Raw genomic sequence first — 569,562 nt, forward strand, 5'->3', positions numbered from 1 at the left:
TGAGGGGTTATATTTAAATCCAGCTTCTCATCGAAAACCTGTTGAAGGTGCTGGGGTTAATGTGAAAGCAAAAAAAAAAAAGAGGAAGGGAGGTTAATAAAAATTCCTATTAAACCCTTATCCAATATGGAACTAGAATTATATGCAAAGGAATTGTGTATACCTTATTTTAGGGGAGTGTTTATGAAAGATCAACTACCAAAACAAATTGGAAGAAATGAAAGCATGATTATCAATTTAGATGATTCTATTGGACCTGGATCTCATTGGGTTTGTTTTTTCAAGAAAGATGATTATATAATTTATTTTGATTCTTTCGGTGAAAGACCTCCTAGTGAAGTACTAAACTATTTTCAAAAGAATGTATATTATAATGTTGACCAAAAGCAAAATTTCAATCAGGTCATTTGTGGACATCTTTGTTTGAAATTTTTAGCTGAGTTCTAAGTATTTTAAGAGAAATTCTCTTAAAATTACATTTCTCTAATATCCAATGCTACATAAATTTTTTCATCACCAAAATCCAACAGATTACCATCTTGATCTACAATCTGAACTACAATTTCCCTGAAAGAATGTGTATTTATTTCATAGTATAAGTAGTGATATGGGATTATCCAATATTTTTCACCTGTTGGAGCTGACCAGGGGTGGGAGTATATTACTCCACCTCCTCCTTCTCCATTTTCATAATTTGTATTCACTAAATTACATTTTACTTGAATAGCAGTAAGAGGAAAAATGTCAATCATTCTATCTGAATGATGTGTTACATCTTTTTCTAAAACCCTTTCACTATAACCCAAAACTCTACAAATAGAGTTGGGTACACTAAAGTCAACTTTTTTACCTTCAGATATTATCTTTACTTTATGAGTATATGGTGTCAAATTCATTTTTAATTTATCTGCTGCACACCTTCTCTCTTTAATTGCTTGTAAGATATCTTCTACTTTGTACTTATCTCCAGGAATGTGAATGTAATGACGACACTCTTTATCTAATAACTTATCTAGATGTAAATCTTCCCTTTTTTGTATTATTGTACTTAGTTTATCAAATTCCTTTGCTTTGATTGTACTCTCTAGATTATCTACATCATAAATTCCTTCTGGAACTGGAATCATCTTCTTTTCATCTTCTGAAAGATCAAATCGTATATTTTTTCTCTCAACATTATATAAAGAGTTGAATTTTTTATCTCTTATAGCGTTGATAATATCCGTAACTTCGTAGGCACCTTCTGGAATATAAATTTCCTCGTGATTTCCTTGATCATCTACAAGATCAAGCCTGTTGTTATGTTTTCTTACATTCATTAAAGAATTAAAGAGACTAAGAATGAGTAAACAAACTCCATAGAGTTTATTAGAACACAGATTAACTCTATTTTTAAATATTGTGTGAATGTAAGAAGATAAAGTTTCTCCTTTACGTTCGCCTATTAAATCAAATCTCATATTTATAATACAAAAAAAAATTCCTAATATAAATGAAGAAAAAACGTATTATAAAAGTAGTTAAAAGTGATATACCTATTGAAATTGAAAATTATGATTACAAGGAGGTGGGTCCACGATATAATAGAAATTTTCCAAATGTAATTCGAGCTGGTATATTTGGTCCATCAGGTTGTGGTAAAACCAATCTTTTAATTCAAATCCTAATGGAAATAAATACATATACCCATATTTATCTTTGCTCAAAAACATCTCATCAAGAAAAATATATTCGATTGAAAAACATAATAGATATTATCAACAGAACATCACCAGAACAGAACATTGGTTTTAGTACTATATTACCTCAAGATTTGAAAGAACCTGAAGAAATGAAACCAAATTCAGTTATAATTTTTGACGATGTTTTGACAGACCCTCAAGATAAAATAGCAAATTTCTATCTGAGAGGAAGACATTACAATATTTCTTGCTTTTATCTAGCTCAATCCTATTCAAAATGTCCAAAACAATGTATAAGAGATAATTTTAATTTACTGGCAATTTTTATGCAAGATCTTAGAAATTCGAGACACATCTACGATAATCATGTCTCACATTTAGTAACATTTGATGAATATTTGGAAATGTGCAATATTTGTTGGAAAACTAAGTATGGCTTTCTAGTAATTGATAAAGATTGTGATAATGTGAATGAAATTTTTAAACAAAGTTTTAAAGGATTTTTTTATATACAATAAATAAATGGAAGAAGCTAAAGAATTACATGCACCTATTAGGAAAAAATTTTGTAAAAGAAGTATTGTAACCAAAGGTATTGACGATTTATGGGCAGCTGATTTATTAATTATGGACAAATATTCCAAAGAAAATGATGGTTTTAAATATATGCTCAATGTTGAAGATACATTTTCTAAATTTGTATGGATTGAACCTTTGAAGAATAAGTCAGGTAAAGCAGCTACAGATGCTTTTGAAAATATTTTGAAAATCTCAAAAAGAAAACCCAATTTACTTCATGTGGACAAAGGTGGAGAATTTGTAAATCAAACTTTCAAGACAATGCTGAAAAAACACAACATTAAAATGTATCATACCAATAATGAGGAAAAGTCTGCAATAATTGAACGTTTCAACAGAACATTAAATCAAAAGTTGAAAATTTATTTTGAGATGAGGAAGAATTTCAGATGGATCGATATTTTACCTAAAATACTAGAAGAATATAACACAAAAGATGTTCATAGAACTATTGGTATGCCACCTATTAAAGTTGATAAGGATAATGCAGAAGAAATTTTGATGAAATTTAACAAAAATAAACCCAAATGTAAATCGAATCAGAAATTTAAGCAGGGAGATAGAGTTAGAATTTTTGCATATAAAAAAGTTTTTGATAACAAGTACAAGAATAACTGGACTAAAGAAATTTTTGTAGTTGATGAAATATTTCACACAACTCCTGTAACTTATTCTATTAAAGATACTGATGGTGAAGAAATTGAAGGGAAATTCTATAATGAAGAACTTTTAAAATCCAAGTTTTAATAAAAAAAAATTTTCCTATTATAAATATGATACAAAATTACATTGAAAGTGAAGACTTTGTAGTCTACAGACCCTCTCCACAAGATGACATAAATAAAGGAAATAGTAAAATTCGTATAAGAACATACAATGAAGATGTCATTACCCATCCACATAGAAGTGGATTACTTGTGAAAGGAATTGTTACAGTGACTAAAAATTCTGACAAGAGTGCTGTAGCAGAACTTGATTTGAAAAAAATATCATTTGTTACTAATCCACTACCACATTTATTTTCAAAAATTGAATATTTGGAATGTGATAAAATAATAGATTCAGTTGAAGAGCCAGGTGTGGTTACTACTATGAAAGGAATTGTTTCATTTGGTTCTGATTCGATTTACAATGATGGAGGTTGGAATATCTCCTCTCCAAACTCAAATGTTCTGAACAAATCAGGGCATTTTACTTTGTATGATCCTTTAGAAACACTACTTGGTTATCATGAGGATCACAAGGATTATGTATTTCACATCCCACATGAATTAAGGTTAACAAAAACCCATCTCAATAATTATAATAATATGTTTCAAGTTGATAGTACTTTTGCAAATGAACATACTATTACTATAAAATTTACAGATGTTGCACTAATAATGTCACAGGTAAAATTGAGAAGAGAAATGGAAAACAAATGTCTAAAACAAATACTGGCTTCAAAAGATTTACCACAAATTTTTAGACATTGGGGATATGAGTTTAAAACTGGTATAACAACAAAAAAGTATACATGTGAATATACTTGTGATGGGAATCCAATATTTATTCTTATTGGGATGCAAAAAAATAGAAATGATAACATCAAAGTGGATAATAGTCAATTTGATTTATGTGGCCTTGAAAACGTTCAAGCTGTTCTCAACAATAATGAACATTATCCTAAAACTGAACTAAATATAAATAGTTCAGAAAATGATTATAATAAAATTTATCAAATGTTTAAAAATTTCAAACTAGCTTATTATGGTAATGAAGGGAAACCAATTTGTTCTATAAATGATTATGCCAACAAATATCCCATAATAGCTATTGATTGTACCTGCCAACCTGAAAGCATAAAGGAGAGTACCACAAACGTAAAATTAAAATTTAGATTCAAGGAAGCTCTTTCTGCTGATACAGTAATACACATTGTAACTATTTATAATGTTGTTTCTACTTATAACCCTTTCACAAATAGAGCTGTTGTAAATTAATCTTACATCTTTTATGAAAAAATTTTTCATAAAAAAGTTTTTTATTCACATCATTAAAGTCTGACAATATGAATATTACTTGAGTCTAAGTTACATAAAATATGTTCAATTAAGCCTTTTGAAATATTGCGATTTACTATGTCTTTAAGTTCTTTTGGTAGTTTTTCATTTTCTGAAATTGCGCACTAATTTACTTTGTCTTTGAACTCTATTATGAAATTTTCTGATAAATATTGATACCTTGAAATTCTATACCAATCTACTTTGTCTTTAAATTCTCTTATGAAATCTTAGCATCTCATGCCATGAAATTCCTCTCCAATCTACTTTGTCTTTGAATTCCCTTATGAAATCTTCTGATAGTGCTTGATTTCCTGAAATTTCACTCCAATCAACTTGATCTTTGAATTCTCTTATAAAGTTTTCTGATAGTGTTTGATGTTTTGAAATCCATTTAAAATCTACTTGATCTTTGAACTCTCTTATAAAGTTTTCTGATAGTGCTTGATTTCCTGAAATTTCACTCCAATCTACTTCATCTTTGAATTCTCTTATAAAGTTTTCTGATAGTTTTTGACGCCATGAAATCCTTTCCCAATTTACTTGATCTTTGAATTCTCTTATGAAATACTCAGATAGATCTTGATATCTTGAAATCTTTTTCCAATGTACTTGATCTTTGAATTCTCTTATAAAGTTTTCTGATAGTGTTTGATATTTTGAAATTGCACTCCAATTTACTTTGTCTTTGAATTCTCTCATGAAATTTTCTGATAGTTCTCGATATTCTGAAATTCCCTCCCAATCAACATAATCTTTTATTAATTCAAGGTGGCTCTTTTCAATAGTGTTCATTATTTATTTTATAATAGAAAGAAAAAAAAATGTCAATTTGTTTTAATCAAATGCAAAAATTTCTCTTCAATAACAACCTCCACATCTGGTGGGTGCATTAGTTAAAAGAATCAGTTTCTATGATAAAGGTGCTGATGTTTGTGTTGTCACTTTATTAAGTGATAATGTTTTCTTTAACTAGTGGTATAATGGTAATGTTGTGATGAAATTTTTGCATTTGTTTGAAATGTTCAAGTTTTGATGAAATTTTTGCATTTGTTTGAAATGTTTAAGTATTGCAAAAAATTTTGCATTTCATTTCAATATCTAAGTTTTGTAAATATTTTTGCATTTGATTGAATGAAAAACTATGTGAAGGTTTATGTGAAATTTTTCACATAAGTTTCCACATACTTTTGAATTTAAAATGTATTGTAAGAATTCTTACTCCAGTGCCAGGAAATACATTTTATATCTACTGGTACTTACATCGTAAGATTCACTTGATTGGTTTCATTGCGCATTTTATTTCCATTAAGTTTTTGAATGAAATTCTAAAATGCGATTGTAATATGAGAACATGGTTGAAGGGAAGGTCGGTTTTAAGCATAGATCGAGCTTAATTTTTCAAGCTTACTATTTTATTGAGCGCCCTAATTCTCCAAAGCATTAAGCAAGATTTCAAAAATTTTAGAAAAAGTCAAAGCTTTTTTATCAATTTTTACGCGTAGTATTCAAAAGGAGAGTTTTTAACAATTTTTGAAAAAACTAGGGCTTTTTGAAAATTTTTGCAAAAAAACACGACAATTTTCAGTACCTAGATACCTAATTTTTTAAGCAACCTTCAGGGTGAAAAAGCAAAATTTCTTAGCAATTTGGAAAAAACAAGAATTTTGGGAAATGTCTGACAAAAAGTAAGTTTGCAATTTTTGCCAAGAAAGTGAAACTTTTTCGTGAAAGAAAAAGTGACATTCTTGGGAAAATGTTGACGAAAAAAAAGACTGACAATTTCAGAAAAAAAACAATGCATTTTGGTAATTTTTGATAAAATTAGGACATTTGGATTTTTTTGCAAATCAGCGACGATTTTCAGAAATTTATGGTAAGAAACAACACTTTTCGGCAAATTACACAAAAAGTGAAATTTTTTTCATTTTTTGCAGAAAGCGAGACTTCAAAAATTTCTGGACATTTGCGTGTTGAATAAATTTTTTTTTAAATCATAAGAACTCTTCAACAAGTAACATTAGCGATATGAGAAATGACAAAAATTCCATCGTCAAAATAGAAAAACATGAGAAAGAGTGGAAAAACTCGACAATATGATCGATCAATTGATCAAGATTCAAAGGAAGAGATTGGAAACAATTTATAATTTTGTGATTTGTGATTTTCAATTGGGTATGATTTCCACTTTTCTCTTCATGTTCTTACGATGCAAATTTTTATTTTCTGAAGTTTGATTTCTTCCTTCCCATTCTTTCTCTCAATGACTCAAACATCCATTCTCTTAAATTTTCAAATTAGTAAAAAACTATATTTATAGAAAAAAGAAAAAACGATGATTTTTTTTAGCCTTTTTTCTCAATTTATCGGTCTGAATATTTAGTAGAAAACGAAGCATCTTTGTCACAAAAATGAACAGAAACAAAACTCTGCCATCGAGACAGCAATTTAAAAAAATACCTGTGCCAAGAAAAGCACCACACATGCTTTAAAAAAAAAAAAATCATGCCAAAAATAGAACCAAAACCAATGTGTAAACATTGAATTTTTTTTAAACAGTTGATGCAGTTTTTGCCATGAGTAGTCTATGCAGAGTCGATTGTATTCGTATATGAGTAAGTAGAGCATAAAATGTTGTCAATTTTACATCCAAAAAGCTCAACCACCTATCGGTCATTCGAAAATGATTTTTCTCGACCACTAGAACTGTTCGTCTTAGATTTGAACTAAACCACAATTTTTTGAATATGGCTTGAAACCCCCATACGTATTAGGGAGAAATTCGTCTGTTTTCAGCTGTTTCGTAAAATTTATCCTCAAATTTACGAATTTTGATTTTTTTCAAAATTCTCTTTTTTGCTCTATAAAGGTCACCTTAAATTGAAAAAATGATAATGACACCAGTAGTTGTTCAGAATGTCGAGTACTAGTGCAAAACAAGGGGTTTCAACGATCCATTCGCTTAAAATAGATCAAAAAATAATTTTGAAAAATTCAAAATTTGCCAATTTTGGACAAAATTTAGCAAATAAATACACAAGTGATGTGTTTTATTCCTAATTTGAGACCACTGAACTCGAATTTGGGGTTTATTCCAGTCCAAATTTAACCCTAGTAGCCCCATTACGAAGTTCATCCCAAAATCCAACCCCCTCACCCTAAAACAGATTTTTTGGAAAAAATAGTGTGCACACGAGTCACTAGTGTACTGATACATCCGTCCATCAAATTTCAGCTTCTTCCAAATATTACAACCCAAGAAAGTGGATTTTTTCAACAATTTCACTAAAGTTTCAGTTCGCGAAGCAAAGCCTAGTGCAACGCATCTACTATACCTAGATATTTCTTGCTTACGCGAAAAACTGACAAAAAACGGTTTTTTGGGGGAATTTTGGGCTCAAATTATCAGAGCAGGATGAAATTTGGTTCAAAGACGTACCCAGTGATTATTGATGCACCTGTGTACAGTTTTTTCAAAAAAATCAATTTTAGGGGGAGGGGGGTGGATTTTGAGAGGAACCTCGTAATGGGAGTGCTGGGTTTATATTTCTGGAGGAATAGACCTCAAATTCGAATTCAGCGGTCTCAAATTAGGTACAATACTCGTCACTAGTGTATTTATTCGATAAATTTTTCCCAAAACTGACAAATTTTGATTTTTTCAAAATCCTGTTTTGCTCTATTTTAAGGAAAAGGATCGATTAATCGTAAAAATGATAATGACAAAAGTTGATCAGCAAGTCGATTACTAGTGGAATACGTGGGTTTCGAGTGTTAATTTTCTATTTTCATTTACCTACCCAACTTGGTAGGAAGTAGGTAGACAAAGGTAGGAAATTAACACCCGAAACTCACGTATTCCACTAGTAATCGACTTGCTGATCAACTTTTGTCATTATCATTTTTACGATTAATCGATCCTTTTCCTTAAAATAGAGCAAAACAGGATTTTGAAAAAATTGATGGGCAAAATTCCCGAATCATTTCAAAAGTAGGTAGGTAATTAATACTTGAAACCCCATGTATTCCACTAATACTTGACATTCTGAACAACTTTTTTGTCATCTATCATTTTTTCGATCAAAAGAAACCCTTGTAGGTCTAGAGCAGAAAAAATATTTTAAAAAAATCAAAATTTGTAAATTTGGACCAAATTTTACGAAACAGCTGAAAAGAGATGAGTTTTTTCCTAATTTGCGGTCACTGAACTTGAATTTCGATTCCTTCACTATGCTAAATCAATCCAGCGCCCCTAATCCCTATCATAAAATTAACCCTAAATTACCCCTCTTCCACTGAAAACGAATTTTTTGGGAAAACCTGTACACAGGCGCAACAATAGTTTTTGGGTCTGTTTATGTACCAAAATTTCAGCTGGTTTTGAAGATTTGAGCCCCAAATACATCCAAAAAAGAAGTTTACCAATAGTTTTTCGCGTAAACAAGAAGGTATCCAGGTACCTACAGTGTATTAGTTGTACTGGGCTTCGATTTGCGATCTAAAAAATGATCTTGAAACTGTTTTTAAAAAATCAATTTCTGGAAACTTCATGATAAGGGTCCTTGACCTCAAGTTCGAATTCAGCAGCCTTGAATTTGAGGAATTCTTGTTACTTTTCAATTTTTTGTGGTATATATTTCGCCCAAAATACAGTATCTACTTTTAATTAACTTGAACTTAATGAACTTTGAAGTTGATAAGCAAAGTTCATCAATGTTATAAAATACCTGTCTGTCTAATCTATTCAAATTAATTTCCTCCGGTAAAAATTAGGTGGGTAGGTACTCTTGAAATTCTGTTCAGTGTTTCATACCTACTCCTACAAATACGTATTTCAGTAGGCTACATATGTGTATTTGGCGCCAAATAGATTTATTTATTTAGCGCCAAACAGCACAAATGGTTACAATAGGAGAATGTTCTCTGTATTTCACCATTAAAACGAGACACTCAATCAGCTGGGTACTTTACTGCTTAGGTAGAGGGTGTAAGGGACGGTTAAGGGTATTCTTTACCACGCGTTATCAGTAGGTTCGGTTCGCGAAAAATGCCCAACTTATGCACCTGATTACTCCGTGAATTCTCAACCGATTTTATTGCGATTTGTTTTAAAATGATGTTAATGCCTTTGTCTAGCCGATTACGTAGCAATTTTTTGCAATTATCAATTTATTTTTCTCAAAAAAAGCTTCGAAAGTATGGTAAGTTGCGAATCGCCAAGCAGGCAACTGAAGGGTTATATCAAAAATGTGGCGACGTACTCGGCTAGATCTCTTTTTTTTGAACCATACTGTGAAAAAATTTTTTTAAAAAAGTTGAAACTTGCGGAGTAATCAGGTGTATAAGTTCTGTACTCTGATGGGCGGGAGCGGGTGGCGGGACATGAGACATTCCAAGTAACAGTTCAGCCTAAAAAATATAGAGGGTGTGTGTGGGTGTTGGACGTTATGAAGAAGGGTAGTTTCGTTCTTCACAGATTTTGTGTATTTAAAGCTTAAACCGGTTTTACAGTTTACTTCTTCCGACTTCTTTTGAGGTTACTGGTACTGGGTGTCGATTTAGTTTTCTAATTCAATAGGCAAGGCAAGGCGGCCGCCTAGAGTGGTAAATTTTATGAAGGGAGGGAGGGGGATAAAATTTGAAGAAATTACAAAACTAACAAATTATGGAAAATTTTCTTTTTCAAAAATAAAAAATAGAAAAAAACGTTCCTTAATAATCAACTCAATAGTCAACGTCGAGAAAAGTTGGTGTTTTTTTCCTATTAAATTTTGTTTTACCTACTTCTTGAAGTATGAAATTTCAGAAGCTTGTTCTTGTTCAATTTTTTAAAAATAAGTATCAAATTTTGAAAAATAGACTTTTCTGATCGTCAAAACTGATGTTTTTACTTCTTGAATTATCAATTTTTAAAAGCTTAAGCTTTCAGTTCACGTAAGTATAGGCCTGTTTGGTTTTCTTTTCAACAGTACTCGAGTTTCACCTAGGAAATTTTTTTGATACGTTTGTCATGTATGTACCTATGTAGTGTACTACCTACTTAGTAAAATTTCATTTTTTTTCATCAATAAATTGAAATTATTTGAGTACCTACTTACTAGTTTCTAATATTTAGTATTTTAGTTTAATGACAAATTGGTTAAAATTGATACCAATTTTTCGAGTTTATGAAATTGGCAATAATGATCGAAAAATTGACACAACTGAATTCCAAAGTATTCCACCAGTTTCAGAAATTATATCTTTCGATGTTTTGCCTTAATACAAACTATTTGGGAAGAAACAATTTTCAAAATACTAATTTACACAAAACTAAGCAATTTTAGAATACATTTTTAACCACTCAGTAGAACTCTAAAAGAGGTCTTGGATTTTGAGGACAATGAAGACCTTGATCATTGATCGACGCCACGCAGAATCTCAAGTATACTATCTTTTAGAACTGGGGCAGTTCTTTTTGAAAAGAGGTGGAGGTAGTAGTAGAAGTAAAAAATCACAATGCATATTTTGAAAAATTTCCTCTCTTTGAGGAAAATTGGCACGTCTGAAAAGAACATTCAATTGCAATAAAAGACGAAGCTGGTCGTATAAAAAGTACTTACTTATATTAGTTGGGGGACCCGCATAAGGATCAATTGCAGCCCGCAGCCTATCCTCCGGGACAACTTTTTTTAAAGGGGAGTCCTAAGGAACTGACAAAATTTCAAGTGCTTAAATGCCTTTTTCGATTCTTGGTGAATTTTTGAAAATCAAAACACCAAAAATGAGGGGGAAAAATTAAAATCTCGCCAAATTGACCTAGAAAGCTGACATTTGGAATGTACCCTATTTTTGACCTGCCAAATCGATTGGAAACTGTTTCAGACCGTTTAGAGTAGTTCTGGAGCCTCCAGAAGATTTTTAAAACTTGAAATTCCCACAAAATTTCATGAAATGGTGTTGGAAAAACGAAATTCATTCTGCAAACTAAGGTTACAGGTGCCATTGAAAATCACCAAAACTGTCAAAACTGTGCAGTCCTCTGAAAACATTTCGAGAAAAACTTTATTTATTCAAATATGGGGGAAAAAATTAAAATCTTACCAAATAGACCTAGAAAGCTGACATTTGGAATATACCCTATTTTTGACCTGCCAAATCGATTGGAAACTGTTTCAGGCCGTTCAGAGTAGTTCTGGACCCTCCAGAAGATTTTTGAAATGAAATTCCCACAAAATTTCATGAAATGGAGTTGGAAAGACGGAATTCATTCTGCAAACTAAATTCAATACGCTACGAAGTCGACTGCAGGTGGATTTCAAGTCATTTTAGAGTCTCCAGCGACTTTTTGAAAGTTACTGAAGCTTCCAGTAGATTTCTGAAACTTGAAATTTTGTATTTTCACAAAATTTCATTGAATGGAGATGAAAAGCGGAAATTTACTCTGCACTCTAATTTTAGCACTCTCCGAAGACGACTTCAGGTGGGTTCAAGTCATTTTGAAGCCTCTCCTGCGCCTTTTTTGAATTCAATTTTTTTTTAAATGCCACAAAATCTGTCCGAATTAGCTCTAGCTTGTACTGTGCATAATAAATTTCGGTTTTCCAACTCCATTTGATAAAATTTTATTGAAATTTCAAGTTTCAAAAATCTGCTGGAGACTCTAGGAATAGTTTTCAAAAAGTCTCAGGAGGCTCCAAAATGACTTGAACCCACCTGAAGTCGTCTTCGAAGAGTGCTAAAATTAGATTGGAGAGTAAATTTCCGCTTTTCATCTCTATTTGATGAATTTTTGTGAAAATTTCAATACTGGAGGCTCCAGTAACTTTTAAAAAGTCGCTGGAGACTCTAAAATGACTTGAAATCCACCTGCAGTCGACTTCGTAGCGTATTGAATTTAGTTTGCAGAATGAATTTCGTCTTTCCAACTCCACTTCATGAAATTTTGTGGGAATTTCATTTCAAAAATCTTCTGGAGGGTCCAGAACTACTCTAAACGGCCTGAAACAGTTTCCAATCGATTTGGCAGGTCAAAAATAGGGTATATTCCAAATGTCAGCTTCTAGGTCTATTTGGTAAGATTTTAATTTTTTCCCCCATTTTTGAATGAAGTTTTTCTCGAAATGTTTTCAGAGGACTGCACAGTTTTGACAGTTTTGGTGATTTTCAGTGGCACCTGTAACCTGTTGGTTTGAGCTATTTTGGTTTAGCACTGCACTTCCATCAAAAAAGCGACATCTTAGAACACGATCACTGGCAAAAAATTGGCAAACTTTAGTGAAATATTGAAAAATCTCTCTCATCATTCTTAAATTTTATCAACAAAATTCGCAAAAATGCAATAGGTCTTTATTACGCAACTCGAAACAAAATTTGAAAAACATGTGAAGCCCCTTGTCTTCTAAAAAAAAATATTGACCCAAAAATTAAAAAACGTTTTGATCGTGTAGCATTTTTCACCCTCAAAAACGATGAAAAATGGAAAAAAATTTCCATCAGAAAATTGATTTTGCGGAAAATGTTTATGAAGTGGAACTTTCTTATCATTTTTCTCATTCTCGAGATCAGTGTGAAAAGTCCCATCAGAATCACCCTCAAAAATTCCATATTTCGCATGAGTATGTCCTCTCTTCTTTTACTAATTTAGCTTACTGTAGTCTTACTCACTGTAGGTATCTATAACACTTGCGAAGTTGCGAGAAAAAAAAAACAAACTGAGAGAAAAAGTGTAAAAATACACAGCAGGGTGTAGGTATGGGTAGGTAGAGTGTACATATACAGTACAGTAACGTAAAAATCATTCTTGTTAGGTTTTTTTAGGGAAAGAATATCGGAGCCCTGGTAATAGGTATAAAAATACACAGCAGGGTGAAGGTAGGGGTGGTGTACAGAAAAGTCACTCTCGAATGTATCACACTAAAACTAGTATACTGTACAACAAGAAGCTTAGACAGTTTAAAAAACTAGGCACGTGCGGGGAGAAGAGGGTGAGTATTGTTAAGAAAAGGTTGCGTAGTATGCACAAAGATGCACTATTGTCTGAATGTGAATGAATAGAAAGAAGAAATGCACCTCTGCAGTTCGTGATTTTTGGTCGTTCGCGAGGTAAATCACCAAATGTAAACATATATGTTAAGGAAAAACTGGTATGCAACCAGAAACCACACTTAGTGATAACGGTGTAAAGAATACCCTTAAGGGATGAATGAAGTTGCATACCAATACTAATACTCATCGACCTTGTAAATAATATCGTTGTGTAGTGAACATAAAGCGAACTGAATAAGATGCAAGATCGATGCCAATACTGCAATGCATTACGTGCACTATAAAAAAAAAAAAAAAAAAAAAAAAAACATTCTCGTGGGTCCTGTGGATATTTCAATAATGAAGAGAGAGAACAATAACATGAAACAGAATAGGAAGGAATACCTGCTTCACCAGTGCGTGTCAAGCCACCCTCTCAAAACAAAAAACCAGTTTAATGTATAAGGGATTTTTAAAAATATAACCAGAGAGCACAAACTGGCTGAAAACCTTTCGAAGGGAATTTATTCCCTCCTCGTAGCTGGATGGTTGGCTGCCTTTCGTTTGTCTCTACTGCGTAGTGCTACTTTCACAATATCGTAAATAATACTGTGGACCAAAGTAGGTAGTGCCGTATATTGACCAGGTACCGCTTGGTCCGCAGCCAATTCGATTTGTCCGTTTTCCAGATGGTCTGTACATGCGAAACAAGAATAAAATAATAAAAGTACTTTAAATAAACGAGACATTTGAGTAATCGTGTTATATACTTACTGAATGTGAGATCTTTCTCTGTTACTAGAGCTATGGGTTCTTCATGACTTCTTGGAGAGTTGGTAGACATCACACTGGACATTTACTTACTTGGCTTTTGAAAAAACCGCCGTGAACCACTGAAATTATCGAATTCGAAAATGAACCGAACTGAAAATGAAAAATATGCACGTTACCATCTCCACATCATGATGATAAATAATACGACGGATGAGATTGTTATCATGTTATGTTTGTAACAAAATTGTCACACTCAATTCTCAAACTCAAAGGCGGGAAATCAAATTTCAAAATCTGAGCGCATGTGACATTTTCACTTCTGCACTCTACTGGTGTTATTTTCAAAAATCATCTTTTTGCAGTTTTGGACGTTTTTTAATTTTTTTTTTTTTTTTTTTGAATTTTTATTTCATTACGCCCAATTTAGGTAGGTAATAGTCCGGCATATGACAATAGGAGTAATTGCACCCCCCCCCCCGCCGATCCTCCGGGACAACTTTTTTCTTAAAGGGGACATCCTAAGGAACATTTTAAAGTTTAGTAAAGTTGCCAAAAAAAAGTTGGCCTTACTTACAAAATGGCGGTCATTTTGATTGACAGGTCAGCCGAAATCGCAGTTTTTGCGTTTTAGCATAGGATTTGCACGAACTTTTTCAAACTTTACAAAGGTAGATCGAAAGATCATGCAAAAATTTATCACCTGTCAAAATTTCAAGTGCTAAAGTGCGTTTTTCGATTTTTGGTGAATTTTTGAAAATCGAATTAAGGCCAAAAATGAGGGAAAAAATCAAAATTTTACCAAATTGACCGAGAAAGCTGAAATTTGGGATATACCCTATTTTCGACATGCCAAATCGATTGGAAACGGTTTCAACCCGTTTTGAGCAGTTCTGGAGCCTCCAGCAGATTTTTAAAACTCGAAATTCCCACAAAATTCCATCAAATTTGGAGTTGTAAAGCTAAAATTTGTTCTAAAAAGTAAAACTAATTTCAATACGCTACGAAGTACTGCAGGTGAATTTCAAGTCGTTTTGGATCTTCCAGCAACTTTTTGAAAATTCCTGAAGCCTCCAGCAGATTTTTGAAAGTTTAAATTTTCACAAAATTTCATCAAATGGAGATGGAAATCTGAAATTTACTCTTCACTCCAATTTTAACACCCTCTAAAGACGACTTCAGGTGGGTACAATAAATTATAGGGCCTCCAGCGACTTTTTTTGAAAATTACTGGAGCCTCCAGTAGATTTTTGAAACTTGAAATTTCCCCAAAATATTATCAAACTAAGATGGAGAGTCGAAATTCATTCTGCAAACTAATTTCAATACGCTACGAAATTGATTGCTGGTAAATTTCAAGTCGTTTTGGAGCCTCCAGCAACTTTTTGAAAGGTTGTATGACGTTTTGTTGGAAAATTGAAATTTCCTAAAAGTAGCTGGAAGCTTCAAAACCATTTGAAACCACCATGCAGTCTGCGAAGTAAATTTCAGCTTGCCAACTCCATTTGATAAATTAATGTTGGGGAAATTTCAAGTTTCGAAAATCTACTGGAGACTGGAGGCTCCAGTAATTTTCAAAAAAGTTGCTGGAGACCCTTAAATGACTTGAACCCACCTGAAGTCGTCTTCAGTGGATGTTAAAATTGGAGCGTGGAGTAAATTTCATATTTCCATCTCAATTTGATGAAATTTTGTGAAAATTTCAAGTTTCAAAAATCTGCTTGAGGCTCCAGTAATTTTCAAAAAAAGTCGCTGGTCGCTGGAGGCCTTATAATTACTTGTACCCACCTGAAGTCGTCTTCAGAGGGTGTTAAAATTGGAGTGAAGAGTAAATTTCAGATTTCCATCTCCATTTGATGAAATTTTGTGAAAATTCAAACTTTCAAAAATCTGCTGGAGGCTTCAGGAATTTTCAAAAAGTCGCTGGTGGATCCAAAACGACTTGAAATTCACCTGCAGTACTTCGTAGCGTATTGAAATTAGTTTTTAGAACAAATTTTAGCTTTACAACTCCAATTTGATGGAATTTTGTGGGAATTTCGAGTTTCAAAAATCTGCTGGAGGCTCCAGAACTGCTCAAAACGGGTTGAAACCGTTTCCAATCGATTTGGCATGTCGAAAATAGGGCATATCCCAAATTTCAGCTTTCTCGGTCAATTTGGTAAAATTTTGACTTTTTCCCTCATTTTTGGCCTTAATTCGATTTTCAAAAATTCACCAAAAATCGAAAAACGCACTTTAGCACTTGAAATTTTGACAGGTGATAAATTTTTGCATGATCTTTCGATCTACCTTTGTAAAGTTTGAAAAAGTTCGTGCAAGTCCTATGTTAAAACGCAAAATCTGCGATTTCGGCTGACCTGTCAATCAAAATGGCCGCCATTTTGTAAGTAAGGCCAACTTTTTTTTTGGCAACTTTGCTTTAAAATGTTCCTTAGGATGTCCCCTTTAAGAAAAAAGTTGTCCTGGAGGATCGGCGGGGGGGGGGTGCAATTACTCCTATTGTCATATGCCGGACTATAATCAATCTAATCAAGTTTCTAAAATGCTTTGCAATTGTTGTATAGTGAAATAAGAAATAAGTAAAGATAGCAAAAGGTGCAAAACCGTTGCAAATTTCAAAACTTTAATGGAAACCGAATTACAATGTTGTATGTATTTGTTTTGATAGGTATCTCTAAACATGTATGACAAATTCGAACGATATGCTTCCAAAACAATTCTAATATTTCTAATACTTGAAAACATACATGCTAATTACTAACGCAAATAACAAAAACATCAAATCCTATACGAGAAAAAAGTTGAACGGAACATTGTACCACAAAAAATAAAAATAAAAATCGAATAATGTGAAGAATCAACATTAGGTTAGTAATTCTTCCTCTTCGTTCAACGATTCGACGTCTTCTTTGTCAAGTCCAGTTAGTTCGCATATACGTTCTAAATCAACCCCTTTAACCTTCAAACGATATGCTATTTTCCGTGATTCATTATATTTGGCCTCCACCAGTTGATGCCACTCTTTATCATACAGGGGCTCGTCCACTGAAACCGACGCTTCTCTTAAGACGCTCAAAGCTCTCATAATTCCAGTTTCATTGGCGTATTTCTCTTCATATTTGGATCCAAAATACCCCGATCGGATCGAGACGGCAAAAAAGTGAATCCATTTTTCGAAACTTGTTGTTAATGAAGCCGGTTCGTGTTCATGGAACTTATCAAGATCGATAAAGACAGTGCGCATTTCTAATTGATCAACGTTGTTCACTTTGCATATTAATGAACATGACTTTTCTGTTTCACTCGGCCACGGGAAAGGGCGCTTCGAAAGAAGATCGGTTAAAAGAATTAAAACTACATTGGGGACCTTTTCAGATAATTGACGATGACGTCTCTCGTCTATAATGTCGGAGTACGTGAGAGCACAATGGTGCTGGTGGCGTGCATAACAGCGATGCATTTCTATCAAACAATGCTCACCGTCATTGCTTCTAGCCCGAATATCAAATATAATAGGGAACTGGTCAATCCGTCTTCTCGGCTCTGGTTTAGGAAATGTAACATCACGAACGCCGTTTATCTTTATTCCGGGGTGGTGTTCGAAAACAGCATTTAAAAATGATAAGATAATGTCTTCGTGTGCGAAGATACGTTTAAAGACTTTGTTCTGGTTGGACACCGGTAACAATCTGCAAAAAAATGTCAATTTTTACTACGCAAGTCACACACACACTACAAACTACTCAGCGTATAACTTGAATATGATACTTACTCTATATGCGACTTAGACGTACCGAAAAATCTACCAGCTAAACCGGACGCTCCAACAGATTTGTTTAGGAAAGTCATTCCTTCATCTCTAATATGAACCTGCATGAGAAACATTTTAATATTATATGTCAATGAATAAAATTCATCAATAACTTGTTTGATGATGCGACTTACCCTCGATAACAAACAGACGAAAGGGTTCACCACCGATTTGATATTCATTATACATCTTGGGTTTAAAATTTTAGATAAAACCGGTATTCCGCCTCTCAAACTTAGAGATAAATGTAGAGTGGACGCTTTTTGAATATTGTAATCAGATAGTATTCTGCAGTCTTCGAGCTGCTTACCAGCGAAGATAAGTCGTTGCTGGTCAGGAGAAATTCCTTCCTTTACATGAATTTTTGATTTCACGATTTCGATCGTGTAGTTGGGCTCTACCTCAAGGGTGACGGTTCTACCAGTGAACGATTTTATAAAGATTTGAATCATCTTTGAACAGTATAATTTAGACGAGTTTGTGGTGCCGATCACCGATTTTTGTGTATCGTCTTCGGCTTTGTATTTTTCGGCGTCGTTGATGTCCATACGTTCGATTTCGTCTTTGCCGGTGGATTTTTCGATGGCGTTTACGTTCATGATACCGTTAGCGTCGATATCGAAAGTGACTTCAATTTGAGGTACGCCACGAGGTGCTGTAGGGATACCGGTCAATTCGAATTTACCCAAGAGGTTGTTAATAACCTTGGTCATGGCACGTTCTCCTTCGTAGACTTGGATCAATGGATCAACACACCGGGTTGACTATCGGAGTAGGTAGTGAAAGTTTGCTGTTGCTTAGTTGGAACGGTAGTGATACGTTTGATGAGTACGGTCATCACACCTCCGGCAGTTTCGATACCGAAAAGCGAGATGGTGTTACGTCTAATAAGAGTCAATTCTTCGAAACGAGCACGAGCGATGGAGGTATAGAAATCGATACCTTCGTAGAGTGAATCGATTTCAATGCTGGCTTGAGTTGACGACGAAGTTCTCTTTGCTCGTTCGCAGGCAGTTCTCAGACGACGTAGAGATCTCTTGTTTTGAGTGAGATCTTTCCGGCTGATTTTACTTCGTAAATAAACAACGAAGGTACCACCACCACCCTGTGCCCTAAACAAAGATACAGAATTACAGATAGATGAGTTAGTTAATTCAATTCAAAACACAACACGATGAAAATAACGTTATAAAAATGATACGTAAGTATTTCTTTATTTAATAAAATGATACGTACTTTCTTATCTAAACTGTAAACAGTGTAAACGAAGCTACCGCTGCTGCCATCGTACTTGAAGCACCTTGTCTTCCTGTCACCACCATTAGCGAGAGAAAAGAAAACTATATAGATCTTTTCGTCCATACGTTTATTTACAATATCTTCTACAAGGTAGCAGTTATTTGCATTTCGCCAGGGAGAGAAGTCGCGAATACCAGGGCAGAACAATGCACAGGAATCACAGGAAGAGAGAAAACAGGCGACGGCCAAGGGTAAGTGAGTATGCAGGTACCTAGATATAAGATGATGAAATTCGTGGAAAAAAGGCTATTGTTTAAATGTTTAGGAAGGAGCGAGAATGAGACGAGACAGGATCGCGAGCTCCGCATGGTTCCAAACCGGAGATGGTACCGGCTGAAAACAACAGGTAAATAAAACGATAGGTAAAAATGAATTTCGCACCAAAATTGAATCAATAAAAACTACGAAAACATCAACACAAAATGAAGTTCAGATTCCCACCACAAACTTTCAAAGCATTAGAAGAGAAGTCTCTTCTATCTTCAAAATTTCAAATAAAGTCAGTAAAAAATACAAAATCCATTTTCAAAAGCTATTTACTGACTTACGCTAGCGAGATGAGTAATAGTCCGGCATATGACAATAGGAGTAATTGCACCCCCCCGCCGATCCTCCGGGACAACTTTTTTCTTAAAGGGGACATCCTAAGGAACATTATTTAAAGCAAACTTGCCAAAAAAAAAGTTGGCCTTACTTACAAAATGGCGGCCATTTTGATTGACAGGTCAGCCGAAATCGCAGATTTTGCGTTTTAATATAGGACTTGAACGAATTTTTTCAAACTTTACAAAGGTAGATCGAAAGATCATACAAAAATTTATCACCTGTCAAAATTTCAAGTGCTAAAGTGCATTTTTCGATTTTTGGTGAATTTTTGAAAATCGAATTTAGGCCAAAAATGAGGGAAAAAATAAAAATTTTACCAAATTGACCAAGAAAGCTGAAATTTGGGCGATATACCCTATTTTCGACATGCCAAATCGATTGGAAACGGTTTCAACTCGTTTTGAGCAGTTCTGGAGCCTCCAGCAGATTTTTGAAACTCGAAATTCCCACAAAATTCCATCAAATTGGAGTTGTAAAGCTAAAATTTATTCTAAAAACTAATTTCAATACGCTACGAAGTACTGCAGGTGAATTTCAAGTCGTTTTGGATCCTCCAGTGACTTTTTGAAAATTTCTGAAGCCCTAGCAGATTTTTGAAACTTTAAATTTTCACAAAATTTCATCAAATGGAGATGGAAATCTGAAATTTTATTCTACACTCCAATTTTAACACCCTCTGAAAACGACTTCTGGTGGATTTCAAGTCATTTTAGAGCATCCAACGACTTCTTTGAAAATTACTGGAGCCTCCAGTAGATTTTTGAAACTTGAAATTTCTCCAAAATATCATCAAACTAAGATAGAGAGTCGAAATTTATTCTGCAAACTAATTTCAATACGCTACGAAGTTGACTGCTGGTGAATTTCAAGTCGTTTTGGAGCCTCCAGCAACTTTTTGAAATGTTGTGTGACGTTTTTTTGGAAAATTAAAATTTCCTAAAAGTACCTGGAAGCTTCAAAACCATTTGAAATCACCATGTAGTCTGCGAAGTAAATTTCAGCTTGCCAACTCCATTTGATAAATTAATGTTGGGGAAATTTCATGTTTCAAAAATCTACTGGAGGCTCCAGTAATTTTCAAAAAAGTCGCTGGAGGCCCTAAAATGACTTGAACCCACCCGAAGTCGTCTTCAGAGGGTGTTAAAATTGGAGTGTAGAGTAAATTTCAGATTTCCATCTCCATTTGATGAAATTTTGTGAAAATTTAAAGTTTCAAAAATCTGCTGGAGGCTCCAGTAATTTTTTTAAAAAGTCGCTGGAGGCCCTAAAATGACTTGTGCCCACCCTGAAGTCGTCTTCAGAGGGTGTTAAAATTGGAGTGTAGAGTAAATTTCAGCTTTCCATCTCCATTTGATAAAATCTTGTGAAAATTTAAAGTTTCAAAAATTTTCTGGAGGCTTCAGGAATTTTCAAAAAGTCGCTGTAGGATCCAAAACGACTTGAAATTCACCTGCAGTACTTCGTAGCGTATTGAAATTAGTTTTTAGAATAAATTTTAGCTTTATAACTCCAATTTGATGGAATTGTGTGGGAATTTCGAGTTTCAAAAATCTGCTGGAAGCTCCAGAACTGCTCAAAACGAGTTGAAACCGTTTCCAATCGATTTGGCATGTCGAAAATAGGATATATCCCAAATTTCAGCTTTCTTGGTCAATTTGGTAAAATATTGATTTTTTCCCTCATTTTTGGCCTAAATTCGATTTTCAAAAATTCACCAAAAATCGAAAAACGCACTTTAGCACTTGAAATTTTGACAGGTGATAAATTTTTGAATGATCTTTCGATCTACCTTTGTAAAGTTTGAAAAAAATCGTTCAAGTCCTATATTAAAACGCAAAATCTGCGATTTCGGCTGACCTGTCAATCGAAATGGCCGCCATTTTGTAAGTAAGGCCAACTTTTTTTTGGCAAGTTTGCTTTAAAATGTTCCTTAGGATGTCCACTTTAAGAAAAAAGTTATCCCGGAGGATCGGCGGGGGGGGGGGGTGCAATTACTCCTATTGTCATATGCCGGACTATAATGCAATGTTGAGTAGGGATAAGTAGAGAAAAATATTAAGGGCTTTCAAAAAAAGCGACTTCGAAAATTTCATGCCCATGCACAGGGTGTCCACAAATAGAAAAACCAGCTTGGTCAAAAAATTCAAACTGGTTTTTATTAGGCCAATGTATTCTCACACACTAAGGCGACAAAAACGTATACGATATGAATTTTTTGAAACTGGTTCATTAATTTGCAACCAGTTGACAAAAGACACCCAAAACTTGTAAATAGATAGTGAAAAAATCTTGGAACAAAAGTTGTAGAGCGTGAAAAATTGAACCATTTTGGGCTGATCAGATTTTGAAACCGGTTCATCAATTTGCAACCAGTTATCAAAGATTACCTAAAAATTGGAAATCGTCAATCGAGAAAAAATATAAGCCTGAAACAAAAGTTGTAGGGTGTGAAAAAATAAAAATTACACATATCTGTCTAACCACATTTTGAAACCGGTTCATTGGATCGCATTTGGCAACCAGTCTTTGACAATGAACTAAAAATTGAAGATAGAGAAAAAAGCTTGAAACAAAAGTTGTAGCTTGTAGAGCATGAAAAGTTGAACCATTTCCGCTGATCAGATTTTTTGAAACCGGTTCATTAATTTAATTTGCAACCAGTTATCAAAAAATACCTAAAAATTGGAGATCGAGAAGTCGAGGTAAAAGCTTGGAACAAAAGTTGTGGGGCATGAAAAATTACACAATTCTGTTCAATCACATTTTGAAACCGGTTCGCTGGTTCGCATTTTTTTTTAGCAACCAGTTTTTGACAATCATCTAAAAATTGAGGATGAAGAAAAAAACTTGAAACAAAAGTTGTAGAGCGCGAAAAATTGTACTATTTTTGTGATTGGATTTTGAAACCGGTTCACTAATTTGCAGCTGGTTATTGAAAATTTCCCAAAAATTGTGCATATTGAAAAAAGCTTGAAACAAAAGTTGTAGAGTGTGAAAAATTACACAATTCTGTGTAAGTATAATCATCATTTTGAATTTGAAACCGGTTCATTGGTTCGTATTTAGCAACCATATTTTTAACAAACACCTAAAAATTAGAGATAGACCAGGTAGAGAAAAAAAATTGAAACAAAATGTTGTAGAGTGTGAAAAATTGAACCATTTTTGCTGATCAGATTTTGAAAATGCATGGCTAATTAATTTGCAACCAGGTATTAACCTTTGATGGCTTGTTCTGCGAATCAATGAACTGGTTTCTAAATCTGATTAGCAAAAATAGTTCAATTTTTCACACTCTACAACTTATATTTTTCTATAATATGTTTAGTTTTTAGGTGATTGTCAAAAACTGGTTGCTGAATGCGACCTGATGAACCGGTTTTAAAATGTGATTGGACAGAATTGTGTAATTTTTCATGCCCCACAACTTTTATTTCAAGCTTTTTATTCTCAATCTACAATTTTTAGGTAATTTTCGATAACTGGTTCCAAATTAATGAACTGGTTTCTAAATCTGATTAGCAAAAATAGTTCAATTTTTCACACTCTACAACTTATATTTTTCTATAATATGTTTAGTTTTTAGGTGATTGTCAAAAACTGGTTGCTGAATGCGACCTGATGAACCGGTTTTAAAATGTGATTGGACAGAATTGTGTAATTTTTCATGCCCCACAACTTTTATTTCAAGCTTTTTATTCTCAATCTACAATTTTTAGGTAATTTTCGATAACTGGTTCCAAATTAATGAACCGGTTTCAAAATCCGATCCGCGAAAATGGTTCAATTTTTCACGCTCTACAACTTTTTGTTTCAAGCTTTTTTCTCTATCTTCAATTTTTAGGTGATTGCCAAAAACTGGTTGCCAAATGCGAACCGATGAACCGGTTTCAAAATGTGATTGAACAGAATTGTGTAATTTTTCACGTCCTACAACTTTTTTTTCGCGCTTTTTTCCCTATCTACAATTTTTGGGTATTTTTTTGTCAACTGGTTGCAAATTAATGAACCGGTTTCAGAAATTTACTATCACTTTTTTGTCGCCTTCAAGTATAGAATACATAGGGCCAATAAAAACCAGTTTGAATTATTTGACCAAACCGGTTTTTCAATTTGTGGACACCCTGTGCATGGGCCTGAAATTTTCAAAGTCGCTTTTGAAAGCCTTTATTTTTCCCTACTCAACGCCGCTTCATTCATCTCAATAGCTCTTTTCACTTGGAAATAAAAGCCACCGAGCACTACTTTTGTGTCATACTGTAGATTCCCACCACAACCTTTCAAAACATTAGAAGTCCTCCATCTTCAAATAAGATCAGTAAAATTTCAAAAGCTATGCAACTACCCTAGCAGATTCTAGTGGATTTTTAAATCTCCCAAAATCCGCGTAAAATAACATAATGAATTTTTGTTTGAATTGAAATCAGAAATTTTTTTTTATTATTTTATCGCGATGTTACGAGTAAAATTTTTTGCTCCAGCATTCAAATAATTTTTCACGATATCGATCAACGATCAGCATCATCCAAAAATCAGCCCTACCTCGCATCATAATTCTGCGGGAAGAAAACCACATAAAAACGCAGAATTCAACGTTTATTTACATATGTACAAAACACAGTATAATGCTACAACATATGAATACACATTTTGCTGCGGATCACAATAATTATGTGAGGAAGGAAAAAAGCTCGTATTTGTCGCTAAAATAAAACCAAAGGAAAAACTCGTATAAAGTACCACTTATTCCTTAAAAAAAGAAAGAAAAAAAACTCTTAAAAAGTAGTCAACTGAACACGCGTCTGAAAACGGGGAAAGGAAAGTAATACAGGATGGGAGAACGATTAGCGAACAAAAAGAGAAAGAAAAGGGAGCAAAGAACACGATGGGCTTCATATAGTCAACTTCATGGTGGTGTTTTTTCTCACATTTTTCAGGATTATACTTAACACGTAAATGCTACGAGGAATTCTTTAAAAGAAGCTCCTCTTAAACTACAATATATAATAATGAAACAAAAAAACAAGACAAAAAACAAAGAAAATAAAGAAGAAGAAAAAAAACACATATACAATAAAAAATGAAAAAAAAATAATAAAGGCTCACTATAAAATAAATAATCTTCTTACTGAGGAGGAGGAAAAAAAAAGGAAAGGAAAAACAATACTTATAAATACCATCAGGCGTTTCGAAAGAATATTCCGGTAACGTTATCCATATACATATATGTTTTTACTTATTCATTCAGACACACGCTATTTACATTGTCTATTTTATATCCGCTCGAATGAGGTACAATACATATCCGAACCTACCACTATAATTACTCATACTCATCGAAACCTTGGTAATGGCGTACAAAACACTGCGTGGTGTATTCTCCCTTAAATACCTTATTATTTAATGAGATCAACGAACGAACGAACGAAACGATTCGTATAATAAATACTACAAACTACGTAAATTATTGAACAATATTAAATTAAACACGAACGCGTACACCGCTAACGCATCTACATATAGGTACAGCGGAATCAAAAATACAAAACACATTGAAAATCACATTTTTTTTTATAGCAGCAGATTAATAATGGATCATCGAGAATCGACGCGGCGCGGAGCGGCGTTTTGAAAACGATACGACTGTAAATTATTATTCAGTCATTTTGGTAACTTGATAACGTTGCTTATATCCGTCCAGGAGCCAGTTTTCGAGCACTTTTTTGCAATTTTTCCCATACACTTTCAAGCGTAAATTTGCAATCTCGAAAAAAACATCACTTTTTACTCCGAATACTAGGTACATTTCAATGTGTTTTAATAATCATTTTTTTTTGTTTTTCATCCTCACTCGGATTCTCGATCGAATACGTAATTTTGCAAAATCCAAATTCAACAAAAAAAGAAAAAAAATTTAAACTCTCAGTAAGGAAATGAAAGAAGACAAAATAAATAACCGAACAATACGATTTCATGAGGGAAAAAAACGCCATCGATCTATCGAAAATAATTAAATCCCCCTCGTATGAAAATTTTCTACACTTCGTATGGGCTCAAAAAAAAAGAAAAAAAAAAAGAGAAAAACCGAATCTCTCGTTCCAGCGCGTACATTTCGATCGTTTATTACCCTCGTAATCTATTTCCATCCAACTTGGCGAGTGGTAATTGAAAAAATTCGAACATATGCGAGAAAAATTATTACAACAAACAAGGAAAAATTCAATCCGCTCGGATACCTTTTTTTTCAGAATTTTTTTCATCTTTTACTCATTTTTTTTGCGTTTTTATCTATTTTTATCAGTTTTTTAAATAAATTATTTTCTTTTATGTATTGCTTTTCATTGCCGCTTTTGAATAACGATAAAAGGAAAAAAAATGTAAAAAAAAAAAAGAATTAAATCGTTACAGTAGAAAACATCAGTCAATTATTTAGGCGTACTTTTTTTTCATTTTCGTGTTTGGTTTTTTTTACGCGACTATGTTTAGGGGGGCGGGGCGGGGCCGGGCGACGCGACACGTAAATTAACACCGTCACCGACGACGACGCGACCGCCGAAGCAGCAGCAGCAGTGATATCGCCGCTGTTATCTCAAATTGATCTCGGTATTGTTATTACTCTTCTGCCTGGCGTATTGGTTTCGCGTTTTTCTATGATGATGATGCGGTAACGTATGCGGCAATCTATTATGGTGGTATCTGTGGAAAAATATATCGCTATTGCTGATATGCCTTTGGAAGCTGCCGTTCGGTCCAGTCAGCGGGCCGCCGCCGTTTCCGAAATTATGGTTTAATATTGGTAACGACATCGCTCCTATATGATTAGCGTGTTTTTGCAGACCGTGGTGATGCAGCGGAGTATGGCCCAATGTGTTCGACCGAATAAAACCTGTAATAAAAAAAGTAAATCAACCGGGTCGAGTCGATAATTTTGATCGAGTAAAAGTACGCGTCGTCGTTCGAGCAACGAGTCGATAACCTTTCTACTTTAACGCTCTGACGCGTTCCAAACAGAAAACCAAAGATCACGAGCGAATAACTCGTAACGTTTCGAATATGCAATTTCACAAAAATTATAGCCAAGGTCGTTTTAAGAAAAGTCTGTCTACAGCTAAACCCACTAAAACTAACTCGAAACAACCCACAGCACGAAATTCCTGTTACACGAAGACCTCAAGGACACACACGAAAGAATTCAAACTTGGAATCGACACTAAAATGAACTTGAGAGGATCAACAGATGAAAATCATGTGACACACGTTGACGAAAACAGTCGTTTATTCGTTGAGCTTTTTTAACATTACGAGTTAGTAGTATAATAACACTGGTGATGAAAACTGGATCAGCCAAGTCGATAAAATATTAGTATAATAAGAATCTGGCAAAGTGATAATAATTACAGAAAATATACAACACAACATTGGTTCATATCCATATAGATAAATATGAAAGTCGTCGAAACTGTAGATTAAAGACGCCAGCCTTTTCTTTTTTAGAACTCATCGAAAAGAGAGAAAAAAAAACGAAAATCAAAACCGAACCCCAATTCTGATCGTTCCAAAACATTATGCAAAATAAACCCAACGAATAAACTTTGTCAACGCGTTTCCAACGTGGTTTGGAAAAAGACCAAAGGAAAAGGGAGAAACGAGTTAGATAACGAAAAGGGTATGGTATTAAAATGTGTGTACTTTCAGCTATGTATCTAAAATGGCTTGAATTTCGACGCGTACTTCTTTTTAGATGATCTAAATTCGCGTGGTTTGTATTTACGAATCATACCGGGAAAAGGAGGCGAATATCTTAGATTATTTGGACCTCTTCTTTGAAAATGATTTTTTTGATGTATCACCGTAGCGATCGGATCACTAAGTCGGCCATGGCTGCTTTCGGAATCCTGTAAAATAGAACAAAAATACATTATCATTATCTGGAACTATTCAACGTGCTTCAGAACTTTACTAATATTCTCATCGTTTGGGTTAAACTTCCAAAATATATTTTCAGTAGAATTTTTTCAATCACAGAAAGATAAAAACAGGCATGAAATCCATTATTTAATTTTTTTAGTGACTTTAGTGATTGAAAAATAGCGAAGTTCCAACATAGGACTTGCACGAAATTTTCTAAACCGTACAAAGGTAGATCGAAAGATCAGGCAAAAATTTCAAGTGTTAAAGTGCCTATTTCGATTTTTGGTGAATTTTTGAAAAATCAAATTTATGCCAAAAATGAGAAAAAAATCAAAATTTTACCAAATTGACCAAGAAAGCTGAAACTTGGGATATACCCTATTTTCGACATGCTAAATCGATTGGAAACTGTTTTAACCCGTTTTGAGCAGTTCTGGAGCCTCCAGCAGATTTTTGAACCTCGAAATTCCAAACAAAATTTCATCAAATGGAGTTGGAAAGCTCAAATTCATTCCGCAAAATAATTTTGATACAAGAAGTCGACTCCAGCGACTTTTTGAAAATTACTGGAGCCTCCAGGAGATTTTTGAAACTTGAAATTTCTCAAACTTTCATCAATGGAGTTGGAAAGCTTAAATCCATTCCGCAAACTAATTTTGATACGACAAGAATTCGACTCCAGCAGCTTTTTGAAAATTACTGGAGCCTCCAGTAGATGTTTGAAACTTGAAATTTCCCAAAATTTCATCAATGGAGTTGGAAAGCTCAAATTCATTCCGCAAACTAATTTTGATACGACAAGAAATCGACTCCAGCGACTTTTTGATAATTACTGGAGCCTCCAGTAGATTTTTGAAACTTGATGGAGTTGGAAAGCTCAAATTCATTCCGCAAACTAATTTTGATACGACAAGAAGTCGACTCAAGCGACTTTTTAAAAATTACTGGAGCCTCCAGAAGATTTTTGAAACTTGAAATTTCCCACAATTTCATCTTGAATGGAAATGGAAAGCCGAAATTCATTCTGCAAACTAATTTCAATACGTTACGAAGTGGATTGCTGGTGGGTTTGAAGTCGTTTTGGAGCCCCAAGCGATTTTTTGAAAAGTTGTATGGCGTTTTTTTGGAAAATTGAAATTTCCAAAAAGTAGCTGGAAGCTTTAAAACCATTTGAAACCACCATACGGTCGACTTCATATCGTGTTGAAATTAGTTTGCGAAGAAAATTTCAGCTTCCTCACTCCATTTGATGAAATTTTTTGGGAATTTCAAGTTTCAAAAATTTTGTGGAGTCTCCAGTATTTTTCAAAAAATCGCTGGAGGCTTCAAAATGACTTGAACTCACCTAAAGTCGTCTTCAGAGTGTGTTAAAATATAAATGCAGAGTAAATTTCCGATTTCCATCTCCGTTTGATGAAATTTTGGGGAAATTTATAGTTTCAAAAATCTTCTGGAGGCTCCAGAACTGCTCAAAACAGTTTGAAACAATTTCCAAGCGATTTGGCGTGTCGAAAATAGGGCATATCCCAAATTTCAGCTTTCTTGGTCAATTTTGATTTTTTTCTCATTTTTGGCCTAAATTTGATTTTCAAAAATTCACCAAAAATCGAAAAAAGCACTTGAGCACTTGAAATTCTGACAGGTGATAAATTTTTGCCTGATCTTTCAATTTACTTTTGTATGGTTTAGAAAATATCGGCTCTATCCAATCACATCGTCTTACATTTTTGATGTTGAACAGTTGATTTTCAATTTTTTTTTGAAAATGATAATTCTGAAGGATTTTCATGAAAAACATTGATCATTTCCTAAAATTTTGCGCTTTTTGTTTACACGACAAATCTTTTAAAAAAGTGACTAGGTCACTTTTTCTTGGCCATTTCCGCTGAAATAGTGACAAAAGTGACTTGCAAGTGAAATTAGTGATCAAGTCACTTTTCAACTGACCGAATTTCATGCCTACAAAAAGTAAGATTTGAAGACAAGAAACGAACGTAAATCGAAAAAATACACGTCAAAATAAACACCAACCGTAACAAAACGTGAAACCAAACTATTCAAACAAAACCAAATGTGAATTCTAATTCACAATTATTATTCGATATCTGTTCATCGTTCGCAACAACTTACAGAATCTGTAGATGGAAGCGACGCAACCGATCCATCGGTGGAATTAGAAGAAGTGGCAGTGATCGGAAACTTTTTCTGAATCCAATTTCTATAATCGATCACTTTGTCCGTTACACGAATAATTCTACCTAAAATGCTACTCGAAAAAAATACAAAAACCAAAATTATACGACGTTCTACCCCATCAAATCGATCAATTATTACATCTCCTTAATACCTGTTTTTATTACAGTCGACTTCTTGAGAAATGGCTTGATTTAATACGACGTAGGCGTACGCGAAAGCATGTTTCACTTGTAAAGCTCCGTAAGAACCTCGACCAATGTCATTGCCCGGTGTTAGAGGATCTTCGATACTTAATATACTCGGACGATGGCCGTCGATCATATCTCTTTGAAGCTGTAGACGAATCACACAACAACAAAACTTAGCACAGTATTCTTCTCAACAATACGCGCAGATACGAGTGAAAAGCTAGTCAATTTACTTGGTCTTTTGCTATATACGTTCCGCCGTCTTTAACGCTAATGGCAGTATTTAAGTAATTAAATTTACGACCGTATAAGTCTAGAAACTCCATTAATAGTATTCCTAGATTGTAATCCGGTTTGTAGCTATCTTCGAAATGGTGTAACTGAATAAATCGAAAGATACACAAATTAAAATCGGAAATAGTCGAAACCATCGACGATGATGCAAATAAGGTGGAATAATCGAGCGTTAACGCACCTGTAAAAAACTTATGCACATTAATATTAAACTATAGGAAGAAATGCCACCGTGGAAGACTTCGTTAAGATCACGTTGTAACAGGAACTGTTTTAACACCAATACTAATTTTTTAAGTACCGGATACCGGTTGCAAAATTCTTTGATTAGTTCGACTGATTTCACTCCGTTATTCATATTAAAACTGATATCTACTCTGACATCGGATGCGCGATCGCTGAACTTCACAATAGGTACCTGAGGAAAAGACCGAAAGAGTTATTAAAATAATAATGTACTACCAAACGACGAAATTGATCACGACGAATTCGACTTACGGATGCTTTGTCTAACACTTTTACATTATCGTGATCACATATATGATTATTAAGTAGCGCATCTTGAAGAGTTTTCAAGGGTAACTTATCCCATTTACCAATAACAACAATATCGATATCACTGAAACCAAATAAGAAGCAACGATTTAAACGAATTCGTCTCTGAAGAACAAGACGACGACGTACGAAATGCGGATCAAACTAGAGTGATACCTCGTCGGTAAATACAAAGAGGTTTTGAAACTTCCAAAAACTTCGACTTGAGCGTTTGGCCACAGTTTAAGGATGATTGATTTAACGTTTTTAACGACTCTGACACGTAACTCGTGCTCTTCTCTTGTAGCTGACATGTATTCGTAGAATTCGTTGATTTCTTCGTGTAATCTAACCGGACAAAAAATGAAAATAAGAATCAGTTCGGTACAATATACGATAGAAACACGAGTAAACATGAATAATGAAAGTGGTATCGATAAGCGAACGACGATCTTACCCAATGATAGGTCTTTTATCGTACAATCTTCCGGTTCTCCACGGACAACCACCATATTTACCGATCAAGTCATCTTGACATCGATTCATAGCGTAAGTGCTAGCGCGATTATTGGCGTTGTTGGCGTTGTTAATGTTGAGCGGCATTCGTTTATAATTTTCCGGAATATTCTCTATGTTATCGGTATTTTTATAAAAAAAGTTATGTCCATAATCATGTATATTGGCTTTTAGTTGGTCACGATTGAAGATATGAGAATCCCAAATACGCATCCAAAACTCTTTAGCTGGTCCTTCTTGTTCGGGTTGAAACCAACCAATCTGCGGATCCATTTAATAATTCAAGCCACGACCATCATATAAAATTCATATAACAAATCACACCTGAGCGAGTACTATTTTATATATCGAATATCACCGTAGTAAAAACCGCGTTACACAACTTCCATCTGCTCCGACTTGACTTCTAAACGCACAGTTTTCCGAGTACTCCGCAAGCGCAATCTTTATATTACATCCTCCATTTTGAAACTCGATATTGAAATTTTGAAGTGATATCGCTCACAGATAAAAACTATCTCGTGCTGCGTACGAATTTAAAAATTTCAAATATCGCGCGTTGATTGATACGAGAACCCGGCGTCCGTTCGATTGTACGATATAATTATTTCACAATTCCGGTTAATTAAACGAGATCGTATTTTTTATCACTCAGATGATAAAATAAAAATAAACTTTCGGAAAATTTAAATTTTACAATTCGACGAAATTTTTCAAAACTTTCAAATCGGCCAAAAACTGCCAAAAAGTAACTGAATATTTGTCACAAAATTTCGTCACAGATCAAACACCTAACACCGAATTCTTTTTTTTCTCGAAATTTTTTTTTACTCGTTTCTGATTGGCTGAGAATTGTAAACAAAACTATAGGAGCGCTAATGACGGATTTTTTCGAAAATGGTGTCAAGTTCGCGCATGCGCGACAGATTTGTTATCAGATGTTCGTAAACTTTCATTATCTTTCACTTTTGCCCGTCCCCGTACTTGATCTTGACATCGAAATCGGTCAGATTTCAGGTAATAATTACATCATTGAAAATACGATCGAACTTGACTCGAATCACTTCAGTTATCTTTGATTTATCGAACCGATCGTTTCACGTCGTGTTGCAAAAAAATGCCTTATTTGTTAGACGAACCAGCTTGGAAAGCTCTACAGAGCTACTACGATAACAACGGTTCAAAAATTAATATTTTACAGTTGTTCAAACAAGACGCAGCCAGATTCGATAAATTCAGGTTTGTTTTTTTTTTCAAGTTCATTATTGACATTAATTTAACCTTAGCTTCCAAATTTTATATTACCCTAATCTGCGTTCGTTCTGTTTGCTTTTTTAGTTTGAAACTAGACTCACCGGCTGGTCCTGTACTTTTAGATTACTCCAAAAATCGTATAAATGAAGAAATCCTCCAATTACTGTTCAACTTGGTACGTTTCAAAGCCCACCTTTCTCCACGACCACTTCAGTGGGTAAAATAATTCCATTACTTTTTCACAGGCAAGAGCCCGAAAAGTTGAATCATTCCGAGATGAGATGTTCTGCGGTTCGAAGATCAACTTCACCGAAGACAGAGCCGTTTTACATATCGCTCTTCGCCACAAGTGCGCCGAGCCCATTAAAGTCGAAGGCGTCGACGTCATTCCAAAAGTGAACGCTGTCTTAAAACATATTCAAGAATTTACCGACGAGGTGATTGAAATATTCTCCTACTCGAACTCTCTCGCTAACACCGTGAAAACTATAATTATCTGCCTGTTACAGGTATTAAGCCAACGTTGGAAAGGTTACACCGGTAAACCGATCACGGACGTTGTGAATATTGGCATCGGTGGGTCCGATCTCGTTAGTACCGTATTACTTCAACTTCGAACCAGGCGTAATAATCGCTATAGAAAGCTCGAAGCTAAATAATTAATTTTTCAGGGTCCTTTGATGGTAACCGAAGCATTGAAACCGTACTCGAAAGGATTAAATGTACATTTTGTATCCAATGTCGACGGTACTCATTTGGCTGAAACATTGAAAAAGCTCAATCCGGAAACCGTATTATTTATCATCGCTAGCAAAACGTTTACCACCCAGGAGACCATTACGAATGCTACTTCGGCTAAAATATGGTTCTTAGAAAAAGCTAAAGATGTAAGATAACTAATCGATCGCTGCCTGGTTACCTATTCAGTGAATGGTGATTTTATTAATTGAGAACTATTTTACAGCCGAAAGCTGTTGCCAAACATTTCGTAGCGTTGTCAACTAACGAACCGAAAGTCACCGAGTTCGGAATCGATAAAGCGAACATGTTTGAATTCTGGGACTGGGTCGGAGGTCGTTACTCACTATGGTCTGCGATCGGATTATCCATAGCTTTATTCATCGGTTACGAAAACTTCATTAAACTACAAGAAGGCGCTTACTATATGGATCAACATTTCTTAAATACCCCGTTGGAAAAAAACGTAAGCGAAAGAGCTAAAATTGGGAATATCCTAAGACAAAAAGTGAACCATTTTTTTTGTATTTTTAGGCTCCTGTTATCTTAGCTCTGTTGGGTGTCTGGTATCACAATTTCTACGGTGCCGAAACACACGCTTTATTGCCCTACGATCAATACTTGCATCGATTCGCCGCCTATTTCCAACAAGGAGATATGGAATCGAATGGAAAGTGAGTTATTCGATGGACCAACGTTTCAGTTCCATTAGTTTCCGATCTTGATTACGAATAATTTTTTTTTAGGTATATAACGCGAAGCGGAGAACGTGTAAAATACTCGACAGGACCGATTGTCTGGGGTGAACCTGGTACCAACGGACAACACGCGTTTTATCAATTAATTCATCAAGGTACTCGTCTCATACCTGCCGACTTCATCGTACCAGTCCGTACTCATAACCCTGTTCAGAGTGGCCTTCATCATAAAGTACTTCCTCTTGACATTTTTTATCGCCGAAAAATACGTTTCGAATTTACATTAACGTCTTCGTAACGTTTCACAGATTTTACAAGCTAATTTCTTAGCCCAAACTGAAGCCTTAATGAAAGGTAAATCGGCCGAAGAAGCTAAAGTCGAATTACAGAAAAGTGGCATGAATGAAGAAACGATCAAGAAAATCCTTCCTCACAAAGTCTTCGAAGGCAATCGGCCAACTAATTCTATCGTAGTTCCTGAAGTATCACCTTTCATTCTTGGAGCTCTAATAGGTAAGGGCATCCCCCTCTCCCCTTGCACTATCCGATTCTACAAATGTGATGCTCATTTATATTTTATATTTTCTACAGCGATGTACGAACACAAAATCTTTGTCCAAGGAATCATTTGGGATATCAATTCGTTCGATCAATGGGGGTGAGTAATTTCGTTACTTTTCACTTCGTATAGTTAGACCGAAAATTAATTTTCAATTTTTCATCTACACAGAGTGGAACTTGGTAAGCAATTGGCTAAAGCAATCGAACCGGAATTACAAGACAATAACCCCGTCTCCAGTCACGATTCCTCAACCAACGGTTTAATCAACTTTATCAAGCAAATTAGACAAACTCAGCAATAATTTTAATACGTTACCCTGTATTCTACTTTGATTTATTTTAGATCCTGTTGTTTTTTATGTACATATAGTACTGATACATTCGAAAGATTTTAAATTAGCTTAAGTATTTATTGCTTGTCTCGAATTTTTTAAAATTCAAATATCGTTGAAATAAAAATTTATGCTTGTTACGTATTTTTATTATTGAGAATAGTCATTTTTCGTGTACATTCCCCCACGAACCCAATTTTTATCTAATCTTTAAAAATAAATGGAAAATTACCTCGCCCATTAAAGAAACCCGTCTGGAGGTCATTGGCTAGACAATAAACAAATTGAAGAATTTATCAGCAACCGATGCGATAAACCAAAATATGCATCTCATAGAGGAAACATTTTGGCCAGCAACTCTTTTTTGTTCACTTTTCCCATTAAATTGCGAGGTATTTCGGGTACTATTTTCACAGCCACAGGAATCGAATACGAAGGTAACTTACTTTTAGCCCACTCTTTCAAAGATGTCACCGTAATTGGTTCGCTACCGTCTGAAACGATCACAGCAGCAACCTGAAATTATGAACAAAATGAAATAGAAATTTTTCAGAATTGAAACGAAAGTACAGGGTGTTCAGAAAATATTTGGATAAAACTTTACAGTCATTCCTAAATGGGGGAGATTTTTGGAATAGCGCAACATTCAGTTTGGTTGGCTCTAATTATATCTTATTCGAAAAGATCAATTCAAAGAACAAAATCTTTTCGGAACACGTTGTACTGTTGCACCTTACAACTGTGGATACTCACTTGTTGACCCCAAGTTGAATCCGGTAACCCAACTACAGCAATATCTTTAATATTAGGATGTTGCAATAAAATGGTTTCAACGAACAGAGCACTTATTTTATATCCACCACTTTTGATAATATCTACGGAAGACCTGCCGAGGATTTTATATCCACCATCAATATATTGAGCAGTATCACCTGAAAAAATACCAACTTTTATTATAAAAAACCGTACCGTAAGATTCTAAGTTCCAAAGAGACTAAAAATTTGAGATACGAAACCTGTTCTGAACCATCCATCTTTGGTAAATACTTCGGCAGTAACATCAGGTTTTTTCCAATACTGCTTGAACACATTTTCTCCTTTGGTTTGCAGCTCACCAACGTATTTGCTATCTTTAGGAGAAATATTATCACTAGTTACTATTTTGGTACCGAATTCATTTCCTTGGACTAGAACATTATCTTTATCCCATATTCTTACGTTGACACCGGGTAAAGGAGTACCAACGAAACCTGAAAAACCCCTACGTATTAATTCACGAAAACTTGATCGACCACAGGTAGAATTTTTTTCATTTACCTGGTCTACGTTCACCGTGTAATGGATTACTCAACGCCATGTTCATCTCGCTCATTCCATAACGCTCTAATAAACGATGACCGGTGATATGTTCCCATTTTTCGAATATTGGTTCGGGTAATGGAGCCGAACCGCACATCATTAGTCTAATTTTCTGCGAACATGACGCTTTTACATAGCTAACGACTCGGTCCGATGTATTGAGAGATTTCTCGTATTCTTCGATTAATTTCACGTACATCGTTGGTACACCGGTGAACACAGTTATACGTCTAAAGGCGCCGATTTTAACCGCTAGTAAATAATTCCATACTTTTCTAGCTTCGAATTTTGGTAACATGACACATCTGAGAAGATAAATCAGAAACTTAATAATCCCATACACACACATATGTAATAAGACGTGAAGAAATATTATTTTATACCTTGCTCCGCATTGCAAAGGAGTTAGTAAAGCATTGGTGAGACCGTGAACGTGATGTAGAGGAAGAGCATGTAGAATACTATCTTTCGAAGTCCATTCCCAAGCTCGAATCATTGCGTTGACTTGTGCGTGAAGATTTGCATGACTTAAAACAACACCTGAAGAAATTCACTATCAATTAGTAACGATCAAACAACAATTTCAAGAGTAATACGACACGAACCTTTTGGCATAGCTGTTGATCCAGATGTATAAATGATAAGAGCATCTAATTTAGAATAAAGATTAGGATTAAGACCTGCTTTCAAACTAGGCAAGCTTTCAAACTTCCTTTTTTCATTCTACGAGTGAAAAAAATAAGTTAAAATACGTCTTCGTTCATCACTTTACGATCAAACAGGTAACGAAATAAACTGGTACCTCTTCGGCTGTGATTATAGCACTGTTTCTAATATTCTCATCAAAAATTACCATCCGGACTCCGGTTTTTTCGCATATTTTCTGGCATCTTTCAGCGTATTCATTTGTGGTAACTAGAACACTGGTTTCGCTATCCAATAAAAAGTATTCCAACATTTCGTCCGGATGATGAGGATTCAAAGGAACACCTTCAAAATATAAAATATCATTCCACGTATCATTGTAATTTTCAAACTACGATTTTCAACTCACCTATTTGCCCAGTCATCCAGCAAGCCCATAACGTCATAATATAAGAAGCATCGTTTTTGCACAAAAATGATACTCTTTCTTGAACCTTTTCTTCTAAGGCTTCGGTTAAAGTATCGGCCAGCGTTTTACTGCCGTTGAAGACATTTCTATAGGAGTAGTCTCCAAACTGATCAGTTATGGCGATTCTTTCGGGCCATTGAGATGCCAAACGAAAACCAGGTGCTGGAAATTTCAAACTAGATGTTTCCACGATGACATTGTATCGTTGGGCATAATTTCGTCTGGATATTTGACGAAAAGTTGATTGTAAGGTTTTGCAGATGAATGTTCTCGAACAAATACGTATACCTGTGATATTAAAAACATATGCTGGGTTAATTAATTCGGTTTTTCAATTAAATGCAAACTAAACGTAGGTAATAGTGTAATTGGTAGTGTTTTCTTACTCATTTTTGAGCCACAGTAAAGATTCTATCGAAGGAAGTGATGTCTCGAGCAGCTTGTTTACATTTTCAGTCAAACTCTAAAGATTAACTTGACATGAAAAAAATAGAAAAAACAAAATGATTTAGATTTTAAATAATTAAAAAAATATTTTTAAATCAACAAATAAAATCTCAAATCTGAGTGATAAAAACACCGCGTTATCAGTTACCTACCTGTTCAATTCAAAGTGGTGAGGAGGGGGAGGGGATGTGCGCTGTGTTTGTGCGCAGCAGTGTTACACACCTACCAAAACAGAACATCAACTCTTGAAAAATGAAAATTTCCATTTCAATATTTCATTTCCTCAAAAAGTCAAAATAGTCAAAATCATAGAAGAATTAGGATGGTCTTTGAATTACTGTCATCTTCTATCTTCCTTTATGAGCTCAAGTTCATAAATCAACGCTGGAAAGTCTGAAATATTTGTTGCATTAGAGCTTTCCCAATGTTCAATGAACTTTGATATGATTGAAAGAAACTATGAAGTCACCCAGGGAACTCTTGGATTATCATTGAAATTATATCAATTCATTACGATCCTACCCAGTTGACTTGAATCGTTTCAACGTTATCAGACTTTCAGCTCTCAACGTTGATCTTCAAATTAAAAAAAAATCTTCATTTCCAACACAGAAAAAAACAATCAAACCAATAATTTAATTTTAAAAAGTTACCATAAAACTACGATTACGTAAATAATATCATGCACTCGTACAACGAATACAAAAATCATCTCGTACACACTGATAATACAATGCATAATTCATACGAACAACATAAGTACCGTATATAATAAAGCTGTTAAATAGCAATTTTACCTATAAAACTTAATCATCACACATTCGTCAAATTTGACATTTTTCATACAAATATACTCTCTTTAAATCCAAAGGACAGAGCTTCGGATAATCGACGAATTCGTTACCGTAATAAATAATAGCGCTGAACGTTGCGAAGACCATGATGCCCCAGAAAATTATCGATAGCAAGGTGCTCGTGAAATATTCTGCGGAAATGAAATAAAAATGAATTAAAATTGATGATAAAACTATTAATTGAGAAAACAACAATACGAACCTGATGGAAATATGGTATTGGCGAAGAACATAGCTATTGCTATCAATAAAATGATTATAAACTGAAACACGAAACAATATCAATAAATTATCGAGATAATTTCTACGAGAACCACATAAAATTCAAATCCAAAACTTAGATTCTTTGAGTTTCCGGATTTAAAATCAAACCCCTCCAGTACCTGCTTATACAGCGCTGATAAGCACAACCCATAACTCACCATTAGATATTTCCACGATACGGGCGAATCCAAAGGACACTTTTCTGTAACCCCCTCGCCTTCTTTGACTTTATAATTACCGAGTAATAAATCAATGGAATCCTACAATATTTCACAAATATTAGATTTACACCTCCAGTAATAAGTAACAGAGTCAACGACCTTTAACACAAACAGTTTTCGATAATTACCTGCCTGAAGCCATCCTTAAGATTATTCTTATAATACCGTAGCAACGAATTAGCTCCATCTTTCAAAGCACCCAAATGCGTTCTTCGGCCCGTTCTGGTATAATCAGTTTTCAACGCTCCAGTACCCGAATACTGTATCGAAATGTAATCTGCATGATCAGCCCAAACGTTTTGAAACATACGATAAAACTGCGCCTCGTGTTTCACCGGTTTATTCGGGCTGAGTAACTCGAATTGCTGAACAAAACGAGAGCATAATATTGTGTTACTTGAATCGAAAATAATGCGCACGAGATGTAACAATAGAGGCGACAGATCACTCTACTTGTAGCATTGTAGTTAAACTCCTCCAGGCTACAAGGCTTTGAACGACGTTAGTACGGTCGAGGCAGTCGATACAATTTGTCCTAAATACTCCTTCTTGCAAAGAAATGGTTCTTTTGTCTTTATCCATTAGAAAATAATTAAATCGATCTTGTTCGTTTGATAATTTATCGATCAAAGCACCTAGTTTGTGCCACTGCATGTTTTTGCATTCGTGATGGAAGTCGTAGGCTTCGTATCTGTAATTAAATCGCGCTATATTAGTAAAAGGGAAGAGTTTTTTTTTTATCTAGAAATTAGAAAACGAATTTAATTAGTCATAGGTAGCGATTTAATTAACTATAAGTTTAAGCTTACGCAATTTTAATTTAAATTATGGAAATTTGAATTTTCACGTTTTACCTTATTCTTTTATTACCGAGTTCTTCGGTAGCGTTTTTGAATTTCAATTGTAATTCGCCTTCGCGACCTTTATGATCGATCTAAACAAAAATGAAACGATTTTGATATTGAAATGACTTCATTTCATCAGTAGGTAATCGATGAAAAATCTTACCAAATTTATCATCACAATATCACCGTATTCTTCGGTTATTTCTTTAACATGTTTGGAACAAGCTTCCATATGATTTTCGTACGAAATTATGGTAGGTTTTGGTTTCAGTTTCAAATTTGGATACTGATGCCAGAACAAAGGAATGGATCCTCGAATCTGAAAAATTCAATCGTAAAATAACAAATCGCGTGATTTTATTCTCTATTTTCCACTTGGATGTTTTATTTACCTGAACGAAAGAACTTTGAGCACCATCGTACTCGACGATTTGTTCAGTTTCGACAAAATTTGCTACGTCGCCCTTGGAATCGATACCTCTTCTATATAAGCGAGTACCGGCACGACGACAACTTCTTCTAGCGATCAAAGTCCACATAAAAGTTTTCTGTTCATTGGTGCCCTCGTATTCGAATGTGCACGAATTAATCGAAACGACTGAACAAATTAAATTAAGAAAAATACCAATTTTCTACAGCACAACAGTGAAAATTTCAATCTTAAACGTTGAAAAATAAAGGATACATCCATGAATAATTGGCACACAGAACTTATGAAGATCTGGATTAATACAAAACTGATCCAATAGATATCCGTTCCATACAAATCTAGGATCTGCCCTCTTGAACAATGGAATCTATAAATCGAAACAATTTTTTTTTTGTAAATCGCAACCTCAGATATAAACAACATTTAACTGACTTTTTTACTTACGCTGAGGAAATCTGGCGAAGTAGCCCTTAATCTTTGCAAAGTATGAGTAATATCGTACGTGTACGAATAATAGAAATGCGTAGTGCTCAAAATACTACTCAACATACCGCGGTAATTTTTATCCCATTCATCCTACATTAAAAACAATCGCTCAGTAACAAACACTAGTACCCAAACACAAGAGATGTATTATTAGAGAATGGCCCTTTATTATATACCTGTTTTTGACTTAAATGCAACGAAGTTTTCGTAAACTGAATCAAATCTACTTCTTCGATTTGCCAAATATCGTGACCGGATACCTGACCAACGTGTTTACGATTAGTGATTACGACTAGATAGAAACCAGCGACTAGTCGAATTCTGCCCAAAACACCGAATATAGTTCGCATCTTGGCTGATGGCGGAATTTGGCCATTATTTGCTGTAAATTATTACATCGACCAATTAGGTGAAGATCGATTAATTTCATAACTTAAGATTAAAAGTGTTTACTTTGTAAAGACATTTCTTCGGTGACTCGATCGATATAGAGTAAAACGGATTCATTCTCGATGGGTTGCACGTAGTAGCTTTCAGGTGTCGTATATCTGCAGGAATAAAATTAAATATTGTTATAATCACATTATCTTAGAATAGTGAACAATTATTTATTGAAAAACTTACAAATTCAAGCTGTCGTATAATTTGCAACTTTTCGAAGGATCGGATTTTACGTCGCTGATTTCCATTTCGAAACGATTACCTTGATAACGATGGGAAAATTTGATAATAATTCAAAGTTTTTAAAATTTAACCATTAATTTATCATTTCACCACAACGAGAAACGAGTCAAATACTTTTACCTGATATTCCAAACTATTAAATGAAAAAGAACACGATTTAAAGATGAAATTTTCATTAAAATTATTTCATAAGGTTTGAAAAAATTTCATATTCTGCTCAGAAGCAGATAACAGAAAAACAGATGAAAGAAAACAGGTTTGCCAAAACACTAAACGCGAAATACCGTACGACAACAACAAGCTTTTCAAGGACAAGGATTTTGCCTTTTGAACAGAAAAAAAAATATATCACGTGTTGATTGTTTGTTATGAATGAGTGATTAGCGAAATGATTAGTGATACGTGGATCTCTTCCTTGATCCTTCATCTCTTCAAATTATGGCAAATATATGAGTGTATTGTAGAATTTGAAACAGCCACAGGTAACTTGTCTCATTTATTAATTGGTAATATTTTGTAGAAAATTCTTCGTTAATCTAAAAGTAATCTAGTAATCATTTCATTTCAGCCTCAGGTCAAGTTTGATTTTGTTTTCTTATTACAACTAAATTACAACGAAAGAACAACCATCGTTGAACGAACACTTCATTAACGCAAGATTTTCTTCCATTGTGATATGCAAAGTGTAGAAAAGCTCGAGCAGTTTTCAGATGCACTGTTGCAGTTGCAATTATACGATGTAAGTTGAAGTGCTTGCCTAGATGCATTTCTTTTAGGTGTAAAACCAAGTACATATACATACAGGGTGCCTAGAAATATCGAGTATCTATGAAAAAGTTTTCTACTAAATACTTTGGTTGGTCACAGTGAATGATAATAATGATAGCACATGATTGGTTGTTGGTCTGGAGAGATAACATTCCACCAATCATATGCATCTATTTCACGTTGCCAACCTATATTATATTTCTGGTCACCCTGTACGTATACACCCTTGCAAAGTTTTCAAAAGCGATGTAGAAATCAGCCAAATAGTATTTCTAATCTAGTATGTACTTATATGTGCAGTTGTTTTATTAATTTGTCGATTTTCAGTGCTTGGAAGCAGCTAGCGTTGTAAATATCCTGGGATCAACTGCTGTGTCCGGCTATTGTTTTTTAATTTGCCATGTCTCAACAACTCAGTTCCTCTAAAGAAGACGAGTGGTTCTTATCTCAATCATTCAAGTCCAAAAAAAAATTCGTGCAAAGATACAAACAGCTCAACTATCATGGAAAACCGAAATCCAAGAACCTCTACCTTCTTATTCTGTCAAGACTTCATACAGCCATAAACGAAGGTAATATCGATGATTTTAAAACCTACGAATCAATAATCGAGTTCATCAGTGGCGAAGAAAGTTCAGAAACGTTGAAAACTTATTATAACGATTCAGGCAATATTATCAAAACGACCAATTTAATTATCCTGGCCTGTAAATGTGATAACATTGCTATTTTAGATCACATATTTAGTTTCACTAGTATTTTGTTTCGTTTATCTGAAAATGTTGGTAAAGACTTCCCGAAGCCTGATGATGAAGATGAAACGTGTCATACTGCTTTTTATTATGCTGTACGTTCGAGCAATGCTAAACTTCTTGAAACTCTAATCGATAAATGGCCCAGTAATTATTTTGTAGAACATTCGGAAAAATTGGAACAAGTTCTCTCTAGAGCTTATGAAGAACTAAGGTTTAAAAATGTATCGTTGTCAAATCAGATGGAAATTTTCGTTGAAGATAGATTAATTAATCTTCGTTTCTTCTCAAATCCCGTTGAATCGGTTCAGAAAACGAAAAATAAGCTGAATAATATAAAAGAACGTATCAATTTAGTGCTAGAAAATATCAATTTATTAAATGTCGAGTATTCGAGTAGTGATAAAGAAGTTGACGACAAATTCATCTTTATTACAAGATTTATCGCGCAAAATATTCATGTACTGAAGCGACAATTGAAATCTACTTACAATGAATTGCCTTGGGAAGAAGTAGAATTTTGTTTGACTAGTTTTATTTCCTCGCATGTAGAACAACAGGAATTGAATGGACTTTGTCGCGCTGTTTTGAATAAAAAGAAAATACTCTCATTTTTAATGAATTTTGCAAAAAAACTTGAAATTATGGAAATTGTTGACTCGTTTGAACTTGCAAAACTCCCCGGTTTAGTGCGAGAAGAGGGTGTTGCAAGGATCATCAAGAAAAATCCTCAGTTTGCTGAGTTGTATAGTGATTTTTGTCAAGTTAGAGATATCTATTCTCTACACATAATGAGTTGTTATATAACTCGAGCATCGTCAGCAAATCCTAAAAATAGAACAGGCCAGCTGTGTATTATCAGGGCATTGCAAGTTATTGGTGAAAATTTGAAAAATACTTGGGAGTCTCCAAAGTTATCCGATGCTACTAGCAAACTTTTGCTATTTTCTCTATCTAAAAATACTGCTACTATAATTAAAGATTTACGTGACTCGCTTTCACATGCCTATTCTCTCAATATGAGAGCAGGAATAGAAAAAAATGTAAAAAGTAAATTTTTTTTTGATGATATTCAAAATGATATTAATAAAGTTGGTGTCACAATTAAAGAAATTTTACATGACAAAAAACTCAAAATAATTTTAGCGTTGTTGGAAAAAATTATGAAAAGTAAGAAATCTTCTGAAATGAAAGAATTTTCCGTCGCACTTCGTAATATTTCAATACTTCCCATGATTATCAATGAGTTCATGTCAAAAGAACTAAATAACATAGAAACATGTGTTATGGAGTACAAAAGTAAAATCAAAAGTATGACAGATTTTGAAAAAGAACGATTCAACGATATACGAAAAATTATTGATTCGAAAAAACGCCCGATGATTCGATCCAAGACTGACTACATTCATGAAAGTATGGATTTTTTTCTATTTGGAGTGAAAAAACTTCAGAGTTGTGACAAAAAAGAAATCAGCCTTTTTATTGATCAAATAGAAGCTAATATTTTACCAAAAGTCGGTACTGATGATTTTAAACGACTTGCCAATCTGGTGCTACAAATTCATGGGAGCATTATATCTAGATCAGAGGATCCACAACTGAATGTTATTTTGTATAAAATTTTGTATATTGCTCAAGTTGAAGTCAAAGAAGTCGAAGGAATTGAAGAGATGAATACTACACTAGGCTCTGGTGGAAGTGGTAAAAATGATCAAGATTATGGTTTGAAAATAGGGGAAAATTATCAAGGTGAACTTGACAGAAAATTATCTGTACTTAGAAGTATTTTAAAGGATCATGGATTGCGTGATCATGATCAAATAGTTGAAAAATTTCCCTCCTATAAAAAGGACAACGAATTACAATCTACTTTGGAGATGCTGGTTCTTGATATAATGACAATCTTTGGCGAGCTAAGAAATTCACTACCACGAAATATATTTTTTCTTGACGATAATGCTCCTTTATTGATCGGGAGACCATTGCGTGACTATATTGCCCATAGTGATGTTTTAATTGATGCATTATTGCTATCTAATCCTTTAATAGCGCTTATATTAAATGCTAAAGAACTTTCTGAAGAAAATTTTATGAAAAATATGCGTAACATTGGAAAGTTATTACATGATGATCCTGTCAAATTGAGAGAAAAATACACAGCAAGCTTAGCTGCTATTGCCAATCAGGAAAGAATGTTTTCTGCTTTGGTTGACGGAAATCTTGATGACTTGAACGATTCTCAGAAACTAGGAGCTGATTTCAACTCCAAATGTTTCAACTTACAGACTGCTTTGCATTTGGCTGCCAGGGGTCCTAATCTTGACACTTTTAAATTTGTTTATAGTCATAATTTGAGCCTTAATGCGAAAGATATAAATGGACAAACTCCACTACATGTTGCTGCTGCTTATGGAAGAAAAGATATTGTGGAGTTCATAGTGAAAGAGAGAAGTGTAGGTGTTAATGATGTAGACAATGATAGAAATACACCTCTGCATATGGCTGCTCAAAATGGTCATAAAAGTGCTGTTGAATGCCTACTGAAAAATGGTGCTGATCTCAGGATTACCAACATTGAGAGGTTAACATCTTTACATTGTGCTGTAAAAAATAATCACACCAAGATTCGGCGTCAACAAACATGTGTTGCACTCTGGCGGTGAAATGCATGAAATACGTGTTATCATGCTGAAAGGGGGATATTTCCATACTTACGCACGCTTACACACGCGCACACTCGACTTGTCGAGATGCGAATGAATGCGATTCTCTACAAAAAGTCCCCCTTTCAGCAAGGCGATGGTGGCGCGGCCACGAGATGTTAACGCCGAATTATGAAAATTCTGTTAGGAGAGAAGATGAATGTTAATCATGTTGATAAAGCTGCACGTAATCTAACATTACTGCACATAGCATCAAAATATGGTTGTTTGGGGCCAGTTAAATTCTTACTTGCAAAGAATGCCGATGTGACTGCTGTAAGTGATAATATGTGGACAGCTCTACACTACTCGGCAAAAAATGGTGACCAAGAAATTGCTTGTGCTTTAATAGAAAGAGGTGCGAATATTAATTCAAGGTCACTGCAAGGTGATACCCCGCTACATATTGCTGCAGAATATGGAAATCTTGGTATTGTTAGAGTATTGCTAAATAAAGGTGCCAATGTTAATGTTAGATCAAGTAGTGATGATATTACACCACTCCATTCAGCTGCTGAAAAAGGATACTATGAGATTGTCCAGCTTTTATTGGATAAAGGTGCTGATACTAATTCTAAGGACAGAGAAGATTTTACACCATTGCATACATCTGCTTTACGAGATTGCAATGCAAACATCATTGAAGCTTTAATACGAAATAAATCTGATGTGAATGCTAAAAACAATAAAGGCGATACTACATTACATTTAGTTGTAAAGTCGTCAAAAGAAAAAGCGGTCAGAATTTTTCTTGAAAACAAAGCAAACATTCATGTAAAAAATAAAGATAATTACACGCCGGTTGAGTTGGCAGTTTTGAAAGGCAATCTACACATTTTGAAGTTATTACTACAGCACGTCGACCGTATATAATGGACGAATAATTCAACGGTGAAAAAATGACAAAATGTGAAGCCTAGATTTTGGATGCAGAATCCTGGAAATCTTCTGCTCATGCGCCAAACATGACGTTTACGGTGCTGGTGGAGAGAGAGACGGTTTACTGGTTGAACGTGGGTTGAACCAGGGAACCGTCTCTCTCTCCGCCAGCGCCGTAAGCATCATGTTTGGCGCATGTGCAGAACGTTTCCAGGATTCTGCATCCAAAATGTGGGCGTCATTTCCTGCCATTTGAATTATTCGTCCATTATATACGGTCGACGCTACAGCATGAAAATGCTCATCATCTCTTAATTAATGCTAAAGGGTACAACGACCTGACATTATTACATTTAGCAGCTCAAATAAGTACTGTGAACGTTGCTAAATATTTATTGGCAAACGGAGCTAATGCTAATTGTAAATCATCCAAGCTTGACAATGAAACACCTCTACACTTTGTGGCTGCGAACGGAAATTGTGAACTTACTAAATTGTTGATAAAAAATGGTGCCAATATTTGTGCCAAGGGAAAAGAAGGTCTAGAACCTATACATGTTGCTGCAGCACGTGGTCACAAAGAGGTTGTTGAAACATTGATACAAAGAAATGCTGATGTCAATGCTAAAAATCCAGATAATTTTACACCCTTATATTGTGCAGCTCAACATGGACATTTAGACGTTATTGAAGTGTTACTTGATAAAGGTGCAAGTGTTGATGTTAGAACATCACATAGTTACACTCCATTATGCGCAGCTGTGCTAACTGGCAGTAGAAAAAGTGTTGAAAAATTAATAAAAGCAGGAGCTAAAACCAATATTGTTTGTGATGAGGAAATTACACCACTTCACTTGGCAGCTGGTGGAGGTTATGCCAGTATTGTTGAACTTTTATTGGAAAATGAATGTAATGTAAATGGAAGAAGCGCTCAAGATGCCACTGCAATAGAATTGGCAGTTCTGCATAATCACCTTGAAACAGTAAAAATTCTATTGAAAGATGAAAGAGTGAATATTAATGCTACAGATGGTAATAATTACACGATTTTGCATTGTGCTGCACAGAAGGGCCATTCAAACATTGTAAAATACCTGATAAAGAAAGGAGCTGACCTAAACATGAAAAATATTTATGGCGATATACCATTAAATCTAGCTGTCTACAAAGGTCATATTGAAACTGTTGAGGCTTTCAAGGTGAAAAATACGAGTGACAGTGATGAAAGAAATGCTGATAAAATAGCTGAAGCTTTAGAATCTTGCTTTGTTTATCGCCACCTACATGATTCTAATGGGTGTAAACTAGATGCTACATCATCCAATTATAGTTCTAAAGCTAAAGAATGTTTGCCAGAATTTTTAAAGTTGCGAGAGAACCATCGTGGTTCAAGTCACCCCAAAACTGCTGAAGTATTAATAGAAATGGGTAGAGTTGAGCAGGCTGATGGTAACTACCAAAAAGCAGAAGAATTACTGAAACAAGCTTTAAAAATTCTAGAAAGTAATCATGGCTCTGAAAACATTGGCCTAGTTGAAACATTGATGGATTTAGGTGAAACCTATGCAAAAATGAAGAATCCTCATAAGCATAAGGATGTTTTAGAACGTGTTTTAAGAATTCAAGAAAAATACCATGGTACTGATAGCTCTGAATTAATTGAAGCTTTGATAAGCTTGAGTATAGCTTATGGAAATTTAGGTGATCAATTAAAGAAGAAAGACTTACTAGAACAAGCTCTAAAAATTCAAGAGAAACATAATACCGATTATTTGAGAATGGCTAAAACATTGATCAACCTTGGTAATGCTTATGGAGCTTTGAGTAATTCTCAAAAACAGAAAGAATGCCTTGAAAACGCTTTGAAACTTCAACAAAAACACTTAGAATCTGATCATGTTTCGATTGCTACTACACTCAATAATCTCAGTGCAGTCTCTATGGGTTCAGGAGATTTTCTTGCTGCAAAGAAACAATTAGAGCAAGCTCTACAAATCAAACAGAAACATTATGGAAGTGATCACCCAGAACTTGTCAGTACACTTAAGAACTTGGGCACCACTTATAAAGCTTTAGGTGATTATGAGCAATGCAAGAAAGCTTTACATCAAGCTTTGGAAATTCAGAAAAAGATTTATGGCACTGAGCACATTGAACTTGCTAACACATTATTAGATCTAAGTCAAGCATACAGAGCTTTGGGAGATTTTCAAATAGATAAGGAATTATGTGAAAAAGCAGTATCTATTGCAGAGATGCATTATGGCCGTGATCATTACAAAGTCAATATTATGCTTGTGAATTTGGGGATTGCTCTTGCAGAATTGAAGAATCACGAAGAAGCATTTCAGTTATTCGAACGTGTCATGAAAAGTCGAGAGAAATATTATGGTATTGATCACTTTGAAATGTTAGGTATTCTCAATAACTTGAGTAAATGTTGTGATGCATTAGGATTTCATGATAAAAACTTGGAATTTTTAGAACGAGCTTTAAAAATTAAAAAAAAACACTATGGTGCTGAGCATGATTCAGTGGCTACTACTCTAATGGAATTGAGCTTCAACTATAAGGCATTGGGCGATTATCAGAAAGAAATAGTCGTCATTGAACAGGCTATAAAAATTCAGGAGAAGAAGTTTGGGCATGGTAGCGTTGAGGTTGCAAGAATGCTTACAATTCTAGGCTCTGCTTATCTTAATTCAGGAAATCCTTTGCATGCGCAGAAGCTGTTTGAAAAAGTTATGAGTATTTTTGAAAAAACCCTAGGATCTCAAAATCCTGAATTTTTACGCATTTCTACTACATTAGAAATGCTGATTATACGGTGTGCACTAGCGCTGTGCAATTGACATTCAGTCATAAAATGAAGAACTTGGTGCACAGTGAAAGCAATGAATTAATGAAATATCAAAGGCTGCTCCATATCCTCAAGAAACTCCATCTCCGCCCATCACTAGGGCACTACACAATATGGGTATGCTCATCCACCATTTTGTTCCTGACCGATGTTATCAGCCATAAGAATGCATACAATTTTTCGCGAAAAAATTACAAATTTTTCGATTGTTCGCGAGTTTTGGTGAACTTTTAATTAGTCTTAAATTAAAGCCAATGAAATTCCCTATCGATTGATACTAATTTTTCATCATCTAGAGGAAAATTAACGATTTAATGAATACTTTTCTTTACCGCATTTTTCATACCATATATGCCAACTTTGAACTAAAAATTGTCGAAATTTTCAGTAAAACTATGCATACTTGAATATATCAAAATGTTCGGTATTTCTTCCTCTTTAAAATGATTTTTTACCGAAAGCTGTAGAAGCAACCGTTCAAAAGTATTCGAAGTTTGAAGTTGCGAAAACAAGGCAAAACCCAGCTACGGACAGTAAGTATTGAACTTTGAACTAAAATTACTCGAAATTTTCAGTGGACACCTAGGTATTTTAATATATCAAAATGTTCGGTATTTCTTCCTCTTTAAAATGCTTTTTTACCGAAAGCTCTACCTTCAACCGTTCAAAAGTAATTGAAGATCAAAGTTGCGGAAATAGATTATTCATCAACACATTGTTTGAATTGATAACAGTGATAACACAATTTGAACATTTTGGTGACATTATCTTCAATTACTTTCGAACGGTTGAAGGTAGAGCTTTCGGTAAAAAAGCATTTTAAAGAGGAAGAAATACCGAACATTTTGATATATTAAAATACCTAGGTGTCCACTGAACATTTCGAGTAATTTTAGTCCAAAGTTCAATACTTACTGTCCGTAGCTGGTTTTTGCCTTGTTTTCGCAACTTTAAACTTCGAATACTTTTGAACGGTTGCTTCTACAGCTTTCGGTAAAAAATCATTTTAAAGAGGATGAAATTCCGAACATTTTGGTATATCAACATATGCATAAGTTTACTGAAAAGTTCGACAATTTTTAGTTTAAAGTTGACATATATGGTATGAAAAATGCGGTAAATAAAAGTATTCATTAAAACGTTAATTTTCCTCTAAATGATGAAAAATTAGTATCAATCGATAGGGAATTTCATTGGCTTTAATTTAAGACTAATTAAAAGTTCACCAAAACTCGCGAACAATCGAAAAATTTGTAATTTTTTCGCGAAAAATTGTATGCATTCTTATGGCTGATAACATCGGTCAGGAACAAAATGGTGGATGAGCATACCCATATTGTGTAGTGCCCTACCATCACCAGCTAAAATTTCAGAGGTGCTATAAAAAGAAGGGGAAAAAATCATACTTTTACCTGATCAACCTATTTGTAGAAAGCTAAATTTAGGATACCAAAAATGAAGTTGGAAAGCCAAAATTCACGCGCTAAAATTTTTAAAAAGTTACTGGCGGTTCTAAAATGACCGGCCACCACCTTCAGTCGACTAATAGTGTGTTTAGAATGCACAGTGAATTAAACATGCCCAAGGGGTGGCGTGATAGGAGGGATGCAGATACCCTTATTGTTGTGTGCCAGACTAAGGTTCTTTGACTTTGAGGCATAATGAAAATTAACTATCTTGCCATAAGGGATTTAAAATGCGATGCTACAATTATATGGAAAACATTACAAAATTAAAAATATTATATTTTGTGATTGTAACTACCGTAAAATATAGGTACTTCTTTACTTTTTTTTTTCTTCAAAATTTTACAATCAAGTAAGTGGATCTGGGCATTTTCCTTTATTTCTGATTCAGACATTATTATCAAAAAATACAAACTTCAACTGTCAATAAAAATGCTGATTAATGAATTATGAAATTATGTATGTAGATACTCATGTTACCTTTACCTATCTTAAACTTATTCTCAATTATTCTGTAACATTGTTACCCTATTTTTTTATTGCACTCGACTGAGACTGAAATTTATATTTTTAAGAATAATTCTCAATCGGCTGTTTATATTTTAAGAATAATTCTCAATTTTTGGTTAATCAGTAAGTAGTTAGTACTATTATCTAGTTCATAAATAAATTGTGATTAAACTTTTCATTTTGTTATAGAATGGGTCATTTATTTACTTATATATTTATTGTGATTAAAATTTTCATTTTGTTATAGAATGGGGCATTTATTTACTTATATATTTATATTTTTTTACTGCACGAAAATTATTTAGGTACCTATCTAGGCTTAAGATATTTTATATTTTGTTTTGTTTCATTTTGTTTCATCAATAAATATTTTCCTATTTTTATAGAATTTTTATTTACCCGTGTTTTGATCTGCGATAATTAAAACGAAATCCAATCAAAAAATTTAAGATTCTACACGGTTCTAAATTTTTTGAGGCTGGTGGTTGGTTATATTTCAACTGAATTCATGTTTTGATACCAGATTTTGATATTTATGGAAAAAATTGTATTTTTAGAAGCCCAATTTTTTTTCCAATAAATGTGTAAAAAATAAAAATTGTCCACAAAATGTGAACAAACTGCTGCAACTTTGGTAATTTTGAATTCATATTATATTCTGTCTTCACCCTTCGAGACCCACATGTTATTCTTTTCACTTGAAAATGAGTCTCTAAACGCGATGGTAGTTTGAATAATGTGATCAAAATGGAAAATTCGCAGAGTTGAAGCTGCCTAATCACGCTTTCCGGTATACTGGAATGCCCAAAAGTCAGTTTACGCCATCAAAAATCACATATAATAAAATTCAAGAACTAAGCCTCCTAAAGAAAAATTAATGACATTGATTTGATAGAAGATTTTATCCTCTACAATTTTCTTCCTTGTCGTTTTTTTCTAGGATGCACCGTTCGCCGGAAAAATCAACTTTTATGTCAAAAAACGTAAATTAAAAAAAAAAATTAAAAAAAGTGGGGAAAAAATAAATTTAAAATTGATTCAGCTGTCAAGTTCAGCTATTTTTAACATAATTCCCATTATTTGATGAAATATAAATGTGATCGTTTCAAAAAAAAACACGGCAAAAAAAAGTTATTTACAAAAACGTCAGACCCTGTGGGGGGGGGGGTGCTACCAAAATCAACTTTTGTAAAAATGAAAAAAAAATCGAGTGATATGTCAAAATGGAGGTTTTTTGGGTCGAGAAACACGAATCTGAGGTCCTTTTTTCCCTCAAACCCCTTGGGGGGAGGTGCTACCAAAATCAAATTTTGTAAAAATGAAAAAAATCTAGTGATATGTCAAAATATAGGTTTTTTGGGTCGAGAAACACGAATCTGAGGTCCTTTTTTCCCTCAAACCCCTCGGGGCCATTGAGGAGGTGCTACCATTCTTGAGATATCTCGTCTCAAATGCGATTACATTTCAACTACATAAATTAACGCGACGTAATTGTAAGTGAATAAAGCAAAAGTTCTTTTATTCAACTTGCTTTAAAACCGCGACTGCGTAAACCAAAAAAACCTGTATTTTAATATGTACACTTCTTACTCGAATTTTTGTGAATTTTTTCAAAATTTTATTTTGGCAGCACCTCCCCACAGGGGCTGAGTGAAAAAAGGACTTCAGATTTGTGTTTCTCGAACCAAAAAGCCCACATTTTGACGTATCACTCGATTTTTTCAATTTTTACAAAATTTTATTTCGGTATAGCACCTCCCCATCCATGGGCCCAGAGTACTGAGGAAAAAAAGTACCTCAGATTCGTGTTTATAAACCCAAAAAAAAACACATTTTAACATATCACTCGATTTTTTTTCATTTTTACAAAATTTGATTTTGGTAGCACCCCCCCCCCCCCCCTCCAAGGTCTGGCGTTTTTGTAAAAAAAAAATGACGTGTTTTTTTTGAAAAGATCATTTATATTTCATCAATTTATGGGAATCATGTTAAAAATAGCTGAACTTGACTGCTGAATTATTTTTAATTCACGTTTTTTGACATAAAAGTTGATTTTTCCGGCGAACGGTGCATCCTAGAGAAAAATGACAATGAAGAAAATTTCCTATCAGATCAATGTCATTAGTTTTTCTTTAGGAGGCTTAGTTCTTGAATTAGTTGTGATTTTTGATGGCGTAAACTGACTTTTGGGCACTCCAGTATTACTGCAGGAAATGATATTTTTTATGCTGGTATTAAAATTGAGATCTTGAACATCGCAGCTGAAATGTGGCCGAAAACTAGGTTTTTGAGAGTGAAGCTATTTGATTTTTCATGCTCCAAAACGAAATAGGTGACCATGCGCTCATCCCAGAGGCCCCTATTCGAGTAAACAGAACCTATCTGCAAAAAATTCAAATTCGTAGAAAATTAATTCACACACCGAAACATTTAACATGAAGTTCAAAATTACGAATACGTTTTTGACATTTAAATTCCTTCAAACCATCGAAAACATTTCCAGTTCCAAAATATCATAGATAATTCGTATCACGTACTCGTTCATTCGTTCATCATACTGAATTTAAAACTCATTCGCAATTCCAGAGTCTAGCTAAGGAAAATTAAAAATACGCCGGTCTTCGACCTCATAACTCAATCCAGCTCATCTGAAACAGCCTTGCTTCCGCTCAGACATACACCAAAGACTACAAATTAAACAAAAATGTAAATCTGTATATATTTGCCAAATAAAAATAATATAAAAACACAGTAATAGTAGGACAATAGTAGTTATCATCGTATTACAACATTAATACGTCATGCTACCGGAATTGGCAGAGGAATGAGAAAAAAAAGGGTAGGTACTAGGTAGCTCACTGAGAACGAACAAGACACACACATACATACAGAAAAACACCGGGAAACGTAACGAAGAGAGAGAGAAAAGTAAAGAGGATTAAATGCGGCGCGAAAATTAATAAGGAGGGGTGATTCTTAGGTTTTAACGGTTTTAATAAATATGGTACATAAAATATTACGACGTAAGCAGTAAAAAAAGAAAAAACATTCAGGACAAAAGGATACAAAAGAAAAAAGGGGGAGGAATTCGACACAAAAAAAGCTCAGCTGATAAGCTCTCATCGTACAAATAAGATCAGAAGAGAAGAGGAAAGGCGAGGGTAATTTAATTTTCATCGACGTCTTGTTCTTGTTCGTCTTCGAATTCGGCATCTTCGTCGGCGGTGGCTTCTTGGTATTGTTGGTATTCGGATACTAAATCGTTCATGTTGGATTCGGCTTCGGTGAATTCCATTTCGTCCATACCTTCTCCGGTGTACCAATGCAAGAAAGCTTTACGACGGAACATAGCGGTAAATTGTTCGGAGATACGTTTGAACAGTTCTTGGATGGCGGTCGAGTTACCGATGAAAGTGGCGGACATTTTCAAACCTCTGGGTGGGATATCACAAACGGCAGTCTTAACATTGTTCGGGATCCATTCGACGAAGTAGCTGGAGTTCTTGTTTTGGATATTTAACATTTGTTCGTCGACTTCCTTCATCGACATACGTCCACGGAATACGGCGGCGACGGTCAGATATCTTCCGTGTCTCGGGTCGCAAGCGGCCATCATGTTTTTAGCGTCGAACATTTGTTGGGTTAATTCGGGTACGGTTAAAGCGCGGTATTGTTGACTGCCTCGTGAGGTGAGCGGAGCGAAACCAGGCATGAAGAAATGAAGACGGGGGAATGGAACCATGTTGACGGCTAATTTACGTAAATCGGCGTTCAATTGACCAGGGAATCGTAAGCAGGTAGTTACACCGGACATCGTCAACGATACTAAATGGTTCAAGTCACCGTATGTGGGGGTGGTAAGTTTCAACGTTCTGAAGCAGATATCGTATAAGGCTTCGTTATCGATACAGTAAGTTTCGTCGGTGTTTTCGACCAATTGGTGGACTGATAATGTGGCGTTGTATGGTTCTACTACGGTATCTGAAACCTGAACAGAGGTAAAAGAAAGAAACAGTTAGTAAAGGAATGATGAATAATGTTATCGGGATAATAGAACAAGATCGAATTGATCTAACGATGAACTTACTTTAGGTGATGGTACGACTGAGTAAGTGTTCATTATTCTATCGGGATATTCTTCGCGTATTTTTGAAATAAGTAAAGTACCCATACCGGAACCGGTACCACCTCCTAACGAGTGAGTCAATTGGAAACCTTGTAAGCAATCGCAACTTTCAGCTTCTTTCCTAGAATTTGAAAAAACAGTAAAAAATTAATACTTGATTTATTTAAAATGTAGAAAAGGCTCGGAGAATTTTACAAGAGGGGGGGGGGAGGAAATGGGCCAATAAAAATGATAAATCAGCGCTAAAATTTACCTTACAACATCCAAAACTGAGTCTACCAATTCAGCACCTTCGGTGTAGTGTCCTTTGGCCCAATTGTTACCAGCACCAGACTGGCCGAATACGAAGTTATCAGGTCGGAAAATTTGACCGAAAGGTCCGGCACGAACGGAATCCATGGTACCTGGTTCCAAATCGACCAAAATAGCGCGAGGTACATATTTGCCGCCTGTAAATAGAAGAAAAAACAATGTGTGAATATTCTGATACGAAAATAAAGTATTTTAGAATTAATAAGAATTGAACCAATGGTTCCTAAAATGAAAATAGGATCTTCGTACGTGACCAATCAGTTCAGTTACTTTTAGTGGGGGGGGGCACATAAGGATCACTTGCACCCCCTGCCGATCCTCAGGGACAACTTTTTTCTCAAAGGGGGAGTCCTAAGGAACATTTCTAGCCATTTACCTCAAAAAAAAGTGGCCTTTCTTACAAAATGGCTGCCATTTGGACTAGCATAAAAATTTCTAAACCGTACAAAGGTAGATCGAAAGAGCAGGCAAAAATTCATCACCTGTCAAAATTTCAAGTGCTAAAGTGCCTTTTTCGATTTTTGGTGAATTTTCAAAAAATCAAATTTTGGCCAAAATGTGAGAAAAAATCAAAAATTTACCAAATTGACCTAGAAAGCTGAAATTTGGGATATATCCTATTTTCGACCAGCTAAATCGATTGGAAACTGTTTCAAACCGTTTTGAGCAGTTCTGGAGCCTCCAGCAGATTTTTAAAACTCGAAATTCTCAAAAAATTTAATCAAATGGAGTTAGAAAGCCAAAAACAATTCTGCAAACTAATTTCGTTACGTTATGAAGTCGACTGCAGCTAAATTTCAAGTCGTTTTGGAGCCTCTAGCAATATTTTGAAAATTACTGGAGTCTCCAGTAAATTTTTGAAACTTGAAATTTCACCAAAATTTCCTCAAAATGGAGATGGAAAGCTGAAATTAACTATGCACTCTAATTTCAACACCATCTGAAGACAACTTCAGGTGAGTTAAAGTAATTTTGGAGCCTACAGTGACTTTTTGAAAGGTTTCATAGAGTTTTTAGTAGAATTGAAATTTCCAAAAAATTGCTGGAACCTTTACAACCACTTGAAACCACCATGCAGTCGGATTCATATTATTGTATTGAAATTACTTTGCAGGGTGAATTTCGCCTTGCTAACCCAAATTTTATGAATTTTGGGGAAATTTCAAGTTCCAAAAATCTACTGGAGGCTCCAGTAATTTTCAAAAAATCGCTGGAAGCTTCAAAACGACTTGAAATTTAGTTTGAAGAATTAATTTCGGCTTTCCAAATCCATTTGATAAAATTTTTGAAAATTTCGAATTTCAAAAATCTACTGGAGGCTCCAGTAATTTTCAAAAAATCACTGGAGGCTCCAAAATTACTTGAAATTTACCTGCAGTCGACTTCATAGCGTAATGAAATTAGTTTGTAGAATTAATTTCGGTTTTCCAACTCCATTTGATGAAATTTTTGAAAATTCCGAGTTTCAAAAATCTACAGGAGGCTCCAGTAATTTTCAAAAAATCGCTGGAGGCTTCGAAACGACTTGAAATTTAGTTTGCAGAATTAATTTCGGCTTTCCAACTCAATTTGATGAAATTTTGTGGGAATTTCGAGTTTCAAAAATCTGCTGGAATCTCCAGTAATTTTCAAAAAATCGCTGGAGGCTCCAAAATGAGTTGAAATTCACCAGCAGTCGACTTCATAGAGTATTGAAATTAGTTTGTAGAATTAATTTCGGCTTTCCAACTACATTTGGTGACATTTCAAGTTTCAAAAATTTACTGGAGGCTCCAGTAATTTGCAAAAAATCGCTGGAGGCCGCAAAATCACTTGAAATTCACCTGCAGTCGACTTCATAGAGTATTGAAATTAGTTTGCAGAACTAATTTCGGCTTTCCAACTACATTTGATGAAATTTTGTGAGAATTTCAAGTTTCAAAAATTTACTGGAGGCTCCAAAACGACTTGAAATTCACCTGCAGTCGACTTCATAGCGTAATGAAATTAGTTTGCAGAATTAATTTCAATAATTTCGGTTTCCAACTCCCATTTGATTAAATTTTGTGAGAATTTCGAGTTTCAAAAATCAGCTGGAGGCTCCAGAACTGCTCAAAACGGTTTGAAACCGTTTCCAATCGATTTGGCAGGTCGAAATTAGGGTATATCCCAAATTTCAGCTTTCTATGTCAATTTGGTAAAATTTTGATTTTTTTCTCACATTTTGGCCAGAATTCGATTTTTGAAAATTCACCAAAAATCGAAAAAGGCACTTTAGCACTTGAAATTTTGACAGATGGTGAATTTTTGCCTGCTCTTCGATCTATTTCTGAACGGTTTAAAAAATTTAATGCTAGTCCTATGTTGGAACGCAAAATCTGCGATTTCGGCTGACCTGTCAATCAAAATGACCACTTTTTTTTAGGACAAGGGCTAGAAATGTTCCTTAGGACTCCCTCTTTAAGAAAAAAATTGTGTCCCTGAGGATCGGCAGGGGGGTGCAAGTGATCCTTAAGCGGGCTCCCCGACTATTTCGTCTGTTTCAACTTTTTTTTCCAAAATACTCGCCCAAAAATTCAAATTTTCCACCAATAATTCAACAACTATCGACTCTAGTGCATATTTGTTCACCAAAATATTGGCAAACTACTGATAAAATTTTTTCAACGAAGTATTTATTCAAATATTGATTCATTCTATCGAAACCATAAATCGTTATTATAATTATCGATATTTTCTCTCTTTTACTTCGAAGTAACACAGATTAAGAGGAAAGAAAAAAGCTAGACCAGCATCGCAAACGCTAAATTAAATGGAAACATTGGCCACAAGCCAATCCCGCTGCACATACCGGATTCGATGCACCAAATTTCGATTAAAAATTCGTTCGAAAAAAAAAGAAAAGAAAGAAAACCCGCATCGAGCCGAATTCCCTCCAAAATTCATCAAAAATCGGTTAAATTTAAAATATTTATCGAATTAATCACCCCGTCGATGATCTGCTGACCAAATACAGATAAAAAAAATTTCATAAAATTCTCGCTAATTACTCCTCGTTAGTTTCTATTTGTTACTGAGCGACTCGAAGCTTATCAGCATTCCACGAAATCGCTCTCGAGTAATTTCCGGCCGATAATTCGTGTTCGAAGAAGGAACAAAAAATGGTCACGTATTAAATTAAGCTAAAAATATACGACAAAAATTAAGAAAATTATCATAATTACCGGAGGCTTCATTGTAATATACATTAATTCTTTCTAATTGTAAATCGGAATCACCGTGGTAGGTTCCGGTAGCATCGATACCGTGTTCATCGGAGATGATTTCCCAAAACTAGACAAAAATAATATAAACTAAATTAGTATAGTTAAATGTAACTTCGATAATTTCTCTAATTAATACGAAGGACAATTTATTAACCGAAGAAGAACGGATGTAAATGAATAATTAAGTGGGTGTCATTTTTTTCCTTCATTTTTACGAACGTGTTGTTTCGAAATAGTCAGCTCGATACTCTCGACTACCATATTTGGTAAGATGTTGACGGTCTCTCGATCACTATGTACACGACTACGAAGTACACAACAGGCACATACGCCGAATGTACCGTTTCTTCACCTTTCCTTAGGAATGAATTCTAAAAAGTAAGTCGGCACGCCTACTTCCTTTCATTACCGATCACTACACTACGAGTACGTGCATTTCCGTCTCTAAAATCTCTTCGTCTTCGGTCTTCCAGCGACGTCTCGACGGTCTCGATGCAGTCGTAATTCACGACCAAAAATAAAACGATAAAAATAAAAGTTGATTCGGTTAACGAGAGGGACGGAGTGGAGACGGACGTCTTACAAGTACACCAACCTTTTTCCACGTACTTGAAAGAGTTGAAACAATACAATGTGTAATAATCCATATCAATAGAGCTAATTTCACAGCCGACTAGTTTAAGGCCATTAACGAGTAATTTCGATGTTGATTTATGAATCATGTTGTTGTCGTACTTTCTCATATAACGATTTATCGAGTACTTGGAGTAAAAATACCGGCGTAACCCGGCTCGTGCAATTTCCAAGAAACGTGAAGCGAATATCAAATTAATCGCGATGAGAATGTAGTCAAACGAAGTGCAATTAGTTGCATGAAGAATACATCATAAGCCACGTAGAACGTTAAAAATGATGATCGAAGCCGAAGAATCCCATAGAAAAAGTGCAATTGAATTTCGCCGGTAATCGAAAGCTGAGTATTTCGAGCGACACGTACACGTGTAAAATAAGCTGCAGAAATACCTCGAATCGTAATTCTAGCACTAAAACTAACGAAAACAAGATACAAAGGTTATAAATTTCGATTCCAGCTGCCACTTTAGTATCGATATTGGCGCCTTTTTGACACGATATATGATAATACGATAAACAAAAGCGTTAGAAAAAAATAATAATACCATCGAGATGGCTATTCTTCGAGTAAACTTACTTTAGCTCCGATTTGGTTACCGCATTGTCCAGCTTGAATGTGTACGATTTCCCTCATATTGATTAATTGAATAAAATATTAAACACACGACACAATAAATAATAAAAATTAGGTAAATAGTAAAAAAATATAACTCGTTTGTTTCACCGTGTTCGAACTGTTCAAGTTTTCAAACCTAAATGAACGTTAAATTGAAAACAGTTCGCGAGAAAGGTGGAAAACCAATCGAGCAGTTGAATAAACCTCGCAACCCACTTAGCGAAGTTCGCCCAAGTGTACGTGTAATGAACGAATCGTTCTTCTGCTGTTCGATTCAGTTGATTCATAGATAGATGGTGGAGGCGGGATGGAGCAGGGTTTCTACTACTAAAATTCAACCGCCGGAGTTTCCCTCTTCGAATAATTTATCGCCAGCTGCAGATGTTTGCTTTTGTAGTGAATCATTTTTTTCATTCTCTTTCTGCATCTATTCTAACGAAATATACCACATATAAGGTGATGAATAATGTAAAGAGAATGGTGTGAATGGCGTTGAAATTAAAATTTCCGTCTGGTAGTGTTTGCTAGGTGAAACCTAAACCTACCACAACATTTTGTATAGTCTCGAAAGTCGAAATCTCTGCTAGCTATCATTCAGCTTCCATCGATGTCAGGTTCTAGGTCAATCATTACTTCAGGGTACCCACTGAAATTGAAAATAATTATTATAATCAGATTACAACTTAAGCCTTCGTTAATTGAACTTGAAATGGGTTTTAAATTTCAAGTAGGTGCTTCACAATTGTCATTCATATCCCAAAAGACTTGTTTCTGATTCTGAAAGTTCCATCTGGCAATTGGCAAAGGAATTAGGAAAGTGACTATAGATTTTAGAATACGACAAAATGATTCCTTCGATTCATTTTTCTATCGTCTAATTAAAACTGATAAGAGAAAACTTCTGGAATAAAATAAATAAAACTAACAAATGCAATAAATTAGGGCACGACGTGCACTTTTCAAAAACATTGGAAATCATTACTTCAGGATATCCACTGAAAATAATAATTATTGTAATCAGATTACAACTTAAGCCTTCGTTAATTGAACTTGAAATGGGTTTTAAATTCCAATTAGGTGCTTCACAATTGCCATTCATATCCCAAAAGACTCGTTTCTAAAAGTTCTATCTGGCAAAGGAAGTGACTATAGATTTCAGAATATCACAAATGATTTCTTCGATTCATTTTTTCTATCGCCTAATTAACTGATAAGAGAAAACTTCTGGAATAAAAGCAATCAAAACGAGCAAATGCAATAATAAGCACGACGTGCACTTTTTACACAAACATTGGATACTAAAAATTAAAATGACAGGATAAGTATTTGAAAATTTGATGTCCTAACTCCTCCTGATACATTTTTAGTGACATGAAAATGCTATTGAGACTGAGAGTATCATGAAAAATTAGATCTCGCACATTTTCTTTTCGGATACCCACATCTGGAATTAAAATAGACTTTTCTGGGTTTTCTCGTAGAAAATAATGTCATTTTGTAATTTTTATTTTTCAAACATTTTCAAAAGCTTTTGAGATTATTGAAAACGAGTAATAATATGAAACAAATTGAATAAATGTAAAATTACTCAAAACTGATGAAATTTTAGTAAAATGTTCACAAAATAGGTACACGGAACGCATTATAGAATGATTTAAAAATTTCTTTCAAAAAAATTGAAAATTGGCAATATCTATTCAAATTTCAATGGAAGTACATTATGTCTAAGGGTAGGTAAAATGAATGAGTTTTTGAAACGTTTTAAATTGTTATAAAAACATTCACAGCAAAAATTACCAAAAAGCAATAAAATTTCAGTATTGGCATTTGCTAAAAAGCACGAAACATAATTATGTTCAAAAAAGCCATAAAATCGTTAAAAATCAACAACAAAAAAAAAATCCAAAATTTCAGTAAAATTTTTCCAAAATGCACGAATGATACGTATTGAGAACTCGATAAAATGATGTAAGTAAAAACATTCAAAAGAAGCCAACCTTTTGTACCAGAAACTTTGAAGGTTTTTCAAACATGGAAATGTTTTTTGTTAAAAACTGATCAACCTTAAATGGGTTGGGGATGACCTAGGAAGCTGAATTTTGGATATGTTGTTCACAATGGCGGTACTCACCAATGATATGAATTTGGACTATTTTCATCAATTTGGGGGCAAATTATGCTTCTTCAAGAAAATGACCTTTCTGTACATTTCAACTTTGACCCTTTCAACTGCAGGGGTCATTTCTAGCGTCCAAGAGAACCCCATTCGCCAAGTTTGACTTTATTTTATTGATTAGAACAGGCTCCAGGTCATAAAATGTAAAAATCTGAAAAAAAAATCACCATCGTGCTGACAGTGCTGATGCTGAAACTTATAAATAAAAAAGTCTGGCCCACTGCAAATGGCCCCATTTTTTACAAAAATGTGGCTAAAAATCCCCAAAAATTGAGGAGTAACAAAATTTTAGTAAAACCCAAAAAGAATGAAATTTGAAAAGTGTTGAAAACAATGTTAAAATGATGTGGAACACTGAAATCAGTGAAAATTACCAGAGAAATAAAAGTACATATTGAAATAATGTGTCAAGTGTCAATGCATTTAAATAACGAAAAACTGCCCAAAATTAACGAAATTTGACAAAATTGCACGATAAAACGCAATTTTAAATAAGGTGAAAACACTCCAAAAAAAACAAAACTCACTAAAAGTGAAAATTACCAAACTAAACTACTTGAAATTTCCACAAAACTGCATGAAAAAGTGTTCAAAACGTACCAAAATGATAAAAACGGTCAGAAGATTCAAAAGTACAATTTGAAATCACATAAAAATTGCCTAAAAATATTGCAATTTCAGTCAAATTATTCCAAAATGCACGAAAAATGTTGGAAACGTGATAAAATTAGGTACCTACTTAAAAAAATACTCTCACCAAAAACGGTTAAAATTTTCAGTGAACTTTACCCGATTTTTTTCACTTTTTGAAAATTTTTACTTTTGCATTTTTGACAATAATTTTCACCAAAATTTTGTCATGCTTCGTTGATTTTCAGTGATTTTATTATTTTTAATTTTTTTCTGTTTTTTTTAGTGTTTTTATATTTTAACACACTTTTAGAATTTTTTTCATGTATTTTTGGCAAATTTAGCAGAAATTTTTATTGATTTAACTCACTGGATTTTTGACAAATTATTGTTCAACCATTGCAGTACATCCAGCTTTGGAAAGAAAAAAAGAAACGAACATAAATTTTTGTTCAAAAATTGCATCCATTGAAGATGTTGACAATTATGTTTTTTATGGTGTTATAAAATCAGAAATGTTTAATAGGTTGATGGGTATTCATTTCAACTTTCAAGTGGATGCTACAGAAACTAATGATTAAAAAACTCAATAAAATAAAACCAAAATAAAAGTAGGAAAACGTAGGAAAAAATCTCAATTTCCCTATTTTTTCATGTAGAAAAAAATATAAAACTTCAGAACAATTCCTATTTCAAAATTCCCATGAAACGCAAACCAATAATGCACACTTATAAGTATCGACGTACAATAATACCTCATTCAGCTCAGCTACATACGCACCATTTCAAACAACAATCTATTTTCATGTAAGTAAACAACATTACAAGAAAGTTAATAAAATAAAAACAAACGCATTTCTCAATCAAACCGATCGACCATCTGTTGTGAGTTAAGTTGAAAGTTTCCCATTCTATTCTCGATTGTTCCAACGTTCGACTTCATAGGAACACAAATGTAAAATTACCTATTATTCCTACGCATAATATTATTTTCTAGAATAAAACGGAGCTTTAATAACAGAAAAGAAAATATCGATTAAAAAAATACCCTTTGCAGGAAATTTTTTTTTATTACGTTCCGATGTAGAGATTGCAGTGCCATGAAATGGGACTGAATATAAATTCATAAAACCTTAACCTGATTTGGCAACTGTAGCAAAGCACGCGATTCGTGCTACTCATCAATCACGTGAAAATTTTACATTCCACGAATGATGCAGGCATTGTAAAATATTTACTTTAGAAAGAAAGTTCGGCTATGACTAAGGGAAAATGGAATGATTTCGTCGTACGATAAGAAATAAGTAAGTACGTGTATGTACTTGAAGTATATGTACGATGTACGATCAGTTGGGTTAAAATTTCTACGAATACCTAACCTAACTCTGTAACTCATGTCGGTACATTTTGTTTATTTTTAGACGAACAGAACAATGTGTCGAGTACTGAGATTAGAATGATGATTAAATATGTAGGTACTCAGAAATGTATACATACAATGCACATGCAAAGAGTGACATTACATAGTACGTTAAGAATTATTGCAGTTTTATACTTCATTTAAAAAAAAAAAAAAAAAAATCGAAAAAACAGAAAAAAGTACTATCTTTTTCAAAGAAACGAAACGATAAGCACGATAGGTAATAAAATTGTTTAACGTTGATAGCTTCGATTCTCAACTAGGTACCATAAATCACCAACAGTAACTCCTTCTTACATTGTTGCAAATTCAGAGTTATGCTTCTCCTAATGGTCCATACTCTCCTTAAACAAAATCACATCGCGTAAGATCTCTGCTCTATCACTATGATCATCATTCTTATCAAGGTGCAATGCCACATGAGTAGATCTTTCTGCGGTAAATGCGCTATTGCATTATTAGTCATTACTCGATATAAAATTAAACAGTCCATAAATTCATAAACGCACTCGCACGTACAAAATAGGTACGTAGTAAGTTGAATATAATGTAGTATTGCAAGAGTTTAGTCTACGTCTTAAGACTAATGTGCAATTAAAACGTAGAAATCATTCATTAAACACTGCGCTGGACAAAATAAAAGCAGCATGAAACGAACATCGCGAGCAATTATAATAATCTTCGTTAATTATAATCGCAGTAAACAGTAAAGTGCTCAGTGCTGGAAGTGTGGATCTGGAAGTAGAAGTGGGGAAGTCTTTAATTCAAAGAGTGAGTACCCAGTACCTACCAAGTAAGTACTAAAAGAGGTAAATAATGGAAATAATGACGCAATGGCATATTTTTCGTCGGCGGTAGCACCATATAGTCATCCTCACCGACTTACCACCAACTACATTGTATATTGTAGTAATTAGTAAACTAGTTTTATGAACGAGATTAGCCATAATTTGGAATTCGCTACAATTTTACCTTTACGAATAGGTATCTCGTACACATGTACGAACTACGTATCCGCCCAATGATCGTTACACTTCGGTTTTGACTTCGGCATTATCCGTCGTCTGGCTGAAAAGCCGAAGCCGAATGAATCACGAAGTTTAAACCGCTTTGGTGGTTTGCGATTGGTCCTTTCGGATGCTGTAAAGATGATATAATCCTTCCTAATCGTATTTAAAATTCAACGTTTTCCCTCGACTTTTCTTTCTTCGTTTTCGGTTTTCTGAAAACTTGAAAACAAAATAATGATTATTCGATATTTTTAATTCGGGTAATAAATTGTACTGAATTTTTTGAAATAAGTCAACGTACACAGTACACACACACGCAGTTCATTGCAGCTGATTTATACGACTTGGGCACGACAGATAGTATGTTCATTGCTGAATACGAGAACAGCTGAGCTGATGAATTAACGTATATTTCATGTAAATCTGTTAATAACCTTGAACTCGTTGTAATTAAGATGAAAAAAAAATACTCATAGGTATTGAAACATTTTACGTAATGAATAAAACCGTTAAATTGTAATTTTCAATGTGTTGAACCGTTCATCACGTAGGCAATAAATAAATTAGGCTATCTATCTATAGGTATCCGAAGAATGAAAATTTCGCAGATAAGAAAACGTTCAATTTTCAATTTTAGTATTGTTATTGTTACCGAAAAAATGTCATTCATTTTGTACGATGATGTCGAAGAGGAATAAGTATAAATTATACTAGATTAGATGTCGATTTTTCTACGAATATAAAACCGGTTGAATGCGAAGCTTTTCGTGCCTTTAGGATTATTGATAATCATTAAAAACTTTCACCGAAGTATGATTTTGAAAAGTTCGTACGAGACAACTCAATTGATTGAACCGGAAACAAAGAGTCAATTAATCAGCCTGAAAATAATATTCTATTAATACAACTCAAATTTGACGTATTCTAAAAAAAAACTGAGTTTTATTGAAGGGCAAAAGGTGAAAATTACGAACTATAAATTTCAATTATTCCCAAATACAGAATGATATTTTTTCAACTCGAATCCGTATTTTTTTTCAACCGTATAAAAAAAGCTCTACGATCTGATTTTTTCTACGTATCTGAAGACCTTTTGGACAGTGAGTCAAAAGATACCTATCTCGCCGCTCTCGCTCCTCGCTCAGTCTTTGAAAACACGTACGAGTTTATACCATTTTAGTACAGCAATCGCAACGTTGAAATGATGAACGTATCGATTTTAAAATTTATAAAAATCATAAAAAGTAGGTAATCAAACATGTAATAATTTTAAGAAAGTTTGAGATCGTATAAAGTAATAAAAAAAAAATATCATAAGAAATAAAAATTAGTTACCTATTTATAAAATAATCGTGTAAAAAAATTCGTTAAAAACTTCAAACAAATAAACCATTAAGTACGAATTCATAAAAAATATCGTAAAAATTATAAAAATGGCGAAACCATGTAACATTTTACTAATACAAAAAGATGACTAAAAAGTTGAAAATTTCATTAAAATATGAAAGATACAGCCATATTATGTACCTACTAAGATATAACAAAAATAATTGATAAAAATACGAGGGAAGAATTCAAATCATTCTAAATTGAATTAAATGTTGATATCATGCAGTTGATCATGATCTTAGTTTAAATCAGTAATAATAAAAATTGCTTAAAATGTAAAAAAAAAACAACACTACAAAAAATATGATAGAATTTAACAAACAAACAAAAAAACAACAATAGGTAACGTAAACATTATTCAGATTGGGTAAAAATTACTCGTAAGCGTAGAAATTGGTCAAAAATATAAAATTACGAGACCTCGATGAAATGTTATTAAAATGAAAAAATTGTTTCAAATCCAAAATCGTGAAAAAAAGTGTTGAATTGAGCAGAAAAATTATTCAAAAAATCACAACTAGATCAAAATTGAATAAAATATCGAAACGTTGCTCCAAGTGTCATTTGAAATATTTCTAGGATTTTTCGACGGATTTTTCAAATGTTTTAAAAGTTTTTTTTTCAATTATTTTGATAATTTAAGTACGAAATTTTTAAGATACCTACTTACTTCTAATATTAAAAAATAAAAAAATGAAATCCAGACATTTTAAAATAATTCAAACCACCATTTAATGACCTTATTTGACTACTCAAAATGACTGACCTGTCCGTCTATTTCGCTAAAAAGTCCCATTTTTATCATGAAAAATCAATTTTCTACAAAGAAAAATCAATTTCTGTAGTAAGCAAAAAATTCTAAGAAAAAAAAACTCACGAGGGAGACCTCAACTAGCAAAACAATGTTTAGCAGTAGGTACGAGCTAAATTGAAAGAACATACAAACAATCAAACATACATCGCTGACCAAAATTTTAGATGCCAAATTGCATTTGTCGATTTCCTGCTGAATTTCTAAACAAGAATTTCAACCAAAAATTTGAAAAAAATGAAAATTTTACTCGATTGATCTAAAAAGCTGAAATTTAGTCAGTAAGTCCCCCATAATCGACTCGTTGAATCGACTGGAAACGGTTTCAAACGGTTTTGAGAAGTTCTGGAGCCTCCAGCAGATTTTTAAAAGTTGAATTTTTCACAAAATTCACTCAAAATTCGCCCATTGAAGTTGCAACGCTAAAATTTACGTACTTTATATCCCAATTTCAACATGGTGAGTCGACTGGACAAGGCTTTAAGCCATCATGGAGCCTCCAGTCAAATATGGAAGATTCCAGAATTTCAAAAAGTTTCATAAAAATTGTCCCCAAAATTTAGTCAGTAAGTACCCTATTATCGACTCGTTGAATTGACTGGAAACGGTTCCAAACGGTTTTAAGCAGTTCTGGAGCCTCCAGCAGGTTTTTAAAAGTTTAAATTTTCACAAAATTCCCTCACTGAAGTTGCAACGCTAAAATGTACGTGTTTCATATCCCAATTTCAACATGCTGAGTCGGCTGGATGAAGCTTCAAGCTAGTCTGGAGCCTCCAGTCAAATCTGGAAAATTCCAGAATTTCAAAAAGTTCCATAAAAATTGTCCCTAAAATTTAGTCAGTAAGTACCCTACTATCGACTCGTTGAATCGATTGGAAACGGTTTCAACCGGTTTTGAGCAGTTCTGGAGCCTCCAGCAGATTTTTAAAAGGTTGAAATTTCACAAAATTCACCCATTGAAGTTGCAACGCTAAAATTTAAGTACTTTATATCCCAATTTCATTATGGTGAGTCGACTGGATGAAGTTTCAAGCTATTCTGGAGCCTCCAGTCTAGAGATGTGCAGTGTGAAAAGTGAAAAGTACTTTTCTTTCAATGAAAAGTTGAAACGAAATGTTCCTACTTTTCATTTCACTTTTCAGTTTTTACTAAAAAAAAAAGCGAGTGACCAATCAATTTACTCATCAGAGATCACTGACCTCATTAATGAAGTCAAATATCAAGTTCCACTCTCTCCACTCCACCACCTTCGCAATTCAGCACCCATTTTTGATATTTTTCACAGCATTTTTTTCAAAACTGAAAAACCCAAAAACGTTAGAGCCTTAGGAAGGCTCAAAACTACCACTATTCGGTTAAGTAGGTGAAAAAAATGATTTTGTTTTTTGTGTGTTTTAGATAGGCAAAAAATACATCAATTTGAAGCTCATACGGCGAGCTTTAAAATGAGACTTACACAATTTACTTTTCACACTTTTCACAACTTTTCACACTTTTCAATGAACTTTTCACTTTTCATTTCACCAAAATTACTTTTCTGAAAAGTGCACATCTCTACTCCAGTCAAATCTGGAAAATTCCAGAATTTCAAAAAGTTCCATAAAAATTGTCCCTAAAATTTAGTCAGAAAGTACCCTATTATCGACTCGTTGAATCGTCTGGAAACGGTTTTCAAACTGTTTTGAGCAGTTCTGGAGCCTCCAGCAGGTTTTTAAAAGTTGAAATTTTTACAAAATTCACCCATTGAAGTTGCAAAGCTAAAATTTACGTACTTTATATCCCAATTTCAACATGGTCAGTCGACTGGATGTGGCTTCAAGCCATCATGGAGCCTCCAGTCAAATCTGGAAAATTCCAGAATTTCAAAAAGTGCCATAAGAACAGCTGTTCAGAGCAACACTTTATAGAGTACATATAAACGCGATTGGTATTTTGTTAATGACCCATCTTGACCCATTAAACACCAGTTTTCCGAAATCAGTTTCTGTCAGTTCAAAACTATTCTTTTCCAGCGATTTTACAATTGAAAATTGTGATCCAATTGGTCAAGTGGGCCACCTACATGCACTGGATACGTTTATAGGTGCTATAAAAATTCATTCTGACCGATTTTATGACATTTTTTTTGGAAAACTGGAATTTCCAAAAAATTGCTGGAAGTTCCAAAACGACCTAAAATCGTTACCAGTCAACTCGTATGTCACGAACTGAATTTCAGCTTTTTTCTCCGAACGGAATAGGTATAAAAATTCACTGTGCACAGTGAATTTTTCAAATTTTCAATTGAGGAATTTCTGGAATTCTGGAGAAATATCTGGTTCCAGAAAATGATTTTGGAAAAATGGAAAATGGCATGTAATCGATCGAGTGGGTCACAACCAATCATCAATCACATTTATACGAGCTAATAAAAATGAATTGGGCGGATTTAATGGCACTTTTTGAAAATCTGGAATTTCCAAAATACCGCTGGAGGCTCATCCAGAACGGCTTGAAACTACATTAAATCAACTCAGAATGTCAAAAATAGGATACTTATACACCGAATTTCACACTTTTAACTTCATTTGGTAAAATTTTGTGGAAATTTCAACCTTTTAAAATTTACTGGAGGCTCCAGAACTGCTCAAAATCGGTCGACATCGTTTTCAATCGATTTAGATGGTCAAAAATATGATACACACCAAATTCTAGCTTCCTAAGCCAATTTTTATCATTTTCAGCTTAAATTCTATTTTAAAAAATTTATCAAAAATTGATAATGACACTTCAGCACTTGAAATTTGGCCATTGATACGTTTTTTCAAGCTCCTTTCCTTTCTATTGTCAATTTTCGAAATCTTTACAACTATAAAAGCTGAATTTTCCAACGAAGAAAAAGTATCTCGAAAACTGAGCTTCCAATAGGGGAATGCAATTCGACTCCACTTTTCGTTAACGAAATTTAACGCTCCATAATTTCATTTATATTGATTTTTTTTTCGTACGATGCTTTGTTGTGACTCATACTTAGAAAATCAATTTTTACTGCGGTTAAAATAGAAGATAAAATTTCAACTAAAATATTATAGTTTTGAAGGAAAAACATAATTTCATTATTGAGACATTCAAACAGCTATTCCCTCTCACCGACTGCCTTCATCAGGGTATAGAAAACGACTAGAGACTAGACAAGTATCCAAAATTTAACCTTTCGCTATAAGAAATGAAATTTCAGAGACAGGAAGGTCAATCCAAAGTACTAAGAACTTATTAAACGCCATCGCAGCTGCATAAAATCTCACTCAAATCCAAAATACATTGAACCCATATCGAAAAACCCTCACATTCGCATCCTCGACTATCCCATGCAGCCACCTACGTAGAAATAATTATAATTTACACCACATATGGCAAAAAAAAAAAAAAAATCATACGAGCATAACTCATCGCGCTTAGACGTTCTGATTTACACGGAAGACCAGCCATATGTGCTACACTTCTTCAATTACGAGTAGGTACCTCTTCGCTAATATTTCTTTCCTACTCTCGACGAACACTTCTCAGTTCTCGGCCCAACCCCCGGTTAATATTTCGCCGCGCTTAATAAACTTTTAATTGATGCTATTTTTTTCCATCAATTTTTCATGGTGCGGTAGTAAGATAATAATTGTGTAGAAAACAGCGAGCGCGAGAACGTCTCTTTACTTAAAAAGGTTAAACGAGTGTTTCTTAATACCTAACATACGTATACGACGATAACACATTCATATAGGAAACATCTCGAGACTCGAGATAAAATTAAATTGTCCTCTTTTATCGAGTCCATTTATGGTTAAACTACTCGTACTTTCAACTAGCATCCCACTAGATTTTAGTAAGCTCGAACACTAGAACGATGGCCGCCGCCGATGGTGGTACAACCACAACGTGCAACCCACATTCACCAGTCACCACATTCATCGTGTTATGTGTACAGTATAGGTATGTATTTTTTTTTCTATCGATTTTCTTCGCTTCGTAGACGTGCTATATTTGGATATGAATGCGAAAAATCAAAACCTGTTCGAAATTTATTACTAACGGCGCCTTGGTTACCGTGCGTACATACGTCTGTTAATATAAATTAAGGGTGCGGAATAGAGATAAACTGCATGAGGTGGCAGCAAGGTGGAGGTACGTATTGCATGTCACTCGTTCGAATCATGCTAATGTTCTACCTCTAATGGGGATTCTTTTTCGGCGTATGGCACAAAAAAACGAGTAAAATTACATAAACTAAAGGCTCGACGAGTAACGAACACACGACATTATAGAGCAGAAGAGTTTCATGTACGGTTTCAATGCCTGAAAAAAAAAACTCGATACACCCACAGTAAGTATAAGTAGCTGTACTTCTATAGTTACTATATAGACAATAACTAAATTGACAAATTATTGTGGACGAAGCATTAATTCAACCGCAATATAGCGACGATCACGTACGAGTTTATTAATTTATTCGTACGGCATACCGCTTTTTAAAACATCCAAAGGAAACTGAATTTTCAGGAAAAACGTCATTAAATTCATGGCCAACATGACGTAATACATATAAGAAGACAATACGCTAATATTATTAGAATAATAAACAGCACGATACTACCTACGTAAAAGGTAGTACCAACGAAAGAAAGGGGCGTCAGACGATTGGAAGTCGAAGCCGCCAAGCCAACACCTATGTCATCGTTGAATGCATTTATCGAATTGGTTTCCAAGCCGATGCGATGGTGCGATCGAGCTTCCGGAAACCCGAACCGAAAGCGACCAGCGACCATCATATCACAAGCGCAACATGAAAAATAATAAGGTAATATAGGGAGTTTTCTTTTCTTGGAAACGAGCGTTCAATTCACCTACTCCGAATTGCCTAAAATATAATTTCCTCTATTTTAAAAAAAAATAATCGATACGTGTACGTGAGTTTTCCGTGTTCGACTGTGCAGCAGGCTCGAGCATACGGAAGGTCTTCAACCCTTAATCGAGGCCAGTCATGACATGATTTTTACAAATGATAGGGGTTTTTTTTTCGGTTAGGTATACTGCCTACTCCTATGTGTATGATTCATCCAGCTCTCGAATCAAAACGAAGGTATAGTAGGTATAGTAGATAAAATGGAAAACAAAACAAGGTTTCTAAAAATGGTAACGATAGGAATATAAAAAAATAAAAAATAAATTTACATCGATGGTACAACAGTTGGGCGGAAATTTTCTCCATCGTCTCTGGTTATGTGTTCTTTGAACTCACCATTTTATCAATTCCTTCTTCGAATGATTTTCTTAACGTGCTGACTCGCGAAAAGTGGGGTGAATTTTCGACAGAACTTACACTACCTGAAAACAAAATAAAAAAATTAAACTACTAACTCGAAGTAAAATGTTCGAAAATAGAATAAAATACAGCGAAATAATCCGACGATTCGAATAATGGTTCATAATTTCAGAAATATGTACTACGAGCAAAGCTATTTCCAGATGTTGCGTTCCAACATAGCACTTGCAAGAAATTTTTTAAACCGTAGGGTACAAAGGTAGATCGAAAGATCAGTCAAAAATTTATCACCTGTCAAAATTTCAAGTGCTCAAGTGCTTTTTTCGATTTTTGGTGAATTTTTGAAAATCAAATTTAGGTTAAAAATGAGGGAAAAAATCAAAATTTTACCAAATTGACCAAGAAAGCTAAAATTTGGGATATACCCTATTTTCGACATGTCAAATCGATTGGAAACTGTTTCAAACCGTTTTGAGATGTTCTGGAGCCTCCAGTAGATTTTTTAAACTCGAAACTTCCACAAAATTTCATCAAATGGAGTTGGATAACCGAAATTTACTCTGCAAACTAATTTCAATACGCTACGAAGTCAATTGCAGGGAGATTTCAAGTCGTTTTGGAGCCTCCAGCGATTTTTTGAAAATTACTGGAACCTCTAGCAGATTTTTGAAACTTCAAACGGAGATAGAAAGTCGAAATTTATTCTACAAACTAATTTCAATACGCTACGAAGTCGACTGCTGGTGGATTTCGAGTCGTTTTGGAGCTTCCAGCGACTTTTTGAAAGGTCGTATGACGTTTTTTGGAAAATTGAAATTTCCAAAAAGTAGCTGGAAGCTTCAAAACCATTTGAAACCACCATGTAGTCGACTTCATATCGCATTGAAATTAGTTTGGGAAGTAAATTTCAGCTTGCCAACTCCATTTGGTAAAATGTTGCGGGAATTTCAAGTTTCAAAAATCTACTAGAGGCTCCAGTAATTTTCAAAAAGTCGCTGGAGGCTCCAAAAAGATTTGAACCCACGTGAAGTCGTCTTCAGATGGTGTTAAAATTGGAGTGTAGAGTAAATTTCAGCTTTTCATCTCCATTTTTGATGAAATTTTATCAAAATTTAAGTTTAAAAAAATCTGCTGGAGGCTCCAAAACGACTTAAAATTTACCTGCAGTACTTCGTAGCGCATTGAAATTAGTTTTCAGAATAAATTCCAGCTTTCCAACTCCATTTTGATGAAATTTTGTAGAAATTTCGAGTTTCAAAAATCTGCTGGAGGCTCCAGAACTTCTCAAAACGGGTTGAAACAGTTTCCAATCGACTTGGCATGTCGAAAATAGGGTATATCTCAAATTTCAGCTTTCTTGGTCAATTTGGTAAAATTTTGATTTTTATCCCTCATTTTTTGGCCAAAATTTGATTTTCAAAAATTCACCGAAAATCGAAAAAGGCACTTTGACACTTGAAATTTATTTTGACAGGTAAACTGTTGCAGAATAAATTTCGACTTTCTATATTCGTTTGATGAAATTTTGAGGAAATTTCAAGTTTTAAAAATCTGCTGGAGGCTCCAGTAATTTTCAAAAAATCGCTGGAGGCTCCAAAACGACTTGAAATTTCCTTGCAGTTGACTTCGTGGCGTATTGAAATTAGTTTGCAGAGTAAATTTCGGTTATCCAACTCTATTTGACGAAATTTTGTGGAAATTTCGAGTTCTAAAAATCTGCTGGAGGCTCCAGAACTTCTCAAAACGGGTTGAAACAGTTTCCAATCGATTTGGCATGTCGAAAATAGGGTATATCCCAAATTTCAGCTTTCTATGTCAATTTGGTAAAATTTTGATTTTTTCCCTCATTTTTGGCCAAAATTTGATTTTCAAAAATTCACCAAAAATCGAAAAACGCATTTTAGCACTTGAAATTTTGACGGTCGATAAATTTTTGCCCGATCTGTATGGTTTGAAAAATTTTGTGCAAGGTGTTGGAACGCAAAAACTTTGTCGGCTCATACCTCGAGACTGGTCAAACTTGAAGAAGATCCGTTTTCGGGGTTTTAAATATACGAAATAATAAAATAATTATTCAAAATCAGTAAGTACCTAATTCAAAAGAAAAAGCTACAAGTTCAGCATTCGTAGTCAGAATTCATTTTTTAATAATTATTATGGCAAAAGCTTGAGGTTATTATTTGAAAGTAGGAAAAATTCATCGAAGACCATTTTTTAATTTTTTTTAAACCGAAATAATGTTTGCAATGGGATCCCAACATCTGATGAATGAAATATATCGACACAGAAATTAATGAACCGATAAAGGAGAATCAAAAGAAGACTTGAAAATACATCACCAGCAAAAATTTCCGGTGCTAAAATTCATTTTTCGATTTTTAGTGTATTTTTAAAAATTCAAATTTTTTTCATATCTTATGAGAAAAATCAAAATTTGATCAAATCGACATAAAAGGCTGGAATTTGGTTTCAATTTTACCCTACTTACAACTTTTTTTCTTTTTTTCAAAAACTAGAAAATCCAAAATTCGCAGGAGGCTCCGGGACGGTTCGAAATTATCAATGATCGACTCGATACATCGAAAATAGTGTATTAACCGAATTTCAGCCATTTTTAAATTTTTTCTTTCACGAGGAATTTTCATTTTTTTTTTCAAAAATACTCGCTGAAGAAAATTTTGGATTTGAACAGACACAAAAAAAATACTGAAATTATGTTCTTGTGTCGATCGAAAAGGTCACAAAGATGGCAAATCCGAGATTATACGAGCTTTTAATTTCAAATTTACCCCACTTACAATTTTTTTTTCGAAAACCAGAAAATCCAAAAATCCACAGGAGGCTCCAGAACGGTTTGAAATCATCACCAATCGACTCGATAAGTCAAAAATAGGGTATGAAACAAATTTCAGTCATTTATGTAAATTTGATTAAATTTTGATTTTTTTTTCATGAGAAATGGACCTTTAAATTTTTAAAAATTCACCAAAAAACGAAAAAATCAATTTTAACGGTTGAAATTTTTGCTGGTGGTGTATTTTGGGTGACCTCGTTTCCCGAATCGATTTCAATCACTTCTGAAGTAATCTAGCAAGAAAATATCGACTAAAAATGTAATTTTTTCAAAACTCGAAATACCTACTGATCTACATAATTATTTAATTTGTAACAAAATGAAGGAAGGTTTGAATATTTTTTTTGCAAAAATTACCAATTTAGATTTTTATTTTTTTTCAATTTTTTTTTTCAATTTTCAACAAGTGAAAAAAGTTCTTTTTTCAACCCGCTATCGCTAAGTTTCGATTCACCTGCTCTAATTGATTCAGAGTGTTAAACTTATTATGGGATTAAATTTTTGACTGCTGAAGTTCATTGAAAACCGTTTAGAAAAATTTGAAATCACTGGAGAAAAATTAAAATTTATTCGTGGAGTCAACTTTTGAGAGCAAATCGATTTTCGAATTTTTATCTCGAGATTTTCTCCTTTTGAAAAAAAGTATTTTTTTACACCATGATCAAAAATTCACCAAGAATCGAAAAATCAGCTTTCGTAGCTCAAAATTTGGATCTGAGGCGTGAGTGACGTCGGAGTTGACGAAAAAGAGGGAGCAATCTGAGTGATTTAAGCGTGATATAATTTTTTTTTTTCAACAGAAAAAAATTAAAATGGACACATAACAATCTTTCATCCGGTTTTAGAGCCAAAAAAAAAAGGTCAACGTGTAAACAAAACGTTCAAAAATGAAGGAAATACAGATTTTGAAAATTTTTAGGCGTTTCAAGACTCTTTCACTACAAAGCAATCGACCAATCGACCAATCGACATTATTACTTAAATTTTACAGTTTAAAAATTTTCTAATTTCAAAGAATATTTGCTGTTTTCAAAAATTGGAGGCGAGGTCGTCTCCAAATCACTTTGGTTCAGTTTCGAAATCGAATAAAATAAAACTGAAAATACCTTTTACCTTTTATGGCGAAGCTTTTTAGATTTCTGTATAGGTAACATGACTATTAATAACATTCGAAATCATCTACAGTATTCGAAGAGTTGATACGACGTAAGTTGACCTTGAAAAATCATCAATGAAATGATCATAATTCAATATCCCACGACTTCACCCCTTCAATTTCTAAGGTCGACAAAACAATTCACACTTGTATACTTCAGGTTGCTATATCACTACCTAGTAACTGTAGAACGTAAAGCTCGGTGAAATGCATCGAAAACACAGTACCAATCAAGTACTTTTGATTCAACATCCCAGATAATTCGAAATATAAACTCGAAGCTTTATAATAAGCAGCGAGCACAAAATTTACCTCGTCCATTTCCATTAATACCATTAGAATTCGCGACCAATTCAGTCTCTCTTTGAATAATCAACTGCGTAGTCAAGTAATTCTCTCTCTTGATTAATTGTAAAATTTCTTCGGGCTCGTCGGGTACCCAATAATCTATCAAACTTTTAATAGCGTAAGTGATATTCTGAAACAGAACAGTTGGTAGGTTTAGGTATATTTTCAAGGTTCAAAATTAACGCTAATACGACCACCACCATACTCCTACTTATAGCACAAGACACGACACCTACTTGAAACAATACAATGAAGATTAATCTCGCCAAGAAAACTTGCCAATAAAGAGACGTCGGGGTGTATTTATCGGGTGACGAAGCCGGCTGTCTCATATCTTTATACCTACGATGCGATGCAAATTCAATTATTACGAACAAATCATTTGTCTCAATTTAGGCATCATCATCACAACTGCTTTAAACTCACATGCACAATGTGACATTGCTGTAGGTTGAATTGAATGGTTTCGAGGCATTCTCCATATCATTCACGTTCATTTGCGATAACGTATTCATTAGGAAATTATCGTCGCTCCAATTATTATTCAACATGTAAACCAATCGTGGAACGAAACTGGATGAGAATGCGATCACGATAGCCTAAGAATGAACAAAACATATGACGTTTTTTAAGACGAACGTAATTTTTTTAGCAGCGAAAATATTCAAATCCACAACGCACGTTTGTTAATACAGCAAAACTGCCCAAAAACTGCAACACATTGAACCAAATTCCGATTCCAGGCACCCTATAAGGAATAGGTTTTCTGTAAAAGGTTACGATTTTCAAAGCATCGAATCTTATTTCCAGGATATTGCTGATTAAAGCGAATAAAGGAGCTATTGGAAAAGCTGGCACAAATAACGTGATAAATCCGAACTGGACAACTGTAAAGAAAAAATGATGCGCAGTTGAAGTTAAAATAAAGAAGAACTTGAACAATGTACCTACATATATGTAAATAGATCTACATTTTAAGAATAGGGGTTAATTTGACAAAAAAAGAACGTGCCTATTTTTAAATACTCTGGAAACAGTCCAACTGTTTCCCAATCAGCTAATTTATAATCCTCGATCCAACGCTTCTGCGAAGCATCTCCGGTTAAATTAAGAAGTTCTCGTTCTGACGACTGGTTATCTGCGGCTTCCTTCTTCGATACGTAGACTTTGTAAATGTGTTTTAAAAATCTAAAAAAGAAAAGAATCTCAGAATTAGATAATAAGAAGGAATTTCTGCGTCGCAATATTTACAAATGAACCTTACGCTGCGATTGGTTGGTAAATAGCGCCGAAAATTTGTTTACCAATCATGATGAAAGCCAACTGGACACTGAGTTCCAACATACAACCGCCGTAATTGCACTACGATGAAAAAATCGTGTTGTTTAACATTAAATTCATTGATAATTATCAAATATTAATCAAACTGCTACAAAATTAGTCAAATCGTGAAAACAGGTTAAAAATCACATAAAAACTCGAATCAAAATCATTCAAAATTACTAACAAATGATGAAAATTTGACAAAATTTTCCGTTATTTGCAGAAAAAAAAAAACATTATTAAAATCATTCAAAATTACTAACAAAATGATGAAAAAAATTATCGAAATTTGTCCAAAACTAAACATCGCGAAAAAAAAAGGTTGAAAATAGCAAGAGAAAACTAAAATGTCTAAAATCATCAAAAATTATCAAAAACTGATGTAATTTTTAAAAAAATAGTCCAAATTTTCCAAAATTATCATGAAATTATTTTTAAAAATAAAAATATAAAAAACAATTTGGTAATAAATTAAATGTTTTTTAAAACTCGTACTATTGCCACGTCATTCATTTTCAATACGTTTTCACGATATTTTAAGCAGATTTACTATTGTTTTAACGAGGCCTTTTTTGACGTTTTTTTTAGGGGAGTGGGGGGGGGGTCGTGCTAATTCTCGAAAGTTGTAAGTGCATAATTTTTTGCACTCCCTCGCCACCCCAAACATCCAAAAAGAATTGATTTTCGTTCGTCTAACCTGTTTAAAAAATCCTTTTTGTTCCAAAATTGCCAAATTAAAGTCCTTTTTTTGGCCAAAAAGTCAAAAAGTGTCAATTTTTGGAAAAGTTGTCAAAGAAAGACAATTTTTTGGAGGAGGGAACCAAAAAGTGCTCATCTGGAACAATTGTCAAAAAGTGTCCATTTTTAGTAAAATTTTCAAAAAATTCCAAATTTTTCCAAAATTGTCAAACAGTCCTGTTCTTGCCAAAATTGACCACAAAAATCAAGTTTTTGCCAAGATTGTTAAAAAATTTCCGTTTTGTCTATTTTTGGCGAGTTGACGAAAACTCGAAAAGTTGTAATGTTTTTTAGTCAAAATTCTCAGGAATTAGTTTTTTTAAGAAGAAAATAGTCAAATGGTCGCAATTTTTGCCAAAGTTGATGATGCTGAGATGAGTTATTTTTAACATATTTTAACAATCTAAGTATTTTTCATGAAAATTTCATTATTTTGATTGTTCAAATTACACGTATTCGAAAAATACCCTCCTCGACTCAAATTTCAAGTGTAAAATTAAGTTTTCATTTTTAAAGAATTTTTGAAAATCAATTCTGGTTCAGAAATGAGAAAAATTCGAAATTTTACAAATTGACACAGAAAGTTGAAATTTCTGAATCGATTAGAAATGGTTTTAAAAGATTTTGAGCAGTTCTGGAGCCTCCAGGAGGTTTTTGAAAGTTGAAATTAAGACAGAATTTTACGAATTGAAGTTGTAAAGATAACATTTATTGTACATATAATATTTCAACAAACCAAATCGATTGAATGAGTTTTCTAGGTCATTCTGAAGCCTCCAAGAGCATAAAACCATCTCTAACCGACTTGACATTTTCAAATTGGGAAATAAAGAAAATTATAAGTTTTCCAACGTCATTGGATGAAATTTGTGGCAATTTCAACTTTTAAAAATTTATACTGGGAGCTTCTTGAAGTGTCACACTTCGATTTGAACGGGACCGCGATTTTGGGAAAGAGCATAGTCTAAAACCCCCAAAACCAAAGTACATACGTACTTGATGAATAAAAATGGTCAAAATAAGTCCTAAAACTAATATTGATTACCCAAATCCAAATTTCACCATTTCCAGGCCATTCTGGAGCCTCCAGCGCGATTTTTCAATTTCTCCAGAATTTTGAATTTGCTCCAGAAGGCGTGAATATGCAGTTGGGCAGCTAAAAATCGAGTTGTGTATTATACTCAACCTGTTTAACGTGTTTACCTACATTTGAGCCGATTTTGGGAGTGACACCTCAAAAGTGGTTTTTTGACCACCTTTTTTCAAAATTAAAAAATCCAAAAAATCAAAAGATAACCGTTTGTGAGGAATTTTTTGAAATTGCGCAAATCGCTGTATTTCTTCAAGAACTAACCACTGGATCGCAAATTCTACCATTTCCAGCCGTTTTGGAGCGAGAGTGACACCTCAAAAAACCACTCTTGAGAATGGTGTCACTCTCAAAATCGGCTCAAATGTGAATAAACTCGTTAAACAGGTCGAGTGTAATATACAACTCGATTTTTAGCTGCCCAACTTCATATTCACGCCTTCTGGAGAAAATTCACGCCTTCTAGAGCAAATTCAAAATTCTGGAGAAATTGGAAAATCGCGCTGGAGGCTCCAGAATGGCTGGAAATTGTGAAATTTGGATTTGGGGGGTTACTTTTGGACAAAATACAGTGATTCGCGTAAATTTCGAAATTTTCCACTCAAACGGGAAACTTTTGATTTTTTGGATTTTTTAATTTTGAAAAAAGCTGGTCAAAAACCACTTTTGAGGTGTCACTCTCAAAATCGGCTCAAATGTGGACAAACTCGTTAAACAGGTCGAGTATAATATACAACTCGATTTTTAGCTGCCCAACTGCATATTCACGCCTTCTGGAGCAAATTCAAAATTCTGGAGAAATTGAAAAATCGCGCTGGAGGCTCCAGAATAGCTGGAAATGGTGAAATTTGGATTTGGGTAATCAATATTAGTTTTGGGACTTGGTTTGACCATTTTTATTGATCAAGTACGTACTTTTTTTTTAAAAAAAAAGCATAAATCGCCAAAAACAGTCAATTTTGAATTTTCAAAAATTCGCCAAAAATCGAAAAATGAACTTGGGCAGCTGAAAATTTGGTTTTGGGGGTTTTAGACTATGCTCTTTCCAAAAATCACGGTCCCGTTCAAATCGGAGTGTGACACCTCAAGAGGTTCCCTTGTAAGTTCCAGAATTTCGCAGAACATTTCGAGCCCGTTTCAATAGTTCAGAGGGGAAGGGGGAGGGTGGCCGAAAATAGGCTATACATCAAATTTCGGCTCTCAATGTCAATTTTGAAAAACTAAAATTTTAATTTTTTTCTGATTTTGTCAAAAATCCTCCAAAAATCGAAAAATACCTACACTTTTAACTGCACCTGAAACTAGGTATAGCTGATGATTGAAATAAGGGTTAAAAAGTAAATTTTAATTTTTCAACCTCATTGGATAAAACTTTGAGAAAAATTTCAACTTTCAAAAATCTGCTGAAAACTCTAGAATTGCTCAAAACGACATCGTCACGCTCCAGCCCTGCCCAGAAGATCAAACTCTTATAAACAAAGCACTCGTACTTCTTCTTGACGAGATCCAAACAGCTTCCAATAATGCTCCGGGTATCCGGTGAATTTACCTTTGAAAAAGGCTATGTACATAATCGACGAATAATAATTCACGAACTCGAACATGTAGATTTTCATATGCAACGCCGTCTCGTGTTCGGTACGAGTTCTATGAAGTTCCAATTCAGTCAGGTAGGCGGCTACACTCGCGTAGACCTACGCAAACACCAAAATTACGCTGAGTCAGCGCGAGTATTTACACCACAATCGTTATAATTAGGTATTACCAGCACAGCACCCAGCGCCCGTACCTACTTTATCTAAAATCATAATCGTGATTAAATTCAACGCAGGTCCGGTGAAAACGATTATAGCAGATCCGTACGTTTTCAAAATTGACATCTCGTCGGTTGATTTTGATATGGCGGTTGTTATCCACATTCTGTACACGAGCACCGATATTACTGCGATTACTACGAGCATTATCTGTAAAAATATGCACGAGTTTGGATCATCTTCCTGTTTTAGTACAATACGGATTAAAAATGGAAAATTAAACCGATTTCTATATCGAACTAACAAAAAACAGCGTCGTTGTGTAGCTTAAAAGTGCCACCGGAAATCGAACACGCCAAAATGGAACCGCTGGATCTTTTTTACCAGTAACGATGTTCTTTTTGTAGCTATCGTATTGGACAACTTTGGCCAAAAATTCTGGTCGAGAAGGTTCTTCTTCCTCTGAGAATCGATTCAAACTCCATCTGTAGTTCAACACGGCGTCGTATCTTTTCCACATTTCTAAAAACGTAGAAGCTGCGCAGAGGCAGGATTGAAATTAATGATTGGTTCATTTACACTCGAACTACTCCAAGAATTATTCGAGCTTACCCCAAACTGCCATCAACAGAGCAAATATGACGTTCAGATTGTTATCAAATATATGGACTATTTTCGAATACAGACAATTATCCGAAAGTTCATAATAATCGCAATTATAATCGCAGGTTGGACACATCGTAATATTACTAGCATTGCAGGTATCTCGACTACGTAGAAAAACCCATAAAGAAAACATTGATAATAGAATTTTCGATAAATACCTACTTCTAGGTAATTATACTTAAATAGCTCACTCAATATACCTCACTTCATCGTCAGGTAACGTTAATAATCCATAAATCATGACTAATGAGCCGACGAAAGCTGGTGGCAAAAGCAAACGGGTGTAAAATCCGAGCCATGCGAAATAAAACGCTATTTTCGTCCCTAGGTACTCTTGCACCACATCGATAGGTTGTTTCCTGTAGAAGTTTTTCATGTTTGCCCAATTACGGAGTAAATTTGCTCTGGTACTGGCGTCATCCTTGCAGTCACCCTGCAAATTTTCATGATGAAATAATTCCAACAGATAATTAAAAAAAATAATCACATTTTGGGACACGTAACAATGCAGATAGATAATTCTATAAAATATAGATATGAAAATTATCATCACGTGATTCATTTTTTTTGGGTGAGGGGGAGAAAATCACTCACTAAATCGTATATTTCCTCAAAAAAAAAATAATAATAATAAGTTAGACTTACGTCGTGTAAAGGATAAGCTGCTTTATAAACACCATCTTTGAGCAAATTTTCCAAACTAACCGGTTCATCTTCGCTTCCATCGTCGCAATTCAAAGTTTGACTATTCAAAATATGATGAACGATTAAAATACGAATTGTATACGAAAAGAAATCAGGATCATCTTCGTTAAATCTACGCCATAAAAATCCAAATCAATTATTCAAGAAATAATCCATCGTGAAAAAAACAGTAAATCAAATAGGTATATTACAAATATTCCTTATTTCTGCTGTAGGTAGATTTATATTCGAATTTATTAGATGTATCATCGAGATCGCCTCGAGTAAGGAAATTTCCAACTTTCTTCAATAAACCGACAATCTCGTCAAATAAACTGAAGCCTTTTATAGATGGAGTGCTCATCTTGACAGCGAATTTAGAAGTCTATAGAATGATAATAGGTAACAAATATAGAGATATTTTAATTACTATTTGAAAAACAAAAATACTTACGAGCTCAATTTACGTATACCTAGTTACCTACCTCTCTAATGGGCATACGAAATTTCATAATTTCGCAATATTTTTTCAACACTTTCGGCGGAGCTTTTAGTTTAACGAAAGTTAAATTCCCGTAAGATTCTTTATCCATGAGTAATCCTTCTTTTTGAAGTTTATCTTCGAAGATGATTCGTTTAAATTCCAGATCTGCGATTTCATCGTCGTCGTGGCCTTTTTCGCTGCTAGAAACCAGTATCCAATCTATTAATTCTTCGTCGTTCATCGTGAAAATTATACGTAAACGAACACTCGATTTTAACCAAATAAAAACGCGAAACAATACAATGTTGAAGGTATTTCATCCGAATAATTTCGTTCAAAGGTGATCGTCGAATTCGAGTGATGAGATACGAGTCGAAAAATGCAAAACTGATTTTTTTGTTACGGAAACGGTCGAGTGATAATTTTTATCAAATCGGTTCATTTTTTCGAACTCGTTTTCACGTTGATGTTGATAGGTATGTCGGTATGTGTGTTTTTAATAATATAATTAGGTATATCTTCGGAAATCTTTCGGATAATACTTGTACCTACCTGTATATGTTGATAATTACATGTTTACATTTTATACGTAAGGTATTTCGATTAAATTTAGAATGTCTATAGGTACCTACATATAAGAAATAGGTACTGAAGAAATACTCGTAAGCAGACGACGTTACATAATAATTTCTTACCTGTTTTTTCAAGATCATTATTTTTTTCCTAGTTGCAATCCTGAATCTAATCGAATAGGTTCGTTTGTCTATTTTTATGTTGTTTCATAGTTCAACTGAAATGACTTTTGGATTTGGACTACTCTGCAGAGTATCAAATTTGAGCACGTATGAATTTCAATTTTGAAACTATTTCCATCCATCAGAATATTTTGCATTTGATTTCCATGTCCTAAACAACAAAATTGAATTTTTGAAGTCGTTACAATAACTGAATGGAAATTTTTTCCAATTTAATAAGCAGAGTGCCTCTACCTATCTACCTACCTACCTACCTACCTACCTACCTACCTACCTACCTACCTACCTACCTACCAATCAAAAACTCCAGAAAAATGAAGGCTTGCCATAGCTGCTGAACCAAAACAAAAAAAATACTAGAATCATAAAAAAGTTCATGAAAATTATTTTAAACCAATTTCATGTCTTTTTCAAGAGGGCGGGAGAGAGATGAAAAAATTTCAAACTTTTCAAAATGTGATTAGTATGGAATAATATGTTCTCGAAAAATCTGTAGTTGGGGAGCCCGCATCAGAATCTATTGAACCCCCCGCTCCCCCCGGTCGATCCTCCGGGACAACTTTTAGGAACATTTCTAGCCCTGGTCCTAAAAAAAAAAGTGGTCCTAATTACAAAATGGCGGCCATTTTGATTGACAGGTCAGCAGAAATCGCATATTTTGCGTTCCAACATGGGACTTGCACAAAATTTTTTAAACCGTACAAAGGTAGATCAAAAGATCAGGAAAAAATTTATCACCTGTGAAAATTTCAAGAGCAAAAGTGCCTTTTTCGATTTTTGGTGAATTTTTGAAAATCAAATTTAGGCGAAAAATGAGTGAAAAATTAAAATTTTACCAAATTGACCAAGAAAGCTGAAATTTGGGATATGCCCTATTTTCGACATGTCAAATCGATTGGAAACAGTTTCAAACCATTTTGAGCAGTTCTGGAGCCTCCAGCAGATTTTTGAAACTCGAAATTCCCACAAAATTTCATCAAAATAATGGAGATGGAAAGCCGAAATTTATTCTGTACTCCAATTTCAACACCCTCTGAAGACGACTTCAGGTGGGTTCGAGTCATTTTGGAGCCTCCAGCAACTTTTTGAAAATTACTGGAGACTCCACAAAATTTTTGAAACTTGAAATTCCCAAAAAAATTCATCAAATTGAGTTGGCAAGCTGAAATTTCCTTCGTAAACTAATTTTAATACAATATGAAGTGGACTGCATGGTGGTTTCAAATGGTTTTGAAGCTTTCAACTAAGGTAAAGTGGGGTAATTCCGATGGCAAAATTCAAAATCTTAGCAATTTCTCATTTTTTGGATTTCCTGTACATTTTGGGGCAAAAATGATGTAACAACTTTATTCCTACATTCTTCAGCTACACATTGACTATATTGAAGAGTGATTTGTGTAAAGGCTTCATACATGGAAGGTTGAGTTATCAGAATTACCCTAAAAATGGGGTAATTCCGATAACGAGTTTTATAAGGAAAGGAATTCTCCCAGGGTAATTCCGAGCCAGTAATGTTGAAATATACTGTCAAAACCCCTAATTTCGGACAGGGTACGTAATTTCGGACACTTGATGTTTTCGCTATTTTAATGATAAGAACTAAGGGTACAAGTAAAAGTGAACACTTCTTCTATTAGTTTAGATCACGGACAATCTCCCTGATGTAAGAATTTTCATTTTACGCTATTTCTTTGGTCATTAAAATGAACTTCACAAAGTGCTTCATATAAAGAGTGAGGAAAAAGTTATTCACGGCGTCTATCCAAATGCTTTCATAACCATGAAAATCGCTCTAAAATATCAAGAAGTCACTGGTAATTAAAAATAAAATTCATTCCTCAAATTTTACGTTTTGTTTCTATTATTTAAATCCTAAAAACTGAAAAAGTCGCGAAACGGATCATTATTTCGGACACTTTGGATCACGCATTACTGAGTTTGGAAGGGTAACACTGATGCACTTGCAAATGTGTATTTTTCGAGTTCAATGGTATTTTTATCAAGTGTTTTTAGTTTTGATGAAGAATTGCACTATTATTTCACTCATTTTCTAAAAACCATACTGAAAAGTAAAAGATCTGAGCCGTAAAATCATCAACAAGGAGTTTGATAAGAAATTGTTCAATGTTACCAACTTATTTTTCTAACAAGAAAGTGTATAATGAGAGTGCTGAACATTTCCTTGAAAAATCTTTTTTTTCTACATTTCACATCATGATTCGAGCTGTTTTTGATTGGAGTCGTTTTTCAGGGGTAAATAATTTCTTTTTCAACTAAAATTTTCGAGTTCCCACGTTAAAGAAAAAGTGTCCGAAATTAGGGTACCTTGGATCTAATTTCGGACACTTTTCGAATTCAAATTAAACAAACAAAATCACGTAAAATTAATAAATTGATGCTCAAAAACTGTTCACATGGTGACATTCTATGAGAATGTCAGAATGTGAAGACAAACACCAAGTTGAATCGCTCGTTTTAAAGCCTTTTACGAAAAACATGAAAAAGGTGTCCGGAAATTAGGGGGTTTGACAGTACCATTTATTGCATATTTAGGTTTTTATTTCATGTAAATTGAATCTCATTAGAACAAAAATTAAAATTTTTTTACAAATAGGCATTTTTGAGGCATAATTTTTGAAAACTAGACCAACTAGAGAAAAATGCCCCGTTTTGAGGATTTTCTTTGATAATTTCGACCCCCTAAAACTGTAATACATCAAAACAGAGAAAAAAACATTGCAAGACAATTTTGCTGGTGCTATTGGAATTACCCCGCGGCATGAAAAATGATCTACATGTTTAATAATTCAATGCCACCAAACAAATAATTATAAAAGCAAAATCAAAAGAGGTACTGACACTTTAACACGTATTCATCAAATATCAGTTTCTAAACAGAATTTTTCAACAAGTTTTGAACGATAAAAACGAGTTTCAAAAGTGCACTGTTTTTTGCAGCAAAGGATTTGGGCATTCAGATTTTGAACACTGTACAGACTTGACAAAACAGAGCAGATGAACCATCTGATCATTAATGGGTGTAGGTTAGCACTAAAACTACCTACTTTCTTCATCATTTGGGCCAAAATGTGTTTTCCAACAAAGCTAGGGCTTGCTATCGGAATTACCCCACTTTACCTTACTTTTAGGAAATTTCAATTTTCCAAAAAACGCCATAAAACCTTTCAAAAAGTCGCCGGAGGCTCCAAAATGACTTAAAATACTCCTGCAGTTGACTTCGTAGCGTATTGAAATTAGTTTGCAGAATGAATTTCGGCTTTCCATTTCCATTCAAGATGAAATCTTGGGAACTTTCAAGTTTCAAAAATCTACTGGAGGCCTCAGTAATTTTCTAAAAGTCGGTGGAGGCTCCAAAACGACTTGAAATCCACCAACAGTTGACTTCGTAGCGTATTGATGTTAGTTTGCAAAATTAATTTCGACTTTCCAACTCCGTTAGATGAAATTTTGTGGGAATTTCGAGTTTCAAAAATCTGCTGTAGACTCCAGAACTGCTCAAAATGGTTTGAAAGCGTTTCCAATCGATTTGGAAGGTTGAAAATAGGAAATATTTAAAATTGAAACTTTCTAGGTTATTTCAAAAATGTGCTGGAGACTCCAGAAATTTCCAAAAAATCGCTGAAGGCACTAAAATGACTCAAATTTACCAGAATTCGATTCAACAACGTGTTTAAGTTGGAATTTCGGTTTTCCAATTGCGTCTGATCAAATCAAATCAAATCGTTTGTCAGAATTCCAAGTTTCATAAATCTGCTAGAGGCTTCCGGAATTTAAAAAAGTCACTGGAGGCTCCAAAACGACTTGATATATCCATCTACAGTTCACTTCATAGCGTATTGAAATTAGTTTTCAAAATAAATTCCAATTTTTTTACTCCATTTGGTGAGATTTGAAAATTTTTCCATTTGAAAATCTGCTGGAGGCTCCAGGAATCTCCAAAAAGTCGCTAGAGGCTCCAAAACGACTTAAAATCCACCAATAGTTGACTTCGTAGCGTTTTGAAATTAGTTTGCAGACTGAATTTCGGCTTTCCATCTCCATTTGATGAAATTTTGTGGGAATTTCGAGTTTCAAAAATCTGCTGGAGACTCCAGAACTGCTCAAAACGGTTTGAAACTGTTCCCAATCGATTTGACATGTCGAAAATAGGGTATATCCCAAATTTCAGCTTTCTTGGTCAATTTGGTAAAATTTTTATTTTTCCTTCATTTTTGGGCTAAATGTGATTTTCAAAAATTCACCAAAAATCGAAAAAGGCACTTTAGCACTTGAAATTTTGACAGGTGAATTGAAAACTCACTGGAGGCTCCAAAATTACCTAAAAAATAGCAGTAAGTTGGAATGAGGAGAGACAGAAAGTCACACTGGTTCATTTTGCTTGAAAGAAAATGTTTTACTTAAAAAACCGCCATCAAAATAGATTTTTTGAATTTTCAAAAATTCGCTAAAAATCCAAAAATGATTTTTAACATCTAAAATTTTGATTACGAAGGTTTTAGGACCTGCTCTCTCGATCAAGTTTGATTTCATTCAAATGGAGGGCTCTAATTCAAAAGGTTCCTTTCTCAGAAACATGAAACACGTCAATTTGTTGATTTTAAATTTAATTCAGTCGTAAAATTAACATGATTTTTTGGTAGGTGAGATTTGCAATGTTCCTATAAACCTATAAGTATAAATCAATTCTACAAATAATTCATATGAACGTTTTCTTCACGTCCAAAAATATGAGAAGCTGTGAATTTAAATTCCTGGCTCAATATTATACAGATCATCTGATAGATACATTCACGATTTAAAAAGAGAAAAAATTCATTACTATCAAGTTAACGCATCTGAAATAAATTTAGGTAGGTACATAGTTGGCCGCGATGTGTAGATTACACGAAAGGTTATCGAATTGAGGAAACGGAAGGAATCATCATTCGATCAGTTACACGTCTACCGATCACAAAAAATGATTTCTGATTGAAAATGTTATAAAATATTACAAAAAATATGTGATTTTTCTACGAAATTCCCTGCTTTTTCGAATCAACCCAATGGTCGGATTGGGAAACGATGAGTCAAATTTGAAAAACTTTTTTTTAATTAACTCAAAGTTTCGTTATGAAGATATTACTTTTACTGGTGAGTAAATTTATCTACTAACAATACCTAAACCTACATACTCTCACATATTAGATCTCTATAAATGTAATCTAAGCAATCATAGTTCCATTTGTTTTATGGAATTTCTGAATTAAAATCTGTAAATTCCTTCCTAATATTTCCTTCAAAAAATACCTGAGAAAAATTTTAAAGTAATGTCTACCTTATTGAAAATCTACGGTGGGGATCTGGAGGCATTATTCAAGTACCTACCATTCTGAGATGATGGCGTGAAACTAACGTAGTCATTTTGAAGTCCAAAAAGCCAACAGGTACAGGATCATTTTCAAATGGCAAACGTACCAAACGTGGATAAAAATCCAATACTTTCTTCTCGATGAACCCTGCAATGCATTGTTTGATTAAAACTGTAGCATTTCATTTACGCCATAGGATTCGTAGCTAATTTACAAATATACGAAAATTCCAAACGAAGCTTCCGTTACCTTCAAAGTACATCTCATCTCGCTGAAACATCGATTTGAAACCGTACAGAGCGAAATAAGTTGCCTAGCGAACTAGCAAAGGCAAAATCAACAGTGAAATCGGAGTGGCCACGAATGGAAATATTCCATACATTCGGTTCATTGTAATTCTTCATTCTTCAAAGTTCAAATTACCTGAAAATCATACCAACTTTAAAATTAATCAATTATCGATGTTGATTCTCTCGAGTGAGACTTATCAATACACGATTAATCATAGCGAAGATTGGAGATTCTTTAATAAAACCCCAGCGTAGAATTTTATCAACGAACGAACAGCCAGAACGAATTTATTACTTCGCAAATTAATTGAAAAAACAAAGTAGCATCGGTCAAACTTACTTGCACAATAATGATATTTTGACTCCACACACCGGAATACCATTAGAAAAATGCGAATCTTCGACATCGGAATTTTTCCTCCAAACTTGCAACTCCTTGAAAAACAAAAAAGTAACGAAGATGAAAAAAACTGGACATATGCATTGTCAATAAATCAACTTGTCTTAATATTCTTAAATTATGCTATAAAATATTCGGATATCGCAATAATAGGTGTACGAATAAATGCTCAGCTCGGATTGACTTTTCACCTGTTTTCAGGTATTGAAATGTTTCATTTACTCGAAAATCACCATCGTCGATTGCATTCACGAATCAGAAATACGAGATGTTTCTCTAGCACAAGTGGAAGCTGAGGAAAACAGCCTAGACGGAATTTCAAACCAAGGATGTTTTCGAATAAAACGCGAACTCTCAATACACGATGATCTTCCACTGTTTGAGGCAGGAAATCTGGATCGATCACCCAGACGTAAACGAGCTTCGATAGAGAAGAAAAACAAGATATTTTTCCGCCGACGAAAGAAAAAACTACAAAGGAAGAGTAAAATACGAAAAAGTCTACTGAAAAGGGGGAAATTCACCACAGCGACGCCTTACAGGCATATGAAGAAATACGCCAGAGGAAAAGGCAAACTAGTCAGACCACCTGGATTAAAGTATAGAAAAGGATACCGATTCAATACGTTCAAAAAAACACAAGATGTCGCTTTGGGTATCGGAGCAGGTGGCAGTGCATCGGCCAAAAAAAGTCCACCCAAGAAAAGACCTCCAATTCATGTACGTGATTATGAAAGAGCTCGAGCTACTCGGAAAGCTGCCCGAGGTAGGGCAGGTGAACGCAAAGCACGGGGTGAAAAAGATCCTAAACAAGAGAGAGCAGGAGGTAAGCGTAAAAAAGGAGGTCGTTTCTCAACTCCTGGACCTGATGAGCCTCAGGGAGATTATTACGATGAAGATTTTGGCAATGATAATGATGTAGGTGAAGATTCGTATTCATTACCCAAACAACCCAAGGCACCCAAAGGAGGTACTTTTGGCAGAATCACCAAAACGTATCCTTGGGGAAATGTAACCAAGCAAAAGAAATCCGCTAAAACCATCAAGAAAGACTCCATATCTACTGACTACAGCGACGAAGATAATACCCTGCTTCTGTCTGACGAAGAACAATTGACTGATATTTCTTCAGAAATAGAAGCCCTCAGATCTGATATATCGGATGAGCGACCCAAACATCGTAAAAATGCTAGTTCATCCGAATACGAGCAGTATAGCTATGCTGAAGATGATTCGGCAATTGTCCAAGGAGATATTGCATCCGAGGATAGGTCAATACGTGTTTCATGGCCGCCAGATTCGAATTTAGATCAATCCAAAATTAAGAAACAGGACGCTGCAGTGGAACGTATCTTGAAAGGGAAGAAATCCAAAGTAAGGCCACAAAAGACAACTTTATTAGGGAAAATAGACTACGATGAATCCGAAATTGATAAACTCGACGCTGAGGTGGAACGTGCCTTCAAAAAGAAGAAATCCAAAGCACGTGGTAAAGAAAGCTCAGAATACGATGATCCTTTCTTGGAACTTGATGCAGGTTACAGAGATGAAACATCTTATGACTCCATTCCTAGTACAAAGTCAGGCAAACAAAAAGGTCAAAAGTCGAAAACTAAACCAAAAGCTAAAAAAGCTAAAACCAAAAAATCAGATAAATCTAAGCCAATGACTGAATCAGAAGAATTAGAAATTAATGATGAAACCGAATATGATGATGAAGATGCTGAACATGCTGAACCTAAATATGCGCCAAAGTCTGGAACTGAAACCGAAAATGATGATGAAGAATTATATTCTGATGAAGGAACAGATACCGAGTACTATGATTCCGATGACTATGAAACAGATTCTGATGCAGAAACATATGATTCTGAAGAAGGAACAGATGATACTGATGAAGAAACAGCTGATACTGTTGAAGAAACAGCTGATACTGTTGAAGCAACAGACACTGATAAAGAAACAGGCGACACAAGCCACGATGGTGGGAATGAATTTGATCCCTTTTACACCCGTGTGGAAACATCTACTCCACTAAGAAGAATACCAACTTGGAAAAGGACACAAAGTTCAAATTTAAAACAAGAAACATTATACGAAGAATACACAGATACTGATGATGACAAGAAAAAGTCTAAGCAATCCACAACGCCTAAAAAACTTCCAAAAACATCTCAAAAAATACCTTCACCTTCGTCCAAAAAAGGCCATGAAACTTCAACTGATGAATCAGATGAGTACACATCTGAAGAATATTCCGACCAAGAATCATCTGATACTCACAAGTTGAAAAAACACACTTCAAAACCAAAAGGCCATGAAACCTCAACTTATGAATCAGATGAGTACAAATCTGAAGAATATTATGACCAAGAATCATCATCTGATACTGATAAGTTGAAAAAAAAGACTTCAAAACCAAAAGGCCATGAAACCTCAACTTATGAATCAGATGAATACAATTCTGAAGAATATTATGACCCAAAATCATCTGATACTGATAAGTTGAAAAAAAAGACTTCAAAACCAAAAGACCATAAAACCTCAATTCATGAGTCAGACGAGTACAAATCTGAAGAAATGAAAAAAAAGACTTCAAAACCAAATAAAATCTCCAAAAAAGACACCAAAACACAAGCTAAAAAAATACCACCAAAACCTAAACATCCATCCAAAAACAGTCATGAAACATCCACCTATGAATCAGATGAATATGAAAGTAAAGAGTACTCTGAATCAGAATCATCTCATTCTGATAAAAACAAGCAAATAAAAATCTCTTCCAAACCCAGCCTTAATTCTAAAAACAATCCAAAAACATCAGCAGCAAAAGTAACTTCAAAAGTGAAATCTACCTCAAGAAAAAATCAAGTGATTTCGGATCATGAATCAGAATACACCTCAGAGGAACACACTGACTCTGAGTATGAATCTGATAAGAGCTTTCAGGAGACCACAAAATTGAAACAGGATAAGAAATCAAAAAAAGTTACCACTGGAAAAACAGCAACGAAAAAGAATCAAAAATCTAAAAAGGGTCATGAAACATCAATGAACGAATCAGAAAAAGATTCTGATTACAGCAGTGATTATTATTCTGACGATAATAATGATGTGAAAAATCTTGGAACAAAGGATCTGAAAGTAACACCATCAGGAAAGCCCACTCATAAAACTTCCCTTGACACCACAAAATCAAAAAAAGACATAAAAACATCACCTTCATCAGAAAAAACAACTCTCAAAAAAGATACAGTTACAAAAAGTCAAGCATCCAATAAAATCATACAACGTGAGAAATATTTACCCAATCAAATCACATCAGGAAAACCATCACTAAAAACCACCATTAAGGAGAAACAAATGGCTGAAAAAAGCACTAAAAAATCACACGAAGTGGAAGAATCAGAATACAATTCTAAACTAACATCATACGAAGACAGCTCTGATGAAATCAATCATCAGGACAAAGATTCTCCAAAACGAGTCAGTTTTTCTGATGAAGGTATCAAGAAAACTACGAATGAAAGCCATGAAATACCCCATGATGAATCAGAGCAATTAAACTCAATAACCCCTCATGCAGATGATTATCCAGAATCTGAAGGATCCTCCAATGATGAAACAAAACCAATGGCTGCTTCACAAAGTCAAACCACTTTAAAAATAAAAAGAACAAAGAAGGGTTTTACAACTTTACCCACTACCACTACACCGTTCAACTCTGAAGAAGCTTTTAAAAAGATATCATCCAAGGCTGCCGCCATAACAAAAAAGCACGTGTTCGTTTATGATACAAAAAAGAAAGCTTATGGTCTGGTTCGAGCAGACTTACTACACTCCCCAAAAACATCTCAACCAATTTCAAGTCAATCAACCACTCAACCTTGCTCTCCTACAGTAAATTCCCTATCTACTACACCTCATTCAGAAACTGAAAATCCTGATCAACCGACATCTCCTCATAAGACTGAAAAAACACTCAAAAAACGAGTCATTCGTAAAAAGAACCGACCTCGGAATTAAGAAGTGCTCCAACTGAATTGAATTTTCAGACATGGTCACAAATATCCAAAGACATGTCACAAACCACCAAAAAGATACAGAATGCTGATGGAAAACCCTCATAAAACCTTTAGCGAAGTTCACATGATCTACTTAGCTTAAATAGGTACTGTGTGACTGACTTCAAAAGTAAATCCCTGATGACAGTCAGATGACTAACAATATTCCACTGTTGATGAAATCACATTCAATTGTAGTCTCCGTCAGCTTATAGCGATTACCTGTAAATTAAAAAATCTCACCTGCTTCAGAATCACTTTGTTGTGATATCATTTTGTGGAACAAATTTTTTTTTATACTTTTAATGTGTTATTTTGATATACGTCTTGTAGTTTTAATATAGCATTCAAATACGTAAGAACTTGAAACTGTTGTGCTGATCCTCTGCTCTGATTTTAAAATCCAGAAAAATCTGTCATTTGTCTACAATAAAATTGTCTGTAGTTACAGTCCAACTGCCAGAAAGTGTTCAGTTTGCGATCATTTTGGCAGTTGCACTGTTGAGAAGGAAGAGGGATGAGCCAAAAAACCGTGAATTTTCAAAATGGATCACATCAAATGCTTTGGAATTTTGTGAGGAATTCAAATATTTCACAAAAATGATTTTTTAGAGATTTTTTTGGGGATTTTTGAGTTAAATATTCCGGTATGACTTCCAGGATTTTTGAAAAGGATGTCATGCTATCCATTATAAAGGATTAAAATTTCACAAGAAATTCAAATACTTGGACAAAAATTATTTCTGAGATTTTGGGGAATTTCGAGCTTTAATTTGGGTCACAATTTTTATGGGGTTTGAAAAATATCAAAATAGGATGAAATTTTAAGAGAAATTCAAATTTTTCAACAAAAACAATTTTTGAGCAATTCTGGAGAATTTTATGTTTAAAATTAGGTAGGTGATGATTTTTTTAGATTTTTGAAAAAGGGAATAAAATTTTACAAGAAATCCAAATATTTTATCAAAAATGATTTTTGAGCAAATTTCAACAAATTTTGAATTCTAAAATAAGGTGATGATTTCTTAGATTATTAGAAGAGGTGTCATGCCACGTGATCTGTCAAAATGGATTGAAAATTGAAATTTTGCAAAAAAAAAAATCAAAATACTTCATTGAAAATGATTTTTGAGCTATTTTAAAAAATTTCAAGCCCATAATAGGGTAATGATTTCCGGATTTTTGAAAAAAGTGTCATGCAAACTACCTATCAAGATAATTATTTAGGTATACATTTCACAAGCAATCAAACTATTTTGTCGAAAATCATTTTTTGGCAATTTGAAGAAGTATAAAGACAAAATTGTGTGAAGATTTTCAACATTTTTGAAAAAGTACCAAGTGATGTATGGAAATGGGTAAACATTTTGTGAGAAAATCAAAAATTCCCATAACACCTGTTCTGTTGGCTCCTTTGAAGAGTTTTGAGATTGAAATTGACTAATTTTTTTGGATATTTATGCACTTATGAATGATAATTGTCAGCTAAATTTGATTCACTAACAGAACACCTACTTTTTGCCAGTCAGACAGTAAACTCATTTGTACTTCAGATCCCATAACTATTATAGATAACTATAGGGCATTTACTTTGGTGGATACCTGTTCAACGAATGGTATTGGTTTCAGGTGACAATAATTTGCCCTTTCGTCAATGGAAGATACATAAATTCTTCAATATTTTGGCAAAAAAGCTCATCAACGATTCATCATGATGCAATTTCTGAAAGAGCACATTTCAGCACCAAAAATACTTCCAGTTTAAGGACAAAATACGTTCATAAGCTAAACAAAATCTCCACCATTAGAACTCACAGTTCGCTGCATCACATAATTATCAACAAGTCTGGGCACAGCTCTTATAAACTATCATTTTCACCTATTACTACTCATAATAAACATGAACAATCCCATCAGAATGACAGCTCATGCCAGTATTCATCAAAAAGAGCTACAGAACAAAATTCTGATCCCAATGAATCAAGAATCCACTCTGAAATCAACAGTTTTCAAATACATAAAAAATTGTCAACGCCTTCTGCACCTTTAAAACCTACTCTTGACTCAATGATACAAAAAGCTCATGTCCCCCATGATCACCATAATTATAATGCCTCCAATGGTGAAGTTGATTTGGACATTGCTATACCTAGAACCACAAGTGGGTGTTATGAGGATCAGAATTACAAAGATCCTATTGTTACAATGAGAAAATATCTCAATCTCATCAAATCACCTCTGCTCACAGTATTCACCTTCAAGTGGAAAGATTACATTTTCAAATTCAAATTCAAAGATGAATTATTTCAACTACTAAATATGGCTAAAAATGAAATCTTGTATGATCTGAAATATATAAGGTTCAAAGGTAATACAGATGAAAAAGATCTTGAAAAAATTCAAAGATATGCTATAATCACAGATGAAGGATAAAGAAATATTTCAGATGGGTATAGATGACTCTGATTTCATGAAATCATAAGATGATAATGTGTTGATGAGTGTCAATACCTCATTTTGTATCTATAGGTAAAGTGCATGTACCCTATCTTCAAGAAATAAATACTCAAATACCACACTACTCATTTTACTTCATTTCATTTCACCCGCACATAATTGTTAGGAAATCAAAATCAGTAGATGTAGAGCCCTAGCTCCAGTACCCAGCTACCTGGATACCCACTCCCACAACTCACATGCATGAAATAGGTCCTTGACCTTCAAAAAACCTGACAGTTCTCATTTTCCCCATTATCAATGAAAAATATCAAAGTATGTTCACAATTTTTACATGTTTATAGGTATGGAGTGGTTCCATATTCAAGCTGATCACTGGAGAATTGGCCCACTATCAAGGGCATTATGTTGCATCAAACCTGAGAGATATTATTGCAATAGATGAGGCCTCAAAAGACTTTTGTGCAATGCACAATCAATTAACGAACACACCTATGATTTCTATTGACGATGATTTCATTCGATCTCCAAGATGCAAAAGGGATGCTGATAGTTCCAGTAAGATAACAAAATTTTGAATGTACTTGCAAATCAAAAAAAAAACATTATGAACACCTGAACCTAATTTAAATTTCATGTTTTAAGGAGACAGAAAAAGCGGAGGACTGTTTAGAAACAGAGATAACGATCACAACCGCTTTGAAAATCGTGGTAGAAATGATCGTAAACCACAAGAAGATCGAAATAATGATCGCAGGCCAAACAGAGGTCGTGATGATGGTGATCGCAGATCATTTGGTGGCAGAGGTAATGATCGTGGCGCAAATCGGGGACCAAACAGAGATCGTGATGGTGGTGATCGCAGATCATTCGGTGGCAGAGGTGGCAATCAAGGCCAAAATCAGGCACCATTCAGAGGTCGCGATGGAGGTGATCAAGGTGATCGCAGATCTTTTGGTGGTAGAGGTAATGATCGAGGCCCAAATAGGGGGCCATACAGAGGTAATGGTGGTGGTGATCAAGGCAATCAGAGATCTTATGGTGGCAGAGGTGATGATCGCAGATCATTCGGAGGTCAGGGCAATGACCGCAGATCATTTGGAGGTCGTGATGACAATCGTAGATCATTTGGTGGTCGTGATGACAATCGTAGATCATTTGGTGGTCGTGATAACAATCGTAGATCATTTGGAGGCCAAGGAGAGGATCGTAGATCTTATGGTGATCGAGATGGTAACCGTAGGTCCTTTGGAAATCAGGATGGTGGTCAAAGGGCATATGGTGATAGGGGAGGAAATCAAAGATCATATGGAGATAGAGGTGGAAATCAAAGATCATATGGAGATAGAGGTGGTAATCAAAGATCATATGGAGATCGAGGAGATAATCGAAGATCCTTTGGAGACAGAAATGATAACCGTAAACCATACAGAAACCAAAATGATGACCGTCAATCATACAACAATCGTGATAGAGGTGGCTATGGTAGAGAAGATCGCCAGCAAAGATCATATGACAGAAATGATCAACAACCAAACAGAAATCGTGACACTCGTAACCAATTTTCCAAAAAGTTCACTTTTGCAGAGGATTCCATGGAAGTAGCTCTCCAAAAAAGAGGAAGAACTAGTAAATTTGGAGGAATTAATATTACAAAATTCCGCATACTTAAGATTACAAACAGAACCAAGAAAGGTTTTGATCTCAAAGGTACTGTAACCATGAATCTAGATGAATCATACTTCGAATACAGTGACAGTGCTACAAAGAAACCGTCTAAAAAAGTTACATCAGAATCCGACACTGACTATTCAATAAAAGGAGCTAATCTCAGTCCCTCGATAGAAACTTTGGAGGAAAATACACAAGCAAAGCATTCGACTACAGCAGATGCACATGTATCAAAACAAAAAGCCAAATCTTCAACATCAGTTTCAGAAGAATACTCCCAAAATGATCAATCAGCATATTCAGAGGAATATTCAGAAGATGATGAGTCTGGGAGTTATGATTCAAAAACAATGACAGATTCGCAAGAATCTTCCAAAAATGGTGATTCTAAGGATTCTGATCCCGAGGCAACTGCAGTTTCAGAAGAATATTCTGAAAGCGATCAACCTACAAGTTATGAAACTGATTCCTCTAAACATGATAAGTCTCAAAAGACAGACTCCGAACTGAAAAATTATGACACAGAGGATGATTATACTGAAGATGAGACACCATTCAAACAGGAGTCAGAGTACAGCGATGAAGTCAAAACAATGGAACAGAAAACGTTAAAAGGTCAAATTACAACAAAATCTCAAAAATCACAACATTCCAAACTTAAAACACTGGCCAAGGATCCCACAGTCAAGTCATCTGCAACAGAAAATCTCAAAACTTCAGAACAAATTGCAACCAAGCCAACAACTAGGAACCTTCAACATAGAACCCCAAAGCACGTAACAAAGCCACCTGCAAAAACTCCTGATTCAATTGAGAAAGACACTTTTGAAAATTATAAGGACTTTCAATTGCAAGATAATAAAGACAAAAATTGGAGCTTTTATCAAAAAAGAGCTGAAAAATATAAATCCTTCATAAAACACGATTTTAACGAAACTTCTATCATCTTGAAACCCGATAAAATTGAATCAACAGCCGAAAATCAAGATCCATCATTTTATGAAAACTCAGGAGACTACATAGACTCAGACTCAGACGAACATGATCACACAGGAGAACAATCAGAATCACAAGAAGAAGAATCTTCCACACATACTTCTCCATTGCAAAATCATCATTCTAAAACATCCGTGAAATCTATCTCCACAACAAGACTAAAACCTATTGGTAAAGCATCATCATATGAAGAGGCTTACAAAGATAGTCACTCAGAAGAGGAATCAAAAACTTATAAAACTTTATCTCTAAAACAAACTCCGCCATCAATTAAACTAAAACAAACTGCATCAAAAGGTAAACAACACTCCAAAACCATGCCAAAAACAAATTCAAAAAAAGGTCATAAAATATCAGCTTCTGATTCTGCATACTCACAAGATGAAGATTCATACGCACATGAATATACAGAAGAGGTATTGGGAAAAGGCAAGAACAATGCTCAGCAGCAATCTCAGAATGATGAATCCGCATCATTCTATGATGACTCAAATGTTCCAGAATTAACCGAAGATCAGAGGAATAAATTGACATCACAATTGAATTTCTTCAAAGATAAGGTCTATGTTTATAACACCAAACTTCAGGATTATGAATTTATACATGCTTCTGAATTCAAGAAATTGAATATTAGTAAAGATATGGCTTTTGGTAATACCGAACGTCTTGATGGAGAAAAAAAAAGAACAAAAAGTCACGGTCTCACAAAAACTCTGAATCCTATCATTCAGCAACAACTTAATAAGACCTCAATTGAATGGCCTGTCTTTACCACAACAGTAATTCCAACTCGACCCCGGCATAGGTTCTCTTCACGTCCCCATCCACCACGCAAAGCGTATCATGACAAGTCTCCTAGGAGTAGGCGCGTTCGTCCACCAAAGTAACACACAAAGCACTAGATTTTCTAGAATATCTGTTACTGGAATACATATTGTGTCCTTGGAAAATTGATAAGCAATGTTTTAGAATTTCAAATTCATATCAAAATCTTTGTATTCAGATACCTACTTTAAAAATATTCATCTCTGAAATAGGTTATTATTCCTAATAAGTTTCCTAAAATGAGTAATCTGTTTATAAAAGTGCTATCAATGGTGATACAATTCTCAAAAATTAATTCAACAGATAAGGCACAAGGGTTATCAAAATAATTAAGGAAAAGTGAAGGTAGGATACATTTATGTACTATCAAGCTCAATATTCACCAAATCTTTCGTTTCTAGTTAAGTCAACTTCTTTTTAGCCAATATGAAAATATCAACATGTGTCATGGCTGTTGTTTGTGTAACATAATTATTAATTAAGCTTTAAATACATGTAAATAAATTGTAAAATATGTGAGTTTCAATGAATTCTTTCAATTATGAATTTGGTCATCACTTTGGTAAGTCAAGATAAAAGTCAACTCTTTCACTTTCAGTTTCTTATAATAGCTGGTACTTTCTGATTTTTTTAGATCCTACTATACATTTTTTCATCATCATCCAATGCTCAAAAACTCAAAACCACTCGTGCACAGAATCACTCTGGCCATCTCCCAGTAATTAGATGTCATCGTCACCATTTACCAATAACATACAACGGCCACCACCCGTCAATTATTAAAAAAATTCTTCCCAGTACAAAACCCATGAGTCGTGCGCATTTTCTTGCCAAAGCGTTGTACGGTATGAATTTATGCTTACAGCCTAAATATGGCCAAGTGTACTACCCTTTTGATCCAGTGCATTTCCCTTCGTTGAAGTCAAAACCACTTCTATACTATCCTATGATCATTGATCGTGTAATAAACAGAAAACCCATCATCTTACCTCAAACTTTCGTGCAGCTGGGTAAAGGATTATCATACCTGAGAGAGTTGAGAGATTATTGCAAGAAAAAACTGCACGTGGAAAATACCACGTTCGCGTTGCTACCCTCGAAAACTGAAATTGTCACTTGCGAACGACGATTATTATCATACCTGCAACAATTTGAACGCAGTTGGGTGTATCGTAAAGTAAAAGCGTTAGCCAGTATTTTTGTACCGATCTGTATCATAAAAATGTTACATAAAAGACAAACAGCCAGAGAAGAAGCCATGTGTAGAAATGCGACTGAATTTATTCGACGGGCGCAGAATGCGTTCTATCAAACAACTCGTCATCACCAACATCAGCATCATCGATGCCACTGCCACCATCATCACCATCACCATTGATCATGGAAATGATCATTATTGGTGTTTTGAGTTATGGGGGAAAAGAACTCGGAGAAATGAGTTCAAGGAGAGAACGGTGAAAATGTGTTTTGAAACTGAAAAGATGCCAGAGGGAAGTCGATGAAAAGCTGAGTAGTTCATGTTTTCCCAATCAAGTAGGTACGACGTCAGAAATCGTACAAAATTTTTTTTACATATTTTTACGTTGTTAGAAATAAGTGCCAATGTGAACTTTTTGAAAATGTTAAAATCAATAAAATCTTTTAGTTTATAAACTTCATTTATATAAATTTGATTTTGGCAAAAAGAAAAGGTACCAGTAATTGAGCAAATTTTATGAGTTTACAGCACACGTCTTAGATACATGAAAGAAAGTTCTAGAAATCAGTACTGCACTATCTGATACATGAATTTTTCCAAATAGTAACAGGCATTTGTAAGATGTTACCACCAACTTATTTAGATAAGAAAAACCAAAACATGCTTCAGCATTGATACGAGTAAATACATTTATATAGGTAAGTAAAAATGAATGCTGTTCAAAACATTAAATTTATTAAATTCTTTGATGAAATTATCTTGAAAATTAAGCGCATTCAATTCATTATTGAAATTACATCATTTCGCTGAGCTTATTAGGTAGGTATAGGAATTACCTTCGTTCATATTTTTTAAAATGGGTTTTCTCTCAGATCTTCGGATCAACATTACAATTCCGACCATTTACATTTTATATAGGTATAGGTAGGTAATTAGGTACCTAAAAAAATTGGGGAAAATAGTTGTTGAACAACCAAAAAACTAGTTTTTAAGTACAAAAAAAATGCCATTAAAAATACAAGTAGGTATAAAATTGAAGAGAAAAAAAGTTCCTGTTTAAAATTATCTTCTGAGATGTGACAAAAAATAATGAACTGAAAATCACCCCTCCCTCGTGAGATATTAAAAATATTTTTTGGGCCCCAAATTTTTGAAAAATTGCCCGGAAAATACCCTTTTGAATCGCATACTCAAAATCGCACCTAAATTCTAAGATACGAGTACTTGGAGAATTGTATTTTTCTAGTCACAACTGTGACTGAAAAAGACGATTCTTAAAGTTGTATAAGCAGCTCAATCCCATTTTTTGACAATTTACAGGCAATTTTTCAAACATTTTGGGCCCAAAAAAGTCACCATTTTACAGTTTTAAGATTGGCGGAATTTGAAAAAAATTGACATTTCTAGACCTTCAAGGATTGCCCTCAAATCTTTCTCAATGAACTGACTTTAGTAACCAAAAAAGCTGGAAAAAGCAACCAAAAATTTTTAATGTAAAAAAAGGGAAGACTAACAAATTTCAATCCAAACCCACATTACTTTTTTTTTAGATTAACAAAAAACAAAAAAACAAAACGAAAATCTCGATAGTAGTTTTTTCAAAAAACACAGAAAAAAATCATCAAAATTCGAATAAAAACTGTTTTAAAAAGCTACCAAAAGCTCAAAACAGTGAGGGGAGAGTCCACTGAAACAGGAAAGAACAAAATTTAATCTTTTATCCAAAATCATTAAAAAAAATTAAACACAAAAACTCCAATTGCACCTAAAATTGTAGAAATTTTGACATGAGCGAGTATTTGATGAAAAAAATTGTTCGAGTGTTGAGAAAGAGCAAACAATAATTGCAAAAAATTCCATAAATAAGAGGAAACATTTTTTAGAACGGGAAACTTGATTAAAATCGAAGGTAAAGAGGGAGGAGATTAATCCAAATTTAGAAAAATTGTAATACATCAAAACCTGGCAAAGATTGACACACATTTCAAAAAAAAAAAAAAAAAAAAAAAAGGAAAAAATGAAACAAAATTATTGAAACTGAGAGAAGAAAATTAGTAGAAGAAAAATGTTGAAAAATCTCTCGTTGTGATATTTTAAAATAAAAATCATAAGTCTCTAACAAGGGAACCTCTTGAGGTGTCACACTCCGATTTGGACGGGACCGCGATTTTTGGAAAGAGCATAGTCTAAAACTCCCAAAACCAAATTTTCAGCTGCTCAAGTTAATTTTTCGATTTTTGGCGAATTATGAAAATTCAAAATTGACTGTTTTTGGCGATTTGTGCTTTTTTTTAAAAAGTGCGTACTTGATCAGTAAAAATGATCAAAATAAGTCCCAAAAGTAATATTAATAACCCAAATCCAAATTTTACCATTTACAGCCGTTCTGGAGCCTCCAGCGCGATTTTAAATTTCTCCAGATGGCGTGAATATGAAGTTGGGTAGCTAAAAATTGAGTTGTACGAGTATATAACACTCGATCTGTTTAACGAGTGTATCCACATTTCAGCAGATTTTGAGAGTGACACTTCAGAGATGGTTTTTTGAGGTGTCACTCTCGCTCCAAAACGGCTGGAAATGGTAGAATTTGCGCTCCGGGGGTTGGTTCTTAAAGAAATATAGCGATTCATTCGCCTGAATTTCAAAAATTTCCTCACAAACGGTAATCTTTTGATTTTTTGGATTTTTTAATTTTGAAAAAAGCTGGTCAAAAAACCACTCTTGAGGTGTCACTCCAAAAATCGGCTCAAATGTAGATAAACTCGTTAAACAAGTCGAGTATAATACACAACTCAATTTTTAGCTACCCAACTTCATATTCACGCCTTCTGAAGCAAATTCAAAATTTTGGAGAAATTGAAAATCGCGCTGGAGGCTCCAGAACGGCTGTAAATGGTAAAATTTGGATTTGGGTTATTAATATTACTTTTGGGACTTATTTTGACCACTTTTACTGATCAAGTACGTACTTTTAAAAAAAAACATAAATCGCCAAAAACAGTCAATTTTGAATTTTCAAAAATTCGCCAAAAATCGAAAAATTAACTTGGGCAGCTGAAAATTTGGTTTTGGGAGTTTTAGACTATGCTCTTTCCAAAAATCGTGGTCCCGTTCAAATCGGAGTGTGACACCAGGAGAATGGAGCGAGAGATTAACGAATTAAAGATATCAAGATGCAAAAAAATACACCACAATAGGTGAAAAATGCAAAAAAACAAACACGTCAACTCTTGAAGAAAACTGTTGAAATGAAAAAAAAAATCAGTCAAAATTAAGGCAAAAAATGACCATAATTTACTCGTAGAACAAAACTAAAATCGTGAATATTCATAATTAAAAAATCGACCAAAACTGGAAAAACTTCGTCAAAACTTGAAAAAAAATGGAAATTTCCATACAAAAACCTTATTTTAATCAGTTTTACTTATCTCTGGTGAAAATTTCGAAACTCCTTGGCATTGTATTTTCCAAAAGAGGGAAACTCAATTATTTACCAGTTTGCCATCCTGTGGATAAGTACATCGTCTGGTAATTACAATCCTTCCTTTTTTTTATTGAGATCGGTATGTATGGAATTCCAATGACTTCGATCAGATTTAATTTTTGTTTGCAATCAAAAAAGGTTGATATTGAAGTAGGTACTTTAGAGTACGCAGTCTTCTGCTCTTCGCAGTTGACTCTTGACTCAGAGCATGAAATAATCACGTGTTTCAATTTCAGCGACGTACTTTTAAATTGAATAAAAAATGACCACACGTCATTGAACTAAAAGAATTCAATTCATTTCCATTAGATGTAGGCAGAGATATTGAAGACTACTCATTTTCTCATTGTCAGGACATACTACATAATATAAGGTGAGCAATAGTAAGGAATCATTTTCAAGTCATTAATGCCTTTTTGAATTCAATAGAGTTTCACCATCCCTTGGTTAAGATCCACAAAATCTTCGTTTTTATCGCTTTTTATTTATAATTTTTTTAATAAAAATGAGAAGACTTTAATCAAAACCTAATCATTTTTGTAAAGATTACAAATGATTAGCTTATCGAAACTGATGCAGACATGAAAACATGTATCAAGTTCAATAAATTGCTTACAAAAGAACCCAAACTCTTTCGTTATACATCAATCGTCATTCAAAATTCACCAACCGAACTTTTAAGAGTACTTTGCGGTAGTTTGTTCTCATAAGTAAATGCATCGTTTTATTTCAACCAAGTTTGAGTTTTTGGTACTTCAGTTGGTTGGTCATTTGTTGCATCGTTGAAACTGGGGGAGCCAAAATGAGGAGAATTCTGCCAATTGTAAGTACTGATACTTAATTACATATAACCTTATTTTTTCCCAAATCTAATGATATTAGAAAAAGTCAATCATCTCTTAAATCACTGCAATCACACAACATTTTGTTTCTCATCAGTCATCTGCATCAAATTCATCATAATTTCATTACGTCATAAATTCACACACGAGATTTTAAATAATTAAACAAATATTCCAGGTTCTCTTCTCCACCCTCTACTCCTCCACTCACCAAGCCAGTATTGCTTTTCGCGACAACCACCACCCATCCATCGCCGAGGAAAAGAACCTCCAACCATCAGCCGTATTCGACAACGTAGACGTAATTCTGGACAAGATAGACACGGTAGCTAAATTCGCTCGCGATTACAACGCTATTCCAAAAATAGGACAATGTTTACACTTCCTCATGCATAGATTCGAAACAGGACGTAAATTCCTAATGCACTATAACGAAGTAAAAGCCCAAAACGAAGGACGTTTCCCATCGCTTCAAAAACCAGTCAAAGCAGCTGCAGCGACACCCAAACCGACGCAATTCGAGTACATTTACATTTACCCTTCGCAAGCGGCGTTAGGTATGTCGAAAGCTTTATCGATGATGAAAAAGGCACCTGAATACTCTCGTATGCCGCAGGCTCTGAAAAGAGTCTCCTGTTACAACTGTCGTACCCGCAAAGAGCAATGGAAACGGTATAATTATTTTCAAAATCGACGCAAACGGTGGCCCAAGCAGTTCTACAACCCTAAACATATTATACCAGCTTCCAACGAGCAACATCTTTTCGATTACGTTACCGTTACGGTTAAACCTACCACTGAAATGACGATCAAGAGCTTCAGAGATATACTGCCAGGTCCTAATCAATTGCCTTACTACGCTAATATGTTCTTGGACGTATTCGATACGCATTTCGAGACTTGGAACTCTAAAATCAGATCAGCCATTCATTCCATTAAACAGAAATGGGCCCAACGTAAAGAAAAAAATAAAAATGCAGACAGCAGCGACACAGATGGCAGCGATACAGATAGTAGCAGTCGCAGTAGCAGTTATTCGTCCTCAGAAAGCAGAAGTGACCTTAGCAGTTCTAGTTCCGAATATGTAAGCAGAAGCACCAGCAGCGAATCCGGCAGTGGCAGCAATTACACCAGTAGCGAATATTCAGACAAGAGTGACGAAAGCAGTAGAACAGCTAGAAGTAGCGAAGATCGCAGTGACGAAAATGGACGTAATTATGTTCAAAATGTCTCGAATAGGGTTTCAAATAAACAAGAAGAATACGAATATTATTCCGACTCGAACTCAAATGACGTCGACGAACAAGAAAGTTCGAGAAAAGAAAGAGTCACCAATGAGGACGAAAATGATGAAAATGATTACGAGAGCGCTGATTACAGTCAAAATCATCGGGAGAGTACCAAGAAAAGAACTTTTAGGAACAGAGCGATTGTAAATTGAAGATAAAAAGTCTATTTTTTTCGATTAGAAGGTAATCAAACAAGTCACACTCGTATTAGCACAAAAATATTGTGATTTTCAACTTTTTGTTGTTGTTTTTTTTTTGGTAGGTATAGGGGGAGTTTATTGTTACTATATTTTTATAGTATTACTATCTTAATTTTTTGTACTTTTTTGTGATATCTTTTTTAGTTTGTTTTTAATAAAGTATCTTACTTGTTTTGGTATATTTTAACCAGAAATTACCCAAATTCGTACACTTTTTTTTTCAAATTTTTAGCAAAAAATATTCCATAAAAACAAAAACTCTTTTTTAAGTTCTTTTATCAAATTGCACCCCCCTGCCGATAATTTGGGATATACCTTATTTTCGACCTGCCAAATCGATTAAAAACTGTTTCAAACCGTTTTGAGCAGATCTGGAGCCTCCAGCAGATTTTTGAAACTCGAAATTCTCACAAAATTTCATCAAATGGAGTTGGAAAGCTGAAATTAATTCTGCAAACTAATTTCAATACGCCACGAAGTCGACTGCAGGTGAACTTCAAGTCGTTTTGGAGCCTCCAGTAAATTTTTGAAACTTGAAATTTCCCCAAAATTTCATCAAAGGAGATGGAAAGCTGAAATTAACTATGCACTCCAATTTTAACACCCTCTAAAGATGACTTCAAGTGGGTTCAAGTAATTTTGGAGCCTCCAGTGACTTTTTGAAAGATGTCATGGCGTTTTTAGGAGAATTGAAATTTCCAAAAAGTAGCTGGAAGCTTCAAAACCACTTTGAAACCACCATGCAGTCGACTTCATATTATTGCATTGAAATTAGTTTGCAGAGCAAATTTTGGGTTGCTAACCCCATTTGATGAAATTTTGTGGGAATTTCGAGTTTCAAAAATCTACTGGAGGCACCAAAATGACTTGAAATTCACCTGTAATCGACTTCAAAACGTATTAAAATTAGTTGGCAGAATAAATTTAGGCTTTCCATCTCCATTTCATGAAATTTTGTGAGAATTTCGAGTATCAAAAATGTGCTGGAGACTCCAGTAATTTTCAAAAAGTCGCTGGAGGCTCCAAAACGACTTAAAATCCACCAACAGTTGACTTCGTATCGTATTGAAATTAGTTTGCAGAATGAATTTAGGCTTTCCATCTCCATTTCATGAAATTTCGTGGGAATTTTGAGTTCCAAAAATCTGCTGGAGGCTCCAGAACTGCTCAAAACGGTTTGAAACTGTATCCAATCGATTTGGCATGTCGAAAATAAGGTATATCCCAAATTCCAGCTTTCTTGGTCAATTTGGTAAAATTTTAATTTTTCCTTCCTTTTTGGCCGGAATTTGATTTTCAAAAATTCACCAAAAATCGAAAAAGGCACTTTAGCACTTGAAATTCTGACAGGTGAATTGAAAACTCACTGGAGGCTCCAGAATGACCTAAAAAATAGTAGTAAGTTGGAATGGGGAGAGACAGAAAGTCACACTGGTTAATTTTGTGAGAATGAAAATATCTTACTTGAAAAACCGCCATCAAAACAGATTTTTTGAATTTATTAAATTTTAAAAAATTCGCTAAAAATCCAAAAATGATTTTTAACATAACTGGAAGCTTCAAAACCACCTTGAAACCCCCATGCAGTCGACTTCATATTATTGTATTTAAATTAGTTTGCAGAGTAAATTTTGGCTTACTAACCCCATAGTATCATTAGATGAAATTTTGTGAGTTTTTCGAGTTTCAAAAATCTACTGGAGGTACCAAAACGACTTGAAATTCACCTGAAGTCGATTTCATAGTCTATTGAAATTAGTTGGCAGAATTAATTTCGGCTTTCCAACTCCATTTGATGAAATTTTGTGGGAATTTCGAGTTTCAAAAATCTACTGGAGGCTCCAGTCATTTTCAAAAAGTCGCTGGAGGCTCCAAAACGACTTGAAACTCACTTTCAGCCGACTTCAAAGCGTATTGAAATTAGTTGGCAGAATTAATTTCGGCTTTCCAACTCCATTTGATGAAATTTTGTGGAAAATTTCGAGTTTCAAAAATCTGCTGGAGGCTCCAGAACTGTTCAAAACGGTTTGAAACAGTTTCCAATCGATTTGGCAGGTCGAAAATAGAGTATATCCCAAATTTCATCTTTCTAGGTCAATTTGGTAAAATTTTGATTTTTTCTCACTTTTTGGCCAACATTTGCTGACCTGTCAATCAGATTAATGGCCGCCATTTTGTGAGTAAGGCCACTTTTTTTTTGAGGACAAGGGCTAGAAATATTTCTTAGGACTCCCACTTTTAAGAAAAAAACTGTCCCGGAGGCTCGGCGGGGGGGGGGTGCAAGTGATCCTTATGCGGGCCCCACTGACTATGACGAGACAAACACAATATGTACCACGAGATTTACGAGATAAATATACCTACACACAAAGGAATAGGCATGTTTTTTTTAACCATACCAACATTTCGAAACATGTCAATTTAACAAAAGATAACATCACACATACAAAATTAATAATATTTAATTGGTTAAAAAAAAATTCACACAAACAGTGGTACAAGATCAAATTTACCTACATACCTACCAACATAAATTATGAATTTAATATTTACAATACTGAGTATAAATAACGCTTAAATCTATTCCAAACACTACATCAATATTTACAGTCAGTCATTACTAGGTATCATTTATATCCAAAGCAGATGTACCTACTTCATAATTCAATTGAAAATTATATCCTAGTCACTGTCACTAGAATCAGAATCGTTCGAACTTTCAGACATCGTTTTCCTTTTGGAAATTTTGGATGATTTTCTTTTCCTCGTTCGGCTAGAATAAATCCTAGACGGTACTGTTGGCAGCGGTTCATCCTCCTTTTCCATACCATTGCTAACGAGATCTTCAGCATTATAGAATGAAAAATACGCAGGAGTTAATTTATTAACGTTAGAAAGTCGATTTTTTGTAACCGGTCCTTCGGTGAATTCGCTGGTCTGTGTGGTGGTAGATTCGGTTAGTTCATTTGAACTGGAAGATTCCAACTTCCAAGTATTATAACGGTTTACTTTTTCCGGATAAACGAAATCTTCGGATAGAGTGTTTTGCTCTTCGGATTGGGTATTTCGTTCTTTCGAGGTAGGTGCAAAGGACATGTCACTCCATTCGGATTCACCGGATTTTTTCAACGACTGCTGTGGAAAGTTGTCGAGAATTTTACTAGTTGATTCTGTGTTCGTATCAGTCGATCTGGCAATATCTGTCGTTGAATTTACAGTCGATGAAGCAGGATGATCAGCGACGATAGATGAGATATTATTAAATTCAAAACTGTGGGTAAAATTAGTCGAAGTACTGCTGTTCGATTCCACAGAAATGGTTCCTTTTGAAGTTCTCTTTTGCATATTTAAAGGAATTTTTTCCCTAATAACACCCATCCAGTTTTTGACGTGATTGAATAATCCGGCAGATTCCGTCGTTGAAGATTCAATCGCTCTATGAACTCTGGTGTGTCCAACTGATACACGAGTTCGAGTAGATGTCTGGGTTGAATTTAGTATTTCGTTATTGCTCCATGACTTTTTCCATAAATTACCAAAATATCCGAAGAGTCCGGGGCTCTGTGTCGATGTTGTTAGTTCGTTTGGGGTGGATTCGACGTAATGAGGGGAGGGAACTAACGATAGAACGAAATACATCTAAAACAGAAGCATTTCAAGTTTCAAATAATAATCATCTTGAAAATAGGTACAGTAGCTTAGCAGGTTATATTTATAGGTATCTTAAAAAATTAAAAATAAAAGAAAATATTGTAAGTAATGCATTTAATTTTCCAATTTCGAGTGCTTCAAAACAATGACAGGTTTTTGCCATTGATAATGGTCATGCAAAATTAAATTTTGAAAAAAGAAGCGATTAATAAAATATAGGTACGAATATAAATTAATAACCAACACTGTAAATTTATTTCGTTGGGCACATTCTGAAATTGAATCTAATTGACAGAAGTGCAACAATTGCTGAAAAAATGAATGTAAAAAGCTTACCAATAATATCAACAAATACTTCATTTTCATTCGGTGCAATTTTTCTTGATTTTTCTCAAATATTCTATCGCTTAAATATCACAAACTTCAAGTCATCAGGAAAAAAGTTCAATAAGGTACTGGATAACAGAACCAGCTGAACAAAAATAAATAGTAGTTCGCTTACTCAATTAATCTAGAAGCTCGAAGTATTTACAGAAACATTGCAACATTGAATTTTGAAACATACGATGTTCTCTATTAAAAATCAGTTTCAGGAAGATTATCGTATCATTCCTAATCGATCATTTCAATTAATCAAATTTCTAAAGATTGATTTACACATAATACTTTTATACTGACACACTCCGGAAGTATTGAAGAGTACTTGGCGGTAGCTGGGTAAGAACACTTGATCTGTAAACTGTAATTGTGATTCATCGAACGAAGCTTTTCAAATCAGAATCGAACACTCGTTATCTAAATTAGTTTTTTGAGATTACATCAATTATTCTTGGAAATGTTCTGTTCACTTTTACGGTTCGTTGATTCGGAAGTCTGATTTGGAGTATTTGTAAGATCACGATCACGAATCAGAGCAGCTTGTCTCTGAAATTGAATAAACAATAATGTCTTTTGATCCTTCCTATAGTGTATTATGAATTTCAATGCTTATACTTACTTGGTGATGGTATCTATAAATAATAAATAAGATGATTATCTTGTATACAAACTCATCGATTAATTCAACCCATCCGATGAATTTGTTTTGATTACGATATTACGAAACCATTATGAATCAAAATCACAGAAAATATAAAATCAGATTCCGATTCCATATATTACAGTATATAACTAATAGTATTAAATTCACGAGCGACTGATTTTTCAATTCATGCATTCAAAATACAAATGCCAGTCGATGGGTTCCAATCATCGATATTATATCGATGGTTCCAGTCAACATATTTGATATTGGACTATATTTTACCGTTCAAATGAGTATAAATATTGCAGACTTGGGACCTATGCCAAAATACCCAATTCAGAGTTGATTTCCTTCATGAGCTTCAGGGCTTCAGCGACATCGACACCCACCAGCCACGAATAAAGCAATGAACTGCATGTGCTCAAATTTGTTTCCTCAATTATTATACAAGAATTGTTTACATGGTTTTCAATTGCATTTCACCGAGGACATAAAAACATAAAATATAAATGCAACAGTAAAATGCTAACAATAAGGTAAATCATCACTACACTTACCACTGGCAGACCATTGGACATCAACAACATTTCATCCAAATTGAATTCCATTATTGTGTAGACAGAAGAGGTTGATGAAATATTTTGTGTAGTTCACACACCATATTATACAGCGATTCGATTTAAAATAATGAAAAACACCCGCACGACAGAAAAATAACGCTTTTTCTAAAATATTTCGCAACATCTTTTCCAATTACCTTTATCTAGATCCCTTTGTTGCTTTGGTTTGCATTTTATTTGTTATTCTGATAATGCATAGCGATGACGTAATGGCCGATGAATCAACAGGTAAAATGAGTAGTCTACTTTACAAATTGAAGGGAGAAATTTGAAAGTAAAAAACGGAACTTTCGAATGTGTTTTTGATTAATTTCTGAAAAGCATGAAGCATGCATCTCAAGATCTATGAACCACTTTCAAGCAAAAGATATGAAGCTAGTTGACTCCTCTCCAAGTTATCTTCTCACTGAAAAAGGTTCTGAAAATGAATCAGCTCGATTTTTCCACAACATTGCGATCAAATTCCAAAAGCTATGCATTCAAATTGCCTTGAATTTCTCAAGTTCTTACAATTGTAAACTTATAGATAATAAAAGCAGTATCATCAGTTGTGATTCTTCATCTTCGATCAAAATTAAACATTGGAAACCTACTTATAATTTTTATAGCGGTATGAGAATGGTTCAAGGTTAATTGTTAGGTAATTCTGAATCTATTCGATATATGTATTCGTAAACAAGATTCTATTTTTAAAACCTGATTTTCGATAAATAAAATAACGTATCACGTACATATGGGATCAATTTCATTCCATTATCGTGCATAGCTTCTGTCCAACAAGGCTGGAACTTCTTGAAAAGTTAAAGTTGATTATTCAAATTCAAGTGATCTTTTTCATGGAGAATAAAAAACGGGTGAGATGGCGAAAGGAAAATTTTCTCTCCCTTTTTCTTCATTATTATTTTTAATATCGCTTTTCCAAAGGTACACAATATTAAGCAACTCTATATTCGACGTTGATGTCTGAATCAAGAAGGAGAAATCAATCTTCATCAACCAGGTAAAAACTTTCCAGCAGAATACCTGCGTTCTGCAATCGTTCAGTAAACAAAATCTATTTTCACAAATTGTAAAACCAAAGTCCAACGTTCAAAATGAAATTAAAAGTTTAATAAGCAAAAAATCACAATATTCGTCATTCAGATGGTTAGAATATCACAGGAATACATATTAAAAGAAAACAAAAAGTAGGTAAGCAACAACGGTGCATCAAACCATATAAAAACTTGACCATTATAGCTAAAAACATAATTATACCTAGTATAAACAAAGATTCGTAACAGATCTTAGCGATAATATTAAAATTTCCATTATAAAAACAAAATTGGCATAACAAAGCTCATAAAACACGAGGTAAAAAAAATACTCAGATTCGTTAGAATACAGGTAGGTGTATTCAATCGAGAGTAAAAATAATAATTCACAGAAAGCTCGTAATAATTAAATTAATTAAATCTATCGAGAAAAAATAGAATTAATATTACGTAATTAGGTAGGTAATCAAAATATGTACTATCGCCTAGGACTAGGACTTTCTTCATCGACATATTTTTTAGTAGTTGAACTTTCATTGGGATCGTAACCTGTAGTAACAAATAATACAGCTCGTATACAAATTTACACCTCTAATTATATGAATCAAAATGTTTTTAAATCAAACATACCGGCATTCTTGATAGCCGCTTCTGTTTTACGCGTTACCATTAATTCGGTAATTAAACGGTTCTCTTGCTTTATTCGATCTGATAATTTTTGCGGCACGTCCGGTATCAACCACTGAATGGCTGTTTTGATAATAAACACTACGTTCTGAAATTATAATTTATAATCGGTTTTTATTACGGTTACATTATTCGCTTCGTTTTCGTATTCAATGATACGTCATAATCGCAAAGTACGAGTTAGTACATATTACTAACCTGAAATATGAGAATGAATAAAAGTTTCATGACCAAGATTCTCCAATACATTGTTGTTCGTTTGTATTCTTTTTCTTTACCCGGAGCTTCTCTAAAAGCGTAGTAACTGTCAAAAAATGAAGATAAGTATCAGTTTCCGACATATTCGTACGTATTAGTAAGAAGAAATGAAAACAAAATTGTACCGGCAAGTGGACACATTTGTGGTTAGAATTTCGGGTAAAGGAGCGACGGTTTCGTTGAAATCAGAAGTATGAAACGATGACAGAGAGAATTCTAAAAATCCAGGTAGATGTTCGCTTTCTCGAAAGTACATGTACACAAGTTTTGGAATAAAATTCGATGAAAAAGCTATAATAGCAGCCTGAAAAAAAACACAATGATTAATTTATTTCAAAACAGAAAATCTAATTTATCAAAAAAAAAAAAAAATTATAATAACCTAACTTACATTGGATACTACAGCAATTTTACCAACAACATCCAGTATTCTGTACCAAGCTCCGATATTAGGTACTCGATGCGGTACAGGACGTCTGTAATATTTCAGAATTTTCTTAGCGTCTAATCTGAGCTCGAAAATATTATTCAATAAGGCGAATGCAGGAGCCAATGGAAAAGCAGACGCGAACAATGTAACGAAACCGAATTGAATAACTGAAGAATAAATAATTATTTGTAGTTTAATTTCTCCAAGTACCTCGAAAGAGACTAAGATACTTTTGTTTATACCTACCAACTTCTAAATATTCCCAAAATAATCCTTCCGCTCCCCAGTCCAATAATTTGTAATCTTCGGTCCATTGATTTCTACAATTGAACTTCAACTCTTTCTTATCATTTTCGCAACTTTTTTGCAACGAATTTTTATTCACTCGTTTCCAAATTATTCTGCAACGTATAAACAATAATTAACATTTTGGGTAGCATTTTAAACGACGAAGTTTGAAATAAACTTACGGAGTCAATATTTCCAAAATACTGTTGAAGATTTGCTGGCCTACCATAATTATAGCTAATTGAATACTCATTTCAATCAAACATCCTCCGGGGCTGCACTGTAACATACAAGATATCGAATACAAAACTCGAGTCAATCAAAATTATAGCGACGAGAAGTATATTTGAGCTTACTTCTTCTTGTCTATATCCAAAAATACGATTATACTTTTTCGGATATCCGACGAATTTGCCTTTCAAAAAAGCAATGTACATCAGAGCTGAATAATAGTTGACGAATTGAAAAATATACATCTTGATTGATAACGAATTCTCAAAATCCGTTTGGGTTCTGGGTAGTTCCAAATTGGTCAAGTAAATAGCCACCTTGTTGTAAAACTAAAAAAAAAAAAACATCATTGAATATAGCAACTGCAAATCTGAATCTAAAACTTGACAAATAAATGAATATCCAATACCATATTTAAAATCATGATGGAAATTAAATTAAGGGTAGCGGCGGTAGCGGGAATGACTAGACTAGAAAACGATCTATTACTATTGAACCAAGAATCTGCTTGCATCATCCACATTCTATACAATACAATACCGAATACAGCTCCGATGACAACAAAAATCTAAAAAAGAGATAAAAAGCATGTAAGCAGCAGAACTTGTAAATTTCAAAACCAGGCTCATATTTAAAATTTCTGCGTACAAATAACAAAATGACTGTGTAGCTAAGAACCACAGTTGGTAGTTTGTAACGCCAAAAAGATAGCACTACTTCAGGTTCACCAGTGGCTACATTGATTTTCTTCTTAGATCCGGCTAATTTCGCCGAATATTGCGGACGAGGATGCTCTGTTTGGGTGGTGTAATCGGTTAAACCCCAACGGTGAGATAATACGGCGGCGTGTCGTTTCCAAAGTTCCAAAAATAAGGTAGCTAAATACGAAAATGGTTGTTATGAAAGGCGATAGGCACAATATTCAACTACTATACTGTCGTTAATACATATTTACGATACAAGCATTCCATCTAAAGGTCTACGCTTACCCCAAACTGACATCACAAAGGCAAATACTACGGTAAATATGTTATCAAACATATGGGTAACTTGTGCATGCCGGCAGGTATCTGATAATTTCCAATAATCGCAATATTTATCGCAAAGTGGACACATTGTAATATTTTCAGATTTCTCGCAAATATCAGCGCTGAAGAAAAACGATTAAGCGATTACCACCTCGAATCAGATACCCACAACAACGAAACAACTCAGATCATAACCTACTACGTTACATATTTGCCATAAAAACACTACGTATAAAATACCACGTGTATGACATTCGTACCTAAAACCATCTCCTTTTATGGTGAGAAATCCGTAAAGAAATACGATTAAACCGAAAATTGAAGCAGGAATCAGAAGATGGGTGTAAAACCCGAGCCAAGCAAAATAAAAAGCGGATTTCACTCCTAAATAATCTTTAATCTCGTCGATAGGCTGTAATTTAATCCATGATCTCGTATCGGCCCATTCAACACGTAGCTGATTACGTAACGAGCCTTCCGATCTGTAATCTCCCTGAAACACGCGTGAAAAATCAACGTCTCACGAATTCCATAGAAATAGAGTTTTTAAAAATATAGTCTTACGTCATGCAGAGGATACGCTGCTTCGTACACGTCTTCTTCGATTAAAGGTTGGATTCCGATTCGACACGGGTCGTTGGCATCTTTACCCCAAGGTATTTTACTCAGAATATAATCAATAACGATTATTCGAACCGAATAATCGAAAAAATCTGGATCATTTTCGTCGAATCTGAGATAATGAAATGGATTATCATACCATGGAGATGAATCAGTTATTGAATAAATATCCGAATACGACGTACAAATAGTATTTATCTCTGCTGTATTCCGCGTACAGGACATTTTTCTCCTCGTAACTTCTCCTAGGATCGATAGTAATAAAAGCTCGAATGGTTTTCCTGCAGAATGTTTTCACTTCGTTGACCAAATCGAATCCTGCAGCGCCGTCAACTGCATCGGTTTCTATCTATAAATAATTCACTTTCTCCATTATTCGTTCCTGTAAACACTATTTCGTATATTAAAAAAAAACATACTTCTTTCATGGGCATTTTCAGCTTGAGTGTTTCGCAGTTTTTAGCGAGCACATGACGAGGTGCGAATATTTTTACGAATGTCAGACTTCCAGCGGTTTCTTTTTCGATTTCCAATCCTTCTTCCATTAGGCATTTTTCAAACATAGATCTAATTTTTTCCTTGTTCTCTTCTTCGACCAAACAATGCTGTACGTTTTTAGAAGGACCACCGTAAACCAACACAAAGTCGACCGGATTTTGCGAATCGGATAACGTTTCATTGCGTACCTAAATTTACACAGAGATAAGTACATAAATAAAGTCTATGAAAGTTTACGTATTTTTCCACTCACCGGTTCAATGCCCGCCGAATGTGTGTTTGTTTGATCACTGTAATTGTGCAATACTTTGAATTCTGTCATGTTGAGAGCATCCACGAAATGTTCCGAGGTAGTAGAACTCGCATCACTGTGAGCTTCATCCATGTACGATGGTTTGAATGGTTTGGTTTCTACAAAATGAACAATGGGCGAGGTGTTGTTGAAATATGAATCATGAATATTTTTACAATCACGTGCACTTCGGTGCACGTATTAACAATATGTGAACTGATAAGAATGAGTGGACTTTTTAGTCTCGCTAACAAAATAATAATAGCTATAAAAGTGTTGGAATTTAACTGTACTAACCTGAGGCTACATGACGTTAATTAAATGACCTCATCATCGCAATGCGTGTTGGTAAATAAATTTATTTGAAAGAAATGTTTGGAAACTTGTCTAGCGGAACTTCAATGAAGAAACGTAGTCAAATTGAGATGCGAACGCGTTTGCGTGATAACAGGTTTTTTCCAAACGCGCTCGCACATTTAGCAACCGATCAGAGCAGTCGAAAGAAACATCCGGTGCTTTCTGTCTGATGTTCATCGATTTTTTCTCATCTTTTTTAGCCCAAATATCCAACAAAAATAATGAAAAACTTTCGTATAGAAATGAAACCAATCTCTGATCATTCTCTCAATTGCGTTTCTCAAGAAATCAATGCGGGAGCACCTGAGAAGTCCAAGGAGTTCGTCGATAGGCAACTTATCTGACGTCTGTCTATATTCGTCGAATATCATCGTCTCAGATCTCACAATTAGATAACATCGCATACCATTCATCTGCCGATATAATATTCATAGTAAAACATTAATCCATCGAGAATTTACAACTTTCAACAGAATTCCGGATTACGAAACCGAGAAAATATTTTACAGTACACTCGTAAACGTGTAGATGAAACGAGACCACTACATTTTTTCTCAACGCATCTCATCCTATCGCTATCAACTTTTTTCTTACAACGAATAGCTAGTTTTGAGAAGTAAAAAAAAAATGAAAATAAAAAAATTGAAATTAATCGATAAGATTTTTCTTGAAAAACGGTAGGTAAATTATGAAATAAAGGAAAACACTTTTACACTAAAATAACTCTAAAAAATAAGGTAGGTATAAATCATTCGCAAAAGACTGAGTAGCTTAGCATATAAAAAAATAAACTCTGAGAGATCAACGTACTTAATACAGATAATAACTACGATTAATAATTTTTAAAAAACGAACACTGGGCCATCAGCCTCATCTTATAAAAAAAAGAACTGTTTCACTACTCTTTACCACTAAATAAAAGTTCGGTAGCTTTTACGATAAAATTATTCATTTCAAACACTCTCTTTTCTGGTTTAAGTAAAGCTGCACGACAAGTAGGACATGAACAATTTTGATTTTTCCATTCTACGATGCACTCGTCGCAGAAAATATGCCCGCAATCGGTAATGCAAGGCTGAAAAAAATTCGTTTACAATCAATATTAGTCATACGATGAAATAAACGCGACAATATAAGGCTTAGAAATGATGTCTTACCTCCCTAAATAACTCATGACAAATGCTACATTGCAGTTCTGTTTGCAACAAATCCATTAAATCTTGCAATTTTCGTTCGGCTTTGGAAAGAGCTAGATACATGCAACAAGTTAAACATTTTCAATATCTCAATACCATGTTTTGTAGCAAACTTGAACTACTCAAACTAAGGCAATACTCACTTTTAGTTTTAACATTCGCTGTAAACTTCGCATTATCAGACTTAGTATCAGGTGTTGAATCTTTTCCTCTTTCATTACGTGGCACGAATTTGGTAACGACAACCTATGGAAATCATAAGTGATTACGATGAAATTATAATACATTTTTGTAACAATGAGTAAATTCAGAATAAAATTATCAAGTACTTTTTGCCAGCGAATAAACGTGCCGTTAATTTCATCGATAGCTTTATTAGCAGCTTTCTCCGTCTCGAAGTGCACAAAACCGAAACCTTTGGAATTACCATCTTCATCTTGAGCAACCTGCAATAAACAGAAATGAAACGACCGTCAGATGTGATTTTCATCTACATTACAAATCATGGCGACTCAATGGTCCATCATACTCACTTTATAACTCAGAATATTACCAAACGAGGAGAACACTTCGTAAAGTTCTTTACTGTCGACGCTTTTATCGAGATTTTTGATGAAAATATTTCCAACGCCTGACTTCCTAAGAGCTGGATTTCTCTGACACCACATAACGCGCATCTGTTTACCATTCAGTACTTGAAAATTCAACTTATGTAAGGCTGCTTCGGCTGAAATTGAAAATTTGCTTATTTTTTCATTCAATATGCGTGCGAAACCTGTTGCACATTCAACTTACCATCGGCCGGATTTTCATAGTTAACGTAGCCATATCCCAGAGATTTTTCGGTAACTTTATCTCTACATACACGAACAGATGATAAGGGTCCAATTTCAGAGAACTTTTCCAGTAATATTGACTCGTCCACACGATGATCTAAGTTTCCCACGTAGATGGAAACCCTCGGATAACTAATTTCAGTCGATCTAGATTCGGACTCCATGCTGTTGCGTTATTTTTTTCATGCACTAGATTCTATCAAAAAACTAAAGAAACGGGTATTTATGCACGCGCGAAAATGCTGGAAATTCGTTACAGAATAAATAATAAATAATGGAAATACTTACGTTCAATGAGGAAAACAGGAAAACTTGAAAATGATTGGAAAACGGAGGAAATGGCCGGGAATGGGAATCTGTCAAATTGATACCACGCAGAATTGATAAGAATCAAGGTTGTAAACAAAAACAAACGAGAACAATTCTGATAACGGTCTGATAGGTCCAATATTTCAGAAATGAGAAAATCAGAATTCAGAACCTCAGAAGGAAATGGAATAATTATGCAATGCAAAGCAAACACGAATTGAAAGTCTCATAATCAGAATTGAAATTTAATTATGAGCTTCGTTTCGAGCAAAAAATGAACTGTTATAATGAAGATTTGAAGAGCAAAACATACTGTTTCATTAAACGTACCTATCACCAACTTCAAAAGTTGGTACAACCTACTTATCTAATGTCTGAAATTTAGATTTCCTTTCATCAATCACATTCTCAAAATTTCAAAATGAAAAAAGGCAGCACTCAGCTCTTGATTATTCGCTAGTTGATTACCTAATCTAATACTATTACTCTAGCTTCACTGATTGACAACCTATCTTACTTTTATCCCTCGAATATCATCATGTCATCTCATTGTCAGATCTTACAAGTCACGACAGTCAGAACAATCAGATAACAATAACATCGCATAATAATGCCAATCAATAATGTGAAGATAATATTGCAAAAATCTACAGCTTTCAACAGTAGAAAATGAAAAAAAAAACAAAGTAATAGGTAAACTTTTTTTTTTGAAAAACGATAATAAATTATGGCATAAATAAAGTAACCACTTCTACACAAAATTATTCTTTAAAAAATACAGTAAATCAAATTGAAAATGACTGAGTATAGGTACTTATAGGTAGCTTAGCTAATAATGACAAAAAAAAACAGGACGATCACCCTCAACTTATTTTTAAAAAGTGGAGAATTATTTCACTATTCTTTACCACTCAATAAAAGTTCTGCAGCTTTCAAAATAAAATTATTCATTTCAAATATTTTTTTTTCGGGTCTAAATCTATATAAAGTTTCACGGCAGGTAGGACAGCTAGATACTATACCATCTTGATTTTTCCATTCGGCGATGCATTCTTCGCAGAAAACGTGGCCACATTCCGTGATGGACGGCTGGAAAAATTCATGCATGCATATAATCATATACGATGGTATATTCGATAGATCTGATACTAGAACGTAGAAAAAAATTTCTTACCTCTTTAAATAACTCATGGCAAATGCTACATTGTAACTCCGTTTGCAACGCTTCGATCAAATCTTGCAATTTTTTCTTTGCTTGGCCAAAAGCTACAAATACATGCAACAAGTTGAATATTTTCAGAACCTATTTCGAAGAAATTCTTCTATCAACGTAGTACCTACTCACTTTTAACATTCGCTGCGACGAACTTTTCTATTTCAGACTTGGCATCGAGTTTTGAATCTTTTTTTCTATCTTTACGTGGTACACATTTGGTAACTACAACCTATCGAAATCATGACAAGTAATTGTACGATCAATAAATCATAATAGGTACCGTAATTTCAAAACTAAATCAATACGTACTTTACGCCAGCGAATAAACGTGCCGTTTACTTCTTCGATAGCTTTATTGGCAGCTTTCTCAGTCTCGAAGTGCACAAAACCAAACCCTTTGGAATTACCATTACCATCTTGAGCAACCTGCAATAATTCAAGTAGGTATAAATAAAACGATCGTTGATCAATTTTTCAAATCACTCGATAAATAATACTCACTTCAGAACGTAAAATATTCCCAAACGGAGAGAACATTTCAAAAAGCTCTCTATCGTCGACTTTTTTTTCCAAATTTCTAATAAAAATACCAACGCTGGATTTCCTAATAGTCGGATTTCTCTGATTGTAATTAACTCGTATTTTCTTTCCTTTCCATGTTTGAAAATTGAATATACGTATGGCTGCTTCGGCTGGAATCAAAAAGTCACTCATTTTTCCACTCAATGTTCGTGAAAAGGAAAACCTGTTGCATTCTCTACTCACCAGCAGCCGGATCTTCATAGTCAATGAATCCATATCCCAGAGATTCTTCTGTAACTTTATCTCTACCCAGACGAACACACGATATCGATCCAATTTGGGAGAATTTCTCTAGTAATATCGACTCGTCCACATCCGTATTTAAATTACCCACGAATATGGAAATCCTTGGATGAGTAATTTCAGTCGTTTTACACTTGTCTGAGTCCATTTTTGCGTTACTATTCTGTCTACGCCTATCAGGAAAAAAAACATTAATTAGTATGCGCCAAAACCCTGAAAATTCAATAAAATGATATAAATTATGAAAATACTTACCTTTCAATGAAGATGAAGAAATAACTTGAAAACGATTAGAATGAGAAATGGAACTTCAACCAAATTGATAACAACCGACAACCGTGAACTATAAATAAACAAACAATAATCTCAGCAGGTAGGTACTTGAAAGAAGTATCATTTTTTCCGGTAGAATAATGCAAAAGGTAAACAAGAATTAGAGAATGTATCAGTTTTGAAATTCAAAAGCATCGTTTATTCCTTTCATCACAATTTCCTTTCAACTTATGTTCCTTACTTCTTATATAACTACATTGGTTGTTACATGTCTAGGTCTTTTGAGGTATTTGCCTAAAACGTTATGGTACTTACTGCAGCTGCACTTGCATGAATTATTGGTTGCAGAACTCGAAAAAAATAATTATTACCACTTTATTTCAATAAAATTAGATAGATGTAATGTAGCCACTTTATCTCCATTTCACGTAGTTCACTTCGTCACATTCTTAGCACTTCATAATGTTCATTGGGATCAGTTTAAAAAAAAAAATAAAGAAAAAAGTCGAGCTTTCGAAGAGCAAATAAACATGTATCATTTCGTTATACGTATATTATCAACTTCAAAAGTACCTATCAAAATAAAATTAACACAAAAAAATCGTAAATTACTTCGTTCATTCAAAATTAAACCCTTAAATATTTTTACAAAATCACTCAATCTTTTTCACTTATTTCTAAAAGTTTAAAAATATTATCACAAACATAAAAATCATCAAATAATACCTATAGGCTATACTAAAGGAACACACAATAAATAATGCAATACACACAGTGTTTAAAATAACCACAGGCAAATCGAGTATAAAAAATTAATTGACAGTTGAACTTTAATTTACATTTTAATCGTCTTTTTGTAGAATGCCTGTTACTTTTTCTACATATAAAATTATCCAGTCTGATTAGTTTCTTTTCTCTGATCTGGTTAATACCGTTCTGCACACAGGACACGTTCGGTTTTGATTTTTCCACGTTTCGAGACATTTATCGCAGAATATATGCTCACATTCAGTGACATATGAAAAACCAATTGAAAGCTAAACTCTAATTTACATTTTAATCGTCTTTTTGTAACATGCCCGTTACTTTTTCTATAAAATTATCCAGTCTGATTAGTTTTTTCTCCGATCTGGTTAATACCGTTCTGCACACAGGACACGTTCGGTTTTGATTTTTCCACGTCTCGAGACATTTATCGCAGAATATATGCTCGCATTCGGTGACACATGGCTAAGAAAATAAAAAAAAAATGCATCGAATAATTAGGTATTTGTTTTTCAATGCTTACCTACCTATCTATATCCGAGTACTTATTTCGGTTTAAAAAAGACAACTTTCTTTACTCATTCTAAGTATACTTACATGTTTATAGATATCGAAACAAATACAACATTGTAATTCGGTCTCCATGAGGGTTTTGAAATTTGCAACGGTTTTGCTATCTTCACTTATTTCACTAACGGTTTTAGCTTCTGTAGAACATTTCTCAACTGCTGAAATGTAACACGTGACTATTATTACTCTATCCTACCTATACTACTCAAAAGTACGTGCAAAACATACCTTTATTAGCCTTGGTTTTACTTTCTTCGACAGTTCTGGACTTATTTTCGACTACGGGTAAAGCTGTCGACGATCTGCTGGAAGTACTTGCTAAAAAATAAACGAATTCATTACCTATTTAGCTATACACGTCTCTTTCTATTTTACCTAATTGTATAAATGTATCAATTACCTAATGACTGGCGGACAACTACAGAACGACGAGCTTGCACTCTCCTGTGCCATTGTAATTCAAAATTTGCGATCATGGACGGATCCGAGAAACTTTCGGCGATTTCCCACGTGTTTAGTTCGTTAAAAGTGCGCCTCCATTTAACTAAATAGCGAATTCGACCGCCTACGATTTTACGATCCAAAATTTTATCTACATCCCACGGTCTGATTTTTTTCCCGATATAATTATGACTGTTGGCACTCATTTTTAAAAAACAAACCGAAATCGCGCAAATTATTACGAATAACGAACACACAACCAGGTACATAACAGGCGACAGACTGAAACGTGAAACGCGCGTCGGATGATGATAATAATTCGGAATAATGTAACAATAGAATACAGATAAAAACAGTGTTAACGAAACTCAGTTTTAAATCAAGCTTAAACATTTTATTTTGCCGTTTCACAGAACACACAAGTAAAATATTTTTACAAACTCATATAAAAATTTACAGTAAAAGCATAACAAAGTATATAAATTAAAAATTCGGTGGGTAAAATTAGGCAAAAAGGGTTCTAAAAACGGATTCCTTTCGATATAAAGTTTTTAAAAAAATCAGTTCACTTTTTGACAGTTTTAGTTCGACGAGCATTTAGCTTTTATTCAAGAGGCATAATATACCTGAACGTGAATAAAATTCGAAATGTATCTGTACTTCGTTTGAGTGGAAAATTTGACTATACGAGGGGGAAATTCAACGATACCGTAGATAGTTTTTTTTCTTCAAAGTATGGAATGCTTCTCTATCAGCATTTTCGAGTATTACTGAATCTTATTACGAAGGTAAGAGAATAGGTATCAACAATTACCAGCATATTGAGTATCGTTCAGAGTCTAAAGTATTCTAGATTATTCTAAAACTAAAAAACATTTACGTATTACACAGAAATTCCAATATGGAAAAAACAATCAAGCACCTTTGATATAATTTTTGATTTTGTAAAATTATCTTTCTAAATTATTCCCGATAGATAAATCTGTTACAAAAACAGAACGATAGGTAATTAAAACAACGATGGTAAAATCCTGGCACAGATAACTCGAACGGTAGGTAATTTACTTCGTACCCAAAGGTTTAACGAGGTTTGAACCGGATGATGGTTCTTCGTCTTCAGAACCTTCTGAAACAAAGTAAAAATCAAAAACAGAGTTCGCTGATTTTTGCACAAAATATTAACACAATTCAACAAACCAGAATTCAATTCTCTGACTAGAGTAGACATTGCATTAGTAACAGAATCAGCAGCAACCAAAAGATCGTTCCTAAAACTTCGATTTCCAGCTATCGAAGAATTACTGGCAAATACAGATTGTCCTGGAAATAAACCAACCAATATTAATATAAAAAATAAAACCGAGCTGGTTCGAATCACCGATTGAATTTACCTCCGGCTGAAGATCCGCTAAAAGCTGATCGTACATCGCCAGTTAACATATCAGCAGAGGCTAAAGCAGCAGCTGATCCACCAGGTGTAGGAGGAGCAGATCTAGATGGCGGAGGAGACTTGACCGATCTAGGAGAAGAATTCGGCGTCGAACGAGGTGAGGGTTGATGATTCTGAAAATTTCAAACCGTTTATGAGACGAATTGTGAGGGCAGAATGGTAATTTAGGTCGTAGGTACAAATACAAACCTTGAGAAGTTTCATGAGACCTTCTAGTTGAATCATCAGATGTTTTCTGGAATCTTGCAATGTTGTCAGATGCGTTTCTAATTCATGTTTTCGTAACCTTAACGCTCTGAGTTCATTCATCAATGCAGGATTCTCTTCTAAACCGCCATATTCTTCGGCTTCTTGTTGCTTTCTAAAAATTTAACGAGTTAATAATACGCCTTATTGTGAGATTCAATGTAGTAATTACCTTAATCTGGCAATTTCTTTCATTATTTCTCTATTTTTATTTTCCAGTTGGAATATTAATTCTCTTTGTGCGCGTGATGTATCAATACTGAGAGATCCTTCGGATGTTGTTCGACCCTACATCACAGAAATGAAATAATCATAAAAAATGATTCGAAAAAACAATCGAAAATCAGATTACAAAATACATACTACTGCTGCGGCCTCGGCGGCTAAACGAGCTGCATATCGAGCGATGAGTTTATGCTCATCATCAATTTGGCTAGCATTCATTAACGTGGAATATTTACCGCCGCTGTTTAAAAATACACATTTGTTTTATTCAAAAAATCTATAATCCGAGGTCATCATTTGAAAAATAGATAATAACCTCCTAATGGTTGATCGACTGTCTAACGAATTATAATCGTATTGGCCCATTCCTGGTTCTGGAAAACCATTATGCGTCGGTAAAGGGGAAGGAGGACTGAGGATAAAATTCAATTATTAGTTTAGATTTCATTCAAACAGTAATACTGAACTCCTATTTTGAAAAAAATAAAACTCACATGATGTGAGATAAATTAATAGTTTTTTCTGGCTCTTCGGGAAATCTGGGAATGTTGGATTTTCCTTTATCGGGAACACATCGAAAAGATTTACGTAACGTGTGACCGATCTGTTTACTCGGCGATTTCTGTAATTCGTTGGATAATAATTAAAATCGATCGATGCAAAATTTATGCTCGATTAGTTACGAAACTTACATAAACTGCGTATTCTTTCATCTCATGATCTAAATTATGTCCACCGGCGACACGTCCTTTCCAAAAGCAATCTTGGCATAACTGAAAATTATGGCATTTTTGACATCTGTACCGAAATCCGGTGAAATTATCTTTGTGACAAACATCACAAGCTATCGGATGGACCACTGTGGGATAAAAACGAAACGAAACGATATTTACGAAAATTGGTTCACTACATAATGATATACCAATGTAAAAATCAAACACATACCACTTTCGACACTGGCGAGTCTAAAAATTAACGGAAACCAAACCAAACACGGTGGTCCAGGTTCTGCCATCAACGTATCGATGAAATCGTTTAATGTAATTCTAGAATTCTGAACATAAAAACATCGAGTTTACTTCAAAACCTTGAGAACGTACGATGTTATCTCGACGCGTACTCACTGTTGGAAATATATCATTAGCTAACTGACTAGTGAATGGAAAAGTTGGAGATTCGTAAACCGCAGCTGGAAGAGCCAATACTTCTTGAAGGTACTCGTTAAATTTCCAATGAACCATGATACCATTGCCGTCGCATATTTGCGAAAAAATGTCTATTTAAAAAACTTGATTAGAAAATAATCTTCACAAAATTCAATTCGAAATTATTACTCGACTTACATCGTAGTTTATCAGCTAATTTCCCAGCACACATAGTTGCCAGAGCAACTTTTATAGAAAGTACTTTTATTCTGCCATTATTCTCGCTGGAAAATTACAACAATGATTAAGTAATTGACAATGCTAAAAATAGAATACGTTGAGGTGAGAACACGAAACACACCCAGCATAAGCAGCTAATAACCAGTTCAACAATAAAGATGAGAGTGATTCTACGGAAACTTGTTGTTGAGAAGGCAGACGTTTATTTAAATTATGGTACAGATTCGAGATTAACGCTTCCAATCGAGTAATATTGATTTCTGATTGATGCTCCAAAGTGTTCAATCCATTTTCTCGAAATGATTCTATGACGTTCCAAATATCGATAGAATGCACTGAAATACACGTTACAACAAATTATCAAGAATACTGATTGAATTTTTCAAGCGAATGTAACGCGAGTAATACTTACAATAAGTTTTCTTTTGAATAAACCTCAATTTGCAAGCTGTACGATAAGAAGCAAATCTGATCAAGTCGAAGCTCTGAGAACGTAATTCTTGAAGAAAATAATAACGTTGCTCATTTGATCTCGAAGTGGTAGCCATCGTGATCTAATGACGAGCAAAAAGCTTCGATTTAATCATAAATCGAGTACCTAGAAAATAATTATTATGAGACCAAAGTGTTCACTGATTTACTGTTAATTTACTGTAGATCACTGTTCAGTGTTTTGAATGACAAGAGCACGAAAGCACTCAACCTTACTCGAAAAATAGACACACAAATGTTCGAATCAATCACTAATGTTCACTACATTGAATAATTAGGGTAATTAAGAGAATCTTAATTATTTTTACAAATTAATAATTAAAAAACTTCAATCTGCGAACGAGTTTTGTTTCGAAAATGAAAGTTTCCGCCTGATAATCATTGATTAATGGAGTTTCTTCAAATTTTCCGCTAGGTTCGCTAAGATCGCCGTCATAAAATTCGAGTTGAAAATTCCAAAAAGCCAAAAAGTAAACAATTTTTCTTCAAAAAAGAAAAAATTATCTATTTTGAACATTTCATTGGATATAAATTCATGTGGATTGTATCACTTTGAAAAAATGGAATTTGATTTTGGAATTTTTGGATTGGATAATGAAAGAAAAAGCAAAGAAATACTGAAAATTTATTGAAGGATTTTGGTTCGTTCGTGATTCTAGAGAACCCAACAGGAACAACGCACAAATTTTGATTTGATTTTTGATTCGAAAAACCAAAAAGAAAGTAGCCAACGAAGAACGAAAAGATGCCCTCAACAATCACCATGAAAATAAGTTAGCAAAAGGTTTATAAATAGCTTGATAATAAATTTATGTGGAGTGTTTTGTTTCCGAAAATTTTTCACTTCTCTTTCTACTTTTCTACTAGTAGTACTAGTTTCTAATCATAAATTAATTTGTAGAAAAAATGATATGTAGTTTTCTTCGAAGATCCATTCAGTGAAGAGTATAAATTGAAGTAAAAATTTTGAAAATTGTTGTTTAACAGTAATGAATTGAGTGCTGTAAAAGTTGCAGTCATTAGTCAAACATAAAATTGCGTTGGTCACTTTCTTCTTGATGTGGTATGACTTGTCCCATCAAACCCTGGGAAAAAGCTAGAAATATGTCTTCGATAAGTAATCCGTAAGTAGATAACATTTGATTAATTTCGTTACGCCCAATAATTATCAATTTGATCAACTTTGTAATGCTTTGCAATTGTTGTACTTATCTTTATGTAAATTCAATTTCACCTGTTACAGCGTTTGCGAATCTTCTCTAAACAAATGCGAATTAGGAAACGGCGAATCTGCTCATTTTTCATCAGAAAAGTAAGATATTACAGAGTTGTCATTACGCTAGTGGATGATAGGTCATAATAAGACGTGTAAAAGCACTTTATAAAGGTTATCAGCTTCGCTGATAAGTTGGATAGGAAATTTACATTTCTAATCGGGCGAATTATGCTAATGAATAAGTTTATTCGAATAATCCACTAACCAGAATTTTTGTAATTATACTCGCAGAATATGTAATACAACGCCGCTCATTGGTTCGATACCAGTCACCGTAGAACCTTCGATAGGACGAGTGTCGAGTCTTCAAAGACCAGAGATTCCTCCGAGAAATTACAACGGGCTGAATCCAACTGCTCCTCAGAATGTTGGTTACAATCCTTATAATAGATTACAATATAATAATTATCAAAGAATGCCTTACGGAGGAGGAGGGTATTCGATGTATGGCTACGGATCGAGCCCATATTACTCAGGAGGTTATGGAGGATATGGAATGAATAGTTATAATAATGTTCTCAGTAACCCCGAAAGCAGGTACTTATTTAACACTTCACCTAACTAGTTAGTTGCAATATCTTCGACTAATTAGCATATTTACCTATTTTTTAGATTCATCAGAGCTGCGGAAGAAAGCGCTAGACCAACGTTTCATGCGATCGAGTCGCTCACTCGAGCAATTAATTCGATCGCTTTCATGATGGAATCGACCTTTGGATCACTGAATATGTCATTTCAAGCGGTGTTATCTGTGATAGAGAATTTTTCTCAGGCTAGATCATTTCTCAGACAATTTTTCGCCTCTATTTTGACGCTTCGAATTTTTCACAAATTCTTCTCCATTTTAGTCGGTCTCATGAGTAAGTTTTATTGATTTCTTTCATCGAGTTATTCGTTATCTGTTATGTATTTATTTTCTAATTGAATTTGTTTGTTTCCAGGACGTATGGGTTTAATATCCGAACAAACGATGGCTAATATGTTATGGCGTAATGTCGAATCGCAACAGATCGTTTCTAGCTCTTCGGGTGTTTCGATGTGGCCTGTTTTCACATTCTTAGGACTGATGTTCGGTGCCCCGTATTTTATTTCGAAAATGTTTCCCGTCGAAGATAAATCTAAATCAGGTATTTTCATTAAATTTTTTCTCTGCTGAGATCCTCTATCAATATTACTCAATTTATGTATTATTACGCAGAAATCGAATGGAACCCCGCAGTGGACCGTTACGTACCATTAGTAGCTGTGCACGATTTTCAAGCCGGTAACGACCAAGAAATCGGTTTCCAGAAAGGACAACTTTTGAAAATGATGCCAGCGGAATTACAAAAGTCTCCTTCGCCGTATTGGGTGTTCGTAGCGAATGAAAATAATCAAACCGGTTATATTCCCAGAAATCACGTCGCTCCTGCTTAATTTCTCGACCAAGATGTCTATTTTTCAACGGTGTGCAGTTATGTTACTTCATTTTATAAATAATACATATTTTGTGTTAGTGATTCAAAATGTGCGTTTTGATTCAGTCAGTCTCTCTTTTGAATAATCGATTCCATTAGTTCTATCATTATTTTCGTTGTCTGTAATGCTCGTGGTTAGTGTTTGTTGATTTTTTGAAATTGTATATTTCGCGAAATATAAATGATGAATGATGTAAAACAAAAAACAGAACTTGACTTGGCAGCGATGTTAGTTGACATTTTCGTGTTTAGATTTGTTTAATTTTTTTATTCTCAGTATTTAAGTGTAGGTCATGTTTTTATGTAATGGTATACATATGTTATTTATGGTACAGTGGTTATTATTTGGATTGTTGATAAATATATTCTTGTTTTTATAACACTGTTTTTCTTCATACTTCATCGCTCATTTTGTAGGTTCTAAAACAAAAAGTTACTGATAGTAACTTATGCAGGGATGTCTAGCCAATGGGATTGGCTAAAGCTAACGGCTAAAGCTAAAAAAATTTAGTGCTTTGGCTAAGCTAACGGCTATTGGCTAATGTCTCTTCATTGGCTGGCTATTGGCTGGCTATTAGCTGGCTAATTTTATGATTTTTTAAAAATCGAGTGACCCCTCTAAATACTCCTCTAAATGAGCACATTCCCATTATAGATATTATTTATAGTTTTAGGAAATGATTATTATTTCACAAACGTGAATCACAATTATTCGCATTCACTCATTATTTGATTATATTCATAAACTGATTTTTCACTAATTTTCTGGAACACAACGATCATTGAAAAAAATTCAGAAAAAAAAAACGGAACCGCCAATGTCAAACTACTTTTTTGGTCTTTTGCTTTTGATTTTATTACGAATTTTAAAATTTTAATTTTTTTTACCCACAGGAAACCCATTTCCTCACCTAATTATTTTCAATTTTAGCCAATCATTTTTAGCCAAAATCAATTGGCTAAAGCTGGCTAATGGCTAAATTTTTTCTTGATTGGCTGGCTAATGGCTAATGGCTAAACGTCAAAAATTCAATAAGCTAACGGCTAATGGCTAATGGCTATTGGCTAGCTAGACATCCCTGAACTTATGGTTACTTTTTAAAAATGTTGGTTACTAAAAGTTACTTTTCCGGGATTTTTCACAAATTTCCTTTTTTTTTTTCAAAATTTTATCCAAGATTCTTCAAAAAAAAAAAAAACATTGCTTTTATTTAAACGACATCACTGCTTTTTCAGCGTTACGAATTTCATTTTTTCTGTTTTGATGATTTTTTTTTTTTAAATGTACTTAGGGGGTTTCTAATTTCAACAGGTACATAATGTAATAATGTATTATTTTTGAATTTCTCGATGGGTTTTAGTGGATTTTTTCCTGTTTTGATTGATTTTTTTCCAAAATAATTTTTCCATGATTTTGCTCTGAATTTTGATGATGTTTTTCGCCTGAATTTTTGCCCAATTTTATCACCTTGAATTCTCGTGATTTTTTCGTAAAAATTTTCTCTCGAGCTTGTGTGATTTTATTGCTCAAATGGTGGGTATTTCTCCTTATTTTGGTACCATGGCTTTTTTTGAATATTGTGAATTTTTTTTATTCGTCGATTTGGTGAGTTTTCGATTTTTTGTTGATTTTTCTCTATTTTCAAATTTTGGCAAAGTTTTTCCAGTTTTGACTGACTTTTTTTAACTTTAAATTTTCACGATTCTGTGATTTTGTTCTAAATTGTGGTCCTTTTTTGCCTAAATTTTGACTGCATTTTTTTTTTCATTTCGACAGTTTTTTTTGAGTTCCGAGCTTTAAAAAAGCAAGTGATTTTTTTGGCTCACATTTTTGTAGAATTCTGATTTTTCTATAATTACCTTTAAATTTTGATCTTTTTTTTCGAGAAGGGAGGGAAGCTCCTTCAAGATTTGATGGCTTTATTTTTTTTTATTTTCACCTTTTGTGGTGTATTTTTCTGCATCTTGACATCTTTCATTCGTTGATCCCTCTCTGTCTCTCTTTTCCTCCACCCTTCAAGTTAGGAGGGAAACTTCTCCAAATTTCCTCTCTATTTGAACTGTTTTTTTTTTCAAGTTCGAATTATATTTTTCTCTGTTAAATCCTCTTTAGTTTTGCTAGAAATTTTTCTCAAAAATTTATCAAAAATTTATTTTCGAATTTATACCTAATTTTAAATCTCGAGAGTTCTCTGTTCTGAATTCTTGATGATTTTTGCTGAATTGTATTTTCGAGAATGATTTTATATTTTCATAATTTCCAAAATTTTGTTTTAAGTTTTATTGATTCGGTCGTTTTTCTGTCCAAATTTTTGTTCTTAATTTCGGTGAAACCCTTTTTTCTTGAATTTTCGAGATTTTTAATAAAATTTTCTCCTAATTTAGTAATAGCCCCAAATTTTGGTAATTTTTTCTGCTTAAATTTTTGAGGTTTTCTTGATTTTTTTTTCAAGTCTTATTCTTTTGAATTCTCATAGACTTTATTTTTCAATTTTTTTGACGATTTTCCCCAAATTTTCGTGTTTTCTCTTGTGTGTAAATTTTTGTGAAGTTTTCGCAATTTTATCGTTAAATTTCGTGAATTTTGTTTTCAATTCTTGCAATGTTTTTTCTTGAATTTTAGTGCTTTTTACCTTAATTTTTTTGGTGGAGTTTTTCTACTTCTAATCGAATTTTTATTCTGGAACCCTCGTAATTTTTTTCAACTTTTTAAATTTTAACAAAACTCTATTTTTTGGTTTATTTTGAATCTCGCGATTTTGATTTATTAAAAGAAGATCACAAAAAGGTTTTTCAACATTTTTTTCTGACTATTTTTTTTTCTTTCCAGATCTCAATCTTTGCTCCGCTCGTTATAACGATCAATTATTAAAGAATTAAGATCTCAAATTAGTAGCAAACTCCTCCATTTCGACCACTTACAATTAGAAAATCTAAAACAAAATTATCCGCAGAACTCCGACGAGTGGACTGATTTATCGATCATTTAAAAAATGAGAACACCGATGTATCAAATATCAATTTTTATATCTCAATTACAATACATCAGCCATATTTTATCTTTCGGTTCTTTCCAAAATACGTTATTTTTCACTCTCGTAAAAAAAGACATAGGTAATTAAATTCGTATTCAACAGAAATCGTTGGTGAAAACAACGAATAGAAACACTATTGAAAATCATGATTACAAATTACATAATGAATAAAGAAGCGAAACTAAATTAATTTTCATCGACATGTTGTTCTTGCTCTTCCTCGAATTCAGCATCTTCGTCGGCGGTAGCTTCTTGGTATTGTTGGTACCTATTCAGATTCTAAATCATTCGTAATTATATTAATATTAACTAATTAACCTAACAATCCTTCATATGTATAAATCGCGAATAAAAAAATTACAATAAATGATATTTACCAAACCGTGTGGATTTGGTGATTGGTGATACATTCGTTATTACTCGATTTTAATTCTATTCTCATTTTCGGGATCAAACTTTCATCTAGCTTCTGCAAATGCCCAGCAATACGGTTTCGATCGTTATCCGTGAAGTACATTGTTCTGAAGATTTCGGTAACAACACTCAACAATGTTTTCTTTTCTTCGAGATTTATCAAAGCTGCGGACAAAATAGAATATAGAATATGATATGATCATAACGTTGGTTGAGAACTAACTTCATTCTCGCTTACTTGTATGTTTCTGAATACTCGCCTCCAATTCTTGAATACTCGAGTTCAGCGAATCCACATTCAATGCTTCCTCGGATACGTCAGAATGAGAAGACCCTTGCTCTTGCTGTCCTCGGTCTTTCAATTCATGCTCGAGGAATCTCAAAAATGAAATAAATTTGTACACTATCGTCACTATGATAACAGATGGATACAATATTCAACTTACAATTTTCGAAATTCTTCAACTAGTGGTTTGATTTCTGCTCGAGTGATATCTTTGTCTTGAATATACGAAGTAACTGATTTTACGTACACTTCTTTGTTGTACGTCGCAGCTGCTGTAACTTTATTACTATTCGATGCTATGTTTCCTTTAAAAATAAATATGACTAATATTACACACAATTCATGTCATTTGAGTTACAAATCATCATGAAACAAAATTCACAATGAAGGTATTGATTACATACTCGATGTGGACGGTCTTCTCTGCCGATATCGATATCTACGACGTTGAGTTGGAAAATTTATTGTTCGTGACAACATTTTCATATAAGAAAATAAATCTGATGATGAATGTTGAGGAAAACCAACTGGCAACTACCAAGTAGTAAGAAGTACTTATTAGACAAACACATGTGAGGTAGCTGCGTGGAGCACCATGGTGGTTTGTTGGTATTATATTTTGGCTTTTATAACTGTTTTTCACCATGCTTGACTGCTCACTAAAACGAGTTAGTCCATTTTGCTGTACTTCGATAACTTGATTAAAATTTTGAGCCAAATCTTACTGCATCATGACGACAATAAGTTGCTAAAATGAAAATAAGTACTCAAGAGTCAAGTTAGAGAATTGAGATCTCAAATCACTATCAATAATGAAAGATGAGAAAATTGCGAACTCCCTCATGACTGATTTATCGATCGTTAAAAAAAATGAAAACACCCATGTATCAAGTATCAAGTTTTATATCTCACTTACAATACGTCAAGTTTACAAATTATGGAAAAATTCGGCAGAGAAGCTTACTCGAATAATACTTAAAAGAGATAAAGGCTTAAACATGCAGAAATTGATCGTTTTGATAGGAATGAAAATTGAAATATATTAACCTAATACAATCATTCACAGATAAACAATGCGAATTCAAAAAAACATTTATAATAATATTACCAGAAAAAACATTTATCTTTCCAAAATGCGTTATTATTTTTCACTCTCGTAAAAAAAGAAGTAATTAAATGCGTATTTAACCGAAATCTTTGGTGAAAACAACGAATAGAAACCCTTTCTATATGGTTTCATAGTACACAAAGCGCGTTGAAAAACATGATTACAAATTACATAATGAATAAATAGATAGAAGCGAGACTAAAATTAATTTTCATCGACATCTTGTTCTTGCTCTTCTTCGAATTCGGCATCTTCGTCGGCGGTAGCTTCTTGGTATTGTTGGTATTCGGATACTAAATCATTCATGTTAGATTCGGCTTCGGTGAATTCCATTTCGTCCATACCTTCGCCGGTGTACCAATGTAAGAAAGCTTTACGCCTGAACATGGCGGTAAACTGTTCGGAGATACGTTTGAATAATTCTTGGATGGCTGTCGAGTTACCGATGAACGTAGCGGACATTTTCAAACCCCTAGGTGGAATATCGCAAACGGCGGTTTTAACGTTGTTCGGGATCCATTCGACGAAGTAGCTGGAATTTTTGTTTTGGATGTTCAACATTTGTTCGTCGACTTCCTTCATCGACATACGTCCTCGGAATACGGCGGCAACGGTCAGATATCTGCCGTGTCTCGGGTCGCAAGCGGCCATCATGTTTTTAGCGTCGAACATTTGTTGAGTAAGTTCGGGTACGGTCAAGGCGCGGTATTGTTGACTTCCTCGCGACGTGAGCGGAGCGAAACCAGGCATGAAGAAATGTAGACGAGGGAATGGTACCATGTTGACGGCTAATTTACGTAAATCGGCGTTCAATTGACCGGGGAATCGTAAGCAAGTAGTTACACCGGACATCGTTAAAGATACGAGATGATTCAAGTCACCGTATGTGGGAGTGGTGAGTTTCAACGTTCTGAAGCAGATATCGTATAAGGCTTCGTTATCGATACAGTAAGTTTCGTCGGTGTTTTCGACTAATTGATGAACTGATAAGGTGGCGTTGTACGGTTCGACAACGGTATCGGAAACCTGCGGGAAAATGAATGGATTAATTTCAGTTCTTCACGAAGGAATTATCTTCGAGTTAGAATAATTCTTACTTTTGGAGATGGAACGACCGAGTACGTGTTCATAATTCTATCGGGATATTCTTCGCGAATTTTCGAGATAAGTAGAGTACCCATACCGGATCCGGTACCACCGCCTAAAGAGTGGGTCAATTGGAATCCTTGCAAGCAATCACAACCTTCGGCTTCTTTCCTGTAAACGAAAAAAAAATGAAAAATCCGCGTTGGAAAATTCTTAGGCCTAAAATCTAAAATCAATACCTGACAACATCTAGAACTGAATCGACTAATTCAGCGCCTTCGGTATAATGTCCCTTGGCCCAGTTGTTTCCCGCGCCAGATTGCCCGAACACAAAGTTATCCGGCCGGAAGATCTGTCCGAAGGGACCCGCCCTAACGGAATCCATGGTACCGGGTTCAAGATCGACCAAAATAGCTCTCGGGACATATTTGCCACCTGAAAAATCAATAACACAGTAGTAGGCTTAACTTATACGAGCGTAGTGAATGTTTTACGATGTATTTTTTTCACGACCATACCTGAAGCTTCGTTGTAATAAACGTTGATACGTTCGAGTTGTAAATCTGAATCGCCATGGTACGTTCCAGTCGCATCGATACCGTGTTCATCGGATATTATTTCCCAGAACTGAAATAAAAAACCGCAAAATAAGATTAACGGAAAGCATGCCAAGACAATGAAAGCAAATTAAAGCGGCGTTTCCATTGTTCGATAGCAAACACGCGGGATGGTTATTTCAACGTGAACTTTGATCAGATACACATTCGTACGATACGAATTAACGTGGCGTAGAATATACGTTAAGATTTAAACATAAAGCGGGACGTTTACAAACGGCATAATAGAAAGGCAGGTGCTTACTTTAGCTCCAATTTGGTTGCCACATTGACCGGCTTGAAGATGTACGATTTCACGCATTTTGATATGGGATTTAATGAAATATGATCGAAACTTACGAACAGAACTTTAGAGCTTGCACTGAAATACAAATTAACGTATTCCGAGTTAAAATTTCGCTTCAAAAACTTTTACACGGTTCGCAAATTCGAACTTCAACTTCAATTATAATTCAAACAACCGTTGTTTGGAAGAGAAATGAACGATGATGTCATCTTTTGTGAGTCATTTTTTAAATTGCTACGAAAAACTTCTCTCGAGAGCGAAAAGATGAAATAATTTTTATTGATTTTTTAATCATGAATAATCATTACTACTGGTTCAAAATTATTTTTAATTAAGAATTCGATAATTTTAAAAGAAATTGAACATGAAAATACTGAAAATTTTGACGTATTTCAAGATGAAAAACGAGAAATGAACGAAAAAGTTCAAGTTGAAAGGTAAATTTTTCTAAGTTGGCTACACTGGATTATTTTACAAATGAAGCAGTGTTGATAAATATCAGTAGAGTGCGCTTTCAAATTTTCTTTCGAGATCCCGCCTTTTTTCAAGCTTTTCTTTTTTTCTTGTTTACTATTTTTATTTTTTTTTAGCCAAGGCAATGGTAATTTAATTAATTATTAATTTTCCTTAAATTGGAATCAAAGAAACTACAGAGAAAAGTAATGAATGAAATAAAAATACCACAATGTCAAATAATTACCAAATACCTCAAAAAAACAACAGAAACAATCATTAATCAGAAATAAAAGTTGAAAGTTTGACAGTTATTTATTTATCTGCCTAATTTTACGAATTCCATAAAATCACTTTCACAAAATACAACAATTTAATTAAAAGTTTTTGACAGGTAGTCAAGATTATTTGCCAGAGAATTTAATCCTGGGTCCAATGATCTGTTAGATTGATGTTTGCTGTAGATTCAATTATTGTAAAAACCACTCCTCGTCCTTCGTAATAATTCATCCAATTAACTGGAAAATAGCACAAGTTTATTACAACCACGAAAGAGGAAAAAAATGGATGTGTCACACGTACCTCTTGAAAGTTGAAATAGACGATTGTGTTCAGTCTACCATTTATTCAAGATCCAAAATTTTGAACGTGATGTTCAACTTCTCAACTTCAATTCTCTGAATAACAACTCACACAGGACAGCTTTATCTTTATGATCATTTTTCAAATTGCATCTAGATTCAAGAAATGAAAAAAAAAACATATCAAAACAAATCGAAATTTGTTACTTGATTATTCTAAAACCTGCGATCAGAAATGATATCGAATTCCTATTTTACGAACGTAAGTGCGAGTACTTGAATCGTCAATTCATTCATTCATCACTTACTTGGTATTGTTTAATTAAACTCGTAAACTAAAATTCGTTCAACTATCAATTCCTATATAGTCGTCTTGATTTAAAATTAAATTATTCTATCCTGGTATAGTTAAGCCATACTCATAGAACCTACGTAAGTTAACGATGTTTTAATAAGAAAGCTCATCCCTCAGGCAATTTGAAAATAGCGTAAAGTAGCAGTGCATCTTCACCTAGTATAGCTATGTAAGCAATTGAAGCAGCGGGAATACCATCCTGAGATAATGTTTATCAGATAAGCGCTTCACAATGCTATAAATATTTTGCTCTAATTGCCTAAAAAAGTGTTCGGTAGTATATAAATAGAGATCTTTTTATTAACGTAGTTGTATAAGAAACCTATAGTAATTAACAATGGGTAAATATACGTGACTGAAAACATAAAAATAATCAACATTCTAACTTCAATGCTTAATTTACGTAACTTATCCTAAAACAAAACAAAATTAATAAATTTGACTGATATCCAACAAAATAATAAAAATATAGGTATTATTATATAATTAGGTACTTCGTTTATTAAAACGTGTACACTCGTAGTAAAAAAAATCCTATTAATACTGCCGGTTAAGAAAATAAAATTATTAATGCGGCACGATGAACTGCCTAGGCAGTTTTATCAAACGACATTTTTCACTGACTAAAGTCCTTAAAATAATTAAAGGCATACCAAAGGATTTTTTTTAGACTACAGCTTAACAAAAAACTTGCGAAGAAAAAACAATTTAAAATGTTTATCGAAAGCAATAGTAACAATAGCAAATAATAAAGCTCCTACCATAAAAATACATATTAAACTGTTAACTTTATTTAACAAGTACAGATTAATTAACCTGCAACATTCGAATGTAGTCGACGGATCACAATTCACAGCGCGTTCTAAAATTGTCTAGTAGCAGTTGTAGTCGAAGTCGCAGAAGTCGTTGTCGTCTGTCCATTGTTATAGTTCGGTGGGTAACTTGAAATCGCACCCGGATTCGTAGCACCTTTCGAAACGATTTCACAGATTAATGAAACGTATATTATAAATAAAGAATAAAAATATCCACTCGTGATGAATTCAAATTCAAAGCGTACCGGTATTGTAAGGCGTATTACGAACAGCTGTTGCAGTAGCCACGCCACTTCGCATTGGTCCGCCACTATAGGCTTGTTGATATGTAGCACCGAAAGCTTCATTTGAAGCAGGCCAGTTCGTAGCAGTGGTGCCTGTTCCGTAGTTCCAACTAACTGTACCATTATTGGGCATTTGCGGACAGGTATTAGGCATCCTGGGTGCGGATGCCATTGCCTGAGTCATATTCGCCATAGCGGAATTATACATGTTTGGGTCAGTCATACCCATACCCATCATATTAGGCGAAGGACCCATGTTACCATATCCTTGCATACCCATATTCATAGGATTCATATTACTCGAAGCCATTCCAGCAGAATACATGGCCGGATTCATGGTATTCATACCATTTCCAGCCATGTTCGGCATCATTCCCATAGCGCCTCCATTTTGCCAACCGTTCTCCACTGCGAATGCGTAAAAATATATACGTTAGTTATTTCGATACCTAAATAAATTTTCGAAGAATATTTCAACGGGAACTTACTCCAGTTAGGACTAGGTCCATAGCCATTTGGCATCATACCACCTGACATATTTACAGGTGCACCTGCAGTTCCCCTATTAGCCATATTGGAAGTATTTTGGGCGTTCCAATTAGTACCGTTCGAACTGTTTTGTTGAGCTTTTTCAATGCTGGCATTTTTAGCTTGAATTTTGCTCATGTCTGCCTTACTTACGGCTTTTTTTACATCGATCGGGTTTCCTTTCAGAGAATGACTTCCGTCAACTGCATGAAAAAAAAAATTATCATTACAACGGATATATTTGTTGTGATAAGGAAGTTGAAATTGAAAAATACCAGACTGTTATCAACTTACGACATATCCTGTCGACAGAATCATAATCGTCGAACTCTACGAACCCGAAATTCTTTCTTTTACCGGTTTCTTTATCGTTGACGAACGATACTTTGATAATATTGCCATATTTACCAAAATACGAGCTAACATCTTCTTCGGTAACGTCATCTTTTATTCCGGCGATGAAAATTCTCTTCACCGTTGCACTGGATTCGGGAGTGTTTATTTGCTAAGCGAAAAAAAAACGACTAATTAAATGCAATGACGAGAATTTAAATTCGTATCTGAAAAATAGAGCAACCTACGTTTCTAGGAACTGCTCGTTTAGGTTCGACTACTTTTCCATCTAGTTTGTGAGGTCTAGCCGCTTGTGCAGCGTCTACCATGTCTGGTTGAGAATAGGTTACAAATCCAAAACCTCGAGATCTATCAAAAAACCAAAATAAGATTGAGATAATCGATCCAAAATAAATTTTAGATTTCATTTCGTGTACAACGTACCTTTTCGTCTTTGGGTCTTTCATTACAATTACGTCGACTATCTCGCCCCATTGCTCGAAATGACTCTTCAGCTTATCGTCCGTCGTACGGTGGTCTAAGCCTCCGATAAAGAGCTTTCTTAAATGTTCGCATTCGAACTGAAACATTTTCCAAGATTACATTAATTAATCAAGAGTAGATATTACAGCAATTTGTAAGATACTTATACACGTAGGTATATTACGTACCGATTCAGCAGGGCGAGTGTTAGATTCTGTTTTTACCATAGTGTTTTCTATAATTACGTCGGCTGAGTTCAAGGAAAGTCAATTCAATTCTCGAATACAATTAATTCGAAAAGTTGGCAAAATAAGCAATTTTCAATACGTTAGAAAAACAACAATCAGTAGTAGATATCTCGAAATTCATTTCGACACGACGAACACCGATGAGCAAGAAGTTTACAACTTTACACCTCAATCGAATACATATACAGAAAATACTTCAATTCATTCGTAGTGTGAATTTCAATCGGGTAACGCGAATGCATTAATTCAATTTCAAAAACCGCATAAATAATTAATTATTTCAAGATATCTACTCAACAAAATTGAAAACGAAATGAAACCTGTGAGAACGAAGATTGATCGGAATCATTCCTGCCTCTCCCCTCTACTGACACCTAGCCACTTACCATTTTATCGATGGGTAGGTGGGGGAAATGAAGGGGGAAATACACGACGATAATATTACGAGGGATTTTCGTTTTCCTAAATTACTCAACCTGATGGGTTTTAGTCATTTTTCATTTTTCAATCAGGCAGTTGGTAACGCTGGCACCGGCCATGAGCATGATTGAAAAAAATATGGATGCGAACGTTATTTTATTTGATAAACAATTCGAATTTTAGATTGATTCATATTGTGTAAAGTGATGTTAATTATTTAATTATTACCGAATAATCATCTCTGCATTTATTGTGTAATATTAATACCCTCATAAGTTACTAATTGACGATTCACCGACTAAATTCTTGCAGTTTTAAATTCGGAACAGCGAACAGTACTTCCTTCGTACAGGTAACTGCATTACTCTTTATCCATCTATAACTTTCTACTCTAGCATGTTCTACGATAATTATTCTATCAATATTGTACTCTTCTTTGCAGATGGCAGTGCCAGATCCTAAAATCGTCACATTATCGAATTATCTGACTCAAACTTTGAGTCCAGATACGAGTATCAGAAAACCCGGTAAGTTGGTAATATTTATCGATAAAACACATTTTCCTGCCTCGTTTACTACGTTTACTTATCTTCGAACGTTTTGCAGCCGAGCAAATTCTTAAGAATGCGGAATCGCAACCAGATTTCCCCGAATTACTGTTGAAAATCATAGCCGAGGAATCAATCGATCTGACGGTCAGAATATGTGCCGCTGTAGTGTTCAAGAATTACATAAAAAATAATTGGAAAGTTGTGAGTATATTGAGTACGCATAAGTTACGTATACGTTCTTCACGCAATTACGTCATATTACTCGATATTTCATCTTACAGGATCAAGACAACACCGACGACAAGATTAGCGAAGAAACTAGAAAATGTATTAAAACGTATATAATAGATTTAATGCTCCAGTCCGGTGAAGCTATACAGAAGCAGTTAAGCGATGCTGTTTCAATCATAGGAAAATACGATTTCCCCGATAAATGGAGTGGATTATTAGAACAGATGATACAGAAATTCAGCACAGGTGTGTTGTATTTTTTCAAGACGGAATTTGTTATCGAATCGATGATTTTCTAAATTTTATGTATATTTTAGGCAACTTTCACATCATCAATGGAGCCCTGCGTACGGCGCATTCGTTATTTAAAAAATATCGTTACGAATTTAAATCGCAAGCTTTATGGACCGAGATCAAATTCGTCTTGGATACGTTTGCTAAACCGTTGACCGATCTATTTATCGTGAGTATATATTTTATTACACGATGTAATTGAATGATATTTTTGAAAGAGAACCAGTCATTCAATTCCCAATTTCATCCCTTAGTTCTAATTCATTTTTCAATTTTTCAGATAACGATGCAAACGGCCGAAACACAGACAACTGATCTGCCCATCATTTACAATTCGTTGTTATTTATTACCAAAATATTCTATTCGCTTAATTTTCAAGTACGAAAAATACATTACGATCTAGCATCGGAAGCTCGATAAATGATTTTACATGATTTACGAATTTTACAGGATTTACCGGAATTTTTCGAAGATAATATGGCCCCTTGGATGAATAATTTCCAAATCTTGCTTACGAAAAATGTACCTTCTTTACAATCGAGTGTAAGTTGAAACCTTCGGTTCATTTTGCAGAACAGCTGATATAGATCTAATAATATCATTTTTTCATTCAGGATGACGAAGAAGCTGGCGTTATTGAACAAATACGTTCCCAAATCTGCGAAAATGTCGTCATGTACGCGACTAAATACGACGAAGAATTCACCTCGTATTTACGCAATTTTGTCGACACGATTTGGAATTTATTAACTTCGCTCGGTCCTCAACAAAAATACGATCTTGTAAGCATTTTTCAAATCGTACGTCGAAAGTTTGAAACAAATTCATCTAATCATCGATTTTTCTCCTCTAGCTTGTAACGAACGGGCTCAACTTCTTATCTACGGTTGCTGATCGTGCCCAGTACCAAAATCTATTCGAGAATCCCGAAGTATTGAAGAGTATTTGCGAGAAAGTCATCTTCCCTAATATTGAATTCAGAAGTAGGTTGCGTTTTGGTAAATGTTGCCTATTTTATTCGGTCGTCTTACTCAGATTTATCCGATTTTTCTAGCCTGCGATGAAGAAATGTTCGAAGATAATCCAGACGAGTACATTAGAAGAGATATCGAAGGATCCGACGTTGATACCAGACGAAAAGCCGCTTGCGATTTGATCAAAGTCTTGGCTAAATTCTTGGAACCTCAAATTAAATCTGTATTTCTTACTTACGTACAAGTACGTCGCTTTTCCTCAATTTTCTCGCTGTATCGTGGATAATATTTTATGAAAAAAAATCACCCATCGTTTTACAGACCATGCTACAAGATTACACGCAGAATAAGAACTGGAAAAGCAAAAATGCCGCGATATATTTAGTTACATCTTTGGAATCTCGCGGTCAGACGCAGAAATTCGGCGTTACCAAAACCAGTAATATCGTTAATTTGACCGAATTCGCCATCGAGCACATTATTTCCGAGTTACAAAAACCTGGCGGTAAATTTTTCTTGGTGAAAATTATTCACTTCGAACCGAACATTTTGTAATAATCGTTTGTTTTACAGTTGATCTACCGGTCATAAAAGCTGATTGTATACGATACATCATGACCTTTAGAAGTGTCCTACCGAGTCAATTAATCGTTAATTCGCTACCTTTAGTTAGTAATCAATTGACGTGTAATAGCAAAGTAGTCCATTCGTACGCTGCTGTGTGTTTGGAGAAAATTTTACTCATAAAGGATCAACAAACACAGAAACCTATGTAAGTGTTACTTGACATGATGTTTTATCTTAAGAACCAAACACTTATTGGATTTTCTGTTTTAATAGGGTCGACAGCGCTGCTTTATCCACCATCGCTGATCAAATTATGACTAATTTATTCGGTGTTTTGAAAAAAGAAGGATCCGAAGAGAACGATTATATCATGAAAGGTATTTTACAATCTTCACTCGACTTGAAAATTTTAAAATACTAACAACTGTGTTAATTTTTACAGCTATACTGAGAACTTTGGCGGTATTGAACGAGAAATCTATTCCACTGCTGGAAAACGTTTTACGGAATTTAATGGCAAAATTAGAAATGGTGGCTAAAAATCCCAGCAATCCTAATTTCAATCACGCTCTATTCGAATCTGTCGCTTTGTCAATCAAGTACGTAAAATCGCATTATTTTTTGTAATTGTGTTCGGAAACGTTTACGTTATTTCCTCGTCATTCACAGAATCGTTTGCACGAATATCAAACAACCTGAAGCTGTAGCTTCTTTCGAAGGAGAGCTCTTCCCAGTTTTTCAAATTATACTTCAACAAGATGTGCTCGGTAATTGAATTATCAACTTCGATTGCTTCAATTCGAAACGTGAATTTCAATATATGTATCTAACTGGTTTTGTTTTCTTGCAGAATTTCTCCCTTACGTGTTTCAATTATTAGCCATGTTATTGGAATTCCGAAACAAAGGTGATCCTATTCCGGTACCTTACTGGGAACTGTACCAATTCCTTTTGACGCCAGTTCTATGGGAAAGGAGTGGTAATATCCATCCATTAGTCAGACTAATCACCGCTTACATCACCAGAGTGAATCCTACCGAAATGTCATCTAAAATACATCTCGTTCGTATTGAATATTGAAAACCTCAGTTCTGCGTCGTTTGAAATGTGATTCGAAATATTCATGGAGTATTTTATGATTACAGATGGCTGTGTTGGGCGTTTTCCAATTACTAATTGCGAGTAAAGCGAACGACCACGAAGGATTGCATTTACTGAGAATGTTGATCGAAAACTGCCCCAAGTATGTACCCAGCAACGTACTATCTCAGTATTTGTTAAAAAATGATAGAATTTCATTATTTAATTAATCTTTATTTGAATTATTTTTTTTAGCGAATTAATGCAACCGAATATGAAACAAATATTCATCGTCCTTCTGCAACGATTGACTCAAAAGAAAACTGATAAATTCGTCAGAGGGCTAGCAGCATTTTTCTGTTTCTATATCATTAATCATAATCCTACCGATATGATCAGTTTGTTGAATTCTTTACAAGAAAAGTAAGTTGGGTCACTTGCGGTTATCGTTGCAATGCTGTACTTAATTTTAAATACAGTCCAATCCACAAATGGTGCCAAGTTGGCTTGTATTTTTGCAGCTCGGAACATTAATCTGGGTTTCTAATGGGTCTAAAATGCCCAAAAAAAATTACTCGTTTAAAATTTTCGAGCATCTTTGAAAAATATTGAGCCTGAAGTTGGGTCATGATTTTTGAGAAGTGTCATGTGATGCATCAAAATGGATTGGAATTTCACGAGGAATTCAAATATTTCATTTAAATGTTTTTGAACAATTTCGAAGAATTTTTTAGCGCATTATTTGGTTTACGATTTTTGGAAATCTTGATTAAAGTGTCATTTGGCGTATCACAATGGGCTAAAATTTTGCAAAAAATTCGACTATTTCAACAAACATGTTTTTTAAGCCAAAAATTGGGTGATAATTTTTGGTTTTTTTGAAAGTGTCACAAACTTTTTAAAATTGGTTGAAATTTTGACAAAAAAGCAGACATTTTTATAGCATTTTTGAAAAAAATTTGAGCCCAAATAGAGAAATTGAATTTTCTAGACCGAAAAAATGCTAGTCAAACTCCATTACTTTGCCAGTTGGACTACAAATTAATGGAAAACTTGATTCATCTCTCTCTTTCTCTGTTCTAGTTTATTTGTGATGATAATCGAGCGAATATTACTCAGTGAAGTTTCCTTGAATACAACGGTCGTTGATAAGAAAATCATCATCGTCGGATTAACCAAGCTATTAACCGAAGTTCCAGAATTTATCGATGGTGCTTACTCTGCTCTTTGGTAAGAAAAAATTCAATCTGCCGGATTCGATTCATATATGTAGTCATAAATTTTCAATTCGATCTACGTGTACTTTCAGGCCAGCAGTATTAAAACAAATCCTCAAAGCTGCCAGTTCGACCGAAATAGCCGTACCTAAATTGGACGAAATTGATTTAATCGAGATGGCAAAAAGTGGTTACGAAGTTGCCTATTCTAAACTAGTATACGCCAGTAAACCTGAATACGATCCTCTCCTAGGTGAAATTATTGTCTCTGCAGAGCCTTAACCCATTTCATGCGCATTAGATCCTTTTTAACCGTAATATTTTGTTTGACAGGTATCGGCGACGTTATTCCATATTTCGCCAGAAATCTATCTACTTTATCGCAAAGGTATCCTGGCAGATTAGCTAATATTATCAGTAGTAATTTAACAGTCGAAGAACAACAGCTACTCCAAGGCTATTTGCGTTCAGCCGGTGTCCAGTTGTAAATCTACTCGAAATTTTAACAGATAAAAGATGGAATTTTTAATTTTGTTCTCAGTGTTTTATTTCATACGCTTATGTATTTTATAAAAAAATAAATGTTTGTAATTTCATAAATTTAATTAATTCGAGAACAAGTATAAGGAATGATGAAAATGGGCAATAATTTAAAAAACGAAAAAATCACGATAGTATCAAAGATGAAAAGGAAAAAAAAAATACAACTTAACGATAGAATTTTTGAGCACCCTGTTTGGCCAATGCATCGGCAGCTTCGTTACCAGGACATCCTGTATGACCAGCTATGTGGTCCTGGAAATGAAAACAAAAAGGAATTAATGCAATTTCGAGCGATATTTGCAAGCGAGATTAATTTATGGCGTTTGTAACTTACCCATAGCACCGAATCCATCGATTTTTGAACCGAGTCTAGTTCTTCTAAACTTTCTCGATTCTTGACCGGTTGCTTATCCGCGGTCCTCCAGTTATTCTTTTTCCAGTTCTTCATCCAAGTAGTCATACAGTTGATTAGGAACATGGAGTCGGTACGTATTTTGATTTTTTTGAGGCCTGAAAATAAGATTATTTTAGCTTGGTCTCATAATCACCGGCTCCCTCCCTCATCTCCCAAGAAAACCTTCCTAAAACTCTGATCAGAGGTAGATTTGATGGAAAAAATTTTAAAATACGAATTTTTTTCAATTCCTAAAAATCAGTTAGTGATCTTACCAAGTTCAGAAGCAATTCGAATTGCTCTGGTTGCTGCTTGGATTTCAGCGTTGTTATTAGTAGGATTTCCAGTGACTGGAGCAGCTAGATTTCTATAAACAACGAATAGAATTAATACTCCAATCACAAAGTGGTATTTACCGATATACATATGTATATGAAAATAAAACCGATGAGAACTTACAAAGGATGATTGAAATTGAACCAAACACCAACACCAGCTTGAGCATTATTACGACCATTATTTAAGCAACATCCATCGGTATAGACTACGAGATAGTTATTATCGTCGAATTGTAAATTGTTCATATGTTTATCTGTAAAATAGCCAATTTAATGAAAGGTTCGCAGAGAGATGAAACAAAACACCGAAGAATTTCCAATTCAACTTACTCCTACTGGAAAGCACACCATTTGACTCTTGTTTCGTTGTACAATCGTTGGACGAACTACTCGTAGTTTTAGTAACCGGTTCAGGTGCTTTCAAATCATTATTCTGTGCATCGTTCGTAACATTATCGCAAATCTCCGAAATTTGTAAATCGATATCGCTGTCCATGAAATCATCGTAATTATCAACGGGCATCGACGACGCGTTAGAAGTAGGTTTTTCTTCGGGATCTTCGATTCTATAAAAACACGAACGAAAATTGTAAATTATATTGAGAAAATTCTATCGTACATTTATCTCCTCTTCCTTACTTTTCCAAATTCACTATGGGTTCTTGACACGATGCTTTGAGCGTATCGTAAACGACATTTTGGTTATAATTCGAAGCCAGTTGTTCGATCAAATCGCCGGAAAACTTATTCATCTTGTTGCCAGTCTTGTTGATCAAATCTTGAAATTTACTCAAAATATCCGGTTTTAATAATTTAACGTTCGATTTCAGCAACGAATTGATCAGATTGAAATTCGTGTTGATCATTTGAACGTGCTTCATGTAAGGAATAAATAACTCGCTGACCGGAGCCGGAACATATTTCAGTAAATTATCCTTATTATTGTCCAGAGTTTGCTGTTGATAGTTTTTTAGTATTTCGCTAATTATGAACGGATTTTTTCCATTTTTACGTCTGATCGGTTCGAATTCGTCTTCGGTATCCGATTCGTTGGAACGAACACGTTTCCGATCCCTTTTCACGTGTTTTCTGGTAGAAGGCATTTCTCTGTGGACAGAAATATAAAAACGTAATACTTTATATGAGCATACTTAATCGTGAAGGATTGATTACGCAAGAAGTAGACTAAGATACCAACTCGACATTTGTAACATTCGCGTTAGGAAACGAAGATACAGCTGAAAAAGCTGCCATTTTTGAATAGTAATTTAAACGAAATAAATGAGGAATAATTAGCATTAATAACGAACGGTTGACTAGTAGATTAATGAGAAACATTTAAGAAATTAAACACGTTTGCTTTCATTTCTCATTTTTAAAATTTTTGCAAGAATCAAGTTTCTTATCACAACACATCAACAGTGATAAGCCAAACGTGCGACAGAGCAAGGTTGTAAATGAACGTATGCAAAATGTACGTAAACAAAATTTTCCATTTTCCATTTTGATTTAGAAATGAATAAAGAAGAAGAAGATTGCGCTATAATAATAATAATTTGATAAAATAAAGACGTAGAACAGTTGACTTCAAAAATTTGTCTTCAAATAGTCTTATAGTCCACAATGAAATTTTTGTTTCGATTTTGAAAGTTCTGAAAATAGGCAAACCTGATCAAATCATTTCTCTGTCTCCCTCCTCCCCTCCCATCCACCGGCCATTCCTCTCAAGTCTCACCTAGCAAAATTTAAATTTTTAAATTAAAAAATATTAAAAATGAATAAACTTCTGAAAAAAGAACCACGAACGTTGATCAATTCAGGGAAGTGATTAACGTACTTGATAATTCATTTAATTTTATTTTATCCAATCATTTCTTGAACCTTCCTTTGATTTTTATCACAACCAAGACGTTCAACTTTGGATACCTACTTACTCAAATTACATACTTACAGCTCCTGAGCTCCTCAATTTTTTCATTAAATCAAAATAAATTTCAAACTTTTACTTTATGAATGAAAAAAACATGCTACCCTCCGGACCCTTCCTCCTAAATCGTACAGATAAAATGAAAATGTAAATTAATATGCTTTCATTATTTTTGAATAAAAACATTTCACGATCGCGTACAGAGTGGGTAAAATTTTCCGAGTTAACTAAAAATAAAATTATATAAATCGTGTTAAATAACTATTAAATTTGTTATTGCAATGAAGATACTGCTTTTAAAGATGCCAGATATTTCACGAATAATAATGTTTTAGTATAGGTATATGGTGTTTATATACGTCATTTTATTGCTGATGCATATAAATCTAAAAATAAAGTATTCAAAACAGAATGAGTACTGACAATAAAGATAGTTTGTTGTCGAGATGGGTAAACTAAAAGAATCAGTGTAGTTTCAAACTTCGGTACAGATCGTTTGAGGCGAGCAACTTGTATTTTAAAAAAAACAACAATCATGCCGGTAAGTTTCATTTTTTATTATTTCGTAATTTTTTTTGAAATAAAATAACACTATCGCGAGTAAAATGCAAAAATTATTTTGATTTTGATTAGAGGAATTTAAAATTAATTTTTTAATTCAAATTAATAGGTAATTAGAATGCACTTGAATTTTCCAATCAAAATAATTTTTTTTCTGATTAATTAGAGTAAAGCGACGCGGACTTATTAAAGAATAAAATAAAAATAAAATCTACTCACTTTTTAAAACGCATAAAAATCAGTACAACGAAGAAAAAGGCAAGTTACCGAGTTCACAACCGCAATAAAACTAACTAACGAACGTCTTGAGAATTCTCCAGCGAAACGCGTTTCACTCCGAAGTACAATGGGACGGTAGTGCACTCTGATACGTGATTATACCTACTTACTGCTGGAGAATATTTCAACGACAAGTTTAATTACCGTTGATATTTAATCTCCTTCGGAGAATAAATGCGAGTGTAAATTTACACCAACACGAGATGATATTACATCCAAGATAGATTAAAGATTTCAATTGAAACCAGACTTTTGTCCATAAATGTGCAAAAATGCAGCAAAAATAAACGTTACGTACCTACTTTGATCGAATCTAGATGAAAATTAAATTTTTGATAATTTTTTTGCGGTAAAAATTGCACGATTTTTTTTCCAAGCTTCTATAAACATGAACAAAAAAATTCAATCAACTGGTTGCTGTGATCCGTTTATAGTAACATGCTATAAAAATGTGTTTGAGAATTATACGAATGGCTGTAAAACTTGGGATCGTTATAAACGTGCCTCGTTAGCGCAATTAGCATGCGAGTACTCGTAGCACATTTCGTAGGTCATTAAACGCAACATGGTGGTTTTACTTTTTTGTTTTCGAATGTTTTTTTGAAAATAATTAACACGCTATTGTAGGTGTAAATGCAGATGAGAATGTCAAAGTTCATTTTTTAATGGAAGAAAATGTTGAGTTGATGCATTCCAAAATTTATATTTGAGAATACAAAAAAGGAGCTCAATTTTAATACAATTTTTGATTTTAAATTTCAAATTTTCATCTTTTTTTATTAAAAAAAAAAAATATATTCAAGGATGGTTGGTCAGAGGGGACTGTAGACCAGTCAGCCTAAAATAAAAATGGCGGGAAACGAATCACTCCATTGTCACAATAATAATGAATTAATGATAGATAATAAATGTCGACATATTTTTGTCTTCTTTTATGACCCACTGAAAACCTGTCCTAAATTTTCCAGTTAACGCCTCTGTTTTCATATTGCACCACGATCAACGATATAATAATCCACCTGTTCAAACTTTATACTTATGGCGATAGGTACAAATATGTACTTACACATAGGTACTTCAAATTCATCACAGTACTTTTCATTTTTTTTTTTTTTTTTTTTTTTGCTATTAAGTTAATATTCCTTTTCGAGTGTAGAAGTTGAATCGACTGCAAAGGTAGATACCTAGATACTCAATTGAAAGGGAAAAGGGGGATATTCCAATAGTAAAATGTAAAATCAAATTATTTCATTACAGTATGTACCTCTACTTAAACGTCTACTTTGGGAACCCCTGACCAAAGGTCATTATTCACCACATTACATCCTCACACCCGGATAAACTAATCATCATGTCAACTATAGGTACACGAAAAAGTTCTTCCAACAAGTACATTTTACGTCTATGAATTGCGTTAAAATATAAAGTCTATTACAATAATTAAAATTATTAGCTTCTGGAAGGAGGAAAGAGGAATCCATATGCATGAATTTATCGCATGAATGCCTAGACGTATAGCTAAACTTACACTTGTATATGGTAATTAGACATGTTAAAATGTGATTTAAAATACAAAAAAAAAAAAAAAAAAAAACAGGATAAAGAACATTTAAGCGTTGAAAATATCCTTAATGGGTCAGTGATTTCAACCACGCAGACGGGTACCTATTGTTAATTTTCACCAGAATTCGCAAATGATCCACTTAATACCCATTGCTCGAACCTATAATCAATCCCGACATTATTTTTATTTCTATTTACAAGCTAACAACCCACTTTTCAGAAATCTAAACAAAATGTGGGCTTTTAACGTTGCTAAGTAAATTAGTTCTTAGAATTTCAAAGGGAAATGTTAGCCTTGCGTAAATTAGGAAATAAACAAGAACACGATTTTTTTCGCCGTTTATTCTCGTCACAAGACGTTAAGATATAGAGGAAGTGTGATGAGGAAATTTCCGAAAAAAAAACCTCGCTCATGTATTTATTTTGGTATCAGTGTCGTGAGTTTAGCCCACATCTCAACAGTGTGCAGTAGTTGTACTAAGAAACAAATCCACACACATTATGTAATATGTAAGTTGCTCTAAATCACAATTTTGCAAAAAAAACATCTTTACTGTGTTGAAATTCTGGCAAAAAGAGAGCTTCTTTGACGATGAAACTCGTTCTTTTGCTGATTCTAGGCATTTCCTCTCGTCCCTGCAGGTTCCGCATCGCGTAACATTGAAAATTATCCAAAAAATGAATTAAATTGACTTTTAAAAAATATGAAAGGGTTGTTTCGTATGTAGGTAGGTAGGTACTTACATTATGTAGTGAGTAGGTTTCGCCAAATGTGAGATACTTAGAAGCTTCGACAAATTAATTCGTATTTGCGAGCCCTATTACCATGCTGAAGTCATATGGGGATTCGCCTTGATAAAATGTCAAGTTCGTTTACTTATTCAGTTCTAGCAGATTTATTATGTTTTAGCCGATGCTAACAAATTCGACCACGTTTATACCGAGTAGGCGTTATTTATAAATTCATCGTTCGAGAGAACTTCTGCTAACAACACTACTTCTCGTGTCTACGTAATATTAATGAGCTAACAAAAAGATGACAGAGTTTGTGTATATTTCAGCCAACCAGTAAGTTTAGGGCAAACACACACGTGTTGGTAGAATATTCATGAAAAGCTGATGTATTTTTGTCGTAGTCTTGTTGCCAAACAAATCAGCACTTTGATATTTTACACTTACGAATACGTACAGAGAAGGGTGAGACATTTTGTAGACGAGAAAAAAGCGATAATTAGGTATCGATTATTTCATATTTGAAATAGGAGTGTGAAATTGAAAAAATGTTCTTTACCTATTAGGTAGCCTAAGTACCTAATAAACATTATTGGTAAAGCCAAAGGAGTAAGAGAAATTGAATGATGGGTACATCTAATGATCTAAGTATCTGTATACCTACTCTCGGTTCCTTCGACGGGTCACCAGACTTCGAATTCAAAATTACTGCACTTTGAATTTTGATATTATTTCAAAATTCAATTTATTAAATTGCTCTAATATCTTGAGTATACTCTTTTTTCTCATTCTTTTTGGAGTCTTTGCTCTTATCAATTTTCCATATCTGTTATCACTACAGGGTGCCCAGAAATATCGTGACCCCCTAAGAAAGTTTTTTATTAAAAATTTATAGGTTGGCCACAATGCGAAATAGATGCATATGATTGGTGGAATGTTATCACCTCAGTCTAACAACCAATCAGGCGCTATCATTACTATCATTCACTGCGATCAACCGAAACATTTAGCAGAAAACTTTTTTAGGGGTTCACGATATTTCTGAGCACCCTGTAGATCTCTAATTTTTTTTATATTTTTTATTTTTTTATTTTTTTGTATAGCTAACTAACCTAATCCTGCAAAATGCAAAAACATGTCAATCTTAGGTATGTCAACGTTTGATACCTAAGAGTGATAAGGTAAATGGTGATAAGAATGGAACAGGTTGCGTCAAGAAATTTCAAATTTGAACCTCTACTGTTGAAAAGAAAAATCCAAAAACAACGAATAAAAATTAACCAGGGAATTTTAATTTAATAAAAACTGAATCATAAAACTTTATCCAACCCAAAACTATAAAAACTAAAAAGCTACAAAAAAACAACAATTTTTCAATTTTCCTGCGCTATCTTATTAATACCTACCTACATACATATCAATAGATAAATAAATTAACTTGAATGTAATGTAGTTAGCTAGTTGGGTTTTCCTACTACGTATTACTCGTAAAAACCCAAGTACGAGTTTGGTTTTTGGTTTATTTTTGAATTTTGATTTTCCAACATGAAGACTTGAAGACTGACGAAGAGAACATCAAAGTCATAAACATTGCAAATCGCAACAAAAAGTGATAAAATCCATACCTACTCACAGATCTTGACAATTTAAGCTCACTTTGATTTTTGGTTACATATTATACATTACAGTCAGGTGGCACATATTCGTATTTCAGACTGAACAAAAATTAAAACAAAAAGCAACCAAACAAAAAAACGAAAATGAAATTTAATTAAGAAGAGCTTACGACTCCTAATGGTACAGATAAAACAATTCAAAGATTACTGGTCAGTGATCAGTGATCACAAAACATTTTATTTTTTAAAAATACCTATCTAAGTAGACCTAATTATTTAAAAAATATTTCAGTCATTAGAATTTTTTTATTTTTAAATTTTAAAAAGTTACCTAACTCTTGATTGAATAGATAATAATAATAGAAAGAAATACAGTCATTTAAGCTCACTGAATGGTCATTGGTCATTAATTATACTCGTAGTTACTTACCTACTATTCATAATTTATACTTTCTATTGATTCAAAAACCCCCATCACAAATTCAATCTTTCCCAACTTCTCATCTCAGGTCTAAAGGCATATTAAATTTGAAAAATTACGAGTCCCTATTTCGATAGGTACATAACCTAACTTAATTTATACATCGTACTTCGGGTGCGAATTCCATAATTCGCCAATTCAGCAGATGTAGGTATCCTCATTGAACAACTTTATTTATTATTTAGGTATCTATTCTTTTTTTTTTTTTTTTTTTTACAAATCTAGAATCTAGATACATAAAATAATTAATCATTTGGCCATGATACAAAACTATAAGCCGTGTTATATTTATGATAGTTGGCGTAAGTTCAGAAAAAAAATACAGTGAAAGTGTTTTCGCTTAAAGAGAAAAAGTCTCTTAATTTGAATTGAGATGAAGCATTCGTTCCTAACGTGGATATGTCTGACTTTAGTCATTAGTCCAATACTTATACTATTTCAAGATTGTTGAACTGAAGTCTTAAGACAAAGTTAATGAAACTTTGAGCTAATTATAAAAAAAAAAAAAAAAAAAAAAAAAAGTCAAATGCCTACTAAACCATACCGATTTAGAAAATATTGAAAAATCACAAGGAAGGATAAGTATAATAATAGGTACCTAATTGTACGATAAAAAATAGATAGATCATTTTACCGCTAAACAATTTATACTTTCGTCGAACAAAAGCCCAGCTGGAGAATCAGTCGACAACATCAATCATTTCGTAGAATTCACTTCGTTTATCAACTAAACAGCATGGAATTCGTTCTCCATCAACACCTTCATAGCGATTCTCTAATGACAAACTCCATATAATTCCAGCTATTCGACGAACGCTTATCATCAGACCTTTTAAACCTTTAGTTAAACTACCTATACCTATCTTCTTCTTTTTTTTTTTCGAAAAAATGAAGTCATTTAAGATAAAATTCGACAGCGGTTTGTCAGTGATCCAAAACGTACTAGCAGAAGTTACGACCATTTGAAATGATGCGTTTAAGTGTGAATAAACTTGGATCGGATGAATGGACGTGAGTTATGAATTTTAACATGTTTGACGAAATGTTACATAATTTGGCAAACAACGTCCAACGTCGTCGTCGTACATACATATAACTTTGTATATTTATTCGTTTAATATACTCGCCTAATGTTTCACACTATTTGGTAATTAGTGTAGCTAATCTTTCGCAGCGAATCAAAAACGATCCGGTTAGCTTGTTTTTCACGCTATAAATCATTTCCCCTGTCAATGACGAAAATTTCGTTTTGGTTTTCTTATTCCTTCCCTGTTCAGCATCCAAAAATAAAATTAAAATTGGCTTCGAGTTGGCCTATTTTGTATTATAGGTACAAATAAAATATTGAACGAATAGGTATATGTTGTAATTGTTGGCAATTTTTTATTGTGCAGGCTAGAAATAAAGACCAAGAACAAGAAGTGTTGACGTGGATTGAGAATGTTACAGGCGAAAAGTTGCCTAATCAGCCGTACGAAGATGTGCTCAGAGATGGAGTCGTATTATGTAATTTAATTAATAAAATTAGTCCCGGATCTGTGAAAAAAATCCAAACCAAAGGTACCAATTTTCAATTAATGGAGAATATTCAAAGGTAGGTAAAACACTGAAAATATTTTAATCCGTACAACTTTGAAAGAATTAGAATCTATAATTGTGAACTATTTTGGGTATAGGTTTCAAGCAGCTGTGAAAAAATACGGTTTACCAGAAGAAGAAATCTTCCAAACTGCTGATCTTTTTGAAAAAAGAAATATTCCACAAGTGACTCTGTGTTTATATGCTCTCGGAAGATTGGTACGTATCAGTATATTTTTCTATCTAGAAATACAAGTAATTTGAAATAAGAAAATGAAAATTATTTCGATCGAAATGAAAACTGTTCAAATCATATTAGTTATAAATGCGTTCAAATAATCACGATATGAACACCTATAAACTTTTTCAATTCGTTATCACTAAATTTACATCGTATTTATCTTTTACTCGCAGACTCAAAAACATCCCGAATACACCGGTCCTCGATTAGGCCCTAAAATGGCCGAAGAAAATAAACGAGAATTCACCGAAGAACAACTACGAGCTCACGAAGGAGTACTTAATCTTCAAATGGGATATAACAAAGGAGCATCTCAAGCTGGAGTCGGTTCTTTCGGAAACACCAGACATATGTAAATCCGGCTAAATTACCTCGATCATATCCAGTATTATGTGTTATTTTATTTATACGTATACCTATTACTTATATATTTATTATCAATTATTTTAATTTTTTTGCATTTCCCTCTTCTGTTTTCCTCATCTTCTCGATCAACTAGTCAACCAACGTAGAACTTGTTTCGTTCAAGACTAACAGTAACAATATAAGTACATTTATATTACGATACTTATTTTATAATCCGTTTATTGTACGCACCAGTACCAGCATATTTTATAACCAAACATCAATATTTAATCCTTCCAGGATTTAAAACCTTCGTCGTAACGTTAAAATATTATACAAAAATTTCAAATCATCTCATATTTTAGGAAAAAAATTCACAACAATGTATTTTTTAAATTATGCAACGTTACCTTATCAGATTTCGCTTTGAAATAAATATCGATGCAATTATTTTAAATCCGTACAACGAGTTTTTCTTTTTCGTTCATCTCAAACTTCAGCCCATAGGTACTTTAAATTCAGATACAAAATAACAACGTCGAATTTAAAAAAAAAAAAAGTATGTATTTTTCGATATCTCTGTACAAAAATAACATGATGAGGTTTAATTCAGAGCAGATACAGTAACATTTTAAATACCTAATACTAAACTGATAAAACAGAAAACAAAAATCTCACAGCGTTTCAACAAAGCTCTACAGTGTCATATTGCATTTTAAAAAAAAGCTCTACCTAGTCAGTCTATTATTATACCGACATCATCTAACATTAAAATAATAATTTCTGTACTTAATTGGCCATCAATATTGCACATACGAATAACGACCAGAGAAAAGTAACCAATACGGAAGTCAATTAGCTTTAAATACCGAGATAAGATTTCAGCTGCACTCAAAACAAGATTAATACCTTTCGTCGCAACCTCGTTCATCTGATAAGATTTTTTCCCCCATCTTATCCAGTAACTACTTTACCACGAAGTTGACATTAAAGATTTCATATACCGAACACATCTAGAACTTGAGTAAAAAAATTGCACTAGTTACAATTCTTTCGGCGAATTGAAAAAAAATGGGCTAAATGGTTTGGTTGCTGGCCAATTAACAAATAAAAGCAATATTTATAAACATCTCTGTTCGGCGTTTGCAAATTATACTTTAGCTTTAGCATTAAATTTACCAAAGTATAATAGCTTTTGTTTTTACATCGTTTTAATAGAGAGAACGAAAAAAAAAAAAAAAACTGCTAACGTTAAAATACAATAATAAAAATCTTTCATTCCGACGATACAATATAGAGAGAGAATTAAAAATGATACCTACGTAATTAAATATACAGCCAATACGATATGATAAAGAAAAAAAATAATACGATAATTAATCAAGGTACGTAGCAATATGATTTTTCGACTAGTTTTTAAAATTCTTTTTCGAAAATAAACAATATTAGCATAATGTATAAAACAATAATAAAACACAACAATAGTACCTATATACTCTAATACATATATTGAAAGTATATAAAAAAGTAACATTTAGCCAAAATTAATTTAACGACTCGATCGACTCGAGTCGTGCATTTCTGCAGCGTGTTTTCATTATTAAAAAAAAAAGAAAAGAAAAGCACCTCGAGAAAAAAAATCTAAAACATAAATACGTAATTAAAATTTCTAACTAAAAAAACAAGAAAAATGTTTTCCAGTCTGAGGAATAAAGTAAATTTTAAAAAAAAGCTTATAAAAAGTTGAACGTTTAAATAAATGCAACCTTATATTTGGAACATAAAAATAAGCTCGTCGTTTGAGTAAAATTCAAAGGCACTTTGTAAGCTCGAAAGTTATCGATTACATCATTTAGTATATGAAAATATAAAAAGTAATAATAATACTACTAATGATAATGAAATAATTCAAAAAAAAAAGAGAGAGAGAAGGGAGCAGGAGAATTCTGTTCATGATTATTATAATGAAATTTGTTCTTATTTTGAAAGTGAAATTATAATAGGTTACAAAAAAATGCAGTGATAAAATGGAATAAAGATTTGAAGAAAAGAAATATAATTGAATAAAATCATCCTTATCTTCGAAATATTTTATTTTGAGTGAACGCAATTTTGAAAAAGATTCATAAACAACTTGCAACCATGTAAACAATCGTGTCGTTAAAATACTGATAAGAAACCATCAAAAATCAAAACGATAACATAATATGAAACTTATTAATTCTTATGGCTAAGAAACCATATCAAAGTTTATTATTATGCAACATTAGTTCATTAACTGTTTTCAAAACCAAAGAGAACATGAAAAAAAATAAGAAAAAAAGACGAAAAAAAAGGAGCGAGTAAACGTAATAAAAACACAAAGTGTTTCTGAAAGTTCGGTACTTGTTCGATAAATTATTAATCATCATTATCACTCATCAGTGATAAAGGCAGCATTTTGTACATCTTTGGTACTTACTCGTGGAAATTTTCAAAATATTTACTATTCAACAATTTAGTACACAGGGTGTTCCAAAAACTACCTACTTCATCTTCAGTTACAAATACAATACAAATACAATCTACCTACAAAACTCATTTCTAAATTTCCTAACGATCAGATCACTAAAAAATTCACTAATTTATACGATATATCTGAACTCTTAATGCAATGGAGGATGGCTTTGGATATCAAAATATTAAGGCACGATACAGGGTTCACAGAAAATCAACCCAATTTTCGGTAGCTCTTAATTTTAACGAAAGAGGTAGGTAAATATTTCGAAGAAAATATAAATTACATTGTTGATTGACTGTAAATTTGATAAGAAAAATAACTAACAAAACACAGTCGAAGGATTAAAACCAAAAAAATATCGTAGGTAATTCAACGATTGAAAATTACCATCATCGAAATATAATTTCGATTGAAAGTTACGAATATCTTTACATCTAGAACCAAACTCGTTTTACGAATGTTTTTTTTCCCCATCGAATATTTGTTCAGTTTATTCGTTCATTTTATTAATAGCTCGATTACTTCATACATGAAAAAAATAAATCCACAACAACTGATAATAATCGAGTAGTGTTTGAAAGAAACACGTAAGTATTTATCAAAAATTTTGTAAATCGAAATAATTTCAAAAAGACATTGGAAAAACACCAGAATTATCAAGAGTCTAAAATCCATTCGAGTATCGAAAGTAGGAGACAGTGAAAGGAACTTTGGGTCGAGTAAATAAAAACTGAAAGTGACTAACTTAAAAATAATTACTGACATGATTTCTCCATTTGCTGAATAACAATTTTTACATGCGATAACTTTTTTACCCCCTCCCCCCCTTCATCGCATTATCTCGAAGAAACTTAATATTTTTTCAGAAATGATAATTCTCTTACAGAATACGTACAATAAAATCACCCAAATATAGGTAATCTAAATCCGTGGATTTCAAGCTACCAATCTTCTTATCATTCAAACAATTACCTATCGTTGAATTACAACGACGAAAAATTAAATTAACAACCCTCGATTTAATCAAAGGACATCAAGGTAACCAAATAAAAAAATTTCAAAAACAAAACAAACAAAAAACAGCGTAAAAATTACGATAAGATGATATGCATTTTCTACTAACGTAAAGTTATCAACGAAAAGATATGAAGCAGTATATCACGTGTCTGTGTACGTATAAAAAAAATGAATAAAAATACCAAGTAGCAAGAATGAGAGAAAAAAAATATTAATAAATAAAATTATAGTACGAGTACGAGAGTACGATACTATCAAAGAATCCTATTCATCGTAGAAATAAATGCGAATGACGAATGCTGCGTTCACATAAACGCGTAATTATTAATGACTTTGCTACCGGCCCCAATTTCAATTTTTACGTCCAAATTTCACTTCCTCTCTGACGAAATAATCGCGTCAGTAAGAAAAAAATATACATCGCGAGTAAATAGAAATTATAAAATGAAAAAAAAATAATAGCGAAGATACGAAGGCAGTGACGTTGTTCAGAAAAAACGCAGAAAGATTATTTTGAAAAAAAAATATACAGAAAAATGTAAACGAAAACCAGGAATGTCGGTCGTATTCTTTTTTTTTAAAGAGTACTCGAGCATGAAAAAATTTCGAAGAAATTTGATAAGAAGTATCAATTACGCGTGTAAGTATAAATAATACGTATTATAATTGGAAGCGAAAAATACGACCACCGGAAGCAGAGGGAGGGGAGGAAGGGCTCCACGTCAATCGATCAAAAATGACGTAATGATCTCACTTTTTTCGATTTTATTTACCATAAACGATCGTTTTTGTTTCAGTTCACTAATCGAAGTAGGGAGAGGAGAGGGAGGCGAGTGTCACAGCTCTCTCTTCCTTTACTCAAAATGTGACTGGAAATCAGACGATGGCACTTCGCTCTTCCAGATATGTATTTCGTCAATGGAATTCGAAGAAAAAAAATCCGAATCGAATCGAAAAAAGCAGCAAGAATTTCGAATGACATGAAGGGGAATAGGGGGGGGGAGGGCGAAAAAGGCGCTCTATTTCGTAATTATAGTCAAAGCGGGAGTTTCCATAATACCGGATCCATTCGATAAAGGTATATCGTTAAGAAGATGTAACCGTTTATAATGTCTCAGTAAGGAAGACCTTTGAGTGAAATCGATTCTGCAAATATTACAACTCAACCGTTCGCCGATATGAAGCTGTAAATGTTTCTTGTAAGTGCACCTTTGAGTGAACACTTCGCCGCAATGATGACACGATATACGCAGCTTTTCGTACGTATGAGAGGCGGCGTGCTCGTTGAGCTCTCTCAAATTGGCGAATCTAGCTTTACACAGCTTACAAGCGAACGGAGTTTCGCTGCGTTTGTGCGTAATATGAAAATGCAAATCTAGAAGCTGTTTCGTATTGAAAGTTACGTTACATTGTTCGCAAGTGTATTTTTCGTTATGCGTGAACACGTGGTGCTTGAGAGCTTCCTCGTCGGCGAACTTCTTGCCGCAGATTTTACAACTGAATACCGCAGCTACGACAGCTGCAGGTTCGGCGTTGTGACATTTGGCATGTCGTTCGAGCATCGATAATCGATTGAATTCCTTACCGCATACTTTACAGCTGCAATTTTGCTCATCCGAGTGACACTTCATGTGCAAAGCTAGACTACAATTCCGATAGAATTTCCGGCCGCAGAGTTGACATTCGCAGCTTTTCTCGACGCTATGGGCAGCTACGTTGTGTTGCCAAAGGGCACCTTTGTTCGTATACTTGTTTGGACAGTGATCGCAAGCGTATGCGAGTAATGACGATGATCCGTCCAGATCCAAAGGTAAAGAAGTCGAGTGACCGTTCTGTTTGGGGCTCGGTTTCAAAAATGGTTCGTCGTCGTCCGAATATACCGCTTCGACTTTATTGAATATATCTCTCATGTAAGAGCCATTCTTCAGTTTTTTATCGGTCACCTGAAAAAATATTAGAAATGGGATAAATGTTGGTTGGATTTTTACAAAAAATTCAGGAGGTAATTTTCTGATCAATTACCGGTTTGGAGGGTTTCTTCGGAAACATCGGCTGGATGATGACAGCATCTTTGATCGATTCGTTCAATTTATCTGGGCTAAAATCGTAATCGAAAAATTAATACCACAACAGATAATTTCGAGAATAAATAAAGATGATAAATTTATACGTTTTATGCGACGAATCAGCCAATTCGACGATGCATTCTTCCAAAACAGTACGAGGTAACCTTTTCTTAATCTCCAGACAATCGGAATGTGCTAAAGGAGGAGTCACTTTATGACCATCGTTAAATTTCGGGGGTAACGGCGTAGTCAAAAATTTCCCATTTAATTTTCGTTTGCTGTAATGAAAAAAAATATACGAGCATTATCGATAGGTTATCTCTGTGTACGGTGCATTAACCTCGTCGAGTAATTCATAATACTTACACGAGTGTTGAATTTTTAGCAACTAGCGGCGATATCTTAATTGATGTTTTGTTTTTAGAAAAGTTCGTTGCATGAGCGTTATTTTTATCTGTTTCTTCCAAAACAACGCTGAGAAATTGCGACGGTAACATACCAACTTCCATAATCACTCATAACAAATTTTAAAGCAACCTGTAAAAAAAAAAATGTAAATTTTAAACGAAATTATTTCACAAGTATTAGTTATAGGTAGTTTCTAGACCATCTAACCGCTGTAAAAAATTCATTTCCGGTTCAACTCGCAAATGAAACAATTTACGTGTTCCATTTTTAGAAAACGGAAGTAAAACGGAAATAAGCGCAAAATAAATGTTACACTACCTTCGGTAGAAATTGAAAGAAATCAAGGGCCCAATGAACTTTCCAATGCCAATATCAATCAACGAAACACGCAGACGAATAAATTGAAATTCCAAAATATTTTTCACATGTTGCTCGTCGTTATTTTTTGATGCGGAATTACGCACGGTAGCGGTCAATTTCTAAGAAAATTTCGATACCGAAAATATGGGTCGACAACGCGTAAAAAAATTACCAACCGAATAGAAAATTTAAACTGGAAAATAATTTCTTCGAAACGAAAAATTAATTCGACATTTTTCGAAATACCGTTTCACTATTCAAGAAATATAATCAAGCGTAACGATATGATCAAGATGCCAACCCAACATTCTCTAGGAAAGCAGTTCGGAATGGTTAACATTTGGGAAATCCTATTACAAAAAAAATTTCACATAAAAATAACGGGGATTTGAAGTTTACTTTTACATTTTCCCACATTTTGCCCTCGTTGTGTTTTTATTATCGGCGTGTGTTTGTGTGAGAATGATAACAAAATGCGACAATGTGTCATTCCACAGATAAAAACGTTCGGATGTTTGTGTTTTTGGCTTATCACTCCGAAGTGAAAAAATTCTTTGTTTACATTTTTCTGTGAAATCACAAAAAAATAAATAAGTGATAGGGCAAATTTTTCCCAAAATTAATTTTTTTTTTGAAAATAGAGAAGGAAATTACGACCGTTCGTGCAATTTAATAGAGTACATTTGTTCGCCCTTCTGGATATGGCCACTCACATATATTAACCCACAATACGTTGAACTGAACTGATGAAAAGTGAGTAACATATCATCCAAAATTTATCAATCAACTTCTACGCGTAGAATATTTCGCGAATTTCATCCATGGACCCGAATCAGACCGACAAATCGTCCGAAATCACGAAATATTTTCAAGATTCCCACAATTCCGATATATTCGATCAAATATCCAACTTGAATTTTGGTAACGAATCCGATGACTCGAAACTTTCCACTGATAATACAGAATCGTCATCTACGCCGAAGAAAGACACCGAAGAAACCACTAGCTCGCCCAAAGAACCAGTCATCTGTAGAATATTCGCCTCATCAGATGGCCCTTCGACTGAAACAGAGAAACCCAGAGAAGAAACGTTCTTCGATATGCTCGGATCTGGTAGTAAATATTCTCCAGCCATATCTCCTATGTCCGACGGTGGCTTGAAGTTAACCAAGCCTTCTTCATACGGTACGATTCTCTCTCCAGAATTCCCCAGTGATGGTAATTTTTAAGCGATATATTTGTATAAGTGTTTCGCCTTATGTATTCATTGAGAGTTAATATTCGCATAGGTTCTTTTTTTAGTCCTTCGTCGGGCACTGATGTGGATAGCGATGCTGTCAACGATGAGCTTTTTATGAAAGGTGCCACTCATATGATTGGAACGAGTAGTTTAACCTCTTCCGGCGAAGCAGATCGTAGGCGAGATGCTTGGATACCGTTGCTACGTACTCGGCAAGCTCTAGCAGCAGCGGTGGCTGCTCCACCTGGTACATATACTCCCGAACGTGATCTTTTAACGATGCCCGGAGTTGTTCTTCAAGAAGATATGGTATTTTATATTCGTATGTTTGTTATTTTAAACGGCTTGTAGTAGATTCAGACTCTTGGCATTTTCGCAAATAGATCGATAACGTTCACGAAGCTGTAAATCATTATCTGGGCGAAGTTGAAGCTGTGCAGCGTAAAGTGTTAACCTTGAATGATGTAACGCAAGATGAACGAGGTCTACGTGAACTAATTCAGGTATAATCATCGTTGATTTTCGTATTTATCGACTTGTTCGTAATAATTTGTATTTTATAGGCCGAGTGCTATAGAGCTGCTGTGAATTTAACCAGTCGATTGCTCACTATGTATGGCCAAGGTATTGGCCGGTCAGGTTACCCTAGTAAACATACATTACATTCGATACAGGTGAATTCAACACGCATTTCTCGAACTTCATTTTTTCATTGGAATTATTTCATTTCGATGTTTTTTTCCTCCCTCTAGCTATGGTTTACCAGAATCGCCCTTCTAGTTAAATTACGATCGTGGTCGGTTGCATGGGCTGAATCCGAGCCTTGGTGGGATTTAGACAGGCCGGATTTATATTTCCAATTTTACAGCGAACTATACGGTGGTCGACCAGGAACTATAGTTCCATTTTCATTTAGATTACTTTTAGCTGAATTGCCACAGTATGTTCATAAACCGCAGGAAGCTTTCAAAAGACTATTTTCTGTACTGAGCACCGTTCGAAAAGTACGTTCTTTAATTTTTTTTGAAAGAACTTCCATTCCATTTGTTTATTGATTTACTGATTTACAGATATTGAAAAATTTGAACAGTGGTCTTAGCGAAGACGGTAGCCATATAGAATTAACTGCCAACGATAGGCAAGAATCATTGAAATTGTGGTCATCTCGTGAAACGAGGGTTTTACATTCCATTATAAATCTCGCCCTTCAACAAAGAGTGTGTTATTTATCTCTTATCATATAAAAAATGGTGAAACCATATTAATGAACTCCATGTTACAGGATTACAGAGCAGCCATTGATATACTACTTGGAATCATTGAGAAACCAAACACTGATCAAAATATACATCATCGAAGAGCTATAACGTCCGCTTTAGGACGTATTTATCTGCAAATGGGTGATATGGATATAGCCAAAGATTGGTTTGAGAAATCTAGTTCGCTGAAAAGTAGTAATCAGTGAGTTCGATTTTAACAAATCAAAGAAATATGTAATTCTCAACAAATAATATTGATCGTATCTCTTTTCGTTATTCTAGGGGTAAAAAAGCGAATCCAGATTTTCAAGAGTTAGTTGATCAAGGCCTATTAGCAATCGCTGATAGTAATTACGAAAAGGGTTATGAGTTTTTCCATAAAGCGTCTCTGAAAGATCCTACCAATATAATGGTAATTTTACTAGCCATCTGCCCAAATATTTTACTGTCTATTAACCAAATTATATTAAAATACTCTTAAATGATGTTACAGGTAAGAAATAATATGGCCGTTTGTTTGTTGTACTGCGGTAAACAGAAAGAAGCTGTGAATTTATTAGAATTAGTAGTTTCCAATAATCCGACTTTAGGATTACATGAAAGTTTATTGTTGAATTTGTGTACATTGTACGAACTAGAAAGCTCGACCGCTATGGAGAATAAGTACAAAATGTTGAAAATGGTTGCCAAATATAAAGGTGATGCTATATCACTGAATTGTCTAAAGTTACAAATAAAAGAATAAATATCGCGTTTCGTTAAATGACTATTTATTTACGAGATTTACAATAAAAAAGACACTATTTTTTGGAAAAAAGCATCGATAACAGAGAAAAACATTCTTCGATTATATACATATTCAAAGTTGAACTAAGAAATACTCAGTATTCGTGAGCTGCTGGCCTGCCATACTTTTTGTCGTACCATTCGACGAATTCTTTTTTCCTTTGTTCTCGTTTAGCGAAATAATCCGGATATTGAGCTTTTTCCAAAGGATGCCAATAATCTAAAATTCCGTCGTGAGGGAATTTCATCTCATCACGTTCCCAAGCAGTTCCACCGAACGATGTAGGAACTAAAATGTAAATGTAAAAAGTAAATAACGTGTATACGTAATAATTACGTCGATAATACCGACGAAGTGTACTAACATTTGAAAGGTTCGGCGTGTCTGACATATTCGTAATACGTTTCGGCTGCTTCAAGAGCTCTTTTTGCTTTGATGGGATCTTTGATGTCGCGATTTTTGTCAAATTCCGCTCGAAGCAAGACTTGTTGAATACGTTTTTCGGCACTGAAATAAGAACTCCGTCATTAATAGGTTCGCTGGGATTAATTATCATTAGAATTGGGTGTATGAAGTACAATTCTCCTTACCGATCTAGAGTCCAGTCCTCGATGTCTCTTAAATATTTCTTATATAATATTTGTACACGCCGAGTGTGCGAAATATACCAGTGCGGAATATATGCCATTATAATAATAATCTGTTAATTTTACTTTATAGTTTCAAATAATTATAATTTAATTATTAGGTTCAAGAAGAAATGAAGAACTTGAGATAATTTTTTTTACGAGGTGATAACTCACACAAACAAACACGACGTAATTACGTAAATTTTTGGTAATTGAGAAAAATTACGTAAAAATTTCAAAAACTGGCCAAAATGTTTACATTGTTATTAGCGAATCTATCGGTATTTTTCTGAAATTCAAAGTACTGACGCATCAAAAATCGCGATTGGTGGATTTTTCCCTTCTCTTCCTCGGTTCCTCGAAATTTTTCCTCTATCATCGTCATTCTATCATATATTTTGAGTACATTTTCACGACAATTTTCAGTATCGAGAAGAAAATTGGTGATATTATGAATAGTAAATTGAGTTTTCATCAGTACCGGTGATTAGTGATCTTCGAAATGAGTGATATAAGTGATTGGTACAGTCGTGTGCCATTTTTCACGAAATGGTGGCTGACGTTAACTATGGTTTTTTCTCTAGCTGGACGTTTGGGTCTAGTGAAGGCATATCAAATGATGTTATTATACAGTCCCCTTATTAGCAACTTCGAAGTGAGTATATTTAGTTGTAAATAATGATTCGTAATCGTAAATATCATTCTATATTGTAATCACTTTGATGTAGGTATGGAGGCCGATCACAGCTGTGTTTTTCTACCCTATCAATCAAGCCACCGGATTTCACTTCTTGGTGAACTGTTACTTCTTGTATAATTATTCCATACGGTTAGAAAAAGGTATTGTTTCCTGTACACCATTTGATAAATTAGATAACGAATCGCTGGTAACATTATACGTGATAATTATGTTCTTGATGTAGGCGAATTCGATGGAAGGCCTGCCGATTACTGTTACATGCTGATAATCAACTGGTTGACATGTACGTTGATGGCTTTAGCAATTGGAATGCCTGTAAGTTCATCAATTGTGTATTGTGTTTGATTATTTTTAAAATCGTATGCTGATGTAATTCTTTCCCACAGTTACTGATGGATTGTATGGTATTGAGTGTACTTTACGTCTGGTGCCAATGTAACAAGGAGACTATCGTCACGTTCTGGTTTGGTACTACTTTCAAAGCAATGTATTTACCTTGGGTTCTGTTTGTATTCAATTTCATCATCGTTGGAGGGTAATTTACTAATTGTACAAATCAACTATTATTAGTTCGCTGTGCTGAAATATTAATTGCATTTTTATTTGACAGGGGTATATCTGAACTGATTGGTATCTTGTCTGGTCATATTTATTATTTCCTTAAGTTCACCTATCCGCAAGAAAACGGTACGCAGTCCTTCCTCACAACGCCATATTTCTTGTAAGTATCTGACATTTCATCGTTGCCTACCTACTCGAATATTATTATTTATCGAATTGTTTTCTTTCAGGTTTAATCTATTTCCGAACCGTAGAATAGCCGGAGGATTCGGTGTACCTCCTCCCCGAAGTGCCGCCGCCACAGGAGAACAACCGTCTAGTGGAAGGCATAATTGGGGCAGAGGACGAGTACTCGGAGGCGAAGTGGATTAATTGAAATTTCAACGCTTATCAAATTGTATCTTCGGCACATCCATCGTTCTGTAAATTTTTTACTATCGAGTCGCAAGTGGAATAACACGTTTTAGATGTGATACGAATAATTATTTCCAACAACTTTAACGTTACCATTTTCAAGGAGTAAATTTGTACGTACATTGTTGGGAGGTCTTTGAAAGATAGACGATCCTATTGAAAATGAAATCGAAGTAGTTTTCGATTTTTGGATTTCTCCTCTTGTAAATTTTAAAGTATTGATAGAAGTAAAATATCGCTTAATTGATACTCTTTGTAATTTGTTTTCTGTTTGAAATCGTTTTTTTTTTTAAATGCTTACTCGTTACGCTGTTTTTTTCCTTATTTTTCTTTCGAGTAACCGGGAGTTCTTTTGAGGGAATTATGTTGTATATAATTTAAACGTATGTTTTATTTGTATTTTTAATGATTTTATTACATTTATTTTGATCTCTGCGTGAAAAACAAAATAAACCGTAACAAAAATTTATGAATTTTATTCAAATATTTTTTTTTCACATTCGATGAAATGAGTAATAAAAAATGGTTTTAAAAAAAATAAAGATTAATTACGAATAATACACAATATTAAAGTCTTGGTGGCAAATTCTATTCATTGAGAAGCACCTTTTACGACTTCACACGTTTGAAAGAAAAAAATGAAAAAGCGAGGAAAATCGAATCACTCAGTCTTAAAAATTCACATGGCTTGCGGTCCATTTACAATAGTATCGTGAATAAATTTACGGAACGCGTCTGTATTCAAATCGTCAGTCAAATTGAACTTATTTACATACTGATAAGCATACCAGCAAATGAAAACGCCACAATTACACGGCTCATTCTGTTCGGTATGCGGAAGCGAGGCAATATCACAAGAAAAAACACCGAAAAAATTCTTCAAAATGATCGACCAACAATTGATGATATTGGAATACTTTTTGTACAGTGTGTTCAACGAATCTAACGGTGTAGACGGATCCAGCACGTATAATCTGTGTTCCTTTAATAGAATTATAAGCAATAACCAGTGGTTCTTGTTTGGTTTACACGGTACAACGAGTAAATCGATATTATTCCACGATACCCAGTTCCAAATATCAGGAGGACGTTGATCATTCAATATAAACTGACTGACTCTGGTATCGACGACGTAAACATTAGTTCCGGTAGGACAAACTATGCTCAAGAAACTATCCACTACGGAGTCGTATAACCAACCAGCAGAGAATCCAGAATCGAATGTTTTTAAATAACGCGATTCTCGCTCTGGTATATAAGGATCGAGTGATTTCAAACACAACAGGCTTATATTACACGGCTGCCGGATTGGTTTCAAGCAATCGGTCGTTTCGGTGATGGGAACGGTGAAACTTCGCTGTATACGAGTCTTGTGCTGCGCAGCGTTGAGATTAATTTCATTTGGAACTGGTTGCTGCTGCGTAAGTGAAGTACAGGCAGATTGATCGCACTGGTCACAAAGATCTTGTAAACTTTTAGCTAACAATTTCAATAACGAAGGTTCGATCGTACTCGTATCGTTTGATAGTAATGAATTCAGTTTCACAAGACTGTTTTGAGCGGAATAAAGTAATTTCTCATTTTCGCTAGGTTCTGGTTGGAAACTGGAATCGTATTGGATTGAAGGAGCCGGAGATTCAGGCGGAGAGTAATTTTCGGGTTGAATGTTAACGATGAATAAACCACGATTGATTACAGAATGAATTTTATGCATATGTTTACAAAAGATGTTTTTCTTCGAACACGAACACTTGTATAAATGTTCGCATAAATTGCAACAATGTTCTTCGTAACATTTAACTACGCAGTCGTTCATTAAACACGTTTCGTTGACTCGACGAACAACGTATTTTCTAAGTTTATCATCATTGCCGCAGCTGATCTCCCAAGCAGCTCCATCGTTCAATTTCGCTCGCACACATTCGTCTTTGAATTTCATCCCGGAAACGTGACGTTTTTTAACTAACGATATCATCGACATCGACAGAGGTTTCTTTTCAAGCGGATCGTATAAGTCGTGATTGTGACTGGAAATATACGTAACATGTATCTTGGATCCGCATTCTTTGACTAAGATCCTACTCGGGCATTTGGTATTCGGAACGATACCGACGGATTTACGCCGATTAGTTTTCCGTTTCGTGCTTTCGGTCTCGTTTTTGCGATAAAATTGACAAACGTAGTAGTAACTTAAACCCCTGGAAGAACGCTTAGAGCCGGTTAGCTTTCTGGCGTTCATGAATTTGATACTGTTTTCTTCGTTTTTCCATTTCTCAAAAGCTTCGAGATCTGGGAACTCGAGTCTTTCGATGCCCAAGGTGCGGCCATGATGTTCACGTAAATGCTGCACGAGATCGATTTGTTTGTAAAATAAAGCCGAGCATTCGTTCTCCCAACATTTCAATTTGCATCTTTTCACCGCATCTTTATCCGAACAAACCGAACGATTTACGTGTCTTTGTAAGTTACATTTTTTTCTGAAGATTTTACCGCAGTTTTGACAACTGTATTCTTTGTTTTCATCGTTTTCAATGGTCGTTGACAGATCTTCCGAATGATCGTGAGGTTTCGACGTATCGTTACAACAGTCTGATTTGCGTTTGACGCATACGCCACTTTCGAGGTGTTTTTGTAAATTGAACTTTCTATTGAAGTGTTTGTTGCAATGGTAACAAATGTATTCTCTAATAATGGTAGATTTCGTAACTAGTAAATCTGAATAATTGGTATGAGAGTTGCATTTCTTTCGATGAGCAAAAAATACTTGCCGGTAAGCGCATATTTTACCGCAGAATTCGCAAGCTCTCGGATATGAAGACAGTGATTTGTTCAGTTTACTGGAATCTTTATCGGTTGCGGAGTGTAAATTATTTTCATTTGATTTGCGTTCTGGTAAATTTCTGATTTTTAAGGATTTCTTTCTCGATTTGAGCTCTTTTTCGTATATTTCATCTTCGTCTTCATCGGTGTCATCGTCACTACTCGAAGGGCTGTGATCGCTGATGTTCGATCTTGTTCGTAAAATGGAGTTTTTCATTTGATAGCGTTGGATACGAAAGGAATGACGATGAAGAAACTATTAAATCTAAAAAAAAGGGATCTGTGTTAGAGAATTATCTATATACCGAATTGATTAATAGGATCATTATCACTCGGGTACCTTGCTTGAAAAGTTCATTTCTGTGCTCGGAGAAGAACTGCTATTTGAGTAATGGCCACTAGGAAATCTCACAGAGTTTTAAATAGTGTTTTTAACATTACAAAACACTAATTATTTCAGTAATTTTAAGAAAAATTCAGAAATTCAAATTTGAAAAATTCAAATTTTCAAAAAACTTTGAAAAAAATTGTTTACATTTTTTTTAGTTTTTGGCTTCGAAGCCTAGAAAAAAAGTATTTTGCCAGCATCATTATGATAGTTTAGCCAACTTTTGCTAGAGTCGCTAGCTGATCACACATTTATAGTAGTAGTTTTTCTTATCGCCGCTAGAGTCGCTAGCTGATTTTCCGCCAATGATTCTCAAAATTTCAAAAACCTTCCAAATTTCGAAACCAAAAAGCTCTTCAATTCTGCCAGCCAACTTTTTTGAGCTTTTCTCTCTCTCGATAGGTAATTTTGTCGTAAAAATAACACGCGAAGATGGGGATAAATTTGCAAACCAACACTGCGTTGGTGAAAATTTTCGAAAAGTACGCCAACGCAAATCTGATTCGAGCTGAAATTTCCCCATTAGCCGACCTAGCCAACCAAAACGCCCACTTATTGATTAGAAAAGTGGTGGGGGTTAATGGTAATCTCGATGAGATTGCGACGTTCATGATACTTCGTAGAAGAAAATGCTGAACTTTAGTTACCGTGCTGCAAATTTCCGCGAGTGATAACATTGTGCGCTAAGTATTAATTTTAAAAAGTTTCAAAATAATCCTCCACAATTACGGCAATAATCAGAAGTCGGTCGAAAGGGTGGCTTTCGTCCGTTAAGGTAAATATTTCGACAATTTTATCAAAAACGTAGTTACCCCATCCCATCACATACACCATAAGCATCGTAAAAAACCACACGAACGTAGTATTTTCCATTACGTGTTTTCCGTTGCCAAATATTTACTCATATGTCTCGAAAAAATTATTCCAACTGAACCGAACATTCGTGAAACGCAATCAATTTTTTTATTATCTTCTTCGAACGTACGTGTTTCCATCAAAATGGCTGTATGTGTTTTTGATCCGCAGCCAGATTTCATTCTAGTCTTTGGTACCTGTTTATTGATTTGATTTACGATAGAACGAACAAAATCCAAATGCGTAAATTAATACCATTTAAAACAGCTTGTATATCGCTGCAATCAATCTCTGATCTTTCGAATTGACACGTAAAATAAATTTCGTCTTGATCCGACTAACCCCTGTTTCAATGGGATTATTTCGCAGTTCGAACAGTCGAATCGATACCTAGAATTAAAAATTTGTTGAAAAGTTTCCTCTTGTAGATCGCAATATTCAAATATGCGACTTTGTCCAAGATTTAAACTATGAGCTCGTAATCATCATTACCTTGTTTTCTTATCAGTTCGTGTATTGATAACTTAGGCGTAATTACCTATTACGTTAGTGGTTTTTCGCCAAATCGTTATCACTAATGCATTCGATTACGAATTATGACTTAACAGTAGTTATTCATTGCTCATTTCCGATTCACAGTTCCTGAGGATACTCTTCTTTAGATAATTATTCACTTTTTAGAACTTCCTCGTCATATTTTTCCTATAAATTCGTCAAATGGATCGATACATTTTCAATAATGCGTCGAATTTCCTTATCACGAATTGCTTCGTTTGCCAAGGTGCCTGAGTTCTGTTTTAGAGTGTAATGGAAAATATAAATTATCGAAGATTAACTCGCACTCGAAATTAATTACACTGGCACATTCGTAAATATTATGCCATGTATTAAGGATGAATTAAACACGCTGAATTTAATCTATAATCACGTGTTAAATTAAATATTTGTAAATATATTATATTTACCGAAGTATGAAAGTACCTAGCATTCGTCTACTGATTTGTCACCAACGTCGAAACACGTGTTTGTACCGAGTTAATTTTCTCCTGATGTAGATAAATGTCTATTGTCTATGTACATAATGGTTGATTAATTTATGATGTTTTTCTGTTTTCAGAGCTCTGGTCACTGGGTAATAATCGCCGCAGAGGGCTCATTACTAGCTGATTGGCGTTTGGCTCTTAACGTCGATCCTCCTTGGATTCGCTGACAGAACGCTGATTTGTAGTCAGCGTCTTTTCGTTAGCCCTATTTAGTTCATATCACTTTAATTACGATTAAAACTGAACGCAGACTGCCTCGTAAGTAATTTTTTGAAACTTACCTACCTATTGTACGGTATCACCTAGGTACTTATTTTAGATGTCTGATTAGGTACTTTGAAAACTAAAATTATAATTCATTATTCATCGATCGATCATTTCTACGATGAACGACCTGCGGATCCAATATTGATAAATGTTTTATTAATTGCCATCAGTTTTCATAACCTCAACTGGGTACTCGAATCACCTGGTACTACCTACCTTCGCCATTGTTAGAATTTTGTGGAAACGAATAAAGAAAGCATCATTGTTACTAGTCATATACCTACTTTACCTATCTACTACTCATCGAGTCGATGACGTCATCCTCTTGCTCGTAACAAGAAAAAAAAATTATATTTAAAATTGCACCAGATGTGACCTCTTGAGTTAGGTTTGATATTTGAAGTTTCCCCTCTCACGATGATCATCAGCAGACTTCCCCCACGTTCTATTGGCCATTTTATAAAAATTGTATTTTTTTTCATAGAATCGCTTATCTCATTTTTTTCATTCGAACGACGACTGCTAAAGGTTATCATTTTATTGAGTTTTATCGTGTACGTATTTCCATATTTAGTCATTTAGCGTTTCAAAAACTGCGATTGCATTGGTGGTGGGTCGAATTTAATTATTCGTACCTGGTAATGGCGTGTTTTTCGTTTCGAATTTTGAAAAATTACCACGTCGACGATTCGGTCGAAAGTATTAATGATGCGGAAAACAGGAGGAATGAGTTCAAGAATATTCCATAATACCTAAAATGGAAATTAAAGAAAACAAAACGCGGTGAATGATGAATTCACCATTCATGAAGAACGTTTTGATAGGTAAAAATTTGTTCTTACTCTGATGAGTATTTTTGATTTATTTCGAAATGAAAAAGGCTTAGCAAAATGTTAGCCTCAACTTCTAGATAATGAATTGAATTGATTGATAGAAAATGTGTTTGTGACTTTTTTTTGAATTACTCCAACCAAACGGTATCAAAAGTGAACCATTTTGGTTCAAACTAACTTTTTACTTCAGTAAAAGAGGAGTATTTACAAAAATATGATCGAAAAAATTTGTTGTTCGTTGAAAATTGCCATTATTGATAACTTTTTATTCATTTTTCGCTCACGTTGATGAGAGAGCGATGAAAAATAACTTCGGTGAGGGTAAAGTCCACACAACTCTGTTATACAAATTATCACTTCTTTTAAATATGTAAGTAAAATACCTACCATGAATGGAATTCTGTTCCCGTCTCGGTGTCGATTTTTGCGAAAAGAACAAGTGCTCCTGTTGTATTGTTCAGATCTGTCAAAGGTTTTGATTAATGTTACTCTTTCAACAATAGTATGTACCTATTTCCTTACGGAATTAACACTTTGAATAGAACCTGTCGAAGTTGGGCAGGTCTTTTGTTCGCTCTTACTCATGAGTCAACTCTTTGTTTTGTTTACACTCTTCAAAAATGAGTTGAAAAAACCGCAAGAATCCGCCAAAGAACCGAACTCTTCAAAAAGAACCATTGATTCAAAGTACGGTTCTTTTCAGTGTTGGCGTCCCGTAACAGTAACTGTAACGAAAAACGAAAATAACGAAATTTTTTTCGTTACAGGTAACGGAACTGTAACGAAAACGTTATTTTGATCATGTGATGTTGTGTAACTGAAACGTAATGTAACGATATTTTTCTTGATGTAACGTAATGAAAAACGAAAAAATTCTGTTACCTTTTTTGTTATTTTTTTAGTTACAATATTTTCAAGTTGAGTCAAAAAATGAGATTTTTTACCTTCCAAGCTTGACTTTTTCAAAAATTCCCTTTTTAATAAACGTAATTGTATCATGATTATATCTGTAACGAAAAAATGTAACGGTATTTTTTTTGTTACACTGGTATTTAAACCTTTTGGTTCCGTTATTTTAGCCATTTCTGTTACAATTTTTCGTTACAAATGCATTTTTCTTTGAAAATATCATCAATTCTACGTTGAAAAAAACGTTTCTGTAACGAAAAAATCGTAACGGAAATAACGAAAATAACGTAACGAAAAAGTTCAAGTACCGGTGTAACGAAAAATACCGTTACAGCATTTTTTTCGTTACAAGTACTGTAACGAAAAAACGTAACGAAAAAAATGCTAATTTTGTAACGTAACGAAATAACGGAACGAAAAAAAATATCGTTACGCACAACACTGGACTTCTTTTTTTTTAAAGTTTCCAAAGAGTTGACGAGTTGGAAAGGAGTTGAATCGACTGAAAAATTGATTCATTGTTCCAAAAAAGTTTGATCTACTCTGGATGGAACGTTACGGGCCTCGCTCCCACTCCTCTCTTATTCCTACTTTGCTTCCAATCTTTCACATTGGTTTGTTTTTTAAAAGTACGATACGAGTATTTCTTTAAGACCATAGTTGGACAAACTCTTCAATAAAATGATAGGTAACTCTTTCAGAACTGAACTCTTCTTGATGAGAGTTTGAACGCTCGTTTTCAAAACTCTTAAACTCCTTCATTTCTAAAAAATTCGAAAAGATTACGCTCGGGAGCACTTTTCTTGGTTTTCCTTTCACCAAATCAACGCTCTCACTCTTGCTCTACTCTCACCTTCAGTCCCATTTTTGAAAATAGTTGTTACATAATTTGAAATTAAATTTAAAAAGCTAACAACGCTGGTCAAAAATACATATTAGGAGAATACAGCTATCTCAGACCAAAAAACAGCCAATAAAATGACAAAAATTTGGGATGACAAACCAAAAATCCTGAACCTAAAAACCCGATTGATTTTGGACACCGAAACAAAGACTTCTATCAAAGAAACCTTTAAACTAAAACAGAAAACGATATTGGTTTTTTGTAATGGGGTTTTCCTGAAAGTTTGTGGGGAATATTATCGAATTTTGTTCAGAAATTGTCAAACTGAAACAGTGATGAAAAGTTGGTAAAATTCAATAACAACGCTGGTCAAAAATACATATTAGGGGAATACAGCTATCTCAGACCAAAAAACAGCCAATAAAATGACAAAAATTTGGGATGACAAACCAAAAATCCTGAACCCAAAAACCAGATTGATTTTGGACACCGAAACCAAGACTTCTATCAAAGAAACTTTTAAACTAAAACAGAAAACTTCATTGGTTTTTTGTAAAGGAGCTTTCCTGAAAGATTCATGGGAATATTATTGAATTTTGTCCAAAAATTGCCAAACAGTGATGAAATGTTGGTAAAATTTAACAAAAATTCATGGAAAAGTGCAAAAAAAAATTACCCTCGAAAAAGCATTTAAATCATATAAATTGCCAGAAAGTGCAAAAATTCCCTGAAAAATGTTAGAGAAAACGATGAAACATCGATGAAACTTCTTCTGAACCGTAGGAAAAGTTTTAAGAACATTATAAATCGCCATACATAATGAAGGAAATTCAATGAAATCTGACATAATATCATGAAAAGAGATAAAAACGTGTTTAAATGACGTAGAAACACTCAAAAGACTTCATTAAAATCACTAAAAACCGTCATTATTCATTAAAGACTGAAATTTCAAGAAAATTTTGCAAGATGTTGCAAAAATTGTTTCAAGCGTCGTTAAAATTCCCTGAAAAAAAAACGAAAATGAGTTTTGTTGACTTTTTTTGGAGGAAAATTTTGACTGTTTTTTAAAGGAGAGTCTTCACTCTTTTTGAAAGGAAGAGGCAAAACTGTTTTTTTTGTTTTTTGTTTTTGAAGAATGGAATTAACTTAATCTTGCTCGGTTTTGAAAAAAACAAAAACTGAAAATCTGTATGCTCCACTCTTTGAACACTTCCCCCTCACTGCTCCAGAAAATGTGTGTGTGTATTGAAATAAACCAAACCTAAACGGTATTTGTATTTAGAATACAGTTCCCAAAATGGTATTGGTATTTCAGTATTCTCTATGTAGAATTTTGGTATTTCGGTATTGGTATTTTATTATTTTGTGGATTTTTTTCGGTATCTGGTATTGGTTTGGTATATTGGAATTGGTATTGTACCAATATAACACCATACTACAAAGTGTGTTTTTAGGGCAAAATTACCAAAATTTTTCAAATTTTTTTGGAAATGACACTTTTCTAATTAAACACCTTGATGTGGGAGTTCAAGGATCATCATTATCATCACTTACAATTTTTTCAACAAAAATTATTTTGGTATTGATACCATTTCAAAAACTTTATTGGTATTTTCTAAATTGGTACTTGGTCTGTCTGCTAATTGTTATTGGTAAAACGGTATTTGTAAATTTTTTCAAAATTTTCCGGGATTGGCATTTGGGTATTTATATTAGTATACGAGGTCTGGCAACTAAGTTCCAGGAAGTGCTTCTGAGAGGTAGAGATACCACACTGGTGTGCTCGCAAAGTCGCAAACACATTGTTGTGTAAATTAGACCTTCCTTTAATACTGTTATAAGTTTCAAGTCGATCGGGTGAATTTTGCGGGATCTATAGCTGTTTAAAGTGAACAACTTTTAAGGTCACGTCGCAAAACTTTAAGGGGTGACTTGAGGAGGATGCTTGAGTCAGGGAGATCAGATTTTGAGTTGGGAGAGAGGTAAATGTATTGAAAGGTCAAATGTGATGTTTAAAAAAATTAAGGAAATGTTTGAGGAAGATCAGGTGATCAAAACCTCACAAAAAGTAGACCATGAGATTCTTGTTGCCAAGTGGCTGTGAGGAAATGTCCTCTGAGGTGAGTAAAAAAAAATGTTCAAAGGAGATTGACCACATAAGTCGTTATTGTGGTCTTCCTTCAACTCAAAGCATCGTATTTTTACTCAATGCTCCCATTTAGAAACCTGTTTTGTGTCCCTCAGAGGTGAATTTTTCAAAATGCAATGGGTGTTGATTCTCAGGTAAAAACCAACTGAGAATGAAGTAGAGGTCCCTAGGAATCAAATCTGGGGTGTAGAAATAGTGAGGAGACACTAAGATGTCTTGAGGAGGTGACCATTCCTCCAAGAAGTAATTTGCAACCCTCCTTTTCACGACGTCCTACCAAAAGTTACGTTAGAAAAATACGCACAAAAAAAAAGTGGAATAACCTACGGCATTGAAACTTTGAACATTACTAAAGGAAGGTCCAATCTACTGGACAACGTGTTCGCGAACACTCCAGTGTTGCATCTTCTACGTCTCAGAATGGCTTCCCGGAACTTAGTTGCCAGACCTCGTGCATACAGCCCTGGTGTACATTAAACTCCGGTGTGCATTAAACCACGAGGTGGTGGCCAGGGCTGTGGCCTGTGGGACCGAAACAATCCTGAAACTGGAACCGATTAAATCCCTATTCAAATCCAATCCCAAAACTGAAACCATTGTTTTTCTTGATCTCAAACCCGAAAAAATCCCAGAACTGATATAATTTTGAACCCGAAACAATCCAGAAGGCCAAAACCGAAACAATTTTGGAATTTCAAATTTCAAATTTTGCTTTTTTTCTGTGATTTCCTTTTGATAAAAATGGTCATTTCATTTATTGTCAATCATTCAGATTATAATGAAAATTACTCAACGAATTAAGCAAAATATGCATTTAAAACGTTGAACTAATTACACCATTGGATTTTTCACATCAAAACCTCCCATTTTTTTAAAGCCTTGCAGGGTACAATAGTCAATTTGGGCTTGAAATTGGTTGAAATGAAAATCCCGAAACTGAAACTGATTCAACCCGGAACCAAAACAATTTTTCAATCCCAAACCAAATCCCAAAACCGAAATGCGAAATAAAAATTTAGAAGAGCAAATCCCAAAACGAATCCAATCCTGAAATTAAAAAATTTCAAACCCAAAACTGAAATCCAATCTCAAAATCGTTTCAGTCCCACAGCTCTGGTGGTGGCACACCTTATGACTCAAATACATACAATAATAGTATACTTACTACATATTATTTTAATTTCATATGAGAGGAAAATAAAAATGCTGAAATGTTACAAAATTGTTAATTTCAAATTTGTAAACATGTGCAGAAAACAGTTACTTTTCTCCCTAGGGAGGAAAGTAACTACGTACTTTCCGCGCTTGTTTTGATACATGTGTTAAAGACATATTTTCCAAATTCCAACCACAAAACTGTCTAGGAAACTACTCATTTTCTGATCATATGAAATTAAATAAATATTATATTGAAATCCTCCTTCTCAGGTTGTAGGATCCCTTGTGTGAGTATCCTCCAGCATTGAGCCGATCACTTTTTACAGGTTTTTGGCGGGGTCAGGAATTTGGGATCTCTTGGCTTGGTTGATGGAGAAGTGAGCGTGAGGTAGTTCGCGGTGCGGTGTGTGGTTGGTGTTAAGGAGATATGAGAAGTGATTATTTTATGTTTGAGTTCATGAGTCCAACAAAAAAAAAAAAAAAAGGTAAGTATTTAAAAAACACTCAAAACCACAGTTTCATTAATGAGTTATCTTTATTTAATTGGGTGAGGTTAGGTTAGGTTTGGATTGGATATTTAAAAAACATTCAAAACCACAGTTTACTGATCCAGTAAACAAATATGATGATGATGATGATTAATGAGTTGAGTTTGTTTAATTAGGTGAGGTTAGGTTAGGTTATGTTCATCGGTATACAGCTCTGATGCACACTGGTTTTTGAATACCCAAACCTAACCTAACCTAACCTAACCTCACCTAATTAAACAAACTTAACTCATTAATGAAACTGGTTTTCAATGTACCAAACCTAACCTAACCTAACCTCACCTCACTTAATTAAACATACATAACTCAACCCCCCTCCCCTTCTATCGCAAATCACTGTTATAAAATTCATCTGAATATAGGCATGCGACCTATTGAAATGAGCTAAAATTTCACGCTGAATTTAGAAATTGCGGTAATTTATCAATTTGAGTCCCTGGGAAAACTCAACATCCTCCACTTCCGAAAAAATGAAACGACGCGTGTTGGTGGAATGGTCTATTGATATTTTACTGTCTGTTTCTGCGTCTTGCGTCAAAGTTTGTTCACTATAATCACCCCAACCCCCTCCCCCTTTCCCCTCTCACAAGTCGCTGTAGAAAAAATTATTTGATTAGCGACCTATTAAAATAGGTTAAAATTTCGCGCTAAGTCTGAAAATCGTAATCATTTTTCATTTCACCCTCCTCACCCCCCCCCCCACTGCCAGTTCCTCTGAGGAGTTGTAATGAATCAGCCGAGTTGGATGAGTAATCGTTTGATATTCAGTTGGGTTTAAATTTGCGAATTATTAATCGATCAAATATTGATGAATCATTCGCGAACGACAATACGACAATACTCTCGAACCTCCTTCGACTATCTAAAATTTTCCCTCGCAATGTTATCAAACATATAATTTTCAACTTGAAAAATGATTGACAATTTGAGTACATATGTATTTTCTACAACAAAAGTACAGATGAGTGAGAAGGGCTTGAATTACAGCAGACACGCAGAATGCGAACGTTTTTGAAACCAATTTTGTCCTGATAGTAGTCGTGATTGTTTGTGCTTCGAACGTGTCATTCGAGTGGGAAAATGTACTGAAATTCTGGGAGGTCTTATTCGCTTTCTCTTGGCTTTGCAGTAGGTATGACCTTTTCGATACACTTTGAATTCATTCGTCGAGGTGTTTTTTATTTTACAAAAAAAGATCTTTCTTTATTCCAATCACGTATGTGGAATTTCACCCTTTAATTTGGCGACATTTGCAATCACCTGTTGATTCGATCTCGTTAATAAATACCTACTTACTCGTAGTACTCGATGTGGGGGTTCTCGAAAAGATGCTCGAAATGACATGTACGTCGTTGTAGAAACGTTATCTATGTAGTTTGTACGAGTACACGATATAAAAGGATTAAAAATGATCCATTGTTGTCGAGCATGATCTTCGATTGGTAAAAAAAACACCATCGTCGTGTTTGGCTTGGCTTGGCTTTCGGTAGCTCGCTTGCTCATTTTCGCTATTCGACGACTTCGGCGATAGTTGTTTCGATCGAGATCTGAACGATAAGCTCTCTGTGTTTTGGGAGACCGGATATACACGTAATTCGAAGAATCTCTCTCGTGTTTATCGATTTAATGGTAAGATAAATATGATTTAGCTAATTAGTTCAGTTTTTTAGCCTTGCCCCTCGAGCTCGACCGAATACGCAAAAATCCGTGTATACTTTTTCGAATTGCGTAGAGATATTCGATCCAAACAGGGTACTTTGAGTTTATGTACACTCGAGTGCGTTTTATAGCATACATTTGTATATTTTTTCGGTAGAATTACTTTATAGTAAACGAAGAGTTGTGTACTGTACTATGGGACTATGCCTTAACCTGAGTTTAATTCCAAAGTTTATTTTTAAGCGTAAAAAATAATTAGACGGTGAATATCTTCTTGACGATCTTTCTTCTTCTTTTTTTTTTTAACGTAAAATGTAGGTAGGTACACGATTTTAGATTATTTCGACTCCAAAGTTTAGCATCCTTTTTAGCCATTGGTCGAGTTTGGATTTTACGTCGATATGGCGATTTTTTTTTCATTATTATATTGTCTTCTTCTTTGTACATAAATATGTATGTAAGTATTTATTGACTATATTTTTTCACACGTTTCGATATTTTGATCTGTTTCAGTTTACCACTTGAAACCATCATTGACTTGTAAACTATCGTTCGAATAGTACATTCCTGTTTTGTTGTGTGCTTCAATTGTTCCATTTTTTCTGTCTTTTATTCATTTCTGACTACCTTTCTTGGTTATTTATTTTTTCTCTTTTTCAATTTCTTCTTCTTCGTTTTTCCCTTTTCAAATTCCCTTCTCAAGTATGAAATTCAACAGCGATAAAGATCAAATCCAGGTTGTCGATAATGATACCGATGTTGTCAGAGTTATGCGTAATATCACCGAATCTGGGGTGAGTATTTGCGTTATTTTTTGGAAGCGAGGAATATTCCAAAAAATCCCACAATGCCCACAATGTGTGTTTGAATCCTTTTTTTTTTTTTTTTTTTTTTTTTTCCAAAAAAATATCCAAAATTGTTAGTTTATTTTACGGTTGTTTTGTTTTTTTGTTTTTAAATCGATTTTTTGTGTTTTTTGATTATTTTAGTTCCAAGAAGATGCATTTTACGTGTTCGACGTAAACGATTTGATTCAGAAGTACGAAAATTGGAAACTAAAGTTACCTCGGGTTATTCCACATTACGGTGAGCATTTTTTAAAAATATTCTCATAATTTTTAATTTTAAAAAAAATAAAAATGTCAATTCTCAATTTTTTAAAAAAATAATAATTTTTAATTTTAAAAAAAAGTTAATTCTCAATTTTTAATTTTTTAATTTTTTAATTTTTCAATTTTTTTTTATTTTACAGCTGTAAAATGCAACGATCACTTGCTCGTATTGAAAATTCTGGCTTCGTTGGGAGTAGGTTTCGATTGTGCTTCGAAGGTAAGTCAGATCATCATCATCGATTTAATGATGATATTGCAGCTGTGTTAATGAATTTATTTAATTATTGATAATCTTATCGCTTTTTTTTTGTTTTATTCAGGAGGAAATCAGAAAAATCATATCATTGGGAATCGACCCGTCGAGAATCATATTCGCCAATCCAGCCAAACCAGCATCACACGTTCGATATGCATCCGATCAAGGAGTAGATATGATCACCTTCGATAACGAAAACGAACTTTATAAAATCAAATCGTTGCATCCGTCTGCCAAGTAAGAGTTTAGTCTATCTATGCTGTGTTTTGATGTTTTTTCCTCCCGATTCACGCCTCCTTCCTTCGGTGCTACTTCTCGTGATTTATTTCGATCGATTGTGATGTTTTGTTTAGTGCTGCGATTTTCTTCGGGTTTAGGTCGCAGTTTTATTATTTCTAAAAATCGATTTTCGTATTTTGGTTTTAAAATTAAAGTTTGAAGTTGATGAACGAAAAATATTTTGAATGAAAATTTATGAAAATTATGTCATTTTTGCCTATGTTTAGTATTTCAAATTTTTTTGAAATCACTATTTTATCGTAAACATTTTTCTCGATTATTTTTAAAAACTGAAAATAATTTTTGAAAAATTGTGAAAAAAATTTTCGTCAAAAAAATTGAAATTGAATGTCACGAAATGGTAGGAATTTATGTAAAAGTGCAAAAGTAATCAATGATAATAATGTTTTGATGGGAAGTTCAAATGAAATTGAGTTTGAATTTTTTTTCTAATTTTGTGAAAATTCCAAAATTTCAGAAAAAATAATGTTTGACAAAAAAAACAAGAATTCCAATTCCGAATCTCGTTTGACCACAAATTAAAAACAAAACTGTTCGAAAGGGCTAGATTTTGGCACTCATATTACGTTTTTCAAGATTCTGACTCACAGACTCTTCTTTTTTTGGGGGGGGGGGGGGGGTTTGATTTTGGGACAGAAGAGTTTTCAGAATCAAAATTAGAATTACCTGGTGCTTTCGAAAATCTATTAGATATTTTAACGTTTTTCAATGGTTCTAAATTTTTTACCCCCGTCCTCCCCTTCTGTGTACAATTTTTCTAAAATATATCGTAAACTGAAAAATTGACATCGAAATCACTGGAAATCATCAAAAAATCATAAAATTTCGTTTAAATGGGAAAAAACGTTACAAATGAGTGCTAAAAAATTTGAGTCAATTTCGCAAAACATTTTAAAATATCGTAAATACTTGATAAACTTTTGATATTTTTAATAAAAATAGTTGAAATTGAGCAATAATTTGTCATGTCATAACTGATTGAAACTACATAAAAACAATTGGAAGCTACTGTAAAAGTCGATACGGTATTTCAAAATTTGTCTAAAGTATCTTAAAAATAACATAAAAAGCATCGAAAGTTGCCAACAATTGATCGAGTGGTATCAAAACGAAAATAAATCAAACATAGTGCCATAAAAACGTGTAAAATCGTCGCGGAAATACTAAAAATTGCCAAAAAAAGGTGATACAATTTCTTTTAATTTTGAAAAAGGTCCAAAAAGTGCTTGAAAAGTTTGAAATGCCATGAAATTATTTAGAAATGACTAAACTTGAATGAAACAGCGTGAAAGTTGAACCAAACCTTTCAAAAAATATTTGAAATGTCGAAAATATTTTCGAAAGTTACGAAAAGCCGACAAAATGTTGTATCCATTAATGAAATAAAATTTCACTTACCTACTTATACTGAAGAAAAGTTTCGAAAAAATTCTTAAAAATTTGTTCTAGTGCCTTGAAAACATTTGAATGTGACTAAAAGTCGGTGAAACATCTTGAAAATGGAGTGAAATATTTCAAAAAAATGAAGTAAAAAATAAAACTACAAGAAAATTGTTAAAAATTACGAAAAACTGATATAATATCATGAAAATGGAACAAAATAACTGTCTAATCATAAAAATCACTTGAAATCTACAACAAAATTAATGAAATTTTGATTGAATTGAAAATTACTTAAAAACTTGATGATATACAGTATGACACAAAAGTAGTGCTCGGTGGCTTTTATTTCCAAGTGGAAAGAACTAGCGAAATGAATGAAGCCGCGTTGAGTAGGGAAAATAAGGGCTTTCAAAAGCGACCTTGAACTGGTTTTTATTGGCGCAATGTATTCTACGCACTAAGGCGACAAAAACGTGATATGAATTTTTTGAAACCGGTTCCTTAATTTGCAACCAGTTGACAAAAAATACCCAAAAATTGTAGACAGAGAAAAAAGCTTGGGGTGAAAAATTACACAATTCTGCCTAATCACATTTTGAAACCGGTTCATTGGTTCGCATTTGGCAATGGAAACCAGTTCTTGACGATCACCTAAAAATTGGAGATAGAGAAAGAAGCTTGAAATAAAAGTTGTAAAGCGTGAAAAATTGAACCATTTTCGCGGATCGGATTTTGAAACCAGTTCATTAATTTGCAACCAGTTATCAAAAATTACCTAAAAATTGGATATTGAGAAAAACGCTTAAAACCGGTTTGGTCAAAAAAATTTATATTGGTTTTTGTTGGCGCAATGTATTCTACACACTAAAGCAACAAAAACGTGGTATGAATTTTTTTTGAAACCGGTTCATTAATTTGCAACCAGTTGACAAAAAATACCCAAAAATTGTAGATAGAGCAAAAAGCTTGGAACAAAAGTTGTAGAGCGTGAAAAATTACAGAATTCGGTCTAATCACATTTTGAAACCGGTTCATTGGTTTGCATTTAGAAACCAGTTTTTGACAATCACCTAAAAATTGGAGATAGAAAAAGAAGCTTGAAACAAAAATTGTAGAGCGTGAAAAATTTAACCATTTTCGCTGATCAGATTTTGAAATCGGTTCATTAATTTGCAACCAGTTATCAAAAATTACCTAAAAGTTGAAGATCGAGAAAAAAAAGCATGAAACAAGAGTTGTAGGGCGTGAAAAATCACAATTCTGTGTATGTAATTGCATTTTGAAACCGGTTCATTGGTTCGCATTTAGCAATCAGTTTTTGACAATCAACTAAAAATTGGAGATGAAGAAAAAAGTTTGAAACATAAGTTGTACAGTGCGAAAAATTGAACCATTTTCGCTGATCAGATTTTGAAACCGGTTCATTAATTTGCAACCAGTTATCAAAAATTACATAAAAATTGGAAATCGAGAAAAAAGCTTGAAACAAAAGTTGTAGGGCGTATGAATAAATAAAAATTACACAATTCTGTGTAGTTACATTTTGAAACCGGTTCATTGATTGGTTCGCATTTAGCAACTAGTTTTTGACAATCAACTAGAAATTGGAGATGAAGAAAAAACTTTTGTTTCAAGCTTTTTTCTCAATCTTCAATTTTCAGGTGATTGCCAAAAACTGGTTGCTAAATGTGAACCAATGAACCGGTTTCAAAATGTACTTAGACCGAATTGTGTAATTTTTCACGCTCTACAACTTTTGTTCCAAGCTTTTTTCTCTATCTACAATTTTTGGGTATTTTTTGTGAACTGGTTGCAAATTAATGAACCGGTTTCAAAAAATTTATATCACGTTTTTGTCGCCTTAGTGTGTAGAATACATTGCGCCAATAAAAACCAGTTTGAATTTTTTGACCAAACCGGTTTTTTAATTTGTGAACACCCTGTGCATGGGCCTGAAATTTTCTAGGTCGTTTTTGAAAGCCCTTAATTTCCCTACTCAACGCCGCTTCATTCATCTCGCTTGATAGCCCTTTCTACTTGAAAATAAAAGCCACCGAGCACTACTTTTGTGTCATCCTGTATATTATTATGAAAACATGTGAAAATAACCAAGTATAAAGATCTAGAAAAATATGGAAAAATTCCAAAAAATCAGGAAAATCTGATTAAACGTGATTAAAATTCGATAAAATTTTGTACAAATTGAACAAAAAAAACGTAAAAAAATCATGGAAAATCGCCAGAAAAAACTGCTGAAATTTCGGTTAAATTGAAAACAAATTGAGAAATTTACTTCAAAAATTTATTCAAATGTCATGAAAAAATTTGGAATCATCTTAAAGTGCCTAAAATATCAGAACAGTTGTTGGAAATCACAAAAAAACTGATCCAATATTATCAAAATGGAAAGACTTTGCGCATAAATCAAAAAAAAAAAATATTTTGAAAATCAGTAAAAATTTCGAAAAAATGATGAAATTTTGATTAATTTGAAAAAAAAGATGTTGGAAAATTGCTGAAAACTTTGATTAAACGTTATTTCAAAATTGCTAAAAGTTGATGAAACATCGTGAATGTTGATCAAAATGTATTTAAAAATTCCTGATTTGAAAAAAAAAAATTTGTTGAACATTTCGAAAAACTGATCAAAAATAATTTCCTATATTGAAGGAATATTTGTAAAAAATTGAAAAATTAGTCAAATTTAGCCCAACTTACCTAGCTAAAACATGATCACAACCTCGTAAAATTTGAGCGGAGATATGCCAAGTTGAAAAAAATGTTGTATTGTGATAACACTTTACAGCTGATAATTTTAGCTTTCAGTTTTCAGAAGTGGGTGCGATAAAAAGTTGAACTCTGACATCGAAAGTCCAATTTTGAGTTTTTAAAATTTCATCTAAAAAAAAAAGGATTTTCTTAAAATTCAATTACTTAGTCTGGAAACACGAGTTTTTAATGCTTGGAAACTGAAGATTTCTTTTAAAATCCGCCGACTTCGTATACGAATATTTTCAACTTTCGCCATCCTTTGATAAAGTCGATTTACCCTCACATTTTATTCCACGTGTTAGCGGAAAAAAAATACGGCGATAATACTTGTTGAATGAAGACATTATAAATCTTCTTGATTAAACTTTCACGACTAAGTACATACGATTTTATTACTCATACCACGTCACAAAACGATATCACTTGGTTCGAGAGTGTTTTTTTTAATTGCGAAAGAATCTAGGTACCTACTTACCCACCCATCTAACCTATCTACTAGTTATCATTAACGATAAAACCGTGCTAAAAATTCACTGACGTATGTGCTTATGGTTTTTTTTTTTATTTTTACAGGTTGATTTTACGTATCCGTAGCGACGCTGCCATCGTACAATGCCCTTTAGGTATCAAATACGGCTGCAATATCGTAACCGAAGCTCCCGGCTTGCTTCATGTGGCTCGTAATCTTAACTTGGACATCATCGGTATCAGCTTCCACGTAGGATCCGGGTGCGGAGACCCGGCTGCTTATCGGCGGGCCATTGCTGCAGCTCGGACTCTGTTCAATCTCGGTCAAGATCTAGGATTCAATATGCAAATACTGGATATCGGAGGAGGATTTCCTGGAAATAAGCATACTTCAATAGATACGGTTAGTGTAGGTCTTACTCTCTTCTCCGCCCTTTACCAATAGATTTCTCGTTATATAATAATGCGATAATTGGTAACGAGAGATAAGCGTTCGTTCTTTGGGTTTGGTTCATTGACAAAAGTCAGTAGCTGATATAACAGAAGCGCAACTTTGTCGATGTTAGATCTTCAATGACGTTAAGGTCAGATTGTAAATTATCGCTGAACGTTTTATTTTATGGGAAAGTATTCGTACAAAGATAAATGATCAAATAAGCTGTAAAAGTTATATTTAGAAATGGTCGATGACCACATCCAGGTGTTAGATCGAGATGGATGAAGTCATGCTAGAGGAGGGAGAGAAGGAATAACAATGTATTTTAGTATTTCCATCTTATCATTATCGAAAACAAAGTTTTCACTTCTTCTTTTGTCTAGATTTGATTGATCGTGAAATTGAATGAATTTTTTAACGTTTTGTACCGTGAACAGTATTTCACATCGTTACACAAAATTTTGAAAGAATTAAATGAAGTAGAAATGAAAAATATTTTTTTATCGCAAAAAACCGAACAAATGACAAATAAACAAATCACGTAGGTAGTTGCTAAAATAATTGTGGAGTTTTAGGAAGTCGCCTAAACAACATCTTATCATTGTCAAAAACACAAGTTTTTACTTCTTTTTTTATCTAGATTTCATTTCAACAAAAGCACACCTTTTTGAAAAACTTACCCCGTTTGAAAATAAAAAATCAAACAATAGGTCTCGTCGAAGACCGTATGAATCGATAACTAGGCCAATGGCGACGACTTCAATTCATGGTCATCTTCAAGGCCTATTCGTAATTGGAATTTTTCTCTCTTTTTTTTCGAACGAGTAAAATAAATCTCAGATCGTCTTAACCGAACCTTTCACGTACCGTTCTTTGTAGTACATAATTACTCCTTTGAAATAAGGAATTGGAATTGGTGACTGATTTTATCGTTCGATGTGTTTTACAGATTGCCGAAGTTATCAACGAAGCTTTGGAGGAATACTTCCCGATAGAATACGGTGTGAATATCGTAGCCGAACCGGGACGTTACTTCGTAGCTTCTGCTTTTACGTTGGCTACATTCGTACATTCGAAACGCGAAGTAAAGGATCCGAAAACCGGAGCTGTTACTAGTAACATGTATTACATCAACGATGGCATTTACGGATCGTTCAATTCGTTACTTTACGATCATGCGGTGGTTACACCGATACCGTTATCGGTAAGAGTTGGATGAACAGTCTAGACTCGAGAGGTGCTCGAGTATGAGAGTATTAGTACCTATTGATATGATAAGTAACGATTATTTTTTTATTTTCTATGCGCAGGAAATCCGTAGTTGCGAAATATTACCGTGTTCCATCTGGGGCCCGACTTGCGACGGACTCGATTTAATCGCGGAAAATATAAAATTCCCTGTTCTAAATACCGGTGACTGGATCATGTTCGAGGATATGGGAGCGTACACGTTCGCCGCGGCGTCCCTCTTCAACGGGTTTCCTGTTCCGAAGATATACACGATTTTGAACGAATCTACAATGTGAGTGAGTTTACTTCTGCCTCAGAAGTGGTCCGAAGTTTGAACTGATAAGTGATAAGTGACGAGATGAAATTGAAATCTTCGTTGGTAGAAGTTGTTATTGTTCGAGTTTTTAGAGAGTTTGAACGAATTATTCGAAGAGTTTACTATGTATGTATTGATTTGATCAGAAACAAAATGAGTCTAGAATTACGAGATCAAAAGTAAAATTTTTCTGTTAGTTTGATCGTTGAACTTATTGGCTGGTTTTATGAGTTTACTATGTATTGATTTGATCAGAAACAAATGAGTCTAGAATTACGAGATCAAGTATTGGTTTGATCAGAAACAAAATGAGTCTAGAATTATGAGATCAAAAGTGAAATTTTTCTATTAGTTTTGATTGTTGAACTAATTGGCATTTAGTAATTGGCTGGTTCTATGTTGAGTTTACTATGTATTGATTTGATCAGAAACAAAATGAGTCTAGAATTACGAGATCAAAAGTAAAATTTTTCTGTTAGTTTTGATCGTTGAACTAATTGGCATTCAGTAATTGGCTGGTTATATGTTGAGTTTACTATGTATTGATTGATTTGATCAGAAACAAAATGAGTCCAGAATTACGAGATCAAAAGCGAAATTTTTCTGTTAGTTTTGATCATTGAACTAATTGGCTGGTTTTATGAGTTAACTATGTATTATTCGCAGATTTCCTGAAATGAATTTTCATTTCTCACTAGTTCAATGTATATAATTTCTGACCTCATCGAGGAGAAAAATTCTCATTTTCAATACTTATTTCTATCTGCTTGTACACGTAGGTATCTCTAATTATTAATCTTGTAATTTCTCAGGTTATCGTTGAAAGATGCATTTCAACCGCCATTCGACGAAGATATCAGCTACGATGATTTATCGCAACCCATCCACCTGAACGATTTCCCGCTGGCCGAGGATTCTTGGAATAAAAAAAGTCACCTTCATCCGTCACTATTCTCGGAATTCTACACGTTGAACGAAAACTGCACTTTCATATCAACCTAGCAATTACTTTCCCCTGTCTATCTGCGTGAGTCGCGGTATTCCTCGAAAAAAAGACATCGTTTATCTCATTCTCCTTCTCCTCCCCCTTCCTCCTTCTCGTATCATCCTTCCTGTTTTCTTTTTCTACCTACGTTTTAAGCTTCTTTTTTTTTTTCTTTTCTACGTGTAGCTGGTAGAATACTTTATCTATCTACCTTTATTATATCGTTCGATAGTTTAAATGGTCAAGCTGTGCTGCGAATCTTCAAAACTGCGTGTAACTATGCGGCTGTTTTTGAGGGTTTTTTCAGCACATAAGGTTTCTTGTGTGTAAAGAGGCGGTTCTGAAGATCTTTTCATTTTGAATTAATTAGGACTAATATTATTATGGTTGTTACTATTAACATTTTAGATTTTAAACGTATTATTTATTTGTGAGCCATCATTATTAACTGTATGAAAATATACTTTATTTCTTGCAGATAGTTGCTGGCGTTTGGTTTTTTTATTTGTTTTTATTTCTGCACAATCATATCGTGTATCTTATGCTGTAATTTCTCAAACCATGCGGAAATCACTACATACCGGTGATATGGCACTATTAGCTCATCGACCTTTAGCTTCACTCAGGTGAAATAACAATGAAACGTCACAATGACGTCACTTGCCGCACAGCTGGTGACTTTGAAAGTTCCAGGGTCCTCCCTCGTCCCTCAAGTAAATAATGGACTTAGTTTCATTTCATCCCCTATTCAAATTGCATAGCGCACATTTGCAGGGGTTGACCAGTGCAACCCCCGACCGTTCCTTAATTTTTCAGGAAAAAAACTGTTAACATTTTGTGGTGAAAAATCAAAAGTTTTTACTTATTAGTTACCAATTATTAAAAATGTTGTGGAAGAATCATTACAAAGGAACAACTTTATTAGCTGCTATTACAAATCACAGGGAGTCTCTACTATTTCAATGAATTTTATTCGCAAAAGCCTGTACCTACTTTTTGAAAATGATTAATGAAGCCCCCATAGCTTATTCTTGCTTGTGAAAATTGACCAATTTCAGTTGAACATTTCATCTATAAATATCCGACGAATAATTATAAAATGTAATTCATTTTGAAGCTTGAAGTTTTTCCTTTAGAAATATCATCGATTTATTTAAAAATATGTCCTAGAAATTGGAGTAAATCGAATTTCAAAATGCGAACTTTTGAAAAAAATCAAGTTCTTGTCTCTAGTTCCTCAGCCATCTTCATTAAAGCCGATCGTAAGGAATTCACTAGCGATACGTCAATTTCAGCGTATGATTCATATTTTATATTGAATGACAAAGTCGTGATTTTTATTGGAAAATAATACGTTTTGAGGTGAAGTTTTTCCTGGAAAAAATGAAATTAGATTTTGTTTTACTTGGGCGGTAAATGATAAAAATTAAATTGTAGTTTTCTGACTCGAGCAAAAGCAAGAAGCAATAACTGAATTATGCAATCATTTCTGGCGTAGAAATTAAAGGAAACTGGAAATCTTACAATAAATTCCTTCTTCTAACTCATTCAAAACTCGAATCGACTGACTAATTTTGAAATTGGGACTGTTCACTAAGTCCACCATTACGATCACGATCATTCGAAGTTGAAAAATTAGCACACTTATTTCATTAGACATACGTATTTCACGTAAAAAAAAGCACACACAATTTCAATAAAGAGTGTTTTAATTTATCAAACCAATTTACAAAATAAAAAACTTTCATCTAAAAAAAGCAGCAGTAGGTAACGTAATAAGTTAGTATAGAAACGAATAACAATCTGCATTTTAAATACCGATTCAAGATTTAATTTAGCCTGCATTATACTTATACTGAAAACATCGAATGCAGAATATACACCAACTTCAAACGAAATAAGTCTATTAATAAATAATCGTACAAATCGACGAACACTTATTATTCTAAATTCTGCATTTCCAATCCAATTTGTAAACACTGCTCATCCGATATGAATTCTTTGATATCGTCCAAGTTGACGAAATTATCAGATTGTTCGCCTTCATTTGCAATTGCAGCGAACGGCTTACAAGCGTTGGAAATATGCTTTCGAAGAATCATTTCGTCCGAAGTTTGACCTTGACAAAAAGGGCAACATACTCCATCCGGTTCCATTTCACAAGATTTGACGTGTCTTAGACACCAAACAAAAGTACGGAATTTCCGGCCGCAAGGACACTTTAAATGTTCTTTCAGAGCATGGTCGGCTAAATCTTCATTACTTAGAGTTTTGAAGTTACAAATAACGCAATAGTAATACTTTACTGGCAACTCGCTGTGCCATTCTACATAATGACCGTATAGTGAAGCTGGATCGCCGGCGACCATTCCACAATATCGGCAGGTATTCGTTGATGGATTTACGAACAACGGTAACTGTACTAATAAACTCGACGTATCTATTCGCTGGGTTTTTATCGAGTTTATGTATTCGCAGCAAGATTGAACGATATGATAAGACGCGTCCGATTGCAGGAATCGTTTAAACCACAGCTCGATGAGTCTTCTTCGGGTGGTAATTTCAAAATGGTCGAATACGTGATTCATTATGTTGTTGACGACGAATTTCTCGCAAAACTGGCATTTTGTGTAGTTATCGATGACTGGCAAATTCACGATGAATTCTTGCGTTCTTAGTCTGAAATGAACAGTTTGTGTGAGTTCGTTCTAAGATGGAATTGAGTTATACAGATTGTTACTTACAGCTGTGTTTGAGGTTTATTAACGTGATTCACATTCGCATTCGCATTCGCGTTATCGTGATTATTCAGTTTCAAGGATAACCATTTGATAAGTTTCGCTTGATGTAATTTATCCAACGTGAAATGCTCCAGCACATGTTCGAAGCTATCTGCTAACGAGTTGAATTCTTGTTCACAAAACGGACAGGTCAGAAGGAAATTGCCAATTCGTATGTCAAATTGACGCCACATCGTGCAAATTCCTTATTCCTAGGTTTCAATGAGAATATTACGTTGTGCTTTTGATTGGAAAAATTGGTAAAATTAGCATAATTATTTGATATCACTATGTACATACTTGAGATGGAAACGGGATGTAGTTTCGTATAGTCTACAGCATGAGTTTTTCAACATTCACCGTACGAAAGTTCTGAAACACGAGAGAAAAAATAATGTAGAAGGCGATCAGCGATGGTACTTCATCTCTGAACACAGTAAAACTTTTTCAAAGTATAAATTACTACAACTTTTACTGCAACAGTATCAAACCTCAAACGACCAAACGTGCACTTGATTGTTTTTGTGATAAGCGAAACGAAAAGCGATAACTGACATGAAGATTGAGGGGTTGAGAGGTAAGGGTAACGGTAAATATTGAAGTTGAAAGAGAAGACGGAGTAGGCTGTCTTTTGATAAATTTTCCTACGAAATCCTACGATAGGCAACTCAAAAAACACGTGATAAATCCACCAAATAGGATATGGCCAGGGGATTGACTATATTGTGACTATTCAATAATAATTCAACATCCGATCTCATTGATTTCATTTCGAACTTGAAGTTTACTTTCATCAGGGAATTTATTTCAATTTAATGACACTGATATTGATTTTTTTAAATGCTATTTTCTTATTTTTAATGGAACTGTACAGATTTAAAGTCATATTTTACAAAAAAAGTTTCTGAGGAATTGCTTGGCTAAAGTAGCGAATTTCTCTGCAATTTTTCTAGCAAACGAATGAAAATTTCATAATTATGTATGTTTATTTAAAATAATAAAATGAATACTTCAGGATTCAATCTCATTTAATGATAAATCCACTCACAAAAATTCAATCTTGCCTGGGAAAAAAACTTCAAAATATCTGACAAAATCCTTGTACAAAACACCTTTTGATAGTTGAAATTAAAAACAAGAAAAATATTCGGCCAGAAAATAGAAAATTTTCGTTTCGACAGAAACATTCGTCGTCTTCGTCTGGAATTTTTAAACTCTCGTTGATGTAAATTTCATATGATCTTTTTGTATTTCAACGATAAACAACATCTTAAAAAATACTAACTATGAGTTTTAAAAATATAATATGTTATGATCTTAATAACGGAAATAAAATTCCAGCCGTTGCTCTTGGCACTTTTTTGGTAGGTGACAAATTACTCTACACTTACGTAAATGGTATCTCAAAACTGCTTCATATAAAAATAAATCGAACTGGGTAGGTAGTGAATGGAAACAAGAACTGAGATTTCTGTTTTTCTTCAGGTACTTGACGACGTTCTGGAAAAATCATTGAATACAGCTTTAGAAATCGGATATCGACACATCGACACAGCTACATTTTACTTTAACGAACACACCATCGGTAAAGTTCTGCAAAAATGGTTCACATCGGGTAAATTAAATAGAGAAGACGTATTCATCACGACTAAGGTACACATAAATAAAGATATGATTTCGAAATATCATCATTGTTAAATACCTACCAACATTTTTCAAATCTTGAATATTACATACAATTCTACTGATTTATTTTGCAGCTACCGTTCAACGCTCTCAGAGCGGAACTGGCGCCGAAATATTTGAAGAAATCGTTAGAAAAACTGAAATTGGATTACGTCGATATGTATCTAATGCATGGACCTTTCGGGTGGATGGAAGGTGTCGAATCTGACAATATGATGCCTAAAGACGCAGAAGGCAATTTGAAACTCGAAAACATCGATCATATAGCTGTGTGGAGGGTGAGATAAGAACCGGCCGAAATTAAATTTTAAAACGTTCATCATAAGTACTTAATTAGGTAGGTAATTGAAGTTTTAAAATTTAGGCGCTGGAAGAACTAGTAGACGCTGGTTTGACAAAATCAATCGGTGTAGCGAACTTTAGCGAAAGACAAATTCAACGTCTTTTAGACAACGCCAGAATACCTCCGTCTAATCTCCAAATAGAAGTACATTTAGAATTTCAACAAACCTCGCTAGTCGATTTTTGTCAGAGAAATAACATCGTAGTGTCAGCTCATACTACGCTCGGATCTCCTGGAAGTTTGAAACAATTATTAGGGTAGGTAGATAGTTATTTCATAAATCGTAATATTTGATAAAATAAACTCCATTTACGAATAGTGAAACTTGAGATCGGTGAACGATGATCTTGATGCAAATTTAACCCATAACTTTTCTCTCTAAACCTATAGGTACCTAGCCTGGGTAGTTACTTACCTTTACACGATTATTCATTCCTAATTTCATTTTTCAGCAAATCAATTCCGAGTATAATGGAAAACCCTGGCGTGGTGAAAATCGCCAAGAAATATAAAAAATCTCCAGCTCAAATCGCTCTACGGTTTTCGATCCAACGAGGAATCGTTGTGCTGCCAAAAAGTGTTCATGAGAACAGAATTGCAGAAAATTTCGATGTAGATACCTGAAAGCAAATTTTACAAAAAAATTAATGAACTGTGAAAACAAGTTCGAGGTTACTAAAATCGTTGATATTTTTATATTTAGGTTCAAGATTTTGAAATCGATGATGAAGATATGGAATGTTTGAAGAGCTTGGATAGAGGGGAAGATGGTCGAAGGCTTATTTTTCAGGAACATTTTCCTGGGTAAGGTCAATAATACGTAAAATGTACAATGTAAATTGCAAACTCGAATTAAGCAGAAATCTTACAAGGGATTCTTTTGAACTCACTTTGTACGATTTGAAATGAAAACCGCAACTAAACCAAGCTAGATCGAAATAGCGTGTCTAAAAAACTTCATTTTAGATGCTCTGATGCTCAAAGTAATTTACTGAAAAATTCAGAAAAAAAATGAAACAATTTCAAGGGCCCGAGATTTAACTTTTGTTGATCAAAATGAACTATTGTGAATAATTCCATCAATTCGACTCCCAAATTAAGTTACTTAGTTTTGAACCATTCTGGCTTTCTGGAGCTTCGAGCGATTTTTTTTCTTACTTTCTCCAGAAATTTCAAATCGATGTAGAAGGGCCAAAAATAAACTTTAGCATCAACAACTTCGTTAAAATTCGAGAATTTGGACTTCATTTCAAATCGAAAAGGGTGCGTTCAGAAGATTCCTTTATTACGGAGTACTTAATAATCATTAAAACACAACAATAAATCAATTCTGTTCATTTCTCAATGATGAAAAAGAACAATAACTACAGCTACAACATTTTTCAGCATCGAAAAACATCCAGAGTATCCGTTTCCTATTCTGCCGAAGGAGAAACTTTTAAGAAAGAAGTAAATGTATTTTCAACGTTATTTTGAACAGATGAGTATGAATTTAGTTCCGCGAGTTATCATACCTAAAATCTTCAGTTAAAAAAAAGAGGAAAAATTTGAAAATATTTGATAATAAATCTATTTTTTGTAGTAATTTTATTAAAAATTGAAAAAAAAATTGTTCATTAACACGATAACGATATTCTAATATAAAAAACACAAACAAACGAGTTAACAACTTGAATGATAAAACAGAAGTCAGAACCTACTTCATATTTGTATAGATAGGTAAGCCAATTCGCGACGAAAAAAAAAAACGAATACTATAGGTAGATACTTAAAGTTTAGTCGACAGTTCGGTGACCAAGAACACAAAATCTATTCAATTTAAAACAACACATCAAACAGTCTACAACAAAGCAGCAAGTCTACTACCACGACTTTTGAATGTAGCTCTATATTCGGTGTCGTCTTTAAAAAACCAATCTAACATCGATTTCAACCTCGAATGGCCACTGTTTCCTTTCAGTAAAGTACAGAATACTTCTATCTGACCATAAGAATAAATTATCTTCCTCTTGTAAGCCTTCACTTCGGTCGGCGATTCGTCGAAATACCAATTTAAAAGCCTCTCAATAACATCGAAATCGCTAGGCTTGAAATCATCTTTAAACACGCATTTCGATATTAAACGATCATGCCGGTAAAAAATAATATCTTTCAACGTATCGATGAAAATCGAACGCAAAGGAAACGAGCTTTTGAACTCTTTTATGGCATTTTCATTTCCAAAATGCCACATCATTACAGTTTGCAAATACGAAGCATCGTTATTACGTAATATCGCCATTATCAGGTCCAGTTCCATAGTATTACCTTCACCGGTGATTTTCTTCTTCAGCCATGTTTTAACCTCATCCGAAGTGAGAAAACGATCGATACAGATTTGTACAGCGCTGAAGCGTTTGTTAATAATCGAACTTTTCAATTTGGCAACACCCGATGGTGAGAGAATCATTTTTCTTCTAAAATCCTGAATCGATTTCGCATTCGTCAAAGTGTCTTTGAAAATTGCCTCCAAGATGTCAACCTCATTATCCATTACACTGATACACTCGTTTATGCCACGCTTCGAAGCTAGCAGATTCTTCTTATACTCGATTATAAAATCAGGACTAGATGGCAAAAGCTGCTTGAGAAATTTATTCAGACCATTCACGTCACCGGTGGAATAGAACTTCAAAGAGATATCTCTGATATGAGAATTATTCTCCATCAAGCTAATCCTGAACTGATTCGATTCCTCAGCTTCGGGTAGACAAAATTCCAATAGTCGATCAAACCCTTTAATTCTACTCTCCATTAATAATTTTTCAGCGTAGGTTTTGAAAAACGTTTTCGCAGCGATGGATTTTCTCACAGCCGCATTACAATCGTGTAATAAAACGTAAATAAAATCTGGGTCTTTGAATCCTTTCCATTCAAATAATACTTTTTGCACCATTTCGTGATCGTTGAAAGATACCACGTGGTGTTTCAAATTATCGTCAGCACTCGTCCAAATCTCTTTCATAACGGTATCGTTCATTCCTATTTTCAACAAGTCGCGAAATATTGTCAGAAACTGATCTTGGCTTAATAAATGGCGAGCTTCGAACCAAGTCATCAGAATAAATCTCGAACAGATACGAAGACGAGAATAATTAGCGATTATCTGCACAGCTCGATCCATGTAAACGGATAAACGTTGTATTTCATCCAACTTCAACATTACTGCTTTCTGATAAACGATGCCATGTTTATCAATTAACCAAATAGCCTCTCGAACTTGTTCATCGCGATTCAGCCGTTGGAAAAAATACTGTTTAGCTGACCAATTATCAACTTTATCATTTCGAAACATATACACGTCGATGGATGGTTCCGAATCGTCGTCGACTTTAATCGTAGGCACCTTGTTTAATTCATTTCTGAAATAACGATACCAGTAGTAAATCAAAGGATTTTCCTCGCAGCTCACATAATCGAGAACATTGCTTTGATACAACAGCGGCGACATCTCGCTCATTTCGTCTTTCAAGCAATACACGCATAAAAACTTGAGCTTCTCAACTTCGCTCAATCTTAACGACGTCATCATACTTCTCGCTGTTCGGACGCAATTGATAGTACCGTTAGGATTCCAAACGATATGATATACAAGACTATAGAGCAACTTATCGGGTCCGTTTTCCAAAAACACAGTTCGATGATGATATGATACCCAAGCAGTTATAGCGTCCGCCATTTCACAAGCACATGCAACAATGTATTCGGCGATCGATTTCGGAAGTTTTAATTCGTCGACTAATGCATATACTTTTTCACTTAAAGCCTCCCATTCCGCGCTATTCTTAGTATATACATCAGTAACACGGAAAACAGTTTCGGGTATGTTGACATGATTCCATAAAGAAGCAGCAACCGTAACACTGGCGATTTCTTGCAACTTCGGTGCGTTGGTCAGAATCGTCGGACTCAATATGACAGACTCTGTTGAAAAATTTAGAATATGTACAATGGGTTATACAGAAGATGAAACAATTAATTCAACTTACCATAGGATTCTTCAACTTTGCACCTCTTGCATCGGTAGCTATCATAGTTAAAGCAACAGTCACATTTGTGTCGACAGTACTCATTGTAGCCTTCGGCTTCTTCTTCGTCTCGTGATTTTCGTTTTTTAATAACGACGTTTTCTTCGTAATCGCTCATGATGTCTACGAAACGAACGTCTGAGAGCTTCAACATAATATTATTTTACACTCACATAGAAAAATAAGACAATAATACAACAATGGTACAAAATGGTTAGCGAAACTTACATGGAAATGATGGAATAACAAGAATATCTAACGATTGATCAACCAACCATCAAAACAGCAATTAATTTCCAAACGTACGCCAACAAAATACAACCACGATCACCATTCAATATCAATACATCAGCATCCGCATTACCGCATTTCAGCAAACAATGGAAATTTAGAAGATTGAGAACTTGAGAAGTTACATCGCTACGTGAATGATGAATGCAGAATGTTCAACACTTTTCTGTTCAGAGTTGCATACCTGAACGTTCGCAGGAATTCCTCATGGTGAAAATTTTGTTTTTTTATTGGTGTTTTCAAAGTGTTTTTCTGTTTTTGTTTTTTTACGGAAAGATAACGTTCTATTATTCTTTTTGTAAAAATGAATGAATAAATAAAAATACTTTGAAAATTTGCTCAAGTTTCTTCTGTAGTTTTTTACGACCATGGCCTTTAAAATGAAATTCAGAATTCTATTCAAGTTTCATTTCATAATGAATATTTTTGCAGTTACAAGGGCTTCGATTGTTTGATCGTTCTTGTGATTGATCAATTAATATTTGTGAAAATTGCATGAAAATTCGGTAAAAATTTGTATAAGTACTTAGGTAGAGAAATACCTAAGTAAGGTATCACGATCAAAATTATATTGCTACAGGCAGTAGGCACGATATACTTACAGATTCAGATCAGTTCTCATTAGATTTGATCAGATCAGTTTTCGATCAATGAAACAACGATTTAATTACCTATATTTTAAAAGATCAAATATTATTTTCCTCCAAGTGGTAAATCGCTGACGAAGAAACGAAAATTTTTAAATCAAAAAGATTTGATCAGAATTGAGAATAATGGCTCACTTGAATTTCATGACTAAAAGTGAGTCATGCATGATTATTTTAAAGAATGTGTCACGCAACAAATTTAAAATTACCTACTTTGAAATTTCAAAAGAAAACCACAAAAATTTTAAGCACATGAATTTCAAGCTCAAAGTCGAGCATGATTTTTATTTTTTGGGATTATTGAAACCTATTGAAATTGTAGCGAAACGATAATTATTAGAGTACAGCACATGTGTGCTCTTTTTCGTACCATGCCTACCGGAATTTTTATCCTCAGCCTCAGAACTGGATCATTATTTTTTTCAACTTTCAAAATAGGTTAATATTTTGACGAAAATGTATTCTAAGCTCAAAATTTAGCCAAAAACACTTTCAACGAATTTTGGACTTGAAAATCGGCCAAGGTTTTAGAATTTTTGAGGAAAGTGTCATCCTACAAAAATAGTATAAAATTTCATGAGAAATTAAAATATTTCGAACGAAAGTCGAAAATTCTTATTAAGCATTCTTAAAACACTTTGGGCTCAAAATTGGGTCATTACATGTACATCATCAACCATGAATAATTTTTAATAGAAAAAAATTGAACTGCCTTATTTCAAAAATCACTGAACCTCCTTCCGGGTCCCCCCAAGTAGCCACAATTTATGTTTAGACTGATACCAACTCGAAATACATCATTATATTGCAATTTGCAATTTCAGAGAAATGAAAAATCTTCAATCTTTCTCACATGTGATGAGTGCATTTTTCCAAATTGAAAAAAAAATCTGACTTCAATATTCTTCGTAATAATTTTATTAAAAATCAAAACAAGTTTATTCATCAACACGATAGTAATATTCAAAATAAGTCAATTCTTGACCAACACAAACAAGTTAACAATAAATTGAATGGTAAAACATAATCTATACATTCATATCTGTTTTGATAAACAAATTCACCACGAAAAAAAAAATACAACAATAATAGGTACCAAAAATATACAAAATCTATTTGACCTAAAACAACACATCAGACAGTCTAATACAACAGAGAAGCAATTTTGCCACTTACACTACTTCTGAATTTAGCTTTTTCTTCGGCGTCGTCTTTAAAAAACCAGGCCAACGTCGATCTTAAGTACGAATCGCCTCTACTACCTCTCAGTGTAATCTTAAACATTTCTATCTGATTATAAGAAGAAATTAACTTCCTTTTATACGCCTTTATTCTGATTTCCGACTCATTGAAGTACCAGTTTAAAAGGTGGTCTATAATTTCAAAATCGCTGGGCTTAAAAGCCCATCTAAACCTGCATTCTGTTATGGATGAACTACTATATCGATAAAAAATAATTTTTTTCAGCATACTGATGATAATCGAAGACAAAGATAACGAACGTTTGAACTCTGTTATGGCATTTTCATTTCCAAAGACCGAAATCATTACAGCTTGCAAATATGATGCATCCTGATCGGTTATTATTTTCTGGATCAGGTTCAAACTGATGAGTGTCTGCTTCAACGTGTTTTTATCCTCATCCGAAGTGAGAAAACGATCTATACATATTTGCACGACTTCCAAACGGTTTTTAAGAATTAAATCTGTTAATTTGGCAACACTCGATGGTGAGAGAATCACTCTTCTTCTGAATTCGGCAATTGAGTTCGCATTCGGTAAAGTGTCTTCGAAAATGGCATTCAAGACGTCAACTTCATTATCCATTACACTGATACATTGATTTATGCCATGTGTCGAATCCAGTACATTTTTTTTATACTCGACTACGAGATCGGGATAAGATGGCAAAAGCTGTCTGAGAAAATTATTCAAACCATTCGCGTCACCGGTAGAATAGAATTCCAAGCAGATATCTCTGACACGTGCCGAACTATTCACCAAGTTGAATTTGAACTGCGTTGATTCCTCAGCATCGGTCAGACAAAATTCCAGTAATCGATCAAGCCCATGCACCGCATGCTCCGTTAATAATTTTTCACAGTACATTTTGAAAAAGGTTGTCGTAGAGATGGTTTTTCTGACAGTCGGGCTACAATCGTGTAACAGAACGAAAACAAAATCCGGGTCAATGCTCGCTTTCCATTCCAAAAATACTTTTCGCACCATTTCGTAATCGTTGAAAGATAGCACATGGTGTTTAAAATCATCGGCAGCACTAGTCCAAATTTCTTTCATCACAGTATCGTCGATGTCTGCTTTTAACAAGTCCTGAAATATTGTCAAAAACTCATCTGGACTCAATAAATGGCTAGCTTCGTGCCACGTCATCAGAATTAATCTCGAACTGATACGAAGACGAGAATAATTAGCGATTATCTGTACAGCTCGTTCCGTGTAAACGTGCAATCGTTGTATTTCATCCAACTCCAACATTACTGCTTTTTGATAAACGAGGCCATGTTTGTCGATTAACCAAATAGCCTCTCGAACTTGTTCAACGCGATCCAGTTGTTGGAAAAAATACTGTTTAGCTGACCAATTATCAACTTTATCGTTTCGAAACATATAAACGTCGATGGATGGTTCCGAATCGTCGTCGACTTTAATCGTAGGTACCTTGTTCAATTCATTTCTGAAATAACGATACCAATAGTAAATCAACGGATTTTCCTCGCAGCTCACGTAATCGAGAACATTGTTTAGATACAACAACGGAGACATCTCGTCCATGTCGTCCTTTAAGCAATACACGCATAAGAACTTGAGCTTCTCAACTTCGCTCAATCTCAACGACGTCATCATACTTCTAGCTGTTTCGGCACAATTAATGGTACCATTATGATTCCAAACGATGTGATACACGTGAGTATAGACCAACTTATCGAGCCCATTTTTCAAAAACACAGTTCGATAATGATAAGACACCCAAGCGGTTATCGCATTCGACATTTTACCAACATATTTCACGATTACTTCGGCCAGCGAATTCGGAAGTTTCAATTCGACGACTAATGCGATTACTTTTGCACTTAAAGCAGCCCATTCCGCGCTTTTTTTCGTACACGTACTAGTAACACCGAAAACGGCTGCAGGTATATTTACGTGGTTCCATAAAGAAGCAGCAACCGTAACACTGGCGATGTCCAGCAACCTGGGTGCGCTGGTTAGAATCGTCGGACTTATTATGACGAACTCTGTTGAAAAAATTGATACAAATCAACTTGTAGAAGATTTTGAAACCATTTATATAAGTCTATGAAACAATTCAATTCAATTTACCATAGGGCTCTTCAACTTTGCACTTCTTGCATTCGGATTGCTCACGTCCACGGCCAGAATCGTTGAGCCACCAGCCATATCTTCTTCGATCATTGTAATCGGAGTAGTGGTAGTCATCGACTTCTTCTTCCTCTTCTGCGTCTTCATCATCATTAACAGCTACAGCTTCAGCTTCAGCTCGTGGTTGTTCTTCTATTATAACGATGTTTTCTTCGTAATCGCTCATGGTGATGGTGCCGGTGTCTACGAAGTACGAATTTTGAACTTTAGTTGTTTTAAAGCCACATAGGAAACGAAGACTATACTCAATAATAGTTCAAATTGGTAAGCGAAACTTACTTGGATTAACAAGATTCACAATCGATCATCCAAATTTAATTTTCAAACGTATGCCAACAGAATAAAACCTCGACTCGACTACTGTATTTTTATTATCATCAAACAGCAAAGCAAATAAATAAACAAAACATGCAATCGACATTGCGAATTCTGTTCAGGGAGTTGCATACCTGAACGTTTGCAGGAAATGTTCATGCTGAAAATTTTGTTCTTTCGTGATTCATTACAGATTTCAGATTTCAGTTCAGTGTTTTTTTATTTGTTATTCCATTTTCACGGAAAAGTAACATTTTTTTTCGTAAAAAGAAGAAGAATAGACGCTTTTTCCGTACCTTTTTTTTACGACAAAAACAAAAACAAATGGTGAAATGACAATTTTAAACAAGGGTTAAACAAGTTGCATATCAAGTTTTTTGGCAGGGGCTTCGATTGTTTGATGCAAAGATTTTTAAAATCGATCAAATATTGCGAAAATTGGGCATAAAAATGCAAACAGAAATTAATAATAAGGTATCGTGATCATTGATCAAATTATAATTTATATTGCTTCATTGCTGCACACAACATTTTACAGAATCAGTTCTCAGTTCTCATTCTTCTGATCAGTTATGGTCAGATACAGACATGTTCTGGATACGACTTAATTAATGATTTGATTTTGATTAAATATAATTGGATTATGATCAGATCAAAATTTAGACCTGATTACGCTTGATTAGAAAAAGATTAGATTAGAATTAGATCTGAACAAATGATTTAATCTGATCATTGATCAATTCAATACTGACATAAAATCTGGCGAGTAAAAAGATCAAATAGGTACCTATTACTCTCCATAATTAATGAAACAGTTTCATGGAAACAGCAAAACTAACTACCTATGTAATAGCCCTACTAATATTACTAAAACGTTTTCAAAAATGGAGAATTGGAAACCAACTTGGAAAAAATTCGTATCAAAATTTTCTCAGACATTTTAGATTTTCTATCAAAGTTCCAACTCATTCTGATTACCTACCAAGTTGCAAAAATTCCAAAAATCGTGATCCAATCTTTGGCTCATATAATATTATGGAAATAACTATAAGGCATTTGAATTTGTTACGAAATTTGAATCCATTTTTATACAGTAGGTATGACACAAAAGTAGTGCTCGGTGGCTTTTATGTGGAAAGAGCTAGAGCTAGAGCTAGAGAGATGAATGAAGCATCGTTGAGTAGGAAAACATAAGGGCTTTCAAAAGAGACTTTGAAAATTCCAGGCCCATGCACAGGGTGTCCACAAATTGAAAAACCGGTTTGGTCAAAAAATTCAAACTGGTTTTTATTGGCGCAATGTATTCTACACAGTAAGGTGACAAAAACGTGATATGAATTTTTTGAAACCGGTTCATTAATTTGCACCCAGTCAACAAAAAATGCCCAAAAATTGTAGATAGAGAAAAAAGCTTGGAACAAAAGTTGTAGAGGGTGAAAAATTACACAATTCTGTATAATCACATTTTGAAACCAGTTCATTGGTTAGCATTTAGCAACCAGTTTTTGACAATTACTTGAAAATTAAAGATAGGGAATAAAGCTTGAAACTTAAGTTGTAGAAAATGAAAAACTGAACCATTTTCACTGATCTAGTTTTGAAAATGGCTAATTAGTTTTTGCAACCAGGTAACTTTTGATGGCTTGCTGCGAATTAATTAACCGGTTTTAAAATCAGATCCGCGAAAAGAGTTCAATTTTTCACACATTACAACTTATGTTTCAAGCTTTTTTCTCTATCTCTTTCTACAATTTTTGGGTATTTTTTCCAACTGGTTGCAAATTAATGAACCGGTTTCAAAAAATTCATATCACGTTTTTGTCGCTTAGTGTGTAGAATACATTGCACAAATAAAAACCAGTTTGAATTTTTTTGACCAAACCGGTTTTTCAATTTGTGGACAGCTGGACACCTTGTGCATGGGCCCGAAATTTTCCAGGCCGCTTTTGAAAGCCCTTATTTTGTCCTACCCAACCTGCTTCATTCATCTCGCTAGCTCTTCCCACTTAGAAATAAAAGCTACCGAGCATTACTTTTGTGTCATACTGTAGATGGCATATTTTTTCAGAAATCTCGAAATGACTCAATATCAAATTCAAAATTCTTTAAAAATGCTACAAAAATGTTCATCAAAATATTTGAATTTGTTGTGAAATTTCAACACACGTTTAGATAGGTTGTTTTGTCACTTTCAAATAATTTTACAACTGTACAATTTTACTTAAAATTTTATGGCGTATGCATAACCAATTTCGTGCTAAATTTGTTCAAAAATCACTCTAAAGGGGTTAATTGCCGCGCCAGCTTGTCCGGTTCTGGACTCTTACCTACCAGTTTCTTATTCTGTCAAAGGATAACCTTTCTAAATTGCAAACGCATTTCAATATCACATCAACAGTTGACTATTGTTCCGATAATTGAATAAATATAGACGAATTCAGCTTTCAGGCCAACAACATATACTTACCTCGCAGTAATTTTTATTAAAAATTAAAAAAAATCAAAGTTTTCATTTACACAACGATATTTTATAAAGTAGGTAAATTCTTATGGGGAAAAACACACAGTAAAACATATAATGGTAAGACTAAAAAAATTAACAATAACGCGTTAAAGGGAAAACAGAATACTTATTTCTATACATATTTAATACGTCAATTCACCACGAAAAAACAACACTCTACCTAATGTATCTAATTTTAAAACATGTAAGTAAAATCAACAATATCGAAACACTGAGAATAGAGTCGAGTCTATCCAAACCAACAACGCAAAATACTGCCTACAACAGACGAGTCATTTTTCCACCACGCATTTTGAATTTAGCACGTTCTTCGGGGTCATTTTTAAAGAACCATTCCAACATCGTCCTCAACTGCGGATCGCCTCTGTTTCCTCTCAAAAAAGTACCGAAAATATCTATCCGATGATAGGCATTAATTATCTTTACCTTGTACTTCTTCACTTCGATCGACGACTCGAAATACCAAGTTAAAAACCGCTCAATAACGTCGAAATCGCTAAGCTTGCACGATTTGAATTCGCATCGCGTCAAATAACGATCGTACTGGCAAAACACACAATCTTTCAACATAATGATGAAAATCAATTCCACGTTTAACGAGTTCTTAAACTCTTTTATGGCGTCTTCATTTCCGAAACACCACATCATTACAGCTTGCAAATACGATGCGTCGTTGTTTTGTAATATGGCCTGCATCAGTGTCGGCTCCATAGTATCGCCGATCAATTTCTTTTTCAGGGCGTTTTTATCTTCATCTGAGGTGAGAAAACGATTGATACACATTTGAACGGCGTTCACGCGTTTCTTAATTATTGAATCCTTCAATTTGGTAATAGACGTTGGTGAAAAAATCATGCTTCTTTTAAATTCGGTTATAGAGCTCGCGTTTGGTAAACTGACTTCAAAAATCGTATTCAAGACATCAACTTCTCTATCCATAACCTTGACACACTGATTGACGCCGTACACCGAAGTCAGCAGATTTTTTTTATACTCGACTATAATATCCGGATAAGGCGCTAAAAGCTGTTTGAGAAAATCATTCAAACCATTCGAATCGCCGGTGGAATAGAATTGCAAGCAGATATGTCTGACATGTTGCGAATTGTTCACAAAGTTTATTTTGAATTGCGTCGATTCCTCGGTGTTGGGCAGACAAAACTCCAGCAATCGATTAAATCCGTGAAATCTACTATTCATTAATAATTCTCCGAGGTGGACGTTGAAAAATATTTCCGTCATGATGGCATTTCTAACAGTAGCGCTGGAATTCTGCAGTAAGACGAAAATAAAATCACGGTCTTGACACTTTTCGCGTGATAATATTCTTTTCAGAATGTCGTGATCATTGAAAGAAACCGCGTGCTGTTTAAAATCATCAGCAGCACTGGTCCAAATCTCCGTTAAAACGGTATCATTGATTTTTGCTTTCAACAGGTCGCAAAACAGAATAGAAAACTGATCGGGGCTGAATAAATGACGAGCTTCGAACCAAGTTAGCAGAATAAACCTGGAACTGACACGAGGACGAGTATAGTTCAAGATTATGTTGGTAGCTAGTTTCATGTAAACTTGCAAACGTTGTGTTTCGTCCAATTCTAACATCACTGCTTTCTGGTAAACGGAACCATAAGCATAAATTAACCAAATAGCCTGCTGTACTTGTTCTTCAGAACTTAGGCGATTGAGAAAATACTGTTTGGATGACCAATTGTCAACTTTACTATTTCGGAACATGTTAACGTCAAGGGATAAAGTCGGATTGTCTTCGGAAGTCGTGGGTATTTTGTGCAATTCGTTTCGAAAATAACGACACCAATAGTAAATCATAGGGTTCTGGTAACATATCGTATGATCGATAACATCGTTCGAATACAATAACGGCGACATCTGGTCCATTTCGTCTTTCAAGCAATACACTGCCAAGAATCGGAGTTTTTCAACTTCGCTCAATCTGAGCGATGGCCTCATATTTTTGGCTGTTTTCACACAATTGATGGTACCATTATGATTCCAAACAATGCGACACACGAAACTATAGACGAATTTATCGAGCCCGTTTTTCAAAAACACCGTTCTATAATGATACGACACCCAGGCAGTTATTTCGTTCGCCATTTTACGAACGTAGTTACTGATTTGCTCGGTGTTGGGTTTCGGTAGATGTAATTTTTCGACCGATTCGATAACTTTTTTGCGCAGAGCACTCCATTCTTTGGTATCTTTCACACATCTCTGATTTACACCATAAACAGCTTCGGGTATGTTGACGTGATTCCATAAAGCAGCAGCGACCGCGACAGAAGCCATTTCCAGTAACTTTGGTACGTTGGTCAGAATCACCGGATCAATTGAGACGAACTCTATTGAAAACAATTGATGTAAGTAATACATTAACATATGGGAGATTTTGAAGCAATCAATCAACAAACGATTCAATATTCCACTCACCATAAGAGTCATCAACTTTACACTTTTTGCATTCGAAATTATAACAATCGTAACAGCGTTTATGTCTTTTATGACGGTAATAGTATTCGTCCTCGTCTTCTTCTTCTTCGCAATCATAACGATTTGGTGTTTCTTGTATCACTACGCTTTCGTCGTAATCACTCATGATTGGATTTGTATCTGAGAACTAAGAACTTCAATCAGGCATCTTACCACACGAGGGAAATAAAGACAGTGCAATAATGGAGTTGAAAATGATTAGCGAAGTTTACCTGGTATTACAAGATTTACGATCGAAGTCGAACAATCAAGCATCAAAATAGTAAAAGTAAAATTCAATTAAGCTCACGAAATCACTTCATTCATTCATTCAGTTTCAATTTTTATCGGTCACATGTAAATCCTCAGGGCTCAGATTTTATCTCTTCGTCAGAATTTCATTTTCGTTTCCATATCTTCATTACACATGGAAATTGGAAAAGCTCTGATGAACGAATCTATTCAAAGTACTCGATACTCGAACATAGCCGAAGGCTAACCTAACGGAGTTGCACGAACGCTAACCTAACCTAACGGAATTGCCCGAAGGCTAACCTAACGGAAATACACGAAGTCTAACCTAACCTAACTATAGCAAAATCCGATCGATATTCTGCTAACCTAACCTAACTGTAGCAAAATTCGATCGATTGCTGCGTTCTCTTACAATGATAGGGTTAGGTTTGCGTGTTTTTTCATGCGAACTCAATTAAACTGGTAAGTTTACGTAGCAAAAAGCTTATTACCAATTCTATAGCTTTTGAGCTATGGAGAATTAAATCATCTCATTGCAAAATGGAGAATCGATAAATAAATTGAGAAGATGTGGTGGTATTAAAATCGTTGCGAATTTTTTGAGTGTAATTGTAGTTTCAGAAATCAACAATCAAGTCGGCGAAAATTTTAAATTTTTCAAGTTCATTTATTAATCATTTCATTTCTCAATTCTGATTAGAGATATTGTGTCTTTATATTGTGCTATTTGTATCAGTGTATATTATGATTTTGACTATGAAACTTCTATAGTTCTGTAAAGTTCATTTTTAAAAACTTTCACAGCTCTACGTTCGGTGTTTTTCATTCATAAAATCGATAATCACTCTTTTCAGCAATCAGCATCTCAGAAATCATCACTTAAGATGATTAAAATCGTGTTAAATTTTCTGGAAAGTGCATTTATGGAATAAGGGCGTTAAAACAGTTTCGAAAATCGCTTTTTTGAAAGGTTTAATGTAACCGAGTCTCAAAGTTGAGTAAGGGGAATGAAAGGTAACACTTCCAGCTTTAAAAAAAAACGTAGATAACCGCGAAGCTCTAAATTAAGTATTGCTTAAGCCTTATAGGTTTAAAAACTTCAATCGCGTTTTTCTCAAATCGCCATTTTTTTCTAACGCCCATATTCCACCAAGACCCTCAATTGGTACTGTATTTTCGACATCCCGAATCGATTGAAAATAGTTCGAAATATTTTTGAGCAGTTCCAAAGTTTGAAAAATGAAATTCTCTTAAAATTTTACCAAATGAAATCGTTGTGCTACAATTTACCTATCGAGAATTTTGTTTTCCATTTTACCAAGTGAGACAGAGATCATCGAAAATTGTAAACGAATTTTTCGACATCACAAGTTGGCCATTGTTCTGGTTCTTGATTTTACCTACATGGAAGAATTCATATGCAACTATAAAATCTGAGATTGAACGAAAAAAGAATGCTATACACAGTCACAAAACGATATAATATTTCATTCATAATAAATTTAACAGAACTGTATTCGTGGTAATTTAATTTCATTCGAAGAATCGAAACAAATTTCAACTTTTTAAGAAGACAATGACGGTATTTAATATGAATAAATAATACCTACATTAAGTCAATTTTTGACAAAAGACACTCACACAGAACAAGAAATTTATATCTATCTAGGTACTTCGTATTATTGCTACTACATACATCAATTCACTCACAATTTAAAAAAGTAAAAAACAAGGACAACATACACGCAAAAATAATACCTAGATATTAATTACTTTGTTTAAAATATTATAACGAAGAATACTTATTAACCTATAACAACGTGTAAAACGAACCAAACAGCTACAATCTTAAATCATACCAGTTGTGTTATTTTGCCACCAAGCTTTTTAAATTTAGCAATTTCGGCGGTGTCATTTTTGAAAAACCATTTTAATATTACTCTCAACTGCATATCGCCTCGATTTCCTCTCAAAAAAGTCTGGAACATATCTATTTTCGAATACGAATGAATAACCTTCATTTTGAACTCTTTTACTTGATCCGGCGACTGGAAATACCAATTTAAAAACCGATCGAGAACGTTGAAATCGCTGACCTGGCACCATTTAAAATCGCATTGCGTCAAAAATTTGTTGTATTCGTTGAACACACAATCTTTCAACATCTTGATGAAAATCGCATTCAGGGGTAACGTGCGTTTAAACTCTTGAATGGCATTTTCATTTCCGAAACACCAAATTAAAACGGTTTGCAAATACGATTCATCATTATTACGCAATACCGTCTGCATCATCTTCGTAATATCGCCGCTATCGCCGCCGATTAATTGTTTCTTCAACGCTTTCTTATCATCGGCTGAAGTGAGATAACGATCAATGCAGATTTGAACGGCGTCTAAACGTTTATTATTCAACAACTCCAGCAATTTAGTAGTAGCCTCGGGTGAAAAAATCATATTTTTTTTATACTCGGTTATTAAAATCGAATCCGTCAAACTGTCTTCCAAGACCATATTCAGGACGTCAACTGTAGCACTAGCATCCATAATACTAACACACAATGTGAATCCGTCCGACGATGTTATCAAATTCTTTTTGTACTCGACTATAACATCAGGATACGAGACTAAAAGCTGGTTGAGATAATAATTCACACCGTTCAAATCACCAGTAGAGTAAAACTTCAAGCACGTTTTTCTAACTTGCTCCGAATTCCGCACTAGCTTTACTTTAAATTGGGCTAAATTATCGGTGCCAGCCAAACAATATTCCAGTAGTCGATCAAGCTCTTGAAATTTACGGTTCATTAATAAGTTTTCGCAATGCGTATTGATAAGTTTATGGTTTGACTTATACATGAAGTTCATTTTAAACTGATGAAAATCCTCGACGTGGGGAAGACAAAATTTCAGCAGCTGGTCGAACTCTTGAAATTTACCGTCCACCAATAATTTTTCGCAGTGGGCGTCGAAAAAATTTGACTCCAAACCGTACACGAAGTTCCTTTTATATTGCGCCAAATGGTCGGCATCAGGCAAACAAAATCCCAGCAATTGATCAAGCTCTTGAAATTTACTGCTTATTAATAATCTTTCGCAATGCGTTTTGATAATAGTATGGCTCGAATTATTCACCAAGTTCATTTTAAACTGCAGCGACTCTTCGGCATCAAGAAGAAAAAACTCCAGCAACTGAGTAAGTTCTTGAAATTGACTGTACGTCAATAATTTTTCGCAGTGGGCGTCGAAAAAATGAGACTCCCAACCGTACACGAAGTTCCTTTTATATTGCGCCAAATGGTCGGCATCAGGCAAACAAAATTTCAGTAATTGATCAAGCTCTTGAAGTTTACTGCTGGTTAATAATCTTTTGCAATGTGTTTTGATAATAGTATGGCTCGAATTATTCACCAAGTTCATTTTAAACTGCAGCGAATCTTCGGCGTCAGGAAGAAAAAACTCCAGCAACTGAGTAAGTTCTTGAAATTGACTATACGTCAATAATTTTTCGCAGAGGGTGTTGAAAAATTTAGATTCTGAATTACTCACGAAGTTCATTTTAAACTGAGCTAAATCATTGGCATCGGGCAAACAAAATTCCAGCAATTGAAGAAGCACTTTAGGTTTACTGTTCGATATCAATCTTTCGCAATAGGTGTTGAAAAATGTTTTGGTTGCGATTGATTTTTTGATCAACGAACTCGAATCGTGTAACAAAACAAATACGAATTCATTGAAATCGTCGCGCCACTTCCATTCTGTTAATACTTTTCTAACGATTTCATGATCGTTGACACCAACTACGTGTTGTTTGAAATCATCGTTAGCACTGGTCCAAATCTCCGTTAAAAGGACATCTTCTACTCCTGAGCTTAACAGTTCTCGAAATATAGTCAAAAAATCATCTTGGCTCATCAAATTCCGAGCTTCGAACCACGTCTGAAGAATAAATCTAGAATCGATACGAGGACGAGTGTAATTCATAATTATTTGCGTAGCTCGTTCCATGTAAACGTGTTCACGCTGTATTTCATTCAGTTTCAACATCACTGCTTTCTGGTAAATAGAGTCATGTCTGTCAATTAGCCAAATAGCCTCTCGGACTTGCTCGTCAAGATTCAACCGATCGAAAAAGTATTCTTTGGCTGACCAGTTATCAACTTTGCTATGACGTAGCATATAAACATCGATCGATAGATTCGGATCGTAACCATTAGTCTGGCTTATCTTGAACAATTTGTTTCTATAAAAACAATACCAATAAAAAATCATCGGACATTCTTGGAAGCTCGGATAATCACGAATATTGTCTGAATACAACGACGACGACATCCGATCCATTTCATCTTTCAGACAATACACGGACAAAAATATGAATTTTTCAACATCGCTCAATCTTAACGACGTCATCATATTTCTAGCTGTTTGAACGCAGTTGATCGCACCAGTAGGATACCAAGCAATGTGATAAACCAGGCTGTAGACGAATTTATCGAGAGTGTATTTCAAAAACATCGTTCTGTAGTGATATGATACCCAAGCGGGTATTTGGTCTGTCATTATACGTACGTATCCAGCGATATGTTCAGCGATAGGTCTCGGAACAGGTAATTGGTCGCTTAATGCGATTACGTTTCGGCACAAGGTATTCCATTTCTCAGTACTTTTTGCACATCTGTCAGTTACTTTGGATAAAGCTCTGGGTATGTTGACGTGATTCCATAGAGTAGCCGCGACCGTAACAGAAGCCATATCCATTAATTTGGGAACGTTGGTAAGAATTACCGGATTTATCGTAAGAAACCCTGTGGAAAAATTTAAATATTAGAATGGATTCTCAAAGATTTGAAAGTAAATATCGATTTCAAATGATTGAACACTGAACTCACCATAAGAGTTATCATTTTTGCACTTTTTGCACTCTTTGCATACGTGATCGTCATAGTAATCCCAACGTCTTTTTCTATAATAATAGTCTTCTTCCTCTTCTTCGTCCTCTTCTTGTTCTTCCGTGTCTTTATCTTCTTCGTCACTATCGTCATCGCTATCTTTAGATCTTTCCTCCTCTTCTGATTTTTCTTCGTCGGTATATTCAGGTTTCTCTTCTACCATCTTAATCTCGACTATACTGCCAAGAATCTCTACATTTTCCACGTGATTGCTCATAGTCAACTGTGAACATTGATTTTCAGATTTCTCTTCATCTATCTCAATCTCAATTATGTTGTCAAGAATCTCAACATTTTCCTGTGAACATTGATTTTCAGATTTCTCTTCTTCCATCTCAATCTCAACTATGTTATCAAGAATCTCTACATTTTCCTGTGAACATTGATTTTCAGATTTCTCTTCATCTGTCAGTTCAATCTCAACTATACTGTCAACAATCTCTACATTTTCCATGTGATTGCTCGTGGTCAACTGTGAACATTGATTTTCAGATTTCTCTTCTTCCATCAGTTCAATCTCAACTATACTGTCAAGAATCTCTACATCATCTACGTGATGGCTCATGGTCAACTGTGAACATTGATTTTCTTATTATAATTCATAGTTCATACACGAAAATGAAGACATGCAATAATAATTTCAGTGATTTCCGTAATATTTACCTTAAATTCAATTCAAAACTTCTATAAGGCACCATGTTACAGTAACAGAATAAGAATACAGAATGAAAAATCATAATTATGATAACTGAAAACTGATAAGAAGAGACGATCACATGAAAAACAAGTGCGCACCGCTAGACCACTACCCCATCCCCTTTGTATTTGGAGTTGCATACCAGAAACTTTGCAGGTATTTTTCGAAAGTAAAATTATTCACTTCATTGGAGTTCTTTGTAGTTTTTAAACAATATGACGCATCAAGCACCGCGTGCTTCAATGTTAGTTTTCAAGCCATAGTTCTCTCCAGTCTCCAGTCCCAGGTAACGTGAGCTGGTTCAGGGGTGCTAACCTTAACCGCAAAAAACCGAAAACCGTAACCGAAACCCAAACAAGAACCTAATTTTAGCCATTTTCAAACCCTAACTGAAAACAAAAAACCGAAATTTCATAGGTTTTTTAAAAACTGTAAAAAACCATAACAATAAAAATGAAGCAGATTGAGTGAAACCGAAACCTAAACCGATATAATTTATTTCGGTCAGAGTTGGCGCGATTCCAGGAGCTTGAGAATCGGATTCCAAATGGTGTGATTCCACAAAATTTTGAGTCCCGATTCCGCTTATCAGATTCGCCAGATATAGGAATCCGAATCCGAATCGTAATTTTCGATTCCGATTCCTTTCGCGACTCCGATTCAGATTCCACTCACGACTCATCTTAGGATCCTCTCACAACTCCAACCAGATTCCTCTCACGACTCCAGCCAGATTCCCATCACAACTCCTTAAATTTCATAAAAATGAAGCATTGAAGATGAAATGAACATTCTAACAAACATTAGTAAATAAATATAAAGGCTCGCCGGTGTTATTTTTTTGTAGGAGTGGGGGGTGAGGCGTGGGGAGGGGGCAATTCTAAATTTTTCGTACATTATTGTGTAATATGTCGAATAATATGTTTTCGAAATCGTAGAATCCGAATTTGGAGTAATTTTTTTTGTAGGAGTGGAGGGTGAGGCGTGGGGAAAGGGAAAATTTCAAATTTCTCCTACATTATCCTTATCGTGTTATATGTCGAATAATATATTTTCGAGGTCGTAGAATTCGAATCCAGAGTCATTTTTTATGGTGAAGGTGGAAGGTGAGTCGTAGGTTCGCATGGGTGGGGCCCTCTCCCCAAACGGTGATACTTGAATAGCACTCGACCCTAAAAACTAGCTCAAGATTCGAATTCTGCGACCTTGAACACATATCAACCAACATGTTACACAATATTATAGGCAAAATTTGAAATTTCTCCTCTCCTCTTGCCTCGCCTCATACCCCTGCGAAAAAATAACCCCAGATTCGAATTGTACGACCTCAAAAACATATCAATCGACATATTACACATTAATATAGGCAAAATTTGTAATTTACTCTCTCTCCCCTTGACTCACCTCCCACCCCTACAAAAAAAAAATATCTCCAGATTCGAGTTCTACGACCTAGAAAATATATTATTCGACATATAACACGATAATGTAGGAGAAATTTGAAATTTTCCCTTTCCCCACGCCTCACCCCCCACTCCTACAAAAAAAATTACTCCAAATTCGGATTCTACGATTTCGAAAACATATTATTCGACATATTACACAATAATGTAGGAAAAATTCAAAATTTTCCCTCTCCCCACGCCTCACTCCCTACTCCTACAAAAAAAATAACTGCAGATTCAGATTCTACGACCTTGAAAACATATCAATCGACATATTACACAATAATGTACGAAAAATTTAGAATTGCCCCCTCCCCATGCCTCACCCCCCACTCCTACAAAAAAAATAACTCCAGATTTGGATTCTACGACCTCGAAAACATGTTATTCGACATATTGCGCATCGATCAGGGTCGAATCCTAATAATACCAATTAATTTGTAGATTTTCTGACTTACCCCAAAGTGGGGTAAGTCAGAACAAGTTACATTTTATTCGATTGTGCGAAAGCTACTGCGACAATCGCGCTGAAATTTTCACCATAGGTTAAGAACCCTTATGGGAACCTACATACCAAATTTCAGCCATATTGGTTCATTAGTACGAGAGTAACAGCTGATCAAAGTTGAAATTGTGAAAAAACGTTCTGACTTCCCCCGGTGCACCTTATGTAAAATTTTCAACTCACCATGTTATTAGTAAAACAATGATAAATTCTAAATTCATCATTCAGATTCACTTTCACAACCACTTTTCAGCGCCAACCGGCAAAAATTAGATAAAAGAATATTTATGAAAATTACACTTTTTTGTATTTGTGCTTTTCAATTGAATTTGGGTGATTTCGTTCATTGTGAGAGTCTAGAGAATCGTAATGATGAGGAGTCGTGAGAATCGTAATGACTAATGAGGAGTCGCGAGAATTGTAATATCGGAGTCGAGAGAATCGAAATATCGGAGTCGCGAGAATCAAATTACCGGAATCGCGAATCATATTACATTTGCGATTCCTGCTTGAAAAGAGTCAGATTTCACATTTTTCGATTCATCTGTCAGGTGAATCGAAAATGGAATCCGATTCCGGAATCGGATTCATGCGATTCTCACGACTCCTTAAAAAAATCGGAATCGCGCCATCTCTGATTTCGGTTTTTTTCGGTTTTCGGTTTGGGTTTTTTCAGGTTTTTCAATTTTTTTGGGGGGATTTTTTCACTTTTTTGACTTTTGTTTACAAATTTATGTATTAAAAAAATTATACAAATTATTGTTCATGAAAAATATATACTTTTTTAGAATTAATATGAAATTAATATACTTTGTTTCCTGAGATTGAGAAATTTTGAATTGAAGATGTTTGAAAAAAAAAATTATGTAAAACCGAAAAAAACCGAAAACCAAAACTGAAACCAAAATTTTTATAAATGAGATCAAAACCGAAACCGAAAACCGAAATTTTAAATTTCAAAACCAAAACCAAACCAAAAACTGAAAAATTTTAAGGAAAAATTGGAGTGAAACCGTAATCGAAATTAAAATAATCAGGGCCTATTCTAAGGTTTTTTTGGAGCTACACAATACAGACTGAAATTTTTTGAGATTTGTTTTAAAGGATGTCTTCTCCCCCCCCCCCCAAAAAAAAGAAAAAAACCAGAATAGCGAAAAAAAAGTGCGAGGATTCATTCGAAAATACCAAAAAGCTTGAAATTTAACGTTGAAACTTTTATATTGAAAATCGTTATTTGATAGGTACTTCACAAATTGTGAGTTTTCTTAGTAAATCTTTTACTCTCACTTCGATCGGGAAAAATTAAAAATTTTCCAAAAATTATGTTCTGTCCTCTTTTTAAATTTTGTTTTCACAGACCAAAAGCCGAAGAAAATGCACAAAAAATATGTAAGTAATAAGAAAAAAGGTGCTAATTTTTGATTTTTGATCTTACTACACGAACCTTGCAATGGAACAATTCAAATTTGTTGTGATTCTAGGTAGCATCGTATTTGAAAAATTTAAATTATTCAACATTTTTGCTTCCAACTCCTGGCTAAATGGCTTAAAAAATCTGTGGAAGGGGAGTACCTGGGGTAAAAAGTTGAGAAAATCTGGCGAAAAAAGTTGAAAATATTTCAGTCTTACCCCCTCACCTTGGAGCCCTGTAACTAAAATCAACTCCCATGAACTAACTTTTGTAATTTCTAGCCATTTAGCCATTCTGGAACTTCCAGCGCGATTTTTGTTCCCCCCAGAAATATAATTTCGAAATTTCTCTTACAAAATGTGTGGAAATCAATTAGGGCAGCTAAAAATTGTGATCCATTTTCGGGTCTATTCAACAAGTTTAGTTTGTCCTCATTTAATTTGATTTTCAGGCAAGCACATCAAGGACGTTTTTTTCAACCATGTATTCTCCACTAATCATCATTTTAAAAAAGATTGGTTAAAAAAACGTACTGTGTGTGACTGTCTGAAAATCAGCTTAAATTTGGATAAACTCATTTAATATGTAGGTAGATCAAAAATAAGCTGGTTTTTAGCTCTTCAGCTCTTCAAATTTTTTAAAAATGTTTTTAAAATAATGATGGATCGACATTATTGTAAAACTTGAAATAGGTAATAGATATGTTTCCCCAAGATTTCTTCAAAAAAGCCTTAAAAGTTTTTTTTCTCCACAGAAATAGCGCATTAACAGTAAGTAGAAAGAGCGTTACGAAATTGTCTTTGGATTTGTTTTTTTATCATTAGAAGTGAAAAGAACCGGCCCATAAAAAAATTTCACATAACTCATGGCAATCATTAGATTTTTTCTGGAAAAAATGGGGGTCCTCCTGAAAATTTTTTGGAACCCTCAAAGATTCCGCAATAGCACATTTCTATCCTCTGGGCGCCACTGCTATTTAGTAATTTTTTCTACTACATTTATGTATGTACTACCTTTTACCTACCTGATTATTTGTTTGATAGCATTGTGCAGTTTTTATAGTGTACCTTTCTCACTGAAGTTACATGGGTCCCAAATTCGTTTTTTTGCGTTTGATTGATAACTGTTGTTCATTATTTTATTACCTAGTAATTTTTTTTTAAATGTGGATTCTGAATAATTTTTTTTCAACTGCACAATTTTTTTCCCAACTGCACATCGATTTTTTGGAGCTACACAATATTGTTGGAACTACACGTTAGAATAGGCACTGAAAATAATTAAGGTTAGCACCCCTGAGCTGGTTGTGTTTTTTGTATAATATTTTTCATTTACTGCAACTGCACAGAGTTATAAATTAGTGTCCGTTTTATCGACGATTATAAGGTACGTAAATGCCATTATCATTGATGCATATATTAAATAAGATTTAAGGGTATACCATCTCGACGAGTCTCAGAAATGAATCTTCTTAGATTATTGCTAACTATTTTGAAGATGGATAGATTTTATTCCTCCTTAGTCCTTACTTATAAAAATTTGTAAACAACATCTACTAGATACCTATCTTGTAACTCACTTAATTTAAATTCTAAAGAAAATTGTTGGAAATCTAAGTGCTTTGAAAGATTTCATACAAAGTGGGACCCTCGCACAGAGTGGAATCCTTATATCACCAAAGTGGAACCTGATTCCACTTTGTATGCAAACTTTGTGAACAAAGTGGGACCCTTTCCGATTAAATCAGTTTCAATAAGAAGCAAGCATCAATGTCTTGATATTACCTACAATATTACACCGCTACACCTTCTAAGCTTCATCTACATACATTCCTCTACAAGAAGATATCGGAAAAGTCAAAATTGCAAAATTTAAACGTACTCAAAACCTCCCCAACAAGGTCGAAGGCCCTGCACGGACACAAGGGGGTGGCTGTAACATGTAATATGAGGATAGGTGTCGGTATAGAAGTTAGGATGATAATACAAATCACCGCTATCACCACCTCGCAACCGACAGGGAATTAAACACTTGACACAAAATAAAAACAGCGAGACATCGCAGACCGAGATTCCACTTTGTAGTTTGAGGGTTCCACTTTGTCCAACATCTCCAAAAAAACAAATTTTTCAAAATTCTGTTTCGAAAATTTAAGGTTGAAACAGACAGATGTTAGAAGATAGACTAGATAGACTCGAGAAATTCTCTTACTAGTCATTCATATGGCAAAAATCATCAACTAATGTGATTAATTTTTATTTCAGTTTATGAAACATTGAAACGAAAGAGAGAAAGCAAAACAGCTGAAGTACCTACTCTCAACCTCCATCTGAAACGATCAACATGTCGTCGTGTCAATCTAGCCTTTCAACTGTACCGGGTACTTTGTGAGCATTTTATTACCATTTAAGAAGTATTTTGTAATAAAAACTACGAGACATCTTTTCTCAGGGCGTATAATAACATATTCGTTGACATGACAGAAAGGTAATAATACATATATTCAATACGAAACCGTTACTTTGAAAAGATACATACATAAAGCAACGTTGCCAGTTATAACAAGTACATCACAATCTAACTTTGAACTTTTACTTCTAGCTATATTGGCGTAATTATGGCGGAGGAGGTGCCGTTTCACTGCCCCAACTGTCTCGGCGCGAGGCACGAGAAGAGGGACAGTTCCACAGACACCCCCTGCCCCGACTCGACTAGTAAAAAACACTCGAATAGAAAAATAAGTAAAAAAAAATATCACAAATTAACTTATAAGAAGTAGTCTTGATTTCTATTCATACAACTCTTTTTATAATACGTCGAGTCGCAAAAAAAAAACAATAACAAAATACTGAACAATAATTAAGGTAGTTTGCCTCGATTATCCTAGAGGTATCACATTAGAAAAATAAAAAAAATAATAGTAAGAAACAACATATCACTTGTAGAACACAAAAACAATTTCGTTCAGTCGAACTTATGATTAATAAAGAGAAACAAAACAACGATAGTAATAGAAATAATAACTATAAAAAGATGAAAGAACACATAATAAAAGAAAACCACAGCTGAAGACTTCGATATAGCTGTGTGAATTCGTAAGTAACACAATAATAAAGATACCATATTTTGAGAGAGGAGAGTCACCGATGACCGAATTAATCGTCAAGAAGAGCCCTTGGTTCATCTATTAGCTTCAGTCGAGTTGCATTTGTATATTCATTATGGAAGAATATTTTTGTTGAATTGGGTTTTACGTAGAACTTATACCCAACGAAGTTTTGATCGATGTTTTCGATGTCTCGTATGATGATTGAGCAGGTCTCGTCTGATATATCTCGCGCTGCATTGATCAGCGTAGTATTAAAGAAGGTTAGCCGTTCGTCATTCCGTTGAACGATCGACTGAAACTCATATGGCTGTGCGTATTGGATCTTTAAGACGTTTTCGATATGCGGAAGTAAAATAAGTCGGACGATTTCGTATTTCGATTTCAGTTTTCTCAGGATCGCGTAGATTTCTTTTTTCAGGTTATCGTCGGTCATTCTACCGTCTTGAATATCAAGCCAACCGAAGCTAGTCGTACATGTCCTGTCTGTTCTGTTGTTTATTTCTAAGTATTCACGGAAGTGTTTCATATTATAGCGAATATTAACTCCTTCGACCATTTCTAGAATACATTTTTCGCCATTCTCCATAAGGGCATCACGAATTAGATACGCAACAAAACTATCACCGAGCATCCTGCTATTGTTAAAATGGGCATACAGTTTGTCGTTCATTTGTTTGATTGATAACAGCCCTGTGACGATATATTCTGAGTGGTATTTACCGGTAAGATATTTGGAGATGCGTCGTAACTGCCTCGATAACACCGTTGACTGTTGCACCGATTCATCTCTCTCGTTTTGAAGACAAGTCTGCTGCCGTATTAAATCTAGATTTCGCTTTCGGGATTCCTGTAATTGACGTCGAACTCGTTCAGTTTCTTCATTCTGACGATCTTTTTCTTCTTGCAGCATCCTTTGGTATTGCTTCCGTTCATCCCGTTCCATATCGATTATGTTGGACGACTCTATATTCTCCTCTTTGAGACATCGGATAGTGTAGTCTCGGTCACGTATTTTTATTTCTAAAAGACGAACTTGCTCCGACAGGTTGGCAATAATCTTTTCGTTTCGGTATTCAGATAGAGGAACTCTGTTGGACTGAAGGTTTTTTGTTTTCTTCTCCAGTTCGTCGATGCGTTTTTGTAGATCTTCCGCTCTCCGGTTGGCGGATTTATTTTGTTCTTTTAATTCTCCGATTATATCGGATTTTTGTCTCAGTTTGGTCTTCAGGTCGTTGATTGACCGCTCGCTGTAGGAGTTACGGTCATCGTGATACCGGTAGCTCCGAACTATTCGACCGTCTGCCACTCGAGAGATTGATGAAACGGGACGCATCGTAATGAATAAAGTAGTAATTTATTTCTAAAACACCACCGTAAAGCAACGCAGATCGACACTCATAGAACTGAATTTGCAATTATTACATCAATCAGCTTTTATCGAATAGAGAACGCACGTAATGAAATTACTAGAGAATAGCCATTAAACACATCAAACACATTAACGAGAGAATGAATTTACGACGCACTTCCTTTAGAATTCTAGAATCGGTGATTTTATCTTTTTCTTATCAGATGATTTTTGGCTTTTTGATGTTTTTGCGTTTTAGGCAGTTACTTTCGGATGAGTGACGTTTTGGTTAATTCCAACCTCTGACTACTCGATGGTAGTCTTCCTTGGACATTTCTTCGTGTAGCTTGTTTCTCAGAAGTTGGCGGATTGAATTTGAAATATTTTGCTCGTGTTTAATTTTTCTAACTTCGGTGGCCTTTTTGAATAATTCGTCTTCGCCAATTTCTTTTTCGATTCGCATTAATTCTTGAGTGTAGCTGTTTTCGATCGGTATCGGCGTATTAGAAACAATCATGTTGATAGTAAGTACATTTTTCGTTGGTTTTTCTTTCGGTGGACGACCTCTCTTTTTCTTCGTTTGGATAATATTTTTTAATTGTTTCAGTTTAGATGGATTTGTCTGCTCATCATTCCAACCGAGATAATCGCTTTCAGACTCCGCATCCTGCTGTACCAATTCGAGTTTTCTCCGATCGTCTATCCGCTGCTGAAAAGTTCTTTTATCAAATGGTGAGGTATATTTGACGTTATCTTCGAGCAGTTGAACCTGTTCTTTTTTCGCATAAATAGTCGTTTGGCGTAAGTTAACAAATTTTATATCGTCGTTTTCTTCTGTTTTGTAATTTCTAACTAGATAGCAATTGACATCAACTTGTTCTTCTACTATAAATGGTCCAATGCGTTTCGGATAGAATTTACCGGCTAAAAATCTGTCAGCGTTACTATGTAGATGAGTAGAAATCATTACTAGATCTCCTTCTTGGAGTCTCTTCTCTGGATCGTCGTTCTCGTTGAATTTTTGTTCTTGAATGATCCATAGTTCTAGCTGTTTCAATCGAATGAGTTTATGGATTTTTTCACGCTTAGTTTCCTGAGGTAAGTTCAAGATTTCTTCGCGATCATCGCCATAGACAGCTTGCTTCGCTAATTTATCCGCTACTACGTTCGTAAAGTCATATTTATGACCTTTTGTATGAATTATTTCTACATAACGCATTCTGCTTTTTAGTTCTTTTATTTGTAAAAGAAGGTCTTTATGAGCCACTAATTTCCTTGATGCATTTTTCCATTCATTTAGCTCGTACTCGAGTGTTTTATCGATAGTTTGTTTGGCGTATAACGAATCAGTCAAGATCTTTAATTTTCGGTGATCGGTTTTCCATAACACAGCTAATATGGTCTCTTTTATCGCGTAGAGTTCGGCCAAATTATTCGTGGGTTTTTGCTTATTTAATCGTTGAGAAATATTATATCGGCTGGTTGGTTTAAAACAAACGCCAATTCCAGCGATAGCATCGTCGCTTCCGTTGGCTTTACATGCCCCATCAGTAGCTGCCCATAGAAATCCACTTTTATCAATATACAACTCGCCATCGTGCATAATATCTGGTAGATTATCGAATGTAGTATATTTTTTCTCGTAGGTACTGATTTTTTCTATTGCTTTTTTTAATAGTTTATTGATGTCATGACGAAATGTTTCTATAATTTCCGGCTTCGGTGCATCCTGTGGAATGCCCCATATTTCAAATGGACTAAGACCATAATCCGAAGGAGCCATATTGAGATTTTTTTCTACTGCTGAAACGTAATAATGCCAGTTTTCGTGAGTATAGTCTTCACTGTTACTATTTTCATTTAAATAGATTCTCAATTGAGTGCCAATTTCACGCATGCTTCTTTCCACCGTAGATGACTGAGGATTATACGGCGATACGTATGTACATTCCACCTTCAATCGCTTACACTCGTCTTTCCACTGATTCGATATAAACTGTGGTCCGTTGTCAGTCGTGATTCGCTTCAATTTGTGACCATGGGCTCGCATATCATCGTTGATTCGTGTTAGAATAGGTAAGACCGATTCTGTTTTCGTATCTTTAAGCGCCATTAGATATACTTTCTTGCTAAATACATCTTTAGCGACGACGATAGCACGAGGAAGACCCAGTGGATTTGGCAATTGACCATAAAGATCCACACTAACATTTTCTCCGATATCATTTGCTGTAACTTTAGCAAACTCCGGATATTTTTTTAATCCGTAAACTTTGTTTTGTTTGCAGACAATACAGACACTCACGATAAAAGCAATATGTTTTTCAGCCGACGGATGGTAATAAGTTCTATTAAAGATGTCAATCAATTTATTTTTCCCGAGATGACCGTACCATTCGTGCAAATATTCAACAGTTTCTCTCAGCAGCGCACTTGGAAGATAAGGTAATGGATATTCTCCCGTTGTCCGATATAGTATGCCGTAATCAGTTGTATATTTCTCTTTGATATTTTCAACGTATTTTGCTACAGCTTTCTTTCCTCTAAACTTGATTTTATCTGCAATTTGACCGTTTAATGTGTTAATAATAGCTTTTAATTTTGGATCATCATTTTGCCATGTTGATAGATGAAAAAGCGCTTGTTCGAGATCCTGTTTTATTTGGACTCTTATTTCTAAAATATCCATTATTTCTTCGGTCCTGATCAATTCTAACGGAGGTGAGTTGAATAATTTATGGTCAGGTTTAGATATAGTATATTGGATGTTGAGGTGTTTCGTCCAAAGATACCAGCCGGCTGCTTTAACATGGAATTCAGATGCGTCTTTTATTTTTGATACTGCTGTTTTTAAACTGATTGGAACATGAATTTCTCTACCGATGAGCCACATTCTGTTCTTTTTTAACGCATTAACGAGCGCAAATACTCGTTTTTCGATGATGGAATAATTTTTTTCGTGTGATTTCAGCGCTGATGACACGAACATAACAACATGCTTTTCTCCTTCGAGTATTTGATACAAGACTGCATTCACAGTGGCTGGTTCGACGCTAATTTCTATGTAGAATGGTTCTTCGTTATCTGGCATTTTTAACTCGAACTTTTGCTGATAAGCTTCATAAAGTTGATCGAACGCATCGGACTGTTCTTTTCCCCATACAAATGGAACATCTTTCTTGGTAAGTTTCGTGATTGGCTCTAATATTGTCTGATAATTTTCGATGAATTTTCTATATAAGTTTGTCAGACCGGTGAATTGTTTGATATTTGTGACGGTTGGTAGAATAACTCTGTTTTGGCGTTTATTGAAGAATTTATTTCTAAAACGTAGTAATTTTTCCATTTTTTGATCTTGTTTTTTCACAGAGTCTTCTCCGATAACGTGGCCAAGGAAATCGACGTTTTTCTGAAATAGTTTAGTTTTGCTCGGGTTTAGCGTCATATTCGCCTCGTTGATTCGCCGAAATACTTCTTCGAGCAGTTGGACGTGCTCTTCGAATGTCTCAGTTTCAATCAAGAATTCATCAACGAACATTTTCACTGGAAGGCCGTAAAACATTCTTCGTCTGCGATCAATGAATTCTCCCATAGCGACGATAGTACCAAATGGATCTACATTCCATTCCCAGATTTCACCGTCCATCTTAAATCCGGTGTACTTTTTCGAGTTTTCGTCGAGTGGATCTTGCCAGAATCCAGAGCTAAAATCGCCCGTTGATCGGTAGACTTTCTTTTTACCATCATGAACCAAACGTTCCGAATTTGGTGGTTCATTGTAGTTTGGAATTAGATATTTGTTCAGTTCTTCTGGATCTAGACAGATACGAAGCGAGCCGTTGGATTTGGTACGTATTATAGTATTATTAACATGAGTTGTATTCGATGGTCTGATAATATCGTTAATAATTAACCGGTGCATTTCAGCTTTCACTTTTTCGCGCATATGAACGCTTGGGATATAATTTCTACCATTAAAGTTGGGAACTTTATCAACGTTGAACTTGAATACCACTGGATCACCATTGTAACGACCAATTTCGTCACGAAATATACGAGAGTGCGGATTTAAACGTTGGAAAGCGATTTGTTGTTGTTCGTTTGATAGCTGAATATTTCTATCATTTCGTAGGAGCTTTTTACGAAGAATTTCACCGGTATCTTTCGCAGGTTCGATTGGTTTAATTATTTTATCGATTAAACGTATATGAATTTTACGGATGTTGATGTACTTATCTAGAATTACGAAATCAATGTATTCCATCACGCCACCACGTTCACATTTTGCTCTCATTGGACCAAACTCAGTATCTATATTGTTGTCTTTCATAGCATGCCGACCGATAAGAATTTTGCCTGGTAGGTTTCTCATTACATGGAATTTTACGTTGATTTTATAGTCTTTAAATTTAAACTGTACGACGCCCATAAGGTCAAGGCATTCTTCTTCGTTACCATTGGCTACTTTAACAATGGCAATTTGTTTTGCAGGTTCGAAAGCAACGTGATTTGGATGATTTCTATGCAGCATGAAGAGTGTGCCCTGATCAATGACGTTTGCGTCAGCACCGGAATCAAGTAAAACGACGCAGTCTTCAGTCTCAATTTTCAACGGAATAGCACTTGTATTTTGCGGATGTTTAGGTTGTTCATTCGCTTCGATTGTTTTTATTTTATTAATTTCTATAACTTCATCAGTAATTTCTTCGATAGTTAATGCTTGTTCTTCTGCAGGATGTTGATAGAGTACTAGCTGTTGGTTGGAGTGAACATTATATAGATCGTATGTCAACTCCATTTCATCTTCGATACTCAGATTAGCTGGTGAGTTGCAAGTGGCTACTGTTTTCATTGATGCCGAAGAGTCAAGCGATTCCTCCGATGAGATGCTATCGTCGGCATTATTATGATTTATAATGCAGTTAACGTTAATATGTTCGTGTTTTTCTATCTCAGGTTCACCGTTCGGATGCTGCTCAGTGATTGGTTCGCAGATTTCGATTTTTTCGTCGTTGTTTTCGCATGTTTGGATAATTTTTGGTTTTCTTATTGGTGAAAGTTTTTTCTTTGATGGCGAGAATACTTTTCTACGTAATATTGGCGGTGATTTTACACGAATTGGCGATTTTTTGAGAGTAATTCGCGCTACGGATTCAGGTACGATTTCTTCTTCTTCGGGTATTGACATAGTAGGTAGTTTATTTATTTCTATCGATGATTTTTCCTTTTCAGGTTCAGACTGGATCATATTGTATTTCTGCAATATTTCTTCGAACTGGCATCGTAATATTTTACTGTTATCATCTCTAGGTAAGAAATCATGTAATTTATTACTATAGAAGAATTTCCCTTTTATAACATTAATAACTCCAGATCTATTTGTTCTCATTCGATGCCCAGTTGTTACGATAAAATGCTTCGATAGTTCAGTGATTAGCCTGGTGTTTTTCATACGATAGATATTTTTCTTGTAAATAGATAGAATACGTAAATATCTCCGAATATGACCACGAGGTTTTTTATTGGTCGCCGGATGCAGAATCGGAAACAGAACCAAGGTTGATGAGGGTTTTTGATATTTTATTTGGTTACAGATTTTTTGAACCCAATATGCGATATAGTTTAACGGAATTCGATCATCGTTTAACTCTCCTTCTCCGAATGAAATTACCAGCTTTTGATTGGATAGATTAAAATTTTTCAGCGTCATAAAAATATTTGCCAAGGTTGGCATACGTATACTCCCGTTACCAAGTAATAATTGAGCGATGTTATCACCAAAATAATTTATTTTACAATTTTTTATTTCTAGTTTACATAGGTTTATTCTTGGACGGGAATACGAGTCAGGACTTAGTTTAAAGAATTCTGTTGAGCAGCTCCGGTTTGACTGCCAAATAGACCATTAGCAAACGAATTACCGGATGTTGAAGCATTTGCTTGAGGCTGTCGTTGAAATAGAGATTGGCTTGGCGGAGGATTCGAAGTAGTATTTTGTGCTTGTTGTTCCGTAGCATTTTGGCCACCATTTTGACCAGTTTGTTGTTCGGATAATGGACGTGAATCTTCGCCGTATTTGTCACCATATGGTCTGTTATCATAGTTGTCATAATTTCTATATCCGCCACGGTAGCCACCTCGATAGCCACGGCTTCTTCCACGATAACCACCTCGATATTCTCCATTATTCCATCGACCACGATAACCACCGCGATCATCACTCGTTTTGCCATTCTCGTCTTGCATAATACCGCTACTATAATCGCGAAACGTGCGATCGTCATTTCGCTGGTGAGTCGTTCGCTGAGGGATTTCCAATTGTTTAGCCCAGCTGGTCACGTTACAGATTTTTGAGGCAGCCAGCTGTTTCAGCGAGTTTAATTTGGCAATCAGTTGTTCGAAAGAGTTTACGTCTTCACTCGAGATTTTATATTGAAACTCCGGTGGTATTTTATCGTAAAGACTGCTTATTGCTTCACTAGGTGATACTTTCTTCATACTCGTCAGCGTTGGGTACCATAATTCGACTCTTTCTATTACTTTCGTAATAGAGTAGTCGGTCGGCGCAGCTTCATTACTAAACGCTTCTAGAGCTGCCTTTTGACAGGCTTCATCCCAGAATACTGAGAGAAATATTCTTCGGCTATCCTGGTAGGTTCTCGCATTTTTACTACGACTGCTCCACGAATCATTGTTTACTTTTACGGCTGTGTTAAACATAATAATTTTAGTCATTTCGTTGGTAAGCTGCACTTGCGACATGTAGTTTTCGAATTGATCAAGGAAACGATTCGGGTGGTGTTTATTTTGCTCATCGAAGACTATACCGGAGTTCGGAAATAAGGTAATGAAGTTCTGTTCATTAGGTAACGTGACTTGGATATGCTGAGGTGGAACTTCGAACTCGGCCATTTCAGCATCCATTCTGTTATTTATCGCCGTCGTCATAGCTGTAGAAATTTGTTGGAACAAATCTTTCGTCGCATCGGTAATCGTTTTAGTAACATGATTATTAATTCGAGCTTCAGCTGCGGCGATTTTATCATCGATCTTAGTATTTATTTGTTCTTCAGTCAGAGCCATTTCCGACAAGTTTTCACGTACTGACTCGGCTAGGTTTGAAAACGGGAGGTTTTCAAACAATGCTCGGATTTGATTCGTATAAAAATCTTCAAAAACTTCAACACTAGGATTGATTATTTCTATTGGAACATTCTTTGTTTTACGAACACTTTTCTTAATTATTTCTACACGTTGAACTTCGCGTTTCCGTAGCTTGAGGATTGGAGATTGATTCGGCGTGATTGGTCTTGAAAGCGACTTATCTGATACAATATTGCGCGGAATTTTGACGTTTTTCCGGCGCAATATTTCACGAAAAACAGGTTACACTTACTGGAATGAGTAGTAACATTTATTTCTAATTGATCAGGAACTACGTAATCATTTCTATAAATTGTCGCGAATTTTATAAGAAAATAAAGTTGCACACGCGGTTTCGAACAATGGAAACTTACGACGATACAATCGTGTAGAATAGTTTTTTATAAAACAGAAATAAATCGCACTTTTTATAAGAAAATCGTGCCCACCGGATGGGAGCCACTAGTGTACCGGGTACTTTGTGAGCATTTTATTACCATTTAAGAAGTATTTTGTAATAAAAACTACGAGACATCTTTTCTCAGGGCGTATAATAACATATTCGTTGACATGACAGAAAGGTAATAATACATATATTCAATACGAAACCGTTACTTTGAAAAGATACATACATAAAGCAACGTTGCCAGTTATAACAAGTACATCACAATCTAACTTTGAACTTTTACTTCTAGCTATATTGGCGTAATTATGGCGGAGGAGGTGCCGTTTCACAACCAGCTTGCCTTTCGAAGAATGCTGGTGTAATACCGTTCGATTTGATGAAACGGAGTATACTTGGAAAATAAGTGATTTCAGTGTCAAGTCCCTACGAGGGGGCAGTATTAAATCTCCCTTATTTTATGCTGCTTCAAATGATAACTTCAAATGGTACTTAGCACTTGATCCTAAAGGCGAGCTTGGTGGAAAAGATACTATTAATCTATTCTTATATCTGAGCAGAAGTAGTACTCGCAAAAGAGCATTTACAAAATTTGCGTTTTCAATTTTAAGCAACGATGGTCACAATAATTTTACTCAGAATGCATGTTACGAATTCAACGACGACACGGTGAAATCTTCAGATAGTGACGATGAAGATGGTGATAGTGATGATGGAGCTAATCAAGGCTGGGCCAATTTTGTCTACAAAAATGAAACTTTCAAGAAGAAATACTTACAAAACGACGCGTTAACGATTTCAGTCCGGGTACAGTTCTTTGAAATGAACGTTAAAAGTATAGAAGATATTTTGCGTCGATGTAGTAGCGCTACTGCTCATTTCCAACATCTTTCTAAAAATTTCGCATCGACGCTTGAGAATCATGAATTCACAGATTTCACTATTTCAGTACGAGGCAAAGATTATCCGGTTCATAAGATTATTTTAGCTTCTGGTAGCGATTACTTCGCCAAAATGTTCAAAACTGGTGTGAAAAAGAGTGCAAAAAATCGTGCAGTAATCACTGACGTAGATGAGGTTGTTATGGGTCAAGTGTTGAGGTTCATTTACACCGGTAAATGCGAAAATACGAGTACGGATAATTCAGTCTACGATTTAATAGCTGCTGCTGACAAGTATGGTTTAGACCGTCTGAAAAAAATTTGCGAAGATTCTGTTTCTAAATCTCTATCGGTAGGTAGTGCGTTGAATGTTTTGTTATTGGCTGAGCAATATAATGCGAATGAATTGAAATCAAAGACGATTAATTTCATCGTTGATAAATCTTCTGAAATTATGAATTCGACGACTTGGGACGAGTTTACGTTGAAGCATCCTAAATTAGTGGGTGAAGTGTGTAAGCTATCCTGTTCTCGTTTATTCAAGAATAGGCCTACTTCCGGCTAGAAGTAACAAACTGATACCTACCTGTATTATATGCCTACTTCTGTTCAGTGTTTACGACTTGGGAGTGTTAGTTCCTGATCACTGATTAGGTTACTTTTTTAAATACTGGCAGATGGGGTGAAGTCGGCCGTTTTTCGAGGTTTTTTGGCTCTTACTTCTTAGATTATTAAGATAAAAATGTGGGCGATGGCTTATTTTGAAGCCCCAGGACTTGTCTACAAGTGATGATTTTTAAAAAAATTTTCGGTGAACTTTTTGAGCTTATTTTTAAAGTTGAAATCTGTCCGACTTCACCCTGAAGTTGGGGTGAAGTCGGACAACCATTTATTTAACTATTTTGATCAACTTCAACTGCATCTGAGGTGAAATGGGACAACATTATGTTTTTTAAAAAGTATTTAGATACAAAATACCTTTCCTAACATACAAAAAAACCACAAAACTTCAATTTTTTCGATTTAAAATTTTTCTTTAATTTTAAAACTTTTTTTTTGATTTTGATGCCTGATGGTGAATATTTGCAGTTCCTTCTACCACCTACACCAGGTTTATGACTTTGTGGCATCTCTATGATCCTAAATCACACAAAAAAACATTTCAAAATCAGTATATTGGACATTTACAATGAATATACGGTTGTCCGACTTCACCCAACATCGGCTGAAGTTTTTGTTTTTCGGCCATATCTTTTTTAAATGAAGCGATACAACTGTGGGAGTGCGAAATTTGGATTCAGCGTGAAATTCGCTATAACAATACACTTATTTGTGGGCAAAATCTTCGGTAGAATATCTCCACCGTGCAAAATTTTGCACAAATTTCCTTTTTTTCGAAAATTATCACAGTTTTTGAAAAAATCGCCGTGATGACACATTTTATCAGAAGTCAAAAGTAAAAAATGTCAGAAACTCACTAAACGCCGCTCTACACAATGGTCTAAACTGCGTAGGTCTATGAGTATACTAAGCGAGTCTACATTTGTCTAAAGCTCGGAAAATTAGATTTGTCCGACTTCGCCCCAGTGGCCGACTTCACCCCATTTGCCAGTAGCTGTTTAAAACGTAACATAAGCATCATTTTCTATTCATTTTTAATCCTTAATTTACATACATATGTAACATTGCATCTTGTACTTAGACTCAAAAATTAAAATTCAGTTTCAATCACAAGTTTTTAAAATTTTTGTACGTGTATCCATCTATAGGTAATATATTTTTTATCGAAAGGATTTTATCCTCCCTTTTGACTGTCGAACATTGTATTAAGTATGAGCCGAGTAGATAAGTGCAATGATTCATCATTAATTTCGTATCCGTTTCGTTTCTATTCGCTATAGTATACTTTTACTCTTTTATGTTATCTCAGCATTATTTTTTACTTTTATTCCTTAATTTTTATTCATTTACATATCTGTAATATTGCATTCCGTAGACTCAAAATTCAGTTTCAATTTAAGTTTTGTTTTTTTTTTTTTTTTACATTTTTGTATATTGTGTACCCATTTATAATTTTTTCATATCAGAAGGATTTCGTCCTCCCATTTGAATGTCGAACATTGGATTAAGTATGAATTCATCATTAATTTCGAATTCATTTCACTTTCATTAGCTATGGTATGTACTTTTACTTTAACCTTAATGTTATTTTTTATATGTAAAACATAAGTTACAGTTTGTTTTTATATGTACTTACCTTCGTTTTCAAGTAAATATTGTACTATCGATTTAGGCCCGTAACACACTACTGCGATGCGATGCGATGCAACATTTTCAAACGTCCCATCGCAATGTTAGTTGCATTGAAGTATATGGCGGACAACACACTATGAGATGCGATGCGATGGGACGTTTTTCAGAAGGCTAAATCCTTGCAACGCGTAGCAAGGTTTGTAGTTGATGTACAAAAGTCTGAGACGTCGCATGTGATGCTTTCCTGTGATTGGTTGATTTTACCTCCACGAATTGTGATAATCTGATAAGAGAGATGCACTTGTAATTTTAGCAGTACATGAACGAAAAAATTATTATTGTGATTTATTTTCTATTCTTTTTTGAAAAGATTTCTTCATCACATAAGTATTATTGAAAAATAATAGCAACACTTGAGAATATTAAGCACACAGACGAATGATTGAAGTGCAAGTGAGTTGGCCAAGATCACAAAATTTGACTTCCAAATTACTTCCTACAATGGAAATACAGTTCTCACTATTATTCTTTAGTGACAAACCACAAATTTATGATTCTTCTACGTTATTTACAAGATCAAAATTGTTAATCTAATTCTGGTGATGGGTACATGATAACGTTGAAAACATGCACACCACGGAGATATATTATGTAGTGTGTTGTCTTATGTTGAAATGCGATGCGATGCTACGTTTTTGAAAGCATCGCATCGCATTGCATCGCAGTAGTGTGTTACAGGCCTTAGTATGCACCTTATTTTTGACCACCTGGAATCAACTGGAAACAGGTTTGAATCGTTTGGAACGGTTCTGGAGCCTCCAACAGATTTTTTAAAAATGACTCTGAACGAAGCCAAAAATATGTGGGTATACTTTAAGACAATCTTGAACTGGCACAAATCTCCGCTTGAACAACACGTTATTACCTCTTGAAACCTGTTCTAATAGACTTACCTAGCATGTTGAAGTTGTTCATGAGTATATTTTCAATCGAGTTGGGAGGTCAAAAATATTGCTCACATATAGGACGGTATACCAATGCTTTCTTGGTGAGTTTAGTAAAATTTTGATTCTTTGGCCCAAAGTTGGTACATATTTTAAAATTCACCAAAAAATCGGATGAACGATTGCATTATTTTAGGTATTGAAAGACCTTCCGAGAATCCATGTTTTCTATTTTAACGTATTTTTCAACATCACAAGTTGACCATTGTTCAGGTTCTTGATTAGATACCACTCAGATACCAGCTTTCAGGAATACACGACTATAAAACCTTGAAATTGAACGAAAAAAGAAGAACGCTACGAATTCACAAAACAACAAAATTATGTATTTCGTAATAAATTCATCTGTATTCGTAGTAATTTTAATTTTAATTTGATTTAAAGAATCGAAACAAATTTTAACTTTTTAGAAAGACAATATACCTTCAATATAAGTAAATTTTCGACAAAAAAATATTCACACAGAACACGAAATCTAGATTTACCTACCGTACCGACTTCATATTATTGACATGAATCAATTCACTCACAAGTCACAATTTAAAAAAACAAAAAAAAGACAAACATGCAAAAATAATACCTTAACAAGTTAACACCAGAACATGAAATCGATTAGCCTAACAACGTAGAACGCACCAAACAGCTTAAAGCTTAAATATTAAATCATAGTAGTAATTTTGCCACCAAGCTTCTTAAATTTAAAAATTTCGACGGCGTCATTTTTGAAAAACCATTGCAACATTGATTTCAACTGCGAATCGCCTCGGTTTCCTCTCAATATAGTCTGGAACATATCTATCTGGGAATAGGAACGAATAATCCTCATTCTGTACTCTTTTACTTTATCCGGCGACTGGAAATACCAATTTAAAAACCGATCGAGAACGTCGAAGTCGCTGGCCTGGCACCGTTTAAAACTGCATTGCGTCAAAAATTTGTTGTACTCGTAGAACACACAATCCTTTAACATCTTGAGGAAAATCGAATCTAGGTCTAACGTGCGTTTGAACTTTAGAACGGTATCTTCATTTCCAAACCACCAAATCAAAACACATTGTAAATATGATTCGTCACTGTTACGCAATATCGCATTCATCAGTTGCATAACGTCGCCGACTAATTGCTTCTTTAAAGCGTTCTTATCATCGGTTGAAAGGAGATAACGTTTGATGCAGATTTGAACGACGTCTAAACGTTTATTCTTCAACAAATTCTGCAATTTAGTGATAGCCTCAGAGGACAAAATCATATTTTTTTTATATTCCGTTATCGATGTCGGAACTGTCAAGCCATCTTTCAAGATTGCATTCAGGACGTCAAATCGAGTATCCATAAGATTAACACACATTTTGAATCCTTCCAACGACTCCAGCAAATTCTTTTTATATCGCAGTACGCTTTCAGGATAAGGTGCTAGAAGCTGATTGAGATAATCATTCAAACCTTTCGTGTCACCCAAAGAATAACACTTGAAGCAGACTTGTCTAACATGTCTTGAATTACTCACGAGGTTTATTTTAAGCTGCGCGAAATCGTCGGCATTAGACAAACAAAATTCCAACAATCGATCAAGATCTTGAAATTTACTCTTCTCCATCAATCTTTCGCAATAGGTGTTGAAAAATTTTTTAGTTGTGACTGATTTTCTGATCGACGAACTCGAATCGTGTAATAAAACGAATACGAATTCACTATCGTTGCACCATTTCCATTCTATTAGTACTTTTCCAACAATTTCATGACCGTTGACACCGACTACATATCGTTTGAAATCATCGCAAGCGCTGTTCCAAATCGTCGTTAAAAGGTCGTCTTTAATTTCTGTTTTTAACAGATCTCGAATAAGAGTCAGAAACTGATCTTTGTTCATCAGATTCCGAGCTTCGAACCACGTCTGAAGAATAAATCTAGAATTGATACGAGGACGAGTGTAATTCACAATTATTTTCGTAGCTCGTTCCATGTAAACGTGTTCACGCTGCATTTCATTCAGTTTCAACATCACTGCTTTCTGGTAAACGACGCCATGTTTGTCAATCAGCCAAATAGCCTGTTGAACTTGGTCTTCAGAGCTTAGACGATCGAAAAAATACCGTTTGGCAAACCAATTATCAACTTTGGTATGACGTAGCATATAAACATCGATAGATAGATCCGGATCGTAACCATTAGTCCGGCTAATCTTGGACAATTTGTTTCTATAGAAACAATACCAATAAAAAATCATCGGATATTCTTGGAAGTTCGGATAATCGCGAATATTGTCTGAATACAACGACGTCGGCATCCGATCCATTTCATCTTTCAAACAATACACGGACAAAAATCTGAATTTTTCAACATCGCTCAATCTCATCGATGTCATCATATTTCTAGCTGTTTGAGCGCAGTTGATCGCACCAGTAGGATACCAAGCAATGTGATAAACCAGACTGTAGACGAATTTATCGATCCCGTATTTGAAAAACACCGTTCTATAGTGATAGGATACCCATGCGGTTATTTGGGTCGTCATTATGCGTACGTATCTGGTGATCTGTTCAGCGAGAGGTTTCGGAAGAGGTAATTGATCAATCAAAGCGATTACTTTTCCGCACAGAGTGTTCCATTTCGTAGTACTTTTCGTACATCTATCAGTAACATTGGATAAAGCTCTGGGTATATTGATGTGATTCCATAGAGTAGCCGCGACCGTAACAGAAGCCATATCCATTAATTTGGGAACGTTGGTAAGAATTACCGGATTTATCGTTACAAACGCTGTGGAAAAATTCAAACATTAGAATGAATCCCCAAAGTTTTGAAAGTAAATATTGATATCAAATGATTGAACACTGAACTATACTCACCATAAGATTTATCATTTTTGCACTTTTTGCACTCTTTGCATTCGTGATCGTTATAGTAATCCCAGCCTCTTTTTCCATGATAATAATAGTCTTCTTCCTCTTCTACTTCCTCCTCTTCTTCTGCTACTTCATCTTCGTCACTGTCTTCGTCGCTATCTTTGGATTCTGCCTCCTCTTCTTCGTCACCATTATCAGATTCTTCCTCTTGGACTTCAATTTCATCACAATCTTCACATTTCTCTTCTTCCATCTCTATATTTTCCACGTGATCGCTCATGATGGTCAACTGTGAACAGAACAGAAATTTTCTAACTTCATGGTTCATACACGAAAATGAAGACATGCAATAATAATTTCAATGCTTTCTGTAATATTCACCTAAAATTCAAAGATCATATACCTAACACATATAATCGAAATCAGGTCACCAAACCAATTTATTTTAAAAACAAACGATCATCAATCAATACATCAAACTGATCAAACCACGATACTGAAAAAATGAAACATCGTAATGTAATGATAAATTCAAAAAATTGATAAAATGAAACTGCTGAACTGTGAAAGTAGCTGAAAGTGAAAGATGATCCGATCAACAAAAGAAACACCGCCAAAAACCGGTGCGCGCTACCCTATCCCTTTACCCCTGCTCCATCATTCTGGCTCCCACCCTTCCATATCTTCCTTTGTATTTGGAGTTGCATACCAGAACCTTGGCAGGTATTTTTCGAAAGTGAAAATTAATTCGTTTCATTGGAGTTCATAAAGTTCTTAAGCGATAACATAAATGATACATTACACATCCAGTAATTTTTGCAGTGTTTCAATCATTTGAATTTGAAGATTGGTGGAAATTTTTCAAACACTGATGCAATTTCAGCTCAATTTATCGAAATTTTGTACCGTAATTTATAGGGTTGGAAAACTGAAAACTTGATACTAAAACGGATAGAATCGATCGATATTTGATTTTCGATGAATATTGAACACTGGAACGTAGAACGTTAACAATAAAGAATTCCTATTCAGCCAATAGGTAGAGAATCACACTAAACAAAAAAAAAATGTAAACCCCTTCGACATCACAACTTACAAAAAACACATTTAAGAACAAAATTTTAACCTCGCACTCGTAGTAATTTTATTAAAATTCAAAACAAAATTGATCTTTTGATTAAAACAAAAACAAAACTTAGTTAATAGGTAATAATAAATGACTCAATTCTTAACGAAAAAAAAAACAACAAACATAAAACAGAACTTATTTTCATAAATCAGCACGAGAGATCATAACGAAAAAAAAAAACCGCAAGTTATAATACCTACTAAAAGTAAAGTCAACAATATCGTGAGTACCTATCTAGGTACCTACAGGTAATACGGAAAACAATAACAGCCTACAACAAACCAGCAATTTTGCCACCACGCATTTTGAATTTCGCAATTTCGTCGGCGTCGTTTTGGAAAACCCATTGTAGTATGGTTTTCAACTGCGATTCTCCCCTGTTTCCTTTCAATATAGTGCTGAACATATCTATCCGATCATAGGAATTAATCATCTTAATCTTGTACTTCTTCACTTCGACCGACGACTCGAAATACCAAGTTAAAAACCGTTCAATGACGTCGAAATCGTTAACGTTGCAGTATTTGAAGTTGCATCGCGACCACGAACGATGATAATGGTAAAAGACACAATTTTTCAACATCCCGATGAAAATCGAGTCCAACGACAATGACTGTTTAAACTCTAGCAGCGTATTTTCATTTCCAAAATACCAAATCGTTACAGCTTGCAAGTACGATGCATCGTTAACCTGTAATATTGTCTGCATAAATTTCAGTTCCATAGTGTCGCCGATTAATTGCTTCTTCAGGGTGTTTTTATCTTCATCTGAGGTGAGAAAGCGATCGATACACCTTTGTACGACGTTCAGGCGTTTCTTAATTATCGAATACTTCAATTTAGCAATTACCGTCGGTGTGAAAATCACCGTCCTTTTAAATTCGGCTATAGAGCTCGCATCTGGTAAACTGGCTTCAAAAATCGTATTCAAGACATCAACTTCTTTATCCATAACCCTGATACACTGATTAACGCCATGTGCCGAAGTCAGCAGATTCTTTTTATACTCGACTATGATATCCGGACAAGGTGCCACAAGCTGTTTGAGAAAATCATTCAAACCATTCGAATCGCCGGTGGAATAGAATTTCAAGCAGATACCTCTGACACGTTGCGAATTATTCAAAAAGTTTATTCTGAATCGAGCCAATTCCTCGGTGTAGGGCAGACAAAATTCCAGCAATCGATCAAATCTGTGAAATCTACTATTCATTAGTAATTCTCCGAGGTAGATGTTGAAAAATGTTTTCGTCATGATGGCTTTTCTGACAGCTGCGCTCGAATTCTGCAGTAAAACGAAAATAAACTCGCTGCGTTTGCACTTTTTACGAAATAACACACTTCGGACAATTTCGTGATCGTTGAAAGAAACCGCATGCTGTTTCAAGTCATCGGTAGCACTTATCCAAATCTCTGTTAAAACGGTATCGTTGATTTCTGCTTGTAACAGGTCGCGAAACAGGGTAGAAAACTGATCAGGACTTAACAAATGACGAGCTTCGGACCACGTCAGCAGAATAAAACTGGTATTGCCACGAAAACGAGCATAATTAATGATTATCCGCACAGCTCGTTTCATGTAGACGTGCAAACGTTGGGTTTCATCCAACTTCAACATTACTGCTTTCTGGTAAACGGCGCCATGTTTATCAATCAGCCAAATAGCCTGCTGTACCTGTTCTTCGGGGCTTAACCGATCGAAAAAATACTGCTTGGCGGACCAATTGTCAACTTTACGATTTCGTAACATGTAAACGTCGACAGATATATTCGGATTTTCACCAATAGTCGCAGGCGAAAATATCTTGTCCAATTCGTTTTGAAAATAACGACACCAGTAGTAAATCAATGGATTTTCATTACAACTCACATGATCGAGAACATGGCTCAAATACAACGACGGCGACATCTCATCCATTTCTTCTTTTAAGCAATACACAGACAAAAACCGGAGCTTTTCAACTTCGCTTAATCTGAGCGACGTCTTCATATTTTTGGCCGTTTTTACGCAATCGATGGTTCCGTTCTGATTCCAAGCAATATGATACACGTGACTATAGAGAAATTTATCGAGCCCATTTTTCAAAAACACCGTTCGATAATGATACGATACCCAAACGGTTATTGCGTTCGCCAATTTACGCACGTAGTTTTCGATTTGTTCGGCGATAGGGTTAGGTACGGGTAATCCTTCGATTAATTTGTTTACTTGTTCGCACAATGCACCCCATTCTTTGCTATTTTTCGTACATCTCTGATCTACACCATGAACAGCTTCTGGTACGTTGACGTGATTCCATAGACTGGCCGCGACCGTAACAGAAGCCATATCCGTTAATTTGGGAACGTTGGTTAAAATCACCGGATTTATTGAAACGAACTCTATAATGAAAAAGTGTATAGGAACATGTATTAACAGATGGACAATTCTGAAGACATCTATTAGGTTTAAAATACACACGGTTCAACTTACGGTAAGAAGCATCAACTTTACACTTTTTGCATTCGTAAAAATCATCATCATCGGACCAGCTCATGATGTCTACCAATCAAGAACTTCACGATCGAACCAACCATCAAAACAGGTATCGTATTCAATAATTAAACATATACGGAAACAAGTAACGCTAACTTCAAAGTTCAAACCATCAGATGATCATCATCAATTAGCCAACTATGAAATTGAATGATTGAATTTACTTGCATAGGTAATTATCAGGTGTTATCAATCCATCAACTATCAACAATGTTCAACAAGTCTAGACCGCTTCCGAGTGGCGTGCTTTGAGTTGCATACCTGTACTTTTGCAGGGAATTTTTGAACATAAAAGTTTGATTTATATTAGGTATTAAAATTAAAATCGATTACGAAGACAGAAGGGTCTCTGAACTTCGAAATTTGAAATAAACCACAGTGTTTTAACACTTCTAACACTTCTAAAATTTGATTATAACGTTGAATAAGGACCAACGTTGTGTTTTAATTTAGCTGTAAACACAAATTCTCTTCTAAACATTTTTATTTTATTGTTTTCTGGTTAAAATGTGTTGGTATGAAATTGCTGAAAAAATTGCTCACACTTTTGATTATGATTTATGAGGCATGCGTTGCAGAGCAGGTTGTTTGCCCTTTATCTACATCTCATGAAAAAAATCAAAATTAAAAATTTGATCGAATTGGTATAGAAAGCTAAAATATTTTTTTTGCGATTATTTTTGAAAAAAAAACACGAAAATTTTGGATTAGAACCATCGCAAAAAGGTTTTAAAACAGGGATGAGGCCCCGAACGATTTTTTTGTCGGGTTCCGGGGCTTGGGCTTTCAATCAAAAAATTATTAGGTTTTGGGCTTGGATTGGGGCCCAGGAAATTTTGGGGTTTGGGTTTCAGGGCTGAGTGTCCAGGGCTTTCCGGGGGTTTTTGGGGCTTGAAATCGTAATTTTAATAAAGAATAAAGTAAATCTTATTTGATTTTCTGTTGGGAAAAAAATATTTTAAGGTCAGATTCCGATTGCTTTTTTCAAAATTATTTGAATGGAACTGTTTTTTTTTCGTTTTCAATCAGAATTAAATTTTTTGGAATTTTTAATTATTGTCCAAATTTTTCATAATTTCAAGTATCATTTTTCAAAGAACAATGAACTACCAACAGAATATAAATATCTACTGTATCAAAAACCCCTTGAAATATTAAACTTTTTGCTGAAAGTTCTGAATTTTTTTTTGATAATCATCTTTTTTGACTTTTGAGATGCACTGAACGGTAATTACAATAAAAATTTACAAAATTTACAAGCTCCGAAAAGCCCTGATCACAGTTTGAGTGTCAGTGCTCACGTTTTGGGCTTGGTTTTCAGAGAAAAAGGTTTCGGGCTTTGGGCCAGGGCTTTGTAGGTTACAGTTTTTAAGGTTTTGGGGCTTGGACATTCGGGCTTCAAGGAAATAATCGGGGCTTTTTCGGGTTTTGGGTCCTGGTCCTGGGCCGGGCCTCATCCCTGTTTTAAAAGTACGTACATGTGCTTAAATCAACCGAAGAGGTCTCAAAGGTGGTGATTTTTTCAAAAATAATTGCTGGAGGGAATTTTAGATTTGAGCCGGTACAAAAATATTTTGAAAATATATGCCTGAATCGATTGAAAGGGCCACAAAGATGGATAACCTGAGTTCAGATGCTGAGATTCATTTTCATTCCCAAAAAAATCCACTGGTTTCTCCATCACCAATCAACTCGGAAGGTAGTAGGTAAATAGGGTACAAACCAAACTTCAGCTTCTTATGCTAATTTGATTAAATTTTGATTTTTCCATAAGAAATACCCCAATTTTAAATGTTTAAAAATTTGCCAAAAAATCGAAAAATGAATATTACACTGCTGAAATTTTTGCTAGTGGTGTATTTTAGGACTTTCTTTTCATTCCCTTTTGTTGGTTCAAAAAATCCTGAATTGAAGGAAAAAATAACTTTACAGATTTTTATGAACGACAAAACGTTTATATTCTTAAAACTTTCATTTAAATAATCGAAACAAGTAACATGATAAATCAATTCTTGATGAAAAAACGCACGAAAATGACACTAAAAGTCAACAATTACGTACATTAAGTATGGAGATTTAGATAATACTAATAGTCCATTCACAACGAAAAAAACAAAGAATAAAAATCATAATAAGAAACAATAAATCCGGGTACAAAACAGCCTAAATAAGGCTAGTAATTTTACCACCATGCCTTTTGAATTGAGCAATTTCGACGACGTCATTTTCGAAAAACCATTGTAACACCGCTTTCAAATCCATATCGCCTCGATTTCCTCTCAATAAAGTGTGGAAATTATCTATTTTCGAATACGAATGAATAACTTTCATTTTGTACTCTTTTACTATAACTAGCGACTGAAAATACCTATTTAAAAACCTATCAAGAACGTTGAAGTCGCTCGAGATACCATATTTGAACCTACTTTTGAGTCAAAAAACAATCGTACTAGTAAAATATGCTATCCTTCAACATCTCGATGAAAACCGAATCCAAGTGTAACGTGCGTTTGAACTCTTATTTCGAAAAAACCAAATCAAAACTGTTTGCAAACATGATTTACCATTGTTCTTACGCAATACCGCCTGCATCAACTTCGTAATATCGCCGATTTATCGCTTCTTCAACATGCATCTATCCTCAGTCGAGATGAGATAACGAGTTCAGTTTAGAAATGGCAGTAGAATTATTGATGAAGTTCGTTTTAAAGTTCAGCAAAACCTCGGCGTCGGAAAAACAAAATTCCAGCAACTGATCGAACTCTTGAAATTTACTATTTGTCAATAATTTTTCGCAATGAGCGTTGAAAAACTCAGATTTCGTATTATACACAAAGTCCCTTTTAAATTCTGCCAAATCGCCCGCATCAGGCAAACAAAATACCAGCAATCGATCAAGTTCTTGAAAATTACTATTCTTTATTAATTTCTCGCAGTAGTCGATGAAAAATTCTTGCACTGTGACCGATTGTTTTATCATTGCATTGGAATCTTGTAACAAAACGAATACGAAATCGCAATTGTCGCGCCACTTCCATTTTGTTAATACTATCTTGACAATTTCATGAACATTAGCACACACTACGTGTTGTTTGAAATCGTCGTTGGCGCTGGCCCAAATCTCCTTCAGAAGGACATCTTGTACGTATGAGTTCAACAGTATTCGAAATACAATCAAAAACTGATCTTTGCTCATCAAATGCCGAGCTTCCAACCACGTCTGAGGAATAAATCTCGAATTGATATCAGAACCAGCGTAATTCACGATTACTTGAATAGCTCGTTTCATGTAAACACGCAGACGCTGCGTTTCATCCAATTTCAACAATACTACTTTTTGGTAAACAGCGCCATGTTTGTCAATTAGCCAAATCGCCTCTCGGACTTGCTCGTCGTAATCCAGTCGATCGAAAAAATACTCTTTGGCTGGCCAATTATCGACTTTATCATGATGTAACATGTATTCATTAATAGATCCCGGAATCTGGTCCAATTCATTTCTAAAATAACAATACCAATAAAAAATCAAAGGATCTTCGTTACAGTTTAAGTAATCGAGAGCATTATCCAAATATATCAGCGGCGACATTTCATCCATGTCATCGTACAAACAATAAACGCATAAAAATCTGAACTTTTCAACATCGCTCAATCTCACCGACGTCATCATACTTCTCGCAGTTTGAACGCAATCGATAGCACCGTCAGGGTACCAAACAATATGATACACGAGACTGTAGACGAATTTATCGAGTCCATTTTTCAAAAACACTGTTCTATAATGATACGATACCCAAGCGGTTATTTCGTTGGCCATTTTGCGTATATATCGTTTGATCTGTTTGACGATTGGTTTAGAAACTTGTAACCGTTCGATTAATGCGATTACGTTTCCGCGCAAAGTGCTCCATTGGGTGCTGCTTGACGTACATCTTTTACTTACACTGGATACAGCTTTAGGTACATTGATGTGATTCCATAGACTGGCCGCGACCGTAACAGAAGCCATGTCCATTAATTTGGGAACGTCGGTTAGAATTGCCGAATTTATAGTGACGAATTCTATTGAAAAATTTACACATTAGAACGGATCCTCGCTTTTGAAAATCAATACTGATTTCAAGTGATTGAACTTACTATAAGAGTCTTCAGTTTTACATCGTTTGCACTCGTTATCGTAGTCACCGTATTTCCAACGGTAATAATCGTCTTCTTCGTTGTGCAATTCGTCATTGTTTTGAGATTTTTCGTCTTCGTCGGTTTCATCACTGCTATCACTTTCAGATTCCTCATCCTCTTCGTCTATCTCTTCTACAATTTCGTCGTTATCGCTCATGGCTATCTGTGAACGTCGATTTTAGTATATTATATTTTTACATTATTACTTCATAGATGAGATGGAGAAAAATCAGGAATAATGTAAGCAATATGTATGTTACCTTGATTTTGTACTTCGTAGATGTATTTTACAATAACCACTGTATAAATTTCAACAAAATAAAAGAATAAAAGTAAAATACATAAACTGGAAACGATCACCTCACCACTAACTAATCATAACGATAACGATGATTGAATGCTGATAAGATCAACTGATCAACAAGAAGAACTCTGCAACAATTGTGCGTACCACGTCATGCGCAACACTCCATTCAGCATTCTTGTTCTTCTCCTTTCGTTTCTTAAGTTGCATACCGGTACTTTGCAGGCATTTTCGAAAGTAAAAATAGTACCAGTATTTCTTCGTCCTTTGAGTCTTCGATTGGAGTTTTGTTTGTTTAGTGATTTAAATTACAGATTTGAGATACGATTAAGTGTAAGTATTACAAAATCTTGAATGGTTCACAATATTGTATAAAAAATGCGGCATCGGACAGTTGATGATTCATCAAAGTTTCATCTATTCAACTTTCAAAGTCAAGTTTCCAATGTGTTTTCTTTAAATGGCACTTGGGCGGATTTGACTTGGCGGGATCTAAGTATTTTTACAGTAAGTACTTCAATTGTTTCAGTTTGAACTTTAAAAATTATTGGGAATGTTCATATGATTGAAAGAAATTCAGAAAAATTAGGTAAAAAGTATAAAATTTAGCCAATTGATTTTTATTGAAAATTGAAACACTTTTATCCAAAACACTTCACCGAAAATAAAATTAAGAAATTGGAAACAACCAAAAAAGATGATCTATGGCTGAAAACCATTAGAAAAATCTACAAAATTGAACGAAATTTTGCGAACTGTTTGAAAATTTATTTAATTCCGAGAGAACAGTCGATAATTGGATAAAAAGAAATGAAACTTGACGAACAAAAAATATAGTGTCTTGAAAATGGGGGAAAAAGTCAAAATAACGACCAATTGTTCGAATCAAATGTCTTCAAAGCAAAATAAAATTCAGTAGGTAAAATTTTATACCAAAAGTTTAACGAAATCCGAAAGCGATCCAACAAAACTTATAGAAAATTGTATTGTAAAATTCATCAATCTTGTAAATTGAGCGAAAAAAATCACCTAGATACCTACATTTTCTCTACAATTGAAAAAAATGACTGAGTCTTCAGCATATTTTCTTGTTCTTCGTACCTACAAACCGAATCTCAGGCTTGAGGCTTTCACGTTAATTTGATCAAATTCGTTTTTTTTTTTTTCATAAAAAATGGGTAAAATTTGAATTTTTAAACATTTGCGAAAAATTGAAGGGCTAATTGTGAAAGTCGCCTTAGTCAGAAGCAATTTTTGTACAAATCAATGAAAACGTTGTTGTCCCACTTCAATGGTAATGTAAAAAATTTATGGTCAGGTATTAAAAAAAACATCTTCAACTATCCAAGAATGCATTACAATACTCATTTTTCCCTTTAAAATTTATGAAATATGAAAAAAAAAACGTTTAAATTTGTGTGAACAAAAAAATGACTAAAAAAAAACGTTTAAAGTTGTGTGAACAAAAAAATGACTAAGGCGACTTTCACAATTAGCCCTTCAATTGAAAAATGAATCTCAGCACCTGAAATTTTTGCTAGTTGTGTATTTCGGGGCCCGTATTTTCAATTCCCTTTTTTCCTGTTGAAAATTTTTTGTGCAACCTTGTAAGCGATTGATGATGGGTAAAAGTAACCAACATTGCAATAATTAGAGAATGATAACATTGATGACTGGTTATAATATTTTCAATACTTATTGAAAGAGGTCTCGAGTATTCGTCTCTTATTCTGCTACGAGGAGAAACATTCCAAAATGCAAACGCACTTCAACATCACACATGTTGACCGTTGCTCCGATTTTTGATTTTTGAATAGATGATATTGACGAATGACGAGTTCAGTTCTCACGAATATGATAAACCTTTAAATTGAATGAAAAAATAATTCGTAGTATCGTAGTACATACTTTAATTTGAAAAATCGAAACAAGTTTTAAATTTTCAGAAAGTCATGGATACCAACTTAACATGATAAGTTAATTCTTGATGAAAAACGCACAAAAATAACAATAAAAGCTAATAATAACGTAAGGAATTTAGGTACTTTATAATCATAGTCAATTCACAACAAAAAAAGCAAAGAATAACTTTTAAAAAAGACAATAATAAAAAACAATACATCCAACTCAACCAACAAAAAAAAACACATACATACAATAAACTATCTAAATAAGATTAGTAATTTTACTTTTACCAGCACGCCTTTTGACGCCTTTTGAATTTAGCAATTTCGGCGGTGTCCTTTTTGAAAAACCATTGTAACACCTCTTTCAACTGCATATCGCCTCGATTTCCTCTCAATAAAGTCTGGAACATATCTATTTTCGAATACGAATGAATAATCTTCATTTTGTACTCTTTTATTTTCACCGGCGACTGAAAATACCAATTTAAAAACCGATCGAGAACGTCGAAGTCGCTCCAGATACCATATTTAAACCTGCATTGCGTCAAATAATGATGGTACTCGAGAAACACACAATCTTTCAATACACTGATGAAAATTGAATCCAAGTCCAACGTGCGTTTGAACTCTTGCACGGCATTTTCACTTCCAAACCACCAAACCAAAACTGTTTGCAAATACGATTCATCGTTTTTACTCAATACCGCCTGCATTAGCTGCGTAATATCGCCAATCAATTGCTTCTTCAACGCGTATCTATCATCAGTGGAGATGAGATAACGATCAATACAGAATTGTACGACGTTCAAACGATTATTCAATAATGAATCGGTTAGTTTAGAAATAGCCGCAGATGAAAAAATCATCGTCTTTTTAAACTCAGTTATCGAAATCGGAACGTCCTGTAAAATTCCATTCAGGCTGGAAAATTTTGTATCCATCAGACCAACACACGTGTCTATTCCGTGCGAAGATGTTATCAAATCCTTTTTATACTGGACCACAGCATCAGAGGTTAAAAGTCGTTTGAGATAATCATTCAAACCCTTTAAATCACCTGAGGAATAAAACGCCAAGCAGGTTTTTCTAACATGTTTCGAATTCTTCACGAGGTTCACTTTAAACTGGGCTAAATTATCAGCGCCAGGCAGACAAAATTCCAGCAGTCGATCAAGCTCTTTAAATTTACAGTTCATTAATAAGTTTTCGCAATGCGTATGGATGAGGTTACGTTTTGAATTATTCATGAAGTTCGTTTTAAACTGCAGAAAATCCTCGACGTCGGGAAGACAAAATTTCAGCAGCTGATCGAACTCTTGATATTTACCATCCACCAACAATTTTTCGCAGTGGGTGTCGAAAAGGAAAAACTCCAAACTGTACACGAGGTTTCTTTTAAATTTTGCCAAATGGTCAGCATCAGGTAAACAAAATTCCAGCAATTGATCAAGCTCTTGAAATTTACTGCTCGTTAATAATCTTACGTAATGCAATTTGATAATAGTATGCTTCGAATTATTCACCAAGTTTATTTTAAACTGCAGCAAATCCTCAGCGTCGGGAAAACAAAATTCCAGCAATACGCCAACCTCTTGAAATCTACCGCTCGTTAATAATCTTTCGCAATGCCTACTGATAATGTTATTTTTCGAATTATTGATGAAGTTCTTTTTGAAGTTCAGCAAAACCTCGGCGTCGGAAAAACAAAATTCCAGCAACTGATTGAGCTCGTGAAACTTACTGCTAATCAATAATATTCCGCATTGTTCATTGAAAAAATCAGATTCCGAACCATACACGAAGTTCATTTTAAATTGAGCCAAATCTTCGGTATCAGGCAAACAGAATACCAGCAATCGATCAAGCTCTTCACATTTGCTGTTCCTTATTAATCTTTTGCAGTATTCGTTGAAAAATGCTTGCATTGTGATTGATTTTTTCATCGTAGCATTGGCATCTTGTAACAAAACAAATATGAAATCACAATCGTCGCGCCACTTCCATACTATCAATACATTTCTGATAATTTCATGAACATTAGCGCAGACTACGTGTTGTTTGAAATCATCGTTAGCACTGGCCCAAATCTCCATCAGGAGAACATCTTTCACTTCTGAGTTCAACAGTTGTCGAAATAAAATCAAAAACTGATCTTTGCTTATCAAATTCCGAGCTTCGAACCACGTCTGAAGAATAAATCTCGAACTGATGCGAGGACGAGCGTAATTCACGATCACTTGCGTAGCTCGTTCCATGTAAACGTGCAGACGCTGCGTTTCATCCAATTTCAGCAATACTGCTTTCTGGTAAACGGCGCCATGATTGTCAATCAGCCGAATAGCTTCTCGTGCTTGCTCGTCGTATGCTAGTCGATCGAAAAAATACTCTTTGGCTGGCCAATTATCGACTTTATCATGATGTAACATGTAAATGTTGATAGATACATTCTGATTGTATCCCGGAATCTGGTCCAATTCATTTCTAAAATAACAATACCAATAAAAAATCAAAGTATCTTCGTTACAGCTCAAGTAATCTATAGTATTGTCCAAATACATCAGCGGCGACATTTCATTCATGTCATCGTACAAACAATACACGCATAAAAATCGGAATTTTTCAACATCGCTCAATCTCATCGACGTCATCATACTTCTGGCAGTTTGAACGCAGTCGATAGCACCGTTTGGATACCAAACAATATGATAAACCAGACTGTAGACGAATTTATCGAGCCCATTTCTCAAAAACACCGTTCTATAATGATACGATACCCAAGCGGTTATTTCGTTGGTCATTTTGCGTACATATCGATCGATCTGTTCGGCGATTGGTTTTGGAACCGGTAACTTTGCGACTAATGCGATTACGTCTCCGCACAATGAGCTCCATTGGGTGCTTCTTTTCGTACATCTATCGCTTACACTGCGTACAGCTTTAGGAACATTGATGTGATTCCATAGACTTGCTGCAACCGTAACAGAAGCCATATCCATTAATTTGGGAACGTTGGTTAGAATTACCGGATTTATAGTCACGAATTCTGTTGAAAAATTCACACATTAGAACGGATCCTCGGTTTTGAAAATCAATATTGAATTGATCTTACTATAAGAGTCTTCAGTTTTGCATCGTTTGCACTTGCGATCGAAGTTAGTGTCGCCATCGAATTCCCAACCCCAATTCATTCTCAGATAGTCGGCATATTCGCTTTCTTCGTCGATTTCATCACTGCTTTCAGATTCGGCAGATTCCTCATCTTCTGCCAGCCCGTCTACACTTTCGTCGTAATCGCTCATGGTTATCTGAGAAAATCGATTAATAATACATTACTTCAAAGAGGAGATGAAGAAAAATATTACTTATGCATTTAGTACTGAATACTTTCGTGTTTCGCGGAACAGTGAAGTGAATGTATGTTACCTTGATTGTGAACTTGGAAGATTTTTTTCACAAATAATCAGCCGTCCACTACACTAAAGATGAATTTCAACAAAATAAAATTAGATTAGATGCAAGATACTGAATTACTGATACGCCATTACCTACGCCAACATTATAGACAGTATAGCCAACATGGATGATAACTGATAAGATCAAACAAAGGCCAAGGGCCAAGGGCAAGGAAAAAGATCAACAAAGATTCTGTAATTGAAGTTGCATATTGGTACTCTGTAGGCATTTTCGACTATATAAATTGTATGCGTTTGACTGAACTTAATATTACTTGGATATTGGAAATGTTCAAAAATTGAAGGGCTAATTGTGAAAGTCGCCTTAGTCAGCAGTGATTTTTGTACAAATCAATGAAAACGTTGTTGTCCTGCTTCAGTGATAATGTAAAAACTTCATGGTCAAGTATTAAAAAAACATCTTCAACTATCCCAGAATGCATTACAATACTCATTTTTCCCTTTAAAATTGATGAAATATGAAAAAAAAAATGTTTAAAGTTGTGTGAACAAAAAAATGACTAAGGCGACTTTCACAATTAGCCCTTCAATTGAAACAAATTCATAAGAATTTAGTAAACACAAAATAAATCCAGAAATGAACTTTTAAGAAGCAATTTTCGAGGCAAATTTTGCACGAAGTCCAACCCTGAATGTAAAAACAACATGACTATTGATTTTGATTTTTATTGCAGATGAAACACTTTCATTCAGAAAACTTCTCATGAGAAGAGCAGATCAAGGGCAAGAGTGACATTTTTCTAGATTAGAAAAATTCTAAAAGAGTACTCTTGAATATAAAATTTGGCAAAAACAAAAATGAATGGGTATACATCACAAATCAACGAAAAGTTGAAGTTCAATGAAAGCCCCCCTCCCCTCCTAACTGAACGAAAGTTAGCAAAAAATTGCATAGTGAAATTTTTCAGTCGTACTATTGAGCAAGATTTCATAAGTCACCTAAAAGTTTCAACAATTATCATCATTGCATAAAATTTTGTCAACATTGTACAAAAAAATCAATAGGTATTGTCGCTAAACTGACTATTATCAAGTTTTTGAAAATAATCATTGATTGAAAATTTACCAAGTTCCTAATTTCCTACAAAAAACATTGCTTAAAACTGAAGGAGTTGCGCTGATTTTGAACAAAAAGAAAAGACGTGTTCTTCTTCTAAAAAGAAATGAAGAAAGTTCACTGCATTTTTCGAATTTTCTCGAATACCATCCATCTCTTTCCAATATTCGAATTGCTAGAAATTAAATTTTTCAAAATTTAATCACACTTCAGAATTTGAGCCCGTACGTCAACTTGCGAAAGTAGTATTTTGGTGAGGTGTGCCTGATCAGAACTTTTATATCTAATTTTAGATCTGATCCTGGTGAAATCAAATTGGATCTACGGAACGTCTAAATCCGATCTCATCTAATTTAATCAGATCCAGTTATTTTCTGCCGAGATGGTTGAAGTTATCAAAATCATCGTCATTTTGATATTTTATAGATTCAAAATAGGCATCAAAATTGATACCTATGGGATCGAGGAAGTTTGAAAGATTGGTCGAAAATTGATGAACATTTGACATTTTTTCCTGGATACATTCAATTCTAAAAATGAATCACTGCTGTCATCAAGTAGGCAGGTAAGTACGTATTTATTGAACATAATGATTAAAGATGAAGATGACCAATAAAACCAACTATATTCTCCATACGATTTAACTCAATATTCTTTCTCAAACCGATTACCTAATAGAAATGCATATTCCAAAATGTAAACGCACTTAACATCACGCATGTTCACCGTTGTTCCAATTTTTGATTTTTGAATAGGTCCGAGGTCGTCATCAACGCGATAGAGGCAACACCAACATAAAGGATGTTAGCCCAAATACCCAATTCGGCATAAGGGTACGCGTTGATTTGTACGCGATACCACCACGAGCGGTTATACGACTCGATGATGATATATTGACGAGTTCAGTTCTCAAGAAAATGATGAAACCTTAAATTGAATGAAAAAAGAATTTTACAGATTTTTATGTACCTACAGCAAAATGTTTATATTCGTAGTAAGTACTTTCATTTGAAAAATCGAAACAAGTTTTAACTTTTTATAAAAACATGGATACTTAACATAATAAGTCAATTCATAATGAAAAAACGCCCAAAATTAACACTAAAAGCTAATAATAACGTAGGAATTTAGGTACTTAATGATGACAGTCAATTCACAACAAAAAAAAACAAAGAATAAAAATTTAAAAGGATATGATAATATCATAATAAGAGACAACTCAACTAAAAAAAACCACACATAAGTACATACTTACAATAAACTATCTAAATTAAGTCAGTAATTTTACTTTTACCAGCACGCTTTTTGAATTTAGCAATTTCGGCGGTGTCATTTTTGAAAAACCATTGTAACACCGTTTTCAACTGCGTATCGCCTCGAGCTCCTCTCAAAAAAGTCTGGAACACGTCTATTTTCGAATACGAATAAATAACCTTCATTTTGTACTCTTTTACTTTAACCGGCGACTGAAAATACCAATTTAAAAACCTATCGAAAGCGTTGAAGTCGCTCGAGCTCGAGCTAGCATACATGTATTTGAACTTGCAACGCGATATGTACTGGTGGTACTCGAGAAACACACAATCTTTCAACATCTCGATGAAAACTGAATCGAAGTGTAACGAGCGTTTGAACTCTTGCACGGCATTTTCATTTCCAAACCACCAAATCAAAACAGTTTGCAAATACGATTCATCGTTCTCACGCAATATCGCCTGTATCAGCTTCATAATATCGCCGACCAATTGCTTCTTCAACGCGTATCTTTCATCGGTCGAGATGAGATAACGATCAATACAGGTTTGTACGGCGTTTAGACGATTATTCAATAACGAATCGGTTAGTTTAGAAATGGCCGCGGGTGAAAAAATCATCGTTTTTTTGAATTCTGTTATCGAAATCGGATCTTTTAAAGCGTCTTCTAAAATTCCATCCAGGATAGAAAATTTTGTATCCATGATACCAACACACATATCGATTCCGCGCGACGAAGTTATCAACTTCTTTTTATACTGGACCACAGTATCGGGATACGGGGTTAAAAGTTGCTTGAGATAATTATTCAAATCGTTCAGGTTACCCGAGGAATAAAACGCCAAGCAGGTTTTTCTAACGTGTTTCGAATTCTTCACAAGGTTTTTTTTAAACCGCGCTGCATTTTCGGCGCCAGGCAGACAGAACTCCAGCAGTCGATCAAGCTCTTGAAATTCACCGTTCGTTAATAATTTTTCGCAATGCGTTTTGATTTTATCGTTATGTTTCGCATTACTTATCAAGTTCATTTTACACTGCAGCAAATCCTCGGCGTCGAAAAAACAAAATTCTAGCAGCTGATCGATCTCTTGAAATTTACCATTCACCAATAATTTTTGGCAGTAGACGTTGAAAAAATTAGACTCCGTACTATACACAAAGTTCCTCTTGAATTTTGCCGAATAGTCGGCATCAGGCAAACAAAATGTCAGCAATCGATCTAGCTGTTGAAATTCACTGTTCTTTAATAACCTTTCGCAGTGCGTTTTGATAACGTCAGATTCCGAATTATTCATCAAGTTCATTTTAAACTGCAGCATATCCTCGGCGCCGAGAAGACAAAATTCTAGCAGCTGATCGATTTCTTGAAATTTACCATTCACCAATAATTTTTCGCAGTGGTCGTTGAAAAAATTATACTCCGAACTATACACGAAATTCCTTTTAAATTTTGCCAAATAGTCGGCATCAGGCAAACAAAATGTCAGCAATCGATCTAGATCTTGAAATTCACCGTTCGTTAACAATTTTTCGCAATGCGTTTTGATAACGTCAAGTCTCGAATTATTCACCAAGTTTATTTTAAACTGCAGTAAATCCTCAGCGTCGGGAAAACAAAATTCCAGCAATTTACCTAGCTCTTGAAATTTATTGCTCATCAATAATCTTTCGCAATGCGTATTGATAATGTAACGGTTCGAATTATTAATGAAGTTCACTTTAAACTGCACCAAATTCTCGGGGTCGGGAAGACAGAATTCCATCAACTGATCGAGGTCTTGAAATTCACTCTTCATCAATAATCTCTGGCAGTGGGCGTTGAAAAAATTAGATTCCGACACAAAGTTGCTTTTAAATTGTGCCAAATCTTCGGCATCAGGCAAACAAAATACCAGCAATCGATCAAGTTCTTGAAATTTACTGTTCTCGATTAATTTTTTGCAGTAGTCGCTGAAAAATTCTTGCATTGTGATAGATTGTTTTATCATTGCATTGGAATCTTGTAACAAAACGAATACGAAATCGCTATTGTCGCGCCACCTCCATTTTGTTAGTACTTTCATGACAATTTCATGAACATTAGCACAGACTACATGTTGTTTGGAATCATCGCTGGCGCTGGCCCAAATCTCCGCCAGAAGGACATCTTTTACTCCTGAGCTTAACAGTTCTCGAAATAGAGTCAAAAACTGATCTTGGTGAATCAAATTTCGAGCTTCGAACCACGTCTGAAGAATAAATCTCGAACTGATACGAGGACGAGCGTAATTCACGATCACTTGTGTAGCTCGTTCCATGTAAACGAGCAGTCGCTGCGTTTCATCCAATTTCAACAATACTGGTTTCTGGTAAACGGCGCCATGTTTGTCAATTAGCGAAATAGCTTCTCGTGCTTGCTCGTCGTATGCCAGTCGATCGAAAAAATACTCTTTGGCCGGCCAATTATCGACTTTATCATGATGTAACATGTAAACATTGATAGATCCGGGAATCTTGTCCAATTCATTTCTAAAATAACAATACCAATAAAAAATCAAAGGATCTTCGTCACAGCTTAAGTAATCGAGAGCATTGTCCAAATATATCAGCGGCGACATTTCACCCATGTCATCGTACAAACAATACACGCATAAAAATCGGAATTTTTCAACATCGCTCAATCTCACCGACGTCATCATACTTCTCGCAGTTTGAACGCAATCGATAGCACCGTTAGGATACCAAACAATATGATAAACCAGACTGTAAACGAATTTATCGAGTCCATTTTTCAAGAACACCGTTCGATAATGATACGATACCCAAGCGGTTATTTCGTTGGTCATTTTACGTACATATGGATCGATCTGTTCGGCAATAAGCTTAGGAACAGGTAAATCTCCGATTAATGCAATTACGTCTGCGCACAAAGTGCTCCATTGGGTGCTACTTTTCGTGCATCTATCGCGTACACTGCGTACAGCTTGAGGTACATTGATGTGATTCCATAGAGTAGCCGCGACCGTAACAGAAGCCATATCCATCAACTTGGGAACGTTGGTTAGAATTACCGGATTTATAGTCACGAATTCTGTTAATAGATTTATACATTAGAACGGATCCTTGGTTTTGAAAATCAATATTGATTTCAAGTGACTGAACTTACCATAGGAGTCTTCAGTTTTGCATCGTTTGCACTCCCGATCGGAGTAATCGTAATCCCAACGCCTTCTCCGATGGTAGTAGTCGTAGTCGTTCGAGTCGTATTCGTCGTATTCATCATCGTTTTCTGATTCCTCTTCTTCTACCAGCCCGTCTATACTTTCGTCGTAATCGCTCATGGTTATCTGAGAAAATCGATTAATAATACATTAGGTACTTCAAAGAGGAGATAAAGAAAAATATTATGCATTTACTGAATACTTCCAAAGTGTTTCGCGAATCAGTGAATGTATGTTACCTTGATTTTGAGCTTGCAAGATTTTTTTCACAAATAATCAGCCGTCCACTACACTAAAGATAAATTTCAACAAAATAAAAATATGAAATAGTGATGCAAGATCTTTCTCCGCTCAGATCAGAACCATTGTTGATAACTGATAAGGTCGAACAAAGACCAAGGCCACTGGGTAAAAGATCAACAAAGATTTTGTAATTGAAGTTGCATATTGGTACTCTGTAGGCATTTTCGGCTATAGGTATGTATAATGGTATGCGTTTGATTGAACTTTAAAATGTATTACTTGGATTTTGGAAATGTTCAAAAATTGAAACAAATTCTTAAGAATTTAGTAAACACAAATCCAGAAATGAACTTTTATGAAGCAATTTTCGATGCAAATTTTGCACGAAATCCAACCCTGAATGTATACCTAGAATGTAGAAAACAACATGACCAATGATTTTGATTGAAGATGAAATTATTCAGAAAACTTCTCATGAGCAGATCAAGGGCAAGAGTGACATTTTTCTAGATTAGAAAAATTCTAAAAGAGTACCTATACTCTTATAACCAAAAAAAAAAAAAACTCAAAAATGAAAAAAAATCAAAATCACGATGAATCGATTAAATTTATAAAATTAGCAAAAACAGAAAATTATGAATGGGTAATACATCACAAGTCCACGAAAAGTCGAAGTTCAATGAAATGAAATGAAAGGCTCCCTTCCCTCCCAACTGAACGAAAGTTAGCAAAAAATTGCATTGTAAAATTTGTCAGTCTCACTATTGAGCAAGATTTCATAAGTCATCTAAAAGTTTCAACAATTGAGGAGGTTGGTTACAAAGTTAGACAAACGCCACTTCTACAAAAATCGAGTTCGATATTAATTCTTATAGGATTTTTAACGCTCTTTTCATTGCCGAGGTCTGTTATTTTCAATATAGTACGTAAAAGGGTAAAAAACGCGCTCAAAGTTTTGCCTTAGTTTCAAACACAGACATGTGCAAATTTTCTTAGTTTCAAAAACAGACATATCCAGGATATGTCTGTTTTTGAAACTAAGATGATAGGATATGTCTCATTTTGAAACTAAGATAAAGTTCACATGTCCGTGTTTGAAACTGAGGCGCAACTTTGATCGCGTTTTTTGACCTTTTATGTACTATTTTGAAACTAAGGGACCTCAGAAATGGAAAGAGGGTTAAAAATCCTATAAGTATCAAAACCTAAGTGATCTAGACAGTTTCACTTTCAAATTATCTTCATCTTGGTTTCAAACTCAGACAAGTGCATTTTCAGGTTCTTTTTATTAGTAGTGGGGGGTGATGGTGGAAGGATATTTTTTGTATTTTTGTTACTCAGTATCATCACTACAATTTGTCAAATATCCCCCGCAATTACAATGCAGTATATTTTTGTAACAAAAAACATGGATTTTCTCAAAATCAACCCTGTGGCGTTTGTCTAACTTTGTAACCAAGCTCCTCAATTACATATCATCATTGCAATAAAATTTTGTCAATATTGTACAAAAAAATCAATAGGTATTGTCGTTAAAGTTAAACTGACAATTATCAAGTTTTTGGAAATAATCATTGATTGAAAATTTACCAAGTTCCTAATTTCCTACAAAATATATTGCGATAAATTTTTTTGGCATAGATCTTTAAAACTGAAGGAGACGGAGTTGTGCTGATTTTAGACAAAAAGAAAAGGTGCGTTCTTCTTCTGCAAAGAAATGAAGAAAGTTCACGGTATACCATCCACTGTTTGTGCGGTGGCCCGATCAGAACTTTCATCTATGTAATTAATACTGAAGATCTGATCCTGGTTATATCAAATTGGATCCACAGAATGTCTAAATCCGATCTCATCTAATTTAATCATATCCAGTCATTTTTCTGCCGAGATGGTTGAAGTTATCAAAATCGTCGTCATTTTGATATTTTATAGATTCAAAATAGGCATCAAAATCGATGGGATCATGGAAGTTTGAAAGATTGGTCGAAAATTTATGAACATTTGGCATTTTTTCCTGGATACATTCAATTCTAAAAATTAATCACTGATGTCATCATCAAGTAGGTAGGTACGTAGGTACGCATTCATTTAACATAATGATTAAAGATGAAGATGACCAATAAAACCAACTATAGGAAGTAATTTCTCCATAAGATTGAAAGGAATGAATACTGCCTCACGTAGATAATTTTACGGTATCAATAGTCCTATTGTGCCAAAGCAGAAACTTTCTAAAATACAAAAGGCACAACGCATATCGAAATCACATTATTGACCATTGTTTCAGTTTTTGAACATGGATAAATTCAGCCTCCAAAGATGTGACAAAATCTACGAGTTCAATTCTCAAGAATATGATGAAATCTTAAATTGAATGAAAAAGAATTTTACAGATTTTTATGTACAGCGAAATGTTTATATTCGTAGTACTTTCATTTGAAAAATCGAAATAAGCTATAACTTTTCAGAAAAACATGGATACCTACTTAATATTAATAATCAATTCTTGAAAAAACGCTCAAAATCAATACTAAAAGCTAATAATAACGTAAAGGGATTTAGGTACTTAATGATAATAGTCAATTCACAACGAAAAAAAAAAAAAACACACAAAGAATAAATTCAAAAGGATACAATATCATAATAAGAGACAATACATTCAAGTCAACCGAAAAACACACACACAATTACGACACTATCTAAATTAGGTTAGTAATTTTACCACCACGCTTTTTGAATCTGGCAATTTCGGCGGTGTCATTTTTGAAAAACCATTGTAACACCGTTTTCAACTGCATATCGCCTAGATTTCCTCTCAAAAAAGTCTGGAACATGTCTATTTTCGAATAAGAATGAATAACCTTCATTTTGTACTCTTTTACTTCGATCGGCGACTGAAAATACCAATTTAAAAACCTATCAAGAACGTTGAAGTCGCTGGATGAGCTCGAACTACCATATCTAAATCTGCAACGCGTCAAAAATTTATTGTACTCGAGAAACACACAATCTTTCAACATCTCGATGAAAACCGAACGCAAGTGTAACTTGCGTTTGAACTCTTTCACCGCATCTTCATTTCCAAACCACCAAATCAACACAGTTTGCAAATACGATTCATCATTATTACGCAATATCGCCTGTATCAGCTTCGTAATATCGCCGATCAATCGCTTCTTCAACGTGTATCTATCGTCAGTAGAGTTGAGATAACGATTAATACAAAATTGTACATCGTTTAAACGATTATTCAACAATGAATCGGTTAGTTTAGAAATAGCCGCAGATGAAAAAATGATCGTTTTTTTGAAGTCTGTTATCGAAATCGGATCTTTTAGGACGTCTTCTAAAATTCCACTCAGGACAGAAAATTTTGTATCCATGAGACCAACACACATATCGATTCCGCGCGACGAAGTTATCAAATTCTTCTTAAACTGGACCACAGCATCGGGATACAGGGTTAAAAGTTGTTTGAGATAATTATTCAAACCGTTCAGGTCTCCCGCGGAATAAAACTGCAAGCAGGTATTTCCAACATGTTTCGAATTCAGCACAAGGTTTATTTTAAACCGCGCTACATTTTCGGCGCCAGGTAGACAAAATTGCAGCAGTCGATCGAGCTCTTGAAATTTACTGTTTATTAATAATCTCTCGCAATGCGTATTGATAACGTTACGTTTCGAATCATTCATGAATTTCATTTTAAACGGCAGAAAATCCTCGACGTCGGGAAGACAGAATTTCAGCTGCTGGTCGAATTCTTGAAATTTACCGTTCACCAATAATTTTTCGCAGTGGGCGTCGAAAAAATTAGACTGAGAACTATACACGAAGTTCCTTTTAAATTTTGCCAAATAGTCGGCATCAGGCAAACAAAATGTCAGTAATCGATCTAGCTCTTGAAATTTACTACTCATTAATAATCTTTCGCAATGTGTTTTGATAATAGTATGTTTCGAATTATTCACCAAGTTTATTTTAAACTGCAGTAAATTCTCAGCGTCCGGAAAACAAAATCCCAGCAATCTGGCAACCTCTTGAAATTTACCGCCAGTCAGTAATCTTTCGCAATGCATATTGATAATTTCATGTTTCGAGTTGATGAAGTTCGTTTTAAAATTTAGCAAAGCCTCGGCGTCGAGAAGACAAAATTCTAGCAGCTGATCGAGCTCTTGAAATTTACCGTTTACCAATAATTTTTCGCATTGGGCATCGAAAAAATTAGAGTCCGAACTATTCACGAAGTTCCTTTTAAATTTTACCAAATCGTCAGCATCAGGCAAACAAAATGTCAGCAATCGATTAAGTTCTTGAAATTCACTGTTGATTAATAAACTTTTGCAGTGCGTTTTGATAATGTTGGGGCTCGAATTATTCACCAAGTTCTTTTTAAACAGCAGCAAATCCTCAGCGTCGAGAAGACAAAATTCTAGCAACTGATCGACCTCTTGAAATTTACCATTCACCAATAATTTTTCGCAGTGGTCGTTGAAAAAATTATACTCCGAACTATACACGAAATTCCTTTTAAATTTTGACAAATAGTCAGCATCGGGCAAACAAAATGTCAGCAATCGATCTAGCTCTTGAAATTCACTGTTCGTTAATAATTTTTCGCAATGCGTTTTGATAATATTATATTTCGAATTCATCACCAAATTCATTTTAAACTGCAGCAAATCCTCGGCGTCGGGAAAACAAAATTCCAGCAATTTACCAAGCTCTTGAAATTTACTGCTGATCAATAATCTTGCGCAATGCGTATTGATAATGTTACGGTTCCAATTATTTATGAATTTCATTTTAAACCGCAGCAAATTCTCGGGATCGGGAAGACAGAATTCCAGCAGCTGATCGAGGTCTTGAAATTCACTCTTCATCAATAATGTTTGGCAGTGGGCGTTGAAAAAATCAGATTTCGTATTAAACACAAAGTCCCTTTTAAATTCTGCCAAATCGTCGGCATCAGGCAAACAAAATACCAGCAATCGATCAAGTTCTTGAAATTTACTATTCTCTATTAATTTCTCGCAGTAGTCGCTGAAAAATTCTTGCATTGTGACCGATTGTTTTATCATTGCATTGGAATCTTGTAACAAAACGAATACGAAATCGCTATTATCGCGCCACCTCCATTTTGTTAGTACTTTCATGACAATTTCATGAACATTAGCGCAGACTACGTGTTGTTTGAAATCATCGTTAGCACTGGCCCAAATCTCCGTCAGAACGACATCTTTTACTCCTGAGCTTAACAGTTCTCGAAACAGAGTCAAAAACTCATCTTGTTTAATCAAGTTTCGAGCTTCGAACCACGTCTGAAGAATAAATCTCGAACTCATACGAGGACGAGTGTAATTCACGATCACTTGAGTAGCTCGTTCTATGTACACGTGCAGACGCTGCGTTTCATCCAATTTCAATAATACTGCTTTCTGGTAAACTGCGCCATGTTTGTCAATTAACCAAATAGCTTCTCGCGCTTGCTCGTCGTATGCCAGTCGATCGAAAAAATACTCTTTGGCTGGCCAATTATCGACTTTATCATGATGTAACATGTAAACATTGATAGATCCGGGAATCTTGTCCAATTCATTTCTAAAATAACAATACCAATAAAAAATCATAGGATCTTCGTTACAGCTCAGGTAATCGAGAGCATTGTCCAAATATATCAGCGGCGACATTTCCTCCATGTCATCGTACAAACAATACACGCATAAAAATTTGAATTTTTCAACATCGCTCAATCTCACTGACGTCAACATACTTCTCGCAGTTTGAACGCAGTCGATAGCACCGTTAGGATACCAAACAATATGATACACGTGACTGTAGACGAATTTATCGAGCCCATTTCTCAAAAACACCGTTCGATAATGATACGATACCCAAGCGGTTATTTCGTTGGCCATTTTCCGTACATATGGATCGATCTGTTCGGCGATAAGTTTAGGAATAGGTAACTTTGCGATTAATTCGATTACGTCTGCGCACAAAGTACTCCATTGGGTGCTATTTTTCGTGCATCTATCACGTACACTGCGTACAGCTTCAGGTACATTGACGTGAGTCCATAGACTTGCTGCGACCGTAACAGAAGCCATATCCATTAACTTCGGAACGTTGGTTAGAATTACCGGATTTATCGTAACAAACACTGTGGAAAAATTTACACATCAGAACGGATCCTCAGTTTTGAAAATCAATGTTGATTTCACGTGATTGAACTACCTAGGTAATTGAACTAGATTGAACTTACCATAAGAGTCTTCAGTTTTGCATCTTTTGCACTCCCGATCGGAGTAATCGTCAGAATCGTAACCCCAACGCCGTCTCCGATGGTAGTAGTAGTCGTCGTCTTCTTCGTCGTATTCATCGCCGTTTTCAGATTCCTCTTCTTCTACCAGCCCGTCAATACTTTCGTCATAATCGCTCATGGTTGTCTGAGAAGGTTGATTTAACGACTTTAGTACGTATCTATTACAAATTGAAATTACTTCATTGATGAACGTGACAACGTGAGATGGAGAAAAATAAAAATAACATAGGTCTGTTACCTGGATTTAGAACTTTGAAGATTTGTTTAAAAACAAATTAACGATAAATTTCAACGAAATGAATGAATAAGTAATAAAAGTAGATACATCTGACAAGATCAACAAAGACAATGATAGATACAATACTGCATCAACAGTACAACAGTGCCCCGTGTTGGCGCATTCTCGTTCTTCTTACGTTCCTCTCCTACTCCTTTGTCCTTTCGTATTTAGAGTTGCATATCAGTGATTTGCAGGCATTTTCGAAAGTAAGAAACTAACAATAGGTATGTATTGTAAAATAATTCGTTCTTTGATCCTCTGATTGGAGTTTGTTTAGTGTTTTAAATTACAGATTTGGGATTGCAATTGCACATAATGTGAACCTCGGCGCAAAATCTGAAAAAAATGTTGAGGAAATCACCGAATATTAATTTAAGTTACCACGAGTTTCAAATAGCCTATTATCAAAATTATTGCATTAAAATTTGTCTGTATTAAATACATCTCTACACGCATCATGAAAATTGAAAACTATCTAACCTTTAAGCGGAAAATGATAGGTACTTATCAATGATTGAAAATAATCATAAATTGATGAAAACTCTACAAAATTGAACGAAACTTTGCAAAAATTGTTTGAAAATTCATTAAATTTCAAGAGATTAGTCGACATAATTGTCTAAAGAGAAATGAAATTCGATAAAATATCTTGAAAATGAAAAAAAAATCAAAATAACGACTAATTGATCAAATCAAATGTCTTCGAAATAAAATCAAATTCAGTAAAATGTATACTTACAGGTAATTTAGCACCAAAAGTTGAACGAAATCCTAAAACAATTCAACAAAATTTAGGAAAAATTGTTGACTAAAATGATGACTGGTTGCATTTTTTCATTATTGAAAGTCCTATTTTTCAGCTCCCCAAGAAATTGAACGAAGAGAAAAACCACAGCAGATTTAAATAACATATACCTATACTTCATAATAAATTCAACTGCATCCGTAGAAATTTTATTATCGAAATATGATTAAACTTTTCAGAAAAGACATTGAATAATGTGACTTTATTTGATGTAATAAGTCGATTTCTTGACGAAAATAAAAAACCACAAATAGAATGGTGCTTAAGACCAAGTAAAAATTAAAAATACAGAGATGGCGATTTAATAAGCCAATTCATAAGAATAAAAACACGAATAAAACTAAAAAATAGACAGTAAGTAACAATATTTCAATCGAGAATACATAATGTATTCACTCCAGCACTTTTGCCACCTTATCTTTGGAATGATGATATCAAATTCTTTTTGCACTGAGCGACAATGCCAGGAAATGGAGCCAAAAGCTGTTTGAGATAAGTGTTCAAATCTTTCGTGTCTTTTGAAGAATGAAACTTCAAACACCTTTTTTTAAAAATGTTCCGAATTATTTGCGAGGTTCGTTTTGAACTGCTTCAAATCTTTGACATCGCACAAAAAAAATTGAAGCAATTGATCGATAATTGAATTTTGAACATTGACGAGTTCAGTTCTCAGGAATATGATAAAATCTTAAATTGAACGAAAAAAGAACTTTATAGATTTTCACGAACAACAAAATGTTAATATTCGTAGTAATTTCATTTAAAAACTCGATACAAGTTTCTACTTTTCAGAAAGACATTAACGATAGGTACCTAACATAATATCAATTCTTGACGAAAAAACCGTACAAAAATAACACTAAAAGTTAACAATAACGTAAAAGGGAGGTAGGTACGTAATGATAATAGTCGATTCACAACGAAAATAACAAAGAATTAAAAAACACAACATCGTATAAGAAACAATAAATCCAAGACAACTACAAAAAAACACACCAATACCAAACAGCCTAAATTAAATTAGATTCGTAATTTTACCACCAAGCTGTTTGAATTTATAAATTTGGACAGCGTCATTTTTGAAAAACCATTCTAACACCATTCTCATCTGCATATCGCCTCGACTTCCTCTCAATAAAGTCTGGAACATATCTATTTTCGAATACGAATAAATAACCTTCATTCTGTACTCTTTTATTTTAACCGGCGACTGAAAATACCAATTTAAAAACCGATCGAGAACGTTGAAATCGGTGAGCTGGCACCATTTAAAGCTGCATTTCGTCAAATGATGATGGTACTCGCGAAACACACAATCTTTCAGTATACTGATGAAAACCGAATCCAAGTCAAACGCGCTTTTGAACTCTTGCACGGTTTTTTCATTTCCAAACCACCAAACCAAAACAGTTTGCAAGTACGATTCATCGTTCTTACGCAATACCGCCTGTATCAGCTTCGTAATATCGCCCATCAATCGCTTCTTCAACGCGTATCTATCGTCAGTCGAGATGAGATACCGATCAATACAGACCTGTACATCGTTTAAACGATTATTCAATAATAAATCGGTTAGTTTGGAAATAGCCGCTGATGAAAAAATCATCGTTTTTTTGAATTCTGTTATCGAAATCGGATTTCTTAAAACGTCTTGTAAAATTCCATTCAGGATGGAAAATTTTGTATCCATGAGACCAATACACATGTCGATTCCGTGCGACGAAGTAATCAAATCCTTTTTATACTGGACCACAGCATCAGAGGTTAAAAGTTGCTTGAGATAATTATTCAAATCGTTCAGGTAACCTGAGGAATAAAACTCCCAACAGGTTTTTCCAACATGTTTCGAATTCTTCACGAGGTTCATCTTGAACTGCGCTAAATTATCAGCGTCAAGTAGACAAAATTTCAGCAGTCGATCAAGCTCTTCAAATTTACGGTTCATTAGTAAGTTTTCGCAATGCGTATTGATAAGTTTATGGTTTGAATTATACATGAAGTTCATTTTAAACTGCAGAAAATCCTCGACGTCGGGAAGACAGAATTTCAGCAGCTGATCGAACTCTTGAAATTTACCGTCTACCAATAATTTTTCGCAATGGGCGTCGAAACCGAAAAACTGAGGCTCCCAACTGTACACGAAGTTCCTTTTAAATTGCGCCAAATGGTCGGTATCGGGCAAACAAAATTCCAGCAATTGATCAAGCTCTTGAAATTTACTGCTCGTTAATAATCTTTCGCAATGCGTTTTGATGATAGTATTTTTCGAATTACTCACCAAGTTCATTTTAAACTGCAACAAATCCTCAGCGTAGGGAAAACAAAATTCCAGAAATTTGCCAACCTCTTGAAATTTACCTCTCGTTAGTAACATTTCGCAGTGCGTACTGATAACGTCATGTTTCGAATTGATGAAGTTCGTTTTAAAATTCAGCAAAACCTCGGCGTCGGACAAACAAAACTCCAGCAACTGATCGAGCTCCAGAAATTTACCGTTGATCAATAATTTTTCGCACTGAGCGTTGAAAAAATCAGATTCCGAACCATACACGAAGTTAATTTTAAATTGTACCAAATCTTCGACATCAGGTAAACAGAAATCCAGCAATCGATCAAGCTCTTGCAATTTACTGTTACCTATTAAACTTTTGCAGTAGTCGTAGAAAAATTCTTGCATTGAGATAGATTTTTTCACCATAGCATTGGAATCTTGTAACAAAACAAATATGAAATCGTAATCGTCGCGCCACTTCCATCCTGTTAATACTTTTCTGATAATTTCATGAACATTGGCACAGACGACGTGTTGTTTGAAATCATCCTTGGCGCTGGCCCAAATCTCCGTCAGAAGGACATCTTTCACTTCTGTGTTCAACAGATCTCGAAATAGAGTCAAAAACTGATCTTTGCTCATCAAATTACGAGCTTCGAACCATGTCTGAAGAATAAATCTCGAACTGATACGAGGACGAGCGTAATTCACGATCACTTGCGTAGCTCGTTCCATGTAAACGTGTACACGCTGCGTTTCATCCAATTTCAACAATACTGCTTTCTGGTAAACGGCACCATGATTGTCAATCAACCAAATAGCTTCTCGTGCTTGCTCGTCGTATTCCAGTTGATCGAAAAAATACTCTTTGGCTGGCCAATTATCGACTTTATCATGATGCAACATGTAAACATTAATAGATCCCGGAATCTGGTCCAATTCATTTCTAAAATAACAATACCAATAAAAAATCAAAGGATCTTCGTTACAGCTCAAGTAATCTACTGTATTGTCCAAATACATCAGCGGCGACATTTCATCCATGTCATCGTACAAACAATACACGCATAAAAATCGGAATTTTTCAACATCGCTTAATCTCATCGACGTCATCATACTTCTCGCAGTTTGAACGCAGTCGATAGCACCGTTTGGATACCAAACAATATGATAAACCAGACTGTAGACGAATTTATCGAGCCCATTTCTCAAAAACACCGTTCGATAATGATACGATACCCAAGCGGTTATTTCGTTGGTCATCTTGCGTACATATCGATCGATCTGTTCGGCGATAAGTTTAGGTATAGGTAACTTTGAGATTAATGCGATCACGTCTCCGCACAATGAGCTCCATTGGGTGCTTCTTCTCGTACATCTATCACTTACACTGCGTACAGCTTTAGGTACGTTGATGTGATTCCATAGACTGGCTGCGATCGTTACAGAAGCCATATCCATTAATTTGGGAACGTTAGTTAAAATTACCGGATTTATAGTCACGAATTCTGTTGATAGATTTATACATTAGAACAGATCCTCGGTTTTGAAAATGAATATTGATTTCTAGTGATTGAACTTACTATAAGAGTCTTCAGTTTTGCATCGTTTGCACTCCCGATCGGAGTAATCGGAGTAATCGTCGTATTCATCACTGTTTTCAGATTCCTCTTCTTCTACCAGCCCGTCTATACTTTCGTCGTAATCGCTCATGGTTATCTGAGAAAATCGATCAGTACATATTACATTAGTTCCAAGAGTAGAAGATGAAGAAAAATATTTTGCATTTACTGAATACTTTCGAAGTGTTTCGCGAATCAGTGAATATCAGTGAATGTATGTTACCTTGATTTTGAACATGGAAGATTTTCTTCACAAATCAAATAGTCAGCCGTCCACCACTATACCATTGATTTTTTGACGAAAAATCAATGACTATATTAAAGATAAATTTCAACAAAATAAAAATATTAGATGCAAGATACAGACCAACTGGCAACTTTTTCAGCTCAACGACCTCAACCAACGTCAGATGTCAGATCAGAACCATGGATGATAACATAAGATCAAGATCAAATCATGAAATCAAACAATAAAGAACAAAAAGAGATAACAAAGAACAACAGAGCGCACCAAACTGCGCAATGCTCCATCCGTTCTGCATAAAGCATTCTGTAATTGGAGTTGCATATTGGTACTCTGTAGGCATTTTCAACTTAATTGTATGCGGTTGATTGCGCTTTGTGTGTAGAATAAAGATTATTGGAAATGTTCAAAAATTGAAACAAATTCACAACAATTCAGTAAACACAATAATCCAGAAATGAACTTTTATCAAGCAATTTTCGATGCAAATTTTGCATGAGGTACTTACGACGAGGCAGGAGGCACACGAAGTCGAAGTCCAACCCTGAATGTAAACCTAGAAGGTAAAACACAATATGACCAATTTGTAATTTGATTTTTATTTTTATTGAAGATTGAAACACTTTCATTCAGAAAACTTTTCATTGAAACCTGAAAAAAAAGTAACCAAACCAAACCTTTATTCAAAGTTTCTTGTTCACTGAATGGAAAGCAAAACTGAGTGAAAAGTGAAAACAGCCAAAAAATATGTTGATTTGATGAAAGTTCGATGTTTTTTTAAAAGAGGAGATCAAGGACAAGAGTGATATTTTTCTAGATTAGATTAGAAAAATTCTAAAAGAGTTCTCTTATAACCAAACTCTTAATGTGCAACGGACCTGTTCCTTATCCTTATTGAAAATTTACCAAGTTCCTAATTTCCTACAAAAAACATTGCGATAAAAATTTTTGGTATCTTCATCTTCAAAACTGAAGGAGCTGTACTGATTTTAAACAAAAAGAAAACGCGTGTTCTTCCTCCTTCTTCTAAAAAGAAATGAAGAAAGTTCACGCGGCATTTTTCGAATTATCTCGAATACAATGATGATCAATTTTATTGCATTCAAATTAAATAAGCATCAAAATCGATATGTGATCTTGGAAGTTTAAAAGATTGGTCGATAATTCATTTACCTACGTTGAACATATTTAATTTTTTTATACTCAATTCTAAAAATTAATCACTGATGTCATCAAGTAGGTAGGTAAATACGTAATTATTATTGAACATTACGATTAAAGATGAAGATGACCAATACATAATACCAACTATAGGTAATAATTTCTCCATACGATTGAAAGAAACGAATACTGCCTCCCGTAGATAATTTTTCGGCATCAAAACTCAAAAGTCCTATTATACCAAAGCAGAAACTTTCTAAAATACAAAGGCACAACGCATACCGAAATCACATTGTTGACCATTGTTCCAGTTTTTGAACATGGATAAATTCAGCCTCCGAAAATGTGATAAAATCTTCAATCGGACAAAAAGAAAAAACACTTATCACTTACACTCAAACTCAAAGTAAATTTATTTCAAAAAATCGAAACAAAACCAAACGGAAAAATAAAACGTAACACAAAAAATTCAAAGTACAGTGATAGCTATTATAATAAGCCAATTCAAAACGATAAAAACATAATTGATACTAAAAAAGTAGACACTATCGTAACAAAACACATAAAAACTATTCAACATAAAAATATGCACCGCCTAAATCAGATAAGTGATTTTGCCTCCTTGTTTTTTGAATTTAGAAATTTCGGCGGTGTCATTTTTGAAAAACCAGTTTAACACCATACGCAACTGTGATTGGCCGCTGTTTCCTCTCAACAAAGTCTGGAACATATCTATTTTCGAATACGAATAAATAACCTTCATTTTGTACTCCTTTACTTTGGTCGACGATTGGAAATACCAATTTAAAAATCGTTCCATAACTTCGAAATCGCTAGGCTCGCAACTTTTGAAGACGCATCCCGACAAATAACGATCATATCGCTGAAAAACGCAATTTTTCAGCATATCAATAAAAATCGAATCTAAGTTTAACGTGCCTTTGAATTCCTGCACGGCATTCTCATTACCGAACCACCAAATCGAAGCAGATTGCAAATATGATTCGTCGTTGTTTCGCAATATCGAAAGCATCAGTTGTACATTAAAATCGTCGATTAATTGCTTCTTCAACGCGTTCTTATCCTGGATTGTAGTGAGGTAACGATCGATACAGATTTGTACGGAGTTCAAACGGTTATTGAGTAACAAATCTTTCAGTTTAGAGATGGCTTCGGGTGACAAAATCATGCTTTTTTTAAACTCCTTTATCGTTTTCGCAGTTTTCAAACTGTCTTTCAAGATAACGTTCAGGACATCAACTGGACTATCCATAATACTAACACACAAGCTGAATCCGTCCGTCGATGATATCAAGTTCTTTTTATACTCGAGTACAACATCGGGATGCGAGGCTAAAAGCTGTTGAAGATACTTATTCAAAGCTTTCGTGTTACCCGAAGAATAATATTTCAAGCAGATTTGTCTAACATGTATCGAATTACTCACGAGCTCTATTTTGAATTTCGCTAAATTGTCGGCACCGGAGATACAGAATTCCAGCAATCGATCAAGCTTATCAAATTCACTATTTAGTAGTAATTTTTCGCAGTGGATGTTGAAATTTTCACGATCCAAATTATTCACAATTTTCATTTTTAATTGCGCTAATTCCTGGGCATCAAGAAGGCACAATTCCAATAATCGACCAAGCTGTTGAAATTTACAGTTTACTGTTAACTTTTCGCAGTAGGTGTAGAAAAATTTCTTGCTGGCAATGGATTTTTTGATCTTTGCATTCGAATCTTGTAATAAAACAAACACGAAATCGCTATCCTTGCGCCACTTCCACTTTGTTAATACTGTTTCAACGATTTCATGCTCATTAGCGCAGACCACATGTCGTTTGAAATTATCGCTAGCGCTGGACCAAATCTCCGTTAAAAGGACATCTTTCACATCAGTTTTAATTAATAAATCTTGAAATAAATTTAAAAACTGATCCGGACTAAATAAATGCCGAGCTTCCGACCATGTTTGAAGAATAAATCTCGAACTAATACGAGGACGAGCGTAATTAACGATTATTTGAGCAGCTCGTTCCACGTAAACGCGCATTCGTTGATTTTCGTCCAATTTCAGCAACACAGCTTTCTGGTAAATAGCTCCATGTTTGCTGTCAATCAGCCAAATAGCCTGTTGTACTTGTTCTTCGGAGCTTAGCCGATCGAAAAAATACTCTTTGGCTGGCCAATTGTCGACTTCACGATTTTGGAACATGTATACGTCGATAGATAGATTCTTATTATACCCTTTGGTTGCACGTATCTTGTCCAATTCATCTTCAAAATAACAGCACCAATAAAAAATTAACGGATATTCAAGGAATGGCAGGCAATCGAGAGCATTATCCGAATATAATAGCTGCGACATAGTACTCATTTCGTCTTCCAAGCAATACGTAGCGAAAAATCTAAATTTTTCAATTTCGCTCAATCTCAGCGATGTCTTCATATTTCTGGCCGTTTTCACACAGTTGATGGTTCCGTTACAATTCCAAACGATACGATACAACAGATTGTAGACGAATTTATCGATTCCGTTAGCTAAAAACACCGCATTATAGTGATACGATACCCAGGCGGTGATTTCATTTGCCATTCTACGTACGCATCGATCGATCTGTTCGGTTATAGGTTTAGAGACGGGTAATTCTTGGATTAAACCGATTACCTTTCCACGCATAGTGCTCCATGCGCTGTAGCCGTCAATTGCCCTTCCACGTACAATGAACCATGTGGTGCTGCCTTTCAAGCACCTGTCTCTAACACCGGATACAGCTTTAGGTATGTTGATGTGATTCCATAGACTGGCTGCAACCACTACAGAAGCCATTTCTTGTAATTTTGGCACGTTGGTTAAGATTACAGGAGTCAGCCGGCCGAACGCTGTTGAAAAATTGATACATTGAAGTTATACGAATCAAATGTTCAAAGATAAGCATCGATTTCAAGTCATTTAACTTACTGTAGGCGTCATCAGTCATACATTTGGCGCATTCATCACCGTAGTACTCTCTTGTGCGGAAGTATTCGTATTCATCTTCAGATTCTTTTACATCTACTCTTTCGTCGTAATCGCTCATGGTTGTCTAGCTGTAAACGTCGATTTCCTTGGAAATTAATAAAACGTAACGTAATAATGATTTTAGCGCGTAAGTTTACTTCGAATTGGTAGATTTTTCCAACGACCAAACGAACAGGAAAAAACTTTGACTATATAGATATACTACGTATATGGACTGCTGATTCTTATCAGAGGTAAAATGTAAACATAAAAGTCCATACAACAAAATCGAGGGTTAGATAAATGTTTTTAGTGTTGTGAATTTTCAGTATGAATGAATTATGAATAAATTATTCCTGATTGTTTTATTATTTTATGAAATAACTTGAAAGAAGAAAATTTTCCAACGTCATGTGAAGAAACATTTTCTATTATACATGTTTGAAAGTAAAAAGTGACCTAAAAACAATGTCTTTATTTACACCAGAAATCATTAAAATACGAATTGCGATATTACATATTGTTAAACAGAGTCAATTTCGTGTTTCTATGGCGAATATGTTTATCTACTTCCGAAATACGTTTACACAGGTATTTAATTCGCAGCTTGATGTAAATTTCCACTACCAACTCCGCGATGTGATCATCAAACATTTCAAACCGGCCATCTTCTTCAAGATCACATAGGATATGAGTAATGATATGAGGGATCTTTTTGTCATCCAACAATTTATTTTGATGAATTCGATACTGTTTTTCAATTTCTCTGCACACTTCTACCATCATTTCACCTGGTATAATCAAGTTCCCTCTATTTTTTAGTTGAATAAGATCAGATTCGTTAGATTTGTCTTTCAAAAGTTCAATATCTTTTCTGGAGGCAAACTTCTTTTCTACGAGCTTCCTCAGAATAAAGCCAGCTATGTAAGCGACAACATCATCCTGGTATTCACTCAAGTTGCATTCAGCTGTAATACTGCTCACAAAATCATCTGCCATACTGACGTGTAGTGATTCTTCTGTGTGCTGTAAGTACACACTACTTCCTTTAGTTATTGACTTGAAAGATAGTATTTTTATGTCACCATCATCTACACAGTTTGCTCCTTCAGATGCTCTTATTTCATGGTGGACTAACAACCTTTTAAAGATGGCCTTGAATTGCTCAGCGTTTGGATTATTGTTAAAGCCGCCTTTGGACCTGACTGCTGAAAACCAATTTTCGAGATGATCTTGAGACAATTTATATGTGAGTAGGTATGACAGGCCATGTGCTTGCAGGTCTTCGAATAACGGAATTAGATTACGTAAGACCATTATCAGTCCCACGAAGCCAGTGCATCGGATGTGATTTATTATAGGTGTTGCTCTGATTTTTAGGCTGAGGATGTAATTCTCTGCTTCTTGACACCACTTCTCAAAATTCTTCTTATTTTTTGAACAAATGGGCGCATTTCTTGGTTTTAATTTACGTTCAATTTTACTTCTACTGTTCAGCATGTCGAAAATTTGATCAAATTGCTTGCAGAACTCAGCAGTTCCCTCACAATGTAGAAAGCCTGGTTTTTTTTTCTTCTTCGCATGGAGCAGAGCAGCTGACACAGATGAGCTGAATAATTGTGTGGCAAGCCGCACCTTCATTTTATTCTCTCGAAATGAGATGTGTCTTTTCGTCAACTTAGGAGCGTTATATAAATCCTCATCTATTTGTAAATTGTACAAGTCTATGAAATCAAAAAATGTAGCGTTTCTTCCAAGTCCATCTGTGATGGTGTAGTCTCCTAAAGTATTTCGGACCAATTTTATAGCATGACATGCATCAAAAATCAGATATACTTTTTCATTAGGGTGGCTGGGATGTGGAAACCATGGCTTAAAATCTGGTCCAAAATCGCAGTTGGCTCCTAGTATTTTGCAACATGTACGGTTAATTCCGAGGCCATCGTAGGTCATGGACCTAACAATAACGCCGCACTCGTCAATAAGCTGCAACGCATTTTTCACTAGTTTGCTGAGGTTCTTTCCATTAAGGCTGTCCACCAAAAAGTATGCTATTGGGAGCTTCCACCGTCCGTTCAAGCATACTAACATGAAGACCATCGCTTTTTTTGCCAGAGGTTGGCTGTCGCTATCAGACGGATCGCCAAATCCCATTTCCACATAACCATGATACTTGTTATTTTTAAATGTCAATTGTTTTCGAATTTCCATCTCATCAAACACCAAGTTGCAGATGATCTTTTTGTTGTTCTTGGCCGCAGCTTTGACGTGTCCCTTTAGGGCCTCCAACGCTTCACCAGAGAACCCTGGTTCTCCTTTCAGTTGGCTGTACCAATTACGTAGGGTTGAAGTTGCTGGTAACAAGTTACCCCAGGCTTGACGAACATATTCGTATGCTCGCCTGGAGTAAAATTCTAATGTAAGAGCAAATTTTTTAACATCTTTGTCATAAGCTGTTTTTCTTCCCATTCGGTTTCTTAGTGCTACTGCTAAAAATTCACAGGGAAGTTCATTCTGAAAAAATATTTCAATTTCATTAGAATTCATAAAGAAATAAATCATGCGTAATTTAAATAATTTATTTTTTCAATTCAGGTAAGTCGATTAATTTAAGCTAACATAATGGCAAACTAGTTGACAGAAAATAAATAAAAATGCACTATTTCAACATTAGGGATCACTAGGATCAGACAAGTGTCAGTATGTCAAACATCACCATACATAGTCTTATCACAAGTTCATCTCAGGTAAGTAGATTAATTTAAGCTAACGTAATGGCAAACTAGTTGACAGAAAATAAATAAAAATGCACTATTTCAACATTAGGGATCACTAGGATCAGACAAGTGTCAGTATGTCAAACATCACCATACATAGTCTTATCACAAGTTCATCTCAGGTAAGTAGATTAATTTAAGCTAACGTAATGGCAAACTAGTTGACAGAAAATAAATAAAAATGCACTATTTCAACATTAGGGATCACTAGGATCACACAAGTGTCAGTATGTCAAACATCACCATACATAGTCTTATCACAAGTTCATCTCAAACAGCATAACAATAAAAATATATCTAATTATCCGTAAAAGTTAATAAGTATCCGTTAAGTTCATAATTATCCGTAAAATAAATAATGAAAACCTAAAAACGAAAGCAGTGTACAGCTCACTGCTATGCTCAATAAACATATATTTCCTCGACACTTACTAAAAATTTATCAGCAACTGTAGACGAAATTTTATTTTCTTTTTCTAGATGTTGAAGAAGATCTTTAAACGTTTTCACTTGTTTCTGTAGTCTGCGAACTTGTTGTTGAAGTGTTGCGATTTCTTTTCGGTGCTGAAGAACAGTTTTCTGTCCATACTCCAAATTAAGCCTCGCTTTACGTGGTGAATTTATATCTGGTGTACGAAGTTTTAGGAATTTTTTCCGATCTCTAATATAACGTCGCAGTTTTGGCGTCATAGTAATATTACCACCTAAAAGAAGAATTGTTATGTAATACACAATGTATCAAAAGCTTCGTTCTTTTTGCTGCTTGGAACTACGACAAAAATTCTTTAACCCTTTTTTTTCATTTTTTTACACAATTTTTCTGCTTTACTCAAAGTGATAGTTGAAACAAACTAGATATATAAAAACTCCGAGCAGCGAAAAGAATACAATTGAATTCGAAACATGAACTAAAATGCTTCTTAACAAATTACTTGAAGTGTAACGTGGCGAATTTTCAGCATTACTGCCGAACTGCGGCGTTTCTAGCGGATAGCTGGTACCTTGCAATTGAAAAGGCATGGTATTCGTATTTTCCTGTGTATCTGTGAAACAAAAAAGGAAATCAAACCCATGGTATAAAATCTTTCGAACATTGATACAGAAAAATGAATGAATCTTCAATAATTCAACAATAATTGCATTCTTACTTGGAACGTTATCTGGTGCTGATAGCTCTTGTTGAAGAAAGGATATTTCATCATTACTACAGCTTTCTAAAGAAAAAAACAAGAAAATCAGACCAATTCTTAAAATAATCATCAATATTCAATATTGTGTTGAAAGATGTGAATTATTAACGTGCCTCCAGTCGAATTTATGGAAGTAGTATTATTACTTCGGGCAACATTTGCAATTTCCTTCACACAGGAATCTTCATGCCGAACTCTGTAGTGTTTACTTGCAAAAGTTTTGCCACAAAAAACACAGTCCTGAAAAAATAAATGGTTTGAATGTGAGGTTACATAATATGCATGATGAAGTGAACTGAGAAGTTTACATAAAATGAAATCTACGTACGTGTTTCTTTCTGGTTATCAATTCAGTTCTCTTGATAGTATATTCAGGGTGGTTTTTTTTTGCGTGATTAATACGACCTTGTTTAGAAGAGAACATAGCAGGGCAATAATTGCATTTCAGCGACTTCGTTATCTAATTAAATGTAATTGGTTGCGTAAGGTTCATAATGCAAATTTTCATATAAATATAAACACCATACCAATAACTATACATACTTTTTTCGGCACCTGCTCCACTTTTTCGTGGTTTTTTTTCAAATGTTTTGAAAGTCCCCACTGAGAGAAAAACTCTTTGTAGCAGTGTGTGCAAGAGTATCTCTGTGCAACAAATGAATTGAAAATTAAAAATTAAACAAATATTTTAATGGTAAATATGACGGTCAAGGGAATGAAATAATACCAACTTTCTTCACAGAATTCACTACTGCTTCGCCGCATTTCTTTAAATGATTGATTATTCCATCTCTGCTTCGTAACTTTTTACCACAGTCGGAACATTCCTGCAACAATACGCAGAAAAAGTAATTGTATAATAACATATGAATGAATAATTCGCGTACATTTTGCAACTAAATGCTCTAAATGCACTGAACTCATGAAAATTTATGTACTTACGAATACGTCCATTCTGGCTTCTGTCTTTCATAAATTGCGGTTGGTTTGATTCATTTTACACAACATTTTTATTTTTAAACAAAACAAGTAACAAAATAAACTTGAAACGCGCGGTTAAAATCATTTCTAAATAGAATAAAGATTTTGGCGCGAGCAAATAACCATGTTATCAGTCAACCAACACCTCATTTCGTTGAATGGACTTTTAAAATCTGGCTTACACGATTTTCCCATATAACCAATGTTAAACTGATAAGAATCAGCAGTCCATATACGTAGTATATCTATATAGTCAATGGGAAAAAATTAATCATCAAACCAAAAATGATGCAGCTGATAATTCCAGGTAGCGCTGCTGGAAAATCGACGTAAAAGGTCTGATTTGTCAGCTCGCAGGTGAATGGGGTGCACTTAATTTTTAAAATTCAATAAAATTCGTTTTCATCAACTCATTTTTTGAGAAAGAAAATTTCAAAAACATCAAAAAATGTAGAACGGGAGGGGGAGGAAGAAAGTTGAACGAAATCCTAAAACAATTCAACAAAATTTAGGAAAAATTGTAGGTGTGTATTGTAAGATTCATTTTTCTTGAAATTTGAGCGAGAAAATTACAATTTACATTACTCAAATTTCTCCACCGATTGAAAAAAATGACAACTGGGTTGTATTTTTTCATTATGAAGGTCCTATTTTTCAGCTTCCCATGGAAATTGAACGAAGAGAAAAACCGCAGCAGATTTAATTCGTAGAAATTTTATTATCGAAATATGATTAAACTTTTTAGAAAAGACATTGAATAATGTGACATTCGATGTAATGAGTCAATAATTCCAAGACGAAAATAAAAAACCACAAACAGAAATAAGGTGATTAAGACCAAGTAAAAATTAATAATATAAAGAAGGCGATTCAATAAGCCAATTCACAACAATAAAAAACACAAATAAAGCTAACAAGTAGACAATAATAATATTTCAAATTCAATCGAGAATACAAAATGTATTCACTCCAGTATATTTGCCACCTTATCATTTGAATGATGATATCAAATTCTTTTTGCACTGAGCGACAATGCCAGGAAATGGAGCCAAAAGCTGTTTGAGATAAGCGTTCAAACCTTTCGTATCTTTCGAAGAATGAAATTTCAAACACGTTTTTCGAACATGTTCCGAATTATTTGCGAGATTCGTTTTGAACTGCTTCAAATCTTCGACATCGCACAAAAAAAAGTTGAGCAATTTATCGAGCTTTTGAAATTTATCGTTTACTATTAGTCTTTCGCAGTAGATGTTGAAAAACGGTTTCGTCGAGATTGCTTTTTTCACCGATGCGTTCGAATCTTGTACTAAAACAAATACAAAATCGCTGTCGTCGCGCCACTTCCATTCTGTCAATATTTTTTTGACTATTTCATATTCCTCGGCACAGACCACACGTTGTTTCAAATCGTCGCTAGCACTGCTCCAAATCTTCGTTAGAATGACATCCTTCACTTCGGTTTTCATTAATAAGTCTCGAAATAAATCGAAGAACTGATCTGGGCTTATCAAATTCCGAACTTCGGACCATGTTTGAAGCAGAAATCTAGAATTGATAGAAGGACGAGCGAAATTCACGATTATTTGAGTAGCTCGTTCCATGTAAACGTGCAGACGCTGCGTTTCGTCCAATTTTAATAATACTTCTTTCTGGTAAACGGCTCCGTGTTTGTCAATCAGCCAAATGGCCTGTTGTACTTGTTCTTCGGAGCTTAGACGATCGAAAAAATACTCTTTGGCTGACCAATTGTCGACTTGACGATTTTGCAACATGTTAACGTCAACAGATAGATTCTTGATAAAACCCTTAGTCGCACGTATCTTCTGCAATTCGTCTTGAAAATGGCAGGCCCAATAAAAAATTAACGGATTTCCGAAAAATTTCACGTAATTCAGAGCGTACTTCGAACACCCGTGCGATAATTCACTCATTTCTTCTTTCAAGCAATACGTGGCGAAAAACCGAAATTTTTCAACTTCGCTCAATTTTAGCGACGTTTTCATATTTTTCGCCGTTTTCACACAGTTAATGGTTCCGTCAGGATTCCAAACAATACGAAAGACGAGACTGTAGACGAATTTATCGATTCCGTTTTCCAAGAACACCGTTTGATAGATATACGATACCCAGGTGGTAATTTCCTTCGCCATTTTACGTACGTATCGATCGATATGTTTGGTGAATTCTTCAGAAGCAGGTAATTGTTTGATTAATGCGATCACCTTTCCACGCACAGTGGTCCATTCTGTACTGCTTTTCGTGCATCTGCTGTGTACACCGGATACAGCTTTCGCTACGTTTACATGATTCCATAAAGCACCTGCAACCGCTACGGCAGCCATGTCCAGTAGTTTTGGCACGTCGGTTATAGTAGACGGATTTATCGGGACGAACTCTGTTGGAAAATAGATACGTTTTAACGGATCCACGGTTTTTAAAGACAATTGTCAATTACAATGTGATTTAACTTACCGTAATTGCCATCAGCTATGCACTTGGGGCATTCATTGTCGTAGTACTCTCTTTCGTAGTCGCATTCGTCGTCAGAGCTGTCAGAAGATGAAGATTCATCATTACGTTCGTCGTATTCGCTCATAGTTGTCAGTAAACGTCGATTTTCTGGAAGAGAAAGGCAACTCCGAATTGAAAGGTTTTTTAAAATTATTAGCGAACTTTGATATGGCGATTAATTTTGCACAAGCAAACGGAGACGGACTATGGAGAGGAATTTACTCGTATAAATGAGATGAGAAGATGAGAACTATCCTTATCATTTTTATCTAGAGCTGGAGCCTCTGGAAACGCGGAGTGCGGAGAGGTGGACCACCAAAAAAAGGTCTGATTTGTCAGCTCGCAGGTGGATGGGGTGCACTTAATTTTTAAATTTCAAATTTTCAATTCCATTTCAGTTTCAACTTTTCATCTTGTTTTTTCTAAAATTTCCAAAACATCAAAAAAATGAAAGAACGGTGGAAAATAAGACATAAAAATGACTGTTTATAATGTTTATATAATTCTACTTATTCATTTGTGTCCATTTTGAATTTTCATTTTTCTTTAAATAATTCGTTATATTGTTTGTTGTTTTTTTAAAAAATTAATTTGCCTATTATTTTACTTATTTGTTAAAATGTTAACAGATAATTATGATGAATAAATGAATGATAATTCTTATTTCTTATTCATAGACAGGGCTCATTACTTGGCATTGATAGTAATTAAGTGCGAGCCCTTTCTTTATTCATTAATCATTTTCGTTTCTCTATATTCGACTACCTATTAGTTTAGTTCATTAGATCATTAGTTTTTTGCTGAAAAGTATACGTGTCTAAATGTACGTACACGTAGTAATGCACGTGTCAATTATTTTTAATTTTTTCAAAGAGATTCAATTTTTTAAATCAATTTTTTTGTTTTTTTTTCCAATGCATACCTATTATTTTACTATTTGGAAGATGAAGATCTCAATTTCTCAATTTCAAATTTGATATTTGTACCTGAACTATGTTTGTTTCTTCTTTGTTTGATATTGATGCTAAAAATAAGAATTTTCCATACTCAAACCAACCAATAAAACGCTACGTTCAAGTAATTTTCAAACCGTACAAAAGTAGATCGAAAGAGCAGGCAAAAATTCATCACATGTCAAAACTTCAAGTGTTAAAGTGCCTTTTTCGATTTTTGGTGAATTTTCAAAAATCAAATTTTGGCCAAAATGTGAGAAAAAAATCAACATTTTACCAAATTGACCTAGAAAGCTGAAATTTGGGATATACCCTATTTTCAACCTGCCAAATCGACTGGAAACTGTTTTAAACCGTTTTGAGCAGTTCTGGAGCCTCCAGTAGATTTTTGAAACTCGAAATTCCCACAAGGAAAGCCAAAATTAATTCTATAAAATAATTTCAATACGCTGTGAAGTCAACTGCAGGTAAATTTCAAGTCGTTTTGGAGCCTCCAGCGATATTTTGAAAATTACTGGAGCCTCCGGTAAATTTTTGAAACTATTTCATCAAAATGGAGATGGAAAGCTGAAATTAACCATGCACTCTAATTTTAACACCCTCTGAAGACGACTTAAGGCGAGTTCAAGTAATTTAGGAGCCTCCAGTGACTTTTTGAAAGGTTATACGTATGGCGTTTTTAGAAGAATTGAAATTTCCAAACAGTAGCTGGTCGCTTCAAAACCACTTGAAACCACCATGCAGTCGACTTCGTATTATTGTATTAAAATTAGTTTGCAGAGTAAATTTCGGCTTGCTAAACCCATTTGATGAAATGTTGTGGGAATTTCGAGTTTCAAAAATCGCTGGAGGCTCCAAAACGACTGGAAATTCATCAGCAGTCGACTTCATACCGTATTGAAATTAGTTTGCTGAATTAATTTCGGCTTTTCAACCCCATTTGATGAAATTTTGTGGGAATTTCGAGTTTCAAAAATCTACTGAAGGCTCCAGTAATTTTCAAACTATTGCTGGAGGCTCTAAAACGACATGAAATTTACCTGCAGTCGACTTCACATCGTATTTAAATTAGTTTGCAGAATTAATTTTGGCTTTCGAACTCCATTTGATGAAATTTTGTGAGAATTTCGAGTTTCAAAAATTTACTGGAGGCTCCAGTAATTTTCAAAATTTCGGTGGAGGCTCCAAAACGACGTGACATTTACCTGCAGTCGACTTCATAGCGTATTTAAATTAGTTTGCAGAATTAATTTCAGCTTTCGAACTCCATATTTGATGAAATTTTGTGAGAATTTCGATTTTCAAAAATCGCTGGAGGCTCCAAAACGACTTGAAATTCACCAGCAGTCGACTTCATACCGTATTGAAATTAGTTTGCAGAATTAATTTCGGCTTTTCAACTCCATTTGATGAAATTTTGTGAGAATTTCGAGTTTCAAAAATTTACTGGAGGCTCCAGTAATTTTCAAAATATTGCTGGAGGCTCCAAAACGACTTGAAATTTACCAGCAACCGACTTCATACCGTATTGAAATTAGTTTGCAGAATTAATTTTGGCTTTCCAACTTCATTTGAAATGACTAATTTAATCCAAATTACCGAATACCTATCATCTCATTCTCATCATCAGTTGCCAAAAGAATCATCGAACTATATAATTTTCTTCAATGTTTAATTGAATAAAGTCATTTATAAATATTCATAGCTTAGTTCTCCAATCAAGAAATAAAACAATAACACCGGAAAGGCGGAAAATTAAAAAAGAAAGCAAAAGACCACGAGAAGAGTACAAATTACAAAAACAATAAAATTAATACAAGTACCTACTACTACATATCTACATATTAAATTTCATACGATCTTGGATCTTATATGTACCTATAATAACACATTTGACAGATGAATCACCGGACAAAAAAACTAAACTAAATTAACTCACATAGTAAAATAGTCTCAATAATTCAATAAAATAAACAACAACGAAAATCTTAATTCTTAAATCGCTTCAGCAATTTTACTATACTTATTTTTCATCTTGAATTCCGCGATTTTCAGCACATCGTTTTGGAAAACCCATTTCAAAATCATTTTCAAACACGCGTCGATCGTTTTCCTTCTCAACAACGTAGCTATCATCTCGATCTCCCTGTGCGCATCGATCCTCTTCATTTTATACTCATTTATGGCATTCGGCGACTGAAAATACCACGTTAAAAATCGATCCAACATGTCGAAACTGACCTTACGTTGAAATCTGCATTTAGTTAACAAACGATCGTATTTTTCAAAAACGCATTGTTTCAGCATATCGTCGAAAATCGTATCAACAGCTAACCCTTTCTTAAAATCGTCCACCAAGGTCGAGTTTCCGAAATACCACAACAATACAGATTGCCAATACGTCTCGTCGTAGTTACGTAATATACCAAACATCAGGTTGACGGGATCCACGAAGATTAATTTCTTTAGCGCGTGCTTATCTTCGTCTGCGGTCAGGAATCGGTCGACAATGGTTTGCACGGTATTTAGACGATTTATTATCAGCATGTGTTGAAAAGAGCGAATGACTGATGAGGAAAAGACCATCTTTTGTTTGTATCGAGCTGCCAGTCTCGCATCAGGGATGCTGTCTTCTATGATAGGGGTAATGACGTCGGTGTCTTTGAAAATAAGCTTGAAGCACTTTTTTATGCCGTCTAGCGACATGACGAGATCCTTTTTGTATTCGTTGACTAAATCCAGATTAGACAAAAAGAGTTGATTCAGGTAGTCGTTTAGACCTACCGTGTCACCGGTCGTGTAGAAGTTTAGACAACGATTTTTCACGCTTTTCGAATTAAATAAAAGATTTTTTACAAATGTATCTATTTCTTCGTCATCCTGAAGATACGAGCGTAGTAAATCATTCAACTCTGGTAATTTATCGTTGGCGAATAGATTATCGCAATAGTTGATAAAAAATTCCTTGGTGGTGAGATTTTTTCTATATTCAGCGTTTCCATAACCCAGCATAGTTTGAAATATAGACTCCCATTTGACTTCTTTTCGTAATGTAAACACGTCGCCGACAGCTTGACAGTCGTTGTAATCCAGCAGGTGGTATTTGAATCTATCTTCAACGCTATTCCAAACCCGGAAAAGAATTTCTTCGCTGGCTCGACGTTTTACTAATTCGCAGAACGTGAATGCGAATTGATCTTCGGTGATAAAATTACAAATCTCGAGCCATAATCGAAGCATATGGTCGAACCTACCAGGAACGTTTGCGAATTTCGTCGTCGTCGCGAAAATACCACGTGGCGACGTCAATAGATGAATCTTGTACTGCAAGATGAGCTCCGGCGATAAAAACTGGCCCAAATAATCATTCAAAGCGCCGATGTTTTCGTAGCAAGTCACGCACTTATTTCTGACGAATTTCGAACCAAGAACGAGATTCCATTTGAACTGCATCGATTCTTCGGCGGCTTTGAAAAATACACTCATTAGTTGATTGAACGCCAATATGCAGGATCTTTCAATTAACTTGATGCAAAAATCGACGAAAAACTGTCTCTGAGCGATGGCTTTTTTGATATTTTCGTCGAGATCTTGCAAAACTGCAAATAGCAAATCGTGATAAAAGAACATAGTTGTACTTTCTGAATGTAACATTTGCTGTACGAATTCGAAATCGTTCTGACAAACCAGGTGTTGTCTGATCGAGCTACTAGGTAAACTCATCCAGATTTTTTTCAGTAGAGAATCATCCGGGCGTGTTTTGAACAGGACTCGGAATATCAGCACGAATTGATCTTGTGTAATTAGATTACAAATATCGTACCACGTTGAGAGCACGATTTCAGCTGCGATCGCTGAATTGGTGATAACGCGCTTTAAAATACCATCCGGTGACGTCAGCAGTTTCTTCTTGTAGTCTTGAATAAGGTTCGGATACGGAGACAGAATTTGGACCAGTAAACGATTAACGTAGTCGAAGTTACCGCACGAGTAATAGTTTAAGCATCGGTCCTTGAGAGATTGCGAATTATTGACGAGTTGGTGCTTGAAGACCATCAATTCTTGGGCGTCTGCGAAGCATAAATTTAGCAGCGAATTCAGCGTCGATATTCTATCTCGAGTTAATAAATGGTCGCAGTATCGAAGGAAGAAATCCTTTTCAACGATGCTTTTCTTGATACCGGGATTCGCATCGAACAACATCGTGCATAGAAAATCACTACTGGCGGCCCATCTCCAAGAAAACATCACGTTTTCTACGAATTCGTGATTTTGAAGCACGCAGGTTCTCTGGGTAGTCGACGCGTTCATCCATATATCAGTCAAAACAGCCGGGCTGATATTATCCTGCAACAGTAGACGAAATATCAACACGAACTCTTCCGGTTTGACGACGTTGCGAATATCGAACCAAGTTGAAAGGATATTCTTCGAGCTGACGCGAGGATGCGTGTAATTAATAATGATTTGCATAGCTCGAGCTACGTAAACTTGCAAACGCTGCGTTTCGGTTAACTTCATCAAGATTAATTTTTGATACGTGATGCCATGTTTATCGATTATCCAGATAGCTTCTTGTACCTGTTCCGTTGAGCTGAGGCGATCGAAGAAATACTCTTTGGCTGGCCAATTATCGACTTTATCGTGTTCAAACATGAGTACATCGACCCTAGATGCGTTTCCAAACGCTAAATCAATTAGGTTATCCCATTCGTTTTTGAAATGACAACTCCAATAATAAATCATTGGATACTTGCAGAAAGGCACGATATCCATCACGTTTTTTGAAAACTGCTCCGGCAACACGTTTTTCATTTCGTCTTTTAAACAATACGTAGCCAAAAACCGAAACTTTTCGACTTGGCTTAACCTCAGCGACGTTGTCATATTTTTGGCCGTTTCTACGTAATCGATCGTACCATTGGAACGCCATACGATATGATATAGGTGACTATAGACGTATTTATCAGGTCCATATTCGAAAAACACGGTTCGGTAATGATACGATACCCAGTTGGTGATTTCCTTCTCCATTTTATATACGTATTTATTGATTTCGGCGGCGGAGATGTGAGGAATGAGTAATTTGGCGCTCAATTCAACAACTTGTCGACGTAACGATTTCCATTCTTGGCTGGTCTTGGTACATTTTCTCGTTACTTCGCATACGGCTCGAGGTATGTTGAGGTGATTCCATAACGCTGCAGCGACGCTAACACAGGCGATATCTTTCAGTTTGGGTACACCGAACAGTACAGATGTATTCACCTTACTGACGTATTCTGTGCAAGAGATGAAATAATTCACGTATAGAATTAACTCAACTCGGGTAGAGTAAAACGTTTGATTTTGTAAGGAATTCAACATACCGTAATTGTTTTCTCGTTCACATTTTTTGCACAGGTTGAATAAGTAATCGTCGAAATCGGAATCGTCGTAAAGTCCATCTTCGTCGTTAAATCCTTCTATTCGGATTACGTTTTCTTCGTCGTCGAATTCGTTCATGGTGAATCAGAATCACACCGATTTTCAACGTAGGAGAACCTCAAAGGGATCAAAAAATTCGACGATCTACGAATGATGAGGAAATCCGATTATTTGGTTAGAAAAAATGCAAGTTTATGATTTTACATACGACGTAATTAGTGAACTCTGCGAGCAATACTTACTTATTTTATCGACGAATGGAATACTTTTGCAGATATTTCGAGAATAATAACGTGAGTTTTGAAGACTTCGAACCAAAAAGTTGGTCGAACACAAAAGTCGACGGTTGACGACAAAAGTAAACAATACATAGACATTAGACACCAACAGTCAAGGCGTAAAACTTTTACGAGACCTCACGGTTCAAATTCGATCTCAAACTATTTCTTTGATATTTAAAACAATAGAAAATTAACAAGTAGATATGTCTAATTTTTAATGGCAGCGTATGAGTGTATAAAAAACAGCACGAACGGAAAACGGTAATTTTGAAATAAAACGACAGTACGATCAGCTGTTCTATTCTATCAAAAAGGCGCGATTCGCAAAGCGGCCAAACCAGTGCTGCCAGTTGATGAAATGAAATGAATAAGAATATGATTGAAAAAAAAAAATGATAATGAAAAAAATTTTGTTTTTTTTTGTTGTTTTTTGTCAAGTTTTTGCAATTTTTTCATTTTTTTCTACGTTTATCATCATCTATCGTTTACCTTAAAATTCCAAATTCTAATCTATTCTAATCCAATCCAAATGGCAAATTCCATCCCCCATTTTTTATTTTTTCAAACATTTTGAGAATTATGAAAAATGAACACGAAATGGTTTATTATTATTATACTATCATTAAAAAATGGATTCAATTTCAAACTCGACAAAATTAATAAAGGACAAGATCAATTGATCAAATCATTAAATCAACAATTCCGATTATCATGATACAAGGATCAACGAGCCTCTCAAGACTTCCCTTTTTCTCTACTTTTGTCTTTTATTAACCACTCAACTCAACTTGCCAATTTACATCATCTACTGACGATGTATTATAAATGAAAAAGCACGCTAGATAAGAGATAACGCACGATGACACGAGTGACGAGTAGGATGAATAAGCACTCCCAACAATAAAAGGTTAGACTGACAAAAGCCACAGGTATTTGAACTGCCTTATCTTATCAACTATACCTACCGGGTGACCAAGAATAATGGGATTTCGATGTTATCAAAAAGGAGAGAAAATTCCCGTTATGAAAATTAGAAAATTAAATAATCATGTAAAAAATGGCGTTTGAGTGATTGTTTCAATGAAATACGAAATAATCTTTCATTTTGCATCGAAACAATAATTCGAAAGCTCTTTTTCTCGATTGTTATTTCATTTTCCAGTTTTTAATCAGGGAAATTTTTTTCCCTTTTTGGCATATCAGAACATTACAAAACCCATTATTCTTGGTCACCCGGTAATTGTGCAGTTTGGCTTCGCTTCCGATAAGCCACCCTAAACTTGAAATGACTCATGCTTTTTCAACTTAACGTACAGAAAATGAAATACACAATAAAAACTCAGACAATCGATTCAATAAATATAATGAAATGATTCGACACGGTAATAATAAACAAATTACACATATGTAAGTTCAGGAAATAATTCTTTCGAGGTACGCTTTAATAGAATCTCCATCTTTTTTGAACCATCGTGCGTTATTCCGAATGGTTTCCAGAGACTGACTAATGGTTCTTTCAATTCCATTTGTATCGGTTTTGTCGAAAAATTCTTGTATTTCTGCAGCTTTCTCTTCACTGGTAAATTTTTCGGTGGAAGCTTTCACGATACGAGTTAATAAAAATAAACCTCCCTAAAAAAATACATACTCGTATAAGTAGCATTAAGTAGGCTTATCACTTAGTTAGGTAAATTTTAGGTACATAATTATAGTAATATGATCTGAAAATTTACCGCATATTTGGAAAATAAGCTTTGCCAATTTCCTTTCACGAAACGCCAACATTTCTCATGACCTACTTTCGACGATGATATTGAAGTTAAAATTGCTACCGTGCTGATGGAAGAAACGTCGTTCTATTTCAAAATAAAATCAAATCAACGATTAGTTAATTTACTCATTATTATTCATCCTATTTACGTACATAGGTATGAATAATGATTTTGGGTATTTTTTAGATAATTATAAGAAAATGATTTACCGATTGGGCAAATTTCAGAGCTTCGTCAATTAATTCTGGATCTGTGATGGACGAGAATGATTTCAAAATTCGATCTTTTTCTTCTTCTACGTCAGTATTTCTATACATCTGAAAGTAAATATCAAACAAATAATTCTACGGGCACTTATTTTGGAAAAAAAAATGTAACGACAATTATAGGTAAATAGATTCAATACATTAATCAACGAATCGAACGCAGATTTGCCTTCAGCAGCGATAACACCTTTGTAGATAACAATTCGTAAATCAGCCGGTATTGATTTTTTCAAACTCTGGTGTTCAGCAAACGTTACTTTCGCCAAGTCTAGGAATTCACGATCACCGAATCCAACCAATAAATCGAATATCAAACTTCTAAGTAATGTGACCAGGTGAGCTGTGGAGTAATAGATGACCGATATTACGACACATTTTTTTATAAATCAATTGAATTGATATAAAAAATTGTATTTTACATTCGCCTGGTTTTGGATCGACGCCCAATTGCTTCGAAATAGGTCTGACTAATTTCAATCCGTAAGCGTCGTATAAATGGGCGAAATCTGTGCCACGTAACAAGGTAGCAAACTTCTCCAGATATTTTGCCATATTCGTCCAGACGGTTAGATTATCTTCTGCGGTCATTGCTAACATTAAATCTAATACTTGGGGAGCATCGCATTGACCAACCAACATCTGAAAGGGGTGTACCATAATGAGCTTCAAATTACGTTTAAAAATATGAAACATTTTAGGGTTGGTTGAAATGGGACCTACCAAAGCAAATAAATCATCGAGAATACCAAGTCGATCGGAAGGTGGCAAGGTTTTATTGGAAATCGAAAGCATCAGCTGCTTTAACATATTTGGTAGGTAATTCGTTCTATAAAAGCCTACATTTCCGGGATTTAGTTTGACCCATTCTTCGGCAGATACGTTAGGAATAGATATTTTACATTCGCGTCCTTCTAAAACTGTTGTGAAACATTTTTCACCCGGATTGGACTGTTTGCTGAATGATAATGGGATGAGCCATAAAGTATCATCATCTGTAAGGAAAGACAAGATGTTTTAGCTAATTATCTCGAATGGGCAGCATGCTCTAGAACATCCAAAACTAAATTTCTGATCATTAAAATTCATTTTTAAATTTTTAAAAATTTTAAAAAGCTGTTTTAAAGGCATTATTTAAAAAATTAACTTCAGCACTTGAATTCTTTGACACGAGGGTCGTTCAAAAGGTCCCCTTGTAATATTGCTAGAAAGTCCTTACTCAAAACAACTCATATCTGATTTCTAATTTGAAATTTTTCGATTCCAACTGATTTTGAAATTCATCTCTTCTCAGAAATGCTCCAGTCCAAATGATTAAAATTTTAATTTAAAAAATCAGAAATCTATTTACCTGGTTCTCCATCTAAGGTGAATTTAGTCTGACGAACAGTAAAAGTACGAATATTGTCACCATCCTGGACACTGTTTTCGATGGTGATTATTGGATAACCTTTTTGTTTCGTCCAAGTAGACATTACAGCTTTGACAGGTTTACTACTAGTTTCTTCTAAAGCAATCCATAAATCTTCAGTATGCGTATTACTGTATTGATGTCTGGTCAGATATAAATTCATTCCTTTACGAAAACACTACACAAAAAGAACATGTAGGTATAATCAATTGATAAAATTTTTTTATGATCTCTCTCTTGAGCTGACAAATTGTTCTTACATCATCTCCCAAATATTCGTACAGCATTCTAATCACAGAGGCGCCTTTATTGTACGAAATTTGATCGAAAATTTCATTTATTTCGGACGGATGGTTCACAGGTACTTCGATCGGATGACTATTTCTCAACGAATCCAATTCTAAAGCTCGACAATGCATTTGAGTCACGAACTGGGTCCAGATATCGTACTCGGGGAATAAATACGCTACGCAAAGGTACTCCACAAACGAAGCGTATCCTTCATTTAGCCATAGATCAGTCCACCATTCCTAAAATAACGAGAAATAAATTATAAATGTACCTATCTAATCAAAAACTGAAAAAAATTAGGAAATTCCATAATCCAATTTACTATTGTGACTAAATTCCCGAACCACTGGTGCGCCAATTCGTGTCCAACTACGATAGCAACAGATTGTTTATTGGATGCTGATGGGTTTGATTCATCGACCAGTAAAGATGTCTCTTTGAACGTGATTAATCCCCAATTTTCCATCGCACCTGTAGTAATAATGATAACGAATACAGTAATGAAAATGAATTCGAGGTGTAGTAGAGATGGATTATTTAGATCCATGGTAGGTACCTTAGTTTATACCTGCTGATAATTCTGCGATAGTAATTAAATCTATTTTTTGAAGAGGATACGCGATATTGAAGTACTCTTTGTAGAATGGCAATACTTTAGTAGCACAATGTAAGGCGAAACGACCGTGATCTTTTTTACCAGGTGGAGTATATACTCGTACTAGAATTCCGTCGCTTGTTTTATCCTCCACGTAATCGAAATCGCCTACCACTACTGCCACTAGATAGGTTGACATGATAGGTGTTCGTTGAAATTTTACAACCTTGGTTCCATCGCTTGAACTGGAAGGATTTTCACTTTCTACGGGCTGAAATTATTAAACTTATTGTGTCAAAATGTACTCAACGATGAAACCCTTCCAATACCACAAAATACTCGAGTTTACCATATTAGATAAAGCTACTTTATCAGAATCAACAGCTAGAGTGATATCAAAACGAGCCTTGATTGCTGGTTCGTCCCAGCATGGAAAACATCTTCGAGCATCGGTGGCACAGAATTGGGTGACAGCGCAGTATTTTTCTTCTTTACCAGCCACTCTGTAATTAATTGATTAATTAAGGTTACTTACCGTGTTATGAAATACATATACATATATGTGTAAACTCGATCAAGTCACAAGGTTGGCTTACGGTGTGTATTTGCTGCGATAAAATCCTTTCAACAGATTATTCAGCTCGCCTGCGAAATCTATACTAAGCTCGGCATCGCCTACAGGAAGAGCTTCCGAAAAAACCAACGTCAACGTCTCCTCCTCCAAACATAGGGAACATTCCGGCGTGAGAATTTCATTACTCGAAGACAATTTTAATTGCGCTCGATTTATGACCAAATCTAGACAATTTAGGATAATTTTATCAGTTGATTTGAGAATCTGTAAGGAAATCGGATATTAGTATAGGTATTAATTCAAACGAATAATTTTTAAAAGACCCAAGAGAAATTATACGCAAGCTGCATAATATTGTCACGTTTATGGATATGATTGTAAGGAAAATCGATACCTAAGTGAGCTTCGGAATGCTTAATGATCACTTACTTGCAGAAAAATTGTCTCCTTGCCATCAAATTTGAAGTTTTTCAGGTCCGGTTTTAAAAACAAATCGTACAATGATGGTCTAACGGTGGTAGGTAATCTATCGAATTTCTTATTTCCGCACATCTGGAGTTTTTCAGCAACGAATATTAGACGATTTCACCTTTAATAAATAAAATACAGTACACGATAATTACACGATGTTAGTAAGTATAGGGTGCTTTACAGTCTATAGGTTATATAGGTACGTATACACACGAGATAAATAATTATTCTACAAATTTAATTATACTACGGCTGCAGCGACGAAAGATTATAAAAATGTAATTATCCATCAAAAATAGGCACTTTTAAGTAAAAAGCCAAATTACCGCCACCAAAAAAAAAAAAAAAAAAAAACATACAAAAAAGCAAAAAGAATTGTTTGGCGATGTTTTCGATTCGATAATTATTATTATTATTTTTTTCGTTGGCGGTAATTTTACTTTTTAAACATATATTTTTTATGAATATCACAAGTTTTTTTTTTTTTTTTTTTTAATATGTATTATAAATTGTTGATGGGAATTCTGGTACTCCAAGAATTTTAGAATCATTTTTTAAATCACAAGGTTCTCACTTAAAGGACACTACCGAACCGATCGATATGAGTCAAATTTCGTACAGTGAATGTGATCTTCATTTTCGGAATGACCGTCGACGAAGTCAAACAGCTCAAGAAAGACATAGGATAGGTAGAGGTACCTAACTACCTACGTGTTTATTTTCACTGCAGTGAAATTCGATTATTATACGAATAGGTAAGTACATACTACATATCATATTTAACACAAATACCTATGTTCCTTTTCAGATTCTATACCCCGACTGATTATGACGATTATATTATATTATATCAAAAAGCAAGATGAATGTTAATGCAACATATCTCGTAAGTGAAACGTTATTGCTCTTAAATCATGTACTTAAGTATTCAATTCAAATAATTCGGGTATAATTTCATGCAATCGAGAAAAGTGGACCGAAATGGCAATGACCATCATAAACAACGCATCCTCCGGGAAATTCTCATCAAATCGTACTGTCGCCGAATACGCTCGAGAAATTTGGGGCGTTGAACCAACTTGGGAGAAATGAACAGCTCCTCATGAACGTCCAATAAAAATTAATGTGTATTTAAATTTATTTTGCATAAAATACTTTCAAATTATGCTTAGGCTTAACATTTAACACTAACGTGCCATATTTTTATAATTTTTATAATAAATACCCTTACGGAAAAAAAATAGTACTTTCTGAGTAGTAGTTTTTTAACGGAGTAAAAAGTACTACTTTTTAACACCTTCATGGAGAAATATTAGTAGTTTTACGTAAAAACTACTACTTTTGTCTAAAAACTAGTTAAAATTACTACTTCAAAACTACTACTTACGAAGTAGTAATTTGAACTAGTTTTTAGACAAAAGTAGTAGTTTTTATGAAAACTACTAATATTTCTCCATGAAGGTGTTAAAAAGTAGTACTTTTTACTCCGTTAAAAAACTACTACTCAGAAAGTACTATTTTTTTTCCGCGAGGGATATTATGTCGTTTTAACATTTTCGAATAATTTGGAATTTTATTTTACGTTAGTTGTTCGTGAAGGTAAGGTATCTCTACTGTGTTTTATTTATTTGCAAAATATACGCTGAGTAACGCTATAGTGAACCTCATTTAATTAAAATAGGACAGGGAAATGTACGGATTTCTCGATTTTTACCCTATAAAACATGCAAAAAAAATGGACGTTTTTTCGGTTTTTGGAACCATATTTTCAAACAATTTTCGCTCTCGCTTCGCTCGTGCTCGAGCAGTAATTTTGCCTTCCTTCTTTTGAAATAATCACACATAACGAAAGGTTTTCAAACAATTATGTCTGATTTCAATTTTTCATGTCTAAAAGGTCAGTTTCGCACGAGTTCAAAATCAAGATATCAAGAAACATGATATTTTTGGGTTTTTTTAGCGTACGGAAATGTACGGAATACGGATTTCCTTTTTCATGAAAAATACGGATTTTTGAGGTTTCTGGGCTGGCAGCACTGAGCGCGATCAATTCGATCTCGTGGCGGAACGCACGTGTGATGATATGATACTTATATGATTCGTTCGATATCGGTCTTCAGACATGTGCTAGAAATTTCAAAGTTATTCGATTAAAGTAAATAATTTTTGCAACAATGGCGCAACAAAACGAAGACTATTACATCAAGGCTGTCATCCTCGATTTTTTGACCAAAAAAGATCCGGCGTTGGCTTCAATTTTCCAGAAGAAAACTTCTGCGGTAAGTCGTGTGTTGTTGATCTTACATAGCGTGATTCCTGTCGTTTAATCAAATTAATCGCGCATTGTATTCCGTACAGGGTACTCTCACCCAACGATCAGCAACCTTAACGGATGTAATATCGCATTTTTTAGAGTAAGTAGTGATTGGCGGTTATTGTCGGTGCAAAGTTGGGTGTTTCCTACGTTTTATCGTTTATACTCATTTCAGAACGTCTGAAAAGAAAATAGAATTAACGTCGCAGCTAACGAAGAAAGCTTCTTCATCGGATTCCAGTTCAGGTGAATATTGCTATTGCTCGAATACCTACATTACTTCTTATCTTAACATCTGTAGTGCTTTCCTCACAGCATGTTGTTAACGTTCACTTCTGCGGTGTAAGCTATCAAGCAGTGGTTGTTAAGCATGCTAAGTGCTGGTATTACGACTCTCCGTCAAACGTTGACAGAGCGTTAACCGAGGTCGAAGCACCGGTTAACTATTGTTCAACTGGCCGTCAAATGTTGACGGAGCTTTGACGGAGTGTCGTAATACCAGCCCTTAATTGACGATGAAATCTCAGGGCAACTGCGATGTAGCTGTCACGCGGTTGCAGTATACATTTCAAACATTTAATTCTCGCGTTAGCGAATTATTTTAGAAAATATTGTCGACGAGTTTTCAGAGTTTTCAAATAAATCGCTTTTTGCGTCCCCCGGTGAAAATTTTGGCCCGATGTCTCGACATGTGGCCCAATTTGGGTAAAGTAAAAAGTATAAGTGTATGGGGGGATATGACACACGGTCACACCGTGAAAATTCAACAGCCGCTCGTTCGCCGTGCTGCTGTGATAGTGTAAGTGTAGGTGGAATATTTTCACCTTTTTTGAAATCTGATGGTTCTAACGGTGGTCGTGGTATTTCGATGTTTTATCGCGACGTAATTTTACATTCGTAACTGCATTTATTTGCTACAGAATCGGACGACGAGGCGCCCGCAAAACCAGTCAAATCTGTTTCGAAACCTTTAACAAATGGAACGGCTGCCCTTAAAGTTACCAAAACGAAAGCGCCGGAAAGCAGGTAAATTTTGCCTTTATTTATCGTAATGAGTTTTCGCAATACTTACGTTATTGATTATGTAGTGCATGTCCGGTAGCCTATCGCATTATCGCTCGTTTTTTTATTTTTATTTTTATCGACCATCGTCGCTTTCATATGCTAATCCTAATCGAACGTCGCGTAATTTTTCTTTTCCATAGCGACGATTCCAGCGAAGATAGCGACGATAAGAAGACACCGATAGTCAATAAAACCAACATCGCGTCGTCTAAAGGGCCCTCGGCCGTTGCTAAAAAGAATGCACCTATTACGCCTGTGGCGAAAAAAAAACGAAAGCAGTAGCGAAGATTCCGAGTCCGACGATGAAGAAGACTGCGTAAAAACTCTCGTGTAATATTAATACTCAAAGAACGAAACTAGGAATCGTTTTTTTTTCTGAATGTAAGCACCTCGTTTCTTTTTTGAATTTTCGATAACCCATCAAAATGAATACGACATTTTCACAGATGAAAAATTATCGATAATGATGAAATAAAATAAATGGTATCATTTTGTAAACTCCTTCGATTTTCTGTTTTTTCTTTTTTTTTTCAAAATAACTTCGTTAATGAAACATAATGTAAAATATTATAAAGGACAACCAATCGATGCGATCACAAATACGTTTAAATCGGTTTCATCAGTATAACTGTACAAGATACCTATCATTTCTTCACCATGAAACACTTCAACACGAATCAAGAACAAAACACGAAAAAGTCTGTAAATATTCGCAGAAAGGTCTGAAATAATAAATAATAGGTACCTAATTTCACCAAGTCGCCATAAATCATATCGACGAAATAATCAAATCACGCTGAGTAACGCTAGTGAACCTCATTTAATTAAAATAAGTACACGACTTGCGAGTGCTTTTTGAACAAAATGTGTTTGTCTACGTTTAGGTCTATCAACCGATGCAAAAATACTATTGGAAAGATGAAATTCTTTACGCTCAAGATGCTGTTTTGTTCTAAATCAAAAATAACGAAAGTTACAAATTAATCATTCACATCGAAAATCTTCTGACATTTTCATACTTTGACAAATGTTAGAAAAGAAACGGAGAACGACCTGTACGAATTGTTCTTATTTTTCAGATTAGGTACCTCAATTACGGACTCATTGATCTTTCAATTTCACATTCAGATCTACTGTGATACGTATAGGTATTAATTTTCATTCGTCTAAAAAGTGTTCCTAAAAATTAATTTTAGGTTTTTATAAAACGACATTAAGTAGTTACCTATGAGTATTTATAATTTGCATTCTAATTTAGAAATTTTCATTTTCACAAACGATACCTAAATTGAAATTTAATTTCATTCCTCGTTCAAGAAAGAACTTTAGAATAATGTTACTATTGGCAACATTGTTTTGAGTTTTCCGAAAAAACGCAACGTTGAGTCATGGAACGTTAAATGAACTTCAACTTCCAGTCGAGTTCTGATTTTTCTTTCATAACGAAGTATAGTCTAATGATTTCTTCATAATTATTTGTGAAATTATTTTTCGTTTTTCGTTTTTCTTTCGCGATAAAGTCGAGTAATCCGTGAAATAGATTGAAGCATTGTTCTTCTTTTCGTCCTAGCACCGGTTGTGTTTTTCATTGAAAACGTATAATGTACCTACATAGTTCCATACGTTTTACGTAAGTAGACAAATAGTTTATAACGTTATTTCGTATTTATATGCATTAATTGAATTTAAACTACCATCTAAAATCACGAAATTTAATTTCGTATTCTTCGTTTTGGTTTTAAAAATATGATCTCGCGTACGTTAGGATTGCTGACCCTTATGCATCACCCTGTAGCGCAGCCATTTTGTTTGTAAGTTCGGGACGCGTAAGCATAGGTATGCGTGTGTTAGTGCGTAGTCGGTTAGTCGTTTGGGGTGCAACTAGTTGAAAACCGTTATACTTCGCGAATGTGAATTAGTGTATTTTTTTATTAATTAATTCGTACGTCTTTTTTCTTGGAAATTATTCCGGTAAGTGTAAATTTATCTGTCGAGTGGTGTTCTTCGTAAATTCGTTCTTACGTTAAGATCTTGTGTGGTGTGAGCCGTGTGAGTCATGTGTCAACGACCGTTGAAATTACGTTATGAATGGTTCTATTTCCGGTTTTTTTACTACTGACTGACGATGGTAATACATTATTGTGCGTGTGACCTAGAATAGTCTAGTTCTGGCGTCAAGCAGTCTGGACAAGATGTCGAGTTTTCATTTCCGGCAACCATCAGTTGAAATATTTAATTTTCGTAATTTTTCAATCATTTGTTTTCTGTTCGCGTATTTTGATGAGGGGATTTTATTTTTTCAGTTTAACGAGTAAATTAGTGCGAATGTTTTGATGACTTACTCGCCTTAGGCTATAGTTATTTTTTCGATAGCTAGATGTAGATTGCATTGATATTCGTAACTTGTAAGCATAGGTATTTTCATTCGAGACTCGTGCTAATTATTGTTCTGTTTGTGTTTAGAATCGATCGGCGCATTTGATTGATCTTTTAACGGATTTTGGCTACCAACGTTGGTATGAAAGTGTTTCCTTAACCGATGCAGAAGAATCAAGTTAGAAAATGAAGATCAACTCATCGTGTGTGTACGAGTACGACTGAAAGAAGATACATATTTTACGGAGGTATGTTGTATGTTGTAGTTTTATTAACAATGGTGTAATTTTGTATCTATTTGAAATCGACGAGGTATTCTCAGCGACTGAACTGAATCATCCTTGCTCGTATTATGGATATGAATGAATAACTTCATCATCGTAGGTATAGCTCAAATTTTCTCATTGTTTGTGATTTTCATTTCATCTGGATATCGTTCGTGCGACAGATTTCTTTGTTTTGACAAGTGATTTTGACTACATATAAATGCCTATTTGAATTTCGAATTTATTTTCTGTGATGACCATTAGGTATTACGTGCTCATATTTTCATCTTGCTATTCGTGGTGATTAATGATTCTTTTGTTTTTAGACTCGACGCTTTTGAATTTGATCGATCTTCAACGGATTTCGGCGCACCTGTTATGAACGAAGATCATTGAACGTCTGTGTAGTCAAAGCTTGCGAATTTTAGCTATTTATCTAGCTGAGGTACGTTGTAAAGTTGACCTACACCTAACTTTGTACCTATTTGAAATCAAGAATTATTCTCAGTGACTGAATAATGTTACTCGTATCAGAAATGATGAATTTCATCACTTACCTAGTTCATTTTACTCATTGGTTGTATGTACTTGAAATTTCCAATGATGACCGTTAGGATAGCTTTAGTTACAAAGTATAATTTTATTTATTCATTTTAAAAAAAACCTTGCAATTTTTTTTGATATTTTACGATGTCATTTTCAAATGATTATTCTTACGTGTATTCATTTTAGGTTACGATTGTACGTGCTCATTACTCTTAATCGTCGAGCTGTTATATTTTCAGCATCATGGTTCCAGTCCACAATCACGATTGAACTTCGCACAGGTAGCTCAACTCATCCTCAGTTGTTAATTTATTATTCAGCTTCCTTATCATGTACGATAATTTGTCAGTGAATTTTGGCGATCAATCAGTTCAAAACAAATGTCTAATTTTCAATTTTTTGTCAATGTGTATTTGTTTAAATTTAAATTCAGGGCTGCCTATTTTTTTTTTAAATTGTGTAATCTAAAGGAAGTGGTACCTAACCTAATTTTGTTATTTGGATTTGAGAAAATTTTCGGACTTCTGAGGTTGACGATCGAATGTACATAATATGTACTTGTGACATATTTATCAAGCAATTTCGTGGAAAATCTCGTAAGCTTTGACCTATTAGATATATATATGTTAAGGTCGAAGAACACTCTTTTCACCAAGTTCACGTACAGCTTCCTCTTCTCGAGTAAAAACAGGTGGACTAAAGCACGGGTTCTATCAGGGTATGGACTTTTTGTGCTTTCGCTCGAAATTGTAAGATTAAGTTTGTAACAGGTGCACGAGGTCGTAAAATAAGAAACTGTTTTGAAAATAGAGCGAATTGGAATTAAACTGGTTTGTTTTGTAGGAAGAGGCAACCCCGCGGATAGTGATTTTGGAATAAAAAAATCATAAATTTTGGTGTTATAAATTTTTCTGATGGTTACTTTATTGAAAAGTGAAACTTATGTAAATTTTTTTGACATTTTTAATGTTCGCTGCTGGAATGATAGATACTCGTACCTAATACTTTTGTTCATATTAGTCGTACAATTTTCATGTTGATACTTGATACCTACATATTTATTGCCTATTTATTTATGTTATTACGTTTGGTACATTTCACAGATTGTTCAAGCAATTTCAACCACCACATACTCGTACGTGAGGTTCGTTTAACCAAAATGCAGAAGTGAATATACCTGTCTAAATGAATATAAATTGGACGAACCTATGCGCTATGGAATAAGTTTTTCTGAGGTACTTACGTTCATGAAACGAATTATTCTTTATATAGTAGATATTTAGATGGCTAATTGATCGAATTTATCTAGCCTACATTTCGGTTTAATTAAGACCTACACACTTATTCATTTTAACGTGATTGGAATTGGAATTTTCGTATAAAGTAATTTTACGTATTTACGTAATATGTAATTTTTCAAATTGTTCTCATTCGGGTACTTTTTTTTAGGTGCCGATGTTACGAGTACATCTGTATTACCTGTTCGCAGTGAATATTCCAAAGTTCATTATGTAGAGCTGTTATTATCAGGATCGTGTTTTCCGAAGTGTGAGTAAATAGTAATAGCTTATTGTTATTTTGATCGCGAAAGGTAGCTATGATTTCTCTCCATTTATTATTTTTAATTTATTGGTGGAAATGTCTGGTAATCGACAAAGTTCGTTCGTTTTTTTTTGTTCGTTGAAAATTAGCTAAACTAGATTCATGTACATATTTTAGGGGTGGTTGAACAGAAATTCGATTATGTTGTGTTCTGTGCATTATCTTATTATTTTTCATCAAAACAATATAAGGGATATTTTTTATTTGACAATTTTCTGGTTGAAATTAATGCTATGCAGTAAAATTATACATTTTGAATATTGCAGCTCAATTTTACCTATACAAACACGTAGTTAGTAATTCTTTTGAGAAAAAAACTATGGGCATTGTAAACAAATCTTAGTACCTATTTTTTTACCAGTACACTCACACACGGTAGTTTAAGTAGATTAGAATACGATTTGATTTTGATGAACCCTCCTCAAATTTTAAAAAAGTATGATGAATAATCGGAAAGTCTTTTTAGAAAATTTGATACAATTTTAATTTAATAGATATAGGTACCTAATTCATATTTTTTTCCCAAGTCATCAAAAATCAATGTCACTTTCTTCCTCTGTCTCTGTTTGTCTCTCCCGTCTACCGGAATCCCTCTGTGATGGTCCTCCACGTACAGCGACCTGCACGACCATGCCATATACTCGGCTCGTCATGCTCCGGCTGGTCTGTTCCGGAAGTTAGGTCCGTTTGAGCGGGCTGTCTGTCGGCCCTGCAGTGGGAACTGAGCAGAATTTAGGCGAGGAAAAAGTCAAATTCGCCTCATTCAAGTGGGTGGACTTTTTTCCTCCTAAGTTTTGCGATCAGATTCCTCTGTGGGACCGGCAGTTGTCCATGGCGGTTTTTACTTCCATGGCCTTGTCGGGTCCGCCGAATAGGTTCGGCTGCTCTGTTCGTCAGCTCGGTGTCCTCTGCTTGCTGAAGGCATGGTTCGTCTAACTGACTTGCGTGCCTTGGAACACCGGACTAGGCGACGTAGACGTAAAAGGAAATCCTTAAAGTCTCATCCTCTCCTAAGAAAAGTCCAAATCATGTACATTTTTTCAAAACTGCGACCAAAACAATTTGAAAAAATCATTATGTTCTGTTCTGAATTTCTGAATTTATTTATTGGTTCTGTTCTGTTTTATTTTATTTTAGAACTATTAAATTTGATATGATTCTTTTGGTATTTGTTCATCAAAAACAAAAATGGCCAATTTCTTCTATTTTGTTCGTTCAACCACCTCTGATTATTTTTTCTTGATTAGGTATATCAATACCTTTGTTTAAATCGAAATTCAGAGCTACCTATATTGATATCCATCAGACACGACAAAGCGATTATTATTATTATTATTGAAAATTTAATTACGTGATTAGAAAGTATAGTACCTAATACCTATAACAGGTTCCTAATTCTGTTATTTGGGCTTTCGGAGTTTTGAGGTCGACAATTGCATGTTCCTGGGACATAGCTATGCTTATCGAGCAATTTTATAGCAAAATTCAGAATCTATTTTAAACGGGGACAGAGGGAATTAAATTTCCCGTTCGAAATTCGTAAAAGTTAAAAGGGTAAAAATTGAATTTTCCATTCAAAATTGGTAGAAGTTTGTAGTTTTTCGATCAAGTGAGTCTGTGAAAAATTGGTAACATTTTTGGAAGGTAGCTCGAATTGCCTCTTCGCTGGTTTCGGCACAGTTCGGTATAAGTAAGGCGAGCCATCGGCTGATTCCATACAAGGTGTCTAGGCTTTTTCGTTTGCTGTCTTCTTAAAAATGTTCTAATTTGAATCAGGTTCACGAAATTGATGAACTGATGAACTTGAAGTTTGGGGAAGGATGTACGTAGATACGTATTATATCAGTGAGAAATGGAGGCGGTCAAAAGCTACGAAATTAGCAAACATTGGGTTCATTGTAGGAAACAACGTTTTATACCTATAAGGGAATAGGAATTTATGTAATCTAATATGTAAATTGTAAACTAATGTTTTTTATGATATCCCTCCGAGATATACGAAACTGGAAGAACGTAGTTGGTACCTACTTACTCATATCTTTGATGAAGACACGAAGTCGAGGAGAATACCATCGTCGAGCAAGAAAACAGCCAGAAATTGAAGTTTTGAACAGTAGTTATTACTACTACATATGTAAGTGGATTCTAAAAGAACCACACATTTCTTCAACAATTTATGTGATTATATGTGTCTACCTTTCATCGCGATGAAGAGGACCAAACCGCTCAAAATTTCTTCTCGCCAAGCCGTTTATGAAGAGAAGAAGACCATATCACAAAGATCACAAGAAAGCTGCCGTACCATCGCGCCCATTGAGATGAAGAAATGTACCTTACGTTGTGTCAAAACAGCGGTTCTCACCGCTATAGGTAATAGGTATAGTGTTGGTACGAGCAAATAAGCTCGAACCATCGTCGAGCAAGAAAACTGCCAGAAACTGAAGTTTTGAACAGTAGTTTTTACTACTATTTAAGTGGGTTCTAAGCGAACCACACACATTTCTTCAACAATTTATGTGGAGAAGACCATATCATCAAGATCGCAAGAAAGTTCCCATCGCGCCCATTGAGATGAAGAAATGTACGTTGTGTCAAAACAGCGGTTATCACCGCTATAGGTAATAGGTGGTGTTGGCACGAGCAAATATGCTCGAACCATCGTCGAAAACTGCCAGAAACTGAAATTTTGAACAGTAGTTTTTACTACTATTTATGTGGATTCTAAGAGAACCACACACATTTCTTCAGCAATTTATGTGGAGAAGACGTATCATCAAGATCGCAAGAAAGCTGCTGAGATGAAGAAATGTACATACGTTGTGTCAAAACAGCGGTTCTCACCGCTATACATAATAGGTAGTGTTGGCACGAGCAAATATGCTCGAATTTTGCCAACACTAACTAAACCGCTCAAAATTTCTTCTCGCCAAGTCGTTTATGAAGAGAAGAAAACCATATCACAAAGATCACAAAGAAAGCTGCCGTACCATCGCGCCCATTCAGATGAAGAAATGTACCTTACGTTGTGTCAAAACAGCGGTTATCACCGCTATAGGTAATAGGTAATGTTGGTATTGGTACGAATTACGAGCATGTATTATTTTGTTTGCTTGTTTTTGTGTGTGTATTTGTTTTTATGCTTGGAATGCGTCTTATACATGTCTCTCGCTTCATTTGTTTATCGTTTATGGTTAAGTATTATGTAGTTGTTTGATTTTTCATCTTCTTCTATTGTTTTCTCTCTATTCTATTTTCTTTTCTTCTCTCATTTCTCTTCTTTTCTTTCTTATTTCGCTGATGATGAAAATCATGAAAATGTGTTTGTGACACTCATGGATTTCTGAGAGCGACATTTTGTTTAATTTTATGTTTGTTGTGATATCATTTTCAGGTATGTAGTTACGTCTTCGGAGTAAGTAGGTTTTGTTGGTTTTTCAACTTCAGCGTTGGAGAATACCATATTGTCGAGAACGAAAGCTGCCAGAAATTGAAGTTTTGATGGCATAAAAATGGTATGTACAGGGTGGACAGAAATATCGGGTACCCCTAAAAAAGTTTTCTGCTAAATACTTTGGTTGGTCACAGTGAATGATAATAATGGTAGCACATGATTGGTTGTTAGACTGGAGAGATAACATTTCACCAATCATATGCATCTATTTCACGTTGCCAACCTATATTTTTAATGAAAAACTTTCTTAGGGGTACCCGATATTTCTGTCCACCCTGTAGTTTTAACAACGAACTTCTTTAAGTGGTTTCTGCGAGTACCAAAGATTTCTATCATCAAGATCGCGAGAAAGGCGCCATCGCCCATTGAGATGAAGAAATGTTGGTTGGTTCTGTCTAAGCCGATGAGTTTTACCGCTAATTTCTTCGTGAATAAGATACAGGTAGAGATTTTAATTTCGTCCCTTTTTAACTTTTTTAAAAATTGTGTTACTTGAATTTCAATTTTTTAAATTGATGAAAATTAAATGCGAGTATATCGATAAATAAAATATTATGAATTTTTGAATTTTTTTTACAAGAGTTTTGCAGTTACAGATGGTCAGGTAAGTGTTAGTTCAACTTTTGGGATTTATTCAGCCTCCCCTCACCCACCCAAATATTATTTTTTCGATGTAACGTTATTTTAGATTTTTCAATATTATACATGATTAATCCGGTATCAAACACCTCTAAAATTTGATATGTTAACTTTAACCAAAATAGCACTTCTGATAGACTACTACTCGTAAATCATTATCAATATAAAAAGTATGTTCGTAATTTAAACACCAAAAAATAAACAAAATAATTATACTAATAGTGACACATAGACCCGAGTTTCTTCAAGACACAAACAGATTTATACATAAAATCCATTAAAAAATTGTAAAAAATCAAAAAGTAAACTTTTCGCGAAGTAAATAGAGAAAATTCGCCGGTATAAAAAAAATTCAAATCGATATCAGGTACATTGAACGAATCCATTTAAAAATAAAGTCCTATCACGATTTTAATATTATACAGGCGGTTAAAAATTATTGTACCTTGTTCCCCTCTTTTGACTTTTGGAAAAACGACTGAAACAAAAATACACAACCCAGCGAAAGTGACTAATAAGCCTAATGAATGAGAAATAAAAGCACAGAATACTCCTTAATTTTTAACACGTTTTCAAGAACTTTTTCATGCATTTTTAGCGAATTCCGTTGTAACTTATTCATTACTTCCTTTTGTCAATTTTATTTTCTTAAAAGCTTTATGTTGAAATTATATTTAAAGCACGAAAACTGTTTTTTGGAACATTTTGAAAATAAGTTGCCCGTTTTTAATGTAATTCGTGAATTAAGCACATTGTTGTATTGTAACACGTTTACATTCTTATTTCTGATAAATTTCATTGAAATTTACTCGTTCTTCAGGTACCTTCTTTTAATTTTTGTTTTATTTCTTTAGCGCTTCTGCATAATGTCAACACTTCATTCGTGGAAAATTTCACTAAAATTCAACATTTTTTGGTGATTCAATTTAGGTATGTATAAGATCTTGTGGTTTATGATGATAGTTTTTGAATAGTATGACGAAAAACCGAAAAAATGCAGTGTCACCTTTTTAGGAAACTAGATTTCTTTATAGAGTCAGCATTCATCAATTTAAGCAATTTCAACAATAACGATGTTAAAACTTAGAGACTTTTTAATGGAGACAAAAAATATAATCAAATTGAACAACATATTAGAACTTTCAAGAGGTTAACAAAATGTTCAAGGAACAAGGAACTAAAATCATAGTTGATGATACATAGATAATCGCGTTATTATACTTAGTGGGATGAGATTTTGCTGTAGGCGGTAGGTCGATGTACGAGTATGTATAATATTATACGTAGGTATTGAAAAACGAAAACCCTAACTATGAATACTTAATAGGTTACTCCACTCCACAATACTTTCAATCATATACTGAAAAAATGTAAAACAATCTTCACAATTATCTCATCCCATCAATATTATGTAATATAGGTAAGGTAACACACAGCATAAAATAGTTGAAACCGGATTAGAATTAAATCAGATCAGATTCAAACATTCCAATGATCACATCATCAGAGTCCTGATCGGAACAGCTTCGCTCAGATTCGATCAATCAAATCGAATCCATCAGATCACAGTTGTTGCCAAACCTGATCGGATCCTCTTTTTCAATGTTTGGTAAAGCACTTTTCTTTAAATTCAATAGCTAACATCTACCCGATAGGAAACTAATATCTCTCAAATATACTAAGCCGTCTGTTTCAATTCATTTGATTCCGGTGTACTCGTATTTCCAATTATCAGTTTGAGCTCGAATGATTGATTTCAGATCGAATAACTTTTTCCATTTTGTAAGCAGCTTTATCCAAAAATTGGAAGTAATAATCCGGCTCTTCTACGATAATTTCAAAACCATATTTTTTATAGAATTCAATCGCAGGTTTATTGCTAGTTTGAACGTATCTGTGAAAATAAATCATACCAGATGCTTGACTATACTATCCGGAGCACTTGTGATTAGCAGACTATAGGTAGAGGTACTCACAAACGAATTACTTTATGCTTGCCCTTTTCTGCGACGTAATCTAAAGCATATTCTAACAAATATCTTCCAATTCCGAGTCGTCTGTATTTAGGTAAACAACCAATCGATGCGATCACAAATACGTTTAAATCGGTTTCATCAGTATAACTGTACAAAATACCTATCATTTCTTCACCATGAAACACTTCAGCACGAATCAAGAACAAAACACGAAAAAGTCTGTAAATATTACCTATTAAATGCTGTAAGTATTCGCAGAAAGGTCTGAAATAATAAATAATAGGTACCTAATTTCACCAAGTCGCCATAAATCATATCGACGAAATAATCAAATTCATATTCCACTGGAAACACTTCGCGAAAAAATTTTTGAACTGGACACACATTCTTCCAACAATAATCTCGTAATTCAATTTCTATTCTGTTGAAAAATTACTTCTTTATTATATTTTCTTTTTTTTTTCTTGAAGATAAGGTTACCTAATTATTGTTTATAGATTCAATTCAACTTCCAAAAACGATCGAGTAAATATCTGACTTTGATTATTGATCAGAAAATCGAAGATAATAACAAGTAAGTATTAGCCGGTAAGGATGGTTAAAAGTAGAATTTCAATGTTTAAAGAGTTATCAACCAATTTTGAAAATAGATTAATTAATACATGTATCACTAGCTTACTTCAACTTCGACGCAGTCATAAAATATTCATTAATGAAAATGTGATAACAAATCACCAATTTTACGAAATCACCGAGTAAACAAATTGATTTCATGTTGAGTAATTTTATTTCAACTTCATCATAAAAATGATTGAAATAATAATAAAAAACATAAAAGATTCCTTAGATCGTCTACTAAGAGGTAACGTTTCATATTTCAAGTTCTTGATCGTAAATTCTTTCTCTGCTTCGCCTCGATCTATATCTTATCAAATGAGATACGTAAATTCGTGTACCTAATTACTCATATTATGAGGAGGAAGGGGAGAAGAAAGAACAATCAAATTATCAAACTGTTCATCGGATTTCAGAAAAAAAAAGGGACAGAGTAAATCAAACGAGCACAAAAATCGTAGAGTTCCTGAAAGTAAATTGAATAAACTGAATAATGCAACAGAACAGAATCAAAAACTTGAAACTTGAACTATTCGGAATAGAATGGAACTTCATAACCGTAAAAATGATAACTTCGACATGAAAAAAATTTGAAACACACTGATATATTATTGTTTTTTATCAACATAATTATTACCTATAGCATAAATTTTAAAAAAGTATTAAAATATGTGCAAAAAATCTCGTAACTTAGAAATTAAAAAACACAATGAGATTTCAGATTTGATAAGAGAGATGACAAAATATTCAATTGAACACCAAGTATAAGATAAATCGACATGTTCATTTTAAGCTAAAAACTGTAAAAACTTGACGAAAACACATCGGAAGTAAAAACAAAAATTAAAAATACCAGTAAAAACTCGATTCACCAATCGAAATATACGAAGGTGTTATGGCAAAAATATACATTAATTATTCACGTAATTAAAAAAAAATACTGTCAAATTAAAATAATGAGAAACAAATCGTTCGAAATGAACCACACGTCGTTATGCTTTCAGAAAGCAAACGGTATTTTAAATCTAAACCTAACTAAAACAAAAAAAAAACAACAAACAAATGTTGGAAAAGGACAACATTCAAAAAATCACTCCAAGTTGATAATTTTTGTAAAATAACGAACAAATCACTTAAATTAATCCAGTCAATTCGCGAATTTTTAAAAACCGATTATTCGACCTGAATTTCTCCATTTCAGCGACGTCATTCTGTAAAAACCATTTAACCGTCTCTTTCAAATGCAGACTACACTTCTTAGCTTTCAACAGAGTACTGAATACGTCGATCTGCTGATGGAAGTAAATTCTCTTCATTTTGTATTCCTTCACAGCGGCCGACGACTGGAAATACCAGTTTAAAAACCGATCAACGATGTCGAAACGTACGTACATCAAAGGCTTGAATTTACAATTGGTTAACAAGCGATCGAATTTTTCGAAAATACATTCTTTCAGTAAGTCGACGAAAATCGTATCTACATGCATTAAACGTTTGAACTCTTGAACAGCGTTCTCGTTTCCGAAATACCATAACAACACAGCTTGGCAGTACGATTCGTCGAATTTATCCAATAGTTTACGTATCATGTTACTCGGACTAACGACCAGTTTCTTCTTCAACGCGACAATATCTTCGATCGATGTGAGATGACGATCGATACAAATTTGAACGGATGCCAGACGGCCCGACATGATTAAAGTTCGAAGTTTAGAAACAACCGACTGAGAAGAAAGCAATAGTTTCTTGAACGCTACAGCTGCATTCACGTCGGTTAAACCGTCAACGATAACAACGTTTAGTAAATTATGTTGCTCCAAATCGATTAAATTACAACAAACGATGAACCCTTCGGGCGAAGTTAGCAGACTCTTCTTGAATTCGGCAACGACGTGCGGATACGGCGATGAGAAATACTTGAGGTAATCGTTTAATCCTTTCGTGTTTCCGGTGGAATAAAACTTGAGGGAGGTTTCTTTCACGTGAGGAGAATTAACGAGCAGGATTTGTTTGAATTGAGCCAATTCTTGCGTATCCGGTAGACAAAAATTTGTCAAACGATCGAGCACCGGTATATTCTGCTTTAGTAATAAATATTCGCAGTAATTGTAGAAGAAATTCTTCGCCGTGATTTCTTTTATTATACCGGAATTCTCGTCGAGTAACATGGCGAACAACAGATCACAACCGCTGACAAAATCTCTGAATTTTGTATCGAACAACGAACCGTAAACGAGCAGGAATTGATCGAGGCTGATCAGGCTGCGAATATCGTACCACGTGATGAATATATCCGAAGTACTCGTCGTCGTTTTCTCGAAACGTGAGATCAAATCTTTGAGAAAACCAGCAGACTGAGACAAGACGTGTCTTTTGAACTGAATAACCAAATCCGGCGTTAAAAGCTGACTCAGGTAATTGTTCATGTCGTCCAGTTTACCGGACGTGTAGAACGACAGACAACGGTCTTTCACATAATCGGAATTGGTCACGATATCGTACTTGAACAGCAGTAATTCTTGAGCTTCGGGTAGACACAGGTTGAGACAACGATTGAATTCCGACGAGTTACCATTTGACAGTAGTTTTTCGCAATGGTTTCGGAAAAATTGCAGCTTTGTAATGCTTCTTTTGGTGTCGACGTTCGCGTCTCGAAGCATCGCGAAAAAGAGCTCGTTACAATCCCTCGATTGTAGAACTTCACCGATGATGTGACGTTGTTGGTTTAAAAGATGATGCTTAAAATCATCGCAGGCGGTGTTCCAAACAGTCGTTGGAATGGTATCGTCGATCGATCCTTTTAACAATGCGTCGAACACGAGTACGAACTGCTCTCGAGTGATCAAATCACGAATATCGAACCATACAGCAAAAATAACAGCCGAGTTGACGTTGGTTCGGTAAAACCTGGCGATAATACCGTTGAAAATACCCAAAGAAGACATCAAGAAATCCTTCTTGTATCGAATCACGTGATCGGTAGATAACAGCTCAGCTAGAAAACCGTTCAAACCTTCGATGTTTCCGGCGCTGTAAAAAGTCAAGCATTTATCTTTAACGCATTTCGAATTAATTGCCAGATTACACTTGAATTCGAACGCTTCTTCGACGTTGGGAAGGCACAGTTTTATTAAACGATTCATAATCGATAAGTTGTTATTCGAGAGTAACTCGTCGCAATGATCGGTGAAGAATTTCATTCGTATGATTCTCTGTCTAGTATTCAAATCGGCGTCTTGTAACATGGTAAAAATGAATTCGCTCTCGTTAGCCCATTTCCACGCGTTCAATACGTTTTCAACGATTCCATGATTATCGTTATTCAAAACTCGAGTTTTAAAATTGCTCGATGCGCTGGTCCATATCTCACTTAATACGGTATCGATGGTAGAAGCTTTCAGCAATTCTTTAAATATCTTAACGAATTGATCTTCGTCAATCGAGTTGCGGATTTCGTACCACGTTGCAAGAAGATCTCTCCAGTTGCATCCTGATCGGGCATAGTACGATGCGATTTTAATCGGACGTTCCATGTGCACGAGAAGACGCTGCGTTTCGTTCAATTTATCCAGAATTAACTTCTGATACGTAATGGCGTGTTTATCTATTAACCAGATAGCTTGTCTGACTTGATCATCGGAACTCAGACGATCGAAAAAATACTCCTTCGATGGCCAATTATCTACTTTAGCGTGTCTGAACATAAAGCTATCGATAGACAGGCTTTCCGGCACAGGTATCTTGAACAGTTGATTTTTAAAATAACAATACCAATAATACATCAACGGATGTTCGGAGAAATTAACGAAATCCAAGAAATTATTCATCAGCACCAACGGAGACATTTGAACCATCTCGTTTTCCAAGCAATAGGTGGCGAAGAACTTGAATTTTTCCACTTCGCTCAACCTAGGCGACGTTGACATGTTTCGAGCGGTTTCTCTGCAATCGATGGCGCCATTCGGGTGTAAAATAATGTGATAGATAAGACTGTAGACGTGTTTATCTTGGCCGTGTTTTAAAAACACGCTTCGGAAATGATACGATACCCAATCGGTGATTTCGTTTCCTAACATGCGTACGTGGTTTTTGATATCTTTGGCTAAAGATGGTGATACTGATAACTCGTCGACTAATCCGACTACTTTGTCGAATAACGATATCCATTTTGGGCTGTTTCTAGCGCATCTTCTGCTAACGTGGAATAAGGCACGGGTTACGTTTACGTGGTTCCATAAAGTCGCAGCTATGCTAACGCAAGCTATTTCCATTAATTTGGGTACGTCGCTGAAGACCGCTGGTTTTATTGTACCCGTGTAATCTGCGAAAGATTCATTTTCTGTATAATGAACTACACTGTATTCGAGTAATTAATTAGATATACGATTAAGATTGAACGTTTACCATCGTAGTTATTAGCTTTGCATCTTTTACATTCGCGATTACGGCGTTGTTCGAGCAACAACGTATCTCTATCGAAACATTCGAGATTTGGGTGTTCTTCACAGTATAACTCATCGTCGTCCAGATCGTCCTCAGATCCAGCTAAGCTATCGTTATGGTATTCTTCGATATTCATAATTGACTGAAATAGTAAACTTATGCTAGAAATTATTTCAGCAATGTACTATCTAGATATGCAATGTATCATGCATACATCTGACTCATTTTTTATCTTACGAATGAAGGATTATTACCTATTTGATAGTGACCGTTCTAGTTTACGAAACGAACACGGGATACTTCTCTTCGGTCATAAATGCGAACTGAGTTTGATTTCTTTGAAACGATTCTCAGTAACTTCAGTAACAAGGATTCCTGGCTAGTGAAGAGAAAGTATTTGATGGTACTTTGATTGATTTGAAGTTCATACGAGTGTCCAACGAATGCTGAAATTCGCGAAACTTTTTCGAAAACACTCACCGAACATACACACGACCAAAATGCTACACCATTACTAGAACATTCTACACTAGTTTTGGAAACTTTTCCTCTCGAACGTATTGAGGTTTTGGCGCAACAATGTATGCGTTAACGACACGAGTTAAACAAAAAAACGAACAAGTAATGAAGAAACAAAACAAAAGAAAACAAAAAAGCGAGCGAGAACGAAAACTACGAAAACAAAGGTTTCAGCTGGCGTTCAGGCGATGGGTTCCAGATACCGGAGTATTAAATCTCTCCGAAAAAAACCGATATCAACCGATGAACCGAGCACGAATGCACGATTGACGATTGGCTTGGCCTGACATAACAATGAAATAACATCGACAGCTGCAAAAATTTTCATTACAAAGCAAAATAGATACGGATTACCGTTCGTTGGTTAATTTTATCTTCATTATTTGCATACACCTTCAGTTTACATGTTGCTGATTCACTCGATTAGAAAGATGAAAATTATTCTACTTCTCCATCTCAATAATAATTCTCAGTTCATTTCTACTCTATGTTAATTAATTCCAAGTTCTGTACAAGTGACAACAGTCAACATGGAGATGATTCACGTTATTTCACCCACCACCATCATCATCCGGTGATATTCAGAAATCAAACAAACTTTAAAGTTTAAACTTTTCAAGCTTCAAAACTCAGCAGGTGAAAAACGAGTAACGTTTTCTAGTATTTTGAGTTGACCAATCAAAATCGAGTATTTGAACAAATTTGAAAGCGAAGAAGAGGAACAAAAGAATAATTATTATTCAACGTCATTTTTCTTTGTAATTTTATAAATTCATTTCAAACAAAAAAAAACTTGACTGTTTTGAGTTTTATGAAAAAAGACCGAAAATAAAATAGAAAATATTCGCTGAAGAACACAAGAAAAACTGACGAAAAAGTTTTAATTGGTTCTCAACCAATCAGAAACTCAGAAAGGAGTACCTATTTTCATTTCGACGGAATATTTTCCCATATAAATTCACGAATACTCGAAAATTGAAGCTTTAGTTAGTTTTTCCAACTTCGATGACCTTCCTGGAAGAACTTCGAAGAATTTCCATTTCATGAAACGTTTAATATAAGAATGAATATCTCGCTTTTCAAGCAAAGACAATATTATTACCATTCAAAGTTTTTAACTTGACCAATGACCAATCAGGAGGCAATATTCAAGTCATGTTTGAGATTTGAAACTTCGAAAGTATGACATTATTTTGGGATTGAAAATATAAGTACCTACGTAACTGTTCGGTATTTGAAGTTCAATTTGATTGTTTGAATTTTATCAAAGCTTACAAAAGAGAAAGCTGATCTCGTTCATCCAGAACCAGATGAAAAACCAAAATACCACCGTACAGTAGAATGATGAATTAATTTTTGTTCCATTGAAATTGACCAAAACTAATCACGTTATGCAGAACACGTAATTTACATTATTTTTTTACTTAGATCAGCCGAAGTAGAATACGCTTTGTAGTCGAGGGGTAAGTAATTGTAGGTATGTATTATCAAGATCAAAATCTGAAAAACTCACTGTTCGGATTTACAAAATTTAATGCAAGTACCGGATTCAAAATAAACTAAAGAATTGAGTAGGTACTTAAATTTGAAACTTTTATTCAATTTTTTATTCGAGTTCGAGTTGAAGCGGGTTCGTGATAAAAATGTAAAATCCGCTAACGCCAATCAGAAGCTAAATAACCTAGCTGAAATAATTACGAGTATTTCAGCTGCAAAGTAGTACATTTATTTCATTTCAAAGCTCCGACAGATTTTTTTGAATGGAAAATTCTCGTTAGGTTTCAGTAAACAAAAATGCTGATGCTGAATAGGTAATTGATCATTCATAAAATCAGCTGAATATTGAAAAACCGTTTCTAATTCAAATACTCGTATCTGATTGGTTGAAGAAGTGCACGTTTTTTCAAGCTTCAGCTTCAACAGCAACTTTTTCAACTTCCACACGCAAAAACTCTTCAGCCATATAGAAAACCGTTTCCAACTCATGTAGGTAGGTACTCGTATCTAATTGGTGAAAGAACGTATGTTTTTTCAGCCATATCAAATTATCGACAACAACAACTTTGCAAAATTTTCTACACATAAAAATCTGTTCAAGTGTTCAGCCTTTTACAAAAAAAAAACAACCGACAAAACAACACATTTGAATACTCGAATCTAATTGGTCGAATAAACGCACATGTTTTTTCCAGCTCTACCGAAAACTTTTTCAAAATTTCCACTCACAACTTACACAATATGACCATTTTCTTTCCTGAAAAAAGCCAAAAGGGTTTGAAACTACTTGCTTATGTTGATTGAAATGAAACCAAGCTGCGCGATTCGTCTCCTCAAAGTGCAAAAAATCAAAAACACATCTTTCTTTTGAAAAGCCTATTCACAGTTCGCACGCAGCACTGAGCACTTTCAAACAAAGCTCAAATTTTTGAATAATCGATCTTCAGGATTTTTGACGATACATTGCTCAGTCACAGTAATCATTTGCTCAAACACACGCTTGCTTCTGATTGGTCAAAAATAAGAAGTAATAAAACTAATGCTTATGTAGTTATTTTATTTCAGGTACATGTTTTCTGACAAATATTAAAAATGAGCAATTAAGCATGAGCATAACCTTCTGTTTTTTGATTGGTCAGATTGAGTACAACATAAAACAACGTTATTTGCACGATACTACGTATTCATCTATCGCGTTTTATTAGGTACCGAAGTTGAAGATTTCACAAAATATAATCGAAATGGACTTCTATGCCAATTTTTCTACATTTTTCGTTCACTTATTTCTTTTCTGACAAATTAAAAATGAGCATAACCATCTGTTTTTTGATTGGTCAGATTGAGTACAACATTATAAAACAACGTTATTTGCACGATACTACGCATTCATCTATCGCGTTTTATATGTATGTCCTGAAGTTTGAGTTTTTACGAAGTATAATCGAAATAGACTTTTAATGCTAATTTTTTCTACATTTTTCGTTCACTTGCTTCTAATTGATCAAAAATAAATCGTTATCAACCTTTCAGGTTTTTGCATGAGTTTTGATGTGAACTTTTTCAACCTCAGTTTTCTCGCTCGAAAGGCGAAAATATTTTGTATTTATTTTCAAGTGGGTATTGATATTCTCCTCCTGCAGTAGGTACCTACTACTGGCTTCAGATCAGCCAAAAAATTAAACTTTTTTGATTTTTCATTTTAGCCATGTACCTACACACCTCTGCATAAGGCTTTTCAAATGCGTCCTTCTGATTGGTTAAAAATAACAATATTTTGCTGAATTTTCATTATAGAAATAACAGTGACTACTCCGGTGTTTTCTTTCGCGGTAGATCTTGAACAAGTTCAAGAGTTAGAAGGAAGCTTCAATTCGCACTTCTGATTGGTCAAAGAGTGAAATCATTATTGAAAGAAGCCGAAGAATTCAAATGAAACTTCTCAACATAGGTAATGCAATATTTCAATTAAATTTTAACGCAAAATAACGTGATTGTCATTACTCACGTCCCACACTTAGAATAATATGCAAAAAGATGATAGATTTTGAGTAGTTTAATTTAATTTGAATAATGAGACCGGTTTTGTGGATGGAATTGAACAGTCTTGGTAGTTTTGACCAATCAAAGACCGATATTTGAATAGGACATTTTGGTATCTATGTATTTCCGATCTCAAAAATACAACTTTTGGAAATAAAAATACTAAGGTATTGATTCACGCTGAGAACTGATATGATAAAAAAAAGCTATCAAGTACCTACTTGTTCGACCAATCAGATGAAAGCATTTGAATTTATTGATGAAAATGAAAAAAAACACTAGAAAAAAGGATCATGCTACGTAAAATAACAAATTAAAAAATCTATTTTTGACCAATCAGAAGCTATGAATACAAATGAATGAAAAATTGCAAAAGAAAATGTAGAAAAAGTTGACTATCTTGCCAAGAAACCAAGTCATTCGCATACAGTTTTGAGTTGACCAATCAGAAGCCAGCATTTACAAAAGTACATATTACGTTATACTGGTCAAAACAGTGTTTTCATTTTCTCGTTGATTGGAAATTAATAAGTTTCATTCAAACTTTCGAGCTTTTGGCCTTCATTTACTTATTTGCTTTCGGTTTTTAAATGAGGTGATTTGAAAATTATCGAGCTATCAACAAAACCGTTCAAAAAAAAGACTTCTTGGTAATGGTAATTCAATTTGGAGAGACCTTGAATAGTTTCTTTGTTAATACGTGTTTTTTGAAAATTTCCCGACCCAGAAGTTGATTGTTAAAATTAATCGGTAGAACCTCTTCGTCATTCAGCCAATCAGAAGCAAGTATTGGAGTAGAACTAATTATATTATGATTGTTTTGAGCTTCGTCAAAATATTTCGAAATTCGGAAAACAAAGTAGATGTTACTCAAAGTTAAAAAAGTTGCTTGTATGTATATATTATAAATTTTCTGATCTATTTGTGAACTAAAATAGAACAAAAACCCTAAAAAGCTGCCGCCTATATCTTATTCAAATAATCGATTCTGATTGGTCGATCTATTTTATCTTCTTTCATCACATTTTTCTCAGCCTCATCGGCAATATCGGTATTTTATTCATCAAAGTCTCTTAAAATCTAACCTCACCGTAAGCTTCCAATGAAGAAAACTTAATTTTCAAAGAAACACAACTTTACGTAAGCTTCAAATCATCGATATTCAAAACACGAAAATACTCACTTCCGATTGGCCAGTGAGATCGATATTTTTCAAAATCTCACCGGGACAAAAATCTGTAGTGTTCTTCGTCTTCCATTTTTATAATATTTTTCATTCGCTATTTATTAGAAGTTGAAATTTATCGAATACGTAGCGTACAAATCGAGATAGGTAATCGTACAACCATTCAATTGTTTTTTGATAGGTAAGAATAAATTCAAAACAAAACGACGTAATTTGAATATCATTATACCTACTTGAAAGTATCATGTTTTGCAATTGGTCATTCGTGTAAAATTGATTCGGTTAAGTTTTAACAAAGCGAAGTAAGCTCAAAAAGAGAATTCAGCTTAACCCGTTACATGACGAGTAGATTTCGAAAAGACTCGAAAAATCAAGAAATCCAAAGCGCTCTAATTAAGTATCGAATCTGCAAAGCACAAAACTTGTCATAACCGAACATTTTGATACCAGTTTCCGATTGGTCAAATCAAAAATATAAATAATGTCACCCCCCCCCAATGAATAATTTACTTTTACTCAAGAAAATACAGATAATGCCCCCCCCCCCCACAAAAAGAAAAAAATGGTAATTTTCATTCCAGACAGTAAAAACACGATATCCTTGTACGTAATGCCGTACCAATAACGTTGTTTTATTTCATATTCGTTTTGACCAATTGGAAAACAGGATTCATAATTCTTATTTATGAATAACCAAAAATCTCCTAAAATAAAACAACGTTAATAGCATTACATTTTGTACTTCGTAATCAGATTTCTGACGGATTGTGCTTTCGGTCAATTTAGATGTTGAAAAAATGATTCATGTAATTATACGTACACTGAGTTTTGGAAAATTATCAGTGTACTTGTTCTTGAAAGTGGAAATAAATGGTATCGTGCTGAACCGAACACTCAAACAGCATCGGTGACTGGTTTTAGATCTTAATATTATCATAATACGTAGATAATGCTATTTTTCAGTATTTCTCTTGGCTTTTACAACACAAAACACTTGATCAAGGTCCAAAATTATTCAAATAGGTACTCACTCAACAGAAAGAAAATGTTGCATAAAGTTTCAACTCTTCAACGATAGAAATCTTCGGGCTCCTGATTGGTCGTCTGGTCCGTGAGAGTAGGTTGGTAAAAGGAGATCTGTAAAGCTGAAAAATACCAAACAAACAATGCAATCGATGCGGAATTCTCTACTTTTGAAGCCAGTAAGTGAGATCTTAGGCTTAATGACTTCCTAGGTTGTATTTTTACATATCTAAAAAAAACTTATAGTTATTTTACATAAATTTCATTTTTTCTATGCTCAAATTATATTATTTTCTTGCCATCCTATATGAGAAAATTGTAGCTATGCTCTACCTAGCTAGTTTCGTTCATTCAACTTATGAAACTACACACAAGAAATTTTTATTCTATTCGATTATTTCATATCTCATCTTTCTACGTAATGTATCCGCCACTTTGGAAATAACGAGGTTTGTCCCCCCCCCCCGCTATTAAATGGTTATCTCCACATCCGTATTCCGTAGTCCCTGATACCTCAACGATATCTACTACTTACTCAGTTCATGCTGAACTCCTTCTTGAAATCACAGTTCTGTTTTTTGCGCACGAGTTCCTACTTTGTTTTAACCATTAAGTTACAATGATTTTCAACCAAACATTAGTAAAGTTTTCTATTTTACAAATTTTTATAAGCGTGACATATACAAATAGACATTACTGCGAAGCGACCGTGCCACCAGGTATGCAAATAATTATTTTTACATTTTACCTTACTGAACAGATGTAATTCGATCACAAACTGTGAATAGATCATTCATAAAAGTAACAAAAGAATCCATGGAAGTGCCCGAATTTGATTTGACCTGATCAGGTTCAATCATCTTCCTCATGGATTATCACATTGAATTTTTCAATAGACGTCAAAATCAAAACGGATAAGCTCGTCAGTTATTTGCTTTCAAAAAATGACATGCTTTCACCGCCATCCGAAGCAATTGCACTCAATGAAAGTACTGCAAATCGACCTTCAGTTGAAATTGATCTCACATACATGGATTTTGTAAGTTTTTACACATTTTAAAAGCATTACAATTGGTTTACGATGGAAATTATATATTCATGTATGAAATTCAATTTAACAGAATATCGAAGATGGAATACTTCTATTGATCGGGAGAATCACACTGGTAATTGAATCTCTTACATTTAAACCCTTTCAACCACTATTGCATCAAAACGTATACTCATATACTTAGCATGAATACTGCAGCATTGGTTTGATAATCGAATGGCTTGGAACCCCCAAAAATCCGAAGGACAAGGAATTCTACAAATAGATCTCGACTCTAATTCTATTTGGAAGCCAACTCTAATACTAAACAAGTAATCAAATATTCTCCGCTAGAAAAACAAAATAATAACAATCTCACTTTGAAAATCAAAATAACACTATAAAAACTTTCAGTAACTTGTTCCGAGGCTATGGTTTCAATAGCGACATTTTAGGGAGGCCCGAGCATAGGGTTATATCACTTGGCGCTGGTTACATGATTTGGAGGTCGTCAATTGAAATTCCTACTAGATGCGATCTGAGCTCTAATAGATGGCCGTGGGATCTTCAAAAGTGCAGTCTCAATTTCACCGCCAATACACCAGCTATGGATCCATGCATTTGGCCAATAGTAAGCTTCATTTACTGATGTTTTCCTATCTTTGGAGTCATACGGTTACGTTATGGGGTTTTTCGTTGAGGGGGGGGGGGGATTTCTAGTTCAATGTTTTGTGCAAGTTTTGTCAAAGACATTTCATTGATGATTTTGAATGCGTTTGAAGCTTTTAGCGCTAGTGCCTGAGAACTAGGTCAAATAAAAACTTATTATATAACCTATACTCTCGTATTATTTGAATGTTGAGGAAGAAGAAGAAGAAGACGACAAATGGGATATACCACAAGTGAAATCATTATGGAAAATCACTAACATCACAAAAGAATTTCATTTCCCTTACTTCGACGTAGAAATAACTTTCAGGATGAAAAGTCATTCGTTGCAGATCGTATCATGCTTGACGTTCGTAGGTTTGTATGGAGATACATACTTTTATTGTACATCAACTTTTGAATCAAGTCAAATTAGGTAGGTTGTAGGTATAGGTACTCATATGCACAACATACCTAATGTCCTGTTTTACAGCTGTGAGTTTAGTGACGCTGCCATCATTCCTGATATCGCCAATAAATAGGAATAAACTACCATCGAAAATATCATCTCTACTACTTCTTGTATTTCTTTTGGCGATGTTTGCGAATTCGATTCCTAATTTCACCGTGTCAGCGTTCAATTTCAGTAAGTGACGAAGAGTGTATTTCAAGACTTTTTGTAAAAGTTTTCTGCCTTTGAACCTGCGATATGTATACCTAAATGTTTTTACTTCAGTGATCGGAGTCCTCGTGTTGATATCAATAATGGGAACATCCAGCTGCATCACTGCCTACTTAGTTCGATTGGCGAGAAAATCAGAATCATATCATCCATCGCTGATCATGGTAATTGAGTACTGAACTTTTCTACCTGAAATTAGGGAAATATTTTGGAACGAAACTATGCCAAATTTTTAATAATTTTTGCCAATTTCATAAAAATTTTTGTGGGTAACTTTCATCTCAAAATAAAGGTCTCTGCTGGATTTTGGTCACAAGTTGCCAACTCTTTTTTGTAGCATCTACCCAATGTTTATTGTTCGAAAACATATAATTATTTTATTTGATTAGCATCAGGTTTTCTGTTTTACTTATTCATCACTGTTGTATGTTTTCAACTTTAGAAAGATCCCGATTCAGAAAAAAAAGAAGGCGAAAATGATACGTTGAATAGAATACTGTCAGTAGACGTTACAACCGATGAAGATTTCATTAGTGGGGAATCACTGTCGAAAAGATCTCAATACGAATGGTTGAAAATAGCTCGAGTGATTGAGTATTCATTATTTGCAATTTGTTTGATAATCGTTATAATTCTCATCATAAATTTGATCACCTGATTTTTACCTAAGTACTTTGCTTAGCCTCTTTTTTCAATGAAATCAGAGTACCTAAGAATACCGCGTTCCAATTTATAGGTAGGTACATTTAACTAAGTATCTTCTTATATTATTTTTTCAATGTTTTTTTATTCAAATTTACTCAATTGGTCCAATCTACACACAAAATAACCAATAAAAATATCAATGGTTGAAAGCAATTTTTCTTCTTTCGCCGAGCATTACATGTACATATTTTGTGAGATTGATGCGAGTTCGATTAAGTTAATTCATCGTACAATATTAGACACTGCATTATAAACATGAGTAAGCATATACGAAACTCACTTCTACAAAATGAAAATAATTTACGTTATCTCACCACCACCATCATCATCATCATCATCATCCAGTAATATTCAGAAATCAAAAATTCATTCAAATTAAACTTTCAAACTTTTCAAGCTTTAGTTTGAGACTGGAAACTGGGCAGAAAAAATGTAATAGCCTATTTTCTCTTATTTTGAATTGGCCAATAAAAATTGAGTAGTTATTTGAACAAATTTATGAACGCGAGAAGAAGAATATACAAATGAAATGACAGTTCGGGTGGTTTTGGCAGGAACTGGTATGTAAAACAAATTTTAGAATTGGTATTTTCGTCAAATTTTTCGTCTCCAAAAGTGAAATGGTCACCGATAAGACACGTAAAGAAAATTCAAATCGTTAAAACCACACTAAATGCAAAACACTCGTAGGCCATAAGCGATAAATTCCCAGACCCGTGAAATATTTAGTTGCAATTTTAGTTACCAAAAGTCACGTTCTGTCGATAAGTCTGCAAAATGAATTGGGAAGAAAATGTATAAAATCTTTCATTGTAGTGTTTCAAACTATGTAGTAATAAGTCGCGGTGTTAAAGTTTACAAAATTCAAAATGAAGTTCGCCTTGTTCGGTATTTTTGTATTGGTATTGGTGGCATCTACATATGCTCGCGGTACTACAATTAAGGTTACAAACGAAAATGTGGACTCTAGAGTTAATGTATCGATAAGGTACGAAGTCAACGGCAGGCAGCAAACAATAAGTGTAGGCGCCGCAAGAAGTGGAAAAGCTTCCGTCCAAATCCCTGACAACGCAACAAATGTATTGTTGAGAATTACAGCAGGGAGTCAACAAGTTTACACGGACCATTTCCTAACAGCAACATGTTTAATTTTTTCAATTTTTCACAAATTATCTACATAATATGTAGGTACTTGAAACACTCAATCACGTCGACTACTGCACAATAAAATTTTCAGCAAATCAGTGTAATTTATTAATGGTTTGCACGGGATTTTACGAAGACCTTAAGATGTATCTTTAAATGTCAGAAAAATTACTATTACCTAAGTGGTCCCTTCGTCACTAGTTCAATTAAACTTTTTTCTCGTTATTCAAATTATCTTTGGTTTTCAACGAAAAATTATTGGTGTAGGTAATAATTTATCAATAAAACGGGTAAGTACAAGATGAGATTTTTAAAACCCCAACATGCAAGTAAAGATTTTTAACAAAAATTTGGTCTGATTGTGAGTTTGCAACAAACCAACAGTGTTAATTTTTCAAAAATTTCATGGACATGGCGTAGTTATTTCTGAACTTTCTGAAATTTTGCGATATTCGGAAATCAAAATCATTCAAATTAAACTTTCAGCTGGAAACTGGGCAGAAAAAATGTAATATTTTCTCTTATTTTGATTTGACCAATCAAAATTGAGTACCTATTAGAACAATTAATTTATGAACGCGAGAATGAGGAACACACAAATGAAATGACAGATCAGGAATTAACTATTCAATATCATTTTCATTTTTTATAAATTTATTTCTACAAACAAAAAAAAAGATGGAAAACAAAATAGAAATTACATACCTACCTAGCCACCGAAGAGCCAGAAGAAAAGACGAAAGTTTCAATTGGTTCTCGACCAATCAGAAAGGGGTATTTTCATTTCGACGGTTCAACTTTGAAAACACATTACTTTTGCATAATAAATTCACGAATACCTACTTGGAAATTAAATCTTTATTTAGTTTTTTCCAACTTTGATGAGCTTTCTGGAAGAACGTTGAAGAATTTCGACTAGATGAAACATCGAATAGTAATGATATGAATAATTCACCTTTCAAGCTAAAAAATATTGTTGCCATTCGAAGTTTTCAACTCGACCAATCAGGAGACGATATTTAAAAGTTGTGTTTAAAATGCGAAAGTAGGTATGACATTTTTAGCGTTTTAAAATGAGTAAAGGTTCGGTATTCGAAACTTACTTTGATTATATGAATTTCATCGAAACTAGCTAAAGAGAAAATAGATCGAAATGCGTTGAAAAAGTTGATTTCTTCGGTCATCGTTCCGATGAAACATGAAAAACCAGAATACCACCGTAGATAAAAGTTTTCATTCCATTGCGATTTTCCAAAACCAATCAAAGGCGAATAAATAATTACTCGCTTCTGATTGGTTAACGATAATAAAACTCCGATTCAGATTTCTCAACTTTTTATAGGAGTAATTTTTTGGAAATTTCTTTCGAATAAACCTGATTTATTTAAAAAAGTTCATGTAGAGGAGTAAAACATCCAATTCTCTAATTTATTCGAGGTTGAATGATCAAGGTCAAAAACTGAAAAACTCGCTGTTTTATAGATTTACAATAGGTATTTATGCAGGTGCTGGATTCGAAATAAACTAAAGAATTAGGTAGGTATTCAAATTTGAAGCTTTCATTTAATTGTTCATTCGAGATTCGAGCTACGAAGCGGGTTTGTGACAAAAAACTGTGGAACTTCGCCGGCAAGGTTGAGAAAAGAAAAATTGCAAACGTAAATTTTAAACTGGCCAATCAGAAGCTAAAGAATATAACCTAGTTAAAATCAGCTACGGAGTAGTATTTCATTTCAAAGTTTCATTAGATTTTTTTTATGGTAAATTCTTATTCGGTTTTATAGTAAACAAAAATGCAATGTTGGATAATTGATCATTCAAACATTCATAGAATCAGTTGAATAATAATGTTAACCGGTATAAAACATCTTTACTATTCGACCAATCAGAAGCGACTATTGGAGTGGAATGTTTATTTGATTGTTTTGAGCTTCTTCAAAATGTTTCGGAATTTGGAAAACAAAGTAGAAGTACAAATACTTACTTAGGAGTTGGAAAAGTTGCCTGATATCGAGTGTCAACGGCGCAACATTTTATGTTCAAGTTTTCTACTTCATTTTCGAACTAGGTACAGTAAAACAAAAACCTTGGAAATCTCAAATCTGACGACTATATTATTATTATTATCTTATTCAAATACTCGCTTTTCATTGGTCAATCCATTTTATATTCTTTCATCGCATTTTTCTCAGTAATGTCAGTATTTTTATTCATTAAATTTTCTTGAAATCTAACCTACGAGTATAATTATAACCGTAACCGCCCAATGAATAAAACAACTTTCTGCGCGATATAATTTATATCATTTGTAAAAATCTATTGAATTCTTCCACTTTCAATATTTAGAAGTTGAAATTTATCCAATACGTATTACGTAGCGTACAAATCGAGATAGATTTTGCGACCGTACCGAAATCATCGTACAAACAATTAATTGTTTTCTGATTGGCTAGAATTAATTCAAAACAAAACGACGTAATTTGAATAACATTATGCTAAAAAGTATCGTGTTTTGTAATTCGTCATTCGTGTAAAATTGATTATTTAACAAAGCGAAGTTAACTCAGAAACAGAATTCAGCTTTACCCGATATACGAGTAGATCTCGAAAAGACTCAGAAAACCGACAGTACCAAAGTGCTCTATAATTTTTAAACCTTCACTTATATGTGGAAACAAAAACTTGTCACAACCGAATACTTTATTTACCAGCTTCCGATTGGTCAAAAATATGAAATAATTATGTCATCAGTATGGTACGTATCTCATCATTCATTAATACCTAATGCTATTTTTCAGTACCTATTTCTCTTAACTTTTACAAAACAAAACACTTGATCAAGTTCTTAAATTAAATTTTAAAATTATATAAATCGGTACTCACTCAACGGAAAGAAGTGTTGCGTAAAATTTCAACTCTTGCAATGATACCAATTCTTCGGGCTCCTGATTGGTCGATAAGAATATTCTTGTTCTGTACAGCTGAAAAATACGAATAAAACCATTAAAACACTTTTTTAATTGACGTCGATAATTCGATATTAAAACCCATAAACCGTCTAAAAATATGATCAATATTCAATATTGTAATACTCGCATCTGATTGGCTATGGCTAGTGATATAATTATGCATCTAATTTTTAAAAGCAGCAAATTTTTCAACAAGTTCGGAAAAACTCTTCAAAATTTCAATGAAAGAACCTCAACCTATTTTTCAATTTCAAATTATTGAATTTTTATAAAACGTAAAAACGTCCAATTAAAATCCAGAAAAATTATGTATTATTTAGTCCGGCATATGACAATAGGAGTAATTGCACCCCCCCCCCGCCGATCCTCCGGGACAACTTTTTTCTTAAAGGGGACATCCCAAGGAACATTTTAGAGCAAACTTGCCCCAAAAAAAGTTGGCATTACTTACAAAATGGCGGCCATTTTGATTGACAGGTCAGCCGAAATCGCAGATTTTGCGTTTTAACATAGGACTTGCACGAAATTTTTTAAGCTTTACAAAGGTAGATCGAAAGATCATGCAAAAACTTATCACCTGTCAAAATTTCAAGTGCTAAAGTGCGTTTTTCGATTTTTGGTGAATTTTTGAAAATCGAATTTAGGCCAAAAATGAGGGAAAAAATCAAAATTTTACCAAATTGACCAAGAAAGCTGAAATTTGGGATATACCCTATTTTCGACATGCCAAATCGATTGGAAACGGTTTCAACCCGTTTTGAGCAGTTCTGGAGCCTCCAGCAGATTTTTGAAACTCGAAATTCCCACAAAATTCCATCAAAGTGAAGTTGCAAAGCTAAAATTTATTCTAAAAAATAATTTCAATACGCTACGAAGTACTGCAGGTGAATTTCAAGTCGTTTTGGATCCTCCAGCGACTTTTTGAAAAATCCTGCAGCCTCCAGCAAATTTTTGAAACTTTAATTTTTCACAAAATTTCATCAAATGGAGATGGAAAGCTGAAATCTACTCTACACTCCAATGTTAACACCCTCTGAAAACGACTTCTGGTGGATTTCAAGTCATTTTAGAGCCTCCAACGACTTTTTTGAAAATTACTGGAGCCTCCAGTAGATTTTTGAAACTTAAAATTTCCCTAAAATTTCATCAACTAAGATGGAGAGTTGAAATTCATTCTGCAAACTAATTTCAATACGCTATGAAGTTGACTGCTGGTGAATTTCAAGTCGTTTTGGAGCCTCCAGCAACTTTTTGAAAGGTTGTATGACGTTTTTTTGGAAAATTGAAATTCCCTAAAAGTAGCTGGAAGCTTCAAAACCATTTGAAACCACCATGTAGTCTGCGAAGAAGTAAATTTCAGCTTGCCAACTCCATTTGATAAATTAATGTTGGGGAAATTTCAAGTTTTAAAAATCTACTGGAGGCTCCAGTAATTTTCAAAAAAGTCGCTGAAGGCCCTTAAATGACTTGAACCTACCTGAAGTCGTCTTTAGAGGGTGTTAAAATTGGAGTGTAGAGTAAATTTCAGCTTTCCGTCTCAAATTTGATGAAATTTTGTAAAAATTTAAAGTTTCAAAAATGTGCTGGAGGCTCCAGTAATTTTCAAAAAAAGGCGCTGGAGGGCCTAAAATTACTTGAACTCACCTGAAGTCGTCTTCAGAGGGTGTTAGAATTGAAGTGTAGAGTAAATTTCAGCTTTCCATCTCCATTTTGATAAAATTTTGTGAAAATTTAAAGTTTCAAAAATGTGCTGGAGGCTTTAGGAATTTTCAAAAAGTTGCTGGAGGATCCAAAACGACTTGAAATTTACCTGCAGTACTTCGTAGCGTATTGAAATTAGTTTTTAGAATAATTTTAGCTTTACAACTCCAATTTGATGGAATTTTGTGGGAATTTCGAGTTTCAAAAATCTGCTGGAGGCTCCAGAACTGCTCAAAACGGGTTGAAACCGTTTCCAATCGGTTTGGCATGTCGAAAATAGGGTATATCCCAAATTTCAGCTTTCTTGATCAATTTGGTAAAATTTTGATTTTTTCCCTCATTTTTGGCCTAAATTCGATTTTCAAAAATTCACCAAAAATCGAAAAACGTACTTTAGCACTTGAAATTTTGACAGGTGATAAATTTTAGCATGATCTTTCGATCGACCTTTGTAAAGTTTGAAAAAGTTCGTGCAAGTCCTATGTTAAAACGCAAAATCTGCGATTTCGGCTGACCTGTCAATCAAAATTGCCGCCATTTTGTAAGTAAGGCCAACTTTTTTTGGGGCAAGTTTGCTCTAAAATGTTCCTTGGGATGTCCCCTTTAAGAAAAAAGTTGTCCCGGAGGATCGGCGGCGGGGGGGGGGGGGTGCAATTACTCCTATTGTCATATGCCGGACTAATTCGTTTCATTCAAATAAACGTTTCTGATTGGTCAGTCAAAAAAAAAGTTTTTGCGAGTAAACGAAGACGTTCTACGAACACGAAAAACACCTGCTTCAACACGTGACGAAAATTCTTCGAAAGTTTGAAAATTCAATCAAGTGTTAATTTTTCAGGCCATTTTATACTATCGTTTTGAAGCTGAGAAGTGAGAATGTGTTTCATTCAGTGTCAACGGTTTTTTCAAAATACTCGTGTCTGATTGGTCAATCAGATGGAAATTTGTTTGTTGATGAATATTTAAGCTTCGTTTGCGAGTTTAACATCAATTTTCTTTGCAATAAGTAACCCTTTTCAATATTTGAAAATAAATTTTGCAATAGATACTTAGTTCAAAAATACAAATGAGATTTACTTACATGGATTGTAAACGTTTTTCGAAATATGTACCTAGTCCTTCCTAGGATTGGCCAACGAAATGAAAACTTTGCGGTACGAGAAAAATAGCAAACAGCCTCACTCGAAACTTTTAACGAATATTTTCTGTTATAAAAATTGAAAACTGTTCAGAGGTAAACGCTTAATCAAGTTTTTATTTTCAAATGAATTCCTATTCAGCTTTAGAAGCTGAAAATATACGTTTTTCCGATCGCTAACGGTTTTTTATAATGCTTCATTCTGATTGGTCAATCGAATGGAAATTTTTTCAATACGTTTTAACGTCTCAACTTTCGGGGTTTCGTTTCTTTAGCTTCGTTTATAAAAATTTTCCAATATTTTTTTCTAGTCTCTTCCTTATTCGTAAAAAGGAAAAATCCTTTGTATTACCTACGTTCGTACGTTCAACGGTTCAAATTCAAATGAAGATCTCTTTCTAAAAATAACCTCACTCGTTTAGAAAGTAGCTGAGAATATGTTTTACCATGGATAATTTTTTTTTTAAATACTCTCTCCTGATTGGTCAATTAATTAGAAACACTTCTACCTTCCTCAATTTTACGAATAACAGTATTGCGATTTTCATATCGTATAAAATGCGATTTACGATCATAAAATGAATCCAAAATATTCCTATTTAAAAATGCATATAGGTACGTAATCTTCACCAAGGCATCAGAATTAAATTTCAGGATTTTTAATTCAGTACGAAATACGATAAAATTAAAAAGATGAATCTTAACCAGTAGGTCTAAGTACTGTCTACTTTTCTATTTATAAGTATCTTACGATATCGCGAAGGGAAAAAAATTCCACATTTGTAATAATAAAATGTACATACACAAAAAAATTGGCGCTATAACACGAAATAATGTTTACCATGTGTACGATAATAATTAATATCATGCTTCGTACGATGTTACATAAAAGATGAAGAAAAGAAACACATCGGCCGCGAAGTTAATTCTGCCTTCTTCTTCGCTAAACTAAAATTATAGGCTAATTTAATTTCAAATTAAATCCGTAGTGTAGATCTTATAAGCATAAAGTACACGCGTACAATGTTGTATGTGTAGGTATTTATTTGCAGTGAATGTAATGTTTACTTTAAGATTTTCACTTATTAATTATTACATACATTCAGAATTAACACAGGTAAGCGTTTTACTCTTAACTTTGTTTGTTTATGCTAAATTTATTAATTTTTTGATAAGAAAAACCATAAGTTAACAAACTAATTTTTTTCTAAAATATGTTACTGTTGTGAATCCGTTTTCGTATCAAGGAAATCATTCGATGAGTCATCACTCTTCTTCTGTCTAACACGGTCTAACGTCGTCGGCGTCGTTTTTAAAAACCGGTTCTAAATCGATGATTTTGGCATAACGCAGGTAAAGGTATATCGCAATTTCACGAACTATAAAATTAATTTTTAACCGAACGTCTGCTTCGCATCATATGAAACATAGGTAAAGAACCGGTTACCGATTCGTTACTGATAACAGGAAGTAAATTGAACAATATTCCAGGATAAAACCACGTGAGAGCGTCAAAAATGAAATTTATCAAGGTCTCTAGTACAAGTTACGGATATAAACAAATAACAGGGATGCAAATTTTAGGCTGTAGTAGGTATAGGTAACTAGTGATAGAAGAATAAACAGGCGACGAGCCTAAAATACCAAAAACTACACCATCTTGTACAACAGTTTAATAACGAATGAATATAACAATTACATCGAGTACATCGAGTACAAATTAATTACCATATAAGGTAATAAAAACGAAGGAAGTTGAAAATGCCGGTATCACAGATACCAACATTAAGAATTGAAACGCTCGGAGTTTGCTAAAAATCACAGTAAATAAATTGAAATAAACAACACGCTCCCTCAAACTCCGATATTTAAAAACAGATAAAACAATGACTAAGATTTAAAAATGATTAAACGAACAGAATAATTAAAACAAACACGTTCGATTTTCGATTAAAACAATACAAACGATCAGAGTTGGCGCGATTCCAGGAGCTTGAGAATCGGATTCCAAATGGTGTGATTCCACAAAATTTTGAGTCCCGATTCCGCTTATCAGATTCGCCAGATATAGGAATCCGAATCCGAATCGTAATTTTCGATTCCGATTCCTTTCGCGACTCCGATTCAGATTCCACTCACGACTCATCTTAGGATCCTCTCACGACTCCAACCAGATTCCTCTCACGACTCCAGCCAGATTCCCATCACAACTCCTTAAATTTCATAAAAATGAAGCATTGAAGATGAAATGAACATTCTAACAAACATGAGTAAATAAATATAAAGGCTCGTCTGTACTGGTACCTAATTAAAAAAGCAAGAAATAAAATAAATTGAAAAATGAAAATACATTCTGTTGTTCTGTAGCTGTATTTTGTTTTTCAATGAATTCAGGAATATTACAAATAATATCTGTAAATGTAAGATAGAAATAAATTCTACTTATTCCACTGATTTTTCAATTCAGCAGTTTCACACATATTCGAAAAAATGATGCTTTTTTCATTCACATTATTTGTTGAAGAATCCCCCCTCCCCCCCCCCCAAAAAACCAATAAATCTTTGTCAGTTTCGGAAAAACTGGAAAAAGCGAGAATTTTTGTCAAAAATCAAAATTGAATGATCGATAATTTTAGCAAAATGCAAAACTTTTTGGCAATTAAATTATTAATTGCAAAATATGACGTTCTTTATCTTTGGTAATTTTTTTGAAAATTTATCAAATTCAATTCTGTTTCTGTTCATTCATTTATCTGATTGCCAATTCTGAAATATGAGTCTTTTGAAGTAAGGACCAACCAAATTACTCACAGAAAACCATTTTATTAATGCCTAATTAATTATTAATTCATTTTGTTAACAAAATAAAAAACAGCATGAAATTGTTTACAAGTTACATTACAACAAAGATCTAAAGTTCATTGTTATTGTACATAAAATTTCTCGTAGAATCAGCTACAGCAAGTGATGGTGAGGATTAAGTGAATCACAAATTAACATTCTTTACTTTTTTTTATAAGTATTTCGTTACCATATTTTTTTTCTTGTGATTTTTTATGTAGGTAGTCATTGAATTATAAAATACATACTCATACATACTCAAGTTACAGTTATCATGAATAATTATTATGCCACATATGCTCCGCAGACCTATACAGTCCAGTACACATACAGATTTGTTGCGTTTTCTGCGTGGAAAAAAATTGAAGGATCCACCCCCCTCGAGAGGGAGCCATGTACTGTAGCTGATTCTACGAGAAATTTTATGTACAATAACAATGAACTTATGTAATTTTCCCATAGCAATGAAACCAACATCACGAAAATAACTTTATTTCAAAAATTGTGAAAATTGAGGGGGGCTGAGGGGCTCTGGAGAGGGGTAGGTGAGTGTAGCAGAAAATCGGAGATCATATTCGTGCTCAGCGGTATCGAATCATATGAAAACAACACCAACATCATCAAAATAACTATATTTCGAAAATCGTGAAAATTGAGGGGGGCTGAGGGGCTGTGGAGAGGGGTAGGTGAGTGTAGCAGAAAATCTGAGGTCATATTCGTGCTCAGCGGTATCGAATCATATGAAAACGATACCCTACTCATTGATAGTTATTTTTTTCAAAATTCCCATTTCACCCCCCACCCCCCTACGATACATTATTCCAAGTTTTCACCACGGCGCACCAAAGCAAAAATTTCTAATATAGTATATGATGTTTGGGGGCCAAAAATACATCCAAAAAACGTGTTTACAAAATTGTACCTCGCAATCTTGATTGTTAATAGGCATAAAAAAATGAAAAAAACGCCATTTTGAGGGGTAAATTTGAGGGGAGGGGGTTGAAAATTTTTGTGTGAATACCTATCAAGGATATACATAACTTCCAGAAAAATTTTCAAAATCGGTTGAAATGGGGCTGAGAAAAGTGCTACTGAAATTTCAAAAAAGGGGGCTCCGCAAAAAGGGTAGGGGGTGTGGATCTGAAATTTTTTGCGCAGAGGTTTCTCTATGGTACCCACCTTTCATGTTAAACGCTTTTGGGGACCATTTCACCCCTCTTAGGCGCCTATAGCCCTTATGTATTTTTTGGGGAACCCCCTTTTTGGAATGGTTGTGGTTCCACCCCCCTTGGGGGTAGAAAGAAAGTTGATATATCACTAGATCGGAAATTTGACGTAGATTCTTATCCGACCACCTATTTCTCGCTAAAATGCAATGCGGGGGAGAAAATTGCAAAAAACTGGTTTTGGGGGGCTTAGATCCACAATAGGGGAGAACGCACACCAGGGACGACCGGGGACTCATCGGATTCGTGTTCAGCACAAAAAAATGGACCAGTATACCAAAATTCAGCTTTCTCCCCCATTTTTCCCAATGGAATGCTATTTTTCCTGGACTATTGTGCTTTTCAATTGAATTTGGGTGATTTCGTTCATTGTGAGAGTCTAGAGAATCGTAATGAGGAGTCGTGAGAATCGTAATGAGGAGTCGTGAGAATTGTAATATCGGAGTCGCGAGAATCGAAATATCGGAGTCGCGAGAATCGAAATATCGGAGTCGCGAGAATCAAATTACCGGAATCGCGAATCATATTACATTTGCGATTCCTGCTTGAAAAGAGTCAGATTTCACATTTTTCGATTCATCTGTCAGGTGAATCGAAAATGGAATCCGATTCCGGAATCGGATTCATGCGATTCTCACGACTCCTTAAAAAAATCGGAATTGCGCCATCTCTGATTAGCACTCTTTTTCCGAAACACCCACCTTGAGGAGATAACAGTAGCATTAGCAGGTCTTTTTACAAACGAAAACACTTCTTGCTCGTTAATATTATCAATTTCATCTTGCATAGCTCGCTTCCACGAATTCCAATCAGCTGATTTCCTCGCCTCACTCACGTTCACCGGAATATCACTTAAAATTTTTTCAATACTATAAACACAGTTAACAGGTACATTTTCAATCTGATCCAAATTCACCATATCAAAACGATCACTTTCTTTCTCATTAGGAACCATGGCCAAATTCTCATCAAAAACAACATCACGAGATAACGAAATTTTACCAGTTTCTTCATTCAACATCCGAAAACCACCAGGAGCATAGCCAACGAATCTCAATTTTTCACTTTTAGCATCAAACTTCAAATCAACTTTGTTCTTCAAAACATAACTATAGCAACCGAACGGATGCAAATTATCATAGTTGACTTTTCCATTGAACCAAACTTGAGCTGGAATAATATCACCAACAGTAGGCGAACGATTAATCGAATATGCCGCATAAAATATAGCCTCCGTCCAATAGGTGGCACTAATACCACTTTCCAACAAAGCTGTTCTAGCTCTCTCGATCAACGTTCTGTTCAATCTCTCCGCCCTACCGTTCTGCTGTGGCCTGTAAGGTATTGAATTCTGAATATCTATACCATGACTAGAACAAAAATTTATCATCTCATTACTATCATATTCTCCACCATTATCACACCTTAAGGCACAGATTTCCGAATCAAAACGATTAGTAACCAACGATCTATACTCCTTAAATTTCTGAAAAACATCAGACTTCCGAGAAATGGCATAAACGTAAACAAAATGACTAAAATCATCAAGAAAGGTAACAAAGTAAGTTTTTAAATCATGAGAGACAGGTGTAATCGGACCAACGACATCCGAATGAACAAGTTCCAAACACCTCGTAGCTCTCTTATTATTCTCAGAAAAAGATAACATCCGCTGTTTACCATACATACACGGTTCACAAAGTTCAACACCAGAAACATTACTCAAACCTTTAATCAACTCCATTTTACCCAATTTCATCAAATCACCGAAATTCAAATGACACAATCTCCGATGCCATAAATCCGTTACTTCACTTCTACTTTTACTAACAGCACCAACGAACATTGAATCAGAATTACAACGAACTACTTCGAATCGTATCTCATACAAATTACCCTTCCTTTGAACATTCGCCACCACCTTCCCAGTAGTCTTCTCATACATAAAAGCACCAGTATCAGTAAACGTAATCAATAAACCCCTATCAGAAATAGCACCAACAGACAAAAGATTTTGATCCAACTCTTTAGAATAATAAACGTTTTTAATCATACCAAAACGACCATCTTCACAACGACAACGAATATTCCCTAATTTAGTAGCCTTTAACGTTCCTTGATTTGCTACTCTGAACAACACAGGAGTTTTCAATTCAATAAAATTTTCAAAATAGACATCCGTATTTACAATATGATCGTTACTGCCAGAATCTAGCTTGAAATATAAGTAACGATCATCATCTTTTCTAATCTCATTAACAGAATTAACACAACTTGAATTCAAATCACTCCTACTCAAAGTAAACACAACCATATTCGCATTACGATCAGTATTCTGACCATTATCAGAACCATTGTTTCCACCATTAAAATTACCACTATTATTACTACGATTTCTCTGATTATTACCACTATTATTATTAGCAGGATTAGAATAACATCTATTAGCAGTATGCCCTATTCTATTACACACATAACAACGAATATTGACACGATTAAAATTACCATTGTTGTTATTATTATTAAAATTGTTACCAAAACGACTCTGCTGATTATTAAAACCATTACCATTACTACGTTGATTTGACTGCCAGTTATTACTTCGAGAATTACAACGTTTTGCGATGTGTCCGTTCTTTCCACATTTAAAACAACGTACAGGCTGCTTGGGCTGAGACTGACCCTTCGGCTCCACGGACATAGCAACTTTAGGGCGAATTTCATCTTTCTGACTAGATGACGAACCAGGTAACGAAGTGACTACATTATCTGTACTATTTTTCTTCACATGACGTTCATAAAACCCTCTAACTTGCGCTGATACTTCGTCCCATTTGAGCGGTGAGGTAGATAATTCTAATGTCGTTCTGATGAGCGAGAACGCAGGCGGCAACGAACGCAAATACGACAGGATGTTCTGTTTTTCATCTAAGGGATCGCCCAAATCCCTCAACGTGGCACATTTCGAGCGATAGGACAATGTATATTCGTCGACCGTTTCAGAACCGTTTACTTGGAAACTCATAACTTTTAATTCTTCTCGGACGTCGGCGCGGCGTAGGTCAGCAGACCGGCGAAAGTTCGAAGAGATAGCGTCCCACATTTCTTTAGCATGGGTACAGGCTCGAATTACTTGTAGGTATGGCCTCGACACGTGGCGAACTATAATATCCATACATTCGTGATCTTTACTAACCCATTCGTCTGTCTGATTTCTGGCCGCAGGGATACCATCCATAATCATACTTAACAGCTTCTTATGACGCAAATAGCTCTTCATGCGGAAAGACCAAGATTCATAATCATCCCCATCGAACTGAGGTATACCTGAGACATGTGTCTCCTCCATAATACAACCAAACTAGTAGCGAAATAAAAACGAACGAAAAAATAAACCAGCTGACCGGCAGACTGGAAACAGCAAAATACTACGACGCAAAAACAGTACCAAAAACAATAAAAACGAGCTCACTGGGCTCCATAACCTGATAGAAGAATAAACAGGCGACGAGCCTAAAATACCAAAAACTACACCATCTTGTACAACAGTTTAATAACGAATGAATATAACAATTACATCGAGTACATCGAGTACAAATTAATTACCATATAAGGTAATAAAAACGAAGGAAGTTGAAAATGCCGGTATCACAGATACCAACATTAAGAATTGAAACGCTCGGAGTTTGCTAAAAATCACAGTAAATAAATTGAAATAAACAACAACTAGTAACATATAGTATGATCGAAGCCTCGATGGAATTTTATATTCAAGTACGAAAAGTCGCGTTCGAATTGATTCGACGAACAGTTTTTAAAATTAACTAAGATCGGTATCAATGCGCAGGGCAATAAAAAGTTCATTTAATTGACACTACTAGTCTACAGTCCAAACACCAAAAAGTGCTCTAGAAACCGAAAACAGTTCAATTTTTTGGGGGGCAAAAAAAAGAGTTGGCATTTCGTTAGTATCTTATTAACATTCAAGAAAATGGACATTTCGGATTTTTTGACTGGCACAATAGGGAGCTGGAGCCTCAAAACCCCCATTTTTTGAAGTTGGAGGGGGGGAAAATTTTTTTTTTCAATTTGGTAGAGGACACTCTCCCGAGTATAGATATATACTTTTTTTGAGTTGGATTCCGGCACAGTTGCGTTCCAGAGCTGCATAAAGGCAATTTTTTGCCAATTTTGGCACTTTTTCACATAAAAACGACTCTGTAGAAGCAATACGGCCTGGGGGGCAAAAAATACGCACCTACATGATTGCATCCATTCATCCCACGCTGATAGAGACCAACTTTGTGAAAAACGGCCGGCACAATGACCCGCAGTGAATTTTCAAAGTTACGCATCCGGGCCATTTCATTTAAAAAAATGGATGTATGACATTTTGACAACGTGACCGTGCGACCTATCAAAGTGGGTTAAAATTTCGCGAGAAAACCGAAAATCTCTATGAAAATTTTTTTTGAGCGTCTCATGAAAATTTTGAGCTAAAAAATTGTATGAATCATTTCTCAAATAGGTACTTTTAGTCTGTTGTAACATGTGACCTATACAAAATGGTTAAAATTTTGCGAGGAAACCGAAAATTTCAATGAAAATTTTTTTTGAGTGTTTCATGAAAATTTTGAGCTAAAAAAATTGCATGAATCATTTTTCAAGTACATATGCCATCAGTCTGTAGTAACATGCGACCTATGCAAATGGGTTAAAATTTCGCGAGAAAACCGAAAATCTCTATGAAAATTTTTATTTTGAGCCCCATGAGTCACATTAATTTTTCACTATTTTTAATGAAGTAGGTACGTAATCCGACTTCTGATATAGGGTTGGAAATTCCATGTAAAACAACAAGATGTTGATGAAATTTGATTTTACTGATTTTCATATATACCTAATATTTTCACTTTTATATACTTATCATATTCCAAAAAATACCTACTAATTGTAGGAAAATGCAGGCATAATGATTGTGTAAGTCAAAAGGTTGGCGATGAGGAATAGTTGGAGTAACGGATGATGCAATACGTGCCTTTCTTGAATGGTTCTTGTTCGTCAACGTTCAGAGCATAAAATAACATATAAACTGGATGGCACTATTAGTGCCACCTAGTGAACTACGATTGTGCCTGGTGGGGGTATCAGATTCGGCTTAATTTTGTGTCCGTTTTGTGTTGAGTTTACCAAACTGAAGTGATCTTGAGGATATTTCATTGAAAATACTGAACAATGTACAAGATTTTTGAGTCTCAAGATTGTTGAGATAAGCCTTTTATAAAAATCTATCCAAATCTTTACTTATATTTTACCCAAAACTTCAACCATTTCACATAGGTCGCATGTTACAACAGACTGAAAATACTTGAGAAATGGTTAATACAATTTTTTTACAGCAAAATTTTCATGAGATGCTCAAAAAAAATTTTCATTGAGATTTTCGGTTTTCTCGCGAAATTTTAACCCATTTGCATAGGTCGCATGTTACTACAGACTGATGGCATATGTACTTGAAAAATGATTCATGCAATTTTTTTAGCTCAAAATTTTCATGAAACACTCAAAAAAAATTTTCATTGAAATTTTCGGTTTCCTCGCAAAATTTTAACCATTTTGTATAGGTCACATGTTACAACAGACTAAAAGTACCTATTTGAGAAATGATTCATACAATTTTTTAGCTCAAAATTTTCATGAGACGCTCAAAAAAAATTTTCATAGAGATTTTCGGTTTTCTCGCGAAATTTTAACCCACTTTGATAGGTCGCACGGACACGTTGTCAAAATGTCATGCATCCATATTTTTAAATGAAATGGCCCGGATGCGTAACTTTGAAAATTCACTGCGGGTCATTGTGCCGGCCGTTTTTCACAAAGTTGGTCTCTATCAGCGTGGGATGAATGGATGCAATCATGTAGGTGCGTATTTTTTGCCCCCCAGGCCGTATTGCTTCTACAGAGTCGTTTTTATGTGAAAAAGTGCCAAAATTGGCAAAAAATTGTCTTTATGCAGCTCTGGAACGCAACTGTGCCGGAATCCAACTCAAAAAAAGTATATATCTATACTCGGGAGAGTGTCCTCTACCAAATTAAAAAAAAAAATGTTCCCCCCGCCAACTTCGAAAAATGGGGGTTTTGAGGATCCAGCTCCCTATTGTGCCAGTCAAAAAATCCGAAATGTCCATTTTCTTGAATGTTAATAAGATACTAACGAAATGCCAACTCTTTTTTTTGCCCCCCAAAATGGTCAACTCAAATGACACTTTTTTGCGCTTGGACTGTAGACTATACATATCGCTTCAAGTTATTATGATCAAATTCCGTCATTTTACTATTCGGTAGATGTATCTAGGTACCTACTTTGTAAACAACATCAAAAAATTTCCCAATTACGCGAACTAAACTATACACACGTGTGATATATTATTTTTTAAAACTAAAGATTAGAACTTCAAGTTAATTTTTGTTATCTATATGGGTGAAGCTCGTAGTGATTCCTACTAACTTAGAATACTTCCAGGGATGCCCTCAACATGACGGAATTCAAAGTACTACGTGATTATAACGAATCGGTAAGAAGTAAAAATACGATACATATACATGAAAATTTCCATAACATCTATTTTACCTACTTATACCATACTCCTAATAGTCCTAATTCATTTCATCTGTACCTATGTAAATTTAGGAACGCGATGAAACGTCAAGGGATTCGCAAAATCCGGTTGATTTTGTATTGGTTTACGGCGGTCCTTCTAAAAAAGTACAGCATTATTTAGTCGAAGAAAAAAATAAAGAAGAAATTAGATCTATTTTTGAAAAATGCCTAAAAGAGGAAGGGCTAGAAATCGAAAAAGATACCACTGGAAGTTTAGTATTTGTAAAAATATCTGTACCTCGTCACGTACTGGCAAAAAATTGCGAAACGCTTAAACTAAAAATGCCATTGAAAAAGGTATGTGTTTTTTTTCTCAAGTTATGTATAATACTTGCCTAGATAAAGATATCCTACCTAATAGAAAACGTGAATAATTACCTATTTTGTAGATTGAAGCCAATAAGCTTGAAAGAACTGAAACCCGTGAAAAGTTCGATTTGATCGATAAGATGAAAACCTTCGGCAGAAAAACCATCCGAGCTTTTGTTACAATCGATCCTAAGAAATGTTACGAAGAAAAAAATATTTTATACGCCGAATACAGCAGAGATAAGAGCTACTTGTAATAAAATAATAATCACCTACTGATCAACTTTTGTAATAATATTATAGAATTCGTTCAGTTTATTATTCATTGTTTCAGATTCGATGAACATGATTCAAATTTTTTCGATTACTCGGTTCGAGTCATCGTAATTACTCATATTTTGGAAAAAATACCTTGGGGTGAAGATGCCAATGATTCGTGTCGAATCGGAATCGAATCTTTAATTAAAGAAGACGTGTACGAAGCAGCTTATCCTCTGCATGATGTAAGAAAATATGTACATGACAGGGAACAGGATTTAAAAAAAAAAAAAAAAAAAAACTGTTTAATGACTTTTCATCGTTTTATTCCCCCTTATGCTTCTATTCGATTCAAAATTAAATATTATTAATTAGGAACGTTTTTTGATCTATTAATTTCAAGTATTCATATTATTGTTTATACTTCGAAAACATTTTGTAGACATTCGCACTTAAGTACCTATACCTACTAATTTTTTTTTTTTTAACCCTCCTAATGTGATTATAATTTTTCTTGATACACGCTACGAAACTGTAGAATATCTGTCGTTCGATAACGTGCGAAACTCATTGATATTACGCGACTGTTTCTTTTCATCTCAGTGAGACGAAAAGAACGCTTTTTCGTCTCACTGAGATGAAAAGAACGCACGAACGCATCAAGTACGAGTACGTCGAGTACGAAAACCGAACGTTATCAGTTTCATCGAGAAACGGAGAGGCGAGTACGTAACACAGACTTCTCACTCACTCTGACTCGAAATTTGTCTAAATAATCAAAATATAACACCCATTATGATTAATTAGTGTGTTATTCGTGATAATTATTCTTTTCTGTGTTCTTTTTGCTTTATTTGAAATTACTTTAAACTTATTTTATGCGGTGATCGAGTTCATTTGAATTCATTTTGTTTGTGAAGATAGATAGCTAATTGTATGTATCATGGGTGAAACGAAGACTTCGGATGTTGAATTGAAAAAATTTGTCTAAATAATCTAAATATAACACCCATTATGATTAATTAGTGTGTTGTTCGTGATAATTATTCTTTTCCGTGTTCTTTTTGCTTTATTTGAAATTACTTCAAACTTATTTTATACGGTGATCGAGTTCATTTGATTTAACCAATTCATTGTTTGTGAAGATCGATAGCTAATTGTATGTATCATGGGTGAAACGAAGACTTCGGATGTTGAATTGAACATTTCTCCAACATACATAATTCTTTCAAGAATAAGACGTACGCAAGAATTGTTTTGATTATTTTGTAGGTGTGATATTGATAAAGATTGTATACCTAACTACAAAAACTCGAATAAGGTAACTCTAAGTACATACATTAGTTCGCCTTGAACTGAAGAAAGCTTCATAAAATGAAAGGATATAAATCTAGCTGTGATCCTTATTTTATTTTACGAGTATTAGTATTTCAAATTGATCTCCGCAGCCGAAGTTTTCGTTTCATCATGATACAAATACTTACTTACTTCAGAAATACGGCGAAAAAAACACCAAAAAGATTACAATTATCTTGAACTACACATCAAATCAATCAGTCAAAGTTCTGTCTGTTCAATATTATTTTTATTAATTCCTAATTTCCTGTGAAAATATGAATTTCAACGTTTATATTCTACTTTCGTAGCGTATATCAAGAAAAATATCTTACAATGTAGGAGGCGAGTGTGAACATTTCTGTCTCGTGCGATGGCGGAACTCGCCTTCGGCTCGTTCCGCCACCCTTCGCACTCGACAGAAAACATTCACTTTCGCCTCCTATATAGTAATATACTATTTCAAACATGTTTCAGGGAGGTTATACTCAAGAAGGCTCATTACGTAATCATCTACGAGTTGAATGGGCCAACGCAAAATCTTGGATCAAATTACAACCAATCGACGATATAAAAGATTATTTAGGAGTGAAATCAGCTTTTTATTTCGCATGGCTCGGCTTTTACACTCGACTACTTATTCCTGCCTCAATTTTAGGTTTAATCGTGTTTTTTTATGGAATTTTGACCATAAATGGTGACATTTTAAGGTAAGAATGTCAAATATTTTGCACGGAAATAAAATAACTTTAAACTTTCGGATGTCAAATCTAAAAAACTGTGGGGGTTTTGCTTTTTTTTTTTAGTAATGGCATCTGTGACAAAACTAATAATATCACAATGTGCCCACTTTGCGATAACAATTGTGATTATTGGAAATTATCAGAAACGTGCGGACAAGCTCAAATTACTCATATGTTTGATAATACCTTAACCATAGTGTTTGCTCTTGTGATGTCAGTTTGGGGTAAGTATTACCTACTCGAAGTCATAATTATATGTCTTCAAGTATCATCGAGGAAACCTGCTGAAATAATATCGTTTACTTTTCGCCTAAACTAAATTTTGCAAAAGCTAACTTTCTAGGTATATACTATACATTTAGAGATTTCAAATGGGATCACTTATATGCAATAACTGAGGTTGATCAGGCAGAGAAATTCTATAGTAGTGTAGTTAATGAAACAATTTCCAACCATGTGCCTTATTTTGATGAAATCAAGTCAGGAAAAGGAAAAAAATATCCTCCATGGTTCAGCCAAGATATGATTAGAAAATTGAAGGAGAAAGAGAAGTCAAGTCAACTGTTTATTAAAACTGGTCTACAGGACAGGAACACAGAGAAAAATTTAAAGACCTTAGGAAAGAGGTAAAGAAAATGACTAAAATTGCCCTTGAGAACTACAATTCTGGACTGGAGCAAAATTATACCACTAATCCACAAAATTTTTGGAGAGAAATGAGTTTAAAGAGGTCAGCTAGAAACAACTCTTATGACATAATGTATGATATGCATGGGACAGAAAGACATGGGGATGATGTTGCTGACTCATTTGCAGAGTTCTTCCAATCAGTTTATGTGAAAGATTATGTGAAAGATTATCAAACTTATAGCGATAACTCAGTGTGTGTTTCATCCCTCTCAGGTGTATGTTCCATAATATCCATTGGACAGGTTAGTGAAAAAGAGGTCACGTCTGCTATCTCAAAACTGAAAGCTAAGCGCACACTAGGGCCAGATAACATACCCTCCTATGTATACAAGGGTGTGGGGGAATTCTTGTTTAAACCCCTTACCTTTATATTTAATCTGATAATTTCCCAGAATAAATTTCCAACTAGATGAAAATGCTCAAAAGTCATCCCTGTTCGAAAAAAAGGCACACTAGAAAAAGTCACTAACTACAGACCAATATCATTAATTCCAATCCCTGCAACACTGTTTGAAATGATTATATATGACAAACTATATCCTAAAATTAAAAATCTCATTTCATCAAGCCAACATGGTTTCTTTGAGGGTAGGTCAGTCAACACAAATCTTATTAACTTTGTTGAATTCTGTCTGAGCTCCCTTGATGGTGGTGGTCAAGTGGATGCAATATATACCGATTTTAAAAAAGCATTTGATAGTGTCAACCATAGAATTCTAATACTAAAACTTGGGAAACATGGTTCCTCTCACAACTTGCGTGGTTTGTTCTGGTCTTATCTGAATGGGAGGGTGCAGTATGTGTCCTATAAAAACAAAATATCTAGTATATACCCCTGTCCATCTGGTGTCCCTCAGGGTTCCAACTTGGGCCCCCTATTCTTTCTATTATTTGTAAATGACCTCACATCTGTGCTGGAAAACTCAGAGAGCCTGCTTTTTGCTGATGATGCAAAAATATTTAAGAAAATTCAAAATGTAAAAGATAGCCAAGAACTTCAGGCAGATTTGGATAGGTTTGTTGAATGGAGCATTGAAAACAAACTTCCCCTGAATGTTTCTAAATGTGCTACAATTACATTTACTCGGAAAAAAAAAATGTTATAGGTTGCACATATACAGCCAATGGGGAAGAACTTTCTCGCTAAACAACAGTTAGGGACCTGGGTGTGACTCTAGATGTGGGGCTTACCTTCAAGGATCATGTCAATACTGTGTTAGTCAAGGCAAGACGGATGGCATATTTTGTGGTCAGAAATTCTTTGCATTTTAGGAGGATAAGCACATTTTAAATTTTATATTTCTCATACATAAGATCAATCCTTGAGTTTGGAATACTAGTCTGGTTTCCTCATACCAAAAAATTCATAAAAGAACTTGAAAAAATTCAAAACAGATTTCTAAAATAGGTACATATATTTAAAGACCTTCGAATATTATCCTCATGACCTAACCAGGGTGTCTAACAAAATTTCTCCGAAGAAATGCAGTACTTTTACAGTACCTTTTGCAGTACCTTTTGCAGTACCTTATATTTTTTTATCCAGCTTACACCGACCCCCCCCCCTTCAAGAAAAAAAATTATATTTTCGAACCACTTGGAATTTGTCGATAAAATTATAAGTATTTCAATCGAAACAATTTCTGGAAATGATTTTCCCTGTCTTTTCCAGGTTTTCCAGACCAATTTTTCCATTTTTCCAGACCATTTTTTTCAATTTTCTATGCTTACCGCATACTTTGGTTAAAGAAAAAAAATTGGGGGGGGGGGTGTATTTTTTTTTAAAAGCTTCTCTTCGAACTGGATACTTCTTCGGATATATGTAAAAAACAGCTCAACTTTGATTATTAACTTTTTTAATTAAAAATAAATAAATAAATAAATGAATAAAACATGCATCAAGTTTGGCCAATTCATTACAATATTCATAATAACTTTTGAAAATGTTTCTTTTCTTTTATGGTTTTTTGGAGGCATCAAAATGTGAAATTTGTTCATCTTAAAATTGAGAAACAAATTGGTCCGAGCGAAGCGAGAACTTTTGAAAATTTTCATTTCTAGATGCTTAAAAACGAGGTTTTTTTTAAATGAGAAGAGATTATGATTTGACTTTTCAAATTTTAATATTGGAATGATGTTTTTTTGAAGGAAGTTAACTACTTTTGAAAAAAAAGAGAACAAGGTCGAGCGAAGCGAGGGCGAAAGCTTCTGAAAATTTGCATTTCGAAAGGCATAAAAACCAAGGTTTTTTTATGTGAGAACGAGTAGGTTTTTTTTTGGCTTTTAAAATTTTAGAATTTGAATAATGCTTTTTTAAAGGAAGTTGATTTTGAAAAAGAAAACAGAACAGGCCCAAGTGAGGGCGAAAGCTCTTGTAAATTTGTATTTCAAGTTGCATAAAAACGATGTTTTTTTTTCGTGAGTTCATTTTTTGGCTTCAAAACTTTGATTTTTATTATCTAGAAGTGTTCATCCGGTTCTTTAAAAAGAAAAGAAAACAAGCCCGAGCGAAGCGAGGGCAAAAGCTTTTGAAAATTTGTGGTTCGAGAATTAAAAAATAATGTTTTCCTTTCATAACAGGTCCTTATCTGAAATTTGCAATTGATTGTTTTTTCAAAATTCCAGGGATTTTGCGTGAAAATTACGAAATTCCCTGACTTTTCCAGGTTTTCCAGGCTTGTGGACACCCTGCATCTTTTGAGGTACAAAATGAACATTTTTAAAAAAAATTTTCACCAATTAATTCATTTTGAGGTTTTTAAAAAAATTCTAAATCAATGATTTTGAGAAAAAATACAGTACTTTTCAGGCAAAATGCAGTACTTTACAGTACTTGCAGTACCGAGGATTTCAATGCAGTACTTTTACAGTACTTGCAGTACCTGCAGTACCTGTTAGACACCCTGCTAACTCAAAAGGAACTGTTAGAAGGATTTGAAATCAACTCAGTCATTAGAAGAAAGGAGAGAAATAATAGCACTGATGTTCCTATATGATGTTATGTTATCCATGGTAACATAAATGATAGTAACCTTTTGGGAAAAATCAATTCTGGGCCTCCAAGATCCATTCTAGACAAAAAAAACATTCTCCTTGAGCAATTACCATACATCTAGGATGAAGGTCAGGGTTGTACATGTTTAAAACAAAAATGTTTTAAACATGTTTAAAACACGTTTAAAACAACTGAAAAAAAACAGAACGATGTTTTAAACAAAAAAGGCCATTTAAAACCGTTTAAAACAGTGTTTTTTTTTGTTTTAAACGTGTTTTTTTTCAACTCCAATTTCCTAAAAAAAACACGTTTTTTTTAATTTCTTGTTGAAAAAAAGTGAAATTGAACAAACAGTATTTTTAGAGACAAATTTTGTGTTTTGATTCCAATTTTTCAATATTTCTTGAGCTGTATAGCTATTTTATGACGTCACATCTTAAAAATTGATGTCTGATGAACCCAAAACGAATGTATTTGTGTTTAAAACACATTTTAAACACATAGTTTTAAACAAGTAAAAAAAACTGTTTTAAAACAAAAAAAATGTTTTAAACAAAAAAAAACGTTTTTTTTTGTTTTTTTTAAAAAAACACGTTTTTGTACAACCCTGATGAAGGTGTCTCCTATGAATAATGTCATGGGCATCTCGGATACTTTTCTCAGTAGATGTGCAGATGCTGACATTTTTAGTATGGGTAGGTCAGCCTTCAGGTGTTTGGTGAGGGGGGCATGGGAGTAGGCCAGTAGGGGCATGGATGCATTGGGAGTTACTTGTGGGCCACCTTGTTATTACCCTGTTATTATTATTATTATTATTTATTTTTTTGTTTTTGTTTTTTTGATTTTGCTTTATTTTTTGGTTGGTTTCGTTTTTTCTTTCTTTTTTTGTTTTATGTTTTTCTTCTCTTTATAAATCACCACTTATTAATGTCTTACTTATCTTTTGTTGTTAGTATCGCATTTTATTTTGTTTCTGATAATTTCTCACTTTACCTCCTTATCTTCTGTATTTTTTATTTCTTGTTCTTTTCAGTTTATAAAGTGATATTTAATTTTTATTCTCCCTTAGTTATAATCGGTCTTTCCTGTAATTGGCTTCTGGCTGTTGGAGAGACCTAAATTGTTTAAATAAATAAATAAATAATTTTTTATTCAGCTACCTTATTTTTGGAATCATGGAAACGACATGCTGCGGTACTATCTCATCGTTGGGGATTAACAGATTACTCCACCCAAGCAGAGCACCCTCGACCGCAATATTCTGCGAAATTAGCAGGATCTAAGAAGAAAATTAACGAAGCTACAGGCCAACCCGAAGTAGAATTATCATTTTGGTCTGAAAAACTACCATCAGTTGTATTCAGTTACACAATAATCTTATTTTTTGTAAGCAGATTTGAATGATGTTTGCATGGAAATTTACTAATGAAATTCTATAGTTGTTATTTTTACATATTTTATTTTAGATTTCCGTCGTTATCGGAGCCGTATTCAGTATTGTATTGTACAGAATGTGGATGATGCAAGCAAATTCTGGCTTCGATCGTGATAAATCGCATGTAAGACTAAGAGTGATCATTTCAACAACTGCTGCCACCATGAATTTAATTTCTATTATGATTCTAAACAAGGTAGGTAAAGTATCTACCATTAAATTTAATCTTATCACCAACGCCAGTCATTCATTAGTCATCTTTTTATCTCTAGGTTTACTACAGAGTAGCTATTTACTTGACCAATTTGGAATTGCCAAGAACCCAAACAGATTTCGAGAATTCTTTATCAATCAAGATGTATATTTTCCAATTTGTCAACTACTATTCGGCTTTGATGTACATCGTACTGCTGAAAGGCAAATTCGTCGGATATCCCAAGAAGTATAATCGTATTTTTGGATTCAGACAAGAAGAAGTGAGTATACCTAAGCATTAAAACATACAATTTTGTACCTCCTTCCTCTCTTCATCCAAAACAGCTATAATTTTACACTCCTTGATCTTGATACAACATTACAGTGCAGTCTAGGAGGATGTCTGATCGAAATGATTATTCAATTGGTTACAATTATGGTAGGCCAACAAATCCTCGGCACTATTCTAGAAATCCTGACACCGTAAGATTTATTTCAAATCTCACCAATCGAAGATTTAATCCAAAAATTACACATTATTGTCTACCTATATTGCAGAATAATTTGGAAACAAGTTAATCAAAATTCGTTGCGGAAAAGTTTCAAAAACGAAAAAAGAGAATCGATTTCCAGTAGTAAAAAGCAATGGATCAAAGATTACAAATTACTGGATTGGAAAACCGAAGGATTGTTTTGGGAATATTTAGAAATGGGTAGGCATGCAACTTTTATCATTTTGACGAAAATAGGTATATTTCAAATAAATTATGAACAATAAATAATTCGTGTTTCAGTCATACAATTCGGTTTCGTTACGTTGTTTGCGGCTGCTTTTCCACTGGCTCCAATATTCGCTCTATTGAATAATATTTTCGAGCTTAGATTAGACGCTAGGAAAATTCTCAAATACTATAAACGTCCTGTACCTCACAGAGTACCAAATATAGGAGCATGGTACAGAATACTAGACGTCGTTGGTAAAATTGCCGTAGTATCGAATGTAAGTGGGTATACTTTTTTTCTGAAGATTCGTCAACTCGGTTGTTTTCAGCTTTTGAAAGAAATTAATTGATGTTTTATTTCTCTCTCTAAAAAAAAAAAACCAGGCTACTATAATAGCTTTTTCATCGAATTTCATTCCTAAACTGGTGTACTGGTACTTTCGAGAACACGATGAACTAGGATCATTTTTGGAGTTCTGTTTATCATCGTTTAATACTACTGATTTTGACGAAACCGTTGCTCCTGTTTCTCCATCGTCGGCGAATGTATCAATATGCCGGTAACATTTTTAATTGTTTTATATTTATCTAATTTAATAATAATGAGTCGGAAGTAATTTTTTTTTTACAATTTTTCTTCTTCATAGTTATTATGGCTATAGAGCAGATCCCCTTAAACTGAACAAATACAAAAGAACGCAAATGCATTGGAAAATTATGGTCATGAGACTTTTATTCATTCTTATATTTCAAGTTAGTACCTACCTACTGTACCTACAAGATTACAAATATCAATTTTATTCATTTTTAAACGAATCGAGAGATGCTAATGAAGAGATGATTTCAGAACATAGTGTTCATCGTTAAAACAGCCTTACAATGGTTGATACCGGACATTCCGCAAAAATTATCCGATCGAATAAAACTAGAAAATCGTTTAGTTACCGAATTAATGGCAACCGGTAAAACAAAAGTGAACGATGAAAGTAGCGGGAGACGTGGTAAAAAATAATGCAATTGTGATTTGAATATACTTGCAGATTTATGACTTATGAGAAAAGCTGTTTGTAAAGCTAGATGTACGTAGGTGTTATTTTACATAATTTATAAAAACCATTTGATAGGATCGAGCTTTTAATGAATTTTGTTTTTAATCGAGAGGGTATTTGCAAGTAGGTATTCGAAATGAAACTGAAACTTTGAATGTATCTTATTTTTTTACAATGCGTTTATTTATAAGTTTCATCGGGTATATTCACTTATTTAGTTTTATGTTGGATACTCAATTGTAATTTTATCGAGAAAATCTCTCAGGAATTTTTTTATACTGCAAAATATTGCTAAAACTTTGTAAACTTCGATCGAATTATAAAACGTGATATCAATATATGTAATGTTATGCATATAACGCTGTTTTGTTTTGAATTTATTCGAACCAATCAGAAAACAGGATTCAAAATATCATCATTTTGTAAAAACATGATGCTTAATGTTTGGTGATTACGTTTCATTATTCTCACTCAGCCCACCAACAATTATTCAAACATTCTTTTACGCTGAAATCTCTTCAAATTTAGAGGTTTTATACTACAAGTACCTATTGCTAAAACTTCGTCAAACTCGATCAAATTATAAAACGTGATAACAATATACGTAATGTTATGCATATAACGCTGTTTTGTTTTGAATTAATTCGAACCAATCAGAAAACAGGATTCAAAATATCATCATTTTGTAAAAGCATAAAGCTTCATGTTTAGTTATTACGCTTCACTGTTTCAGTATTCTCAATTCTCACTCAGCCCAGCAACAATTACTCATACTCAATCATTCTTTGCAGAAATCCCTTCAAATTTGAAAGTGCTGAAAAAACTAATTAGTAATATTATTTGCTCGTTGAAAATTGAAATTTAAAGAAAACGAAGATAATATTTATATCGGCCAATCAAAAGCCTGCATTTGAATTGAACAAGTTTCGATTTACCTTACGTAGGTAGGTAAATCAGTTTTATTTTCTACTTTTTTTAGAGAACGTTAATTCAAAATTCGGAATGGTTTTTGAAAATTAAAACATTCAATTCGAATACTGGTTTCTCATTGGCCAGTGACATGGAAACTTTTAATTTGATATTCTCAGAATTTCAGTTTTCCTTGATTTTTGTTGTACATTTCCGCAATTATCCTTTACAAGCCTTAGAATTTCAAAAAGCATTCTGAATTTTGAATAAACATTTTCTAAAAGTAGAACATATGTACAATACAGATTTATGTAAATCGAAACATTTTGTTGAATTCGAATACAGGCTTTTGATTGGCCAATGTGAATAAAATTTTCAACGAGTACTTTTTAGTTTTTTTAGCACTTATTTTCACTGAGTTTTCGTTACGAAAGATCATAGGATTTGAATTTATTGTTCAAATACTGGCTTTCTGATTGGCCAAAATCATATGAAAACTTATATGTACATACATTCATTTTTTCCACTTTTCAGTAATTTCGTCAGAATTATTTTCCATTCGCCAAAAGACTGATTCGCTTTTGATAACGCATTATCTGAGCATCAACAGTTCAATACGAAAATGTATAAATTTAAATTTCTAGTCATCATTCATTCAGAATTTCAGAATTCAGAAGTATGAAATAGGTAGGCTAAGCTATAATATTCAAAATTCAATAATTCAAAATGCTGGTTACCTACTGATGGGCTAATGATGACATACTCGTAGTATATTGATTTTTTTTTTCAGCTTCTTCCTTATAGTACTTTTGACAATATTTCCTTTCACTGAAGATCTCGATAAAATAGTATTCCATAACTTAAAATTTCGAATATTTCACTAAATTCAGAATCATCATTCTTTTAGACTCTATAGAAGTAAACCTAAACAAAATACATTGGATTCGAAATTTCGAATTATCATCATTTCATTCAAATACTGGCTTCTGATTGGCTATAGTATCAATATCAACATTTATAAATGGCCGGTGTAACTGGTAAGTACTTTCAAGTTTTACTCGATATTCATTTTCGTTAGTTTTCCGAGTCTTAAAAGTTCAAAAATACAAAATACGGTTGTAAAAAAACGTTGGATTCAAGTTTAAAACATTATATTCAAATACTGGCTTCTGATTGGCTGATATCAATTAAATCAACATTACATAGCCGCTGTGATCGGTACTTTCAATTTTTACACGGTTTATATTTTTGTTAAAACATCACAGTTCTTGATAAAATAGTTTTTAGAGTCTCAAAAATTCTAAATAGTAAATTTCCAATTATTAGGTATTCATTCAGAAGGACAAAATACAACTGGTTCAAGTTTAAAACATTATAGTCAAATGCTGGCTTCCGATTGGCCATTTGAATAGATTTTGTCAGTTGATCAGTATTTTTGCCAACATTTCCTTTCACTATAAAATTGATGTTTTAGATGAAAAAGTTCAACATAAAACTACAATTGACATTCCAAAGTTCCAAATCTAAATAATATGCGCTTATAAAAGTAGAAAATACAACACTTTGAAAGACGTTATAACGTTCTACTCGAATACAGGTTTTTGATTGGTCAATGCCATAATTATCAACTTTTTCAATGTTTCTTTGTCAAATTTGTCACCGGTACTTTTTTTTTTCGCTAAGCAGCTGTACTTGTTGATAAAGCAGTTTTCTGAGCCTCAAAAGTTCTAATACTCACTACTAAAATTGTAGATTGGATCGTTATTTCAAATACTGACTTCTGATTGGCTAATACTTATAATTTTTTTTTATTCTCGTTGCTTTTTTCTCATCTCCACTAACGATTTTTTCGCTTCTTTCTCTCGCATAAAAACTACAGTTTTTAACGCAGAATGTTTCAAATTTCATTCAGGTGTTTAACACTTTCCCTGCCACGTGTATCTAAATTTTGCATCGTCATGTAATCAATCACAGCCCACAGGAACAAACTGGAGTTTGTACAATAATAACGTCGTTATTCGAATACTCTCTTGTCAGTTGTCATTGGCCAATGCTACTTATTATGCTGCATTTATATTTTTTGTCGATTTTTCAAAGTTTCTACCAGCAAATCTTTCAAACAATTCGTTCGAAAAAACAAAACAAAACCCTTCAATCTTCAATGAAAGGATCTATCCGTATCCGGTCTTACTCCTACTCGAAATGAAGACGCATAAATAGACCTTAAAAAATGATGAAATACGTTCAATTCAAATAATCGCTTCTGATTGGTCACTTTGAAAAAATCACATTTTTAGTAAATTTCAACTTTTATCTGCGTAACTCATTAATAAATATGAAAAAAAAACATAAGGTACTTCAAGAATAAACGGCATCACATATAAAATATCACAAATATTTCTTACGCTATATCAACTAGTGTTTAAAAAAGCTTTTACAATCACTTTCGCCAACAAAATTATTGAAAATAGGAAACAATTTTAAAAATTCATCCATTGACCAATTTGACAAACTATAGGTAGCACTCCCGTAACTTGGCCAAAAACTCGGTTATTTTATCGGCATCACTATCAAAAAACCAATTCAACAAACATCGACGATATCTTCGCTGCCTTAAGAACTTTATAGTATGTTCAAGATACCAACAGTCAACATCAATCATTTCCAACTTCAACTCACTTCTTTCCCATTCGTGTTCGAAACCGGAAGAAATCCAATAAAAAAATTCCTGAAACGAATCGGTGACTCTGAAAGTGTATTCGTCAAAACAATTTTCCAATTGAGTAACCAAAACAGCACATCGTTCCACATCCAAGGCATCAAAAAAATCGTCAAAGCCCTGCGCTCTTCCGTAGCCGTAGCACCATTCTAATATTTCGTGAAATTGACCCCCTTTAAAAACGAAATCTTTGTGACTATAGATGTACTTGTTGATTAAATCAATGCAGGCAAGTTTCGCCTCTGATAAATTGTCACCAGCTGATACGAAAGTCTTGATACATCGAATGATGCTCTTCGCTTCACATCGATGCATCATATGTTTCAAGAAGGACGATGTTTCATCTTTTAAGGCGCGTAACATCACTTGAGTAGTGCAGATAGACGCGAAATCCCTGGAATCGTGATATACGTGGCAGATAAAGTCGTAAATGGTTCTCCATTTGACGCGATCTAACGCATCACCAAGAGCGTCCAGGCCATCGTCGGTATTTAATAAATTCTTCTGAAACGCAATTCTGTTTCCATCATCATTCGAGTAACAAAACGATATGAAACGATTGAATTCGCGGAACTTGCCGTAGCGCAAATATATCAAACAAGCGTACTCAATTTTAGACGGTTCTCGAGTTATCATTTTCAATCTCTCGACATCTTCGACACTCAACTGAAATTCGTTGATCAATCCGACTATGGAAGCGAACGGTTGCCAGATTACTAGCCAATAAAAATTCGACTGCAGGAAATGATTCGGATTGTGCGCTGCGGCAAAGGCACGAATAAATACCAAAGGATCGCGATATTGGCGTCTCGAGTTGAAATCGAATCTCGAACATCTGTCGCCGATTAACCTAGCGCAATTTTCAGCGATACGTGATCGCAAACCAGTATAGTTGTAGTTTTTTTCTACGTCGTTCACATCGTTCCAAATTTCAAAAAATAACGGCGTTATCTCGTTAAAATTACGAGAATTTTCCATCGAAAACAACACCAACCTCTTGATAATTACGATAAAATGCTGGAAATTCGCATTGACTTTCAATTCGGATGAAATCTGACGGATAGCTTCCAAGTTACCCGACTTTAGGTAATTCTCGATGATTACTTTCATGTGATCTTGGTAGACGAGAGCCTTTTCGCTGTCACTCAGCATGGCTAATAGTTCCTTTTGATATTTTTTAGTTGCTTCGAGCGTGAGAGCATTGCCACATTGCCATATTTTACCACCGGAGTTCAATTTTTCAAAAAAGAATTTCATTGGTAGCCAAACATTGTGATGTTTCATCGCTTCACCAAACATGACGACGTCGATCGAAACATAAACGGGTACCGTTATCGTGTGCAATTCATTATACAACCATTTACCCCAATAAACCATAAACGGGTCCCTTTCAAAACAATAACTCTTCGTCATTCCACCTAATATTCTAAAACGTTGTATTTCTTGGGTGAAACAGTAAGTGCAAGCGAATCTGTATTTCTCCAAAGTGCTGAAATTCGAACCAGCCAACACGTTTCTCGCAGTGGCTGTGTAATCGATCGATTGATCCGGTCTCCAAGCCAATTCGAGCAGATATTTTTTCAAGAAAAAATCTGCGTCGGGGAGGTTTGCTGCTTCGTCGTGGAAGAAACGTAGGCGATGATGATATCGAATCCAGTCAGCAACCTCGTTCAAAATCGACGTTATATGGCATTCGATTTGGTCGCGAATCATGTTCGGAATTATCATGCTTTCGGGTACTTGCATTTCGAGCATTTGCCAAATAAACCAATCGTGATCTTCACAAGTACCATAACCATCTTCGTCCCTCCAATCATCAGTTTCCAGCGTTTCTTGGCTGGCCCATTCATACACTACTCGTATGCATAACGATTTCGCGGCCATTGAGCGTAATTCGGCCGGTTTGCTGTTCATCTTCTTTCATTGATCGAAGACTGATGCGACGACGTTGCGTGAATTCTTCGAGCTTTCCTGAAAATATTCACCTTTGGTTATTAAAATATTATTGTTACGGTACTAAAACCTACAAGTAACAATAGTGACATTCAAACAATGCAATCGAAAAATCCTCCTCAAGTTTTAATGATGCACCGTATATTATCCAGCGGTTACTGATCGATGGATTTTCTATGGTTCTCGAAAATCGGATTGGAATCGGATCGGATTCTCTTCATGATCAATTTCAATACGTCACTTCAGTTGAAATTCTCGTTCCTCAATTATCGTTTTTCAACACTTTCTCGTGGGTTGATTTTCAGTTTTTTTTGTTTTTTTTTTTAATTTGTTCATTTTGTTGGCCAAGCAACCCGAACAAGATATGGAGAAAATTTCAAATTTTCACAGATTTGAAAATTGTTTGGAAATTAGAAGTGATTCCGTCAATCTTTTATGTCCATTGTAAATTAAATGTTCAATATCAATAAATATTAAATTCTGATTATACCATCATCTCAATACGATTATCTGCAGCCACAATAATATTCGAACCTCAAACCCATAACAGGTAGGTTATCACTTTATGTCCATCAAAGCTCAAGAATTATAATGGAGTCAACGAATTTTGAATTTTGAATCATTACATTTCATAATTTGAAAGTCATTACGAAGCTGTCCATCTAGGTCTAACTCAAAAACTTCTTATTCAAATACTAGTTTCTGATTGGCCAATGACACATGAAAACTTCTACACTGCTTTTTTCAGCGTTTGTTTTGAAGGTAAAAAATGACATGCATACAACTTTTTATTCAAATTATTCAAATACTGCGTTCTGATTGGCCAACATCAATTTTTGTTTTTGTTGCCGTTAGCTGCTGTCGTGTTTTCATTTCCGATGTTTTTTTTTTCACATTTCCATCTGCGATTTTTTCAATATTTTCTTTCAGACTTTTTGAGAAAGCCATTTATCAAAGCAAACCTCAAAACTCAGAAATTCAAAATTCGAATAAAGCTGTTCTAAATCTTCAGTCAGCAACGTCAGCATCAATTCGAAATAACAAATACGCTGAATTTCAAATCATGATAATTAATTATTTCATTCGAATACCGCTTTCTGATTGGCTACTATAGATAATTAGATACCAAACGAAACAATATTTTCATTTCAAACAATTATCACGATCAGTGATTTTTTCAACCATTTTATTGGCTAACAAATCATAATTTTTGACAAAGAAGGTTTTCAAGACTCAGAAGTTCAAATGCAGTTCTAAATTTTGAATCTCCATGGCTTCAGAGTACAAATACGCCGAATCTCTCGACTCTGTAATATTTTATCTAAATCCTGTCTTCTGATTGGATGATTTGCTACTACCATTGTATTTTTCATTTCTGGTGTTTTTTTTCCTTCTCTATTTGCGGTTTTTTGAGTTTTTCAATCCGTTTCTTTCGCTATAAAAAACATAGTTTTTGACTAAGGTGTTTTCATCCAAGCCTCAAAAAGTTCAAATACAGTTATACATTTTTAGTCGCCATTAATTCGAAGATCAAAACATGCTGGATTTGGATTTAAAAATACATATTGTGTTCAAATACTAGCTTTTGATTGGCTTTTCTCAACTTACAGAAAAATTCTCAAAAGTCAAATCTTTGAGGAAACTGCCTATCTCTTCTCTTCTCAAAAGTGGAAAGAACACTGGTACATATTTTCATTTTGAAACATCAGCGTTACCTTTCGTACATTCAACGAATAATCCACTTCATACATAGGTATAGTCGCTTCTGATTGGCCAACTCAATAATGAAAGCTTCGATTTTTTTCTCGGTTTCATAATAATTTATTATGCTAAAATTCATTCGCATTTTGTAAAAGAACTTTTGATCCATTCATCATTCTCAAGAAAAAAAATAAAAATGATCTTGTATCATACTTCGTTTTTACTTTTCACTTTTCAGAAGGATTGAAAGATTGAAACTCAAAAGAAACATTCGAAGCATGGACAAATTGTGTTTTCAAGTTTTAACCAATCACAACCTAGAGTTTTTACAAAAATAAAATATAAAATGAATGAACTCTTGAGTCTATGTATCAATCAAGATTATTCAGAACGTTAAACGATTTTTCGATAATTTATTGCTTTTATTTCAATTTTCATGATGAAAAAGATTCTTGAGAATTAACAATTAACCAATTTATGTGGTTTGAAATGACCAATTGCAGGAGAGGATCGATTTATGGTTTCACATAATATACTCACGGAACTGATGCAACTTTGAAAATAAGATCTCACAGTATTAATTTACCATGTTTCTCTGTTTGAGTGTTCGGTTCAGCACGATACCGTATCATTTCAACTTTCAAGAACAAGTAAGTACACCGAACATTTTCCAAAACACAGTGCAATTACATGAATCGAAAGTGCAATCCACCAGAAATCTAATTACGAAGTACAAAATGTAATGCTATTAACGTTGTTTTATTTTAGCAGATTTTTGGTTATTCATAAAATAAGAATTATGAATACTGGTTTCCAATTGGTCAGAACGGATACGAAATAAAACAACGTTATGGTATAACATTACGTACAAGGATACCGTGTTTTTATTATTTAGTATTAGTATTTAGGGTGAAGAAGAAGATGACTATTTTTTTCAGTTTTTACTTACCAAAACATGGGGGGGGGGGCGGGGGGAGCGAACATTTTCTTTAGTAAATAATTAATCATTCTACGAAGAAATTAAATCAAATTTTCATATTCATTCACTTCTCAAAACCGTAAGCCAATGAAAAACGAGAATTTTTATTATCATCATGTTGAGTTGCATTGATGAAAAGATGAGATTGGCAATTTGTTGGAAATTCAGAATAATACTGAATAAAATTTTCCAAAACTCAGTATAATTACAATTTACATGAATCGAAAGCACAATCCGTCAGAAATCTAATTACGAAATACAAAATGTAATGCGGTTAACGTTCTTTTATTTTAGGAGATTTTTGGTTATTCATAAATAAGAATAATGAACCTGTTTTCCAATTGGTCAGAACGGATACAAAATAAAACAACGTTATTGGTATAACATTACGTACAAGTATATCGTGTTTTTTTTTTTACTATTTAGAATGAAGATGATATCTTTTTTCAGTTTTTACTTACCGAAAGATTGAGTGGGAGGGGTGGGAGACGAAGCGAACATTTTCTGTATTTTCTTGAGTAAAAGTAAACAATAATTAGGGATCATTCTACGAAGAAATTGAACAAATTTTCATATTCATCTACTTCTCAAAAGTTCGAAACCGTAAGCCAATGAGAGACGAGAATTTTCATTATCATCATGCTGAGTTGCATTGATATTAAGTTTCAAGATTCAGAATTTGTTAGAATTTCAGAATAACACTAAATAAAAGTTTCCGAAACTCAGTGTAATTACATGCATCGAAAGCACAATCCATCAGAAATCTAATTACGAAGTACAAAATGTAATGCTATTAACGTTGTTTTATTGCAGACGATTTTTGGTTGTTCATAAATAAGAATAATGAATCCTGTTTTCCAATTGGTCAGAACGGATACAAAATGAAACAACGTTATTGGTATAACATTACATTACATACAAGGATATCGTGTTTTATTTGCATTTATTCAGAATGAACATGATGGGAATCTTTTTTCAGTAAATCATTGAGTGGGGGGGGGGCGATGAGAACATTTTCTGTATTTTCTTGAGTAAAAGTGAATAATTATTCATTCTACGTCTCTACGAACTTACGAAGAAATTGAATTAAATTTTCATATTCATCCACTTCTCAAAAAAACCGTAAACCAATGAGAGACGAGCATTTTCATTATCACCACGTTGAGTTATAATTCATTAATTCGAGGTTTCAACCTATTCAATTCCAATTCATAATTTTAGTCCATGATTGAAGTGAATGTGAAACCACGCTGCCACATTAGGTCTATGCAAACTGGAATTTTATTCCGCTAGAACTAAACCAACGTTTGCACTTGTGATAACAAATTACTCCAATTCGAATAATCAAAACAAAAACCGAGTGTTTTACGGAACAAACACGGCAATAGCTTGAGCAATTTCATAGCTTTTCTCTGTTATTTTCCTCTTATCTTACCATACAGTACGTGAAAGTGTACTCACGAGATACTCGCTTCCAAGTTCCAATTCCAATGAATAAACGCTGGATCTGAATCTGAACTACACAACACCGGTGATATCGCGATTACTTCGAACGATCAATCGAATAATTCTACATTTACACGGTAACCATTTCGAACACCGACATCAAAAATATCACGTTGATTTGATGAAACCAAATAACTACTCCACAATAAATACTTCAACGTTGGACAAAAAACCGACCATCAGACAAAAATTTTCACTATTCACGATTTTGATAACAAACACCTTTGTTTACGGATAGTTTACGGTGTAATTCAGTGTGACCAGACGTAGAAATTTACAGACAAACAACAAAAACATGTGAGCTGAATTATTTAAATTTTGGAAATGAAAATAAAATGCACTCAAAAGAGACGAACTTATTTTATTTTTCTTAAATTTTATGCCGGAATACGTGAAATTTGTACTTATATCACAATATACAATAATTCATTACGTACCTTGTAGCATAGGAACATCGTACGTTCGAAAATAACATGACGTAAAAAAGTAGGACATTCAGCTTTCAGCGGTCGACGGATATTCAAAAAAAGCTTACGTATCGAATTTTTACATAATTTAAACAAAATATAGATATACCTATACGCATAACAAGTAAACTAGCAATTATATTGATCTCATCATTAAAATTTGAAATTTAATGCATATCTTAATGTCTATTTTCGAGCAATTTTCCAATGCTAGAAATCATTCACGAACCAATTTATCGTAACTAATTGTAACAATATAATATTGAAACGTTACCTAAATTCAAGTAGCTTAAACATAGTGTAGATATCTGCATTAAAAATTTAGGCGAAAACAGTTCTTTAGAACAAAATAACAATAAAAATAGTCTAAAATAACAAGTCTCTACTGAAGTAAGTACTTACAAATATAAACCCAATCTCATTCTCATAATCCAACAAACGTGTGCGAATTGCTATAATTCAATGTACTGGTCTGGAATACATCATGATATTATTCAAGCGCGGTCTTTCCTGAGGAAAAAATAGCAATTGAGGGAAAACTATTAAGAATGAATAAGGTGATGCGTAATTATACAGATACGATTTACTCACGTCATACATAACCAACGCGGTTTTTATAGTGAAATAAAATGTTTCGTCTATCAAACCTTCAAATATTAAGTTGTATTTGTAAGGTTTGCGTTTGTAAGTCTTCCTCAGATTAGAAGCACTCATATCCAGAAGTGGTATCGCTGCACTATCGAACATCGTTACCGTCGCACGTCGCGATGGATCTTCTATAACGACCTAAAATAATCGAAGCACCATACCAATGAACATTTTGTCCGAAAGTTATTAAAATTACACGTCAACTCGATTCATGCATTACGAAAACGTGGAGAAATTAACGTAAGTATAATACCCTCAACTTGTATCTCCATACGAAATTATGATACGATTCGTCACATTTCGGACAGTACCAGGATCTTCCTTGTTGGTGTACCTGAACAATAAATTGCGGAATTACATACAGGATGCATGCATGTACAGATACATTTTGCGACTTGATAATAATTAAGTAAAACGATGAGATGATTTTCGCACAAAATCATTAACATACCTTCTTTTTACAAGAATCATCAGGACATCCTTCGTACATGACATCATCTATGTCTTCATTTTTGAAACCTATAATGGTGGCCCGAACGGTGAATTTATCGTACTGATCGAGTTCTCCTCTTCCAAACGTAATACGAGAAACGGTATTTAAATAATTTAAAACCATAATTGCGAGTAATTAAGTTCAAAATTTCTATACACGAGTTACACGACTTGACGACTCACGATGAAGTGATAACGAATTTCGCACCCGTTCTGTTCTAGAATAGACGACCAGTCGATCAGACATTCAGTACGAAACGAATACGATGAACGATTGTTTATCTATCATTTACTTGGAAGGAAATGGAATCGAATCAAAACTGCATGCACTGCAATAATCTGTACCTAATCGCGACTATCGAATATTCGAGTTTCAACTTGAAAGCCATATGTGGGATAGAGTTGAAGCAAGGTATTTAGCTCGGTTTACCTAAAAAAGTACGACCTTCAAATTAAATTACATTTTTCCATTTTTTCCCCAAGGGTTTCTTGTGCGAATGGGTATTCACTCCTCACTCCTGCGTCAAATTTGAAGCCAGTGAAAAGATGAGTAAAAGATTAAAAGTTGGAATTTTTTCACGATTTTGTTCTTTGATCTTGCTGTTTCAGGGTCGTTCTTGATCTTGTTCTTTTTTTTCAACTGGAGTTTCTTGTATTTAGTTGGTAGCTAAAAAAGATTTTCCTATGTCTTTTTTTTGAGACAAAAACATTTTTAAATAAAAAAGTGAAGAAACGAGAGCGCCTTTTTTGTTTTTAAAATACACTTGCCTAATTGTTTGAATTTGAAAATTGAAACAATTCAAATGTAAGTAGTAGGTAGGTATAACTACATATATTTAAACGTATTTTGACTTACTGAGAAGTGACTGGGTTAGAGTAGGGCACTTAGTGCCCTAGTTAGCGTAGACAATTTTTCAATTACTGTAAACTTCATTTATGATCTTTGATGACCAATAATTATAATTGTAAAATCGACAAAAATTTCACTCAAATTGGAAAAAAAAAAATGAAAGAATTATTAGACAAAGAAAATTTTTTACGTTTTTATTCTTGTTCTTCGTTCTTTCGACATTGATTTCCTGTTCTTGCTCTTTTGAAATGTGTTTCACGTTTTTGTTCTTGTTCAGTGTTCTTAGGAAAAATTGAACTCAGCAAAACGCGAGGTAAAAAATTTACCACAAAAACTGAGCTAAAATTTGGTACAAAAATTCACGAAAATGTTTTAAAAGAATTTTCGAAGAATTTTTTGCTGAAAATTGAGTCATGAATAATTTTTACGATTTTTAAAAAAGGTGTATGTATTGCAATCTTTAACCTATCATAAGGGTTAAATTTCAGCACTTTTGAAGAATTTTTCCCCAATTTTTTCATTTTTTATTTTTCAAAATGAATTACTCTCAAGTTTGCCTCCATTTTGAGAAATGTTTTAGCAATTATTTATCTACTTTTTTTTGATTCCATAATAGGTATAAATGTAAATGTTTCATCACTTTTAGTAAATTCTAAGCGTTTTTAAAATAATTTACTCTCCTGTATCATTTCGATTTACTTTGATGGACCGCATATCCTTTATGTAATTTGATAATTCACATCAAAAATTAATCAAATTTAAAGTTGAAATTAGAAAACAAAAAAAAATTGGATAAAAAAAGTGGTGATGCAAATTTTGATTTTCTCCTTATTCAGTCCGTTTTGGCAGCTCACATGATGCTTTTTCAAAATTTCATGACTCAAATTCTGGACTCAAAATTCTTCATAAGTGTTGAAAAGAAGTTTGATGTAAATTTTTGCTTTCAAGACGAAATTGCAGTCCAAATGACCAGGCATTGAAATCCACTATTTAATTTTTTTTAGTGACTTTAGTGACTAAAAAAAAAGCAAAAAGAAAAAAATGACCAAAAATTTGAGAAAAAGTGACCAAAATTTTGAGAAATGAGAGCAAAGCACATATTATAATTATGTTAGTTGGGGAGCCCGCATAAGGATCTTTTGCACGCCCCCCCCCCCGGGTCGATCATTCGGGATAACTTTTTTCTTAAAGGAGGAGTCCTAAGGAACATTTCTAGCCCTTGTCCTCAAACAAAAAGTGGCCCTACTTACAAAATGGCGACTATTTTGATTGACAGGTCAGCCAAAATCGCAGATTTTGCGTTCCAACACAGGACTTTCTCGAAATTTTTTAAACCGTACAAAGGTAGATCGAAAGATCAGGCAAAAATTTGACCTGTCAAAATTTCAAGTGCTAAAGTGCCTTTTTCGATTTTTGGTGAATTTTTGAAAATCAAATTTAGGCCAAAAATGAGGGAAAAATCGAAATTTTACCAAATTGACCAAGAAAGCTGAAATTTGGAATATACCCTATTTTTGACATGCCAAATCAATTGGAAACTGTTTCAAACCGTTTAGAGGAGTTCTGGAGCCTCCAGCAGATTTTTGAAACTAGAAATTCCCACAAAATTTCATCAAATGGAGTTGGAAAGGCGAAATTCATTCTGCAAACTAATTTCAGTACGCTACAAAGTCGACTGCAGGAGGATTTCAAGTCGTTTTGGAGCCTGCAGCGACTTTTTGAAAATTATTGGAGTCTCCAGTAGATTCTTGAATCTAAAATATGGAGATGGAAAGTCCAAATTTATCCTGCAAACTAATTTCAATACGTTACGAAGTCTACTGCAGGTGGATTTTAAGTCGTTTTGGAGCCTCCAGCGACTTTTTGAAAATTACTGGAGCCTTCAGAAGATTTTTCAAACTTGAAATTTCCCAAAATTGCATCTAATGGAGATGGACATCCGAAATTCATTCTGTAAACTAATTTCAATACGCTACGAAGTCGACTGCTGGTGGGTTTAAAATCTTTTTTGGAGCCTCCAGCGACTTTTTGAATCCAAAAAGTAGCTGGAAGCTTCAAAATCATTTGAAACCACCATGCAATCAACTTCATATTATTGTATTGAAGTTAGTGTGCAGAGTAAATTTCGGCTTGCTTACCCCATTAGATGAAATTTTGCGGAAATTTCAAATTTCAAAAATCTACTGGAGGCTCTAGTAATTTTCAAAAAGTCGCTGGAGGCTCCAAAACGACTTGAAATCTACCGGCAGTCGACTTCGTAGCGTATTTAAATTAGTTCGCAAAATGAATTTCGGCTTTCAAACTCCTTTTGATGAAATCTTGTGAGAATTTCGAGTTTCAAAAATCTGCTGGAGGTTCCAGAACTGCTGAAAACGGTTTGAAACAGTTTCCAATCGATTTGGCGTGTCGAAAATAGGGTGTATATCCCAAATTTCAGCTATCTTGGTCAATTTGATAAAGTTCTGATCTTTTCCTCACTTTTGACCTAAATTTGATTTTCAAAAATTCACCAAAAATCGAAAAAGGCACTTTAGCACTTGAAATTTTGACAGATTAAATTTTTGCCTGATCTTTCGATCTAGGTACCTTTGCACGGTTTATAAAAATATAGGCTCTATCCAATCACATCATCTTACAATTTCAATGTTGAACAGTTGATTTTTAATTTTTTTTAAATGATGATTCTGAAGGATTTTCATGAAAAATATTAATAATTTTCTAAAATTTTGCACATTTTCTTTTCTACACGACAAATCTTTAAAAAAAAGTGGCCATAGTCACTTTTTTTGCCATTTTCACCGAAATAGTGACAAAAGTAACTTGCAAGTGAAATAAGTGACTAAGTCACTTTTTAAGTGACCGAATTTCATGCCTGCATGACATTTTCAAAAATTCTACCAGTAATAAAAAGTGCTCCAAAAGCGTTGAAAGAAAATGTTAATTCAGATTTTTAATCTTCTGACTAATTTTTAACCCATTTTTCCATGTCTAAAGATACCTTTTTAAATCATAACCAAATTTTAAGCTTAAAATTCTTGTCAAAAACAATTTTGACAGATATTTTTGATTTTCTATCCCAAAAATCATGACTTGATTTTAATCTCGAAATTTTCGAAAAGCTCTCAAAAAAATTTAAGACTTACGTGATACCGGGTTTCTTCAAAAATGCTCAAAAATTTTATTATTCTCGTCGAAGTAGCTGAATTTCTCATAAAATTTTAACCCATTTGGAGAGGTTACGAGATACCTTTTTCAAAAACCTTGCAGATTACGACCCAGTTTCAAGCTTCAAATTATTCAAAAACATTTCATCGAAATATTTGAATTTCTAGTGAAATTTCAACTCATTTTGATAAGTCGCACAGTGAAAACTTATAATGAATAATCTTCATAAAAATCAATTAAAAATTATGATCATTATTTTATTACTCGCAAAATAATGAACAAATTTCATCACATTCTCAAAATAATCAACGCTAATACTAATTACGAATACAAAACACGACCAACATAATAATATGAAAATCAGACCTTCAAAATATTGAACACGTCGAAGAATTTTATCACAAAGAGTTGGCTTAAAAATTAAAAATATGGCACATTATAATTATACGTATGAGATAGGTAATAAGATTGATTTTTTCTCGAAAAACTTTGAAAAAAAAACAGTTTCGTATGATTAAAATACAAAAACAGATATCAGTAAATAAAAACATTACAATTAAAATATACTAACAGGAAACGAAAAAAAAAGTCAAGTTACACTTACTGAAAATTGTCCTACAAGTAACGGTAAAAAAATTCATCCAGAGCACCCAGAGCACCGAATCAAAATGAGAGAACGTGACAATGAGAAAAATAAGCATAGGTAAATTAATATCATACCTATAGTAGTAACATTTGACCTAATCCTAATCAGACCAATTTTTTTCAAAACAACACGTAACTAATCTTACCCCTATGTTTAGCCCTGAATTTCTGTTTCTCAGCATCGTCGTTTTCAAAAAACCACGCCATCGCAGCTCTGAGATAAAAATCATCCTTTTTTCTCAACAGAGTTTGGATTACATCGACTTCATCGAACGAATAAATCCTCTGCAATTTATACTCTTTCACTTTATCGCGAGTTTCGAAATACCAATTAAGAAAACGTTCTGTAGCTTCGAACGACCACGCTTTCTTGAAAACGCAATTCGATAGCAGATAATTGTAACGGCAAAAAAACACTTGTTGCAACAATAGATTGAAAATAGCGTTCACTGGTAAACCGGATTTGTATTCTAGTATCTTTTTATCATTTTCCAAACACCATGTCAATAAATTCCCCATCCACGTTTCGTCATGATCGGTGAAAATCCTCACGATCGTAGTACCAAAAGAATCAAAAGCCACAAGACGTTCTTTCAATCTTTTTCGATCTTCGTCGAACGAAAGGTAATTATCGACGAAGTAAATTACTTCGGTTAACTGATCGTTGAGTATTCGAGACTGGAATGTCTTGACAGCTGAAGGCGATATAACCAGATTCCTTTTGAATTCGGTGATCAACTCTTCGTGCAGCAGACTATCGATCATTACAGCGTTTAAAACATCTTTTTCGAGATTTAAAATACCATTCTGAACGCATCGCACGATACCTTCGGACGATAACATAAGGTTTCTTTTGTATTCCATTAAAACGGCCACCGAATACGTAGGTAAAAGTTTACTCAGAGACTTATTAACGATATCTACCCATCCATTCGAATACCATTTCAAGCACTCGTTTCCAACGTACGTCGAACGAAAGACAAGATCTTGTCTGAATCGCGTCAATTCTTGGTTATCTTGAATACAAACCTTTAGCAATCGATCGAACACTTGTAATTTATCATCGGCGAATAATTTATCGCAATATACATCGAAGAACTTTCGGTTAATTATCATCTTTTTACCATCGGCGTTGATGTCTGATAACATGGTAAACAACAGCTCGTTATTGTCGGTATTTTTCATCTGCAACTCGAAGATTTTACCGATGATTTCGAAATCGTTGAAATCGACGATATGTTTCTTGAAATCATCGTTAGCGGTTATCCATATCTCTGTCAGAATTGGGTAAACGACTCGATTTTGTAACCGTTGCAACGATACTAACAAAGTGGAGAACATGTTCTGAAATTGTTCGACGGTGATCAAAAAACGAACATCGAACCACGCAGGAATAATGAACTGGTTCAATTCCTCGGTACAATAACTGGTGATGATTTTCACTCCTCTATCCATATAAACGCGAATACGTTCGGAGTAATTTAATTTCATAAATAATAACCTCAGATAAAGCACGCCGTGTTTATCGATCAATTTAATAGCGTTTTCTACTCTCTCGTCGGGATTCAAACGATCAAAAAAGTACCTTTTGGCGGGCCAATTATCGACCACCGAATATTGCAGCATGTAACTATCCAGCGATACGTTTCCAGTCACCGGAATCTTATCGAGTTCGTTTCTATAATAACAATTCCAATAGTAGATCAAAGGATGCGAAGCGAAGTGCACGTATTCCTTGACATCGTCCAACATCAACAAAGGCATGATTTCTTCGATTTCATCTTTTAAACAATACATACATAGGAATTTGTATTTTTCAAGATGACTCAATCTGAGCGACGATAATAAATTACGAGCGGTTTGTTCGTGATTGATTGTACCGTCCGAGTACCAAGCGAAATGCCGAACGTGATAATACAAATGTTTATCTTGGCCGTTACTGAAAAATATGGTTCGATGGTGGTAAGTAACCCAGTCGTCTATACGGTAACGTTGTCTGTCGACTATACTTTTGATATATTCTGCTACAGAATTTGGTACAGATATCGAGTCGATTAATCCGCGTACTTTTTGAGTCAAGTTCACATTATAAATATCTCCGCTGTAATAATTACCGCTACCCGTTCTTTCGAATAAGGTGAGAGGTATATTGATATGGTTCCAGAAAGCCACTGCTATGTTCACAGCGGCTATTTCTCGTAGATCTGGTACACTGGTCGGTGCTGATGGGCAGACAGGAATCGAACTACGTAAAGGGTCTCTCGAGTACGTTGATAGCATTTTGAATACATCTGGAACAAAATATCATAGTGAAATGTGTACTTTGAAGGTATATTCAACGCGAAATCAAACTGAAAAGAACAAGGTGTATTGGTTGAAATTAATCTCAATCGGAACTTACTTATGGCTTCTTTAAGATGAAGGGCTTCGGAATTTTAATCCAAATTACTTTTCTGAGCGACGAAACAAATTGCTAATTACACCAACGATTACTGTTCGGTTTTACGTTTTAGGCGGTTTTAGGATTTATTTTATTACACGTGTTTGACTGATAACAAAAACAAACAAAAAATTCAATGTTGCTTCAGCAGGAAATCAAAAAAATGAAATGTTGAAACAGTGTTGTCACATCGCAAACGTTCGAACAATTTTTTTTCAGAAAATATTTTGAAGTTTCAAATTCGTAACTGAATTTTGAATTTTGAAAGTAACAGAACAGCTGAACGAATAAATTATGAAATGAAAGTAACCAACACTAGTGGGTTGTGATTGTGAAAAGTGAAAACTGAAAGCTCTACATACAAGTCATTGAATTGAAAATGAATAATTTTGTTTCACAAACAAAATGTGAGTAAGTAAAGTAGGTAAAACAAGCAGAAATAAATAATTCGCGAGGAATGCAAAATACTCGTATTTCGATTTCGACAGAAAGGTTTTTGAGCATTTCTGAAGACTTTTGAGCGCAATATTCAGTCATGAAGTCATGATTCTTGAAATTTTAAAAATAAATATAGTGATTTTCGATCCAACAAATTGGTTTTAATTTTTCTGAAATGTTCGAGCATTTTTGAACAATTTTGAGCTCGATATTGGGTCAATTTTGCAAGTACTAGGTACCTATTAGCTAAAGGAAAATATCCAGCGTTGTAATCTAATTATGGGCTGTAATATTAATATTCCAACGTCTCATGAGAATTTTAAATGTCGGGAAATCAGCACAGATAATTTATTAATCCTTATAGTGATCAAATCTTATTAATCGTGATTTATTTTTTCGAGTTTTAGTTAATCTTCATTTTTGGAAATTTGAGTACTGCTTACTTACTTATTATTTTCTGTCTCGGAAATGTTTCATAAATTAGTGAAATTCCGAAATGATTGATCTTCTCTTCTGATTGGCCGCATTCCTTCTTCGATAGATTCCAAAATTCAATCAATTTAATAGTCGGGGGTCCGCATAAGGATCACTTGCACCCCCTTGCCGATCCTCCGGGACAACTTTTTTTCTTAAAGGGGAAGTCCTAAGGAAAATTTCTAGCCCTTGTCCTCAAAATAAAAAGTGACCCTACTTACAAAACGGCGACCATTTTAATTGACAGGTCAGTCAGAATCGAAGATTTTGCGTTCCAACATAAGACTAGGTACCATAAAAATTTTTAAACCGTACAAAGGTAGATCGAAAGAGCATGCAAAAATTCATCACATGTAAAAATTTCAAGAGCTAAAGTGCCTTTTTCGATTTTTGGTGAATTTTTAAAAATCAAATTTTAGCCAAAATGTGAGAAAAAATTAAAATTTTACCAAATTGAAGTAGAAAGCTGAAATTTGAGATATACCCTATTTTCGACCTGCCAAATCGATTGGAAATTGTTTCAAACCGTTTTGAGCAGTTCTGGAGCCTTCAGCAGATTTTTGAAACTAGAAATTTTTCCAAAATTTCATCGAACGGAGACGGAAAGCCGAAATTTACTCTGCACTTCAATTTTAACACCCTCTGAAGACGATTGCAGGTGGTTTAAAGTCATTTTGGAACCTCCAGGGATTTTTTGAAAATTACTTGAGCCTCCAGTAGATTTTTGAAGCTCGAAATTCCCACAAAATTCCATCAAATGGAGTTGGAAAGACGAAATTAATTCTGCAAACTAATTTCAATACGCTATGAAGTCGACTGCAGGTGGGTTCAAGTCATTTTGGAGCCTCCAGCGATTTTTTAAAAATTACTGGAGCCTCCAATAGATTTTTGAAACTTGAAATTTCCCCAAAATTTCATCAAATGGGGTTTCAAGTGGTTTTGAAGGTTCAAGGTTCCAGCTACTTTTTGGAAAATTTCAATTCTGCTAAAAACGCCATGAAACCTTTCAAAAAGTCACTGGAGGTTCCAAAATTACTTGAACCCACCTGAAGTCGTCTTCAGAGGGTGTTAAAATTGAAGTGCATAGTTAATTTCAGCTTTCCATCTCCATTTTGAGGAAATTTCAAGTTTCAAACATTTACTGGAGGCTCCAGTAACTTTCAAAAAATTGCTTGAGGCTCCAAAACAACTTGAAATTCACCTGCGGTCGACTTCATAGCGTATTGAAATTAGTTTGCAGAATTAATTTCGGCTTTCCAACTCCATTTTATGAAAATTTTGTTGGAATTTCGAGTTTCAAAAATCTACTGGTGACTCCAGAACTTCTCAAAACGGTTTGAAACAGTTTCCAATCGACTTTTGACAGGTCGGAAATAGCGTATATCCCAAATTTCAGCTTTCTAGGTCAATTTGGTAAAATTTTGATTTTTTTCTCCATTTTGGCCAAAATTTGATTTTTGAAAATTCACCAAAAATCGAAAAAGGCACTTTGGCACTTGAAATTTTTCCCTGCTCTTTTGATCTACCTTTGTAAGGTTTAAAATTTTTTATGCTAGTCCTATGTTGGAACGCAAAATCTGCGATTTCGGCTGACCTGTCAATCAAAATGGCCGCCATTTTGTAAGTAGGGCCACTTTTTTTCGAGAACAAAGGCTAGAAATGTTCCTTAGAACTCCCCCTTAAAAAAAAGTTGTCCCGGAGGATCGGCAGGGGGGTGCAAGTGATCCTCATGCGGGCCCTCCGACCAGAAAATGCTCAAAAAATTTACGATGAAAATTCTTGATTTTTTGTCAAAATGTTGACCCTTTTTGACAGGTGATAATTTTTTTAAAAATTATAAAAATCATAACATTATTTTGAGATGAAAATTCTTCAAGAATGCTTATCAAGTTATCAAACAGAATTATTGTCGAAGTAGGTATTCGAATTCCTCACAAAATTTCAACATTTTTTACCTATTAATTCTTGAAAAAAATTTTCTTCGAACAAATACCTTTTTAAATTTCTTCTAAAATTGTAACTTTTTTGACTGGTTGCAAGGTCATTGCCTATAAATCAAAAAAGCTTCACAAAACTCACAAAAGTAGCTAGCATACCGCAAGGTAATCAATCCATCTTTGAAAAATTCTGTACCACAAGAAACTGAGACGATGAACTCTTCCTAGTTTAGACCGTTACTGTTGTGAAAAAGCAAATACGTAAATTCAATCATCGAGCTCAGCGAATTTAAAACATGAATCAAATCAGATCATCATTTTATCACTCGCAAAAAGACAAACAATATTGTTTCATATTTTTCATTACATTTTCAAAAATATTCAGAACTAATGCGAATACAAAACAGTCACCGGAAAAATGGCTTAACAAAATATAGGTTTTCAATAACAGAAATCATAGGGTGTTTCTCAAAAATAAGGTAATACAATGAAAATGTAAAAATTATTCTCCAAGCACCAATAAATAAGTAGGTTTGAAAACACTTACCTACATTAATTAGTAAGAATAGGAGAACGAGTCTTCAAAAATCACTTATATGTACTTACTTAATGTACTATGTACTTAACCAATTATGAAATACAAACAGAAGAAAAATAAACGAGTTCACATCAAAACATAATACTAACTGATTAATCACAATAACTGAATAATAATCAGTCTGTAGTCTTAGGTATCTAATTCAACAGTTTTGGATACTTCTGAATTTCTATTTTTATTTTCGGTCGTTGTCAAGAAACCACGCCAACGTGATTCGAAAATAATAATGGTCTTTTTTTCTCAACAGAGTTTTGATTACGCCGCGTTCATTTTCACTTCTGTAAGAATTAATCCTCCGTAATTTGTACTTTTTTACTTCATCGTACGAATTGAAATACCAATTCAGAAAATGATTCAGCGGTTCGATTTCAGTATCAAATGACCCAGGTGGTTGGAATCTGCATTTCGATAATCGACGATCGTAATTCGAAAAAATAGCTCGTTTCAATAGTTCGTTAAATATGTCATCTACAGGTAACGTCGATTTGAATTCTCGCGCACCATTATCGTCTTCTAAGCACCATTCGAAAAAATTCTGTATCCATTCGCGGTTGCACCTGGAGAACAGGGTAACCGTACAAGAAGTATAATCATCAACAGTTAGAAGTCGTCTCTTCAACACTTTTTTATCTTCGTCAGATACCAAGCAATTTTCGATGAAATATTTCACATCAGCAATCTTGTTATTAATCACCCATCCTCGAAACACTTTGATAGCTGAAGATGAAAAAACTAGTTTTCTTTTGAATTCGGCGATCAGGTCTTTACTCAGAAAACTATCTAGATCTACCATAACAGCGTTCAGTTTACATTTGTTGAGATTTAAAATACCATTATCAACGCATTCGTTGATACCTTCGGATGACAAGAGTAGATTTTTTTTGAACTCGAGTAAAACAGCTGAGTGCGTCGTCGGCAACAGTTTAGTCAGCCATTTATTCACATGATCCACGCGACCCGTTGAATAAAATATTAAGCACTGGCTTCTAACATACGCCGAACGAAGAACAACATCTTCTTTGAACTGGACTGAATTTTGGTCGACAGCGGCAGGAAGAAACACGTTCAATAAACGATTAAACTCTTGAACATCCTCGCCGGAGAGTAATCTATCGCAATACGAATCGAAGAACGGTAGATTAATAATCTTCTTTTTATGGTAAGGGCTTACGTTCGACAGTATTGTAAACAGAAGATCATTAATATCGGTATTTTTCATACGAAGTTGGAACATTCTACTGATGATCTCGTAATCGTTGTATCCGATGAGGTGATTTCTAAAATCATCGCCAGCGCTTATCCATATTTCTTTAAGAACACGTTGAAGGTTTTCATTATGAACAGACATACGCTTAGCAAACACCAAGTGAAGCAAGTGCGGAGGGATCGGAGGATGATACGATTTCAACAAAGTGTGAAACAGCGACGAAAATTGTTCGGCGGAAATCAAAAAACGCATCTCGAACCACGCCGATAGAATGTGCCTACAGTCTGAGACTGCACTCATATAATTCGTTACGATTTTCTCTGCTCTCTGCATATACACTTGCATTCGTTCGAATTCGCTCAATTGTGTAAACATCAATCGCTGATATTCTACACCTCGAGTATCGATCAATTGAATAGCATTTTGTATTTTCTCTTCGGAACTCAAACGATTAAAAAAGTATTTCTTAGCCGGCCAATTATCAACAGCTGTATGACGAAACATGAAACTATCGATAGATGTGTTTCTAGGGACTGGAATAGTGCTAAGTTGGTTTCGAAAATAGCGATCCCAATAATAAATCAACGGATACGAAGTAAATGCCACTACTTCTCGCACGTTATTCGACAACAACTGCGGTATCATCTCTTCCATTTCGTCTTTTAGGCAATAAGTACACAGCAGTTTGTATTTTTCAACGAAGCTCAATCTGAGAGACGATAATAAATTTCGAGCAGTTTGTTCGTTATCAATTGTTCCATCAGAATACCAAGCGAAGTACGGTACGTGGTAATATAAATGATCAGCTTTGTCAGCTTCGAAAAACACAGTTCGATTGTGATAGGAAACCCATTCGTCTACACGATCACCCATTGTACCGATTACTTTTTCGATATATTTCGCTACAGAATTAGGAATTGGTAATTTATCGGCCAATTTACATACTTTGGAAATGACACGATCCCATTTAAACGTAGCTAAATCAACTCCTGCATCTTGTACCTCGTAGTACGCTGCTAGGGTGTTGGGACTTGCTTCGAATAATGCAACTGGAATGTTGACATGGTTCCACAAAGCGATAGCAATATTGACAGCGGCTGTTTCTCGTAAATCTGATACATCGATAGGTGCCATGGGACTCGCTGTAAGTGCTTGGTGCTGGTGCCAACGTTGACTTGAAGTACGATCCTGATGACGAAAATAATCTTGGTCAGATAAACCAGCACCCATTAAGCAGATTTCTGAAAATCAATTTTATCATTATTATACTATAAAGTGTTTCAAAACCATGGAATATTGGAATTGAAAGATCTCAGATCGAACATTTTGGTTAAAATGAGTTATATGAATGACGTACCTTATGGCTTATGGTATAAACTGAAACGCTCAATCCGAATAAATTGATAACAGGGTCGAGCGAGGGATGATTGATCTGGTCTTACTGAGGTATGGTTTCCATTGCATTATTAAAAATGAAAAATGCATCAACTGCTGGATTGAATTTTTTTACAGAAAAGTGAAAAGCAAAAAAATCGATACCACGATTTTGAATTTTTGATAAGAACTCATTGTCGTAAGCTTTGTTCTTTTCGCACAAATTTACTGCACTAGTGTACACTGGTGTAGAAAGTGTAGGATTTTTGTTCTTTTCATTTTTTTTTTACACTAGTGCAGGCAAGTTTGTGTTCTATTCAGTCGGGTGTACTCTGGTGTAATGCATTGGTGTAGTTGGTGCATACACCATCTACTCCTGCTCTGGAGGAGGAGTAGATGGTGTACACCATGCACACTGAAATTGAATTGATTGTTGATGATAATTGTTTGCGTTTGCGTTCAAATGTGAATTAATTTATTGAAGAAAAGTTGTAAATGGAGAGTGAAATTGTAAAAAAGCTTATTTCATTCTATTTACGAACTATCGGAAGTGATGATGATAACAAAAATGGGATGAAAAAAACATCACCAAATAAATGTTACACCACCTCATACACTGGTGTGAGTGGTGCATGAGTGGAGTACACCACCTACTCCAGTGTAATACACCAAGCTACACTAGTGTAAAAAACTAATCGTTAGCCGCCGCAAAATTGGATTTTACTCCGACCAATGAAAACGCATTCCCACACACATAAGGATAATCATGTTAACAGACTTACAATTTTTACTTGAAAATGGATTCATACTGTCTAATTTCGCTATTTCCTGTGATATTAATTTATTAATTGTTTCAATTATTATTCATTACAAATGACTAATGAGTAATTTTTCTATGCAGTACCTATGCAATCATGTCATTTCATTTCTTATAATAACTGTATGCAAATCTTGCTCGCGATATTGCAACTCATTGCAAAAATTTTCACGATATAGGTACCTACTTAATTCTTCAATCTGAAAAGAATAAATTTTGATCGAGGTACATTATACAAATACGAATGATCAGTTGATCACTCTGATCTAGAAATCGATTAGATTAGAAAGAATGAATTGACTTTTCAAAATGCCGAAGAGTGTATGCTAAAAAATGATATGTATTCTCACTCTCTTATTATTTTTCTTCTCATTACTTATTTCATTTTGTTTTTTCTCCTCATCTAAAGTAGTAGATACGAGTACTTAGTTTTTCAGAAGTAAATAGTTCTCAAAATTTCTAATTAATAATACGTATTCTCCTTTCTAGACCAGGAAATCAGTCTACTCACTACTGTGTAAAAACAAAATAAGTAAATTAGCTCAGAAAATGTTGATAGTTAACTAAATAATATTCATCGAAGGAGTTCGTGAATCTGTTATGGACGATATTCAACGAGTGCATATTTTATTTCACTCTCCTTTTTTTCGCAATTCTAAAATTGAAAATTGAAACTTACAAAAATAACACACAACACTCACAACAGTGTTATCACAATTTCAGTGGGAGGTTACAGAAACGTAAAACACGTTTTCATTGGTCGGAGTAAAATCCAATTTTGCGGCGGCTAACGATTAGTGTGTAAAAAGTAAATGCGAAAAGAACAAAGCTAATTAAAAAAAAAACAAAATCAGTGTTGCTTTCTGAGGCAGCGCAATCAAAAATCAGTGCTTCCAGATTTGGCGATTTGAAATCCAAATCTTGAAAAGCGCCGAAAAAGGCTGCTGGTGATTTGAAAATTTTTTTTCGAACTTCTCAAAATAAATTTTTGAAAAAATATACAAGTTTTCCTATTTCCATAATATTGTCATGAAATTATGTTTCTGCTAGGGACGAGTTCCACGAGGCACGAATTCGAATGTGTTATTGTTACGAATTTAAAAATTGAAAAATCAACTTTATAGTCTTCAACATCTGGAAATTGAATTGAAAGCGGGAAATGGAGTATATGGTCTCTTTCATAATTTCAACCACCAAATTTCATTCCAATTACTCAATTACAGATTCCTATATCAAAGGGGGTGGGAGGGGTGCCCTGAAAAATCAGGAAGAGAAAGAAAGTGCCTTAATTTTTGAATTTTTGGAACCACATCGCCAAATAAGAATGAACTCGGAAATCAAAACCTTCGAATTAATTGTCAAACAAAAAAAAGGGTTCATAATTTTATCTGAATAATCGAATTAATTGTCAAAAAAAAAGGGTTCATAATTTTATCTGAATAATGAAACCCTTGGAAATAGGAAATTTCAATTTTCAAAACATCCGAAATCTAATATTATTAGATTTTTCAAATGACCCAATAAAGCCTTATTTTGCGGGTGACTTGAAAAAAAAAACAGAAATAGGAAAATCAAAACTGTTGACTTATTTTAGTACCTACTCACTAAAATTTATCCACCTTTTCATGCAGATTCTGTGTATTAATTTAGAATTGACTTACCTATACGTACATACGTTTGATAATAATTCTTCTACATACTTGCACAGTAACCTTCATGTTAATCTATTCCAATGATAATATTTTTCATTGCCTCATTTCTAATCCATAATGAATTTATCGTGAAGATTGCAGTTGAAATGTCGTAAACTAGCTTAAAATATGGAAATAAACGTAAATACGCAGGGCTCAGCTGGAAAGTCTGGCTCAAAATTTCTGATTTCGATCACATCAAAATGATTTATAATTAAAATCTTGCCTTCTGATATCTCCTCATCAAGAAACAATTTTGGAAACGATTTGAAGATTGTAAAAAATATTTCATCAGAGGCTCAATATCCACATCCACAATATTTCAATATCAAAAAAAGTAGGGTATAACCGTTCATTAAACGTTTTCAATCAATTTTCATAAAATAAACGCGTATTTTCAAAAGTAACTCAATATTCACTTACCTTTTCGCCATCAATAGATCTACTTGATCTTTGATCTACGAATCTTCATAATTATTATGCTGTCAAAAAAAAAAACATTAGTACTTATAACAATTAACAATATGCAATTATACAATAAACATGACATGAGAAACAACGAATGCAATCGCAAATACAACGATAATTGACAGGTACTTACAAATACTCAGATATGTACGATCATTACCTATACTTAACCCACTGCTTAAAAATCTACTCAAGTATCCGGATACTCCTTACAAATTAGTTAACATACTATGCATTTCGTAGGTTTAGATACATAATGTGGACACGACAAACCAGAATAAATTACAAAATACATTTTCAAATTAGGTAGGTAAATTAACATTTTCACGAAGTAAATACATCTACCTATTCATTTTAATTTTTACCTTGATTTCTTAAGTTGTCAATATACGATCTATGAAACATAGTCTACGTAGCAAGAGACTCATTATGACAATATGCAAACTATTTCAATAATATTTTGCAGAGTTTTCTTTCCATTAAGTACGACTCGTTCATGCTGCTGGAAATCGAGCATCTTTGGCAGCGTGCAAATCAAATATCTGCCAATTAAACAAATAATACGTAAATTTCTAATTAATATGAATTTCAATTCTACCAAAAAATACAGATAGGTACATATTACGTACTACGTAAACGTAAAATACGCATGAGAAATTGGAAGATAAAACCATATCGTTCATTTCCATTCGTTAAAAAACTGGTGAAAAATGCAATTATTGCAAAGTTACAATTGCTGATCTTCGGATCAATGCTATAAAAAAGCTCACGAATCATGAAAAATAATTTAGTAAATAATTATGAAATATTGTTCGTAAAAAATCAAAAAAATCATGTAAAATAAGTTGCCTATCAGGTTTGCCGTAAATATGAATCGTTTCGAAAAATAACGAATAAATTGATGTAAAATAAATTGCAGACCCAGTTCGCCGTAAATACGTACGAGTATTATCACATAGCAATAATATCCTACTGACTTGACTAGTCTAGGAGGGCGGAGACCGGAGAGCGATCGCGGTACATCTTCGTCGAGTCGATACAGAAATACAAAAAGTGGTTGTGATCAATAATTTGAAATTAAGAAACTACTCGCGATTTTTCAAAAAAAAAATGGGAAAAGAACCGTAGGGAATTTCTTTAAAAAACGACGAAAGACGACGAAATTTCACTCAAGTAAGATTAACGGACAATTTTGCTGACAACACACCGGAACTCCAAAGGACTCGTGAGGAAATTATACGAGTACGTTAACGAACCAGAAAATGACACAGATAGATACAGCAACGCGAATATTAATCATTTACGTGAATTTTATTGAATCCAGAAACAAAACGATATCAGAAAAAAAAAAACGTTAGAATTAGGCTTACAAGGGAGGTGCCCCAGGTGACATGAACCGATTTTAATGATTCTTGCACCATTGGATAGAGGACATCGAACATAGTCTACCACAAAATTTTCAGCTGCTGAAGTTGATATTTTGATTTTTCAGAGCAATTTTTCGATTTTCACATAGCAATTGTGAAAATAGAAAAATCGCCCTGGAAGGGTCAAATATCAACTTCAGCAGCTGAAAATTTCACCGTGGGCTAGTCTCATCATATGTATTGAAATACCCAAATATTATGGGAGGTTTCGGTATGCGACCTCCGCCGACCATTTTTGGCCAATTTTTCAGAATTGCCATGTGAAAATAGAAAAATCGCCCTGGAGGGCTCAAATATCAACTTCAGCAGCTGAAAATTTCACCGTGGGCTAGTCTCATCATATGTATTGAAATGCCCAAATAATATCGAAGGTTTCGGTATGTGACCTCCGCCGACTATTTTTGGCCAATTTTTCAAAATTGCAATGTGAAAATCAAAAAATCGCCCTGGAAGGCTCAAATATCAACTTCAGCAGCTGAAAATTTCACCGTGGGCTAGTCTCATCATATGTATTGAAATGCCCAAATAATATCGAAGGTTTCGGTATGCGACCTCCGCCGACTATTTTTGGTCAATTTTTCAAAATTGCAATGTGAAAATCAAAAAATTGCCCTGGAGGGCTCAAATATCAACTTCAGCAGCTGAAAATTTCACCGTGGGCTAGTCTTATCATAAGTATTGAAATGCCCAAATAATATCAAAGGTTTCGGTATGCGACCTCCGCCGACCATTTTTGGCCCATTTTCCAAAATTGCTTTGTAAAAATCGAAAAATTGCTCTGAAAAATCGAAATATCAACTTCAGCAGCTGAAAATTTTGTGGTGGACTATGTTCGATGTCCTCTATCCAATGGTGCAAAAATCATTTAAATCGGTGCATGTCACCTGGGGCACCTCCCTTGTTAGATCGAATCTTCGAAAACGAGTAACCGCAAAGAAATTTCACTCGCATAGGAACGTGAACGTACGATTTCGTCGTTAAACGCACCGGGAATTTAGAATAAAACATGAACGACATTCACATTAATCATTTACTTACGTGAATTTTGAATCCAGAAACAACAATATGATATCAGAATAAAAAACCGTTAGAATTAGGATTAACCTACTCGTAGATCAAATCTACGAAAACTATAAAGTAAACGCAAAGAAAATTCACTCGCGTAGGAATAACGTACGATTTCGTCGTTAAACTCACCGGGAATTCAGAATAAAACACGAACGACATTCGCGCATCGAAATAGGTATCATCAACGAATTATTTAAAACATATTCACTTAATAATTAAAATAAAATAAGTATATATAGGTATTACTCACCGATTACTCGGGAAGGAAACGTTGAAATGAACGTAAAACTGCAGCATGATGGCAGACCGTTGGGCTCCAAGCAATACGCAAGCAAAAAACACATTGATCATTGACATAAAACACCTCTCGATACAAAAATGCAATCGACAAACGCGAAACTAATACTTAATTAAACAGGGGTTTAAAACACATCACGAAACACCAAATCAAAATACTTCCGAAATAGAAAAACCGTTACGATCGAGCAGGTACATTCGGAGACAAAAGTCGCGATCTCGCTAAAGAATCGGCTATTATTAGCCACCCACGAATTCATTATAAATAACGTTAACGTACGAACTTTTTACATCATTACTTACGTAACCGAGAAGCACGAAAAATAAAACACATATCTACTTAGATCGCCAAAATTACATCCACCCGAATCAAAAGGAATACGATTCACTTCGAAATTAATTCATATTAGATTGAATTCTACGCGAAAACAATACCCGAATATTATTCACGCACTTTGTTTCTCAAATACCGACGAAAAATACCATAAATATTCCATAAATGATACGAAATTCACGAATAAATACCTAAAACGATGAGGAAGTACATACTTTGAAGACGTTAACCGGAACACAAATGAAACAAATAATTAACAATGGTCGACAAAAGCAAGCTGCAACTAGCACTACGTAAAAGCTTCAACTTCAACCGTTCAACGTACATGACTGGAATGGACAGTTGTAGGTGAGGTGAGGGTGCGTGCGACGCGGGGTGGTTGGTAAAGCCAGTAAAGCACGAAGCAAGTAAACAAGAATTCAAAACAAAACAAACTTTTCGTTTTTTGTCTGAATAATTCTGAAAAACTATCTGCAAATTGAAAATTAATTAACAATGAATAATTAATTATAAATCATATGTGACGTAATTACGCTTTTTCAGCTTCTGTATTATGAAGATATTACATAAGTAAACCTAATTTTTTTCACGAACTTAATAAAAGAAGTAATGAATTAGATAGCTTATCAATTATCAATAAAGATGATTGTTGCAATTGCGAATTGTACTCATTGAATGCGATCAAATGAAACAATCATCATTGATTTTAATACATCGGTTTTCAATACATTTTCAATTAAGTAATATAACATCAGATTGCGAATGTGATCGACAAATTAATATTTATTCATCGCGTTCACCGATTGTATCAAACTGCGTACAGTGCCTAGGGCAATATACTACCTACTTATCTATAGGCTAGTTAAGATTCTCCGATGCCTTTATCGAAACGTTGATTCACTTGACTTATATTGTTAGATTTTTATTTTACCAAACTATTGAAATATCACACAAAAAGTAACTACAGTCGGCCCCGCTTATTATGGATCCGCTTAATAAAATCACCCGCTTAATGCAATCAAATGGCTTGGTCCCGATTTTTTGTACCTAATTACACAGAAAATCACTCGTTTAATGTAATCAAACTCCCCGCTTAACAGAATCATTTCGTGAAAATATTGAGGTATTTTTGGGAAAATGGCTTGTTTTTTCATACTTTAAATCAAAAATTTTGAATTTTTCAGTTATTATTCTCTTATTTTTAAATTTTGATTTCTAACAACTTTCTCTCAAGTGATGATAAAGGGAAAAAGGTCTAAACATTTGAAAATTTGAAAAATAGATATGTTATGTATACCTAAAACGCGAATTCGGGAGTACCTATCGTAATTTTAATCCATCTTTTTAGTATGCATGTATCATTGTGAAGTTGTAGTAAATTTTTTTATGTGAAAATTGTGTTTTTTCAAAAGTTCGCTTTATAAAATCACCCGCTTAATAAAATCAATTTGCCTCGGACAAATGCGACCATAATAAGCGGGGCCGACTGTATTGGTTGTAAGATAAATGTACCTGGAAGATGTTTTACAATTGGTATTCATTACGATATGTTTCGTCTTTGCGATAGCTTTATAAATTACCCATACAAACATATTATGCAAATACCTTACTAGAATTTAGATTTTGATTTTATCAAACTATTGAAATATCACACAAAAAGTAACTATTGGTTGTAAGATAAATATACCTGGAAGATGTTTTACAATTGGTATTCATTACGATATATTTCGTCTTTGCGATAGCTTTATAAGTGCATGCCTACATAAGCGACAACGTTCAACTCCAAACTCTCAACTCTCAACCAATTCAAAATATTTTGTTCTGGTTGGACGTTGAGTGTTTAGGTTGACGATTCCAGCCAATAACCGAGCATCTTCTTCCGGTTGAGCGTTGAACGTTGAACGTTGAGGGCTTATGTAGGAGTGCACTAAATTACCCATACAAACATATTATGCAAATACCTTACTAGAATAATTAATCACGAATTAGGTAGATAAGTCGCTTCATTCGTACCTATTTGAAATACACACGAGAAGAATCTTCTTGAAAGATCATTCGTTCTTACCAATTTAGAAGTTTCGATTGGAAATTGTCACTTTGACATTTTGCAAATCTTCAGAAAAGCAAAAAAAAATCTTGTTTTAGTACCTATACGAATACAAAATTAACACAAAATGAACGAATCAACCTAATGCAAAATTGCAAATACATATACGAGTAGGTACTATTATAAAGAACAAAAATGAAATAGGTAACAGATTATTGTTCAAACACTTCATTATTTATTTTATTACTTGATACTTGCAAAAAAAGAACATGCTTCATTATGTTTTTAAAAATATTTGAAACTTACGAAAACAGAACACAATCAAAGGAAAAATATAATATAAAGAACAAAATCCGCAAAACAGAATACAATTATTTGCAGATTTTAAATAATTTGAAATCGTAAAAAGTTTATTAAAAATAGATACCTAAACCCCACATTAAACTGAAAGAAAGCACTGTCTATAGGTTCAAAAACGTTTATAATAGAAGAATAGAACAATCATAATATTATCAAAAATACTTAAGTCATATAAAATCACTTCAACTGCAAGCGACTATAGGTATGTTATACATTCCCACATGCGTAGAAACAATAAGCAGGTTTACATCAAAACATAATGAAGTATAGTACCTAACTAACTAAATCACATTCACAATCCGTCTTATTTTTTTTCAAAATGGTATGTTTGTAATTTTACCTTTTTGTGTGTACCTGAATTTTTGTATTTCAGCGGCGTCGTTGTCAAAAAACCACTTCAACGTGGTTCGTAGATAAACATCGTTTTTTTTCTTCAACAGAGTTTTGATTACTTGCAGATTATTATTATAAGAATGGATTCTTCGTAATTTGTACTGTTTTATCTGATGATACGAATCGAAATACCAATACAGAAAACGATTCATCGCTTCAATTTCTTCTTCAAACGAATCAGCACCTTTGAAAGAACAATTTGACAAACGATGAGTAAAATCATCGTATTCGAGAAAAATAGCTTGTTTCAACATTTCGTTGAATATGTCATCCACCGGTAAAGCAGATTTGAATTCTCGAATCGCATTATCGTCTTCTAAACACCATTCCAACAAACTCTGTATATGTTCAAGTTCGCACCATGTGAACATCGTAACTATCGAAGAAACCGGAGAATCAAAAGCTACAAGTTGTTTCTTCAATGTTTTCTTATCTTTTTCAGATGTCAAGTAATTTTCGACGTAATATTTCGTCTTGGTAATATTACCGACACATATCAATTCCTGAAACTTTTTAATAGCTGAAGATGAGATGACTAGATTCCTTTTGAATTTGGTAATCTGGTATTTAAGCAGGAAACAATCTGCAATAACCGCGTTCATAGCATTTTCGTCAAGATTTAAAATACCATAATCAACACATCGACCGATTCTGTCAGGCGATGAGAGGACATTTTTTTTGAACTCACGAAAAACCACCGAGTTTGCTGTTGGCAACAGTTTACCTAGCATCTCATTAACAGCGTTCACGTTGCCCACTGAATAGAATCGTACGCACTGATAGCCAATGTACGTCGAACGAAAAACGATCTCTTCTCTGAACTGGTCCGCATCTTGGCCATGTGGAAGGAACACGTTTAATAAACGGTTGAAATCTTGAATGTCATCCTTAGCGAGTAATTTATCGCAATACGAATTGAAGAATGGTAAGCTGACTATCTTCTTTTTATCAGAAGCGTTCACGTTTCGCAGTATTGTGAAAAGAAGATCGTTATTATCATCGATATTTTCCGACAGAAGTTCGAATATTTTGTAATCGTTGTACACGATCAGATGGTTTCTAAAATCATCACCAGCGCTTGCCCATATTTCTTTTAGAATAGATTCGAGGAAATGGTTTTGTTTCTGAGCATTCAGAGAGGCGATTATCAGCATATTCGGAGCGAGACACGTCTTCAACAAAGTATAAAAAATCGATGAAAATTGTTCCGCCGTAATCAGAAAACGCATCTCGAACCACACTGGAAGAATGTACTTGCTCGATTCCATGTTCATATAATTGATTACAATTCGCTCTGCTCTCTGCATGTACACGTGCATTCGTTCGAATTCGCTCAATCTTGTGAACAGCAATCTTTGATATTCTATACCTCGAGTATCAATCAATTGAATAGCATTTTGTATCTTCTCTTCGGAACTCAAACGATCAAAAAAGTATTTCTTAGCCGGCCAATTATCAACAGCTGCATGACGAAACATGGAACTATCGAGAGATGTGTTTCTGGTTGGAACTATGTGAAGTTGGTTTCGAAAATAGCGATCCCAATAATAGATCAAAGGATACGAAGTAAATTCCACTATTTCCTGCACGTTATTCTTCAACAACTGCGGTGCCATCTCTTCAATTTCGTCTTTAAGGCAGTAAGTACACAGAAGCCTGTATTTTTCAACAAAGCTCAATCTGAGCGACGATAATAAATTACGAGCAGTTTGTTCGTTATTAATTGTACCATCAGAATACCAAGCGAAGTACGAAACATGGTAATATAAATGATCAACGTCACCAGCTCCAAAAAATACAGTTCGACGGTGATAGGAAACCCATTCAACTACACGATCACCAACTGTACTGACTATTTGTTTGATATTATTCGCTACAGAATTAGGAACTGGTAATTTATCGGACAATTCACATACTTCTGAAATCACACGATTCCATTTAGACGTAGTTGACTCGACTGCAGCATTTTCTATCCCATAGAATTCTGCAGGGGTATTAGAACTTGCTCGGAATAATGCAACTGGTATGTTGACATGGTTCCACAAAGCGATAGCAATATTGACAGCGGCTATTTCTCGTAAATCTGGCACATCGAGAGGCGCGGCGGAACATACAGTTCGTTTCATGGATCCACGGTGACTTGGAGCACCAAAAGCACCAAACAACATCCGACGAAGAGTATAAGGATCAGACAGATCGAAAGGTCGGGCAAGTAAAGCTGCACACATTTTGTAGATTTACTGAAAATAAGTTCTATGGTTAGTATACTACCTACAATGGCATATTTTAATAGAAAAAGGTCGCAGATCGGTACGTACCTTATGGCTTATTGTATTACTGAAATTTTGAATCAGATATCTGAATTATTGATAAATAAGTCGAGCAAGTGATGATTAATCTTACTGAGGTATCGTTTCCATCGCACAAATACTGAGAAATGCATTAATTCATTCAATTCAGACTTCGAAAATAAATCATACAGTAACTGAGTAACACTGTAACACTCAAGTACACTCAAGTGTCAAGTAACAAAAAAATTGATGAGAATTAAAAAAAAAACGAAAACCAGTGTTGCTTCTTGCGTGCAATCAAAAAACTATCAGGTCAAAAATACTAAATTGTGTCCACCTGTTGGGTCATTCCATGTCAACTCAACCAAAAAAAGGCGATTTTGAAAGTCATGTCTTTCGATTTCGCTGATTCGCTCAAATTTTTTTACAATATCTACCCACCCAGTAAGTAAGAAAGCCGCAATCAGTTTGGTCCCAGCCCCCTCAGGGGGCGGGTGGGGGGGGCTTCCATTATTTTCACATTGTCTCGAGGTACTCAACTTCAGCAGCCCATTCTTCCAAAACTATGATACTTTGATCAAAACTGATTTCACAGTTCGAAAGGGCATTGAATTTTGAACTTTTTAAGGATTTTGAAAATTTCAAAAGTTGAAAGTTGAACTTTTAATTTGAAAGTTCAAATTTCGAAATGGCGCTGTAAGTGGGAGCTACCATTTAAAATTTTGAAAAAATGTCCATAGATGTACATTTTGATACTTTTTCGAAATATTTAGGTTTTGAGATGGGACTCGTAGACGGAGGGGGAGCATCCCCACCCCCAATTTTGGGTGAAACTTTCAAAAGAAAATCTGGGGCATGTGATATATCGAATTGTATGTTTTTGGCAACGCTAAGCACGAATATGACGTCAGATTTTGGATAGGACCCATTCCACGGCCCCCAGCACCTCCTCAAAGGGGGTAAAAGTTCAAAAAAGCGTTTTGTTCGTGTGACACATGGAATAGTATGTTTTTGGTGACGCTGAACATGAATATGACGTCAGATTTGTGATTGGACCCCATCCACGGCCCCCAACAATTTTTTTGGACTTTTACCTATTGTGAGAGGTTCTGGGGGCCATGGGTGAAGTCGATTCGAAAAACTAAGGCAATATTCGTGTTCAGCGATACCGAAAACATACTATTGCATGTGTCACACGAATGTAACCATTTTGGGGGGGGGTCACCCCCCCCCCCCCTTTGGAGAGGTGCTGGGAGCCGTGAACGGGGTCCAATCACAAATCTGACGTCATATTCGTGTTCAGCGTCACCAAAAACATACTATTCCATGTGTCACACGAACAAAACGCTTTTTTGAACTTTTACCCCCTTTGAGGAGGTGCTGGGGGGCCGTGGAATGGGTCCTATCCAAAATCTGACGTCATATTCGTGCTTAGTGTTGCCAAAAACATACAATTCGATATATCACATGCCCCAGATTTTCTTTTGAAAGTTTCACCCAAAATTGGGGGTGGGGATGCTCCCCCTCCGTCTACGAGTCCCATCTCAAAACCTAAATATTTCGAAAAAGTATCAAAATGTACATCTATGGACATTTTTTCAAAATTTTAAATGGTAGCTCCCACTTACAGCGCCATTTTGAAATTTGAACTTTCAAATTGAAAATTCAACTTTCAACTTTTGAAATTTTCAAAATCCTTAAAAAGTTCAAAATTCAATGCCCTTTCGAACTGTGAAATCAGTTTTGATCAAAGTATCATAGTTTTGGAAGAATGGGCTGCTGAAGTTGAGTACCTCGAGACAATGTGATAATAATGGAAGCCCTCCCACCCGCCCCCTGAGGGGGCTGGGACCAAACTGATTGCGGCTTTCTTACTTACTGGGTGGGTAGATATTGTAAAAATAATTTGAGCAAAATCGAAGGACATGACCCAAAAACGTTGGTTGAGTTGACATGGAATGACCCAAATGTCAAATCAAAAATCAAAAGTTAAATATAGGGGCTAAATCGTGATAGAATTTTGATAATTATTAGATTGATAATGATCAAATCTCGACCATTATGAATTCGTCGAGCGACTGAAAAAGTGAAAAATAATCAATTTTTTGCATATAGGTACGACTCGATGATGATGATAATAGTATGTAAGATTTAGAGGTGAGTTGAGGGTCAAATTTCATCATCGGGGTTTCAAACTATGAGTAACAACTTCCACTGTTTAGTTTCAAACTTTTAGAGGGCACTGGGCAAGGCCAAATCACTTATTTTACCCGGCTATGCTTTTTGATCTCAATGTTCCATTAATGTGATGAAGAGAATGTTTTTCCTCATTACGTGGAAAAGTCAACGATTTTACACGTCATGAAACAAAGCAATAATAATATAGATAAAGCACTGAAAATAATCATTTTTTTATTTCAAACACACACACAATTATGAACAAGTTTGTACCGATTTTTAAAATGTTCAGACTTCGTAATCAATACGAATATAAAAAATACAGCCAACGGAAAAATAGTAGATAGGTAAAATATGAACACCTACATATATGTACAGATACCAGAATCACTGCTCAACAGAAAATATGTTTATTACTTGTTAAAAAACAATTAACTTTGCAATGCAAGAAAGAAAAATAATTTGCCATTAAAATTTAAAAATAAAAATTTGGAGAAATAAAATTAGTCTGGCTGGAAGTATAGTATTACAGATTTTGGCAGATAGGTAACATCATCGTTCCAGCCACTTTTAGTTAAATACAGGTACTTATTACAAACAGCAAACTAAAAAATAAAATAATGAATCAATAATTCCTAAACGTATATGAATGAATACATTAGATTATGTACAGGGTGTTCCAGAATAACCTTTCACATTTTGGTAACCACTGATCTGTGTTCAAGTGGAGCTAGGGGAATGGTAAAGGCGGTTCTAGGTAGCCAAAGCATGCCGAATTATGTTTCAATAGTTATTTTTTGCCCTGGAGAAGTAGATGGCTGTACAGTGTGCTTTTACTGTGAAGGCCTTTTTTAAAAATAAAGGTTCCTGTAACTCTTTACTCCTTACTCATCAGTAACGAAGCTCATTTTTATCTAAATGGTGAAGTGAATAATTGGAATGTGCGCTTCTAGTGTACAAAGAATCAGTTGATAATACTTGAGAAACATCTAAACCTCCGCCAAGTTGACTGTTTGGTTGGGCGTGGCTAAATTCGGTATAGTGGGACCATGTGTGTTTAACGAAACAGTAACGGTGAGGGGTAAGGCAAAATGTTAAACGAGTTTCTTGTTCCAAACTAAAAGACAGACGCGATGTAATAGAGTTACTTACTTCCTTCCAACATGTTGGAACTACCAGGGATGTACACATATGTTTAGCGCGTGAGCACTTCGGTCATCAAATAATTTTGTTATGGTCGACGTGTTGAACCAGAAATTTAATGGCCACCTTGATCCCCTGACTTTTCAGCCTGCGATTTTTTTGATGGAGTTATTCCAAGTCAAAAGTGTATCGAGATAAATCTAGGACTCTGAAACAGCTTCTAGGTTCATGAGTCGCAACTGATTGGAAGAGAAGTGTTCAATAATTTGAAAAAATGTTTGGTTGAATGTGTCAAAAATGAAGGAAAATATCTCGATGGAAAAATTTTTAAAACTTCATTTTTAATGAAAACTCAAATATACGGTCTAAAAACGGCATATTTCTGGTTGTAAAAGAATTTTTGTAAACATTTTTCTCTCAGAGTAATAAAAAAAACAAATGTGAAAGGTTATTCTGGAACACCCTGTACCTGCCGCAAAGTTTTCAGGTACACCATATGAAAATAAAACGGTGCCTACCTAATTATTTCATTTTTTAAAGCACCAAATAAAAATTACTATAAATACGTATTTGTAATACATAAAGATCAATTAATCATAATCAGTCTTATTGTTTTAAAATACCAGATATTTAAGCCTACCCTCTTGCATATCCCTGAATTTTTGTTTCAACACATCGTCGTTATCAAAAAACCACGCCAACGTGGTTCCCAGATAACGATCGTCTTCCTTTTTCAACAGAGTTTTGATCACATCGAGTTCATTATACGAACTTTGACTATATATACATGGACTGCTATCTCCTATTGTTGTTGAATGGGAATCGTGAAGCCAAAGCAATAGAGGTACTAGATCGGGACATGGGCTCTGAGCATGCGCGAGATTTCGTTGCAACGAGCGTAGCGGTTGTTGGAACGTAGGAGGGTGTTCGTCGCTCCGTGGTTCACCGTGATTGGAAGGTGCGAGGGTGGGTGGGATTCCTGCGCGCGCATGAAAATTCCCGATGCTCCCGATCTAGTACCTCTATTACTTCGGCTTCATCGGCAACAATGAAGATAGTAGTCCATGTATATATAGTCAAAGTATACGAATGAATTCTTCGTAATTTGTACTCTTTTATGTCATTATACGAATCGAACTCGAAATACCAATTCAGAAAACGATTCATCGCTTGAATTTCAACTTTAAATGAACCAGCATCTCTGAAAACACATTTCGATAACACTAAAACATGATCAACATCGTCATAATGAGAAAAAACAGCTTGTTTCAATAGTCTGTTAAATATATCATCTATAGGTAACGTCAATCTGAATTCTCGTCCTTTTTTATCGTCTTCTGCGCACCATTCCAACAAATTCCGTATCCATACATCGTCATATTTAGAGAAAATCGTAACCATCGCTGTAGCTAGATCATCAAAGGCTAGAAGACGTTTCTTCAACATACTCCGTTCTTCGTCCGAGGTTAAATAATTATCGATATAATAAAACACGCCGGTCAATCGATTATTCAGTATCAATTCCTGAAACACTTTAATAGCCGAAGGTGAAGTGACTAGATTTCGTTTAAATTCAGTAATCAAATCCGCATAGAGTAAAGCGTCAGCCATCACTGCGTTCATAGTATTTTCATCTAGATTCAAAATACCATTCTGAACGCATTGGATGATACCATCAGGCGACAAGAGTAGATTCGTTTTGAACTCGCTTACGACCGTGTGGTAAGTTGTAGGCAGGAGTTTACTCAGTATTCCATTTACAGGATTCACGTGACCTAACGAATACAACCGTAAACATTCGTTTCTAACGTACGCCGAATGAAAGACGAAATGTTCTCTGAACTGAGCCGGATTTTGGTCAAGTGGAAGAAACATGTTTAGTAAACGATCAAACGCGTGTAAATCGTCATTAGCGAGTAATTTATCGTAATACGAATTGAAAATCGGTAGGCTAAATATCTTCTCGGTTTTATACACATTAACGTTCGACAGTACGGTAAATAAAAGATTATCGTCGATGATATTTTTCATAGAAAGTTCGAATATTTTATCGATGATTTCGCAATCGTTGAGTTCGATGAGATGATTTCTAAAATCATCGCTCGTCATTTCCCACATTTTCTGCAGAACGAAGCTGAGGTTACGATTTTGAGCACGTAACGAGTTCAACTGATCGGGTGTATTGTACAAGGTATTCGTTTCATCGTGAAACGATTTCAACAATGAGTAAAATATCTTCTCATTTTTACACACATTAACGTCCGACAGTACGCTAAATAAAAGATTATTATCGATGATATTTTTCATAGAAAGTTCGAACATTTTATTAATGATTTCGCAATCGTTGTATTCGATGAGATGATTTCTAAATTCATCGCTGGTGGTTTCCCACATTTCCTGCAGAACTAACCCGAGGTTACGATTTTCGGCACGTAAAGAGTTCACCTGAACGGGTGTGTAGTACAAGGTATTCGTTACATCGTGAAACGATTTCAACAAAGAGTAAAATATCGGCGAAAACTGCTCGGCGATGATCAAAGAACGCATATCGATCCACGCAACACGAAGAAGACTACACTTGTTCGATCCTAATTTCAGATAATTGATCATAATAGCTTGCGCTCTTTGCCTATACACGTGCACCCGTTCGACTTGGCTCAATTTTGTAAATACCAAGCTTTGATAATCTATACCTCGAGTATCGATCAATTGAATAGTATTTCGTATTTTTTCTTGCGAACTCAAACGATCGAAAAAGTATCTCTTGGCCGGCCAATTATCAACTCCTGTATATTGAAACATGAAACTATCCACCGATACATTCCCAACAACCGGAATTGTATGTAATCGATTGGTAAAAAAACAATTCCAATAATATATCAAAGGATGCGACTCGAAGTCGACTACTACTTTCAAGTTATTCAACCTCATCAACGGTACCATCTCCGAGATCTCATCCTTCAGGCAATACGTACACAGGAGTTTGTACTTTTCAACGAAGCTCAATCTTAGCGATGGTACTAAATTTCGAGCCGTTTGTTCGTAATTAATCGTACCGTCGGGATACCAGGCGAAGTACGGGACATGATAATACAATAGTTTTTCATTCGCAGAACTGAAAAATATCGTTTGAACGTGATAACGAACCCAGTCGTCTATACGGCCACCTACTATAGAGACGCATTCTTTGATATTTTCTGACACAGGATACGGTACCGGTAATTTTTCGGTCGAGTCGCGTACTTTTTTTATCAGCTCGGCCCATTCGAACGTGGCTTTCACTTTCGTACCGTAGTATTTGATCGATTCGGGTAGGGCTTCTGGTATGCTAATATGATTCCAGAGAGCAACGGTAATATTAGCGGTGGCAATTGATTGTAATTTCGGTACGATGGTCGGTGCCGAAGGATTAACCGGAGTATTACTACGTTGCCAATGGTAGAAGTTGTCCACCATTTTGCCGATTCCTGAAAACAAATTATTTCGTGGTTATTTTACAATATATTTGAGATGCATAGCAAGTTTGAAATTTGAATTTGAAATGCTCTAATAGATGAAATATATTCCATATAGTGTTATGACTTACCTCGTATAGTTTCAGTGAAATGATACTTCGAAGGATCACTTGACGCGTTACGGTTTATATTGCATCTAATATGATGTACTGATGTACAGTTTTAATCATTCTTAGAACGTTCTTAGACGAAAAATATAATTAGAATGAAAAAACAAAGGAAAAATCTACGACTACGAATACTTTACTTTGGCAAATTTTTGATAAGATATGTGACAAAAAAAAACAAAACAAACAAAAAAACCAGTGTTGCTCCCACGTGCAATCAAAAAAGTATTGAGACTTCGTACACGATTTTTTCGAATTTTTTCAAAAAATAAAAATATAATAAATGTAAAGAAAAGAAAAGCAGAAGCAGAACAGATAATTTTTACCATAAAATGTTATCGACAAGGAAAAACGAAGGATTTTTGTACTCATATTTCAAACATTTTTTTCTCAATGGCGTTAGTACTATTAATTTTACTCCTCCATGCACTCTAGCCCAATAATCGCCAATCGTATCTACAGGCCTAACCTAAATAAATCGCCAGTTTCTACCATTCCAAAGAAAGTAGACGCATGAAAATGAATTTCGACATTTCGTTCAATTTTATAAAAATCAAGAATTTAATAGTTAGTAGAGTAAAAGACGAGAAAATGAGAAGATATTATCCCATGAATTCGACTCCTTTCCTATCAACTTTTCAGTTTTCACCATTAACTTCGATGTTGAAATAAAGGAGAAGTGAAAGCACAATATAGCCAGTAGGTAACTAGGTATGAATGTTTAAATAATCAAAATTTTCGAATCACAATACCGTCTTTAATTTTGTTGAAGATCCGTTGATTAGTTTTTCAATTTCCTCAATGGTTAATGGTTTCCCCTCAAAATATTTCATGCTCTCATCGGATAGCAAGCAAGCTGGAGAACATTGGTTCATCAATAAAACAAGTACCTAAACAAACAGATCGGGATCGGATAATTATGTGTACTTATTTTATGACACCTTGGATTTTAAAACGAAAAGTAAATATTTCTTATTCAGTAAAAATAGACCTACTTGATAAAATTGACTCTCCATTCACGAAGCACTGTAGTAAAAGCAGGATGCAGATCACTAAGACAGAGCGGTAAATCGATTTTTCAAAACGTCCCAAATCAGGGGAATCTAAAAAAAAAAAAAAAAAAAAAAAAACAGCAAAATACAAATTGATGCATTAAACTAGCATTTGAAAATTGAAAATGCGATAGGTAGGTAGGTACCATGATTTATTTTTCTTGATGGAAAGGATATTGAGTACGGGTCCTCGCCGATCACCACCATATCACCACGTGATGACACCAGTGATAACAATGTAAAGCTGAGACATCGAGAGAAGAGCTAAAAAGGAAGACCAAAACTGTTTCAAAACATCAAAAGCACGATTTATTTCGATTTCAATTTTATTTTCAGTTCTATTAAAGAATTTTAGAGATCCCACTTCATGCTGAACGTTTAAATTGTTACATTATCAAAAATCCTAGTTTGTTGTGAAAAGATGGTCCACCTACTTTACGTGCAAAATTTACCGTAAGAATTTACTGTTCATACTTTAGTGAAGAAATATGTAGTAGAAGCTGATATTATCTACTCGTAGATTAACGTAGGTAGCATTTTTTATTCGAACGTAGCCATCTATGCGGATTTGTTGAAACGTAAGTATGCTAATTGGATTATTCAAAAATGTCGGTGAAATATTATCATGTACCTACTACATGATTCATTTTCAATTTTTTACAGGTGTTTTGATAGGGTATACAACTATATACATACTTATACGTAATTATGGCAGAGAAGGCGACAACAACGGTTATTTATTATATTGATGATGAAGAAACACCCTATTCGATCGAAGTACCCATTTCTCCAAGGAATATGACATTGGCTCATTTCAAAAAATTATTCCACTGTTCAAACTATAAATTCTTTTCAGAATCTGCGCACGTTCGTTTGGGGTGAGTATGAGTGCTGTTGAAGTGTAGTGTTGACACTTGACAGTTAACTAAAGTCAGCTGTTTTTGTTTTTCAGGCGAATGAATTTATGCATACCTATTTACCTATTCATTTTCTGAAACGTTCTTCAATTCTTTATACCTAGTCTATTTAATTAATACAAATGGTTTTTCTTTATTCTGATTACAGTCCAGTAAAAAAAGAAATTATCGAAGATAACGTTAATTTACCTTCCGTCAATGGAGAAGTCGTTTTGTGGGTAAGTTTTCATTTCAGCACCTTAGTCCATTCAAGTGGTTCCAAAATAATCAACATACAATATACCTTTTTACCTTTCTAATCGTACATATTATGGAATTGTTCTGCCACATTTGCCATTTCTGTTACAATTTTGTCGTTTGGTTTAAGAGTGGTTGAGTCGATAACTTGTCCGGGCGCAAAAAACGGCCTTATCGGGACTCCTCCTTTGAAATTTCACTACTTAGACTACTAGCCGCACATTTCACCATCATCATCAAGTTCCAAAAGCTCAAAGCTTTCAAGTTTATCGAGCGACAAAATTTTTTTCGAGATTTTTTAAAACTCATTAGCCCTAGAAAATGGCTGAACCGATTTCGATGAAATTTGAAATCTCCCTCGGCCTGCATGATTCCTACAAAGTACTAATACGACCCTCAATTTTTGGTGAATCATTCATGAACGAATTGATCAATTTTTTGAAAGAACCATTCGCGAACGAATCGATCAATTCTTTAATTTCTGAATTAATTCGGTCGCGAATGAGTCACTAATACGAATCAATTCGTTCGCGAATGATTCACAAAAAATTATTCAATTCGTTCGTGAATGATTCACCAAAAATTGAGTAAATGAATCGATCCGTTCGCGAACGAATCACTTTCACTTATATGAATCGATTCGTTCGTGAACGAGTCAGGAGTCACCTATACGAATAGTTTCATTCGCGAACGAGTCACTTGTACGAAAAACGAAAACGAATCCATTCGTTCGTGAACGAGTCACTTAAACGAATCGATTCGTCCGCGAATGATTCGCAAACAATTATTCAATTTGTTCGTGATCGTGAATGATTCACCAAAAATTGAGTAAATGAATCAATTCGTTCGCGAATGATTCATTCACAAAAAATAATTCAATTCGTTCGTGAATGAAGAATGATTCACCAAAAATTGAGAAAATGAATTGATTTGTCCGCGAACGAGTTCATTTGTACGTAAAACGAAAACAAATCGATTCGTTCGTGAACGAGTCACCTATACGAATCGATTCGTTCGAGAACGAGTCACTTAAAAGTTAAATGAATCGTCAAATCGATTCGTTCGTGAACGAGTCACCTATAAACCTATACGAATCGATTCTTTCGCGAACAAGTCACTTAATACGAATCAATTCGTTCGCGAATGATTCACAAAAAATTATTCACTTCGTTCGTGAATGATTCCGATTTGCCAAAAATTGAGCAAATGAATCGATTCGTTCGCGAACGAATCACGTATATGAATCGATTCGTTTGTGAACGAGTCACTTACACGTTTCGATTCGTTCGCGAACCAGTCACTTCAGACATCACTTGTACGAATCGATTCGTTCGCGAACGAGTCATTTTTACGAATCGATTCGTTCGCGAATGAGTCACTTAATACGAATCAATTCGTTCGCGAATGATTCACAAAAAATTATTCAATTTGTTCGTGAATGATTCCGATTCGCCAAAAATTGAGCAAATGATAATGAATCGATTCGTTCGCGAACGAATTACGTATATGAATCGATTCGTTTGTGAACGAGTCACGTACACGTTTCGATTCGTTCGCGAACGAGTCACTTCTGACTTCACTTGTACGAATCGATTCGTTCGCGAACGAGTCACTTAATAGTTAATACGAATCAATTCGTTCGCGAATGATTCACAATATCACAAAAAATTATTCAATTCGTTCGTGAATGATTCCGATTCGCCAAAAATTGAGCAAATGAATCGATTCGTTCGCGAACGAATCACGTATATGAATCGATTCGTTTGTGAACGAGTCACGTACACGTTTCGATTCGTTCGCGAACGAGTCACTTCACTTGTACGAGTTGTACGAATCGATTCGTTCGCGAACGAGTCACTTGTACGAATCGATTCGTTCGCGAACGAGTCACTTGTACGAATCGATTCGTTCGCGAATGAATGTTTATAAAAAAGGATCAATTCGTTCGTATTCGTAAAAGATTTTTATTTTACGAAAAGTCCGTCTTCTCACGCTAAATGCGTGATTTTTTTCTGTTCTATTCGTGACCAGTTTTTTACTTTTTTTCTACTTCTTAACTAGAGTCGATAATTTTTTAGTTTATGTAGTCCAGCATCTCTTTACCTATTTTCTAATTCTGACTTGTTTTATTGTATTATTTACAGGCCAAAAAACTAAAACACTTGGAAACAACTTCATCAGAAACAACTTCATCAGAAACAACTTCACCGAGTTCACATCATCACACGAACACGTTTATACCGGTATGTTTCTATTATTTAAACTTGGATGAAATTTTCATAGAACTATTTTTGAAAAAATTTCATTACAGGTTTTTTTGCACCTGGCGAAAGAAGCTTTCTTTGTCGATAAAAGCTTGCTAATTCCTGTCTTATCAAAATACATTTTCGGCGATGAACTCAACGTTGAGGATATTTGGAACTATCGCGATCCTGTCCTTATTGTAGGCCCCAGGCTTTTTGGCAAGACGACCAATCTGAGCTTATTTCAAGGGTTCTTGGATGCCAGCATTCCGCGAGATGTAGTTTCAACTTTGAAAGTCAATCAGATCTCTGCAGCTATGGATTTATATGGCCGATTTTGTACCGTATATATATGTTTTGCTTGGTGTGCCGACGCCATTACATCAGCTGAAGAGTGCAGACATGCTTGTGCTCATATTTTACACACAACTTTTTCGAAACACAAATATTTGCTATCTAATATGAAACCGACGAACATGGAAACGTTCAAAGATTGGATCGACGCGAAGAAGTATCTGGAAAAAACACCCGACGAAATTTCCGACGGTCTTTCATTTCTCGTTGATTGTTTACTCTTTTACCACGATTATAAAAAACCCGTGGTATTATTCGTCGACGAATTCGGCACGCTGTTTTATCGAGCACTCTACAATGTCGAAAACGAAAATACTTTGAAAAGCGTCGTGAATGTGTACTCAAACATGTTAGGACGAGTCGTTAAGTTGCAGAAAAAATGCCACGCCGTCTTTACTGGTGTAGCAGCGTGCACAAGCCATGTCATGTCTTCATTGGACAACATCAGAGTGAAGAGTTTTCTCAACGATGAAGAACTAGCTACCTTTTATGGCATGACTGAATCCGAATTTGAAAAGGTGTTATCTCACAAAGACATCCCCGAAACGATCAAGCGACAGAAAGAGGAAGCTAAGCTGTATTATAACGGTTATAATAACGTTGGGAATTCCATTTATAATATATTTTCCGTGGTAAAATTTATCAAAGCAGGAAAAATTGACGGTTATTGGCGCCAGTCTGGCATCGCAGCCGGGTTAACTTCAGCAATTAAGTATCGCAAGTGGAGAAAAAATATTACTAAACTATTATCAGGTGCAGATATCGAAATGAAATTACACGATAATATTAACACAGTAGACTTTCACCTTATCCGAGATGAATGTTTCGAAATCGATAATTTCGAATTCTTGATGAATTTTTTGTTGCAGCAGGGGTATTTGACTGTGGCTAAAAACACCGAAAATAGAAAGGCTACAGTCAGAATTCCCAATGTAGAAATACGTGAAGAACTGCATCATCAATTATCGTCAATGTTTAACCAAAACTACACTTTCGATCAAAACGAGATTAAGAAATGCCAGCGAATACTTATGAATATTGACATTGAAAATGCTGATCAATGCAAGCAAACAATGCGTGATTTCAAGGCATCTTTGAATAAGCTAACTATCGGCTTCGAGAAAGAACAAGTCATCAATGAAGCTTATTGGATCGAAGCTTTGCTTTTTCACTTATTCGTTGAGCAGTTCACTGTACAACATCAAGTCGAGACCGCAAAAAAAAAGAAAATGAACACTGCTCGAATTCTCGATACGTTCATTCGTACGGGTAGTCATTGTATTGTGTTCGAAGAAAGCGTGAAAGATTCAGCATTGGAGTCAATAAGGGAATTAGTATCGAAAAAGTATCACCTTGAATCTGAGGCTACCAAATTACCGTTCGTGTTGATCGGACTGAGTGTTAAAGACGGAAATAATGGTTCCTATTGGATAGGACTAGCATATCTAAGAAATACGTATTTCATCGGTGATGTGGAATTACTCGAAGAAGAAGACGTGTAAAACCCAATTAAGTGTTCGTGATTTTTTTTAAGGATTTGCATTTTTGTACTTTTTTTATGCCATTATTATGTTTTTTTAAAATTTTTTCATTCATTTATGGCTTATGAGATGGATAACCATAATATCTAGGGATGTATTTAATGTAGGTGATTTACTATCTCAAATAAAAGATTAATAATTTTGTATGTCTACCTAATTAATTAATTTGAGGTAACAGGAATCAAAAATTGTGGTTTTTTTGAAGTCAAAAATCCGTCAGTTACTTATCTAGAAATTTTATTTTCATTCAATTTAATCGAAATAATTTCTCTGATATTATTTCACATTATTTGTTCAGATTGGTCTCTAAAACAACCCATCAAAAGTTGCACCCGCAACTTGACCACTACTCCCGCAAGAGGTCATTAACCTTTGTCAATCTACCTTTTTTTGGCTATATCGCCGAAATGGAGGGTCAGAGGGAAAAAAGTGATTGAACTAAAATTATTCTACGCCAAATTTCCTATCAGTATAACCAATTCAGTTAGAATATATATTTTTCAATTTTTGGTAAATTTTTGAAAATCAAATTGAGGCCAAAAATGAGGGGAAAAAATCAAAATTTTACCAAATTGAGCAATAAAGCTAAAATTTGGATATACTCTATTTTCGACCTACCAAATCGATTGGAAACGATTTCAACCCGTTTTGAGCAGTTCTGGAGCTTCCAGCAGATTTTTGAAACTTGAAATTCCCACAAAATTTCATCAAATGGAGTTGGAAAGCTCATATGCATTCCGCAAACTAATTTTGATACGACGAGAAGTCGACTCCAGCGACTTTTTGAAAATTACTGGAACCTGCAGTAGATTTTTGAAACATGAAATTTCCCAAAATTTCTTCAATGGAGTTGTAAAGCTCAAATTCATTCCGCAAACCAATTTTGATACGACAAGAAGACGACTCCAGCAACTTTTTGAAAATTACTGGAGCCTCCAGTAGATTTTTGAAACTTTAAAATCCCAAAATTTCATCAATGGAGTTGGAAAGCTCAAATCCATTCCGCAAATTAATTTTGATACGACAAGAAGTCGACTCCAGCTACTTTTTGAAAATTACTGGAGCCTCCAGTAGATTTTTGAAACTTGAAATTTCCTAAAATTTCTTCAATGGAGTTGTAAAGCTCAAATTCATTCCGCAAACTAATTTTGATACGACAAGAAGACGACTCCAGCAACTTTTTGAAAATTACTGGAGCCTCCAGTAGATTTTTGAAACTCGAAAATCCCAAAATTTCATCAATACAGTTGGAAAGCTCAAATCCATTCCGCAAATTAATTTTGATACGACAAGCAGTCGACTCCAGCGACTTTTTGAAAATTACTGGAGCCTCCAGGAGATTTTTAAAACTTGAAATTTCCCAAAATTTCATCAAATGGAGTTGGAAAGCTCAAATCCATTCCGCAAATTAATTTTGATACGACAAGAAGTCGACTCCAGCTACTTTTTGAAAATTACTGGAGCCTCCAGTAGATTTTTGAAACTTGAAATTTCCTAAAATTTCTTCAATGGAGTTGTAAAGCTCAAATTCATTCCGCAAACTAATTTTGATACGACAAGAAGACGACTCCAGCAACTTTTTGAAAATTACTGGAGCCTCCAGTAGATTTTTGAAACTCGAAAATCCCAAAATTTCATCAATACAGTTGGAAAGCTCAAACCCATTCCGTAAACTAATTTTGATACGACAAGCAGTCGACTCCAGCGACTTTTTGAAAATTACTGGAGCCTCCAGGAGATTTTTAAAACTTGACATTTCCCAAAATTTCATCAAATGGAGTTGGAAAGCTCAAATCCATTCCGCAAATTAATTTTGACTAGATAACCCGTTTTTCGCGCATACTGCGCTCCTCTTCTAGACGTGAATTGTTCATTTTGAAAATTTTGAAAGTATCTTTTTTCGCCTATAATTCCCAAAAAGTCTTGCTTTTTGCTAACATTGTTAATGTTGCTTTTTGCCGGAAATTGTGAAAGTTCATGGCTGTTTTAATAATTGACAGAAAAAAAATTGTTTCAAAGCAAAAATTCCAATAATTGGTACTTTTTCATCAAAAATAACCCAAAGCGTAAATTGTTCTCTAAAATATCCTGAAAAGCATCACTCTGTCATCGCTTTATCATTCATTAAAATAATGTCCTACTTTTCTACAAAAATTGAAAAAAAGTATCAGCTTTCTTATAACAATTGCCTGAAAAGTCATGGTTTCATTTAAAGTTGGCAAAAATTTCAAGTTTTAGGCAAAATTGCGAATTAGGCTACCTACTTATCACTTTTTTAGCAGAAGTTGCTGAAAAATTCCAAAAATACTTGTTTTTTTTTCCTACAGTTGAAATGAAACTAACACATCGGATTGGATCTAATACCACATAACTGAAAATTTCAAAGTTTCACTTAACTTTGACCTGGAAATTTTTTGAGCTTTCTTCAAAACTGCAAATGTGTCAAAATGTATTTTATGGCAAGCTTTTTCTAAGCAGACTATGAGTACTCTAAATATTGGTTCGGTACTGGAGAATATGTACTTCAATAAAATACCTAGGTACTTACTTGACACAATTTTAGAAATATTCCAAGATTTCCGAGTCAAAAATGCAATTAGGAATTTCCTTAAAACGTGACTCTAATTTTGTCAAGGACTCACAAAAAAAATTCAACCCCTCAGTTGAAAAATCTAAACTCCTACATATAACAGTAGACATTTTCCCAAATAGTACGAAACTTGCATAAGTTGATGAAAAAGTGAGATGCTAGATATAACCACTCCAGAACTCAAAAAAATGAAACCATGGTTCCAGGATTAATTTTGATACCCAATGTGCTAAAAATAGCACTTTTTCATGTGTACATCAACTCCGTTGTTTTTCTGTTTTGAGCTATTTAAAAACTTTTTAAAGCTCCTTCAGAAACTTTTCAACTTTTGATAAAAACCATCACAACTAAAGTTTAAAAGCTATTTTCAAATTAAAATATTATTGAGAAGTAGAGAATACTGATTGTATGAAGCTTTTTCATGTTTTTTAAGCTTTAGGATTTCATTTAAGCTTTCTTCAAAACTGCGAATGTGTCAAAATGTATTTTATGGCAAGCTTTTTCTAAGTAGACTATGAGTACTCTAAATTGGTTCGGTACTGGAGAATACTAATTTTTTATGTCATATCTGAAGCTTTCTAAACAATTTTCAGCTTTAAGCTTTCTTCAAAATTTCACGAATATGGTCAAAAAGTATTTTTTGGCAAGCTCGATATAGGTAGACTATACATAGGGTGGTTGCGGGTTAGATGCCGGTGCGGGTTAGATGCCGGTGTGGTCACCAATCGCTCCCTATCAACTCTTTCTGAAAACTGATTAGCACAGATTATACCTTAAGGTGAACATAGTTTGTGTTAAAGTTTTGATCTGTGACGGTTATTGTTAACCTGGTTTGATATGCGAATGAAAAAATTTATGTAGCTAAAACCAGTGATACTTTTTTCACTTAATTTTTGAAACGCATTTTTTCTCCAGAAAAAGTGTTTCAAAACTGCATGTAAGTATCTCACGCATAAGTATATACCTTGAACTAACATATTCAAGCAAATTTACAAAAATTTGTTTCAATTCTGGTATGAAAATTGACCTTGCAATCTGACCCATCATTTCGGGATAGATGCCGGTTTTTGTGAGCGGGATAGATGCCCATAGTAATTAAATGGGAGTGAGGAAGGTGAAAATTTTTTTTGTCAATACTGCGGCAAAAAGTCCAAAAATGATGGTTTTTTAAATATTTTCAACTGGCGTGGTCAATTTTTGGAATTACATTCATTTTTAACACATATTGTCAATTCTCAAAAACACCTTTTTCATTTTTTTATTAATTAAACTTCCATTGTGAATTTTTGATGTTCATTTTATTTATTGTGCATGAAATATAAGAATTTCATCGAATTCAATCTTCCAGGAGCCTTTTTTGGGGGGGTTTTGGGTAGTGGCATCTATCCCTCACCAAATCGGCATCTAACCCGCACTGGGGGGATAGATGCCAGTAGGTGCGGGTTAGATGCCGGTCAAAAAGTGACCTTGTTTTTTTTTCAAATTGCAAAAAAACTACTGGATAAAAAAAATTACGCTTTTAGTATAATATAGAGGAATAATTGCTCTACCGATTCGCGCAAATTTGAAATCATTTCGATGAAAATTATGGCAGTGAGGCTCGAAAAACCGCGACACACCGGCATCTAACCCCCGACTATGGGCATCTAACCCGCAACCACCCTACTTTAAAATATTCATTGGGCACTGGAGTATTCTAATTTTTACATCATATCTGAAGGTTTTTGAACTTTTTTCAGCTTTAAGCTTCCTTCAGAATTTTGCGAATATGGTCAAACATTTTTTTTTGGGGAGCTCTTTTTAGGGAGACTATACATACTTAAAATATTCATTGGACACTGGAGAATTTTAATTGTTCTCATGAAGTATGACGCTTTTTGAACTTTTTAAAGCTTTAAGCTCCTCCATGACTCACCCCACAACCTCACCAAAAAAATAACTCCAGATTCGAACTGTACGACCTCGAAAACATATCAATCTACATATCACACAATAATATAAGAAACATTTGACATTTGAGCTTTTTTTGAACTTTAAGCTTTTTTCAAAACTTTACGAATATGGTCAAAAAGTATTTTTGGCAAGCACATTCTAGGTAGGCCATACATACATTAAAATAGTTATTGGGTGGGTACTGAAAAATTCTAATTGTTTGTCATGTATAACGTTTTTTGAACTTTTTTGAGCTTTGAACTTTTTACAAAATTCTACAAATATGGTCAAAAAACATTTTTTGGCAAGCTCTTTCTAGGTACACTATACGTACTTGCGCGTATACATCGACACAGTCATTTATACTACCTTGAACTTTTTGAGCTTTTTGAAGCTTTTCAAAGCTTGAATCAGAACTTTCCAAAGTTTTGATACCACAACCCCACCAAAAAACTGACTCCAGATTCGAACTCTACGACCTCGAAAACATATCAATCGACATATTACACAATATAATATAAGGAAAATATGACATTTGAGCTTTTTTGAGCTTTAAGCTTTTTTCAAAAACTTTACGAATATGGCCAAAAAGTAGTTTTTGGCAAGCACTTTCTGGGTAGACCTCTTACGTAATTTAAAATGTTTATGGGGTATTGAAGAATTCTAATTGTTTACGTCATGTACAAAGCTTTTTCAACTTTTTCGAGCTTTAAGCTTTTTATAAAACTTAACAAATATGGTCAAAAAGTATTTTTTGGCAAGCTCTTTCTAGGTGGACCATACGTACTTTCGCGTATACATCGTCACGCTTGTTTATACTGTATCAATTTTTGAGCTTTTTGAGTCTTTTGAAAGCTTTTTTCAAAACTTTTTGAACTTTTGAACAAAACCTGCACATCTACGGGTCAAAAGCTTTTTTTTTTAGACATCGTCGAACAAAATCGGTTCGGCGGTTCTTCCAAACGAACAATCACAAAAAAAAACACCTTGCTATTAATATATAGATATTGAGTTTTTTTTGAGTTTTAAAGCACAAATTTTTTGTGAACTTTTTTCTTCAACATTTGACTTTTTTAGATGCTCTTTCAAGGTATAATATACGTACTACTGTGAATACGTGACATATGCTACATATAGGCTAAAATCAATTATTGAGCTTTTTTGAGCTTTATGTCACAACTTTTTTGTAAACTTTTTTTTTGACATTGGACTTCTTTCGATGCTCTTTCAAGGTATAATATACATATTTCTCTATATATGTCGAATGCACTACGTATAGGCTAAAATCAATTATTGAGCTTTTTTGAGCTTTAAGGCACAACTTTTTTGTGAACTTTTTTCTTCAACATTTGACTTTTTTAGATGCTCTTTCAAGGTATAATATACGTACTACTGTGTATACATCGAATGCGCTACGTATGGACAAAAATCAATTATTGAGCTTTTTTGAGCTTTACGGCGCAACTTTTTGAACTTTTGATTAAAACCTGCACATCTACGGGTCAAAAGCTTTTTTTTGAGACTTCGTCGATCAAAATCGGTTCAGCCGTTCCTGAGATCTCGCTGTCACAAGAATCCGGTCATAATTTTAATATATAGATACGACAAGAAGTCGACTCCAGCTACTTTTTGAAAATTACTGGAGCCTCCAGTAGATTTTTGAAACTTGAATGGATTTGTAAAGCTCAAATCCATTCCGCAAACTAATTTTGATACGACAAGAAGACGACTCCAGCAACTTTTTGAAAATTACTGGAGCCTCCAGTAGATTTTTGAAACTTGAAAATTCCTAAAATTTCATCAATGGAGTTGGAAAGCTCAAATCCATTCCGCAAACTAATTTTGATACGACAAGAAGTCGACTCCAGCTACTTCTTGAAAATTACTGGAGCCTCCAGTAGATTTTTGAAACTTGAAAATTCCCAAAATTTCATCAAATGGAGTCGAAAAGCCGAAAGTTGATTCGGATAGATTTTGTGACATTTTTTCAAAAACAGAAGTTTCTAAAGATCTGCTGGAGGCGCCAAAACGGATTGAAACTGCCCGCGATCCACCTCACAGCAATGTCAAAAATGGAGTGTCTCTGTTTGGTAAGATTTTTCGGAAATTTTGAGCATTGAAAAATCTGTTGGAGGCTCCGGTAATTTCCAAAAAGTCGCTGGAGGCTCCAAAACGACTTGAAATCTACGAGTAGTTGACTTCATAGCATATTGAAATTAGACTACAGAGTAAATTTTAGCTTTGCGACTGTTTTTTAAATGAGATTTTAAAATTCTAAAATCTGTCGGAGGCTCTAAGAATTTCCAAAAAGTTGCTGGAGGCTCCAGAATGACTTGAACCAATCTGCAGTCGACTTGATAGCGCATTGAAATCGGAGTACAGGGTGAATTTTGGATTTCCAACTCGTGTTTGGTAAATTTTTATGGATATTTCGAGCATTGAAATATCTGCTGGAGGCTCCAGTAATTTCCAAACAGTCTCTAGAGGCTCCAAAACGACTTGAAATCTACTTGCAGTCGACTCCCTAGCGTTTTGAAATTATTAAAAAATCTTCTGGAGGCTCTAGAACTGCTTAAAATGGTTTGAAATAGTTTTTAATCGATTTGACAGGTCGAAAATAGAATATATTCCAAATTTCATCCTTCTAAATCAACTTGGTAAAATTTTGATTTTTTTCTCATGTTTGGTCAAATTTGATTTTCAAAAATTCACCAAAAATAGAAAAATACATTTTTGCACTTGAAATTTCGACTGCTGATGAATTTTTGCATGCTCTTGTCTTTTTAAAAAATTTCGTTAGAACTGTTGATGTGTTGTTTTAGAGACCAATCTGAACAAATAATGTGAAATTCAGCTTTCCTCCAATTTTTCCGAGGTTCGACTAAAAATTTTGCTAATTATTCTGTTTTCAGTTTTCTGAAAAATATGAATTTTTCCTCTCCACAGGTATGGCAGTCAATTCGTCCATTCCTATCTCAAATAAATATTTAAGCGAAAATTGTACAAAAATATCAAAAAACCTGCCCATTCGAGGATTTTTTCGTCACCATTTTACACGCCAATCTTTGCCACTGAAACAATTCCATTTTTTCCCATAACATTGCAAACACTCAACTCGAAATCAACGCGCAATTTAAATCAAAATTTTTAATTACACAAAACAATAAATTTTCTGAACACTACAATATTGTAATTTAAATTAATTAACTATTTATATATTTATACGCTCGTATAGTATCATACATATTACAAATTAGTAAAATAAATTTCGTCTATTTCTTACATTGATTTTTCCACATTAAGTGACCGAAGAGGAAAAAAAAACAAAATTACAAAATATTCTAGAAAAAAAAATCGCGATGGTACATTTTGTTCAATAAATAAAAATAATGCATTTATAAATAATAACACTTGTACTTTTTATACACAAAGAGAGAGAAGAAAAATGAACAATTATATACACTTTTTTTTAAAAATCAATTCAAATCGTATCTACAACATTGAAAAATGAAAAAGGAAAAAAAAATTAAAAAGTCACTTAAAACAACGTTTTTTATATACAGACACAGAGAAAAAAAAATGTTTAAAAAAAAATAAAAGAAAGCATGACCAGTATCCATTACTAACAGTATAATAGGACGGTGAAGTTTTTTTTGTTTTCATTTTTTTGAAGAAAAAAAAATCCTCCCCTCCGAAATTATCAACCAACTTCATTCTTGACCAGCAAGATAACATCTTACGAGGTCATTGCACCATTTATAACCTCATCGGTTCATTTTCATAAAAAAAAGTCCACCTTTACCGTCTTCTCAACCTATCTCTGAATACCGATCCGAGAAGAAAAAGAAAAAATAATAATAAAATAAAAACATAAAAAAAAAGATACGAACAAAAAAAAATAATAAAGGAAAGAAAACACATGAAACATACACGAGAAAAAGAGAAAAATAAACACCTCACACACTTTATACTAAAAATTCTTATAAAACCTACCACAAGCCACACAAATGTAGTTTTTTTTCTCAATTGCACACACCCAAGAAAAAAAAAGGAGAAAAAATAAGTTACTCTGCCTAAGTTTAGGAAAAAAAACAACAAAACTACATCAACAAAAAAAAAGAAAGAAAAAAGGAGAAGAAAAGAAAGGAGGAAAAAAAACTAAAGGTAAAAAATGTTTTAAATTCGTAAAAAAAAATCAAAACGTTTTCAATGATTTCAAAAAACACGAAAAAAAATCAACAATCGCACGTATCAACGTAAAATTATGCAACAAAATACTCGATCGAAATTGGAAAAATACCTCGCGAAACTGGTAAGTGCTATTAGGTTTCATTTTTTTTTTCGCTATAAATTATTTTCAAGTGTCAACTCGACTCGTTTAATTCAAAATCATTCGCAAGTTTCAAGCGTGAAAAAATACTCGTATTTACATCATCTACAACAAACAGACTCACACACACATACACACACGACAGAGATGAAATAATCAAAAATCCAAAAATGAATTAATTAGTGTAAAATTTTTACATCGATAAAACGAAACAAGATCAACAATTTATATAAAATTCGGCGTAAAAAAATTTATTCGTTTGATTTTGGAATTTTTCAAAATGTAAAACTTTTCAAAGTACAAGAATCGTAATTTCGCCCCTTCGAATGACTCTCTGCCTGCTCGCAAGTCCACAAAATGATTTCGTCTTCGTCAAACTATAACCCTGTAGTCAATTTTACAATAAATAGCTGCTCGATGACATCTTTTTTCAAAAGCGTACAAAAGGAAAAAAAATTCAAAAAAGTTATCTTATATACAAAAAAAAAAAAAAAAAGGTAGATAAAAAAAATAACAAAATACACAATTACTCGAATTATATCATTCTATGTACGAGCTTATAAAGTTTTATACGAATATTTCAAACATACTCAACGTTCAAAAATGTCAAAAAAAGAGAAAAACAACAAACAGTCTAACAAAGGAGAAAAAATTTTAAGAATTTGCAAAGACAAAATCGTTTTATATACAAATGAAAATTTTTTTCAAAACAAGAAAGAAATATTATGTAGCCGATTGAAAAATACGTGAAAAAATATTTAACGAATGAAATAAATATTAAAAATTAGGTACCTATTCGAGATGTCGCGTAATAGATTGGTTATAGTTTATTTCCTTTCTTTTTTTTTCTTCTTTCTCTTTTTCTCATATTTTCTAGTTTAATAATCACACGGTTAATATGTATTATAATCCCATTCGAACGAGTTTATTTACCGTCTCTCGAATTTCTTCTCCTTTTATTTATCAGTTCGTCAGATGCTGTGAACAGAAAAAAGAAAAGAAAACACGCGTTAGAAATTATGGTTTTACTAATCGAATGAAAATTACCATAATTATAGAATAAAAAATAATATTTCGCAAGAATAATTAAATATCTAGATCTACTACCTACAGACTGTTGCAATTTCAAAATGAAGCATTTTTTTTTTTTTTTTAGCGATGTAAAGAGTAGATAAACAGATAGAGATACCAAATACTCGTTTTTCTGTCAAAAAGTGGCATTTTTGAGCTTTTTCAGCAAGTAATTTGAGATCAAAAATTTCGAAACGATTTTTTAGCGATTTAAAACGTTGAAGAAATCAAAAATACGAAGAAAGGTATACGGTGCCTCAAAATTAAAGCAACAAAGTTTTCATCGCTCCCTAATAAAACGATTATTTCTTTTATTACTGTGGAAAGAATGCTTCGAAAAATTCAGTTTCACAGGGTCAATGAACTGAAAATTATCTTTTTCAACAAAAAAAAAGACTAGGTAATGTGAATAAATGAGCTGTCATTTTTGGTGCCATTTCCATCTCAATTCAAGATCGAAATTTTTTCAAAGGACTTCTGCACGTTTCAATTTTTTTTATTCAATACGTGAAATTATGTAAGTGCTGAGTGCTTCAAAATAGGTACCTACTTAGCTAACCAAGAGAACAAAGGCAACTAAATACGGTTACATGCTTTACTTCGCATACAAACAGTTTTTGAGAGAAAAACTGGCGTGCTTCGCAAATTACAAAGTGATAATTTTGAAAATTTGAAGAAATTGAAAAAAAAAATGAAGCGAAGAAAAAAATAACAAAACGAATCACATGATGCAAATTATTAAAAAAAAACAAAAAAAAAACAGAACAGATTGAAAATTAACGAAGGTATTCGTAATAATTTGAGGTCATTCAGAAGGATTTTTTTTCAAGATTGGAGATAATTTTCCATTTCCGACCCCCCCTCCTGAAAATACTGAGAGACGCGTCATTTACCATATTTTCATAGACACGAAAATCAAATTGCCATAATTTATTGGATGTGACCCCTCAAGCCCCCTTCTCAAACCCCCCCCCCCCATTTTGAAAATACTGAAAAATATAAAAATATTGCGTGACATGCCCTTTTTAGTAATTCGAGATCTACTGAGTTCGAAAATTTGCTCACTAAAGTGTACTTTTTCACTCCGACCCAATCACCCCCCCCCCCCAACCACATTAATATATAAACATGGTTAAAAATACTGAATCGGAATTAGAAATGCCAAGAGACGCGTACTTTGCCATGTTTTAAAAGGCACAGAGTTCCCAAATTCGGTATTTTTTAGCTTATGACCCCTCAATACTCCACTCCCTCCCCCTTCTGAAAAAATCTCAGAAAATTGAGTGACATATCGATTTCTAATGATTTGAGGTCACTGAGATCGAATATCTACTTATTTTTCAGATTCTACTTTCAGTGAGTCGATAGCTGGCCTATTCAGGACAAATTGACCAACTAAAGGAGGCCACTGGAACGTTGAATTTAAGCAATAATTGGATAATCGAACTCGGTGATCTCAAATTAGGGAGAATTGACATGGCAGACTAAAAAAGTTATGCAAGACCTCAAAAGGAAAAAAATATTTAAATGTCATAAAAACATTTTGTTTTTGAAAATTCAAAATTTCAACTTCAAAATTCTTCCAAATAAGTATCTACCTACTTGAATTTTTTTTTCAATTTTTCTGAAGTTTTGAGTAATTTTGAGCGCCGTTCCAAAGTTGAAGAAAATCAAGAAGAAAAAATTTCAAAATTTTTCAACTAATATTTTGTATCAATTTTGCAAATTAAAGCATTTCATTTTTAAATTCTTAAAAATATGTCATTGATACATTTTGTTTTCCCAAAATTTCAACCAAGTACAAAATTCTCCCAAATACTTGACTCTTTTTTCAATTTTTTTGAAGTTTTGAGTAATTTTGGGAGCGTTTTCAAAGTTGAAAAAAAAATAGGGGAAAAAAATTCAAAATTTTTCAACAAATATTGTTGGCAAAATTGGTCTCGTAACGTTAACGATAACGAATTTAATCGATAACTTTTTATTTAAATTAAAATAAAAATTATGTTTCGTTTTCGAGAGTATAAAATTCCGTTTACGCGTTAATTATAGTTGGTTAAGTTTATGAGGATTTTATCCTCTTCAAATCGAATTACGTAAAATCGCGTGAAACAAATTGTTGGCTAGTTTAAGAGTTTAAAATTCGTAAAAATCGTTGGTTAGTAATTTTAGTTCGCGTATTTATTATTTTCGTTAGTTTTAAGTTTCGTTCGCGTTAATATTGATTTCGTCTTCGTTGAGTAAAGTTGTTGAGCTTTTTGCTCAAGTTCTATTTTTCTGTTTTGGTTTGTCGATCCATTCTCGGGTCGATGACCGGATAAAATAAATATTTTTATTTTATTGGTAATGTTTTTTGTTCGTCGAATTGTTCGAAGAAATTCAATATTCGAGTAGTCAGGAGTGATCGTTCGATATTTTGATCGATTCTCCGTACATGGTACCCGAGCGTTGGTTTTTGGTCCATATCCTCTGTCTGTTCTTTTGGTCTGCATAAATGAGTACGAGTAGATACAGTGCTTTCTTATCTTCAAAGTGGCACAAAATTGGTTCGAAATGAGTAACGACGAATGTGATTTTAATTTGCGGTAACGACAATGGTTTTTGATTGGTAGTTGGAACGGTAGTTTGAAATTTTGGTTTACGACGATGACAGCGAATTGTAACGTGGTAAAAAAGGTAAATTCGATTCACGACGACGAATTTTACAAAGTAGTACTTGCAGTAATGACGAAACATAATTCTGAACGACGAATAACGGTGGTGTATTTTGGAAACGACGAAAAACGACGACGAACGTGCTAATGAAACAACGATGAAGTGATCGACAATGCTGATGTTGTATGTGTCTGTAATTTTGGTTCCGAAATGGATGTTATGTTTTTGGTCAACGTGAAGCGGTTAAAAACAACGACGATGTGATCGGGGTGATCTGTTATTTAATTCATCTCCTGGTAATTTTCCGTCTAATGCGACGACGACGACTAGCGTGCCAACGACGTTAAATGAATGGGAATATGGTAATTGATTCGCGATTTTTTGTTTGATGATAACGTAAAAATTTGGTTCACGATGGCGAATTTTTTGGGTGACGACGAAAAATCTGGTTAAAATACAAGCGACGATTCCGAGTAAACGAAAGAAGTAATTTAAACGCGATCCAACGATCTGGTAGTATTTATATGTACTTATGTATAGACGACAACGACAGTGTATTAGTATTATTTTTTTTTTATTTTTTTAAAAAACGTGATTATGGTAATTATTGTTTGAAAAACGATGACGACGATTTAAACGACGTAAAATAAGTGTATTTGAAATGGGTAGTAACTTTCAAAAATATCGTAGTAATTCGCGCGGTTCATTTTCGGATCCTTTTTGATGTTACTGAAGCAACGGCATAGGTCACATTGATAGGTAGTGCAGTTTCTACAGTGATGTTAAATATGTGAAAAGTTTCAATTCAAATGGTACGAATTGTCTGTGGGGTTTTAATGGTTTTCTGATCGTTGGGGGAAAAATTTTACTTCTTCAGTTCATGGAAATGAAAATTTTCATAGAACAAATAGGTCGATTTAATAAAATTCAAACTTCCGATTATAGGTTCGAGTGGTACAAGTAACGTGAAAAATATAATAATCACATACAATGATTCGAGTGATTCAGATTTGAGCAATGGTTGCTCCTATATTTCTGGTAGTGAGTCTGACGACGAATTTTAAAATACAGGTGGGGATTTCGATTTCAAAATGAAAAATGAGATTTTTTGGTTTTTCTAAACGATAGTAAAATGTTGAATGTTTTTGACATTGATGTGACGAGGGTAGAAATTGAAAACGTGAATTGTACTGATTGTTACGATTTCTCTTTGGCTTCTGGAGAGGTGAGCAATGTTTTGCGTTGATGTAGAAGAGGCTTGAAATAAATTTGGGAAGAGGAGTTTGTATTGATATCGTAATTGGTTTAACTATTGATGTTAAACATTCAGTGGCATAAGCGACGTTAATTTTTCCAGCTGTGATGCTGTTGAAAAAGTAACAAAGTTTTTTTTGGAACCTGAAAATATTAAAAGACGCGAAACATTTCGACGACAAAGTTGCAGAGTTGAGAGTATACTAAATTTCTGAATTGGATTCTGTGAGTATGAGTAGTACCTAGTAGTGATCAAGAAAACGACAACGATTGTGATGTAATTCAGTAGCAACAACAAAGAGGACGATTCCAATTCTGTAATAATGTCTGGTGATGTATCGAGGGTAACGTTTGTGATGGCTCAATTGCTCAATCGTCGGGTGGGTTTTTTTTCCCTTCGTTTTTCAGGAGCGATGATTCAATCATTGCGAGGTTTGATAGGAAATTAAACTGGTCATGTAGTTTAATGAGGAAAATGTTTTTTATATCATTCTGCTCTCATGATGATGATAGGTACATAACGAAGTATTTTACGAACAACAACAACGATTTGGCCAAATCAAATAACGTAACTATTCAACAAATAACGATAACAGTAGGTAATGAGTATTCCAGGTGATATTGTAATATGGTTTAAGGAAAAATAACGACGACGAGACATAGGTAGATAGTGTAAAATCCGGTAAAAGGAAAAATAACCTTTATTAAAAAATTGTATGAAGTGTAAAATCCGGTAAAAGGAAAAATAACCTTTTTTTAAAAAATTATATGAAGAGTAAAATCCGGTAAAAGGAAAAATAACCTTTTTTTAAAAAAAAAAAATTGTGTGAAGTATAAAATCCGGTGAAAGGAGTAAACCTTTTATAAAAAATCAGACGACCATGTAAGGTTATGTAGTGTAGGAAAGGAGTAAACCTTTGTTTCAAAAAAAAAATCAGACGACACTAGTAGTGTAATATTATCAACGTGAAATTCGAGTAACGTTGGTAGTCAACTGAGCAGCAATGGTCAGTCATATGGTAAGAGTAGTAGTGTAGGTGACAGTGAGTATCTATATACAATAGTTTTATGTTTTTGGATTTTTCTGATTCAAAAAGTATGATTTCTGATTTGTTAGGGATCACAAATCTTGGATTGCGTTTTTGTTTCGAATGCTACAAATGACAACGGTAGCAGTAATTACCTACTGGTTCTTTGAGTTCAGTTGGTATAACGTGTAAGGTAAAGTTGGGGTAATGAGTAATTGTACGAGTGGCAGTGTACTTACCTGAAAAGGAAGTTACTTATACAAGTAAAGAGGAAAGCTCCATCGATGGTGGGGAAGTTGTTGTCTCGACTCATGTCGATGCAGCTTTCAGAAATGATTTTGAAAAATACGGTGACGAAAGCGAAAGGATCAGCTCATGGTTTTGGAACTACCTAGGTATAGTTTTACGAGTTGAAAATCATTTTTGATATGTGGATTTATTGTGTTATGACTGTAGTAGGTAACAAGTGATTTATACGAGGCGCGTTTGTTTTGGTATTTATGCGTGAAAGGTGATTGTATCTACTATAGATTTTGGGAAAAAGCGATTGTAGTGATTGGGACAAATGTGTGTATGGAAATTTAAGCGATGACTTTTAGTTTAATTCTTCAGTTCATATGTTTTGTAAGCTTAGTTTTGCGATTGGTTTTAGGTACAAATTTCATTTGTTTCTGACTTTATCGTGGTTGAAAGTTTTTTGGCTTAAAGCCTGGTTGGTAATGACAAATTTACAAAAGGATGTTGATTTCGATGTTACTTTTCTTTATAAAGTAGCGATTTTGATTTTAGTCTACAGGTACAGGGTTTATTTTCAATACATTGTTGAATAAAAGTGATCGAAAAAAAATCGAACAGTTATGGTGTAAAAGTTTTGGGAGTGCGAATTGATGATGGTATGATTCATTCTGCATAATTGTTTATTGAGAAATTTTGAAAATCACCATCAGGATAGAAACAGCGTTGTTGTTTATTTATTTATTTTTTTTTCAAATTTGGAGGCGATAATCGATGTTTGTGTTAATGAGTTGAGTGTAAGATGAAAAACGGCGTTGAAAATGAAAATTTTTAATAATGTTGTTAAAACAGTAGACCTTTCAGCTGCTGAAGATAGTGGAAACGATTTGTTGATGTCTACGAATTTGGGTGGATATGATGAGTGTGTGTGTACTGTAGAGACTATGTTAACAAAGATGAGATCGAGTGAACTAACTTTGATTGAAAGTAATAATATTGTCTGGGGAGGTAGGTATAAATTGATAAAAGTCATTAGGTAGTATTTATTTCAAAGTTTTTCCTAAGTTCAAAAAAATTGTATACTAATGATGTCGTTGATTCAGTAATTAGTATTAACAATCGAATTTTATTTTCGCGAATTTCGGTGCAATGATAATCTCCTACATTATTTTATTTGGATTGCGTTTGTTCTTAGTTACAATTATTATAGGTATCTATTTTGCGTTTGCAATAATTTTACGAAATTTTGTGATTTTGTTTATGGATTCTTATCTATAATGATTATTGAGAACCAACAATTATGTTTATTTACGATTAGGTTATTTTGAACAAAAGCCACTACGCGTACGATACTCAAACGTTTATGTAAAACATTGTATCGCGCTTAATTCAAGTTTTCGAGTCGATTTTAGTATAATTCAAGTACAAATTTTGCTGTAAAAATATTTTGGTTCGAAGTGTTTACAAACACCAGTAGTGATAAAAAAGCAACAAGTTTTTCGTTTTATTTAGTGGTACGCGTGTTAGGAAAAATATTTTTATGGTGGGGTGTTGGCAAAATTGGTCTCGTAACGTTAACGATAACGAATTTAATCGATAACTTTTTATTTAAATTAAAATAAAAATTATGTTTCGTTTTCGAGAGTATAAAATTCCGTTTACGCGTTAATTATAGTTGGTTAAGTTTATGAGGATTTTATCCTCTTCAAATCGAATTACGTAAAATCGCGTGAAACAAATTGTTGGCTAGTTTAAGAGTTTAAAATTCGTAAAAATCGTTGGTTAGTAATTTTAGTTCGCGTATTTATTATTTTCGTTAGTTTTAAGTTTCGTTCGCGTTAATATTGATTTCGTCTTCGTTGAGTAAAGTTGTTGAGCTTTTTGCTCAAGTTCTATTTTTCTGTTTTGGTTTGTCGATCCATTCTCGGGTCGATGACCGGATAAAATAAATATTTTTATTTTATTGGTAATGTTTTTTGTTCGTCGAATTGTTCGAAGAAATTCAATATTCGAGTAGTCAGGAGTGATCGTTCGATATTTTGATCGATTCTCCGTACAAATATTCGAGTAAATTTTGTTATACCCCCCCCCCTCGCCCCGGAGTTTGGAACCCTCAAATCGCAAAAATGTAATAAAAGTACTTTATTTTAAAATTCTTAAAAATATGGCATCGAAACATTTTGTTTTTCAAATTTCAGAATTCCAACTATTACAAAATTCTTCCAAAAACTTGACATGGAATTTTTTTCTTCAAGTTTTGAGGAATTTTGGTCACTTTTCCAAAGTTAGAAAAAATCAAGAAAAAAAAATTCAAAATTTATCAATTAACATCTGCATTAATTTTGTTTCAAACAGCTACATTTTCGGGACCCCCCCCAAGTTTGGAACCTTCAAAATTGCAAAAATGGAAAAAATAAAAATTACTCTGCCTCAGGTAGTGGAAATTTTTTCGTTTGATAGGGGAGGAGAGGGGCCAAGAGAGTAAGAAGCCCCTCAAAAAAAATCCAAAATTATTTGGGGGCGGTGGATCTGAAAAAAGTGAACAATTTTCATAAATTTTTCTTACCGATTTATATTTTTTCAATTTTTTGAAAAATCGTTTTTTTGAAGGGATTATTTACCTTGCCCCCCCAAATAATAACTATCAATTTTGGAAATCAAAAACATAGAAATCGCAAAACAAATTCAAAAAATAAATCGCAATCTGTTAACATTTTTTAATATTCGAACTCTGCTTCAAGGGGGGGGGGGGGGTCGTCAGAGTGAATTCAAAGTTATAGCTTTCGAATCGATAAAAACCTTTATCATTTTACTTTTGGGATTTTTCAAGCTTTCGACCATATTTGAGGGCCCTTGTGCCACTCTCAATGTTGAGAATCCCCTCCGAAAGTCAGTTCATCGAAAAAAGGGATAAAAGGTCTCCATTGTAATTTTTCAAATTTTCAAACGCCAGTTTTCAACTGCAGTATTTATTATGAAAAGTTGAGCTTTCGCCTTAAAAGTTCAATTTCGAGCTCATTTTTGACTCGATTTGAAATATACATCAGCATTTTCTCAAAATAATAATGTTTTTTCAGAATTTTTGAAATTCAAAAAAACGAGTTAATTATTGACAACGAAACAGACCTACTTCATCAATAAGACAAACTCTAATATAAAAAGTCTGTTCGTTTTTCATCACAAATGTCACTCCTCTACTTTCCTAACTGCTGGGAACAAATTTCAGATTTTTTTTCAAAGCCATCAGTAAAATTAAATTTTTTTTCAGTGACCAGACGAATAAAAAATGAATAAAACTAAACGCGAGAGCCAATCAACTCAACGAGTGTCACTTAGGGACCTACGAGTACCTATAGTTTTCATTCTTTTACGAATAGTGAAAATCTACGATTTTGAATTCCAAATTTCTTCAAAACTCTAATAACAAAGAAGCACCTCCGCATCTACTTCTACTCGATGTGCAAATAAAAAATAAATAAACTAAAAAAATACCAAAATAATAAAATAAACTAAAACAAAAAACAAAAAAAAAAAAACTAAAAATTACGCTTAATTCATGCAAAACATATAATTACCATTCGAATTAGCCACACTTCTAGTTTTTCTCCTAGTATTGATTACCTCTTCTGAGACGGGAACCGTATGTGTGTGAGAGATATCTTGAGGTGGTGCTGCTATAGCGCTATCGTTAATTAAATGCTGCGTCTGCTTCACGCTATTGCCTCTGGTCGTAATGGTTGTAGCGGCCGTACCGGAGGATGCGGCGGCGCCCGAGGCGGTATTGGTAGATGCGGCGGTAGCATTAGTCGCCGACGATGAGGCCGAACTTGCGGTACTGGCGACCGTCGTCGTCGTCGTGATGGCAGCGTTAGACGAGCTCGCCGATGGCGTCGGTATTGCCGTAGTCGTCGTCGTCGCAGCCGTCGTCGACGATGGTGAAGATGATGATGATGATGTTGCTGCTGCGGTGATTTTGGTATCGATTATACTATTAGTGGTACTACTATTATTATTATTATTATTACTATTACTATTACTACTACTGGTCGTTATTTGCGACACGATTTCTTTTTTGGTAACACAATTTAATTTTGAAATTGATTTAGTCTCAATTTTATCCATATTTACACTTCCATTCTTATCGTTGTTTACATTATTTTTACAATGGTCCGTCGCTGTAGCGCCGGTGGTAGTATTCGAACCGCTTCCCGTTGCGGCAACGGTCGTCGCGTTCGCTTTCACGTTATTATTCTTGTTTGAATTATTATTATTATTGTTGTTATTGGCGGCGGCGGCGGCCGGAGCCGATGAGCTACCGCTACCGCTGTTGACCAGACTGGCAGATGCCAACTCCGACGTTGTAGCCGCCGTAGTCGCCGCTGATTTACGAGGTCGACGAGTAACGTGATTCTGTCGTACGCTGCGTCTCGACGTCGACGGTGTCGTCTGCTGCTTCGATGGAGTCGTAGCAGCTCCAGCGCTACCGGTGTTGTTGTTGTTTACATTCGACGATAGACGATTGTTACCTCGTGGCGTTGTGGTCGACGTAACGTTTACTGATCTGCGCCAATAATTCGCAAGAAATTTTACATTAATACATCGCGCATCGTCGATAGAATTGTTGAAATTATCGAGCACGAATAATTCGAGGAGATACTTACTGCTCGGATACTAGTTCGTCTCGTTCCGATCCAGCCGCCACCTGAATAAGAGCAAGGTCGTTATCGTTCGATTTACTATAACTACTTTTTCTATTTACCGGAGTGTCGCCGATACCTGCGCAAACAAATGGTGGAAATGATCGATTAGTAAAAATAATTCCTCTAATCAACTTAAACAACGAAATTATTATTTGAAATGCGAAATATGTATAATTTGCCAGCTCATTTCAATGAATTTAGGATTTAAAAAAATAATTCAAAAAAAGAAAATCAAAATGGAAGGAAAATTAAATAATATGACCATTTTTGCACTAGTTGAAAAATTTTAACCTCTTCCAATATGCTACATGGCCCATTTATGAGAAGAAAATCAGTCGTGTGAGGAGTATAAAACAGAGGGAAAAGGAAAGTGGGAAAACCTAAACCCGAAATGATTGTCATTTGTGAATTCAGCGGGAAATTTTACCCCACTTTGATGGGTCACATGACCTATTTTGCAGAAGAAAAATCATTCACGGTCAGACTGAATCCGGAGGGGAGGATGGAACCAAAAAATTGCTATCATTTTCGAATTCAGTGCGAAATTTTAACTGATTTCAATAGGTCACACGACCAGTTTAAAAAGAGAAAAAACATTCGTAAGGAAGCTCCGGAGGGGGAGGGGGTGATGAAGACAGAAACAAAAAAGTGATGGTCATTTATGAACTAGAAGCAAAATTTAAACCAATTTCAGTAGGGCACATTACCGCTGAAGAGAAAAAAAAATCATTCGTGGAAACACTAAATGATAAAGGAGGGGAGGGGGGAGGTGAAAGAAAGAAACAACAAAATGGTCATGATTTTTGAATTCAGCGGGAAAATTCACCCCACTTTGATAGGTCGCATGACCTATTTTGAAGAAAACAAAAATCACCCATGGACAAACTGAATCAGGAGGGGAGGGGGGTGGAACAAAAAAAATCGCTATCATTTTTGAATTCAGCATGCAATTTTAACCGATTTTGATAGGTCACACGACCGGTCTAGAGAGAGAAAAAAACATTCATAACGAAGCTCAGGAGGGGGAGAAGGGGGCGATGAAGACCGAAACAAAAAAGTGATGGTCATTTTTGGACTACTTAGGAGTAAAATTTAAACCAGTTTCAATAGGGCACATTACCGCTGAAGAGAGAAAAAAATGAAAAAATCAGTCGTGGGAACACTAAATGATGGGGAAGGGGTGAAAGGGTGAGAGACAGGAACAATAAAATGGTCGTCATTTCTGAATTCAGCGGGAAATTTTACCCCACTTTGATAGGTCGCATGACCTATTTTGAATAAAAAATCATCCATGGACAAACTGAATCTCGAGGGGGGAGGGTGGGGGTGAAACAAAAAAAAAAATCGCTATTATTTTCGAATTCAGCGCGAAATTTTAACCGATTTTGATAGGTCACACGACCGGTCTAGAGAAATGAAAAAAACATTCATAAGGAAGCTCTGTTGGTGGGAAAAGGGGGGGGGGGGTGAAAAAAAATCAAAAAGTGATGGGCATTTTTAAACTTGGAGAAAAACTAAAATCAATTTCAATAGGTTACATGACCGCCGAAGAGAGAAAAATATCAGTTATCGACATTCATGGGGGAGGGGGGAGGGGCTGAGAGAAAAGAACTTCAAAATGGTCCTCATTTTTGAACTCGGCGTGAAATTTCCATTTATTTTGATAGGTCACATGACCAATGTGGAATTTAAAAAAATATTCATGACGAAGCTAAATCAGGGAAGTGGGAGGAGGGGGTTGAACCAAAGGGGCCGTTATATTTGAACTCCGTGCGAAATTTTACCCTATTTTAATAGGTCACACGAACGATTTTGAAAAAAAATCAGCCTGAGTGGGGGGGGGGAGGTGGTACCAAAAATAGGTGTTATTTTCGAACTCCGGGTGAAATTTTAGCCTTTTTCGATAGATCACACGATGACCTTAGAAAGCTTAACAACGAAGTGAAAATTTGACATTATACTTTCATTTTCACTGATTTAAAATTTAATTTCTGCAACTTTTACACGTTTGTTTGAATGAACTCGATGAATTGGAATTATTATAATAAGAAGTAAATCTCATCCCTTTCACTTTGACAGAATTTTGGAAGGAGAAAAATTCAAAAACCTGTGTTTAGGAGCCACGGAATAGAGTTGAGCAGGTGCCAAGTGCAAAAATTCATCTGAAATTATGCTAAGCATTTTGTAGACCACTCTTTTCCGTCCCCTCACCCCTCTAAAACCAGTAAAATCAATTCACAAGACTAATTGCCGCTTAGACCAAACGTAGAATAGAACTATGATCTCGACTTTTGAAATAAACAACACCAAAACTGGGTTTCCAATTCCATCATCCAGATGACAGCTTTGTTAGCATTACAAAAAGCGCACTCTTTTGCCAATAAGACCAAATTCTTCCACATTATCCTAAAAAATTATCATTATTTTTTTTTTTTGGTTCAAGGCAAAACAATCGAGGAAGTCGAACGAAAACGAAAGAAAAAACGTGAAAACTCGATAAGAATAACTTTTTTTCAGTGATAAAATTTCGTAATAAAAAAAACAAGCAAATTTAAGTTTAAATAGTAAAACATAAAAACAAAAAAAAAAGTACAAGAAGTTTAGCTTCCCACATGTTCAAAAAAACAAACAAAATTAATTAATTAAACACACAAGAAAATAATAACAAGAAATAATCCCGTAATGAAAATGAAAATGACGATGAAAAAAAAAATTAAATTTTGCCAATTATTAAAATAATACGAATAAATGAAATTAAATAACGAATACGTCGAAAAATAAAATTTGAAAATGGCTTCATGTAAAACACGATTATATAACAATAAAAAATTACTTATTCGAAAATAAAATTGAATTAAAATGACTTTATACGAACATGATTACTGATTAAGATGGGGATAAATAGAAAAGAGAATTTTTCAGGTTATCGAATGAAATTTTCAAGATTTCAAAAATCATTTGAATAAATATTACGCAAAACCTAAAAACCACTTAAATAACATGAAATAACACGAAGGAAAAAAAAAGTAATACAAAATTACATACAAACATTAAAAACTAAGTTTTGAAATCTTCCTCGACTGTTTTTTAGCTTCCAAATTCACACATAAAGATAAAGAACGACTACAAAAATGCTTAGCAAACTGAAGATGAAAACAATGAAAACATCGAGTGATTTATGTAGAAGGGGCAAGAGGGAGCGGTACAATTTTTACGATAAAATCGTATTATCGTTTTTTTTTTTTTGGTTGTTGAAGAATCACAAAAATATTGCACAAACTAACAACTTTTAAGAATGCGAATGTTAAATATATACAAAAAAAGAAGCAAGTTTTGATGCAATCAACTAAAAAAATTCTTCATCTTATTATTAGGTAATAAATATTTTTCAAAAATGGGAATATTTACAGAAATAAATAGGTTAATATTATTATAGGCAGGTACGTTCCGACGATACGTATCAACTCGAGACGAAGATTTACAAGCATCCCTTACCTTTTCGTTTTTTGCCCACATGTCTGGTGGGTGTGCTTTGCGTAACATCGCCGCCGACTAGGTTATTCAAGCGTTTATTTATGGCTCCCGTACTACTCCTAGTAACGTTGGTTTTCGTACTGCTGACGACCACCGTCGGTGTTCCACCTACGTTGTTTTCGCTGATCGTCGTGCGAAATGCTTCTATAGACGTGTTCGCCGAGATCGCCACCTTTTTGCCGTTCTGATCTTCGAAACCGATACAGCCTTTGGTTATTTCGCTGCTCGCGTTCTCGGAACATTTTCTCTTACCGACTCTCCTGCGAAAACAGTCAAGTAAACGAGTTAATATTTGAATAAATACGAGTTAAAAGGACGATTAAGAGTGCAGGAGGCTTGAATGTAAAACTCACCCGTACGAAACGGTTTCATCGCCGTTCGAGACGTTACTGCTCTCCGAACCTTTTCGAGATCTTCTGGAGGTTAATCGACTCGAAGGTCGAGGACTCGGTTTACTCGGCGTGTCATCTGATGACCTTGGCACTGGACTACATTTAGGCGTTTTTATCGAAGACGACGACGATGTTGAGCACATCGATAACGTATCCGGACTCGGTTGACTTAATCTGCAAACCAAATTATCACGTTAGTGGGCAAAATAAAACTAGCATCGAATAAACAAATTCACCAGTACATACCCTTTAAGCTGAGATCTCGTATTTCTGGTCGACATACCAGTTCTTCTGATTTCTACTCCACCATCCGAGGGTATATCGATCAGTAATTGTTCCAGTAATGATTTACCTGTGAGAATAACAAACGAACGGAGATTAGTACATTTTTTCGAGAAAAAAGAACATCGATATCGATATCACAATTGTAGTAAATGAAAATTTTGAAATTTTTCGAGCCACCGATTCATTCAAAATAAGAGTAAAAAATTTTCAGAACACCCCCCCCCCCATGTAGGGTAATTTCAACGAAATTCACCAAAATTTTTGAACATTTCTATAGCAGCGAATCGTTATTTTTTCAATTTCATTCAAATCCATCCAGAAATTAGAAGAAAGGCAAATGTGAATCTTGAATAACGCAATTTTTACTCACCAGGCGAACTTTTGGTCCTCTCGGTGGTGACAAACATCGGATCATGGACCTCTTTTCGTTTACGTTTCAGCCTAGTCGAGGTTTTAGGTTGCTCCAAAATCACGACCGGTTTCGGACTGAGCGATATATCATCGGCGATATCTTCCAACACCGGCGACGGCGAATCGACGCGCATTTTTTCCGGATTCGAGTACGTATACAACGCGGGCGTAACTCGAAACGGTTGCACGTCGTCCAGATCCGGCGACATCGTGTCGTCTCGTTCGTACGACGGCGCTTTATCATCTTTATCAGCGGCGTTGCTCGGATCGGCGACATCGGGCGACGAAGACGACGTTTCCAGGCAATTGGCCAACGCTAACGATGACGTGGTGATCATTTTGGCGGATGAAATATTACACGAGCTCGTCACTATCGGCACGTTGCTTATATCGTTATCGGCGACCAGCGTTTTATCGCTGACCGACTGCGAAGCACTGCCGTAGCTATCGGCTGCGGTACTTGGTTTATCACAATACACATTCGAGGTCTTTTTCTCTCTTTGATTGGCCACTGCCGAAACGGTGGTATTCGTCGCGTCGCCGTGGCCGTCTTTCTCTTCTTTTCGACAAGGACTTTCGCCTTGATTAGGGCTCTTTTCGGATAGCGCGTCCATCGACTCGATACCCGAGTCTTCGCCTTGGTTATTGGTATGTTCGCTATTGGCACCGGATGACGGACTTTCGCCGCCTAGCGCCGTATTCACGGCTTCGTTCGACGAACCATTGCTGGCGTCTTTTTGACCCGGCGATACGATTCCGCCACCTGCGCCGCTGCCGGGTATCAGTCGATCGAGTACGGGACCATTTTTAAGCATCGTTTCGCTGCTATCTAGTCTCGGCTTTTTCCTCTGAGGCTCGCCGAACGACGCTGAAACGTCTTCCAGCAGCCTTTGTTTCATCACCTTCTCGGATAAATCTAAATGCGTGGTTGGTAAGGTGGCTGTCGTTGTGGTCGCACCAGCCGTAGACGCCGCCGTCGATGTTTCAATTTGTTGCACGCAATTTACAACGATGCTTTGCTGCTTGACGGCGTCTATTTGATCGATGGACGCGGTCATCGGGGTGGTTTTCTTAATATAATGACTCTTTTTACTCGAACCGCTGATATCGTGATTGACCAAGTACTCTTTACGCATTTCCGCCACAGCTGCCGATGCCGACTGAGCCGAGCTCGTCGTCGTGCCGGATTTCAGCGCCGATGTCGCCATCGTCGTCGTAGTTTTACAATTATTAGCGATTTTCTTCGTCGCAGTCGTCGTTCCGGACACGTTCGACGAAGCAGAAGCAGCGCCGGCAGTCGCAGATGTCGCTGCTAAGTTATTCACCATGAATTTTTTACCGCTGCTATCTTTTATACTGCTATTAGCGTTGTTTCCGGCGCTGTTGCCACCAGCGTTGTTGTTGCTGCTGTTATTACTATTACTGCTGGTATTCGACGGGTATAAATTATTGGCTGAATGCGGTGAAGATGGCACGAATTGTTGCGCAGTACCGGAAAATGACGATGGTGATGGGTCCGACGATACAGACGCTGATCTTTGGCTCGTTTTCGCGTTCGTGAAACTGGTTGGCGTTATGGCAACTGAAAACGAAAGAAAATATCGTTAAAATTTCATTCAAAAATTCAATGCGGAGAGATTGCAAAATTATTCAATGTTCTAAATCATGAAATTTGAAGAAATTAGCACAAAATTCTGCTCTAAACGCGAAATATCGTTTCCGGAAATGCAAAACAAGTGTGCAAAAAATTCATTATTAAACGCCGAATAGTTTCAAAAACGTTCAAATTTTTTTTTTCGAAATGGGTTTAAAATGGTCTTCCAACACAAGCTAAAAATAGGTATTTTCTATCACTTCTATTTTTTGGTGTGATAAACATGATTAGTATGATGAAAAATGTCGTCTAGTGAGACTCTTTTTAGCTAAAATTAAGCTGGGCTTAAAAAAACGTGAAAAATGTTTCAAAATCCCCCTCCCCAAAAAAAAATTGCACAGAAGAAATTTTTCAAAAAATCTAGTTAATTCAACATTTCTTTCAAATAATCCTTGATTTTGAAAATTTCCAAGTCCAAATCCTGTAGAAAAATTTCCCGCCTCTGATCTCCGTCCAGACTAGTAAATAAAACTCAATCAAACTCACCGGAACATGACATATCGGCGCTAGCTCTCCTCTGGTGACCTTGGATCGACGCAGCTTTCCCGCTAATCACAACCGGACCGGTGTTATCTTGTCCGGCAGCTGTCTGTCTATTACGATTGGCCAAATTCAGCATTCTAGCTTCTTTGGCGGCCGAAGACTTCATGACGGTTTTCAGCAACGACGACGCGTTCGACTTGGACTTATTGCCTCGCGAAGACTGCGACGACAGCGTGCATTTGGTATCATTGAGAACTCTGGTAAACGTATCGGTAGAGTCGTCGCCGTGCACGGACGACATCGAGCTACGATCTCTGGAGAATACCTTCTTGTTGACTCGTTCTTTCTTCTTGATTTTTACGCTAGTTAAACTCATCTTGTTGGGCGCGTCCGACGGTACAGATCTCAATATGGACGTAACCTCCGCTTCGGTGGGAAATGTACGTACCGCCGGTAAAATAACGTTATACGGCGAACTATTGCTGATTTCATTCGACGAGTTTTCAGCACTCGACAGCCCACTCAACGCTGAGTGCTGCGCTTCTTCACTCGCGGCGCCGGCAGAATCGACTATAACGGCGGCGGCAGCAGTTACGACGGAAGCCGATGATTTTCTCGTTTTCGCCGTCGATTTAACTTTAAGCTCTTCGGTGTCGTCGCCACCTAGCGATGATAGTTTGGCAGCAACGATGGCGGTACCCGAAGCGGGCGATTTTCCGCCGCCGTACGCGTCGATCGACGAATCATCGGCGACGATTTCGTTCGGTGATAGTTTATTCTTGAAATACGATTTCTTTTCGAGTAACGTTTCGTCGGCCGATATCGTCGATGCGGGTTCTTTACTCTCGTCCGACCATTTTTTGGTTTTCTTAACGAAGCCGATTTTTGCACCTCGTAACGAGAGTCGAATAGGTGGTACTCTCGGCTCGTCTACGGTCGCCGCGTTCATCACGGTTTGTTGTTGTTGACCCGATTGAGACGCGGGTACGTTGGTCAACACTCTCGGCATCGGTTTAACTATACTAGTTGGTTTATCTAGTTTTTTATTCGTCGTGTTCAATACGTCAACTTTATAGGTGCCGGTGCCAGATAAAGGTTCGTTTTTACCCAGCTTCAGTCTGATCTTAATTTCGCTCTTCTCGCTTCCACTGCTACCGGATCCGCCGGAAGACGCCGAACCCGAAGTACTCGTTAGTATACGATGCCTACCACTGGCACCTGCTCCGCCACCGGAGACGAACGAATCGCCGCCGAAAGCCGTCGTCGCAGGTTTAACATCTCCACTACCGCTATTCGAATCATCTTCTGAGGTTGTCGCCAGTGGTTTTCGAGCAGCCGGTGATGACATTCGAGAGATCGAGTCGTCGTCGTTATCATCCGAGAACAACATCGACGACGATTTCTCGTTACTGGCGACCGACGATGGCATCGGCGTCGCTGCCGACGAAGGAGGCGAAAAACTAAAGCACGAGTCATCGTTTTGAGCGACCGACGGTGGTAACGAGTTGAATATGTCGGTTGTTTGATTATCGTTTTCTTCGTTATCCGAACCTTCATTCGGCATCGGCTCCATTTCACCGGTGAGCGGATTTATCAAGAATTGAGGCTCTTTCTCAGCTGACGACGACGATGATGATGACGTCGTTGTCGTCGTCGTCGTCGCATTACCGCCGCTAATCGCGTGATTACTGTTCATGGAGCCACTGCTACTGGAATAAGGAGGCGGTGGGGGTTGCTGTTGAACAGCCACAGCTGACGATGAAGGCGCCATGGTCCTCATTTGGTCAGCCGATAGACCTTTCATTTGAGGTGCTGTCGTCGCATTATCCGTCGCTACAACGTATCGAGACGAATATTGCGGTGGTAACTGGTGCCCTTGATGTTGCGCCTGTCCTTGAACCAACTGAAACTGTTGTTGGTGCTGCTGAAGCGTAGTAGCATATTGAAGGTGCTGCTGATGCTGTTGTTGTTGTTGATTAGCAATACCGGCGACAGCGTGATGTTGCTGCAGCGTCGCATTTTGGTAAATTTTCTGTTGTTGAGGATGAGGCGGAGGAGGTGGTGCTTGTTGCGCGGCTAAAATCGTCGTTCCGTTGGTGGGCGTCGGAGCGGTCGTCGTCGTCGTAAACAAATCCGACCCGTCGATCGAGTCGAATTGATTATCACCTAAAGACTGATGGTTGTACGCTGCATTGGTACTGGTAACCACAGCGCTATGATACCCTGTAGGGAGACCCGCTGATGATAGAACGCCGTAAGCGGCGTTATTCAATTTCGGCCCGGCGTTCAATTTCGCCGCCATCGAGACCATTTGCTGCTGCTGTTGTTGCTGCTGCTGCTGCGCCGTCAAGGCGAACGATTTCACAAACTGTACCATGTTATTGCTTGGTATTTGCAAAGACGTGTGATCTAATTTACCGCTTGTAGTCGAATCGGCGTTTACAGCTCCCAAAATATCAACGACGCTATCGACTAAATCGGCGCTCGCACCAGGATTAAATAAACCGACGTCGTTTGCCAGGTCGTTCAGCTGTTGTTGTTGCTGCTGCTGCTGTTGATGTTGTTGCTGCTGATGAAGATGTTGTTGTTGTTGTTGCGACGATGCCAACGTCACCATTCGACCACCTACGAAGCCCATTTTCGACGCACCGGAAGCGGCGATTACGTTTTGTTGTAATATCACAGATTTAGCGTGTTGCTGTTGTTGCACAGCGTTTCCACCGACGTTGAATTGCTGCTGCTGCTGTTGTTGTTGTTGTTGTTGAGGCTGTTGATACAGTAAATGCTGCTGCTGCTGCTGTTGTTGTTGCTGCTGGAGCAATTGTTTCTGTAATAGTTGTTGAGATTGGTGAAACAATTGCTGTTGCTGTTGTTGCGGCAGCGATTGTTGTTGAACGTTTATGACGCGGACGCCGAATTTAGCTTGCGGATGAGGTGACTGATGGCCGCCGGCCAAAGTTACCAATTGTTGATTATCATTATGGCTATACGTAATTCTACTAGCTAACTGGTTGTTTATCAACGCGGTCGTCGGAACGGTTTTCGAGCTAGCCGCGGACGACGACGTAGAGGCGGCAACTACCTGCCTTTGGAACATATTTACAACGGGATTTTGACTGGTGTAGGCTTGCTTAACATTGGCAGTGACTGTGGTTAAGTGATTCATAGTCGGTAGTTTACCATTACCGGCAGAAGTAGCGGCGGCGGAGGAGGAGGAGGGAGCGGACGCCGACGATACAGCAGCGATATCGGTCGTCGTGTTGGCGGCGGCGGATTGATTATTATTCGAAGTACAAGACAGAGAAGGATTAGTTACAGTAGGACATTCTACAACAGGTATTCGAACATTGGTAACCATGGTTAAATTATTATTCTCCGACGACGCAGCCGCCGCCGTCGCCGTTGCCGCTCTTTGGATACGTTGTATGACTTGCTGCTGCATTTCGCCGCTGACGCCGGCGCCGGTATCCGAAGTTTGACTACAGGGCACCATTAGATCGGGCTGAGCGACCATATCCTTTCGTCTGCTGACGATGCCGCCGACGTTCGCGGTGCTGGACGAAGACGACGACGACGGTAAAACGACGGTGGTTTTGATATGAGGCGAAGAAGACGACTGTTTTAATCTATGTTTATCTTGCGTAGAATTTGAGGATGAGGAGGCGGCCGCCGCTGCGGCTGCTGCCGCCGCAATCTTATTACTATTAGGAACACCGTCGTTTTGTAACAAATTCACCAACAGCGGGCTGGAAAGAGCAACGTTGGCAGGACTAGCATTGGTGGTAGATGGCAACCCGCCGCTTAGAAGATCATCCGATAACGCTGCTACCGTTCGTATCGTTGGTTTAGCGGCCGCCGCACTGGCCATAGCAGAGGTCACCTGGTGTTGTTGCTGCTGCTGTTGTTGTTGTTGTTGTTTGGCTAAAGCTGCTGCGTTCGGATACGGCGGAGGTGGCAACGAGAACCGGTGACTGTTTTCGACGATGGCTGTCTGATGGGATAATCCGCTGCCGCCGGCCACCGCAGCAGACGTCGAAGCAGACGTAGACACGAAAGGAGAATGATATGAATGCGGCAACGTGGTATTCCTCGCCAACACCGGCACCGTTCCAGTACCGATGATCTTATTCGGAGGCGCCCCATTAGCAGCAGTCGCGGTAGCAGAAGGTGAAGCCATGACGCCGCCGAACGAAAGCCCAGAGCCGGACTGTACAGCTGGACTTTTAAACGCGGACATGGCGGCGGCGGCCGTGGTGACCTGCGTCATGGTCTTGAATAACGACGCCGTTGCACCGGCTGTCGACGCCGGTACGCTTTTTGAGATCAAATGATGGTCGAACGCGGCCAAAGCTGCGACCGCATCCGTGGTACCCAAGTCGCCACCACCGCCGCTGCTGCTCGAGCCAGCTTCGGCACCGTTGTCAACTGACACTGACGCTGTCGCCGGTGTCGTCGACGTACGTAACACGATCTCGCGCGATTCGCCGCCAACGCGTCCGGCTATTCGTAACGATATTGCCTGCGCAAAAAAATACACACGGTTAGTATCGACATTCTTATCGTATTTCCTGCGTTTGTACCAAAAAAAAAGCGTATGGCTACGAATGCAAATAGGTCGACGAAGATTTACCTGATCTCCTTCCAGTTGAACTGATAATATACCCAGTTGCGATAACGTCGCGTCTCCTTGCTGGGCCAACTGCCTCAGTCTGAGTGCTGCCTCTTTCGGTACAGTAAACGTGACCCGAACGGAATTCCATGGTTCTACTTTTACCACCCCTAGGTATTGACCGGGATCTGAAAATCAATCACGAATTAATTCATTGTTCGAAGAAAGCTCGAAATAATATTACGTTCGGTTATTTTTAACGTCCTTAACCGCTCCGAATAACGAGATGTTTGTTTTGTTTTTTATTTTTTTTCGTCGGAAAATATTATACAATTGAACAAAAATTCAGAAGAAATCGTACAACGTTTATCGTATTTTCATTTGCGTCGGTTTCTATACGTTTATCTTTTTTTTTTTTTAAATTTTCATTTCGAATATTTCTATTTGCTTTTTTGGTACTTCGAACACATACGTTTGTCTGATCGAAACTGGAATTGTTTCGAATACGAAGTGCTCCGTATTGTGTAAGTTTTACAGATACCCCCCCCTCCCCTTCCCTTCCACGAATGCATTTATAAAAGACTAAAAAATTTGATATTATTTTCTTTCAAATTACCTACATTTCACTTCAATTTAAATAACTTTTTTCGAAAATTAAAAACAATAGTTTTTAGGTTTTGAAGAATAATTATTCCAATTTCTCCTCATTTTAGACAAAATGCAACGAAAAAACAATTCTCTTAACCATTAGGTCTCAGTTTACTTTCGACAGAACGTGACATCGACATCGACATCGCAAGATTATTCAAATTGAATGCTACAAGAACACATATAGAATAAATTAAAATTAAACCGAGTTCAAATGAAAATTTTTTAGACATATCTCAGAAATCGTGGACGTAAAAAAAAACCAAAACAAACAGAAAAAAATTAGAGAATTCACAACGAATCAGAAAGGCTGTAAAAATTTCAACAAATGACGATTATTAAAATTTCCAGTTCAATTCTCCATTCTCCAAGTACGTAATTTTCTTCAGGAATTTCAATTTCATTGAAAAAATAACCAATTTGAAAATTCATTCGATTCTACATAAAATAGAACATTGTTATCGTCTTCAGCGACGAAAAATCACCTCAAAAAAAATATTGAAGGTTCTTCGATCGAAAATTCAACCCCATTTCTATATCCATCTCAACCTAAATAATAAAAATAAACAAATCACGAGTCAAAATAAACGATCACAATTTGGAATTTTACTTCAGCAAAAAAAAACACTCGAAGAAATCTTCACCACAGTGAAAATATTCCCACACACGAAAATGCTTATCACTCGTACTCCTTTATCACACTCGATAACCGGACGAAAATATTTCAGGACAAAAATAACAATAATTTAAACAACACGTACAATAATCGTGCGCAAATTTCCCACGATTGAAATACCAACCTTTTAGCAGTAATTTCTGCAACTGTTTTAATAATCGGGCGAATTTAGCGTTGAATTGCGGGTCGCTGAGATCTCCTTCACAAGTGACAAAAGTCGTAAGCAATTCCTGCTCCACATAACCATCGCTGTGCGTGCCCATTTCACTGAAAAAATTCCAAATAAGATTAATACATAAGTTGTGCATATTTCGCCTTTGTTTATCCTCGATAAGAGTTCAATTTTGCGACGATCGAAACAATAAAACCTTCGAAATGGAATTCGTTCATTAATATTTATAATTTCGGATTTTAAAATCAGCCAGCCAAATGAATCGTAAGATGAATAACATCGAACGTTCAGGTAGAAATAGTTACGATCTTTACGAAATTACACGTTAGGGTTGTTTTGTACAATAAACGAATACTCGTCGGTATATAAGTAGGAAACAATATAATCTAACGTAATGATGATAACGAACTAGTAAAGTTCATCAATCGATTACAAACGTCGAACTGGCGCAATTAGTCGAATTACACGGTGAAAAAGTTATCTAAATTTTTACCAGCTTTCAAGAAATATTCCTCATTATTTTCGGTTTGGTTTTTTTATGAGTCTAGCATCGAATATAGATAATGAACTACGGTAAGCGCATATTTATGAGTTTGAACGTGAATTGAACTACCAACCTGAGCTCCCATGCTGTTACACAAATGGACTATAGCATAAGGCTGCTAGTAGACCAATCTAAAAATGAAAAATAAAAAAAATGAATTAAAACACGAACTATGGCATAATATAAATATAACAATACGAATCGTACTAAAAATAATTATAATAAGATGAATTATTCCAATAAAAAAGGCACAAATACAAATTTTTATAAATGTTACATAAACAAATAAACGAACGGCGAAGTGATTACATCAGTTTACGTGTTTCGAATAAAACACGAATCAATTCGCTTAATGAAAATAATTCGATATAACGAAACATAAAGAATGCATAATTTTCTTTTATGAACCCCTAAAAAGAGATAAACTAACCTAAACATATTACCTTTGGTTAATACGGGTAGGCCTATATGCAATGCTGTTAGGCCTAATGAACTCTCGACTACGCGAAAATTCATATTTTCTAATTAAATTAAGGTTAAAAGACACGATTAACGATCGAATTAATACTTTTGATGCGTCTGAAAGGAAGAAATTCTATACACATAAACATCTAGTAAGATCATACAAGAGTACCACTACTGCGACCTACCGCAGATTACACCGATCCGAATACTCGGAACGATATTCGGAAATGCGATTAATTAATACAAATTTTGGTCATTTTTCGCAGCATAGCGTACGATATTACAAGCTGTAGTAATAATTGACCAAAATATCACTTCAATCGTGAATTAAAGTCGAAAGAAATTCCGGCCACCATTTTGTGTGACACGGGGAGTGGAGAAATCACGAATAAAAGTTACTATCAAACGAAATGTGTTTACGATGGATGAAAACCGAAGAAAGATTTCATTCAATCGAGAACCGGAGAAACGATTATTTTATAAAACTATTACGAATAACGCATCGAAAAGTATACGCGATTAATTAATCATAAGCGTTGATTACAAAAACTAATATCATAAAATTGACTTGCCCAGCTTACATTTATCCGTTAATTTGGGGGTTGAATCCATTAAAACACGATTGTTATATTATCCGCACTTCGTACACACATCACTTTCATTATTTTCACCAATGATAAAACACATTTTACGAAATATAATTAAATTTTAACATATTTAAAACGAAATTTTGTATACGCTACGGAACAATAACAAGAGCCGCCATTTGCAATTCTTAGACTAAACATGCGCAGTACTAATAACTCGTGGTGACAAAAAATTCCCCCGGAACGAAGTGTTGCAGAACGTGTTTGTGGAGTGAACATGGAATACGATTTTAATTGTGTTTTTTTGTTTTTAAAGTACTTGTTGAGTTGAATTAAGTGTGTTAATTTCATTTATAGAGTATATTTAATTTTAATCGAGTAAATTTTGATACTTTCAAGTACTGTAAGTTGAAATAAAAGCGAAATAAATTTTGCACGGTAGATCTTTCGTTCGATTATCTTCGTCAGTGTTTTTGCTTTTTCTCCACCCTCCCCTCCATATTTTCTCCATGCACTCCGCACGACCTCCAGATTCACCAATTTTGTCTGCCACGCTTGGCACTGTGATAGCGATACAATGGAAAATGTGAATAATTATTTCAATTTTATTTCAAAATGTTTTAAAATTACATGAAATATTCCACCGAAATCCGAAACCGAAGCTTTCGTGAGAAATCTATAATGGTAAGTTATCCGGCTAACGGTAATTTTCTTTCTATTACTTATGTACAGTTGTCACAATGAATGGATGATTATCACGTTTCAGGTGTGAAGGAGGTACAAAAGATGAAGATCAAGAACACCGAAAGAATGATCGATTTCTAACCGAACACGTTACTTAATTCTCCGGCGTACTACAAGTTTCTATCCTACGATGAAGCTTATATCTTCCAATATACATATTCATGTATGGCACATGGTTTCTTACCCACTTATCGAGCTAATGAATATTTCTGTAGTAAAAATTCTAATATTGAATTTTGTCTGTATAGGATATCAGGATGTGTTTACTCATCGTAAGATTGCGGCGTGTTTCATTCGTCGTTCGAATCTCGTAGTTTCGTCAGATTAATCGTCGAGTAACGTGACATTTTATGTAGGATTCATCTCTCGCTGGTGAGAGAACTGTAGGTATTTAAATGACGACTTTATTTATAATATTCTCGATTGTTATGTCGAATTTAGCGTTACGTATCTCCACATTATATTTACTGATTGTAATGTGGTCGAAGTAGCGCAATATTAATATCGTGCTTGATGTTCATGTTGAAACTTTCGTAGTACTTTCAACGAAGTATCTCAAGCTAACATTTTAACTCGTATTGGTAAAATTTAAATAAGATTTTGTCAATTAATAGTTTACCTTTTATGGTGAAATTTACAGGATGATTAGAGCTATTGCGAAGAATAATATTTGAATGTTCCGCGTCGTGATGGAAGAACGTTGGATTGTTCTTATTTTCACTTCACCGAGTCATCGTGTTCGAAAATGCTTCCAAAATGTAATAGTAGTTTAAAGCCATATCTCGGTTTGTGGCTTCTATATTCTAGAAACAGGTGAATGAAACTTTCTTGATACCTAATTACCTAATTCACCTATTCCATTTCTAATAATTTATTGTTTGTCTCTCTTGCAGGATGTCAAGACCGGATTGATACTTAAATCGATTTGTGAGATGATTAAATTTAGAGTTCGGGATTCGTACCGTAGCTCTCGATGCAGTAGTTGATGTAGGCGGAAAACCGATGATCCAAATGTTCGGAGTCTCTTGTTAGTATTGAATTGTGCACATTTTATAAGTTTATTTATTCGACCGATTCCAATGCTGGATTATTGAAAATTAGTATTCATTTTGATGCTAGTTGAAAAGTATTGGTATATTGATACGCATTAATATCCTCCTAGCTAACGCGTTTATATAGTTTTTTAGAGTGGAAACGTGCGTTACAAGATGTATTTTTATTTCTCATTGTATAGTAGATTTTATTACATTATTTATCTTTAGTAATGAAATTTTTGTCGTTGAAAATTACGCTACTGTAACTTTTAATGCTATGATTGGTTTCGACCCAAAACCATCGACGAACTGATCTGAGTTTCTCATCAGTATTGGATTTTCGTATAGGTTTTATGCTAATTTTCTACTTTCAGTTCGGCTAGTACTAAATACCAATGCTGGATTATTAATGACTAGTATTTTCATTTTGGATACAAGTTCAAAAGCATTGGTATATTGATACGCATAATATCCTCCTAGCTAACGCGATTATACCTAGTTTTTTAGAGTGGAAACGTGCGTTACAAGATTGAAATTTCTTTTCATTCTACAGTAGATTTTATCGAATATTTATTTTCAATGGTAAAATTTTGGACGTTTGTTGGAGTACTGAATTTTTAAGTACGAAGTGACTTAAACGATGATCAATTTTTGAATGAATTTCATTCACTTGAAAATTCAGTTTCAAGTTAAAGTAATATTTTTTCGTTTAAGTCAACCTATTTTTAGTTTTTTTATTCATTTTTCTCGTGCCGATGATGATGTTATTTCGTTATCTAATTTATTCGTTTTCTTTCAGTATGCTATTCGTGAACGATTCACCAAAAAGGCTGAAACAGAATTGCGCTGAAACTACAAAAGCCCAAGGGAATGGAAATGAAATCAGCGCCGTGAATTGAATATCATTGGTTTAGAGTTGGACCTCGTAGTAAAGAAATCTAATAAGAATATTTGTATGAGCTATTAAGCTACTTGATCACCAAAAATTGAAAAACTGTACTAGATATTTATAATAAAATTTTGAAATCGAATATGTACATCTTATGAACTTTATTTCGAACGTATGAGATTTTGAATTTTGAACAAGATGGAGGTATATTCTTGAGCTGAAAATGAAAGTTTCGGCCTTCAGGAAACGGCTTTCCTGAGTTCATTGCTACGGTTACGAGTGAATCAGCTACAAAATTATTTTCTATTTTGGAAGTCTTGATGAAATGTGTTTTTTATTTCGGTCAGTGATTTGATGACCTATTGCTTTGATAGTCGAAAAAACTTCACGAATGGATTTGTTGAAACAGATTGGTTTAGAATTCAATCAAAGGGTTAATGAACTATCCTTAAATTATCATTTATTTGTTTTGAAATTGAATACGTCTTCTATTTCGAATTATTTCTGAAAACTAGTTCATTTGTTTTGATGAAAACACTTCCTAATTAGCTGTTTCATCATTAGTTTTTCAACATGTACATTAGCTGTGCTGAGCAGAGCGATAATTATGATTTGATTCGTAATTCATTTTCATTTCATTTCATTATGAATCATTTTTCATTTCAAATTCGAAGAAAAAATGAAAAATTTATCACAATTTTGAATTTTGAATAGGTTAATTATCTCGTGTTGTGATTACCCGGATTTTCGCGTGGAGTCAGAATTCGTTACCAAAAAAACGACACCAGCGCTCCAATACGAAAACGGAATTTTTATTTTCTTCGAGTAAACAACCAATCAGCGTCGACTTTTGGCAAAACGAAGTGCACGTCACAGATAAAAACATACTCCGCGTTACTTTCAGCACTTTCTCATTGTACGGTAATCAACTCACGTTGCTCAAATGCGCATTGCAGCCATTTTGGCCTGTTCTTTTTTATGGTTAGCATTGCACGTGTTGGTAAGTTGTTATTCAAAAAAGTTCGCTGCTGAAATTTAAGTTTTTGTGCGCGTTTTGAACCAGTTTTATTTTAATTAATTAATTTTAAACTCGCGAGTGTAAATTAGATAAGTTGTATGTGACATTATTTAGGTGTATCGTCGATCGATTAGTTAACTGAATTCACGCCGGTAAGAGATTGACTTTGAGTGGTATGAAATCACGTTTATTATAACTAGATCATTATTTAGATGTTTAGAAATTGCTATAGTAATGAGCTTTTCACCGATATTATCGTATTCTACGTGAAATTTGCTTCTGTGTGACCGAATTTTTAGTCTAGTGTATTCGTAGTAGCACTATCGGTGAATGTAAGTTGGGATCGACTCTTCGTCACATTCTCAACTTTCTTTCGAAAGTCGCTGTTATTGCGACATGCGGTAATTTTTTGTCGGCGTTGAGTATTATTAATTCGTATTCTACGATTTCAATTCAAAACTTGAAAAATGTATCGTGTCAGTGTGTGTTTCTTGAAATTTATTCGTTGATATTATCGTCAGTCGTAATGTACCGAATGATACGCTAGTACTTTCGAGTGCACTTCGAAAAGATTCGTATTTCACGAGAGTACAAATCATTCGAAAATTCTATCCTCGATTGTAACGTATTCGTAAAAGTACATATTTCGATTTGGCGTGTTTATTTACTAATTAATGTTTGTTTTTATTTTGTGTGTTGATAGTTCGGAATTGAGTTTTCATCATCATCATCATCGCCGAAGAAATACATCGACGTTCAAATGAATCGTTCCAACATTCGGTAATATTGCATAGCTTACTTCCTCGGTATCGAATTATGTGTTTATATATTCGTATATTTGTATTATTCTGTTATATGAGTACTTTCTGCGATGAAAAGTTCGAGTTGTGCAACGTGCGTGAAAATATTACGTAAGTTTCCAACCAACTGAACCGATCCGATATTAAATTCGAGATGTCGATTTTATATTCCGCCGATTACGCGATAATGTTCAAATCATTGATAAAGATTATCGTGTAAATTGATCCAATTTAATACACACGATGGAATAGTATATTACACCATAAGGGGCGAAAGTGGACGTTTTAACGACGAGTATTGTTCACTGAGCGAGCCGAAGGCGAGTGAAGTGGACGAGTTTACTGAACGAACCGAAGGTGAGGGAAGTAACTGCTACCGAACGAGCGAAGCGAGTGAGGTAGCAAAAGTTTGCTGATCGAGCCGAAGGCGAGTGAAGCAAAATTTACTCGTCGTTAAAAAGTTCACTCTCACACCTTATAATGTAAGATATTTTACATTACGAATTATAAGAAAGTATACGCATTCGTCGCTGCTAGTATGTGGGGACCATGGTATTCAGTTGAGTCTTGAGTCTCTGCAGAATGCAGAGTATAATATTGTGCAAGTTATTAATTTTAATTACATGGGTAATGAAATATGTAAGATAAATAAATCGTTATTCAAACAAAATTCGAACAAACACAGCACATGCACATGACGAAAGAACTGACCATAACCACACACTTTTGACTTCACAAACAACAAAATAATTCAATGCTTGATTAACGCAAAACCCAGAAAAATCTCAATAATCTCATAACAATGTGTTACTCATGTAAGCCTACTCGCGTTTGTTATCTTTTCGATAGGTTTCGGCTTGTGTTTGGTTAACGCGGGTGGAAAACTTCTGTACGTGTTTAGTTGACGCGGGTCGAAAGTGCCGGGATGAAAAGAGGGCTTTTCGCCCCGCATAGAAGGGGCGAAAGTGTGTACTTTCTTATCATGAGTAATGTAAATTCACTTTCCTACGATGATAAGCCTCGTTCGAGTCGATAAATATTTTGGGTTCGTTCGTATGTATTAATGCGATTTATGTCGAGTAAACGTTTCGCGGTTTTTTGGTATTTCGTTGTTGTAATTAGTCGAAATTTCACTCGGTAGTGTAAATATCGACTAATTTTCATCAACACGGTAATTACAAATTGCTGAAAACAATTAACAAATCGTTAAATAATTATTTCATCTTTTTAATGGCTCGCAGCGACGACCATGGGTTTTCGTATTAGATCTTCTCAATGACAACGTATAACTATAACGATGTTTGTAGAATTTCACGTATTTGTTCAGGTGGTGAGATATTTCGAATAGATCGAATTATTTCGTGTTCGTCGAATATCATTGTTTTCCAACGATTACCTGGAATAACGAGTTCATTGGGTTGTTTATTCGTTGAATTGTTCGAAATGGAATTTTTTTCATTTTTTTGTACGTCATTTTTTTTCTCCTATTTTAATCCAAATTTTGAATTTAACGCTGTGTAAGCGTATTTGATAGGTATTTTAAACATTGGCATAAAATATCACACGAAATTTTCCAATTATTTTCAGCCAATCTCCGGCGAAAACTTTCGGTTTCGAGCACAGCTCGCCACGAGTTAATTTTCTTCCTATTCTAACGTATATTTTGATTTCAGAATTGTGGCTGCGTAACTCGATTTTCAGACCCACTTTCGATTTCTTTCCGGTCACTGATCACATACGTCGTGAAATATCTCGTAAATATTATAATTAATCCATTGTTTGGTTCCAAAGACGATTATTATTTTTCGGTGAAAATCGAGCAAGGACGAAATCCCTCGTGTGTGTCTATGGCCAACCTATGGCTGTGGGTGATATTTATTTATTTTCGTTGGAGGACGTCGTCGTCGTATTCTCGCTGCGGTTGCAAACCGAATATAGAACAGACGTCTCAGGACAGTGAGTTCAAAACGATCCCAACATGGCTGACTCCCATATATGACGTCACTATCACTGTTTATGATAAGGCCTTGAAAAATTTACGCGATTCGCATTCTGAATCTGAATCTGATTTCAATTTTCAACTTTGCTTTTTGAAAATCGAGATTCAACTTTCAAGACACATTTCCATATTCTGCATATGAATTTAATCTATTTTCACGAAGGATTTATGAAACTGTAGATACAACAGACTTCAAAGGTCTATACACTGTATACTTTTCACAGCTATCATCTCAAACTTCAAAGTAATATCCCGGTCACTTCGATTTTACCACCAACTCGAGTAACCATATTCTTCAGTACATATTTCTTTATTCATTTTTGCAGCTTTTTATCCTTTGATTGGCTTTGATTGATTAAGTACATATGTATGACAGTGGGATCAAAATAGATAATCGCATCAACTCAACAGTCAACTTTGAACTTATGCATACAAAATGCATAAATATCAATCATGTTATGTTACTCAATTTTTATTTGTTATGAAGATTTTCATGTAGAAGTACTGAACTGGAAGGTACTCGTAATGAATTTAAATTAATTAGATGAGATTGAGATGCTTTCAGAAACTCAGAACGTTCGAAATGTTCATCAGTTGCGAAATGTTGACTTCACTTCTATGGTAGTTATTAGTTGATGAGAAAACTGAGAAGATATTGTAGTTCAACTTCAACAGGTGCAGAGCATACCCAATAATCTGGTAAAACGGCTAAACATTCAGATTCATTGCATTATTCGATTATTCCAATACAAATACCTGCAATACTTATGCGAATCACGTAAATTTTACAAGTTCTTATCATAAACAGTGATAGTGACGTCATATATGGGAGTCAGCCATGTTGGGATCGTTTTGAACTCACTGTCCTGAGACGTCTGTAACATAGATAGCGTTGCGTATTTTATCATTCAACGGCTGGCTGGTACAGTATTTCATGAAAGAAACCGTCGAGAATATTGTAATCACATGTCGCGGCGTATGAGTCATCGTTTGCAATAGCTGGTGAAATTTTCGCATCTTGAAGCAGTTTCCGGTCAGCCGGTCAAATTTGTAAATTGTAAGGTTACTTTCGGTTACATTCGTCTGTTTTCTCGTTCCTAGTTGGAATTCGAAATCGATTTCGATTATTTTTTCGTCGAAAATTGCCCCGATTTGTTCGACGAAATTAATCGTTTCGTAAATTTGACCGTTTGAAATTTCTTTCTCTTCTGTAGTCAGCCTATGTAGACTTTGATGGAATGTTAAAAATTCTAGTTTTTCAAAATTCGTTGCGATTCTAGTCAATTATTGATATCTGTATTATGATTTGTGATGGAATTTCTAGTCGAAGTTCAGTAATTTAATTTACGTATACAAATCGATAATTTTATCATTTTTTTCATGGTACGTACATGTACTGTTATGTTTTTTCCTCGTAATGTAATCAAAATTACTTATGTGTTCGTTGACGTTAATTGTTTTCATTAATTTTTTAAAAATAAGTATGTATTCGTTTCTAAAACATGAATTCTTATTTCGATAACCTCTTTTTTATTCTAAATTATTATTCAAACTCGAAATTATTATTTATGCAAATATTCTGCATTCTGAAAGATGTCGTATTTCCATTTTATTTTATTTTTTTTTGTTGTTGAAAATACGTTCGCCAACTTTTTCATCGGATTTTTTTTCTCAAGGTGGAAGTAGTTGGAATGGTGTCTGAAAAGAAATACGTGGTAGGAAATTTCCAGAATGAGATTGATTTTGAGACGAACACGAGAGAAAAAAAACTGAGCTTTGAAAAGATTGTCTATACAGATGAAAAATCAGAAGTATTATAACCGAACGGAATAACAATATCGTTGTCGAAATTGAAAAAATATAGATGAGGTGAAAAGGGTGAACTCACGAGAGGAGAGGGGGTGCAAAAATGAAGAATTGTATTCGCGACATTGACGTGGTTAGTATTCCTATATTTTCTTGATGCGACAATTTTCTTACATTTCTGTCTCAAGGTCGATTTTTTGTGTAAAGTATGCTGTGTTTTTCGTTTTGTGACGATGGTTGTATTTTTTTTCTGGGATTTGTGTGGGTTATGATGGACATTTTATGCGGGTGTAAAGAAGCTTATTGATATTTTTTTGAATTTTTTTTCAAGAATGGGATCTAATCTTGAGTTGTAATTTGGATATGAATTTTTACGTTTTCAATTTACTCGAAATTTTTTTTGAACTTTTCTATTTTTTTTTCAAAAATGCCGAAAAGTCCGGTTTTTTGACATAAATGCTGCAGTCTTGTGTCTTGTTGCTAAAATTGCAAGAGTCTTGCGTTTTTTCATTTTTTGTCATCAAACTTTGAAATTTTGCTTTTATCCTCTGCTTTGTTGAGAATTTTGAATTTTGTTTTTCATTTTTTTTTTACCTCTCTTTAAAAATACAATAATTTCGATTCGATTATATTTTGACCCGATCACCTCCTCTTTGCCCCCCCCCCCCTTCTAAATCAAACATCGATGAACAAATTTTCTTTTTGGTCCAAAAATTGCAAAATAGCACAACTTTTTCACGTTTTAAATCAAAATTTGGAATCTTCTCATTTTGTTTTCTATGTGTTTTAATTTTTTTTTAAAATGAAAACAATTGCAAATTTTGACCTAAAAATTTTGTTTCGACTGAATTTTAACCCAACTGTGTTATTCCCCTCTTCCTCCTCCCAGAATTTGAAGTGTTTCAGAAAAAAAAAGAAATTTCTACTAAAAGCTCAGATTTTGCATATGATTTTGTTGGTTGGACAGCAAACACCTTGATGAGGTAAAATTTTAAACATATTTCATTGAAGGAGGGTGGAAGGTTGTCTCACTTTTGAACCCTGTGGAACTGTGAGGAGATTTTTGAAGAAAAACTGGCAATTTTTTTGGATTTCTCGGCTTTGATAGGAATTTTGGATCTGCACTGACGTAAAAATTGTATTTCTTACCCCTCAATTTCTCCAATGCTTCGCGTAGTCTGGATACAATATTGCTCATTTTTCATCGCAAGAAATCTTTGTCAAGAAGTTTTTTTTTCCTCGAAACTCATTTTTCATTTTTTAATCTACGTTTCTATATCATTATTGTTTGAATAATATTTTGAAAATTGTCCAATTTTGGGATATTTTTTTGACGATTTTTATCAACATGAATTTGGTGGGGGGGGGCGTGAAAATAGTGTATTGCTCATTGTTTGAAAGGAGCCCTTTGCAAATGCCTCTATTTTGTGTGACTAATACTCGTATTTTCAAAATTGCTCAATTTTGAGTTTTTGACGATTTTATTAACGTGATTTTTTTTTTGGGGGGGGGGGGAGGAGACGTAAAAATAGTGTATTGTCTCATTTTTTGAAGGGAACCCTCTGCAAATGTCTCTATTTTGTTTGAATAATACTCGTATCTTGAAAATTGCTCAATTTTGAGGGCTTAAAGACGATTTTATAAACGTGAGTTGTGGGGGGGGGGGCGTGAAAATAGTGTATTGGTTCATTTTCTTGAAAGGAGCCCTTTGCAAAAGTCTATATTATTTGAATAATATTTTCTAAACTACCAATTTTTGAGATACTGGTATTTGTTGTGACGATTTTATCAACTTGATTTTTACTGGTGGGGGGGGGGGAGTAAAAAGTGGTCGTAATGGCTCATTTTGTAAAGGTCCCTTCAGGATCCTTTTCTTCAATTTCAGATTTTTTTTTCTTTTTTTTTTTTGGAAAAACTGAGGGTCAGACGAAACAAATTAATGGAAACAAAATTGAAGAGCGTAAAATTTCACTCTATGGAAGGTGTTTGGTTTTCTTCTGAGATCCTTCATAAATCTCAGATTTTGCACGTGATTCTGCTGGTTGGACAGCAAATCCCTTGATGAAGTACAATTTTAGGAATATTCGATTGAATGAGGATGGGAAGTGTAGTCTCACTTTAAACCCTTTGGTGCTGTGAGAAGATTTTCAGAAAAAAAATTGCCAATTTTTTTGGATTCGACTTCGAAAGAAATGATCTGCAGTGACGTAAAAAATTAAAAATCTTATTTCTTTACTCTCATTTCTCCAATGGTTTGTGTTGTGTGAATACAATTGCTCAATTTTCTTCGCAAAAAATCGAGTTTTGACCTTGAAAAGCTTTGTATGTACTTATTACTGACGTGAGTCATGTCCCCGCCCTTCCAGACTGACATTTTATTGGAGGATGCTCTAGATGTGTTTTTTGGAGCGTTCAAATTCATCGCTCATTTTCCCCCTTCACCCCTCCAGTGGATTTCTTTTCTCTAATAAGCTCTATTTTAAATGGATTATTTGGAGCTTAATTTGGGATGTTCAGCTTGAATCAAATTTCGAACAGGTTGTTTTAGTCTTTCCAGTTTAAAAAAGTCTTTTTTTTTGTTCGGAAATCCTTTTTTTCGAGTTTTCTCATTTTTATTTTTTAATCGAAGTCGGACCTTTTTTGAAAGTCTCTGTATTGTTTGAATAATGTTTTGAAAATTACCAATTTTTGAGATATTATTGTTTTGACGATTTTATGAGCTTGATTTGTTTTTGGAGAGGAGAGGAGAGGAGAGGGGAGGGGGGTGGAAGTGATTGTATGGGCTCATTTTTTGAAAGGGACCTTTTTCAAAAGCCTCTATATTGTTTGAATAATGTTTTGAAAATGACAAATTTTTGAGATGAGTATTTTTTTGACGATTTTATCAACTCGATTTTGGGGGGGGGGGGTGAAAGTGGTTGAATCCAAGATTTTTATTTGTATATTATTCTTCGAATAATTTTTTTTGAAAATTACCAATTTTTGAGATATTTGTTTGTCGTATTTGTTTTGACGATTTTATAAACATGATTTTTTTACTAGGAGAGGGGGAGGAGGAAGCTAAAAGTGGTTGTATTGGCTCATTTTTTTGAAGGGGACCTTTTCAAAAATCCCTATATTATTACATATTGTTTGAATAATATGCATTGAGATACTTACTCGTATTTGTTGTCGACGATTTTATCAACCTGCTTTTTTCAGGTGGTGGGGGGGGGGGGGCAAAAAGTGATCGTATTGACTCATTTTGTAAAAGATTCCTTCAGGATCGTTTTCTTTAATTTCAGAATTTTGTTGGGCACCTTGATAATTTTTTTTTTTTTGGAAATACTTGAGGGTCAAACGAAATAAATTGATGGAAACAAAATTGAAGAGCGTAAAATTACACTCTATAGAAGGTGTTTGGTTTTCTTTTGAGATCCTTCATATTTGAGATATTTTGAGCAGTAATCAGGGAACTGTACTTTTCGATCATTTTTTTTTGAAAACTATGCGTAGAAGTTACCGTTGCATACTTTGAAAATTATTGTTCCCCTTCTTATGTCACTGTCGGTCTGCATCCGAGATGAAAACTCGTAACTTGATCCTCCATCAGTTATAATCAAATCAACGAACAAAATATTGATCGCAAAGAAATTCAAATTTGTCCCGAATGTATTCAATATACTAATCGAAAACTACTCCTAAGATGCAAAAAAAAAAAAAGGTTCTCTCACGAAGCAGCTGTGAGTCTGTTGAGAAGATGAGGAGTGGGTGCGACGGAGCTGGAACTGAAACTGCCTGTCGTGATTCGTGAAGGATTTTTTGGTCTGTTTGCATCTTTCTTTTCCCCTTTAGCCTTTGTTGCGTTGTTTTGTTTGGAACTACTACATATAGAGGCCTATACAAGGCCTATACATGCGTATTTAGGTGAAAGAACTGGTTCCAGCTGGCGTTTTTGTATTATTACATTGTGAATCGTCGTCGAACCTGACCAAGGTTTTTCTTTTGTGTATGTTTTTAGAAAACGTAGAAAAAGGATAGAGACTCTTGTGTGTTCTTCTACTATTACCTATTACCTATGTATAGTCGTTAAAATGAGACTGTGAATCGAATACGAGGTGCGGGTTTTTAGAAAAATAAACCTGCTGGGCTGCTGCATAGTGCAGTGCTGAGTGCTTGTGTCTCCATTTCAGTAGAGTACCTAGTCCTATACTCTGGTCTCTGTTCACCTATGTATAGTTCTTTTTCTTCTCTTTCAAGTTTTGGTTTGGTTGTTGGTTCATTTTGAAAGGTTCATTGCGAGTCGTGTACTCGTACTCGTATAGTGTATAGTATAGCTGTATTTAGAGTAAACGTGCGTTAAGTTTGTTGGGAACGAGTCCAAAAAAAAATTTCTCGAAGTGTGCGAGGAGAATAGTGCGGAAGTAGCAGCCGGGTCGTTGTTTCTTTTCTGGATTCGAATCACACATAACATAACAGAGAACTGAGAAGAACAACAGACGACGAACGGTATTCGTTTTTCGAATTGGGTCGTCGAGATTCGCGATTATTCGACGATGATGGCGGACGGTGTCGACGATGTTGTCGCAGTCGAAGAGAAGGTAAATTTGTGCGAAAATTACTCGATTATACAAGTACGATGCCGCCGGTAATTATTGTTCGATAAAGAAAAAAGTACCTATATAACCAGGGAGAAGTGACGTATCTGTGAGGTATAAAACGTTCCAACGTTGTGCTGTCGAACACGTGGTGTTTATTGTGTCGTTGAAAAGTGGCGATAAATTACCTACGTACTGTTTTTTTTTTATTTTTTTATACGTTATCATTTACAGCCTGGCTGGGAGAATAATTAACTCGATATCGACTGTCTGTGTCTGGGCAATGGCGTGCGCCATCCAGACTCAAGAGTCGAGTCAGACGAGCGAATTTGTCACCGTGTGGTAATTACACGCTGCTGAGGAGATCGTCGTCGTCGTACCGGTATTGCGATAATTCGGAATCGGATGTAGGTACTTCTACAGCTACATCGACAGTATCAGGCACTTACACATCACAATATTCACAAGTCTCGAGACGACAGACGAATCGATCGCGTAATGCTGCGTGTGCTTTTACCTTTCTATCATTACCTACCTCACACCTCAAGTACAATATTCGCGCAGACCTATCGACCGATCGACCGACCCTTCGATAAGTGGTTTGACTGGAATCATTTGGCAAAGGGGATCAGTGCGTAAGTCCCTTGGATGGAAAAAAGAACCAACGTCTCGATAATTATTCCGATGGATGGTGTTACAAAACGAGTGTTTTTTCTCTCATTTTATTTTATCGCTTACGCAAATTTTTATTGTATTATAATACGGATGTGATGTGATGTGATGTGATGTGCTGGTGCTGGTGACGATGGGTCGTATCGACATCGATGGTGCGATAATCGCGAAGTAGGCAGTCAGGCCGCCGAGCCGAGCCGTGGCTCGAGTCGAACGAGGAAATATACGTACATACTAATAATCATTTTCCAATATATATACATGTAGGTAGGTACTTAATTAACCGACTAACATATATAATTCATACTGAAAAATTTTCAATTTAATACGCGTCGAAGAAACTCTCGGCAATTGGTACGTACGATTCGCGATGTCGACGCGTTATCGCCGATTCGCGATAAGATTCTGCATGGTTCAGGGTTTTTTTTTGGCTCGAGAGTGTTCGTGATGGCGATGGCGATTGGCGATATAGTCTGTGTTGATATTTTCGTCGGTTGAAAAAATTTTCACGTGATTTGAATTCGTTTCGTGTACGTTTACTTACTTGAATTCGTTTCGTGTACGTTTACTTACTACACGACGTATGTAGATAGAGGTACTATGTATCATTTTTATTTTTTTAAATTTTTTTTTCATTACGAGATGGAAATTATCTCGCGTTAATTAGATCAAGGCGCTGGTGGTTGTGCGCGGTGTTGTTTTTCACCAGAAGAGACTGCGAGGTGACGGTGGTGGTTTTTTTCTCGTGTGTGTTTTCTTTGTGCGGTTATACTTGCGGATATTTGACCGGTCGTGCGGAGTGTTGAAAAAACTGAAACGAGTGCCACCAGAGGAATATAGAAGAGGTGGTCAAATTTGAAGGATTTGGGTTGTTAGTCGTACGCACTTTTGAAGGTAAACTATTCTGTATGGTATTAAAGGGTAATTTATGTTATTAGTACCTACCCCTCTTTTGTACGTGTGTGGTGTTTTCTTCCGTCTTCGTATTCTTAGTATGTCTATGTACTCGTAGTGGGAATATTGTACTCTGTGTGAAGCCCAGTTTAATTGGAATATGACGACACCCTCCCCCTCCCCATATTCCTTTGACGCCTTGAAGAAGCTAGATGAGAAGAACAATGGCTACAGCAGCGTGCTTTGACACAATTCACAGAGCATTGCCAAAGTATAAGTAATGTAAAGCTCTCTCTCTCTCTCTCTCTCTCTTTCTCTGTCTTTCTGTGTAGAGCTTTTCAACAGAGCGTTAGAAGTGTATATGAAAGGTACATAGAAAAGAATTAGAGAGAGAGAGGGAGACTTTGCTCGGTTGTACATTTCAGTAGTATGTCTCTGTACAATCTGTCTTTTGTACCTCGCCTACCTATATCTTACCTGTCCAATTCGCAATTTGTATACGCTGTACAGTATGTTTGAAAAGTTCTTATCAGTTATAGATGTTCGCTTTATACTTTAGAGAGGAGAACTGATGTGAAGAAGGATGGTTCAAATGGTTTTGAGGTTTTGATGACAGAGTTGTGCTCAACATTGCGAATTGATGTCTCAAACATGTAAAAAGAGGTTATTTCATTTTTTGTGTGGTTTTTTTTTGCTAGCATATGCAAATGTTATGAAGCTGAAAAAAAGGTATATTTTTGATGAAATTGGCAACAGTGTTGGAATATGTGACGATGACGTCACTTTAGCCGATAAATTTGCATCCAATTTCAATTTCTTTGAACATTTTTGTGTGTTGGTGGGGGGGGGGGTGTGTCAAGGGGAGAGTTTTCTGAAAATTTGGTTGAAAAAGATAGTGAAAAAGTAGTGATGTTTTTCAACTAAACTAAAAAAATCTGTTAGATACATACCATGTTGATGAGTTGAATGTTGAAACGAATTGAGGTTAATATTTTTTGAAGGGGCGGGGGGGGCTTACATGTTGAAAATTCTGTGTTCGAGGTAAGGCAGAATTTGATGAGGGAACGTTTTGATTTGAGGATTTTAGTAGATCTAGACACGTCAATGATGTTACATTTCATTTTCCAGAAAATGAACAATTGTTACATTTCATTTTCCAGAAAATGAACAATTGTTACATTTCATTTTCCAGAAAATGAACAATTGTTACATTTCATTTTCCAGAAAATGAACAATTTTCATTTCCATTTTTTGTGAATCCCAAATACAATCAATAAATTTCCAAAATCGGGCGAATTCTCACTATTGGCCAAAATTTTGAAAATCCTTTCAAATGGGCACTGGGTGGTTTAATTTACTCGCCGTTTTTTAAGTGTAGGTAATATTTTGTGGCTTCCAGATCCCAAAAACATTTTAAATACTCGTACTGATTTTAAACGATTTCAGCGAATTTACCCTGCCAGCCCTTCTCCTCGTCAGTTTAAAATTATAAAATAAGAGCCTCCTTGACCCACTCTCTCCCCAACGCTAACTTTATTAATTCAGAGAGTGAAGTTCGTGGATTAATGAATGAAATTTGTCGTTGATGATATTTGATGAAAAATTGACCCCCTGCTCTCCCCCTGCTCTTTTGCAATTTTTTGTGTACTCAAAATTTTTGTCATTTTTTTTCAAATTTGCTCTATTTTTTTGTGTTTGTGCGATGAATTTTGAGAAATTTTTGAATCCTTTCGTGAAATTTTGATCATACAAATTCATCAAGTTTTTCCAGGGTATCTAACAGGTAGTGAAAGTAGTGAAAAAGTGGTGATTTAGTCTGAAAGGTAGTGAATACATGAAAAAATTCGTTTATGTGTTCATTTGTGTCCTTTTTTTTCTTTATAATTCTGATTGAAAATGAAAAATACTTTGTATGCAATGATTATTCTTCCAATTTCAATTTTTTTGAAAATTTTCCTGTGGAAAATTTGATTTTGTTAATCAGGATGTCCATTTTTCCGGAAAGCCTGGAAAAGTCAGCGAATTTGGTCGGTTTAGAAAGGTCGGGGGATTTTGTAATTTTCACGAAAAACCTCTGGAATTTTGAAAAAACGATCAATATTGCAAAATTACACAAATTTTCGAAGACTTTCGCCCTCGCTTGGGCATCTTCTGTTTTCTTTTTCAAAATCAACTTCCTTCAATAAAACATCATTCGAATTCTAAAATTTTAAAAACCAAGAAATAAACTTGTTTTTACATAGGTATATCTTGAAATAAATGTGTATTTTCAAAAGCTCTCGAATCAGTGCGAAGAGAAACTTATGAAAAAAAATTATCCCACCTCCCTTCCCCCGACAACTTCTTTAAATTAAAGTATGGGGTGAGTGCATATAGAAATTTGCCAAAAAAAAATGATCTGGGAAACCTGGAAAAGTCAAGGGAAATGACTTGCTAAAAATAATGGACACCCTGTTGATTTTTTTGTGTGTGGGTGAAGGGGGGATTGAGTGGAGAGCTTTCTGAAAATTTGGTTGAAAAAAGTAGTGATTTTTCTCAAAAAAAAATTCCGTTAGATACCATGTTTTCCAAAATTTTTAGCTATTTTCATTTTTTTTGTAATGTTTTGATTATTTTGTTTTCAGTTTTCCGCGAATTTTTCGTTTTTAGCGATTTTTGTGTAAATTCACTAATTTGATGTTGATTTTATGTAGTTGATTATTTCGTAAATTTTTTACAACTCTAGAACAAATTTTATAAATTTTTGCATTTTTGCATCAACCCAACTCAATTTTTTGATGGTAGGTATTTTTTCAAACTTGTTTCAACTTCGATCCATTTTCATGTCCAGTTTACCACTGACTTACTTTTGAATGATCTTTTCAAGCCATTCTTTCTTCATTTCGTACGAATTTTTCAATATTTCGGCGACATTTCTGTGTTACTTCATCAGTTTTTCCTCATTTTCCGCAATTTTTGAGTCATTTTTGTCAGTATTTGGTGGAGAAGTAATGGGTAAAAGAAATTCGGAAAATCAGCTAAAAAAAAAAAAATTGAAACCCGTCCCAAGAATAGAATATTTTCTAGAAAAGGGTGGAGGGATTGTGCCAAAAAATCATGAATCTGAGTTTAGAAAGACTAGGAAATTTTTTCAAACTTTCCAGTTGAGACGCCTTAAAAATTCGAGGAAAATTATTCTTGAAAAATTTGACCAAGTACTCGACGATGATTTTCTACTGCTTGATTTTTCGACAATTATTTCACCAGACCCGCAAATATAAACTGAAAACGTTTGCGCGCAGTGCAGACTTTTCAAGCATACTGTACACGAAAAGAATCTATTTGGGTTGTATCGCCATGCAATACTATTGCAATATGACGCAATCGACGCAAACGCTGTTTAAAGTGCATTACCTATAGCTACATACGAAGACGAACCACGAGAAGTGTCGTAGAAATCGAACGGACAAACCACGTGGCGAGCAAAGGTTTATTCTGTGCAATTTTTTCTGTGGTCTTAATTTGTCTGAGTCTGACTGTTTGAATTGAAACTTATAAGAATGAGAGTGAGAATGAAAATGTAGAATGGTAATAGTGAGATACGTCGAGCAGGTGGCAATGGCATATAGAAAGGGTGAAGTACGTATATTTTTGCGCGTTTCCTGTATTTTAAACTATCGTGGTATGTTGTACACACTATACACATGTGTAGTTTAACGTGACATTTTGGGAGGAGAGAAAAAAGAGATGATGAAGGAGGAAAACATGTTGGCATTCTTATCGCCTTGAAAAATGTCAATGATTAACATAATATATCTAGGTGGCGGTGGTGGTGAGATAATTTTGAAGGTTACTCATACCCTGTGTAGATTTTGCTGAGATGTGAATTTTTCTGAGTTGTGAATGCGTTGCTTTAATTTTTTTTCAATCTCAAACTTGACTTCGCGATCGAGCCTAAAATTAATAATTATCAAATCGTTACCTTTTTAAATGTACATATGTTATTTTTATTGTATTCAAAATTTCTAACCCATTTTCTGAGACTAGCTTGAGGTACCTCAAGCATCATCACATCACATATTGGTCATTGTAGGTAGGTAGGTAGGTAGGTAGGTACAGCATGGTTAAGTATTAAGTGCACAAGCACGAGTGAATTTGCACAGAAATTTTTGTACCATAGCCAAATAGGTAAATCTTTTAAATAGACGGTTAGCAGCGAATTATCGACAGAGGCGCTCTGCGGCTTCGCACTCGTATGCAAAATTTAACGACGCTAAAAAGAAAAATAAAAACAAAAAGAAGAAAGGAAAATGATTTTGGATTGATTTCAAACTCGAAGTCGTCGAATGGTCGATACAAGTTAGATACGTGAAGTAGGACAAATTTTAAGTACCTACGTCTTGCTAAATGTACAAGCATAATACGGATGTTTTTTTTTGTACATATATTTTTTTTCAGTCAATTAAATAATTTAACCGTTCAAAATTATTACGGATTTTATCAAGAAGACATAGTGCGGATTGGTAGATTGGAAAGAGTAGAAATAGGCGGGTGTGCGAAAAAAAAAATTAATGTAGGTACTTACTGTAAGTATTGCTTTGCAATTGGCATGGCGTCGCGTCATGTTCAACGGTCGTACTTTTCGCGTTACCGGTATTAATGATGGTATGAGGAGAGTGGGGTGAAGGGAAAATTTATGAACGTCACAGATTGAAGTCCGGTTATACGCGATAAGTTCTTATATAAATTAATTAATTCCGTTTAAAGAAAAATAAAATATTATGAAGAGATGTTACCTATACGATCGATGTGGTGTTGAATACATTTTATAGAAAATTATGAACAAGTCGAGTGATTACCTGTGTGAAATACATACATTTTATTCGCGATAAGATTACGAACGTGGTTCAATTTAATATCTAACACGCGATTGAAAAGGGGGAAACAAATCAAATAATGATAGCGATATTAAAATGAGACCACGTATAAAGTTAGATGCAAGTCCAGGTACATTATTGCAAGCACTCTACTCGTTATGATTATTGAAAAAGGTCAATTTCGATTTATTTTGAGAACTGAAAAGGTGATTTGGGCAGACGGATGAGAGGGGGATTTACCAAAAATGAGCGTGATTAAATCAGAAAGCGCAATGTATGAGTTTTTTGTTTTTTTTTTTTTTTTGAATGGAAAGGGAGAATTTTCCTCCCTAAAGGTACGTCGTCGAAGGACTAAAATTCTCAAATGGAGGGTGAAATTTTTCTGAAACATTTTCATCGTTCATTCAACAATAATTCTAGACAATTGAGAAACTCAATTTTCTTCGTATTATTTGTATTATTTCTTGTACCGATGTATTTTTGAAATATTCGCAGTTTAGAATGGTGGAAGGGGGAAGAGAGGAGGAAAAAAGTGAAAGTGTAAAATCAGCCAACGAATGAAATTGACTTGAGGACATTCTCACGCCAGGGTGCAGGGCTGAGGTACCAGGCTTCTAAAACTGAAAATTTTGGAAACTTTGAGAATCACTGCAAATTTTTCGATGTTTTACTTATTTATATTTTCGAAATTCCAATAATTTCACATCCTTCCCTCGAGCCATGGTAATGATTCTCTTCTTACAGCCAAAGTTGGGAAATTGTGAAAAACTCGAGAAAGTTGGGAAAATACAAAAATTGCAACAGCAATATTTTAGTTTGAGAGTTTTCAAAAATTCAAATTTTTTACAATCGTCGAAGTTTATTCACCTGAGCAATCACTACATTAACAACTTTCCCAACTTTTTAAGCCAAATCTGCAGTGTCTGTCTCTGTATCTGTGATTTTTCCAACTTTTGATATTAATATATGTAATAGAAAATCTGCAAGAAGGTCTGAAATTTTATCCCGATTCCAGTACATAATCTGATGAAACATGTTGGAATTCGTTGGCAAAATCGTTGATTTGTCAACAAAATCATCGATCGATTCTCAAAATTGGGAGGGGGGAGGCCCCACATGGTTGAAAGAGATGGAAGTCGCTTGGCCAAAGGCAATGAATTTACAATTTGAATCTGAACCTAAACCTGAACCAGTACTTATCTCGAATAATACAGCTGTAATTCAGCCTCTGTTTAAAATCGATTGTACTCAATTTAAAACCCTCAACTATTTACTTGATGCAATGTTAAGCTGTATGAAAAATGTCAATTCGAATAATATTGTTCAGAAAACCGAAGAAGCTTTCAACCAGTGGATAATATATATCCAAAACAAAAATTATCCTGATATTTCGCAACCTAATGCGCTTGGTTTAAAGCGTGATTCTCAAAATATTATACGTGATTCTCAAAATATTATACGTTGTCATGGACCCTTGGTTGAATCATGTCTCGACGATAATGCAAAGTTCCCAATACTTCTACCTGAGAAAGAATTCTTCACTCGTTTACTAAGGTGCACCGGGGAAAGTTGGAATTTGGGGTAAGTTAGAAAACTTGCTCTAGCGCCTAGAGGTTTATATCTGGCAAAGTGCCACTAAAGGTGACTTGAGGGTACTACCCCTACTTCATCACGGCATAAAAATTTTCACAATTCAGTTTTATTTTAGATGTCTTTGGTTCAATTGTATTTTGTTGTTGTTTTGAACTTATTTTGAATTTGGTCTAAAATACAGACTTTCTATTTCTTAGTTTTTCGCATATAGCGGACGAACCATGCGTCCTAGTGAAAATCTGATGAGAGTGATCTCAAAGAGAATTAAATTCTCTACACTTTTGATCATGAGCAATTTTTCTAGGACGCTCGGTTTGTGATCTACGCCTCTGCAAAGTTTAGCTTGTTCTGACTTCCCCCAATTGGGGTAAGTCAGGACAGTTTATATTTTATTCCACTGAGCGAAAGCTACTGTGTCAATCGCGCTCAAATTTTTACCATCGGTTAAGAACCCTTATGGGAACCTACATAATAAATTTGATCCATATTGGTTCATTAGAAGGGGGGGAGTAACAGCTGGTCAAAGTTGAAATTGCGAAAAATCATTCTGACTTGCCCCGGTGCACCTTAATTGAAAAAATTCATATTGATAACTATCATGTCGGCGTTTCGCATACTCTCTCTGAATTGAGAAAAAATTTCTGGATTCCGAAAGGCAGATCTACTGTGTGCTACATTCTAAAAAAATGTGCTAACTGCAAATACTACGATGGTGATCCTTATAAATATCCGTTACCTGAGTTTGTGTAAATCAAAGCAGTCAATTTTCCTGTTGTGGTATTGACACATTTGGTCCCTTATACGTCAGTGATAACTCAGTCCAGAAAAAGTATTTTTGTTTGTATGATAACATGTGCGATTCATTTAGAACTTTTAGAGAATATGACAACTCAAGAATTCCTACTCGCTTTTCGTAATTTTATAGCATTACGCACAATTCCAAAATTCCTAATAAGTGATAACGCGCCACAATTTAAAAACACACACAGAACCACTTCGCCATGTCCTTGCTCCAGGCTACATCCCCCTCCCTTCTTCCTTAATTCATTTGTGGATCGAGAAAGCAGAGGGGGGGGGGTCAAAATTTGAAATTTTTCCATCATGAAACCTTACATTAGGATTGTGTGGTGACGAAGTAAATTTAAAATGCGGATAATTTGAATGAGTAGGTTGCGAAGGAAGGATGAAGAGGGATAGGAATACGAGTAGAGTAAAGAAGAGAAAGAGAGCTGTATGAGTATGAGGTTTAGAAATGAACCTAACCTAGTAAATACGGAATACCGAACAGGGCAGGGCAGCTGATTGTTGTATAGGTGAAATAGCTGGTATAGATTAGATCCATTTCGTCGGTAAAAAGGACAGCACATGAAACACCTGTCCGAAGGAAATGATGATGTCTGTAATGAAAATATCGAGTTTATTATACGAAGTTCACGATCGTTATGTAGATTCTACTCCACGTGTTGGAATAAAACAATCGTAGGTAGTTTGCTTTTCAAAGTTCGATTCGAGTCATTTACACAAGAAAATAGGTATAGAGGAGAACTTATCGAGATTTTGATTTCGAGTTCATGAAATGTGTTCCGAGTAAACGAACCGATAAAAAGAACGACAATGGTCTCTTTTGATAGACGCCATCAGCTACCATCATCGACCATCGTCATGGTAATGGCGATATAATGTAACATTCGTATACTTAATTGGCGCATTTTGTAGCCATTATTGTACTAGCTGCTGGTGTATGTACTTCTCAATACCTACACACGTAGTAGTACTAACGTTCGACGAGTATATTGCCTCGAATAAGTAGAGAGAAAAAATAATACAGCGAAATAGGGAACCTTGAACTTGGGAATAAATAAATAGGTAAATATACACGTAGTCTTGCCCATCTCTATCTATACGTGCATATACTTCTACTTTTACGACGACGACGAGTACATTACATTACATACTATGTACGTTTACGTACGAGTACGTACGCTTTTATTAAACAGTTTTCCATCGGAATGTACGCGCACGAGCGTGCAAATCTCGCCCAATGAAACCGAAAGTACCTACGACGGCGTGTTATAAAATACCGCATTTATTACCGAAGAATGCTCGGTGTGTGTAATGTGTATAGCCAAGTAATAAGCAGGAAGCGACTAATGTACGGTAGCATGATCGAGTTTGCTGCTTATTTTCTCCTTTTACTACCCTCTTTTTAGCCCTTCTTCTCGTTCTCTGTGTCGTTTTATAATTTAATTTCAGGCGAATAATGATTTAGGGATTCGATACAAAATTGAATGTAGGTAAACCACACCACGGTGGTTGTGGAGAAAAGCGAAAGAGAAATAAACGATGGCACGTTTCGAGCAAATTACGAATTTTATCGCGTGTTTTTTTTTTATCGTACCATTTGTAATTAAAACGATACGAGGATTTGAGTTTGCGAAAAAAAAAACAACATCGACATCGTGTTTGCGATAATGTGTGGCGTTCTTTCGGTGTGTTGTAACGAACTTTTTTTTTTTTTTTTTGAAAATTTAAAGGATAACGAATGTGTGCTTTTGCGTCATGGTTATGATTTCCTGTTTACGTCAATAATACATAAATCGGTCTATTGGATAATGAATGAGAAATTTTTTTTAAAGATCGAAAACAGGAGAGGGAATTTTCTGAATTTTTCCCTCGTTTGTTTTATTTTTTTGATGGGTAATTTTTTGGGCTCGTGTTGAGTGATCAAATTCGGAATCCAACTTTGAAATTCCGAAAGTACGAGAATGACCTCGATTTATTAGTTACGAGCCATTTTTCGGCGCGCGAAATCGATAGAAAATCATTATGTTCGAATGATTTATCGTTCGAGTGCGGAATTACCTGCTAAATCGATGATTTTTTTCTTCTCTTTCTCGTCGTCGACGTCGTCCTAGAACATTACATAGTCTGGCTAAAATATCGTCTTCGTACGTTGTCTGGAGAAAAATCCCGTAAATTACGAATAACGGCGTAACGTCATCCATCGTCTTCGGATGAGTCTCGAGTCGTCGTCGATGCTAATAACGGTGTAATGTACCAATTGTTCGCAAATGCTACGTAACGATGAAAGAAGAAGAATAAAAAATCGCTATTACGGTTCATGGTGTTTTTTTCTTTATTCCTCGATTGAAAATTATTTAGAATAATGTGAAATTATACTCGAAGGTGTTTCCCGAACCAGTGTTGGAGTTCGTGTTGAAATGGGTTTCCTTTTTTCGCGGAGTCGTTGAATCGTGTCTTTCAAAGAGTCGGTGTTCGCGAACGAATTGGGGGACGTTTGTGAAAGAGTTTTGAAATTTGGATGGTGTATGTGTTTTGGTGAATTGTTTTTAGAAACGTAGGTTATTAAAATTTTTTTGTTTGTGATCTGTTGGTTTTGGAATGATTCGTTCGTGATCGTGTTGAAGAAACGACTCATTCAGATTCGAACGACTCGTTCGCGAACGAATTGGATTTTTTGAAAATAATCATTCTCAGTGTTTGGTTTGCGATTCGTTCACTTTGAAAGTATAGAATGAATCGTTCAGATTTGAACAACTCGTTCGCGAACGAATTAGATTTTTTCAATCATATTTTTTTTTGGTATTGGTTTTGTGCTCTGTCTTTGTTTGTGATTCGTTCACAATGGAAAGATTTATTCAGATTTGAACGACTCGTTCGCGAACGAATTAGATTTTTTCAGTCATATTTTTTTTGGTATTGGTCTTGTGCTTTGTGATTCGTTCGCGAACGAATTGGATTTGATTTTTAAAAATAATTGTTTACAATGTTTGGTTCGCGATTCGTTCACTTTGAAAGTATGGAATGAATCGTTCTGATTTGAACGACTCGTTCGCGAACAAATTAGATTTGATTTTTTTCAATGAATGTTTGGATTGCGATTCGTTCAGTTTGAAAGTATGGAATGAATCGTTCAGATTTGAACGACTCGTTCGCGAACGAATTCGATTTTTTCAATCTTATTTTTCTTGGTATTCGTTTTTTGTGTTTTTTTTTGTGATTCATTCGCAATGGATAGGGAAAGATTTATTGAACGACTCGTTCGCGAACGAATTGGATTTTTAAAAATAATTTTTCTGAACGTTTGGTTCGCGATTCGTTCACTCTTCAAGTATGGAATGAATCGTTCAGATTTGAACAACTCGTTCGCGAACGAATTAGATTTTTTCAATAATACTTTTCTTGGTATTAGTTTTGTGTTTTTTTTCTGATTCTTTTGCAATGGGAGGATTCATTCAGATTTGAACAACTCGTTCGCGAACGAATCAGATTTTTTGAATGATTTTTTCTTTGATGATTCTGTGTTTTGTTCATGATTTTTTCGCTTTGAAATGATTGATTCAAATCCGAAAAGCTCGTTCGCGAACGAATTAGATTAATTCGATGTTGGTTTTGTGTTTTGTTCGTGATTCGTTCGCTGTGAAAAGATTCATTTAGATTTGAACAACTCGTTCGCGAACAAATCTGATTTTTTCAAATGATTTTTTTTCACGTCAATTTTGTGTTTTGTTCGTGATTTTTCGCTTTGAAACGATTCATCCAGATTTGTAAAACTCGTTCGCGAACGAATATTGGTTTTGTGTTTTCTTCGTGAGTTTTTCACTGTAAAATAATTCTTTCAGATTCAAACGACTCGTTCGCGAACGAAAATTTTTCCAATTGAATTTTTTAATGTCGTTCGATTTTAGTATGATACTCGTTGAACAACTTGCTCAGATTAGTTTGAATTTTCCTGGAATTTTTTTGCGTAAAATTTCCAATCTGGTATGTACTTGAAACTCATCGAGAATAATTTCAAGTATCGCAGTGAACGGTATATTAATTATCGAAGGAACTCATCCAAATTATACTTCGTACCCCTTCAGCCTCCCCTGTTTCACAAATATTTCGTACCTGTTTGTTTTTCAGACGGGACCTCGAAATACATAGTATGCTATTGCTGTTATTATTATCAAGAAGTTGATTGTTATTTTTTTCCCCAATCAACTGGAGATTCGAGTCGTCTCGTCTTGAAACGTAGCCAAATTGAGCCTGTGTGTATGAAATAATATGTACCTACACTTCGCGGCTTACTTATGTATAATACATAAGTGACAATGTCGTTATGTTCATTTTCAGCGTATATGCGTCTTAAAGTTAGTACTGTGTATAATTTACGGCATACATAACAGAATGATATTCTTGAAGCCTTTTTTCGTTTTCGTTTTTTTTTTTCGCGTCCATGAATAGTCTATGTAATATGTAATGTCAAATGTGCTATGTAGATGTACTAAACGTACAGCTTTGTATAGTGTTTATTGGCACGAGATCAATGTTAGTAAAAAAAATAAAATGAAACCTAGAGTTGGGCGAGACGACGACGACGACGACGGGCAAAGTAAATGAAAAGATCAAGGAGCCAGCGTATAGACGTAGACAGGAGGGCGATAAAGAGGAATATTAATTAGCGGCAGTGGCGAAGCGATCTACGTAGCGCGTAGTTTTTGACTGAGACGCGCCTGCGCATCATCGATCGCTACGATCACCGGTTTTTCTGGCAGCCGAGCCGCTGCGGTGCATAAGATCTACGTTGAGTCTAAAATCTGACCGTAAGATGATCACGAAGAGTGGTTCGCTTTGCTATGTATCAAACCGGTTAATTAGATTCTACAAAAAGTATACCTTATTCGATATGTATGTACGAGCGTATAGAATTTTTATTGACGTAGCGATGAAGAAAAATTTCGATATTTTTATTTTATTATCGACTTCGTTGTGGTCGCGTCGACGTTCGACGACGACGAATAATGGAGGATTGAGACTGGAAAAAATACACTGATTAATGATATCAGATATCGATATTACATACAAGGTGAAGCCATTTTCATGGTTTACATCTTTAGAAGCGTGATTTTTGTCATATTTCGCGGTTGTTTTCTTCGAATTTTTCGCTAAAGCTCATTTTTGGACTGTTCGTTCGCGATAGATTCGTTCATTTTGGAATAATTCGTTCCTGTATAATGTAAAAGTCTCGGTTTTGAGCTTTTGATTTAAATTTTGTCTGCTTTCATTTCGCAAATGAACAAATCATTTATTTTTGAATCATTCGTTCGCGAATGATTTGTCAACGAATGATTCGTTCATTTGATTCGTTCTTGAACGACTGGAGTATAAGTTTTATTTTTATTAGAATTTGCCCACAAATGATGCAAATGATAATTTGCCCATTTCTGCACCATTCGTTCGCGAACGAGTCGTTCGTTTCGGTATGATTCATTCTTGAATAAATGAATCGTCAGTTTTAGACTTTTGATTCGAACTTCGTCCGCCAACTACAGAATTGAACGGGACGATTCGTTCATTTTTTTGATCATTCGTTCGTTTTCGGTTGATTCACTTCTCAGATGATCAAGTTATCGGTTTTGGGCTTTTGATTCGAATCATGACCGCCAACTACGCGAACGAAAATAGTTCGTTCAAGTTTGGATCTTTCGTTCATTTAGTTCGTTTCTAAATAGTCGAGTTGTCAGTTGCGATTGAAAGTGAATAATGTGTACTCATTTTTGCACTATTCGTTTTTCGTTCGCGAACGATTCGTTGATTTCGACTTGACAATTTATTTCTGAACTATTGAATCGTTGGTTTTATGCTACTGATCCGAGTTTTGTCCGTCAACTACGCAAATCAAATGGACGATATTTACTCATTTTTGAATTTGTATCATTCGTTCGCGAACGATTCGTTCATGTTGATGATTCATTCCTGAACGATTGAGTCGTTGGTTTTATACTATCAATTCGAGTCTTATCCGCAATTAGATGGACGATTATTTACCCATTTTTGTATAATTCGTTCGCGAACGATTCGTTCATTTTGACGATTCATTCGTGAACGATTGAATTGTTGGTTTTATACTATCGATTCGAGTCAACTACGCAAATAAGATGGACGATTTGCCCATTTTTGTATTACCCATTCGTTCGCGAACGATTCGTTCATTTTGATGATTCATTCTTGAGCGATTGAATCGTTGGTTTTATACTATCGATTCGAGTTTTGTCCGCCAACTACGCGAATCAAATGGACGATTTGCACATTTTTGTGTTATTCGTTCGCGAACGATTCGTTCATTTTAAGATCATTCGTTCCTGAACGACTGAATCATCGATTTTTAAAAAATGAGAACATTCTATTTTTTTTTGCAAATGATGCTCCCACTAAACGTGATTTTTTAAACGTATGCTCTGCTACCAGGTTCATTTTTGAGGAACTTCTAGTCCTTTTTATCATGCATGTAGCCATCGTAATTCTAACGTTCCACCCAGGCACCCAATACAAGACATTCGTTCTTTGGCGATCATCTCCATCATCTAAAGTGGCGTAGAGAACTCGTAAATCGAGTCACCCTGTATACATGCAATCGTAGTACACGATAACTAATTCTCGAGAAACAGAAATATGACTGAGGAGTGAAAAGGTGGACGAATAAAATCAATTTATTAGCGTATCGCGAAAATGCGAATTTAACCAGAGAGGAGACGTGCTAAGGTGGAGAGAGAAGTTGGTTTGGAAAAATGTCCATCGGTTATTGGTTAATAATACGAACGTTTGTTACGGTTTCGATAGGTTTTTCAGTTTTTTCCCTTCTTCTTCTGTGATTTGATAAAGTGCACTTGATTTGTGCACGATGAAGTACGTACGAATACAATAATAATTCTCGTTACGAATTATCTTTCGAGTAGGTAGAGGTACGTCGTCGTGTACGTGTGTGCTTTCGGTTTACCATACCTTACCTATACCTACTTGTTCACGTAGGTACATTTATGCCATAATCGACAGAAAGAGAGAGAGATTGTGTGTGCAATACAATTAGACGCTGCACATCGATTCCGAACACATTGACGCGAACGTACATGTTACAAGGGAGTTGAGGTTATCGATATAAATGTATTCAGTGATATCTTTATACATAAGATGGCAAAACGATGATAAATTGTATCATTTAGTGGAAATTTTAGTATACGTACAAGTGTAGAGATCTGCAGTGTGCTAGTCTACCTATATCTATTTAGTACTTGGTACCGTATGCGACCGGTACAGTTGTGTGGATCAGCCAGTACTTAGCAGATTCATCGATCAGTGGTGCTGCGAATAGCGTAGCAGCAGCTACGAATGTGTGTCTGTATGTCGTCGATTTTTTTTTCTATTTTGCCTAGTCGAGTGATTGTTTCGTATGGCGGTTTTTTTTTTGAATTTATATTTGCTTAACGAGTTTGTGTACTTTGTTCCGAAATGAGTACCTAGTATAATATCGTGCGTACGTATATGTTAGTAAACGTGTTAGTGCCTAGAAAAGTGACAGGTATAGTAATTGACGAGGAGGAAAAATCGCGAATTTAAATCGTCGTCCTCGTCGTCTGTGTGTGGTTTTTTTCGCGTTTCGCGTACCACGAGACGGTGGAGGAGCGCGAAAGAGCGGCCGGTAAAAGGTGCTAGAAGCTAGAACGAGCCGCTCTGGCTCTGCCTGCCAGTGGTGAGAACAGCTGTTGGTTTAGCTGCCGTCGTCGTCGTCGTCGCAGTGCCAACTCTTCGCTTTGTCGTCGTGCAGATTCTGGTTGAGACCAGTTTACCGCCACGTGTTGTACAGAATCGCCGAGTACTGCTCTAGTCGTCGTTGTGTCTGATTTGTGTGCGGAAAAATCTCGTATCCGGAAGTCGAACTTTTGTAATTTTTCCATTCCGGCGATCGTGCTTTGAAATTATTAATCGAGTGCTCGGGTTTGTAAAAGGTGAACTTTGTGATCGGCCGGATTTTTTGCTGCAACGTGTTGAGAAAATGGTTCCCGATATGATAAGGGTTCGTACATATTATATTGGTTTTGATTTTTTCATCCCTGTTGTTGTTGCGTGGGTTTTATGGGTACGATATATTATGTACGTAAATGTGTAGACTCTGAGGCTTGGGAACTTCTCGAAGGTATTCGAGAAGATGATGACCGGTGTCGATGTGCGGCCACTGCGCCGGTGAACAGGTGAACACGTGGTACTCCGCCTATACATCAGTACAGCTTGGTTGCATTACTATTCTGTATGCTGCTGTCTGAACTATAGGCACGATGGTGTGTAGAGTTCATCGAAGGTCTTTACGAAAGATGTGGTGCTCTACGTACCTCTACATGTGTATACGAGTGTACTTTTATACGAAGACAGCTTGTACGTACGTTGCATGTTTTTCTAAAAAATAATGTCGTAATTAGGAAATGAATTTTTTTCTCTATAATCCTGAAATCGTACACGATTCGGTTGAAATTCGAATCCTCGTCCCCCCATCCGCGCCCTTCCCCTTCTCGCCTCGATGCGTCGGTATAATTAATTTGATACGTTCGCGACAACGACTTAGACTACCACCACGATGGTATTTACGATGACGACGACGACGGCGAGAAAGAAAAATACTCGCGGAGGTGTATAATTACGATGGCCAGAGGGGCGAAGAGAGATGGAAGAGAGAAGGTAACGATGGTTGGTGTGTTTTTTTTTTTTGCTGAATGGCGCGACAACTCTATGAACAAATAGAAGAAATGACGATGTGCGAATTTCTAATTTTTTTTTTTTTGCTTACCATTTACAATTGACTCTAACGATCGAGGATTGGCGAAAAGGCAGAGTGAGATGGAGAATGACTGTACAGTCCGAAGTGTTGTGTTACATTTTACGTACGTCTACGTACAAAGAATGAAAGAACGAAAGAACCGAAGTGATTGTGCGATGTTTTAGATGTGAGAAGATCAGCTAGAGTGTTAGAGTGAGAGAGGTGTTATCGAGTTGGTTTTGTGTATGCAGAAAGTTTTGAACCAATTTCAACGCGCAAACCGGTTCGTGTCCGTGCAATCATATCGCCTCCTGCGCCTGTGCCTTGCCTGTGCTTGTACCTGTACCTGTGGTGGTGCCTGGCAGATATCGAGCATTTTAATGAATTAGTGTGGCTAGAAGGTTAGGCTATACCTACACCGCACCGGTACATTTGCGTATATTGGTTGAGATTTTTCGATTATACATACATACGAGTACGAGTACATATACGTAGTTGTATTGATGTTTCGCATAAAATCGGTGTATAGAAATTCCTACGACGATGCCGGTTTCCCTGTGGTTGGCCCGGGGGTAAGTTTGTTGTGTGGTGTTGTGTGAGAGAAAGAGAGAGGTGTATTGCGTCGTCGTCGTGTTGTCGTGTGGAGTCGAACATCGCGACACGCGGATATTGGCAATTTGTCTTTTATTAGAATCCAATACGCGCGTATAATGTAGGTATGAATTTTCGATTAATAAAAAGTAGGTAATAAAAATACCTTTGCGTTTGATTTTTTATCGGCCTTTGGGCGATACTAGGTTGTGGTTGTTGGTTGTGTTTTTTTTTTTTTTTTTTTTCATGAAGAAATTATACGTATTGTACATATGTGCTATTGTACGTGTATCTAACATGGAAGTAGAGATGGCGAGGGTTTAGTAAGCTTAGGTGCGGTTTAAGGGAGAGATAATATAGGTATGGCGCTAATTGATACATGTTAAGGTATCGGGTGTCACGTAGAGGTACGAGCTAAGTCAAGGTACTTACGGAAGGTATAAGCGCAAAAAGTGTGTTTTCCGAGGGTTTTCTCGTCGCTACCTGCGGTGAAATTTGAGATCGTTAAGTAGCATAAGAGCCGAGAGATGTGTGTTAAAAGTATCGTGATACTCGTACTACCTATATGTGAAGGTATGTTAGGGTTTCAAGGTTCGATGACAGGGTAGAAGACTGGAATTATTAGCGTTAACGTAGTGAATCGGGTTTTTTGAATCAGAATTTCGAGCGTTTGAGAAAAAAAATGAAGGGAAAGTTGGTTGCTGAAAATGAAAAAAGAACAAAAACTAGAAATTATGTACACATTTTTGGTAATGAGTAATGATAGATTTTGAATTGCGTGAATTTTCGAGTGACATACTTATTTCGTTCAAATTTTTTATTTTTTTCAAGTTCTTATCCTCATTTTGTTCGGTCAGCAGTGCATTAAAGGCGATGAAAAGTGTATTTCTCGTGTACGTGTGAGGGGGGGGGGGTTAATTTTGGCTAAAATGATCTTATTGGATGTGAACAGCTGTGTAAAAATCATACAGATTGACAATTGAAAAAAAAACTTTTTTTTGTGTTTTTTTTTGATGAAATACGTTTAAGTTAGGTACCTACTTTTTTTCAAACGTTTCGTTTGCGAAAAATTCGTTCATTTTTTCAAAGGGTAATGCGTTCTTGTACGTACTTGATTCCAAATTGTGTGAGAGAAATATTCATGGACTCATTTTTGAAGTATCGGTTTGCGAACGATTCGTTCGTTGTAGGATTATTTATTTTTTGAATGACTCTGAATCATTGATTTTGATTCGAAATTATGTGAAAAAAATGATAATAGGATTCATTTTTAGATTATTCGTTCGCGAATGATCCGTTCTTTTTGAAAATTATTATTTTCTGAATGATTGAAATGTCGGTTTTGAATTTTTTCAATTTGATTTTTGAACGCTATAAGTACGCAAATGGAGGATTGGCTCATATCTCAGGGTAGGGTACGGTCACCAGTCCAATAGGAAGTGATAGTGGTGAAAAAATTAGGAATTTCGTCAAAGTAGAAAATGTCTATAAAAAGTAATAACTAAAATAATGATAAAATTCAACAATGCAAAATATTTTTGAAAAAATTACAAAGTTGTTGTTGAAACTATGTATCGTTATTTGCGTCACTTTTATTCCCTCGTTGATTTTTCGATAATTTTCTGAACGGTTTCGATTTTGTTTTTTTTTTGTTTTTTTTTTTTTTCAAAAAAGTTGATTATTTTGGATTTGAATTGTTTTTATGTTTTAAATTTGATTTTTTGGGAGAAAAGAAAGGGTCATGTACTCATGTTGTAAAGTTTCTAAACGTTGCTGTGTAAATTTTTCAATTTTCTGGAAAAAAATCATTGAATCGCCTAATTTTTTAACCATTCGGTCGCGAACGATTCGTTCATTCGAAGGTATTTATTAATTCGATCATGAACGATTAAATCATCAAATTAAAACATTTGATTTAAATTTTTCCCACCAATTACGCGAATAAATAATTCGTTCATTTTTGTACCGTTCGTTTGTGAACGATCTGTTCACTTTAGGATGATTCATTCCTGAATTATTGAATCATGAATTTTAGGCTTTCGATATGAATTAATAATTTCGTTGGTCAACTAAGCAAATGAACGATTCATTCATTCATTTTAGCGTAATTCGTTCCTGAGCTGAACGACCAAATAATAATGAATCATTGGTTCTGATTTGAATTTTGTTCACCAATCATGAAATTGGGCGATTAGATTCGCTCATTTTTGCACCATGCCTTTGAGAACGAATCGCAGGGACGAAACTAAGGGGGGGTGTGGGGCCCCCCAGTCATTATGGATAGTCGGCAAATTCGGCAAATTTGAGAAAAATTGACTTAGTCGGCAATTGCCGACTTTGCCGAGACTGGACAAAGTCGATAACTTTTGAAAATTGCTAGTTTTAATAAAGAGACTAATTTGCCGACTTTTATGGAGCTTGAATAGCACATTTTAAAAAAAATTTGCCCGAGCGAAGTTCTTCTCTTTCTACATTTTTGCACCTGAGACATATCTGTTCTAGGTAGAGGTACCCTCCTAAATTTTTCAAGAAATTGACTTTTTGAAAGACAGTAATAATTTGCATACTTACTAGGTAGGTACTTGAATTATGAATTTTCAAAAATTTCAGCCCTCGCATCACTCAGGCTCGTCGTTTTTTTATTCAAAATCACGCTTTCTAAAAATCAACTATACCTACTTTTAAAAAATGTTTAAATCCAAAAATAAACTCCCCAAATAGAAAAAAAATGGTCGAATCGTTCATTTTGGTGTGATTCATTACTGAACGATTGAATTAATGATTCTGAACTTTGAGTTCAAATTTTGTCTGCGAACTACATGAATGGATGAATTCGTTCATATTTTTGAATCACTCGTTCGCGAGTAATTCGTTTCTGAAAGACCAAAACTTCGGTTTCTGTTGAAAATTTGTCCGCAAATGATGCAAATGAATTATTCATTCATTTTTGCGCCGTTCGTTCGGGAACGATTCATCATTTTTAGGATGATTCGTTCCTGAACGATTGAATCGTCGGTTTTGGGCTTTTGATTCTAATTTATTTTGAGTGCCAATTCTTCAAATGAGCGATTCATTCATTTTTGGATTATTCGTTCGCGAACGATTCGTTCATTTGATTCGTTCTTGCACGATTGAATCATCGGTTTCGATTAGAAATTAGAATTTAGTCCGCTAATGATATAAAATGAGTGATTCAGTTATTTTTGGATTAGTCGTTCGCGAACGATTCGTTCATTTGATTCGTTCTTGCATGATTGAATCATCGGTTTCGATTAGAATTTAATCCGCTAATGATATAAAATGAGTGATTTAGTTATTTTTGGATCAGTCGTTCGCGAATGATTCGTTCAGTTTAGGATTCATCCATTTTTGGATCATTCGTTCGCGAACGATTCGTTCATTTGATTCGTTCTTGCATGACTGAATCATCGGTTTCGATTAGAATTTAGTCCGCTAATGATGCAAATGAGTGATTCACTTATTTTTGCTTTTGGGCCAGTCGTTCGCGAATGATTCGTTCGTTTTAGGATTAGAATCATCTGTTTGAGTGAGAATTTGTCCGCTAATAACTTTTCATCTTCAACAAAACGTATTCCATGTTTCATTATTAGGATTCAACTTTTAGGAATAGGTCCTTTTACCGTTGGCAAACGAATAAATTTTGAAATTATTGTTTAATCTATCAAAGTATATTTTCGATCTGAGAGTGGAACCGAGAACCGAATAATTGAATGATGACCGGTTTGCTCTTCGAAAACTTGACGTGCTTATTCGTTTTCGAATCATCCTTGCGTCGGCCAATTTTTTCTGCAAATCTACGTATCGAACTTCGAGAACAGAATAAAACAAAACAAATGGAACGAGACGTCATTTTTTTATTCATTGTATTTTTATTTACGACGTTTTTTTGTTTTCATGCTCCTTGGGTTACTTCTCTCCTAGTCGGGGGTCATTAATTCTTCCATCCATTATCGACGTCTCTCGCGTGTTTATTTATTCAACCCTCAGCTATATTAATCGTGGTATACGAAATTGGTTATTTTTCATTGGTTTTCTCGATCTGCGCGCTATGGCACACCTACGCTTATGGTTCGTAGATATAGGTAGGTATATCTACTATGTATCATCTATCCATCGAAATTTGTATACGTACGATATGTTCGTATAAATACACAATGCACACAAACTCGCGAACGTTTTAGCGCGTTTTAAGCTCTACGTTTTCATCATCCCCTTTTTCGGTTTACCTTACCTCGCGTCAATGTCGTTCTCTCTAAATCCCCTATAATAATAATATACGTATATCTACGTATGAAACAAAACAAAGCAGCAAAAAAAGGAATACGAATAGCGAATCGAACGTTTCGCGTTCTCGTTGCTTTTGGCCACAACCAACCTACACAACCAGTATACCTATCTACTTGGTGTATTGTTTTATCATTTCATTTCGTGCTGATACGAGGTACCTACCTATCTATCTGTATAGTGGTAGAATCCTTTTATTTGCAGGTAACGTAAACATCCTTTTGATCCCTGTCTGTTTTCCTCTTTACCATACATACTCGTACTAGTTCGCTTGGTAGTTGATCTTTGGAAATCAAACTTAATTATCTGCTCGAGCTTTTATCGATATCTATTGGTCTATTGTATTGTGCGATACGAGGCCAGGGTGAGAGGAGAGCTTTAGGGTGTGCGTTTTATATAGCGGAAGTTTCTGTTCGCTGTTACCTGTGCCTCACATCGCGGTTCAGCGAACTTCGCCCGTAGATTAGATTTTTTGCCAGCTTTGCTCGCGCGAGTTGAAATTCAACTCCGTCTTCTACTCGTATTACTCGCGAGAGCGAGATTACCGTCGATTAATTATCTGCCACCGCCGACGATGACGACGAAGACAGCAACGGCAACAGCGAATGATGCTACGTACCGAATACGTACTAAAAGCCATTAGCTCGAAGAGTAATAATGCCTATACACGTACGAGTATGATGATGTGAGAATAGGAAGAGGAAAAAATTGCTACCATTATATCGCAACGCAGTGGAAGGGGGGTTACGCGGGTTAAGTTTGAAATTATCCTGTTATGTTAACATTTTCCCGCCATTTTTTGCCGCCACGTTTTGCTCGTGTTTTCGAAACGAATTCAAATGGCTAATATACGGAAAAAAGGACGCATTTGACTGCCTAAGAGTGAGGAAAAACTTATTATTTGGGTAGCTATGGTAGGAGGAGATACTGAAAAGTTGGCAAAGACGAAAGAAAAAATCCGCGTTCAAAAACGTGTTAAGGGAAATCCGCCATAACGAAGAAAACTTCCACCGACGCCCACGCGCGCGTCACAACACAGCTTTTGAAGCACCGCGGCGAGGCGGCTGCTGCTGCTGGTGGCTGCGCCGCCTTTCATTTCGGATATGTATGTATATAGCAAAAAGATACGAATTACGAACCTTTCAACCTACGCGCCGTATAATAATTTAACCCCGAAATGTTAGTACGAAGCGCAGCAAATGGACTATCTCTCTCCGGAGAGCTAGAGAGAGACAGAGAATCGATGCCAGGATAAAGGCAAATATCGCGTCGGCCGGTTGTCGTCCTTTTCTCGGAATGTCGTTAACAGGATGGTAGGTACCATTTTTTTGTGCAAGCCCTCAGGGGCTCGCAGCCCAGATGCAGGAAGAAGAGTAGAGAAAATGATACTCGATGAGATGAGGAAATTTCCAATTTCTCCTCGCTCGTGCCCTTGAAAATGAATATAGGTGTGTTTTTTTTGGTGCTTTAGATTACGACGAGCGTTAGAAATGGTCTTTTTGAAATTTTTTTCTCGAGGAATTAACGCCAAGTTGGACTTGAAAAGGTTTACTCGGGATGGAATCTGTGAGAGGGGTTTTTAATGAATGGATGTGTTTATTTTTCGAGAATAACTAATCTACGAGTATTTTGCGAATAACAAAATTTTTTCTGTCCTCGTGATTTTTGTAATCAGTTTATGGATACTGATGTTAATCTTTGAAGGTTATTTTTGGAGATTTTACTATCAATTTTTTGAGACCCAGCGATGTACTAAGAGATTTTGTCGTATTTCAGACGTGCAAACGATTCAATATGGTCCAAAATATTGTATCCTAAAATGAAAAGAGACTTGGTTTGAAGTATCCAACATTTGACTAAAATAGCGACAAGTCTTGAAATTTGCCAAAAAAATGAAAAAAGAATAAAGAAAAGTTTTTTTTCTTTAACTGAAACGTGTATTTTTCCTCTCCTTTATAAAATCTAATAATATCCTTCAACGTGTGGGCAAAATCCCATTATCGTTCGATGTAATTTTCTATCGATATAATTTTAGAAAAAATATATCGAAGGTCAAAAATGAAAGGCTAATAATTCACCTCGGTTTGTTCACATCTCTGTGAAAAATCTACCTTCTACCTACGACGACGACTCATCGTCATCACATCATGAAAAATGTTCCAAAAAGCGCCGACGACTACAACGACGAAGAAAACTGTTCTCGTGTACGTTGGACGAGTTGCCTATACAGATTTTTCGTAGGAGCTGGCATCGGTTTGGTAATCGTGTAATCGTACACTACTTCAGAACACCACGTCGCAGATGATTCTTTCTTATCGCTTTTATCATTTCGTGGCTCGTTTCGTTTCGAAATCGAGAGCAACTCCAGATGTACGTTATTGCTGCCTTTCCACTCTCTACCGTACAGAAAGGTTACCTATGCTGGGTTTTGAAGGCGTAACGAATGGTGGAATGAGACTATAGAGTTATTTGAGTTGGAAAGTAGTCACGTGGGTGTTGAGTGTGGACGAGCTGAAAGAAGAGCAGGGTTGGAAAAAAAATACGCTGTTATGAAATTACTGGAGACATTTTTCTTTTTCTTCTCGTTTCGTCGCTAGCAAGATGAAGATGGCGGAGTGTAAAGGATGCGAAAAAAAAACAGTAATGAAAATTTTTATCAAATTAATTTTTTTCCTTTTTAATTAAGTAGTCTTGTTTTGGGAGTTTTTTGTGCGTTTGAATTTTAAAAAGAAAATATTTACGAGGGTGTGTTTATTGCTGGCGTTGCACAGAAGTCTAATTTGATATTGTTGCGAGGATTTTGTATGTGGTGTATGAGAGAGCTACTTGTACCTATAATATTCTAAAGTAAATCGTAACCCACCATTTGGAGATTTTTTATTTGTTTGGTTGAACAAATGTGGGAAGATAACGTGGAATAGTAATGTAAGGATAGCGAAGTGAAATGCCAAGGGGTTCGAATCTTTGAAAGATTAATTGAAATTACGATGTAGAAGAAAACCCAGATTTAGCTGGTATTGTTTGTTAGTTAATGTTGAGTTGGCAAATTAGCATATTTTTTGGGAAAATGAAAACATTTTTTTTGCCAGCTAAGCTTTTATTGCTCAAAATTGTCTAGAGTGGTCCTACGAATAACCCCTAAGAGTTACCATCCCCCAGACCCCTGGCTAATTTTTTTATGAAAGGTTCACACCCCCTAAAAACCAGTCAATTTTACCCAATGAAAGCTTAGTTGGCAGAAAATGTTTTCATTTTCCAAGGAATATTCTAATTTGCCTACACTAAGTTTACCTAAAATTGAAATAATGAATCGTCGTTTACATTTAGTGCTTTTTATATTACCTTAATTTTATTGGAAATTAAATATTTTGTATTGGAAGGAAATTAATTGACGAATTGTTTTATTTTTTGTTACAGGTGAGTTTTCGTATGGTTCATTCCTTCAGTTGAATTTATTCCAACATTAAGATATTGAAACTATTTCTGTAAGTATATGAAATCATTTTTAAGGTTGAAAAAAAAACTGTAATCAGGATGTCTAACAGTCCTGCAAGTCCTGATTTTGTCCTGATTTTTAGCGATGTGTCTTCCAAGTCCTGCAGTTGTCCTGGTTTTCAACAGTTTTATCAAAAAGTCCTGTTTTTTTTCAATCAGCCTTAGAATTTTCAATTTATTTCCCATTTTGTGGAATTTTGGAAAAATTTCGTTGTTTTTCCCATCTGACTAATGGAAAAAAAAATTGTTTAGAAATATTCTTTAGCAGATGGAAAAACACAAAAATTTTCGGTCAGATTCCTTTGCTGTGTTGTAAGTTATTTTTGAAAAACTGGAATGCATTTTTTTTTTAATAACAAATAAAAAACTTCAGGGTGTCTATGAGGTTTTTAAATTCGCTCAAGTTGCGAAAAAGTCTGAATTTTTACCAGAAATCGCCAAAAACTCGCTGAAACTGGCGCGAAAAAGTGAAAAATGTTATTACGTATCGCGAATAGAGCTGCAAAATTTAATTTATTTAAAACCATCCTAAAAAACGAAAATTTTCCGTTGAATTTTCTCACATTGAAAATTATTATTTTGGTACTTCTAAAAATTGTGAATTTTCAATCTTTCAGTAAAATTTTCCAAAAAATGTTTCCTCATTCGCTTCACTTGGCAATAAAAAAATGTTCTCTGCTCTTTTTGAAATCAATTTTCAAAGTTCAAAAACTGAAAATGAGATTGAAAAAACAAAAGAAGGTGCAAATTTTTGATTTTGCATCATCAATTTTGAATTCAGAATGTTTTTTTCTCTCATCGAACTTCTGAAGTTTTCAAATTTTTTTAGTGTAAATACTTCAAATTTTGTACACTTTTTTCATGTCTGATGGGTATAGTTAGAAGTTAGTCATTTCAAAACTAACTAAAAAAAAAATTGAAAGAGGATGATGGGAGGGGCTGCCTAGTAAAAAAAAAGTCGCGAAAAAGTTCGCTGCGATTCCCACTCTGAAAAAATACCCCACTCCAAAAAAATAGGTCGTAACATGTTCAAAAAATGTTCTGTCAAAAGTCCTCTGCTTTTTTATTTTGAAATTTTGTTACGATGAATTCAGAATCTTCAATTTTCAAGTTTTTTCACGGTTCCTTTTTTCAGTTTTTTGGGTTATCTTCTCGAGCTGTTTGCTTTGTCGCTGCTCCCCTTCTCCTTCCTTCCATGATAAGAAACGACTTTTCCCCCCTGAAAGTTGTTGTTCTTTTGGTAAGAAGCAGTAATTGATGAAAAAAAGCGACATCATGATTAACATCCACTCCCCTTCATCCCAATTACAGGGTGTCTAACAGGTACTGCAAGTACTGTAAAAGTACTGCATTGAAATCTTCGGTACTGCAAGTACTGCAAAGTACTGCATTTTGCCTGAAAAGTACCGTATTTTTTCTCAGAATCATTGATTTAAAATTTTTTAAAAACCTCAAAATGAATTAATTGTAAAAAAATATTCATTTTGTACCTCAAAAGATGGCAACACTTGTTAAATTAATACTTGTAAAAATTTTATCGACAAATCAACTGGTTCAAAAATATTTTTTTTCTTGGGGGGGGGGGTCGGTGAAAGCTGGATAAAAAAAATAAGGTACTTCAAAAGGTACTGTAAAAGTACTGCATTTCTTCGGAGAAATTTTGTTAGATACCCTGAATTAACTTTCATCGCTCAAATAGGACTTGGAAAAGTTTGAAAATATTTAGAGGTGTCGAAAAAATTCATGAATGTATTTCTCACAATGATTTTGGTCATGTGAAGATGCATAGCTTTAGAACATGTTTTGGTGCAATATGAAAACTTTGGTCACTAGACCAAGAAAAGTGCTTGCCAATACCATCTATGGTCACGGACCTAGGGCCCCGAGCTCACGTGTGGCTGGAGGTCCAATCTACGTAGTAGAAAATATCTATGCTATCCGCAGCCGAATATTTCAAGGTGCTACAGGGTCCTTTGTCCAAATTTGAAAAATATTGAGGCCAGAAATGATTATTTTTGACCATATGAACAAAAAGACTTGAAATTTTTCATGAGTTTGAAATTTTTTATCATTTTGAGTTTGGTTTTGGGTTGGGGGGGGGGGCGAGGGGGGCTTGTTGAAAGAAAAAATGTCTTTTAAACCCTGGGGGGGGGGTGGTTCAACTTGATGAGGTCTCAAATTGCCATCACATTCATTTGACATCATGTCACAATTTTTTTTTCGATTTCAATTTTCACTTTCAATTTTTTATAGAAACACTTGAAAGGTTACTACCCTTTTTTTTCAATCCTTCAAAAATTCATTTCACATCCCAAAACTGTAAAATGTAGTTATTCGCCATTTTTCCAAACAGTACACTTATTTAATTAAAATGCCGGTTCTTACAATTGTTCCCAAAATTTGATGGTCGGAAGAAGAGAAGAGAGGCTGAAGAAACGTTCATGTATGTAATATGTTCATTTTTAACAAATAATCATCATTTTTGTTCGTTTATTGTTCTTGACACGTGACTAGCACTGTATACAATGAAAACGAATGGCTGGATAGTGGATAGTTAACGCGAGAAAATAGGATATACCCACCTACTTACTCGTACGTCATCTTTATGAAACGCTTTTTCTCGACTCACTCGTTTTATCCAGAAAAATTACTTGTCGTGGCAGGAAAAATTACGATGTGCTAACTCCACTAACCCGCGTGTCTGGCTGGGTAACATATTATATGTTGTAATTCTTCAAAAGGTGTTTTAACTCCTCTACTTTTTTTTATTTTTATTTAATAAGGTGACAGGTTGTTGTTGAAGGGAAACGAGAGGCATATAGGGCGACGAAAATACCACGAAAAGTATTGCTGTGGCCGCGCGTGCCATACGCGAAATTCTTAATGAAAATTTCTAGCGTTGCACTCGAGGAATATTGTACCCAATAATTTTTAACCGTCGCTCGCTCGAAAATAAAATGAAAATTGGAAAATGTGTCGTCTAGGTACTAGCTAAAACTCGCGCATTTATGGAACACGAAATAATAAAGAAAAAGCTCGTCGACGAGTCTGACAAGGAGAAATATGTTCGAAAAAGAAAATTAACAGCTGCGGGAATTTTTTTTCGCTCGTTGTTCGTTCGTTGCCTGGTTTTATTTTTCCAAGAATTTCGATATCGGTGCAAGTTCTCGTTAATTGACAGGTAAAAAATTGAAGAAGAAAACCACGCGGTAGAGGAGAAGTTTGAAAAAAGCGCTTGTGCGACGCAACTGGTGCATCAATGAGAGAAGACTCGACAATAGGGCGAGGTAGTAGGTAGATGGGTAGGTAACAAGAACAACACAGGGAAATACGCGCATTCTCTCAACCATGGTTCGCTCGGCTGTTGCATTATTTTTGCGTTGAGGTACACAAGGGAAGAGGTGAAATCGCAGAATGAAAATGGCTAAAGGTGTGTGTATTTTGCAAGTAGGTAGTTTATTACGTGTAGGTGGCAGTTGAAAGGCCCGGCCGCGGCAGCAGGGAGTTTGGAGGCAGTGACGCGGAGAGATTCTGCCGGCAATGCGGAAAGCCCATTAAAGGACGCAGCGGTGCTGCTGCAGGTGCAGAAGAGGCGCGAGGATAGAGAAAATATTATTGAATGAAACTCGTGACGATGACGTGCGCATAGTCACGATACTAGGGTGGAGTATCCAATCCCTGGTGAATACGAGGGTGGGGCAGGGTAGCGGGGGTATTTTCTATTGGAAAAAATAACGTTACGCGTAAGCGGGGGAAAATGACATAGCGACGGATTTTGTTTTCTATCGGGAAAAAACCACTAATGCCGATTGTCGGATAAATTTTTCTTTTCGATACGTGTGGTGGGTTTGAAGAAGGTATTTGTCGTTTTCAATTTCGGTACTATAAAAGTTATAGTTATGCAGATGAAGTTGAGGAAATTTGGTGAAAGGGGTTGGGTTGTTATAATGCGCGATGGATGGATTGGTGCAGGATAAGCTTTGTGAGTAGGTCGTAAATGATACGAAGGTAAAGGTAAATTATTCCCACGGGGAGGTTTATCTCAGTAATGTTGCGTCCCCCTTGCTCTTCGCCGCCCCTCGACCCCATTTTGCGAATGTAAAATTTGCTAAGGTGTGGTATCTGGGTAGTACGATGTTTATGCAAGTTATCTGCGTAATATGTACTCGTGCTTGGGTACTGAATAACTGGGATATTGTGTAACGAGTGATATTGGGGAAGATGGACGACGCAGAAGCTGAGCAGCAGGTGTTTTTTCTCACATATTATCGAAGTGACTGCTCTGTGTGTTTTACTCTTGTCTGTGGTTAAGTACGGTGTGTATTGAGGATAAGACTGATGGTCTAATGAATGAAAATTATATGAAGGGAGGTGTTTTTGCTTGTACATACAATAATTTTTCTACGTTTTCTCTTCGATTTCTTGATTTTTTTGATTTTTTCAGTATTGCTTGGAATGGAAGTTTTGAGAAAATGTCAACTTAAAATAATTAATTAATTAATTAATTATCTAATAATAATTTTAAATTTAAAAAAAGACAATGAAAGTGCTGTCATATAGTACACATCAAAATCTTTAAAACGAAGGCTTGGAAAAATCGTAGAAACGAAGAAAATAATTAGGTAGTGAATAAGGAAGTCATGGAAAATTGGGTACCTTGAATGAAAAATTCGTTGAACAGGGTATCTGATAGGTAGTAAAAGTAGTGAAAAGGTAGTGAGTGAATTTTTTAGTCAAAAGGGCAGTGAAAAAAATTGCAACAAAAACCTTCGAATTAATGAAAAAAAGTTCATTTTTGGTTGAATTGAAAAATACTTCGTATGCAAATTTTCTTCCAATTTCAATTCTTTCAAAAATTTTCGTCAATTTTTTGTGTGTGGAAGGGGGGGGGGTTGAGTGGAGAGCTTTCTGAAAATTTTGTTGAAAAAACAAATTGTGAAAACAGGGTATCTTAACAGGTAGTGAAAGTAGTGAAAAAGCAGTGAATTTTGTTTAAAAGGGTAGTGAATAATAAATGAAAAAATTCAAATTCGTTCCTTTTTCTCGGTTTTTATTAAAGAGCTTATTTGTCGACTTTTTTAGAGCTTGAATCACACATTTTTGAGAGCTTTTGCCCTCGCTCCGCCAGGACCAGTTTGTTTCTCCTTTCTGCAATTGAAAAATTCCAGACTCGAAGGAGAAATCATTAAAACTTGTCGTTTCTTTTCGAAAAATTGGTATATTGTGCTCATTTCTTAAAAATTTGTTACGTTGACAAAAGTTTTTCATTCGTCCAATTTCATTACATTAGCAAGAACCTTTAAGGTGGAAATGAAATCAAAAATTGAAATAAAAAAATTTCATTTTTGACATCGGCTTGCTTGAAAAAAATCTTGAAATGTTTGAAGACGTTGAAAAAGCGAAAAATTCTAATGTAAAATGTTGCCTTCCCTGGCAGTGGCTCCCTTATCTTATAAAATCTCTTTCTCTTGTGTTTAAAAAATGTTCTGCTAAAGTCCTGATGTTTTATTTTGAAATTTTGTTAGGCACCTTGTCTTATAACGTATGCAATGAGCTCATTCATTTATATGTATTGTTTTTTAAAAATAATTTTGATTGAAATTAAAAAATACTTTGTAGGTGTACAAATTTTTTTAAAAAATTTTCTTGTAAAAAATTTGATTTTGTCAATTTTTTTTGTGTGTGTTGTAAGAAGGGGGTGGTCAAGTGGATAGCATTCTGAAAATTTGGTTGAAAAAGTAGGGATTTTTTCAAAAAAAAAAAATCCTTTAGATACAATGTTGAACAGAGTATCTAACAGGTAGTGAACGTAGTGAAAGTAGTGAAAAAGTAGTGATTTCTGACTCTGGGCTCAGGTAGATTTTCTTTTTATTCCAGAATTTAAATTTCTAAAAAATTCTTGCTACAATTTAAAGAAATGGCAGAGCTGAAGAAAATGATCTCGAATAATTTTTTGAATTATTAATATTCGAGAGCTTTTGCCCTAGCTTCGATCGCGCTTATCATTTTCTTTTCTTTTGAATTTAGAAAATGTCAAGGACTAGCAAAATCGACTTCCCGCATAATACCAGTGAAGTTTTCAATTTTTACATTTTCAAAATTTGCTGAGGCCAATTTTTTTTCTTGTTCGCAAATTGATATTTATAAAAAAAAATAATTTTCAATTTTGAAACATGCCAGTGCTAACGAGATCAACTTTTGACATGAAAAATTGATATTTTTTTTGAGTTGGATATTTGTCTTTTGAATTTGTCGAAATTATGAAATGTCACATCAGTATTCAAAGGTGACATTTTCTGATTGATGCCAAGAAAATTGAAAAAAGTTGGGTGGGGCATAAATTGATTGAAATTTTTTTTTTAATGGTAGTGAAAAAGTAGTGATTTTTGTATGAGATATTCCGTTAATTACCTTGTTGAAAAGAGGTAGTGGGAAAATTATTAATTTTTTTAAAAAGATTCCGTTAGATAGATACCATAGTATAAAATATATTGAAAAATGATGCAAAAATTGAAAAATCCAATTTTCCACACATGAAAAATAATATGTAAAAATCATCGCTAAAAATGGGGGAAAAAATCCTTCATGTTTCCTATTTGAATGAATTATATATTCTCAAAATAGTTGAATGATAACACTGGTTTGTTGTCAATTTGAGACTTTTTGAATGGGGATGGGGATGGGGGGGGGGGTTAAAATATTTTGAAAGGTAGTGATTTTTCGGCAATAAATTCCTATAGACACCCTGTTATACAAAACTCAATGAATAGGACGAAAAAATGCTTCAATTTTTGAATCTAGCTATAACCCATCTTTTGCTCGTAGTTTTCATAGCTTCAAAAATATTATGACTGAGAAATTTTCTTCGTTGGTTTATGTAACTCGTTGTGAAAAAAACTTCGAATGTGTTTATGGCATAGAACAACTACATACCTACTATATCCTTTTTTTTTTTCGTTTCTGATGTCATTGGAAAATGGAAAAACTTGAGAATTTCTTACGTCATCTTCGAAACAAATACATAAAATGTTGCGAGAAAAACAATCGAAGAAAAAAAAATTGAAAATTGAACGAATCGTAAATACCTACCCGACGAGAAGAGCGACAGCGAGCGAAATTGTTTGTTGTATAGAAAATGTCGCCTATTGCTTACGAATCTTTTTCCCTCCTTCCTTTCCTTCCTACCCTCTCAGCAGTACGCTGAATGGAATGTTTTTATTGATGTAAACGTTCTGAGAAAAGTGTGAAACGAAGAAAAAAATGATTTGATGACAACAACAACAACTACGACTACGACAACGACAACGACAACGATTCAACGGTAGAGAAATAAAATTATTATCTGGTAACTTTTTTCTGCCTCTCTCGGAGGTTGATGAAAAAGTAGGACAAGGTGTGATAGGGGAGGAAGAAAATAAGATTGTGACGCCGACAAGTAGGTGGCAAAGAGGGTATTAGGTATACGCGGCGCCGTTACAGATTGTCTGTTCAAGAGGGGCTTGAGGAGGATGCTCTCATCGTGAATCCTGAACGATATTGTGTACTGTTCTGTAGAATTCGAAAGGGATGGTTGGAGGTTATTTTTAAGCCTTTATCGATAGAGGACGGAGGAGAAGCTGCGTCGACAAATGCAATTATCATGTGTTGCTATTATTGGTTGATGCGGTTCACACGATGTGTGGCACGTATACGACTATACGTCTTGTACATATGAATTGCGTAATACGTAAAATCCACGTATGCGTATCAGAGGTGAGAAGAATGAGAATAGGATAATTTTTTTGAGGTTTGATTTCGATTGAAGAAACTGACTTTTGTATAGTTTGTAGGTGAAATTGGGTTTGCTGAACAGAAGAGTTTAAGACGACTACGCACATTCAGGGTGGACCGCGAAAAAAAAATTTCAGACGATTGAGACCAAATGCACTGGAGACTTTTATTTTGAGTTAGTTGAAAGTCACTCTTAGAAATTTTAGCTCTGGAGGGAAGATATTATGGATTCTCAAAGAGGGGGCATTTTCAGAAAAATCGTGGTTTTTTCGCTAAATGGCCCAGTTTTAGAAGATAGTACTCGTCAACCTGTGACCATTGTCATCAAAATCTGAAACAACATTTTTGGGGTCTTCAGAGAGGTTGAAAAATCGCTCTTTTTATGGTAAATTCGTGTTTTGAAACTGATATTTTCTTCTCAAATATATCATTTCTGAAACAGGTAAAATATTTTGGAAAACAGTGGTGCTTATTTTTTGGTCTTTATTACCAATTTCAAAAATTCCAAAGAAAATTGATTTTTTTGGTCATTTTTCTAGTTTTTTTGAAGTTGGCGATAAAGACCATAAAATTGGCAGCACTGTTTTCCAAAGTATTTCCCCAGTCTCAGAAATGATATTTTTACATGGTTTGGCATAATTAATGCGAGATATCTTAGTGAAAAAAAAAAATCAAAATGAGAACCATAAAAATAAGCGATTTGAAAATATTTGTATGTATTACTACATAACTTGAAAATTGGCAGACACATCTGTGGCACCTCCTCGCTGGTTGTGCCGAATTTGGACCTTCTTGGTCAATTTGAGGTGGCTTCAAGCTGTAAAAAAGATGAAACTTTTTTCCATCTTGTCAGGGGCGGGAGGGGGGGGGGTGACCTGGAATGCTGAAATTTGGATATGTTGATCAATGTGACGGTTCTAATCCATGGTTTCATTTTTGACCATTTTTATCGATTTGGGTCCTCATTGTACCTCCAAAGAAATAACCTTTTTATAATTTTTAATTCTGTGTACATCAAGGGTCAAATCAAGATCTACCCCATTCCCCAATCCTGACCCCAGCTTGAGCTGAAAACGTCGATAAACGTGGATATTTTTGACATCTCCACCCCCTCCCCCCTCTCGCCAAATTCGGACCTTCATCTGCAGAAAGAGTTACTTTTTCTGGAAAAAAAACAATCATTTTTTTTCAAATTTGGATATTATGTTGCCTAAATTTATCGCATGATGATATTTTTTTGAAATTGTGTGCAAAATCTGAAAGTGAGGGGGGAGGGAGATAATGTTCTCTTTGACTGAAAACGTTCGTTTTATTGAAAATACGAATTTCCTTACAATTTCTCAAAATTATTGAAATCGTAGCTCAGAGTTTTGAGTTTGATTTTTAAAGTCGAATTTTCTGTATAGAAATCCAACTTTAACTTCTCGAAATAAGTTTAGCTACTCGTATTCATCTTTCAAGTTGAGCACTACCGCATGTAGCTTGAGTAAACAAAGCCCACGTGTCCTTGAAACGGTGTTGGGGAGGAGGAGGGGGTAGGCTGAATGTATTTTTTTAAATTATTGGTTAGTCGGACTTGATAATTGTACAAGAAAATGAGCGAAATCGAAAGATGTATGGTCAAACATAATTTTTTTTTTGTAAAATGGATTTTTTTGGCTGGGTTTCATTACTTGAGGATTCGATGAATTTGGCTCAAAGCCCATCGTAGGAATGAGGCTGACGAGAGGGATTTTGTGCCTCGGTGCAAATGATGTCCATCCCATTAAAATAATAGTCACCCCTCCCCCTCCTCTAAAGGGTATATAACTGGATTGATTTTTAAAGTCGAATTTTCTGTATAGAAATCCAACTTCAACTTCTCGAAATAAGTTTAACTACTCGTATTCATCTTTCAAGTTGAGCACTACCGCATGTAGCTTGAGTAAACAAAGCCCACGTGTCCTTGAAACGGTGTTGGGGAGGAGGAGGGGGTAGGCTGAATGTATTTTTTAAAATTATTGGTTAGTCGGACTTGATAATTGTACAAGAAAATGAGCGAAATCGAAAGATGTATGGTCAAACATAATGTGTTTTTTTTTTTTGTAAAATGGATTTTTTTGGCTGGGTTTCATTATTTGAGGATTCGATGAATCTGGCTCAAAGCCCATCGTAGGAATGAGGCTGACGAGAGGGATTTTGTGCCTCGGTGCAGATAATGTCCATCCCATTAAATAGTCACCCCTCCCCTTCCTCTACAGGGTATATAACTGGTAGTGAAAGTAGTGAAAAAGTAGTGAATTTACTCAAAAAGGTAGTGAAAAAATGAGAAAATTCAAATATGCAACAAAAACCTTCAAATCATTAAAAAAAAGTTTCTTTTTGATGAAATTGAAAAAAAAACTTTGTGAGGAAATTTTCTTCAATTTCAATTTGTTTGAAAATTTTCCTATGAAAAAAACTTGTTAATTTTTGTGTGTATGTATGTGAAAGAGGGGGGCAAGTGGAGAGCTTTCCGAAAAGGCTATAGGTATATGTAGGTGGATAAGTATGGTGAATTTGCCCCCCCCCCCGAGAGCTTCACGGTTGATATTTGCATGGAAGGTGAGTACCCTTGAGCACCTTTCGCCAGGAAAGTTTCAGACCCCCAGACCCCCCCCCCGTTTTTGAGAAACTCTCCTTTTCTGAAATTACAATGAAAAAAATTTTCTCAGCCCCATGTGAACCGATTTTTAAATTTTTCAGTATGTTGTATAGTAAGCATTCACAAGAGGTATCCCCACAAAAATTGTCACCCCCCCTCTCCCCATATTTTCCCTTCAAAATGGAGTTTTTTTTAGCTTTGTTAAACCGTTTTAGCGATGACCATGATTCCGCACAAAAATGGGAATAGCATTTTTAAGTGTGTTTTTGACCCCTAAAAACATATTTTTTTCAATAAAAAATTTGAGGTGGGCCGTGGTCAAAAATTGAAAAAACTTACGAAGGGGGGGATGGATTCTGGTGTAAATTATTGTTTTTATGTAAACGAGGTGTCGTTTCCATATGAATCGAACCACCCGAATACGAATATGACGTCCAATTTAATATTACCCTCATCCACACCCCTCCAGTGACTCTGCCCCCAACTCAATTTTCACTATAATTGAAAGTTCAGATATTTTCATGATGTTGGTGTCATTTTCATATGACTCGAACATCCCGAACACAAATATGAAGTCCAATTTTATGCTACCCTCATCCACACCCCTCCAGTGCCTCTGCCCCAACTCAATTTTCACTATCGAAAGTTCAGATTTTTGAACCTCTTTTTTTGGGACCCATTTTAGGTTTTGCGATCAAATGATCTTCAAAAACGAAGTCATTGTTTTGAAAATTTTCCATTTTGCACCTCCCTTTTGGACGTTGTTCTTGAGTTTGGGGGATTGAATGATCATCAAAAATGAAATGGGCGCCCTGAAATCATACTTGACCAAACTTTCAATTTTTTCTGTTCTAAATTCCGCGATTGTGCTGCTAACGTCGTCGTCGTCTAACACGATGAGTTCGTAAGTGAAAATCGGATCATCTGTTGCCGGAATTTTCATCGGACGCGCGACGTGTAATTTTCCTATGACCGCAATACTGTCCGGTGGCGGCAGTCTTCTCTGCTACCAAGCGAAGGCCGGCTTCCCTTAATTTTTTTTGTCGCGTCGCGTCGCGCCGCACCATTGCACAGATGCTACAATGTATACTATTTGGACAGATAGATAGGTTGGTAGGTCTCTATAGGTATACAGATACCATACGTATCCGCGAAAAAAGCGCGCCGTGTTATCAGTAGCCTTTCCTATTGGTCAGTAGGTCCTACATGCCGCGGTAAGGATAGCGTGGCGGCCAGTGAGTGACGGTGGTGCGGCGGCGAAACTGTTCGGATGGGCGCGGCGGTGGTCAGTGACGTCGGCGGATGGTTGATGGTTGGTTGCGGCGTGGCGGTGACCATGTATACAACATACGAACCAGCATCGTTGAGAAATTTTACCGTCCGTGGTGTTGGTGTTGGTGTGTCTGTGTGTGTATCAGTGTACGAGTGTATAACACTAAGAGAGTGAGCCAGCGAGGAACGAGTGAGTGTACGTGAGGAGTGCGTGACGATGGATGACGACGGCGAATGGCGGCAGCGGCGTGGCGGCGCTACTCTTATGTGTCGTCGGTGCGAGTGTAGTGGTGATGGTGAAATGGTAATGGTACAACTTGCGGCGTGGCGGCGCGCGCTTTACACGACGACGACGACGGCGACGCAAACACGTAGATTTTCTCGAACGTCGTGGTCGTGGTCGTCGGTGGTTCTACCGTGTTCTCGCGCGCGGCGGTGCTGCTACACTAGAGTTCGTCTTGTCGAAGAATTTTTCCTCATATACTTGTACTGGCGCGCGTGGTGTTTTTCCTTTTTCCCATTTTCACGTTGCTCGTCGAAGGTGGTGTTTTGGTTGTTTCGGTTTCGTCGTCGTCGTCGTCGAAACGCGCGAACGTATCCCTTCGGCGCGGCGGTGTTTTTCGTACTCGGGAAATTTTCTCTTTTTTTCGGCACGCCGAAGAGCGATAATTTGAAATTTTTTCACTCATTTTTCGGTGGTTGTTTATTATTTTTGTGACGCGGTGTTGTGGTGTTAAGTTCTCCATTCGCGTAGCGTGGTTTTTTTTTCGCCAGTTCCAGCAGGTGGTGGTGCCTGCCTGCGTGTGTGTTGTTTTATCTGTACCAATATGATTACCATGATGATTGTGATGGAATCTGTATCGAAAAACTGTGATATTTACGATTACGGTATGTCATCGTTTCACCATTTCAGCGGTTTTTAGGCTTAGCTTTTGGGCGCAAGTTGCTAACAGCTGTGCACCGGATGACCATATTGTAACGCTTCGTTAGCATATGTGGCCGAATTAATGGATATCCTCAGGCATATTCGGTGCTTTTTTCCACTCGTATTTGGTTTTTGGATTAATTTCACGTACGATTTAGTTGCGTATCGGTCGATCGAGTTCGGGTAATGAGGATGCTCTGGACGAGATGAAGATCTGGCTTTCCGTATGGATCGTCGATGTGTCGAGGTTTTCGTCGTAGCGAGCTCGAAATACCTTTCGGGAGGTTTCGAATGGGAAGAAATTGAAAATGAAAATGAACGAGAGTCGATTTCGGGCGTGTATGTGATGGAGAGATGCTGCATACGCACATGGTTTAGTGATAGGTGAACGCGGAAATCGAAGTGGATTTTCGGTAGAAAAAATTGGGTCCTTCGAGTACATCTGGTCGGATTGGTTTTTCGAAATTGCGGATGAAATCGGTAGCCGCCATATGTTAGCCAATTTTCGCGATTTATCGAATCGTTAGCGGTATTTTTGCGGCGGCGGTTTCGGGGGACGCTAAATTGGAAACAGAAGCGAATGCGCCCACGCTGGAAAAATACGTGTGTATTGGGAAAGCGCGCGCGGTAGTCGCGATTACGTCGACGTCGTCGTCGGTGGCGCAAAATTCGATTCGATCTACGTGAAAACCGTCGAGAGTGGGCGTAGGTGGGTGGGTGGCGGTGGTTGTTGGTCTTTTTTTTCGTTTTGCAACCCTCGAGGAAAGAAAACGCGGCGTGAAATATGTGTGTGCAAATGCGATGCGGCGAAGGCGAAGGCGACCGCAAAGGGTCGGGAAAAACAGATTAGGTATACGCACGGTACACGGTACATGCAACAGTTAGGAGGAGAACGACGACGACGACGACGTGTTGTTGTGCAACCATATGGTGGACGCGTTGTTGGCCTTTTTTTTAACCGGCGGCGAAGGCGAAGGGGTGAGCGGGTGAGCGAACGCCTCGGGTAAAAATTTTTTCGACTCGCGATGTTGAGGCAGCTCTTGCTCCAGCTCAGCCAGTTTGTTTTTCTTCTGCTTCATTATGTACTGCATCGAGAAATCCATCGCGTTCGCGAAGAAACATAGTGCTCTCAAAATGAGTGCGCCTGCGAGAGATAGAGAGAGAGAGAAGAGAGAAAACGCTCTATGTATTTATGGTTGTTGCGTAGGTATAGGCAATATTGTATCACTGCTACCCCCCCCCCCCCCCCTCCCGCTGGCATCCGGTGGTCAGGGTGGATTTTGACGAGGACGACGACGTCGGGGTGGATGGCGTCGTCGTCATCATCATCACAGCAGCAGAGGAGAGAACGCTGGATGATGGTGGCGGAGAACGGAGTCGAAGGATCAAAGTAAAGGCGGTGGCGGCACCTCGTTGTTGTAGCTAAAACCACGTTACAGAATGCGCGTCGCGATGAGGGTAGCGTGGCGTGGATGGCGTGGCGGTGGATGGTAGCAGCTGGAAAAACTCCGTCGAAATTGACTTCTGACGTCACGACGAGCGGCGCTCTGTGCGGTGGTTGTTCGGCGGCGCGCCTCGTGTGCCCGCGTGCCCCTCGCATCCGACCAAGGTGACGACGAGGTGGACCGTCGTCGAGAGAGGTTTTCCTCTCTCGCGCGCGTTTTCTGTTGTGTATATATGTGTATCAAAATGAGGTAGCGGCGGCGTGTACCGGGGGCTCTCTCTGATCGATATTGAGACTATGTGTATTTTATGTATGTACCTATGTAGATGTACCGAGTACGTCGTCGTGTTAGTGTGAGTGTGTACGTAAGTGTGTGTATGTATGTATGAAATGGTTCCACTTTCTATTTACGCCACCGCCACCGCCGCCGCCGCCGCCGTCGTCGTCGTCGCTCGCCGCGTGTATGTTTACGTATGTAATGTACCTACGTAAAACGCGTACACTGGTAACTGTAGTGTAGTATGTAATGTACTGTATGTGTATTTGAAGATACTGTATTGCTGCTGATGCTGCGGTTGAGAAGCTACATACACGTATCTCGACTTTGTATACGAATGCTGTAATGCGATAGAGGGATGAAGAGATTTGTAAGATTACAAGCACCCCTGTCTGTGGGATTTTCCTCCTCATCGTCGTCGTGTGCCGGCGAAAATTACGACGTCGTAGGTTTTCTTTCTTTCTTTCATTCGATTCTGGTACCCCTATACCGATGTATGTCGCCGACCGATGAACCGACATCATTCCATATGGTTGATGTTGTTGTCTAGTCTGATGAGTCTATTGTATGGGTGACTCGAGCTACAAGTAGGGTTCAGTCGAAGGATCACAAATCAGCTGAGATTTTCCAGTTGCGGTGTGTTTCGAGTTCGATATTTACGAAAATATGGTAGAGAATTTGAGGCGAAAACATGAACACTGAGGTTTGGTGAAAATGCATCGAATTTCGCTGCTCACTTTTAGATGTTTTACAGGATGTCCAACGGTTGTGCAAGTTCTGCAGGTGTCCTGCTTTTCGACAATTTTACCAAAAAACCCTGATTTTTTCAATTAGACTTTGAAGTTTCAATTCATTTCCCTTTTTTGTGGAATTTTGAAAAAATTTCGTAGTTTTTCCTATCTGAATAATGGATATAAATTTTGTAGAAAATTAATGGTCTTTAGTAAGATGGAAAAATACAAAAAAAATCCAATGAAATAATTTTCCGCTGCTTTTTTTAGTGTTTCCTGTGTTATTTTTGATTGTTAAATCGACTTCCCAGTTACTGAAAGTGATCACAAATTGATGTAAAATGAAAATAATGCTGCAAAATTTTGCGATAATTGCTTGAAAATTTGTCGAAATTGGCTGAAAATTGATGAAATATGGTGATATTGAGCACAATTTTATAAGAAATGAAGAATGCTCACTTGAAAAAAAAAATCGTACGAAATCACGAGAAATCGATCAAATGTCAAAATTGAAAGAAATTGTGAAAAAAAAATCACACGAAGCGTAATGAAAATCGTAAAATTGTCGTTGAAATTATTTATTTGAAAGTTGCCAAAAATTGATGGAATTCCAGTAATAATAGCGCGTTATCAACTCTTAAATTGTGTGAAATTTCGACGTGATGGATTGGAATTTTTTTTTATCATTTTCTTTATGATCAAAGCGAAAAATTCTATAAAAATCACTCATCAAAGTTGAAATTTTGAACTTACGTAATTTTTAAGAAAAGGTCGTTATAAAGTGGAAATTTGGCCATTCAAAAGTCATCAAGAAGTCATCCTTTTTCATTTTTTTCTATTTTGGTAAACACCTTGAATCCTTTTCCATTTTTTTTTTCACTACCCATTCTGTTGGTTTATTCGATGGTTCTCACTTTCTCAGTTTTCACGAAGAAATTTAACCTCGCAAGGTGCTAGACCTTATTTGAAATGATAATTTTTTGCCACAATGTATGTACATTATTCAGTTTTTTTTTTTGAAAAATTCTTACTTTGAAAAGTAGAGAAACACCAACAGTACCAACACCGTCGAAAAATTATCACCAAAAATAAATCATAATAATTTTTTATGTAATTTTATTTTTGAGACGAACAAAAAAGGTTTTACGACCCAATGTTCAAAACTGTGAGAACTACCTACGTGAACAAAAATGCCAACAGTGAGCACTAATGTATCTTCTCCTATGTACTTGATATCAGCCAATTGAACCAATTTGTTGATTTTTTGCTCATTTGGATACCTTCATTTTGAGTTGGCAGATGCTTGAGAAAGCATTTCAACCGCGGAGGTGCCTCAGGGGGGAGATGTGGGTCTTCAAAGAGGAGGAATTCTAGAAATAAGTACATGATTTTTTTTTGTTTTTTGAAATTGGCAATAATGAATGTGTAGGTTATCTAACAGGTAGTAAAAGTAGTGAATTTATAGTCAAACAGGTTGTGAAAAAATGAAAAAAATGAAAAGCGCAACAAAAACCTTCAAATTATTGGGGAAAAAAGTTTATTTTTGGTTAAATTGAAAAATCCTTGTTTGCAAATTTTCTTCCAATTTCAATTTTTTCGAAAATTTTCTTGTGAGAAATTTCATTTTGTTGATTTTTTTGTGTGTGGAAGGAGAGGAGGGTTGAGTGAAGAGCTTTCTAAAAATTTTGTTGAAAAAAAAATAGTGAAAAAGTAGTGATTTTTTTCAACAGAGAAATCTGTTAGATACCATGAGTTGGCACCACTGCATTCTAAAATACATTCCATACTGTTTCAGAAATCATATCTTGGCATGTTTCGGCATAATTAATCTGGAAATGTGTGGAATATTCGAGAAGAGAATATTCTCAAAACTAGAATTTCTCCAAAAATAAAATGATTGCAAATTTTCAACCGCGTAAGTGGTCTTGAATTTTGATGAAAATGGCCTAAATCAACGCGGAATTTCAAATACTGTTTGGAACTGGTGTATTTCCCCCCATGAGGTACCGGAATGGGGGGGGGGGAGAACTAGTGAGAAAAAATCTCAATTTTTTGAAAATTCCATCTCTCTTGATGATTCATCTTTCCTCCAGGGACGTCTCTAAAACTGAAATTTTTTTTCAGCGACTTTCAACTCAAATTATAGGTTGCCACCGAATTTGGTCAAAATCAATTCTCGTGTATGAAGTTCCCTGTCTATAGAACAAAATCGAATACCATGTGAAACGTTGAAATATTGTCATCTGTTTCAAAAAATAACGTATTAGTACATATCAATTTTCAAGAAGAAAACGTTCAGCTTTTTTCCACTGACAATAAATCATCCTGTAATTGAGATTTTGCGAAATAAATTCTGCAGTAGCCTTCCATCGCTGCAATTATAATTCCTTTTTTAGCATATTTTTGTAGTCTGATTATCGCACCGAACGAGTGAATCATTCCGACAAAAATGCCAGCGGACGCTTTGCTAAGGAAATGATAAGTATGAGTGATCGTTGATAAGTGACGTATGTAATGTAGCTCTACGTACGTATTATCTGTTGCAATTAGAATACAACCTGTACCTAGTGTGGGCTAGAATTGATAATGCGGTAAACGAAGAGTGGAATTGTGGAAAATATTACATATTGTTAATTGTATGCGAAGTGAACTGATAGCATTTTTTTGCGAGAGTATGATTAATACCTGTTGGTTATGATTTTGGTAGTTATGGCCAGGAAATGGAACGATTTTTGTAAAATTATTTTACCATCGCTTTTTTTTTAAAAAATATTATTTGAAAATTATTTGAGTTGTCCAAAAGAGATAATGAAATGATGTGTGACACGTTCACTGAAATTGATGAATTTTTCTATTTTGGATGACTTTTGGATTGAAATCGCGTCTTTTAATCAATTTCCATTTGATTAGGACTACTTGATAGGAAAAGATACGAAGAAAACCCAACCAGATCCGCAAACAATTGTTTGAATCATGTACCTAGAATATCACCTGATTTGATTGAGAGAGAAAACAGACCACATTACGTACTTGTGAGTTCAGTTGTGATTTGACGTATATTATGTAAAGATTAGATCACCGTTTATTTTCAATAATTCTGGGTATAGTTAGCTTCGCAGTGTGGCATAAGTAAGGGTGTCGTTGGACGTTGGTTGAAGGAAAACAGAAATCGAGGATTCAAAACTTGAGCGGTGCGATGCGATGCGAAGACTGAGGTCACCATAGACTACAAATTATGTAATGGTTTCTCGAGTATTGTTTGTTTGTTTGTTTTTTTTTTTTCATTTTGCGAAATATTGTATAGAAAATTGGTGTAAATATTTTGTCATGTGTCGAAATCTCGATCCCGTATCTGTTTGCTGTCGAATCCCCTCCCCTCTCCCTCCATCCTTCGCCCATCTTTCTTATCGCCTCATTTTGCCTTTTTCGCGGGTTTCTGGTTTGTAGTGAGTACGTGTGTGTGCTCTCGATGGATGGAAGACAATTATAGAATAATGGTAAATTGAAGCTATGGTTTTTTTTCGTTGTATTTTTGTAAATTATTTTGTAGCGGTTTTATGACAATGTTTGGTTGAAATTCGTCATGTGGTGATGAATGTTGTGAGGGTTTTGTGAACGTGCCGCTCGGAAATTTTTGCATCGGTTTATGTAGTATTAGGTACTGATGTGTCGTGTTCGCGTGCCACCACTTTAAACGTGTAGTAATTCAAACCGCGACTTATGAATCGAAGTGCATGGACCTTTTAATGGTGGTTTGTGGTTCGCTGATGTGACGAAAGAATTAATTCGAGTTCGAGATTTCTGGCTGTAAAAAGTATCGGGTAGGAGTATTTCGTTGTTAGAGTTTGGGGTGATAATCCCCTGCCTGCTGATTGGATGGCTTGAGGTCTCCCTGTACCTGTCTGTGGTTGGATGATTACGTGAGCTCTTGAAATTATTCAAGAGAATTTGATCCAAAATATTCAAACTTGAAAAAAAAATTGAAAAAAAATTGTTCCTTCGATCTGCGTTATCGTTGAGGTGTAGCATGGTCGATTTTGCGGTCGTCAATGGCATATTAGGTGTGACTACGAACGAATGTGGAACACCACTACAGTGACAAGCTGTTCCTATATGTGTAAAAATTGGTGTTTATTCATATTAGGTACATGAAGTTAGGCGAAATGGTGGCGCGAACATAGGCTAGAGTGGAGCTAGGAGGAGTGTGTGAGAGAGAGAGAAGATTGCTTCGTACAGTTACATATCGTGTATTTATATATAAGTTTAGGTATCGACTATTGAAACTTGAAAGTGTATTTAAGGGTATTCGAGTCGAGTCGAGTCGAAGGAAAAAGGAAAAGAAAGAATGATCGAAAGAAAACGACGAAAAAATATATGCGCATTGATAATCAGCATTTGTAAATTTAGAGTGCCCCGTAATGTTACAAGGTGTAAAGGCGGCGCAGGAGTGCGGCGCGAATATTCTGGCACAATTGTACCTACGTGTGCTGTATAATACGGTATAATGCTGTGTGCGTAGTCTATCGATATGAATGATGAGGAAAAACACAGCGCGAGGAGAAAGAAGAAAAGGGAAATGAAATGAAAACTAATATAGGTAGCTAGGTACATTATTATGTTAGACGATTTGACATTCGAAAAGTGCTGAATTTATTATAGGTAGAAAAGAGTTTTCGAGTGTGCCTGTGAGTGTACGAGTATAATGTGTATGTGTAATGCCAGCGTATGGTGGCGGTGGTCTCTTCGCAGTATGGACTGATGAGTGATCGTCGACGGACAGCGTTCGACGTTCCGTCCATTTAATACGTTATCGATGTGCTTAATGTTGCTTTGCTACCTATGTCTATGTAATGTACCTCTACGTTGTATATCCCTATGTACATATGAGTACAGCTAACCTATGTGTGTGCCATGTACACTGTACAGTGTATATTAAGTTCATCGCCGCCACAGCTAGTACCTGTACGCGAACTTTTACCTTAATTTTTTCCCTATTATTTATGATAGACGTGGACTAGATGAGAGAGAAACAGAAAGGAAAGAGAGATTAGCTTCGTATTTCTGTTGATTATTTATTCTTCGGTATCGTCGTCGTACGTATGGGTTAATTTAGTTTGTACTCGTACCTCGATGTGTAACGGTGAATATTAGATGAATGTATTCATTATTTCGCGAGGAACTAGAAAAAAAAAACTGTTATTGTACGTAATAATCTGGCATACGTATTTCTCGAAAAAAAAGGGGTCGAAATTTTACAGCATTTTTCTACGGTCAATCTCATCTTTGAGAATTTCTTCAGATTTGTGAGCAAATGCAAAGCGAAAAAAAAGGATCCTGAAATATGACATTTCGAACTGGAAAAATTTGTTGGTGAACCAAGAATGGAAAATCAAAAATGTGCAACGTGTGTCGTTTTTGAGGACGGGGGAGGGAGGAGTCATAGAAAATTGATTATTTTCAATTCTTGAAAAAATAAACAGTTGACCCTTCGGAATACTCGTTCGATATAATACTTAGTACCAGCATTTACGTTTGTATTCAAATTTTCCACCATGAAAAATTCAAGGATCCAGTTTGAAAATTTGATGAGCTATTGGCCTGTTAATTTTGACTATTTTCGTGTCGAATTTCTCTCGTTTGTTATTGCGAATATTCGTGGTTTTTTCCCGAAGATTTCAACAAACAGGGTGTCTACTGGCAAGGAAATGAAGGAAAACAAGGAAATAGCAGGGATTTCACTCGAGGTAGCAAGGAAGCAGGGAAATAGCAGGGATTTTGACAATTTCTGTGTAATAGCAAGGATTTTTCAAAAAAGTTCCTCTTGAATTTTCAATTTCATTAAACATGTATTTTCCATTTTTTTTCTTGTAATTTTTCCCATTAGAAAAAATTGTTGCTTTCTATTTTTTGAATTATGAATTTTCGAAAGCTTTCGCCCTCGCTTCGCTCGGGCTGAATTATTTTATTTTTCCTAAATTCTTTTGTTAGACAAATCTTCAATTTAACCGTTGAAAGTGAAAGGTGAAAATTTAAAAAATGATTTTAATAGAAAATAATAGTCATACTTCTTGAATTATTATCAATTTAAAAAAAAAATTTCCCTCGCTTCGCTTTCAAATCAAAAGTTGTAAAATTTCAGGGTTGTGAGGGTGCAAAAAGCTAAAAATTGTACTGTATTATGAAGCACAAAATAACGAAAAGAGGTGGAAAATTTCTTTCAAAAACTTCAAAAACCACTCAAATTTATCGTTGAAATTTCTTATTAAGATGATTTTACTGTCCTAAATTGTTGATACCATCGTCCTCGTCGGGCAAAAAATATTCTCTTCTTGTCTTAGATTCAATTTTCAAAAATCAAAAGCTGAATAAATCACAAAAAAACGAAAATATGTGCGAATTTCTGTTCGTTCCACCTTTTTTCAGTTTACTGAACGCCACTTGCTATTATTATTATATTTCATGATTTTTTTTCCATGTCGAATTGTTGTGAAGCTCATCTTTAGTTGTACATATTTGTGTTATTAGTACACTTTTCATTCTTAATCATGCCAATTTTTTTCTTCGTAATGTTTCATCAGAATGAAATTGATTGAAAAAAAAAATCAAGAAATTTCCTACAAAACGAGTACACACAAAGGGGGGGGGTGTCTTTTTAAACTTAAATTCTGAGCAAGGAAAATGGCATGGAAAAACAAGGAAATAGCAAGGAATTTGATTTTTTAAATCCAGTAGACACCCTGACAAAGTATTCTAAAAGTCCTGCAAATAATCCTGCAAATCCTGATTTTCCACCTTTTTTTTTTTTCACCAAGAAGACTTTTAAATGTCCAATTAAAGGTACCTGCAATGAATTTTTTTCAATTTTCAAGCAATTGTGGACCAGGAAAAGGCGTAAAAAGGGTCGATTGAAAAAAAGAGCTGCTAAGTGATTTTTCTAAAAAATTTAGTTTCTCGCAAAAAGTACCCGAAAATTTCATTTTTTTTTTGGCAAATTATTGCCAAAAAAAAAATGGATAAAATCTGACTTTTTAGCAAAATTGTTTTGAAAAATCACTTTTTTCTTAAAATTATTCATAATTGTCTAAAAATTGCTCAAAATGGCCAAAAATGAAAGAAGACGTTTTTTGACGAAAATAGCCAAAAAGTTTTGCTTTTTGTGAAAGAAAAAAAAATTATATGAATCTCACTTTTTAGAAAAATTGCTTAAAAGTCACTTTTTTCCAAAAATTGTTCATATAACTGCCGAAAAATTGCTCAAAATGGCCAAAAATGAAAGAAGACGGGTTTTTGACGAAAATTGCCAAAAAGTATATTTTTTTGCTAATGAAAGAAAAAAAATTGATAAAGATCTCATTTCTTAGCAAAATTGCTTAAAAAAGTCACTTTTTCCAAAAATTGTTCATAATTGACAAAAATTGTTCAAAATGGCCAAAAATGAAAGAAGACTTTTTTTTGACGAAAATTGCCAAAAAGTATATTTTTTTGCCAATGATTGCCAAAAGAAAAAAAATTGATAAAAATCTCACTTTTTAGCAAAATTGCTTGAAAAAGTTACTTTTTTCCAAAAATCGAGTAGGTATCTTTAAAGATAGGGCTTTTCTGACAAAATCACAAAAACTCTTACTTGAACATTCTTGGTTTTTGCTAATCATCAAAAAACTTTTCTTTTCAACAAAAATTCTCGCATTTTACCAGAATTGTTCCCAAGTCTTTACTTTGTTTCTAAAATTACTTCAAAGTACGTTGGTTTTTTTTTGCCAAAAATTGCCAACAAAATTGTAATTTTTTTTGCAAGAAATTCCATAATGTCTCGTTTTTTTGCTAAAATTGTCAAAGGTCGAGCTTGTAGCCAGAAACTGTAAAAATTCTCATTTGGTTGCCCAAATCGTCAAAAACCTTTTTTTTTTCATCAAAAAGTTGCAATATTTAGCTATGTGTAGTTTAACTTTTTTGGCAAAAAATACGAAAAAGTGTCACTTTCTTTGCAATAATTACAAAAAATTCTGCTTTTTGCTAAAATTTTTAATCAAAAACAAAAAATACTGTTTTTTTTCGGTGACTCTTTTTCTACACTGTAATGTTTTGTCACTTTTTTGGTAACTTTTTGGTCACTCTTTCGAGCTTTTTCGTTGCTATATTTTTTGGGGGGGGGGGGGGGAATTGGCTACGAATCTTTATAGTTGAGCCCAAGGATCGTTAAAACGTATGTTCGTGGATTTTTCCAAACTTTTTAATTACAGCTCTGAAATTTGACAAGCTTTAGTAAATTGAGCTTTCATAAAGAAGCTCAACTTTGAAGTTTTGAAATTTTTTGAAAATATTTTTGAAAATTTCCCAAATTACTTTCATACCTAACGCCGAAAACTGATTATCTTTAAGTTTGAGAAATCCTTAGCAATTGCACTCCAAAGTTGAGCATTTTGAGGAGAAATTTTAATGCTGAAAAAAAACCTCGCTCCATCTGCCCCAATTCCAATTTCGTTTTTCTTTTCATTAATGCATGTTAAATATTGTATTATTTAGTCGTGATTTTCTGATCACTTAATTATTGTTTTATTTGATTTTTTTTTAGTTTCTACTCATTTTTCGTTCTATGTGACTAATTCGAGTTTTATTTTTCGTTTGTTTTAGGTAAGTTCGCAACTTCGTGTAATAATATGAAGATTGATATTCAGCTGTGTTATGGTGATGAAACCTGACGAACTTGTTTCCTTTTCTTGCATATTGGTACAGGTAAAAAAAAAAGCTAACGTAACTTGGCCAAAAACTCGATGCAAATACTAAGTAATAACATGGAAACACTCGTACATTCTTGTCTCGTCTTATCTCTCGCCTTTTTCGCATGTTTTTCTTCTGTTATTCAGCGAAAAATGCCGTGTACCGAGAGAATTATTCTTTTACCCTTCGGATGACAAAGAATTCGACGCGTTCGATATTGAATTTCCTTTTTTTCGCCCCCCCCCCCTCTCGCGTTCCTTGCAGTGTTGATTCTCGCTTTTTCGTACAGCCATCGACAACAACGAAGACGACGGTGGATGGAAAGTTTTCGTGTAAATGTGACGTTTCATCTCACGTCGTCAGTGGGAAGACAGAGGATAGGATAAGGATAGCGCGAATTCGAGCAAATGAAAATTAAAGGACGAATTTCGACTGCCTTTCTGCGCGAATCGAATGAAAAAATGTAATAATATTAAGAAGGATAAATTGGAAGCGGAAAAATGAACGTTTAGTAGTAATAAAAATTGTGCTAATATTCTTTCTTCTGCGTTTCTGTCTTTCTTTTTCTTATTCTGTTAAGTCGTCGTCGTCGCGCTTTTTTGCCTCATAATGGAAGAAAATTCTCTTTGATGTGTAATATTATACACCGACGACGACGGCGAAAGGAGAATACAGAAGAGAACAGCGCGTATTGTCGGGCGGCTCGACTCTCGGCTTATATTCGTGAAATTATCCGCACATTTTGGCGTGTAATTGTGGGTCTTTCGTTGTCTTCGTCGTCGTCGTCGTCTTGTAGTCTTACAAACCGTATATTACTTTCCTGTATATGTGTTGAGTACATTTGTGTGCTGTGTACCAAGTAGTTTATTCCTCGTCTATAAGGACGTGGCAGAATTTTTGGATGTGGCTGGGTCGCGTCGTCGTCTCTCTCGCAAAGCGAATGAACGAGCGAGCGAGCGTATTTAATTATGTCGAAATTAGAAAAGAAAAATTTGCGAAGGGAACAGAGAGCATGGTGTGACGAAGAAGTGGCACTTTTTCTCTTCTTCGTCAATAAACCGAGGTCGTGAAATTGAACAAGACGCGAGATACGTATTCTTCTTCTTCGTCGGTTCGTTTTCGATTTCGAAACTCGGGTTGTTCGTATATATAATAATACATACAAATATAATGAAAAAATGTCGATGTAGAGAGCGAGGGGGTAAGGTACGACTTTTGTCGTCATATTTGTGTAAACAACGCGCCGCGACTTTTAATTCTTTTCGGCAGTCGCAAGGTTACGCAATTTTTTTCTACAGGAAAGCCAAATAAATTCGGGGTTTGTTTGAGATTTTACTCTGCTCGGTTCTCGGTCGGGTTCCTCTTCTCGACGGAACGTCTTCACTTGTTTTCGCATAAGTTATTGGAAAAATACCACGTGATCGAGAATTTTGCGGATGGAAAATTTTGCGAAAATTGTTTCGATTGAGTGTCGTATTCGTTTTCTTAGGGTTTATTTTAAAAGTGTTTTTTGGTGGGGATGGCGCGAAAGGTTTTTTTTCTTGTATCCCGTCGACATGCCTAACTTGACATGAAAAAAACTCAGCATCAAGTGTCCCATTTAATTTTTCAGGATTGATTTTTCCTGATAATTCACATTCGAATAAGTGTTTGTCAGTCTGAACATCACTGCATTCTCACAGATCATCATCATCCAACTGCCATCTATGAAGATTGTACTTAGATCATGTAACTCCGCTCCTCAATATGTTAAGTGTCTTCCACAGTCCATATTTCAGATATTCTCTGCTTGGTAGGGCTTCTTACCTAGTTCTTCCCTCAGCACCTGCATTCCATATGCGACATCTATCTGTGCTAAGAGTATCTCTTAGTTCTTCAACTGTTTTCATGAAACTGTGTCTTGATGTGAGGTGGGTTTCTGTCAGTTCTTCGTATTCATGCATATGATGCAGCGGTTTTTTCAGCATCTTTGTCTTCTGTGCCATGGATGCAACTTCACATCTGACTGCTGATGGGGCAAATCCACTCAACTCATGCAGATTATTCAATGGTGTTTGGTGTAAGCACCCCATCACCAATCTACATGCTTCGTTTAAGGGTTGGGTATATCAACTCTACTTGCATGTGCTGAACAACTCCAAACAGGGCAGGCATACTCCCCCACTGAATAGCACAGTGCCAGTGCAGATGCTCTCATAACTTGGGGCTTAGCTCCCCAACTTTCATTCTTGCTGCAACTTTCATTTCAGTTGTCTCACAGTGCCTTTTGTAGGTCAAGGACCTATCTAGGGTTACTCCTAGGTATTTGGGGTTATTTGCATGTTTCAGATCTGTTCCACCCCATCGAATATTCAATATTGTTGCTTTGCTTCACAATTTCTGAGGTGAAAAGAGCATGTTTCTGTCTTTGTTGGATTTGGTTTGAGGTGGTTATCTTTATAGTATGTGTCCAGTTCTTCTATAGCTTGGTTTAGTGTGTCCTCCACCTCTGCAAACGTATTATGTTGAGTGGGCAGTTAGTGCAAGATCATCTGCATACAGAAAGTAGTTGGTATCTGGCCCGATTGTTGGGTCATTGGTGTAAATGTTGAAGGGAATTGGTGACAAGACACTGCCCTTGGGCAATCTGGTCTTTTGCAGCCTCCAGGTGCTGTTTTTACTGTTGAGCGTCACATAGAATCTTCGGTCTTTCATCAACATAGTGACTATCTGTATAAATTCAAAATCCTTTATAAGTTGGTACTTAGTACACCTTATATTGGAGTAGTTGGTGGCACACTGTGTCAAAGCTGCTGTGAGGTTGACAAACACTACTCCAGCGACTTTCTTCTTTTCAAAGCCATCTTCAATGTGCTGTGTTAGGTGTAATATCTGGCCAGTGCATGATTTTCCTGGTCTAAATCCAGCCTGCAGTTTGATCAGCCCCTCATCTATACAGTCAGCCATGCAATTCAAAATTACTCTTTCAAAAGTCTTGTTTAGGTGACACAGCAGGGAGATAGTCCTGTAACTCGTTGGGTCATTTGCATCTTTACCTGGTTTCTGCAATGCAAAACATGTGCCTGTCATCATAGTCTTGGCATTCTTGAAGTTTCTATACAGACATTAAACACTTTTAGAATCCAATTTATTGCCTTTGGTCCGAAGTGTTTAATCTGTTCAGTATACGTGTTATCCACACCAGCAGCCTTCCTATTTTTGGACAATTTGATTGCTGACTTCACTTCTTTGTTGGTGATTGGTGTGGCAAAGTTATTCACTTCCACATCCATGCATCTTTCCACTTTTGTTCGACTGCTTTTACTGTCAGCCTTACCATTCAGGAGTAAGTAGTTGATGGGCTACTTGGTTAGCTGTAACCTGGGTGAAATTACTCTTTTGGGTTTTACCTCCATCAAGTCTCTTCAACAGTTGCCAGGCCCTTCTGTTCTGCTATATTTGCAGAAATCTAAAGGTGAAGTTGTGAGATTAAAATGAAAGGGGGGGATGTTTCATCGGCAATATTCTTGAATTTTGAGGTATTTCAGGGATTTTCGACGATATAAGTGGACCCCTGAGAGAAGGAGAGAGGTGGGTGAAAGTTGATAATTTTTGAAAAATTCAATATTGGAATCTAAATTCAAGGTTTTGAAGGTCAATTTATTGAGTTGGTGCTCTCGTATGTCCAAAAATTGGACTTGGAATGAATCCGGCGAATCAACGAATGTTGATAAGACCAAAAATTTCCAGTTTCAACGAATGTTTCAGCTGCTACAATTGTCGAATAAGACACTTCCCGTTTCCCTCATCGAGGGATTTGTGATCTCATCATCTGCTATTTAACTAGTACCTTGGATCTATACTGCAGGAAACCTCGAAGAAGATCAATGGACTGGAAACTGGCATGGCAGCTTGTGACATTGACGCGGTAATATTGTTGATCGGCTGACGAAAATTACCTGGTAGAAATTCGCCATCGAACGTAACAAATTACCACGACTGGCCGTCTGCGAGAGTAAAATTCCGATTATCGATTCCTTCGCTCTTCTCGGCGGTATTGGACAGAATTTTTCGCGAATTGGACGGAGGGGCGGGTGGGGGAGGATTTGTCGCATTAAATACGGATTTCGCACACATTATACGAGCATTCTTTCGAAGATATACGTACGTTTGAATCATCGTTTGGTGACTGTATATACGCAATGGTGAATAACTCGACCGAGATGGGTCCAAATCGTCTGTCTCTTTCTGACGTGAGCGCAAACATCACACAGCCATCCGGTTTAAATTAAGAGATTGTATGTACACTCGTGTGCACGTACGTAGTAGCCGAATAAACGAAATTAATTTCGAACGTCTATTGGTGTACACTTACATGGATGTACGCAGTGTGCTGTGTACTCACTACATACACTTAGATACAGACGTGTAATGTTCATGGCAATGTATTAGGATAATCTTAATATTGCACGTGTTGTTGCTCGAAAATGTAAATTTTTTTGAGTTTTTTTATGTCAGGGATGAATTTTTAATTGAGCAAAAACCATCTTCTCTTCATCCCTCTTGATATAAAAGTACATATTGTAGTATGATTGAGATAGAAACCGTTTCTTTTTTGCTCGTTTTCGCATCCGACCTTACTAATACAATTATCCGACGAAGTTCGTAGAACAGTAATAGTATGGAAAGTCCAAAACGCGTCATCGTCGTTGTTTTTTTGTTCCTATGACAGGAAGAGGTGGACAAAAGATCATTCAAGGCAATAAAAAAAAAAAAAATTGAAAAAAATGTACGAACGACGAAGATGACGAAGACCGAAGGAGATAACTGCTACGTTGAGTCGTAAATAGTACCAAATTGTGACGCCGTCGTCCATCCATCCATCGAGTTTGTATTTTGTATTACACATTTCATTATTGACCCAGCCAAGAGAGTAATGTGTATAGTGTATTTTTCTCACTCGTTTTTTCCCCATCATTTTCGCTGAATTATCGTTACACCGCGTCGAGGGAAAGGACGAGCGGGTGAGATTTAATCAGGTGAAATTTTTACTCGCTCGAGTCAGACTGCGCGGCGACGACGACGCTACGCATCGTGCATGCCGGCCATACCTTACCTTACCTACTGGCAAAATATTCGGTGTAATTTCGTCTTCGTGGTGGTCATCATAAATCGTCGTTTCGCGCACGCGAAGGGGTAGTAAACGTGGTGGAATTGAAATTTGATAGGGCGAAACGAGGATATTGTGGAGTATGGGTGTCGTCGTGGTCATCGTCGATGTATTTAATGATTCATTAAAGATGTGTGTATACAGGGTGTCCTGAATTCGATGTAAAAATGTAATTCTGTTTCGAATAGAAATCGAAAAATGTGTTATGATAGATTTTTTGCTGCAATATTAAATTTTGTAAGCAGTGTATCAATTTTTCAATAGAATTGATTTTGGTGACCTACACTGTCAGTATACAGTCTTTGGTGAACTGGGTGAAGTCAAAGAAAAATTCGTCGTTCTGGAGGACTGGAAAATGTCACGAAATTTTGCAATTTTTTTCTCTATAGGGTGTCTACGTATTAAAAAGTGAAAGTAGTGGGAAAATAGCAATTTTTAAATATTTTCACTATGATGGTAAAAATTTGAAAATTTAATTTTTTTCACAAAAAATATTTTAAAAAAACAATTTTTTGCTGACAGAGCAGATGTTCCAACTGGCTGAAATTTTTTTGAATCAGACAAAACTAAAGCGAAAGAGCTTGCAAAAATACATCATCAATTAAAATTTCACTTGTTGGAATGCATTTTTCCATTTTTGGCGAATTTTTGAAAATCAAATTTAGGCTAAGAATAGGGGGAGGGGATCGAAATTTTATTCAAGTTACCTAGAAAGCTGAAATTTGGAAATTGTTTCGAACTGTTTTGATTAGTTTCTGAAGCTTCCAGAAGATTTTTAAAAGTTAAAATTTCTGCAAAATCCGGATCTCCATTCTCTGGAAGATCTGGAAACCGGAAAAAATCTGAGAATTTCGTAATCTTTACACTAAAATCCCTGGGATTTTGAAAAAATTCACATAATGAAACGTACATATCTCGACGTTTAAGCGTTTCTTGCTTGTTTAAAATTGTTTTTTTTTTTTTTTTTTTCAAATTCAAAAATGTTATTAATCAAGGTTTAGCTGTTTTTTACATCCGAAGATAGAAGTATCCAGTTTGAAGAGAAACATATGAAAAAAATGCCCCTCCCGTGCCCCTCCCCCTCCTCACTGGTAACTTTTCTTCTGTAATTGAAGTATGGGGTAGACTAAGTAAAAGTATTAGAAAATTGGAAAAAATGGTCTAGAAAATTTTAAAAACTCACGAAAAATGACTTGACAAAAGTAATGGACACCCGAAAGTATCCAATAAAGTTGGAATTGAAAAAAAAAAAAAAACTTTCGAAAAAAATGTCACTTTTTTGATTACTTTTTTCGCTCTTCTAAAACTTACCAAAGTGAAAGTTACTTGAAAAAAAAAAATTTGAGAACCATGCCCCCGTTTCTAATCCATTTCTGGGGCAGAAATCAGAGCACATAACAAATTTCAGTTTTCTGGCTCGATTTATAGCTCCATTTTAATTTTTCTCATTTTTGACCAAAAGTTGGCGATTTTCAAAAAATTACCACAAACCGAAAAATGTACTCGAGTTTTTGAGAGTTTAGCTGGCGGTGTATTTTTGGATGCTCTGTCGATTTAGTTTTGTCCAGTGCAAACTTTTTCTGTCAGTTATTGGCATAATCTTCCTAATTAGAAGACATTTTTTTGGTCAGAAAATTCGAGTTTTTGACTGGAATTAAATTAACAGGGTATGTAAAGTGAGAATAGTGAAAGTATTGCTTTAAAAATTAGTAATAAAAGTAGGGAAAAAGTAGCGAATTTAGTCAAAAAGGTAGTAAAAACGTGAAAAAATTCAAACGTGCAACAAAAACCTTCAAATCACTGAAAAAAGTTCATTTTTGAGAAATCAAAAAATGTTTTGCGTACAAATTTTCTTCCGATTTCATTTTTTTTGTTGAAATTTTCCTGTAAAAAATTTGACTTTGTTAATTTTTAATTGGGGTTGGGGAGGGAGTTGAGTGGAGAGCTTTCTAAAAACTTTTTTTTTCAACAAAAATTTCCGTTAGATACCACGAGTAAATAATTTAGGTAATTGGAAGGGGGGAAGGGGGGAGTGAGGGTAAATGTCTAAAAATTTTGAAAATCATTTTTTCTTCCATTTTCAAACAGGTCGTGTGCTCCAAAATTTTTAGGAACTAGGAAAATTCAAAAATACTTGATTTCAATAAGTACTGAAGGTGAATGAAATCCTGACTTTGCAAATTTTTCCCCCTCCAAAATTATTATTCTCTGGAGGTTTAAGTTTTTTTTATTTTTTGGTTTTTAAATCGAAGTGATGTATGAATATTGCGGAAATGGAAATTGTTTACATTTTTAAGATGCAGAACTCCCCCTCCCTCCCCTTCCAATTTGTCTCACGATCCCGGTACTTGAAAATATGAATGATGCAATTATGTACCTACTTACATTTTTTAGTATGAAATTCTCGAATCGAAACCATTTGGCTGTTGGGATATTTAAAGTAGAACTTTCATAGTGAAAGTTTCTTCCGCTTCCTTCCCATTTCAATTCGATCTGATTTCATGAACTTCCCGCGTCGAAGCTTACGATAAAATTCGCGAATTTGCCTTCTCCCCTCTCTGTTGTGTGTATAGTTGGTGTTTGAAATATCATGGGTGATTGGAAAAATTGAGCTTGAAAACCGGGAAATGAGAAAGAAAATCATTTTTTTGAAAGACCAGACACTTTGTTTTTTTTGGGGGGGGAGGGGGGACTGAAAAAACGTTGTATGATTTTTTCGAACATCCTGTGTATTTTCAATTTCCAGTATTTCACATTAATTTCGAAATCTCTCGTACCTACGTATTTGCAAGTGCCGAATAATTTGAATAATAATCAGCGGATCATATTCATCAAGAGTTAATAAAATTTCTAGGAAACTCCTTTCCTATAGGACATCCGGTACGCGATGATGATATTTCTGTGAACGTAATACTAGGTCTAGGCACATTCACTGTCATTTTGGCGCGCGAATGTTCAATCAAACGCGAATGTGGATATATTTTTTAAGGTCTCTCAAGGTTGGCAATTTTTAATGAAACGTGCTACTATATACCATAGACCTGTACGAAGGGAGTGGAAACGTATGACTGTTGATTATCGATACCGGTAAAAGTGTACGATGGGCGATAAATTGCGAAGGAATTTTTATTAATTTATGCAAGTAACCGGCGATGATTATGTTCTTATTCTACATATGGTATGTATTATATGTACTATTTAATATGTATTTACGATTAGGCTCGCGAAGATAAACTGTTTAAATGAAAATGAGGTGCTGGTTATGGTATCTGCTGCGTACAAGGAACGCGCGGCTCTCTTAGGGTCGGTAGATAGGTACTGCGAGATAATATGGGTGAAAATTCGCCTTCTTCGTTTCATCGATACAGATGAAAGTACTTTTACGTACATACGTATATACTAGTCGATAATATTATAGTTTTACGAGGAGGATCACGATGCCGATGATAATCAGATAATAACGAAGATGATTAAAATTAATCGAGCGTGATACATCGAACATAGCGACGCGCATTTTTGCATTCCTCTTTCTCTCTCGCTCGCTAGATTCGTGCGTATTTCTGTGTTGATATTTTTATGCGGCGTCGAAATGGTTTCTGTTTTTTGTGAGAAATTTTTGAATTTTTTTGCTCGAAAGTTGAAAAAAAAATTTGAGGATGAGTAACAGATTGAGGTACTAATTGTATTATTGTATTTTTGCTCGTGGTAGAAGAATTTCGTTCTTCTGGAATATTCACCGAGCAGAGAGAATCCACCCTATGGTCATTCTGGACTCCTTTCTCGACCTTCAAGTCTGCAAAATACCTACCAAAAAAAAAAATCGTGAAAATTTTCCCTTTGAAAAAATATGGCAACTCTGCGAATCGACGATTGTACCTTTTTCGCTCGAATACCGTAGCAATTTTATATATTACGTATCCGAATGTACGAATGTATGTACTTCTGGTTATGAGAAAATTTCCATCGATTGTCGAGTTTATTTTCGTTCATCTTTATCCCTTGGCGCGTCGTCGTACGTATCTGCGGCGGCGAAAAAAAATAAGCAGAGCAGAGGTTATTACGACGTGGGCGAAAGTATACATATAATGTACATACAAGCATAGCATACACTACGTACGTACGAATGGTAAATACAAATACACGTAAAAATCTTCGCGCTCTTGTTGGCCGCATGGAAGAGGGAAACACAGCAGAGGAGGCTGGGTGGAATTTTATACGTTATTTCGCGCGTACTTCGATAGATTTTTCTCTCACGTGTGGGTGACTGGGTGTAGAGGTGGTTAAGATGAGAAATTTTACGAGTCGACGATTTGCTGGTTACTTTGTCTGTACGTAGAGGAGAAGAAGTAAGTATTCGTTCTCTTCGTCTCGTCGTCTTCGCGTTACAAGTCGAGCTTTTTATGTTGTTTGTTCCGAATCGAATTGGCGAATTGAGATATCATACAAAAGTCGTCGTCGTTGAGATCTTGAGATGTCGGCGACCGTTTCAAACGTTGCTCTGTTATGCTGGGTGAAAGTTCGAAAGACGATGGGGGATAACGAGAAAATAAAGCTCGACTTGTAACACCGAAATGACCCCGAGTATTACGAGTATAAGTGTGTGAGAGTGAAATATGTACAAGTTGTTTTACCAGCAGCAGCGTGAATGATCGTTGATATGCGTATAGTTTTGTATTACGAATTATTGCTCGTTTATTCGGTGGCGATGGCGTGTAGTGCTGTAGGTCGATGCGAGTTTGGTATGTGTGTTGTATATAGTACTCGTATAGTTCGAGAAAAAGGATAGAACGAAAGACAAAAAGAGTTGGAGCGAAAATATACGAGAGAAAAAACAATAACACGTTGCGTGTGTTTCATGTGTTACGACACTGGAACGCAGCTCAGCAAACGACGACGCTGTCGCTCCTGGTGCGTTATTATGTGTTTCATATGGCTGGTGTCTCGAGTGTGCGTGTATTTGTTGTTGGAATTTTTGCACAAAAGGTGCGTAAATTTGCTTACTTATTGGTTTTTGGTCGTGTCGTGTAGGAGTTGTGGTATTTGATCGAAGATGAGGAGTCGAAAAATTGGGGAATTTTTTCTCGGTTCTGGTGTCCTTCAACTCGAAGTGTGAGGTTTCAATAAATAAATGAACGAACGAAAACAAAATTAGTTTTCCAAGAAAAATCTAATTTGGTACGCGGTGGAAAATTTTACCATCTTGGAAGTTGCCTCTTTCAATTTTGCGTAGGATTTTGAACATTCTTCTCGAAAATTGATTTTTGGAGACAATTTTGAGTCCTGCTGAGAATTAAGAGAAAACTCGAGTATCTGATTAGGTTTTGTATTTGGCAAAAAAACGCTGAAAATGAAAGAAATTGGTGGAACAGTCTGGAAATTTTCTTTTTACATCTTCAAGATGTTTACCAGATTATCAAAGCCATCAAAAAGTCATGCTTTTGGCCAAATATTGAACGCAATTGCCAAAAGTTGATCGAATATTCTCAAAATTGAATGATGATTTGTCAAAAATGCAGGAGTTTAATTTTATTGTTAAGTTGACCTCCCAGTTGTTGAAAATTGCCATAAATTGTCAATGAAAAAATTAGCATAATTGAGCAAAATTTTGCAAAAATTGCTTGCAAATTTGTCGAAAGGAATGACATGAGATTTGTCTGAATTGGTTGAAAATTGACGAAACAGTGTATAAAATTCGGGAAAATAACCTTAAATATTCAGTTATGAAAAAACATTGTGCAAAATTACAAATAATGAAAAAAATAGCTCAAGTATCGAAATGAAATGAAATTGTGAAAAAAATCACCTTGAAAAATAACAAAAACCGTAAAATTATCACACATGAAATAACTTGAAAGTTGGCAAAAATTAATTGGTGAAATTTTTTCAGATATCAGTAATAAAAATATTCGTTGAAAATCGCTTATTAAATTTTTTGACCATTTTGACCGTTTCTGAAAAAGTGAAGTAGGTGCTTTGAAGAAATGGCCTATGAATGTGAAATGTTGAAAAATGCTATATGTGTCGAATTTTAGATTTTTCATGACGCTGGCTCGAATTTCACGTGTAATTCGCCCCTTCAGCCAAAAATAACCCAAGCGGGGGGGGGGGGAGGGAGGGTTCAGAAATTCAGAAATCAACGACTCTTGTTTCGTCAATCCCTCTTTAATGACATTTCAAATAAGTTTTTGTTTATATCCATTAGTAATTTAGTGAGTACCAATATTGTATTTTTTTTTTGGTTGAAAATTTTCGGTTTTGTACCCCTCCTTCGAAGCTTATTTTGGAGTTTGGGGTCAAAATGGTCTCACAATTTGATGCGAAATGTTGTATTTTTTGAAAATTTTTCATTTTCTACTTTCCCTTCGAAGCCTATTTTTGGGGTTTGAGGTCACATTGTCATCAAAAATATGTAAATGCAGAGCCCATAGAAATCCAAATTTTTATATTCATATTGTTTTTTTTTTCTTTCTAATCCATCTTTCCTTTGATCATATTTTTGTGTCAAGGGGTCATCAAAATTCAAATCGGTACTTTTGAGAACCCATGTAATCGAAGTTTCAACTTTTTTTCTGAGACAGTAGTAAAAAAATGTAAAAATTCAAATGCGCTTCAAAAACTTTCAAATCATTGAAGAAATTTTTTTTTGATAAAATTAAAAAATACTTTGTATAATATTGTCGGGGAGCCCGCTTATTTTCGATTTTTAGTGAATTTTTGAAAATAAAATTTAATAGGCCAAAAATGAAGGAAAAATCAAAATTTTAACAAATTGACCAAGAAAGCTGAAATTTGGGGTACACCCAATTTTCGACATGCCAAATCGATTCGAAACTGTTTCAACCCGTTTTGAGCAGTTCTGGAGCCTCCAGCAGATTTTCTAAACTCGAAATTCCCACAAAATTTCATCAAATGGAGTTGGATAGCCGAAATTTACTCTGCAAACTAATTTCAATACGCTACGAAGTCAACTGCAGGAGGATTTCAAGTCGTTTTGGAGCATCCAGCGATTTTTTGAAAATTACTGGAGCCTCCAGTAGATTTTTGAAACTTTAAATTTCTTAAAAATTTCATCAAACTGAGATGGAAAGTCAAAATTCGTTCTGCAAACTAATTTCAATACGCTACGAAGTCGTCTGCTGGTGGATTTCAAGTCGTTTTAGGCCTCCAGCGACTTAGAGCTTTCTGAAAATTGAGTTGAAAGAAAAAGTGATTTTTTCAAAAAAAAAAAAATCCGGTGGATACCCTGTGGGAAGCTCTCTTGAGTTCATTGAGTCATCACAATGATCAACTGTATCGATTCAGTGATTTTTATTTTGCTGTTGCAGTGAAATTTCACTAATTCGTCAGTGATCCAGTTTTTTGCCCATTTCTGGTTCTTCAGTTCAATTGTAAAAAGCCATCGATTGATCATTGAGAAATCGATTGATTCATTTGTGTGTATTCAATCAGCAGTCACGATGAAATCATCGATTCATTTTATGCATTTTTCCTGTCGACTAAATTAAGAAAATCCACTGACTGATCAAGAAGACCTAGTTTGTTGCCCATTTCTTCAGTTGAATTGGAAAAAATCCATTGACTGATTCTCCACCTTTATCTGTTCAATCAGCAGTCACGATGGAATCACTGGTTTGATCAATCAAAATGAATAAATGATCTGTTGATTTAGTGATTTTTATTTGATCTGGTCGTTGAATTCCTCTGGTTTATTTATAGAATAGTTTTTTTGCCCATTTGTTCGAGTTAATTTTGAAAATCCATCGACGACTTATTAGTGAAATATCTACCGATCCATTTTTATGATATCACTCGATTCGATCAGTCGATATGATTCATTGATTTTAGCCTTTTTTATATGATTTTACTGCGAAATTTCTTCAATTCACGAATAACCCAGTTTTATTCATTTTTCAGTGAAATTCAGAGAGAAAACCCATCGACTTATTAGTGATCCATCTATTGGTTTGTTTTTACGAGTATCTACTCGATCTGTAATCTTGATAAAATCGCTAAATGATCCATTGATTTAGTGATTTGCATCTGATCTAGCCGTGAAGTTTCACTAATTCGTCATCGACCCAGTTGTTTGCCCAATTTCTTCAGCGATATTGAGAAAATCCATTCGCTGATTTTTTGTGAAAAACCTGTTGATTCATTCTGATCATGATCTGTTGATTTAGTTGTAATTTGCTTCTGATTTTGCAGTGAAATTTCACTGATTTATCATTTACTCCAATTGGCCCATTTCATCATTGAAATTATTGAGAAAATCCATCAACCAATGCTTGAAATATCTATTCATTTAAATTCGAAAATCACACTTACTCAGATGAGTCCAGCTTTTGATTCTCCTTTCGTAACAATTCATTTTCTCGTATTATATAAAAAATTCCATTCGTTAAAGCACTAGAGGTATTAGAATAATAATAATTGTGAAACATACGTACAATTCGAGGCGTTTTGACAACTTCTAACCTCGTTGCCCTCTTTGTCCCCGAAATCAATTGATTTTTCATTTCATATATATCCGCTATAATAATTTACCTTGAATTTCGTAATACCCAGTTCGTTAACATTTATATTTTCGTTTCAAGGCATCAATTCTCTTTTTTTTTCTCAACTATTAACAATTAATTTCGATTTATGGTTCTCTAGTAGTATGTTCAAAATAACGTCTCACGCGCCGTTAATCTAAAAAAAAAAACTACATACATCAATCGAAAAAAAAAACAACAACTCCCTTTCCCTTTTGATTTACGTTTTCTCTCCGTCATATATTTTGGATATGTTATACCAACAGTAGTTAGCTTCGGTACACACCGCAGATATCTTGCACCTCTGTCTCTCGCACTCTCTCTCTACCTACCTACGCAAGTACGTGAATTTACATTTCAAACCAATAACGAAGGTAAACCGTGAAAGAAAGGGGGTAGGGTAGAGGGTAGGTAGAAGAAAAATAATGGTAATGATGATGATAATAATAAAGCATCGACGACGACGACGCGAGGCGATAATTTGTCAATACACTCGGCGGCGTGTCGATGTATGTATTTGAACAGTCGTTCACCGCCAACGTCGCCTTCGTCGTCGAAATGCGATTATTGTCGTTTATTTTTTTACGAAATGCGAAATAATGGCGATTAATCGACTCGTAGATCGATTATACGTGCTGCGGATGTGTTTGTTGTTGCGGCGTCGTCGTTCGTCGAATTATTACGATAATATTATATTGTGTACTAGCGTTCGCGAGTAATTTGTAGATCATCGTGGTGGCGATGTTGATGTTGATGATGATGATGATGATGGTGTCAAAATTTGAAATGTACGAGTACGAGTAATAATATTTGTCGTCGTGTACGGTGCGTCAATGATAATTGCAATGTCGAGCTAGCGATTATGTTTGGGGCGCTGGATTAGGGTGTCGAAATTGATTGTATGGGTTTTTTCGTTCCTTTTTAAAATTTTTGAGGGGCAGATGTAATAATTTGAGATTGGTTGATTTTCTTGTTGTTGTGACGACGATATCTGGGATAGAAAATTGTGGGAGGGGAGGGAGCAATTCAAGAGATGCTGGTCGAGTGTTGAAAATTTTTCAGTTTCGATGACTCAGAAATTTGAAAATTTGGAGGATATTTTGAAACCTTGACTCGTTTAGTAACCTAAGGTCTCGAATATGAAAAAAATTCGATTAATTATCGAAAGTGAAATTATTATTTCAGATGCAAATTACTCGTGAAACTTGGTCGAATCTAATTGATTTTTTTTCTTCTTCTGGTCTCGTAGTATGGTAGTTTTGCCAATTATGGACGGTTGTAAGATGGACAGGCGGGGTGATGGTTGAGGTACCTACACCTAGATCTGTGTAAGAAACAACCGCGAGTACCACTTGGATGGAACTCCAACTCGTAGTTGTATAAATAATGTAGACTGTGCTGAGGCAGTACCTCCTCGTAAGAGTATAGGTATACCTAGTACGCGATGTGCGAGTGTAAAACCCTATCCTCTCTTTTCTTACGATATTCTTTCTCTTCGAATGGAACACGAGTTAGTACACAATCTCGAGATTGCTATATGGCGTAATCGTAGTACACATTTATAACAGATCAAGGTAATAAAAAATTACTCGTCGTGGTATGCGTTCTACATAGACATAGTGTACTTAATCTTGCGGCACACGAACGCGTGCAACGTTCACTGATGCGAACTGGACTCGGACTCGACGACCGAAAAAGAAAAGGAAAAAAAATCATCTCTCGGAAATACCTATACAACAACGAGCTGTACGTTCTTTTTTTGGATGGGAAAACCGACTCTCGATGAATTGAGGAAGATGAGAAGATACTCGAAGAAGGATGAGGCACGACGATGATGATGGCTGTGGCTGTGACTGGTGTCCTGCCATGGCATTGCGTGTGCGTGTGTACTTTGTATAGTGTGTTCTGTTGTCACGTGCTGTCAATCGTCGTAATACGGATGCTCGTTATGGCGTAATAACGCGATGCCGTGGTATTGTACGAGTATATGTACGCCGTATACTACATTGTGATAATATTACTATAGGCTACTATTACCAATTTCGTGTACGACATATTTCTGAAAAATGTACGCATACGACAATACATGTAATGTAAACACGTTGTCGAGTGTCAACATACGCACATTGACCGTGTTCTCCTCTCGAGATATCTTACCGGTTGTGTCTTGTCTATTGCCGTCGTCATCGTCTCAATGTCTCGATTAAAATCTTCCACCTTTACCCTCTTATCCTTGTTTTGGATACATTGTCGTTCAGAATGCGATTTTTAGATTCGATTTTGGCCCTAATACGAGTGAATTTGGGTCGCTGTACTTGGTATAATTCATGGTGTCTACCAGGTCGAAAAAGGTCGCGATTTTGGAGACTGGTCGCAAAATTCGCAATTTTGGAGATAAGTCGCTAAAGCGGCGATTTTTGCCAAAAATCACCAAAGTCGCTAAAAATTGTCCAGACTTTAAATTTTAAAAACTGCAATGCCTCAATGGTATTAAACAGGAGTGGGGACAGAATGCAGCCCTATCATACTCCTCTCTCTGGGTGGAGTTTCTCTGTTAATTCGAACATTTGATATGCTCCCCTCATACAGTTGTTTTATCAGCCACACCAGATGTATTGGGGCACCCATCTTGAGTAGAATTCTCCACAGTTTTTGCCATTGTATGCAGTCAAACGCTTTCTTGTAATCTACAAAACACAGAACAGTACGCACATTGTATTTGTGTGCTTTCTCAATCAACAATCTGAGGTTGAAGATCTGCTCCCTAGTTCCTCTTCCTCTTGAGAATCCTGCTTGTTCTGGAGGGATCTGACTGTGCATGAGTGAGAATAACCTGTTGTACACAATTTTCAATAGTACTTTGCTGGCGTGACATATTAGAGAGATTGTTCTGTAGTTCTCGCAGTTCTCTGGAGATCCTTTTTTGTACAGAGTGACATATGTCGACTGTATCCAGTTGCTTCTCAGCCATATTGAGTTGCATATGCTGTGGATTTGGTGGATGACTTCTTCGCTTCCAGCTTTAAAGACTTCGGCTGTCACCTTATCTGGTCCTGGAGCTTTGTTCTTTTTCAATTACTCATTGGCCTTGATGACCTTATCAAGTAGAATTGGTGGCTCCTTCTCCTCTATGATGTTGAACCTAGGATCATCAGGTAGCTCCTCTTCCTCAGTGTATAGCTTCTTGCAGTTTTTTCTCCATGTCTCCGCAACCTTTTCTGCATCAGTCTTAACTTTGCCCTCTTCATCTCAAATGATCTGCTTGCTGCAGAGCTGCGGACTGAAACGATTTTGGCATTGGATTTCGATTTTGGGTTTGAAATTTTTTCATTTCGGGATTGGATTTGTTTCAAGATTTGTTGTTCTAAATTTTCATTTCGGTTTTGGGGTTCGTTTTGGGATTGAAAAAATTGTTTTGGTTCCAGGTGGAATCAGTTTTGGTTTTAGGATTCCCATTTCAACCAATTTTAGGCCCAAATTAACTAATGAACCCTGCAAAGGTTTAAAAAATGGGAGGTTTTGATGTGAAAAATCCAATAGAATGATTAGTTTAACGTTTTAAGTGCATATTTTGCTGAATTCGTCAAGTAATTTTTATTGTAATCTGAATGATTTACGATAAATGATGTAAAATGACCATTTTTCAAAATAAAATTGTGGAAAAAAGGCAAAAATTGAAATCCCAAAACCAAAACGATTCTGTTTCAGTTCCTGGATTGTTTCCGGTTCAAAATTATATCAGTTTCGGGATCAAGAAAAATAATGATTTCAGTTTTGGAATTGGTTTTGGGATCAGATTTGAATCGAGATTTAATCGGTTCCAGTTTTGGGATCGTTTTGGTCCCACAACTCTGGCTTGCTGGCTTTGAATTCCCTCGTAATTGGCCTGATTTTCTGAAAGAGCAACCTGGTCTCTGAGACGTTCTTCTCAGCGTGCATTTCAATTTCCTCAAATGTTGATGAAATGTGGACATTTTTATCCTGCCGCGACAGCCTGGTTATGTGTTGAGACAGCGGTCCTTGGCAGCTTTCTAAGAGCTCTTTTATTGTCTCAATTGTTTCCTCAGTGAACCAGTGCTTCCATACTTTTGGTTCAGTCTTCAGATGAGTGGTGTCATATGCCTCGTTTATGTGTCTTTTCAGCTCCAACCACTGCTGGTTTGATGGCGCTCCGGGTTTGGGATCACTGCTCTGAGAGATCTATCCAGAGTGGCACGTAATATCTTTGGGTTGGTGACTTTCATTGCCTGTGGGATCATTTTCTTCTTAGGCACCCGTAGTTTTAGGCGTAGCTCCTGGCAGTGTTTTGTCATTCTTGGATGAGGGTTCTCCATCTCTTGCCTATCAGGTCATAGTCAATTTGGTTTGTATACCGGTCACTTGGCGATGTCCATGTCCCCAGCCTCCTCACGTGATGCTGTAACATTGAGTTGACAATGGACATTTTGAAGTCTATTGCAAATTGAATGAGCTCCTCTGCTCTTTCGTTTTGTTCACCAATTGCATGTCTTTCAATGACATCATGTATGTGGTCATCCTGCATGGTGTTGCCTATCTTGGCGTTGAAATTGCCCAGGATGATTGTAATTTCTCTGTGAGAGAGTGAATTTACCACATCCATGATCTGGTCATAGAATGCAGTGCTTTCACTGTCCTCGGCATCAGCAGTAGGTGCATAAACTTGTATCAGGTTTACCCTGACTGGACTTGTGTTTTGCCTGATCAGTATAATGAGCTCACTAATCGCTGAGTGTCCTTTAGAGTACATTATTTCGTACATTTTTTTTATGTCACATGGAAACTATTGAAGTTTTCTAAAAATCTCCCCCCCCCCCTCAAATGTAAGCTATATTGGAAACCTAGTTTTTTTTTCGTTGAAAATAATGAAGGGGTACTAAAAAAAAAAGGTCGCGAAAAGTTGTGATTTTTGAATATGAAATTTTGGTGGACATCCTGTTTTTGTTGAGTTTGGGAGTATTAATGGAAAACACCTTAAAATATCACCCGAACCAAGAAATTCATTTTGAAAACTTATATCAATTTTATTTCTAGATTCGCATTATCAAATTTCCACAAAAAAATGCGAAATAACTCATCCCAGAATACTGAGGACATCGAGAGATCACCTGCGCTGAAAAAATTCCAAATTACGACTACGAACCTTCGTATAATATTTGAAAATTTCTCAGCCAGCCCAGCTATAGACGACACCAAAATAGTAAACACTCTCTCGCGCGTTCTCCTTTTCTTCTCTATACCCTTCGTCGAGTACGACAAGAGATAAATTGATACACGCAACCGAAGCAGAAGGAGCTTGAAGAGAGGTACAAAGGACAAGATACCTTATTTCATTTCAATTCCGTGATGGCTTTTAAATTGGTCGTTTATTTTATTCGCTCGATGGAGTTTTGCGCCTTCTTCTACGTTCCATGACATTTTCCCTCCTACTCACTCGTGCACCGAACAAGCGTTGTTTTTTCTCCTCTTTTATTTTTTGGCCTTTTTTTTAAGGCACTTAACACATGTAACAGAAACAGCAGCACACCGACTGATGATACGAGCTTTAATCTTATTATAAGTGTACCTTTTTCGTGTAGGCAGATTGTACGCAGCTTTTGCGGCTCGTTTTTAAGATGTTCAAAAAATAATGATACATTTCAGCCATCTTACGTTAGTTGTTCACGAAATTCGTCAATTTCAGGACGAAACTAGTTTTTTTGTTCGATCTCTCAGCCACGTGCCTTTGCACGTAAATTGATGAGTCGCATGTTTCAAAACTCGTTGCAGATATTGACCGGTCAGCTTGCGCCCATCAACCTCATAGCGACCAAAACTTGTTCGCTTCTTACATCGATGAATATTTTAGCGAGTATATGTGTATAAATGTACTCGTAACTATGTAGAATACGAGTAGAGTCAGTATTATGCCACCACATTGAACCAGCTGGGCTGTAGCTGGTGCTCAGAGTTGGCCGATTATGCCATTATTTACGACGGCCATTTCTTCTGGATGTTCGCGAAGCTCGATTACATCTTACCAGCAATAGCTGCAGCCGGTATTTCTTTCAATTCCTCATGCGTCTTCTCCAGTACTATCGTTGATTTAAATTACCTACCGTAGATACACTCGCGTAAATTTATTCGCGGAGGAAAGAAAAAACCAACACAAGCCCAAACTGGTTTTTTACTCGTACCTGCGCGAATGAATTGGTCGAAAATGATGATCTTCGTTTTATTACTTCCTTTGTTATTTATATTAATCGCGTACGCACGAGAAGAAATAATAAATAATGAAACGAGTTATCTAATGCAAGTGAAAAGGATTCTCTGCAGTTGGAAATTTTCCACATTTTGAAACAACCGCTGAGGAAAAGATCATTCAATTTCGTATTACGAAACGTTGGTGAAAAAAAAATTCCGTCGCTCGAAATTTCATTCCGTTCGTTTTTATCGAAGAATAAAATCGATTTTTTACGACACTTGTGTTTACATTTCTCAGTATTTCATCCGTGAGCTCAGCAATTGCTCAATCATTCGCCACTTACTACGTACCTAACCTATCCATCTACGAATTCTACTTCTTCACCTATATCTGATCGCAAACAGATTCATTTTCGAAGAAAATACTCGCTTACAGCACCTACTACCTGTACCTAAAGACCTACTACACAATTTATCATGATCATCGCCATCAATCTCATTCGCATCCGAGCATATTTTTCAGCAACGAGAACCAAACGGAAATCCCAGCTATTCGAACGATCAACACGCGTTATTACGAGCGAAAAATTAGTTCTTAATCATGTTCAATTTTGAAAAACACAATCTTCGCCATTATCTCTACAGAACTATACGTATTCTTGACCGAGTTTCCGAATAACACAATAATCATGTACACTTTTCCACCCTGTTTAGAATGATTCATCTCTCTGTTAGCTCCTGCCCTTGATAACACGGTCGCCACACACGAAAAAAAAATCATCTTCAGGAAATCGCCAATTCTACGCGGACGGGACGCGGCCATCGAACAAAATAAAGAACTCTCTTAGATGGAGATGAAATTCACGCGTTAATTGACTCGTGAATAGAAATACGAGTACGTCACTTGAAAACAAAAAAGAAATAAAATCATTCTCATCGACAAAAACTTACAAATGTGATAAATTTAGACCTGTCGAAGGCTCGATAGATAACGAAAATAAAAGTGTTTTTTTTTTCGAATGAGAAACAATGGGAGCAAAAAGTTGGCGCAGAAATGATCGTACCATAATTTGTGCGAAAAAGGTCGCTCATTCAATTAATCTACTTTCATTAGTACTTACTCAGCTTCATTACGTCATTTTATTATTCGAATCGAAAAATTCTCGACAAATTAACGCGCTGTACTACTAATACTCATTCGAAATAATCGATCGAAAGAGGTCAATGTTCGCGTAGTCTCTTATTTCGCCCGAAAAAGCGTACTTGCAAAATTGAAAATGAAAAAAGATGCGAAACGACTTTATTTCGACCTTCGAGTTGAACTGTCATCACCCCTTGCTTCCTCCTTCGTTGGAATTTTGCTCTTAAATTGGAAAAAAATAGTCAAAATTTCAATGGTACTCAATTTTTTGCAAGGGTTTACTTTAGAACTTTTTCTTTGATTTTATTCTCAATAGCAGCGAGAAAATACACTTGAAAGAATACTGCAAAAATGAATTCAGCATTTCCCAATTTTTAGTATTGGATTTTTGGAAAATTTTACACGAATTTTCAGATACCTTCATTCAAATTCACTTCAATTTTGCTCAAGTTTTATCAATTTTTTTTTTGTCAAAATCGAACTTTAATCTGCTTTGATGTCATTTGATTGATTTTATTGATGATTTTTTGTAATCTACACAATTTTCACAAAATTTATGCTCTATGATTTCAAATTATGTAATCAATTTTTTTTATTGAAAATTTTCATTTTTCGGTAATTTTTAGCATTTTTTTGTAATTTGGAATTATGTAATCAAATTCTAATTCGAAATTTTCAAAATTTTAGGGAAAAGGAAAATGAGAGAGAAGCTCCCCTCCCCTCACCGCTGCAGCGAGGAAATCAAGTTTTTATAAAGTTTTCTGAAGTGTAAATCCGATCATTTCCGACATTCGATGAATTATCTTTGTTTAGTAATAGTGTTGAATGATGAGTTGGCGAAAAAAAAAATAAAAATAGGAACAGGAAGAAAATTGAATATTGAAACGACGACGCAGAAAAAGAAATTGAAAAATGGAAATTAAAACGTACGACGACGATCTCTCGAATATTAATTATGTCGTAATGTATCGCGTATTGTGTACTTGTGTACATCGTGGACATGTGTTGTCATCATTGTCTCTGATAAAACGATTTGTACTGCGAAGAAGAGGTGGTAGAAAGAAAGAACGATGTAGAAATAATTAAGATACCTATTTCAATGCTGTTCTTTTTTTTGGAAAGGTCTGCCTTGGAGAGAAGTACTTTCATTTTTTGTTCCCTAGAATACGCGTATTTTAATGATACATCTTTGGGAAACGTCTTCGTTTTTTTTTTCTGTACTTCTTGGTGTAATGAAATACGAAGATCTACGTGAAATAGAAAGGTAACCTGGTGTGATCTGGTGAATCTTGTAAGCGTAATCATTTCGATCAAAAATACTGCAAAAAACCCAGGTACGCTGCGTCGCCGTGTCTTCTCACGTCAGATTTTGTACGTCAAGAGCAGTGTTGCCAACCTTTTCTATCAAAAAATCTTGGAAGTCATTCTCGAAAAATCTTTTGAGATTTTTTTTCATCATGGTTGTCGTTGGAAAGGGAATTTCAAGCTCTTTCTAATCAGCTTGAAAAGAAGCCAGCTACCATACGTTTGAAGTGTAGAAATATGGATGCATCTATTCAATTTTTTTTTTCAAATTTGTCAAGAATGAAACCTTTCCTAGAAATAACAAGTAAAATGATTGATCTTTTGACTTCTCATACTCGCTTGATTGAAAAACATGTTTTAATTTCAAGAAATGATGCCAAAGAAGTAAGAAAATTTCACGAAGTTGAAGATTTTTCTGGGAATTATGGACAATTATCGATTAATTTTGATCAAATTTGATGGATTTTTCAAACCTTTGAAAAAAAAAGGGAAATTCTTGGGATTTTCTTAGATTTTTTTTGGTTTTTGTCATCTTTCTTGGGATTTCTGGGGATCTTGGGGCAGTGTTGTGAATGCATGAAAAATCTAGTGATCCACTTGAAATGAATCTTGAGGGTTGGCAACACCAGGGTGTCTAACGGTCCTTCCGGTCCTTCCAGGTCAGTAAAAGTCCTTCTTTTTGCCTATTGGTCCTTCTTTTTCAAAAAGTCCTTCAAAAGTCCTTCTTTTTGCCCGAAGGCCCTTCTTTTTTCCGAATTTTCTAATAATTCTGTCATTTAATAAAAGTTAGGAATGGTGTTCTTTTACGTCTCATATTGTATCAATTTTCCACAGCTTTCGCCCTCGCTTCGCTCGGGCTAGATCATTTTTCTTTTCTTTTCTTTTCTTTGACCGAAATTGAAGGGTAGAAAAATATGACTCCTCAAATCAAAAATAATGCTGTTTTACTACTCAGGAATTGTGAATTTTCAAAAGCTTTTGCCCTCGCTTCGCTCGGGCGTTTATTCAATATTCATATTTTTAACTATATGATGAACAGGTACACATGACATTTTCTGAAAACTTTTAAAATTTGTAAGTTTTGAAGCTATGAAAATCAACTTTTTGCATAAAAAATGATGTTTTTTGTTTTGAATTATCAGTTTTTCACAGCTTTTACCCTCGCTTCGCTATTCTGCTACAACAATTTTCAAACGTTTCCTAGAATGGAAAAATTAACTCGAGAAATTCCAAAAACATAATCCAATCAATGAAAAATTCAAATAAATTTTTTATTCGACATTTTTGTTTCCAACTTCCCTTTTTAAAAAATGGTTCGCACCACACCTGGCCAATTAGTTGGAAAACATCTTGGTGTGGAGGGTAGGGAGCTTTTTAGTCACTTTTTTGATTACTTTTTGGTTACCTACTAAAGTTATTTTTTTGAGAAAAATTCAAGTGCTATCTCTCATATTAAATTTTTTTATCAAAATAGTTTCCCTTACTCAATTTTGATGTCTAAAAAGTAAGCGAGGGTACGTGAGGTGTGACGAAGTACAACTTGAAAATATGTTGTATGAGAAAAATACGAAAAAAGTACAAAATTTCGTTTTTTGGATTTGGTAGTCATTAGACAAAATCAGGTCTATTTTGAATATTATTAATTTTTTTTTTAAATTATAAATTTTTGATTTTTTTTCGGAAATTTTGTAAAAATGAATGAGGAGGGGTCAGTAGGTGCATTTTTAATTTTAAAAAGGTCCTTCCAAAAGATCCTTCCAAGGTCCTTCAAAAGTCCTTCTTTTTAGTTTTCAGATTTTGTTAGACACCCTGAACACTGGCTCGAAAGAAAATCATAGCCATTTGAGCTTTTAAAAAGGTTGGAAAGGAAGTGAAAAGGGTTACTGTGGAATGAGAATACATGTAATTCACGATTAGGTGATATCGGTATACTTTATTGCCTATATAGGTAGAGGTACCTCTGGAAGAGCTAGGACGATGACGACGTTAGTCTTCGGATGTAAGCCAAATTAAGTAGGCCACAAACTCGGCGACGCGACGTTCGCGATGTGCTGCGTCAATGACGGTCGTCGCGACGCGACGTATGTGTGTACCTATAATGCAGTATAGGTTTATATAGGTACGTCTACGTAGTGTAGGTACTTGCTGCCTACGTGCGTAGTACGTGTCGTCTCTCCGTCTCTCTCTCTCACACATTCCCTTCCTGCCTCAGTAGTGAGGTTTTTTCTTTCCTCTCTATTCTTCGCATACTGCTCAGTGTCTGTGTCATCGTACTCGGCCGACCAAGTTGAGTGTGAAAGAAAATCAACTGGTGGCTGTGGGATAAAAAAAGACAGATAGACTGAATCGTACACATTGCACACACACACACACACATAGGTAGAAGTATACGCACTCGTATACTTACTTTCCCTGCGACAACGTAGAAAATATAGTATATAGGTCCGCTACGGCGTGGCGGTCGCGCGATCGGCGAGTATGATTTTTGTACGAGGACGTCGGAGTGAATGAAATAACTTGGAAGGCGCGAGAGGTGGAGCAGAGAAAGAGAGTAAGAAAAAGGGAAATCGATTGCGGTTCACGATGTTGGCTATATGAGTGAAGTGGTCGAGTATATACGATATTATTCGAACCGTATCCGATATGTTCAGATCAGAAGTGCCCGGAACGACCAATGATCTTCTCGCATCGTGTAATTTGTGCGTGCGATGCACGTGTATCTGTCTTGGTACGCATCGTGTTGCGAAATTATTATAGAATTTGAAGATTATTACGTTGTTGTTGTTTGGATGTCAGTTGATGTGCTTGAAAGAGTTGAGGTTTCGAGGTGAAATTGAAAAAATTGGTAAGAGTTGATGAGGTGTTTGGATATCTAATGAGAAGTGCAAGTCCTGCAGGAGTGAAGTTTTTCTCGAGAAGTTGAGTAGCACTTTACCTCAGGTTGAAGAGATTTCCCAAATTTTGAGCACATTTTCAACGAGAGAAGGGGGGGGGGTAAAATCTGAACAGTTTTTTTTTCAATTTGAAAAACATTTCGGTCCAAATCCCTGAATTTGAAAAAAAAAACTTCAAATTTTTTTTCAATTTGGAAAAGTTATTGAAATGAATATTGTAGAATTGATTGAGCATCTATCAGACTTGTTGAAACCATCGAGGTGAAATTGAAAATATATTTTCAGATAAGGATAGGATATCTATGTCGATTGTCGGTAACTGTGTCATCTTTGACACATGCGACTGTTTCATAATTATTCATATTTATGACGAATAAGTATATTTTTTTATCTGATGATCAAAATGAACTGATTTTTAATTAATTGTTTTTTTTTCTTTTGTTGCAGGTGAGTACCAATTTTCTACCTAAAAGTTGAAGAATATCTATCTAGCTGCTCACACATGTAAAAATAAGTAAGTTTTATGCGATTAATGAGAGCATTTTCCGAACTGATCTCTGATTACACAGGGATGACTCGTATTAATTTTTCAAAATGAAAAATTCCTCAAAGTGGAACCTTCTATGTATAGAATTTTCGCTCGAAATGTTTCAAAAACGAAGCCCTCTAGGAAATGGCTCATCATGGAAGGGGATCGCGAGAAAAGAAGTACAATGATTTGATAAAATTCGACGAAGACCTCCATTTTGAGTTGAACGTCTGCCAGAAATAATTTTAGTTACACCAAATTTCAGCTTCCTAGGTCATCCCCACTCCTTATAAGATGGAAAAAACCGTAAATAGGGGCAAAATAAGACGATTTTCACCTCAATTCCGGTTTAAATGGGGTGGGATGACCTAGGAAGCTGAAATTTGGATATGTTGATCACAGATAGGGTACTGTCCGATGGTATGATTTTGGGCCCTTTTCATCCATTTGGGGTCATGTTATGCCCCTCCAATAATGACCTTTCTGACATTTTCAACTTTGACCCTCCCCACTCAGAGGTCAACTCTAGCTCCCCAAAGAATCCCATTCCCCAAGTTGGACTTCATTTTATCAATTAGAATAGGTTACAAGTCCCAATTCATAAAATGTAAAATTATTAAAATCACGTCACTTTGAGGGGTCGTAGCGCCACCCCCCCCCCTTGAGGCTAGGGAGTTGGTCGATAGCTCATTTGATAGGTATTGGAGAGCAGATGAAATTATCACTGAGCTCATTTTACTCAAAATTCAATATTTCAGGAGTTCTTGACGAAAAACTGATTTTAGGGGGCTTTGATCCCCTGGGGGGGGGGGACTTTTAGTATGTTGTTCAGCATACCATCCTAGACAATATTCATCAAAAAAACCTTTGATCACAATAATGTTTGGGTTCACTTTTTTTTCTGCTATTTGACTGTGCTATTATACCAAGAAAAATTGCTGTTCGGTTTCCCTTTCGATACGTATAATGGGGGGGGGGGGGTTGTCCGGGTGGCACATTTCGCTCTACCGTTTATTGGACGCCAATAACGTCAAGAAATCGTCCTACAAAACTAGTACCTTCACATAAGGGGGAGGGGAGGGGGTGGGTGTCTTTTTAAACTCAAATTTGAAGCAAGGAAAATGGCAAGGAAAAACAAGGAAATAGCTTTCAAATCCAGTAGACACCCGGATTTGACCAAAATTGGGAAAAATAATATTTATTATTTTGGCAATAATTCGCAAAAATTGCTACTTTGCACTTCGATAAAAAAATTTTCTTTTCAGCAAAATTGTGGACGATTTTCACTTTTTTCAAAAAAATTACTCCAAGTCTCCCTTTTTTGCCAGAAATTGCCGAAAAGTGTCACTTTTTTGCCAACAAATTTCAAAAAGTCCTCTGTTTTTTGCTGAAATTGTCAAGTTTTACTTTTGACCAAAAGTTGGCTTTCAGCTTTCGTTTTTCGCTGATCCCCCGCAAGGTAATTTTTATAAGGAGGCTTGACCTTTTTTCTGTTTTTTCTAAAATTTCTTTAGTAATGGAAGCCAACTCAGGTTTTTTATTGTACAGTTTCAATTCATTTTTTATACTCATTTTGGCATTTGGAGTACGAGAATCCATTTTAAGTTTTACGAGTATCAAGAGATATAACATGAGCAGTCGATGAAACACATTTTTGATTTTTAATTTTTTTTTCATCTCCCGATATTTCAATTTGACTTTTAACACATATAATTCTAACACTGACTCGTTTTCTTCATGCAGATTCACGTACCATAATATCTCTATCCAATCACATTTTCTTACTTGTGGAATGCAGTAATTTCAACCTTCGAAGTTAAAATGTCGAACAGTTGAATTTTTTTCAGCATGATTCTAAAGGGTTTTAATGTACTCGTAAATTGAAATTTTAAACTTTTTTTTTCACACGACAAATTTTTAAAAAAAAGTAACCAAAGTTACTTTTTGATCAACCAAATATCACGTCTGTCATGACCCCCTTCCCCCTCCTCATTGCCCCAGAAACACGCCAAAGCTATTAGCTTCTCAGGCGACGAATAAAATTTACATTTCATTCATTCATCAAACACAGTACAGGCACAGGGTACCTAACCAACTAGTTAACGCCCTAAATAAACAATATACTAATATATTTGGACGTGTCTCCTAACAAATTTACACCTTAAACACCATCTAGTAAATATCATAGCGAGCGGGAAGTGACGGTGGATTGGGGGGGGGGGTGGGAAATTCCGCGAAAAACATTGACACATAACGCGTCAAACTTTTCGCCTGCGCCTTCTGCCTTCTCCTTCTCCTCGAAATTTATTTACAACACAATACCTTGTTTCTGCATACTTAATCTATTTCTCTCACTCAGAGTGTACAAATTGAGCCAAGTGTCTTTCTCTACACACGTATATCTCACAACGTCATCGCGCTGTGCAGCTCGATTAGTCATCGTGGTCGTGCCCTTATCGTGTACTAACACATATTCCATTCTACGTACTGGTTACGTATACGTACAGTACGGTACACAGATTGTAGCTTACCTACATGAGAAAAATTCAATTTAAAAACCTACTCATAAACGTATGTATGTACTTGTGTGTAATACTCAACGTATGTACGAAAGTAGACGTACACGTACGCGAATACGAGTATGTAAAATCCTATACTTACTAATAGTGTGTATGTATAAGGTGTATTGACACTTGGACCATATTCACTATACACCTGGTACCGGTAATAAGACCACTAAGTACACCGTGAATATATGTATATGTATATTAATGTAGCGTGTAATAATAACGAGACGTAATTAACGTGTCTACAGAGTACTATTTTATACCTTACTCACTCCCCTCCGCTCGCACACCATCACCACAACTATTGCTGCTGGTCCGAGAACACGATATAATACAATACACCACACCTAACACACGTAAGTACATATTAAAAAAAAAAAGAAGAGGAAAGAGAAAAATACACGCGATACATAATATTGCAAATGCCTTTTTTTACCCATTTTGCCAGCCTGTCTCCGGCCCGTTTACCGATTCGCGGTCGCTTTGGTAAAACGATATGCCAACAAGTGTTCGGTGAAACAGAATAAACGTTCAACAAGTGGCACTAGGCGAGCTTGAGAGTTCGCGGGTGATGCTTTTTATTAAGCACAGCCCAACGTTACTACAATTAGGGTGACAGTGTGTGTGTATGTGTGGTGTGCTACTGCTACTGCTATTGTGTAAGTGTGTCTGTGTACTGTACCGTGTGCAAAGGGAAGACTGGTCTTTTTTTTTATGTTTCTTTTTACTCGAAAATGTTCCCACAACGTTTTAAACGTAGGTACACCTTTAATACCGATACATTTCGTCGAGTTAATAGGTAATTTACGTTTATGCCACTTCAAAGGCGACACCTTTCATTCGACTGAACCGAGTATTTTTTCACTTCAGAGAAGTAATTTTTTCGCTATTCTTTGATTCTGCTGAATTTTCAATACGTCGTTGTTCGTATTGAGCTCCCCCCCCCCCTACCTACCTACCTCAACTGGCACAACAATTTCTGAACCGAACAAAGATAAATCTAAAGGGGGTCTCAGAACGTATCACTCGCAAAAATTTTAGCTGGCTGAAAATGATTTTTCGATTTTAGGTGAATTTCCAAAAATTTAAATTTGGTTCATTTCTTATGAAAAAAAAAAAAAAAAATGAAAATTCGATCAAATCGACATATCATAAAATGTTGAAATTTGGTCTGTGCCCTATTTTCAAGTTTCTGAATCGATTGGTGATGATTTCGGACGATTCTGGAGCCTCCAGGAGATTTTTGGATCCTCCAGTTTTCGAAAAAACGCAGTAAGTGTGGTAAAAATGAAATTCGATATCATTCTGTAAACGGAAATTTACCGTGTTTGTAACCTTTTCGATCAACTTACATTGTCAAAATATTACGGATTCTGGCACAATTTAGAAAGTTGAATGAGCCAAAAAACCAGAAATTTTTACCAGGCAGTGAACAAATTTTTGATGCTGACTGGAAAGATACGTAGCTTTGAGAACCTGGCATTGAAAAAAAAATCAGCATAAATGTTTTTCTGCTTTCTAACATAATCTACCATTATTATTCCCCGCCCCCCCCCCCTCTATCAAGCATAGAAAAAAATTGATTGTAACACTGAATTTGTTAGATTGAATAAAAAATATTTTTTACTCTCCTTTTCAACCCAAAAATTTGGTTTTATTACGTTTTGATTTGTATTTCGCGCAAGTCAAAACCCCTCGATCTGGACTCATCGGACGATGATTTCGCTGAAAATTTCAATTGTTCCTCCTCCCCCCCCCCCATTTTCGATCATTTCAACTGAACCGCTGCATGGTGACTCGCTTTTTCGAAAATTTCAAACAATTGCTTGATAGTCTGGATTGAAGGTATGACTCGCTAAAGAAAAAAAATCAGGAGCAATCGGATCAAAGTTTTATTACCGACTTTTTTTTTCTCTGGAATTTTTTTAGTTTTGGCTTTGGCTGTTACAGTTTGGATTTTTCATTTTTGAAAAAATTCAGCTGGAATTTGGAGGTTTTTCCTACTCACTGAATTTTTGAAAATCTTTCTTTTTGTTACCAAAAAAAATGTCAAAAATTGCCAAAGTATCACTTTTTCCATAAAAATATGCAGAGAAGTTTTATTTTTTTTTTGCCATAAATTGTTGATAAATTTTCGATTTTTTGCAGAAAATTCCAAAAAACCTCATTTTTTCCCAATAATTAGACATGAAATTCGGTCACTTAAAAAGTGACTCGAGTTTCAAAAATCTACTGGAGGCTCCAGTAATTGTCAAAAAGTCGCTGGAGGCTCCAAAACGACTTAAAATCCACCTGCAGTCGACTTCGTAGCGTATTGAAATTAGTTTGCAGAATGAATTTCGGCTTTCCAACTCCATTTGTTGAAATTTTGTGGGAATTTCGAGTTTCAAAAATCTGCTGGAGGCTCCAGTAATTTTCAAAAAGTCGCTGGAGGCTCCAAAACGACTTTAAATCCCCCTGCAGTAGACTTCGAAGCGTATTGAAATTCGTTTGCAGAGTAAATTTCGGCTACCCAACTCAATTTAATGAAATTTTGTGGGAATTTCGGGTTTCAAAAGTCTGCTGGAGGCTCCAGAACTGCTCGAAACGGGTTGAAACAGTTTCCAATCGATTTGGCGTGTCAAAAATAGGGTGTATCCCAAATTTCAGCTTTCTTGGTCAATTTGGTAAAATTTTGATTTTCCCCTCATTTTTGGCCTAAATTTGATTTTCAAAAATTCACCAAAAATCGAAAAAGGCATTTTAGCACTTGAAATTTTGACAGGTGATGAATTTTTGCCTGATCTTCCGATCTACTTTTGTACCGTTTAAAAAATTTTGTGCATGTCCGACTCGTACGTTGTTTGGCTGACCTGTCAATCAAAATGGCCACCATTTTGAAAGTAGGGCCACTTTTTTTTTAGGACAAGGGCTAGAAATGTTCCTTAGGACTACCTCCTTGAGAAAAAAGTTGTCCCGGAGGATTGACCGGGAAGGAAGGGGGTGCAATAGATCCCTATGCGGGTTCCCCGACTAACATACGAGTAAGATACTTTGCTCTCATTTGTCAAAATTTTGGTCACTTTTTCTCAAATTTTTGGTCATTTTTTTGCTATTTTTCAGTCGCTAAAGTCACTAAAAAAAATTAAATAGTGGATTTCATGCCTAAATAATAATTGCTTAAAAGTCTTCAGTTTTTCGCTAAAATTGTCAAAATGTTTCTTCCTGGTCAGAAATTTAAAAAAATTGTCATGTTCATGATTTGCTAAGCTCTTGTATTGAACGTAAGTAACAAAAAAAATTCTCCAACAGTTGGTACATTATAATTATTATGCTTTGCTCTTATTTTTCAAAATTTACATATTGTCTGGACCTGCAGTGAGAAACGAAAAATTTTCGTGCACCATTTTGGCGTAAACGTGACCTTTCCCCCCTCCTTTCTAGGTATATAGAAGAAAGGGATTTCCCTGAAAGTGATTAGCAATTGTGTGTTAGGTCTGCGTCCGATTATCGTGTGTCGGTGAGTTGAACAAACGATGTGATGGGTTGAATGTGAATGTATGTATGAAAAAAAACATGCGATAAGTACGAAAACAAAAGCTATATAGGCGAATTGACGACGACGACGACGAAGCGAAACGATGCAGAAAGAAAATGGTGTAAAAAATACATACGAATGATTTGGAAGAAGAAGGTAATTACTTATTTCCTATATTGCCCAGGCGCTTGTGAACTAGGTTGAAATTTAATTCGCCTGTATAGACCCAGATTTTACGTTGTTGGTATTACGACGACGACGCAACCAACCTATAACAAACAAACAGACAGCTATAAGTAAATTGATAATCACGAAGGTAATTTCCACGCCTCGCGTCTCTCCTCTGGCTACTGCACCTTTTCGATTTCAGTTGGCCTTTCGTTTGTTTTATAAAAATGTACCTTGGCAATCGTGGTGTATATAGCGATCGAGGCAGGAGTATCGTATTTCCAGATTTCTGGAATCTTGTTTCGTAATATTGCTCGAATGTGTGTGCCCTGTGGTGGTAGAGTGGTGTATTGTTGATATTCCTGTAATGACTTATTAGCATTGAGAAAAATATTTTATGTCTTTTTTTCGAGTATTATGGGGAGGTTGTGATTCGGTGTTTGAGAAAATAGAATACAGAATGTACTATACGAAAAAAGTACATAAAATGACATGTACACTGTACTCGTATTAGAGCAGAATTCGAGGTACTTGGACGTAGTTACTCGTACTTTACGTGCTACAACAGAAGAGACAGAGAGAATACAATAATGGAAAGAAGAAAAAAAAGTACGTAGAGAATGAGAAAATATTGCGCGTTTTATAATTCAAAAGTTGGCTGATCGAGTTACCTTGACATCTGGGTTTATGGTGTGTCCGTGTCGTACCGTGTGCGTATATTTGTTTTGTGCCTACCTGGCTACCTGTACCGGTACGCTCGCTCGTATATATACTGCTTAAGTACTAGTACACAATATTGTGTGGTGTACCTGTCCTGCCCTGCTGCTGTAGTACCTACATTGTGTTTGTATGTAATATAGTACGTAGCTACGTACACTGTACAGTGTATTGCATACGAGTCGAGTACATAGACATACACACACGGACGTACTTCTACTTACTATAGCATCGCTAATCAATTAAGTCACCCTTCTGCGGTATCTCCTCTATACACCGTCATTCTTGCCATTACGTAACGAATCCAGTCCATAACGTGCTTCGTAGCGTGAGTAACTCCGATGGGAAAGGGAAGAAGGGGTTGATTGACTGGTAAATTAGACGAAGGAAAGAGGCTCGTCGAAAATTAGTGCAGAATTGGGTAGGTAGGTAGGTAGGTAGGTATGGCGAAAATGGAACAAGGAACTAGTGTATGTATTTTGGAGTGAGCGAATACGGAATAAGGGGATGAATTTGTAGGTGGTATTGTCCTCTAAAATGATCAAGATGTATTCAATTGAGGTGAGACGAGTTGTTGCCTCGTTTTATTCAATTTTTGAGGCGATTTTACAAAAAAAAAAAAATGAATAAAACGATTGCTCTGAAGAGACGTGTTGAGTATTTGCAATTTTTGGTCAATATTCAACAACAACCATGCCTTCCATAGAGAGAAAAGCTCGCGACTTCAAAATTTTGAAAGAAATTTTATTCAATTCAAAATGTTTCTACCATTATTGAAGATTAGTGAAAAATGCAAGAAAATTATGTTCAGCTTATGAGGATCATAAAACAAACTTTTTGAGGTGAAGTGGAGCTATTTGCACGAAATTTTTGGAAAATGAATGAATTTCTGGTTTATTTCTATCGTTAGATCCTGAATTTCCCTGCTGTTTCCAAATTATTCCATTTCAGTTCTTTGGCCAAAAAATCGTAGAATCAGACAAATTCTGATTCTTTTCAGAAATTTTTGGAGCGCTTGAATCCTCTCAAGATGGTCTTGTGAGGTGAAAATTATTATATGAAGTTTGTTTCCTGTTTGTACTTTTGTTTTTTGTTTTTTTTTTTATAAAACTATTCGTTCAAATTTTTTTTAGTCCAAATAATTCTTGAAATGGTACGATTTCTGGCAACTAAGCTTTATCAAAATCGATCTTTCAGAGTAAGTGTGCCCTCCTCTCATTCTCCCCTCTGCCGATGAGTCCTGCAAGTCCTGCAGTTGTCCTGCTTTTTTTCACTTTACATCAAAAAGTCCTGTTTTTTTTTTCAATCAGCCTTCAAGTTATCAAATTCATTTCTGGGTCATTCCACTTCTATTCGACCAAGAAGTGGAAGGGGGGGTTCGGTGATTTTTTTGAAATTTTTCCTGTGGAAAGACCTTCCAAAGGGATGACCAATGGTGCAAATCGCAGCCCTCTAGCCCATTTTTAAAGGCAGCCAGGGGGGTGTCAAAGTTTTCAGTGAACCTATAATATCATCCATTTCAGCAGTGGATTACTCGATAAGTGTGATACCTACCAAAATGGAACTTTTTCTCATAGTTGGGGGTTTTGAAAGGCTTTTTGGTGATATGTAACATGAAAATCAGTGTTGCCACTTTTTTTCGTACAAAAAATTAGCTCAAAATGTAGTTTTCATATCGCTCCGACTCTCAAAAATTATGAAAAAAATATATTATGGACAGCTTTTCATGCTGAACAACATATTAAAAAATTGAGATGGCATTATGTCGCAAAGTCGATTTAAAAAAAATCGAAGTTTGCGAAAAAATGTGATTTTTTGATTTGAAACATGAAAAAAGGTTTTGATTGGTGAAGTTGACTCATTTGACCCCTAATTTTACGTATCTGTTGAAAAAGTTGAAAACCCCCTTCACTCGATGAAATGAACTCATAAAAAAAATCAAAATTCAAAAAAATTCAATTTTCAATTTCAAACATCAAAAAAAGTTTAAATTTATTCATTCGTCTTATTTTGACCTCTTTTTGACGTATTTCATGAAAAAGTTGATAAAAAGTACACTCACAACAAAAAAATGAAAATTCGTTTATTTTTCAAAAGGTTTTGCTCGAACGAAGAATTTATCAAAAAAAAATCATCATTCGAATTTTAAAATTTTGGAGCAAAGTATTTTTTTTTTTTTCAATTAATGTCGTTCAAATTTTCTATTGAATTTTTTTGCATTTTTTAAAAATTTGTTGTATTGAAAAAAGTTTTTTATCAGCCCAATTTCATTCCATTAGCAAGAGCCTTAAAAGTGAAAATGAAGTCAAAAATTGAAATGTTTGAAGGCATTACATAATATAAGCACTAAATTTGAACTATAAAATTTTGCCTCACCCACCACCCTCCCCCCCCCTCTTTGTGAAATCCCAAATGTTTGAAAAATACCCTGTTCAAAGCCCTGCTTTTTCATTTTGAAATTTTTTTAGACACCCTGTTTTTTCGTCTTGATTTCTATCTGTTTTGAATTTCAAGTTTTCAGTTGAGCAAATTTTGAATCTTAAAATACCAGACATTGAAAACGAGAAAAAAATGAAAATATATTCTTAGTTTTCGTGAGATAGAATGAAAAAGTCTTACACCTGAAAAAGTGCTACTGAAATCCAAAAATTGTTGAGAAAACCTTATATTTAGTTCAAACAGAATTTGGCACTAAAAGTAGTGAGAAACTGTCTCTTTTGATTTTTTTTTGGGGGGGGGGTAAAAATCTGAGAAATACTGCAGTGCTAAAGGTATTGAAAAATCTTTGGAGAAGTCTCTTACAAATCTTTAATTTTCATTTCCCTTTCCCCATCAGTTTTTTTTTTGTTCTAACTGGGCTCTACCTAATACACAATTTTCAATTACGAGTAGTATTACTTGTTGAGCATACGATACGATGTACCGCGTTGTACTCGAATAGAATACAAAAAAAAAGTATAGTTCGTGTTCAGACTTCAAATATTGTCGTCTCCGATATATCTGGGCATATGGCTTGGTTACATACTCGTATAATACATTTAGAAATGAAAATCTCGGAGGGGTTGCTCCCTTTACTCGGTTTTCATTTCGCGTTTTGTCATATTTACGAGGGTTTTTTCAGACCATGTACGAAAAAAAATTTTCTTTTGTCAATCCAACTAACTAGAAGACTTGACTGGTGAATGAAAGTTTTTCGTTTCATTTTCTGGCAGGCCTCGTTTTTCCTTCTTTCATCAGATTCGGAATTTCAGACTGTTTCTGTTGTTTAAAATTTCATAGAGAGATAATATTAAATAATATCAAGGGTTCGAAGGACGAGGTAATGGATTTTTGCCCTGCTCATTGGCTGTCGTTTGAACGATTTTTATAAATTGGTAGCCTGCATTTTTGAGGATATTATGGTATGCATAGATTCGATACGTCTAGTAGGATCGCGAATAAATAAACGTAAATGAGAGAGAATTTCAAACACGCGGTTCGAAAACACGAGGCAAGAAGAAGGTTGAAATTGATTTGCTTTTTATCTGAGAGAAAATTTCGGCGCGGTGGCCGAATTGATAACCGAACGTAATTGCAAAAAGTTATCGTACATAATACGCTCGGATAGGTACTCCGTGTTCTATGGTATTTCGGTTTAGTCTACGATGGGCTGGTTTTTTATTCCACTCGAAATTACTACGATGAAAGGAGGGCTAACCACCGAATGAAAATCGATGGAGGATTTTAAAATTGAAATTTAATCGCGAGGGATGAAAGGGGAAAAAAAGGAGATTGGCTCGACTTCGGAGTTCAGATACGGATTACACGCGCTGGCAATTGGCATTCCCCTACTTACTGGAGGTTGGCACGCGTGGAGTTTCAAAGAACTGAAGATGGAGAATTGTAACGAGTAGACGTAAGAGTTATTTTGTTGGCAAAAGGCATATGCACGTAATATCTTAGTATATACCGGAGGGATCGGTATTTAGTGTACGTAGACATTCATATAGATGTGGATATTTATATACCGGGTGTCCTTTCGTAGTTTGATTCGATAAACTAACGCAGAATTCATCGAACTCTTCGAGATGGGTGCAAGTTGCACGTATTCGAAGTGATTTTTTCCTCAGTATCGACGAGTCTATTATACCAGCTGATCGGCGAACTGGGACACCCGGTATACGTCGAGTAAAATACGCATGCAGTGCGGCGCGCATTTTTAAAATTAGCGAAACCGGTTTATGACTGTGCGGTGGTTTTTTTTCGCCAGAGCTGCTAGAATAATATTGTGGTATGACAAAGTACATAAAAGCGTAAAATTCCTAGAAGTAACGATCGCAATTTCTTTTCTCGTTTTTTTTTTTTATGAAAAGGAGAAGGCGAGGTAGGGTGAACGAAACAACGTTGGATGGTTGCAGCAACGATGCAATTTGATTTGTTTCTCGACTCGAGAAGAGACTGCAACAACGACACGTTATTGTTTTGGAAAATTGGTCGTTATGCTCTATACAGGCGATGTTCTGCGTCTGTGCGTAGTTCATACGAGTACGTTTTATGGGAGGTTTCTGGGTATAGAACGAGCAAGTGATCGGATTATCATCGCGTATGGTTTGCACAATTTACGATGCTAAAAATCGGGTCATAGAGAGAGAGAATGAGTGAAAAGAGAGCAAAGTGTTATGGGTAGAACAACGGCTGTTAAATTGAACGACTTTATGTTAAATGAGGGATAAAATTCCTTATCTGGAAAGTGGTGTTGAATTTCGAGTGTAGCTAGTTTTTTCGTTTTTGTTGTTGTTGTTGTTATAGGTAATCTTCGTATATTCTGAATAAAAATGTTCGACGTGTAAAAGTACACAGTACACACGCACGTAATACTTACTTAGTTCTTACTATTATTAAATTATCGCGTAAGAGTGAGCGAGGCGAAGAGGAAGCGGAGGAGGTTCGCATTATGTACATAATTACGTGGTACACGTGCGAGCTGTCGTTGGTTTGGTCAAATGAAGCGGAGACAGTTACTTCGCCCTTTTCCCCCTCTGCTTGGGTTTTCCTCTCGTTACGATTCCACACAATTATGTAGATGGTAATTTGATGTACGTACCTAGAGGTTTTTATGTTTGTTTCCTCGTTCTGTGCTTACAAACGAATTGCTCTCATCAAACTGGAGATGAAGATCGAATTAAAAAGTACCTACTTAGGTCTACCCTATAAGAAGAGAAGCATTACTGGGATGTGCTGTTGCCCAAGTCGCGTCGTAGGGTCGCAGGTGATGGAGGTGTTCTTTTTTCCTCATCTTTCGAGCATAAATAATTAACGACGTAGAGAGTGAATGAATGAATGCTCAAATAAATAAATGAATGAATGAATGCATTGAAAAGACTCTAAGCATGAAGTATGATGACTTGAGGAGCGTGGGAGAGAGACGAATTAATTTCGAAAAGCTCGAGCTTCTGTGTGTACTTGTAAGTATGTATATTTAATTTTGCCTGTATGAGCGATCATGTGTTTAGGAATAGAGTTTCTTTAGGTTGGACCCACTCCCCATGTGCAGGGTTCATAATATATTAGACGTACTGCTCGTTCGATGTAATACGCATTCTCAGTTTACCGTTGCCCTTGGTATACTATACCACACTACCGTTTAATACGGCCAAGATTGAAAGAGATACATACCCGATGATGCGAGAAGAGAATGAGAGGAGTGATGATTTGATACGGCCGTGCGTCGTGTCGCGCCGAATACCTTTTGGAGGAAAAAAAATGGCGCGAAAGAATGCACCTATCCTATGTTAGCTGGTGTGATTTGTGTCGAGACATTGAGGTGTTTTGTTTCACTCAAGTCGAGCGAAATGATCTTTGTTTGCACTTTGTATAGTGTGCTTCTGGTTGGGTTGAGGTTACTAAGATCGGCGAAAGAACGAAATGATTTCGAAGAGTTGGTAACGTGTTCGCACTATATTATGTGAAGGTACCTAGAAGAGAGAGAAAAAAATGTTATGGGTAGGGGGAGGGGGAGAATAGTGGTATTATTTGTGATTGAAATATTTTCTTTTGTTGAAGTTGGCGCTAGAAAAGCTCGAACTTTGAGTTTTGAGCTTGATTAACAAACAGCTGTAGTCTTTGGTGGACCTTCTCGATCATGAATTATGATCAAATCCGAAAATGGGAATTTTTGATCGATTTTTCCAAGCAAAAATAAAGCAATTGAGATTTTGATTTTTTAGTAGGCTTCTCGATCATCTTCGATTTTCGAAATCGACTGAAAATATAAATTTTTGATAGAAGGGGGGGGGGGGGAGCGACAACACAATTTTGGTAAATTTTGTTCAAAATTGGCATAAAACGAAGGCGAGTTTGAAAATATCGATCACATCGATGATCGAAATCGAAAATAAGAAAATTGATGTGCAAAAGATCGCTTTTGGAAAGGTGAACTTGATTTTGGAAAATTTTTGCTAAACAAAAACGCGGAGACGAAATGAAACAATACGAAACAAAAATGATAATTTTGAATATAATCGAAAATGAATCAATTTTTGCGATTCGATTAATCAATTTTCGATCATGATCAAAAAATGTTGGTCGAGAATCCTAACTTTGTATTTTTTGCGACTCGGACGAATTGATTTTTCATTTCGAACATGATCGATTTTTATGTGATCGAAAATCGAAAATGAATCGATTTTTGAAATTCGATTGATTGATTTTTCTTCATGATTGATTTTTGATCGGGAATTCTACTCGAGACGTTGAATATGATTTCTCATTTCAAACATAAACGATCGTATGAAATCGAAAATCGCAAATGAATCGATTTTCGCAATTCGATTAATCGATTTTCGATTGAGAAATCTTGTTGTGAGGTTAAAATTGATTTTTCATTATGAACATGATCGATCATGAACCAAATCAAAAATCGCAAATGAATCGATTTTCGCAATTCGATTAATCGATTTTCAATCGATAGTTCTACTTGTGACGCTGAAATTGATTTTTCATTTTGAACATGATCGATCATGAACCAAATCGAAAATCACAGATAAATCGATTTTAGCGATTCGATTAATCGATTGTTCGTCATGATCGATTTATGATTGGGAGGTTCGTTTGTGACTGAGGCTTTACTTCGAGTATGATCTTGGTCTAACTTCTTGCGTTCTTGAGAGAGAGGACAAGAATAAGATACGATAAATGCTGATAATACCTCGTTATATTTCAAAAATTGCTGAAAACTGTCCAAAGCTTCAAAAAGTCTCGTTTTTCTGCTAGAAATTGCTTTCTCTTTTGTACGGATGTGACATTTGTTCAGAATTGCCAACAATTATCAAATTTTTACTAAAAATTTCCAAATTTAATTTTTTTTTTGCAGAATTTTGCTAAAATTGACGATGTCTTGCTTTCGGCCGAAAATCGCAAGAAATCTCACATTTGAAGAGTGATATTCCAAAACTCGCTTTGTCCATTTTCACAACTTTTCAGGAGAGAGGAAAAACAGTTTCCCTTTAAACGGGTAAATTGGCTTTTTAGGCGAGTTTAGCACTTTATTTGGGTGGATTTATGATGTAGGAGTGTAGGTATACATTTCATCCACTAAATACTGCTAAAAAAAATTTCAATAAAAATGGACAAAGCTCGTTTTGGAACATTATTTTTTTTTTAATTTTTAGTGAATTGGCTATTTAGGTGAGTTTAACAACTCATTTTGGTAGGTTGATGATGTAGGAATGTGAGTTAATACTTCATCTACCAGGTACCAGTGAAAACCCAACTTTGATAAAAATGGACAAAGCGAGTTTTGGAATATCACTCTTCATTTAATTAAAATTGCCAAAATGTTTCGTTTTTTTTTTTTTTTTTTTTTTTTTTGACAGAAACTGCTTGAAATTTCTGTTTTTTGCAAAAATTTCGTGAAAGGTATCTTTTTTCAAAAGTTGCCCAAAAGTCTTGCTCTTTTTCAAGAAATTGCTAAAAAGCTTCGTCTTTTCCTCAAATCGTCAAAGTCTTGCTTTTCACCAAAAAGTTTCTTAAAGGTCTCATTCTTTGACAAAAACTTCAGTTTTTTCAAAAATTGCTAGAAATTCTCACTTTCTTCTCGAAGATTTTGTTTTTTGCTTGGATTGTCAAAGTATTGCTTTTTATCAAAAATTACACCTCATTCTTCGACAAAAATTTCAATTCTTATTTTTTTCTCGAAAATTTTGTTTTTTGCTTGAATTGCTAAAAGTTGTGCCTTCTGCTATAATTGCGTCGACGTTTCAGACCTTTCTGCCAAGAATCGAAAAGTCTTTCACTTTTTTCCAAAAGTTGCTCAAGTGTCGCTATTTTGCCAGAGTTGTCAAAAAAAGTCCTACTTTTCGCTAAAATCATCAGTCTCACTTTTTTGCTACAAAGATAATAGTCGTCAAATTTCACTTTTTTTGTAAGTCACGAAATAAACCAACTTTTTTGGCAAAAATTAAATTTTGACCTAGGGTCACTTTCTTGTCAATAATTTCCAAAAAGTTCTGCTTTTTGCCAAATTCTATCGACGTCTCGATCCTTTCATCCATTTTTTGGTGTGTGAGGGGGGGGTCATCAAAATGTTTCGTTTTGTTACTTTGTTGGTTACTTCACCTTCTGTTTTTGGAAAAATTGAGCACGAGCCCTGATCCCTAGTTGTGTTGTGAACCCTCGAATCGTTTTTTCCCTCCGCAAAAGACTCATTGAAGAGTATAAAATGCATCTCATTTGACGGAGAAATTGAAATCTCACAACAGTAATGACTAATGAAGAAACGATCACGTCGAACCATTCCAAGTGATTTATTCCAACAAGTAAAATTTTTCAATTTCTTTTTACGACGTAATGAAATCTTGGCTACCTACGTAACGTTCGTATGTAACATCACATAAAAATTATAGACAACGAATGTCAGCAATTTTCTAAAACATTACCAATTCTCTTTGCTTCATCTGCAGTACCTAGACCTACGGACCTGCATCGTAGATTGTAGTACTATGGGATAGCATAATATGATGCATTGCACCGCTATATGCAATGCTACCACACATCGTCGTCGCTGGTCGCTCGATCAGTCTGAGGTGGTGTGCGTATACTACGTACCTGTTTATGTAGTGTACTAAATGTATGTATTAGTGATGGCGGGTTTTATGTATGGTTGTGCGCGATGGTATGTGCCTATGTTTTATGTAGTTCACGATCTATACGCCCTGGAGAATGGTACACGATCTGACTATATGCTATACGTGTGGTTCGGTTTTGCCAACTAACAGGAGAAGTAGTAGTAGATGTGAATGTCGTGGTATTGTATAGTAGTGGCAACGATGGTCTGTTCTTTTCACTCTCTAAATACTTTTACTACAGCAATAATGTACTTACGAATGCACGTTGCTGATGACGGCGACGATGGTGTCGACAATAGCGATGGAGGTGGGCAATAGCGATCAGAAAGAGAGAGAGACATGAGCTCTGAGAGGACGCGTTCTTCGGTCAACGAAAATGTGACACGATTGGGCGCGGACAAAGCGCAAGCTATACGCGAAATGCGCCATCGAGGTCTGATGGAGACCACCTCCGGTGAAGAGGAAAGGGAGAGTTCTTCGGCTAATACAAATTATGATCACTTTATTAATCACACCTTCGCCCGAGGCTGATTTGAATTTAATAACGTCGTCGTCGTCGTCGTGGAACTGGACAACAGCAATGAAATGAAATGTGCCTGGTCAGGTTTTTTTCCTTCTTCTTCTCTCTTTCTATATCGATGCTAGGGCGTGGATTGTCTGATTGTGATTACGTGGTGGTACCAAGACTAGTGGTACCAATTCACATTTGCACTTATGATGACACATGACAATAATGTGTCGATTGATTTGGACTTTGTACATACGTACGAAAGGGTTATCGAGCTCGCGACCATGATAAAGGTGCGGCGAGCAATGCTACGGTTAGACTGGAGGCGATTTTCGTACAACTGGTGCTAATTCAACGAAATCGTAAGCTAATGGCGAATGATTGACGAATCGAATACCTGGATTGCCTGGACTGGGATGTAGTGTATGTGTGGATCTATAAGTGATACGATCCAAAGACATCGAGGTCGGTGCGGCGCAAGTAATGATATCATCTCGACTGTGAGCAGCTTACAATGCAGATGCAGAACCGGTGCCAAGGGTGTGGAAGTCGTATTGAGAAATCTTGCGCACGCTGCCAAAAGGTACTCCTCTGCGTTTTGGAATTGGATCAGATTGATCGACAGATACGCGATAGTGGTTGAAATTTCTCTCGTACATAGCATAGGCCCTTAAATGGTTGGGCTGGGTGTCTTGGCTGGCCTGAGTGTGCGAATGGAAAATTTTATTTGGTTGCGATTTAATCGAGATGTTGGCTTATTTTTTTGAGGTTTTTGAAAGTTGAAGGAAGGGACGATGAGAAGAGCCCTTGGATGATCGGGATACTTGTGGATAGTGAATTCTTGGTAGGAAGAGAAATACTGAAGTTCTGAATGTGGAAATTGGTTCAGAAAAAGCAATAAACCGGAGATTCAAAGTCTGGTTCGCTGTTTTACGATTCGGTCTCGAATTTTTTTCAGGATATCTAGATCTACAGTTTTGATGGCTGTGGCATGGCATGAAAATGACTAATTTAGCAAACGTAATTCTCATAATGATGATTTTGGAGGAAAAATAACGATATTATAACGGATGTGAATTTAGTAATTAGACAGATTCTGTCCATCTTCGGTAATGGGATTAACAATCAACTAATCGTTATTTATTTTGTTTTTCTGTTGCAGGTGAGTAATGAATTTTCAACGTGGAATATCACGAATGAGAAAAGCTAGTAGAATTTAGTGAGTGATTATTCAATTTTTTTTATTAAGGGTAAGGTACCCTAATATGGACCACCGGCCAATTTCGCTGGTTTTGAGCACCACCTGGCGGAAACAAAGGTAATCTGATGTATTTTTCACCGAAAAACACAACGAGACAAAAATCAAAGCCCCAAAGCCAAAATTCTCAAAGCTGGACAAAAAAAAACGAAATTGATAAGGTCAACATTTTTTCCATGTATAACGAAAATCGCGGTTCTTGAAAAATTCTACGGAAAAAAATGTTAGGATGTGATTTATTTTTTTAATTTTGAAAAGTGCCACAGTTTTTTTAATTGATCGAGATTTTCATGTAATTGTTCAATGTAAGTTTAGTTGAGATTTTTCAAAAATCAAAATTACAGGGTAGCCAAATATAGACTATCTGTAGATTTGCTACGGGTTAGACAATTTCACGTCAAGGTAGTCCATATTGGGGATCCAAAATTGACTTCTCAATTTTTGACTCTTATCAGAAAAGACATACTTGGAATTTGCTCTCATTGTCTTGATTAAACATATTTTAACGTTGTTTCAGTAACCAAACAAATGTTTTAACGACATTGCAGCGTTTTTTTTTTTTAATTTTGAAGTGGTCCATATTAGGAACCCAAAATTGACTTTTCGATTTTTGACACTTTTCAGAGAACAATTTTTTTGACATACTCGAAATTTCTCGAAAATTTTCAGGCTTTGGAAAATGATTTTGGGTACGAGAATTATCAAAAATGGTCAAAATTCGAGCAGAAATTGAAATATCTGCAGGAAAAGTGTTTTCTAAATATTTTTTATAAATATTAAACTAAAAATTGAGGCAAGTTTTTGAGTTGGTTATAAAAATTTTTGGGGTTTTCTAAAAATATAACCCAATTTTATAAATTGAATGGAGCTTTTTCGAAAATTCAAGTCATTTTTTGGAAAAAAATGAAAAATTGAAAGTTTGCGAACGGTAAACGAAAAAAGGTGAAATTTGGTTTGTAGCTCAATTTTTGACCCCCCCCCCCCTCCCCTGCCGAATTTTATTTTCACCTCGTTTAATCTCGAAATTTTTTAGAGGCTTCAGAAACGATTTGAAACCATTACCAACCAACTCAGGAAATCGGTGAGCGAGTTCAAATCAAATTTCATTTTTTTGTCATTGATTATTTCATAAAAAATGGACCATTTTTTAATTTTTAAAAACTGACCAAAAATCTTGGAATACATTTCAATGCCTGAAATTTTTACTAGTGACATGTTTTGGGGGTCTTGTTTCGATTCCCCTTTGCTCAATTCTATATGTAGGCATCATTTTGAGGATCATCAACCCTTCTTAGGTGGATGTTCTCTACCTTCTGAACTTCCTAGATTTCATTGTGCTTGAAAGAAGCAGCAGTTGATTGACAGGCTGGCGTTGATGGAATCAAATTTTCAACCTATGGTACATTTCAGGTTGTTCTTAGCTCTTGAACTAAAATGCTTTTGAAGTTGGTGATCCTTTTTCCTATAAAAAAGTCGTTATTTATTCAACACCCTGTACCTGTATTGAATGACTAAAATGCAGGTACGCGTTCATTAACGCTTGTAGGCTCAACTCGGAAGTACCCAGACCTAAGTATGTAGATTGCTATCGATCGAATTCGGTTTATCGACACTACACTACACTCCCTTCATCGTCCTACGATTTGTAGATGTCTTTTTTGTTTTGATACGGTGGCGACATCGACAGCGACCAGAGTGATTTATCGAAGGCGTTAATGGTTACGGATTTTTTTCCGTTTCCATCTGTATGTATTACTCTACTGTCCAGCCTTGTATTATGCTTATATTGTATTGTTGTTATTAATGGAAGAAGGACGCGAAGAGAGATACTACGAATAGCAGGTAAATAGTATATGGTGGCGGTGGCGGCGTCAGCCACGATGACGAGATTCGATACCTGGTAGAGTATCCAGTGTCTTGGGAGTGTTGCGAGTGTGCGTATGCGAAGCAGGCAGGAATTTCGTATTATGCAACATTCGTTTTTTCTTTCTTTTCGTTCCACATTGTATAGTATACTGCGTCGTGGTAAAAACCGACGAGCTGGCGAACGAGTTGAAATGGAGAATTGAGAAGGTTAAAGAAGAGGAAGAAGGTGAACAAATGAGTGAGTGAGAGTGACAGGCTTGAAGGGTGGTTTATGTGTAAAGTTCTGTTGAGGAATCGTTTCAAGAAAGTCGAGCTTTCAATTTTGGGCTCGTGGTTTTCCAGAAAAATCAATTTTTCGATGAAAGTTTTAGGATCTGTGGAAAAAATTGAAGAGAAGCTGCATTGTAGAGAATACAATTTCGAAACAATTTAGTTGAGAATCTGTTCTGGTGCATCTTACATGCACCAGTATACTTAAGTGAGTTGACCTACCAATGCATACGTTATGGAGCAATATGTGTGATACACTGTGTCGTCGCTGTCGTAACCCTTTATAGTAGGTAAAAAGCGAAGAAAAAATAGAGAAAAGGGAAAAAAATTCATAACACGAACCAGTCTTCTAGGTTTGTCTTCGCGAACGAGATACGCAATAGGAGGATGAGAGCGAATGTTAAACCCTAGACAAGGAAGATGGAAGGCATTCGTTTAGATTTGGAAATACACTCTCGGTAACTGCAGCAGAAGATGATCATTTTAGTCGTATTTTTTGCCCGCTGCTGCCTCTTCTTCTTCTTGTTGGTGTTTTTGAACCGATCATTAAAATTAGTCTCGATTTCGTGACCAGTTGAATGTGGCGTGATGAGGATCTAAATAAGCGCGTTTATGTGTGCATGTGTAGGTTAGGTACGATACGTGTGGTGTAATGGGCCGATAATGGTGGTAAATGGCGAACGGAGTTGAGAGAGATTATATTATTAAGTGGAATAGCACGCGGATGATTTGAAGAGAAGGACGAGCCGGTTGTTACAGAATATTGAGGTGGTTTGGCGATTCGCATGATTGCGTCGGGTTTAAATCTGCTGCGACTCTCGAGTCGAGTTCACGGGGGGAGAAAAGAGTTGCACGAAATGTATTTTCACTTTTATTTGGATGCGATTTGAGAAGTAGAAGAGAAGATTAGTGGTGTTGATGTGGTTCACATTTTGACTGACAATTTGATCAAGTCGACTTGAGTGGTGGAGTGGGTCTCTGAATCATCTTGAGGGTTCGTTGAGAAAAGCCAGTTGTGGTAATTTGGGTAAGAGAGGATGGTACTCGTACGTTGAGGAGTAAGATGGATTATGGTATAGATTTCAGAATAATTCAGGAACAGTATGCTTGAAATTTGTTCGGATTTGTTTTTGAGTGAGAAATTAGCGATTCTTTAGAGTTCCACCGTTATTCTGTAGTCAGTTGAAATGAAAGTTCTTAATGAATTCAAATCGAGAGCATGTGAGAATGCTCTTTTTAGTTTGAAAATCAGCTAAGCTGATTAAAATTTCAGCGGTCCAAATTGATTTTTCCGGATTTTTATAAATTCAAAATTAACCATTTGTGGCAATTTTTGCTGTTAAAAAAAAGTATGTTCTGGCTGATTTATTCAGTACAAATGTTGAAAATTAGCCCTGAGAGTAATATCAACCCCCCCCCCCCCAAAGGAGCCGAATTCAACATTTTCAGTCATTCTGGAGCATCTAGCGCGATCTTAAATTTCTCCCGTACCATTAAAAATATGTTGGTCGAAAAAACATATCCGCAGAGTCCTCCTGGAAATTCGCTCTAATGTGAACAAACTCTTAAACTAGTCATGAATAAGTCGTAATTCGATTTTTAGCTCCTCAAATTAATTTTCACGCTTTCTGGAGAAATCAAAAATCGCGCTGGAAGCTCCAGAATGGCGCGAAATAGTGTAATTTGGTGTTTTTTGATGGGAGAGGGGGGGGGGATAACTGGTCGAAAATGAACCATAGCTTGATTTTTTTTAGGCATTCAAATTTATTTTCAGTTCTCTAAAGAAATAGAAAATAATTCCGGAGGCTCCAGAATTGTTCAAAATAATGAAATTCGAATTCAGAGGGTTGGTTTTGGGGAAGATGCAGCCGATCATACAAATTTTGAAAATTTTCTCATCGAACAAGAAATTTGTGGATTTAAAAATTTTTTTCAGCTGCCCAAATTAATTCCAACGTATTTTGGAGAAATATAAAATCTCGCTGGAGGTTCCAGAATGGTTTGAAATTGTGAACTTTGGATTTGGTGGGGGGGAGGGTGGTTTCGAGATATTATGCAGCCATCGTGCAAGTTATTAAAATTCCCACACGAATAAAACATTTTTGATTTTTCGAATTCCTCCCCCCCCCCTCCCCTAATTGATCCAAAAAGTGCACTCGAAGTATGCTCTTGGAAATCGACTCAAAAAAATATGAATTAACTCGTTAAATAGGCCGAGAAAGAGCCACAACCCGATTTTCAGCTGCCTGGCTCGATTTTCGCACCTTCTGGAGAAATTGGAAATTGCGCTGGAGACTCCAGAATTGTTTAAAATATTGTTACAAAATGCCCATTTTCTGGAAAATTTCATAGTTTTGCTTCATTAGGATGATTTTTTCCAAACGTTCATTGAAAATTTAGATTTAGATATTTGAAAAATTCCAAAATCGAAGTCTTTGAAGTTTTTTCATGTTTGAAATTTGTTTTATTTTTTTTTAAAGCGTAATGTATAAATATTGGTTCTTGTTTTTCTTCTTCATGCACCTAATAAAACATAATAACTCAAAGTTTTTGCAAGTTGAAATTTTTTTTAAATTAAAAAAGTTATTAATTAAAATTTAGCTGTTTTTTATTATCCAACCAAAGAAGTATTTAGTTTGAAAAGAAAAGTGAGAAAAAATCCCCCCCCCCCCGAAACTTATTTAATGAAAGTATGAGGAGATTATAGAAAATTGGAAAAATTGTTTGGAAAAGTCGGGGAAAATTACTTGCCAAAAAAATGAACACCCAGTGTAATTTATTTTCAAGCAATTTTCATCGTTTTTACTGCATATTGGAAAAAAATTGGTCAGTTTTGAATTTTCAAAAATTCGCTTAAAATCGACGAATCAATTCGGGCGACAGAAATCTTTGTTTTAGGGTTTCAAGCCATGCTCTTTTTCAACATCTTGGTCCTGTTTAAATTGGAGGTGGGCACGTCGAAAGTTTCCCTTGCTACTCTCTAAATTTGAAACAGTCATTTTCATTACTGTTTTATTCAGTTAATCTGATTTTTTTTTCAAATTACTGCATAACAGTGATTTTTACTGGTTTCAACAGTCAAATCCAATCATTTAACTGTTGAAAGCAGTATTTGACTAGAGCCCTATTCAACTGTTTTTTTCAGTAAAATAACAATTACTGATAAAAACAGTAGTTTTTTTGAAATTACTGTTTTTATCAGTGGTTTTGAATTCAAACTACTGTATTAGGCAGTAACATTGACAAATTTACTGTTTATAGCAGTAAGTTTTACTGTTTATAGCAGTAGGTTTTACTGTTTATGGCAGTAAACATCTTATGACTTACTGTTTGAGCCAGTACCTACTTTGCGCCATTTTCTTTTAAGATTTTTGAGCAATAGTGGTTTCTCTGAATAAATGTGTTTGGTGAAGGTGTTAATTTGAGTAAACGTTGTATTTTGTAAAAAATGAATCAACTGAATCCAGATTTCAAGCATTACCTAAGCGGAAATGGCATCAATGAAGCAGTAATCGATGTTTTGATCGGTAAGTGAGATGTTCAAAGTTTCTAAATCCCCCCTAGAGTAAATCAAAGAAGCTGAAGTATTTAGCACGATGTGTTATACAAAATTCTCGTAAAATTAATGCACCTAGCTGTAACTAATGCGAAAAGGTACGCAGCTACAAGAATATTTTCGTACATTTACATAAGTAGCTAAAGTTGAGATATGGGTCAAAAATTTCATTCAACTTTCACCAAACGTTCAAAAAAATACCAAATAGGCTAATAAAATTAATGTTTAGAGCAACTGATTACCAAATTCAAGTTCAATTCAATTGATATTAGCCTATTTGGTATTTTTTTGATCATTTGGCGAAAGTTGAATGAAATTTTTGACCCTTATCTCAACGAACCATTTTTACAGGCTTTGGATGAAGTATCTGCTTTGTGTTTCAATCATCTGAAGAGCATTATGCTAAATACTTCAGCTTCTATGTACAAATTCTCTTATAATTTATGCACCTACCTGTAACCAAAGCAAAAACTGCTAAAACTTCGTTGATGGAAGGATCAGTAAAGCCCCAATAACACCAAATTGTAAATTAGATCGTTGTTATTAGTCGATAAACAATCACCACCTTAGCGAACTACTAATTCACGCACGTTACTAATTAAACAAATAATTTATGTAGTACTTCACTGCGGTAAAATTACGATTTACTGGAGTTATTGAACTCATTACGCCGAAAATAACACACTTCGAAATCGATATGATCAAACATAAAGTTACTGAATAGGTGAATAAGTGTTCGGAGCAACTTTCAATTGATAAAGTAAAATGGAAATCGATATGATCAAAAATAAAGTTACCTACTGAATAGATCCACGCACGTTATTAATCAAACAAATCATTTATGCGGTACTTCACTGCAATAGAATTACACGAAAATAATTACGATTTACCGGAGATATTGAACTCATTACACCGAAAATAACACACTTCGAAATTGATACGATCACAGATAAAGTTACTGAATAGGTGAATAGTGATTTCTAAATTTCATTTCGCGATTACCTATGTTGTTTTCTCAATAGGCTAAAAACTGCTAAAACATCGTTGATGGAAGGATCAGTAAAGCACTAATGTCTAATAACACCAAATTGTAAAATTAGATCGTTGTTATTACTCGATCAACAATCACCACCATAGCAAACTACTGATCCAAATAACACACTTCGAAATCGGAAAAAAAAGCACTAAAAACAAAACCGAATCAACCGAATAAAAGTAATAAAACTGTTCGCTCACACAACACACGAGGCAGACTCAGACTGGACAGAAATGGAAGTGATCAAATTGCAACGAACTTGTAGGCCAGTTCTAGGAAAAACTATAGGTCTACGTCTAGAGATAAGATAACACGAATCCGAATAATAAAAGACGAGCAGACGACGATATTAAGTATTGTATTTGAATTTCGATTTACCGACTACCTTACACATTTATGCAATGCTTCGCAAAATTTGGATGAAGCGATTGTGTATTGGTCAGAGGAACGAGTGAGGTTAGTGTTCAGGAGAAATAAGTAGAATGTCCGTAGTGTTTAAGTTGTTTTAAAAATAGAAAAAAACCTCGCTTTGCTCAGGCTAAATCAATTCCTGTTTTTTCTTCTCTAAACAAAGTTGGAGGGTTGAAAAATTGACTTCTCACATCAAAAATAATGTTGTTTCTCTTTCGAAAAATTACGTATCAACTTATGAAAGTTATGCTCTCGTTTCGCTCAGACTTTTATTCCCATTTCTAAAAATATTATAATTTCCTGGAAAACATTGTTGAACTGTTTAAATATTAAACCTACGAACATCAACATTTTGCATCAGTTATTTTACTTCTCAAATCATCATCTTTTTCAAAGTTTCTGTTTTTGCTTCGCTCCGGTAGATTTGAATTCTACTGCAATTTTTCAAAAATTGTCATGATTAAAAAATTCACTTCTGAAATTCTGGAAACATACAACCAAGTCCAATACCTACAGGATTAGTACTAGTGGGAATCAGTGCAAAGTACTCGTAACAAAAAAAATGTGCAAAATATCATTCAAAAATACCAAGAAGCACAAAACTTTTGAGTTGAAAGTTGTCAATTTTTTTTTTACATTTTTTTATACTGGGTGTGAAAATCGATTTTTTTGTACCTCACGAATTCGTAAATTTTCTGAAGCTTGCACTCTCGCTGCGTAGGGACAAAATAAAAAATGTTTCGTTTTTATATCGAATTTGATTTTTAAAAGCCAAAAGGTTAGAAAAAAAAACACGAAAAAATAGTGAATTTTTGATTTTTAATTGCAGTAACCAACCTTGCAATAAAACAATTCAAATTTTTTATCAAGTACATATAAAAGCATCGTTTTTGAACATTTAAATTTATTCAACATTCTAAAACTTGGTAGGTACTAGGTATATACGCCAGTTGATGGATTCGTGCCGACTTTAGTATGTTTAAAATGACATATCAAATAACTTTACTTAATTCATTTTAGCATAATGTTAATTCGCCTTCTTATTGTGAAAGGCGAAGATGTTAAATTAATTCTTTATAATTTAATAATCAAAAAATATAATTAGTTATACTTGATCGACTTTCGGTACATGTTTCCTGTAGCACATTTAAATGCGTATTTATAGCGTTACCAACGAATGGTTCTTCACATGACATGCCGAAAACACATTTACTTACAGATTTTCAGGTTATGTACAGAAATGACAAACTTTATTGGTTGAAAAAATTTGTTCTAAAAATGAGAAATCGCTGGTAGGTGGGCTTTCGATTTTGAGATTTTTTTTATGTAAAACTTATGTATTTTGGACAGCCAGTAATGTAGGTACCTAGGAAGAAAACAAGTCGTAGGAAAATACAAAACAAAAGATCGATTCTGAATTTTTCTTAAATACGTAAATTTTTTTGTTTTTTTAATTCAAATATTTACAGCCAGTAATGTAGGTTGAAAAAGAGTGGTCGGAAAAAAACAAAACTAAAGATTGATTTTGAATCTTGTCATTTTTTTTTTAAATTAATGTAATTAGAAAAAAAGTCGTAAGAAAAATAATAATAAAAGATCGATTCCGAATCTTTTTTAGATGTCAATTTTTTTTTCAATTCAAGTACATATTTACAGCCAGTAATGCGAGTAGAAAAAAAGTCGTAGGAAAAAACCAAATAAAAGATCGATTCTGTATCTTTCTTAGATGCGATTTTTTTTTTTTTTTAATTCAAGTATTTATTTAAGAATATGGGGGTACAAATTTACTGTATCATATTTGAAACCCAAAGTTGGGTAAGGTAGAGTGGGGTAATTGCAAAGCACTATTTGATTAGTGACACTTTGAGAGGGCGTTGTGAGAATGCACAGATGAAGCTGAAATTTGTACCACTTATACTTCAGGGAGTTCTCTATTAATGGTGAAATTTTGATACAGTTTGGTCCACAAATCGTGGAGGAAATTGCAATTTTAAAATTTGAAAATCGACTTTTGCATTTGCCCTGTGTTCGGGTAAATGCAAAAGTGGGTGATATTTTTTTAATTTTTTTGCATTTTCAACGCACTCACTGTATTCTACGTGTCATTTGCTAACTTTTGATGTATTCGTGGCCTTGATTCGGTAAAAAATTCGATAATTTTTCCACTTCCCAAAAAAAATTTTAGAGGAGTGAAAAAATGTTGAAAAATTATTTTTTTTAAAACTCGTGGAGGAAATTGCAATTTTAAAATTTGAAAATCGACTTTTGCATTTACCCTGTGTTGGGGTAAATGCAAAAGTGGGTGATATTTTTTCTATTTTTCTATTTTTTTTGCATTTTGAACGCACTCACTGTATTCTACGTGTCATTTGCTAACTTTTGATGTATTCGTGGTCTTGATTCGGTAAGAAATTCGATAATTTTTCCACTTCCCAAAAAATTTTTTAGAGGAGTGAAAAAATGTTAAAAAATTATTTTTTCAAAAACTCGCTAAAATGAACAAAAGATCAACTATTGATCATTTCTGATGTTTTTTATGTAAAAAACTCGTCATAGAAATACATTTTTCGTCAAATATATTCGTAAAACATTGAAAAGGAGCAATAATTTTAAAATTCAGTAAAACTGTTAATCACTTCTCTAACATGTAACTCATCATGTGACCGTGGAAGTTTATTTTTTTGGTAATTTCGAACCATTTTCAAGTTATTTAGGGCAAAAAAATATTTGTGGTAAGTGCAAAAATGAAAAAAAATTGTGTTTGCAATCACCCCGAGTCAATTTTTTCTGGGGTAGTTGCAAAAACGCAACTTACAGCCAAAATTTAAAAAAAAATCACATTGTGATATCTTACCTTAAACTTCAAACCTTCATGACCCTAAATCTTGAAAATTCCAGATAAATCGACAGTTTTTTCTATTTCACATGCACGTTTTATTGTTTTTAAAAAACACCTTTCACTTTACTTATGAGGGGTTGCAACATGCTTCGATAAAAGTGTTTGCTACGGAGCGACAAGTTGAACCCCGCGAGTGGTGACCTGGTGAATATGTCGGTAAAGGTTGTTGCTTCGACACCTCATAGTTGGCACAACCAGAAAATTGATTTTTTTGCATGAGGTCACAATTTTGCAATTACCCCACTCCACCTTATCTGATATTGATTCTTATCGAACATACAAAATTCTGGTACTGCATTTCTAACAAGGGAACCTCTTGAGGTGTCCGCCTCCGATTTGAACGGGACCCCGATTTTTGGAAAGAGCATGTTCTAAAACCCGAAAATCCAAATTTTCAGCTGCTCAAGTTCATTTTTCGATTTATTTTGGCGAATTTTTGAAAATCCAAAATTGACTATTTTGATGATTTATGTTTTTTTTTTTTAAAGTACGTACTTGATCAGTAAAAATGTTTAAAATTGAGTCCTAACACTGATATTTACCCCCCAAATCCAAATTTCGCCATTTCCAGCCATTCTGGAGCCTCCAGCGCTATTTTTCAATTTCTCCAGAATTTTGATTTTGCTCCAGAAGGCGTGAATATAAAGTTGGGCAGCTAAAAATCGAGTTGTGTGTTATATTCGATCTGTTTATCAAGTTTATCCACATTTGAGTCGATTTTGGGAGGTACACCTCAAGAGTGGTTTTTGACCAGCTTTTTTCATTATAAGAAATCCAAAAAAATCAAAATTTCACCGTTTGGGAGGGAATTTTCGAAATTTGCGCGAATCGCTGTATTTTGAACACAACAAACCCCCTGAGGCCGAGTTCCGTCATTTCCAGCCATTCTGGAGCCTCCAGTGCGGTTTTTAAATTTCTCCAGAAGTTTCAATTTGCTCCAGAAGGCGTGAATATGAAGTTGGGCAGCTAAAAATCGAGTTGTGTGTTATACTCGACCTGTTTAACGAACTTATCCACATTTGAGCCGATTTTGGAGCGGACACATCAAAAGTGGTTTTTTGACCAGCTTTTTTTCAATATAAAAATATCCAAAACTCAAAAGTTTCTCGTTTGTGAGAAAATTTTTGAAATTTTCGCGAATCGCTGTATTTCGTCATTAATTAACCACACGAGGGCAAATTTCGCCATTTCCAGCCTTTCTTGGGCCTCCCTTTAATTTTTGGATATTTTTATTTTGAAAAAAAGCTGGTCAAAAAACCACTCTTGAAGTGTCCGCTCCAGAATCGGCTCAAATGTGGATAAATTCGTTAAACAGGTCGAATTTAACACACAACTCGATTTTTAGCTGCCCAACTTCATATTCACGCCTTCTGGAACAAATTGAAAATTTTGGAGAAATTTAAAAACCGCGCTGGAGGCTTCAGAATGGCTGGAAATGACGGTACTCGGTCTCAGGGGGTTTGTTGTGTTCGAAATACAGCGATTCGCGCAAATTTCGAAAATTCTCTCCCAAACGGTGAAATTTTGATTTTTTTGGATTTCTTATATTGAAAAAAGCTGGTCAAAAACCACTCTTGAGGTGTACCTCCCAAAATCGACTCAAATGTGGATAAACTTGATAAACAGATCGAATATAACACACAACTCGATTTTTAGCTGCCCAACTTTATATTCACGCCTTCTGGAGCAAAATCAAAATTCTGGAGAAATTGAAAAATAGCGCTGGAGGCTCCAGAATGGCTGGAAATGGCGAAATTTGGATTTGGGGGGTAAATATCAGTGTTAGGACTCAATTTTAAACATTTTTACTGATCAAGTACGTACTTTAAAAAAAAAAACATAAATCACCAAAATAGTCAATTTTGGATTTTCAAAAATTCGCCAAAATAAATCGAAAAATGAACTTGGGCAGCTGAAAATTTGGATTTTCGGGTTTTAGAACGTGCTCTTTCCAAAAATCGCGGTCCCGTTCAAACCGCAGGCGGACACCTCAAGAGATTGCCTTGTAAAATTAAAAAGCCAAAATTGAAAAAAAAAACTTTTAAATTTAAAATTAATGAAAAATGAGAAATAATTTCATTTTTCGTCATTTTCTTATGATTTAGAGTTTTTTTTAAGCTCTTATATTTGCGTCTAGAAGTTTCAATGACGATTATATGTATAATATGCGATTCGAGCTCAATTTTGCTAAATTTTTCATAAATTTTATTAACTTTTGGTAGTGCTTATTTACTCTATAAACTGAAGCATTTTTATGTCAAATTTTAACACATTTTAGTACATTTTCTAGTAGACATGCTTTTTTTATTGCAAATTTTACCAAAATTCTATTTTTTTTTTTTTTTTTTTTTCAAGTGTTCTGCTGTCCTAAAGTTGGTAAAAACTGAAACTCGTACCTACTCTTCGTGCTGTTCCTGTCACTGTACATAGACAAACTGAAAAATGCTGCCATTGCGTTGCTTCTCTTGTCAGCAGTATTGCAATGGAATAAAGGAGTGGACATCACATTTAAAATACTACCACGGATATTATCTCACTAAAAATATCGAAAACGGATTCCCTTGCACCTACGATCGATGCAACAAGAGTTTTGCTCTCTTTAAAACGCTTCGTCAGCACATTGAGTCAACTCATGCGAATACGACACCATTTACCAGTGTGCCTACATGTTCGACTGATGCTGATACAAGTGATACTGATCAGTATGAAAATTCCAATTCAACATCGCATGAACGAAATTACGTAACTTCCGAAGATTTTTTACCATTCAATTTGCAAGACAACTCAGAAGATTTGAATTCCTCATTACGTCTGTACCTAGTGAAAATGGTGGTCAACTTACAGTGCAAATCTTCAATGACGACGTCTTCAGTATGTTTTGTCATTAATCATCTTCAAAAAATCTTGACCGATGTATCTGTCTTTTGGAAGCATCATTTAACAACTTTTCTGGAAAATAATGGGATTGAAAAAGATTCCCCAGATGTTTCAGAACTACTGAAAAAATTCGATTTGAACGATGCGTTTACAAATTTGGATACTTTGGATGGCCAGATTGATGCTTTTCGTGAAAACTGCTCTTATGTCAACCCACAGGAAATCCCTCTGGGCACACGTATCGATCAGCGTTTAGATAGATCTTCAAACGAATTTTTACCCAAAACAATCAACGAAACTTTTCAATACGTGCCTGTTGTTGATGTTTTGAAGTTGGTTTTGCAGAGCCAAGAAATTAAAGATGCCATTTTGACAGAAAAAAAATCTGAAGATGGTACTTTTCGATCTTTTAGAGACGGTAAAAGTTTTGATTCAAATCCATTTTTCCAGAAATTTCCCAATGCGATTCGTTTGCAATTATATTACGATGAACTGGAAATTGTGAACCCTTTGGCCTCTAAAAAAGGAGTGCATAAAATCGGAGCTTTCTACTATACCATTCAAAATCTCCCTTCGTATATCAATTCTCAGCTGAATAACATCCACGTTTTAGCTTTATGCTATTATGAAGACGTGCGTAAATATGGATTCAAGCAGATCCTCCGGCCATTTCTACAGGAGCTGAAGAGTTTGGAGAGTGATGAAGGAATTGTAATTCAACTAAATACTGATGAAAATTATGTTCTTAGAGCAAGTCTTGCATCTTTTTGTGGTGATGGCTTGGCAGTGCACGACTTATTCGGATTACTTAGCCCATCCGCAAATATGTTTTGTAGACTGTGTTTAATAAGTCGAACCGATTTACTTAATGGGCAGCTAGAACCTCAAGAACCTAGAACCAAAGCAATCTATGATGAACATTTGGCTCTGATTCAAAGTAACAACACTCAAGATGTGAGATCCCAGACAGGTGTAAAAGCAGAAAGTCCACTGAACGAATTAAAATATTTTCATGTTGCTGATAATATGATTTTCGATCCCATGCACGATATTCTTTGTGGAATTGGTCCTATGGTGCTGAAACTAGTAATTCGTCACTACGTGTATGAATCCCATTTCTTTCAATTGGATGATTTAAATGAGCGAATTTCATCATTCCATTACGGTATTTTAGAAATGAAAAACAAGCCATCTGCCAATTTGATCGAATCAAACATCCGAAGCACTAAAGAGCATGCACTGAGTCAGAGGGCAATGCAAACATGGTGCTTGTTGCGGACTTTTCCATTTCTAATCGCTGACAAAATACCAAACCCAGATGATGAACATATGCATCTAATCGTTCTTCTATTACGAATTATGGAATTGGTATTTTCACCAATGATCACCAAGAATCTTCTGGCTTATTTGGACGCGCTAATTATTGACTTCATTTCGTTGTATCGCAATTTATTTCCAAACGTTCCCTGCATAAATAAATGTCATCATCTAACTCACTATCCGATGTGCATAGAATGGTCAGGTCCTCTGTCCAACATGTGGTGTATGCGTTTTGAAGCAAAACATGGTCAAGTAAAGAAACGTGCTCAAGTTGTCTGCAATTTTAAAAACGCTCCAAAAACTCTTATTCGAATTGGTCAATGCACACAATCCGCCAAATGGGGAAGCAAAAATGTGCCTTTACATTACATCAAATTCGAGCAGTTGTGCACTAGACCAGTGAATTCTACACTTAGCTGTCATAAATTACAAGATTTGGGATTTTCATCAGACGGCAACGTTACGATTACAAATCAAATTAAAATAGATGGCTGGTTATTTCGAATAGGTTTATTTGTAGTCGTAAATCTATCAAACGAGGAAGAATTGCCAGAATTTGCAAAAATCGAAGAGATCGTGATTCGTGACCAATCAGAAATTTATGTTTATGCTCATGTTTGGAGAACTATGCATTTGGATACGTTTTTCAATGCATACGCCATCGTTAATGACCATCAATCAAATGCTGTTTTTCTACCAATTCGAAACCTCAGATATAAAGCCTTAGATACATGGAGTGCTCCCAATCACGACGAACAATTCATCAGTTTACGTCATATTTTATTATGACATACGATAGGTGCATAAAATGACAAACAAAATTTCACCCCATTTAACCACATATGTATTATTAGATACATTTTTCTTTTAACTTTTTTTTTTCAGATCAAGAAATCGGATGGCAAAATTTCCCAGAGCTCTCTCAAGATGATTTACTTGGTATCGGTATCAAAATGGGCTCAGCAAAAGCTCTACTAAAACTCATCACTGAATTCAACAATAGTCCTCAAGTAAGTATTTATAATTTTCGTATTATTTACTAAAATTATTTCGTGTATTTTACAAAAAACTATCAACAAATTGAGTGATACTAATGCAGTTTAAAACACACAGTTTTTAAAAATCTAAAATTATTACTTTAGAATGGAATCGTAAACATTATTAATTACGTTTTGAATAAGGTGCACCGGGGCAAGTCAGAATGATTTTTCGCAATTTCAACTTTGACCAGCTGTTACTCCCCTTCTAATGAACCAATATGGATCAAATTTATTATGTAGGTTCCCATAAGGGTTCTTAACCTATGGTAAAAATTTGAGCGCAATTGACACAGTAGCTTTCGCTCAGTGGAATAAAATATAAACTGTCCTGACTTACCCCAATTGGGGGAAGTCAGAACAGGCTAAACTTTGCAGAGGCGTAGATCACAAACCGAGCGTCCTAGAAAAATTGCATAAAAACAAAATTGTAGAGAATTTAATTCTCTTTGAGATTACTCTCATCAGATTTTCACTAGGACGCACGGTTCGTCCGCTATATGCGAAAAACTAAGAAATAGAAAATCTGTATTTTAGACCAAATTCAAAATAAGTTCAAAACAACAACAAAATACAATTGAACCAAAGACATCTAAAATGAAACTGAATCGCGAAAATTTTTATACCGTGATGAAGTAGGGGTAGTACCCTCAAGTCACCTTTAGTGGTACTTCGCCAGATATAAACCTCTAGGCGCTAGAGCAAGTTTTCTAACTTACCCCGAATTCCAACTTCCCCCGGTGCACCTTACATATTTAAAACATTTTGATTTTATGATTTTAAAATAATTTTACTTGAAATCCAGAAATGAATTTTGATACAGAAATGTTTTTAGATACATACAAACTTGATTGCTGGTCGCAATTTTTTTTTTATTTTTTTCAATTTTTATTTTTGCTGAAGAGGAATTATTTAACTACATGTGGGTATAGCGAAGAAGATGAGTTTTTTATCCTACACAGTTTTTAAAAATCTAAAATTATCAATTTATTACTTCTGATCTGAATGGAATCCTAAACATTGTTAAGTAGGTACTTAGGTATGTTTGGAATATTTAAAAATTTATAATATGAAAAAATTTACCTGAAGTCCAGATATGAACTTTGATACAGAAACTTTTTTAGATACTAACAGTGACGTCGCAAAGGGAAGGCGAGGGGGGCGAGTCGCTCCCCAGTCAAAAATTCAGTCGTCCAAGTCGTCCTAGTCGTCCTATTTGTCTCAGTCATCCAAGTCGACTCTGTGTCGTCGGAATTCATCGGCAAAGCCGTTTATTTGCCGAATAAATCACTGATCTATTTTCAAAATTGTTATTTTTTCAAGAGCTTTTGCCCTCGCTTCGCTCGGGCTAATTTGTTGTTTTCTATTTCACGAATTATTCAAATTGTGCTTGGAAAGTATTTTTGTTCAAAGTTTTAAAAATGTCAGTGGTGGAAAAATTGACTTTTCACATCAAAATTATTGCTATTTTGCTTCTTAAAACTATAAATTTTGAAAAGCTTTTGCCCTCGCTTCGCTCAGCCAATTTGATTCGTTTCTTTTCACTTGGAATCTCAAGAAACCATTGATAAAATTGAGAAAAAATTGTGGTCAGAAAAACCGAATTGCTACATTAAAATCGATGTTTTTCTACTTTTCAAATCACAAATTTTCCAAAACTTTTGCCCTCGCTTCGCTCGGTTCATTCAAACTACTGCTTTTGAAAATTTTAAGAAATATGAAAACTAAACAGAAAATTTTAATATTGCAGAAATACTCATAATACTCAAAGCGTATGAAAAATGCAAGTTTTTCATTTTTTAAGAACAGAACCAAGCTTTTAGGTCAATTTGGTTCTCTTCTACAGAGTTGCAATATCGAAAAAATTATGATAAATTTGAAAATTGTTGATATCCGAAAAACCGAATTCTTTTATTAAAACTTTTGTTGTTTTCTACTGTTCAAAAAATCACAAATTTTCCGAAGCTTTTGCCCTCGCTTTGCTCGGGCCAATCATGATCCTACTTTTACAAATGTTAAGAATATTGAAAATTAAACAGAAAAATTCCAAAAATACTCATAATACTCGAAGTGTATGAAAAATACAATTTTTTCACTTTTTCGGAACAGAACCATTGGATTTTTTAATTTTTTTGATATCACAGTGCTCAGCACATTAAAATTTTGATTATTGGGACAAAATTACAATTTTTCGTCGGCAAAAGGACGATGCACCCATCCTCTCAAATAGCATAGCTTGTCTTTTCTTCGCCTTCCCCCCTCCGGTGACAGATTTTTTCTGGGCAGCGCAAATTTGAGATTTTCAAAAACGCTGAACACCTTGAACTTACAACTATAGGTATATAAGTTTTTTTTTTTGGAAATACTTTGATCTGTTTTGGTGTAGTTTGATTTTATACTTATTTTCTCCTAGAGGCATTGATTGAAGTAGATAGGTACCTAATAGGTATGTTTAAAAATGTTCTGCCTATTAATGATATTCTGGATCTTTTCAGGAGAGTATCTACGTTATTGGCGATGATGGCATCCTAAAACCTGTAGATGCGTTAAGCAATACTGCTCGAAGTCAAACATCCGATTCTCTGGTATCAACAGCTAATCATAGTGAAGATACTACTTCACTTGAGGGTGAAAAAACTGCTGACAAAACGAATTACGAGGAAACGAGTTACGAGGAACCTTCTTCGTCGCAACCTGGAGATGACTTTATACCAAACCTAAATCAGGAAAATACTATTGACTATTCCCTGTTTACTGTGAGTTTTTCTGCCTGTTAAATTGCATTTTAGAAAATACCTAATTACATTAAATGCAAATTTTATTTTATGTACATTTTCCAGTCTTCTAGTTCGTTAAGAGATTTTTTACAACAGCACCCACAAGGTGAGGCGATCTTGGGAGCAATTGACGACAATAAGATGGATGAAAAAATACGGAGAAATTTGGTTCGCATACTTGTTGCTGAATTGATCAACGTAGCTGGCTCGTAAGAAATTTTCAATTACTTAGTGAAATACATTATTTTAAAAAATTCAAAAAAATCAAACAATGCAACTTAATTTTATCATTACCTTTACAGATATCCAACATCGTTAGCAAAATGGGCTCTCGCTAGAGCAATTGTAACAGAATTCGCGATTCTTAAGAATCCAATTGGTGCTGTTGGTTGTGTAAGTATACCTACTTTATTAGACGTAACATAATTTTAGGTGTAGGTATTATACCATTTGCTTTCCTGTTGATCAACTGATGTAAATTTTTCATTACAGGAACACTTTTATGACCCCAAATCTGGGAAGGGCTTCCTACATTATAGATTAGAAAATACAAGGAAATATTTACCGTCAGAAAAAAAGAAAAACGTTTGTGCAAAAAAAAAGAAGCAGAATTTGGAAAGCATATTACAGGAGAATAATCAAGATCTTTCAGCAATTGAACTGAAAGTATGTATTTTTAAAAATAAATACTTAACTATGTAAAGAGCTGAGCTGATCAACAGGGGCGGATGGGTTATAGGGGGAACTTTGAAAAATCCCAGTAAAAATTTGATTTCAACACCAATTTTTACACTGACTTTCACTCGAATTCGGCGCTGTAGCAGTGCTGAAAGTAGCTCCGATAAAAGAAAAACATTATTTTTACTTTTTGAAACACAAATTTTCGAAAGCTTTTGCTCTCACTTTGCTCAGGCTTGTTCTATTTTTTTTTATTTTTTTTTCAAAATTAAGATGGAAATTTTATGAAAAAGTCAAAAAATAAACTCTTCGTCCTGGCATTAAAAAAAAAAAAATCGTTTTTATACCTCACGAAATACGAATTTGCGAGAATTTGCAAGCGCTTTTGCCTTCGCTCGAGCTTGATCTTTTTTCTTTTTCAAAATTAACTTCCTAAAAAAACATCATTCTAATTCTAACATTTAAAAAACCAAAAAAATGAACTCCTTACATTAGAAAAATGCGTTTTCAGGCATCTCGAAAAGAAAATTTCCAATAAGTTCTCGTCCACCCCTCCTGATGAAAGATCTCAAAGTTCATATTGTATAGGTGGATATTATGTAAATTTGAGTGCATTTCACTACATTTTCTCTACATAAACGCGGGGAGACATTTTTTCAGTTTTTGCATTTTGAGATCAAAATATTCTCATTCATTCAGCATCAACTTTTCTTTAAATAAATAATATTGTTGTTGTTGTTAATCAGTTCTGATTTGTTGCACATAGGTTCAGTTAATGCTCAACACCAACCCTGCTAATCAAAACAAAAAAATGATCGAAGAATGGTTGCTAGATACTTTCATATATCGCCGGGAGTACATCAACACACCAATTCAGCCAGTTGATGCAAATGATAAAACACCTCCTACTACACCCACCATTACGCAAATTTTGACGAAATTTCCCAGGATGCTGGACTTTAATTGTGAATTCGTAAGCTTATAAAATGATCGTGTAATTTGTGTAAGCTTAGGGTGCTTTTTAGCCTGATTTTTCAACATCGTCTTTTTCATTACTTCTTTCTAGGTGCATCAAGAATTTGAAAGTTTAAAGATAACTCACAGGAAAGATGGAATTTTATCTGTCTTTCCAGTCACGTATGTCAAAAAGATCCTAAAATATGCCGCGAAACACCACTCTAATAAATTTGCAGCTGCCGAGAGTTTTACTGATGGTAAATTAGAACCAATTGTTTGCACATGTTACATAATTACCTATACAGTCAATTTCATTTTTTTTTTATTAGGTAGGTAGTAGGTACCTATGTCGGTAACTGCATTGTATAAATTCTTTGTTTTTGCATAGATAATCTGAAAGCTCTGATTTTGCTCATTGAAATTCTACCCAAAGCTAACTTTAGTGTGAAGAGAAAAAAAAGTACTGCAACATCGTCAAAATTACCAAATGAAAAATTTATGAGAATTCTACCTGTGAGTGTTACCTATATAGATTCTGTTACTTTTGTGTGCATAATGACGTGTTAGTCAACTTATGTCATCTGATTTGTTCCAGAATGGCAGTAGTGTCGATGAATTTCTCAAAACTCTTCCTATAGATGTAGTGCAGCCATCACTGCTCGCTATAACATCCCACGATGCACCTCAGAAAATTACGAGCTTCTTTATAATCGCGGACAGAAGAGCATTTCAGCTACCGAGCCAAAGCACGGCACTATATGCGGTGAGCATGCTGTGGAAGGTACATTACGTCTTCAACGTGGAATACGCAGCAGAACTGCGGTATTTCTTCAACTTCATAGACGCGATTGTGCAAGAAAAGAAAGACTGTAGAATATTTGCGTCTGTTAACTCCCTGAATACGTTATTAATGTTGCCCAGTTAATGTAAGTGTGTACCTATAATTTTACCTATAATTTTTAATCGATGCTTTGATATTGTCCTCTAGTTCATTATATGTAGGTATGCATAGGTATAATTTTATTTTACTTAAGTATTCTAAGCAAAAACCTATTTAATTTAAAACGTTTGTACTCAAGTAGGTATGTTCTGTGTGATTCTTAGTGGGAAGTTTCTGGAAATTTTTGGGGAAAATTTCTCTAAATTTTCAAAACAATAAAGGCCATAGGTGAATAAGTAGGGTGAATTTGCCCGCGAGAGCATCGGGGTTGATATTTGCATGGAAGGTGGGTCAGGAAAGCTCCAGATCCTTAGAGCCCCCCCCCCGGTTTTGAAAAGTCCACCATTTTCTGAACTTACAATAAAAAATATTTTTTCAGCCCCATGTGAAACGATTTTTAGGATTTTTGAAAAAATTTGTAGAAGGTGAGGTGTTGTGAACATTTATAAGAGATATCCCCACAAAAATTTTCACTCCCCTCCCCTCCCCTCCCATATTGTCCCCTCAAAATGGAGTTTTTTAAAGCTTTGCTGTCTGTTTTAGCGATGCCCATGATTTGGCACCAAAATGGGAATAGGATTTTTAAATGTGTTTTCGACCGCTAAAAGGCATATATTTTTTTCAAAAAATAATTTGAAGTGGGTCGTAGTCAAAAATTGAAAATAATTACAAAGGGGGTAAAAATGGATTCTGGTATAAATTATTGTTTTTGGTAAACGAAGAGTCGTTTCCACGAAAATAGCTCAACTTTTAACCTAGTAAAAATTGATAAGGAGACAGAGGCATCGGAGGGGCGTGGATGAGGGTAGCATAAAATTGGACTTTGTAGTCGTGTTCGGGGGTTCCATTCATATGGAAACGACACCAATATTATGAAAATAGCTCAACTTTTGATATACCTAGTAAAAATTGAGGTGGGGGAGAGGCACTGGAGGGGTGTGGATGAGGGTAGCATAAAATTAGACGTCATATTCGTGTTCGGGGCGTTCGATTCATATGGAAACGACTCTTTGTTTACCAAAAACAATAATTTATACCAGAATCCATTTTTACCACCTCTGTAAGTTTTTTCAATTTTTGACCACGGCCCACCTCAAATTTTTTTTTGAAAAAAATACATGTTTTTTAGCGATCGAAAATACATCGGTAGGCGGGGGTCTAGGGATCTGAAACTTTCCTGAGAAAGGGTGCTCAATGGTACCCACGTTCCATGCAAGTATCAACCCTAATGCTCTCGCGGGCAGATTCGCCCTACTTATCCACCATAATGGCCTTTCCTCGGGAATTTATGAAAAAAATTTCTGTAAATATAGTGAAAGAATCGAAAAAAAAGTTCAATTTCTGCGAAATATGTTCAAAGTAAAAGAAAATTTCGAAAATCTCAAACTTTGTAAATAATTGAAAATTGAATATGTATCCCGGAATTTTAATTTCGGCGAAATATGTAAATTTTAAAGTTTGTAAATAATTGAAAATTTAATATACTTGGGTATGCCGGAACTGTTTGTAATTTCTGCGAAATAAGTTTAAAAATTTCTGTGAAATATGTTTTAAATAAAAGAAAATTTTGAAAATTTCAAATTTTGTAAATAATTGATAATTTATTATACCGGAATTGTTTGTAATTTATTGTATATTTTTTTCTATAAAATAGATAATTTCGATTACGCACAATTGTTAAATATTTCATACTGCGAAGTTGAGTGATGAATCAATATTACGTCACCAATTTAATTCAGTTTGAAATTTTTGATTTAAACAGTAAAATTTTCTGTTTAAATCAGTAATTTGAATTAATTTTTATTTCAACTATATATTATAATGCAATTTCTATTTTAATTTACAATTAATGTTGATCGTAAATTAAAATTGAAACTGCATTATATGTAATATACAGTTGAAATCAAAATTAATTCAAATTACTGATTTAAACAGAAAATTTTACTGCTTAAATCAGTAATTTCAACATTTTACTGACTAATTCAGTAAAAATATTACTCAAATAAATTCACTGCTTAAAACAGTGCAATAAAAAAATTCACTGTTTCGAAGCAGTAAAAAATTTACTGCTTTGAAACAGTCATTTATCATAATTACTGTTTTGAATCAGTGAAATACTTACTGGAATAAGCAGTAAAAACAACTGTTGTAAACAGTATTTTCAAATTACTGTTTCTGGCAGTACCGTTTTACTGCCATTTGCAGTCACGACATTTTGCCTTCCTAAAGCAGTGAAATTCAACTGTAAAGCAGTAAAATTTCACTGTTTCATATTTAGAGAGTACGTAAGTTCAATAATCTTGGAAAACTACTGAGTAATCAAACGATGAACTTGAACCTTCAGAATACGACAGTTCATAGTTCTGCAACGTTGGACCGTAAGTGCGACAATGAGGATCGCGAAAAGATGTATCATTCTTGAATAGAATAGAGGATTTCATGCTTTATGGAAAGACTAAGTGAACAACTGGAAGTTCTGCAAGAATTGGAGAGGAACAAGAAATCATGATCACTGATCACTGATCAGTGAGTGGCTAATTCTCTTATGGAAAATAATTGCAATTCTATCCAGTTCGACTTTAGGGTACTTGAAATGATTCACGATGCTCGGATACTGCAGCAGATGATCGAAGTGTAGAAGAGAATGTCAAGAACAGAGCAAGCAAACAGTTCTGCGGTTAATCATTCTATACAGATGAGTAGTAATGAGGAGTAACTTGAGCAAAGGTGAATGAAACTCCAGCATGAAGAACTAGATAACACATGAGAGAACTTGCGAAGATGTTGATGGTACTAGTGTGATTATGCGACTGAGCTAAGTTTTGCTTCTGCCTGTACCTGTGTAAGTATACGTACGTATATTATAGGTGTGTATACTTTGTTGATCTGTGCTCGCTCGCTGTTAGGCTACAACGTTCGTATAGGTATACATGTGAAAAAAAGTGCGAGTGTATGCGTCTGTAATAGTTGATAATTTGTGTCTTGGTATATATACGTACTAGTCGTCGTGGGTAATCTAACCAACGCCATTCACCTGGTTGCTGTGCAGCGAGCGCGAGCGGTGGTGGTCAATAGTCGTCGGTCGTCGCTCGTCGTATAGTCTTCGATCTCGCTCTAGCTGCTGGTTGGTGGTTCTCTTGTGTGTTTCTCGAAGTGTACGATCGACGTACGTACGTATTATAGTTTTGCAATCTCTTTTTTTTTTTTCATATTTGGTCGGTCAGTAGTCTGGTTGTTGTGGCGTAGCTACGCACACAGTGTTCTGTGCCGAGTAACGCGTCGCTGACGACGATTGTGAGTCTCGTATTCGCGGTTCTTCGTGCGCTTTGGTGAGATTGATGGTGGTCGAAATTTCTGTTCGGGTCGGTTGTGAATGTGAAGTGATGTGTGATAGTTGAATTGTGTATCTGTGTAGTGAAGTGCTGGCTGGATCTTGAGATTTGTCGACAATTGGAGGAAGTCGAATTTGCGGATCTTGGTGGTCGATATTTCATCTGCGAGAAAAGTATTTCGATGCTGCGAATGTAATTTTGCTCCGGAATCTTTGATAATCAGCTCCTTTCAATAAGTTTTTTGCAAGTTTCAACGAACTACTCGTTATTATTGTTATACTGCTGGAGAAGAAACACTGATTCGGATTCAAGTTCTATCGTTTTCGACTGATTGCTGTGATTATTTCGTACCTGCGAAATTGCTCCCAACATAGATGTAGCTGTTGTTGTTGTAGATGAAGACGAGACTAAAGTGGAAATATGGTGGTTTTAATAATCGAAAGTAAGTGGATGGTGATATTAATATGTGGTTTCGGCGGTTCGGCGTCGCTGGCATACCTGTATGCGTATTCGAGTGTGCCTGGCCCAAGAGGAAGAAGGAGGAAGAGAAGGGAAGCTTGTCGTAATTTTCGTGTGTAATGTCAATGTCAAGGTTATATATGCCGACGAATACGAATACGACTACGACTACAGAACAACGACGACGACGTATTATTCACGAAGATTAATTAACTGCTCGTACAAGCGCCTACTGTGTCGATGCGAAATTGCTATTCGTGTGTCGTGAATTGGAATTGGAATTGGTGATATCTTATACGATGATCAAACGTTGATTTTTTTTTCTTTTGGGGGTAAGGTAAAGCAAATCTACTCGTGTTCTTCGAAAAAAGTGAGATGAATGAAAAGATGGTTACGATTTTTTTCCCTCTGTCGTACGATCATGATCGCGGCGATGACCCGAGAATGACGAAATCAACGCGAATAAGCAGCTGAGAGTGACGAAGAAAGAGTATGGGAAATCCACGTGAGCTCTCTCTCACTCTGTCGATCTCGCCTCTGCGACCACGAGCGATCGAATAGCCTATACAATAATTATTTATGTACCTCTCGTTGTATGGCTGCGATTTACCACTACACCGGTCGCGAGGTATTTGTAATGAGGAAGATTACGTCGTGTATTGAGACGAGATCGATGACGAAGACGACGACGATGAAGAAGATGGTAGCTGTGCCAAGATTGGTGTAGAAGGATGGCGTAGGGGGGCGAGAGCGGAGTAGTGAGCGAGAAATAGACTGGTTGGTACGTGTTGTCCATAAAGTTGTCCAGCTCCAGTGATATTTTCATGCGTGAGTTGAACAGTAGCGGACGAGTGGATTGGATGAGTTCTTACAGGTTTTTTTTTCAGGAGTTGTTTTCTTGGTTGACGATTGCGTTTTGTGTTGTGTTTTTTTTGTGTGTTTTCGGATAATTTCTGGAAGTGTATCGGAGACTCGGAGTATAGTAGACTTAATAATAGGGAGGGAAAGACGTGTGGGCTGAATTGGTTGTTTTTGGGGGATTTGAAAACGTGTGATTTTGAAGTCTCTGGTTGGCGTTATGCGTGAAGTATGTCAATTCGAGAGAAACAGACGCCTTACTCGTCTACGTATGCTCAATTGGTACGATTTCCACGTGAAAGAGGTGTATTCTGAAAATCTAATAGGTTGAGTGAGGTTTGCCTGCAATATGTGTCTAACTTTGGTCACAATTTGTGAGGGAGATGGGATGTTTTGATGATTAGCTGTCGAATACGCGCGATTTAAGCTCCAGAAAATGATGGAATTTGGCAAAATTTAGCGAAAATTTTGTAAAACATTGAAAAATAGGTTGAAAATGGCATAAAATCCCTCGAAACGTGAAATTCATCAAAATTTGACGAAATTCACATGAAACATCCTTGAAAGTTGGAGAAAAACATTTTAATACACGTTAAATAATTATTCAAAACGATCAAAGTTGATTAAATGTCCGAAAAATTTGGCTGAATTGATTAAAATCCTTCGAGGGTTGCAATCAAAATCAATGAGTAGATTTTTTTCACGCAGATTCTTAAAAATCTGGTTTTTGGACGTTTTTTGAATTTCATTTGTATTGAAACACTTTTTAGATTCCAACCACAAGCTTTTGAAACATTGAAAGTCTTCTCTCTTTGAGTAAAATTCTTGTGGATTATAAATCTGCCAACATCCAAATTCTCAAGAATCTGTCAAAATCCATGTTGAAAAATTTTTTTTTTTTTTTGAAAATCTCAAACAAATAACCAAAAAAAAAAAATGAAATTTTACAAAAATTCAAAAGAAAAAGTGTCAATTTTGCAAAATTAACACAAAATTGTGCATGTTGTGATAACTTGAAATTGGCATAAAACTACTTACTTGAAAAACCTTGAAATCGGTAAAAATGAGGAATATGGGCCCAATTCAGCGAAAAATTGTGTAAAATGCCAATAAAATGTTGAGAATCGCTAAGAGATACATGCTTGGAAAAAGCTTGAAAATTATCGAACGAAATTTCAGCGAGATTTGAATATGGAGTTGAATCGCTTTAATTTGTTGAAAATGACAAAAAAATTTCAAAACCTGATGAAATTTTACTAAATTTAGCAAAAATTGCATTGAATTGTTAAGGTTTATTTTTTAAAAAAAATAGCATAAAAACAAATAAAAAGCACTCAAATCGGTGTAGGTATCTAGTCAATAATTTGATGATATTTGAGCCAAGTTGGCAAAAACTGCTGAAAAAAAAACAATATTTTTTGTAGTGTTTGTTAAATTTTGACAAATTTTGCTAGAATTTCATCAATTTATTGGCAATTTTCGATGATTTGAATGCTCTTCAAGTTACATAGTTTTATGTCATTTTAAATTTAATTTCACGATGTTTCTTTCAAATTTCACTGAAATTGTTGAAATTTCATTTGTTTTTTTTTTTTGTTGGTAATTTTGAATAATTATCACCTTTTAAAGTGTTTCAATATTATTTTTAAAATACTTCAACAATGTTTTGTGCAGTATTTGATAATTTTCACCGAATTTTATTGATTTTTCATTACTTTTCAGAACTTTGCATAAATCACCTGAAATTTCACCTGCACGTTTTGTTAGTTTTAAATGATTTTAATGCCCTTTAAAAATATGTTTGTGCTACCTATTTCAACATGGTTTAATACCAAGTATCCAATTAATATTTGCACTCTGACGATCGCACGACAACGATTACAATTTTTGCTACTGAAGTACAACTATTTCGACGTTTTATGGCATTATTACAACGATCCATGAAAATTTTATAAGATCTTACCTGTATGTATGTACTAGTAGTAAGATGTAATATGTAGGTACATGTAATGTGTAAAATTAGTCATTTTATTTTGTAAAATCGTAGTTACTCGGAACTCAAAAGAGCACGTTCTAAAGCTAAGTTCACTTTTGGATTTTTAACGAATTTTTGAAAATTCCAAAAATTCAGGAATACTATGTTTTGAGGGCGATTTTCGAACTTTTTGTGTAATATCAATTTCTTCAGCAAAGTGAACCCTTATGATTATGAATATGTTTTTCAATTCAGCTCCCCTCCCCATAACAATTATTGGGCGGTTTCGATTCATTCTGGAGCCTCCAGCGATTTGTTTTTTTACGTTTTCTCCTTGAATTTTATACCTATCCCTGTGGAAGGGACGAAAATGAACTTAGGTACTATAACTTTGGTCGGTGTTTATTGTGTACCCTCTGGACCGTTTCCGTTACACACGTTCCTTGAATTTTTTTTTTCACTTTTTCTGGAATTCACAAATTGACTAAACATTCACTATCGAGCTTTCCCACCATTCAGCTCTATGTTGTAAAAAAACCTTCCGTATGATGTTTGTAAAATGAAAATTGCAAGCATTGGTCAATGGGAGAGATATGTATGATAATGAGGCACTAGAGATGCCATTAAGTAGTCTAGCGAGCCGGAAAAAAAACTTACCTACAATTTCCATTTTGATTTTACCAATACCTGCGAGAGACCTGCTGGTATTTCGCGTTTATTTACCTAATATCTAACCTACCAGCCCTACCTATACCTACCTATGTAGGCTCTTAATGTGTATAAAACCCATAAACCGTTAATAATTGTATTATCGGTTAACGACGGCGACTACTATGATTTTAATTATAGGCAAGTCCACGAGAACGAAGCGAAGAAGAGGAGAGTTAATATGGTTGTTTTGTTGTTGTTGTTGTTGTTGTTGTTGATCGGTAATTATGTATACGTGAAAATACTATACTAGTTACTTATACGATATACGAGCATTTTTACACACTCGCACACTCGTAGATTATGATTAGAGTTCGCATGGAAGTTGAAGGAGAGAGATTTTTTGCTGCCGGATTTTTTTTCTCCTCGTTATTTATGCGTTTGTTGTTCACTGTGGTCTTTTAACAATGCGAATATTACGCGAACCGGTGGAATGCGTGTGTTCGTATATGTGGTCATTTTTTTATTTTTTTATTTTTTAGTGTGTATTATTCATACTGTATATGCTACGAACGTATGTACGTTACTCGAATAGCTCTATACTTATAGTGAGAAATGCTATAGCAAAAAATGTGTGCTCGTAGAAGTATGTCGAAATCGAAATTGTATTATTATTGTAGATATCTATGCAGCGAGTGCCTATTTATGGTGTATAAATAGTTCGTCGCGAGGATATTGATCTCTAGGATGAAAATTACGTACTGATTGAGGAGGAATTAGTGACTGAGTGGGATGAAGGACGATCTAATCACAATTTTATTACACTTCTGCAAAAAAAAAAAACTGCACTTTTTTTGGATTTCTGATGAAAATTTATGACTTTTTTTTACTGTTATAAAAAACAGGACCATTTTAAATCTCTTACAAAAATTGGAATTTTTTGAATTTTAGGACGGAAAATCGAAACTTTTCTGAAATCTTGACAAAAAATGAGACTTTTTGAAAAAAATTCTGACAAAAAATCAGGACAGTTGAAAAATTGAGACATTTTGGATTTTTGGATAAAATAAGAACTTTTTCCAAATGTTGGCTAAAAAGTCGTGACCTTCTTTTCAAATTTCTGATAAAAATAAT

At 35.0% G+C, this 569,562-nt stretch overlaps 59 protein-coding genes, 2 long non-coding RNA genes and 1 pseudogene across 95 annotated transcripts in view; 20 read left to right on the plus strand and 42 right to left on the minus strand.

Annotated features, from left to right (window-relative positions):
- Positions 1–16,689: 16,689 nt before the first annotated feature.
- LOC135848538 (uncharacterized) lies at positions 16,690–19,006 on the minus strand (annotated as a pseudogene).
- Positions 19,007–26,186: 7,180 nt separating this feature from the next.
- LOC135848563 (terminal nucleotidyltransferase 4B-like) lies at positions 26,187–32,190 on the minus strand. The gene is made up of 9 exons (XM_065368500.1): positions 31,380–32,190; positions 31,100–31,270; positions 30,887–31,007; positions 30,570–30,806; positions 30,328–30,474; positions 30,058–30,239; positions 29,841–29,976; positions 27,580–27,694; positions 26,187–26,685 (listed from the first exon to the last, which is right to left on the minus strand). Exons 1-9 carry the CDS (start codon positions 31,709–31,711, stop codon positions 26,384–26,386), a joined length of 1,743 nt encoding a protein of 580 aa, XP_065224572.1. The 5' UTR covers positions 31,712–32,190; the 3' UTR covers positions 26,187–26,383.
- Positions 32,191–32,397: 207 nt separating this feature from the next.
- On the plus strand, positions 32,398–35,161 carry Pgi (glucose-6-phosphate isomerase). Its single transcript, XM_065368510.1, has 11 exons — positions 32,398–32,677; positions 32,777–32,867; positions 32,938–33,129; positions 33,202–33,282; positions 33,364–33,579; positions 33,657–33,896; positions 33,965–34,104; positions 34,177–34,360; positions 34,437–34,641; positions 34,720–34,786; positions 34,859–35,161. The coding sequence occupies exons 1-11, from the start codon at positions 32,556–32,558 to the stop codon at positions 34,989–34,991; spliced, it is 1,671 nt and encodes a 556-aa protein (XP_065224582.1). The 5' UTR covers positions 32,398–32,555; the 3' UTR covers positions 34,992–35,161.
- Acsf3 (Acyl-CoA synthetase family member 3) lies at positions 35,149–38,079 on the minus strand. Its single transcript, XM_065368489.1, has 9 exons — positions 37,881–38,079; positions 37,435–37,782; positions 37,183–37,370; positions 36,986–37,103; positions 36,764–36,920; positions 36,339–36,685; positions 36,038–36,271; positions 35,775–35,953; positions 35,149–35,537 (listed from the first exon to the last, which is right to left on the minus strand). Exons 1-9 carry the CDS (start codon positions 37,882–37,884, stop codon positions 35,352–35,354), a joined length of 1,761 nt encoding a protein of 586 aa, XP_065224561.1. The 5' UTR covers positions 37,885–38,079; the 3' UTR covers positions 35,149–35,351.
- Positions 38,080–38,556: 477 nt separating this feature from the next.
- Sac1 (Sac1 phosphatase) lies at positions 38,557–41,995 on the minus strand. The gene is made up of 14 exons (XM_065368478.1): positions 41,846–41,995; positions 41,666–41,744; positions 41,495–41,589; positions 41,218–41,423; positions 41,000–41,131; positions 40,811–40,922; positions 40,518–40,723; positions 40,289–40,444; positions 40,135–40,214; positions 39,734–39,971; positions 39,409–39,645; positions 39,218–39,319; positions 38,998–39,058; positions 38,557–38,926 (listed from the first exon to the last, which is right to left on the minus strand). The coding sequence occupies exons 2-14, from the start codon at positions 41,728–41,730 to the stop codon at positions 38,766–38,768; spliced, it is 1,851 nt and encodes a 616-aa protein (XP_065224550.1). The 5' UTR covers positions 41,731–41,744; positions 41,846–41,995; the 3' UTR covers positions 38,557–38,765.
- A 72-nt stretch (positions 41,996–42,067) lies between these two features.
- LOC135833859 (uncharacterized) lies at positions 42,068–52,042 on the plus strand. Its single transcript, XM_065347670.1, has 5 exons — positions 42,068–42,207; positions 42,294–42,464; positions 42,821–45,904; positions 46,073–46,818; positions 47,007–52,042. Exons 3-5 carry the CDS (start codon positions 42,894–42,896, stop codon positions 49,676–49,678), a joined length of 6,429 nt encoding a protein of 2,142 aa, XP_065203742.1. The 5' UTR covers positions 42,068–42,207; positions 42,294–42,464; positions 42,821–42,893; the 3' UTR covers positions 49,679–52,042.
- A 2,544-nt stretch (positions 52,043–54,586) lies between these two features.
- On the minus strand, positions 54,587–60,760 carry LOC135848584 (tubulin beta-1 chain). Its single transcript, XM_065368521.1, has 5 exons — positions 60,556–60,760; positions 59,304–59,412; positions 56,042–56,237; positions 55,750–55,909; positions 54,587–55,650 (listed from the first exon to the last, which is right to left on the minus strand). Exons 1-5 carry the CDS (start codon positions 60,610–60,612, stop codon positions 54,829–54,831), a joined length of 1,344 nt encoding a protein of 447 aa, XP_065224593.1. The 5' UTR covers positions 60,613–60,760; the 3' UTR covers positions 54,587–54,828.
- Positions 60,761–67,075: 6,315 nt separating this feature from the next.
- On the minus strand, positions 67,076–91,238 carry LOC135848610 (anoctamin-2-like). 2 transcript variants are annotated; one of them, XM_065368558.1, is made up of 18 exons: positions 90,794–91,238; positions 90,561–90,691; positions 85,116–85,326; positions 84,422–84,620; positions 84,149–84,321; positions 83,898–84,069; positions 83,453–83,685; positions 83,199–83,356; positions 82,891–83,123; positions 82,626–82,796; positions 82,323–82,526; positions 78,946–79,043; positions 78,694–78,869; positions 78,363–78,568; positions 78,108–78,280; positions 77,918–78,023; positions 77,646–77,811; positions 67,076–73,385 (listed from the first exon to the last, which is right to left on the minus strand). In XM_065368558.1, the coding sequence occupies exons 4-18, from the start codon at positions 84,527–84,529 to the stop codon at positions 73,279–73,281; spliced, it is 2,484 nt and encodes an 827-aa protein (XP_065224630.1). In that variant the 5' UTR covers positions 84,530–84,620; positions 85,116–85,326; positions 90,561–90,691; positions 90,794–91,238; the 3' UTR covers positions 67,076–73,278. The 2 variants fall into 2 exon arrangements, with proteins under 2 accessions (XP_065224630.1, XP_065224622.1); XM_065368550.1 differs by lacking the exons at positions 85,116–85,326; positions 90,561–90,691; positions 90,794–91,238 and having other exon boundaries at positions 84,422–84,899.
- On the plus strand, positions 90,081–101,773 carry LOC135848593 (probable serine/threonine-protein kinase kinX). 2 transcript variants are annotated; one of them, XM_065368538.1, is made up of 3 exons: positions 90,098–90,326; positions 98,100–98,313; positions 98,401–101,773. In XM_065368538.1, exons 1-3 carry the CDS (start codon positions 90,306–90,308, stop codon positions 101,307–101,309), a joined length of 3,144 nt encoding a protein of 1,047 aa, XP_065224610.1. In that variant the 5' UTR covers positions 90,098–90,305; the 3' UTR covers positions 101,310–101,773. The 2 variants fall into 2 exon arrangements, with proteins under 2 accessions (XP_065224604.1, XP_065224610.1); XM_065368532.1 differs by lacking the exons at positions 98,100–98,313; positions 98,401–101,773 and adding an exon at positions 91,436–95,660 and having other exon boundaries at positions 90,081–90,326.
- A 4,719-nt stretch (positions 101,774–106,492) lies between these two features.
- Positions 106,493–108,439, plus strand: LOC135848625 (uncharacterized). The gene is made up of 2 exons (XM_065368569.1): positions 106,493–106,752; positions 106,950–108,439. The coding sequence occupies exons 1-2, from the start codon at positions 106,732–106,734 to the stop codon at positions 108,210–108,212; spliced, it is 1,284 nt and encodes a 427-aa protein (XP_065224641.1). The 5' UTR covers positions 106,493–106,731; the 3' UTR covers positions 108,213–108,439.
- Positions 108,440–110,704: 2,265 nt separating this feature from the next.
- On the minus strand, positions 110,705–112,837 carry LOC135848633 (uncharacterized). The gene is made up of 2 exons (XM_065368581.1): positions 112,248–112,837; positions 110,705–111,899 (listed from the first exon to the last, which is right to left on the minus strand). The coding sequence occupies exons 1-2, from the start codon at positions 112,275–112,277 to the stop codon at positions 110,943–110,945; spliced, it is 987 nt and encodes a 328-aa protein (XP_065224653.1). The 5' UTR covers positions 112,278–112,837; the 3' UTR covers positions 110,705–110,942.
- A 1,806-nt stretch (positions 112,838–114,643) lies between these two features.
- LOC135848650 (anoctamin-2-like) lies at positions 114,644–119,376 on the minus strand. 2 transcript variants are annotated; one of them, XM_065368603.1, is made up of 17 exons: positions 119,220–119,376; positions 118,884–119,041; positions 118,552–118,818; positions 118,318–118,481; positions 118,076–118,244; positions 117,772–118,004; positions 117,473–117,633; positions 117,132–117,361; positions 116,893–117,051; positions 116,609–116,812; positions 116,435–116,532; positions 116,211–116,365; positions 115,926–116,131; positions 115,660–115,838; positions 115,475–115,580; positions 115,220–115,364; positions 114,644–115,138 (listed from the first exon to the last, which is right to left on the minus strand). In XM_065368603.1, the coding sequence occupies exons 2-17, from the start codon at positions 119,013–119,015 to the stop codon at positions 115,068–115,070; spliced, it is 2,679 nt and encodes an 892-aa protein (XP_065224675.1). In that variant the 5' UTR covers positions 119,016–119,041; positions 119,220–119,376; the 3' UTR covers positions 114,644–115,067. The 2 variants fall into 2 exon arrangements, with proteins under 2 accessions (XP_065224675.1, XP_065224682.1); XM_065368610.1 differs by lacking the exon at positions 119,220–119,376 and having other exon boundaries at positions 118,884–119,189.
- Positions 119,377–119,926: 550 nt separating this feature from the next.
- Positions 119,927–121,878, minus strand: LOC135848775 (polyadenylate-binding protein 1-like 2). The gene is made up of 7 exons (XM_065368774.1): positions 121,600–121,878; positions 121,271–121,518; positions 121,009–121,202; positions 120,805–120,921; positions 120,619–120,721; positions 120,437–120,528; positions 119,927–120,354 (listed from the first exon to the last, which is right to left on the minus strand). The coding sequence occupies exons 2-7, from the start codon at positions 121,473–121,475 to the stop codon at positions 120,178–120,180; spliced, it is 888 nt and encodes a 295-aa protein (XP_065224846.1). The 5' UTR covers positions 121,476–121,518; positions 121,600–121,878; the 3' UTR covers positions 119,927–120,177.
- A 429-nt stretch (positions 121,879–122,307) lies between these two features.
- Positions 122,308–124,194, minus strand: LOC135848764 (polyadenylate-binding protein 1-like 2). 2 transcript variants are annotated; one of them, XM_065368761.1, is made up of 8 exons: positions 124,176–124,194; positions 123,917–124,004; positions 123,602–123,834; positions 123,338–123,528; positions 123,146–123,262; positions 122,966–123,065; positions 122,795–122,886; positions 122,308–122,709 (listed from the first exon to the last, which is right to left on the minus strand). In XM_065368761.1, the coding sequence occupies exons 3-8, from the start codon at positions 123,807–123,809 to the stop codon at positions 122,518–122,520; spliced, it is 900 nt and encodes a 299-aa protein (XP_065224833.1). In that variant the 5' UTR covers positions 123,810–123,834; positions 123,917–124,004; positions 124,176–124,194; the 3' UTR covers positions 122,308–122,517. The 2 variants fall into 2 exon arrangements, with proteins under 2 accessions (XP_065224833.1, XP_065224824.1); XM_065368752.1 differs by lacking the exon at positions 124,176–124,194 and having other exon boundaries at positions 123,917–124,157.
- Positions 124,195–124,469: 275 nt separating this feature from the next.
- On the minus strand, positions 124,470–126,076 carry LOC135848791 (E3 ubiquitin-protein ligase rnf8-A-like). The gene is made up of 4 exons (XM_065368798.1): positions 125,670–126,076; positions 125,498–125,587; positions 125,297–125,424; positions 124,470–125,164 (listed from the first exon to the last, which is right to left on the minus strand). The coding sequence occupies exons 1-4, from the start codon at positions 125,977–125,979 to the stop codon at positions 124,991–124,993; spliced, it is 702 nt and encodes a 233-aa protein (XP_065224870.1). The 5' UTR covers positions 125,980–126,076; the 3' UTR covers positions 124,470–124,990.
- A 6-nt stretch (positions 126,077–126,082) lies between these two features.
- LOC135848679 (dystrobrevin beta-like) lies at positions 126,083–129,878 on the minus strand. 2 transcript variants are annotated; one of them, XM_065368652.1, is made up of 15 exons: positions 129,725–129,878; positions 129,429–129,614; positions 129,138–129,351; positions 128,975–129,060; positions 128,756–128,907; positions 128,577–128,685; positions 128,324–128,490; positions 128,126–128,253; positions 127,948–128,043; positions 127,770–127,872; positions 127,579–127,694; positions 127,350–127,521; positions 127,102–127,273; positions 126,908–127,030; positions 126,083–126,833 (listed from the first exon to the last, which is right to left on the minus strand). In XM_065368652.1, exons 2-15 carry the CDS (start codon positions 129,562–129,564, stop codon positions 126,772–126,774), a joined length of 1,836 nt encoding a protein of 611 aa, XP_065224724.1. In that variant the 5' UTR covers positions 129,565–129,614; positions 129,725–129,878; the 3' UTR covers positions 126,083–126,771. The 2 variants fall into 2 exon arrangements, with proteins under 2 accessions (XP_065224724.1, XP_065224718.1); XM_065368646.1 differs by having other exon boundaries at positions 126,083–126,836.
- A 476-nt stretch (positions 129,879–130,354) lies between these two features.
- On the plus strand, positions 130,355–132,621 carry LOC135848757 (peroxisomal membrane protein PEX13-like). Its single transcript, XM_065368743.1, has 6 exons — positions 130,355–130,632; positions 130,752–130,820; positions 131,016–131,321; positions 131,397–131,644; positions 131,726–131,911; positions 131,983–132,621. Exons 1-6 carry the CDS (start codon positions 130,574–130,576, stop codon positions 132,198–132,200), a joined length of 1,086 nt encoding a protein of 361 aa, XP_065224815.1. The 5' UTR covers positions 130,355–130,573; the 3' UTR covers positions 132,201–132,621.
- Positions 132,622–135,249: 2,628 nt separating this feature from the next.
- On the minus strand, positions 135,250–136,711 carry LOC135848792 (uncharacterized). Its single transcript, XM_065368814.1, has 5 exons — positions 136,381–136,711; positions 136,137–136,281; positions 135,929–136,068; positions 135,654–135,855; positions 135,250–135,555 (listed from the first exon to the last, which is right to left on the minus strand). Coding segments are annotated over exons 1-5 (570 nt in total). The 5' UTR covers positions 136,463–136,711; the 3' UTR covers positions 135,250–135,554.
- A 150-nt stretch (positions 136,712–136,861) lies between these two features.
- Positions 136,862–139,269, minus strand: LOC135848713 (tubulin beta-1 chain-like). Its single transcript, XM_065368681.1, has 5 exons — positions 139,032–139,269; positions 138,689–138,797; positions 138,410–138,605; positions 138,182–138,341; positions 136,862–138,110 (listed from the first exon to the last, which is right to left on the minus strand). The coding sequence occupies exons 1-5, from the start codon at positions 139,086–139,088 to the stop codon at positions 137,289–137,291; spliced, it is 1,344 nt and encodes a 447-aa protein (XP_065224753.1). The 5' UTR covers positions 139,089–139,269; the 3' UTR covers positions 136,862–137,288.
- Positions 139,270–139,822: 553 nt separating this feature from the next.
- On the minus strand, positions 139,823–143,518 carry LOC135848742 (heterogeneous nuclear ribonucleoprotein A1, A2/B1 homolog). 3 transcript variants are annotated; one of them, XR_010559426.1, is made up of 10 exons: positions 143,094–143,518; positions 142,867–143,003; positions 142,671–142,791; positions 142,384–142,594; positions 142,050–142,292; positions 141,523–141,969; positions 141,279–141,431; positions 140,540–140,721; positions 140,109–140,260; positions 139,823–140,044 (listed from the first exon to the last, which is right to left on the minus strand). XR_010559426.1 is itself a non-coding variant. In XM_065368733.1 (7 exons), exons 1-7 carry the CDS (start codon positions 143,130–143,132, stop codon positions 141,325–141,327), a joined length of 1,305 nt encoding a protein of 434 aa, XP_065224805.1. In that variant the 5' UTR covers positions 143,133–143,518; the 3' UTR covers positions 140,743–141,324. The 3 variants fall into 3 exon arrangements, 1 of the variants encoding a protein (XP_065224805.1); XR_010559425.1 differs by lacking the exon at positions 140,540–140,721; XM_065368733.1 differs by lacking the exons at positions 139,823–140,044; positions 140,109–140,260; positions 140,540–140,721 and having other exon boundaries at positions 140,743–141,431.
- Positions 143,519–143,688: 170 nt separating this feature from the next.
- Positions 143,689–149,088, plus strand: Cse1 (chromosome segregation 1). The gene is made up of 21 exons (XM_065368593.1): positions 143,689–143,925; positions 144,016–144,100; positions 144,180–144,325; positions 144,406–144,601; positions 144,673–144,818; positions 144,930–145,028; positions 145,101–145,193; positions 145,265–145,432; positions 145,504–145,633; positions 145,705–145,868; positions 145,946–146,129; positions 146,198–146,396; positions 146,465–146,568; positions 146,634–146,790; positions 146,861–146,958; positions 147,042–147,253; positions 147,337–147,434; positions 147,527–147,694; positions 148,355–148,501; positions 148,581–148,741; positions 148,822–149,088. The coding sequence occupies exons 2-21, from the start codon at positions 144,016–144,018 to the stop codon at positions 148,974–148,976; spliced, it is 2,910 nt and encodes a 969-aa protein (XP_065224665.1). The 5' UTR covers positions 143,689–143,925; the 3' UTR covers positions 148,977–149,088.
- LOC135848723 (uncharacterized) lies at positions 149,073–152,847 on the minus strand. 2 transcript variants are annotated; one of them, XM_065368700.1, is made up of 7 exons: positions 152,471–152,847; positions 150,403–150,870; positions 150,094–150,329; positions 149,885–150,017; positions 149,701–149,792; positions 149,366–149,541; positions 149,073–149,283 (listed from the first exon to the last, which is right to left on the minus strand). In XM_065368700.1, exons 1-7 carry the CDS (start codon positions 152,482–152,484, stop codon positions 149,197–149,199), a joined length of 1,206 nt encoding a protein of 401 aa, XP_065224772.1. In that variant the 5' UTR covers positions 152,485–152,847; the 3' UTR covers positions 149,073–149,196. The 2 variants fall into 2 exon arrangements, with proteins under 2 accessions (XP_065224772.1, XP_065224763.1); XM_065368691.1 differs by lacking the exon at positions 152,471–152,847 and adding an exon at positions 150,962–151,214.
- LOC135848800 (myophilin) lies at positions 152,077–159,543 on the plus strand. Its single transcript, XM_065368827.1, has 4 exons — positions 152,077–152,231; positions 158,317–158,516; positions 158,599–158,719; positions 158,915–159,543. The coding sequence occupies exons 1-4, from the start codon at positions 152,226–152,228 to the stop codon at positions 159,095–159,097; spliced, it is 510 nt and encodes a 169-aa protein (XP_065224899.1). The 5' UTR covers positions 152,077–152,225; the 3' UTR covers positions 159,098–159,543.
- A 3,373-nt stretch (positions 159,544–162,916) lies between these two features.
- On the minus strand, positions 162,917–165,829 carry LOC135848734 (zinc finger protein 528-like). The gene is made up of 5 exons (XM_065368713.1): positions 165,396–165,829; positions 165,036–165,206; positions 164,774–164,947; positions 164,626–164,701; positions 162,917–164,546 (listed from the first exon to the last, which is right to left on the minus strand). The coding sequence occupies exons 2-5, from the start codon at positions 165,176–165,178 to the stop codon at positions 163,623–163,625; spliced, it is 1,317 nt and encodes a 438-aa protein (XP_065224785.1). The 5' UTR covers positions 165,179–165,206; positions 165,396–165,829; the 3' UTR covers positions 162,917–163,622.
- Positions 165,830–165,858: 29 nt separating this feature from the next.
- LOC135848671 (trafficking protein particle complex subunit 12) lies at positions 165,859–168,699 on the plus strand. Its single transcript, XM_065368635.1, has 9 exons — positions 165,859–166,655; positions 166,727–166,986; positions 167,061–167,180; positions 167,241–167,351; positions 167,430–167,681; positions 167,748–167,894; positions 167,960–168,138; positions 168,219–168,348; positions 168,430–168,699. Exons 1-9 carry the CDS (start codon positions 166,259–166,261, stop codon positions 168,679–168,681), a joined length of 1,848 nt encoding a protein of 615 aa, XP_065224707.1. The 5' UTR covers positions 165,859–166,258; the 3' UTR covers positions 168,682–168,699.
- Positions 168,690–169,517, minus strand: ND-B22 (NADH dehydrogenase (ubiquinone) B22 subunit). The gene is made up of 3 exons (XM_065368837.1): positions 169,314–169,517; positions 169,088–169,230; positions 168,690–169,011 (listed from the first exon to the last, which is right to left on the minus strand). Exons 1-3 carry the CDS (start codon positions 169,409–169,411, stop codon positions 168,818–168,820), a joined length of 435 nt encoding a protein of 144 aa, XP_065224909.1. The 5' UTR covers positions 169,412–169,517; the 3' UTR covers positions 168,690–168,817.
- A 189-nt stretch (positions 169,518–169,706) lies between these two features.
- Der-1 (derlin-1) lies at positions 169,707–171,496 on the plus strand. Its single transcript, XM_065368786.1, has 6 exons — positions 169,707–170,007; positions 170,081–170,192; positions 170,276–170,367; positions 170,439–170,587; positions 170,663–170,773; positions 170,844–171,496. The coding sequence occupies exons 1-6, from the start codon at positions 169,855–169,857 to the stop codon at positions 170,983–170,985; spliced, it is 759 nt and encodes a 252-aa protein (XP_065224858.1). The 5' UTR covers positions 169,707–169,854; the 3' UTR covers positions 170,986–171,496.
- On the minus strand, positions 171,488–174,392 carry LOC135848663 (uncharacterized). The gene is made up of 2 exons (XM_065368623.1): positions 174,188–174,392; positions 171,488–174,112 (listed from the first exon to the last, which is right to left on the minus strand). Exon 2 carries the CDS (start codon positions 174,062–174,064, stop codon positions 171,707–171,709), a length of 2,358 nt encoding a protein of 785 aa, XP_065224695.1. The 5' UTR covers positions 174,065–174,112; positions 174,188–174,392; the 3' UTR covers positions 171,488–171,706.
- Positions 174,393–174,834: 442 nt separating this feature from the next.
- Positions 174,835–194,242, plus strand: LOC135848698 (ornithine decarboxylase-like). 2 transcript variants are annotated; one of them, XM_065368671.1, is made up of 10 exons: positions 174,835–175,010; positions 176,208–176,391; positions 185,017–185,297; positions 185,493–185,589; positions 185,756–185,832; positions 185,936–186,108; positions 190,900–191,197; positions 192,180–192,434; positions 192,541–192,756; positions 193,589–193,767. In XM_065368671.1, exons 3-9 carry the CDS (start codon positions 185,208–185,210, stop codon positions 192,754–192,756), a joined length of 1,206 nt encoding a protein of 401 aa, XP_065224743.1. In that variant the 5' UTR covers positions 174,835–175,010; positions 176,208–176,391; positions 185,017–185,207; the 3' UTR covers positions 193,589–193,767. The 2 variants fall into 2 exon arrangements, with proteins under 2 accessions (XP_065224743.1, XP_065224737.1); XM_065368665.1 differs by having other exon boundaries at positions 174,836–175,010; positions 192,541–192,752; positions 193,589–194,242.
- A 1,209-nt stretch (positions 194,243–195,451) lies between these two features.
- LOC135848848 (uncharacterized) lies at positions 195,452–197,179 on the minus strand. 2 transcript variants are annotated; one of them, XM_065368925.1, is made up of 4 exons: positions 197,033–197,179; positions 196,842–196,913; positions 196,506–196,753; positions 195,452–196,440 (listed from the first exon to the last, which is right to left on the minus strand). In XM_065368925.1, exons 3-4 carry the CDS (start codon positions 196,733–196,735, stop codon positions 195,702–195,704), a joined length of 969 nt encoding a protein of 322 aa, XP_065224997.1. In that variant the 5' UTR covers positions 196,736–196,753; positions 196,842–196,913; positions 197,033–197,179; the 3' UTR covers positions 195,452–195,701. The 2 variants fall into 2 exon arrangements, with proteins under 2 accessions (XP_065224997.1, XP_065224989.1); XM_065368917.1 differs by having other exon boundaries at positions 196,842–197,152.
- Positions 197,180–197,772: 593 nt separating this feature from the next.
- On the plus strand, positions 197,773–200,155 carry LOC135848863 (aldo-keto reductase family 1 member C15-like). Its single transcript, XM_065368937.1, has 7 exons — positions 197,773–197,932; positions 198,027–198,194; positions 198,302–198,505; positions 198,592–198,827; positions 199,023–199,182; positions 199,274–199,374; positions 199,957–200,155. Exons 1-7 carry the CDS (start codon positions 197,828–197,830, stop codon positions 200,021–200,023), a joined length of 1,041 nt encoding a protein of 346 aa, XP_065225009.1. The 5' UTR covers positions 197,773–197,827; the 3' UTR covers positions 200,024–200,155.
- On the minus strand, positions 200,124–203,141 carry LOC135848837 (uncharacterized). Its single transcript, XM_065368907.1, has 3 exons — positions 202,866–203,141; positions 202,599–202,782; positions 200,124–202,533 (listed from the first exon to the last, which is right to left on the minus strand). Exons 2-3 carry the CDS (start codon positions 202,753–202,755, stop codon positions 200,411–200,413), a joined length of 2,280 nt encoding a protein of 759 aa, XP_065224979.1. The 5' UTR covers positions 202,756–202,782; positions 202,866–203,141; the 3' UTR covers positions 200,124–200,410.
- A 1,343-nt stretch (positions 203,142–204,484) lies between these two features.
- On the minus strand, positions 204,485–207,473 carry LOC135848815 (uncharacterized). The gene is made up of 3 exons (XM_065368847.1): positions 207,257–207,473; positions 206,918–207,160; positions 204,485–206,832 (listed from the first exon to the last, which is right to left on the minus strand). The coding sequence occupies exons 2-3, from the start codon at positions 207,141–207,143 to the stop codon at positions 204,719–204,721; spliced, it is 2,340 nt and encodes a 779-aa protein (XP_065224919.1). The 5' UTR covers positions 207,144–207,160; positions 207,257–207,473; the 3' UTR covers positions 204,485–204,718.
- A 2,255-nt stretch (positions 207,474–209,728) lies between these two features.
- Positions 209,729–212,796, minus strand: LOC135848823 (uncharacterized). 3 transcript variants are annotated; one of them, XM_065368862.1, is made up of 3 exons: positions 212,540–212,796; positions 212,268–212,447; positions 209,729–212,179 (listed from the first exon to the last, which is right to left on the minus strand). In XM_065368862.1, exons 1-3 carry the CDS (start codon positions 212,580–212,582, stop codon positions 210,075–210,077), a joined length of 2,328 nt encoding a protein of 775 aa, XP_065224934.1. In that variant the 5' UTR covers positions 212,583–212,796; the 3' UTR covers positions 209,729–210,074. The 3 variants fall into 3 exon arrangements, with proteins under 3 accessions (XP_065224934.1, XP_065224955.1, XP_065224945.1); XM_065368883.1 differs by having other exon boundaries at positions 212,268–212,461; positions 212,540–212,795; XM_065368873.1 differs by having other exon boundaries at positions 212,268–212,454; positions 212,540–212,794.
- A 1,227-nt stretch (positions 212,797–214,023) lies between these two features.
- On the minus strand, positions 214,024–218,392 carry LOC135848830 (uncharacterized). Its single transcript, XM_065368896.1, has 3 exons — positions 218,173–218,392; positions 217,450–218,080; positions 214,024–217,365 (listed from the first exon to the last, which is right to left on the minus strand). Exons 2-3 carry the CDS (start codon positions 218,072–218,074, stop codon positions 214,415–214,417), a joined length of 3,576 nt encoding a protein of 1,191 aa, XP_065224968.1. The 5' UTR covers positions 218,075–218,080; positions 218,173–218,392; the 3' UTR covers positions 214,024–214,414.
- Positions 218,393–233,737: 15,345 nt separating this feature from the next.
- On the plus strand, positions 233,738–235,016 carry LOC135833869 (speckle-type POZ protein B-like). Its single transcript, XM_065347681.1, has 2 exons — positions 233,738–233,748; positions 234,182–235,016. The coding sequence occupies exons 1-2, from the start codon at positions 233,738–233,740 to the stop codon at positions 235,014–235,016; spliced, it is 846 nt and encodes a 281-aa protein (XP_065203753.1).
- Positions 235,017–238,012: 2,996 nt separating this feature from the next.
- Positions 238,013–241,160, minus strand: LOC135848872 (uncharacterized). Of its 3 annotated transcripts, none has more exons than XM_065368966.1 (3): positions 240,958–241,160; positions 240,558–240,843; positions 238,013–240,468 (listed from the first exon to the last, which is right to left on the minus strand). In XM_065368966.1, exons 2-3 carry the CDS (start codon positions 240,832–240,834, stop codon positions 238,367–238,369), a joined length of 2,379 nt encoding a protein of 792 aa, XP_065225038.1. In that variant the 5' UTR covers positions 240,835–240,843; positions 240,958–241,160; the 3' UTR covers positions 238,013–238,366. The 3 variants fall into 3 exon arrangements, with proteins under 3 accessions (XP_065225038.1, XP_065225030.1, XP_065225022.1); XM_065368958.1 differs by having other exon boundaries at positions 240,558–240,865; positions 240,936–241,160; XM_065368950.1 differs by having other exon boundaries at positions 240,936–241,159.
- Positions 241,161–241,681: 521 nt separating this feature from the next.
- On the minus strand, positions 241,682–244,520 carry LOC135848892 (uncharacterized). The gene is made up of 2 exons (XM_065368978.1): positions 244,157–244,520; positions 241,682–244,065 (listed from the first exon to the last, which is right to left on the minus strand). The coding sequence occupies exons 1-2, from the start codon at positions 244,218–244,220 to the stop codon at positions 241,955–241,957; spliced, it is 2,175 nt and encodes a 724-aa protein (XP_065225050.1). The 5' UTR covers positions 244,221–244,520; the 3' UTR covers positions 241,682–241,954.
- Positions 244,521–246,737: 2,217 nt separating this feature from the next.
- Positions 246,738–248,899, minus strand: LOC135848929 (uncharacterized). Its single transcript, XM_065369028.1, has 3 exons — positions 248,659–248,899; positions 248,357–248,561; positions 246,738–248,281 (listed from the first exon to the last, which is right to left on the minus strand). Exons 2-3 carry the CDS (start codon positions 248,553–248,555, stop codon positions 246,861–246,863), a joined length of 1,620 nt encoding a protein of 539 aa, XP_065225100.1. The 5' UTR covers positions 248,556–248,561; positions 248,659–248,899; the 3' UTR covers positions 246,738–246,860.
- A 1,696-nt stretch (positions 248,900–250,595) lies between these two features.
- LOC135848900 (uncharacterized) lies at positions 250,596–254,276 on the minus strand. The gene is made up of 3 exons (XM_065368990.1): positions 254,033–254,276; positions 253,719–253,914; positions 250,596–253,652 (listed from the first exon to the last, which is right to left on the minus strand). Exons 2-3 carry the CDS (start codon positions 253,906–253,908, stop codon positions 250,894–250,896), a joined length of 2,949 nt encoding a protein of 982 aa, XP_065225062.1. The 5' UTR covers positions 253,909–253,914; positions 254,033–254,276; the 3' UTR covers positions 250,596–250,893.
- Positions 254,277–256,097: 1,821 nt separating this feature from the next.
- On the minus strand, positions 256,098–260,060 carry LOC135848908 (uncharacterized). 3 transcript variants are annotated; one of them, XM_065369018.1, is made up of 3 exons: positions 259,796–260,060; positions 259,539–259,719; positions 256,098–259,463 (listed from the first exon to the last, which is right to left on the minus strand). In XM_065369018.1, the coding sequence occupies exons 2-3, from the start codon at positions 259,711–259,713 to the stop codon at positions 256,405–256,407; spliced, it is 3,234 nt and encodes a 1,077-aa protein (XP_065225090.1). In that variant the 5' UTR covers positions 259,714–259,719; positions 259,796–260,060; the 3' UTR covers positions 256,098–256,404. The 3 variants fall into 3 exon arrangements, with proteins under 3 accessions (XP_065225090.1, XP_065225082.1, XP_065225074.1); XM_065369010.1 differs by having other exon boundaries at positions 259,789–260,060; XM_065369002.1 differs by having other exon boundaries at positions 259,833–260,059.
- Positions 260,061–262,245: 2,185 nt separating this feature from the next.
- On the minus strand, positions 262,246–266,579 carry LOC135848936 (uncharacterized). 2 transcript variants are annotated; one of them, XM_065369046.1, is made up of 3 exons: positions 266,400–266,579; positions 266,102–266,285; positions 262,246–265,999 (listed from the first exon to the last, which is right to left on the minus strand). In XM_065369046.1, the coding sequence occupies exons 2-3, from the start codon at positions 266,277–266,279 to the stop codon at positions 262,536–262,538; spliced, it is 3,642 nt and encodes a 1,213-aa protein (XP_065225118.1). In that variant the 5' UTR covers positions 266,280–266,285; positions 266,400–266,579; the 3' UTR covers positions 262,246–262,535. The 2 variants fall into 2 exon arrangements, with proteins under 2 accessions (XP_065225118.1, XP_065225111.1); XM_065369039.1 differs by having other exon boundaries at positions 266,102–266,319.
- Positions 266,580–267,369: 790 nt separating this feature from the next.
- On the minus strand, positions 267,370–271,711 carry LOC135848950 (uncharacterized). The gene is made up of 4 exons (XM_065369059.1): positions 271,508–271,711; positions 271,364–271,419; positions 271,102–271,237; positions 267,370–271,026 (listed from the first exon to the last, which is right to left on the minus strand). Exons 2-4 carry the CDS (start codon positions 271,376–271,378, stop codon positions 268,262–268,264), a joined length of 2,916 nt encoding a protein of 971 aa, XP_065225131.1. The 5' UTR covers positions 271,379–271,419; positions 271,508–271,711; the 3' UTR covers positions 267,370–268,261.
- A 1,223-nt stretch (positions 271,712–272,934) lies between these two features.
- Positions 272,935–275,810, minus strand: LOC135848958 (uncharacterized). The gene is made up of 2 exons (XM_065369071.1): positions 275,511–275,810; positions 272,935–275,431 (listed from the first exon to the last, which is right to left on the minus strand). The coding sequence occupies exons 1-2, from the start codon at positions 275,626–275,628 to the stop codon at positions 273,141–273,143; spliced, it is 2,409 nt and encodes an 802-aa protein (XP_065225143.1). The 5' UTR covers positions 275,629–275,810; the 3' UTR covers positions 272,935–273,140.
- Positions 275,811–278,114: 2,304 nt separating this feature from the next.
- LOC135848967 (zinc finger protein 264-like) lies at positions 278,115–280,665 on the minus strand. The gene is made up of 8 exons (XM_065369080.1): positions 280,459–280,665; positions 280,248–280,343; positions 280,060–280,161; positions 279,845–279,976; positions 279,630–279,756; positions 279,475–279,540; positions 279,259–279,369; positions 278,115–279,030 (listed from the first exon to the last, which is right to left on the minus strand). Exons 1-8 carry the CDS (start codon positions 280,468–280,470, stop codon positions 278,729–278,731), a joined length of 948 nt encoding a protein of 315 aa, XP_065225152.1. The 5' UTR covers positions 280,471–280,665; the 3' UTR covers positions 278,115–278,728.
- Positions 280,666–281,195: 530 nt separating this feature from the next.
- LOC135848976 (uncharacterized) lies at positions 281,196–283,311 on the minus strand. Its single transcript, XM_065369093.1, has 2 exons — positions 282,970–283,311; positions 281,196–282,892 (listed from the first exon to the last, which is right to left on the minus strand). Exons 1-2 carry the CDS (start codon positions 283,091–283,093, stop codon positions 281,487–281,489), a joined length of 1,530 nt encoding a protein of 509 aa, XP_065225165.1. The 5' UTR covers positions 283,094–283,311; the 3' UTR covers positions 281,196–281,486.
- A 2,305-nt stretch (positions 283,312–285,616) lies between these two features.
- LOC135848985 (uncharacterized) lies at positions 285,617–290,010 on the minus strand. Its single transcript, XM_065369105.1, has 3 exons — positions 289,631–290,010; positions 289,331–289,532; positions 285,617–289,243 (listed from the first exon to the last, which is right to left on the minus strand). Exons 2-3 carry the CDS (start codon positions 289,464–289,466, stop codon positions 285,957–285,959), a joined length of 3,423 nt encoding a protein of 1,140 aa, XP_065225177.1. The 5' UTR covers positions 289,467–289,532; positions 289,631–290,010; the 3' UTR covers positions 285,617–285,956.
- A 1,005-nt stretch (positions 290,011–291,015) lies between these two features.
- LOC135849010 (puromycin-sensitive aminopeptidase-like) lies at positions 291,016–362,867 on the minus strand. Of its 3 annotated transcripts, XM_065369139.1 has the most exons (19): positions 362,416–362,865; positions 362,218–362,298; positions 361,908–362,102; positions 360,805–361,826; positions 327,699–327,796; positions 320,613–320,726; positions 295,005–295,164; positions 294,598–294,839; positions 294,351–294,504; positions 293,975–294,272; positions 293,729–293,877; positions 293,376–293,645; positions 293,056–293,293; positions 292,428–292,699; positions 292,127–292,346; positions 291,848–292,047; positions 291,651–291,758; positions 291,403–291,525; positions 291,016–291,301 (listed from the first exon to the last, which is right to left on the minus strand). In XM_065369139.1, the coding sequence occupies exons 7-19, from the start codon at positions 295,125–295,127 to the stop codon at positions 291,083–291,085; spliced, it is 2,616 nt and encodes an 871-aa protein (XP_065225211.1). In that variant the 5' UTR covers positions 295,128–295,164; positions 320,613–320,726; positions 327,699–327,796; positions 360,805–361,826; positions 361,908–362,102; positions 362,218–362,298; positions 362,416–362,865; the 3' UTR covers positions 291,016–291,082. The 3 variants fall into 3 exon arrangements, with proteins under 3 accessions (XP_065225211.1, XP_065225219.1, XP_065225225.1); XM_065369147.1 differs by lacking the exons at positions 361,908–362,102; positions 362,218–362,298; positions 362,416–362,865 and adding an exon at positions 341,730–341,849 and having other exon boundaries at positions 360,805–360,826; XM_065369153.1 differs by lacking the exons at positions 291,016–291,301; positions 291,403–291,525; positions 291,651–291,758; ... (10 more) ...; positions 320,613–320,726; positions 327,699–327,796 and adding an exon at positions 354,222–356,681 and having other exon boundaries at positions 362,416–362,867.
- Positions 296,994–298,932, plus strand: LOC135849043 (uncharacterized). Its single transcript, XM_065369185.1, has 5 exons — positions 296,994–297,325; positions 297,405–297,460; positions 297,536–297,606; positions 298,281–298,386; positions 298,566–298,932. Exons 1-5 carry the CDS (start codon positions 297,221–297,223, stop codon positions 298,705–298,707), a joined length of 480 nt encoding a protein of 159 aa, XP_065225257.1. The 5' UTR covers positions 296,994–297,220; the 3' UTR covers positions 298,708–298,932.
- LOC135849052 (uncharacterized) lies at positions 300,366–301,903 on the plus strand. Its single transcript, XR_010559483.1, has 3 exons — positions 300,366–301,049; positions 301,394–301,512; positions 301,800–301,903. It is a non-coding gene; the product is annotated as an uncharacterized LOC135849052 (long non-coding RNA).
- LOC135849001 (uncharacterized) lies at positions 310,713–315,563 on the minus strand. The gene is made up of 3 exons (XM_065369129.1): positions 314,594–315,563; positions 314,301–314,481; positions 310,713–314,217 (listed from the first exon to the last, which is right to left on the minus strand). Exons 2-3 carry the CDS (start codon positions 314,473–314,475, stop codon positions 311,030–311,032), a joined length of 3,363 nt encoding a protein of 1,120 aa, XP_065225201.1. The 5' UTR covers positions 314,476–314,481; positions 314,594–315,563; the 3' UTR covers positions 310,713–311,029.
- Positions 321,140–323,818, plus strand: LOC135848993 (5-hydroxytryptamine receptor 3A-like). The gene is made up of 9 exons (XM_065369119.1): positions 321,140–321,323; positions 321,501–321,643; positions 321,726–321,770; positions 321,854–321,966; positions 322,049–322,265; positions 322,498–322,660; positions 322,776–322,928; positions 323,019–323,128; positions 323,407–323,818. Exons 1-9 carry the CDS (start codon positions 321,224–321,226, stop codon positions 323,620–323,622), a joined length of 1,260 nt encoding a protein of 419 aa, XP_065225191.1. The 5' UTR covers positions 321,140–321,223; the 3' UTR covers positions 323,623–323,818.
- On the plus strand, positions 331,327–351,441 carry LOC135849026 (anoctamin-2-like). 2 transcript variants are annotated; one of them, XM_065369174.1, is made up of 16 exons: positions 331,327–331,976; positions 341,214–341,265; positions 341,382–341,648; positions 341,741–341,913; positions 341,995–342,163; positions 343,731–343,963; positions 344,060–344,220; positions 348,838–349,067; positions 349,148–349,312; positions 349,389–349,592; positions 349,697–349,794; positions 349,870–350,024; positions 350,106–350,311; positions 350,418–350,593; positions 350,681–350,786; positions 350,881–351,441. In XM_065369174.1, the coding sequence occupies exons 2-16, from the start codon at positions 341,227–341,229 to the stop codon at positions 351,043–351,045; spliced, it is 2,547 nt and encodes an 848-aa protein (XP_065225246.1). In that variant the 5' UTR covers positions 331,327–331,976; positions 341,214–341,226; the 3' UTR covers positions 351,046–351,441. The 2 variants fall into 2 exon arrangements, with proteins under 2 accessions (XP_065225246.1, XP_065225238.1); XM_065369166.1 differs by having other exon boundaries at positions 331,327–331,740.
- A 4,168-nt stretch (positions 362,868–367,035) lies between the features above and the next one.
- On the minus strand, positions 367,036–369,758 carry LOC135849056 (uncharacterized). Its single transcript, XM_065369206.1, has 2 exons — positions 369,518–369,758; positions 367,036–369,407 (listed from the first exon to the last, which is right to left on the minus strand). Exon 2 carries the CDS (start codon positions 369,394–369,396, stop codon positions 367,237–367,239), a length of 2,160 nt encoding a protein of 719 aa, XP_065225278.1. The 5' UTR covers positions 369,397–369,407; positions 369,518–369,758; the 3' UTR covers positions 367,036–367,236.
- A 2,991-nt stretch (positions 369,759–372,749) lies between these two features.
- On the minus strand, positions 372,750–377,197 carry LOC135849065 (uncharacterized). The gene is made up of 2 exons (XM_065369219.1): positions 375,568–377,197; positions 372,750–375,451 (listed from the first exon to the last, which is right to left on the minus strand). Exon 2 carries the CDS (start codon positions 375,438–375,440, stop codon positions 373,179–373,181), a length of 2,262 nt encoding a protein of 753 aa, XP_065225291.1. The 5' UTR covers positions 375,441–375,451; positions 375,568–377,197; the 3' UTR covers positions 372,750–373,178.
- A 6,754-nt stretch (positions 377,198–383,951) lies between these two features.
- On the minus strand, positions 383,952–387,019 carry LOC135849071 (uncharacterized). Its single transcript, XM_065369231.1, has 2 exons — positions 386,805–387,019; positions 383,952–386,726 (listed from the first exon to the last, which is right to left on the minus strand). The coding sequence occupies exon 2, from the start codon at positions 386,712–386,714 to the stop codon at positions 384,408–384,410; it is 2,307 nt and encodes a 768-aa protein (XP_065225303.1). The 5' UTR covers positions 386,715–386,726; positions 386,805–387,019; the 3' UTR covers positions 383,952–384,407.
- Positions 387,020–389,160: 2,141 nt separating this feature from the next.
- Positions 389,161–393,886, minus strand: LOC135849080 (uncharacterized). Its single transcript, XM_065369244.1, has 2 exons — positions 393,685–393,886; positions 389,161–393,565 (listed from the first exon to the last, which is right to left on the minus strand). Exon 2 carries the CDS (start codon positions 393,552–393,554, stop codon positions 391,041–391,043), a length of 2,514 nt encoding a protein of 837 aa, XP_065225316.1. The 5' UTR covers positions 393,555–393,565; positions 393,685–393,886; the 3' UTR covers positions 389,161–391,040.
- A 353-nt stretch (positions 393,887–394,239) lies between these two features.
- Positions 394,240–400,206, plus strand: LOC135849083 (uncharacterized). The gene is made up of 5 exons (XM_065369259.1): positions 394,240–395,350; positions 395,436–395,650; positions 395,838–395,907; positions 398,071–398,169; positions 398,238–400,206. Exons 2-5 carry the CDS (start codon positions 395,481–395,483, stop codon positions 400,023–400,025), a joined length of 2,127 nt encoding a protein of 708 aa, XP_065225331.1. The 5' UTR covers positions 394,240–395,350; positions 395,436–395,480; the 3' UTR covers positions 400,026–400,206.
- A 9,262-nt stretch (positions 400,207–409,468) lies between these two features.
- LOC135849087 (serine-rich adhesin for platelets-like) lies at positions 409,469–434,514 on the minus strand. 6 transcript variants are annotated; one of them, XM_065369292.1, is made up of 12 exons: positions 434,310–434,514; positions 433,337–433,394; positions 432,672–432,814; positions 431,245–431,411; positions 426,618–431,133; positions 424,437–426,059; positions 424,028–424,133; positions 423,743–423,955; positions 423,351–423,649; positions 419,817–419,931; positions 418,731–419,716; positions 409,469–409,894 (listed from the first exon to the last, which is right to left on the minus strand). In XM_065369292.1, exons 3-12 carry the CDS (start codon positions 432,808–432,810, stop codon positions 409,842–409,844), a joined length of 8,217 nt encoding a protein of 2,738 aa, XP_065225364.1. In that variant the 5' UTR covers positions 432,811–432,814; positions 433,337–433,394; positions 434,310–434,514; the 3' UTR covers positions 409,469–409,841. The 6 variants fall into 6 exon arrangements, with proteins under 6 accessions (XP_065225364.1, XP_065225373.1, XP_065225345.1 ...); XM_065369301.1 differs by having other exon boundaries at positions 418,777–419,721; positions 419,816–419,931; XM_065369273.1 differs by having other exon boundaries at positions 418,731–419,721; positions 419,816–419,931.
- Positions 434,515–434,839: 325 nt separating this feature from the next.
- Positions 434,840–437,130, plus strand: LOC135849105 (uncharacterized). 3 transcript variants are annotated; one of them, XR_010559488.1, is made up of 6 exons: positions 434,840–434,999; positions 435,082–435,222; positions 435,308–435,446; positions 435,700–435,872; positions 435,953–436,086; positions 436,893–437,130. It is a non-coding gene; the product is annotated as an uncharacterized LOC135849105 (long non-coding RNA). The 3 variants fall into 3 exon arrangements; XR_010559489.1 differs by having other exon boundaries at positions 435,308–435,442; XR_010559490.1 differs by having other exon boundaries at positions 435,308–435,431.
- Positions 437,131–437,942: 812 nt separating this feature from the next.
- spoon (spoonbill) overlaps positions 437,943–569,562 on the plus strand; it is a 171,854-nt gene continuing 40,234 nt past the window's right edge. Inside the window, exons 1-2 of one of the 6 annotated variants that reach the window (XM_065369393.1) lie at positions 437,943–438,173; positions 438,704–438,780. Coding sequence is in view for 2 of the 6 variants with exons in the window: in XM_065369369.1 (XP_065225441.1) it covers positions 485,673–485,733 (61 nt within the window). In the remaining 4 variants the exon portion in view is untranslated. Of the gene's footprint in view, positions 438,174–438,703; positions 438,781–448,316; positions 448,749–463,255; positions 464,055–485,226; positions 485,734–564,372; positions 564,931–569,562 lie in introns of those variants that run through there. The other 5 variants (XM_065369385.1, XM_065369409.1, XM_065369401.1 and 2 more) reach the window with 5 other exon arrangements.
- Positions 540,508–562,823, plus strand: LOC135849148 (uncharacterized). 3 transcript variants are annotated; one of them, XM_065369428.1, is made up of 10 exons: positions 545,371–546,195; positions 555,653–555,777; positions 558,300–558,560; positions 558,645–558,790; positions 558,884–558,974; positions 559,074–559,247; positions 560,026–560,232; positions 560,326–560,473; positions 560,605–560,729; positions 560,812–562,823. In XM_065369428.1, exons 1-10 carry the CDS (start codon positions 546,117–546,119, stop codon positions 561,139–561,141), a joined length of 1,686 nt encoding a protein of 561 aa, XP_065225500.1. In that variant the 5' UTR covers positions 545,371–546,116; the 3' UTR covers positions 561,142–562,823. The 3 variants fall into 3 exon arrangements, with proteins under 3 accessions (XP_065225491.1, XP_065225500.1, XP_065225508.1); XM_065369436.1 differs by lacking the exon at positions 545,371–546,195 and adding an exon at positions 555,428–555,566; XM_065369419.1 differs by lacking the exons at positions 558,300–558,560; positions 558,645–558,790; positions 558,884–558,974; ... (3 more) ...; positions 560,605–560,729; positions 560,812–562,823 and adding an exon at positions 552,926–555,566 and having other exon boundaries at positions 540,508–546,195; positions 555,653–555,778.

The sequence above is a fragment of the Planococcus citri genome, chromosome 1 (assembly GCF_950023065.1).
Source record: "Planococcus citri chromosome 1, ihPlaCitr1.1, whole genome shotgun sequence".
NCBI classification, from domain to species: Eukaryota; Metazoa; Arthropoda; class Insecta; order Hemiptera; family Pseudococcidae; genus Planococcus; species Planococcus citri.

Coding starts and splice junctions, on each gene's coding strand:
- Sac1 (XM_065368478.1), bottom strand. CDS start 41,730: ATGGAAATCAGCGACGTAAAATCCGATCCTTCGAAAAGTTGCAAATTA. Junction 41,132..41,217: donor TGCATTTAAGTCAAAAACAG/GTATATAATAAA, acceptor TTTTTAATGTAG/GATGAATGGGATAAAAATTA. Junction 40,724..40,810: donor TGTGCCAATTATTCATGGAT/GTATCCTTTATT, acceptor TAATTTGTTCAG/TCGTTTCGATTAATTCGTGC.
- LOC135848584 (XM_065368521.1), bottom strand. CDS start 60,612: ATGAGGGAAATCGTACACATTCAAGCTGGACAATGCGGTAACCAAATC. Junction 56,238..59,303: donor ATATTACAATGAAGCCTCCG/GTAATTATGATA, acceptor TTCTATTTACAG/GCGGCAAATATGTACCTCGC. Junction 55,910..56,041: donor TCAGTTTTGGATGTTGTAAG/GTAAATTTTAGC, acceptor TTCAAATTCTAG/GAAAGAAGCTGAAAGTTGCG.
- LOC135849056 (XM_065369206.1), bottom strand. CDS start 369,396: ATGCTATCAACGTACTCGAGAGACCCTTTACGTAGTTCGATTCCTGTC.
- LOC135848679 (XM_065368646.1), bottom strand. CDS start 129,564: ATGGCTACCACTTCGAGATCAAATGAGCAACGTTATTATTTTCTTCAA. Junction 129,352..129,428: donor TATTCAAAAGAAAACTTATT/GTAAGTATTACT, acceptor CGTGTATTTCAG/TGCATTCTATCGATATTTGG. Junction 127,873..127,947: donor AGTCGATCAACCATTAGGAG/GTTATTATCTAT, acceptor ATTTTTAAACAG/CGGCGGTAAATATTCCACGT.
- LOC135849083 (XM_065369259.1), top strand. CDS start 395,481: ATGGCAGAGAAGGCGACAACAACGGTTATTTATTATATTGATGATGAA. Junction 395,651..395,837: donor TCTGCGCACGTTCGTTTGGG/GTGAGTATGAGT, acceptor TTCTGATTACAG/TCCAGTAAAAAAAGAAATTA. Junction 395,908..398,070: donor ATGGAGAAGTCGTTTTGTGG/GTAAGTTTTCAT, acceptor TATTATTTACAG/GCCAAAAAACTAAAACACTT.
- LOC135848967 (XM_065369080.1), bottom strand. Junction 279,541..279,629: donor TTCCATAAATTCGACTGGAG/GCACGTTAATAA, acceptor TTTTTTCTTTAG/AAAGCTGTAGTAATGATGAA. Junction 279,370..279,474: donor AGCACCAGATAACGTTCCAA/GTAAGAATGCAA, acceptor TTTGTTTCACAG/ATACACAGGAAAATACGAAT.
- LOC135848863 (XM_065368937.1), top strand. CDS start 197,828: ATGAGTTTTAAAAATATAATATGTTATGATCTTAATAACGGAAATAAA. Junction 198,195..198,301: donor ACGTATTCATCACGACTAAG/GTACACATAAAT, acceptor TTTATTTTGCAG/CTACCGTTCAACGCTCTCAG. Junction 198,506..198,591: donor ATCATATAGCTGTGTGGAGG/GTGAGATAAGAA, acceptor TTTAAAATTTAG/GCGCTGGAAGAACTAGTAGA.
- LOC135848815 (XM_065368847.1), bottom strand. CDS start 207,143: ATGAGCGATTACGAAGAAAACATCGTTATAATAGAAGAACAACCACGA. Junction 206,833..206,917: donor CAAAGTTGAAGAGCCCTATG/GTAAATTGAATT, acceptor TTTTTTCAACAG/AGTTCGTCATAATAAGTCCG.
- LOC135848775 (XM_065368774.1), bottom strand. CDS start 121,475: ATGGAGTCCGAATCTAGATCGACTGAAATTAGTTATCCGAGGGTTTCC. Junction 121,203..121,270: donor CTATGAAAATCCGGCCGATG/GTAAGTTGAATG, acceptor TTTCAATTTCAG/CCGAAGCAGCCTTACATAAG. Junction 120,529..120,618: donor AGCGAATGTTAAAACTAAAA/GTGAGTATTGCC, acceptor GCATGTATCTAG/CTCTTTCCAAAGCCGAACGA.
- LOC135848900 (XM_065368990.1), bottom strand. CDS start 253,908: ATGAGCGATTACGACGAAAGTGTAGACGGGCTGGCAGAAGATGAGGAA. Junction 253,653..253,718: donor CAAAACTGAAGACTCTTATA/GTAAGATCAATT, acceptor ATTTTTCAACAG/AATTCGTGACTATAAATCCG.
- LOC135848663 (XM_065368623.1), bottom strand. CDS start 174,064: ATGAAAAACTCCATTTTACGAACAAGATCGAACATCAGCGATCACAGC.
- LOC135848823 (XM_065368862.1), bottom strand. CDS start 212,582: ATGCTTGATTGTTCGACTTCGATCGTAAATCTTGTAATACCAG. Junction 212,448..212,539: donor CGTAAATCTTGTAATACCAG/GTAAACTTCGCT, acceptor CTTAGTTCTCAG/ATACAAATCCAATCATGAGT. Junction 212,180..212,267: donor TAAAGTTGATGACTCTTATG/GTGAGTGGAATA, acceptor TGTTTTCAATAG/AGTTCGTCTCAATTGATCCG.
- ND-B22 (XM_065368837.1), bottom strand. CDS start 169,411: ATGGCATATATTCCGCACTGGTATATTTCGCACACTCGGCGTGTACAA. Junction 169,231..169,313: donor GAGGACTGGACTCTAGATCG/GTAAGGAGAATT, acceptor TTCTTATTTCAG/TGCCGAAAAACGTATTCAAC. Junction 169,012..169,087: donor ACACGCCGAACCTTTCAAAT/GTTAGTACACTT, acceptor TTTACATTTTAG/TTCCTACATCGTTCGGTGGA.
- LOC135848650 (XM_065368603.1), bottom strand. CDS start 119,015: ATGGATGAAGCTCACAGTGATGCGAGTTCTACTACCTCGGAACATTTC. Junction 116,533..116,608: donor TTGGATATAGACAAGAAGAA/GTAAGCTCAAAT, acceptor TGTATGTTACAG/TGCAGCCCCGGAGGATGTTT. Junction 115,839..115,925: donor AAATTGCTGTAGTATCCAAT/GTAAGTTAGGTT, acceptor GTTTTTTTTCAG/GCTGCTATTATAGCTTTTTC.
- LOC135848757 (XM_065368743.1), top strand. CDS start 130,574: ATGACTTGTCCCATCAAACCCTGGGAAAAAGCTAGAAATATGTCTTCG. Junction 131,645..131,725: donor CATTTTAGTCGGTCTCATGA/GTAAGTTTTATT, acceptor GTTTGTTTCCAG/GACGTATGGGTTTAATATCC. Junction 131,912..131,982: donor CGAAGATAAATCTAAATCAG/GTATTTTCATTA, acceptor ATTATTACGCAG/AAATCGAATGGAACCCCGCA.
- LOC135849065 (XM_065369219.1), bottom strand. CDS start 375,440: ATGGGTGCTGGTTTATCTGACCAAGATTATTTTCGTCATCAGGATCGT.
- LOC135848950 (XM_065369059.1), bottom strand. Junction 271,027..271,101: donor CAAAACTGAAGACTCTTATA/GTAAGTTCAATC, acceptor ATCTATCAACAG/AATTCGTGACTATAAATCCG.
- LOC135848800 (XM_065368827.1), top strand. Junction 158,517..158,598: donor TTAATGGAGAATATTCAAAG/GTAGGTAAAACA, acceptor TTTTGGGTATAG/GTTTCAAGCAGCTGTGAAAA. Junction 158,720..158,914: donor TATATGCTCTCGGAAGATTG/GTACGTATCAGT, acceptor TTTTACTCGCAG/ACTCAAAAACATCCCGAATA.
- LOC135848929 (XM_065369028.1), bottom strand. CDS start 248,555: ATGAGCGATAACGACGAAATTGTAGAAGAGATAGACGAAGAGGATGAG. Junction 248,282..248,356: donor TAAAACTGAAGACTCTTATA/GTAAGTTCAATC, acceptor ATTTTTCAATAG/AATTCGTCACTATAAATTCG.
- LOC135848872 (XM_065368966.1), bottom strand. CDS start 240,834: ATGAGCGATCACGTGGAAAATATAGAGATGGAAGAAGAGAAATGTGAA. Junction 240,469..240,557: donor CAAAAATGATAAATCTTATG/GTGAGTATAGTT, acceptor ATTTTTCCACAG/CGTTTGTAACGATAAATCCG.
- LOC135849010 (XM_065369139.1), bottom strand. CDS start 295,127: ATGTGCGGAAATAAGAAATTCGATAGATTACCTACCACCGTTAGACCA. Junction 292,048..292,126: donor CGATCCAAAACCAGGCGAAT/GTAAAATACAAT, acceptor ATTACTCCACAG/CTCACCTGGTCACATTACTT. Junction 291,526..291,650: donor CTCTGAAATTTGCCCAATCG/GTAAATCATTTT, acceptor ATTTTGAAATAG/AACGACGTTTCTTCCATCAG.
- Acsf3 (XM_065368489.1), bottom strand. Junction 37,104..37,182: donor CTATAATCACAGCCGAAGAG/GTACCAGTTTAT, acceptor TTTCACTCGTAG/AATGAAAAAAGGAAGTTTGA. Junction 36,921..36,985: donor ATCAACAGCTATGCCAAAAG/GTTCGTGTCGTA, acceptor GAATTTCTTCAG/GTGTTGTTTTAAGTCATGCA.
- LOC135849001 (XM_065369129.1), bottom strand. CDS start 314,475: ATGAATATCGAAGAATACCATAACGATAGCTTAGCTGGATCTGAGGAC. Junction 314,218..314,300: donor CAAAGCTAATAACTACGATG/GTAAACGTTCAA, acceptor AATCTTTCGCAG/ATTACACGGGTACAATAAAA.
- LOC135848671 (XM_065368635.1), top strand. CDS start 166,259: ATGGACCCGAATCAGACCGACAAATCGTCCGAAATCACGAAATATTTT. Junction 166,987..167,060: donor TTGTTCTTCAAGAAGATATG/GTATTTTATATT, acceptor TTTCGCAAATAG/ATCGATAACGTTCACGAAGC. Junction 168,139..168,218: donor TCGCTGAAAAGTAGTAATCA/GTGAGTTCGATT, acceptor TCGTTATTCTAG/GGGTAAAAAAGCGAATCCAG.
- LOC135848698 (XM_065368665.1), top strand. CDS start 185,208: ATGAAATTCAACAGCGATAAAGATCAAATCCAGGTTGTCGATAATGAT. Junction 185,833..185,935: donor GTTTCGATTGTGCTTCGAAG/GTAAGTCAGATC, acceptor TGTTTTATTCAG/GAGGAAATCAGAAAAATCAT. Junction 192,435..192,540: donor TTACACCGATACCGTTATCG/GTAAGAGTTGGA, acceptor TTCTATGCGCAG/GAAATCCGTAGTTGCGAAAT.
- LOC135848848 (XM_065368925.1), bottom strand. CDS start 196,735: ATGTGGCGTCAATTTGACATACGAATTGGCAATTTCCTTCTGACCTGT. Junction 196,441..196,505: donor AATAAACCTCAAACACAGCT/GTAAGTAACAAT, acceptor TGTTCATTTCAG/ACTAAGAACGCAAGAATTCA.
- LOC135848892 (XM_065368978.1), bottom strand. CDS start 244,220: ATGAGCTGGTCCGATGATGATGATTTTTACGAATGCAAAAAGTGTAAA. Junction 244,066..244,156: donor TAAAGTTGATGCTTCTTACC/GTAAGTTGAACC, acceptor TTTTCATTATAG/AGTTCGTTTCAATAAATCCG.
- Cse1 (XM_065368593.1), top strand. CDS start 144,016: ATGGCAGTGCCAGATCCTAAAATCGTCACATTATCGAATTATCTGACT. Junction 144,819..144,929: donor CGTTGACCGATCTATTTATC/GTGAGTATATAT, acceptor TCAATTTTTCAG/ATAACGATGCAAACGGCCGA. Junction 148,742..148,821: donor TGAATACGATCCTCTCCTAG/GTGAAATTATTG, acceptor TTTGTTTGACAG/GTATCGGCGACGTTATTCCA.
- LOC135849148 (XM_065369419.1), top strand. CDS start 553,013: ATGCTGCCATTGCGTTGCTTCTCTTGTCAGCAGTATTGCAATGGAATA.
- LOC135848791 (XM_065368798.1), bottom strand. CDS start 125,979: ATGTACCTGGTTGTGTGTTCGTTATTCGTAATAATTTGCGCGATTTCG. Junction 125,588..125,669: donor AGTTGTCCGCCAGTCATTAG/GTAATTGATACA, acceptor TTTATTTTTTAG/CAAGTACTTCCAGCAGATCG. Junction 125,165..125,296: donor GTTTCGATATCTATAAACAT/GTAAGTATACTT, acceptor TTATTTTCTTAG/CCATGTGTCACCGAATGCGA.
- Pgi (XM_065368510.1), top strand. CDS start 32,556: ATGCCTTATTTGTTAGACGAACCAGCTTGGAAAGCTCTACAGAGCTAC. Junction 32,678..32,776: donor GCCAGATTCGATAAATTCAG/GTTTGTTTTTTT, acceptor TTGCTTTTTTAG/TTTGAAACTAGACTCACCGG. Junction 32,868..32,937: donor TCCAATTACTGTTCAACTTG/GTACGTTTCAAA, acceptor ACTTTTTCACAG/GCAAGAGCCCGAAAAGTTGA.
- LOC135833859 (XM_065347670.1), top strand. CDS start 42,894: ATGTCTCAACAACTCAGTTCCTCTAAAGAAGACGAGTGGTTCTTATCT. Junction 45,905..46,072: donor ACATGTGTTGCACTCTGGCG/GTGAAATGCATG, acceptor GAGATGTTAACG/CCGAATTATGAAAATTCTGT. Junction 46,819..47,006: donor ACAGCACGTCGACCGTATAT/AATGGACGAATA, acceptor CAGCGCCGTAAG/CATCATGTTTGGCGCATGTG.
- LOC135848936 (XM_065369046.1), bottom strand. CDS start 266,279: ATGAGCGATTATGACGAAAGTATTGACGGGCTGGTAGAAGAAGAGGAA. Junction 266,000..266,101: donor CAAAACTGAAGACTCTTATG/GTAAGTTCAATC, acceptor ATTTTTCCACAG/TGTTTGTTACGATAAATCCG.
- LOC135848563 (XM_065368500.1), bottom strand. CDS start 31,711: ATGGATCCGCAGATTGGTTGGTTTCAACCCGAACAAGAAGGACCAGCT. Junction 30,475..30,569: donor TGTGCATAAGTTTTTTACAG/GTGCGTTAACGC, acceptor CGATTTATTCAG/TTACACCATTTCGAAGATAG. Junction 30,240..30,327: donor CGTATATAGCAAAAGACCAA/GTAAATTGACTA, acceptor ATTCGTCTACAG/CTTCAAAGAGATATGATCGA.
- LOC135848792 (XM_065368814.1), bottom strand. CDS start 136,462: ATGAAAATGTTGTCACGAACAATAAATTTTCCAACTCAACGTCGTAGA. Junction 136,069..136,136: donor GTTGAAGAATTTCGAAAATT/GTAAGTTGAATA, acceptor TTCATTTTTGAG/ATTCCTCGAGCATGAATTGA. Junction 135,856..135,928: donor GAGTATTCAGAAACATACAA/GTAAGCGAGAAT, acceptor TTTTGTCCGCAG/CTTTGATAAATCTCGAAGAA.
- LOC135849087 (XM_065369273.1), bottom strand. CDS start 432,810: ATGGGCACGCACAGCGATGGTTATGTGGAGCAGGAATTGCTTACGACT. Junction 431,134..431,244: donor TTCAACTGGAAGGAGATCAG/GTAAATCTTCGT, acceptor TTTTTTGCGCAG/GCAATATCGTTACGAATAGC. Junction 424,134..424,436: donor GAGGACCAAAAGTTCGCCTG/GTGAGTAAAAAT, acceptor TTATTCTCACAG/GTAAATCATTACTGGAACAA.
- LOC135848713 (XM_065368681.1), bottom strand. CDS start 139,088: ATGCGTGAAATCGTACATCTTCAAGCCGGTCAATGTGGCAACCAAATT. Junction 138,606..138,688: donor TTATTACAACGAAGCTTCAG/GTATGGTCGTGA, acceptor TTGATTTTTCAG/GTGGCAAATATGTCCCGAGA. Junction 138,342..138,409: donor TCAGTTCTAGATGTTGTCAG/GTATTGATTTTA, acceptor TTTCGTTTACAG/GAAAGAAGCCGAAGGTTGTG.
- LOC135849043 (XM_065369185.1), top strand. CDS start 297,221: ATGGCGCAACAAAACGAAGACTATTACATCAAGGCTGTCATCCTCGAT. Junction 297,326..297,404: donor TCCAGAAGAAAACTTCTGCG/GTAAGTCGTGTG, acceptor TATTCCGTACAG/GGTACTCTCACCCAACGATC. Junction 297,607..298,280: donor TTCATCGGATTCCAGTTCAG/GTGAATATTGCT, acceptor TATTTGCTACAG/AATCGGACGACGAGGCGCCC.
- LOC135848908 (XM_065369018.1), bottom strand. CDS start 259,713: ATGAGCGATTACGACGAAAGTATAGACGGGCTGGTAGAAGAAGAGGAA. Junction 259,464..259,538: donor CAAAACTGAAGACTCCTATG/GTAAGTTCAGTC, acceptor ATCTATTAACAG/AATTCGTGACTATAAATCCG.
- LOC135848723 (XM_065368691.1), bottom strand. CDS start 151,101: ATGTTTCTCATTAATCTACTAGTCAACCGTTCGTTATTAATGCTAATT. Junction 150,018..150,093: donor TGGTGTGCTTTCCAGTAGGA/GTAAGTTGAATT, acceptor GCTATTTTACAG/ATAAACATATGAACAATTTA. Junction 149,542..149,700: donor TCGAATTGCTTCTGAACTTG/GTAAGATCACTA, acceptor TCTTATTTTCAG/GCCTCAAAAAAATCAAAATA.
- LOC135848958 (XM_065369071.1), bottom strand. CDS start 275,628: ATGAGCGATTACGACGAAAGAGTAGATGTAAAAGAATCTGAAGATGAA. Junction 275,432..275,510: donor TATGACTGATGACGCCTACA/GTAAGTTAAATG, acceptor ATTTTTCAACAG/CGTTCGGCCGGCTGACTCCT.
- LOC135849080 (XM_065369244.1), bottom strand. CDS start 393,554: ATGGTGGACAACTTCTACCATTGGCAACGTAGTAATACTCCGGTTAAT.
- LOC135849026 (XM_065369174.1), top strand. CDS start 341,227: ATGACGGAATTCAAAGTACTACGTGATTATAACGAATCG. Junction 344,221..348,837: donor TCTTGTGATGTCAGTTTGGG/GTAAGTATTACC, acceptor TTTTTTATTCAG/CTACCTTATTTTTGGAATCA. Junction 349,593..349,696: donor TTGGATTCAGACAAGAAGAA/GTGAGTATACCT, acceptor ACAACATTACAG/TGCAGTCTAGGAGGATGTCT.
- LOC135848633 (XM_065368581.1), bottom strand. CDS start 112,277: ATGAAAATGAAGTATTTGTTGATATTATTG. Junction 111,900..112,247: donor AGTATTTGTTGATATTATTG/GTAAGCTTTTTA, acceptor CTTCTGTTTTAG/ATGTATTTCGTTCTATCGTT.
- LOC135848610 (XM_065368550.1), bottom strand. CDS start 84,661: ATGAACGACGAAGAATTAATAGATTGGATACTGGTTTCTAGCAGCGAA. Junction 83,124..83,198: donor TCTGTTGATGGCAGTTTGGG/GTAAGCTCGAAT, acceptor GCCTCTGCGCAG/CTTCTACGTTTTTAGAAATG. Junction 78,569..78,693: donor TCCAGAGTATTTAAAAATAG/GCACGTTCTTTT, acceptor TTTTCTTTACAG/TTGTCCAGTTCGGATTTATC.
- LOC135848993 (XM_065369119.1), top strand. CDS start 321,224: ATGATTTTCAACCAAACATTAGTAAAGTTTTCTATTTTACAAATTTTT. Junction 322,929..323,018: donor CGTGTCAGCGTTCAATTTCA/GTAAGTGACGAA, acceptor TTTTTACTTCAG/TGATCGGAGTCCTCGTGTTG. Junction 323,129..323,406: donor ATCATCCATCGCTGATCATG/GTAATTGAGTAC, acceptor TTTCAACTTTAG/AAAGATCCCGATTCAGAAAA.
- Der-1 (XM_065368786.1), top strand. CDS start 169,855: ATGAGTGATATAAGTGATTGGTACAGTCGTGTGCCATTTTTCACGAAA. Junction 170,368..170,438: donor CTTTAGCAATTGGAATGCCT/GTAAGTTCATCA, acceptor TCTTTCCCACAG/TTACTGATGGATTGTATGGT. Junction 170,774..170,843: donor CTCACAACGCCATATTTCTT/GTAAGTATCTGA, acceptor GTTTTCTTTCAG/GTTTAATCTATTTCCGAACC.
- LOC135848734 (XM_065368713.1), bottom strand. CDS start 165,178: ATGGAAGTTGGTATGTTACCGTCGCAATTTCTCAGCGTTGTTTTGGAA. Junction 164,948..165,035: donor GCTAAAAATTCAACACTCGT/GTAAGTATTATG, acceptor TTTTCATTACAG/CAAACGAAAATTAAATGGGA. Junction 164,547..164,625: donor CGAAGAAACCCTCCAAACCG/GTAATTGATCAG, acceptor ATATTTTTTCAG/GTGACCGATAAAAAACTGAA.
- LOC135848830 (XM_065368896.1), bottom strand. CDS start 218,074: ATGAGCCATCACGTAGATGATGTAGAGATTCTTGACAGTATAGTTGAG. Junction 217,366..217,449: donor CAAAAATGATAACTCTTATG/GTGAGTTCAGTG, acceptor ATTTTTCCACAG/GGTTTCTTACGATAAATCCG.
- LOC135848837 (XM_065368907.1), bottom strand. CDS start 202,755: ATGAGCGATTACGAAGAAAACGTCGTTATTAAAAAACGAAAATCACGA. Junction 202,534..202,598: donor CAAAGTTGAAGAATCCTATG/GTAAGTTGAATT, acceptor ATTTTTCAACAG/AGTCTGTCATATTGAGTCCG.
- LOC135848593 (XM_065368532.1), top strand. CDS start 90,306: ATGAAGATATTACTTTTACTG. Junction 90,327..91,435: donor TGAAGATATTACTTTTACTG/GTGAGTAAATTT, acceptor ACCTGTTTTCAG/GTATTGAAATGTTTCATTTA.
- LOC135848742 (XM_065368733.1), bottom strand. CDS start 143,132: ATGGTAAAAACAGAATCTAACACTCGCCCTGCTGAATCG. Junction 142,595..142,670: donor AACGAGCAGTTCCTAGAAAC/GTAGGTTGCTCT, acceptor TTTTTCGCTTAG/CAAATAAACACTCCCGAATC. Junction 142,293..142,383: donor TTCTGTCGACAGGATATGTC/GTAAGTTGATAA, acceptor TTTTTCATGCAG/TTGACGGAAGTCATTCTCTG.
- LOC135849071 (XM_065369231.1), bottom strand. CDS start 386,714: ATGTGTGCAGCTTTACTTGCCCGACCTTTCGATCTGTCTGATCCTTAT.
- LOC135848976 (XM_065369093.1), bottom strand. CDS start 283,093: ATGAGCGAATACGACGAACGTAATGATGAATCTTCATCTTCTGACAGC. Junction 282,893..282,969: donor CATAGCTGATGGCAATTACG/GTAAGTTAAATC, acceptor ATTTTCCAACAG/AGTTCGTCCCGATAAATCCG.
- LOC135848985 (XM_065369105.1), bottom strand. CDS start 289,466: ATGAACGAATTCGACGACGAAGAAAACGTAATCCGAATAGAAGGATTT. Junction 289,244..289,330: donor TGAACGAGAAAACAATTACG/GTATGTTGAATT, acceptor TCTCTTGCACAG/AATACGTCAGTAAGGTGAAT.
- LOC135848625 (XM_065368569.1), top strand. CDS start 106,732: ATGAGGAGAATTCTGCCAATT. Junction 106,753..106,949: donor TGAGGAGAATTCTGCCAATT/GTAAGTACTGAT, acceptor CAAATATTCCAG/GTTCTCTTCTCCACCCTCTA.
- LOC135848764 (XM_065368761.1), bottom strand. CDS start 123,809: ATGGACTCAGACAAGTGTAAAACGACTGAAATTACTCATCCAAGGATT. Junction 123,529..123,601: donor CTATGAAGATCCGGCTGCTG/GTGAGTAGAGAA, acceptor TTTTGATTCCAG/CCGAAGCAGCCATACGTATA. Junction 122,887..122,965: donor CGTCGCAGCGAATGTTAAAA/GTGAGTAGGTAC, acceptor ATGTATTTGTAG/CTTTTGGCCAAGCAAAGAAA.